Here is a 576,716-nt window from a genome sequence, read left to right as displayed (position 1 = left end):
TATAATTTGTTTTACCTCTTTAAGAAATGTGAGTTTTTAGGATGATATTTTAATTACTGGTTTTACTTTTTTCTTCTCGTTGGTACTTCTCAGCAAAGCTACGTCGTTGGGTAATATGGGCCTGACAATTCCTGCTGCTGGGATAACTACATGAATCATTTAGATCCACAGTGAGCAAGGTTGTGAAGGAGAACTCTGCTGTAGGTAACCGTCATAGGTCTTATCCTCTCCCTCAGACAAATCTAACCTACCCACTGGACTTAGTTTATCTATCTCCAACAGGGAAGGGAATATATGAAATTGGAGCAAAACAATGGATCAGAACTTGATGCCATTTTACCTTTTATTAGAAAAAAATTAATCTGTAATATAAATTGGGAAGCGCCATACAAACCTTTAAAGACTAAAGCGGAATTTAAACTGCTTTATAATGTGTACAAGAGCCTTTTCCAATACAACGACTCATGACAGTGTTGCTCTCCATACAATAGTGTCACACCAGGAAAACAGATCTAGAATCTTGTTTGTGGCATTTAAAGGAAGGGCCCAAGAAAATAAACTTGTTGTTGCTCTAATTATTTTTGTCCCTATTCAGAAAAGTATATTCGCATGGGCATAACTTGGAAGCACATGAGTAGTCCCTAAGATTTCAATGAGACTAGTCACAGGCTTAAATTTATGTGTATTTTTTAAATATCTTGCTAAATTGGGGCCTTAATTACCAAAAATCAATGTGAAAATTGGTCCTTCTTTTAACTGTTGACAAAGCTTTGTTTACTGCCATCTACCAATTTGAGAAAAGAAGGACCCATAGATAGAGTGGGCTTTTTTGGGTGCTTTATTGTTTCTCTGTTTGTAAGTGACAGGTTGCTCTGATTTTTTTTTTCGCTTTTAAATTTAAAGGACAATTTTTTGGGGTCCTTAAACTTTTTAATGTCTCTGGTTTGGCCAGGGAAATATAAATTAAAAGATACAGATGCAAAAATCTCATAAAAACAGCAGTTTTTCTCGCTGTCCAATTATGAGTAATAGACATCAACAAGATATATTTTTACTTTTTTCTCATTTTGATGAGGTCAGACACTTTCATGCTTCAAAGTGTGTTTTACTGGCATCTGTGGAATAAACTGATGGACGAGATGAGAAATTAGATCTTACTAAAAGTCTCATCTTACATTGGTTCTTGTATGGAACTGTATAGGGTCCAATACCTTTGTCTGGTCATTAGTTGCTAAGACCTAATATTTGATTGTCTGGATAATGTGGTGTCAATAACTTGGTTTGTTTGAGAAGTCATGTGAGTGTTTCCTCTGCTTGATGATTGCTGTTTAATTCAGTGTGGGCCAGATTGTGAACCTCTTGCTCAAGCTGCTGGAAAGTTACTCAGAAGAATAGTCCCATTGAATTCTTTGCCAGAAGAATATACAATATTTATTTGTTTTGCTCTAGTGCACAGAAAATATATTTTTAATAGGCTTGTCTCTTAAACAGGTATTGTTAGGAGAGTTCCACTGTTTGTTTTTCATTCATGAGAGTTTTTATCTTGAATGCATTTCCTTTTTTATTCAGGTTCCTTGGGCAACTAAACATTAGCGAAGTCTATCCAGGCAACACCATTGAAAAAGAAAGAGAGAGCTTAATATGTATCCAAAATGGGGTTTAAATAGCCTGTAGAAAAAAACATACAAAGTGTGACTGCACTTACAGTGACCTCCAATGAAATTACATTTCTGCAGCTATGAACCAGCTTCCATAAATGTCCAGGCTATGTAGGCTATATATTTTTTAACTTCTAATGAAATGGCTCATATACTATAAATGTTCTGAGTGAGTCCATTCAGGATGATTAAATATGAAAAATGTCATTCAGTTGTTGCACAGGCTGACAAAAGCCAGAAAAGTAAGGTTTGAAACTTCAGCTCACACAAAAGATACAAGACCAATTTTGTTCTTTTCAATAGGGTGCAAACCCAAGTACCCAACTGAAGTCAATGGGAGTTCTGCCAAGGTGTGAGAGCGCACACTTTGGCCCATTAGAGTGAGGAGGCCAGGATGTTAACCTTAGCTTTAATATGTCCTGGCTTCTGACTTGATCTGTGTCAAAATTCAGCCCCAAATGGCCCCCATGCTCACTGGCCTATGGATACCCAACTTAGTACAGTTAGTATGCATTTTAAACAAATGTTTGTCCCTCGTATACAAAATAGCATCCCAAACAGACAGATGTCTATATATTTACATCTCATTTAATAAAAATGTATCCCTTATCTCATCAGTGGATTATAATGCAATTACCTCTCTAGTATATGAGTATTATTATAACACTGCTAAACAATGGGATTAACATGTTACGAAGGGGTCAATACAATACCATTTTTATTTCACATAGTGTCTCTCTCTGACAACTGGTATGAAAATTCTAAGGAATATACAGAACAAATACAATACAGGTCATTAAAATGCAGCAGAGGTCAGGACTTTCAGGAGAGAAACTGCAGAGTGTAATAGTTTAGGTAAAATGTGCTTTACTTGAAGATAAAATCATAGGTCTAATCAGAATCCCATGCATGTAGAGGTTTTTGTCACACTGTAATCAAAGTAAAATATCCTGATAGAATTGTGCTGCCACTTTGTGGCATGGTTTTTTTTTTTTTAATCTGTATTGTCCTCACACTACTTGGCTTTAAATTCCACAACTGATTTAAATATAAAAAGGAAGAGAAATGGAATGAGATCCACTAGTGTAGTAGCTTTTTGTTCAATGCCATTTAGGCACTGCCCTGAGTAGGGGGCTTTGTGGATCTGCAATCGCTGAACAGTACTAATTGTATTACAGAAACACCTAGACCTGACCAACCAAAACTGGTGGCTTCATGATCCTACATGATATACATATATATGTTAAGAGACAGTCTCTTCCCTGAAGAGCTTGCAATCTAAGAGTGGGATTTTCAAAAGCACTTCATGTTGGCTCATTCTGCTTCTACTGCAGTCAATGGGAGTTAAATCATTGACTTCAATGGGAGCAGAGTTAGGTTGACACTGAGCTTTTCAAAATATCACCCTTAGATTGCAAGTTTTTCAGGGAAGGGACTGTCTCTTAGTACATGCTAGTATCACAGTAAATTGACAATCCATCCAAATGAAGTCTGGCCCACAGTCCTTATATTATAACATTAGCTATCTTAAGGTTTTCTACTGCCACCCATCACTACAGTAACTGAATCCTGGATCCACAAAAATATTTAGGCTTCTGGCTTCCATTGGAGTAAAGTGTCTTCCATATTAAATGGTTTGGCAACAGTGAAGTTCCTAGCGAAATTCATTTGAGTCTCTGGCTCTTCTCCTTTTCTGTAGACACTCTGATTTGGGTAGGGGTTATGTCTGGGTTTGTTTTTTGGCGGAAGTAGGGATTGGTTGATGTGGTGAATGTCAAGCTGGTTAGGATGGAAAAACTTGATCAAAAACTTAGGTTGTGCATTGTTTCTTAAAGATAGATTCTGGACTTGCTTAATTTCCTTTGTATGTTTGATTCATAACTGGATCCTTTTTTAAAACTGAGAATGCTTTGTCTCAGATCTCATGCTTTTTGTTCTGGCCCATTAAAGTGTCTTACGATCTTAAACTTATCTTCAACTCAGCCACTAGTTTTTAAATGCCTTTTGTCTTCATATCAGGTGCTTGAACTCAACAAGGCTTTGGAAATAATACAGGATGAATTGCTTGCCTGATCTACACTTTTTAAAAAAAAGTTTTAAACTAGTTTTTGTACTTTTTTCTCCTATGGAAAACTAATTTGAGGTATCACTTTGCCATGTGAATGTTATAGGCAAAAGCAGTGCACTCACTTGTGTCAGAATTAAGGCTGTCAAGCAATTTTAAAAAAATTATTAGCAATTAATCATGCAATCAAAAAATTAACTGCAATTAATTGCCCTATTAAACAATAATATACAGATGCTCCCTGCATTACGCAGGACCCAACTTATGCAAATTTGAACTTATGGAAAAAGTTCCATAAGCCAGAAATAGGATTTTCTAGTTGCAGAAATTTTTGCATAACATATGGGCATAAGTTTCTGACTTACGCAAAATTTGAGTTATGCAAGGCTTTCCGGAATGGAATGATTGCGTAAGTAGGGGTCATCTGTACCATTTTATTATTTTTTGATGTTCTACATTTCCAAATATATTGATTTCACTTGCAACACAGAATACAAAGTGTACAGTGCTCGCTTTATTTATTTTTAATTAAAAGTATTTGCACTGTAAAAATATAAAATAAATAGTATTTTTCAATTCACCTAATACAAGTACTCTAGTGCAATCTCTTTATCATGAAAGTTGAACTTACAAATGTAGAATTATATTAAAAAAAAAAAGCATTCAAAATAAAACAATCTAAAATTTTAGAGCCTGCAAGTCCACTCAGTTCTACTTCTTGGTTAGACAATTGCTCAGACAAACAAATTTGTTTACATTTGCAGGAGATAATGCTATCCGCTTCTTATTTACAATGTCACCTGAATGTGGGAACAGGTGTTTTCATGACACTGTTGTAGCCAGCATCGCAAGATATTTACATTCCAGATGTGCTAAAGATTCACATGTCCCTTCATGCGTCAACCACCATTCCAGGGGGCATGCCTCCATGCTGATGATGAGTTCTGTTTGATAACAATCCAAAGCAGTGTGGACCGACGCATGTTCATTTTCATTATCTGAGTCAGATGCCACCAGCAGAAGATTGATTGATTTTTTTTTTGGTGGTTCGGGTTCTGTAGTTTTCACATCAGTGTTGCTCTTTTAAGACTTCTGAAAGCTTTCTCCACATCTCGTCCCTCTCAGATTTTGGAAAGCACTTCAGTTTCTTAAACCTTGGGTCAAGTGCTATCTTTAGAAATCTCACATTGGTACCTTCTTTGCGTTTTGTGAAATCTGCAGTGAAAGTGTTCTTAAAATGAACAACATGTGCTGAGACTGCTATAGCATGAAATATATGGCAGAATGTGGATAAAACAGAGAAGGGACATATAATTCTCCCCCAAAGAGTTCAGTCACAAATTTAACTAACGGATTATTATTTTAATGAATGTCATCAGCATGGAAGCATGTCCTTTGGAATGGTGGCCGAAGCATGAAGGGGGATACAAATGTTTAGCATATGTGGCATGTAAATACCTTGCAATGCCAGCTACAAAAGTGCCATGCAAATGCCTGTTCTCACTTTCTGGGGACATTGTAAATAAGAAGAGGGCAGCATTATCTCCTGTAAATGTAAACACTTGTTTGTCTTAGTGATTGGCTGAACAACAAGTAGGATTAGTGGACTTGTAGGCTCTGAAGTTTTACATTGTTTTGTTTTTGAGTACAGTTATGTAACAAAAATCTACATTTGTAAGTTACACTTTCGTTGACAAAGAGATTGCACTACAGTACTTGTATGAGGTGAATTGAAAAATACTATTTTTGTTTATCATTTTTACAGTGCTAATATTTGCAGAAATAATATTTTGGATTTATACAGTGTCTGTCACCCAGAGATCTCAAGTTTATTTTACAGACACTGATGAGTTAACTCTCACCACACTCCTGTAGGGTTATACATTTTATTTTACCTAAAGGGATACTAAAGCACTAAGAAATCAAAGGCCATATACAAGAATAGAACCTAGAGGAATAGGTTCTAGACCTCCCACATCCATCCTGGTCTTTAGCCACAAGCCTACCCTGTTTCTCGACAGAGGGACCCTGCTGCCATCCCTGTCACTCAAATCCCTGCCCCATTACGGCAGCCAGAAAAATAAATAGATGCATTATTTTTTCCTTACAAAGCTCCTGCCAGTAGAATATGCACTATAAAGTCAATCCTGAGATCCTCTGAGACCGATGCCCAGTGCAAGAGGTGGGTAACAACTAGTGACAGCAAATAGCAGGAAAATACTGTCTGCCTGGTGTTGTGTTAGCAATCATAACTTTCTTAATTAGTCACTGAGAACAAGCACTGCTTGTCAGTCTTGAAATAATATAGTGTTAAAAATAAAAAATTTGCAAGATCTATGTGCATGTGGGAAGGCAATAGTTTTTTAGGATGCTAGTTTAAAAGAACAAGAATGCAGGCGACATGCATTTTAATTTGTTGGATTTTTTGGCTTATAGCAATAACTTCTTGCAATCAAAAATCCATATAAAGAAGTTGCACTTTGTTTTCATGCTAAACCCAAGCAGACATTATTCACTGACCATGTCTCATTCATTATATTGCAAAACCAAAGAGATGTTTGGAGATACAGGGTACTTGTCACACTGAAAATAAGTTGCTGGCAGTTACCATCTTTCATGCCTACATGATACTTGTAACACATCTTACTCAGTGAGATAAACCCATCACAGGTACGAATGTCTCAACACATACAAAGGTATAGTTTATCTTTGCAAATTGTGTCTAAAAGTGTCGTAACAACAAAATCATTGTTTATGAGAAAGAGAGCTTAAGGATTTACAGAACATGATAAATCTAAAACATTCAAAAATGGGGACAGCATTTTAGGGGAGATCACCAGACAATTTTTCTCCTCATAACTAACACTGGATTTGACATTCAAACGTGAGTGTTTATGCTACCATGAAAGAGCTCTGCACTATCCTTAGAACACACTGGGGTTTTTATTTAGTGAATTCTATCTCAGGCTTCTCAGAATAGTAATCCTTCTAGGAGATCAGCAAGCTTGGACCTCTACACTTATGTGAAGTTACGTTGAATTCAGTGGGACTTCATATTGATGTAAGAGTACAAATTAGGACTGGGGATTAAGGTTATAATCTACAGTTCCTGTACCAAGGCTTTTGGTCACTGGAAATGCTGGAATTGGTGACTGAGGGTATGGTAGGCCCATATCTAGGCTCATGTGCAAGCATCCGCGTGTTAGCTAAACCCACAGTCCAGAGTTCACATTGCAGAGCCACATATATGCTACCCCATGTAGTTGTGTGCATGCTGACACTGTAGCTAAATGTATTTTGTACTTGGATTTCTGGGTGCATATCCCATGGTCCTGAGCACCGTCACCACCTCAAACCGCTCTAGCAATTGTTTTTTGGTATATTGTGGGAGAACTTATCATTCCTTCTGAGACTTCTGTGTGGATCTGCTTTGAGCCTGCCACATCCTAAATGCCTTTCTTTTTCCTGAGGTACTTTACAGCTATGAACACTTTCGCTTCTGTTCATTCCAACCCAGGCACAAGCCATGGATCCTTTTGATCAGCTGCTTCTGTTTATAGGTGAATCGTTCATGCAGAACAGCAGATGTTCTCAAAATGCCATCCAGCATCTCGCCAAACATTTTCTGAAATACAGTGGGCAGTGTGACTTGGAGAGGAGTTCATTCACAGTGGACTAGACAGACCTAAGGAATGCTGCAACTGATGCTTATTAGCCGTGTGTAAAGCAGCGCTTCTGGTGCGGAACAACTAACGCACCATTGTGGGACGAAATTGTCCTGCAGATCTGGGATAAAAAGCAATGGCTCCAGAACTGTATGTGAAAGCAAATGTTCATTGAGCTGTGTAAGGAATTTGTCCTGATGCTCCGGCAACAGAAGACTCAATTAAGAGAGGCTATTCCCAGTGCTTAATTTGTAATGAAAGAGTTGCTGGGCCTCAAGCAATAGGTGCTAGGGCTCATGCAATTTTTTTATTTTCAGAATTGACGTGCTAAGCCCACAGGTACTGGGGTAAGCCCTGGCACAAATTAAGCACAAATTAAGCACTGGCTATTCCATTACGGAAGTGGGTTGCAACAGGGCCATCCTTAGGATTTATGGGGCCCTACGCAGTCTTATTAAACTGGTGCCCCTATGCCGGATGGCAGCCCAAGCTCACAGCCTGGTGGGGGAGGGGGAGGAGGGACTTGACAGCAAAGGATAATGAGATCCCCGGCCTGCCTCATGGTGGTGGAGAGTCACAGTTCCCCGCAGAGACTTCCATGCCCTCTCCCTCATGCAGAATGGACATGAAGAAAGTACCTAATTAAAAGCACTAAAATTTGGGAATAAAAAATGTCAGTCACAGGTTTTTTGATATGCCCTGAAGTTTGTCAGAGATTTACTTGCAAAAACTTTATAGTAAGGGTGAGTCAACTGTCCTGCTGAATACAACATTACATATAATGGAATACATGATGCAGCTCTTCTCTGTTTTTCATTTTCTTAATCAGTATTTCTAAACTGAATTTATATTTTAAATGTACTCAAATCTTAAACCAGCGTTCCAGATTACTACATATTTGACTCACTGAAACAAAGACATTCTTTTAAATTAATCAGAGAGGTTTAGTGTGTTCATAACAATGTTCATTGCTTTTAGAAAAAGGGAACAGTAATTTACTTTGTGTGATCTCCATAACAAGAGACATTGTTATGAAATTTCACCAACTTTAAAAAAATACGTTTCCAAAGATTTTAGGTATAACAAGGATTTTGTCTTACTAAGGTACTGATTTTGCTGGAGGGTTCTTTTAAAACTAGTTCGTCGGATAATCATAAGTAAAGAAAGGGAAACTCTTTGTCCAGCTATCTGGAAAGGAAGGACTGTTGTCCCTTTAAGGGTTCTCTTCAGTGGGGAGTGGGGGGAGAGGTGGTGAAGGGATGGACAGAAAGGACATAGGAAGACTTGGAAGCACTTTTTTTTTAACTATAGTAAAAGACTTCAAAGAGAAACTGCTGAGCTTCAGTTCATCTGCAAATTTGACACCATCAGCTCAGGATTGAACAAAGACTGTGAATGGCTTGCCAATTACAGAACCAGTTTCTCCTCTCTTGGTTTTCACACCTCAACTGCTAGAACAGGGCCTCATTCTCCCTGATTGAACTGACCTCGTTATCTCTAGCTTGCTTGCTAGCACACATATATATACCTGCCCCTGGATATTTCCATTACATGCATCTGAGGAAGTGGGTATTCACCCATGAAAGCTCATGCTCCAAAACGTCTGTTAGTCTATAAGGTGCCACAGGATTCTTTGCAGTAATTAAAATGTGTATTTTAGATAAGGGAGGTCTTTTGAAGCATTTATTTAAAAAACTGTATGTCTGAAGATCCACACATTTAAGGCTAAAGATGATTATGCATCTAAAACTCCATGCAAGCATTTTTTAGAAATGTGATTTTATAATCTTCACCAGCTCACTAATGAAATATTTTTAAAACAAATTTTAAACTAAGGTCCTGTAAACTGACATGTTCTGTGTAAATATTACATTAATGCACAACTGTTTTTGTCAGTAAAGTCAGAAACTGACAGTATAAAAATTTATTTGGGCATAAGCTTTCGTGGACATCTGATGAAATGGGTTCTAGTCCACAAAAGCTTATGCCCAAATAATTTGTTAGTCTTTGAGGTGACACAAGGACTCGTCCCTGTTTTTGCTGATACAGACTAACAGGACTACCACTCTGAAACCTGTCAATATATACCTTGGGATTGGCAAATGCCTGTTAAATGGCTTTATTACCCCTTGAATGTCTCTTTAACTGTTTCAATGTTGTGCTAATAGGTCTGGCAGGCTCGAGGTTTTTTCACTTTTAACTACTAGATTGCCTCCCAAGGAAGACTCACCAGGCTAGAGCAGCCATCTGTGGGAGCCTGCAGGAAGGGTCAGAACAGGGATAGGAAAACAAGAGGGTGGACACTAAGACCCAGTGGTGCCCCAAATTTTCAGGTGCCCTACGCAGCTGCCTATGTTGCCTATGCCTAAGGACGGCCCTGGGTTGCAATTTCCCTGTGGAAGTTGGCTACTCCAGACTGCAACGTGTCCATGGCTAATCAGTTTGGTGTTGACAAGCCCACCGTCAGGTTTGTGGTGGTGGTGGTGGTTTGCCAGGTGATTCTTACTATGACCTACCTGCAGGTGGTTGACATTAGAAACATGCTTGAAATAATAACAGGCTTTCAGAAATGGAATTCCTCAACTGCCAACTAGGATCATTGGTGACATGTGCTCATAATTTCACTTGCTTCTTGGTGTGGGAAATATGTAAACTGCAAACAGTATTATTACATCATTTTGCAGGAATGGTGGACCTAGCCATCCTATCCTTAATCCTTACAGGGAGACTTTGCCAGTGGTGAGAGTCCTTACTTCCATGCTAATGATTCACCAAAGCTTTTCTAATTTCTAAATGCCCAATGCTGTGAAGCACTGCACATCTTCAACCTCTGTTCAAGTCAATAGTGCATAGGGTCAAGGAGAACAGAAGGGCTCTACATCCTGAAGGATCAAGCATTTAGAGATTAGAAAAGGTGTTGGGAATTGTTACTGTGGAAGTGAAAGGAGATAGAGTACTCTCACTACTGGAGAAGACTCCCCTCAGTCTAATTATCAACTAGGGCCCCATTCTACTTCTGTCATAACTGCCAGCAAGATAAAAGTATGGATCCGACTGACTCTTTCTTTCCCCCAAATGCCCAGGGCTGCCCAGAGGAATCAGAGGGCCTGGGGCAAAGCGGAGGAGCAGACATAAAAAAAAAAAAGGCGCCACCTGCTGTGGCGCTTGTAATCACCGGGCGGCGCTCTGAGTCTTCGGTGGCAGTGGTGGGTCCTTCACTCACTCCGTGTCTTTGGCAGCACTGAAGGACCTGCCACCAAAGTGCCACTGAAGACCCAGAGCGAGTGAAGGGCCCGCCGCCGAAGACTCGGAGCGAGTGAAGGGCCCGCTGCCAAAGTGCCACCGAAGACCAGGACCGCCGCCAGATGACTAAAAATTAAAAAGGTGCCTCTAGCCAGGGAAAGGATTCTTGGCCAGGGCTCGCGGGGCTCGAGGCAAATTGCCCCACTTCCCTTCTTCCCCCCCCCCCCCGAGTGGCCCTGCAAATACCCATTGTAAGTAAGCAACTGAGGCAGAGGAATTAACTCATTATCCTTGGTCTTAGATAGTCCAAATATTTGACTTTCAGGATAAACTGCCATCTTTTTAACCCAAGGATTTTTGGGAGAGAGGGGCATGATAAAGGCTGGCTTTTGGGATGGAAAGTTTTGTTGAGGTACCTTTTGACTTGTGTGTCTGGTAGGCTATTTTCTGATTTGGGTTACCTGTTCATCTTTGTCACTGTATTTCTACAATGATTTCAAAAGTGGCTAGAACCCTGACAGGTGATTCATTTCCTTCTGTTCTAAAGGCAAGTGATTGTGGTTCAGTACTATACACAATATATTTTACTTAAATTTTATCATGTGGTGAACTAAGGCACAGAGGGACTTGCCCAATGTCACACAAGAGGTCTGTGGCAGAGCAGAGACTCAAATCTAGCACTTCCTAAGTCCTAGGTTAGTGCCCTAACTACAGGACTATCAACAGGCTTCAGACCAGCATATGGACTTGATCCTTCTCTCCTTTCTCCAGCGTACATGAATGTGCCCATTGTCTTTATAATGGTGATGAACCAGCAGTGCACTGCATACCTGGGGCATTACTAATGTTTTAAACACATGAGAGCCACAGAACTTATTTCTCAGAAGTAATTAAAAAAAACAAACCAATAAATCTTTTTGCTCTCTCCCACTGCACCAATGACTGGTTTATTTTATTTTTTATTTTGGGAAGTTAGGAATGGTGTAAAAACCTCCAAGCCCACACAGAAGGAATTCTATTGCAAGTCCTAGTAAGCTGGTAATAAAATACTGTTGACTTCACAGATTGATTTGGGCATCAGTGAAAGAAGTGCAGGAAAACCCTAATGCAAGCCCTGCTTCATATGAGAAAATGTCAGTAGAAGAATCATTAATTTCCTGGCACATGGGGGTTTTTGGTGCATCTGTTGCTAGCAATAGATTTGGTTTCATGCTATAAAATGTTAGTGCTCTGTATGGAAGGATTAGTAGTGGATGTTGGACTATAACCACTGTATTGTGCTTTTAGAAAGACTGTGATTGAGAAAAGAACAGATGTTTGGATTTATTGTTTACTTTTTTAAAAAGATGCTTCAGTCTCAAATGTCAGAGCAGAAAAAATCAGCACAGGAAGATACAGTAAGAGAATTGAACTGGTAAACTAAATATTTGCCTTGGCTGCTATTTATGCCGGATATTTATATCACTATGCAAATGCGGTGTGTTATGTTCAGGCCTGACTCTAATTCCACTGAAGTTGCTGTTAAAATTCTCACAGATTTCAATGAGAGCTGGATCAGGCCTTTATGTTTACCTTGGCCAATAGACTATACTGTAGTTTCTATTTCACGTTTAAAGGAAAAGTGTAAAGGAAAAGAAGGGCTTTGGTTCAAATTAAAAGTACATCCAATAAAGTTTAAAAAACAAACAAACTTGTCTTACAGTATGTATGTAGATTATTGGCTTGCATTCACTAGCAGTTAAGTGATCTCTTTACTCCATAAATAAATTGATTCTACTTTTAAAGCAACAAGTCTGGTTGATGTCAGTGTTTACTAGATATAGGCATATGTTATCTGGTCAATGGAGTGAGACCACCTGGTGATTTAGGGAATCTGTCTATATAAAGCTGATGAATCCAGTTTGATACTGGGGACTTTTCTAGGTATATCAATGTCAGACAGAAAACTCCATTTTGAACGTGGGATTTCTTTGCCCTTCTATGACTTTTGCCTCCACATTGAGCTGAAAGCAGCAAGAGATAACAAGAGAAATTCTTGCACCTGGTAGAGGGTCACTACAGGTTCATTAAATCTTGATGATAGTTCATTCAAGGGGAGCACTCTTGTGCAAAGAGAGAGCTTCCACCTGGGGTAAATCAATTTTTCAAGTCTGAATTCCAGGAGGGAGGTAAATAAGCAACAAATCACTTGATGAGGCTGATTGAGGGTCACCTAACAAATGGGACTAGTGGTTACAAAATAAAAGGTTTCTCGCTATCCAGTTTAGAGTGAGAGCCAGGGAGAAGGGACTAGAAGTAGAAATGAGGAATGAGAGGAATGAGAGGAGGAATGGCTGGAGGAATGAGAGGAGACTGTTTTGGAGGAGAAGAAGAATCCTTAAAAGACTCTGCCTTAAGACCAAAAAATTCTTAAGAGTGATGAGGAAACTGAGATAGTCAGACATCTGCATGCACTTCCCTGTTTTGTGTGTAGATCTGTGTATTTCTTGTTCTAACTAAAGAGAAATTGTATTAGAAACCTTTGCAAAGCCCCTGTGTTGTGGGCTTCAACTATCATATCTCTGTGGAGAGAGAAACACTAAATCAGCGTGCCCACAAGATGAGAGCTCTGGGAGAGGGTGTGCTTAAGCAACTGGGGCTGGGGACATAGGACCTTAGGGGATGGGGGACAGCACTGGTCTGGGGGACCTAGAACAGCTGGCTCATAAGGTTTCATTTCCATGAATGGGTAGTGAACAAAGTCTGTTACCAAGGGAGTGAGTGAGGATGTCACTGAAAAAATGCGTGGCTGGAGCCTACGGAAGTGCAGCACTTAAAAGAATAATTCCGAGTGTGTGGGTCCCAAACACTGCAGCCTGGTGAATGTCCCACAGGGGGCACTTTACTAGGGTTATGACATGCTTTCATTTAACATGTAAAGTAACCCACTTCATGACAAAGTGCTGCACAGATTAGATATATAAGCACCACTGAAATGAAGCTACCCCTGGAACAGAGTGCAAAAGCCATTCCTCTCTCATACACTGTGAGATCCCCAGCCAGGCAGTCTGCCTAGTGGCCAGCACCTGTGCATGCTTTCTCTCCAAGGCCTATGAACAAGGTACTCCCAGCAGTTACAAGTTAACCACATAGATCTTCTCAGCAGAGTATGTTTTTTCATAGGGGAAAAAAAACATTCTAGAGAAAATAGGAACATATAAAGTTCCTTACTAAAAGCTTCCCAGACATCATCCCCAGCTCCAACATAGGACTCTGGTAGGTGTAAGTCTTTCTAACCCTTCAGCAAGAGTTGAGACCCCCTCGAATCCCAGGTCCTGGCTGTCATATAGAAGGCCTCAGTCTGTGTTGTTAACTCATATATCCCAAATCCTTTGTCGCTGTCTTCTTGAAAACCCAGTTTAAGCCAGTATATGCATACCACCCCTGGGGATGGTACTTCTCTGGAGTTGTTTACAGTCCCAGGAGTAATCAGCTCCCAACTGCTTTCAGCTCCTGGAGGAGCCGTGGTAACACCCCCCCTCCCATGCAGTAGAACAGTCATACCTAAAGCATTCATAAATATAGCACAAACTCAGTCCCACACACCACTTTTATTTTGCTTTCTGCTGATGTCTTTTTGTATGGACTGATTTTTGACACTTTTTTTGGTAAACCCTTGACAAGTTTAAATCAGTCTAGATTGTTTCTGTATTTCAAGGAGAGGGGTTTATCTGGCATGTTTAATTTGCAAGGTAAATCTTGTCAGAGATCATTTGAATCTTATAGCTGTAGAAAAAATAGGGTATTTCTGTTTTGGTACTCACTGATATTTGCCTATCCCAAAGTGCCCTCCCCACCCGTATGCACCCATGCTGAGCCATTTACAATCTGGTTCTTCATCTGTTGTGCCAGATCTCTTCCTGCTGTCTCTTGGATGTACAAACCTCCCCACTAATGCATGCTTCATGTGCTGTTTAATCTTGGTGGATGGTTATTCAGTTTTGCATAACCTGCGTGGAAATTGGCTCTATGGAAGGTGCAATATAAACTGATTTAGAAAATAGTTCTTCGCAGTATTGCACCACTTGCAAAACTAGTGTGATAGTGAAATCCTGGTAAATGACACACAGTCCGAGCAGCTCAAGGGTCAAGAAAGGGACTCTGTCCTATCCTAGATGGGATATGTGAACTACAAGGCTGCTACCGAAGAGTATGAAGAAGAATCCAATATGGCCCATCTAATTATTTTTTGCCATCACCCTTTTTCTTCCACTCTATCCTGGAGCAAGTTGTCTTAGTCCAGTGTGTCCACTTTGTAGGCCAACTAGACATGTCCCTGTTACTTCAACTCTTGCCCAACTTCCCCTCCCCCATGTCCCTTTAGGAGACAGCTGCTGCAAAGCTAAACCCAACAGTGCGTCAAGAGTGCATACCCCTCTGCTCTACCTCTCCTCTCATGCAGGTGAAACAAGGAGTTGCCTCCATATGGTGGGTCTCACCAGCTCCAGGAAGAGGGAGCAAAATTTTTGATCTTAGATGAAAGGCATGGACAATCACACTTCTTTGACGTTTGTTGTTTCATAGTGGGTCTGCCTTTCATCACTCATTTTATAATTATTTCTCTCTTCCTCATCTGGTAATTCAATAGTTTGCATTGGACTGTGTTTATTTAGATTTATAACCAGTATGAAAAAGGAGCTCCAACCTGCCCTCTGTCATAGCTAAATTACCCATTGTAATAAAATCATTTGTAAAACCTTTTATTTGCTTTTTATTTTCCTCTTACAGGAAGCCCCCCTCCTCTAATCTAATAGCACTTGTCCTGAAAATGTGGGTTTTGTGCTCATCTTTGTTAGCTACAAAATGCAGTGACATGTTTAAGTACAAATTAATGACATAGCCTAATTAGCAGTAACCCAATGATGGCACATTCTGATACTAGAATGTAAACATTATTTTTGTGCTGTAAAAACACTTGGCTGTCTGTAAAAACACAGACTAACTGGCATCTGTCTATTTCTGCAGTTTTCTTATTTGACCTGAGATGATTTTAAACATTTTCACTCAAAATCTGTTGTAATCCTGTGCAAGTGAGGGACTGGATGCTAGTACGTCACTTATTCAAACCTAGCAAAGATCAGTACTGGCCAAAAATAGTTGGGCCACTGGGCTGTGGGACCCCACAGGAGGAAAGTCATCAGATGGGGGAGGGGGGCATCAGGCCAAGCAGTATACAAGCTCTAGTTTGCAAAAGGGCCTGGAGCCACTGTTTGCAGACCCCAGATGGGAGAGTAACATAAGCAGCTTCTGATTTAGTGCTTCTGCCAGGCAGCCTCTCCTAGCTACTTAGGGATCTTATAGGACCCTGGTCAGAAGTGAGCTGAGCCACCTGATAAGAGCATCACCTGCATTCTTACCTGTTTCTCCAGAGTGAATTTCTCTTCCCAAGCTTTAAACCTGGAAGAATTTGTGCTCAGGAGAGTGCAACCTGCACCACTCTATGACCTTCTGGCCTATTAACATTTGATGGCTTGTAGTTTGTGCTAACTGAATTTCTACTTTTGGTCCCTGTGACAGTGGATGGTTGTCCAAGCAACCTTACAGAAGAGACCTAGTAGCTCTAGCAGAAATTCCAGTTGCTCAGCTAGGTTTTGAAAAAGAAAGAGATCTAATCACTTATTGATTCCTAGGACTATTGGTTCTCTGCACAAACCAAGAAAGCAATAAATCAGATGGCAATTCTAGTGGAGTCCACTGGATTTTCATCTCTCATTTGTCTACGTCTGCCTGTTGGGATAGAGTTACAAAAGGGAGGTGAAGGAAAAATAAAGATCTCCAACTCTGTGAATAGAATGTTTTTATTCATCTTCGTGCCAGTGACTGGCTACCAGGAAGCCCTTTCTTTTTTCATTATCCTGAGGCACCAGGACAGCTCCATCGTGTAGGGCTAGTGGAGATGAGCACTGACTGCTTACTGTCTTTCAAGCTAAAAGAGCCCAAACTTCTGAGCAAGTCTCTCTGCAGTTCCTGTCAATGCTAGAGTTAAACCTGCCAATGTTGGCCAGTCTGTAATGACAAGAAGCTGACTGAGTTTGTGTTTTAGGGTGGAAATGGGTACATTATTAATGTATATAATACTAGAAAAGAAAAGACAGGGTGTCATAAACAGATAGTTAAGGGTTAATGTCTCTTTTACCTGTAAAGGGTTAACAAACAGTGAACTGGGCACCTGACCAGAGGACCAATCAGGAAACAAGATACTTTCGAATCTCGGTGGAGGGAAGCCTTTGTTTGTGTTTTTGGGTTTTGCTTTGTTCTCTCTGGGTCCTGGAAGGGACTAGACGTGCAACCAGGTTTCTTGCCAATCTCCCTGCTATAGTCTCTTATATATTCAGAATAGCGAGTATTAAGTAGAACAGGCAGTTATAGTCTTTTAATTGTTTTCTATATTTGCAAATGTGTAGTTCGCTGGAAGTATTTTAAATTGTATATTGCTGGGGGGAGGCTTCTTTCTAGTGTCTATAAGCTGAAAGATCCTGTAACTTTTACCATCTAAATTACAGAGACAACTTTTACTTTTTTTTTCTTTTTAATTAAAAGTTTTGCTTTTTTTTTTTATTTTAAAAAAAAGCTACTGTCAAGGGGAGCAAATACCCCAGGGGACACACCAACAATAAACCCTATAACCAAGGGCAGCCCAAAACCCCACCTACAACCCAAGGAAAGCCACAGATGCCCTATTTTCCCACCTCACCAGTCTCCAGTAACCCACCTTAACCCAGTGACCAGTCAGCTGGGCGATGCTTTAAGTGTAATGAACTGGGACATATAAAGGCAACTGCCCAAAGAACCCCAACCGAGTGCAAGTCATTACACCACCATCACACCAAAGATCCCCAGGCCCAGATGCCTCTCAAATACCCTCGAAGCAAAGGGAAAGTTTGAGAGTGGGCGAAAAGAAGGTTACCGCATGGAGAGACACGGGGGCACAAGTGTCAGCTATCCACCAATCCTTGGTGGACCCCAGATTAATCAACCCAAAGGCCCAAGTGACAATTTACCCCTTCATGTCAAAAGCTGTAGACTTGCCTACAGCTAAACTGCCTGTCCAGTACAAAGGCTGGTCAGGAATGTGAACTTCTGCAGTCTATAACAATTATGCCATCCCCATGCTACTGGGGGAAGACTTGGCCAACCAGGTAAAGTGGGCCAAAAGAGTGGGGATGGTTACACGCAGCCAAACCAGGAAAGCTTCCTGACCCATTCCTGTTCCTGAGCCGTCCACAGAGGCCCCGTCTGTCTTACCAAAGATCCAGACAGAGGTAGTAAACCCGGATCCCCTACCAACAACTGAAACAGCCACAGTGCCTCCAGTCCCAAAACAGGAACTGAAAAAGCAACCAGCACCAGAAACGTTGCCAGCACTGACGCCAGCGCTTGCAAATCCATCTTCAACCCCAACGCCAGGGGGCGCCAGTGAGCCTGAACTGGCAAAAGCAGCAAACAACCCCATCACCTACATTGCTTCCAGAGGGACCAAGCCCAAGTCCACAGTCTAAGAAAGAACTGGTGTCTCCAGCCTCAAGAAAACAGTTCCAGACTGAGCAGGAAGCAAATGACAGCCTTCAAAAAGCTTGGGCGGTGGCACGAAGCACCCCACCACCTCTCAGCTCTTCTAATCGATCCCGGTTTGTTGTAGAACAAGGACTTTTATACAAGGAGACTCTTTCTGGTGGACACCAGGAAGACTGGCACCCGCAAAAACAGTTGGTGGTTCCAACTAAGTACCGGAGGAAGCTCTTAAGCTTAGCCCATGATCATCCCAGTGGCCATGCTGGGGTGAACAGAACCAAAGACAGGTTGGAAAAGTCCTTCCACTGGGAAGGAGAGGGGCCTTGACCTGGTCTTGGGGTTTTCCCAAAGAGTGGGAAAACCCCAAGACCAGGTCAAGGCCCCTCTCCAGCCACTCCCCATAATTGAGGTCCCATTTCAGCTCAACAAGGAGAAAAAAATCAAACAGGTCTTAAAAAGCAAAACTTTTAATAAAAAAGAAAAACAGTAAAAGTATCTCTGTAATTTAGATGGTGAAAGTTACAGGGTCTTTCAGCTTATAGACACTAGAAAGAAGCCTTCCCCCAGCAATATACAATTTAAAATACTTCCAGCAAACTACACATTTGCAAATATAGAAAACAATTAAAAGACTATAACTGCCTGTTCTACTTAATACTCACTATTCTGAATATATAAGAGACTGTAGCAGGGAGATTGGCAAGAAACCTGGTTGCACGTCTAGTCCCTTCCAGGACCCAGAGAGAACAAAGCAAAACCCAAAAACACAAACAAAGGCTTCCCTCCACCGAGATTCGTAAGTATCTTGTTTCCTGATTGGTCCTCTGGTCAGGTGTCCGATTCACTGTTTGTTAACCCTTTACAGGTAAAAGAGACATTAACCCTTAACTATCTGTTTATGACACAGGGTCTTTCCCAAAGGCATTACAACCTACATTTAAACATAGTTCAGATATAGCTAACATCCTTCCTTCATTATCTGTACTAAAGTATATCAAAGGACATAAGACTATCTTTCAGCTTCCAACACAATGCGAGGGGTCTCCACTTCAAAAATAAATTTCTCCCTCACTTGTTGGAGACAGTCAGGAATCCAGAGGCTTTACAAAGGGAACAAGAGGGAGAAATGTATAGGATGACCAGACAGCAAGTGTGAAAATCTGGGATGGGAGCTGGGGGGTAATAGGAACCTATATAAGAAAAAGCCTCAAATATCAGAACTGCCTCTGTAAAATTGGGACATCAGGTCACTCTAGAAATGTATGGGGGAGTTTTGAGATCTCCAAATCCTAAACCTTTGAACAATAGCTCAAACGTTCTGAATGGACATTCAAAAAAGACGAGACCTTTGCTTTTGCTCATGTAGATATAAGCTTCTACTGGTCCTCTTCCATTTCAGGAAGAAGAGGACCTCAGAAGCAAAATTTTTCAAAAGTAAGAGTCTAACTTTTGGCTCCTAAATAAGTGGGCTGATTTTTGAAAAGCAATCTTGGCCAGGAAAATGAAGGTTCACCCTAAATAAGTTCCAATATGTGTTGGCTTTTTAGCTGGTTCTAAATGAATGTGGTCTACCTCTAGACTTTAATTTGGATTTGAGAAGTTTTAAAATCCCTCAATCTATATGTAAGGGGACTCCCTTACTAACATTCAGTTGGGGTGTTTTGGTTGGCTAGCTCCCAGTATTAAAAGAAAGGGGAAGGGTCGATGGGAAAACAGGACCCAGAGACTGACAGTCCCCAGGAACAATGGGGAGAGGCCAATGCTCCAGGTCAGCCTGATTGACAGGGTGGACAAGTTAATCAAGGAGTGAGGAGGCCAGGGTGGGTCCTGTCCTCTGTGTGAGATGGAATTGCCTGGGTCAGACAGAGTGGGGCTGAGCTAAGCAGAAAGCAGGGGCCCAAGCTGAGCTGGGGAGCAGAGCTGTTCCAGAAAAGTAGCACAGAGATAGGAGACCCTGTGCTGGGAGCAGAGCTGCAGCCCCAAAGCTACAGGCACAGCCCAGAGAGAGCAGACCTGCCCTGGGAGAAGAGCTGCAGCAACCAGAGCCAGAGGGGCCAGCCAAGCAGCCCACAAAGCAGTCCAGTGCTGGGAGCAGAGTCACAGAAGCAGCCTGCGGCAGACCTGTCCTGGGAGCAGAGCTGTAGCAACCAGAGCCAGAGGGGCCAGAGAAGCAGCCCAGGGAGCTGGAGGCAGAGCAGAAGCAGTGCTGAGGCAGAGTGGAGCTGAGACAGAGTGGTGGAGCTGGGTGTTGTGAGCAGCTGGGAAGAGCGAGGGGGACCCTGGGCAGTGGGCCCAGCACAGGGAGATGCCTCAGCCAAGAGGCCTTGCAGGCCAGACTTGGAGGGGGGATCATAACCCCAACAGGGCTGGGGAGGCAATGCTGGGAAGAAGGGTTCTGACACCATATGCCTGAGGGCATATGGCCACCGCCAGAGCAAGTGTCAAACCCACAGCATCCCTGCAGCACGTCCAGGGCCCGAAAAGGAGGCCTGGGACCTACAAGGAACAGACTGTGAACTGCGTTGACATTCCAGAGACACTGTTTGTAATGTTCCCTGCCACAGAGCAGGGTGATGTGTTTTCCTTTAACCTTTCCCATTTTTTCTTATTCCTTTTTAAACTAATTGCTGATTAAATAAACTATATTTGCTTTAAATTGTATGTAATGATCAGTGGGTCAAGGAAGTGTCCAGTGCAGAGAGAGTACCCTAGAGTGGGGACACACTAGCCCCTGTCCTAGGTGACCACAGCAAGGTTGAGGGTCAAGCCCGCCAGGAATCCTGGGCCCAACCTTGTTGGCATTATAAGGACTCTGCCAGACAGGCGACTGCAAAGGGAATCCTTGAAGGAAGGTTTCAGAGTAGCAGCTGTGGTAATTAATTAGTCTCTTAGAGTTAGTAGGGCAACTCCCACCTTTTCATGTTCTCTGTATCTATCTAGTATCAGAGGGGTAGCCATGTTAGTCTGGATCTGTAAAAGCAGCAAAGAATCCTGTGGCACCTTATAGACTAACAGACGTTTTGGAGCATGAGCTTTCGTGGGTGAATACCATCTGAAGAAGTGGGTATTCACCCACGAACGCTCATGCTCCAAAACGTCTGTTAGTCTATAAGGTGCCACAGGATTCTTTGCTCTATCTATCTATCTATCTATCTATCTATCTATCTATCTATCTATCTATCTATCTATCTATCTATCTATCCTTACTGTATGTTCCATTCTATACATCCGATAAAGTGGGCTGTAGCCCATGAAAGCTTATGCTCAAATAAATTTGTTAGTCTCTAAGGTGCCACAAGGACTCCTTTTCTTCTTGAAGGAAGGGAGGCCTCTGGGTAAAGGAAGTGGGAGCGAGGACTCAGATCCTTCCACTAGCCCATTTCACCGGGGTAGTGCAGAAGCCAGGAAAGCTCCCCACAATAGCAGGACCATGCCTGCTTACATATATAATGGTGACAACTTGTTCGGTATTTTACAGACAAATGAAGATATGGGACCTGATTCTCCTCTCACTTAACACCTGCTTTACACTATTGTAACTCAAACTTAATGGAGTTAATCTTGATTTATGTCGGTGGGAAGAGAATCAGACTCTTGGTCCTCATCTTACAAGCAAAGTTCAAAAGTCTCTAGATCCAGAATTGTAGTTTAGACCTATCTCTGATTACATCATGTAGTTTGGAAGATGGTATATGTGTCAGGTTTACAGTGCGTCTTCTGATTTGCCACTCTCACTCATAAAAGGTACTTTCCTCCATAAAGTGTCCCATTTATTTCAATGGAAATACTTGTTGAGTAAAATACTATTTACATGAATAAAGTTGCCAGAATCCAAGCCTTGTTATATTAGTGAAAACTTGTGGGAGCCCGCTCCACTGAAGTCACAGAAAGTTTTGCTATTTACTTCATTGAGTGCAGGATTGAGCCATGCTACACAGTGAACTCAAAATGGCTTTTAATATGAAATTTCAGTAAAATGTCTTTAGTAATGCTGATTTCCCTCCCATACTTACCAGACCTTATAAAGTTTCAAAATCTTCTGGTGATACCATTACATTAAAACAAAAAAACACAACTAGTTACATTTGCATTTAAAATCCCAGTGTTTGGATTATTTTAAATATATACCTCTACCCCGATATAATGCGGTCCTCGGGAGACAAAAAAAAATCTCCTCTCATTATTGGTGAGTCCGCATTATATCAAACTTGCTTTGTCCTGCCCCCTGTTCATTGTTCTCTGACTGCCCCCTCCAGAGACCCCTATCCCTAATCACCCTCAGGATCCCAACCCCCCTATCCTCTGACTGCTCAGACCCCTATCCACACTCTCCACCCCCTGACAGGCACTCACCGGCAGTGGCGGGAAGAGGAGCAGCCCAGACCCAGTACGCTCCACTCTGCCAGCTCCCAGCCACAGCGCTCTGCTTCCCGCCATCAGTGAGTGTGTCAAGGTTGGGGAAAGGAGCTTTACCGTGTTGTATTTGAACCCGTGTTCTATCGGATCACATTATATCGGGGTAGAGGTGTAGTTGTCACTTGTAATGTAACAAAACCAGAATGATGCACACCATTCAGACCTATATACACCTCTACCTCAATATAACACCTCCTATCCTTGGGAGCCAAAAAATCTTACCGCGTTATAGGTGAAACTGTGTTATATTGAACTTGCTTTGATCCACCAGAGTGCGCAGCCCTATGCCTCCGGAGCACTGCTTTACCAGGTTATATCCAAATTCATGTTATGTCAGGTGGCGTTATATCGAGGTAGCAGTGTATTAAGGAATACATTAGTTGAGGCAGGCTTAGTTTGCAAGGCGTTACAGAAACTGTCTGAAAGTCGGTGTCACATCAAAAATAGATGATGTAAAAATAATGTGATGCTGTTTATATCTGTGATTACAAAAGATGCAGAAGGCAATTAGAAATTGTTGTATTTGCACCATTTTGTCCCTACAAATGTGCATAAGTATTAAATATTAACTCTACAATGTAAGAGTAAGATATTGGAATGCCAAGAACAGCTTACGTTTGCATTTTAAGCCTGATTCTGCCCACAGTTACATGCAGATGATGTCACAAGTCAGTGTGGTCACATGGGTGTAATTGAGGGCGAAATTTCACTGTTTACTGGCCTTATACACCTCTACCCCGATATAATGTGACCCAATATAACATGAATTCAGATATAACGCGGTAAAGCAGTGCTCCGTGGGGCAGGCGAGGACTGCATTCTCCAGCAGATCAAAGCAAGTTTGATATAATGCGGTTTCACCTATAACACGGTAAGATTTTTTGGCTCCCGAGGACAGCGTTATATCGAGGTAGAGGTGTATTCCCATTAAGTAAATTGGATGTTTGACAGTTGTTTCAGTGAAAGCAAGATTGGGCCTTTTGGGATGGTTACACAAAAGAACTTAGGCTTGTAACTGCCCCTTTCAGTACCTAAATCCCAGAATCAGGCCCCGCTGGTATTCACAAAACTACTACTCAGTGTCTACAATCATTTGGCACCTAAAGTTTTGCAGTAAAAGTTCCCTAAGCACATATATTTCTGCCTTTGAGCATGCGCAGTGCCACTCCATCCCAGGTGTCTGGATGCTCACATACAAACAGTGAGAAGATTGGTGTTCCTTCATCTAACTTTCCTGTGGGGCTGGGACCAGTAAGTGAACTTGGACTTCACCTACTGGACCAGGTGCTTGTAGACAAGATTACACAAAATGGGGGTGAGAGGAATGGCTCATGGATAAATAATGAAATAATCACTGGGCCACAGAAAGAGAAAACAAGTTTCAGAATGATGCTGTAGTCTGGTGGTTAGAGCACTCACCTGGGAAATACATAGACTCATAGACTCTAGGACTGGAAGGGACCTTGAGAGGTCATCGAGTCCAGTCCCCTGCCCTCATGGCAGGACCAAATACTGTCTAGACCATCCCTGATAGACATTTATCTAACCTACTCTTAAATATCTCCAGCGATGGAGATTCCACAACTTCCCTAGGCAATCTATTCCAGTGTTTAACTACCCTGACAGTTAGGAACTTTTTCCTAATGTCCAGCCTAAATCTCCCTTGCTGCAGTTTAAGCCCATTGCTTCTTGTTCTATCATTGGAGGCTAAGGTGAACAAGTTTTCTCCCTCCTCCTGATGACACCCTTTTAGATACCTGAAAACTGCTATCATGTCCCCTCTCAGTCTTCTCTTTTCCAAACTAAACAAACCCAATTCCTTCAGCCTTCCTTCATAGGTCATGTTCTCAAGACCTTTAATCATTCTTGTTGCTCTTCTCTGGACCCTCTCCAATTTCTCCACATCTTTCTTGAAATGCGGTGCCCAGAACTGGACACAATACTCCAGTTGAGGCCTAACCAGCGCAGAGTAAAGCGGAAGAATGACTTCTCGTGTCTTGTTTACAACACACCTGTTAATGCATCCCAGAATCATGTTTGCTTTTTTTGCAACAGTATCACACTGTTGACTCATATTAAGCTTGTGGTCCACTATGACCCCTAGATCTCTTTCTGCCATACTCCTTCCTAGACAATCTCTTCCCATTCTGTATGTGTGAAACTGATTGTTCCTTCCTAAGTGGAGCACTTTGCATTTATCTTTATTGAACTTCATCCTGTTTACCTCAGACCATTTCTCCAATTTGTCCAGATCATTTTGAATTTTGACCCTGTCCTCCAGAGCAGTTGCAATCCCTCCCAGTTTGGTATCGTCCGCAAACTTAATAAGCGTACTTTCTATGCCAACATCTAAATCGTTGATGAAGATATTGAACAGAACCGGTCCCAAAACAGACCCCTGCGGAACCCCACTTGTTATACCTTTCCAGCAGGATTGGGAGCCATTAACAACTACTCTCTGAGTACGGTTATCCAGCCAGTTATGCACCCACCTTATAGTAGCCCCATCTAAATTGTACTTTCCTAGCTTATCTATAAGAATATCATGCGAAACTGTATCAAATGCCTTACTAAAGTCTAGGTATATCACATCCACCGTTTCTCCCTTATCCACAAGGCTCGTTATCCTATCAAAGAACGCTATCAGATTAGTTTGACACGATTTGTTCTTTACAAATCCATGCTGGCTATTCCCTATCACCTTACCACCTTCCAAGTGTTTGCAGATGATTTCTTTGATTACCTGCTCCATTATCTTCCCTGGCACAGAAGTTAAACTAACTGGTCTGTAGTTTCCTGGGTTGTTTTTATTTCCCTTTTTATAGATGGGCACTATATTTGCCCCCTTCCAGTCTTCTGGAATCTCCCCCGTCTCCCATGATTTCCCAAAGATAATAGCTAGAGGCTCAGATACCTCTTCCATTAACTCCTTGAGTATTCTAGGATGCATTCCATCAGGCCCTGGTGACTTGCAGGCATCTAACTTTTCTAAGTGATTTTTTACTTGCTCTTTCCTTATTTTCTCTTCTAAACCTACCCTCTTCCCTTAAGCATTCACTATACTAGACATTCCTTCAGACTTCTCAGTGAAGACCGAAACAAAGAAGTCATTAAGCATCTCTGCCATTTCCAAGTCTCCCGTTACTGTTACCCCCTCCTCATTGAGCAGTGGGCCTACCCTGTCCTTAGTCTTCCTCTTGCTTCTAATGTATTGATAAAAAGTCTTCTTGTTTCCCTTTATTCCCATAGCTAGTTTGAGTTCATTTTGTGCCTTTGCTTTTCTAATCTTGCCTCTGCATTCCTGTGTTATTTGCCTATATTCATCCTTCGTGATCTGACCTAGTTTCCATTTTTTATATGACGCCTTTTTATTTTGCATGACCCAGAGTCCAGTCCTCCTACTCCAGTGACTTTTAAAAAATACTTCTCCACAATGGAACAGCTTCATCAGGAGAGAGCCTCCCATCAGAATATCCTGTAGCTAGGACACAGACCTGAGAGGTGGCAGATTTCTGTGCAAATTCCTGCCCCACACCCCAGGGAGGAGAGGGACTTGAAGTGGGGGTCTCCCACATCCCAGGTGAATACACTAACCACTGGGTTAAAAGTAATGAGAAGGGAAGCTGCTGCTGGCATGCCAAAACAACATCGATCCCTAATGCCAAGACAGGGTTTGCAGATGAGAATCCCAAGGAGAGGGAAGGTGCCTCTTTCAGAAAGTGCACACATCCCTTTCTCTTGGCACCTCCAACTGGCTACCTTAGATGAGGAGCCGGCTTTCTAAGGTGCCTATCTTCCCCCCGCCCTTCGTTGTCCAGGGAGTCGAAGTGCGTAATTTAAGATTTGTGAATCCCAGTGATTTTCTAGGCATCTCAGAGTCAGGGGTGGTGATGCTCAACATTGCTATGCCTAAGTTTCTTTATGAATCTAGCTTTAAATTTTTAACTATAGAGAAAATAATCTTTCCCAGGCCAATAACATATTGACATTACTTTATTAAAACTGTGTGTCAGGTAGCGTTGGATATTGGTCATGCCTAGAGCGCTTAACTGAGATTGGAGCCCTGGTGTACAAAGCATTGTATGTACACACACACAGTTACAGATAGACCTTGCCATGAAAAGTTAGTATAAGTAGACAATATGGACCAGGGAAACATTATCCCCGTTTTGTTTTTACAGAAGGAAAAACTGATAGACTTATGTGACTTTTTCAAGGACACACAGGAAGCCTTTAGCAGAGTTGAGGATTCTAGAGTTCTAGTCCAGTGCCTTAACTGCAAGTGCAGAAAAGTACCACAAAGAGAAACTATTGTAAGCTATTCAAAGGCAGGGGTCTATCTAAGGACCCAATCCTGAAAATGTTTATATTAATGTTTGTTGAGATTAGTTGTGTCTCTCCTTGTGAGCATTTGAAAGAGGAAAGTTAAGAAGATTTTAGTTGTTTTAAAACTAAAATGAGATGGGCAACAAATCAATATATAAATCCCTATGTGACCTAACCACAGTATAAATAACAATATATTTCAAGTGGCATTTAACAAATACCAGGTAAAGGTCAAAACAATAATAGAAAGATAAAAAATGTGAACACAGCATCTGGGTTGCTTTCTATTGTATAATGAGCCTTCACTTCTAGATTGTTAAATAGCTCCTGAGAGAGATTATCATTAAAACTTGGCATTGACTCAATCGGAGTGCATTTGTGCAGTTTAAAATCAAATCTTTATTTAATTGTACAACACTTCAAGTGTGTGACCTCCTGCTTACATTTTTTAAAAAATAGCCCCAGTTTGTTTATTAAAGTATTGACATTGAAAATTATTAGTAATTACAAAGAACATTGGCATGATTCTCAATAAATCCTAGTCTGTTTACAATAACTCATATCTTCAGGAACCAATGAACAACTTAAAAATTAGTTTGTATTGTTCTTTAAGTTGTAACCATTAAACACACGCCATTTAAGAAGAATCAAACATTTAGAAAAATGTGTTGAATGCCCCCAAATAATCAGGTTAGCAGAGGGCTTTAGCACCATGGTTTTTTAAAAGTGGTTTGGTATGTTTTGCAGGCCACTTTTTAGCTGTATTCATTTTGTGTTTCTTACACATGCTTTGACTCTTTTTCCTGTCTTTGCCATCAGCATTCATCCCCTTCTGTCTTGTCATCCAGTCCTGCATTCTGTGACGCCTTTTCTCCCTGGCACCTTCTTTTTTATCCTAGCTCTCTTATCATACTGCTGCATCCTGACTCTTTCCCCTCCATCTCAGTTTGTCTGTCCATCAGTGCCACTCTGATTTTATGGATGTTGGTAGTGGGCAGGGGGAAGAATAATCTTAGAGATGTTTGAATTGGCTCCTTTGAGGTAACTTTGTATTCCTGTGATTATGGGGGATATGCACAGGGAAAATGGGAGCCAAACTGTGAAGGAAAATAGGAAATGTGGTTATGGAGATTGTGCATGGAGGATAAAGGTGACTGTGGTTCATCCTCCTGCTGATGAGTATGTAGCTAGCTCCCTCATCACATCAGCTGCGAGCATAGAGCTCAGCGCCACATAGCTGTGATGATGTTGGGGGCTGAGTGAAGGCTCTATGCCCTGGAATTTCATTGCAATTTACATAATAGAAGGCCAAGTGGGCAGGAGCAGGTGCTGCAGGTTGGTACGGGGGAGTTTCGTAAAGCCAGGGTCTGGACTTGCTGAAGGATGGGAATATACAATTATCCTCAAATGATCCCATAGATCCTGGCCTCTGTCCTTTTTATAGACCACACTCTTAGGAGATCTGAGTTGTTGCTGGCTCTGCCTCCCAGAAGGGACACCGTTGAAGCCAGGAAACATCCCAAGAGATACAAAACTTTTCAGTTAATTAATTCCCCTTCTGCACCTTTTTTTTTAACATGGGGAAAGGGAGGGTAGAAGCACAATGAAGCAGAGATGGATTGTTTGCTAGTAAATGACAATAGTATTTTCCCAAAGGGGTATTCCTGTGTCACCTACACCCAAAACAGAATGTACCTTAAAACAACTACAATTTGATAATGTCCTCTGTATTCTATCATTTTTATTTAGCACACACCTCTGTCACCTGGAATTTAGGGAAAAAAATCAGGATAAATGCCAGCATCTGCATTATTATAATAGGATCCAAGAAATGTAATGTTGGAAGGGGCCTCACAAGATCATCTAGTCCATCACCCTGCACTGAGGCCAGATTAAGTGTACCAGACCTCCCGGGCAGAAGTTTGTGTAATCCATTCATAGAAACCTCCAAGGATGGGGATTCTACAACCTTCCTAGGTAACCTGTTCCAATACTTAACTATTCTTATACTTAGAACATTACTTCTTGTCCTACCTTGTGTGGAGAAGGAGAACAATTGATCATCATCCTCTTCATAAGAATTTTTGACATATTTGAAAACAATTATGTTCCCCTCAGCCTTTTCTTTCCGACTTAATATGTCCAGTTCTTTCAACCTGTCCTAATAGGTCATGTTTTCTAAAGCTCTTATCAGTTTTGTTGCTCTCCTCTGGACTCTCTGCGATTTGTTCACATCTGTCTTAAAATATGGTGCCCAAAATTGGATATTGTACTCCAGCTGAGGCCTCACCAGTGCTAAGTGAAGTGGAACAATTACCTCCTGTGTGTTACGTAAGACACTCCTGTTATGAATCCCAGACTGACACTTTTTATGCAGCAACATCACACTGTTGACATATACATAATCTGTGATCCACTATAACTCCACAGATCTCTTTCTGCCTACTACCACCTTACAGTTACTTCCTATTTTATATTTGTGCATTTGATTTTTTTCTTCCTAAGTATAGTATAGGTTTCAGTGGTAGCCGTGTTAGTCAGTATCAGCAAAAAAAACAAGGAGTCCTTGTGGCACGTTAGCGACTAACAAATTTATTTGGGCGTAAACTTTCATGGGATAGAACCCACTTCATCAGATGTATGAAGTAAAAGATACAGGATCAGGTATAAATATATGAAAGGATGGGGGTTGCTTTACCAAGTGTTAGGTCAATCTAATGAGATAAAACAATTAACAGCAGGATACCAAGAGAGGAAAAATAACTTTTGAAGTGGTAAGAGAGTGGCCCATTACAGACAGTTGACAAGAAGGTGTGAGTAACAGTAGGGAGAAATTAGTATTGGGGAAATTAAGTTTAGGTTTTGTAATGATCCAACCACTCCGAGTCTTTATTCAGGCCTAATCTGATGGTATCTGGTTTGCAAATTAATTCCTGTTCTGCAGGTTCACGTTAGTCTGTTTTTGAAGTTTTTTTGTTGAAGAATTGCCACTTCGAGGTCTGTTATTGAATGACCAGAGAGAGATTGACATTTTCTCCTACTGGTTTTTGAATGTTATGATTCCTAATGTCACATTTGTGTCCATTTATTCTTTTGTGTAGTGAGTGCTCGGTTTGGTCAATGTACATTGCAGATGGACATTGCTGGCACATGGTGGCATATAGCACATTGGTAGATGTGCAGGTGAATGAGCCTCTGATGGTGTGGCTGATGTGACTAGGTCCTATGATGGTTCTCTTGACTAGATATGTGGACAGACTTGGCAATGGGTGTTGTTGCAAGGATAGGTTCCTGGGTTAGTGTTTTTGTTGTGTGGTGTGTGGTTGCTGGTGAGTATTTGCTTCAGGTTTAGGAGCTGTCTGTAAGCGAGGACTGGCCTGTCTCCCAAGGTCTGTGAGAGTGAGGGATTGTCCTTCAGGATATGTTGTAGATCCTTGATGATGCGCTGGAGAGGTTTTAGCTGGGGGCTGAAGGTGACGGCTAGTGGCGTTCTGTTATTTTCTTTGTTGGGCCTGTCCTGGAGTAGCTGTTCTTCGAGGTATTCTTCTGGCTCTGTCAAACTGTTTCTTCACTTCAGCAGGTGGGTATTGTAGTTTTAAGAACACTTAATAGAGATCCTGTAGGTGGTTGTCTCTGTTTGAGGGATTGGAATAAATGCGGTTGTATCTTAGAGCTTGGCTGTAGACAATGGATCGTGTGATGTGGTCTGGATGAAAGCTGGAGGCCTGTAGGTAAGTATAGTGGTCAGTAGGTTTCTGGTATAGGGTGGTATTTATGTGACCATCGCTTATTAGCACTGTAGTGTCCAGGAAGTGGATCTCTTGTGTGGACTAGTCCAGGCGAAGGTTGATGGTGGGATGGAAATTGTTGAAATCATGGTGGAATTCCTCAAGGGCTTCTTTTTCATGGCTCCAGATGATGAAAGTCATCAATGTAGCGCAAGCAGAGTAGGGGCGTAAGGAGACGAGAGCTGAGGAAGCGTTGTTCTAAGTCAGCCATAAAAATGTTGGCATATGGTGGGGCCACGCGGGTACCCATAACAGTGCAGGGCAATTGCAGCTCTATTTCTCCTCCATGATAAGTAAGGGAGAATTTTCTTTAGGTAAGATGAAAACTATACATCAATTTCAAGTTAGCATAAATCATTACTATGCAAAGGGTGACTTCCACTGAGCCCTGAATAATGGTGATCTACTGACCAACCAATGTGTGATTCAGTTGAGGGGGCAGAAATGTATGGGTGCCTGTCGTGATTAGAAAATCTGTATATGGTTATGTGACGTGTCACCTGTACAATCCATTCACTTCTCTGCTGGAGGGAGGTTGCAACTGGTTGCAAGGTACAAGTAGTCAGAAAAGGGGGAGTCTGTCCCCAAATTGTGTTTGGGTAACCTTATTCCTTTCCTCCTCACCCTCCAGCACACATTCTCTTTTTACCCTCACATCTCTGAGCTGTCTTGTGGAAGGCTTGTGGTTTTATAACATATAAAGTTAGTGGGTTTGGAAAACTCAGATTTTCTTATCTCCCCACCGACATCTTATCAGAACTTGCTGCCATATTCCAACTGAATGGAATGGTGACATTTAAGGCCAGGTTCTGATCTTGGTTATGTGACAGACCGAGGCCAGTAGGGTACAGGAGTCTGGTAGAGGCAAATATACTGGTCACAGGATGAGTAGTTTTCTGTTCCCTGAGTGACCAGAGCAGGGGCTGCACTAGAGTAATCAGGAAACTGCTAGAACCAGTTAAGGCAGACAGGCTGATTAGAACACCTGCAGCCAATCAAGGCAGGCTAATCAGGACACCTGGGTTTAAAAAGGAGCTCACTCCAGTCAAGTGAGGGGGAGCCAGAGGAGAGGAAGTGCATGTGTGGAGCTCGGAGCAAAAGGTGCAAGGAGGTGAGAGTGAGAGTGAGAGTGAGAGGGTGTGCTGCTGGAGGACTAAGGAGTACAAGCGTTATCAGACACCAGGAGGAAGGTCCTGTGGTGAGGATAAAGAAGGTGTTTGGAGGAGGCCGTGGGAAGTAGCCCAGGGAGTTGTAGCTGTGATGCAGCTGTTACAGGAGGCACTGTAGACAGCTGCAATCCACAGGGCCCTGGGCTGGAACCCGAGTAGAGGGCAGGCCTGGGTTCCCCCCAAACCTCCCCACTCTTGATCAGACACAGGAGAAGTTGACCGAGACTGTGGGGAAGATCACTGAGTTGAGCAAATCTGCCAATGAGTGCAGGACCCACCAAGGTAGAGGAGGAACTTTGTCACAGTTACATTGGTGTACCCCACTGACTTCAAGAGGGGTTGCACAGGTGCACCTCAGAACAGAAGTGATGTTCATGCATTTCCTCCAGACTTACAGTGGTGTAACAGGGAGGAATTGAACCCTATATTAGGCAACTGGAAATGTTTGGGTTTTGTTGTTTGTTGCTCGTGATAAGATCTACCATTCTGAGAGTGAATGGGGTCAGTAGCCAAGGACAGTTCACTGACCTTCTCAAAATGAAAGAAATGTCATGGTTTCTTGTGCTTTCAATCTGTTTGAAAGATCACTGAGCTGTAAAATGGCTTTGATAATTTGTCATGCTTGTAATGCTGAAATGGAACTTTAAAACATCTCTCTGTTTTGTTGTTAGAATTTTTCTTTCTATTCTTAATCTCATGTGGAGAAAATGTTTAGAGAGATGGACACAGATTTTCCTGTTTCTACTTATTATTTTTATAGCATCTGAAGTGAAGTGATTTACTGACAAAAGACGGAGGGTAAAATTCTGGCCCCACTGAAGTCAATGGCAAAGCTTCCTTAGACTCCAGTGAAGATTTCACATAGAGTTTCAGCCCCAATGATCTTCTATCTTTAAATATGACTTAACAGATGAGAGCAATGAATGATATGGGGGGCAAGGAACAGAAAGGGCAGTGGATACAGTATGTAGAAAGAATTACTGACTGGTAGGCATATGCATGACCTGTATTTTACTGCCTGAGTCTGCACCTATTGGACTTCTGTTTTTCTTTCCTCTGGCACTGGGAGTCATCCTACAGTAGGATGATGTTAAATTCAGTGATTTATTAATCTAATGGCTATGCTAGAAAATTGCCCAGTTGAATTTTTATAAATGTGATAAGAATAAGTAAATTACTGTGATGTAGGGGGAAATGCCAGGACTCTGGTATCTGTGGTCAATGGTCTTTGAGGTTTCAAAACTGCAGAATCCTGAGTTAGCATGTGTACAGCACAGAAAACATGTTCAGTTACAGGAGGCATTTTCACTAAGTTAAAAGCTGTAGAAGGATGCTTAATGGATTTAAGAACCCCTGAATGTGATGGGAGAACCCCCGGATGGGTCCCTTCTGGATCAAAGGAGAAAAGCTTTATTCAGGCTGTCAGCCTCTACTCAAGGTCTAGCATGGAGTTCCATGAGGGGTGGGGTGCACACAACCTCATAGGGCTTGCAGTCCAGAACCAGGGCTGCCCAGAGGATTCAAGGGGCCTTTGGCAGCAGGGGGCCCCTGCTTTGGCAGCGGGGGGTCCTTCCGCTCCGGGATTCGCCGCCGAAGTGCCCCGAAGACCTGCGGTGGGGGCCCCCTGCCACCGAATTACGGCCAAAGCGGGACCCACCGCTGAAGTGCCAGGTCTACGGCAGTAGTTCAGCGGCAGGGGGGTCCTTCTGCCCCGGAGCAGAAGGACCTTCTGCCGCCGAATTGCCGATGACGACCCGGAGCGGAAGAAGCTCCGGGGGCCCAGGTCCCGCGAGAGTTTTCTGGGGCCCCTGGAGCGAGTGAAGGACCCTGCTCCAGGGGCCCCTAAAAACTCTCGTGGGGGCCCCTGCGGGGCCCTGGGCCTGGGGCAAATTGCCCCACTTGCCCCCCCCCCCCCCCGAGCGGCCTTGGAGCCAAGATTTCATGCCTGGGATCTAAATCTGTTTCCTCTGCAATCTTTGCGTGGTGATTTATGCAAGCTGAGACTTTATGTCTTGGGGACCCATGATTTGGAGGGTAGGTTACTACAAGGTCCTTAGTTTACAACATAAGAGCCTCAGATAACTTTACTCTTTCATTTTCTAGTAGGTATTTGAATCTGCATGCTTGGGAAGCTTCCATGGTAGCTGATCATATTCCAGGAACCAATCTATATTAACAGGAGTTGGTGTGCTCTGTTTTTTGCAAAAAAACTAATCAGTAAATAACCTGGCAGAATCCAGATTGAATGAGATTTATGCTGATGTTAATATTTCTTGTGGTTTAGAAGTTGTGTACATTTGATTTTAGTTGCATCTATTAGTGCCACATACTGTACTTAAAAAGTTTTGTTTGTTTATAAAACCCTATTTAATATACAATAGTCAAGCTGTCATTTGTTAGCCAGAGACTTGTATGTGATGAACTGAGGTTTGAACGATATTACTTTCCAGACCCTCCCAGGTTTGTCTATGAATCTTTCTTTCAATATAATGAGTTGTAGTTACTTGCAAATATGAAGTTTACCTTGACATTGATAAAATATTAGTAGAAATTCAGTGCTTGCTTTGCAGTGGATAATGTTCATTTTAATGGCCTGCATTTTAGATGTTGTAATTCAGTAGCCATCCCAATTTTCTGCTGTTGCTGCTTAACCCATTATTTATTTGTACATATTGTAATCTACTTTTCCTTTGTTTTGAAGCAATTCACCGCACACTTATCCAGACAAACCTAATTAGCGGTTTCTGCAGAAGAAAATAAGACTTCCTCCTCCCCTCCTGCTTAAAATATGGAGTATTCCACTTAACTTGTAAGCTATGTAAATATTTAGTATAGCCACAAACTGTGTCTCATGGTGGGACATTTATCTGTATCCTGTGACTACTGGTACATGAGTGAAATCAAATAATCACAAGTAAGTGACTCTAGTGTACAATTTTAGGCATCTTACATTCCTCCATTTGGGTGAGTTAGTCCCATTTTGTGGTCCACATTTGAGCCTCTAGTGGCATGTAAAATGTGTCTGGACACAGTCTATCTCACATGCTTGTCTGTGTAGTCACAAGAGAAGTAAAATGTTTACAAGAAATTATTTGCAGACATGCATTAGCCCAATCAAATAGAGAAATGGAAAAACTGTTCAACGAAATGAAAACTTATAAATGTCTGGACCCTAAAGTGAGCAAGAACATCCAATAAGTCTTCATATAAAGAGTGGGCAGATTTCATTGAATGTACTATGGTTCAATTACCAAACCAGAATACTACAAATAACATCACCTCAAGTCTGACCATGCCAATATCTGTTACTTAAACCAGGGTCTTGCCTATTTATTTTATTACGGTAGCACCTAGAACCTCATTTGAGATCAGGGTTAGGTACAGTACCAACAAATTACACAAGATAACCTCTACCCTGAGGAGATTATATTTTTTAAGTAGACAAAGACGGGAGGGAAAACAGTTGAAATGACTTGCCCAATGTCTCTCAGTACAGCTAGGAAAAGAACCCAAGTCTCCTAGGATCTAGACACATGTCCTGCCCACTAGATCAATCTGCGTCTTCAGTTTTCTTTTTAATTTGACATTCTTTTAGTTCAGTCTTTCTTAAAGTAACATTGTCAGCGTCAAAACATTGTATTTAACAATAAAACTTGAAACTACTGCCTTAATTTTGATTGCTTTTGGCATGTATTCCTGGGTTTTTTCGATCACTATTGAATTACAGGTTCTCCTATTCGGGATTTTGGCCATTTAATGGAGTAAAGAAAACTGACCTGGTGATAAGGAGACTACAACTAAAAATTGTTTTAACATTGGCATCATGACTATGCAAGTCATGATGTGAATTTCTGTCTTATGGAAAACAAGATTAACTATTTATCTTAGTAAGAATACTGCAGGATTCTACCAGTTATTGAAAGATGACAGCTTATTATAGTGATACAGCAGTGTTTTGGACCATTACTATAAAACTCTAAGATAATTTTTATTTAAGAAAAAAGAGTGAGGTTGAATTCTGGGCTGGAAAGGGGTAACTTTAATTGCTGAATGCCGAGTAACTTTATTTTAAAAATTACTAAATATTTTTAGAGAAACAAGAAAGGGTAGGTCAGCTCTTAATACTTGTTTCTCATACTGCCAGATCAGGGAAAACCAATTAAATGGAATTATTGATAACAGGCTGTTCATGAGACTGTTTCATACCAGGGGACACCATGATCAAATCCAAGCAAAATAATTACATTTATTAACCATGGGTATTTTATTAAAGAAAACATCAAGTAAAACAACACAAATGGTAGAATTCAAATGATAAATTGGTTACTTACGTTACAATCTCTGTGGAGAGCTTTTAGCAGGTATTACACCTTTCAGAGTGGACCACCTTTGTGGCTTTTTGTTAAATTGATACATTTTCCAAAATTATTGGGAATTCAGTATTGGTATCTTATGAGATACTTAAAACTGCTTATGGTTGGGCCAAATAAAGTTTTACGGATGGAGTAGGGGGGTCCTGTTGGTGGTTAATAAATAATCAGGCAGTTTATAATTGGAGAAAGTAAGCAATCTTAACTGAATCCTATGAAATTTAAGAAAATATTTAAATCAGTTACTTAGAAGCCATTTAAGGGAGGTGTCTTTAAATTATGCCAATTAGTGGATTTAAGATTCTTAACATTCATATTTCCACGTTTAGCAGTGGCTTCTCTCTAGGAATACATGGTCTCGCTCTGTGGTGAATAACAGGAGAAACACCTTGTAATGTTAAGTTATTACAGCATTTTCATATCCCATTACAAGAATTTAAATCTAACCCCTTAGCAGTGTCTTAATTAATTTTTACTCATCACTCAATGTTGAAGTTTTGGGGAGATTTTCTTTGGGATGATTTCTTGAGTCTTGTGTGTGTTGTTTTTTTAATCTGTGGCAACATGCTTGTAGAGATGGACAGGATAAATTGATGTGCATGAGCTGTTTTAGTCAGGACAATGGGCATTCACACTCAAGTTTTTGTATACACTTTTAATTATTTCCATGAAATTATAGAAAAATACACATCTTTCAGGCTTGTTTTAGATTCAAAGCTGGTTGCTGTGGTCCTTTCATTGGTTTAGTACCTTCATGGGTTGTTCTTAGGAGCCTCTTCATCTTATGAATATGTAGTTAATGCATATATGCATTAGGATTGTAATTCTTCCTGGCAGTTATATTTCCTTTGTCATTGTGGTGGGAGATTCTTAGAATATCTTTAAGTTTAGAGATTTAACTTGGTTTTGCTCAGAGAATTTTCCGAGCGATCCCTTTAATTCCGTCAGGGTTTAATAAGAGTTGAAATTCTGTTTCAGACAAGTCCAAACCCTTTTGTTCTCTCAATAAGTCAGCTTTCAAAATAGTCTCTCTTTTTTAAAAATTAAAGTCATAATCTTTATGCTTAATGGTCACCGATCTTTGGAGAGTTTCTTCTTGTATTCCAGTTTGCTGAGAGGCTGCTAATGCTGTGCCAGATAAGTAACTTCCCAGTTTAATGTAAATAGCTGCTTATATTTGTAACCAGTTATAGCCTCAAATGATTTTTTTGTACTTAAAACACCTTACTATTTAACAAAGGTTTTCACTATTAAGCGGAAAAATGAGATAGAAGTAACCAATATTTCTTAGAGAACATTTATGGTAGGAAAGTTTACAAGTTTAATGAATGTAGACTTCAGTGTGTTTGCAAAATAAATCAATTTCAGTAAGGATATTTGAATTCTTTATGTGGCTTTAAATTAAGGTTTTTATTGGGTGTGGGGGGAGAGGGGATGGTGGTGGGAGGAGGATTGGTAAAGGCCCACTTTACCTCTAGATTTATTGCTCTGATTACACAGCCTGCTTTCATTTTTACAGCTAGGTTTTTTGTTTTTCCATGGTTTTGTTTTTTGACCCAGGCTCCTTTAGAGTTACAATAGTTTGTGATAGTGATTAAACTTCTATCTTTTAAAGCCATGTTTACCTTTCCTGATACTTGTTTTATCCTGAAGTGATAAGGATATTGGAATTCCTTTGAGTAGTTTGGACATTTTCCAGCATAATTAACTAAATGTAATATATAGTGTTTTATTTTCAAGCATCCTAGCTATAACATACCTATAACTACTTCTTAACTTTATTAGGCTGTTAACTTGTTTTCATCTTTACTGAAATTATGGTAAGTAAGGTGTTTTGTTAATCATTTTTGCATCAATATTGAGATTTCTCTCTCTCAGAATGAATTAAAAGTTCACTTGATGTGGACCCAGTGGGAGAGATGTACGTTACTGGAATGCAATGATAGAATATAGAACAGCTCTTATCTCAAGAAGCTCTACAGTAAAAGAAGGTGGAGAATGTTAAAGCTCCATTGCTTTGATGTATAACACTAGTACTGTTGCTGTGACATACTGTATTTTACCATGGTAACAAATCCTGCTTTAAAATATTTCATCTGAACAATATAGAATTAGACTGTATGTCACTGACAACATTCTGATTTATAATACAAAGCACTATTCCCCTCCTTTATGTGTAATTTAGTGAAGTTAATTTCACAAGGGGAAATGTAATTAATATTAATTACACTAGACAGGAAAGACAGATGTGGACTGGCAATAAGCCTGCCATTAGTTGTGGGAGTATTATAATCTTTTCTGCATTTGGACTATGGATTAACTTTTCATCTTCTACATTATGCTAAGTAGGATTCATAAAGTAAAAATTACTCTATCTGATGTTTGGTAGTCATACAAGGTGTGAGAAGACTGACTGACCTTTCTATGAGTGAGAAGAATGTCTGCTATCACTCAAAACTCTCATTGTAAGAATCCTCATGAGCCAGAAATCTGAGTACTGTCTTTCAGTCAGAATAGAAAAGATTGCCATTAATAATCATACAGCTTCTTGCTCTCAGTGTAAGGTGGAAGAGTTTGATTATACAGAAATGAAGAATGTCCCACCTAGAAAGCAAATGGAGAAACTAAATTTTCAGTAGATTTTGGCTGGAAAGTAGAATAAAGTTTGTATTTACAGCAAAGCTTTTAAAAGTATACAACTACCTGACCTTTTTCAGGGCTTACTTTTACTGTTAAAGGAAGAACTTTTCTGCATTGTTAACCTTGTTACCAGTGGATGGTATTTCTTTCTATATAGTATCTTAATGCTTTTCTAGCCCTATTCAATAGTTCATGCTTATGTTCACTGTACACAGATTTCGTGTCAATGTGACACTTTTATGTTGACATAATGTCATTATAAAATGTAGAAACATGGCACTTTTACGTGTTCTATCTTAGTAGTACAGAACCTCAAAAGCTGAGTCTGCCAATCTATTCCTAGGAAGGCTATTTGAATCACGTTCACCAATAAAAAATTAAAAGGGGATGTCCAGGTAGAAGCTTATCGCATATTATAATCTGCTAGATTTGAACTAAAGTTTGAGATGTGGTTTAGCAGAATTCTGTTCCTCTATTTTTCTGAATTGTAAGTCCCAGAACTAGAAAATTTAGAGGTCTGGAACCCTCTGCTCTCCGTACAGGAAATTGGGGAAGTCTAGCTGCTGTGGAGCTTTATTTACATAAAATATAATTGTTCTCACTCATAGTTCTGTGTAGTGTGTATTGCATTACTTGGAGTTTGTTTTTGTTTTCATTTTATGCCTAAACATGTTGAATGCATTAGGGAAAACATGAATTATGCAAGACATACTGGAGTAATTTGGACACCCTGAGCTGCAAAGCAGTGGACTCTAGTAGGTAATTTAAATTCAGCGATGCAACCTGCAAGCCTGACAAGTCGGGGACTGTGTGTATGGGTCCAGTTTGCTCTGGGTTTCACACCTAGAGACTCTGAGAACCCAGTACAGAGCTGGACTTGAGGGACTGTACTGGGTCAGACTGGGCAGGCAGTGGGAATGACCTTTCAGAACTGCATTGCTGCCAATAGAGAAGTTGCTGGAGCTGATCTCTTGAGACAGGACTAGGCAGCCACAGATCAGAGCACACCTGATAGTCCAGACTGCCTGTCTGCTCCAGTCAAGCAAAGAAGTCATGCCTTGCTACCTGGTTGACCATTACTGAGTCTAACAGGGTCATGACTGAGGGTGTAGGTGGGTGGGGAATTCTTAATTGAGACTGCAGGGTAGCCATCATACTCGTATTGTTTAGATTTTATACACATTAATTTTTGTATAAACAGGTGGGGTGGTGATTACTACAAAGAATATTCATAGTTGACTATTTTCAAACTCCTGAGTGCTTGTGATTGTGGAAGAAATACTGGAAGGGGTGACTGGGGACTTAAATTGCAAGTACCTCAAACTGAGAGAGAAAAAAGCTCCCATCTAAAACCTAAGCCATCTGCTTCATTTCAGAAAGTTGCTTGGAGATTATCTGAATCTGACCCTGGTTTCTGGCAGTGATGCCTGATCACTTAATCATAATAAAACTAGCACCCTTAATTGGGTCAGGAATGCACTGCTATGCAAGGGAATCCCCGTTGGATTTCTACATTTAGAACCAAATCCTGGTCCCATTGAAATCTATAGCAAATTTCTTGGGATCAGTGTCTCGCCCTTAGATCCTTGTGCTGGGAGCACTGTGTATGCATTTCTCTGAATGACTAGTAGCATTGATCCAGCAGCATTGATTTAGACCCCCTTCACTGAAAGAGGATTGCTGCAATGCAAGAGCCTTGAGAGAGGGTATTTTTGTTTTCTTTTTGTTTAAGAGACATGAGCATAGATGATCCTCTGCAGAGAACCTTGAGAATGAAAGGTGGCTTCACAGGGTAATTCAATTCACACATCAAAACCAGCCTATATGTAATCATGGGACTGGCAGGCTCTAAAGCTGGTTAAATTAGTGGAAATAGCACTGAACTTGCACCCTCAGTTTGATTAGAATATCTGAGATTCCAATATGTGCCCTCTATCTCAACATGCTAGAATTGAAGACCATTACATACCTGTACCATATAGGGTATATTATTTTTTCATGAAAAGTAATCTTTGTGGCTTAACCAATAAAAATACAAAAACATAAGTCTTAGCTGAAAGCTACAGCTACCATTTTGTTAATATATCATCCCTATTAATGTTTTCAAGGATCTTATTACAAAAGGATTTGGATCTTCTAATACATAGCTGTATAGAAAAGGGAGCATAACAATGTGGAATTGCCATAAAAGCAATTCTCAGGGAACTATATTGGTTGGTCCTTGAGCACAGAAATTAGAGAAGGAAAGAACAATCATGTATTTTTTTGTTTTCTTTCATTTTACCTGGATTTCATCTTGCTTTTGTATTAGGGAAGAAGGTAAATAGAAATGCCCAAATGGCATTATAATGGCATATTGAAGATTGTTGTATATGTCTATGTGCCCTGACCTGGAATGAGTTCAGTTCTTATTACCCCAGCTCAAAAATGATTAATAAAAGATAGTTCAGAAATTGATAAGACTGGAATCTTTCCTAGTCTCTGATTCCTCTTTACATAGGACTGTTTACAGAGCATACAAATAGACTGCAAGAACAAGAGGAAGTTCAATGAAACTGAAACATATTTTAAACTGATATTTGTCATATTAAAGGTATTTCTTTATAACTAATTACCCAGTGGAACTCATTCCAACAAGATGATATTAAGGTCAAAATCTTAGTAGGATTCAAAAGAGGATTTGATATTCATATGGATAATGAAACATCCACAGTAACATTAGGATAAAAAGTACAGTCAGAAGGAAACTATTTAAACATGAGATTAACAATTAGGTATTCCCTAGGTTTATAATTTTATACACATTCAGTCATATATTTTTCTACTAAATTCAAACTTTTGAGAAAATAGTTCTTATATTTGTGCAGCTTTTGTAATAGTGTATCACATTGTTCAGTGTCATTTGATTATGTAATGAGAAACCCTTGTGCATAGCCCCCATAGCCAAAGGATTGTAGTTTCCTCAGGAAGTCAGTGGTGTCTCGAAGATAGCTGGGAGGGCTGGTAGTGTAGTGCCTGAGGAGAGAGTTTACATAGCCGGATAATCCTGCTGTCAGGTTGCCAATGCCTGAGATGATGGGGGCATCCAGGATTCCTAGGTTTATGGATTTTGGGTAGCAGTTAGAATACCCCTGGTTGGGGCTTTAGGGGTGTGTCAGTGTAGATTTATTCCTGTGCTTCTTTAGGGAGTTTCTTGAGCAGATGGTGTAATCTCTTTTGGTAATCCTCAGTGGGGTCAGAGGGTAATGGCCTGTAGAATGTGGTGTCAGAGAGTTGTCTAGCAGCCTCTGTCATCAACAGATAGCTACGGGTTAATGTTCTTTTACCTGTAAAGGGGTAACACCAGTAACCTGAAACACCTGACCAGAGGACCAATCAGGAAACAAGACTTTTTCAAATCTGGATGGAGGGAAGTTTTGGGTGTGAGTTCTTTGTTCTTTGTCTTGGGTCTGACCCTCTCGGCTCTGAGAGTGATTTTTCTATCTCCTGGCTCTCTAATCTTCTGTTTCCAAGTTGTAAGTACAAGGATAGTAAGACAATAAGTTTTTTTTTGTATTTACATGTGTGTAGTAGCTGAAATGTGTTAAATTATATTCTTTTTGGATAAGGCTGTTTATTCACTTTTTTTTCTTAAGCAATTGACCCTGTATATTTTCACCTTATACAGAGACTATTTTTAATGTATTTTTCTTTCTTTTTATAAAGCTTTCTTTTTAAGACCTGTTGGAGTTTTTCTTTAGTGGGGACTCCAGGGAATTGAGTCTGCAGCTCACCAGGGAATTGGTGGGAGGAAGAAGTCAGGGGGAAAATCTCTTTGTGTTGGATTTACTAAGCCTGACTTTGCATACCCTCTGGGTGAGGGCGGGAGAGAGATTAGCTCTCTCGGTACTTGTTTTTCCAGGACTGGAAGCAGGGAATCTCCTAGGGTCGTCCAGGGAGGGGAGGAAGTAACCAGGAAACAAGGGGAGGGGGTTATTTCCCTTTGTTGTAGGACTCAAGGCATCTGAGTCTGGGGATCCCCCAGGGAAGGTTTTGGGGAGACTACAGTGACCTAGGCACTGTATAATTCCTGGCTGGTGGCAGCTTTACCAGGTCCAAGCTGGTAACTAAGCTTGGAGGTTTTCATGCTAACACCCATATTTTGGATGCTAAGGTCCAAATCTGGGAAAAAATGTTATGACAGCCTCTTGTTCTTATTTGATGATCTTCTAGAAAACACCATCCTAGCCACTATGGATGTAGAAGCTCTCTACAAGTACATTCCACACAAAGATGGACTACAAGCCATCAGGAATAGCATCCCTGAAACCATTATGGCAAACCTGGTGCTGAACTTTGTGACTTTGTCCTCACCCACAACTATTTCAGATTTGGAGACAATTTACACCTTCAAGTCAGCAGGACTGCTATGGGTACCTGCATGGCCCCACAACATGCCAACATTTTTATGGTTGACTTCGAACAACGCTTCCTCAGCTCTCGTCCCCTTATGCCCCAACTCTACCTGTGCTACATTGATGACATCTTCATCATCTGCACCTATGGGAAGGAGGCCCTGGAGATGTTTAAGAGTAGGTTAGATAAATGTCTATCAGGGATGGTCTAGACAGTATTTGGTCCTGCCATGACGGCAGGGGACTGGACTCGATGACCTCTCAAGATCCCTTCCAGTCCTAGAGTCTATGAATCTATGAATTCCACCAAGATTCCAACAATTTCCACCCCACCATCAACCTCAGTCTGGACCAGTCCAAACAAGAGATTCACTTCCTAGACACTACAGTACTAATAAGCGATGGTCACATAAACACCACCCTATACTGGAAACCTACTGACCGCTATACTTGCCTACTTGCCTACAGCTTCCATCCAGACCACATCACATGATCCATTGTCTACAGCCAAGCCCTAACCGCATTTGCTCTGATCCCTCAGAAAGAGACAAACACCTACAGGATCTCTATCAAGCATTCTTAAAACTACAATACCCACCTGCTGAAGTGAAGAAACAGATTGACAAAGCCAGTAGGGTACCCAGAAGTTACCTACTACAAGACAGGCCCAACAAAGAAAGTAACAGAATGCCACTAGCCGTCACCTTCAGCCCCCAACTAAAACCTCTTCACCGCATCATCAGGGATCTACAACCTATCCTGAAGGACGATTCCTCACTCTCTCAGACCTTGGGGGAGAGGCCAGTCCTCACTTACAGACAGCGAAGCAAATACTCACCAGTAACTACACACCATACAACAAAAACACCAGCCCAGGAACCAAACCCTGCAACAAGCCCCAGTGCCAGCTCTGTCCACATATCTATTCAAGGGACACCATTATAGGACCTAACCACATCAGCCACACCATCACGGGCTCGTTCACCTGCACATCTACCAATCTGATATACGCCATCATGTGCCCGCAATGCCCCTCTTCCATGTACATTGACCAAACCGGACAGTCTCTACGCAAAAGAATAAATGGACACAAATGTGACATTAGGAATCATAACATTCCAAAACCAGTAAGAGAGCGCTTCAATCTCTCTGGTCACTCAATAACAGACCTAAAAGTGGCAATTCTTCAACAAAAAACAGACTCCAACATGAACATGCAGAACTGGAATTAATTTGCAAACTAGATATCATCAGATTAGGCCTGAATAAAGACTGGGAGAGGTTGGGTCATTACAAAACCTAAACCTAATTTCCCCAATACTAATTTCCCCCTACTGTTACTCACACCTTCTTGTCAAGTGTCTGAAATGGGCCACTCTCATTACCACTTCAGAAGTTATTTTTTCTCCCTTGGTAGCCTGCTGTTAATTGAATTGTCTCGTTAGACTGACCTCACTCATGGTAAGGCAACTCACAACTGTTCATGTATTTATACCTGCTCCTGTATTTTCCACTCCGTGCATCTGATGAAGTGGGTTCTAGCCCATGAAAGCTTATGCTTAAATAAATTTATTAGTTTCTAAGATGCCACAAGGACTCCTCATTGGTTTTGCTGGTACAGACTAACATGGCTACCAGTGGGAAACTGACTTCAGGTGACTCTCTAGAGGCACAATAGTCTGCCCATGTGGATTCAACTTCCCAATCAGGGCCCAAGTATTTTAAATACTTTCCATGAGGACCATAAAGTTTTTACAGAAGTTGAAGAATTCCTTAAAAACAAGGAATTAAAAGCAAAAACTAATTTCATTATAGCTATATTTTAAATGCACAGCGGTCAAAAAATTGAAGTTGTTTTCCATAACTACCATAATTCATCCACATGTAAGCGCCTGCCTGTGTAAGTATGTACTTTCTTTTAGGACAGATGTCTCAGCACATTTTTATCTAAGATACTTATGATTTCCTGCCCCCCCCCCATACATGAGTCCTTCCAGGTTAGAATGTACTTATCCTCGCAACTCCTTTGTGAGGCAGGGAAGTATGATTATCTCCCCTCTCCTTTATAGAAGGGGGAACTGAAGCAGAGAGAGGCTAAAAGCCTTCTTGTATGACTCTGGGAAATCAATAGAGCTCCAGGCTATTACCTTATCCAGAGGGCTACTCTGTCCACTATTCTGCGGCTTGTTTTGTTCTGAAATGTCACCAAGCAACATTGGGGCCCTACTGCTATGTGCTGTATAAATATATTGGAAAATTCTGTTCCTGCCCTAAAAGTTCCTTACAATCTAATGTAAGATAAAACTGAACAAGTGAACATAATGTATAACAGGAAGGAACTAGGGATGGCAAGTAACAATAGTATAGTCACAGGGTTACACATGCTAATTTATATACACAGTACTACAAACTGCTAAATAGACAAGGTGGAGAAGTTAGTTGTCATTCAATGATTATTCATCTTGGTCAATTTCAAATTAGTGACAGGTGTTAAAAAGTTTATCGAAGTTACTTTATAGATTTCAATGAGTGCACGACAATCTCCCACCTCTGGAACATTCACAGTTTATGAAAAGGAAATCCTTATTCAGTGAGCCTGTGCCCATCACTATAGTGGGATTATGTGTACAACAGCAAGGCAATTTATGGGGAAAGATTACTCATCTAGAATAACCACTTTATCCTCCTTCCTTTCCATCATTAATATGCTAGCCTGGGACATTCCCTGCTCTGCCACAGACTTAGTTTGTGACCTCAGGCAAGTCACTTTGGCCCAGATCCACAAAATATTTGGGCTCTTAGTTTCCACTGGGTTATTATAGTCTTTATGCCTCAGCTCCCCATCTCTAAAATAGGGCTAATATCACCACCCATCTCATAGGCGCATTTTGAGGATTAAAGATTGCGAGGTGCTCAGATACAACTGTAATATGGCCATATAAGTACCATAGACTCTCTCTCCTCCCCCACATGTTTTTGCTGTTTCTGTTGATTCTACTTCCCAAACTGTATCAATCAATAATACTTCCCCAGGTGTGTGTTGGACAGCACATACGCACACTGGCATGCTGTGCTGTGGTATGAGGCACAGCTGAATGCCTCAGCATGAGATATTAGTTCATATTAACTAAAGATGAGCATGAAATCCTGGTTGTTTTTGAAATGGTTACAGACTTGGGTTTCTCCAGCTCAGGGATCCTGATGCAGGCCACGTCTAATACTGATTGACTTTTCACACCTTCAGGAGGTGTTGCCCTTTGTTTTTTACAAACTACTTTTTCACATTAATTGTTACGGATTTGGTGCTTGACACAGGAGGTGGGCTGCTGTTCTTGATGAACTTTCTCCTCTCTTTAGCCACAGCACAGGCAGATCCAGGAGTTGAGGTAATACAAGAGGTTCAGTTTGGTGAAGCTTGCATCTCCATCCTGGGAAGGACTGCCAGGAAGGATAGTTCATTCTCTAGAGCCTCTCAGTGTTTGGCGCTTGTATTGAGGGCAGCATGACAACAGGGCTGACAAGTGATAACATGGCTGCTCATTATGGCCAACTTACGAGATACTTTTTTGTGATGGCCAGCTTTTGTACTGTTGGTAAACTTGCATAACCAATTGCTTGACAACATTTGGGTTTGTTATGAAATCAAATTTGTTGTTGATCAAATAATCAAGTCAGGTTTATTACTGAAAGTCAATAATAATAAATAATAGTAATATAGGAAAAGGCTTAATATGATACCAGTTTCTGGAAAGCTGACTCATGTGAAGTGAATTTAACAATGTTGCACAAGGAAGTTACACATTTCAGCTGGGAATATTTATAGGATGATTTTACAAGTTACAAAAGTCTTTACACATCACTAAAATCCAGTCCATCAGTTTGGACCAATTCCTTTAACTTGTTGTTCTGTACCATTCTTAGCTTTGCTTTGTATACTAGCATTTCAGGTACTGGTCCGTGAAGGTACTTCCCCAGGTGGTGCCAGGGCAGAACATCAATGTGTATTGCCTTTTGACAAGTTTCCTATTTTCTAATGCCAAAGTTAACTTCAGCTTGGCAAAGTGTTGTTGGATACTTGCCCTAAGTGAACAGGGTTATAGAAAGACATAGGCCAATTCAGTTCATGTAACTCTTAGACATATATACATCATGTTATATTGTGCTTAATGCATATTAATATATAGCCTGAATTTTCTATGCTGGGCTTTTATTTTTTTTTAATATATATTGGCCAACAGCACTGGGAACTGAGTTGAGATTACCAGACTCACTTCATCTAAGCTACCCAAATAGCCTCTCTGATACATAGGTACTTAATGTACTTATGTGTAACATATTTATTTAATTAAATACTTGGGTTTCAAATACCAGCTGCCTGTTTTCTTCATGCTCAGGTGAGATATATCTAGGAAAATGCAGAGAGCTGGAGGGTTCCCCAGACACACTTATCCCATTATTTACACTTCGGGCCTGTTTTCAGCCCAGTTCCTTCCTTAATTTCCCTTTTTCCTCTCTCCCCTGTAATTTCTGGGCAAGCAGCCCAAAGCACTGCCTCAGGCTTGGCACTATCACATCTGCACTGCTTCTTTCACTGGACTTTTTGATGCTGACGGGCATACCCTGAAGCAGTTATTGAAACTGACCTTCATTGGGAGCTGAGGCAGATCTGTTCAGGAGAGCTGAAAATGTGTTACTTCTGAGCCTCATGGAAAGAACAGTTCAAACAAACTCTCCTCACTTGAACAAGTTTGTGGTCCATATAATTAATAGCAAGGATGTATAATGAAATCTGTATTTGCAGTTACCTACTATGTGAATACATCTGCATTATCAGTCAGAGACCACTCTAGTCTCCTCTCTCCATCATATTAACTTGGCTTTTATGAAGCAGACACCCTGAAACACACTTCCAGCCACTGTGAATGTGCCTTGGAGTTTGCATCAAAGCTAATTTGCTAATGTTGCTGTTAAGAAGGGAAATTGTTCCACTGGAATCAGAGGGGAGGTCTGAAAGTGCAGCAGCACTGCTGAGCTAGCTGGCCTGATGGCACCCAAAATGGGAGGGCCAGTGGTGGCTCTGAACAGGTTGCACTGTGCAGTTTTTTCCCACTGTGTTTAATAATGTAAAGAGAAACATTTATTTTGCACTTCAGTGTACAGCTGAGCATGTGGGAGGCATGCACCAAAAATGTTGAAACCTGACTGCATAGGCTACATCTATGCTGCACACAACTGGCAGCAGCACAGTCTCACTGTGTTGGGGAAAGGCTTCAGCAGCTTGCTGCTAGTGGAGCCTTTCACTGCAATGGGACACTACACTGCCTTCAAAAATAAATAAATAAATACATAAATCTGTTGGGAGAGGCCCTACTTGGATGAGTACCACAGGGTTTCAGGTGTGTCCTTACGTTATCTGCCCAAGCAGCACCTCACTGTCTACACTGTCTTCATGCAAGGTGGGGCATATAGTATATGCACTGTACACACCAACAAAAAGTGTGCCGTGTAGACGTACCTAAAGACAAAGGGAGTTCAGCTCACCTCGCCAATCATTCTGTGTTTCGTGTCTTGGGTAGTGTACTCATTTTTAGTTTAATGACAGTATTTTTGGGAAGTACACCTCTACCTCGATATAACACTGTCCTCAGGAGCCAAAAAATCTTACCATGTTATAGGTGAAACCACATTATATCGAACTTGCTTTGATCCACCGGAGTGCGCAGCCCTGCCCCCCCTTCCCCCGGAGCACTGCTTTACTGCGTTATATCCAAATTCATGTTATATCAGGTCACGTTATAGCGGGGTAGAGGTGTACTCTTTTTTTCTTTTTTTTTTTTAATAGATTGGTTAAAATTACCAGAGACACTTTTTTTTTTCAGACAAAACAACACCTACATTAGTTTAAAATTTTTTATTCAAACTTCATGCTGCGGGTTTTAAGTCTTGTGAAGGGAAAGAGATGAGAAGCCAGCAGACTGCAATACAGCTCCCTGGAGCAAGCAAACTAAAAAGGCAAGCAGCTAGAAATCATTGCCAGCATGGTCAGTGCTGCCTCACAACCTGCCAATAATCTTAATGGCTAGCTGAGAGGTTGAGATTTGTGTGGGCAAAAGCAGATCAGTTGAGCAACCTCTGATGTGACTGACTTAATTAGTCTGGAGAATGCACAAGTGACTACATGAAGGAAAAATTAGCAGTAATCTGAATTTTGTCAAGTGGCTAGAAAATATCTCTTTCCTGTTCTGCCAAATAAGTGAATGCTAGTCAGGACCGGCTCCAGGTACCAGCGAAGGAAGCACATGCCTGGGGTGGCACATGCTAAAAGGCGGCATTCCATTTTTTGGGGGGTGTTTTTTGTGCTTCAGCAGTCTGAGTGCCTTTTTTTTTTTTTTTTTTTTTGCTTGGGGTGGCAAAAATCGTAGAGCTAGCCCTGATACTAGTTATATCCCTGTGATAAATGAAGGGGGGGGTGTACCTCCCTTTTGTGGACACCCAGCCAGCCAGTAATTATATCTCTCTTAGAGCAATTAGAGAACAGCTACTATTTGTAAAGGGTTAAAGTCTCACCGCTATGCATAGGTAAAAGGAAGTGAGTGGGTACCTGGCCAAAAGAGCCAATGGGAAGGCTAGAACTTTTTTAAAATTGAAAAAAAGACTCCCCTTTTGTCAGTCTATTGGTCTCCCGGGGAGAGGTGGACATAGGGTGACCAGATGTCTCGATTTTATAGGGAAATCCAGATTGTTGGATCTTTTTCTTATATAGGCTACTATTACCCCCCTTCCCGTCCCAATTTTTCATATTTGCTGTCTGGTCACCCTGGGTGGACAGGGCAGCAGACATGCTGTAAGACGCTTGGGCCAGGTATGAAAAATCATCAGAATCATACCTAGAAACTACTCATTTAAAACCCCAGATATGTAAGTAGATCAGGAAATGTCTAGGAAGACGCAATTAAGTTTATCCCTTTTATTTTGTTATGGCTTGTGAACTCCTCTGTGCTAACTCTTTTTTGTTTTGCTTGTAACCTTTAAGCTGGACCTCAGGAAAGCTGTTCTTGGTGTTTTAATTCTTGTAGTTGCTCTTTTAAAATCTAGCAAGAGCCCGAGTTCCCAGATGTATTTTCTTTCTTTTTATTAATAAAGTTTACCTTTTTAAAGAACAGAATTGGATTTGTGTGTCTTAAAAGGTTTGTGCATATGTTTAATTATCTAGTAGCAACAACTGATTTCCTTTTTTTTTCTTCCTCTGTTCTTCCCCAGAGGGGAGCTGAAAGGGCTTGAGGGTATCCCACAGGAAGGAATTCCCAAGTGTGCCTTCCTGAGCTCTCAAAGGGGTTCTGCACTTGGTAGCAGCATCTACCCATCCAAGATTAGAGAAAAGCTGTAACCTTGGGAACTTACTACCAGCCTGCAGTGGCCAGTATTAATTTTTAGAATCCTTGAAGGCCCCCACCTTCTGCATTCAAAGTGACAGAGTGGGGAATTAGAGTTGACAATCCCCAATACATGGAGTGGCGTGGCGGTAGGGTGACCAGATAGCAAGTGTGAAAAGTTGGGATGCTTTTTCTTGGGGGAGGGGGACTAGGAGGAGGGGTTACAGTGGCATGTAAGACAAAGCCCCTAATATCAGGAAAGTCCTAATAAGATCAGGATGTCTGGTCATCCTAACAGGTGGTCACATGGCTTGAAATATCTTCAGATAGTAGTTTTTGGCCTATTGGATTTACATCCCCATGTTATATAATTTTCACACCCTACCTGTGTTATATGGCTGTGCAATACAAACTACTGTACAGCTCATTCATGGGAGGGAGGAGAGTGAAACTAAATGTAAGTGGATCATTTATTGTCCACCAGCATTCAGAATCAGAAGTTAGAATTGATCCACTGCCAATGGAAGACTGTTCCCTCTCATACACTTTTCTAGTGCTTTGGCCAGTCTAATTTAGAAGTGCCAAACAATTAGGCATCTACCACTTCTCTACAAAGACCATCTTCCTGATATGTAGCCTAAATTTTCCCTTTTATTCCTTTAGTTTGAATTACTTCCTCGCTGCACCCTGGCCACATGTATCATAGTAAAATTTCCTCTCCCTCCTTGCTATTTACACTCTAAAGCTTTGGCATAATATTCATAGTAAGCCAGTTCAAATAAATTGAATCCAGATTGGCATCCAGGCATATCCCTTTCTTCCAGGCTATTACTCGGTGACCTGTGATGAATTAGGGCTCTTTCTGAACCACTTCTGAGATGGATTGCTAATGTGAAATTGAAAAACTGCCAAAGGGTGTATGTATGTCTACCACTGCTGACATGTACACACCAGACAGATACAATAGGAGATGCCTAGGTCTTGACCTAACCCTGGGTTAGGCAAGGGAACAATGAATGAGCTGCACCATTAGAAAATTAGTTTAGCCAACTTCTTTGGAAAGGTGAAAGCGGGAGCAGTGGAAACCTACCAGGAGTAGAACAAAAGAGGCCAGGTGATCAGGAGGGGTTTAAAGAAATGCAGAACAGGAATGATTTGGAAGAATGGGGCAGGAGAAAGTAAGGTCACAGAAATTGGGTAAGGGGCTCCAAGAGGAAGAGGTATCTAGCATGTAGTAGCATTTGGGGTTGGGGTGCCTGGTTTCTTGAGCCCAGATGGTCCCAAGGATTCTGGACAACCCAAAGGACTCAGATCCAAGCCCAAATAATGCCATGGAGTGGTGAGGAAACTGAGGCAGGGAACCTGTGTTTAGTGTTTGTATGATCTATACTCCCTTGTACTTTATACAATAAGTATAAAAGAGCATTAATGTGTTAGACTGAGACACACTTTGCTCAGTCTGTTAAATGCTTCACAACTGCAGCGTACCCCTCAGAATTAAACTGTAAACCAGAAGCTTTTGGATGGAGTTCTAGGGGGTGCAGGCATGTTTAAGTAACTGGGGTATCTTGGGAGTCCACACTGATTGTGGAGTGTGGGGCAGATGGGCTGAGGAGGCCCATTTCCAAGAAGGGATAACAGCTTAACATGCCCCTGGAGCACAGAGGCTTGGATTTTCCTCCCAGCAATCCTCATGCTGGCCACCAGGGAGTGCTCACAAGGGTCTGTGAAATGACCTGTGAAGCATATCTTGCTATGCTGTTCTTTCCAATAACAGAGTGTCTGCTCAAATTTGTATTAGTGAACAATCATACGTTTATTTCTTAATGTTCTGGATGCGTCCTGAGACTTTTCCATGGAACTTAGTATGCATCTCACAGTAGTGGTTCTGGTAATATTGCCTGACTGTACGTGTCAGAATATTCTATAAGAGTTTCAAGGATTAAGTGTAGTTTTCTGATTATCTTGCTCTTATGTAGTCAGTTGTAAAATCTGGTTGTGCTGATTTTTATCATGAAGAATAAAGAATTATACACTCAATATTGCAGCTCGTAGTAGGAGCTGCAGAAGCGGTGATCTTTGTATTATTGGAGAACTTCCTACTGTCTTGATTGGATTTTTCTCTGCCCTGTGTGGGTGAATTGTTTACTCCATCCCTGCCTCAGTTTTGCTCCACACCTGCTCCTCTGATCCGCTCATCCCCACTCCCTTCACTTTTCTTTCAGTTTAGCTTATTGTCTTCTAACTAAACAAATGCTCCTTCCTTCACCCCCCCAGTTGTGAAACTTAAATGACATTTGTCTTCATCACATAGTTCACTCTGCTTGTTAAATCCTCCCCCTCACACACACACCCTCTGTTTTGTCTATTCAGTTTCTAAGTTGCTCAGGGCAGGGACTTAGACACTATGTTTATCTAATTGTACAGTGTCTAGCACAATGGGGCCTCATTCTTGGTTACTAATATTAAGTCTCATAGTTTGAACTTCTTTAATAGTATACAGTATTTTGCCTAAACCTAAGCTAGGAAGGTTGAACTATGAATTCAGGCAGGTGTGACATGTAGCTTAAAAATATCTGGTTGTAAAGGTTGGAGAGATAAATGGAGACCAATAAAGTCATTGCAATATATATTCCATTTACTAGAGTAAACTGTAATAGGCTATATAAATGGACTGAGCACAGAAAACGAAGTAGAGGAGTCTAAATGGGACAAACTAGTATTGCATATACTACAAATTGGAAAGTGAAATGTGACCAATGCTTTCCTTTCAATTAAGACCTGGTAAAGGGAAACAGCAAGGAAATTATGTGAACTTGTTTGAAAAATTTTACCTGTTTTTCCTGAAATTTTATCTATTTTGAAATCTGAATGGAGGCATGAATGTTAATTGGAATGTGTACATCTGAGTCAATATAGCTAACAATCTCCAAGTGATAGTCAATCATTTCTACTTTGTTTTTTATTTCTCTGGATTTTGTCTTTCCCATATTTTGAGAATTCTTGTCCTTAATATCCTGATACCTCTTCACGTCCTGCTTTCTGCACCCTGACAAAATCATGCCTATATACTGGGATGGAAAATACACAGGCCTAGCCAGTTTCACTGCAAAAGCTTCCCCAATGGTCAAGCCAGGACACTCACTGTGTGAATTTGACTCAGGTACAGCCATTTCCATTGGCAAAACACCATATGCACATGCAGAAGTACTTACTCAGCCCCCCCCCCGCCCCCAAATGTGGCACTTGTAAAGAGCTGCCAGAGGGAGCTATTTGCAGTGCACAAGTTTTATTGGTCTTACAAAATCTAGGAATTATGCTACATATTAAGTGCCATCTACTGGTTTATCCACTAACTATTTACATATATACAAACACAGAACACTTTTTAAACGTGACTCTTCCTATAATGGAAAATGGGTAATTTCAATTAACTTCATAGTCTTTCAAAATGATTGGGCAACTTTACATCTCTTTCACTATGTCTGGTTTCATTTTGTATCCTAAAAATCTACTGGAAATCTGTTTGAATCTTATTATATATAATATTTAATGCTGCCACTGTTAGTTTTACTTTTAAATATAATCTTTGTTCAGCTGCCCAAGTGTTTCAGCCATGGAGCTTAAGGTGTTATATAAATATCTTCAGAAAATAGAATTCAAAAATGTAACAAGTAGCTATTCCTCTTCTACAATATAGCCAGCCCCAGCCCGAAGGAACAAATGTTCTCCCCTCTCAAATAATTGAAACTGTATCCATCACAACTTTCCCTACATATAGGCCATGTGTTGGTGGTTTTGTTTTTTTGCTAGGTTCCTAGTCTTAGCAAAACAAAGTTTATTGAGCGAGTTACACATTTTCATGGAATGAACTTTCAATTGGGCTACAGAAAATTCTTGCTAATACTATTAGAGTTGAGAATGCAGCAAAATTTACCCCTATATTTGTTGTTTAAGTAAGCATGAATAAGCCTGATTTCTAAAAACTGATTACCCAGAACTCAGTTAATACAATACTAAAACTATCTAAACAGCAGGAATATGAGGAAATATTGCTTGTAATGCAAAAGGCCTTGCAGTGGAAAAACCAATGTGCTGATAATAAAAGGATAATAGTTATCCTTTGTGACTTATTTACTCAGTAGCCAATGATGTACAAGAATATTTTTAGCCACTTGTATTTTCAAATTTTTCTAGTGTTCTATAAAATTCATCTTAATATAAATAGCTTGTTTGATTTTTAAAAGTAGGGTGACCAGTCAGCAAGTGTAAAAAATCATAACGGGGGTAGGGTGGAGGGTTGGTAATAGGAGCCTATATAAGAAAAAGACTGAAAAATCAGGACTGTCCCTATAAAATCGGGACATCTGGTCACCCTATACTGAAGATATCAGCAAGATATCTGTACCAGGAACAGAATTTAGGCTTGTTTCAGGGAACACGTGGTGAAGAAATATGTTTACAAATTTACTGACTTGGTATCCACTGGAGTCCTTTAATGTGAATTGCTGTTACCAGACAAGTGCTAGTTTATCTGAGTTTACAGTTAGCTTTCCTGTTTTGGCCCCTTACTGTAGCTAGTTTAGCAAAACTGCATTTAAATGAGTCCCCAGTGAGAGACCCAGAGTTCACATTTTTCCTTTAATAGACATGTTAGTCTTCCTGCACGATGAAATTTCATAAATGGATCTTTACTTTTCACATATGAGACAGCTATTATATATCCGTCAGTTCATTATAGTCGTGACCTCACCTTGGGGAATTATTGTAAAAGTCATTGCATTTCTTCAAGATGAAAGACAGGATTTTTAATTGGCTAATGTTATAGAGATATAGTGTTCTTTATCACAGGAGTCTTGTTAAGGCTCTTTTCGAAAAAAGTTAGTTTATTTTTTTAATTCAATACAAATAAGATTGTCTCTCCTTAGGCTGGCGATCTTGAAAGTTAAATCTTTTTAATTTCTGGCTTGCTGGTAGATAGTCCTGTGGGAGCCCCCAGCTTGGCAACAGAGGTTGATAGGAAACAAAGGTGATGGAGTTGTTCCCCAACCTGGACCCCAGCCTACACTACTGTAGAAATATTCCTTTGTTAATGAAGGAATTCATGACTTTAGTGACTGCATATCTTGCCTTTCTCTTTGCAGGCTGAGACTTGAATTCAATGTCCCTAGGAGAACTAGGGAGATATGCTAGGGAAAAAAAATGGATCCCCAAAATCAGCTGGTGGATTGTCTCCTGCAAAACATTTGCAGTTTACAGAATGTAAGTTTTTTATTGATGAAAGTTATAAGTTTACTTAAAATTCTCCACCATTTATTTTCTGGTGAACACAAAGCCACTGCCACTCTTTGAAAATTTTACTTTGTCAAATAGGCCTTGCACAGAAAAACTTAGAAGGCAACGGACATATAACTCTAGGTTTTATGGTATGATTATTGTTCACTAGGTTTATTATGATTCTCTCTTTCTAGGAAACAAAATTCAATCCATGTATCAATCTAAAGCTGAGTAACTATTGCCAAGATGATCAATTATTATACCTTTCCAAAATATATGTAATTAGGGCTATAGGAATGAATCTGTTTAGCATGGAAGTAGTGGTGGTATATCCATAATCACAGTATGGCCACCAAGTTGGATTTGGTTCCTTCAGCTGGTTTTAAAAAGCCAAATATACAATCCATATGAGAGCAAGATTTTCTAGGGGCAAAGGCATGAGAAAACAAGGGTAAACTTTAATTCAAATAGGTCACTACAGGATGAATTTCTCATGGTTGGGAGCATGGTGCATTATGAAATGTGATTGAAAGGGATATACTGGTTTGGGGGCGTTTAGAGTCTGCAGCTGTCTTTGCCTCTAAGAGACAAGACTGCTGTTTGAAATTGTGTGCCTGGAAATGTCAGTTTTCATTTTCAGCTGGAGACTGAAGGATGTTCTTTTGTGGGGACAGAAATAGGGGTTGTGCTGTTGAAGAGAGGGGTCATAGACTGAGGAGAGGTGCTTACCCAAAGGATGAGCTGTTGCCCAGTTGTGGGTGTTTTTTTGGGGGAGGGGGGTAAATATCAGAGGTGTTCCAGCACAACTGCAACTCAGTTTTACACTGTGAGTAGGCAGAGTGTTTGCTAAATGAGACACTTACTAAATCAATCTGAGAGCAAAGATCCCCTCAGCCTAGAAGTAGATAGGGTCCATTTGGGGCTTTGGATCTGAGATGGATCAAAATATGCAGCTAGTAGCTTGGATCCAGTTACCCAAATCCAAACACCCCCAAAATGTGGAGTCAATTGGATATGTGATCCTAGTTTGGCACTTCTCTCAAATATTCATTAAAAACGAATAGCTCTTTAATAAAGTAAAGAGCAAATAGATGCTGAAATCTTCTATTACAAAATATAGGGGAAAACCTGTTTGTGGAAAGGAAAATAATGCAACTTCCTCTTGCTTTTAATACAAGAGAGGCTTCTGAATTTTGATAGTGTCGTATTCTTTCAAACTATCACCAGTACACGGTAGCAAAATGATTTAAAAGCACCATAATTTGACTTGCTATTTAAAGTGGCATGCCTCAAATTTAGTGAAAAAACTTTTTAAATATTTGCTTTACAGATGTCTTTTTCCCTGCTAGTGAAAATCTTCAGAAAACATCTCTAGTGTAGAATGTGAAGTTGAAAATACATTTCTCTCTCATTGGTGTATTCTTGTTTAACGTATGCTCTGTATTCTATAACATTGCAATTTTAGGGTTGGTCCTCTCTCCCTCCAAAAAGGGTGGTAGTCAGGAAGACAGTAGCCAGAGGGAGCATGCAATCCTGGGAAATGAGAACCTATACAAGTAACAGTGGCTCAAAATGCTAGTGCATAGGATGGAGAGGAGACTGGTTCAGTTATGTTCCAACCTGAGCAGTAATAATACTATCCATGGATTCTGAGTCTCAAATTGTTAGGTGTGCAGGAGATATTTATGGGGGGAAAACATCTCATGTCCATTATCCCTCCATTTTACAGGACTATCAGTTAGGTACCAAAGGTCTCAAACCCAGGCCCAGAGGGCTGCCAAGTGGAAGCCTTACCCTCTGCTTCACGGCTTGATGAAGGAACTGCTTCTAATACCCCATCACAAGCAGCTACGCCTGCTGACACTCAGGCAGGTCAGATGGCTAACAGACTGGTGATTGGATACCACTGGGTATAAAGCTTCCTGTTCCTGTCCTATCCCTTGTCTGACTAGTTGCTAGGTCTGTTGCTGCTCAGAACTTTAAGATCACATTCCTCCTTCTTGGCCTGAGCCACCCTCTCTCCCAATTCCTGATTCCAGCTTTGACCTGTGATCATGACTCTGACTCTACTCCTGGCTTTGACCACTAGGTCACACAGCCAATGTTACATGTCCCAAGAATGATCCAGAACATATGAAAATCAAACTTTGCTTAAATTTTAACTCTTCGTATTCTAAGGTGTTAGTAAAACTAGGAAAGAAGCCTGCTTTTTTAAAAAAAAAAAATTAACCATGCTATCTGTTTAGCTAACTAGTCTCATGATACATATAAAATAAACCTAGCACAATGGATCTCTGACTTGGCTAAAGGTTCTAAGAAGTACCAAAATATTTGTTTAATATAGGCAGTCAGTCTCCAGAAATGCAATCTGACAGCTCACCTTAATCTTAAAAAAAAAAGGAAGCTTTTTTTTTTTGTCAAATGAGATATGACTAGCTAAATTGTATTTTATTCAGCATGATGCTAAGGATGGGTCAGTAACAACAAGAGGAACCTAAAATAAGCTCTCTTCCAGTAAATGAATGGTTATATTAGAGATTCACTTCCTTGATAAATGCATGCAAAGGTTTAGTATGTGGGGTACAATATACATATTTTGATAAGATAGGAATATTTTAAATTGTTCCTGTTCGTCATAATGAGACTATAATATTTCATACTGAAACACAATATCTAAATCTCTCTTTGCTTCACACTCACCTTTGCTTTCTTCAGGAGGTAATAAAAACATTACCATTGATTCATAAGGGAAAAAAGGTTAACGTAATAGCAAAATCCCCCATGTATCTTTTGAAAAGAGCTTCCCCATTTGCTGCTCTTCAGTACAGTTAATGGAAACCTTGTGTGATCAGTGTTTTCTTATCTGCATGAACTGGATCTTTATCCATCATAATATTTTCATTTTGTGAAACAGTGCAGAAATACACACAGATATTAGCTTAGGTCACTTTGTCATAGCTGGTTTACAGGATTTACTGGTATTACACTGATTTTTAAACCAGTGGTTCTTAAACTCTTCTATACCATGACCCCTTGTCACATCAGAAAAAAGTTTGGGGACTTACTGACTTCACCAGAGCTACCCCAATTTTAAACCAGCTGAAGATCTGCTGTAAAAACACTTCAGATGAGGTTAGTTGCTTGTTGATTTTGTCAGACTTATTAGTGGCAAACCTACAGACGTTCTGTTTGCAGAATTTTTTTTAAACCATTCCAAATTTTGCTTTGCTCTGAACAGACTTTATTTTATTGACAGGCAGTGTCCTGCTACAATAGGAGATTTTGTTTGTTCCCTTTATACTCATCTTACCTGTGGGAATCCACGAGAATCTGTAGCAGGCCCTTTGCTGTTTAGTTACTTGTTGCTACTGGGACAATTGGTTTCAAAAATGATGGTGATTCCTGCTGCTCTGTTGATGACACAGAACTGTGTTGCAGATATTGATTCTTTCAGTCTGCGTTAGAGACCTGTTTACTGGAGACAAACTCTAGATGCCATGGCATTTGCTCCAGCTGAATGCAGCTATAACAGAGCCCCTAATTCTGGGGCTTCCTGCAGGTCTTGAAAATTGTGCTTGCAATCAAGATGCATTCTCAGGGGTCTCTGAATCAATACTACCTCTGAAGTTAGAATTATAGTCCTAATTTACTGTGTGTAGTGTTGTAGCTGTGTTGGTCCCAGGATATTTGAGAAGAAGGTGGATGAGGTAACACTTTTTTTGTGGAGGGGAAGACACCATCTTCTGAAAGCTTTTGTCTTGCCAACAGGAATGGGTCCAATAAAAATATATTACCCCACTCACCTTATTTGTCTAAATATCCTGGAATCTTTCATGTAAGTTCTCATCCTTCTGTGCTTGAAAAGATTTTGAATTTAACACTTACATTGTGATCTTGCCAAAGCTGTGCTTTACGCTAGCACCATAAATGTAGACTGCCTCTTGTTGGACTCTCAACATTCTAGTACAACCCTTTGTTCCAAAGACTGCTTGATCTGAGTACACAGTATGCAGCTGTACAATTAATGGGAAAACAGAAGTTGGAGGTGTGTTGATTTGTTTTGTTTATGCATTTATTTAGCCTTTTAGATCCAAAACATCTATCATGCTCCCTGTGCCTCTGACAATGTTAAAGTGCTAGTTAACATAAGCCAAAGTATTAAAACAACCCACCCCAAACAAATCATACAGTCCAGATAAAATACGTATCCTAGCCACAATAAACATCACCTCTGAAACAGCATTTTCTTCCCCCAAAGCTCTCCTAACCAGATGAACCTTGCAGTGTTTCTTGACAGTCAGCAGATCTGGACTGTTTCAGAGTAGGGGGGAGGTTATGTATTCCTGAGGAAAGGGGATTTTGTGATGAACACCTGCCAGCAGCCTCTCTCCTCTATACAGAGAGATCCAGATTCAATACCTCTACAGATGTTAACTGTAACAGCATGGCATGACACAAGGAGAGGGATGTTCTTACTCAATGCTAGTACCTTAAACTCCCCCTGGAAGCCCCCAGGCAGCCAATGCAGATGATGAAGAACTAGTTAAATATGCTCAGACTTGATTCTTCTCTAGTGGACTGCCACATTCTGCATAGGTTTAGTTCTTGAGTGGATTTAAGATAGAGCGCAGGGCAACATTCCAGTCCAGAAGAGATAAAGAAATGACTTAAGGTGAGAAAGTATGCACCGGAAAGAGAAGGACACCCTTCGAGAGTCCTGGAGGTGGAGGGGGAAACTACTAGCAAAGATGACAAATAATCCATTACCCAGAGACCAACAATGGCATCCAGGAGTAAGGACTTGGTGAGAAATTGGGCATTAGGAGCCAATCACTGTGGTCCATTTGGCAATAACAGAATATGACTAAGTTTAATTGTTACATTGGAAGTGTCTCTGGCACACAAGTGAGCTGACTTTTTCTGTATCTAAGTCTGTCCGAACCATGCTTGAATGAAAACATGGTTGAGTGTATCGAAGGGAATGAGATATTATAGAATTTGGATGCAGTTCTTCACTTATGGCAGCTTACTAGGTGCCATGTTCCACAATAGAAAAGAATCCAGGTTTAAACAAAATGTAATTTCTGGGATAGATCATAGAATATCAGGGTTGGAAGGAACCTCAGGAGGTCATCTAGTCCAACCCCCTGCTCAAAGCAGGACCAATCCCCAGAGAGATTTTTGCCCCAGATCCTTAAATGGACCCCTAAAGGATTGAGTTCACAACTCTAGGTTTAGCAGGCCAATGCTCAAACCGCTGAGCTATCCCTCTCCCTAATTTAGTGCCTATGATGGGAGTGAGGGTTGTTCTGGGACTTGGGTGGAGGGAAGGAGGGGCAAAACCAGACCAGTGAGAGGTTCTGTTGCCACTTGCTCTGTAACCCTGGGTGCCTCACAGTGCTTTGCTGCTGTAGTTCCAAGCCTGGGATGCTCATAACTAGCCTACTAGCATGCAGGTCACACCCTGAGTGTCTGTGTACAGCTGCAGGCCTAGCCAGATTCTGACCCTAGCAGCCTGCCAGCAACACACCAGTGACACTCTGGCTTCCATGTTCCTTGGCTACAACCGGCAATAAGACCACAACACACTCCCAGTCCCAAATTTTTCCAAAACTGCGCCCTTAAGTATCCAGCCCTGTCGTGGATAGAGCAGAGAAATGATGTTTATTGCTTCTAGAAAGAGACCAAACTACATCACAGTTTATTAACTTAACTGAGGTAAATTCACCCTTTCCTTTAAACACAGCACTGCCTTGGCTTATGGTAAAAATGAAATAAATTCATTAACAAAATATACATGGGATTAAGTGAGTTCAAGTATAAGGAATGAAAATAGAAGAAGTTACAGGTAAAACAAAACAAGTTTCTAAAAGTCTAAAACTTAATCTAGAAAGGTACACTCTTTGGATAAGCAGGTTTCTCTTCTATATTCAGTTCCCAGAAACTTCAACCTCTGTCCCTTGGGTTGAAGGACCCATTCTTCTCAACTCACAAGACCTCTAGTCCCTTGTATTGGTCTAGTGATGGATGGCTTCTGGCTTTGCTTGTATTTTTTAAAGTCCAATGAACTTGTTTCAAGAAGCAGGAAGGGCTGTGGGCTTCCCCATCCCTCAACTGATTTCTGTGTAAAAGGGACTTCCATTGTTTCTGATCCTATTGTGCTTAATTTCTACAGAAGACAGGCAGAGAGCTGTGAAATTGCCTCCTGTCTGGGCAGACTGTACAGCCTAAAAATCAATGAGTATCCATAATTCCTTACATTGTGTTTAATATACATTTCACAATATTAATCACCAGAATGGTGTTAGCTTTTAGAAAATGCCTGTCTATGCACTTATAGTACAGTAATATTGTATACAGCCAATTGATTCAATAGTTTCACTTGAAATTCAGACCCCCCACCTACTTGTCCTTATAGACCAGTAAATCTTTCATCATATTCTTTGAAAAGTAAAGCCCCGACCAAGCTTCTCTCGCCTGTTGGGCGTAGACCCCATGCTGTCTTCCTACACTTTTTAGTGTGAGGTTTGTCTCCTCCCCTTTTTAGCTTAATAGACTCATTTATGCGACATGTAAATACATTCTCATTGTCTTTCAAAGTACTTTGGAAGTAACTCGGAGGTGGGGAAAACACATTCCTTTGTTCAGGGCAGACCTATTTACTAATCCCTGGCTTGTCTGGTTTAAACACACTTTAGTAACTCTCTATACATGTCACACCCATACATTATGGAAGAACATTAATGATCAGTGAGTTATTATTTATCAAATTATATCTCCCAATGCCTATTTTGTACAAAAGATTATCAGACTAGTGTGTAGGATTTGAATACATGGGTGCTCAGTATCACATTGGGGTTATAAACTCCCAACTGTAGCAGCCATGAAGGGGTTAATGTATGGAACTGTTACTTCCCCAGCTGTGACTAAATGGCTGAATAGCAACATCTGAGGTAAAAACCTGCAGTTCAGAGTGGGGTGGCTGCCAGAGAGGTTGGAGACTATTTAAGGAGGTTCCTCAATAGCAGTTGGTTAAGGAGCCACTCAAGGAATGAATTCAGAGGTCTGCCATGTGGAGTGAGATAAAACTGCTTGCTTGAAAAGAGACTACTAGTCAGCGTGAAGGAACAGCCAGCAGAGACCCAGAAGGCAGGGCTCTTAAAGTCCAGTATCATAGAATATTAGGGTTGGAAGGGACCTCAGGAGGTCATCTAGTCTAACCCCCTGCTCAAAGCAGGATCAATCCCCAGATTTTTATCCCAGTTCCCTAAATGGCCCCCTCAAGGATTGAACTCACAACCCTAGGCTTAGCAGACCAATGCTCAAACCACTGAACTATCCCTGCCCCCAGAATATTAATAACATCGTGAATAAGGGGTGAAGGAATGAGCTCTTCAGTACTCCTTCCTCTCAATGGTTTTCAGTTGGTTTTGGCTGCAGATATCTCTGAAACCTGGAGTTCTGGGTGTCTTTTGCCTCTGAGAGGGCTTCTCTTCTTTCAGCAAGCTTGTATCACGTGCCTTCAGTACCCACTCAGCTTGACTTTCACAACCCTGACAGCTCCTAGCAGCTCTCCTTTTTCTCCCTAGGGAGTGTGGCTACTCTTTTTGGTTTGGGGTTTTTTAACATGAACATTTAACTTTAAAACACTTTTTTGATAGACTGGTCAAAGAAGGATGGAGACTTTTAGTTTGTTAGCCACACTACAGTCAATGGGATGTAAGTACACCTCTACCCTGATATAACGCTGTCCTCGGGAGCCAAAAAATCTTACTGCGTTATAGGTGAAACCGGGTTAGATCGAACTTGCTTTGATCCACGAGAGTGCGCAGTCCTGCCCTCCTGGAGCTCTGCTTTACCACGTTATATCCGAATTTGTGTTATATCAGGGTAGAGGTGTACACGGTTAAGTTACACCCTGAATAGTCTGATTTAAACATGTGCTTAAATACTTTTCTGAATTATGGCCTCTGTTGGCAAGGATAGTTTCCATATTTGTGTATAAAATGGAGGTATGTCTTTACATAAAGAAATATTGTATATACAAGTTAGGCCTCCATCCTGCAGCTGGCTGACTGCTCAGAGTCGTGGCCTTAATTTATTCTGAATAAATACGTGTTCACATTTGCTGTCATTTGGAAATGCTACAGTAACTAACTAAAAGCTTATTTGTTCCCATAAATATAAGATGCTTCAATTTCTAACAATCATGGAACGCCTAAAAGTATGATTTGTAAATATTTCAAAACTTAAATGGATTTCAAGGATACAGTATTTTGAAGGTGTTAGTTTTATTTCTATTGTGGACTGGCTGTTATGATGTAATGGCCCAATCTAACTTTTGTTGAAGTCAAGGGGAATTGGATTGGGCCCTAAATTACCAATAGCATCTTTAAGAAAATATCCAGTGTACAAAATGTTATACTTTGAATGCATCCTATGTTTGATTGCACTGGACTGTAAGAAGTATTAAAATAGACCATTTTGAGAAACTAGTTTACAATGCTCATCTTTCATTCAAGGCACAGTTAAATAAGAGGCTTCTCAGAGCAGTAATTAATGAAAATAAGCACGGTAGGCTTTATATAAAGCAAGGTCCACAATAAAATTGGAAGGAGAATGCAGTTGTAATAGAACTTGAGAGTGCTAGTTAATTATAATTGACTGTTAGTTCTGTCACTCATATCCTTTCACTGAGTTATAAGAAAAATGAGTGAGTCAATTATTTCTATCCCCTTTCACAGAAAATGAGGACAGAAATTGTACTTACAGGGGAAGTCTACCTTCCTGTTTAAAATATTACCCTCTTTTGATAATTAACTATACTCTGCTCTTATTTGGCAATTTCTTTTTGTGCTACGAATTTGTTTGGAATTGATCTGTTGAAAAGTACCAATATATTAAACAAATGTGGGGAATATAGTTGAACCAATAAATGTATAGCAAACGAAACTGGAAACATTGCCATGGGAAACCATTTCTGCATTAGTTACAGTATGACAATTTAGCACCATTTACTTAGTGATATACAATAACTTGTTGTGATTAAATTGTAAGATTTCCTCAACTTATGCTTTTATTAAACATTAAAATTAACTTTCTCTAGCAACTCAGACATTTCAGTAGGTCATGAAATGCAATGGAGTTTCACGTTAGTCAGTTACTCTTTATATTTACATTCACAACAGTAAATTCTTGGAATTCCCCATTACTATGGCAGCTGCCTACCAATGTTCTTAAAATGTGTGGTGATTGTATAATACCGATTCACTGCTGGGAGAGTGAAACCAGTTCCCACTTACAGTACCTAAATATCATGCATGTTGGGTTTAGGGCTTTTAATAGTCTTCCTGGTAGGAATTTAAGGGTTTATCTAAGCAGGGACGCTCTAGGAAAATTAAAGTAGATGAGTTAAATTACATTAAACCCTTATGTGGACACTTAAGCATGAAAGTCGACTTAATTTGGTTTGGTTTAATTCACAAATTTACACGTTACTAGACTAGTGGTTTGTACACAGAGCCATGGTACTTTAGCTTTACATACTGCCTGTTACCTGTTCATTAATACTATTGTCTCTTCTGACACCAGTGCTACTGCTCAGCAGAGAGGTGGCATGTGTCTATGGCCACCCTTCCAGTGGAGGAGAAATCTAAGTGTCACTTGTTTTATTTACACTAGTCCTGAAATGAGCTGGTCAAATGGTATCCCTTCTTCCACGAATCTCTTCCTAACCCCAGTGCCCACTCCCAGAGAATAGCTGCCTCAAGAACTTACTCTAATCAAAGCCCAAGATAGAAGGCAAATTCTCCTGCTGCTCACCTAGCTTCTTCTCTCCTAAAGTTCCATTTACACCAAAACCTTGCATTGCCAAAAGCTAACACAGCAAATCTTCCTAAGACTCAAAATTTTCTTGCACATTAAGAAAAAACTTGGAAGACTGTAACAGTGCCACTGGATGATGCTTGCCACAATAGTAATAAATTGATAATCTTCTTAAACTTTAGACAATTGTATTATCCTGGTGTAAACTGGAGTCCAATATTTTCAGAAAAGTTCTATCTATTCCAGTATAGTAACATGAAATAAGGCCAGATCACTGTTTGCTTTGTATTTGGATAAATATTTGTAAAATCAGCTACGTCTTGTCAATATGGGGGGACAAAAATTAACAAATACTCTTCACTAATTCAGTAGGAAAAATGTTTGAATTCTGTAAACACTGCTTTAACTTGTATAAAACTGGCATCTGGAAAATAATGAAACAAAATGGCCTCAGAACTGTCTAATAGCTCTTGTTTTGATGCATTATCTAAGATGTGACATCACAAATAGACACAGTGCTAGGAGATTGCCGGAAATTTCCAGCAAAGTATTTCTCCACTAATTAGCTCCCAAGAGGTGAGAGAGTTTTTGTTCTGGCTTCAGCTCTGAACAGAGGGAGGCAGCTTTGTTTTCCCTTTCTATTGATATTCAAGGAGTGTATTGTTTAAAATCAGAAACCATAGCTGATAGCCTTAAATGATTAATATGCTATTTATAGGATACAATGTATACTGAAGAAAATCAGCACATTTGAGCCATCCTTTCAAGGCTTTATTAACCCAAATTACATTGTAAGATAGTGTTGGTCTAAGGCTTTAAAGCATCAAAACAATTCAGCATTAGGAGGATAGTCCCATGAAGCTGTTGTGTGTGTTAATACAAGTACAATCTGTTCTCCTCCTATCTTAGAATGTCAAGGATAGTGTGCAAATTCACTTGCAGGGAGACATTAAGTTTTTAATTTAAATCTCAAGTATGCAAATATATTACAGAACAGAGGAAAAAGTGAAGTGCTGTAGCTCCTCAGGCAGTGGGCTAGATCCTCTGCTAAATGGAAATCAGTGGAGCTGACCTGACTTACATCAGCTGAGTGTCTAGCCCAGTATTGATGCAGCAATAGTGGTGATGCACTAGAAAATACAGAAATAATATAGTTGACAAAAGTTCACAGAACAGGGAAACTTGGAAACCTGGCCAGAAAATGGTTCATTTTCTGAAATATTTTGAGGGTTTGAAAATTTTCATTTTAATGCAGAATGAAAATGAAACCTTTCAAAACTTTCTGCAAAAAACATGCAAATAGTCATTAGCTCAGTGGTTAGGGCATTCACTTGGAATACAGGATCCCCAAATGATTTTCCCCAACAACCAGGCTATTGGCTATTCTTGGGTGGGTCTAGCTCTGATACATTCCCCAAAACACTTCTGTTTCAACAGGTGAAAACAACCTGACACATGTTTTGACCAGCTCTAATGCTCACTAATTTAGTATCTGATTAGTAAATAAACTTCCATTAGCCTAGCAAGACTTAATGCATGATCTGTAGCATCATAAATCCAGCACTGACAGTCGCTGTTTTAAGATTCCAGAATTCACCTATTAACTCAAGTTAGGTCTGAGACAAATTTCATTTAATGATTGAAAATGGCTACCTGTCAATCTCCTGTATGTATGTTGAATGAGGATGGGAGGGTGTTTTCTTTAATTTGTCACATTCATCCTTCCTGGATAGCCTCATGTTGTTCCAAGTAATAAATGAATGAGATTGCAGCCTGTTTGGCTACAGAGCCTTGGAAAGGGAAAACATGTGACTTGTGGCCAGGCCTGTTTATGACTCTTATTTTTAGCTACTTTCTGCAGTGCTACTGCCTAAGATTTACTCTCCTGACTTGGGCTTCTGAGGAGAGGCAGAATCTCTGTTTAAGCTAGTCATAGATGTGTAACCAAAACATAGCTCCCCAACCCCCCTATGGCTATAGCTGCATAGCTATGGCTAGAGGCAGGTGGAAAATGCTGTTATCTCTAGCAGCAGGGGTTTGCAAGCAGTACCCAGAGAACCACAGAAAGAACCCGCTAGTCAGGGACCAAGAGGCTGGGGGTAGAGCTGGCTAGCCTGGGAGCAAAAGGCAGCCTTTTTACCTCCCTTCTCTCATTAAGGAACAGCTAGAACTAGGGGCAAGCAGCTCATCCAGAACATCCCACTCTGATGGCAGGGAGCAGCCATATCCTTCTTTCTCCAGAACAAGCAGCAGCCAGCATGAGTGGCTGGTGACCTCAGTCAAGGATAAGGAGTAGCCAGAGTTACCTGGACATCAGGTTGCGGAGATAACTGCTATGATCCTGGCTAGCACAGGTATGTTCCTAAAATCTAGTTCTTTGCTGCAGCCTTCTTAGTATTAAATTCTGATAGTCATGCCATGTGTCACTGATGTAAGGTAATGAACATACACCAACTATTCAGATTAGATATTAAATTTGCTTAAAATCTCCACATTTCTGAACCTTCAGCCTTAATGGGGATGGCTGTGGTTAACTTGAGGTTTCCCTGGTTAAAACAGGCAGCAGCCAGTACTTGGGACCTTTATCCTTTCATTAGTCTGCTGTTCAAATTGATAAATTTCATCTCATCAAGGCTTTCTTTAGCTGTTTGGCAACCAGTCTTCAGGAACACAGTGAAGGGCCTTCATTAATGATCATGGAGGATAGAGAGAATCTTTATGCATTGGTTGGTGGAAAAGAAGGGCTACAGGATAAACATTAGATAACTTAGATTTCTAAACATAAGCAGTTGTGTGTGAAAATGTTGACCAATACCATTTCCACCCATGTGAGCCTTTGGGTTGAGCTTCTGCTGATCTTAGCACTACCTACTTCTGGCTCTAGATTAAACAAATGTCTCCACACAAGCTAAACTACTGAGTACTGCTGTTGTGATGGCTGCCATCCTGACTAACTCACTCAAGACCGAACCAAGGACCTCTGGAACAAAATGAATGAGACTTCACAGTTTGAGCTCAAGAGACAGGCTGTCTAGTTGTGACCTGTAACCGACTCTCATCCTCTGTGGGTAGGGCACAGAGGACATGTAAAGCACACTAATCAGTGGGTTATACAATCATACCATAATATGCTAGTTTTCTTGGAAGCACTTTCTCATTATTTTCACCTGTGGATTAAATTACTGGCAAGCTGAAGTTTTTTGGGACTGAGTATTCTCAGTTCTGGTTAGGAAAAGCAGGGCATGATGTTAATAGTTGCAACAGTTTCTTAGCCATCAGGTTACTATGTGTAGCAATGAGAACACCAGCACTCAGTCTGTCTTTGCAAAATTCATCAAGTTTTCAGTAATGCTCTAGAACGTCGGTGAATTTTCTTTAAAGTGCTTTTTCAAAAGGAATAAAATATCTGACTGTAGTACAGATTCTTCATTCATAGGATTATCTGAATAAGTATATCCCGATTCAAACAGGAATGCTAAGAAGATTATAAATGGGCTTTTATAGAATATACATATGTTGATGATAGCTGGAAGGAAGGCTTCCAATTGTTGTTTTTAAAATGGCTGGCTGAGAGGAGGACCAAGATGCAGGATTTAAAAAAAACTTGCATAAATGATGCATCAAGTATTTGGGCCTTGAACGTTTGCTTAGGAAAGGTTCAGAGAACGGAAGGGAGAGGTGGTCTGTTTTGTATCTGACTGTACCTTGTACGTACATATACAATTTTTCTAATCTGATTTTATGAACATTCTAGTTTAAATTACATTAAACCTCAGTTAATTTTTAGTTATTGATTAAAATGGAATAATATCTGAATTATTTAGTGATGCATTATTGTCTTAATGGAATCATTCAACTTACTAATTCTAAAATTGCTTCTTTAAGGGAAAAAAAGTCCACTTTTTTTCTTAACTTCTTCCAGGGGAGATTAGTAGAAGTTGCTGTTGTAGTTTTATATGACTGAATTTTGTTGCCAAAGATCCTTTGAGATGGAAAAGAGAAGTAAGACAGAGGCTGCTACACAATATTAGAATTTCTGTTTAAACAAAAAGTGGATATTTTCTACCCACAGATCAATGATAAAATAAATTATTTTTGAGCTCCACTTCTGCAGTGGGATCCAAATGAAGGATCAAGATCTTTGATTGTGTTAGTACTACGTGGTACTTGCATTATTTGAAAATTTCAGATACTGACCATATAATGCACATTATTCACCTTTTTATATAAAAGACATTCAGCCAAGGCCTCTAGATTAACAAAAGGAGAACTTCAAAATGTTTCTTTAGCATAAGCTTAAAACTAAAATGCTTATCAAATGTCTGAAGTCTGGAAAACTGGACTGGAAATCTCTTGACAATGTGCCCCTATGCACTTGGGTATCGATTCAATATCCACAGTATCTTACATGGCACCAGTCACTGAAGTATCTAGGTAGCAAGCTAGAAGTCTAACTATGAGACAGCATTTTCAAAAAAATCAAATCTCAAATGTTTGTGCGGTTTATGGCAGTGGCTCACCTAGTCCTACTGCTGATGTCTCCAAACTCAGCACAAAACCTGAACACTGAAAACTCTGCTCAAGTTTTAAGAAGGAAGCTTAATATTTCCACAGATCCTGTGGGATCTTAGACAAGGCCTCACTTCGCCTTAACGTCTATGAATGGGGACAGAAAGGGGAACCATTGTGATTATCTAGGCCAGTGGTTCTCAAACTGGGTTGGGACCACAAAGTGGGGTTGCAACCCTGTTTTAATAGGGTCATTAGGGCTGGTTTAGACTTGCTGGGGCCTGGGGCTGAAGCCCAAGTCACACCACCCAGGGCTTCGTCCATGGGTGCTGAGGCTCAGATTACAGGCCCCCCTCTCAGGGCAGCGAGTCTGGAGCTTTGTGGCCCTCCTCCACCGGGGTGGTGGGGCTGGGGCAGGCTCAGACTTCAGTACTCCTCCTGAGGTTGTATAGTAACTTTTATTTGTCAGAAGTGGGTTGTGGTGCAATGAAGTTTGAGATCCCTGATCTAGTCTGATGACCTGCACGTTGCAGGCCACAGAATCTTACTCACCCCCTCCCATAATAGACCCCTAACCTTTGGTGGAGTTACTGAAGTCCTCAAATAATGATTAAAGACTTCAATTTACAGACAATCCACCATTTACTCTACTTTAAACCAGCATGTAACCTATGCCCCATGCTGCAGAGGAAGGCAAAAAATCCCCAGGGTCTCTGCCAATCTGACCTGGGGAAAAATTCCTTCCCAACCCTAGATATGGCAATTGGTAAGAACTTAAACATGTGGACCCACCAGCCAGATACCCAGGAAAGGATTTTCTGTGGTAATTCAGAGCACTCTCCATCTCCAGTCCTTGAGGATATTTGTGACTAGCAGTTGCAAATAGGCCAATATGCCACTGTAGTCAACTTCATCATACCATCCCAATCCATAAACTTATCAAGCTCAGTCTTGAAGCCAGTTAAGGTTTTTTGCCTCCACTACTCCTCTTGAGAGGCTGTTCCAGAACTTCACTCCTCTGATGGTTAGAAACTTCATCTAATTTCGAGCCTAAACTTGTTGATGGCCACTTTATGTCCATTTTGTTCTTGTGTCAGCATTGGCACTTAAATTAAATAACTGCTCTCCCTCCCTGGTACTCATCCCTCTCTATTTATAGAGACCAAGCATATCTCCCCTCTGCCTTTGTTTTGATTAGGCTAAACAAGCCAAGCTCCTTAAATCTCCTCTTGTAAGGTAGGTTTTCCATTCCTCTGATCATCCTAGTAGCCCTTCTCTGCATCTGTTCCAGTCTGAGTTCATCTTTTAAAGGTGGGAGAACAGAATTGCACACAGTGTTCCAGATGTTTCAACAGTGCCTTGTATAGGGTTACTAACGCTTCCCTATCTCTACTGGAAATACCTTGCCTGATGGATGCTATTTTCATGACCACATCACATTGGAGGCTCAGTCATCCTGTGATCAACCAATACACCAAAGTCTTTCTCCTCCTTGGTCACTTCCAACTGATACTGCCCCAGATGATAGCAAAAAAATTTTAGTCCCTAGTGCATGACTTTATGCTACTAAATTCCATCCCATTTCTATTAGCCCAGTTGTCAGACCTCCAGATCTTCTTGTATGACACTCTGGTCCTCCTCTGTATTGGCCATACCTCCAAACTTTTTCATCTGCAAATTATTAGCAAACTCTCACTTTTTGTGCCAGGGTTATGAATGAAAATATTAAAGAAGATGGTCCCAAGATCGATCCCTGTGGAACTCCACTAGTAACCTTCCTTCAGCCTGACAGTTCACCTTTCAGTATAACCTGTTGTAGTCTTCCCTTAACTATTTCCTTATCCACCTTTCAATTCTCATATTAATGTCCATCCTCAATTTAACTAGTTTCCCATGTGGAACTGTATCAAATCCCTTACTGAAATCCAGGTAGATTAGATCTGGATTTATTTTGTCTAAAAATAGTTATCTTCTCAAAGATCAGGTTGGTCTGGCATGATCTACCTTTTGTAAAAACGTGTTATATTTTATCCTCACCCCATCCTCAGTGCTCCTATTTTTTTTCCTTGTGTGAGTGGTGGTTTTTGTGTTTTGTTTTAAATTCTGTGGCTATAGAACCTTTTACTATTGATTTATATTTCCTTTGCAAGGTCCAACTTGACTTGGTTTTTGGAAGTTCTCACTCTTTGACCTCCAAGAGGTAGCTTTCCTTGCTGGTCCTTCCCATCTTCCATTTATTGTACCCTTTTTGATTTCTGTTGACAACATGTTTGGACGCTTGCTCATCCAGTTTTGGTCTGCAACCCTTCCCTATGAATTTTTTCCCATTGGTTGGGATGCAAGTTTCAGAGTTTCTTCAACTTTGATTTAAAGTAATTCCAAACTGCCTCTACATTCAGGTCCTTGAGTTCTTCAGTCCAGTCCACTTCCCTAACTAATTCCTGTTACACTTTAAAGTTTGCCTTTTTGAAATCAAGGACCCCAATTGCAGACTGAAACAAAGCAGAGAAACCACCCACCAGTACAGAAGGGGTTAAAGACAACCAGATGGCTCCTCCCTGTTATACCTGCAGCCAGTGCCACCTGTGAGAGGAGAGAACCTGGTTCAGTTCAGGGCTGACTGGTAAAAAGGCAGAAGTTAGCTATAGGCAGGGCCACTAGTCTGCCAGCCAAGGTAGCCACCAGGAAGTTAGCACCATCTCCATGGCTAAAGGTGATGAAGAGATTTAGGAGCCCCCAGTCTAAGAGGTAAGCAGATGAACAAAGCATACAGACCTTGTGGTTTTTTACACCACCACCAGACTTACAGCTACCTCACCCTGAGGAACTGCGCAGCAGGACACCACCCAAATTCCACAAGGGGGTTCTACTAGAGACAGGCCACCACAGCAACTTGAATAGAGGGGCCATGCCCCCAAAATGAAAGGCAATGATGGGAAATAGCTTGGGGCAGTGGCTGTAGACTTCCTGCTGGAAAGTCCCCTACTCAGAGGTTCACTGTCACAGGGCCCTGGGCTGGGATATCAGTGGAGTGGGAGGACTTAAAAAATGATGTACCTTAACCACTCGGGGCCAAAGTCAAGCTCTCCAACCACTAGGCTGCGTAGCCCTCTAAGCTCCCGTAAACAGACCTTTCATTTATGGAATTAGCTCATGATCACATGAACCAAGGTTGTTCCCTACAACTAGCTCTTCTAAGGTCCTCACTACTTACAATATTAAATCTAAAATAGCTTTACCTCTTGTTGGTTTGGTGACTATTTGGTGAGGAAATCTATCCACTATCACATCCAGGAAAATGTCCTTCAATGTATATGTGGGAAATGACTCTCCCATAATCTCTCGATTCTCAGTAGTATTTATTTCATTAAAAATATTAGATCCCTATCCATAGCCAGACTGGATCCTAGAGGACAGTAGCAGATGCTAAGCACTATCCCAGTGGAACATGTGTTAGCTTTCTTCCCCAAAATGCCTTTGATCCAAACATTCTGTTTATCCATTCCATTGCTTCTAATTTCTTTACAGTTTTATCATTAATATACATTGCTATTCCACTACCTTTACTCCTCTCTTCCAAACAGCACATACCCCTCAACACTTGTACTCCAGGTGTGACTACTATTGCATTGTTTCTGTTATCCCTGTAATATCTGGTTTCACTTCCTGCACCAGTAGTTCTAGTTTGTCCATTTTGTTACATGGGCTTCTTGTATTGTTAGACAGACCTCTTAATTGTTTATGCTTGGCTCTGACCAGCTTCCTTGCCTAGTAGGTACAGTAATTCTACTGATAGTATCTCCTGCCTGACTGTTACTATCATAGTGCCAATACCAATCTTTCTTTTTGATGTCTATTCGCCTTCCCTTTGTTCCTTTTTCCATTGCTGTATGCTCTTACTTGATTTTCTTGCTGCTCAATGCTTACAATAAGGTCTGGAGATTACTAGAGCATCTCCCAACTATTTTCCCCTCCCCCCATCCAATTCCTAGTTCTTTTAATCAGTTGTCAACCTCCATCACCAAAGTCTATTTCCCTCCCTATTCAGGTGGAGTCCATTCCATGAGAACAGTCCTCTGTCTGTGAGTGTCTCCCAGGGGTCAAACATCCCCAAGTCCTCCTTATAGCATCACTGTCTACACAGCAATCAGAGGTGCGATTATAGCATGTGTAGATATACCCAAGCTAGATTTCATCTAGGTACAGTTGCTCAAATAATAATAGCAATGAAGCCATGGCAACATAGATACAGATTTGAGAAGCCAGCCTATACTGCAACGGTTTCACTGTATTGTTTGAACTAGCTAGGGCAAATCTAATTTGGGTATGAGTACATGTGCTGCAGGTCTACACTGCAGAGATTGGCCTCCTTCGCATGCCCCCCCCCCCCCCATAAAAGCTAGGCTAGGGTACAGTAGCAATAGTACAGTGACTTTATTACTTCCTATTTCTTATTTATTGAAAGAACTCAAAAAAGTGTTAGACAAAATATCACAAAGCAAGTTAAATTCAAACCATGCTGAAGGTAGTATACAATCTAAATTAAATGTAACACAAGCAGGGATGAAATAGACAAGTTTGAGGGTGTAGGGAAAAACCAGGTGAATATAAGGGGATGGATGTGGTTGATCAGTAAGGCATGTATTTGTCTCTCTTTGCTTTGCAAAGGAAACCTTGTAGAAATGAATCTCTATAATTTGGTGAGGCAGTTGGCTTTCTCTTCAAATTTTCTGTCAAAACTGTTTTTAGTTGGAAAATCGGGTTTTTGATTAACATAATTTTTCATGAAATGTGTCTGCTTTCAGCAGAAACTTCTATTTTTGTCTGAAAACCTTATGCCAGAAAACAAAACTTCTCTTTTTGTTCAAAATATTTTGGATTTGAAAATGCTGCCACAGTGCCTTATGAGAGTTATAGGTTAGTTGTCTCATGTTCCTGTAATCCTCCTTGGCCTGGGCTCTGTGACTAGACTTGCATCTCCAATGAGGCATCATGGCCAGGGACTCCCATGTTGCAATCTTCTGCTCTCCATGCTGCATCACAACAGATATAGTCTGACCCAGAAGCTCAACCCTTAGAGAAGAATGGGAACTTGAGGCATCTGAATTACAGCTCCTATGAGGCATTGTGTGGTAGGATTTTAAATTCCCTTTTTTCCTTCCCAGCAAGGGGGAAAATGCACTTTTGACCTGCTCTAGTTAGCATGGGGAAGGGGAAAGGCACAAACTCTACTACTTTTCATGCTAGTTAGTTGTTGTTCTGCAATCTGCCCCAGTCAGTGAAATAGCCTACACTCTATACTGTGGGCTCATCTGTATATGCTTTTTTAAAAGTGTTTTTTGTTTTGAAAGCTTTCTGATGTATTATGTTAGGCAAACTATGCCCATATAATTTTGTGAGTAAAATTCCATTTGGCCCAAATTATGATGTTCATTCCTCCAATCAGTGAAAATCTATAGACTTCAACAGTTAGTGTGGGTTCACACTGGTTTTATAGGGAAGAATTTGGCTTCCTTTTGAGAAAGGGCTTGGCCTGAGCAATATCAAATTCCAGAGGGGTAGCCATGTTAGTCTGTTTCAGCAAAAACGGAATCTCGTGGCACCTTAAAGACTAACAAATTTATTAAAGCGTAAGTTTTCAGGGGCTATGACCCACTTCTTTAGATGTATGGAGTGAGCATCTTTCGAAGGCCCACATTCATTTATCACAGTGGTGAGTTCCCAGCATGTGTGGAGATCTTTGACATCAACAGACCCCTGCCCTTTGCAAACAATTTTTTCAACATTGCTAAAAGTAAACCCCCAGATACACATAGTTTATCTTCAATTTTTGCCTTGTAGTGGCTATACCTGTAACCAAAAGCAGTATTTCAGCACATGTAGCATCTTAAATTCTTAGCATATGTGACACAAGACATTTCTGGCCTGAAACAATAAGCTTGTATTAAATTGTCTCTCACTAAGCATATGTGATTGAAAGTCTCTGTACTGTGTATGTAATAGTGACTAAAACTAGTCTACTTATGAGAAAAAGGAGCTATTTACACATTCAGTTTGTGATGGTATCAGTCATTATAATATAAGGCTTGAAGCAAAATTAATGTAGCACCTAAACAAGAAGCTATTTTAGATAAACACATGCACACAGAAAAGATGCATAACATTTTGCCTGAGCCTAGAGCCCTTAAAACACTTTCTTTCCAAGGTCCCTTACATTCTATTTTGCTGCAAGAAAAATAATTGTATGCCAATCTAAATGGGCAAGTGCAAGAGCCATAAATTATGGCCACTCGGTTATAGCTGTTGGGATGCATCAGCTAAGATAAGTGATGTGCACCGTAGGCTGTCATATAGCCAATAGAAAAACAGCAAAAAATAATGAAACGGCATTGGCTTCAAGGAAAACGCGCTTACTCAGCTTTACAACTTTCCAAACCTATTGGTAATGAGGTCTCTTCAGTCATAGGGAGACAAAGGACAAATTAAAAATAAACCCTACTAAACAGGTTATACATACTGCACTTTAAATCTGAGTTGTAACTTAGACAAAACTCAGCTGCTTTTAATAAAAATCCATTGTATACATGTAATACACACTTGTTCTGACATTATGACAGTTTCAACATCTTCCTTTTCAGAAAAGTATGTATTTTCCTATGCCAATATAGTTGATATAGACAGGCTTTCTAAATGTACACAGTTAGGAACCATATCTATTTTTCAGGGCGGAGTACTTTCTGAATGTTTATCCATTCTGTATATACTATTCCTGGGGGAATTCTGTGCCACTGTGCATGTGCAGAATTTATGTCCCCTGCAGATTTCTTTGCATCCCTGCAGAAAAATGACTTTCTGATGGGGAAGCAAAGGGAAGCACTAGAGCTATCATGCGACCCTCCCCAGCAGTATGTTTTGGACAGCCGGCAGAGAGGTAAATCACTGTGGGGCAGGAGGCAGGACTGGGGAACACCCAGCTGGTGGTTTCTATCCCGTGCTGGGCTCAGCTCCTAGTCCCAGCTGGGCTGGGAAGGATGGGACTTCCTCTTGCCTTGCAGGGCATCTGGGGCTGGGTCAGACCCACCCCCATATTTCTCCCCCAGCTGAAGGAAGCTCTGCAACCCCCCACCCCACTTACTCCACCCCATCACTCCTCAGCTTCAGGGGGCGGGATCCCTGTACCGGGAGCTGCTCCCCATCCATCCAACCCCTGTGCATTCAGACTTCTTCATACCCAGACCCTCCTGCTAAGCCTCACCCCCACCCCCAATGAGCCCCACTCCCTCTGCACCTGGACTACCCCCATGAGCCACCCACACCTGGATCCCCACCCCACCAAGCCCCAACCAGCTGCATCTAGTCCTCCCACTGAGCCCACCCATACCCCCCCTCCAAGCTCTATTCCTCCCACACCCAGTTCAGGAGTGGGCATGTAAAATTCCCAAAATATCTTGTAACTGTGAGATCTGCTGAATCAAAGGGTCTGTGTTAAGGATTTTGGAGGTTTTTAGACTTGCAGATAGTCCTTTGGGATGAACTCTAAGCAGACAAATTGTATAAAAACAAAATTATTTGTGTATATATTTAACCAAATGTACAAAGTCTATTATAGAACTTCACACTTATTCCTCAGATTAAATATAATATACTTCCATTTCATATCTCTTCAACTCCTTTCTCAATCCTCTTTCATCCATTTATAGTCTCTCAGCTATTGCATTTTCCCACGTAATCATAGATTTCAGTCACTTCCAAGCCCTGTCATGCTTTTTCACAAGCCTGGTCAGGAAGTTGCATGGATTGTGAAATTGACTTGTTAAAACTTTAAATTCTGTTTCTCTCTGGCTCTAGAGACGTCTATGTTCCTTCAGTGCTGCACAGAGTGAGAAACAAGCAGACTAGAGATGCACACTTTAATGATGCAGTACTTGTCTGGTCATCTTGTTCCTGTTGTGAATGTGGAAGACCTTTCAAAGTCAGAAGAGGGACTGGGTTGTTGTGGGGAGTGGAAGTAGAAATGGATAACTCTAAGGGTTGCAGTAAAGGGAATATTTTGGGATCTAGGACTATAAAAGGGAAAGATGGAACATTCACAGGGCTGGGTGGAATGACTGCTGGAGGAAATGAGAGACACAGCATAGGGTGGGGAATGACTTATGATTTACAAGATACTACTCTGGGTAAAAGAATGAAAATAGGGATACTGGAAATGTGATGCCAATTAACAGCTAAAATAAAACTACCTCAAAATGAATGGGGAAAAGACAATACCAACTCCCTGGGGGGAAATATACAAGAGAAAGATGGAGTTTGAAACAAACAGGAACATAAAACTGTCCATGGGAAATTACTGAGGAGACATAGATAAGGAAAGGCTAGGTAAATGAGAAAACAGAGCAACTGTAATTCTAATACACTGGATAAAAGCAGATTCATATTATAAACCTGGGACAAAGTAGAAATGGTGAATATTGCAGAACTATTAAGTAAGGTTTGTAACCTGTCCTTTAAATCGGCTTCTGTACCCAATGACGAAGTTAGCTAATGTAACGCCAATATTTAAAAAGGGGCTGTAGAGGTGATCCCGGCAATTACAGACCGGTAAGTCTAACGTCGGTACCGGCCAAATTAGTCAAAACAATAGTTAAGAATAAAATTGTCAGACACATAGAAAAACAAACTATTGAGCAATAGTCAACATGGTTTCTGTAAAGGGAAATTGTGTCTTACTAATCTATTAGAGTTCTTTGAAGGGGTCAACAAACATGTGGACAAGGGGGATCCAGTGGACATAGTGTACTTAGATTTCCAGAAAGCCTTTGACAAGGTCCCTCACCAAAAGCTGTTATGTAAATTAAGTTGTCATGGGATAAGAGGGCAGGTCCTTTCATGGATTGAGAACTGGTTAAAAGACAGGGAACAAAGGGTAGGAATAAATGGTAAATTCTCAGAATGGAGAGGGGTAACTAGTGGTGTTCCCCAAGTGTCAGTCCTCGGACCAATCCTATTCAACTTATTCATAAATGATCTGGAGAAAGGGGTAAACAGTGAGGTGGCAAAGTTTGCAGATGATACTAACCTGCTCAAGATAATTAAGACCAAAGTGGACTGTGATGAACTTCAAAACGATCTCACAAAACTAAGTGATTGGGTAACAAAATGATTAATTAAATTTAATGTGCATAAATGTAAATTAATGCACATTGTGAAAAAATAACCCCAACTATACATACAATGTGATGGGAGCAAATTTAGCTACAAGTCAGGAAAAAGATCCTGGAGTCATCATGGATAGTTCTCTGAAGATGTCCAGGCAGTGTGCAGAACCGGTCTGAAAAGCAAACAGGATGTTAGGGATCATTAAAAAGGGGATAGAGAATAAGACTGAGAATATATTATTGCCCTTATATAAATCGATGATACGCCCATATCTTGAAAACTGCATACAGATGCGGTCTCCTCATCTCAAAAAAGATATACTGACACTAGAAAAGGTTCAGAAAAGGGCAACTAAAATGATTAGGGGTTTGGAATGGGTCCCATATGAGTAGAGATTAAAGAGGCTAGGCCTCTTCAGCTTGGAAAAGAGGAGACTAAAGGGGGATATGATAGAGGTCTATAAAATCATGAGTGATGTGGAGAAAGTGGATAAGGAAAAGTTATTTACTTGTTCCCATAATACAAGAACTAGGGGTCACCAAATGAAATTAATATGCAGCAGGTTTAAAACAAATACAAGGAAGTTCTTCTTCATGCAGCGCACAGTCAACTTGTGGAACTCCTTACCCGAGGAGGTTGTGAAAGCTAGGACTATAACAGCGTTTAAAAGAGAACCGGATAAATTCTTGGTGGTTGTCCATTAATGGCTATTAGCCAGGATGGGTAAAGAATTGTCCCTAGCCTCTGTCAGAGGATGGAGATGGATGGCAGGAGAGAGATCACTTGATCATTGCCTGTTAAGTTCACTCCCTTAGGGGCACCTGGCATTGGCCACTGTCGGCAGACAGGATACTGGGCTAGATGGACCTTTGGTCTGACCCAGTTCGGCTGTTCGTATAATATTTTCCACATTTTATTCTTGAGTAGCATTTCACCATTCTCCTTCCTTTTTTTCTTAGTGCCTTCACCTTCTGTCCAGCAGACAGAATATTTGCTAACTTACATCCTGTTTCAATACAGTTTAAATCTTCAGAAGGCTGCTGGTCATAATGTAAGCAATAGAGTTCTTCGGGTATTAAAATGAGCTTGCCTGAGAAGCAATTGTAAACATGAACTTCTTGGTGTGTGTGTTGTAATGGTCATTCTCTCTGATTCTTGTATTGGCCCTGTTCAGTGTACAAGTCAAAGTAAGATTGTTGGAACTGCAAACACTGCAAGCTCAATCTGCTCTGAAAATAAAATTTGCTTTCTGCTTCATACATCATTACCAACAATAAAGATTCCAGGACCAGAAGTGAGCTGGCAATTTTGTTGATTTATGAGGCAGAATGGAATACAGCTTGCTCTTCTGCGGCTTCCTTGGCTCTGCGGTGAGAATAATAAAAACGTGTTTTTATCAGATAAATAAAAATAAGTAGATATTCTTTAGAAGATTAGCCAGGGAGGGATATGCAGCAACCAGTGCCCTTCTCTGTCCACTCTGACCTGAACCAATAAGGAAAAGATGTAAGTAATTTTTCCATTCTAATTCTACACGTAGGTAAGAACACAGCCTTCAAAGGAAATGTGCTTACAGCTTATAGTTTAGAAAATGTATCTTTATCAGAGATGGAGATAAATCGCAGAGAAATTATTTTGCTTTGCTCCCCAAAAGAGTCTTTAGAACAGGAGCAGCAAAGGGCAGTTTTGTGAAGGAGTTCTCCAGGTGACGAAGGAGCACTATGTGACCCTTAGGGTGAGTTTATTTTGTGTTCTTGAGTTTTATAGTGTGGTCAGTTTAGTAGGCTGTGCTCTGAGCCAGGTGACCTGGTAGGCTAGGCTGATAGCTTACTAACTAGGCTCCTGCCTGCTATCCTTTCATCCCTTGACAAAGGGGTGGGGCCAATATAGGGAAAACAGGAGTTTAAAAAGTCTTCTCCTAAGCAACAAGAGGAGGTAGTGAATAGGGAAGTTTAGAGAGGGAATGCAAGAGGCATATACACCTAACAAAATACGCTAAACTTAAACCAATAGCCTTCCCCCCATACCAAAAAAAAAACCAACAAAAAACCCTGCAAGAGTAAAAATGCATGTAGAAGTCCAGCAGTGGAATGGGGACTATCCAGTCTATTGCACTGAATGCTGTATGTATGATTATCTGCCTCATGAATAAGTGGCATATCTGTACATTCAGTGCAAGGAAGCCATGGCCATCAGAGAGCGTATGGGCTATTGAGACCAGACTGACTGAACTGGAGAAGCTAATGGAGACAGAGGTACACGGAGAAGACTTTCAGGGACACAGCTGAGCAGTCGTCCGTGTCTTCCTCACACACACACCCCTCCCACCCGGGTCTGATAACCACTGTGCTGTCGAGGATGATGAAAATTTTGGGGAAGAAGACCATCAAGTTGGAGTGAAGGAAAACATAATTGGGACCCTCCTTCCAGATGATGTCACGGTATCTTCTCACATTGAGAGGGATACCCCTCTGGGAGAAGGGACCCAAATTATTAGGAAGAGACAGGTAACAGTAATGAGGTTTTGATTATTAAGTAAATAGTTGTTTTGTGATGACTGGGAGAACAGATGACTGGTGACATCTAGACAAACTTATGTTCAGTAATGCAGAGGAGCCAGTGTTTGTGGTACGTGTACGTATTAATGACATAGGGAAAGGTAGGAGAGAGGCCTTGGGAGCAAAATTTAGGCTGTTTGATAAGAGAATAAAATCCAGGGCCTCCAAGGTGCTATTCTCTGGAATGCTTCCAGTTCAATGCACAGAGTCAGTTAGACAGGCAGAACTTCAGTGTCTCAATGCATGGATGAGACGATGGTGCAGGGAAGAGGGATTTAGGTTTATTAGGAACCGTGAACTTTTGGAAGGCTAGGCTACATGTAAATCAGATTGCTGGCATGTAAAATTAATAAATCCTACCGTAAGGGACTTGTCTGTCTAACCAGCATACTCTACACCTCTTGGCTTTCCCTCAGTCCTTGGTTTAAAAATTCCTGACTTTTTTAAAGGAGATTCTCTATATTCTAGTAAAGAAGGAAGAATAGAAGTTAGTAAAGTATGGGTAAGAACTGAAGAGAAACAGTTAAATGAAATAGTCCCATTCAATTACATCCTATGAAGCCAGACAACTAAATATTGACAAATTTTATAAGTGCTTGTACGCAGTGGAAGAAATCTAAATACTAAGATTGGTGAACTTGAATGCCTGGTATTAAATGAGGCTATTGATATAATATGAATTCCAGAAACTTGGTGGAATGATGATGATCAATGGGACATGGCAATACAGAGTACAAATGGTGGGGGACTAGCACTGTGTGTGAAAGAGAGAATAGTCAAATTGATTCATTTAGGATTTTAAATATATCTGTATCACAAATCTCTATGGATTGAAATTCCATATTTGAATAATAGTACAGTAATAGGAATACGCTACTGACCACCTAATCAAGATGGTAACAGTGACTGTGAAATGCTCATAGATTAGAGAGGCTAGAAAACTAGAAAGCCCGATAATAGGGGATTTCAACTATCCCCATATTGACTGAGAACATGTCACCTCAGGATGACTCCGTTAATGACTACTTTCTGGGAGCTGGTCCAGCAACTCATATGGCAATTCTTAGTCCTATGTGGAGCCTAGGATCCGCTCAAAGAGGGGAATATAGCTGAACCACTTAATAGTAGAGACCATAATGTAATTAAATTTAACATCCTGTTAGGGGGAGGGGGAAATAAAGAAACCCTACCACAGTACATTTCACTTCAAAAGAGGAATTACACAAAAATGAGGAAGATAGTTAAACAGAAATAAAAAGGAATAGTCAGGAGTGAAATGCCTGCAAGCTGCATGGAAACTTATTAGGGGCTCAAACTATATGAATATTTAAAAATTAAAAGAATTTTTAATTTTTTAAAAAAATAAAGGACTAAAAATGCCCCCATGGCTAAACAGCAGAGTAAAAGATAGTTAGAGGCAAAAAGGCATCTGTAAACAATTGGAAGTGAAATCTTACTGTGGAAAATAGAAAGGAGCATAAACTCTGGCAAGTAAAGTTTAAAAATCTAATTAAGCAGGGCAAAAAAGAATTTGAAGAGCAACTAGCGAAAGAGATGAAAACTAATAGCAATTTTGTTAAGTACATCAGATAGGGAAGCCTGCCAAACAATCGGTGGGGGCCACTGGATGATCAAGGCGCTAAAGGAGCACTGAAGGAAGACAAGGCCGTTGCGGTGAAGCTAAATGAACTCTTTGCAATGGTCTTTACTTCAGAGGATGTGAAGGGAGATTCCCACAGCTGAGCTATTCTTTTTAGGTGACAAATCTGAGGAACTGTCCCAGATTGAGGTGTCAGTAGAGGTAGTTTTGGAACATTAAACAGTAATAAGTCACCATGATCAGATGGTATTCACCCAAGAGTTCTCAAGGAACTCAAATATAAAATTCCATAACTACTAACTGAGGTATGTAACCTGTCACTTAAATCAGCCTCTGTACCAAATTACTGGCAGATAGCTAATGTGATGTGCTTTTATTTTTTTAAAGGCTCCCTAGGTGATCCTGGCAATTACAAGCTGGTAAGCCTAACTTCAGTACAAGGCAAACTGGTAGAAACTATAGTAAAGAACAGAATTATTAGACACCAAGAGGAACATGATATATTGTAGAAGAGTCAACACTGCTTCTGTAAAGGGAATTCTTTGTGAGTGCCATCAAGCTTGAGAACTAGAGTGATTCAGTTGATATAGTGTACTTGGATTTTTAGGAAGCTCTTGACAAGATCCCTAACCAAAAGCTCATAAGCGAAAAACAGAATCATGGGGTAAGAGGGAAGGTCCAGTTAAAAGATAGGAAATGAAGGGTAGGAATAAGTAGTCAGTTTTCACAATAGAAAGTGATAAATAGGGTCCCCTCAAGGGTTTGTACTGGGACCTGAGCTATTCCACATATTCATAAGTGAAGTTGCAAAATTTGTAGAGCATACTGAATTTCTCAAGATAGTTTAAGTTCAAAGTGGACCAGTGAGTTACAAGGGGATCTCACAAAATTGGTGACTGGACAACAAAATAGCAGACAAAACTCAGTGTTAAGTGCAAATTGATGAACCTGGGATGATGTTTTCCAAACTACGGATACAAAATCATGGGGTATAAATTAGCTTCTATAACTCAAGAAAGATTTTGCAGTTCTTGTCACGCCATCTCAAAAAACATGTATTAGAACTGGAAAAGGTAGGCAACAAAAGGGCAGATGGGCAACAAAAATGATGATGGGTTTGGAAAAGCTTCTATATGAGGAAAGATTAAAAAGACTGGGATTGTTCAGTTTAGAAAAGAGATGACTAAGGGGAGAGGAGATGTCAGAGGTATATAAAATCATGAATGGTGTGGAAACAGTGAATAAAAAATAAAGTGCTATTCACCCCTTCACATAACACAAAAACCAGGGGTCACCCAATGAAATTAATAGGCAGCGGGTTTTAAAACAAATAAAAGGAAGTATTTCTTCACACAATACGGTTAACCCATGGAATTTGTTGCCAGCAGATGTTGTGAAGGCCAAAACTATAACTGGGTTAAAAAAAAGAACTAGACAAGTTCATGGAAGATGGTCAGGAATGCAACTCCATGCTTGGGTGTCCCTAAACCACTGACTGTCAGAATCTGGGACTGGACAACAGGGGATGAATCACTCGATAATTGCCCTGTTCAGTTCATTCTCTCTGAAGTCTCCTAACTGGCAACTGTTCGAAGGAAGGATACTGTGCTAGATGGTCCATTGGTCTGACCCTGTATAGATGTCCTCATGGTGTAAGTCATTGTGGTTTTTAAGGACTTTGAAAAAACTCCTCTTCTCTTAAAAACAAAAACAAACCACCAATAACAAAATTGAAGCAAGTATTCATTTGTGAAGGACAGCATGTATCAAAAGGGACTAAACGGTGGATGGACACATGGCCCAGCGGCTAGCTACAGGACGAGGAGATGGAACCCAGGTCTCCTATACACAGAACCATGTCACTGATTTTTTTTTTAAATGACCTTGGGAGAGTTGCTTAATTCCTTTTTGCTTTGTTCCTCAGTTTCCTCATTTGTAACATGAGGATAATGATACCCACTTTTGTGAAGCACTTTGAAATCTACAGATGAAAAGTGCTATGTAAGGATCATTAGGATTTCTCTGGCGCCTTATTTGTCACTTTGGTGTTGCGAAGGGACCAGAAATTGGCCAATATCTTTAGATAGGGAAATTCCCAGCTGAGCTGTGGGGCCTGGCCAGAGTGCAGTTCTCCATTAGCAGATGGCCTTTTGAGGCCACTGCTGGCATAGTGTAAAGCAGTCTCCTTTGCGGCCACTCCTGGCATAATTTTAAAGCTGCACCTAGCCGCTGTTAGCTACAATGAAATCAACATAGAGATGGCAAGAGAACTGGGCAGCTGAAATTGGCTCTTGTTTGCATTTGCCCCACTGCACAATAGTATGTGAATTTTAAACATGTTGGAATCTGGAACTTTTGTTTCTAAATTCTTTGTTCAGGCTCCATGGCCTCTTCATTTTTTTTTAAAAATTTTTATTTTTTAAAGAACTTTCATCAGCATTGATTTCTCCCTTCTCCCCGCTACTCCTGTGCTGGCTCATTTCTTTCTATGAGTTCAGTTGATAGTGTTAAGTGATTTGGTTTGGGGGTTTGATTTGGTTTTTGGGGGGTTGTGCCTGTAATTCTGACTGTAACACATTCCTTTCTTAAATTTTTATCTGCCTTGAGAAAGAACCACTAGTTTTGGGGTTTTTTTATCTTGACAGTAGATTTTGTCTTTACTTGATTAGATGAGAAAGGATCAAGCAATACTATTCCCAATGCTTAAATAAGGAATAGTTTTCCATTTTTTACTTGGGAAAACAAACTGGCTGGGATTACTTCTGTGCCCTGGAATACTTGATCTTCTGTCTCTAGCTGAACACACACTCTTTAGCTTGTACAAACCATCAAATTTGTAAACTGGACTGAGTACCCATAGTGTTTTGTTTGCTTTTCTAGCAAAAACACATAGGATTTGTAATAACAGCTAGTAAGTATATTTTGGACAGGCTTTAGCCTTACAGTTCCATGCGGTTTTTTTTTTTGGGTTTTTTTTTGCCACTCAAACACTTCAGAGAACCCACTTCACAAAGCATCTGTAGCTGCTGGCTTTGTTTCAGCAGCATTTCTTTTGGGACTGAGTAGTAACCAGTAGCCTGCTCACCAAGATAACTATTTTGAGTGAGGCTGAGACCCATTGGAGCTCATTAAGCCTCAGTTTCAGAACACAGTAACCTCTTAATGTAATAGATCTTAATACAAATATCTTTTGAGATCTGACATATTAGGATGAATCCTTTCAAGTCAGGGAAACAGTTGGAATATAATGTAGCTCTTTGGCAGTTTTTATATATTACGCTGCAGGCTTGCTGGGTGTCATGCTAGCATCCGTGCTGAATTAGCCAATCTTGCCTCTGAGAACCCACGTTGCTGCACCATACGCCTCGCCATACCCCGTATACATGTGTCCATACAGGCACTGCAGTTACATGTGTCTGGTGCTAGGATTTGTAGGGGCATAGCTCAGAATTCTTGGGAACTTTCCAACTGGGGCCAATCGGTTCCTAGTGTATTGTGGGGGATCTTGTTTGCCGTCCCTTAGCCCTTTTTTGGAAATGGTTTTAGCCTGCCAGTACTTCCTACTCTGGATTCTGCTAACTTCTGTCCATTCTAATCAGCAGGAAAGCCATGGATCTGTTGGGTGGGCTGCTCCTACATATTGGTGAATAGTTTTTGCAGTGGTGTAGATGTTTTAGAAATGCCATCCTGAGTTTCCCCAAACAGAAGGTGGAGGGACTCTGAGGAATGGACGATTGCAATCATTGGGTCTGATGGCTGCTTGAGCTGACATAGCTAGCTAGATTAAAGCTAGCTAGGGTATGTCTATGATGCAGTCTTTCCACACGTCTGCCCCTGCTTCACTGCGTTACATCTCCATGTCCACATCCCCTGCTCTGAAGGAATTTTGGCACACAATGCATCCTTGAATGTGCGCTTTCTGGGTGGTGCTTAGAAAAGCCACCATCACCCATTTTCTCTCCAGTCAAGAAGAAGCCAAGTTTTTGATGAACCCAGAATTGCCTATGATGTATCCAAACTCCACAGAGCAGAAGCCAGGTCCAAGGAGCTGAACAGAGCATCTGTAGTATTTTGGACATTTGCACAACTCATTCTGAGTGGTATCTCAGTCTGGCCACATTTAGGCAGAACTTGGTTTGTAGGCATGTGGAAGACTACCACTGCTCTTTTATCCCCAAATTGTCCCCTTGGCTCTGCCAAGTGTAAAGGGCCAGGTCCAAAAAGGCATGTGGGGAGAATAGTTTCTCTAAGACAAATACTAAAACATGGAATCTTAAGAAATATATCTTGTTTATATAATTCTTAGTATTTTTTTTTGGAATAGCTGGTGACTCACTACAGTAATAGCTACTGTTCAAAGACGTCTTACAAAAAGGAAAAAATCCTATTTTATTGTGTGTATGTGCTGTCAAAACTGAAGAATAAAATACGTTAAAGTTTACCTTTATAAATCTGTTAGTATAGACAGTCTATTTCATTGTCACAATGGTTCAGTACAAGAATGACAAAATATGCAATGTTACACATTTATTTAGACATCTAAGAAAGATATTTTGCACTTGAATAATATGTGATCATGTAATAGTATGTGACTATATATGTACAAGGGGCCAGTGTTAAGGTAATCAACCTTGTCGCTGTGACATTTGAGTATTTAAATTCAAAGAAATGTTACATTAAAACTACTTTTAGAATTCATGCCTTTCCAACTTGTTCTACACATGTAAACATTACAACTGAGAGAGCTGAATTTCTCATAAAAAATATAGTGTTTTTATTGATAGTCATGATGTAGGTACAAAAATTTGAAGAGTCAATTTTCTGAGTGAGAATGAATTCTTATCAGTGATTACACCATTTCATGTTAAGTACAGCTGGGATGACACAGACAAAAAACAAACAAACAAAACCCCAAACAGCTGTCTCTGGGAATGATAGCTCTAAAGTCCCATTTAGACATATGAATTATTTTAAACCTCCTTACATATAAAAGATAGTACTTGCATGATGCTAGCATTAACTAATTTAATGGCCTTGCTGTCCTTATGTTTTCACTTTTGTTTAAGCAATTTAACTTTAGGATGGATAGTTTATGATAGTGAATTTAGGACTAGACAAACCTATGAGAACATTAAACAGATCTGCACAGCACCAACTTTGATGCACCTAAATTCCTTTAAGGACTGTAAGAGAGGATATGGTTCTTGTGCCATTAAATAAAATATTTCCCATTGTAAAGAAAGAGAAAGGGAGGATACATATAATGGAAACAGTGATAGGTAAGTTTGAGATATGGTGTTTGCTCTTCTGTAAATGTTAGCTGGTCCTGTGTCAACCAAGTCACTAAGGGCATATCTAGACTGCAAGACAGTTTTAATCTAGCTAGTTCAGATCTCAGAGCAGAGAAGCCATGGCAGCAATGAGGGCTGTACAAGCAAATCTGGAACCCTGGGTACTTGCTCTACTGCAGCTTCATTGCTCCAGGATCTGACCCAGCTAGACTCTTTTGAAAAATAACTTTATTATTGTAGCGAGTCACCAGCTGTTTGAGAGAAATGCAGTAAAGAGTTATATACTGAAGGGTTCCTTGTTTTATTATTTGTGTTACAATAACTTTCCCCTATCATGCATTTTTGGACCTGGGCCTTAAAATTTGGCAGAGTTAAGGGACAAAACTGAGGATAAAAAGCAGTGGTCTTCCAAGCTGCATAATGTTGCCAGAATGAGATGCCATTCAGAGTGCGCTGGGTATATGTTAACAATATGATCACAGGTAACTTTTGTTCAATTCATTGGACATGGCTTAATCTCAATGGACTGTGGTTACACCAGGGCCTCTGCTGGGTTCCTCAAAAGCTTGGCGTCATTTGGATTGGAGAGAGAAATAGATTATGGTATTTTTCTAAGCACCTTCTACTTGTAGCATGACAATAAGATATTGCTGATCTTAGTATAATTGTCCCTCTCCTTTCTTGTTGGTTTGGATCAGCAGTGAAATAGCCACTGATGATGATGATGTAAATATTAACTATCTGAGTTAAAAGTTCATTGAGATTAAAGGAGAGGTCATGCATCTCAAAACTGTTATGTCAGGCTTTCTGAAAACTTGGGCCAATATAGACGCATTGGCTACTCTTGGTCCAGGGCTTGCAAGTTTTTCTTCACAACCATGAGAGCTAGAGAGATAGGACTTAGTGACCAGATGAGCAAGTAAACACAGGATGATGTACTGAGAATTCTGATGGTTCCTTACCTAGAGTGGGTGAGGCCAGTGATCACTGTAATACTATAAATGAATTGGTGGTAATGCCTGTGTTCCAGTCACTTTCCATAGGTGAGAATGGATTGTTTACAGGTTTAAATGAGACCTTTTGCAGTCATCTCTGATCATAAGCTTTGAAAGCATGGTGCTTGCTACATAATTATTTCTGAAATGTAAAGACAGGGCATATGGTTGTAATTGTCGTCTGCCCAACTGACCACACTTGGTTCCTTCCAATTACTCCATTGTTAAAGAGGGATCTGAGCCATAACTCCAGAACCTGGAAGCCCCAGAACTTAGACCTCTGATTCCAGATCCAAACTTTGAGGCTTCACTAATATTAAAAAATATTTCTGCTTTGTATGTCCAAAACAGGTTGGTGAATAGCTAACGGCACCTTTTGGGACACTATATATGACTCTCCATCCTCATAGGTACCCTTTAATATAAAGATTTTTGCATTTCCCTGTTTTAGTAATAGCGTCTTTAATATTATTTTTTCAAAGAACTGATTTATAAAAAGACTGACTCAAAAATCCCTCCAGTTATTTAGGCTGGGTAAACTCATTATTAACATCTTTGTTAGTTATGTTAAATGCACCCCAAATCTACAGGGACCATACTTCTAACAGGAAAGGCCATTATTATTTTCTTAGTAATAGTTACCATTAAAACAAGACTTTTACTAAAACTGAAACCAGATTTGTGTTACTAATTATTAGTGTATGCAGGTGTAAAAGAAGCTAACTTAAGAAATACAGTTTACCATGATCATTCTTTCTTGAACTCTTACTCTATTGTTCCTTATCTACTATAATGTTTTGAAATGTGTACTTAAAAATGTTGTTTTGAATGCAAACATGACTAGGAAATACTGAAACTCACCTGAGTGTTCCTTAGACTATTTGAAGCAAATGTTCAATGCAAACTATTGAAATTATTCTTTTTGCTACCAATCAAGAGCTCAAACTTTGCATTTTAAAGACTACATTGGCAGAAAAAGTTTTTATAGTGACTGAAGTTATTTATGCCTTTAAAGACTCTGCCACCTACATATCCAACATTTGTTGCTAGCTATCTTCTTTAGCACTTGAACTGTTGATCTGAATCCTTTTGATACTATTTGCTTAAAACACAAATATTTGAACAAGAGCAGTTTCATTGCTCTGACATGTTTTCCAGTTGCTTGAAAAGTTGTGAATGATCTTTTAAAAATGTATTTTAGCTGCCTCATATTGCACAAGCAACAAAAACCAAAAATCTGTTTGTTCAAAGTGCATTATAAAAAGCCATGACACTTTGATACAAGAAAGGACTTAGATTTTCTACTATACCTCTGTGTAGGGTTGCCACCCTCCAGGATTGTCCTGGAATCTCCAGAAATTAAAGATTGATATTCAATTAAATATTATGTCATATGACACAACCTCCAGGAATACATCCAAGGAGAATTGGCAAACCTACCTCTGTGCTGGGATTAATAAAAGTCACAGCATATAGCTGAAGGAATGATTCATTTGAAGTTTGTATTGGCATGTTGGGAAGCTCTCTGTGTGTGTGTGTGTGTGTGTGTGTGTGTGTGTGTGTGTGTGTGTGTGTGTGTGTGTGTGTGTGTGTGTGTGTGTGTGTGTGTGTGTGTGTGTGCTCCCTCCTTCCCCCGCCCATATGAGCCCCCATTAACTTTTTGATTCAGTATTATTCCTGGATGAACATTTTAAAAATGAGCTGAGATGTAACATGCATGTTTCTACAGAGCCACTAAGAAAGGATTAAATTCATCTGTAAATTCAAGTTTCCTTTCATTTCCAAAACTATACATCTCCAAATTACAGTGAATTTGTTCCTGAGCTGGAGAGGTGCCAGAAGTTTCTCATCTAGCTGTCTGTGGGCTGCATTTTTTTCCCCCCTCCTTTGTGGCTTTCTGATGCTTATAGTGAACTCAACTCAAAGGTTTTTCAGCCTCAGACTTGCCTGCTATTCTGTAAGAGTCAGATCTGGCTCTGTAATACTAAGGAATACTGTTCCAGTGTCAGATTCTTAGTCTGATTTTCCCTGCAGGTGATTCGGAAACTCCAGGATGCGTCTGGTAATGTATTTAATTTTCTAAATAAGCCGCTTAGGTGTTTCCTTTGTGGGTAATTTGGTACTCTAGTGTTCTGGGTTTTTTAACTAATTGAATATGAAGATGTTGGGAAGGTTGCCTATTGCAAACACTGATGCTGTTTGTTTTAGCTGTCAGCCAAAGATGTGTAGGTAGATTTCATAAAGGGACCTTTTGTCTTTAGATAAGAGGGCTTACAAATACTGATAAGCAGATGCAATTTATAATGTACACAAAGCAATAGTAAGTTTATTAGATTTAATTTAAGACTGTATTATTCAAACTCATATTTGTGAGCACAAAAATGAGATGCGTGTTATTGTAACAGAATTAAAACAGGGTTTGAAGAAATGTCTGGGAATTCACTAAATTGTAAAAGAACGGTGATTCAGCTGCTGTAGCAGAATTTCTGTAGGTTTTTAAACTGCTGTTTATTTTTACTGGAGAAAAATGTGGCTATGGTTCATAGTAACCCTACAGGGCTTTGAGCCTCAGTATTCAGCAAGCAGTTTAGCTATTGTAAATACTAGACCTTGAATAGTAATTAGATCAATGTAAAGCTTCTGTAGCTAAGAGTTAATCTATTTGCCAATATGTAAAAAACCATATGCAAGGTCATGCGTGAAAACACACACACACACCCCATTAATTTGATGAATTCTTACAAAATATGCTGTCATATGACTCTGATTACTAAATTATTTCTACTGTAGTCAATTAACCATATTTTTTATATTCTCAAGAGAATAGTTCGATGGTTCTTGTCCCTCGTGACTTAGTTCTGAGGTGTTATTAGCTAACTTGCACATGAAAGGCATTATTATAAAATCAGATTGTTTTCTTATCCATTTTAAAAATACCTCCACAAAGTAGAGCATATTCAGTTTTGTGCCATGTGAGTTGTAAGCAATAACTTACACTTTGTATTATTTTAACAGACTTTAGAAATAATCCACATGGTCTTTTGTTTCATTCTCTACCACTTAAAATAAAGGACACTTAAAATACTGAATAAAAAGCTATTAATCTGAAATACAGTACATTGAAATGAACATATATAAGTTACATACACTAGTATATAAAACTAAGTATTATTGATTAAGAAAAGAGAGGTTGTAAAATAACACATTTTGGAGACAGTAAATTGGCATTAAACCTAATTGTAAATGGTAGTTCTGACATATCAATTTAGGGTTCTCAACAAGCAAATTAAAATGGCTTATAGACTATGCCTGCATAGCTCTCACTTAGCTATTTCTTCACTTTGGGCTTGCTCCTTTTGAATTGCATTGGGAGGGAAGAGGTCAGGTTTCACGTAGTGATATATCTGACATGGTATAGTTAGAGAATGTGGGTTGTAGCTATAGTGTGGCTATGAGAAAACAAACATTTAATGACAAATTTTATATGAAGCCAATATTAATATGAGTCTTTACATTCACTAGGACAATTTGTTGGATCAGCGGTTCTCAAACTATGGGTCAGGACCCCCAAGTGGATTGCAACCCTGTTTCAATGGGGTTGCCAGGGCTGGTGCTAGACTTGCTGGGGCCTGGGGCCGAAGCCTGAGCCCCACTGCCCAGGGCTGAATCCCAAGGGCTTCTTTCATAGACTTCTAAGGTCAGAAGGGACCATTATGATCATCTAGTCTGACCTCCTGCACAAAGCAGGCCACAGAATCCTACTCTGGGCAGTGGGACTCAGGTTATAGGCCCCTCGCCTGGGGCTGAAGCCCTTGTGCTTCAGCTTTGGTCCTCTCACCCGGGGCGGTGGGACTGAGGCTTTGGCTTCACCTCCTTTCCTCCCCCCCCACCAGTCTGGGGCTCAAGCAGGCTCAGGCTTCGAACTCCTCTCCTGGGGTTGTGTAGTAATCACTGCAATGAAGTTTGAGAACCCCTGCATTACATGATTGTAAACGAACTTGCTAAATTGCACAAGAAATAACATGCATTAGAGGAAACTAACTTATCTAGAGTTGAACATATTTACTTTATTGTCCAGCTGAAGTTTTAATATCTGTCTTACCAAAAGGTATTATGCTTGCTTTCAATATAATTGGGACGGGTTTTTTAAAAAAAAAACCACAAAGAATTTACCTCAGTACTCCAAAATTAACTAAGTGTTTAAAAATGGAATTAAATTGTTGTATGGCTATATGAAAAGTAATATCCACTGTGTGAATTATAATACTCCATTTGTTTACATCCTAATCATTATAAAGTGCAGATATTTTACCTGTTATCTTGCTTTCTAATCTTATTTTGAATTTTTATGCTATTTAAGGACTCAATCCCACATACTCTTAGACATTTCAACAGTTTATACACTCAACTAATCCTAATGAAATCAATGAAAGTATTCACATGCCTAATGCTCACAAGATCAAGTCATATTTTCCACATTAAAATTTTCTATAGTCCTGAAATACAGAGAAGAGACCAAATTTAACAAACTTCAACACTTATAGTGACTTTTGGCTTAACTCCAAGGAAACTGTATTATCAATGTTTTTGTGCCAATTTGATTTTGTAGACTTTAGATTGTTTATAAATATATAACTGCTAGGTTTTTACAGTCTGGTATGGCTACTCTAAGTTTTGCTTAATGTTTTAAAAGATATGACTCTCCAGTTTCTTATTGGATTTGAACAGGAAATAAATTTGACAGGATTAGAGTAACTTCTTCTGGTCCCCAGAAGCATACAATTTGTTGTACAGTAGCTGGAGAAGCAAATATATTGCTGTTTTGCAGTGCATGTGGTACATTCTGCATGTTGAACCTGCTCCTAGCATAGGCATCGACTCTGAGGGTGCTACAGGGTTAGTGGCAGTCAAGCAAGAGTTTCAAGGATCGCAGTGGAGCAGCTCATGGGGACTTAGGACTGACTCTGGAGTTAGGTACCTAAGCTGTTTCATGGATCACTCTGAGTGTGCCTATCAGATCAGGTCCCATTCAAAATTTGGCTGGATGAGGAGGTGTAACTTTTGAGTGATTAAAGCACTCATCTGGGGTGAGGGACACCTAGGTTCATCTTCCCCCTCTCGGCCATAGGGGGAGAAAGGATTTGAACAGGGGTTTCACACCTCTCTAATCACTGGATTATGGGATGTTCTGACATGGGGCTCTCCTGTTGAAGCTGTTTCACTATGGATAAATAATGAGTGGTTGAAGCAGGCAGACTGGACCCAAAGTCTCCCACAATCCACTCATTTTCTGCACTAAACTGTTGTCCAGTGTTGCTATATTGTGACAATTGCTGTGGTTAGATGTGGCAGAATTTTAGCAGTAGGTGATTTGTCCTGTTCTTATGGGCTCCATGATGGTGGTATCAGAGTATGATATGTAATCTTATATTTCATTATATAGTTTGATACAAGAGCATAAGAATGGCCATACTGGGTCAGAGCAAAGGTCCATCCAGCCCAGTATCCTGTCTACCAACAGTGGCCAATGCCAGGTGCCCCAGAGGAAGTGAACCTAACAAGCAATGATCAAGTGAACCTAACAAGCAAATGATCTTGCCATCCAGCTCCACCCTCTGCAAACAGAGGCTAGGGACACCATTCCTTACCCATCCTGGCTAATAGCCGTTAATGGACTTAAATGCATGTAGGTTATCTAGTTCTCTTTTAAAACCCTGTTATAGTCCTAACCTTCACAACCTCCTCAGGTCAATTTGTAATATGCGTTATTGTTTTGGATGAATGGCCTGTCTCTTTTAATATATTACTCCTGGATCTTTAAAATTCCATCTGTCCTGCAGGCTGAATTAAATTGCATGAAACTGAATCCAGCTTTTTTAAAAAAAAAGACAATCCCTACTTGCAGGACAGGTAGGATTTTGAAAGGGCCAGGAAAATATCCCATTTTTATACAAAATATCTAAGTTGTTCTCCTAGAGAAGTACTGGAATACCAATATTTAGTTTTCTTAATAAGCTACACTTCTCCTGGAAATTTAAATATGGGTTTTTGTTTTTTAACAATGAGATTTGAGGACACTAACATGCTGAATTACTTACATGCTGTAGGAAGATAGAAACATTTTAGCACATATTTTTAATACTAGACTATGTCAACTACTCTGAAAATAGAATTTGAAATATGAACAGAAATGGTCAAGATGTTTTTGAAGATACTTTCCCCTGTGTACCATTATATCTCCAGCTGAATTTGTGAATCCCATGTCGGCTTCATAAATTCAGCCACCTTACCTACTCTTGATAAGCCTAAAACAATAAAGGGAATGTTAACTCATCTACTGTGGTCATGCCCCTAATTAGGAGTGTTTTGGCAGATGCCTTTACATCAGTTTCTGAAGTGTGGAAGGTAACTGAGTTTCTTTCTCTTGCCATCCTGGGCATAATACCAGAAACAATAGGACTGGAATGTTTTTTCCAAGAGAAATTACTATTGATTATACTATCTGCTTGCCAAAAACTTGTCTTGCCAGGGATGGAAAAAAATAATGTCCACACTTCAGTAAATGGACTAATGAGTAACTCATATGTCAACTTGGAAATAGTATTACAAATACAAAAACAAACCCAACTGTTCATGTTTTTATTTGGATACTTGTAATATTCAATTTTTTGCCCTCACTTGATTAGTGTTTATAATCTGGATTTTTCTAAGCAAGTCATTTCTGTGTTACTATTCAAGCACCACGAGGATCAGTCATATGCCTGTCCCACAGGAAGCACAGTGTTTCAGACCTGATTGTTTAGTGGACTTTACTATCTCAACAGTTGAAGATGAAACAGGAGAATACCAGAAATGATACAGAGGCCAACTCTGTAAAAGGGCAGACTCAATGCGGAAACTCTAATAGGGCAAGGATATTGGTAACTTGGATATCTATTGTACCTTGTGTCTACGGTGCATTGCCCTATTTACAGTGGTTTTCAAACTTTTCAGTCTGCAGATCCCTTTCCAAATGTGTCACCTCTGAGGGTATGTGGTAGACTACAAGAGGGCATGTGAGGGGCATGTGTCTGTCCCCTCCCCCCCCCCCCACTGATTTCTGCCTTCCATTTAGCAACAGCTTCTAGAGCTTTTCAAACTTGGGGCATGCTCCCCTAAGCAAATTCGGGGGGGGGGAGGAGAAGGGGAGTGGCGACGCCAAGCGGCTTGAGCCATTCCTGCAAAGCGGGGCTCTGAGAGGAAGTGCCACCTCGACCCCCTGACTCACCTCAGCAGGCCACCTAGCCTGTCTGGGTTGGGGAAAGCACAACCAAAAATTATAACTCAGAGTGGGCTCAACTCAAAATTCAGGACTGCTTCTCCCCAACCCCAAATGTTCCTCTGTGCCCCATTGTTTGTTTGAAAAACTCTGTACTAAATAAAATGTGTCCTCCGCCATTACAGGATTTTTCTCATGTACCCTCTGATGAGATCTCACATACCCCAGTTTGAAAACTACTGTGGCTTAATGTAAACACAAGGGACAGATTACTAGAAAGAGATTGAGACATGAAAGGTAAAGGGACAACAGTGGCAGGAAAGTAGAAAAGTGTAGTTGGGGCCACGTTACCCTTTACACCACATGACTGATCATTGTCTGGTCTCCAGTGGTAACTATTTTCCAGATGGCTCCGACCCAGAAGCATCCCAGAATGGGAGGCTGCAGAGCCAATTTGTGAAGAACCATACTTCCCTTCCTCAAAGGGGGGTGTGAGGCTTAAAGAGCTTTGAGATGTCGTCTCTTTAAAGAGCTACTAGATAAAGCGTCTTATTACCATGGTTGTAAAATTTTCTTCTTGCAGTTGACTTTGACAATAGCATTTGCCATCTGTTCTTGATATACTTTAGAAACAGGACATTATTCATACAGAGATTCAGAATTTAGGAACTGCACCACAGAGCATCTGTAACTCCACCTGCTCTTGATACAGATAGATTAAACTGACCATAACCCTGTCTGTCTTCTCCAGGTGAATAGTTGGCTTTTGGACCAGCTACCATGGTTTAGCCAACCTGTGTTCTGAATGTTGGAACTTTCAGCTAATTCTCTGTGTTAGAGCACAAGATTAGCATAATTTGATTGCAACTCAGACTGAACAAACCTGCTTTGCTCGGTCTGCCTCTAGTATTAGAGGTTTTTCCTTTTTCACTTTCATCTCTAAGATGAAGCTATAGTCACAAAGGTTACTAGTTGTCTGGTGCTGCAAGTAGATACTATCATCCCTGGAAGAAAGAGGCAACAGTTAAACTCCTTAATAAAGGAAACAAGGAGTCCAGTGGCACCTTAAAGATTAACAGATTTAGTTGGGCATAAGCTTTCGTTGGTTAACCCCCCCCCCCACTTCTTCAGATACCCTCTGATAAAAGGAAGTTCTGCTCACTAGAAAAGCTGCGTGCAATGATCTGAAAGTTGATGATCTGAGCAATCTGATTCTTTAACCTCTAGTACTTGATTTAAAAACAAAACACAATGAACTATTGTTGGAAAAGTAGCTATGTAAAATGACAAGTCTCCCTCAATGGGTCTGTTCCTTGTGTACTTAGTGTTTTTCTGTATTTTGTGGGTGACAAAAATAATTGTGTTATACAGGATCTAGCACACTATTGATTCTTAATTAATAATAAGCTTTGGGAGAATGATCTGCAGTCTATTGTGGCTTGCACATCAACAGAATTGTTAACTATATTTTAATTGCTTGGGCCCACCTTCCCATCCATTAAAACTGTCAACTTAATTAAAAGCAATGAAATAACCTAATTTAGTCTCAGGGCATAATTTGGAGATAGTGGGATAGCGAACTGTAACTGAGGGCATAATTTGACCTGCAGAACCTTGTAACTGGTGATGATAGAAAACACTCAGTTTTGCATGAGAAGTATTATACTTTCCTGCATAGGTTCGTTCCATTTATTTATGTCCCAGGTAATTAACTGCCTTTGATGAAAAGCAAAAATCAGTCTGTCCCTGTTCAGAATACATCTGACCTCCCAAGTACTTTTGTAAAACAATAACCTTCTGTGGCACTGTCATGAATTTTTTTTTCTGGGACACTTTTTATGACTTGTTCATGAAATATAATTTTTTTTTCTTGTCAAACAGTTTCACTTAATTACAGCTTCTAAATGTTTTTTATAATCCTAAAATGATCTCCAGAGCACTTCTCAAACCAGTACAGTAACGTCTCACTTAGTCATCCTGGTTAACGTTGTTTCGTTGTTACGTTGCTGATCAATTAGGGAACATGCTTGTTTAAAGGGGTTTTGCAATGCTCCCTTCTAACGTTGCAGCTGCCTGCTTTGTCTACTGCTTGCAGGAAGAGCAGCCCATTACATCTAGCTGATGGGGGCTTCTAACCAGGGTGGACCGGCAGCCCCCCTATCCACTCCCTGCTCCCTAAATTCCCTGTACTGCAGCCACCCAACAGGCTATCAATTGTAGGCTATCAACTGCTGGCAGTTCAGCTGTCCCTCCCCTCTGCCCCCCCGCTGCCATGTGCTGCTTCTGCCCTCTGCCTTGGAACTGCTCCCAGAGACTCCTGCTTGCTGTGCAGGAGGGGAAGGGGAGGACTAATGTCAGGGTGTCCCCCTCCCTCCTGCACCCCACTTACCCCTTCTCCATATAGAGCAGGGAGGGGACATAGACAGAGAGAGCTTGGGGCAGCAGCTGCTGTCTCAACTTCCTGATCCACTTAAAAAGACAATGCACTTGAGTGGGTGAGCTTACTTAAAGGGGCAGTGTGCATCTGTCTCTCTCTCCCACACACAAGGTGTGTGTCTGTCTCTGTCTGCTATGCTGTCTTCCCTCCCTCATGTTCGTGCTGCCTTGTGTGAGAGCCTACGTTAACAACAATGTGTTAACCCTTGAGGGCTCAGCCGAGCCCTAGTTCATCATTTAGCAGCAAGGCATTCCCTGGGAAATATCCCTCCCTCTTCTACCCTCTAACTTCACCACCTCAACCAAGCTTCACAACCATCATAGCTCTGAACAGTATTAAAGTGTTTGTTTAAAACATACTGTGTGTATATCTACATAATATATAGTTTTTTGTCTGGTGAAAAAAAATTCCCTGGAAACGACCTCCCCCCCATTTGCATTAATTTTTATGGGGAAATTGGATTTGCTTAACATCGTTTCACTTAAAATCACATTTTTCAGGAACATAACTACAATATTAAGCGAGGAGTTACTGTACATTGTTCCTGAGCCTGCAATCAGATCCACATAGTCAGGGTCATGAGAGCTTGGTGTCACTGAAATGCTGAATCATTTTTTAAAAAAGTGGGGAGAAGTTGGGGGCTGGAGTACCTAGACTTGAATGGGACACTGCAGAGACATAAGGGTCTGGTCATGTAGATTCTATTGCAGGACTGTATCGAGCACTGTTGCTTGTTCAATCAAAATGATCCAAAAATATTTTGGCTTCTTGGCTACATGAAATTGCAGCTTACCCTTGAGCTGTATTGTTGCCAACTCCTGCAACATTGTGCATCTCCTGATACTTGTTTTTCTTAAAGCCCTGGCTCCCGAAATCCTCATTGTGTGAGAATCTATATTAAAAAATGAAAGCAGAAAGTAAGTTTCTATCCTCATGGTTGCCCAGAAAAGCTTGCAAATGTGAATCCTGCATGCTTAAAAGCCAGAAGACAAATAAAAAGAATCCAACATTTATTAGTTTAAAATCTCATATTTAATTCACTCCCATGACTCTTTTGAGGGCATGATCCTCACATTTTGAATGCTAATGAACTGTAGCTGAAATCTAAGAGTGAATACTATCCCAAATATATCAAATTTAATAAATTAGAATAGTCCATTTCACATTTTGGTGTTTAAATTTACTTTTTAATACTTTTTTTAAAACAAAAGTAAATTAATGTGTAAATTATATTCAAATTCTTCTTATTTGTAACTTTCTTAGAAGGAAACATTTAACAATCCAAAGAGAAAACAAAAAGCAAAGATAAAAATAATAAAGAAATCACTGTGAAAGGTGTCAGTTTTATTTTTCCTATTCACTGTCTCCTTCCCATTTCCACCTTTTTAAGTTGGCACTGGGCAGAGGGGTCTTTCCTTCGTGTATAAGATAGCAGATGAACAGGGTTATATTTTTAACTATCTTCACATTGTAGAACAACTGTCTAGACTTACCAGACATTTTAAAAACTCTGCATTTTGATGATCTGATACCATTCTATTCTCTCTTCTGTTCCCATTTATTTCCACATGTACTGAAGCAAGTATCTGTCTGCAAAACTGAGTCTTGGTGTTGCCAACACTCAATTTCAAGAGTGACTTTTTTGACTGCGCATGATCTTGCATAAAGCCATAGACTGCTCACAGTTGCCTGCAGTTTGCGCTTTCTCTACTAGAGGTTGCTGCATCACTTGTAGAATATGGGGGAGCCATTATAGCTGCCGGCTGTTTCCAGGTTTCCCAGCTCCCAGTGTGCTCTGATCAGGGCAGGAATGTGAAGCAGGCAGAGCAGTGAGGAACTGCCACCTACCTCCAGCCCACTGATGTGTACAGCAGCAGCCTTAGATCCCCACAATAGTATACTGCAACATATGGAGGGGGAGGAGCCACTGAAACAGGAGGCCATAAGGATTCTAGCTGGGTGGCTCCTTCCTTGCCCCAGCAAACATGCTACCTTGTGGACAGGAGCAGCCTCTGGAGCCTGCTGAGAGGGCCCACTGGAGCATGGTAGGGGAGCAGGAGCTACAGGGCACTGACAGAGCCAAGGAGGGGGCCTGAAGGAAATATTGGAGTCGGATATGGGAGTGGGAGTGGGAGGCACAGGAGTCTGATATGGGAGTGGGAGGCACAGGAGCCCTCGAGGGGAGTGAGTAGAACTGAGATGCACACTCCCATGTGTGCATCTGTTACCAGGTAGTGTGGTGGAGTGAGCTGACCTGGGCTATGGTGTCAGGAGGTGGAGTCTGGTGGGAGAAGGGCAAGTGGGGCTGCAATGTATTCAGGGAAAGGTGGATAAGAAAATCAGCGTGACCTTATATTTGGAAATTGTGAAATGGTGCAGGACTCTCTCAATCCTGACCAGGGCCTTTGGGTGCTACCATAATATAAATGAATAATAGTAGCCTAGTCAGAGGAGCTTTCTGGTCCTTATGCACTAGCAATTTTGCTATTCTGTTTTAGGTTCACAGAACTTAAGGGGAATGTGTAACTTTACTGTTTCCCACCCCCTCAAAAACACCCCGGCAAAACTTTGGTTCTGTAAAAGCCCAATCTTACAAACGCTAAAGGTATGTCCTAAACTATGTGGCAGTGTCTTTTCTTCTAAAGAGGACTTAAGAACCAGCTACTGAGATCAGTGATGATTGCTGTGCAGCTTGCCACAGAACAAAAATCCTAGTGTGACAATTATTGATCTAGAAACATTCAGATTTGTAATCACTGTGAAGCCCCAATGGAAAATGTCTCTCCTGCAAGGTGAGAAGTTTGGCCAGAAATATTGGTGAGTTTTACATTCGGCAGAGAAGTAAAGGAGGATGATATCAAACGGGTGCTGGAATCATTTTATAGTGGAGGTGCTGACAGCCACTGAACCAAACTGTAAACCCTGCATATAATGGAAACCACTTCAAGCCAGGGTGTGCTGCAGCACCTAGTTCCAGCACTTATGATGTCAAGACAAGTGCTTCCAGATCCATTCTTTAATACTTAGTGACTGATATCAGCCTCTTCATTTCTTTGGTCTCCCAAAAGTAAGAGCTGCTTGCTTATTTAAAAAAAAACCACCCTCAACCAAACAAAAAATCCTCTACATTTAAAAAGTTTGCACTTAAATGTCCATGAAAAGGCAAAATGATTTGGTTTTAAATCAACAGTCAGGTTTTTGAGGCAATAACCCTAAACGCTATACTATGAAAATGATTCTCTAGTGATGGTTTAAGTTAACATGAGGTTCTATAGAAATCATGTGGTCATCAAGCATTAGTGTAGTTTTAGAACAACATAACATTGCAATCTAGGAAACTTAGGTTTTCACAAAAACCTAAATCATGAAGCAAGTTAACATTATTTTTTTGCTTAGTGAGAAGTGCACCAGCAAATTAATGTAATTGAAGCAGAAAATTTAACTACCAATCTACAAATTAGTCTGTCTCCTCTAAGTTTATGACTTGAAGTAACATCTTTGGGTGAAGTGTTGTAACTAAAAAGTAAAGCAGAGGCCTGAGGATGATGAATGTGCCCTGTAGTACTAGAATACTGAGAAGTCTGTAGGTTTTTTTTGTTTTTTGTTTTTTGTTTTTGGTAAAGTATAGATTACTAGATGTATCATTAGGACATTGAACCTATTTAATTGCGAGGCAAGGGATGAGAAGCAATTACATATAGACCTTATTGACTGCTTCTGACACTAAGCAGCATATTAATATTCTTACATGAATTTTAATTTAAAATATTGACTTTATTATCCTTTAATTTAGTAAATGTTGTAAGCAAAGCAATGAGATCAATGATAGATATGCTCCACAAAACTTAATATGTAGAAGTATTCTTCTCTGCACAAAGATGAAGTGGCCTAAGACCATGATTACAACTGGTGTTAATCATAAGTTTAAAAGCATTAAGTAACTTAGCATCCTACATTTATAATTGACTATGACGTACCCAGTGATATCTGACTGTGTAAACTGTATTGTACTATTGGATCTTGGACTGGTGGAAAAGATTAATGGTAAAAATATTTCTCTTCCTACAAAAGTTGAGGTATTAATTAAGGCATAAATATTTGAAATCATGGCTTGTTAGGACTGAGCACTATATAATAACAGCACTTTTCAAGTTTATTACTGTTTTCAGTACCACAGATGGCTGCAAATTGTAGTGTTCTCTTATTGTCTTTCCCCTCTGCCAAATTAACAAAAGAATGTTAAATCTCGTCTAGCCATAATACAGTGCATATGTTCATTGTGTAAACTGATTTATTACACTTCTGAATTGCTCAGAAAGGAGCAAAATGTGTATGTTGTTTGGTTACTGGGTTTATTTTGGGACTCAAATGTATGTTCTGTACTTAATAAGACTGGTTGCAAGGTGAATAATTTTGTATTTGATTGTCAGCAAGGCTGTTTTTGAGTGCTTTTGTTCTGTCTGGCCTTTAAATAGTCTTCTGTATACCTAACCAAGGAGGTAGGTGGCATGTGCTTTTAATACCCATTCCCCTTCCATGGGTAGGGTTACCACCTGGCCAGTATTTGACTGGTCTGGCAGTTTTTATGGATTTGCCAGTTGCCAGGAAAATAATTGAATCTTCCCCTCCCCCCTACTTTTTAAATGTGGGTCTAAAGTGTTGCATTATTATCACAGCACACTTGGATATCTAATGTTAAAAGTTTCTGTGTCCAGCTAAAGATTCTGCAGTGTTCCCACTTCCACAGTTTAAGTGATAACAGATCAAAATTGTTGAAATACAGCGGCTGTCTGCCCACCAATATGCAAAGAGCACCATCTGTGTGAGAGAGGGGGTTTGAGTCATGCAAGAATGAGACGATGTGTGAGGCTATAGATCGGGGTGGCCAACCTGTGGCTCCGGAGCCACATGCAGCTCTTCAGAAGTTAACAGGTGACTCCTTGTGTAGGCATCGACTCTGGGGCTGGAGCTACAAGCGCCAACTTTCCAATGTGCTGGTGGGTGCTCACTGCTCAACTCCTGGCTCTGTCACAGGTCCTGCCCCCACTCCACCCCTTCCTGCCCCCTCCCCTGAGGCTGCTGGGCCCTCGCTCCTCCCTCAGAGCCTCCTGCATGCCATGAAACAGCTGATTGGGATGTGTGGGAAGGGAGGGGGAGGTGCTGATTGGTGGGGCTGCCAGTGGATAGGAGGCACTGGGAATGGGAGGGGAGCTGATGGGGGACGGGGGTGCTGCTGATGTATTACTGTAGCTCTTTGGCAATGTACATTGGTAAATTCTGGCTCCTTCTCAGGCTCAGGTTGGCCATCCCTGCTGTAGATCATATCTAGGTGTGTTATCTCTTTAGATACGATAAGTGGCTGTTGAAGGTGGGGGATTGCGGAGTTGCCTTGTGGTTGAAGGTTGGGATTGCGGCAGGCCCTCCTTGGGGGTGGGTGGTGCTGGGTTTTGGATTTGTTTGTTTGTTTTTTTAAATTTCAAAAGTGGTAACTCTATCTATGGGTGATGTAGGGGTTGCAGTAACTTTCAGGGTATGCTATGGGCCTTACTGGATTGCTCCTTTAGTACCAGGAAGAAATTATCCTACCAAACAAAAATGACCGGTGACATGTAGGTTTTTCGCCTCCCTCCCCAGCCCACTGCCCCCCCCCAGCACTGTAGAGACTTTGTTCCCTTAAGAATAAAAGGACTATTTCTCATCAAACTTTAGCCACCCCATTTTGGGGTGGAGGGGAGGGATGGTAGGTATCATGAGGCCAACTCTTGAGGTAAATGGGGTCCATGGGCTAGGCCCCAGTTGAGTTGGAAAGTGGCTGCATTTATGTCTCTCAGAGATCAAGGCGCACCTCATCTTCCCTCAACGGTTTGAGGGTTGCTTGAAGAAAGTAGGCTGAAGGTCACTTTCCTCCCTATTCGCTGATAGTGGATTAAAGCCAATGCTTCCCTCATGCTGGACTCTTACATTAAGTAGAAGAGTTGTGGGGCTGCTGTCCCCCTTTGTAAGTTAAAATTGTAGCTGGCTGCTTTTATCAGTCTTCCGTGTTGGCATGTTTTAATTCATGTGAGTGATCTGTGCTTAAGTGATTGATATAACACTAACCCCCAGAAACAATACCAGTGCTGGTTGGTTTTTTTTAGTTATGGGGTCAACATTTTTCTGACTGTCAGTCAGGACAACAGCTTGGAAAAACATATATTGGTCCTGAAAGCAAAAGTCTTTCCCACGTAGGGTTAGCCATTACTTCATCCCCAAAACCACTAGATGTAGAGCCTGATACTTGATATACTTTTAAAGCTGAGACAGCCAACTTTCAGGGCATAAAAGCATTTGTTTCTAAGTGTTCATGTCTAGCACATGGTTAAACTGGAGGGAAGGGGAGAGCAAGACGTCACTCAGAATGATATAGATGTAAGGTCTGAAATCTAGCAAAGCACTGTAGGCACTCCCAGTTTTTCAGTCTTACACAGCAGTTGTTTTTATCCCTGTTGGTTTGTGATGTCTGACCTTACTCTGTTGAACTTCATTGGTGTGGTGGATCTTTGGCCTGTTTTTTAGAACAGTGTGAAAGAGCAATACAAATCAATTTAAAATGCATGTGAGAAATTCTTATCCGTTCTAGTGTACAAAGCAGCCTGATCTATTAAGCTTGATGATCTAAAGCAGGGCTATAATGTATGCTTAACTACAGAGCATGTAGGCAGTCCCCTGCACAGCCACTATAAGAACTGCAGACACACATTTACCTTTGAGTTGACCCATCCTTCACTAAGCTTCAGCTCATGCAAAATAGGTACCACATGCTTAAGTAGAGCAGGTCAATGTGAGTGTATCATGCCTGTGCTCTGCACTGGCTTTCACTTCACTTCTGTGCAATTTGTGATGTTTTTATATATGTCCTAAATGGTCTTGGACTTGGCTAATTCAGAGACTGCCACTTCCCTAGTTAAATAGCACTTAATGCTCAGTGAGAATACTCTGTTTGCCTGCCTGCAGTTAAGGTGGGAGTGGGCTGCAAGGTTTCTCCTCTCTGGATCTGCTGCTGCTTATTATCTGATGGCTTTTGAAGTACACCACTAGACAGTCTGGATTTCAAACTACCATGGAATTGATTGAACCTGGGAGACATGAGAGTGAGTTATCCGGATTTTCTGTCCAGAATACTTGGCTACTTTGTAAGGTGGTGATTCTTGTATTCATGCCTAGATATTCTAGACATCTCCTCACTCGATCTGAACTCCAGCTGGAATGAGAATCTGATCATTGCCTTAAAATCACAGTTGTAGTTTAACATTTTCCTTGCTGTTCATTCTAACTCTACCACAGTGGTTCTCAAACTTTTGTATTGGTGACCCCTTTCACAAAGCAAGCCTCTGAGTGTGGCCCTCCAATATAAATTAAAAACAGTTTTTTATATTAAACACTATTATAAATGCTGGAGGCAAAGCAGGGTTTGGGGATTGAGACTGACAGCCTGTGACTCCCGAGGGGTCATGACCCCTAATTTGAGAATCTCTGCTCTAACACTTGGGTTTGTTTGTTTTTGTTTTTTTTAAAGAAAAAATGTTAATACTACTCAAATCTGGATCCAACTAATAGGGAATAATGTATCTTGTTGGGTTTCAGTGACAAAATATTTGTCAGGCACCTGCACACAGCTTTCTTAGTCAGTAAATACAGCTAAAATGCTCAATCTGTTTAGTTTAAAAAATCTTTCTGTAGCAGTGAGGAGGAAGCTGATGATGATTACTGAGAGAGTTAATTTATTTTAGTCTACTTGGAAAACACTCTGTCTTGCATTTTCTTTGTAAGAAAAGCAAGATGAGTAAACACTTCAGTGAATACTCATTGATCCTCTTTGCATCAAAGGAGCTGTTGGGTAAAAAGTTTACTAATAAATAGTTCAGTTTGATACAATAATCTTCATTTTGGAGTACAATCAAATATGAAATGTCCTCATGGGGAAATCTTGCCTAATTTGCCTTTATGCCTGTGAAATTTCTCATATTTGCTGATAGCTGAACTTTGCTTATTTAGTTCAGATCTGAAGGCCTCAATTTTCCCTTCTTATACACACTAGGGGCCACATTTGGTCCATAGATACTCATATAATTCATATTAACTTCAGTGAGAGCCTGTGCATAGATCTGAGGGAAGAATCTGGCCCCATGTGTGTTGTATAATTTATGCGAGTAAGCAGATTTAAATTATGTAAATTACTGTCTGCACTGAATCCACCATCTGGAAGAAATCATACATACAAAAATCTGTGGGAGTAATACGTGGGACTGAGTATCACTGAAAAGGGAACAAGATTTGATGTAATAAAGGAACAACTTGCCCTATAAACAAATATTTCAGCTACTACTGTCTAATAGTAAAGCTATTCTTCCATAATAGCCAGCATAAATTAATGGTGCTAAAACAAGTATTTAAAGTTAGCTGTAATATGAAGATTACTAGAACTAGCTCAATGCTTGTTGGTATTGGAATGGAGGATGCATATTAGGAACAGGGGGAAGGGCTGGTATAAGGGTTCCACAGAAAGCTGAGGGACCATTCAGGAACCTTGAGGTAAATTTGTTTTAATTTGGGGTCCAATTCTGCTGCCCTCCTGCACATGAATCCTCTTACAGTCAATGGTAATTGTGTGTCTAAAAGGACTAACAGAGTGGTAAAATGTTAGTGTTACTGTAGTGAAACTGCCATTCTGGTGTTTTGGGGCATGTCTACCCTGCAAGTTGACACACATGGCTGGCCTGTGCCAGTTGACTTGGGCTTACAGAGCCTGGGCTGCGGGGCTGTTTCGTTGTGGCTAGGGCTGCAGCCTGAGCTCTGGGGCCTCCCACCTCTCAGGTCCTACAGCCAGGGGCAGCTCTAGACATTTCGCCGCCCCAAGCATGGCGGCATGCCGCGGGGGGTGCTCTGCCGGTTGCCGGTCCCGCAGCTCCAGTGGACCTCCCGCAGGTGCCCCACCAGAGCTGCGGGACCAGCGGACCCTCAGCAGGTACGCTGCCAAAGGTAGCCTGCCTACCGCCTTCCCAGCGACCGGCAGAGCGCCCCCCCACAGCTTGCCGCTCCAAGCACGCACTTGGCATGCTGGGGCCTGGAGCCGCCCCTGCCTACAGCCCAGGCTCTAGTAACAGGATGGACATCTGCACTGCAATTAAACAGTCCCACAAGCCCCAGTCAGCTGGCATGGGCCAGCTGCAGGTTTTTATTTGCAGTGCAGACATACCCTCAGAGGCCCTTGTGATCATGCTCCTATGATCAAACTGTAATAGCTGTGCTAACTTCTCATGCTCTGCGTTCCGATGGAGTAATCATTGCATGAGAAGAACTTCAGTGTTTAAAATAACCCAACAAAATTGCCTCATTTGCAGTGTTAACCTTACCTCTTGGTAGCAGTTGTGAGTCAGCAAGACAGCAGTTGTTTCAAGGACAATTCAGAAAACCTATATGAAACATGTAAGTTGATGTTAAGTAGGTCTAGTTTTTTAAAAAAGTAAATAAAAATAATCAAATGTAAAAATGAATAAATATTTGTGCCCTTTTTTGTAAATGAGTCTAACATAACAATGAAAGACATTTCAGAAATGAAAACAATGGCTGAACTTTGTCAAGACAAAGACGTATTAGATATCTGCCAACCAATGGACCTCAAAGGAAGAGAGTGATTCACTTTATTTTGCTTCTTACTGACCTTTACAAGTGCTGACTAATGATTTTCAGGAATCCTAGTTTAGGGGACAAAGCAAAACAAAAATGATGCAATTACTATAAGTGATCATGCTATAGTGGAGTTAACAGTAAAGAGGATGTAACTAGTTAAGGTTAGTACAACATACTGAAGCATTCACTGCTTAAATGTAAAATTGTGCAGGAGCTTTTTTAAAAGAATTAAATTTTATAGTGTATTTAACAATGGCTCAGTGGGAACAAGTAGAGGGCACCGAGAAGCAAGCAAAGTCACCGGGACTAGATAGCATTCACCCAAGAGTTCTGAAAGAACTCATATGTGAAATTGTGGAACTATTAACTATGTTTTGTAACCTGTCCTTTAAATCAGCTTCTGTACCCAATGACTGGAAGATAGCTAATGTAACGCCAATATTAAAGGGCTCTAGAGGCGATCACAGCAATTAGACTGGTAAGACTAACGCCAGTACCGGGCAAATTAGTTAAAACAATAGTAAAGAACTAAATTTGTCAGACACATAGAAGAACCACAAATTGTTGGGCAAAAGTCAACATGGTTTCTATAAAGGGAAATCGTGTCTTACTAATCTATTAGAGTTTTTTTTGAAGGGGTCAATAAACATGTGGACAAGGGGGATCCAGTGGACATAGTATACTTAGATTTCCAAAAAGCCTTTGACAAGGTCCCTCACCAAAGGCTCTTACGTAAATTAAGTTGTCATGGGATAAAAGGGAAGATCCTTTTATGGATTGAGAACTGGTTAAAAGACAGGGAACAAAGGGTAGGAATAAATGGTAAATTTTCAGAATGGAGAGGGGTAACTAGTGGTGTTCCCCAAGGGTCAGTCCTCGGACCACTCCTATTCAATTTATTCATAAATGATCTGGAGAAAGGGGTAAACAGTGAAGTGGCAAAGTTTGCAGACGATACTAAACTGCTGAAGATAGATAAGACCAAAGTGGACTGTGACGAACTTCAAAAAGATCTCACAAAACTAAGTGATTGGGCAACAAAATGGCAAATGAAATTTAATGTGGATAAATGTAAATTAATGCACGTTGGAAAAAAATAACCCCAACTATAAATACAATATGATGGGGGGCTAATTTAGTTACAACTAATCAGGAAAGAGATCTTGGAGTCATCGTGGATAGTTCTCTGAAGACATCCACGCAGTGTTCAGCAGCAGTCAAAAAAGCAAACAGGATGTTAGGAGTAATTAAAAAAGGATAGAGAATAAGATGGAGACTTATTGCCCTTATATACATCCATGGTACACCCACATCTTGAATATTGTATACAGATGTGGTGTCCTCATCTCAAAAAGATATACTGGCACTAGAAAAGGTTCAGAGAAGGGCAAATAAAATGATTAGGGGTTTGGAATGGGTCCCATATGAGGAGAGATTAAAGAGGCTAGGACTTTTCAGCTTGAAAAAGAGGAGACTAAGGGGGAATAGGATAGAGGTATATAAAATCATGAGTGGTGTGGAGAAAGTGAAGAAGGAAATGTTGTTTACTTGTTCCCATAATACAAGAAGTAGGAGCCACCAAATGAAATTAATGGGCAGCAGGTTTAAAACAAATAAAAGGAAGTTCTTCTTCACACAGTCAACCTGTGGAACTCCTTGCCTAAGGAGGTTGTGAAGGCTAGATCTATAACAGGGTTCAAAAGAGAACTAGATAAATTCATGAAGGTTAAGTCCATTAATGACTATTAGCCAGGATGGGTAAGGAATTGTGTCCCTAGCCTCTGTTTGTCAGAGGGTGGAGATGGATGGCAGGAGAGAGATCACTTGATCATTACCTGTTATGTTCACTCCCTCTGGGGACCTGGCATTGGCCAATGTCGGCAGACAGGATGCTGGGCTGGATGGACCCTTGGTCTGACCTAGTATGTCCGTTCTTATGTTCTAAAGCTTACATCAGAAAAGTACTGCTTAAGATCTCAACCAAATGAAATAGGGGGAAAAAGCTTTAGAAAACCTCATACAGTAAAAGCTTTGTTATCCAGCATGTTGCGGGAATTGGGGATGCCAGGTAATCAAAAATTCTGGTTAACTAATGGAATACCAATTTTCAAAGAATTAGAATACAATAAAATGAATAAAGTGTAGAATAGTATACAGGTACTCACCAATCCAGTAGTAATACTGCACTGCAGAGAGGTTGGTTTCTTGAAGCACTTAGGTGTATACAAGTTTTCTATACTGTAGGTTATCTTATAACACTACAAATCACTATGGGCAGTGCGAGGTGTACACCCAGATCACTACAGATAAACTTAACACTAAAACTATTCTGAACATAATTAGTTTCTTTGATTCAGAAGGCACTTCAGGATCTTGCAGTGCCTCAGGGTCATCATTATCAACATCAGTTACCGCTGTAGATATAGAAGGTGTAGGAGACGGGGCTGAATCTCTAATGACCCTATGATACCACACTGGAAGCTGCTTTTTTGAATAAATCCCTGATATCAGTTTGCTTACTTCACTCCTGCCTCTTTTTGCATAAAAGTAGAGTGCAGAATGTGCAATTGCATAACCTCCTGGGCAGTATACTAGTCCCAAGCAGTAGACTGAAGATTTGTATTGGGAGATATCAGAAATTCTGGCTAATAGAGCTTTCCGGTTGATAAAGTGCCAGATAACACAGCTTTTACTGTAAAATACTTTATGAAAATAGTGCCTCAGAAGATAAATTAAGAGAATTCATGGGAAGAATTTTAAATATAAATAAAACTGTATTAAGTAGAAATAAATCAAGGTGGTATTGAGCCTCAAATACATATACAAACTTGGATCAAGAAAGAACAACAAATGTTGGAACTACTGAGATGTTGGAAACCACCGCACAGGCTCTGGGAATGCAGATGGATTCCATTATTTTTGTCCAAGGTGTCCATGAGAACAGGGAAGAAAAAGAAATTATTTGGATAATTGGAAAGAAATGTGCCCTTTTTTCTCCTTTGAGGAGGCCCGTGAAGGATCATATAATCTTTGCTAGCTTGGGGCATGATTGTGCCACTCTTTCTCACATTGAAATAGTGAGAGTACTCGCAGCTACTATTTGATGTGTGGGTGGCAGACTTTCACACTTAGGGATCAGTTATGTTATTTAACAAACATGGTAAAGTGGTGCCCCTGGAGAAGCATTTTACATAAGGGAGGCAGAATGCATCTCAGTTTCTGGCTGCATTAGGCTTCACATCTGCTACTACCTGCGACTTTCCCCAGTCACGTTACTTGATGTAGCAAATGTAAGATTAATGTCCCGTTGCTACACATACTTTGTTGAGGCCCTTGATGACCTATGACCACAACATTCTTCTCTGCAGTGATTTAGCAGTGTGGCTGACTTGGTTCTGTACAGCAGAGCCCAAAACACTCACAAGTGGGAGAAGGTGATAAATCCCTCCACAGGTTTACTATGCAGCAGGTTATAAAATTCCCAAACTCTTACTCCCTGGCTTGAGGACACAGTTCAGGGAGTAGGGGGTCCCCAAAACAAATTCTCTGACTAACTAAAAGATAATGCACTCACAAACTCCTTGAATGATCCTCAGCTTCAGAGATGACTCTGGACTCCTCAATCACTGCAGAGGGGCTGATCTCTGCTGGCAGGAAACCAGCTGCTTCAGTCCCAGGGGTGCAGGGCTCAAGGTGCAGATTACACAACTGTACTAAAGTCCAAACTGTAGTCTCCTAGCCCAGCGTCCAGACACACACACAGCAGCCAGCAGCCCTGGACTAGTAGGCAGAGCAGAGCTGACCATGTGGTGACTGGTCTCCCCTAGGGAGCTGGAGGGCTAACAACCTGGCTGGGGAAGTTTCACAGCAAAACTCTACAAACTGGGAATCATCAGTGGAGAAGGAAAAGCCCAGCTGAGGGATCTTGCTTTCAATTCTCTAGAGGCCAGTTCTCAGGGGCAACCCTGCATGCAGGCCTGGAACTCATCAGGAACCTTTACATCAGAAATAGAGAGGAATAATCATTCTTGGCCTGACCAAAGTAGGGAGTGAATTCCAGGATTTCCAACCCACCACACCACCTTCCCACAGTTCCAGCTGCTAAGCTGAGATGGCTCCAGCTCTAACATGCTGACTTACATCTGGTGTATTGTTGAACAGGAAAAGAGGAGATCTTTCTGGTGACTAGGTCAAAAACAATTTAGGGCTTTCACATCAAACCCAAAATCTTGAACTCCATGTGGAAGCTAATCATCAGCCAGTGCAAATCACAGGACACAATTGTAATATGCTTTCTAGCCAAAGCTCCTCTGAATAGGCAGGTATTGCACTGATTTCAGCTCCCAAGAGGTGCCAAGGTTAACCCCTTGTAAAGCATACTGTAGTGGCCAATCTTAAGGTGACAAAGGCACAAAAGATAACTATGTAGCAAGATCTATATCTGAGAGAGGGTGTGACTGTCATGGTTTTCTCACCAGATATGGAATGAAAAATAACTCTTGGCCTTTCAGCAAATCAAATTAAGTGTTACAAATTGGAACAGTGTACTGAACTCAGTTACATTTATGTGACTTCTGTTTAACGAAATACCAGATGTTGTTAGGTATGGATCATTTATTAGACCAAGTGACTTATTTCATGTATTAATAATATCTCAGAAAACAGAGTCATAATTACAGAATAATTTGTCAAATTTTATTATCTTTTACTACAAACTATTGTGTACACAGTTACAGGAATTTATTGATTGCATGCTTATTAACTTAGTTGGCCTTGTGTTTAATTTAAAAATAACAGTGGGAGACCATCAGTGATGCTACTATAAAATGTGCAGCAGACACTGCTGCAACACAGAAATGAAACACATGCCTCCCATTTGTACTCAACATACTGTAACTCTACAGAGCTGACTTACTATGATAAACTATTGTCACTGAACTGTATTCCCACAAGCTATTACTGTCGCCTAGTTAAAAAGTATAACATGATCACATCTATTTCTAATTATTTGAGACATGAAGGGATAAGTCCTTCATGTAGTTATTTGTTGCTTATCATTCTCATAACTTGCTAAGCACCTCAGAGCGGCTTGTCTCATTACATTATTATGGAATAAACAGCCCTTTTTAATGAAATGGATCAGCAATATTTGCAATAAACTAAGCTCTTAGGGTATCTTAATAAAAGTGAGCATTAAAACTTGTATAGAACAGGTCACTGTTTCTATAGAGTTGATGTCATGGGAACAGCATCATTTTTTTCAAGGCAATAATTCAACTGTGATGTGGGGCAGGGTGAGAATTGAAAATTCCTGAGAAGCATTTCTGCAGTTTGATATTTGTAGGTGCTTGTTCCTCCCAGCAAATGCTTAGTGCTGAGTGGATTGGATGCCTATGCTACTGAGCTAATACACTAGTAATAGGGGTTTTCTTCTGAGACCAGCTATGTGGGAAGCTTTGGGCAATGCAGCAATAAAGTCTGTCCTGGCTGAGATGAAAATAGGAGGGAAATGGTACATTGCTTTATACTACATAGTGTGAAACTCCCCCCCCCCCACACACTCTTACATTTTTAAGTGGTTCTAGGGAGGCTTAGTCAAAATATAGCTGGTCAGTGGGAGCTGTGTAGCTAAATCCTCTTACAACTGACTCTCTTTTATGAAAGAGGCACAGCACAATCCATAAAGAATAGACCAGCACTAAGAAATAGATTCTGTAATCAGTGCCTTGGTGGTAGGTTTAGAATCACTTCACCATCTTTTCTGATGTTTAGAAGTCCAGCAACAGTATCATCTGTGTTCTGCTTGTGATGTTGACTAAGTACAAGATAATTACATCTGATGTCTTTAAATCGGTGCTTCACAGTGAGACCTGCTTTTTGGGTCTGCTCTTCTGAACAAGGAATTTCTTCATTTTCTGTCACTTACATCACAGAGCACACTGACAGTTTAGCAAATAAATAATGATGGAAATACCCAACTTACTCCCCCTCCCCCTCCCCCTCCCCCTTTCCCCATTGTGAAGGCAGTCATGAAGGATAGCAGCAATGCAGTGCACCTGGTTAGGAAGACATTTGCCTATGGGAAAGTCCAGGTTGTAGAGGACATGTATCTCATAACAACACAGTCTATCGCGAGCTTATCAGACAAGTCATCCTCTATCTATATTGTTTCCTAATAGATTATCAAGTCAAGCTCAAGGTCCCAGTCCTTATCTTCAAGGCGGCCAGTGGCCTGGGTTAGAAAAATTCAAACCAGAAATAAGGTGAAAATTTCAACAATGAGGGTAAATAATAATTTGACAAGTTTTCCAAGGGCTACAGTAGATTTTTCCAGTAGATTTAGTTGGAAGTCTTCAAATATAAATGTCTTTCTAGAAAAGATACTCTAGCTCAGACAGATGTTATAGGCTTGATGCAGGAATTACTAAGGAACTTTATGGCCTATGTTATGCAGGAGGTCAGACTAGGCAATCGTAAGTGTCCCTGCTGGCCTTAAAATCTGTCATGAGCCTGCTACAACTGCCAGTTAGAAGACTTAATACTTTGGCTCAAGAAATAGATGTTCGCTCTCTTAGCTCTGGGGCTCCTGTATTCAATCCCTAGTAATGACCAAGATAGCAGTTATTAGATACAATTTACCTGTTCTATGTATAACTTTTAAATTATTTTTTTATTTATATTTTAATGTTTGAATAGAGGGCACTAATGAGGTAAAAGTAGAAAAGAGGATCATACCTGGATGACTAGGATCGGGCATCCCAATGCTGCACTATATATATAGGGCTGCCACTTAGGCATCTCTCTCGCACGCTACATTTCTGAAATTTAATGTCCTAAAAAGTGCAGCAACTTAATGTACTGTGGAAAGAATAGCAATGATTCCACCGCAAATACAGTAAGTATTGATTTAATATATTGTGCTCCTTCTCAGTCGGGTGAACACAGAAAGGAAAACATAAGATTTAAATAGAAATGCATTTACTTTCTTAACGACTCTGTGCTAAACTTAGTGATAATGAAGATGTCATTGCTTGTACCAATCCACTTCCTCCTTCTGTTGGCTCATCCTAAATGGTCAATCTCGTGTAAAAGCATAACTGTTTTTCCCAGCACCATTTGTAACAACAAAGGGTTTATGATCCTCTATTCTAAGTACTGTATACTAGAAGATGGATTAGTATGTAAGTGAGAGTATGTGGTCTGAATGAAAACTACTCTGGGGTTTTTTTTAATACATAAACTGAAATACCTTCATCTGCCAGATAAGTGCGTTTGTTTTCCTTCAACCACACATCTGAAGGCCATGAGAGAGAGGCAAATATTTGAGTCATAAAAGCTATCTCATTGCATTCAACTGTCAAAAAAATCAGTAGTAAAGGACCAACATTAGATCCAGTTTTGCATTTAATATTAGCCAGATAACCCCTTGAAGACTTCAGTCTGTTTAAAATGATGTTGCACTACTCCAGACTTGTGGGATCAGAAGTTTCCATTTCCCACCTAAGGGCAGGAAGCTGCTCCATCTCTCAAATATGTGGTGGGCCTGTTCAGTGAGAATACTGGCCTAATGCAGCTAATAACAAAATTATGGTAGATGGGAATGTTTGTTTGCCTGAATACCTGTGTTAAGGAGCTGCAGACCTCCCCTGGGTTGAGAGCTGGAAACATCAGCACTCTTTTCAAGCTCTAACTGTTTATAGTTTGTTTTTTCCTTTCAAAATATCCTTTAAGTGACTGCTAGGGTGGAAAGCAGGTTACCGATCTCTTCCCAAAGGTTATGAGGTAGCCAGGTCCTAGTCTCCCAGTTCCGGCCTTTGGGTTCTGTGTCAAAACATGGCTACAACTCCTTTGATGTTTGGGAGGACCCCAAGTCAGTCTGTGGTTGTGAGGGGCAGTGTTACCTAGGCTGCAGCTGATGTTACTAGAGTTCTCTACTGGCCACCTGTCTAATCAGTGTGATTAAGCCATTAAGCAGGGTAGTAAAACAGCGTGAGAGATTGCATAGTTTGTCTGACTAAAGACAAGAAAGAGAGGGATTTCTGTACTATAATCCCATCATTGAAACTGTGGGGCCTTGGTCAAATTAACTTAACCTTTCTTCTTCCATTTTCCTACCCTTAAAATAGGGGAAATAGCGCTTCTAGAGGCGGTTAGGATTTTAGTAACCACCTACAACTAATGACTTTGGGGCCCCCACAGAACTTCTACCTCTACTTTGCGCTGCTGGGCCTGGATTCTCTCTCTGTCACTGCCTTGCTGCTTCCAAGGATATGAGTAACTAACACCTCAGAAGTGCAAAGGAGATTCTGTCTCACCAGGGCTGAGGGATCTTGAGCCTGGGTTGAAATGAAGACAAATTTCCATAGTAAGGATAAGGAAAATGTGTTGGTCCCCAACACATTTGGGCAAAGCAGGATTCGCATATTGGGTGATTTCAAGCTGGAGGGCAAAAATGAATTTAAAGATACAGCATTTTGGAAGTTGGAGAAATGGGGATTTAATGTATTCCTCTTCATAGGGGAAACAAGATGTAATTTGAATCCATCTATGTTGTCTTTAATGTGTACATTCTGCAGTGCACGATTACTACATATTTGAAAATACGTTGATATTTTTTATCATATGAGGAAGTATAGGAAAATTCTTATACTATTGCTTCGCTTTCAGGATAAAATAGCTATTCCTTACCTTGGTTGCTGGGCATCTCTTTAAATGTTATTTAAAGAAAAATCTTGGGACAAATTCTTGAAAATTTCAGCTACTCGTATGTGTGCCTTTGTGTTCTATTACTGTTAGCTCCCAACAATTCATTCTGCTTTTGACTTACCTAGACAAGGCATTCTCGTCAGAGGGTGGAATGTCTCTTTCTGCTATGTCAGAATCTGCCATTTTGCCAGGCAAGAAACGACTTGGCTTACTAGAAAATGGGGAAATTTCCCTGTGGTTGTTTTGTTATGTTCATAGCAAATGGCTGTCAAAAAATAAAATGGATCAAATTACACATTTGTCATGGCAATTTAGATTTGTGCAGGCAAACATTTCTAAAAGCACAAATTGCTTTCTGCAACTGTTGAGTCCTAAAAAGAGACTTCGACCACATATTTTATGGCAGCCTAAAATGCTCTGGCAAGTTACTGAGAACTATTCATTTTAAAATGTGCAGGGCAGAATTTGACAGTAGGGATTTCTGATCAGAAGAACCAATACGATACTTCGAATTCATGTCTTGAGGCTTAATACAGATAATAAGATGTGCTCCTACTCCTTATGCTGCTGGTAATCACTGGTGCTTATTAACTGCATCAGCAACAAAAGCATCTTTGCAATGCTTTACATGGTTAAAGTTCACTTGCTTCTGAGAGGCATTACATAACATTATTGATTTGACCTTTCTCTCCTTATGGTTAAAGTTTACCCACTTGTAAGGAGTATTCCACAGAACTAGTGATTTTGACCTTTACTACCTCATGCTGACAATCCATGATGAATGGAGCCTATGAACACCCATTTCTAACCTTTTTTTTTTTTTTACCCTGAATCTTCAAATTTTGACAGATGCATCCTATTACCACTGCAGTCTCCAAGACTACAAAGCATAGAGTCAAAGCAGCATCTTCACTTTAACATTTAATATCCCTCTCCCTCCCGCTACCCCCCCCCCCCACACACACAGGGTAAGGAAGGATGTGTCTTTATATGATTGAGTTTTTCTTCAGCTTCTGAGTAAATATAGTTCATTTCTGTAGATCGTATTGTAAGTTTACAGTAGTTCTATCTTAGGACTTCAGTATTTCTCATGTTTCTGTGTTTTAAACCCAGTGGAACAGTGTGTAAAACTGTTGTAATTTTTATGCTCAGCCATGCAAAAAAAATGAGTTGCAACTGGCTTAATTTTACAAATTATATCCAATAAACAATATGCGTATGAGCAGACAGAATCAGAACCATACTATTTTTCATGCAAAATAAAATACTTATTGCTTTATAAGGAGATGAAACTCCAAACTTTTTTATGAGTTCAGTTTTTACTTTTATGTTTCTGTCATTTAACAAAGTAATTTGACTCTCAGATGGAGGGAAGGGATTTAGATCTAGGAATCAAAGGGGAAATTCTTTTGCTGTGATTTTTTATTTTTTCGGCAAGCCATTTCATACCTGTATGATCAAATAGTGGTCAGTCTTGCCATGGGGAACACTGAGGTGGGAGCTAATATAGGTTCTCTATGATTCAGAGCACAATCCACTTTCTGCTATGTGGAGGAAATTGGCTCTTACTAGAAGGTTTGGATTTTTCTTCTGTCGGGAAGAGTTAAGTTTTTTTTGTTCTGTTAATTCCAAAAAAGGATAAGAGTGAGTGAATATTTTTAATACAGCTACGTGACAGCTAGCATCAGCGTAACTGAACAGATGATTTCTAGAGGTTTAGCTATCGCCCTTCTGGAAATTTAAATCAACATTATTACAGTCTGCAAGCACCAGCCATATTGTATCTCTCACAGCTAAATTAAACAGATTGTGCTGCTTAGACCTCTTTCTTAAAACAAACCTTGCTAACTGACCCATAGACCATCCTGAATTGTTCTCTGCATCAAAGATTTCCAGGCTCTTTTCTCCTTACTGGCTAGCTTCTTTTATAACACACATGAAGAGGCTCATTAGTGGAAACTGAGGCTATGTTCCCTGCCTGCCTGACTTGCTAATGAGGCGTGGTTGCTTTTCTGCAGACCCATACAGGCTGGTGAAAGATCTCATGAAATCTAGAAACATTTTAAAATTAAACTGATTCTGATCTTGTGTCTCAGGGAACTGGGGCTGTAGGAAAGGGCCTGTACTACCTATGCCTTAATCTGAACCTGCTGCTACCATTTGCTGGGGATAGAAGGAGGCATTAATTTTGGACTTGCCTTGTCAGGGAAATAAAAATCTGAACAAGAATTTCTGTAAATGACACTTCTTTCCAATTGTCAAAATATGTCAAGTAGTAGAGAGTATGACTATTCCTAAGAGACAAAGAGCCAACTTAGATATGACAAATGTTATCCAATGACTGAGACTGACTGAACTTGTGAAAGATATTGAAACCTCTAAAATCAAAGCTAGATTTGATGGAAAATAAATACAGTAAGCAATGATGTAGGAACTGATAGTTTTCCACAATATCAAAAAGAAATTGTGTGTGTGGTTTTTTTTTTGTTTTTTTTTGTTAAAATGGCTACCAGGAACTGCTCAGAATCCCCCCTCCCCAAAGTGTCTAGACTTGATTATTTGCTATAAAGCTTCTGAACAAGCAGCAAGTCATACTATCCTATTTTTCTTTTAAATCTATTACTGGGAGCAATAACCTATTGCAAACTACGTGGAGTGGTGAGATCAGACATTGTACTTGATTGATCCTGCCTTGGTAAAGAGAAGGTGAGAGTTTAAAGCTATGAAATATTGGAAGAGTTAGATTATGAAATGTGCTTCTATATTTTCCATCAGTCTGGGGGTCTTTCATGGAGGTAAAATTATCCTTTATGACTTTACTAGGATAGTGGTAGCACATAAACAATGGTGCGCTCCCCTCAGCCCCAAAGTAAGTTTCTTTTGTGTTGAGTAGGACATAGGTTTAAAGTTCCTATGCATTAAATAAGTATATACTTTGATGCCCTGTCTGTATGACTTCCTGATTTAAAGGAAGTTCAAGGAAGAAGAGATCCAGTCACTGAACTGATCTACCATGCCTCAAGTGTAACAGCAAGTATTACTAGATGTTGTGTGTACCTCCTTGTAACAGATCTACTGTAATAAAGTTAGACTAAACTGTTACTTCCGAAGAAAAGAAGAGGAGGAGACCACAGGCTTTTGAAAATAAAGGTCAGTTTTAGTACATTTTAAACTTTTTTGATTGGAGACTGATTCCCATGTCCCTTTTCATATCTAAAGTTTGTCTTTATGAAATCAAAATGACTCATTTCAGAGGCAATCCTATTCTTCTGGCTTAAAGTGGTGTATATATATTTTCTTATAACTTTGAGAAGACGTTAATTTTGCAAGGTTCATAAGCAATTTTGCAGTACACTTCTCACTATTGACAACAGATGTTACAATGTCTCAGTGAATCCTACCACAAAGCAAGAAAAATATTTGACAGTGATCTGGAAAGAGCTGTAACACTAATGGAGGGAAATGATCCTGGTACTTATAATATGTATATAGTATCAGTCCCATTCCTGCAAGCAGCTTTGTGTGGATGGATCCAGGAGTCAATAGGTCTCTGTGCTCTTGTAAAGCTCTTTGGAGGCTCAGAGTATGAAGGAATTTTGGACTGATCCTGTTGTGATGGGTTGGATCACAGAAACCCCCTTGGGAGCCGCCACCTGATCTGCCCAGACTACTTCTACCCCTGCTTCCCCTGCCAGCTCAGGACTCCAGCACCATGTCTTGCTGAGCCAGACACTCCCGTCTGCTCTAACAAAGACCCACGGTCTGAATTACTTGCCCCAAAACTGCAGGTTTACCTGAAAGCAGCTAATAGAAGTGTTCCTGTCTTTAACACTCAGACGCTCAACTCCCAATGGGGTCTAAACCCAAATAAATCCGTTTTACCCTGTATAAAGCATATGCAGGGTAAACTTATAAATTGTTCGCCCTTTATAACCCTGATAGAGAGAGAGATGCACAGTTGTTTGCTCCCCCAGGTATTAATACATACTCTGAGTTAATTAATAAGAAAAAGGGATTTTATTAAATACAGAAAGTAGGATTTAAGTGGTTCCAAGTATACCTCTACCTCAATATAACATGACCCGATATAACACAAATTTGGATATAACGCAATAAAGCAGTGCTCCGGTGGGGTGGGGCTGCACATTCCGGTGGATCAAAGCAAGTTCGATATAACGCGGTTTCACCTATAACGCAGTAAGATTTTTTGGTTCCCGAGGACAGCATTATATCAAGGTAGCGGTGTAGTAACAGACAGAACAAAAGTCACCAAGCAAAATTAAATAAAAAGCACAAATCTATGTCTAATCAAATGAATACAGATAAGATTTTCACCAGTTCCAGAATGCTTCCTTTTACAGACTAATCTTCTTTTAGTGTGGGGTCCAGCAATCACTCACACCCCTTGCAGTCATTGTCCTTTGTTCTAATTTCAGGTATCCTGGGGGTGGGGGGGAGAGAGGCTCTCTCTTTAGCCAGCTGAAGCCCAAATGGAGGAGTCTCCCAGGGGGCTAAATGACTTTTTCTTGTGGGTGGAGACGCCCTCCTCACTCCTATGCAAAGTCCAGCTCCAAGATGGAGTTTTGGAGTCACCTAGGCATGTCACATGTCCATGCATGACTCACAGTTTTTACAGGTAGCATCCATTGTTTACATGCTACCTTAAACGTCCTCAAGTAGACTTCTTATGTGGATTGGAGCATTCCAAGATCCATTGTCCTTTAAGTGTTTCTTGATTAGGTACTTAATTTCAACATTCCTTTCTCCAGGAACTGACCGAATGCTGTACTAACCAAGCCAGTACACAGCCAACATTCATAACATTCATAACTTCGAATACAAAAATGATACATGCATACAAATAGGAGTAATACATTCAGTAGATCATGACCTTTATGGAGATATGTTACATGGCATATGTAGCATAAAACACATTCTAAGCATATTTCTATAAAGCCTTATGGGAGGCACTGTCACACCCGTATCTTACTATTGGTGGAGATTAGATTTTCTTTGTTGTTGTTTTAATTTAAAAAAAATCCAAGTGCTATGATAAAATGGAACAGTTTTTGAGCCATTTTTGGGAATCCACAACAGAAGGCAAGGTGGAACTTAAGAGAATTTATTTTGTATTTATTTATTTTATTTATTGGCTAGGCTTTCTTTGAGTTCAACAAACAGCCTTATAGACAGGGGCGACTCCAGGCACCAGCGCACCAATTGCTTGCCTGGGGTGGCAAGCTGGAGGGGGGTGGCCCGCCAGTCGCCATGAGGGCGGCAGTCGGGTTGCCTTCAATGGCATGCCTGTGAGAGGTCTGCCAATCCTTCGGCTTCAGCGGCAGTTAGGTGGTGGGTATGCCAAAGGTGCGGGACCAGCAGACCACCTGCAGTCATGCCGCTGAATCCGCATTACCAGCGGACCTCCCGCAGGCGCACCGCCAAAAACTGCCTGACTGCCGTGCTTGGGGCGGCAAAATACATAGAGCCTCCCCTGCTTATGAACTTACCTAATCAGTATGGTATAAAAACCTGAATAGCTATAACTCCACAGCTTACCAAACCATTTTTCAGCAGCCCTTGAGATCTAGACATTACGCCAGCAGGGATTTGCCCCATCCTGGAGTTTTACTCTTTGATCCCAATGATGATTATGGGGTAGTGCCTAGGGGCATTGTGCTAGGTGCTGTACAAATGCATATAAATATACTTGCCCCATACATATTCCCCACAGCAACTGAGTTGTAAATATTCAGCTTTGTGTGTTGTCTTAAATATTTGGTTTTGACTCAGTTCTAGAATACAGTTTTCCTGCCCACCTGATGTACACAACTCTCACCTTGTGAAAAACGATTTTTCTTATCACAGAACTACCACTTTTAAAAATAAAATAATCTGCATTTATTTCCACATTTTTCCTTTTCTAAAATTTCGTTATTCATGCTCACAATGGGAAAATACTCCATCATTAACATTCAGATATTTAAGAAGCATGAATTTGAAGGCTCTGTATTTTAATAATCCTAACTTGGTTCACTTAAATAAATGTTGAGTGAACTAAACATACGACTGTACTCATTCAAATATTAGTGGGAATTAATAGAGCTAAACTCCTGTTCTGTCTTTGGGAGTCAGATTTAAAAGAAGAATGAATTTGGTAATTGTGAACTTAGATAAAATCAATACATTAAATTTTCAGTTTGTAAATTATACTTTGTGATAAATTACATGTTCTTATGTCTTTATGAAAACGGTTCAGAGGAAAGATTTTTTTAATGAAATGTAGTTTCACTTTAAGAATATCCCTAGACAAACAATTGTATTTTAAAAAGATTAGGCTTGATCCAAATATAACTAGTAATTCTACATACTTTATCACCAATCAATATAGTGGCAGTAAGCCTAGTAAAATAGCAAATTGTTTATTGGTTTAGAATTTTTATAGGAAAATATATTGGGACAACCTTTATCTAATTTGTGTAGGTCCTTTTACTATCCCATTATTATATTAAGTATCTCTCACAAGATGATCTGTAACACTTTATTCTATTTTTTTTCTTGGGGGTGGGGGTGTTTTGTTTTTGTTACTTAGTTTTCTTTAGGGGTTACTGGAGAAAGGTTAGGATGATTGATTGGGGTTTTACATTTTGTTCTGAAGATATTTTTTATAGGAAGAGCTGTGTTTAAATTCTCTTTCATCCCTCTTTACTTACATCCCTTTGGGGACAGGTTTTGCTACCATCACCCCATTCTAGAAGGAACCACTCTGGGCTGCAGCCCTATTGTTCACCACCTGTGTTTGGCACCTGTAAATCATTTTCCTCCAGGAGCCTGTGACAGCAGCTGATTCAAGACACTCAAACAGCTTCTCAAAAACACATTTTTATTCACCCCAAGGTACACAGCATGCAAAGCAATGGGTAAAATAAATAAAGGCCTAGACACACATTTCCCTTTAACCTAAACCTTAATCTTTCCTTAAACTTTTGTAAATTTCATACAGCCCAGTTACCTCCATCTCAGGAGTGGAAGACCCTGCTTGCTGCAGTTTTTATCTTTCTTCCAAAGACTTGTCTCTTTCTGCTGACAATCCACTTAGTCTCCTATCCCATCTTCCCTAGCCCAGGATATTTAAGGTTTTAGTATGCTCTTTGATCCAAGGCTCAGGTCTGAGGAGAGTTAAACTTAGCCAGGCTGGTTGGAGCCAGGCATGGGTATTCCTAATTTAATGGTTTCCCCATTGTTTCATCAGTCTGTTGGTATTCCCTGGCCCATACTTTATTTTTGCCATGAGCTTTGTTTCTTTGTTTTCCCACCAACAGCCTTCTTTGGTTTAACTCCTTGCAGTAGGCAGAACTATACCAACCAGGTAAATGTTGTCTTGTATTATTTTTCATTACACGTTGGGAGTACAGATGTCTTTTCAAACTGAACTGGGTAATAATGAGGATGGTCCTGGTTCGAAAGTTGGCCTCAAAGTTGAAGGGATATTTTTCCAATTCAGTATATAGATATGATCACTAAAATAGAAAATACTTTAACTAGAACTTGATGCTTCTCTATGGGGTAACAGTCCTGTCTCTATTGTGTTTCATCATTTGGATTATTTATTTGGAAATCTTTTTTTTTTTTTTAATTTTGGGGTTTTTTGGAGTAAAGTGAAATCATATGACATAAGTAACAAGGATTATTGCATTTAATATGTGCATGTGTGTATATATAGTGATCTACATAGTTTAACCTTGGGATATCTGGGTATTTGCTGCTGCCCCAGCAACAGTGTTTTTAAAGGCATACTGGTGGTCCAAGAGCTAAAACACATGTTTTATTCAACTAGCTTCACTCATCTCTGGAAGACAACTAATTAGCTTCAACTGTCGCCAGTATCTTGAACCACGTCATTAAAATAAAGGAAAATAAAGTATCCCTTTGTTAGAAGTAACGCTGTTCTCTAGCTGTGAAACTTAAGCAAACCAGCAAGATGATATATTCATTACAGTGACAGTTCTTGTTTGCTGCTTTATCATTTCATTCCCACTTTAAGTCCAAGCAATACCTTCCCTTAGTTCCTCCTTACTAAACCTTTAAATATAAACAGCTACCATAACCCTCTCATTCCACCGAATGTGCCTCCTTAGACCCTAATCTGACAAACACTTATGCATGTTCTTAACTTTAAGCATATGAACAATCCCACTGAAGTCAATAGGATTACTCATGTGCTTCAAGTTAAGCATGTGCGTTAGTGGTTGCAGAAGGGCAATGGTGTCCTCCTCCCACTTTCATCTCTGTGCCTTCTTCCATGTGGAGTATCCTACTGATTCTATCCACTGTCTCCTCCTGTTACCTGTGCTAGCTACATTAAAGCTAACATGGGTATTCTTACCTGTACTATAATCACAGCTTCATTTGCAATGTACATATAGCCCTGTGCTCACCAAAGAGACCTAAGGCTGACCACTGGGAGGAGGGGAAAGGAGCTGTGCTACTTGGGAGATAAGCAGACTAGTCACAGCAGCCCACTGAGTGTTGAATTTTTAAATCTCCCATTCCTGCTCTGAAATCCATCTGATACTTGGCTGTTTTATCAGATTACAGGAAACTACTGGTACTGTCCAATATTGTACACTGTAAAGCTGTGACCCTATATGTGACAGCTGTGGAAATTTCCTGCAATATCCTGGACAAACTTGACTGAAATAAGTTAAGTATTTTAGGTGCAGATTGTATTGAAAATGCAAATATTTATGTATTTTGGGATTGTAGGGGACTACTTTGAGGGAAGACCAGATTAATGAAATCTCTGGAAAGTATTGTGAGCTTCAAAATACTATGTTCAGTATAATGTAGCTGACACTCTCAATCTTTTGGGACAATATATGTGAAGTGGAATTCCTGGGAAGTGGGGTGGGGGGAAGGGAATTGAAAATTTCCATTTACGGACTCAGTTTATGAAGCTTCGCTCTGAGGGGAGAACTTTCATCTGCTGATCACCTGTTACATGAGAATAGTTCAAAGACAAACTGTATAAAGGAGTAACTCATGAATGTGCTCTTGTTGTGAGCTGAAGCTGTAACTAACTTATGACCATAGGAAAACCGTAGCCTGAGGTCTGTAGGACTGTTCACCAGCCACAGCCCTTTTTGGAATTAGGGGGTGATCGCTAGTAAACTTATTACAATGCCTGTAGGTTTTTATTGTTTTTAATGTGGTGTTTCTGTACCCTTTCACCTTTAGAATAAATGTGCTTGCTTCGAAAAAGCGTCTGGTAGCTTAATTGTGACAATTACATTGTTTACCATCTCCTAAGGAGAAAAGTAAAGCAGACCAGTTTAGCCAGCCTGACTTTCTGGGGAGATTACAGTATAGGCAGGGAATTGTGCACTCTGGAAATATCCCAGACATGAGGGGGATAGGCTTGGATCTCCACCTGAACAAAGTGACAGTTGGCAGCCTTTGCTGGACCAGAGAGAGGGAATAGAATCACAATTGCCCTGAACTGTGACACTATATATAAGTAATACCTTTTATAGTTCTGTGGGAAAAAAATTTTTCCCTCCCTGAAACCTGCTTTCACGAAGAGTTCCCCTATATCTTTCTGACTTTATAAAGCATTATGGTTTGCTTCAGACAACAGATTGTTGTCCCTGCCATGTACAAGCTAAGACTAAAAATATAGTAACATATAGTATTTAAGTGAAGGTAATGCATGGTAAGCATTCATTAAGGAAATATTTGTTAAAATATATCTGATGGACACAATTTCTAGATCTACAGACTAATTTCCCCTCCAGGGGAGTAATTTTTAAGCACTCGCTGCATATAAATTCATGAGCTTGGGTAGGAGTGTTTTATTTAAATAACAAAATTACTCTCAAGAACTTTGAAAGTATGAGGAATGAGATTTTCCCTTTTGCAATCATAACTGTAAATATGATGGATGGAATTGTTTTGTATGGTGCTATTTTGCTTAGCGTTAATACTTACTAACGCAGAAGTATAGGTAAGATTGTTCTGATGTAATCCAAATAATAAAATATTAAAATTCTTATTAAAAACAAGCATTGATTTAATGTTTGTAATTATTCCACTGTAGTGGAGGTGACTTGATTGATAAAACTCACCTCATTACAATGTTGGAGTATCTGAAGTACATTCTTAAATCAAACTTCAGTCAAAACTTGTTTGTTTAATTATTTAATAATTTTACAAATAGGGTTTTAGCAATTGGTGCTGATCATGGCCTCAGTCCATCCAAAAGATTTTTCTGATGTATGAAAATGCATTAATCTCAGGATGTATGTACTGTACATACCTCTAAAAATCAATATACCTCTACCCCGATATAATGTGGCCGATATAACATGAATTCGGATATAACACAGTAAAACAGCGCTCTGGGGGGGTGGGGCTGCACACTCCGGCAGATCAAAGCAAGTTCGATATAACGCGGTTTCACCTATAATGCAGTAGGACTTTTTGGCTCCCGAGGACAGCGTTATATTGAGGTAGAGGTGTATTTGTGCAAAAAACAAAGTGCAAAGCAACACTAACCCAGCCCAACCCACCCTCAAGTCAAAACCTAAAAAAAGAGAAGGCTTTTGTACTGTGCCTTAATAGTATGTCTACCCTGCAGTGTAAACCCATGCTGGGCCCAGGCTCAAGGCAACCCCTCTTGCCTCTACACTGCAGTTGCACTAACCCAAGACTCAGACCCAGGTGCCCAAGCCCTGCAGGGATGGAGTGTCTGAGCTTGAGTCAAGCTAGGACCCCGAGTGTGAGCCCTATTGCTTTGCAGTGTAGCCACAGCCTCGCTTGGCTTGGGTCCCGGGAGTCATCCCTGAAGTAAGCCCACCGTTCCATGGGACAACTTCCTTAGTCCTCTCTATGCCAACAATATGGAATCCACGCTATTGAAAACAGAAGTCTGCCCTGTCCTCCCCCGTCCGCGCAAATGGCAGCAGCTCAGGTCAGCACTAACCCATTCTGTTCTGATCACTGATCTGCAGGCATATTATCAGAGTGCCTCCTAGGTTTGCAATGGAGAACAAACCGATTAAATGTTTTGCAGAGTGAGCTGCTTCCTGGTAACATGCAGGACAGTCAGGAAAGTTTTTCCCACAGTGCACTATGTTCTTAGTGTTAGAGTAGCCACATTTTGGGGCAGGGCAGACTCTGGGATATGGTTACTTTGACTTGGTCTGCGCACCCCAGTGTGCACATCAGAGCCCTTGCTTCAAGCACAGGGTCAGCAAATTCTTAACCTAAGGTGAAAATATAATGCAGATTAAGCCCAGGTTTCCCTAAAACGTATTAGCTTATTCAAGTTCCACTAACCGTGGGCTTACATTGCAGTGTAGACATACCTTAAGAGTCAACAGCCCCTGGCTCCACTTGTATCAGCTTGGTGTGTAAACTCTGTAGTCACTGAGCCAGACCCACGGAGAACAACTTGCCTCAGGGCCCCAGACAATTAAATCTAGGACTGATCTCAACTGCAATGGCAGCCCACATACAACTTTCTGGAGCATGCACACCCTGGAAGGCCATGTGGATTGCTTCTTGATGAACCCAGCCGATCCAGGAAAAAGACTGAATAAAAGGCCAAAGTAAAAAGTCAGGATCTTCTCAGATGGAGTTGAGGAGCAGTTTTGGAGGGAGCATGGGGAAAAGGAGAGTAAGTGGAGCTTAGAACACTGCAGGATCCTGCCCTGAAAAACAGACCTCCCAATGCCAGGGCACATTTTGCTGCATGTTAAACATAGTGGACACACAATCTTGATTTTAAACATGTCTGGTTGCCATGCATTTATCTCCTGCCTGATGAAACTTTATCCTTGTTTCAGAGTAATCTGCTTTTCTACTTTTCCTGATTACGAATTTATCAGAACAGCTATTGCAAGTGACTAAAACATTGGAGAAACTTTCATTAAAATTATTATGAGTGATTTACAAGTCAAGAGACCATCAGTGTCTGTTAGTGAACAGATTTTTTCCTTTAATGGTTATATCAGATTTGAAAAAAAATGCTCATCTGAAAAATGTCCGTTCTTGTTCACAAAATGTAGATGGTCTCTGGGCAAGATCTTCAGCTATGTAAACAGATGTCAGTTACACCAGCTGAGGATCAGGTCCTATATTTGTAAACAGCGTATTTCACAAAAAGCACTCTTAATATGGGTGAACTATCATTAACATCTGAAATGCTGAGAGAAGAGAATCTGGACATGCATGATTAAAATTCATTCTCTTAGTTTATTGCAGAGCAGTATGGGTCGGTTGTTTGTTTGTTTTTTTTAAATGCCCAGGTGGTTAATAGTCTCTCAAAACATCAGAATGCAGTTTTAGTAGCTATTTCAGTGGAGGCTTCAAACATTCAGATCATTCTTTTCTTTTCACTGATATCAGTCAGGTTAAATAAAAAGGCTGTATAATCCCACAGGTGCTCAGTCTTTAGCCCTCTTTGAAATATGACCTGAAAAAGGCAGCAACACCCAGAAAGCAGCAGCTGAATGGATTTATTTTGGATTGTTGCTATGGATACCTACTGCTGCTAGAGACAAGATGAAGGCGATGTGGGGAGACAAGTACAAGATATTGATTATGAAAAAACTTTCTCATATCAAGCCTGGTTGAATGAAACAGTAAACTCTCATCAGATGTCATCTGCATCTAGATGAGAATATATCCCCTCTAGTACATTTTAAATTCATGAATAGCATAAATATTTACCACCAAAGATCAGCTTCAAGTTACAAGAAACTACAAAATCATTTTGGGGCATGGGAGTTAGTATCTCTCATATGGTAACTTTGAGTATATTATATGCACCATTGGTTTGATTTTTGTCTGTCCTAATTTTGGACCCAAATATGGAAATAATTTTCAAAAAACTAAGACTAAAAAAGCATGATCTCTGAACTACTTCACTCTTCTTTCCATAAAGTGGTCTCATGTGGATATAGAGGTTTAAATTTCAAAGTGAAACCAATGTTTTGCGGATACTGACCACGGTCATGACAACAAAGTCCAGATTTTTAGGATTGACATGGTTAACAGTCTGACAAGGCCAAACTCACTAAAATCAGAAGGAATTTTTCCTTCAAAGGGACACCAAGATTAGGTCCAAGAAATACAAAGCAAGTAGATTGGAGAGCGTTTCTTTAGTTGAAAGAAGAACATGGTTTTGGCGAACTAAATTTCTCTAAAGATGTCTGTGCTTATTTTAAAGATGACAACTACTCTCTTCCTTGTAAGGGATTTTTTCCCATAAGAATGGGATTTTCAAAGGCTCCCAGTGAATGGGATCAAAGTTAAATCAAAATTGAGCACTTCTGAAAATCCCACCCTAAACTTCTATACTTAAATTAAGAGAGTTAAAAATGGAAATCCACTTCATTCTGAAGTGTTATCAGTGAATGAACTTGCTTTATAAACAATTGTACTCTCATGGAGGCATAGTAATGTATGTGAAGGCAATTAATATGCAGCAAAAATGACACTGGAAATATTATGGGTTATATTTTAACAGCTTTCACTGCAAAGAAATTAAAGTACCTAAATTAGCTGACTCTTCTGGATGTCGCAGTCTACACTTTGAGAATTCAGACTTCCTCAAAAGCTAATTTGTATGTTTTTAATTAGATGAAAGTTCAGCTTTCTGCATTAGTGCAAAAAGTTTTAATTAAATTGTAAGTCTGTTTCTAGAATCTTAATAACCTTATTCATCTTGACAACCAAACATAAATATTTAGATACTTTAAAAAACTGATCTTTTTTTCTTGCTTATATCTGGAATCTTATTTAGTTTAAAAGTCAACAGAGAGCAAACCATGCCTAATAGCACAGCTGGTAGTGCAATGTGTTACCGTTAAGAAAAAAGAGGTTTGGGAGAAACTCTTTGGCTCTGTCTAGACCAGGGATCAGCACCCTTTGGCACGCTGCTCGCCAGGGTAAGCCACTGGCAGGAGGGGCCAGTTTATTTACCTGCTGCTTCCGCAGGTTTGGCCGATTGTGGCTCCCACTGGGTGTGGTTTACCACTCCAGGCCAATGGGGGCGGCGAGCACATCCCTCAGCCCATGCCGCTTCCTGGAGTGGCGAATCGCAGCCAGTGGGAGCCGCGATCGGCCAAACTTGTGGATGCGGCAGGTAAACAAACCGGCTCAGCCCGCCGGGGGCTTACCCTGGCAGGCTGCGTGCCAAAGGTTGCCGATCCCTGGTCTACACTATGGAGGCTATATTGGTATAGCTATGACTGCCTAACCCTATACTGTAGACACAGCCTATGCCAATGGAAGGGGTTTTTCTGTTAGTGTAGGAATACCACCTCCCTAAATGAAGCTAGGTATGTTGATGAAAGCAGTCTTCCATCAACATAGCTGCATTTATGCTGGGGTTTAGGTCGCCACAGTGATGTTGGACAAGGGTGTGGCTTTTTTACACTCCTGCCTGATGTAGTTATATAGACCTAATTTTTAAGTGTAGACAAAGCCTTTGACCTTGAGCTGATGGTGTCTCTGGAGGGATGGAAGTAGGGAGATAAGTAGCATTGATCTTTAGCACCGTTTCTGTTTATGGAGATGCATCACAACCTCAGGGGTTATTGCGCACCTTCTCATTTCAAGGTGTAAGCAGTGTGTGTATGGGCAAATGTATGAAACAAGGTGAGGGTACAGTTAGTACGAGAATGTAAATGCAGGGAAAGAACTGCCAGAATGAAATTTCTAGGGGAACCTACCATGGCCAAATTGCTCTGGGATGTGACTCTTTAATTATTATAACTTTTATTTGTAGGGAGATAGTGCTGAGGAACCTCAATCATGGATCAAGACCTCCATTGTGCTACACATGATACAAACATGACAAAAAAGATGATCCCTGGCCCAAAAAGTTTGCAATCTAATGTGTCTGGATTTAGACAGAATGAAGAGGAATTCTCATGACTCTAGAACTTCCATGTAAACATACAAATTAATGCAACTGTATTATGTTATGTGTTATAGTGTTATAATAGAATTATAACGTGAAATCTGAGAACTACACTGAGTTAACAACACCAGAGTGAAAAATAGACATCCTTACCTGTGTGACAACCATGAGATCAGAGAGACAAGGTGGGTGAGGTGATACTTTTTATTGGACCAGCTTCTGTTCAGTGAGAAAGACAAGCTTTCGAGCTACAAAAAAGCTCTTCTTCAGATCGGGGAATTGTACTCAATGTGTGACAGCACAATAGAAGTTGGAACAGATGGTGGTAAACAATGCTAAATAATCTGTTCCATCTTGCATTGAGCTGTGACACTGAGTACATTTCCCAGATCTGAAGAAGTGTCTGTGGCTTGTGTCTCTAATATCCTGGGACCAGCATTGCATACAAGTTTGAGATTACTCGGCTTATGGACAAATGTTTTAATGTAAAAGGAACAATCATGTATTTACAACTGGAATTTGAGTGGAGGCTTGCAATAGTCATTAAGGCAAAAGGGTCTGTAAATTTCATCACTCTAGAAGGATTAGAAACAAAATGGTGTATTAGAGAAGTAAGTAACGAATTTATATCCACCCTATTTTCCATTTAAATCACCATTCCGCTGCAGTCGTCTTTCACATGATGAGGGAATACCGGGACCTATTAGATTACTGAAGTAGATGTTAGCATTGCTACTACTTTAAATGGTTGATACACAATTTCTTTGTATATATATTCACTTAAAAATAGCTACAATAATTTACTTGAAAATAAGTAAACTTTTATCCTGACTCTGGTACTCCTCCATTAAGGGTTCAAAGGAAAAGTTGTGATTTGTCATCTGACTCTGAATAACATAACTGCAGGGTGGTGCATGCCCAAACTAATGAGAAAGCATGTGTAAGTAATACCCAGTTTGCTTATTCAGCAGGGAAGCCCCCAGCGTACTGTAGCTAGGCATATGTTTATCACTGTGCCTGACTATGTAAAGCAAAGCATAAATCAACAGTTTAAGTTTACACTTGGGTGGTTTTTTTATGGTAACTTTAATCTGTTGTATAAGGCATAGATCAAGGAAGGAAACCTGTTTTTAATACCTCACTAAATAAAAACAGGTTTCCATTCTTCAGTATGAGTAAGTAAATTTTCATTCAGATCTACGCTCTATTTGAAGGCAGATTTATCACAGTATTTACTCTTTTCTGCAGTAAAAGTAATTCACCTAAATTCAGATGAATAGACAAAACTAGAACATTTTGTTCTGAAACTTCTATTAATAAAAAACTTTAGTCCACAGGATAACACTTTTACTCAGAAGGGGAACATTCAAGTCAGCACAGTGACAGCTCTGCTCTGAGGAGTGATGGCTATATAGAATATGGCACCTTCCTACTCTTTTTGTATTCAGAATCTCAGCTGCTTGCTCAATGACAAAACGAGTTTTTACTACTTTTTATTCCTGTGGGCCCAGTGCAGCTCATGCAGCTAAGTAATGAACTGGATTCTATTCCTTATGAATCGTCAGCCAAATTATTTACTGTAACAGAGTGGCTTGCTAAACCAACCTGATTATAGAATGAGCCCTACTTGAGGGCAATCCCCTATAAAGAGCAGAAGGTGGCTGCAGTAATGGGAATGAGAGCCAGACTTTAGTGGTGATAAAGCCCAGCTGGGGAAGGGGCTAGAAAGAGAGAGCCAGGCAGAAAACTAAGAAAAGCTCTCCAGGCAAGAAGGCCTGAGAGATCCTGATTAAGTAAGGGAGACACAGAAAGACTGAGAGGAGAACTTAAGAGGCTGGGTAGTAAGTGGCTAAGGGAAAACTGCAGCCCAGGTAAAGGGGCAGAACTAGCTGTACAGGACCAGAATCTGGATTAGAGGGTGAGACTGGATTCCCCTACTGGCCCTAAGGAAGGGGTTTGGATAAGCATTCCACAATGGTTATTGAGCCGAGCAAGGGGGTTACAAGCTGAGCTGAAGACTGGCTGAAGAAGAGCCCCAGAAAGGGAAGAATTTTTGTTTGTGCTAAAGATATTTTAAGAATTTAGGGGACTTTCAGTTTGGACAATTGTGAACCTGGTTGGGGTGGACTTAAGACCGTGACCTGGTTGGAGGGCTGAGTCACTGGAAGAGGAACTGCCAGAGCAACCATTGGCAGGGAGCGCTAGCCAAACAAAAGAGCTGCTACATCTTACCCCTGGACGTGAGGGGGCACCTAGCAGTGAGTGAACTTGTTTACATTTGCCAATTTTCAGAGAGCTACACCCAGGCAAACCATTTGAAGACTGAGGCTGCACTCATGTCAATGAGACCATTTCTAGAGATAAAAAAGGGCCATTACTTTTAAAAAGAGGGAGAGTGAATAGGACAGTCATGCTCTTCCCAGTGCTTGTACATATTCTTCTGACCAAAACCTCTCTTCAGAACTATGGAGGGGCTTTTGGTCCTCATCCCCCACACTCATTGGCTGAAGTCATTTCCCAAGAGGACTCTGAATATTTCTGCAGTGAGGGACCAGTTGGGAGAATATCAGAACCATCTATATGCAGCTTTAGGGTTCCCAATGCTACTTACTTTTTTGCACCAGTTTTTCTTTTTATCTCATTAATCCATTTTTAACACTGTGGAGCTATATTGCAGCATGTAGTTCTCATGTTGCATCTGAAATGACTAGGGATCTGTTAGTCTTTCTCCTGTGACAAATTTTAGCAACCATGAATCTTACCCTACAGCATGAGAAAAGTGTAGTTCTTTAATGCATAAACTGCAACTTGACTTTTCCCATAGAGGATCATGCCTCCAGAAGTTTTAATAAACTCTCCCCACATGCTTCTTTGAATATGAATTTCATTTCAAATGTAGATAACTTTATTATGGAATATATATGGTTAAGGGCTTACTATGATGAATGTAAAAGCAGCAAAGAAGCCTGTGGCACCTTATAGACTAACAGACGTTTTGGAGCATGAGCTTTCATGGGTGAATACCCACTTCCTCAGATGCATGTAATGGAAATATCCAGGGGCAGGTATATATATGTGTGCTAGCAAGCAAGCTAGAGATAACGAGGTCAGTTCAATCAGGGAGGATGAGGCCCTGTTCTAGCAGTTGAGGTGTGAAAACCAAGAGAGGAGAAACTGGTTCTGTAATTGGCAAGCCATTCACAGTCTTTGTTCAATCCTGAGCTGATGGTGTCAAATTTGCAGATGAACTGAAGCTCAGCAGTTTCTCTTTGAAGTCTGGTCCTGAAGTTTTTTTGCTGCAGGATGGCCACCTTAAGGTCTGCTATAGTGTGGCCAGGGAGGTTGAAGTGCTCTCCTACAGGTTTTTGTATATTGCCATTCCTAATGTCTGATTTGTGTCCATTTATCCTTTTCCGTAGAGACTGTCCAGTTTGGCCGATGTACATAGCAGAGGGGCATTGCTGGCATATGATGCCGTATATTACATTGGTGGATGTGCAGGTGAATGAACCAGTGATGGTGTGGCTGATCTGGTTAGGTCCTGTGATGGTGTCGCTGGTGTAGATATGTGGGCAGACTCCTACTGCAAGACAAACCCAAGAGAGAAACCAACAGGACTCCACTGGCCATCACATACAGCCCCCAGCTAAAACCCCTCCAACGCATCATCAAGGATCTACAACCCATCCTGGACAATGATCCCACACTTTCACAGGCCTTGGGTGGCAGGCCAATTCTTGCCCACAGACAACCTGCCAACCTGAAACATATTCTCACCAGTAACTGCACACCACACCATAATAACTCTAGCTCAGGAAACAATCCATGCAACAAACCTCGATGCCAACTCTGCCCACATGAGTTTCTCCTCTCTTGGTTTTCACACCTCAACTGCTGGAAAAGGGCCTCATCCTCCCTGATTGAACTGACCTCGTTATCTCTAGCTTGCTTGCTAGCACACATATATATACCTGCCCCTGGATATTTCCATTACATGCATCTGAGGAAGTGGGTATTCACCCACGAAAGCTCATGCTCCAAAACGTCTGTTAGTCTATAAGGTGCCACAGGATTCTTTGCTGCTTTTACAGATCCAGACTAACATGGCTACCCTCTGATACTATGATGAATGTGGGGATGCCAATAGTGTTATGAATACTATTCGTCCTTTCTATTTGTAGTGTTTGCTATATGATACTCTGATGACATATTCCTTGACTGACTGTCATAGAGGCATCAGTCCATGATGTTTCAATCGGAGGGGCCCATCTCTTCTCCAGGACCCCATGAAGTAGGGAACCAGTATCATCCCCATTTTACAGATGGAGAAATGAGGCATAGGAAGGGTGACTTACCAAAGGTCATGCAAGAAGTCCTGTGGCAGAGCAGGAAATTGAACTGCCATGTCCCAGGCTGTTGCCCCAACCACTGGGCAGTCCTTCCTCCCACACTGCTATGATTCCAAGGAGTTAATTCAAGCAGGGTCTATTTGCGTGCACCTAGGAAAGGGGCAATAGTTCTAGATAGCATCACTTACTTAAACTAAAAGGACAATCCATGTGTCATTTACTTTTGACATTTCACCTTTGGCCGTGCTGAGTTTACCAGACTACTGTAGTCAGAGGTGGGAGGGATCCAAGAGGGAAAACTGGAAAAAGAACTTTGTGGTGGATTTAAAAAGTCCTTAAATGAAAAGGAGGAGAGTGAGGCAGAGACTGCTGGGGAGCAGACTGATCCCCAGTCCCCAGAGGTTGGGGTATCTAGGATAATCTAGGTCCACCTAAGCCTATAGGGAAGACTGATATGCACATAGACATCTGATTGTGTTTCAAAACATTTTCTCTTGTAATAAAACAATAGTTTTGTTTTGAAAAAGCTGCTTTGGGTCACTGTATTCAGCACTGGTCACTGTGCCCAAAGGGGCAAAAACTGTAGGTAACCAAACCCAACTGGGCCTGCTGAATAACTGCAGTTAGTACACAGGGTGCTATAGCCCAGGGACCAACTCTAAGAATGGAAGTATCTTAGATTCCACCATGAGGGAGGTGAAGGTGCAAAGCCTGTCACCTACATGCATACACTTGGAGAGACCAGAGGGGGTAGCTGGCTCTGAACTATGATTCTGAAATTCAGGTAATATCTATGGTAAGATAAACTCTTGGTTTCTGAAAGAGAGTTGACTTAAAAGGGCAACAAATTACATTGGAAGAACTTGTGCATGATGGACTGGGGTTTACAATGTGCAAATGTAGCTTATGTCTATTGCCTGAGTATACTCTGAATGCACAAGAGCTCATGGTTTCTGCTCTAGATGTTGTGTTAGTGAATAATGCTCAAGGCTTTTGCATATATGATTTTACCCTACAGTAAGTCTTAAACAAAAAGTGAAAAATAATGTAATTGAAGTCAGTGTTTAACATAACAGAATGACTATATCTTAATTTGAAGGGTAAAGCTTTTTGTGGGTTAAAATCTTCTCAGAGTAAGGAAGAAAACCAAACAAAATTTATATTAAAGACTGTATTAAAGATTGATAAGGAACACATTTGGGAGCTACATATGAATTTTTAATGGATGATGAAAAAATTATTGAAACTTCTGACTTCCTCTGTAAATAAAGCACTTACAATCCATTTTTCATAATACTGCTGAACAATGTCCAAAGGCATTTTTATAATTTAGAAATCTACTGTGCACTACAGTGTTTCAGCCAAAAACTTGGACTACTAGAATCCTACTTTTAAAAGCTTTCTATAAAAGTAACTGATACAATGCTAATTTGTATGATGTCTAGGGAGCAAGCACAAATCTTCTGAACAAGTCTTCCTATGTTTTTCTAATAAACTGGGAGAACTCTAAATAATTAACATAAACAAATGAAAACTAATTCGTTAATTTTTACCCAATTGCCTGATCCATGTTAATGAATAATTTACGAGTCAGAAATGAATATAAAATTAAAATATTTCTCTGTAGAGTCTACTGTGTTATCTGCATATGTTGTCTAACTGACTACCAATATATAAAATAGAAAATAACCCCAGAGAAAATGGCATTCATCAAGAATCAGGCTATAATAAAAAGAGCTGCAGACTCTAGAGGTTTTACTATTTCAGTATAGACCTGGGATCATTTGTCTGAGGCTGTTTTTTGAATTATTCATATAAACTGTAGCTTTTTGCTTTTAGAGATTGAATGCGACCAGCTTCTATCGTATGGTTTCACATGCTGCTTTTTTGTTTGCATTTAAGGGTTTTTTTATACAATGTCTTTTGGCCAAAGGCAGTACTGGATACTGCAGAATTCTATCAGCTGAACATCCGGTATTAAGAAGGTGTATTATGGTTAATATTGAGGTTTCCCATAGGAAATAGGGAAGCTGTGCAAGGGTGAGCCAGGAAAATTAGGGAATGTAGTAACTGAACTGTAATAAACCTTGAAAATATATTTTTGTATTTTTTGCTTTGACATTGGAGTACTAGCATTAAGAAAAAACATATTTAGTTTTAGATCAAAGTGCTACATATTAGTTACATGAGTCTTCAGCACCTTGACATTTAAAATCTCTATGTAATGATTTGCAGCATTAACATAATGGATCAGACAAATGATTCATGTTAGGTAACCTGTCTCTTTCACTGGCAAATTTGTGACTCTCTTTAGAGGAAATTGAAACTTTCCACTCTTGCCCCATGCCCAGAGTTAATCAAGTGTACAATGCAGGATATTAGGAAGTGGGGAAGAGAGAAGGAAACTTTTTTTCCTGAACTTGCATCCAAAAGCATGGGGATTGATTGCCTTCCAGCATTCATAATGTCAAATGTTGATTGCAGTTATCACAACTCTGTAGTAGGTTAGATGACTGCTTGAAGTTGTGAATTCCACTTCCAGGCTACATGCTCTGTGAAATATTTTCCTGCTTATTCTAAATAAAACTTTAAAATTCCAGTGCATTAACACGTGGCTAGTGATGTTCCATTTAAGGCTATGTGGCTCTTTGCACCCTTATTTTCAGTGAAGGAAAATGCCTTCCATTTTGCTTTTTTTTAGATTACTGCAAGTCTTCTATTCCCTCCTCGTACATCATCATCCTTACATTAGGCATTGTGGCCTCACGTACCTCTAAGTAAGGAGGCAAAAAATAACATTTATAGCTGGTGTAAAGGCACCAACCCTACTTGCTTTCACCTCACTTTGCTTCCAGGTCTAAGGAAGCATAGAGGGCAGCCTCATGCCTCAGAATTATTTTCTCTTCCAGCTTTTAAGACAATGAAGATCTTCAGAGAGACTAGGGAATAGAAGAATTAATAACTTGGTAAGGGAACAGTGAAGACTCTTCCATTGGGGCACCTAGGAAGCTGCCCTGCTAAACAAACTGACTAGCCTTCAGTTCAGTTCTATATGCTATTCACATCACATAATTTGACAGGATTGATTTTGCAGGTGAAGAATGGATATGGGGCAACGGCTCTGGTGCCTCAGACTAAATAAAGTTCTGTCTCCACATTCCCGTGATGAGCACTACAGCAACAGGATTTGACTGGCTGAGTAACCACAGCAGAGCATTGATAAGCACATTCCAGTATTATCGCAAAGCAATGAGAATAGAAGGCACAGCACTGCTTGCTTATATCTTGTTAGCCACAACACAACGCTGAGAAACTATTGCAAAAGTGATCTTGAATAATAAGCATCTGCAGATTACACAGGCAACCTTACATTGGCCCATTTAAAATGTTGGCTCAAAGCTGGTGCAACCAACACTAAGAGTTTGTCCTTTAACTCAAACAATTAAGAATCATGCCTGTAGGCCCTATTCAGGAAAAGACTTAAGCACATCTGTAAGTCCCTTCCCGTTCAGCACAGCACTTAAACATGTATTTAAGTCCTACAGGCTTCAAGGGACTTAAGCAGATGCTTACGTGCTATCATGAATAGAGACTTTCTTGAATTGGGGCCCTCAGTGAAGGAGGTCCTGAGTTCAAATCCATGCTGGGTCAGTTGCACTTGTACTGAGAATGAGAGGGAAGTACAGAATAGCAAAGAAATAAACCTTGGCTTCAGAAACCCCATAGTCAGATCACAGCTAAATAAATAAGACTCAGGGAACTCAAGAGTTTCCCTCCAGAGAGCCAACTGGAAAATTCTCTGTCCTCAAACCTTTCTCTGAAAGCTCTGACCTGAGATGGTTCAGAGTCCTCCCACCTCCTTTCAGGATTAAGTGGTGTTCCTAAGTAATAACTCTTTCTCAATCTGTTTCTGCTTCTCTGACCTGTCCAGGGAGCCAAACAGTCTGTTCCTCTAATTCACCTTTTTGGGTAGTTGACAGGCCTTTTCCTCTAGTACGTAGGGGACATTAAGCAGCATCCCCTCTAGTCTTCCATAGTGGCCAGGAGGCCTGCTGTCTTCACGGAATCTTTGAGGCACTGCCTACTGAGGTCTTCTCAAAACAACTCTGGGGACTTTTTTTTTTTAAGACAGTGACTCCCACAAACATTTGCTTAGACCCTTAAATGTAAAATACACTGGAGCTTTATATGCTGTTGCTCAACAAGGTATTTTGAAATCCCTGATGTGTTCCTGATCAGGGCCTGAAATGCAATGAGAATGTTTGTTTTTTATTAACTGAGCAATTCATGTTCCAATCACTGATAGGAATTGGAACTCAATTTTATTGGACCATTTTCCAAGCCTTGAAGATTTATTTAGACTTTGGCTCTATTGGGCAAATTACTTAAGCATGTGCTTAACTTCAAACATGTGAGCAGCCACATTTATACCAGGATTTTTGTGCATTATCCTTGTGCTTACAGTGTTTTGCTAGAAAAACAGGGACAACAAGCTTACCAGGTAACCATTTTAAGGTTGTTTTAATGGAAATCTTTATAAACATTGTACAGTAACAGAAATTACTCAGCAATGTTTGCTGTCCCACCAAGTGCTAGAAATTTGCTTTCTGGTACTTTCCAGATTGTCATAACTCGGCTTAGGCAACTATCCGACCATGAAACCAAGTTGTTTAATGTTTTGTGTCTCTGTATAATTGATTAAAGTTTGTTAATTCTACTGAAAAAATCCTGTCAATGTTTCTCTTCCTGACAAAGTCCAGGGGTTGGAAGCTCATTTATTGAAGTACATTAGGAAAGAAATCTAAAGTGAGTTTTCTTGCTTTTTGGGGTTCATGTTGGAAGACTAACTTGTAATAAACTCTTGAAGGTTGACTTAGTTATGGTGGACAACAATTTTATTCCTGCTCAGAATTAGAGTTGTATTGAGGTTTATCTCCTGTAGGTATAAATCATAGCTGCAACATGCGATATAGGGTGGAGTTGCTAGGCAACAATTTTCAGTTAAAAGTTCCTTTTAAATATCTACAGATATTTATTTGTGAGAAATTAGATTTAACTCCTCAGGCACTCATATGGGAACAACCTAAGAACCTAAAAGAAATGGTCAAAGTATCTTTCCTATCACCATTGGCTATTATTTTCTATCAACAGTATCACAAACTTCAATAAACTATTTTAGTTCTGTCTGGGATAAATATGACAATTTTTTGACTTCAGGATGCTTGCTCTATGATAATGAGTTGTCATCAAAGCTCTTCAGGTTCTCAGGGGATTATGCTAACACGACTCGTGCATGTGGGAAAAATCGTTGGTTTTTATTAAAGAAATAAAGATGGGATGTGGGATTGGGAGACGGACCTTCAGAGTTTAATTTCTGCTCCTGTGGAGTTTAGGAACTATGCAAGAGAGTGAGTCCTGCAGAGTTCGGAAGTGAGCCTTATTAGAATGCTGGTCCTGAATAGATTTCACACAGTCCTTTGAGAATAGATTTAGACCCTGATCCTGTAGTACACTCTGTGTGGGCCAACACCTGCCTGGAGCTCATTGTGAGACTCAGGCTTCAGTTACGATATTGAAATAATCTCTAAATTAAGTGTATGAGAACTTCTGTTCATCCCTGTGAAATCAAAAAGTTCCATCTGAATTACTACTTCAGCATGTTATGATAAAAGCAAGGGACTTTGCAAGTACAAAAGGAAAAGTAATGTCTAATGTTGGGTTTGGGTGATTGAGGTTAAGTGACAATAGTATTGCTGTTGATTTTTATTACACTCAAATGTAAACCATTTATTGCTTTCTCCACTTAAATTTTGTCTGAATAACATCTCCATATGTTTCACTGCATCCAAAGGTTAAGTTCAGTACAGCCCTAATCCCTTGCACTATTCATAAATTTTTCCTGGGTGGTAAATCGTGTAATATTTCTAGCTAGTCTCCAGTGAGCATGGTCTCTTGTATGATATTCAGTTGAGTTAAGTAGCTAAAATATTTCACAGAGGCAAAGCTCCCCACAGCAACAAAGACCTGAGAGTTCCTCTGCCAGAGGGGGTTTTTCACTTTTTTTTCCCCCAGCACTACAAGTAACTTCAGAGTATAACTGTAGGTATTAAAATTCTCAACTACATCTCCCTACAACCACCACCTTGTACCACCCCTTCGTTTCTCACCCACAACTGTGCCAGTCAGGCTCTGTTCTCTGACAGTTACAAGGATCCCAGTAAATGCAGATCAGTCTGCTTTCTTAGAAGGCAACTTAAGTCATTTCATCATACAGACCTTCACTTGAGTTAAAGATACACCCTTTCAATCCCAGACTCCAAGTAATAGGTTTCATCCTCAGAGATAGGAAAGTTAGAGAAATTGCAGGGAAAAAAAGTGTCAGCCACTTACCACCCCAAATTTCTAAACTTTACTAATATTAATGTAGTAAAATCATGAGGATATTTAAATGTCTTAAATTTTGAGACATGCTTATTTTCCCTGTTAGTAGTCAGTTTATTTAATTTATTTAAAGACCAAAATAAATGGAAAACATCTGGTATTATGATGTGGTGATTATGAGGAAGGAAAAGAAATGTATAGATGGGGTCCCATTGTTTTTATATTGGGAAATACTTTGGGGGTTTTTTTTGGTTTGTTTGAAGGATAGGGAGTTAGGTGCCTAAATCATATTGAAAGTCAATGGGAGTTGGATGTCTAACTACTTTAGAACCCTGTGAAGATCCCACCTGCCTGAAATATTTTAGAAATTCCCTAAGGCTCCAATCAGGATTTGGGTCCCATTATGCAAGGCACTTTATAAATATATTTGAAAATTCAAGGTCTGCCCCAAAGAAATATTTAAAGAACTGTGTAGCTTTAAATGAAATCCGGTCCTGGGTGTGAAAAGTAGGGAAACTTTCCCCCCTCCTCAAAAAAGCAATATCTCAGTCTAAAAATGTCTTCAGTAAAAGTGAGCCCCTTAGACATGATAAACCAGGACACTTTGTTGTTTTGAGGCTTGTGCATGATGGATTTTAGAACCTAATACTGAAAGGTAGGAATACACACACAGGCTAAAATTTACTTCGTTATATCTTTACAAGGTTCAATATCTTCACCATTTCTTCTACTGTGAAATCACTGAATGCTTAGGATCTAGCAGCACCTCAGCTTATATAATAGAAATAATATGGACATTTAATGGCAGTAGAAATTTAGCATAAACTGCGGAGTGGCTAAATCCTAGCTTCATTAATCAAAACATTTTGTATACCTTTTGTGCTATTTAGTAACTGTCATTTGTTGCTATTAATGGAAGAAAAAGTCCACATGGTTTATTTTCCATTGAACAGAATGTCCTACAATTGGCAATTTTAATTTTTTTATACAGAAAATTAGATAGGTGGATTAGATGCGTATGTTTCCTCCTAAACCTGTTCCTTTCCATGATACCTATAGGATTCATTTAACTGTAGCCAAGATATTAAAAAGGCAGCTGAATACTGCTGTAATTTGCCTTTGAGACTAATCTATGGCCAGCTTTTTATATGGCATGTTAAATTATACATAGATTATAAAGAGACCACAGTAGATTGAACAATTATATTAATGACTATTAAATGATTAACGATGGATTCAGTATAGTGAAAATGAGATTTCACCTATGAGACAAACAAGTAGTTAAGATGTTCCACATGGCAAATTAGTATGGTTCCATATTATACTGGTCCCCAACAGTGCTGCAAAAGTTAAGGGCCTGTCAGCATGGCTGCTGTAATCACCTATTCTGTATCCTGCACCTTGGACATTTCAGATTGTTTTGAGATTAAACTGATGTGTTAATTGTTTCTGAGATGACAAACATTTAACTAAGTGTTCTATTTAGGGGGCACTGTACATCTGGAAAGTGTTTTACCAAACACCAGATCTCTGCCTCAATTAATTTACAATCCTAGCTCTAACTGAATATGCTGGAGAATAACATACACTTCCTCATTGTCTACTCATGTTAATATACCCTTTGTAAAATGCTGATATGAGAGAAGGAAACAACTAATCCCAAATCACACTATTAAGGTATGTGAAAGATTATTAGCTTAGGTTGACTGTCCTACTTGTATATTATGACAAATGGGGAAAACCAATAATCCACCATGGTCCCACACAGTGATAGTAATATCCAGTCACTGGAAATGGCATAGCTACGCTAAAACACTATACAAAGAGGATTGAGTTAATTGTAGTTCACTGTGCCATCCAGTCTAAATACTAGATATCAGTGTCATTGCAAAATCCTACAGAGCTGACTCCTGCAAACTACTAACTATATAAAAGTAAAAGCTTAATTGTCTTCTGTTCAGATCTGAGTGAGACCGATTCAACTAGAGTTTTGCTTGAGTCCCCCTAAAAACACCTCTTTATTTGGAGACAGCACGATGAAAAGATGGCAGTAGTGACAAGCCATTCATATCTTCAAACTAACATTTCTCCTTTGAAGAGGCTTTGGTTGGTAAAACTCTTATTCCATTGCACAATACCAATCGTGGCCTGCAGTACCTAGTGTGTACTTGGAATAAACAGCTTTTGCAGTTGATGAAATTGTTCACTTTGTAAATGCTTCTGCTCACATACTCAGGTACCATAGAAACAGTCTTTTTAAATAAGAGTCCAGAACACTCTTTGCTATTATCAAACTGCTTTTACTTACCATATGACATTTAATCTTCTGCTTTTGCTATTGCTTTCTTTTGGCAATTCTCTTACATGGGATTTTAAATTTTCCAATTTCCATTTTTCCAGTCAAGAATAAGATTACTTTGACTAACAAACTGCATTTTAGGTAGGTTTTGAGATATTGGGCCTCTGGTATACCTAAAATGGTACTGTCTCCGTTCCAGATTGATTTATCAATTAGTAATGAATTGCTGAGAGTATTGGATAAAGGAGTCTAGCACTTGTGTAACCGAGTGCCTTACATAGTGTGGTCTAATGATCAGAAAACAGGACTTGATGTTTACTTAAGAGTTGCAGTCTATTGCTATGTGACCTGTGACAGATTTGCTATGTGGCCTTATTCTGTCAGCCTGTAAAGTGATATGCAAACCTACTTCCCAGGAGTGTGGAAGCTGTTTGTAATGAACTGGCAAGTCCTTCTGATTAGATGTGCTATATAAATGCAAAGTATTATTGTCTACTTTGCAGGATGTTGTCTTGGAAGCAGATTATGAACAGCATCATTCAGAACAGACACAGTGCAGTGATAGTGCCATAAGGTTTTTCCATTCGGCAGAACTGTTTTCCTGTTTCAGCATCTCTTTAAAATTGTTTGAAGCTGCAATGATACCTATGGATAAACAGTCATTAAATGCAGAGTATGAAGTATTTCTTACATGTACCTAGACAGGATCATCCAATTTGAACAAGAGAAGCAGGAAATGTAAATCTGGGGACGAAGAGCGAGGCATAAAAAGTGTTTACTGTTTCTAACAAGCATAGCCTTGACGGACATTAATGAGTGGTGGGTTGGGTCGGGTCCTTAGGGTGCCTACATGGCTATAGTTATCAGAATGAGTGAGTGGCTTTATTACTATCTGTGTGGAGAAGCAGTATTTCATGCTGATAGTAAACAAGACAGTTTATGTATAGTGCAATTTCCACCAAAGATTAAGACCCTAATAAAAGCTGGTTGCTTAGTAGTTCAGCATATAACATAGGAAATATTCACACAAATGCACACGAGCCGCTATAGACTAAAAATATGCAGAGAAAGCTACTTGCAACTGGGCTTATCTATTAGCTATCTTAGCATTTCCAGGTGGCAGATAAATAACAGGTATATTAGACAGACAAAGTGGGTGAGATGATATCTTTTATTGGACCAACTTCTGTTGGTGAGAGAGAGACAAGCGTTTGAGCCACATAGAGCTCTTCAGGTCTTCGTCAATTCTGGTGTATCTCACTTTGACGGAGGCCTTGCTTTGGGGGCAATTACTTTTCACTTGGTTCATCTTAAATACCCTGAGTTACTTCCCCAAATCTCACTCACCAAATAGCCTACCCAGATTGCCCTTCTCTAGAGAAATCTGCCTCTATGCTGCAGCATACCTTACTGAGATAATTAATTACAGGGGATGATAATGATTTTGGAACACTTAGGATATGTTGTACTGGGTGAGGGGGAACATTCTAGACAGGTTACTCTTCAAGTAGTACCTGAAGCATAAGATCTTGAATCTGCTGATAACATTGGCTGTCCTTAGGGTTGTCAGGCCTCCAATTTTTGACCGGAACACCTGGTCGAAAAGGGAGCCTGGTGGCTCCGGTTGGCACTGTTGACTGGGCCATTAAAAGTCTGGTCAGTGGCACAGCAAGGGCCCAGGGCTAAGGCAGGCTCCCTGCCTGCACTAGCTCCCGTTGCTCCTGGAAGCAGCCAACAGGTCCCTGCAGCCCCTAGATGCATGGGTGGCCAGGGAGGTTCCCACACTCTTCCTCTGCTCCGAGGACCAGCTCCACAGCTCCCATTGGCTGGGAACCACAACCAATGGGAGCTGTGGGGGCGAAGTCTCCAGGTGTGAGGGAGGCTCCATACACTGCCCTAACTGCCCATGCATCTAGGGGCTGCGGGGACCTGGTGACTGCTTCCTGGGAGCTGAAGTAAGTGCCACTGGGACCCCATCCCCCTGCACCAACCCAGAGTCGCCTCCTGCACCCAAACCCCCTGCTGGAGCCCGCACCCCCACTTGCACTCCAAACCCCTCAGCCCCACCCCAGAGCCTGCATCCTCAGCTGGAGTCCTCCCTCCCCCCCCCACACACACCCCAACCCCCTTCCCCAGCCTGGAGCCCTCTCCTGCACCCTAAATCACTCAATTCTGGCCCCACCTGGAGACCACGCTGAACCCCCTACTCCAGCCTGGAGCCCTCTCTCACATCCCAAATCTCTCATTCCTGGCCCCACCCCAGAGCCCGCATCCCCAGCCAGAGCCCTCATCTCCCTCCCGTACCCTAACCCTCTGCCCTAGCTTGGTAAAAGTGAGTGAGGGTGGGAGGGAGTGAGCAACTGAGGGAGGGGGGATGGAGCAAGTGGGGGCAGAGCCTTGGAGAAGGGGTGCAGAAAGGACGGGGCCTCAGGGAAGGGGCGGGGCGGGGGTGTTCCGGTTTTGTGCAATTAGAAAGTTGGCAACCCTAGCTGTCTTGTATGAGTAATATCCTGTGTTAAGGAGCTTAAATTCCCTGTTAGCTGATAGTGCCTTAAATGTTTCAAAGTGGGAGCAGATTGTGATGGCATTTCTATTGCATGAGCTGGGAAGTGATGATTTACTTTTGAGGACACATTTTCTCTGCTTAATACTGTAGTTGATGACACAGCTTCAATCATATAAACAATTGTTGCATATGGGAACGTTGTCCTGAGTTGGAAGTCTGTTTCAGAAGATTTATTTCAAGTGATAAAGCTTGAATCTTGTTTCGGTGTCTGATTTGGCTAGAGGCGGGACAGTACTTCAATCATAAGAGTGTACTGGAGCCAGCAGTAAAAATTAGAAAAGCTGCAATGCCTGATTAATGTTTTCACTGTAAGATGAATGCTCTGACTATATTAGGCTACACATCAAAATGGGACAGTGATCCTACGTGCTCCACTGTAGAAAGTAGTTTTCTTCTCAATTTGGGTACAGTGTGCTCACCCCTCAATTCAGAAGGAAAAAACAGCTATTACTGCTGTATCTGACCTGTTCCTTTGCATAGGATGAGATAATTACTTACTGTTTCTTTTGGAAAGCTAGGTCAGTCTGGCAAGATGCATTCTACTGAGCAGCATGTTTTTAATATTTGCTGAGCTGCATTAGCGGAGGCCGTCAGGGCTGGCAGGCCTAGTCAGTGCTTTTGCTCCACTGATGTTTATTTGAGAACAATGTCAGTTATTAACAACTGTAAAGTTTATCAAGCTTTCTTCTCCTGCCCTCCTACCTCCACTTCCTGCACTACATTCACTATTGCTGGAAGTATTACGCATATGTTAGGAGCATAGGCGCCAACTTCATTTCTACCCGGGGGGTGCTTGACCCCACGCCACTCTGTCCCAGGCCCACCCCCACTCCATCCCTTCATCCAAGCCCCCATCTCTGCCCTGCCTGCCCCCACTCCACCCTCTTCCTGCCCCTCCCCTGAGCATGACCCATCCTCACTCCTCCCCCTCCCTTCCAGCGGCTCCTGCACACCTGTGAGCAGCTGTTCCATGGCATGCAGGAGGCACTGGGAATAGTTGATCAGCAGGGCTGCCAGTGGATGCTAAGCACCCGCTAATTTTTTTCCATGGGTGCCCCAGGCTGGAGCGCCCATGGAGTTGGCACCCATGGCTGTGAATAGAGGAAGAAAGCAGCATTACATTTTTTTTTCTTGGGTATTAAGACTTCAGCAACTGCATCAATACTTATTGACCTCTTTGGCAAGATGACCACTCAGGTTTGTTTCCTAGCAAAGTAACCTGAATACTGAGTGATCATGCAATCTTACTTCTATTTTTTTTATATGGCCACTATCACCATGCACTTCTTCAAACAACAACAGTGTACATGTGCTCATTGCATTAATTGAGTCATCAATATACACTTTCCTACTGTACATACATACACCCCAACTGGAAGTGTTTGTTAAGAAGTCTTAACATTATTCAGATAAAGCTAACTCTCTCATTCCAGGCAAACTAGACTTCACTGAAATCTGTCCATTCCAAGTTTCTAGTTCTAAACCTCAGCCAGTTTTGTAGCTGAAATTTAAAACAAAAATATTGTTTGAGTATTTTTAAATGGGTAAACTGAAGATTTTTCTTACTATGCCATAATTAAAGTTGCTTAAGGGACATTGATCAATGATTCATGGACATATAGTGATATTTCATTTACCCCTCTTGATTCTACAACTCAGACATCTAGCACAAAAATAGTGTAAGCAAGACTAAATTTTAAAGAAAATTTTCTCTTTGGTTTTATGCTGTAACTGTATTCTAATATTTGTCACCAGGTTTTATGCAACTCTGTTATTGCTTCACTCCCTCTCCTCAATGCCCATAGGGCTGTAACTTTCAGTAGTGCTTCAGCTATGGAAAAACACTGTTGTAGAGATAATTCATTTTGTTTGGTTTTCTTAGCAAAAGTTAAAAGCAGGTGTATATTCTCAGATGAAACACTATTATTGAAAGACATAAAAAAGCCTTTTTTAAAAGAAATCTAACATGGCTCTGAGTAACACTCGTGCAAGCTTTTCAGAACTGTTGCAGCTATAGTATAATGCAGCGGTTCTCAAACTTTAGCAACCCAAGGACCCTCATTTTGGTTTTAAAATGTTTTCGTGGACTCCCAAGCCCTCCACTCAGCCCTAGGCCCCACTCCACCACTTCCCCCAAGGCCCTACCCCTGCCCCACCTTTTCTCGCCCTGGCTCCACCCCTGCCACTCCTCTTCCCTGCCTCTTTCTGCTCCCTCCCCTGAGCACGCCCAGTCCCCACTCCTTCCCCTCCCCCTCCAGTGCCTCCTGCACAGTGGGGAACAGCTGTTTCCTGGTGTGCAGGAGTTGAGGGAGGTAGGGAGAGGAGTTGATCATCAGGAAGCACAAATCCCCTGGAGTACCCTCACAGACCCCCCAGGGGTCCGTGGACCGCAGTTTGAGAAACACTGGTATAATACTGTGAAGCAGTAGAGCTATGGTATCTGCTTTAGCAGAAGGAAATAAAGATTTCTTTCAGTGCTAGCAAAGCTGAAAGAAGGAAAACACTATTTTATTTATTTAATGGAAAATGGAGCAAAGCTCTGGAGGTCATCCTTAGAGAGATACATACCTATATGTGACAGATGATCACTAGATTTCCAGACCATTGGTTTACATTTGGTCATAAAAAGACATTTCAACTTTGACCCTCACTATATAATAATGACAAATGAGAGCGAGATTATTTGTGCCAGTGCTTAAAGGCCTCCAACTGGATGTAGTTTATTGTGCTAAATGATGTACATACATGGTGCTAGGTGCTGTCTTATAATTAAAAACAGCCCCAACCCAGAGAGCTTACATCTGGGAAGAACAACAGAAATGATGAGACTTATGAATAAAATGTCATTAACTAAGCAAGGAGGTAGAATGAGGGAAAATAATCACCTATGAATAGCTGAAGGATATAAACACCAAGGGAAAGAATTTATTATCATACAGGTGTGCATGAGGGTGTTGTAGTAGGAGAATTGGTCTGAAATGAAGAACAGGCTGAAAACAAAACTAAGGATGAATATCCTTAGAGGGTTCTTGATGATGTATTAGCTGTGGAATAGTTTTCTTAGGGATGTGACATAAAATTTAAACTAGACTGTATAAAACACAAGGAAATATTGTAGGAAGATGGTCTGGCTAGTCTAGTACATTTTTTCTGTATCTTTTATATTGGAAATATATTGAGGTACATACAATATACTACAGGATAGGCAACCTATGGCACACGTGCCGAAGGCGGCACCCAAGCTCATTTTCCGTGTCACTCACACTGCCGGGGTCCTGGCCACCGGTCCGGGGGGCTCCGCATTTTAATTTAATTTTAAATGAAGCTTCTTAAACATTTTACAAACCTTATTTACTTTACACACAACAATAGCTTAGTTATATATTATAGACTTACAGACAGAGACCTTCTAAAAACGTTAACACGTATTACTGGCACGCAAAACCTTAAATTAGCGGGAATAAATGAAGACTCGGCACATCACTTCTGAAAGGTTGCCGACCCCTGATAGAGTATAAGTGATAAAAATGACAAATTGATACATTAAACATCTTCTAAATAAAGTTTGTGATTACAAAACAGGTGTCAGTGACCAGGGTGTGGGTGGTGAAGCCTAGTGGTTGAAGCAGGCTTCCGTAGCCAGGAGTCAGACGCCAGAGCTAAGAGTCAGATCCAGGTTACCTGGAGTGAGGTGGGACAGGAGTAAGGCTGGGAACAAGCAAGCACAGGAGCTATCTCAGCCCTGGATGAATGCCTTTGAGTAGTCACTAAACTGCTGCTGCTGGGTTTAGGCACCAGTGTGCTGACTCTTCCAAACAACCAGGCATTCTAGCCAGTTAGGCAGCCCGTTACAGGCAGGCTATGTTCATTAGGTTGCCTAGAGCTTGCAGACTAGTTCTGCTGCAGGCCCTGATTCCTGACGGTAGGTTAGGAAATAGCTAGACAACTTGCACATGTACAGCTTAGGTGGTCTGTATGGTATGTGTCTGAGAGCATTAAATATGTTAGCGAGCATATTTACAATAACCATATTTTGGTTTTGTAGAGAAAAGCAACCTGCTACTAATCTGCAAAGAAATAAATTGGTCCTGGCCATTACTGCCCTCTGAGTATAACTTTGATCCTTAATAAATTAAAAAATACATACTGAGTGAAGCATCTCTCACTATTTAAAATAGTTAAAACACGAGCAATACACAGCATGAATCAATTGCTTAATGGGTACTGCTCCCATAAGTGTCCAACTTACCAGTTAGATCTCAAGAAATCTTGCTTGCAGTACCATCAATCACTTAGTCATTTTGCACTAAACAGCAAGATGCTTAATGCTTTTCCCAGTGGTATTCTAATTAGCGGGTAACCTCTTTCCAGTTTGAAAGGCTTTAATTATGCCTGCCCTTTGTTTCTAGCTCTTGGCCTAATTTTCTGTTCAATGTGACATTTCCTCTCTTTAGACTGCTTTTGGTTTTTGATTGACACTTTTATTTGATTATTTAGAAAGACAAATGCATGCATGAGAGCACCCACAACATGCAGCCTATATATTCTTATCACCTCTAACAAAAGAATAAAATCTTGTTATGCAGTAAAATGGCAGCAGTGTTAAAAAGACACACGATTATCCCAATCAGGATGGTAACCCACAAAAGACAAGTAAAGCGTGGGGGAAATGAGAGGGAAGTAGGAGTGGTAGAAGAGATAATGGAGAAGTCTACTTTAGTAGTTTATGCTTATTAAAAATAGAACATGGATGATATTTGTTTAAAAAAAACAAACAAGGAGTCCTTGTGGCATCTTAAAGACTAAATCAGCAAATTTGTTAGTCTCCAAGGTGCCACAAGGACTCCTAGACTAACAAATTTGCTGATATAGTCTCTAAGATGCCACAAGGACTCCTCTTTTTTGCTGATACAGACTAACATGGTTACCACTGAAACCTGATATTTTTATAACTATACTGCCTTGAGGCCCCAACTGAGATCAAAGCCCCATTGTGCTGTGCTACAAACACATAGCAAGGGACAATCCTTGCCTTGAAGAGATTATAATCTAGATAGACCAAATTTAGGAAGGGGAAATGAAGACACAGAGTGGTGAGATGACTTGACCAAGGTCAACCCCTAGTCATTGGATGAGCTGGGAAGAGAACTCTGGTCTCTTGACTTCCAGTCTTGGCCCTATCTGCTAGAGCACACTGCCTCTTAAAGTCTTTAGTCTGTTTTCTGTAGACCATTTTGTTTCTTAAATATGAATGGAAAATTTCTTTGAAGCACACTGTTACTTTTATTTGGAGAAAGCGTTTTGAAAGCAATATGATAAATTGTTCAAAGTGATATCACAGATCAGACAGCCAATAGAGTTGTTAATCCTGTCCAATTAAAGTGCTCACTATCAACATTACAGCGCAGAGTGAACCATGTATTAAACAGTGTTAAATCTTGGATTGAAAAAAACTTAAGCTAGTCCCAAATAAATGGAAATGAATCACTGAGCACTCATCCCATAACTGAAAAGGGTCTCTTACAGTTTGATTAAGCAAATGTAATACAACCTCAAATGTGCAACTCTCCATTTCATTTGAAATGCCTTTTTGTCCCTTGATCTGAGCAGTCTTCATTGATGTCAAGCTTAATATGAGTCAACAGTGTGATACTGTTGCAAAAAAAGCAAACATGATTCTGGGATGCATTAACAGGTGTGTTGTAAACAAGACACGAGAAGTCATTCTTCCGCTTTACTCTGCGCTGGTTAGGCCTCAACTGGAGTATTGTGTCCAGTTCTGGGCACCGCATTTCAAGAAAGATGTGGAGAAATTGGAGAGGGTCCAGAGAAGAGCAACAAGAATGATTAAAGGTCTTGAGAACATGACCTATGAAGGAAGGCTGAAGAAATTGGGTTTGTTTAGCTTGGAAAAGAGAAGACTGAGAGAGGACCTGATAGCAGTTTTCAGGTATCTAAAAGGGTGTCATCAGGAGGAGGGAGAAAACTTGTTCACCTTAGCCTCCAATGATAGAACAAGAAGCAATGGGCTTAAACTGCAGCAAGGGAGATTTAGGTTGGACATTAGGAAAAAGTTCCTAACTGTCAGGGTAGTTAAACACTGGAATAAATTGCCTAGGGAGGTTGTGGAATCTCCATCTCTGGAGATATTTAAGAGTAGGTTAGATAAATGTCTGTTAGGGATGGTCTAGACAGTATTTGGTCCTGCCATGAGGGCAGGGGACTGGACTCGATGACCTCTCGAGGTCCCTTCCAGTCCTAGAGTCTATGAGTCTATGAGTCTATGTCCACTGACCAGACTGCAGCCTTCATTGAAATTTTTAATTGCTGTAATAGGATCTTTGAACTGATTTTACCAACTGTATTAAGCATGTTTGTGGGTAAACACCCCAGAATTTATTATAATCAATAATGTAGCACCTGGAGGCTCCCTCAAAAACATTCTCCCTTAGCCTGTGATAAACTCCTGTGCCAGGTGCATGCGTGCTACAAGAAAAGTTGGTTTAGGGTCTAGAAAAATCTATCCTTCGCTGGGTAGGAGTGAAGACCTGGTTGTGAATTCTGGGGTTATACATGACATTTTGTGCTATCTGTCCCATTTCAATGGAAAGTACCCTCTATGCACAAATATAAATGACTGCATGAAGTGCAAAAAACTAGTGATTAAAACTATCTTAATGCAAAGGCTTGTTTTTTTGTTTCCTGTTCCCTCTCTCTCTAGGTTCATTGTATCCCCTGCAGAGGCTTAACACTATTTAACAGACCTTGTCAGATTAAAAATTTAGGTTCTGCAGAAGTTAAATCAGGGGGGATTTTTTTTCTGTAAATAGTTTTTTTTAATTTATTTTTTATGTGCACTTTTAAGGGTAATATAACATTTGTAATCATTACTAGGATTTTTGAGAGGCACTGTGGGGAAAAATTAGGACAGTAAAAGGGCAACTTAAGAGTACATATTAAAAATAAATGTGAGTAATTCAGCACAGGAAACAGTGTGTGATTAACAAGCTTAATTTGTGAAATATTTACTGCTCTATTTCTCTTTGCAAACTATAACTTTAAATACTGTAGACTTTGAAATAAAGTGAAAGGAAACAAGTGACTTGATTCTAAAAAAAACGTATTTAGCAAATTTTAGGGTTAAGGACTTTTCATAAACCAGTGCCAATTCTGTGGCTTGGAGCTTCTGAGACTCCATTTGCCGTTTGTTTTCTTTGTAGAAGCCACATAACAATATAGCTTGAGTGACGATTTTTCTACTACCACCACACTGCTTTTCACATTTCTGTTCCATGAAATTCAGAGGGGAAGGGTAGGAAGCTTGTCATCTGACACAATATCCTCTTTCAATTGCATTTCTGAATGTATGGTGTAGGATTCATTGTTCTCCCGAGAGGTTATTCCAAAACTTCAAATTTTTCAAATTCCAACAAATTGCCAGCATTTTTCAACCAACGGTGTAGCCCAATGGCATAACTTACTTGCTGGAGTGGAAGAGGCAGTAGCAGCTTGTGACGAATTACCCCTGAGCCTCCTTAAGTCTGAGTCGTCCCTGAGCCAGAGTGTGGGGTGAATCATCAGAGGCAATTACCTGCAGATTTTGTGATTGGCTGAACATGGGTTGAATGGGGTGGGGCTTATCTGCTGGTGAGGACCCACCCTGGTAATTCTAAGTCAGGTATACAGGTTCCTAAGGGAAGTGGTCTCTTCTGTCTGCTCAGTGTCACTGCCTAGCCAGGAACACTCCCATTGCCAGCAATTTCAATAGACTGCCCTTGTTCTTGTTCCTCTTACTCTAGCCCATGCCTGTTTCCATACTAGTCTGCCTTGTATCAAGTGCCCCTGCCTCAGCTGGCCACCCGGCAATTTGGACGCAGCCCTAAGAGTCTGGTCTCAGTAACTGGACTGCAGACCAAGGTCATGTGAACCAGAACCAAGCTCAGAACTCTCTAGAAAATGTAGAGCGAGCTTCTAGAGACCAGAAATTGTGTCCATTGGCAGAATAGGAACTTCCACAAATTAAGTAAGGGAAATCTGAATCCTTTTACCCAGTACTCTCTACCTCAACAGTCTTAACGAGGATAAATGAATCCTGTTTTGTTTCACTATTTGGGTAGAATTTCCTCAAAGTGGTTCATCTCTGTATCCTTCAAGCCAAATAAGGCTCCCCCTGGACTTGTTTGTCTTTCCACTGTACACCTTGGAGATTTGTTTGCATCCATTTCAAGTAATAGCTGGACTATACTTTTCCCACCTCTCCTAATTCTGTCTTGGATGATAAATGCATCACCCTCCAGGAGCATTTCTCAGGAGGCCTGGGATTACCTTAAATATCTTCTCCACTATGTGAGGATGCTCAACTGCTCTTTTCATGAAATTTATTGAATTACCTTCAAGGAAGGTAAGAAAGTTTTAACCATCCATTTTTCATGTCAGAAGACTGAGGCCCAACAACTGCTCTCCTTAAAACCTCAAACATACAAATTGCCTAGGACTCTTCTGATACCTGCCTTGCTGCTTCCAGTGTGGATCATGTGGTCACTGTCTTATCAAGCAAGGAATCAAGACTTTGAATTCAATTAAATCTAAATTAATTCCTGTAATCAAGAAACTATGCCACACTACATGAGCTGCCTGCCAAGATTTGTGCCAAGATGCCATATTTCCCATGCCTTAGTTGCCTTATGGACCCAAAGCAAAAAGGCCTTCTTAGAGAGAAATCTGCAGTGCAATCACTTAATGCTTCCTGACCACATTTACGAAACACTATAGACCACATCAGCTGACAAAACTTTGGTTGCAAGGAATGTTGCTTGTTGGCCATTAATATTGACTTTTGCTCCTGACAGAAAAAGATCTAGTTTCCACAGTTCATCCTTCCAGTCATTTGTCCCTCTGTCCTACCTCCAGGTAAGCATGCCGCTGTGGGTGGGTCCCCATCACCCATTCTTGTGTAGGGATAGCTATATGGAACTCCACATTCTGTAATCATGGCAGCTAAATCAGAATTTTGCTCATGTATGTGTTAATTTGTTTTTGCAACTTGGTTACGCTCATCCGGAGGTGTATCGATATGTATATACCGATATACATACCAATAAGTTAGCAAGACTGAGTAGGCTAACGTGATTTTTATAAACACAAGGACTCAACAAATAGGATAAAAAATTAAGAAGGAAGGAGTTGGATGGAAGGATGCGAAAACTCTTTAAAGAGAAAGACACCTGTATGACTTGCCACAGACAACAGGAAAACCTTACAATCTGTACTGGTATAACAAAGTCTCTTAATGCAAATTAGCAGGTGAAGAAGCTTGTCATCGTACTTGTGTCTGGAGGGAGAACTTGCTGTCATTTTCCCTGGGAAATTGCTCTGGCCGTTTTACAAACACCCATATTTATTTAGAGTTAACTAACCAGCAGCATGGCTGCCAGCACCAAGGGCTCTGACTGACTGTCAGACCTCAGTCCCCCCACAGCCAGAGGAGGATCATCAGCCATGTAAGGGAGAGAGAGGCAGGTTTCCTCTCCCACCGCTGGTTTGTCTCCTCTTTGGGGCCACCCCCTCCCTAGATCCTTCTCCCATTCTTGCCATGTCGCTTCCAAGTGGCCACCAGCATGAAGGGCTCAGCACATGTTGCTTTAAGCCTCCATGTCCCCAGAGCTGCAGGCAGGAATAGCTGGCTGGGATTCCCACTGCCCCACACCCAATCATCCTCAGAGTTCAGAGAAAATCACAGACACTGTCTGACCAAACATATCTCACATGAGCCCCAAACCTAAGAACTCTAGGTACAGAAGCTGAAAATCCCCTGTTCTCCTGAAGCCCTAACTCATGAACAGCAGGACCGCCCAGAGGATTCAGGGGGCCTGGGGTCTTTGGCGACAGGGGGCTCCCACTTCAGTAGTAATTCGATGGTAGGGGGTCCTTCTGCTCTGGGACCTGCCGCTGAAGTGCCCCCAAAGACCCGCAGCGGAGGCCCCCCGCCGCCGAATTACCGCTGAAGACCCGGCACTTCGGCAGCGGGTCCCACTTCAGCGGTAATTTGGCGGTGGGGAGTCCTTCTGCCCTGGGGTGGAAGGACACCCCCGCCCCCCGCCGCTGAAGACTTGGAGTGGAGGAAACTCCGGGGGCCCCGGCCTCGCTAGAGTTTTCTGGGGCCCTGGAGCAAGTGAAGGACCCCACTCTGGGGCCCCAAAAACTCTCATGGGGGCCCCTGGGGCAAATTGCCCCACTTGCCCCCCCCTCTGGGCAGCCCTGATGAACAGGGCCAGCTTAACGCAGAGGTTTTAGGGGCTGCAGCCCAGGGCCTCAGGCTAAGGGGGAGCCTGCAGGCCCGTAGGCTGGATGTGGCCCAGTGCTTCTTTTCATCCGGCCCGTGACAAGCCTCTGCACCACAGGCTGGACACCGTTCCCTGAGCCTCGGCGGCGCCTCCTCCCACCTGCGGGGTTGGAGCTGTGAGCGCTGGCTCGCTGGCATGCCCCTGTGGCCCCTAGGCAAGGGACATTCAGGGAGTCACTGCACGCTGCCCCCGCCCTGAGCTCTGGCTCCACAGCTCCCATTGGCCAGGAATCATGGCCAATAGGAGCTGCGGGAGCAGTGCCTGCAGGCACAGGCAGCTTGCACTGCATAGAGTGGCCTGGCCCCTCCGCCTAGGGGCTGGACATGCTGGCCCCCTGGGAGCAGAGCAGCATGGAGCCTGGGCAGGCAGGGATCCTGCCGTAGCCCTGAGGCACCGCCAACCAGGAACCGCCCATGGTAAGCTCCTCCTGGCCAGAGCCTGCACCCCTACCCCAGCCCAGAGCCCCCTCCTGCACTTAAACTCCTGCCCGGACCCCACACTGCCATCTGCACCCCAACCCCCTGTCCCAGCCCTGAGCCCCCTCCTGCATGTAAACTCCTGGCCCCACTCAAACTCCTGCTGCCACTGCGTCTTCAGCCAGAGCCCCATGTCCTTTAAATTGCTGCCAAAGCCCCGGGCAGCACGGGCTGGGCAGAGCTGAAGGGCTGGCTGGGGGATTTTGGTCCCAGCCCCGCCCCTTCTGCCTGAGGCCCTGCCCCTTCCGGGGCCCCAAAGTTGCCTCCTCCCACCTTGCCCAGGACACTGACCACCCTGTGTACTGGTAAGTCATTTAAGTTACTTTCACTTCTGGACACAGGCATCAAGTGGTTTTCTCAGATAATGAAATTCTGCAAGGTTTTAAATAACAACAGGCAAGATGCTTTACTGACTCAAAAAGGAAAGACATCAATTTTACATGAACACGTCAATATTAAAAAATCCATACCTGTGACTGATTTGATTTTACGCTAATGAATTTCTAATTATCATAGATTGCATCCTCCCAGAGCTATGGCTATTTGGTTAGCGAGAAAAATGTCCATTAAAGCTTTAATATTTTCAAGTCAAATCACACATTCTGAACTCCTAAGTTCTTTGCCATAAAAACCAATAGCTGTCATACCATTCTTTTTTAACCAGTCTCTTGGATTTCATGCTCCCCCATCAAATATCTTCCAGGTACCATTAGACAAAACACCTCAACTTCAAATCTCTCGTTCAGCGTAGGGAAGTCGGCAATAGGTAGGATGATATTGTGCACAGTGGTGATCGATTATCTGATATTGCTAGATACTTTATAAGAGGTCCTGTGTTGTGTTTGTATGAGCTGGATTTTGGGATGCTGAGGGGAGCAAAATGGTGGACCGATGCTGCTTTAACATAGCAACCCTCATACACATGCTTATGGGATACATCCACAGGTATGAATCACTGTAGGGTGGAACACTATAGGCAAACCTTCCCTCTGCTATTCCTGATCCAGCCCCACTCCTGCCATATCCCACTATGCCATGCCAAGGTCAGGAAGACAGAGCAGGCTACTATCAGTATAGTGGCCCTACACTGCTGTTGTGCTGAAGGAATTCTTCCTTGCTCCATTTTGGCCCCTTTTGCCTTATGACAGCAGTGAATAGGGACCAAGGCAGGGACCAGAATAGCACTCCTCTGTATCGTCCAGAGGTAACTTGAAAGCCAGTTCATCTCACTGCAATAGACTTCATGAATGGAAAAAAAGTAATGTACATAATTAGGAGTTTTCCTATTAGTACTCAATAGAAAGCTGTCTTCTTGACAGAATTTATCTTGGTTACAGATTTTCTTTAACCTAAACTAATAACTGCTTTTAACAACAGACATTTCCGAATGAAATTAGATTGTCCTTTAGATTTTTGGACTATTTATTTCCCATGGCCTAGAAACATTCAAGAAATGTTTTCTGTACTAAATGCTCCTGCACATAAGTCTCTTCTCTGCACATTCCAAAGACTATCACTTCCTCCTTTGTGGTAAGTTCTGAATTAATGCAAAACCCTTCCCTTAGTCCCCTTTAATTACATAGTGCAAATAATTTGAGTTTGGGTTGGTAATTAATATAAAAAAGGCAGTTTTCAGTCACCGTTTCTGATATAAAGTTAAATGCAGCTCACCAGAAATCTGTACAGTTCTTTGCCCTCAACTTTTTTTACTGTTGTTGCTGCTCATTTGTTGTTTTCCTTTCCTCCCCACTTCCTTTCTTGCAAGTACCTTGCTGTATGAATAATCTCTGCAAAACTCTGGTACTTCCCATGCATTCTCAGAAACACATCGTCTGATTGAGGAACCATCACCCTGGCAAGTCCAGCACTATTATGAGGGACAGTTAACTCTTTAAGTGCCTTAAACTGGATTTAAAGAGAACTCAGACTATTAAAAAACAGTAGATGTTACAGGGTTTTAAATATATATGGAGAAACTTCACCGTTTGCTTTGGTACAAGTGTATATTTAATATTACAGGTTCTGCAGTTGTAGTTGCAGAGTCTCTTGGGAATTCTGTATTTCCGCTGCTGTGGAGCTTAATATGGTAACTGAAGAGCCAAAATCTCTCTGCATCTCTCATTTTTGAACCTGGACTCAGTAATGCCATTGCACATGGGGACACACAGTCACACCTCCCTTATGGTCCACATTTGCAGTATAACACTGATTGAATTTACCATGTGCTTAAGGGAGGTGGCAGATGTGATATTTACCAGGAGTTTCCCCTAAATTCATTATCCATTCACACCTCTTATGTTGTCAGATGGGCCAAACAAGTCATTTTCTTCCTAGTGTATGTGCAATGTGCCTCAGGTGGCACATGACCGGAATTCATCTCCAAATTTGGTCCATTGGTTGGATTATTAGCTTGCCTGGGCTGGGTACTGACGGGGAGTATGACGTGAACACTGATTCCCCAAACAGCGGTGGGATCAGTGTTCACGTCACAAACACTGATCCTCCAAACAGCGATCTAATCTGGGTTGGTTAATACAAAAGCTCAAGGTAGAAATATCAGAGCCACTCTGCCCGGATAATTTCACAAAATAAAGGCTGGTATCACTATATATGGGCCCTCACAGGGTTGGCCTTTTGGCCGTGCAGAGCAGGAATCAGCAGTGCCCCAGAGAGAGAGAATAAGCCCCCCACTCCTTGTAACTCTATAACTGGGACCCTATATAACTGATAAAAGCAAGTTCTCATAACGTATTCTGAATATGCTAGTAGGATATGAAAATATGATCTAAGCCCTGCTTTGCTTTTATGCAGATTACATGCTTGTGATACATCTACAGATTGAAATGGTTTTCCATACTGGAACGTTAGTGTTTCCAAATAATTTATTTATGTTCAATAGCAAGGCATTATCCTTCATTAAATGTACAGATCCTCAAAGCTACAGAAACATTAATATACAAATAGAATGTGTAACCTCCTTGCCAAAATGACAGGTATAGCTATTTTCGCCACCTCATCTAAAAAGCAACCTTGCATTTCTAGCTGTCATTGCAAACTTTTTATAAACCAATTACTTATTAATGTCTATGTGTAATAGTAAAGAAAGAGAAAACTACGGTAAATGTTACAGTAGATTTACATTATAACAAGGTTTATAGAGTCGTAAGTCTCAGTGTATTCCAACAGAAGTCTGGATCTCTTCCAATTTAATTTTCTGAAGTTAGAGTTTGCAGCTGGGTCACTCCTGGTGTAATCTATGAAATGTATCTCCTCAGGCTGTGAACTGGAACAACAGCATCCCAGCTGTCACTGTAACCCATCATTTATAGCACTTGGGGTCTGAGGGCAAAACATCAGAATCACTTTATGTGGACACAACAACATAGCTAGCTTCATAAATTCTGTTGCAAGGAGCAATAATCAATACTTCATGTTTAATGACACAAAACTGAAATTAGTATAGATTTTACGTCTTCTGCTCTTCCAAATTATACAAACATTACTCGCCCCTTTTGTAGTTGCCTTATTACAGCCTCCATAAAGAATGTTCAGTGATATTTAATTGAATGATTGAATGGTCAAAAATGTCACAACCAATTTTTTTAGTTTGTCTTCACCCTTAGGTTAATATAAAATGATGTCAAACACCAAAAAATATTTATGTAAGTAATGCAGGTTTTGTCACTCATGGCAATATATAAAGTCACTTGCAAATTGTTTTCACATTCTAAATTACCTTGCGATGCTCTGGGATATACTGAAAAGAAAATGACCAGTGGAGTGATTCAGGAAACTAAAAGGTTATCTTTTAGGTTCAATTGTACTTCAGAGGCAGGCAATTTTGAAGGCGTTTCTACTTATATCACATCAGAAAAGGATATTCTTGTAGGAGAGTAGAAATAGAAGGTAAGAATAGACGATTCATGGTTGAGCCAGTTTAAATCGCTGGCTAAGTGGCAGGAAACAGTAAACGTTTTGAAATCTTGCACAGCAATTTGGCAGTTACTGTATGTCAACAATAGTGATTATTCTGATTAGAGATCCAGAGGAGGGAAATTTGGGGCAAAAAACTTGCCATCTTAACAAATCTGCTTTATGCATAAAACATACTTTTGCACTAACAGTGCTCCCAAGGCCACCAGGAAATGAAAGCTGCATTAGTAGTATATCAGCTGCTGATTGATCTTGTTTCATGTTATACAGCACACTATCTATGTACTCTGGTATAAGATTAAAAAGTGCCATCGAAAATTCCTCAGTTCCACAATATAGGCTTTATTTGAGAAGGCAGAGCATATGGATGGCTGAGCTGTTATGTTAGTAAATATGGCAATGGTTTTACTGCAAACCAAAATGTTTAATTTGTCCTCAGATCAGCTAAGATAAGGAAGGGGTCTGTATAATGCAAATTTCCTCATTTTTGTCTTTTTAATTACTTTAATCTTTCTGACCTTGAGAGAATCTTCTGTGCTAGCGGGAGAGGTAATTCACTTTAAATCCTTGCTTGACCCTCATTGGCTTATTTTTTTAGTTTTTTTTAAATTCTAAAATTAATGAGCTAAGAAATGACATGAAACCACGTTAGCTTCTTGAATGGCCTTCAAGTGCAGTACATATCTTGAATTATCAAATGATTAATTCACAAAAACAAACTGCAAAACACATGAAGCTGCAGATGGAGTACTTCTGCTGTTTTTGAATAGCCATGTTTTTAATAATTTTGTATTATGGGGGTAGAATATGTTATTTTATTTATTTATTTAATGACAAGCAGGTCAGTAGAGGCTCCGGACACTGGAACTTGCTTTCCCCAGAGTAGATCACAAACAGTGGTTGCATTTAGCTGCCTGGGAAGAAGGTCTCACCATGCAAAGTGGGGCAATAGGCCACATCCATCTCCCCAAAGAGGAGTGTGCAAACAGTTGCATGAGGTACTCACCCCAGTGAAAGAATCAGACATCTAATAATGACAACCCACTGCAAGAGGGACAAATGGGAGGCCCATGACATTAGTTGTATCCTGTAAGAAGTTCCCAGTGATGACTTCCAATGGCTGGAACCATCACTCAGAAACAAGAATTGAGTTGGGTGAAGCCCTTGCACTGCAAGCAACAGAAGAGACAAGCTCCTTCTCCCACAAACAACTCCATACACTTTTCCGCTCCAGCCCTCAGTTATGATGGAAATTTCCCAGGAAAACAAATGTAAAACTGGCATTTTATTGTCCGTCAGATCTCTTTTTAAGACTCTGTTCTGCCACGACGCCTACAAAAACCTGCTGGTTACTAATGGCAAGACTGGTAGTGAGCTATGTTGGGTACAGAGTTAGTCTATATGAAAACATGCGTCTATGGGTCTTAGTTTTCACACATCCCTGTTTGTTTCATCCATCTGTAGCATCTTGTCATTATCCAAGACTGTAAACTCTTTCAGCAGGGACTCTACTACACATCCGTACAGCGTCTAGCACAATGAGCCTGCTCCTCCACTCCACCTCCAAAGTCACTGATTGGGGCCTCTTGGTCTGTACTGTACTGTGATACAAATACTCAATATCAGTGCTGCTCCCTAGAATTTCTATGCATTACTAGATAGATGTAGATAGATTAACTCTATTTCAATATGGGAGTTGACTAATAGTCCTCTCTGTAGCCCTTTCATTGTGAGAAAGCAGTGTTTGGTGTTATAGGGAATCTTTTTGCAGTATGTTCTGAGATTTCATTCCCTGTCAGGGAGCAGTAAAGGAATATGGCTGTACTCCAGTCTAGACCCTAGAGGTGCTTTGAATTGCTTTTCTAGGGGACCTTGGTGACCAATAGCCCTGTCCTGAGCTGCCCTAAACCTTATTCAGCAGTTAATTGTTATTTAGATTTATGTTTCAAGCAAAACAAAACTAAACACAATCAGGCTTAATCCTGCATTGAGTCATATTTGTTTCCTCACTGGTTACTAATCGGTTTTTATTAAAAGTGAAGGAATTTAAAAAATTTAAGTGTTTTTTTTTCCTTTTGTCAAAACTTTTGGACAATAAAAACCTGCCAATCAGATTCAGTTTCTGCTTCTCAAACAGTAGCACAGAGCTGTGATTTAAGGGCTAGATTGAACTCCTATTAAATTCACGGAGAAAACTCCTATTAACTGGAATGGCAGGAGGACTTGAACCATGTTTGGATTTAAACAATCCCCGACATGTTTTTGCTGAGAGAGATCTAAGGAATTTCCTCTACAAAAAAACAAGGACTAATGCTGACACCACTGTAAAGATCTTGGGCATAAAGTCCCAGCTAGTGATTCCATTAATTATGAGATCTTAGCATTGTTCAGTGGTAGAACAAAAGAAAATGGCGGAAAGTGAGAACTCTTGGCAGTTTCTTGTCCATGCCTACTTTTTCTTAATCAGAAAAGATAAGTACACATCAATAGGGACTTACCTTCAGACTAGTTTTTGCAGGTTCAGTACCTATTTTTCAGGGAAAGTCCTGGGCATGTTGAAGAATTTACTGGTTTCCCTCAGTTGACATTAGGTGTTTGTTTTGGATTACAAAACATACCAGGCTGGTCTAGATGATGGGTCCAGATGGTGAAGATGGAAAAGAAGCCCTCAAAGAATTCCATCATGATTTTAACAATTTCCATGCCACCATCAACCTCAGCCTAGACCAATCCACACAAGCGGTCCAATTTCCTAGACACTACTGTGCTAATAAGCGATGGTCACATAAACACCATCCTATATCGAAAACCTACTGACCGCTATATTTACCTACATGCCTCCAGCTTCCATCCAGGACACACCACATGATCCATTGTCTACAGCCAAGCTCTAAGATACAACCGCATTTGCTCCAACCCCTCAGACAGAGACAAACACCTACAAGATCTCTATCAAGCATTCTTAAAATGACAATACCCACCTGCTGAAGTGAAAAAACAGATTGACAGAGCCAGAAGAGTACCCAGAAGTCACCTACTACAGGACAGGCCTAACAAAGAAAATAACAGAACGCCACTAGCTGTCACCTTCAGCCCTCAACTAAAACCTCTCCAGCGCATCATCAAAGATCTACAACCTATCCTGAAAGAGGATTCCTCACTCTCACAGATCTTGGGGAAAAAGACCAGTCCTCGCTTACAGACAGCCCCCAACCTGAAGCAAATACTCACCAGCAACCGCACACTATACAACATAAACACTAACCCAGGAGCCTATCCTTGCAACAAAGTCCGATGCTAACTCTGTCCACATATCTATTCAAGTGACACCATCATAGGACCTAATCACATCAGCCATGCCATCAGGGGCTCGTTCACCTGCACATCTACCAACGTGATATATGCCATCATGTGCCAGCAATGCCCCTCTGCCATATACATTGGCCAAACCAGATAGTCTCAACGCAAAAGAATAAATGGATACAAATCTGACATCAGGAATCATAACATTCAAAAACCAGTGGGAGAACACTTCAACCTCTCTAACCACTCAGTAACAGACTTGAAGGTGGTAATTTTGCAGCAAAAAAACTTCAAAAACAGACTCCAAAGAGAGACTGCAAATTAGATACAATTAACTTAGGTTTGAAAAGAGACTGGGAATGGTTGGGCCATTACACTAATTGAATCTATTTCCCTGTGTTAAGTATCCTCACACCTTCTATGGGTCATCTCGATTAATACTTCAAAAGGTTTTTTTTTTCTCCTGCTGATGATAGCTCATCTCAATTGATTGGCCTCTTACAGTTGATATAGCTACTTCCACCTTTTCATGTTCTCTGTATGTATAAATATCTTCTTGCTGTATGTTCCAGTCTATACATCCGATGAAGTGGGCTGTAGCCCATGAAAGCTTATGCTCAAATAAATTTGTTAGTCTCTAAGGTGCCACAAGTACTCCTGTTTTTTTCTGTAGCTAGGTATTGGCTATTATGAAGTATAGGCTAAGATAATATATAGGTGACTGGCTTTTGCTGTTGTGAATTTGGCATTTGGAATTCCTTGAGGCTTGAGGTATATGATTCATTGGAGGTGGTGGTTCTGTCTATTTTACTCACTTATTGAAGTACCTTTTTGGATGCATTTGTAAACAAACATACGTGTGCTCTCGTATGTGCAAAGCTGGGTGACCTTGGGCAAGTCACTTCACCTGTTTGCCTCAGTTTCCCCATGGATAGCTAGTGATAATCATACTGACCACCTTTGTAAGGTACTTTGTGATAAATAAATGTGGTTAGAAACAGGTGTTTAGATAAAGATTGGGGCAAGGACTGCTGTTTACTATATGTCTGTACAGTGCGTAGCACAGTGCGGTCCTGATTTGGGTGAGGCGTCAGGCACTACTGCAATATAAATGTTTGTTAATAATAATAAAGTCAGCGTGTTGAAATTTGTTATTTCTTTCGCTGCAGGAAGAACCCAAAAGGCTGCAGCATACCTTAGAACAAGTTAGTGATGACGAATATTTACTTGAAAGGTATGTATGAAAAGATTTTGGAGTGGTTTGCATAGCATTTTCATATAACATAGTAAAAAATTGCTGTCACTCAAGCAAAATTTTTTTAGTATAACGATTAGTGCACTGGACAAGATGGTTTGAAAGAAGTATATTGTTTGAAGATGCTATAATTATTGTCCGGACTGACAATACCGGGAGCAGGTGTGTGAGCTGTACAAAGTAGAATAGCAAAACACAAAAGGGGACATAGCAAAGAGTAATCACTTGCTTTAAATATGTGCTCTCAGTATAAGTTTGCTCTGTAACTATTGCCTTCTGAGGCATGCTTGCAGAGGTTTTTTTGTTTTTGTTTGGGTTTTTTTGTGTGAACACTTGGAGAGATGCTAAAGAATTTTTATGGCTTTATATCTCACACCTAAATATTTGCTGATTTTTATGTAAGGGAGGGGAACTTCTGAAAAGTTCTGCTGGTTAAATGATGTAATTGGTGTCAAAGTCTCAAAATAAAAATTGATTTCACACTTGTGGAGTTCATCCTGTGAATTCATCTCATGCCCAGTGTCCTCGCTCATGCAATTAGTCCCATCCAAGCCAATGTCCCGTTGTGTGAGCTCACCTCTATTCTTGAGATCTTCAGTTTTATCTTCCAGCATTTTTATGGTTTTCTTAAATTTATCACGCTTTGCAATATAAATTCCTTTGTCAGCTTCTGTTGATAAGAATCTCTCTCCTTATTCTTGCATTACTTTTTCTACTGTAATTAATTTGCTTTATAGTATTTCCATTTTACATGCCAGTTTTTCAAGTATAGCCTCTGGGATGGAAGTTAAATTAGCAGGAATATGTTATACTTGTCACTGTTTTTTATGTCCATCAGTTTCTTCACCAGGCGTATTTGTCTTTGGTGCTATAGCATCTGTAACTGAAAGGTCTAGTGTTGAAGCCTGAAATCTGATTGCATCTGATTGCAGGATAGGAACTGTAATTTGGAATTTTTTTTTTTTGTTACCCTTCTAAGTGGGGTTGGATGCTGTGTCTCCCCCCTTTCCCCCTCCCCCCATGGCATTTTTAAATAAGTAGCTCTGCTATGTACATATCAAAATGTCTGAATATGGTTTCATAGTGATTATAAAAATGTCAGCTGAAATAGATTAAAACATTTTTTATAGCCATCAGATTGCTATGGATGTGGAGAATAATATCGAAAAATATCCTATCAACTTGCAGCCCCTGGAATCAAAAGTGAAAATGTAAGTAATAGAAGATGTTTAAATGATTCATCAGTACAGTTGAGAGTGTTAAACTTCTGTGGAGCTGAATTTATATAGTGTTTGTCTTGGATTTCCAAGTAGTTTTAAATAGAAAAAATCTCTGAGGCCTCAATTTAGCAAGATAATTCAGCACATGACTAATTTAAGCACATGAGTGGTTCTGCTGAACTGGGGCCTTAATGCTGTACTTGTTACAATTGCACCAATTTTGTATTTAACCATGTAAAATTGAGGGACTATTTCAGAATCTGCTTGATAACTGTATGTAAAGGGAATTTGTACATCCCTAGAGGGAAACAGAAAACAGAGGCAGGGAAGAAGGCCCCTTGTAGCATTTTTTGAACCATAGAAAACTTAGAGTGCTTAAGTTTAAGTTGCCTCAAGTAGCCTCACTCGACCTTTTATGTGACTTCCGAGATACAATGCAAGTTTACGTAAAGAACATTATTCATAACTATATTTCACACTGAATTTCACTTTCTACTGGAAAGCAAGGCTGAAATGTTTTTACGACATTAAAATATTAATACAATATTAAAATATTAATGGGACATGAGGTTTAAAATTAAAATCAAGTCAGTGTCATTTAGTGATGCAACTATTGACTAGATGCAAGAATATATATATTCTCAGAGAATTTTCTAGAAGATAGGTATGTCTGGAAAATTTAATATCCTCCCTTTACTGAAAATGGAAAGTGTGTTATGGATAAATGCATCTTCATGTAAACGTAATGCACTAAACCATAAAACTGATTGAAGTGAATAAGATATCAATGTTTCATGTGTGAAGTCACGAGTTTTAAATCATAATTTTTAATTACTTCAATAACACTCAGAGTTTGAAGTCTTAGGATTCTCTGAACATTTTCCAAATAATTGTATAAAGTCAAAACAAATGTATTTAGGTGTCTAATTCCAAAGTATCTACAGACTGATGATACCATAATGGACACTATTTTGGGCCTAACCCGGCTTTCTAAGGACCTGGGTGTGACAGGGTCCCCAAGATGCAACCTGGACTGTGGGAGTGCCGAGCCCTTCAAACCCACCAGCCTGGGTTATCCCCCACGCTGTGATGCTAATGTTAAGTTCCAAGCCTCTAGCAGGCCCTGCACTTACACAGCCATCCACCAGCAGGGACACAGCCAACAGACTTACTCATGAACCATCAATAGGGAGGCTTCAGCCAGTTCCCCCCAGCTCCCTACTCTTGCAACACTGAACTGCACCATCTTGCACTGGAGAAGAAAAAAGGCCTACCTTATTTTCTGGCTATTTGTTCAAATCCCAGCAGGAACTCTCCCCCCCAGCCCCCCCGCCCCAAGATTGCAGACCAAAGCTCCCAAACATCCACCTCCAAAGAGCTGAAGTTTCTCCCTCCCACCCATTACTTTGCACACTTACAGAGAGACATTGGGAGTAACAGAAGAGGGTGTAGGAAGGCAGGGAGACAGCACTACATTCCTGTTGTAAATTATTCGCAGCCTCACCATACTCTAAATCTCTGTTTCCAGAAACTAAAAACCAACCACTATATGACTCTGTTTAGAATGTTGGTCAAGGGCCCTACAGACCTTTGCTCACTTTGTCCTGGGAGCATTTCCTTAACTTACCTCTCTTCACACCTAATGTCACTTCCCCCCACTGCCTAGTTTATATCCAGTTGAGAAAAATGTAGGGCTAGAAATGACAAGCTCTATGAAATAGATCTTTGTTTATTGTATTTTATGGAGTACCATGCAGTAATGGGTTTGAGAGACTGGCAAGGAAGGACAGCATTGCTAGGATCTACTTTGTCATAACTAGACCTGGGGGAAATTTTTTGATCAAAATGTTTTTTGTTAAACCAAACCAAACAGCATATAATTCAGTGACACCAAAATATTTCATAAATTCATATAGATTGATAAATTGTTTTGATAAAAATATCTTCCTGAAATATGGAAAAATGAAATATTTCACGTTGATATTTTTAAACAAAACTTTGATTTTTCAATTCAAAACATTTTTGTTTAAAATTTTTCATTTTATTTTAAAAAAATTTAAAACATTAAAAAATGCTTGAAATCTAGATAAAATATTTTCTAGAAATAGGAGTAATTTCTTTGGTCCTCTGATCATCACGGTTTCTTGTAGGCAACTGAATGTTCATATCTATGCAAAATTATACCCAGCACACTCTGTGTCCTGAGAGTCCATGTCCAGAGATCTTGCCACAGAATTGTGCTTCGAAATTTAAGTATTCGCTATCTTTTAAAAAATTTTCTTGCTCTCACACCTGTGAATAAATCCTTAAGAACATTAACTCAATGTAAATCAATAATTATGTCTTCCTGAGTCTGCAGGTAACCTGTAGGTAACAAGAGCAATGGGAGATGTAAACTGTTGCCATGTTTCTCAAAGCGTTGTTAATTCTAAAACCTAAAGATCAGGGCATCACAGAGAACAAAAACATAGACACAAGAATGAACTTAAACCAGCAGGTGGTCATTTATTAAATTGAAAAGTAAATGGGGGCTGACAAGGCATTAATTGAGTCCCATGAGAGGTTAAATGGGTTCATGCTATACAACCAAGGAATTAGGATTGATCCCCTTAATCATGAGTTTGGCTCACTCCATTGCTGAATCCCACTACCTTATCCTTGCAAGTGGGAAGGAGGGCAGATGAGGAGAGTTCACAGTTCACCACTACCTCCTGGCTTCTGTGCTCAGGTTTTTCACAGGAGCTGGGTCCCTGAAGCCTATTACTCACACTGGACACCAGTTGTAAGTGGTACCTATATTAGACTTTCAGTTACCTCCACCCCTGCAAGTGATGTCCCTTACCTTTGTCTCCATCTACCACACCTCCAGGATCCAACACCAGTCTTGCTCAGAGGGAAAAATTCCTTCCTAAGGAAGGATCAGGGGTACTCATCAGACCTCCAGCAAGCCTGGAAAGGCACCTATGACATACCTACACCTCCTACAAGACCAGGTGGGTGGGGAAGCATCCAGGGGCAAGAATGGGTGCTAGGTACTTGGAATGCTTAAATACAGAGGGGATGGGAGATTTGGTGGAGCCAATCAGCTCCTTCATGCACCACTGAATTAACCAGTGGGTGACCAGGGGAGGAGACTCCAGCCTCCCCCACCCCTACCATGCATGATCCCCATGTGCATTGTGAGCAGGTGGGAAGGAAAAGGAGAGGGAACTTGGGTACCAGAGGTCACACCCTCCCTCTGAACCAGACATCCAGGATGGCCACTCCCTTGCTGGTCCGATCAAACATACCCCTGCTGAAATAGAAGGGATGTTTTAGTAGGCAGAAGCAGCTAATGTGCTTATCACACAATTCAATGTTCCTCCTATGTCCATCTCCTCAGGTCAAAAAATCTTAATTGCCTTTGTATTCGGCACCTAAACCCCCCAGTCTTCTCTCTGACAACTTCTCTGTTGCATTTACATGTTGTCAATATAAAAAAAAAATCTTTGGTGTGCATCAAAAACTGAAAAGGTGGAGGAGTATAAAATAAATTAATGTAATATCAAAATAAATAAAATTGTACCGATTGTTTTCATAGACTCATAGAATATCAGGGTTGGAAGGGACCTCAGGAGGTCATCTAGTCCAACCCCCTGCTCAAAGCAGGACCAATTCCCAACTAAATCAACCTAGCCAGGGCTTTGTCAGCTGACCTTAAAAACCTCTAAGGAAGGAGATTCCACCACCTCCCTAGGTAACCCATTCCAGTGCTTCACCACTCTCTGAGTGAAAATGTTTTTCCTAATTTCCAAGCTAAACCTCCCCAACTGCAACTTGAGACCATTGCTCCTTGTTCTGTCATCAGGTACCACTGAGAACAGTCTTTTGTTTTATTAATTTTCACACCCAATTAAATTAAAACCTCCATTGTTTTAAATGCAAAAGATGTTATCAATAGCCTGTTAGACTAAAACAACAGATAAATAAGGAGCATTACAACAAATTTAGTATCGACTTTCTGTGGAGTACATAGATCATATGTTGCATGCAATCAAACATTTCACATTAAAGCTATTACTATTCTAGATATTTTTATGACTAATATTTCTTACAAATCTGTCTTTCCCGCCTTATAAATGCATAATTGATATCACACTGCCATCTGGTGACAAGTACAGCAACGGAGATATAATTAGGAACAGGGAATTTGAGTATTTGAAATCATGCTATAAAAATAAAATTTCACTTAGAAAGCAAAGTCTTTTTCTTGTTTGTATTTGCCTAGCACCCAAAATCAAGTATATATTACATGGTACTCTCATAAATTAAGATGTTAACAGTCATGTTTGAAATGCCAATTCCTGTATTTTACTAAATTTAATATGAGAACTGTATAAACTTGTTTCAAGTTGAAAATTTGGAATGAAAAGCTCCTAGTGTGACTGTGGAAGGAGGAGTCTGCCAGTGTGGTGCTTCTCTTCCAAAGACAAATTCAGCCTTAACTTCTGATGTAAGTTTTTGCTAGTTTGCATCAGAAGCTTAATGTTCTTTTAAAGTGTGTTGTGTATGACTCTGTCCTGCTGGTGTCCTGGCTAGGTAAAATTACAGTGAGAGATGTATATGTTTGAAAAAAAGGAGAGATTACTGCAATGAGAAAATGCGCAGGCTGATCATACAAATTATCCAGTAGAAATGGACTATAGCTCATATTCACACAGGGTCATATTTTTCCTTTTCTGCACAAAAACTATGGGAAGTTACATTTTGTAAGGATCACAGAGCCACAGCATGTTCTAGGAGTGACCTGGCGTGCCCCCAATATGCTGGCTCCATGGAAGGGGTGGCATAGAGCTCTAGCTCTGTGACAGCTGAAAATGCCCCACTTCCAGATAACTCCGCAGTTGCTTATTTAAGCCAATCTTAAGTCCCCTTTGTCCTCCTACCTCAGCATAAAGTGGATTCAGTATGGGCCAGGATCTGACCTCTGATATTCTAATTGTGTCTGTATCAGAATCTGGCAGCAAGATTGACAAATAAGCTTCTGAAGCCCAGCTTTTCTCTGAGACAGATGTTTACTTCTTACAACCTATTTAAGATGTTTTAGAATTGTTGATGTATTTATAGTCTTCACGGAGTTAATCACTTTTGTAATTCCATGAATTCCTAAACAATTCTTGTTTCCAATTACACTTTTAAAGTTCACAAGTATTTCTACTCTATCGAATATCTTTGTTAGAACTCAGTGACTAATGCAAATGCCCTATATTGAACAGTTGTTTGGGTCAGCCATGTTAGTATCTTTTTATTGTTTGCTTCTCTGTGGGCATATGTCTGAATGTTTTGGGGGGTTGTGAGTGGTTGTTCTGGGTGTGAATACTTGAACTTACATGTGAACAAGTGTGTTGTGTATGAATATGAGTATCCACTATTCACACCAGTAATGTTTTCTTTCTTGTTTATAAAGTCTCAGTCAGCCAATCAAGGAGCAGAAATCATACCATTTGACTTAAGTAGCCAATAGCATACCACAAATAACAAAGACATAATGGATAATGTAAGAACCCTCTATGGATTGTTATCTGTTCTCATAATGAATGTTGAAAAAATTACAAATAATATTAGTAAAAACTTATCCAGTCACAAGTAAGTCACAAAGCAAAAAAGGGCTAAATACATTGGATACCTTTTTGTTAATACAGTGTACCTAGCTTTCCCCCCAGAGAAAGTCTCCTCGATCTTTATGAAGTTGTGCTGGATGGAGAACCTGTTGTTTATACATATTCACCTTTATTTTGAATTGCAATCAGTATTCAGCGAGCATGGCGCAAATATCTGCAGCATCAGGATTTGCTGCACTTGGAGAAGCGCAGTCCATCACCACCTTCCTTGTCATCTGACAAAATGAGCAGTTCGATCAGCATGAACGCTTTTTCCGATGGCAGCACTCCTGTAAGTATAGTTTCTCTCTACAACTACTGCTTTGCTGGTTTCATCAGCAGGCATTGATATAAATGAACTATTCAAGTCAGGTGGGGGGAATTTAGGATTAAGCTTTTGACTAATGACAAAGTAAAAACTTTGAGTGACAGAATTTCATAGTTTCTCAAACATGCATTAAGGCAAAAGTGTTTAAACAAGTAAGATTGCAACTGTGCATCAGATCTTTTTTCCCAGAGCCACACAGAACAACATTGATTGCTAAACATTTTAGGTGATGTTAACAGCCGCTAGAGGACAGATTTTCGTTGATACATTGCTCTCCTGAAAAAAGTATGGATCCTTAGTTAAGCATATTCTCAGAGTTTTGTGTTTGTGTTCTCTGGGAGAAGGTGGGGAAACTTGGTGCTGTTCTGCAATATAAATGTGATTCCCATGCTGCTCTCTAAAAGAGGTATATAAGCCAATATAATGATCATAAATTATAACTGGCTTTGGAAGGAATATTTTTGATCCTCTTCAGGGGAGATTTTACACACTTTTCTAAAATGTGTAAAAGCAGCAAAGAATCCTGTGGCACTTTATAGACTAACAGACGTTTTGGAGCATGAGCTTTCGTGGGTGAATACCCACTTTGTCAGGTGCCACAGGATTCTTTGCTGCTTTTACAGATCCAGACTAACACGGCTTCCCCTCTGATACTTGGTTCTAAAATGTGGTAAATCAGAGAACCAAATGCAATATCTAGCACTCAGGAACATTATGAAGATTGTGACCATCTCTGGAACTCTTTGGGTCTAAAAATAAAGGAATCAATCATACTGCTCTGTAACCTGTTTCAAATCTGACAGATTACATTGATTTTGATATAACTTTTACTAAACTGATTCAGAATGAAAACACAAACAATACAAATAGCTTCCAAAAACATGCAGGAGATTGTAGCCTATCATGCCATGTCAGGCCTTTCAAATAGATCAAGGCAGAGGGCATTCTAGCTTTTGGCTGCAGTGGTGTCCTCTAAATAGGGGAAAGTATATATGGTCAGGTACATTGGATATTGCTTCTCGGATCATAATTTTGGTGACCTCAAAAGTCACTAACAGACGTGCAAGAACTGGTTTTCCAATCACAAGTAGATGGAAGATACTTAGCCATACTCCATACTTATATGTGAATTGTTACTTGTTGTAAGTTTAACCATGACTTGATTTGGTAAAAATTTAAGTCTGGAAATCAATTTACATTCAGGTCTCCAAGACTCTGAAAATCAAGCAACAGAATTTTGTATAATCTGCTACCTTTTGCACAGAAACAACAAAATATTATAGTATTAAGCACACAGCTCTTCTGAGGGGCCCTTTTTAGCCTACCAGCTACATTATTCAGATAAACTTAAACTAAATAAACTGTTTCCCCTAACCATTGTCTTGTGTGACACCATAATGGGTTAGGCTATTTTAAACTTGACGGTTTTCAATAAAATATTACTGTTTTATTTTTGGATGTTTTCTATTCATACCTAGAGGCCACTTTCTTAGTATGAGACCATACTGCAATATTGAGTTCTGAATGTAATATAATATGCACTAAATGGGTTATTATCCTCTATTAGATAAAACAAATGTAGATCTTGTTTGTGAGACACTAGAACGTCACTGGATATTTTATATAGCCATTTCTTGATCATGCTTTACTGTTTATTGAAATACCACAAGATGGCTCTCTTCTTCCACACAAAAGGGCTTGGGTGATTTCAAAGATCATTCATTTTGCAGTGTGGGTGGAGGGAGGGAACTTAATCTGGAAAACTACTTGTATTGCTTTCACGTCTTTGAACAAAATTAGCACATTTTGAATTTTATTATTTTATGTGGAAAATGAAGCATGGTCACTAGTGTTGCTTTTCGGGTTTTTGGTTTTTTTAAAGAAATGCTCACTTCAGGAATTCCAGTCCTCCGTATACTTGCCAAAGTTAGAATAAGGAAAGAGGAACCATTTTCCTTGACTTTTGATAATGCTAAGACTCTTCTATTGTTTCCCTTTAAGAAAACGGAATCTGTTCTCTGAAGGTGAAGGACTAGCTGTCTCTCTTAGGTATAGTACTTATAAGGACCCAATTACCAAAGCATTTGCGCATCTCACAATCTATTAAAATAGTTATCCTATGAGGTAATAAAATCTTGTTAAAGAAACTGTCAAGGAAAGGGGGTGATCCAGGCTGAGAGCAGTCACTATATTTAAAAACTTGTTTGTTTGTTTATTTTTGACTTCCCCCTTTCTCATCTTACCTATTTCCCTTTTTTGCACCCCCTGTTGAAAATCAGACATGAAAGAGAGCAGGAAAGAAACATTAAAAGAACTGAAAAATGTGGAAGGTAACAGTCTGGTGAAAAGGCTACCTGAGTTGCGGGGGGACCCCAAACAAAAGCCACACACACAACTGGTCAGAACCTAAGATGTGCATTTGAGATGGATTGGCTGAGCATTACACAGTACATATTGCAAAATGATGTATCCAAAATGTGCATAAACTGAGTGAGGATGACTAACACTTGTTGAACCTCAAGTTCAGATAGTAATTAGAATTTATAATTTGAATTCATCAAATATGATACTTCCTTCTTTTGGTCATAGTTAGAACCAGGAATACAGAAACACAAAGCAATAATTAAAAAGAATCATTAAGAAGTTATGGGAATTTGGAGGCAAAATGTTGAGATTAATTTCTTTCTCTAAACCAGCTGCCTCGACTCTGATTTACTGGGTTGAAATTCTCTTCAGGCAATCATATCACAACTTTTATTTCTAGTGGATTTTTATAAGGGTTTTTATTTTTAAGGCTATCTGGTTTTCATAAGCTTAGGAAAGCCAGTAAAATTGAATTTGCCTGAGGGTAGTATGATGTGCCTGACAATCATTTGATCACTACTTATTGATCGATGGTGACGTGAACCCTCCTTAACTGGATTCTGATAGTGCACTATTCAGCGAGCTGTGGCTTAGCCTAGTTTGCTGTGGGTAACCATATACATTTTATCTCTGAATTGAATCTGTGTCACTCTGAATCTCAGCAGCTTGAAAAAACATTGATTAAAATGCCTTTAGTTCTATGCAGTGGCACTTGTTTTGGACCAGCTACCTTCATTCATGTATTCAGAAAACTCTCATATTAGTGCTTCACTTTAAAACTCATGCTATAGAAAGGGAGCTATTAGACAGAGGAGGAAACTCACAATCTTCCAAGAGTTATGTTTCTAACATCATTATCACTGCTCTTCCCAGGTACTTCTTTGTTTGAGAAAAATTTATATAAAAACTGCATGTGTGCTGACTGCATCCTCCAGCCCTCAGACCTTGCATGTCTTCTTCAATTACATTATTTAAGAAAGTATCCACAGTGGGCAGTGAGCCGGCTATACATGCAGAAGACACTGTGTCCCTGATGTTAAAAAAAATAATACTCATCCTCCTCACTAAGCCAGTCAGCAGGCTTTGTTTATATGGCCTTTTGCCACTGGAGCTAGGGCTACTTGCCTCAATGGCATTTCAATACCATTGCCTCCAGGTGTGCCCTCTCCTTCTTTTGGCTGGCTTATAAGAAGCAGATAGTGCTAAAGGCCCCCATTTATGTTTTTGGACTGCTGCCATCTTTGTCCTCATTTCTTTTGGGACCAGGGCTGGTTAGAATGACAATTAATGAAAGTAAAGGCTTACCTCTAGGGTTTAAGAGTTTTAGTCACAATAACTTTAGTTAAAACTTAAAGATTATAGGTAGTCAGAAATCCAACCTTTCTGAACTTCTTATAATTAAAGACTGCACATTTTAGTGAAATTGTATATGCAATGTACTTCAAACTTTGCAGGTTATTTACTCCTTCATACAAAGCATATGTGGATGGTGCACATGCATTATGAAGAGAGGCTATGTTAACATTTTCTGGCACACAATTATTGTGAAATCACAAACTATCTAACTCTTAGTTCTTGGATCTATGCAAACAGATATAGTGTGAATGATTTATGAGGCTTGACAGGAATATTTGAACAGTTTCCTATGTATTGAAATTTTTTATATTTAGTAGTATACTTTGTAGTATAATGCCCTTCCCCATCAAGAAATCTACTTAATTGGGAGTCCCCATCAAATCTACAAGTTTAATTTTAAAATCTTACTATACATCCATTTGTCTCTAGACATAGCACAAAAGAACTGAATTTAAAACTTTTCACAGTGGAAAGCAACAATAATCTTCTATCAACCATACACTCCAAAAAGGAACATATCAGAAGTGTATGAAAAGAAAATATTTCCATAATTTAGCCTGTCAGGAAAAGGATTGCTACCCCTGCCCCGCCAGCCAAAAGAAAGAGCGAGAACGTTATGTATGTTCTGAGGGCTAACAACAGTCTCTGGCAGGCCTGATTTAAACCTAATGATGGTAAATGATAATGACTGCTGCTTAAATAGAATGATAATTCTACTTAATTGGAATGCCTTCAAGTGACACATGTGCTACACCAGCACTGCCAAGCAGGGCAATCCTCAGCTGGAGATGGGCAAGCAACAAGCCTCCATGGGTGCATAACTGGCTGGATAACCGTACTCAGAGAGTAGTTGTTAATGACTCTCAATCCTGCTGGAAAGGTATAACAAGTGGGGTTCCACAGGGGTCTGTTTTGGGACCAGTTCTGTTCAATATCTTCATCAACGATTTAGATGTTGGCATAGAAAGTACGCTTATTAAGTTTGCGGATGATACCAAACTGGGAGGGATTGCAACTGCTTTGGAGGACAGGGTCAAAATTCAAAATGATCTGGACAAATTGGAGAAATGGTCTGAGGTAAACAGGATGAAGTTCAATAAAGATAAATGCAAAGTGCTCCACCTAGGAAGGAACAATCAGTTTCACACATACAGAATGGGAAGAGATTGTCTAGGAAGGAGTATGGCAGAAAGAGATCTAGGGGTCATAGTAGACCACAAGCTTAATATGAGTCAACAGTGTGATACTGTTGCAAAAAAAGCAAACATGATTCTGGGATGCGTTAACAGGTGTGTTGTAAACAAGACACGAGAAGTCATTCTTCCGCTTTACTCTGCGCTGGTTAGGCCTCAACTGGAGTATTGTGTCCAGTTCTGGGCACTGCATTTCAAGAAAGATGTGGAGAAATTGGAGAGGGTCCAGAGAAGAGCAACAAGAATGATTAAAGGTCTTGAGAACATGACCTATGAAGGAAGGCTGAAGGAATTGGGTTTGTTTAGTTTGGAAAAGAGAAGACTGAGAGGAGACCTGATAGCAGTTTTCAGGTATCTAAAAGGGTGTCATCAGGAGGAGGGAGAAAACTTGTTCACCTTAGCCTCCAATGATAGAACAAGAAGCAATGGGCTTAAACTGCAGCAAGGGAGATTTAGGTTGGACATTAGGAAAAAGTTCCTAACTGTCAGGGTAGTTAAACACTGGAATAAATTGCCTAGGGAGGTTGTGGAATCTCCATCTCTGGAGATATTTAAGAGTAGGTTAGATAAATGTCTGTTAGGGATGGTCTAGACAGTATTTGGTCCTGCCATGAGGGCAGGGGACTGGACTCGATGACCTCTCGAGGTCCCTTCCAGTCCTAGAGTCTATGAGTCTATGAGATGGTCCAGCAACGTCAGCGTTATTGCAGCTCTGCGTGATCTCCCCAAACCACAACTTTTGCTGTTATAACAGATTTTGTTGATTTGAGGTTGCCACTTTATTTAGGGGGAAAAGCCATCTGCGCTGGGTCTCTCCATTTGGCAGTTTCTATATTAAGGACCAAATTGAGCCATTCCAAGTAATTCTGGTTGACGGCCATGGTTCTGATTCCAGCTTTTGTAGGAAAATAAATGTACTTCAGAATTCTTCAAAAATCAGACCTATTTCAAAACCTCCGGTGCATGGCTAAGATCTTAGTGATGTAATCACTGGACTTTGGCTCATTTCTGTCCTTTGCATTTATGGAACATTATATTTACAGCAGAACTTCCATACAGGAGAATGCATCCTTTAACTTTACACTGCATTTGCATTTTTCAAAGAAAAACCTTAAACTACTGAAATTATACACCTGCATACTTCAACTGGGCAACAAGTGTTGAATATGGAGTTCAAATGTATAATAGGCATCCTTCTTTTCTGCCATTTAATGTAAAACATTCCAACTTAATTGAAATATAACTTTTCAGTTATGCCCCAATAAGTGTAGTACTGCTGTAAGTGTGTCAAAGTCCAGGATGTCACTTCTTAGAATTTTGTGGACAAACTTGGACAAATTTTTGTTGTTAAACTTCATCTAATTTGGTACATTTTTTTTCTTTTATTAAATCTTGTGCCTAAATCACTGCTCTGTTCACTGTTCTTATGCCAATGTGATTCCGTTCCCTTTATCCATGGTGGTGTGCTGTTCCTGTGCATGGTAGTAAGGTCACATCCTATATGTCAAACATTCTTTCTGTCTTTTAGCCATCTCCTTCTTCTCCAAAGCTTACCTTGTTATCATAATGTTGGGCAGGAGTCCTTGTAGCAGGATCCCAACCAAGCCCTTCCTGGTTGCCTGTATAGACTCTCATTAACAGCACTGTTACTGTATGACATACACATCCTTGGCACTTTGCTACTCTTCTTATTTTTAGGAGGTGGCTGGTATATTTTTGCCCTGTGAACCTTGCCAGGAATGTGAAAACTCAGTTAATCAGCCATGTGGGGGTCGGGGGAATCTCCTCAAAGAAAAGCTGATCAGACTAGCTCTGAGTATCACCAGTACTCTCCAACACCTGCCTTAGATACCTTCCCCCACCTCTTCCAAAATATATGATTTGATCCTGGTCTGACTGCAGGAAGGAAAACTCCCATTGATTTCAGTGGAGCAAGATTCAGCCCATACAGCTGATCAGGAAGGCCAGAGGGAACAGTGGATCAAAGTATGAGAGGCTTCCCACAATAAGGCCTCTGACTTTCCCTACCTTAATTATCACTGTAAGATGTGTTTCCTGAAAATTAAGTCTCTTAATAAGAAACCACTGGTTTTGCAGAAGAGATTGCAGACACGTTCAAAGACTTCAATAATTGTAAATTACAATCTTTTTAGCATTAATGTTTGTATTAATGAGTAACATTTGGGAATTATAGCCATGAACTCATTATAGCCATACAATTAATAACTTTAATAGGATACAGAAGAGTTCATAACTGATTTGAATGCTAAAATAATGCAGGGGGTGAGATTGTCAAAGGATCCTAAGGGAGGTATGCACCCAGATCACCGTGAAATTTGATAGGAATTCAGTGCCTAACTCCCTTGAGCTCATTTGAAAATCCCAGTCACTGTTGGAAACAATTTTTTTTCTGGGTTTTGGCATAAAAGTGGCACACTGGGGACATGGCTTGAAGGAAGGATATGGGAGTAGGATATGAGAGGGGGATTTTCTGCTAAGACTCTTCTCTCATAAATCTATTTGCATTCTGATTAAGAACTGCTTTTGCCAAACATGTAGATGTAATACTTGATTTTTTTTTCTTACTAGTTGGATAGGACCTACCATTGAACATCTGACATTATTGTACTGCGAACAATCGATAATGCATGAGCAATCTTCAAATCTGTAAAAAAAGATATATTTAGCAGCAACATACAAATTAAAATAAAGTTTGATTAAAAAGAGCAATTATCCTTTAAATAACGCATTGCATCTAAATCGTGTTTCTCTTCACTGCAGAAATGGGTAGGTAAACAGTTCTTTCTGTGCTCTGTGCCTGAAAATTCTGCATTTTCCCCCAAAGTAGGGGGTCAAATCTGTAAATATTGAAACTACTTTGTTTAAAACTGATTCTTTCTAACATGCAATTAAAAAGCTAAGGCTTGATAATGCAACTTTTAGCAACACAGTGGACTTTATTCATGGGAGCCATCCATTTGAGTTCCGTAAGTAATAACTACCTAGATAAATAAGATTAGAATGACCTTTAATTACCTTTCTGGAGGCTGGTCTCTAGGGGTAAATGTGCTCCTAGAGAAGCTACACCCTTTATAAAGTTTTTCTTTGAGAAAAATGTTAATTCCAAACACTCTCATAAAGAGCCTTCCTTTACATATGGTTGCAGTTGTGACCTGTTTTACTGATGACATCATTTAGTGTCATGTGGCTCTTTAAATGGTTCAGTCTCAGAGACATAATCTGTCAGAGCCAGGGAGAGCCTGCTCTCTGCTGTGATAATCCTCAATAGGCAAGCAATGGCTGGTGTGTGTCCAGAGTTTTTCCCAGCATTGGTGGGTATCCTAGATTATTTGTATTTCACTTTTTAGTTTGAAACACTGGCATGGGAATGAAATAAATTTGCTTCTATGGGAAGAAGCAGCTTGTTCTGTGCATATTTTAAGTTAGTTGTCTGGCATCATATGTTCCAACTCAGCAGTTGAGTCTGTGCTCTACAGTTTCTGTGGTGGCAAGTGACAAAACTCAGTCTATAGGCATTCCAATCTCCACCTTTTTGTAAACACTCCAAGATTTCTGCTCTCCAGTCTCTAGGCCTTTTCAGATGACCTCTTGAGAACAGAAAGATAACAGTAGCCCTTTTGATTTTTGTGTGTGTTATTCTTCAGATAAGTTAATTCTACTCACTAGCAGTGTATGGTTTTCTCTCAAATCAAAGTAAATAATTATTTACTCTCAAATGGCAAGGCTTGAACTCTTTGGTACCATGGACAGCTCTGGACAGCACACAATCATGTGGAAGTGTGGCCAGGACAAATATTCTTATAACATACATTTTAAAAATATTCCTGTTTTAATTCCCTAGTGTGTTTACATGCAGATAAGTTCAAAGCAAAATGATATGCTTTCCGCAGCATCTGGCATTAAGGATTTCTCTTAAACTCTGAAATAAGATACAGTGGGTTTAGTAATTGTCCGTAAGAAGGAATATAAATGTTCACAGACCAGAATATAACAATTTATTGCATTTTAATATGATTGCGTTCCCCATTTAGTGACTTCATTGCTGCCTAGAAATACTTAAAAACATGATTTTCTGCAATAGAATAATGCTTCATCTGATATTGGTGTTGAATGGAATTAGTGGAGAATACCAAAAATAGAATCCAATGTTTATAGCTTTATAAACAGATGAAAAGAGTTTTTGATTCATAGCAATTGTCATATTTAATATTGTCAGTTCTTTGACTTTTGTTTATGTTGCAGGAAGTAACTTCTAACACTTGTAGCAAAAATAACTAAAAATACAGCATCTGTTTAAAGTAACATAAGATGCCTCTGTAAACATGATTCCTAATTCTTTGTATAAAATTATTCTGGGCAGTAAGAATATGTGGCTGTTACTTAAAATATAGTAGCCAGTATTTGATGATAGAACAAATTGAAACTAGGAGGAAAGAGTTCTGAAAAAATAGTTTAATGGTCAGATAGAATGGTTCCACACAATGGATGATACAGAGAATAGCACAGATATATATGCAACTCTGAGTATTCATAATCAGGGTATGTATCAGATCAAATGTCCAATTTTGTAACTGCTGTTCTTTTGCACAGGTAAATCCATTACACTTACTTACAAGTCACAAAATAATTTGCCAAGATTTTTGTAGCAACTGGAAAAAAATTTGTAGAGCAGTTGAATAAAACAACAATAAATTTCCTTTTCCTCCCTAGAAGTGTTTATTTTAAAAAAATTTAAAACAGTTATGTAAATACAATTTTGCTTGCTAGATCCCATCACTCAGTGTGTGTTCAGTTTCCTTTACTACAGGTTTTGTAATATATACATTTTGGATAAAAGTCTGAGCTTAGTTGCCTAAATACTTACTAATTTGTGCCTAATGAATAATAGAAGAATAAAATGAGTATACTTTTCCATTAAAATGTCTCTGTGGGTGCATATCTTCATATATAAAGTCAACTATTCATAACATTTACTTTACCATATAAAGACTTGAAGGTGGAACAAAGCAAAAATAAAGTCAACAATGTTATCGTCTGCTGCTACCTGAAAGTTATTTGTCTCTTTGGTAGAACTATCTCTTTCAAGTGCTGCCAGCTGTTTAATATTAGTTATAGTTAAACATTTATTTATATGTTGATGACATGTTATACACCTCATTTAATACTTGTCACCTACTGTCGTCTGAGATTGCACCTCAGCATTCAGCTGTGGAAAGATTCAACTTAGGGTGTTCCAAAATGTCCTGTGCAGCATTGTGCATTTTCTGTACTTAATTTGTGTCACCTGTTTGTCACCCCAAGGTCTTAAAAATAATAATTTAATCTTCCTAATATCATATATTCATAAGTTGTGCCTGCATTAGTGATAATGATCTTGGCTTTATCTGCTGCAGTGCAGTACTACTTAGAAGTAGGAAGCAAGGTCTAGGGTGAAATCCTGTCTCCCATGAAGTCAAGAGCAAAACTCCCCTTGACTTCAGTAGGACCAGGATTTCACCTCCTGGAGTTTAAAGCAGAGGACTGGGAGTTGGGATCTCTCTTTAAAGGCTTAAGAAATCAAAGGTAATGCTTTAGAACAAGGAATAGCTGCAATAATTTCCATTTGAATTGATTGTTTTGCTTTGACTTCTGGATGCAGTGAATTTTTTTTCTTCTGCACCTTTCTATAATCTCACTACTAAGCACCTAAAGCTCATTTCTGTCTACTTGCACTTGCTACTTTCACTGTAAGCTCCTCAGGGCGAGGACTGGCTTTTTTTGTGGGTTTTCTTCCTAGTGTGTCTAGCATAATGGGTACTAATCTGACTGGAATCCTTAGGCACTATCACAATACAAATAATAAGAATCTTCATTGTCTCGAAGGGGATATTCCTTCGCATCATCAGAAATTGCCAACTAGATTTTTTTAAAAAAAAAAAACACCCTACTTCTACTTGCCTGCACGCATGTGTACACACACACACCCCTATTAAAAGAAACTTTCTGTGAATCAAAATATTTGATTGAGAAAATGTCTTTATGGCTCACTGCACTCTACTGAAGGGGTAACATTTTTGCTCTCTTCTCTAACAGTGACCCTCACTATCTCAGTTATGAGTGAATCATTGATTTGGACATTCTATATGTCACTGCTGTCTTCACTTTTTAGCCCACTGGCATAGGTGGTTATTAGAATAATAGATTACCAGAAGATTATATTTATTCTAATATATATTGTATATACTAATGAAATCATTTCATATGGCGATCTTAAAACATTACCTGTCTGGTATTTATGCTATACTGAGTCACAAATGTTTGGAAGTATCTCAAAAATATTAATGAGAAGAATTGCTTTTTATATATTGTACAAATCAAACTGTGCCAAAAAAGTCCTATAATTTGCTGTTTTACTCTGGGCGCCCACATCTAAGGAGTTATTATATTACTGCTTATAACAGCACAGACGAGTACTCAGAGCTTCACAGTACATAGAATCTTATAAACCCAGTAACAGACGTTATATAAAAAGGAAGGGTATGGCAAGAGAGCAGGGAGGAACTTGGAGGGAAGATCTGGAGTTAATGCACTTTAGTGACTGAAAGTCTAATTTGTGTAACTATCCACCATGTGCATTTATCCACGTGAAGAGTACCGTTGATGTAAATTGGGTTCCTCACATGTAAAGTTAAGTATGTAGGTAAATGTTTGCAGGGTTCAGCCAGACTGTTTACATGCAGGGGCAGTGAGGAGTCATTGGATGTGGTGGGGTATCCAGTTATTTAAGCAATAGTTATCTTAACCAATCTATTTTTTTTTACATGCAAAAAGGTATCTAAAATGGATCATGAATGTAACTATGGGAAATGCAGTGTCTTTTGTCAAAGTCATTAGTTCAATAAATCTTTGGCTAGGGCAGAAGGTTAGGAGGAGTTCCTTTTAAGAAATATTTACCATTTGCACTTAATAAAATATTATGTAAAAATGCAAATCTTTGCATTTTGCTCTTGAATAATATTATTTAAGATAGGAAGAGAAATCCAGTGTCAGAATGAAAGAAACTTAATTAGAAATCAAATGTTTGATTCTGCTAGAATCGTTAATGCGGGTGTGGGCTATAAGATAACATTTGGAATTATGTGGATATGAAAACAAATGTAATTTTCAATTGCTTTAACTTGCTTAGGATAATAGTTCTGAATATAAATAGAGAATACTCAACATCAGAGGTCTAATATGGCATTTATTTTTGATTGTTTCTGTATAAATTGTTTTGTGTATGATTTTAAACATGCAATGACTCTGTTTTACCAGTTGCTTCTCAGATGGCTTTTTAACACTGTAATGCAAAATTAGCATCTCAGTTCTTTTTGTCTTGGTAGCAGAATATACCAGTATTATTTTCTTTATGTATATATAGTAAATGTTGAGTATTGATACAGTTCGTCAATTTAATGTATTTCAGCTGAAGCCAAGGTCAGTTTTTAGACGTGATTTCAACTAAAGAGAAAATGACTACCAAGGCACTCTTAAAACATTGCTTTTGTGGGGAAGTTGGGGTTGGAAAAAATGTAGCTTGAGGAAAAAAGTAAAAAAAAACAAAACCCCTCTGTGTATAAAGGATACATTCTGGTTCAAGTGTGACTCCGGCCTTTGTAACTTGTGATTGACATAACACAAATCATAGTTTTGTTGTGTAATATTTAGGAATGAAGGACCTGATTCTTCAGTGGTGCTGAGCTTCAGCAGCTCTCTTTGACTTCACTTGGATGTAAGTGCTGTGAACCTCTGAAAATCAAGCCTAGTATTTCTTACAATCCTGTTATAAACTTGTATTATTATAGAAATATTGCAGCAGATTATGTGATATCTAGTTTATCTCATCATATGACGACACTAAGACTTTTTAATGTGTCACCTCCCTCCCACATGACCAGGCCAGTTCCTTCAAAGAAAAACAGTGACAGGAAATACTGTTGTTTAGTTTATAGACAAAAATTTCACAAGATCATTATGTAGCAACTATTCTGTTACTTTCTGATACCATCCTTCAATTCTAGGGGTGGAAGAGGGTTTTTTTGTTTTTTACACCAGCTACAGGCTGACTCTAGGCATAAATGTCTTGTTGTCTCTCCTGTTAGCAAACTCATGTTCCATAAGAGACTGTGAGGATGTCTACACTGCGATAAAAGACTTGCAACATGACTGCATCTGGCTCGGGTCAGCTGACTCAGGCTCACAGGGCTTGGGCTGTGGGGCTATACAATTACAATTTGGGCTTTGGAGCCCTGGCTCTGAGAACCTGAGAGAGAGGAAGATCTCAGAGCCCAGGCTCCCACCCAAGCCCAAATGTTTACACTGCAGTTTTTAGCACCACAACCTGAGTCAGCTGACCTGGGCGCTGAGACTTAATGCTGTGGGCTTTCTATCACAGTGTAGACATGCCCTGAGTTAAGGTTTGGCACAGTTTGTGAGATAGTGTGTTCAAGTGCAACTATAAGTGTTGTAGGGGCCATAACCACTTACGCATGGTTCTGTTGCCTACAGCAGTGGTTGTCAACCAGGGGTCCAGGGCCCCTGGGAGGCCGTGAGTAGGTTTCAGGGGGTCTGCCGAGCAGGGCCAGCATTAGGCTTACTGGGGCCCAGGGCAGGAAACTGAAGCCTCACCATGCAGGGATGAAGCCTGGGGCTCCAAGCTCCACCACCTGGGGCTGAAGCCAAAGCCTGAGCAGCTTAGCTTCACAAGGCCCCCTGTGGCATGGGGCCCTGAGAAATTACCTTGCTTGCTACCCCTTAATGTCGGCCTTTGCTTTTATATGTAGAGAACCAGTTGTTATGGCACAGGTTGGCCATAGAGTTCTTATAGCATGCTTGGGGGGGCGGGAGCTCGAAAAGAAAAAGGTTGAGAACCCTGGCCTACAGTACACTAAGAGTATGTCTACACTGCAGCTGAAAGCGATCATCCCAGTCTGGACCCACAGACTTGTGTTAGTGGTATTCATGTTAATGGTACTGACATTTGGTAGCGACATTAGTGGTACCGAAGATGCCCACAGCCAGCTGTTCAGTTGCAACAAATGACTAGCCAGCCATGTGCTGATGGCCCATTAAAGGGAATCCACTCTCCCAGAGACTTCTCAGAGAGAGCACGTATGCTATGGGGACTGCTTGATCCCCATGTCACAGCAAAGATCTTTCCAGTAAGCTGGAAGTAAATATAAAAAGAGGGGAAGTAACATCATTACTTGGCCTCTCTCCCTCCTCCCCATGCTCAACTCCTGGAGGACAAAGAGTTTGAACTGGGGAAGGGTGGTCCCTGCCTGTGTATTGAGGATCTGTAACCTGATTGTACCATATGCCAGGGTAAGACACTGCTTGATTCAAATCCTGTTTAGTTTGTAGAACTTAGCGAATTTATTTTTATTTCTTAAGTAACCAACTTTGATCTTTACACTTGCTACTTATAATCACTTAAAATCTGTCTTTTTGTAGTTAACAAACCTGTTTTATATTTTACCTAAAACTGTGTTTTGTTTGAAGTGCTTGGGAAATCTCAGCTCAGTTTACAAAGGCTAGCGTGTGTCTATTCCACACTGAGAGAGTGGCGAGCTATTTAATGAACTCGCATTTGCCCAAGCGGGCCTTGAGTAGTGTAAGAGTACAGTCCTGGGATATAGGGCTGGAGCTGGAGGGAATTGTCTGGAGCCTTTCTATTGACCACGAGTGACTGGGAGATCATGCATGTAACTCAGTTGGGTGTGTCCCTGCCTGTGGATGTCTCTGTAAGTGCACTACCTGCTAGAGGTTTGTAGCATGACATGAGCGTCACAGTATGAAGGGACAGAAGGCTCAGCAGTCCCACAGTCCAGGTTGCACCCCAGGGACCCCAGCATAACTATGTTCACAGTGCTTTGACAGTGGGCCTCGGGCTGGAGCTTGGGCTCTCAAGCTGATGGTGGGTGTGTGTGTGTGAAGCCAAGGCTCCAATCTGAGTCCCAATATCAAAGCACGGTTGACACAACTATTTTTAGCTCACTAACACGAGCTCTGCCAGCAAAGGCCTGTCGACTTGGACTTGTCAGCTTCCCCCAGATGCAGTGGACCCTTTATGGGTCCCCTCTTCTCTGCAGTCAAAATAATTTGCTAGGATTAGTTTTCCCCCTTCCTCCACCCCACAGGCATCGCAGGGTATGTCTACACTCCAATTAGACACCCACAGCTGGTCTGTGCCAGCTGACTTGGGCTCACGGGGCTTGGACTGCAGGACTGTTTATTTACCTCGAAGACATTCCGGCTTGGCTGCAGCCTGAGCTCTGGGACCCTCCTACCTCACATGGTCCTCACACTTCTGCATAAAGGGGATCCACTGCCAGTATTGGATTGTTGGAGCAACTCTATGCTGGGGATGCTCTGAGCTCCTGGTGTGGGAGGCATTTCATGGTCAGGCCAGAGATGAGAAGAAAATGGGAGCGTGGTCAGAGTAGAATAAACTCCTGTTCTTTTCTGACCGAGTTGAGCAAATACTTGATTTTTCAGTTCAATGGCTAAAATTTTTTTATTTTGAAATTATTTTTTTTTCCTCTCACCGAGACAAAAATTACAAAGTTTAGCTTGGATTGAATGGATTGACATGTTGATCTTAATCAACATTTTGTTTCATACATCTTTGAAATTTGGGGGTTTCTCCCTTTTTTTTTTATTCAGATGAACGTATTGGCCGAATTTACCCTGACTTTGTAAATAGTTTGTTTTCCTGAAACTGCAATTTTTTGGCAATTTTACTCTTCACTGAAAAAAAGTTGCCCAGCTTTATTCTCTGATTCCCAGATTCCATTGTGGGCAAGGCAGCCCCCCAGCTGCCCCAGAACAGAGAAAGCGAAAAGTGACATGAAGGACTTTTGCTCCATCCGTCCCTCCCAGTTTCAGCTCTGACTGTAGAGATAGTGTAACACAGAATGAGAGCCTAAATATTCAAGAAGCTGCAAAGACAAACGTCCCTGTAACCCAGACAGTAAGAACTGGCTTCAAATTGGTAAGAAGAGAAAAGCTGAAACATGAGGTGGGCTGCTGTGCAGATTTTTTCTGGTATGTCATATGTCCTGCCAAAGTGCACGATTTAAATTTTCTTTAGTTTTTTTCCCCCAAGACTTGGTGTCTCTTATGATATCTTTCTAGTGGTGGGAGGAGAGAGGGCAATCTTGTACAAATTATTCACAGAGAAAATATCTTTTGGAATATTTTTTTCTTTGTGGCATTTGCTGTTGCCATTTATTTTTTCTAGCTATCAGGTGTGGTGAAAAGGAGCACAAAATGGATCACCTTCAGCTCCAGGTGATTTGAAACCAGCAGATTTCAATTTGCCTGGGGTAATTAAATCCATCAGCAGGAATTAATTATAATCTGGCATTACAAACAAAGACAGCAAATCTGGTAATGATATAGGACATGTAGTGGTGGTTAACATGACCAGCGAGATTTAAATGTATAAAATCTGTATAGTAGTGGTGTTTTTAATGTTTGGGGAAAGCTTTTTAAAATACGTATATATACAATGAAGGTTCAGTCTAATTATGCTAGTTGCCATACCAACATTGAAATGTGGTTGCATCATTTTGAAAATGTCTATTACAAAAGCACAGTGCATCTTTTCAAGTGTATTCAGCTCACATTTGTCCCCAAAAGAGAGCTATTTATTTCTGTTCTGAAGGATACATATTAGGATAGCATGGGATAGTCTGAAAAAAATGTTTATGTGAACATGCACTAATCATTTTTAGCTTCTTCTCCTCTTGTTATGAATTTAAGCAACAGAATTCTTATTGCTATCCTGGTCTTCATGCGGTTTTAAATCTATTTAAAAAGATGCATTTTTGTGTCAGCTTGAGTGTTTACATTCATTGAGTAACTTATTAAGATCAAAAAGTTCACTATTAAGAAGAATATTTTTTTCTGAACAGTTCTTTCAGATGAATACATTTCAGAAGAAAAAATATAAACTTGTCACATTTCTGAAAGTCGTAAAAAAACACCCTCAAATTCCTCAATTTAGCGAATGTGCCATACTGTAATGGTCCATGGCTACTCCATAATTACTAGTTATCTTCATACCTGCTTCAAAGAGCAAGTTTAGTTCCAAAACCAGACTTATCAGACAAAGAAATGGCAGCTCCACTGACTTCTCTATTAGGATGGACCAATGATCAAGTCTGAAGTCCTGTACAGTAGATGGCAGAAGTACATATATACATACAAGATACTATGTTATGCTATTAGACCTCTTTCTTTTCAACATTAGCTAGCAACCATCAAGGGAACTGGAATCTTTGTAGAAGTGGGGACCACGGCTAAAGTGTTCCTTCCCTCTCTGCAGCTGGCTGCTCCAGTGGTGAGCCAACTGCTCTCTTCTGGTGCCACAGCAGCCCTTGGTGGGAGAAAGGTGCTTCCCTGGCAGATTCTATTATACTGTGGAGCGAGGTGGGAGGGAGAAATCTGCAGGGAACATTAATTCTGCGCTCATGTTTTGTTGTTTAAAAAAGAGGGCATGGCCTCCTGGCCCCTCCCAATTCCAGCACCAGTGGTGACCATGGAAGTGTGTGGCTTACAGGTATTCACCAAATTCTTCCTTCTCTAAATGTATCTAATATTCTCTAGATCAAGAGTAATGTCAGCTGTTCAGTATGCTTCTCAGCCGTATACAGCCATACCATGTACATCAGGTAACACCAGAACTGTATCTGTATTTGGATATCTCTGTATGCTTGTGTTCTTCAGAACCTTATGCATTTCACTCATGTTTGAGGGATTACATTGTAATACTTTTTGGGGAATTGTTTTTGTTTTCTTTCAGGCATGCAATAAAGGGATGATGGACGATATTGAGGCATTCAGTTGAAAATCCTAATAATAATTGAATGTATTCCTAATTATTTTTTGAGTAATAGGAATTGTGAACTAGCAGCTAGTCTGATTATATGTACTGAGTTTTTCAGGCAAAAATGCCTTGCACAAATTAATTGGACAGCAGCATCACTACCTCCTTATTCTGTATTCCAGACAGAAAACTTCAAATCAGGTGATGAACCTACATTTCTTTGGCATCTTCCATTTTAGGAAGGAATTGGGGTCCTAGGGAATTGTTTTCTTCCAGTTCCTGACAACCCTAGCTTTCATTTTCCCATTAGTCAGTGAAGAACAAGAATGCAAATATACAATAAAAATGTTCATACTTCTGGGTGGATTTTACACATTTATATGGTGAAAAGTGTATTAAGGCTCTTGGGACTTGCATTTAAACATCAGAGGGCAAAACCAGGTTAACTTACCACTCAGCATGAGTGAGATGACATTACATAAAGTGTCTGATAAATCATCATGATATGCTACTAGTTAACGACTTCTTTTCTCTCTGTGTCTGATCAAATATCAGGAGGAGGCAGTGTGGTGCTACAGCTGCACTGGTGGCAGTTTCAGCCAAGTCATGCCTCATTTTTTTCCCTCACTTCTAGCTGTCTCATGTTGCTTTTTCCTTTTGCTTTGATATCACTCTGGCACATCAGATTTCCAATAAAAGTTCTGGTCTTTTAAACCTTGTAACTAATGGCATGTCCCCGCATGTACAACATGTACTAAATGGCAACACTAAGAAATGGATGAGTATACTTTTTAATTTCAATTTCTAAAGTGCAGCAATAACTTCAGGTACAAGGATGAAGGTGCAATATAAATGTAAATAAAGAAATGTGTTAATGCTTCTCCAAAAAGGGGGGAGGGATCATTAGAAGGACAGTTTAGCATGGCTCGTCAGAGTTATACGTACCATCATATTCAACAGTCAATCACTGCAAGATTTGTCCACAACCCTAAACACCAAAGGTCGTCTTATACGATAATGAGTGCCCAAATGCTAGGGCTGTTGTTTTCAAAGGGGCCTACGAGTTAGGAACCTAACTCCCATTGACATTTTTGTGGGATTTACGGATCAGAATCGTAGGTTGCTCTGGAAATCCCAACCTAAGATGACTGTGTTAGTATAAGGGCTGTATCCAAAGCTGATTAACACTAATGGAGAGACTGTCAAGTGGTTTTGGCTCAGGCCCTTAATGCACATAGTAAATAATAATCTAATCTATTTTACTATTGCAGTGTTGGAGTTGATGTATAGTAAAGTGTTCCAATGGCTGTATTTTAACCCTATGTATTCCAGCTTTTTACAGTACTTCACCTTTTTTTTTTAAACCTTGACTTCCTTTGTCTCATGCCTAGAATGTTCATCACATTGCTGCATCCTCCTGAGCATATAAATCTCTTCTTATTAATAGAACTAGAGTATCCTCTGTAGATATCTCTTATGTTAGGGATTGTGCTGAATAAACTTCCAGCACTTTTGAAAACCATGTAAAGTGAATCTCAAATTATTGAAGGCTGTAGCATGCACATGAAAACAGAGTATAGTTTCTAAGCAGAGCACACTGCATCAAGAGATAATTTTTTTCAATCTTTCCTCATAGGTCATGTTTTCTAGACCTTCAATCATTTTTGTTGCTCTCCTCTGAACTTTCTCCAATTTGTCCAGATCTTTCTTGAAATGTGACACCTAGAACTGGACAAAATACTTCATTTGAGGTCATCTTAGTGCAGAGTAGAGTGGGCAAAACATCAGTGAATTTGTTAGTTAGAAACATGGCCTCACCAAAGTTGGCACAGGGAAATATAAATTCTATGGACCTGGCTTTTTTAGAGCACTGATAGCTCTCTTTGACTTCACTTTGGTGGTAGTTGTGAGTGCTCTGTACCACTGAAAATCAGAGCATTTTTTTCTGCACTGGCTGCTACTCTGGTATGATATGGGATTGTTTTCCCCCCACACTTCAGCGTCATCATGTAGGTTTTCCACTAGATGAGGTGAACTTTAATTTCTGACCATCTTTAGTGGTGGCCGACTGGGGAAGGACATCCTATCCATACATCCCTTCCAGCAAATGCCACCAACGTTTGGGGGCTGTGCTGGTCCCTGCCACAGCTGCAGTATAGAGAAGGCTTCAGCAACTTGGCAAAACAAGATGTTTCAGTTTCCTCTAGAGGAAACCAGGAATGAATATGACTTTTGTGTAAGGGCACTGTTGGCCCCTTACTAAAACTTAATGGGGGTTTGGTTGGCTAGCTCCCAAGACCAAAAGAAAGGGGAAGGGCCAATAGGAAATCTGGGCCCTGAGACTGACAGCCCCCAGGGGCAATGGGGAGAGGCCAACGCTCCAGGTCAGCCTGATTTACAGGGTGGATAGGCTAAGGAGGGAGTCAAGAGGCCCGGGGACTTGTCTTAAGTGTGAGTTGGGGCTGCCTGGGCCAGAATGGTGCTGAGCTAAAGGAGACAGGCAGAGAGTTGTGCTGGGAGCAGAGCTGACGCAACCAGACCCAGAGAAGCAGCCCAGGGAGCTGTGCTGGAGGCAAAGCAGCAGCAGCACTGAGGCAGAGTGGAGCTGAAGCTGGAGCAGTCCAGAACCAGGTGTGGTGAGCAACTGGAGAGAGTAAGAGGAGGGAACACTGCGCAGAGGGCCCAGCACAGGGAGACCCCACCAGCCAAGAAAACTTGCAGGATAGACTTGGAGGGGGATTGTAACTCTCATGGTGCCGGTGGGGGCAATACTGGGAAGAAGGGTCCTGCCACCCAGAGCTTGAAGGTGTGTGGCCACTGCCAGAGCAAGTGTCCGACCTGCAGCATTAGCCAGGGCCTGAGAAGGAGGCCTGGAATGTGTGAGGAACAAACTGAACTTCCTTTACATTCCAGAGACGCTGTTTGTGATGTCCCCATGCCATAGGATGGGGTTACGTGTTTTCCTTTAACCTTTCCCATTTTTCCTTATTTTTTAAAAATTAATTGCTGCTTAATAAATTGTATTTGCTTGAACTATATGCAATGATCAGGGTCAGAGAAGCATCCAGAGTGTAGAGAGCACCCCAGAGTGGGAACACCCTAGCTCCTGTCCTAAGGGACCATGACAAGACTGGAGATTGAGTCCCCCAGGAATCCTGGGCCAAGCCTTGTTGGGATTATGAGGACTCTGCCACACAGGAGAGTGGAAGGGGAGTCCTTGCGGTCAGGCAGGCCTCTAGGTAAAGGAAGTGGGAGCAAGGACTCAGATCCTTTCGCTAGCCAATTCCACCAGGGTAGTGTATAAGCCAGAAAAATTTCCCCACCATAGTGGAGCCATTCCCCTGCTTACATTTGCAACAGAGGGTATGTCTACATTTCAAGCTGGAGGTGTAAATTCCAGCTTGAGGAGACATAGCTGAACTAGCTCTGGTCAAGCTAGTGTGTTTAAAATAGTGTGGAAGTGGTAGGAATAGTTAGCCAGCACAAGGTCTGAGATGCTAGGTACATACTTGGGCTGTTGTGGCTAGTTTTCATTTTTAGCCCATTAGTTTGATCCAAGCTAGTGCTGGTATGTTTCCTCAAGCTGGAATTTTCACTTCCTGCTCAAAGTGTAGTCATATCCATAGAAATGCCATCAGGATTATATTTGGTCAATGTGTATAAAGTGTGCTGGTGCTGGGTGTTTAAAATAATGAGGAGAGGAGTCCAAGAGAGAGGTTCCCAAACTGTGGTTTATGGATCACTCATTGTGTAAGGAGCACTTGCTGGCAGTTGGCTGAAAGCTTGCTGGTCACACTATACTAGTTCTTTTTCCTTGTTTTCAGATACTAAATTTCTTTAGAAGACAGTTTAAAATACATTAAGGAACTGATTTTCATACTTTTACGTTGAGCAGAACTTTATTCCATAGAGTTTACTCCGACTAACCTCTATGGGATTACCTGGGGAGTGAGATGCTGCCTGAATGCTTTACTTTTCTAAAACTACTGTTCCATATAAGCAACTGGTGTAGCTGTAGTTGTCACAGCAAGGTATGTAATTGCAAGTAGGAGAGGAGGTGGAATCCACACTACAAATCCTTACTCTCTAAAACATCGTTAGAGTAGTTAGTTTACATGCTATGGTGTCTGATATCATCCTATACAACTCATCTGAGAACCAATCTGGTCCTTCGAATTTTTGTGTTGGCATTCATTTAATGCCTTTATAATCTTCTCTTCCTGCATTGGCTTTTCAGAAGCCAGGTTTACACTAAAAATAAGTTTGCCAGTATAGACTAGTAAAAAGGGACTTTACCAGTATAGTTTATACCAGTTCCCCAAGTGAAATCAGATATGCCAGTATAACTGCATCTAAACTAGGGTTTTTGCTGGTCTAGAAATATCACCAAAAATCACACCCCCAACCAACCTTACTATAATTGCAAAAGTTTCTAGTGTTATAACGGACCTTAGCCTGTCTGCTATTTCTGAGCTAACCTTGGCATGTTAGCTTCATTAATATATTCCATAATTATCTCCATAGGCTCTTTATAGTTGGAGACATAAATATATGTATAAAACCTCCTGAGTTCTTTAATAATCTCTCTGGTGTTAAATTTTATTCCCTTGTTTGCAGTTTATTTTATTGCATGCATTTCTAATTTTCTTCCTCTTCTTGATCTAGAGCCATGGAGCTTATTAGCTTTATTGCCACCCTCAGAATAACTTTGTTTCCGCCAGCTGAGGCTTGTTCAGTTTTCTCTAGAAATATGGTATTTAGTTGTTCTCCGAGGAAGAATAGTGTTTAATATACTTCTAGACCCAGTTCTTTGAGGAAAAGTTTGCAATTTTTCAATTTCTTTTTGTTAATTTTGCTTTTTCTGCTTCCCTTTCTCTCCCCACCCCCCAACCCCCGAGATGGTAAGCTAATTAATTTCCCTCTCTTTACTGCTTTAAATTCATTCCTGGCCAAGTTCTTTTTTTAAATGCTTGACCTCTATCATTAGTATCAGAATTGAACTTAGTTTTTGTTTTGATAGCATCCAAAATAAGTGACTCCTTCATTAGAGAGTTAGTCAGCCTCCGTGTCTTTTCTACAGAATCACCATTATAGATTTTAAATGGGGTTCCAACCATTGTGTGGTCTATCCATAGGTGAGGTATGATGTTTCAGTCTATAATATCTAGTACCAAAGATGATGTGGTGTATAAAATTTGCAGGGTGGGATAGGAGAAGATGCAATCTCTGTAAGAGGGGAGATGATGCCTCCAAGGGTCAGGAAGCCTGGAGTTTTTCATTGACTTTTTTGATCCTATACTTAGGGCTTTTAAAATATTTATCATTAGAGGGTTTAATGAGATGTTGAGGTCTCTCCAATTATGATTTTAACTATTGCAAAATTTGTAATATTAACCAAAAAGTGATAAACTATTCCTGACCTGATTAGGGCCATGGGTTGATCCCTTATCAATATAAATCTTCCTTCTATGTCTGACCTAATTCCTTTTTTAATGAAGGGAAGACTTTGATATTAAAATTGCTGCTATTTTCTTTTTTTAATCTATAGGAGAAAAAAATCCTTGCACACTCCGGTTGTGTGCTTGTTTATATTCTTGACTTTCTTATGTAATGAGTTTTCTGGAGAAACATATCTGATGTTTCCTTTGATAACACTGGTCTACAATTTTTGAGAAGTCGTCTGCTTCAGAGATAAAATGTGATATTTATTATGTATTTTGATGTGCTGAATTCAAATATGACAATTAAAACAACTGATTGGCTACTGTTTCTAAGATATTTAAGTTTTTACATTTTATGTCTATGTATATTGTGTAGATAGTAGAGTTTTAATCATAAATTGTAAACCTAGGTCTTTTCATGTGTTTATGGTTGCTTTATATGATAATATTTCACCTGTCCTGTTTATGTAACACTTTAAAAATCAGCAAAAGGGTTATATAAATAAAATGTATTATGAAACAAAAGGCAAAAAACTATTATGTACATAGTTTAGTCCTATTCAGTGTCTACTTAGCGCTTCTTAGCTTGTCTCTTGTATTCATTAAATGGAGCATCTCTTGTCACTGTCCAGCAATAGTCTGCAAACATTGATGGACTCCATTTGCCCTGATAGCCTGCCAGGAGATTCCACTGCTGTAGTCTGGAGCCCAACAGCTCTGCTTTACTCTTGGGTAGTTCCAAATCCCTGACAAGGTCATTCAGTTCACCTTGTGTTGTGAGGTGTGGTTCAGAGGAGGAGGATGGGAGAAAATGTGGGTCCAGTGAGATTGATGGTTCAGGACCAGAAGTTTCATCCTCTTCCTCTTCCTCGTCTGACTCAAGTGAGAATGATTCTGGTGCATCAGAAACCAGCAGTCCTTCTCCGTGGGGTACTGGGCGTATAGCTGATGGAATGTTTGGATAATGCACAGTCCACTTTTTCTTCTTTGACACACCTTTCCCAACTGGAGGCACCATGCAGAAGTAACAATTGCTGGTATGATCTGTTGGCTCTCTCCAAATCATTGGCACTGCAAAAGGCAATGATTTCCTTTTCCTGTTCAACCACTGGTGAAGATTTGTTGCAAAAGTGTTGCAGCATATGTGTGGGTCCCATCTCTTGTCCTGATCTCCAATTTTGCCCCCAAAATAAAGGTGATAGGCTTTCTTAACCATAGTGGTTATACTGCACTTTTGTGATGCAACAGTCACTTCACCACAAACATAGCAGAAGTTATCTGCACTGTTCACACAAGTATGAGGCATCTCTGCTCACTTTGGCTAAACAGAAATGTGTCCCTTTGCAAAATCAAACACTGACAAATAAGAGAGCACGACCCTGTATGATTTCTAGAGCTGATATAGGGCAATTTGTTCAGCAGAGTGATGTAAGCTTTGTTATGATTGCATCATCCATGACTTCTAGGAATAATATGATGCAATTCATATCATGTGTGATGCAATACCAGCTTCAGATTGCATCATTCATTGTTTTGCCTAAAAAGCAAGTACTGTCCAAACCCAGTCATAGATTTATTCAGAGATCCAGTCAAAGATGTATTTTAGTCATTTCTGGTTTAAATTGAGATCCCTTCCCTTTATAACTCACTTATACTCTGCCATTCCCAAGTCAAGGGTCATATATACTGACCCAATAGCATATCTTGAAAACTAGAGCCAATCAACAATTTTAAGTATCATTTTCGTTCTCAGTGACCCAGAATTAGTAAAGTTGGACTACATTTATTTCAGAAGCATTTTGGCTGTAGAGCAGTGTAATTCATTTACTACTATTTTATTCTTCTTCTTCTTGGATTGTCTAACCCATATACATTAATAGTGAATGTTCTAATGTTTGGTCTGACCATTTAATTGTTTCAGTGTTATCACTGTTACCTTTTGTCATCCCCTCTCCTAATCCTGTTACACCATCTTGTGCGGAGACTGAGTTCTGTTCTCCATCTCACAAGCCATTCAATATATTGAATTACATTTGCAGCTCAAATATGTAATGTGAATCTTCTCTATCAAAACACATAACAGTATTTAACATTGGATTCTTTTTCTTATTTTCAATTCCCAATCCGACCACCATCTTCTGTTATTTCCTGGTCCCTGTATCCGTGGGAGCCTGGGCTCTCCTTTCTTCCACTGAGGATATGTTGGTTCCTTGGTGGAAAGGGGATCTACATATTTAAGAAAAATCAAGCCTTGTTAAATATTCTTGTTACATACACCATTTATTGTTATATAATCTTGAGTTAACTTAGTGTTAAATTTTTTGCATGTGGCCTCCTCCAATGAATATTCCAAACAATCTAAAACTGTAGAGTCAAGCTTAATTCACTAGATAAGAACTGGATTCTCTGATAAATATTACTTTACAGAGAAAGGTAATTCTGTTTCATGAGAATTTCGATATTTTGAAATTTGGTTTTGTTCTGATTTGGAATGAAAACCCAAAACTTTGAAATTCTCCATGAAAAAAAATGGATCCTAGTCTCTGGGACAGTCTGCCAGGTGGCCTGTCCTGTTTCTGTGGAGCCTGCTGAGAGGCCACAAGCTTGGGAGCCAGCTCTCTGAAGGCTTCTGGACTCTTGGCTCTGCCAGCCTGTCAAGTGGACTGCTGAGGAGCCGGGCAAGCAAGCTGTCAGGAAACTAGGCAGGTTTAGGATGGAACCCGGACTAGCATGATGGAACCCTATCTGGGTTCCACTGGGGCTTTGTCAAAATCCAACAGTCTCTATGAAAAATTTAGATTTTGATTGAATTGTTGTTCTCCAATGGAAAAACATTCCATAAGAGAATTTTCTGACAAACTCTGCCTATTAATCATGATCAATGTTATTTGTTAAATCCATTGACCCACAATATGAACTATACATTATACCCATTAAGTGTACTATATCCGTATATTCTTGAGTGCTGTACAGGCCAGTTTCCATTTAACTATATCCCTTGAGTGTTACAAGCCTATAAAAATATAACATCGATTCATTAGAATAATGCTTTCACCCATACGCTAAACTTGTTTTTCTGCTCTCAAGTCTGTTCTGTTGTCTGAGTGATGCATCTTTTTGGATTGTTCTTTCTCTTTGGTCTCATTGATTTGTCTATTCTCATATCCCATAACATTTGTTTCCCTTCCTTTAGATCTGAAATACATTCATCTGCCTTTCCACTTAAAAGACAGTCTAAATGGGAACCTCCATTTGAATTTTTATTATCTTACTTAAGAATTGTGGTTACCTGATGCAGTTTCCTTTGCTTTTTAAGGGTTGAAGTTGCAAGGACCTGGTAAGACTTTTATGGGTTGGTTGAGAATCATCAGTGGTTTAGATATGTCTTATTGCTCTCAATTTTTTCCTCCTATATTGGTAGTAAATGTACATGGTTAATCACATCTCGCGATCAGGAATCTGCTGAGGACCTGGCTTCTCTTTTTGCCTCCATAGTTTCTCTGCTGGAGGAAGCGTTACGCTTTTTATGGTAGTCTTTTTTCATTTGGAGGGGGAAAGGTCGTCATCTGGAAAAGAATTTTTCCCTTATCCAGACATCTAGCTTCTGTTAAAAGATAACACCTCCTTTGCTTGTCAGTCCCTTTTCCACACAGTCACCACCCCGCTTCCTCATGGCTTGTTTGCTCCTTCTCAAGATGGCTTCCACTATGTCCTCTCCACTTGGCCATCCCAAGATGATTGCCACTGAACTTTTAATCCAGCCACTTCTTCCGCCCAAGCCCAGTAAATTTTAATGGGATTTATATTGCATTGTGCTAACCTGCTGCCCTTTTACACAATAGTGAGGGTTCAGAGTTCATCATTTCCAGGCTTGCACAGTCCCTTGTTACACAGACTGATGCCATTGGATTTTTTGGATTGATTTTTCTTTGCTCTGCTATGTGGACCCAGGGGTCTCCTACCTCTCCTTTTTCCTTTTCCTTATGCTTTTTCAAAGCTGTCACCATTGGTGACTACTCAGATTTAGGGCCTAGTTCGGTGGACTTGGGGTAGTTTGTTCTTTTTTACTTTCTTACATCTTATTCATTTGCACACACACCTCCCACACACACATCCATCCATCCCTTTTGTAGAGAGACAGATTAAGTCGTCATCTTGTTTCCTGATTTAGCCATGCCCTCACTGAAAAGATTCTTCCAGTCAAATATAACTTTCTTACTGAACACACATTACATGGAGTTTGTAGCCGCCTGCTTTGCTATTGCTTAAGGCATGCTTGAATTTGTCTGACTGTGCCTCATTAGAAGGATCACTTAATTAAACCAGGACAGCTTTTCTATCTGGCCAGGGCAATATCTGATGAGAGTAAAATTGATGGGAGATGAACAGTTAACAGCAGGAGATACACAAGAACAAGAAATTAAAGAGCCATAGTTGAACTTTAAAATATCGCTGTAGTATATTACTTTTGACATTTACTGCTGTGTCTAATAATGCATTCTTCACATCATGTGCAACAGCCATGTTACTTCATTTGAAATTTTGGAAGCTTTTGTTTAGCAAACTAAGAAAAAACAGTGTTCTCAGTTTCTCATTATGGTGCCTGTTTAATTGCAATACTCTTTTCATTGTGCAATTGAATATGGCCATTCCTCTAGAAAAGTGCTTCTAGAATAATGTAAATGGTTATGTCTTGGTTTTTCAAAGGTATTTAAAATTCTATCATTGTTTCCATAAGCCACAGATAGAGGATTATTTTTCATGGACAAACAGTGCATCTTTCTCTTGGGGATTTTGTGGACAGACTGTATAAAATGATGACACAATGAATGGGGCACCTGCCATACTCTATCTACTGCGTACATCAGCTATTTCAGACAAAAATTTAATACAGTGTAGTCAATACAGAGTATGTTTCAAATAGATTTTCAAGTACTACGTATAACAAGGAATTTCAAGAATTTTCTTGATGCATTTACATTTGTTAGTGAAATAAAGATGTTTCATTTAATTATCTTCAGAATCATAAAAACTGCATTTTGAAACAGATCTCTAATACTTTGGGAAGCTATAAGAAATACTATAATATTTTTTGGGAACCTATAAGAACTGTTATATTTTAACTGTATCATGATCTATCTACCAATCTATGAGGTGCTGGATAAATAGACAGTAAAAGTCAGCTCTTGCTTTAATGAGCTTGTTTTTTCTTGGTTTGTGTGCAAGAACATACAGGACACTTCTCATAATTGTGTGTTTATGTACAGTGTATAGTGGTGACATATAAATTAGTATGAAATAACACTTTACATGGTAATTGCATGAACCTTCTATAAGACACACAATGTAATTTACACAAACGCATGTAAAATCCAGTGCATGTAATCCTGATAATTTTGGCTTCTGAGCTGTCATTATACACTATCATTTATGTCATGTGTTCATTTTGTACTCCCAGACAGAACACAGAAAAATAAAGCTTAAAGGCAAAATTAAAAATTGAGTAGTCGTTCATTCACGTTGCTATGTATGCTTTGGCCAAGTTAAAATGGAACAGAATGTGGATGCTCAGTGCCTTTGAAAATTAGAGCATTTTATTTAGGAGCTTAACATTTAGGCACCAAAGTGTGGAAATTATGCCCTAGATTTCTCAGTTGAAGACTGGCATAAGTGGTGTAGACAGGACCTAAATCTTAGAAATCCCATTGCTGCTACTGGACATCATTGCATCAGTTTCATTTCAGACACCTCTCAGTGATAGTGATAGTAAAGTCTCGTCTATATTTTGTTCACACAGATTTTTAAGTCTCAGACTAACATTTTTGCAGCAGGATTAGGCTGCTTCTCTTTGTTGGGTAGTTCTGGGCTGCTGACTGTCTTTCCTTCTTCTGCTTTCTGGATCTCTACAAGTGAGACTTAGTCGGGACACTGATCTTTGCTAGCATAGGAGAATTATATTTTCATGTACAAATCAGAGCTTCAGATCACAAAAGAGTTTCACTTTGTAACATTTTTCAGACTCTCTGCTTCTGAATGAACTACTTAATTGTAGGGTGATCATATTTCTCTGTGCTGAATATGGGACACCTGGTAAAATTACTCGTATTCAAGTGAGTTCAATGGAAATTAATCAGAACTATGCAGTACAAACATTCAAATTAACATCAAGTTGACCGATTCCCTGTTAAAAAGAAACACTGTGTAGTTGGATTCTTTTCATTTACCTTCATGTCTTTAAGGCATTAGGGCTCACACAGAGACAGGTAACACATACACAAACTCATGTACACCTCTATCACACAGAGGGTGGCTGACCAATGTGACTCTCCCTGCCTGGCACACTGTGCCCTCTATGACTGGCTGGACTCTTGGGACAGACCTGTACTTACAGAATCATAGAATATCAGGTTTGGAAGGGACCTCAGGAGGTCAACTAGTCCAACCCCCTGCTCAAAGCAAGACCAATCCCCAGACAGATTTTTGCCCCAGATCCCTAAATGGGCCCCCTCATGGATTGAGCTCACAACCCTGGGTTTAACAGGCTAATGCTCAAACCACTGAGCTATCCCTCCCCCCCATAGACTTGGTGCTATGTCTTCCCAAAGCAACGTGTGTGTGTGTAGGGGGGGGAACCCAGGGTCACATTTCCTCCCTCCTCAGATTTCTGTCAAGGTTCACACCAGAATGTGGCCAGCAGCAGCCTTTTGGCACTGTGCGGAAGGGAAGGGATGCAAGCTGCTTCCAGCCACAGGGAAAGAGAAGGAGGAGGGGGAAGGGATTACCTGGCCTATGTCTTTGCAGAGCTCATCTCTCCCCTGCTTCCTTCATGGCTAGAAGTAGCTTGTCCCTTCCTGCCCGCACAGTGTTGAAAGGCAGCAAACACCTGCAGTCTGCTGCTGGTAACTGACATAACCCTTGGCTACAGCACGGGCAGGAAGGGATTAAGCCGTAAGGGTGCATTGTGCCCCAGGGCTCAAGGAACCTACCTGCAGGGGCTTCAGCGAACCCGGCCAGAGAGGTGGCTCAGCAGCAGAAGGTGCCTAGGGGGCATGGAGCAGCCCCGTGCTCATGGGGCAGGACTCCGGGGGGCAGGGGAAGATTAAGAGAGTGCTAAGCCTCTCCTCAGGGGGCTGCTGTGGAGCCTGCAGGGCTGGGGCGTAAACAGGCTGAAAATTGTTTTCCCCTTCGCCACTCCAGAGCTTAGTTTAGGGGTGGAGAGCTTCCCCGTGCCAGCACTGTGAGGGGCTTTGGCACATGCAGGGCTCATCTCCTCCTGGCCAGCACCCCAGCCCAGAGGATCTTGAGCTTTCCCATGGCACCGGCCCAGCAAGAGGCAGTGGGGGAAGGAAAGAACCTGCTGGCCAGGCTGTTGGGAGCTGAGCACTCTAACCAGGGGCTGGTTCTCTGCACAGCACTGGGAGCGGGATGCGCCCAGCTGGGGGGGATTGGAGGAGCAGTGGGGCTGGGAAGTGTGAAGGGGCAAAGCAGGGAGAAGACAGCGAGAGAGGGAGCATGCTGCATCTTCATCCCCACTGCTAGCCTTGCATAACCACCCATATTGTCGGACACTGGACTCCCACCCTTTCCGCCCACAACCAGTCACCACTCGTGGGCAGGCGGCTGGCAAGCAGGGATCCACCTAGAAGGAGGACCCACCAGTACTGAAGATGGGGAGACATAAAATATGGGACAATTTGCCCGTTTTTAAGAAAAAGTTGGGACACCTGCAGGAGGGCTTAAATCCCTTTAAACATGGGACATCTGGTCACCCTTCTTAATTGGTAAGCATTCCTACAGTAATTATTTCATTCTCCTTTAATGATGCAAGTCATGACCTGCATCTGAGGAAGTGGGTATTCACCCACGAAAGCTCATGCTCCAAAACGTCTGTTAGTCTATAAGGTGCCACAGGATTCTTTGCTGCTTTTGCAAGTCAGATGGAGTTTTACATACTAATTGTGATCCTCGCTTCAAGACAGACTCTTAATTGCGCCAAAACCTAACCAGATCACCAGGTCATTAGGTATTCTTCACCTTCCAAAACAAACCAAACTTGGTACAGAAAACTATCTCAAAGGATCTTCTTACCCCCCTCATGGGAGTCTGGAGGAATAGCTTTTTGTGCTTAAGGATCAAGAACATTAAGAATTATCTCAATTTGTTTCCCTCACAGTCTTTAGTGTAGGCATGGACCTTTGTTCTCATATACTGTACCTAATACAGAAGTTGTTTCACTTTTTTTAGTCTTTGTCATTATACTTCTGGAGTATCCCTTATTTTAGACCTAAATTTATCTCGTCTATGAAAACCTGTTATCTCATATCTATCACAGTGAACTTACATCAGGAAACTGGAATTCTAAATGCATTCATGGCAAAAATAGAAAAATCTCTCCCTAAATGTGCTTAAAGAGCCAAATTTTTATTGACTTCAATGGGATTTTTACTCCTAAATCACTACAGTGCTTTTGAAAACCCCATTCTCGATCTCTACATCATTATAGGTTTTCTTCAGTATTATTGTCTTTTGTCTTCTCTTGAATCCTTGTTAGCTAATATGTCTCTTGCTAGGTTGACAGGCTGAGCAGAGTATGTGAGAGGTCTTGAGGATTTTCAGGTTCTCTTTCCAGACAATCCTGTGTTTCTGTTCACTCTAAATATATTATATTTTTAAAAACACTCTCTACATTAAAAGAACAAAGTCAAGCACTTACATTTAGGAAATATCAGAATTAAGGTTGCCTGTGCAACCTTAATTCAGCTGTCTTGTGTGCATATATTATTGATAGTCTTTAACTGCAGCCTTAATGGTCTTTTAGAGTAGTTTTCTCAGAGAGTTATGTGTAGTATAGTTTATTATATATAAAATGCCTTGAACATTTTTGATCAGAATGCTGTGGCTTGGCTTGACTGGATTGCATACGCCAAATAAAACTTATAAAATCTCTATGGACAGTTGACTTTAATGGGGCTAAGTAAGAGCTGCACTTCCCTTGCCTCTATGGTTACACACTACCTCTACAGCTTAAATCATTTAGGTCCCTGGACTATCTTTTCAAGATAGTCACTCTTGGGATGTTTTTCTAATATTTGCACAATATAAATAAGAAAATAAAATCCATCTATTCTCTTCAAACCAAAATTAGAACACACAAAGCCTGTTTAACCTCATAGAGCTTGCATGTCTTCAGCTACATAATGGACACTATATAATTCTCAGGATTTCTCCAATGTTTTATATTTTGGAAATATAAATGAAAACAAAGGTTGTGATTTTTCACTATGTTGGGCCCTCCTTTTGAGATATTAAGCATCCTCTAATCTCTCTCTGTCTTCCCTGGGAATTGAAGGTATTCAGCACCTTTGGAGTGTCTTTTCGGGAGGGAAATGCATTTTGTAGTGCTCTGATGCCCTTAGTTTGGGACAGCTGATTGGCCTATTTCTGCTTCTGGGCTCTTCAGTTAATGAATGTTAGGTCCACTCTGCATGTCTTATGTGTTTGAGGTGGGGTGTGGTGGATAGTGGGGTGGATAGCTGTAGGCCTTTTCCCCCCTACAGTTATTAGATCTATCTTAAGGAGTGCTGCCTACCTGCCTATTTTTCCACCCTCTAGGAAATGCACATCCAGTTCTATTGATGAATGACCGTTGAGATGGATGCCTAACACTGGTTCTAGAGAAACAGCCCCTAGGGTTCACTCCCCATGCACATCCAGTCCTCAGCTTCTATGCTGAAATTGCAGGCAAGAATGCCATTTTGTGATAGGCTCACACCGCTAGTGCTAACATCTGTGATATTTAGTCATCAAACCAGAGTGGTTTGAAACAGAGGCCTAGTATATATTTCCATAGCCCCTTAAACATTGGGTGCATTTTCACCTCATCAGTGTATTCCAAATAATGGACTATTAATCTAGTAAATATACTGTTCACTAATTGTGGATGTTAATTCTTCAACTGTTCATATGCAAATGGATTTGTAATCTTTAGCCTTGTCTTCTTCCTTTCTTCCTATTAACTTAATGGCAAAAAGAGACTTGCTGGCTGTTTCCAAATATAATTTTAATAATAATGTTTTTCTTCTATATAATTATTCCTAATTTAGTGTGTATACTGTAGCTATTCAGCAACACATTCAGTTTTGGCAATTTAAGCTCCTAATTATTCCATTGGTGTTGGCTGCAGTGCTGTTGACTAGGTATTTGGTTGCTTGCTGTTTGCTAATAATGCAGTCAACTTATAGAGATCGTGCCTTTGATTCCCTTCTGCATATTTTAAAATTAGACTGTTATATATCACCAACAGTCTCAGATCTCCATCGTACTCTGAATTCAGATATTAGAATATTGTTTGAACTTGAACATCCATAGAGAGGCTCTGAAGATCAGAACCAGTTTCTTCTTTGGAAACTCTTCATATATATTTTGTTAAATAACATCTGTTGCTAGCTTTGAGATGGGTATTTCTGTTTAATTTAATTTGGATGATAATCTGCATGAGCCTTTTTGAGTTAACCTTTATCTTTATTCATATGGTAGTGAAATTAAAATTGTATTTGCAAAACTAGTATTTATAACTTAATAGTTGCAGGCTTTTTGTTATATCCTTGATGTTTTGCCACTTCAAATTATCATTGTATTTTCTTCCAGGTTAATATAGAAAATTGACACTTAAGCCCATGGAGTGTAATTGGGGAAAAGATTAAACAGGTGTGTAGACATGGAAGAAACATGTTCTCTACAACAGCGGTTCTCAAACTGTGGGTCGGGACCCCAAGTGAGTCACAATCTCATTTTAATGGGGTCGCCAGGGCTGGCGTTAGACTTGCTGGGTGGCTGGGCTCAGGTTACAGGCCCCCTGCCTGAGGCTGAAGCCTTGGGCTTTGGCTTTGCACACACATGCCCCGCCACGCCCAGGGCAGCAGGGCTCAAGCTCCCTCCCCCCAGGTCATGTAGTAATTTTTGTTGTCAGAAGAGGGGTTGCGGTGCAATGACGTTTGAGAACCCCTGCTCCACAGGCAAAGTATAAAGTTTTTTTTTATTCTGAAGCACTTGAAACATTCTTTATGCTGAGGATAAATTTAAAATCAATGTGTTACAATCCCAGATGGTGATGAAACAAGTGAATGTCTGAATTTATTCTAATTTACCTATTGTCTTAATGTCAGCTTTAATCTCTACCATTTAAAAAGAAATCCTATCAATAAAATTATTGGGTTAAAAATAATATGGCATGGACAGCACATGTAACATAATGGTACCTATCGTAGATGGTTGTTATCATCAGATAAGGTAAACAGAGCTCTAGAAATCTTTATATCTTATTAAAGTTCCTTACAACCTGGCTTACTGTTGACAAAGGAAGAAGTCATTGCAAAATGATATTCTACATCAGAGTTTTCCCTTACAACAGTAAACAGACTCATCAAGTCTCCCAGATGCTTTGGGCAAACTCACAAAGAATACTGCATAGAGGTTGCAACAGAAATGAACAAAAACCAACCCCCCAAAATGTACACACAAAAGAGAGAGAGGGAACAAGTTACATGGATTTTTGACAGCCCCATTGATGTGGTAGGGTAAGGTAAAATATATTGCCAGGGATCAAGCATTATGCTTTCTTTGGCACAGTGACTACTGCACTGGTATTTTTTTCAGAAGTAGTTTACATAATTGTGCTGCACTGATCAAACACTGTATTTAAGCAGTAAAAATTGAGACATAATTCATTTCCTAAAGGTAACAGAGAGCTTTGAAGAGTGAATGGGCAAGGCTAATCCCCATGAAGCTGCCTGAATTGAGGGTTTTACTATTTTAAAACAAACAGAACGTTGTATTTAAAGGATTTGTCTTGGTGGCACTTCTTTTCCCTATCTTAGTGGTGAGTGGCTGCAAATTGTGATACTTCAAGTCTGATATGTAGGAGGATTTCACAACCAATCCAAACAATATATATAAAGGCAATAGTATCATGGTAATTGGTTACCATGGCATTCTTGAGGCCTATAGACTTCTAGCATTGCTGCCTTACTTTATACCTATGTCTTACCTACCTATACCCTTGGGTTACACACATCCATAACTGAGTTGCTTATGCCGATACTACACACCCAAAGAACAAAGGAAGTAAGGAAAACTTACCCAGTGAATACAAGGAACCTGTCAGGACAGATTTTTTAAGCATATCTGTATACTACACTACAAAATATATTTTGATTCTAATTACAATATACTTTTCTGTTGAACTCCATATTAACCTCAGTGGAGTTTGACCATATGGACAGAGGAAGGACAGCTGTTAAGACATCACAATGGTAAGCACAATACAACACTTAGACACCAGTCCTGCTATGTATTTTGCATACGTGGACCCAGTTTAAATCAGTAAGGGTCTGCATTGTATTGGGGGGATGTCTGCATACATTGCAGGACTTGGGCCTTACATAGTAAACATCCCTATGTGTACATAATCGATATTTATTCAATAAAATCCCATTCCTATAACCATTTGCTATCAGGAACAGATATCTTCCCTTGTATAGTACAGGTCCCATTGCTTTATCACTTGTGTTACGATAGTTCACCTGGATAACAATTAATATTTATCTTCTCTGTCTTCTCTTCTCTTCTTCTCTTTACTCTCAATCTCCGGATATTTTATATCATAAATTAAACACACTTCTTACATTAAAAGACCATTATTCAGGTTGCAAAGCACTCAACATTTAGGATTGCCTGTGCAACCTTAATTCCCCTCACTTGTGTGAATGTCTTATGAAACAGTCTTTAATTATGTGATCACATACTGTGTTTTCCAGAGGTCCCTTGCCTCATTCAGTGCACAGAATGGATAGTGCTCACCTAATTAACTATTCAATATTTTGTTTCATCCTCATTGTCTAATTTGTGGCCCCATGCCTTATTTACTGCACACAATTGAAACCCTGCTCTGAATACAGAATTATTCATTTCCTTTTGGGCTTTTCCATAGCACGCATTACTGTAGCATGAGTGCTTCACAGTTTCCTTAACTGCACAACCCTGATAAGACACATGGCATGTAAAATTTAAGCCCAAATGTTTAAAATTTAGCAAAGTGATAAACAAATGAATATAGGCGTTTTTTATGGGAAGAGAGGAGACATTGCCAATTTTTCTTTTTGGTGAGTGAAATGAGAATTAGCACTCTGTGGGGAGGGGGGGACGGGACAACCACTCTCTTCTTCCTCCTCCTCCTCCACCCCCCTTAAGATTGGCATGTTGAAGCTTCATGTGGTAGTTTATTGCAAGGCCACATGCAGAATGGAACAGATTTTTCTGAAAACTATGTTCATCAAAATGTGTGTGTATTTGCATGCTAAATGTGCATGTTGTTCATGTGTGTGCAGCAACAACCTTTTTGCATGCAAATGACCAATGGGATATGAAAATGCTTAATTCAGTTGCTGTGAATATGCACAAAAATTATCATGACACAATTTATATGCAAATGCATGTGCATTCTTCCACACAGTTACATCATTTTAAAATCCAGGTTGAGTGCTGGGGGAATTGATCCTTACAGGGAGATAAAGATCATAGTCCCCGCACCAAAAAATTCAAAACCAAAATGTAAATATTATGTCCCTAATGTTCTATTTTGTTTTTGTTTTGATAAAATGGTCACTGGTTCTGTACTGTATTATGCAAATGAAACTTCAGGTGAGCATAGGCATGTTATTTCTGTGTTTCTCCAGAGTTGTTATAGTATTACCCAGGAGATATGAACTGAAAAATCCTTTTCAGATGCATATGCTCCAGCAAAAATGAAAAACATTGTCAGTAAAATAATTGATGCACAGTGCTTCTTGACATGTCTGTTTTTAATGAAAACATACTTTAATTAAAAAGGGAGAACAATTTTAAGGGAAGCTTTCTGCCAGATGGTGATTTTTAATTTACCTCAAGTGTGTTGGATGCAGCATGATTCTTTTCTGATTAGCTGAGGTTGATCAGATGTAAAAGTAATGGTTTTGTTATGACAAATGATTGACAAATCACTGCTTCCCTATGATCTGACCTTGTGGATCTCTTCTCCCATTGACATCTGGGAGAGTTAAGCATTAATAGGAGTTCTGTGCATTCATTCTCCCCGTGAGAATTTGCGAGCTGAAAATGACCATTGCGGATTCAGTAAATGGGAACACTGTGAATGCCTCACCAATGCTGTGTACTGCATGTCACCACTGAACATCTACAATACTATACTTTCTTTCTGTCTCCCAGCCACATGTTGGTTATGGAAATGTCAGCCTTCCTCTGCCAACATTTTTACTGACAATAATCTAATTTAATTGACACTCCAACTTTTTTGCTGTCATATTTCTAAACACAAACCCAGATTAGATATTTTAAAAATGACTTGTATCAGATGGCAAATTACAGCTTCAAAGTAATTCATACATGTTCTGTTTATGACCATACAGAGTTCACCATCTCAGCATCAAAAAAAAACCCTTAAAGATGATATAACTGGGAAATATACTGGAATAGGGACCACTTTTTTAATTGATCTTGTCACTTTGTTATTCTTTTGTTTTTGCACTCTCTTATTGGCTTTTAATTTTCTTGCTGTGTGTATTTGTTTGACTGGTGGTTGAGTTGTTCACCGAGACTAAACTTGCTGACTGCTGGCAACCAAGCCCAGTGCCCTACTTGGATGCTGTATAATTGTTTCCTTAAAAAACAAATACCAAAAAGACATGTAATAGGCATTTAGATTTCCAACATGTAAAATACCTCTCTCAAAATAGTACAGGATACATTTATAAATAGACATGGCAGAATTTGATTTCTATTTTTTCATATAATTTTAATGGATAATATCACAGTTTATTTTAAGCTTTTTTATTTTTATTTAAATTTTCATCATTGTGGTACATTTAGAAGTGGGTTAAGACTATTATTTTATGACAATAGATGTTGAAATTCAAGAAGTTGTTTTATAATTGTTAAAACACAAATTGTAAACATCAGGTGTCAAAATATACAAAGTAAATATCCTTAAAGCAAACTCTTAAGTTTCCAAGCATTTTTCTTTTTTTGCCTATCACTAAACTTTGATTATTATTGATGGAATTTTTGGAGGCAGTTTGTGTGAATGTGGTGAAATTGATGTATACCGATATATACTGATGAAAACCTAATCCTTCCAAGCCTATTTATAAATTAAACTGAGAATCTAACCAGGGTTTTGCACTATAACAGATTGCAAATTGCCACATTTACTGTAGTTACAAAACATCAGCTGAAACACTATTCCAAATATTCTCTTTAATCTTGGATTGTCTTCAGCACCTTTTTAACATGTATTTTGCTTTGCCAGGATTTTGTGGGAAGATTTGAATGGGTGGTCACCTGCTCCTGCCCGGAAGGGCTTAATACAGCCCTTCGAGAGGGCTGTGGCAGGGGGAAAAGTAGGGCTGATTGGGGGAAACAGCCTCAGCTGTGGCTATGCTCCAAACAGACCCAGCTGGCCCTATAAAGGCCAGGGAAGCCAGGAGCAAACAGTCTCCCTCTGTTTATAGAGGGAGAAGGGTCTGGCTGCTGCAGGATTAGCAGGAACCTAGATTTGGAGCAGGGCTCGGAGCTCTGGCCTGGAAAGCCCCAGGCTGCAGGCCTGGTGACAGGTCTATTAGGTAATGTGGTTGCAGGGGACAGCCTATGGGTAGGCAGAGGCAGCAGGTCTGAAACCCCCTTTGCCTATGATGAGTGGCTTATACGGCAGTCCACCCCAGTGAGCAGGGGCTAGATGGGGACTGGCAGTAGCCTAAGACTGAGGTGAAGTGGGGATAGTGGGTTCCCCTGGGAGAGGGGAAGACCCTGAGACTGGGGTTCTGCAAGGAGGGGCAGAAACCCAGTGAAGGGGCACCGGGTCCTGGGAGGGACACAGGGGCCAGAGTGAGGTAAGGCGGATCACTGGACTGCAGAGGATGCTCTGGAGCTGGGACGAGCTAATTCCTGAGGACGACCAGTAGGAGGCGCTGCAGCAGCGAGTCCGATGTACTGCAGGGTGTTTAACATCAACTGCTTGCTTAGTACTGAATATTTTTAAAAATCAAGGCTTCAGTCCTAAAACATGGGTGATCTCATGAGGGAAATGGGGAACAATGGGAGCTGTTCAGTGCTGAGCTTCTTTGAAAATCTAACTTTTATGTTAACCTATGTTTAGTCAGTGTGGTGTTCTGTTCTCATCTAAGTATGGCCCAGCGGCCCGAGATGTTTGAGTCAGTTGTACCTTTGGTTAAGATAGTTGAGTAGTTTAACTCAGGTAATAGAGTCTCATGTTTTTAGAAGCAGAGGTTGAAAGTTCAGTTCCAGATGCCAATGACTCACCCAGAGTCATTGACTCACCCAGGGCCACCAGCTTTTAATAAAAACAAATAATTATTAATGTCCCTCCAACAAATTAAAATGAAGTGCATCATTTTTGTGAGATGCACACAAATATTTTATTCTTTTCCCTGACTCAACAGTTTTCAAGCAACTAAACTCACAATTAAACTAGTCAGTTATTCCAATATAAAAACTAAGCAGAATGAAGCATTGTGAGCGTGAGCCAAAGATCACTGAAGTGACTGCAGACTCCTGTTAATTTCAATGGTCTTTTGGATTTGATCCTAAATAACGTTACATTATTATGTTGTAAAACCAGCAATATTCATTCAAAAATCATTGTTTTACAAGTGGAAAAGAAAAACTGGATAGAGTTGGTAATGGCCATATTAGGTGACTCAGGCTTGTGGAGCTCAGGCTGCAGGGCTGTTTACCTGTGGTGTGACATTCTATCTCAGGCTGGAGCCCATGACAGGGGAGGGTCCCAGAGCCCAGGTTCCAGCCCATGCGCAAACAGCTCACAAACAGCCCCACAGCCTGTGCCCAAGTCAGCTGACTTGAGCCAGCCACAGATGTTTGTTTACAGTGCGGACATACCCATCATGTTTTCCTATCCTACTAAATCAGGTCTCGTAAAGATATTCAGGAGATTGCCATACTTGTCACTGAAGCCTTAATATCAAAATAGTTGTATATGTTGTATTTATTTGCATGTACAGTCTTGAAGCCTTAAAATTCTACCGTTCCTGCGAGCAAGAAATCTCCTACAAGACAAGTGGAATTTCAACACTTCAGTATTATAGATTGCAATTATAAGGGTTACTCTCTTACCCAGGCATACTAGCTATAACTGTGCATTATATCTAACTTAGCTAACTACCACTTTGCATACTAGTTTACTTCTTATGGACAAGATTTCCAAAATTTTCAAACCTTTTAAATTTGAATATCAAAATGGCTATAAAATATGTATTCCGGTGCAAAGTATTAGCATAAAACCATGCAGTATTATATATTCAGTCAAATATGCCACAAAGAATTCCACAACTATTGCATTGCCATCTGGCAACCCCTTCCTACCCTGAATATTTGCATAAATATTTCAGCAATAATGTATAATTATGAAACATAAACTTTATATATTCTATTCCAAATTGATAACTTCTTCAAAATTTAATGAGCAAAAGAACTGTGCTATTGCAAAATTAGAAAAAAATAACCCAAATCCAACATTACTGCTTTCCAGTTATTTCAAAACTGTCTTGGGGAACTGCTCCCTACACTGTCTTTCACTGTAATGTTTACTCTTTTTTTCCTGTCCATAGGAAATCACTGTAGAGTGGCTGAAAAGTGTATTCTATCCACTACAGTTTTGAATGTTTAAATAATTTTGCTTTCTTAACTGAATTAATGATCTTAAATGAAATATCTGCATGCTAAGTTATTGACAGTTGTCTGTCAGAGTAGGATGATATACATAGCAGCTAATTTTCTTCCCAATTTGAGTGAATGAAATAACAACCATTATCTGCATCTTTATAAGTTAACACTTGGCCCTGTGTCACCTAAGTCTGATAACCAGGGATTCTAGTTTTCCAGGATTAAAAAACCCCAGAATTCTCCAATTAAAAAAAAAATCCATGTTTTCCTGCTGAACTTTAGTTTCCCTAGCTACAATATTAGTGTGTGTGTGTGTGTGTGTGTGTGTGTGTGTGTGTGTGTGTGTGTGTGTGTGTGTGTGTGTGTGTGTGTGGCTATCAGCTGAACACAATGTTCTATTGACATAAAGTAGAAACACGTTTATCCATTATCTGGGATAGAAAGCTCTTTGCCAAGTCTCCTGATTATACCAATTTTTGATTATCTGATATGGCCCCGGTCCCTCTTAGATCAGATAAACCAAGTTCTACTGCAAATTTAAAGCTCATTCAAAAATCAACCACGAGAGGGGGGAGGTTGTGCACACTGAATAAGTGGCACTGCTACTTTCAGTAAAATTTAGTTAATGTATGTTTTTTATTTTTTCACAATATGTAAAAACTAAAGATTCTCTGTAAAAATGCAAATTCTATGTTTTTCTGCAGCAAATGGATTTATAGGGTCCCTGCTGGTAACCTGGGACTCAACACTATATATTCATTTTTCATTCTGCTCGTGGACTGGGAGTGCAAATGTGTGTGGCTGCTGAAAATGCAGCTTAAGCTGAAACCACAATGGGCTAAAACCTCAGTTTATATACATTGTTGCAGCTCCATTGAAGTCAGTGGTGCTATGTTGATTTACTCCAATTGAAGATCTATCCTGCAGGTTGACCTCAATCTTCTTAGGTGAGAAACTGCCACTTTGCTGTGAATCAGCAAAGTTTCAGTCAGAATCTAACTCGTTCTTGTATTCAGGGCATTTACTTACTTGCCTGTTGCTTAACTACAGTAAAACCTCAGAGTTATGAACACATCGGGAATTGGAGGTTGTTCATAACTCTGAAATGTTCGTAAATCTGAACAAAACATTATGGTGGTTCTTTCAAAAGTTTGCAACTGAACATTGACTTAATACAGCTTTGAAACTTTACTATGCAGAAGAAAAATGCCTAATTAAGCATCTTAATTTAAATGAAACAAGCACAGAAAGTTTCCTTGCCTCATCAAATCTTTTTTTTTAAAACTTTCCATTTTTTTTTTAGTAGTTTACATTTAACACAGTACTGTGCTGTATTTGCTTTTTTAATTTGTCTCTGTGGCTGCTGATTGTGTATTTCTAGTTCAAAATGAGGTGTGTGGTTGACTGGTCAGTTTGTAACTTCGGTGTTCGTAACTGACGTCCCACCGCCTCTTGCCCCCTGATGGCCCCCCCCGAGACTTCTGCCCCATCCAACCCCCCTGTTCCCTGTCCCCTGACCACCCCCGCTGCCTTATCAACACCTCCTCTCATTCCTCACTGCGCCCATGGGACCCATGCCCCATCCAACCACCCCTTCTCCCTGACCGCCCCCGGAACCCCTGCCCCTACTGCCCCATCCAACCCCCCCTCCTTCCTGACTGCCCCCTCAGGACTCCTGCCTGCATTCAACCCCCCTGTTCCCCACCCTCTGACTGCCCTGACCCCTATCCACACCCCAAACCCCTGACCACCACCCTGAACTCCCCTGCCCTCTATCTCACCCCCTCCTGCTCCCTACTCCCTTACCGCACTGTCTGGAGCACTGGTGGTTGGCAGCACTATAGCTGCGCTGCCCAGAGCACCAGGACAGGCAGCCATGCTGCCTGTCTGGAGCCAGCCACACCACTGCACAGTACAGAGCACCGGGTCAGGCTGCAGCTGCAGTGCTCGGCAAGAACTCACCACCCCGCTGCCCAGAGCATTGCACCAGCGGTACAGTGAGCTGAGGCTGTGGGAGAGGGAGAACAGTGGGGGAGGGGCCGGGGCTAGCCTCCCAGGCCAGGAGCTCAGGGGCCGGGCAGGAGGGTCCCATGGGCTGGATGTGGCCTGTGGGCCATAGTTTGCCCACCTCTGCACTAAAATGTAATATAGGAAATGTCACTGGGATGCACTACAAATATTGACAAGGAAACATTCACAGTAACAGCAAGAACAATATGCAGATCGTTGTGTTTAGCCAAGTGGGTACAACTGAGTCTTCTAAATACTTAACTTTGGAATCTGCATACTCCCAGTCAGTGTCAGTTTATGGGAAATAACTCTAATCAAACTAATTTGATGTCATATTTTGGTGAGGACAAGATTGGTTCATAAGGTAGTACTTTCTCTGTAAGGCATTAGACTTTATACTGCATGACATTTTGATTAAGAAACTAGAACAATACAAAATCAATATGGCACACATTAAATTGATTAGAAACTAGCTGTTAGGTCTCCAAATATAATTGTAAATGGGGAATCACTGAGCAGGTGTTTCTAATGAGGTTCCTCATGGATCAGTTCTTGGCCCTGTGCTATTTAATATGTTTTTTATGAGTGACCTAGAAGAAGACATAAAATCATCAATCTAAATTTATGGATGACACACAGATTGTCAGTATAGCTTCAGTACAGCCAAATATACAGTCTGCATCTAGGAACAAAGAGTGTAGGGGGACTCTATTCTGGGAAGCAGTGACTCTGAAATTGACTTGGAGGCCATGGTGAATAGTCAACTGAATGTGACCTCATAGTGCAACGCTGTGGCCAAAAGGGCTAATGTGATCCTTGGATGTATATGCAAAGGAATGTGGCGTAGGAGCAGAGAGGTTCTATTACTTTTGTATTTGACATTAGAGCAACTGCTATTGGAATATTGTGTCCAGTTCCAGGGTCCAAACTTCAGGAAGGATATTGAAAAACTAGAGAGAGTTCAGAGGAAAGCCATGAGCATGACTAAGGACAGGGAAAGATGCCTTATAGTGAGTTCACGGTCTCAAGTCACCCTGAGACCTAGCTGGTGGGGACAGAACTCCTGATATGGCCACCCAAGCCATGCAGGGCAAAGGGTAGGAGTCAGACTAAAGGCAGTCCACTGGTCCTCCTGATGTGTGATTGTGAGTCAGGCTAACAACTTGTCCACATAAAAAAATGTTCTGATATGAAAACAGCCCAGAGACAAGACCTGTCTGTCACAGCTTTGCGAATACAATGATCTATCACAGGATGATCAAGAAGGATGCTTCCATCATGGACACAACTTATGAAGGAGTCAAACATCTTCCTGTGGACAAACTACAATGGAGAAAAATGGGTTGTTTCATTTGCTATTAGGCATGGACATTTTAAAGTTTATAGTGAGAGACTCAAAGAGCTCAATCTCTTTAACTTATCAAAGAGAAAGTTAAGATTTGATCAGTCTGAGTACCTACCGGGGGAACAGAAATTTGATGATGGAGAGCTCATCAATCTAGCAGACAAAAGATATAACAAGACCCAGTGGCTGGGTGTTGTAGCTAGATAAATTCAGACTAAAATAAGGTGCAGAATTTTAACAGTGAGGATGCTTAACCACTGGAACAACTTATCAAGGGTTGTGGTAGATTCTCCATCACTGGAAATGTTTAAATCAAGATTGGATGGTTTTCTTAAAGAGATGCACTTGTTCAAACACAGCTGCTGGACTTGAAGCAAGAATTAATTTAGGGAACTCCTATGGTCTCTGTTATGTGGGAGGTCAGACTTTATGATCACAATTGTCCTTCTGGCCTTAAAATCTGAATACTTAGGGGTCGGCCCCATGACTGTACACATTGGACTGAAAACATTGGGTTTCACACACAAATCTTTGTTAAGCAAAACTGGATTCTCCCACAATTCTGCTTGGACACAGCATATCTTCTCCAGTGTTTGCTCTCAAAGTCCTCTAAAGCAGAAGTAGATCCCAACATTGATTTCAAAGTAAAATTCTGTAATGGTTTAGCTAAAGAAAAGAATCACAAGATTTTAATGACTTAGGAACAAACTTTTTCCAGGCCTTATGCAGGTGTGCAATAGGAAAGAGTGGCAAAGGAGCTTTTCTTACTTCTATAGAACAATGTAAGTGCTAGCCAGAATTCTAATCTGTACTCTTAGGAGCACAGGGACTGCTCTGTCCCTGTTCATCCTATGCTCTTGGGGCATATGGTGCTCCAAAGAGGTGGGGGGGGGAGTGAGCTGGAGGTGGGGACGCTGCTCCTTCCAAAGGCTTAACGTTGTTCAGCAAAGCTAACCGGCCATTCAGGACAAGTGGGAGCAAATAAACTGCACCTCACAAAAGGGTGCCTATGTGAAGCAGAATGCCAAATCCCCAGGGGATGAATCTGAGATACTGCCTCTCACAATCACAAAACTGGATAGTGATGTTTTCAGAGGAGTGGGAGAAACAGAGCAAAGTACCAGGCTTGTCATATCAGAGGAAATTGCTATATTTCAGAGACTTGCTTAATCTAAATTAGTAGCATATTCCACTCTGGTTAGAGACTGAATCTGTAAAACTTGCATCCCTACATGTGAATAATACCCATCTGTATGATAACATTTTTGGAAAGACATCTAAAATAATCAATTGTGGATCAGTCTTTCAGATTAACTGCTGTGTCTTTTGTCTTCTAGCACTAACTAAATCTTGCTACAGAAAACACTGCTCTATAGCCAAAATGCTTCTGAAATAAATGTAGTCCAACTTTACTAATTCTGGGTCACTGAGAACGAAAATGATGCTTAAAATTGTTGATTGGCTCTAGTTTTCAAGATATGTTACTGGGTCAGTATATACGACCCTTGACTTGGGAATGGTGGAGGATAAGTGAGTTATAAAGGGAAGGGATCTCAATTTAAACCAGAAATGACTAAAATACATCTTTGACTGGATCTCTGAATAAATCTATGACTGGGTTTGGACAGTACTTGCTTTTTAGGCAAAACAATGAATGATGCAATCTGAAGCTGGTATTGCGTCAGACATGATATGAATTGCACCATGTTATTTCTAGAAGTCATGGATGATGCAATCATAACAAAGCTTACATCACTCTGCTGAACAAATTGCCCTATATCAGCTCTAGAAATCATACAGTGTCGTGCTCTCTTATTTGTCAGTGTTTGATTTTGCAAAAGGACACATTTCTGTTTAGCCAACGTGAGCAGAGATGCCTTGTACTTGTGTGAACAGTGCAGATAACTTCTGCTATGTTTGTGGTGAAGTGACTGTTGCATCACAAAAGTGCAGTATAACCACTATGGTTAAGAAAGCCTATCACCTTTATTTTGGCTGCAAAATTGGAGATCAGGACAAGAGGTGGGACCCACACATATGCTGCAACACTTGTGCAACAAATCTTCGCCAGTGGTTGAACAGGAAAAGAAAATCTATCCCTTTTGCAGTGCCAATGATTTGGAGAGAGCCAACAGATCATACCAGCAATTGTTACTTCTGCATGGTGCCTCCAGTTGGGAAAGGTGTGTCAAAGAAGAAAAAGTGGACTGTGCATTATCCAAACATTCCATCAGCTATACGCCCAGTACCCCACGGAGAAGGACTGCCGGTTCCCGATGCACCAGAATCATTCTCACTTGAGTCAGACGAGGAAGAGGAAGAGGATGAAACTTCTGGTCCTGAACCATCAATGTCACAGGACCCACATTTTCTCCCATCCTCCTCCTCTGAACCAGACCTCATAACACAAGGTGAACTGAATGACCTTGTCAGGGATTTGGAACTACCCAAGAGTAAGGCAGAGCTGTTGGGCTCCAGACTACAGTAATGGAATCTCCTGGCAGTCTCTCAGGGCAAATGGAGCCCATCAATACTTGCAGACTATTGCTGGACAGTGACAAGAGATGCTCCATTTAATGAATACAAGAAACAAGCCAAGAAGCCCCGAGTAGACACTGAATAGGACTAAACTATGTACATAATAGTTTTTTGCCTTTTGTTTCATAATACATTTTATTTATATAACCCTTTTGCTGATTTTTAAAGTGTTACATAAACAGGACAGGTGAAATATTATCATGGTAAGCAACCATAAACACATGAAAAGACCTAGGTTTACAATTTGATTAAAACTCTACTATATACACAATGTACATAGACATAAAATGTAAAAACTTAAATATCTTAGAAACAGTAGCCAATCAGTTGTTTTAATTGTCATATTTGAATTCAGCACATCAAAATACATAATAAATATCACATTTTATCTCTGAAGCAGACAACTTCTCAAAAATTGTAGACCAGTGCAATTGTAGCCCCATTTTTAATGTTCTTTGTGTATATGGGTTACAGCAGAGGAAAGGAGCAAGAATTGCTTCCCCCCTCTAGGCTTTTTGAAACAAGAGTATAATCTTAAATCTAGAATGAGATAAAGGAAACACTGAAAACTACAGGGCAAGTGTGGATCTAAATAGCCTTCCACTGCCATCACTGCAACATATTCACCTTCTAGGTGGAAGAGGACCTGGAACAGTTTTGGCAGCCCCACTGATGCACACTGTATTGTCTGGGTTTTTAATTTTTGTTTATGTAAGGCATGTAGATCTCCTTAAAAGGGCCACATAGCCTCTTTCTAATATGGGCCATTGCATTCTATCTACTTAAGTTCCCTGTCACCTTAATTGAGTAAGATAGACTACTTAATTTCTTGTCCATAAAACTGATCTATTATAATGGCTACTTTATTCCACTCCAGAAATGGCAACGTTTTGATGGTGGGTGGGTGGGTGAAGTGATAACAATGAATCAGCAAAAAGATGTAGGACTTATGAAAGATCCAGGGTGACCAGATGTCCTGATTTTATAGGGACAGTCCCAATTTTTGGGTCTCTCTTATATAGGCTCCTATTACCCCCCCCCACACACCCCTGTCCCGATTTTTCACACTTGCTGTCTGGTCACCCTAGAAAGATCTCAAACAGAAAACTAAGAGTCCCAGAAAATCTATTGTTTCACCTCCAGCATTTCTTTAATATGCAGTGTTTTAAGGTGCCAGTTAGAGTTTCAGGGTGTTGAAATATGTGTTCACTAAAAGGAAAGATGTTTAAAAATTTTAAAAAAAAAACTAGACTAACTTCAGAATTAAAAGGGGCCCAACATTCTACTTTTACAAAAGTCTGAGATATAGGGCCCAGATCAGAGAGAGAGACAGTATAAATAAAAAAGCAGCATGTATCTCTTACTCAGCAGCCCAGCATGATTACTGTGACAGCTGGAAATTGCTAGATCACAACAGTGTGACCAGAAGAAAGCATCTCTTTTGTCATTAATACTAACCCAGGTGGTGATACATATGATGAGATAATGCTCTTTTAAGGGATCTGAAATTGGATTTCTGTGGGCACAGGCTATGGAAACTTCATTAGCTCAGTGGCTTTGTACCTATGGAACGAAATCCTTTCAAGACACAACTATTATCTTTCTCGGGAAGGACTTGCTTTCTCCTGTATTTCCTGATGGGTGCAGAATACAAAAATGAACCTCCTCCTTTTACACCTATTTATGTATAGTAGCCCTGCACTGAATTGACTGTGTAACTTATCCTTGTGCAAGAATGAGATGTCACTCCATTGAGAGGCTCACCCACTTTTTTGTTAGTGTGGTGAGTGATAGGAGTATTTCTTCCCCTCTGCTTTATCACAGACCTGTGAGAAGGAAATTGTTTGACATTTGCAGCCCTGCTGCATAAAGACTGTTCTCAGCAGCTGTTTAAAGCGGGATGTGCTATAGGGTAATACTGCCTGCCTCCAGCATTTCAGGTGTTTAATTCCACTATCTTCTCCAAGAGATTGAGCATCTCAGTCTTTCCTTTTCCCTTGATTTCCTTTCCCTGAGTGCCCTGGATAGAAGAAGGCATGATAGTATATTTGGAGGTAGTTCTCTGTGCCAAAGGGAAGACCTTTTCTCATGCTCAAGTACACTCCTCTCCTTAACACATCTGTTACTCCTCATCTTACTCCTTTCTCTTCTCCCTTTCTTACTCCCACCAGTGATCAATCTAGGCCTGAATTTAATCCAGTTTTATTAAATATTCTCGAAAATGTAGGGGATTTTTCATTGAGCTACTCTTTCATTGTGCATCAAGAAGGCCTCCACCACCACTGCCTCTGCAAGACTGATGAGTATAACAGCCTATCTTCCTCCATGCAGTGGAGCTATATTGACTATATTTGCATTTTGTCCCAAAATATCAATGCATTCTACGGTATATGCAGTGGATCTAAATACCATTTGATATTTAAGCAATTGAATACAAATTTTTGCCAGATTTTTAATATTCTCTTTTTTAATGTGTCAGTGCTCAGTAATGGTAGCTTGGTAACTGAAACTAAGTAAAAAAAAAATATGTGAGGAATCAAAACATTGAGAGTGAAACACTAGCCTCGTTGAAATCATTGGCAATACTTCTGTAGACTTCAGTCAGGCCAGGGACCTCAACCTCTGTGGCTTTTGTTAACACAGATGTTAAAGGAATGGTTGTTCATTATACAGAGATCCATGTTTGCTTTTCAGCCAGGGTATTTATATACAAACAAAATCAAGTTTTCATTAATTTTCTGTTTACAAAGCCTTTCTCTCAGAAAGTGGAGATGCTATGTGAAAGAACAGTGATAGATGAAAGTAGTTCTTAAAAAAAAAATAGGCAAAAATTTGTTCACAAATTGTTTTGCTTTAAATAATTACAAATGAATGAATTTGTAAAAGTCTGTTGCAGATAATTCACAAGCAGAAAGAAGATTAATTTAATTCTTTAACCATTAATTCCACCAGCTCAAGTCACTATGGTGTCCATAAAGAACTTCTGAAATCTGTCTGAACAACTTAAAGGTGAATTGGTAACAAGGGCAGGGAAACTAGGACTGAAAATAATCACTGACGGTTTTTATAATCTATTTTACGTGCAGTCATACAGAGGCTGAAGCTTGAAAACCAGCCAGCTTAGCAGATCATCAAGATGGGAACTATATTAATCTCGTATGGAGAAAAGAAAAGCTTAAATCACCTTCTCTGAATCCTAGACACGAGCGTAGCTGAAGCCTGGAAAAATGTTTCTAAAGTGATACTAAAATCTTAATAACCTGTCAAACCTGCTGTTCAAAAGACACTTGGAATGAAAAATACCACGAAGAGCCATAACTGAACAACATACAGTCTACTGTACATCATCCAGAGCCAAACTGAAAATTAATTTGCCTCAATCCATGCTGATGATGAAATCAAATCATCCCCCCCTTTTTTTAGTTTAACAGAAGAAAATTGGTAATCACCTATAACTTGATATCTGCCTGAAATTGAGTAATGTAATAGCATGATTTGATTATGCTGAGTTAACTGACAGATAAATCTAGCTATGATGGACCTAATACTGGAACATATTATTAGGGCTACAGGTAAACATTATCTAAACATGATGCTGAATATCAAACTCAGTATTGAGACCTATGGAATAGTAGAACCGACTACGCTAATGGATATGACTGATTCTGGTTTAGAATTACATCACTTAGGCATGTACTTTGTACAATCTAGAGGGGAGGAAATTGATGGTATGAAATATGACACACTGAGATCAGCTAGGATGAAAACATTTTAAAAATCCTAGGTCTGCATTGATAAGATCATTTAGAAGTAAGACAAATGCCTGTGTAATGTGATGTGAACAAAACCATGGTAAAAATGGAAAGGATAATGGACATTGCAGCTATGGAAAGTGGAAATGGGCCAGAAGACTATTACCATGCCACCAGCAAATAGCAAACTGCTTTCTTAGGGTGGTTGCTATTGGTTAGTCCTGACATCCATGTTGGGTCCTGTGGTTGGCTGATGGGTGGTTTAGCGTCAGCCATACGAGGGCAGAAACAATCTCTCTACTATTGCAACTGCTTCTGTTTCAGCTCCACTCCTATCTTTAACAAGCTGATAGGACATCTTGCCTGTAAATGTAAAGTTCAGTTTACTGAAGTTACAACCTCTTGTCTTTTTCATGCGTCCAGCAAGCTGATCTTTTTCTTTGTTAGTCCTTGCCCTCCACAATGTGAATTAGGCCACACAGAAGACTGGACAAAATAGTAAATTAGATAATGGATGAGATTTTCAAAAGTACCTCAGGAAGTTGCCACCTTAAGCACTTTTGCAAATCTAAGACCAGGGTCCAGATTGTTCAATAGGTCATTTAGGGTTCTGCTCCTACACCACTGAAGTCAATAGGAGTTTTGCCCTGACATCAGTGAAAGCAGGATAGGTCCCTAAGTTCAATCTATCTTAGCATTTTATACGGCCACTCATCACCATATCTGAGCTGCTGCCATGAAAAATCAATAGCAATAGCAGGGTCCCTAGTGGACTTCATAGAGTCTCTGGCAAATTATTTTCTGATAAGTTGGGGTTACATAACATAGGGGAATCATTGCATCATTTACTGCACAATACACAACATAAGCTGTATATCAAACATGTTTGACAAGAAAACATAGTTGTCCCAAGTGATTTTTTTTTAAATTAAATTGTGTTGTTCTTCCAGTTGCTGGTCTAATCTGCTTAAAAATCTTTGGTGCATTGACTTCCAAGGATGTTTAAATGCAGACTAGCCTCCCACTCTGGTCTCTTTTAACTTCTACCAAATTACAGCAGAAATGGAAGCTTCCCTGCTCTGCCTTATTCAACTCTACATATCATTTTGAGAAGATTACTCACAGCAAGCAGCACATGGAGTATGCAGTCTCCCCCAGATCAGGTGTACAGTAGGACACAATTCCCCAAAAGAAACTGCTGAGTGCTCAGCAGATCGGAAAATCAGACTACTTATTTAGTTGGCTAAATATAAATTTAGAAGCTTATCTTTACTGAAAATAACACCAACTACTGTACTATAGGATCTGGCCCTATGTGCAGATGCTTCTCCACTTCAAATACCAGTTGATGCATGAAACGTTAACATCTTGCCTCTTATCCCTCTAAATACTGTACAGACACGCTTCTTTGCTATTCCACTAAAAATCAAAGGGCCTGGTTCTTATTCTATTCTTATTTACTGTCACTTCAAGGTCCCTTGAAAAACTGCCACAGAGATAAAAACTAACCTTAATGTAGACTCTTAACTTTCAGTTTCCAGGCTTTCACATGTTTGGGTTGTATTTTGTTATTCTGGTAGCAGCCGAAATACTCTAAGGACTGCTCACACACACAGTCCCTACCCCAAACAGCATACAGTCCAACGATGGGTTAATCTATTTACTATCTTAACTGAGTATTACAGATTTTTGCTTGGGAACATAAATTAATGATGTGATAAATCTAATCTCTTTAGATACCAAAGACTTGGCATAATATTTCGTCTGATGCTCGTTACAAATGTTGATAATAAGACATGTCATATGCTTTGTATTTATTATTTATTTATTTTGATTTCTAAAATGTCTCTCTCTCTGTACGAAATAGTGAATAATTTATAGCAACCTCTGGTTTGAAAACATGAGCTTCAGAAGATATTGCTACATAGCCTATCTGATAATGAATGTGCTGTTAAACTACATCCACACTTTAAAAAAAAAAAGAGTGTTATAGCTATTGCTGGACAATAAGTATTAAAATTCTAGAGACAGCCACTAATAAACCATATTTTAACCTTAGCCTTTCTGGAATCAATACTTATAGCAGGTCATTGTTTAAGTGATTTCACATTTTTCTGAAATTAGATGAATGTACAGATCTACTCTGGAGAGGGTATTAATCTGTGCCCTATAATAAATGCTACGGTTGGATAGATGTTTTTGCTCATGCATGCAATGTATGCCTTCCATTGTTAGGGTCTGCGATCTAGGACCTTCTTTCCTGGACAGAATTCCAAATAAGTCTCTAAATGTTGAAGTCGGTAGTACTCCAAGCAGGCAGTACTGCAAGCAGGCGGCTGTCATCGCATGTCACTCCTGTACTAGTTTTGACTTTTGAGAAAACTGATGAGACTGAGGTAAGCCTCAGAAAAAGTAAATTGAATTGATAGTAGTGGGGCCTTAGATTATTCCTCAAATCAATAATACCAGTGAGAAAGACTAAAGTAAACTTCCCTCCTCGTGAGGAGTAGATCTGCCATAAATAAATGTTCTTAAGAGGCCAGGGATTTTGCAAAGGTTTTGAATACAAAGAGTTTGTATATCTATGTAATTATATACCTTTAATTTTTGAAGTTGGGAGTGCAGAGGTCATGGGTGTGACAGGGTCCTCCCAGGGTGCCAACTGGAACTGGGGTACTACTGAGTCCTCTGACCCACCAGCCTATGCTCTCTCTCAGACTGTGCTGCTATGACAAGCTGCAGACCCACTCTTGGTCCTCCACTTCCTCCAACATTCACACAAGTAGGGACACACCCAGCTGCAGTTACATGCAGGCTTTCTGACCAGACAGTGAATGAACCAACAATAGAGAAGCTACAGCCAAAATAACTTCCAGCTTCCCAAACTCACCCTCTACTGGAGTATAAACTAGAGTTGCCAGGTATCCGATTTTTTGACCAGAACACCTGGTCGCAAAGGGACCCTGGCAGCTCCAATCAGCACCACTGACTAGGCTGTTAAAAATCCAGTTGGTGGCACAGGCAGGCTCCCTGTCAGGTTCCATGTGACTCCAGGGAAGCTGCCAGCATCTCCTTCTGGGTGCTAGGTGGAGGGATGGCCATGGGGGTTTTGCACGCTGCTCCCTCCCCCAGCGCCTGCTCAGCAGCTCCCATTGGCCAAGAACCACAGCTAATGGGAGCTGAGGGGGGCAGCGCCTGCAGACACAAGCAGTGCATAGAGCCACTTGGTTGTGCCTCCTCCTAGGAGCTGTGGGGAGATGTTGCTGCTTCTCAGGAGCTGCCTGAGGTAAACACTGACTGGAGGCCGCACCCTTCTCATGCCCCAACTCCTTGACCCATCCCTGAACCCGCTTCTGCATCCCAAACCCTCGCCTCACCCCCAAGCCCACACCCCCAGCCAGAGCCCTTACCCCCCCACACTCCATATCCCTGCCCCAGCCTGGAGCCCTCTCCTGCACCCTGAACCCCTCATCCCTGGCCCTACCCCAGAGCAGCACCCCCAGCTGGAGCCCTCATCCCCTCCCGCACCTCAACCCCCTGCCCCAGCCCAGTGAAAGTGAGTGAAGGTGGCAGGGAGGATGGAGTGAGTGGGGGGGGGCATGGCCTTGGAGAAGGGACAGGGCAAGAGGTGTTTGGTTTTCTGCTAATAGAAAGTTGGCAACCCTAGTATAAACCCAAAATTATACCTTCTTGCACTAAACAGGGAACTGTAAAGAGTAAGCTTTTCAATATGGAGAGTAAATGCAACAGCCCTTTGAGCAAAGATTGCCAAGCACTTCACTCCAAATGTACTGGTTTAGATTAAAACATCAACTAAGTTTATTAATTACAATAAAACAGATTTTAGGAGATTGTAAGTGATAGCAAACAGATCAAAGCAGATTACCTAGTAAATGCAAACTAAGCCTAAGATACTAGAAAGGTAGGATATGAATTAGCAAATTCTCACCCTGGCTGATGGTACAAGCAGACTGACAGATTTTTAAGGCACAAGCTACACTTGCTCTGCAGCTTAGAATCCCCAGGTTTTTCATGCACAGGCTTGAAATCCCTTTAGCCTGGATCCAGCACTTCGCCCAGTTCAGTCTTTGTTTCTCAGGTGTTTCCAGGAATCTTCTTGTGTGGGGCATGAAGAACAACAGATGATGTCACTCCCTGCCTTATATAGTTTTAGCATATGGCAGGAATCCTTTGTCCCAAGCTCAGTCTGTGGAAAAACACTGACATCCCAAGATGGAGTCCAGACTCGTGTGGCCTGGTTACATACTCTTGCATTCCTTGCTGAGTCATAGCAGTCATTACTTACAGGTTGTCTGGAACATTCACAGGAAGGTTACGTTCTTCCAGGATCCATTGTCTTTGTTGATAGGCCATCAGCACAGTGTGGCTTCTTCACTGTTGTACCAGAAAGGCTAGTTGTAGGTATCACCCAGAGTAAGCACATTTGACATAAAGATACATAGTCAATATTCCTAACTTTAAATACAAAAATGATACATGCATACAAATAGGATAATCATATTAATCAAATCATAACTTTTCCAATGACATTTCACATGATCCAACTTCTACAAACTGCATTGTAATTATGACATCATCATGTCACTGTGAAGAATATGGGGTGCAGTGTCACAATGGGCTAGGCTAGATTTAACAAATGATAGATCAGAATAAACAGATGTCTGGGATTTCTCTCCACAAAATATGACAAAACAAATACATTTCTGATTAGGCAAGACATCACTAAACTTGTTCATTTGCTCTTTTGAAACCTGTGCCATGACCCTATCATAGATGTGAGCAGATCAGCATTTTTCACCAGTTTGGCTATATGATCTCATAACCTTAAGATCATACTATCGTGCTGGGGGTATCTCTTTGGAATAAAAATACAATTGCTCTCTCATAGGGGCTGGATGGTTTGCAAGTTTGAAAAGTGATGAACTATTATTCAGCTTGATTTTTACTAATCAAAGGGCATTGGTGCAAAAACAAAAAGCCCCGACCATTGTAATTCAAGCTTCTGCTGGAAATGTTACTCTTATCTTCCAGTGATTATGATGATACGTCAAAGTTAAAGCTATTGGGAAAAGGTGCTCAGAGAAAGTTCAAACAGTAACTGTCAAACTGGGAATTGTCGAATCTATGGACCAAAACAAAAGTAGGGCAAGAGTATGTCCTTGACAGTGAGCAGGGAGGCACTATGAACAAGCTGTGTAGAGTTTAACCAGTTTCTTAAGTTTTTTTTTAAAGAACATCTTTGTCACTCTGTGTGTGTGTGTACGTACGTACTACAAAGATATTATACTGAAGAATCAGACCAGCCCTGCTTATCTGCAAAATAAAGTAGAGTCTAAGTACAAGAAAGCTCACAACACCACCTGTTTTTCTTGGTTTGAGAGTTAGTAATGATGTGGTCATGTATCCAAAGAATGGCAGGCTTACACTGTTAGTCAGATGTTGTGATACTGGTAATCTGTGATATGGGAAAGTGCTTTTACTAAGTAATCCACACCACTTCTCTGTGTTAAACCTACATAGACCATGTGAATGTTGGTGCTCCATTGCACTTAGCAATTCATGTACAACTCAGCTGTAGAAGCCAGAACTATGTAATGTGGTGTTTGTCCTCTGTACAGTACACCTTTAGTGAGAATACTTGAAGATGCAGATACAATGGGACATAATTCCATGCATATCACATTAAGGATGGTGGAAGGTCTTACTGTCTCATTATAGCAATCTATAAAGGTAAGTTTTCTCAAAGAAATCTGTAACAAGGCAGGGCACGTGCAGACTGAAAACACACTTTTTCCTGTAATTAAAAGCTACTATCTCAAACTTCTTTGGTAACGAACAAATTAAGTGTGAACCTGGAATAGGAAAGAGCCATTACTCCTAAAACAAGAGATTATATTTCTCAAGTGTACAAACTATTAATTAGAATATGGAAACTAATTTAATGAAAGAAAAGAGACTTAAATTAAGAAGCTTCATCTGCAAATGAAACCAGAAAATTGGAACTAACTCTGAAAATACACTAATAAAACATTGATGGTTAGATTGTGCTTTTCAGGCCTGATTTGAATCCACAGCTTCCATTCACTCCCATTGGAGAACAGGTGCTCAACAGCTCTGAAAATAAAACCCTTAAAGCACTGCCCTGCACCGAAGGAATACAAAACTGCACCATGCCCACAACGGTAAAAATTCAATCTGTCCTTTTTATTTATTTAATTCTCCTAACCAGTTCACCTCCTTTCTAAGTAGTTTCTATATTAGTATTAAAGCAACACCACGAGTGAGATTCTGTGCTGTCCCTCAAAGCACAGTACACAATTTACAGCCCTGAAGGAGAAGGCGCTACGGAGGTATTAAGACACCTTTGCACTCTCCCAATCCTGAACTGCTCTAGGGCTGGAGAACTCCCAGTGTATCTCCACAACGGTGTGTTGCAGCCCTGCCTCGACACTCCCCTCATTACCCTTGGCAGCCCCCCTGTGCTGGGACTTGCAAGAGGTCCTTCAGAGGCAGTACTACAGCTCTCCTTGCTGTACCTGCACTGCGGAATCTTCCCCTCATGGATGCAGGCCTTTTAGGGTTCTTTATATTGCTCTGGCTCTTTTACCGTGCAAAGGGGCCAGAGCAGGGGTGAGGCTCTCACTGCATATATATTTAAATGGGGCTATTATCTAGCCCTGGGTCCTGGGGCCTTCTGTCTATATTCACTGAACTGGTGCCACATGGACAGTGACTATGCAAGTTACTGTTTCACACTTTATTTTGATCTGGAAAAGATCATCTCTCAGGATGGGAGTATAGCTCAGTCTCTGTATTTTCAGCCTTTGCTCACTGTTCTGAGTGTCAAAGGGGGTGCCAATTGCAGTAGTGACACACCTGTGGAGTTCTATGTGATATGGAAACCTGTCCATAAGGAACTAGACTGTCTAAAAAAAATCACTTGTTTACTGGCTGTGCAGGAATCTCGCTCTAGGGTTCTTAGTTGCTTACCACAAGACTGTCAGAACTGTACTAGGTCTGAACATTTTTTGATCCTTGAAGCCAATGGTAGCTGAGTGGAGCTGGAATATCTGAAGAGATGGAGCCTGAAGAGGCGGGATCTCCTAGGGGGAGTCAATCATGGTCAAGAAGGAATGCTTGGTGGGCAGGATTTATACTTAGCAATGATTGGTACATGACAGCCAGTAAGGGGGCCTGACTCTCACTGTGGTTTGCTAGGGCTGCCTTCAGGTTTAAAACATTTTAACAGCTGGGCAGTTCTGCCCATCTTGCAGTAAGAAGCTATAACCTCTAGAGTGAGAATCCTACAAGATATCTGCAGGAAAGCTGAACTGTGTGTAAGTAATTTCCTTCACATAGGTCACCAGAACAGACAAACCTCTGTCTGTTTTGGCTACATACAGTTCATCTTTGTTCATGAATGTATAACAGGAAGAAAAGATTTTTATTCTGGGTTGCTTTTTCCTAAATATTGTATCTTTGCATGTACTTACACTATATGAAGATCTTAAATGTAAGACACAACTTATTACAGTTCTTAAAGTAAATGGGTAAATAAGGGGTTTATGCCATGCATTGTATGACAGATAATTACTCTGAAATTTTTATCATAAAAATGTGCCAGAGACTGTAAGTAACTGATTGTTACAGTACATACTATATTAAATATAGTGTACATGGTATTTTGAAGAAAAACTAGTTCCAGTGATGACTCATCGCCATTGCAGTAATAATTATAGTTTAGCAGCAAAATATATAACCAAATTAATTCAAGTATTTTTAGCCTGAAGACTTCCTGCAGTGTTTAGAGATTGTGTGTGTGAAATGAGTTTCCTTTTGGAGTCTTTTTTTAGACTGAAAACTTTCTCTGGATTGATTACCTATTTGAACAAAGGTGATCCTTTTTAAAAAATCCAGAATACCCTAAAGGAACAAAATATGCACAATACAGATGTATCTGGTTTCTAGGAACTTCCTGAAGTGTATCCCCTACTTGTACCCCACTTTGGCGTGGATAAAATATAGACGTGCAACCCGTTTGTCTTTTTCTCTGTAAAGGCTCTTCAAGTATGTGTGTGTTGGAGCACTGATGAGCTGGAAGGGGCCTGTGTGAGCAAGTCTCTTATTAGCTGAGCCAGCCTTCTGGCCCCAAATAAGTTTCTAATACTTTTCCCTGCAGCTAGCCTTGAAACAGTAAGCTGATACAAACCAAACACTAGGATGAAAGGAAAAATGTCTGGGCTTGATTGCTGCAGCAGAGTGTGAGTGTATGTAAGGGGGAGAAGTCTAATTGTTTCCCCTCCATTCCAACACTCGTGCACACATTTTCGTTAAAATGAGTCAGTTAAGTTTGGGGTGCATCTCAAAAAATCATCTTTCTAATGATTCCCCTAGATTAAGTGTCAGATGTGCATAGTAGTGTAATAATATTCAACAGGATTCAATTAATTGGGGTTGAGAGAGTGCAGAAAAACATTGTTTTGCAGTCCTACCCCAAAAATACTATGGTTGTTTCTGCATATTAAAAATGTCCTGCCCTCTCTGGGTCTAAATTAGCTACTACTCTCATAGGTAATTAAAAACCTGTGGCTGGTCTGTGCCAACTGGATTGGGCTAAGGGGCTGTTTAATTGTAGCGTATTGCAGGATTGGGCTGCAGCCTGAGCTCTGGGACTCTCCCACCTCACAGGATCCTAGAACCTAGGCTGCAGCCCAAGCCCAAATGTCCACATCACAATTAAACAGCCCCTTAGCCCAAGCCCTGTGAGCCTGTGTCAGCTGTCATGAGTCAGCCACGGGTGTCTAACTGCAGTGCAGACATACCCATAGGCTGCTCCCCCACCATAGGTGCTCCTGCTCTTGCCTTGACTTCACAACTTCCTTCCTGCATCCTTCTCTAAGAGTGCATGGGAGACAGAGTCATTCCCATCCACCACTATCATTCTGGCCACTCCCTCAGCACATAAAAAGAGGTAGAGAAAATGGAGTCCACCAGCTGTCGCATTGAGTGGTTATCCTGCAGCCTGCCTTGCTCCCACGCAGTTTCTTCCTGCTCAGTGCCAGACTGCACATGCCTTTTTTTTTTCCATTTGGGTCTAATGGCACTTTCCCACCCAAAAGAAATTGCTGTAATGAGGTTTCTGAGCATCTCTTCATTCTGGGTCTCACTAATTTTTCTTGCTCATCCTCCAACTCCTGTACATTCTTGAGGGGTGTAAGCATGGACCATCCGCTGGCAGGCAGTTGTGCAGCAAGGAGCCATCCCTTATTCCATAGAGCTCATGTGCATCATCTGTGTAAAGTGGCTGAGCCATACCAGCCAAAGAGAGAAGTAATTGGAGACAGCTGTAAAATCCACATGTCTAGCACTGTGGCACGTGTAGCAGCCACCAAGACACTAGTGGTCTGTCAGCTTTTTATATTTTAGTAGACTGCCTGGTTACGCATGGTAGGAATTAATGTGAGTATCTAAAATTTACAAAATCCTTATCACTGCATTGTGTGTTACTGCACTAGATGCTTCTCATTTCTTACATAAATTATCTGAGAACAGGCATAGCTTTGCTTTCCAGTAAAAGGGTCTTAATTACACAATACATTGAGCACAAAGCTGCCTCTCGGTAGGCTTCAGTCAATGAAGATTGGTGATAAAACACATTAAGACGTCATTGGTATTGTTTACCAATTTATAACAGTGGTTGTGGTCTTCAGCGATGGCAGAGGCAATAAATAAAAGACATTAGGATTGTTCTTTTCATTATCATATGATTTTATAGCTCTTGGTGTCTTAACTGCTCATGCATAAAATTGACTGATATCATTTTGTAATTACTGGAAAATAACCACTTTTAAATTTTCTAACAGATATTTAAAGCTTTATTCTGATTTGTAGGATTCCAGTGGGCTGAAATACAATCTTTCAGAATCTTTCCACTATTGGCTTATGTGCCACAGAGACAGAAAACCCCCGTATTTGTCCAAATGGAGTCATATGAAACTTCCCCAAAATTGGCTTGGATAAGTGGAGGAGCAATAAATGGTGCCCATTGTTTTAGAGGATACGGCTGACTTTCATTTAACTAGAGGTTAGATAAAAACCAATTACACTTTAATTACTTTCTAATATTAAAGTCATTTTGTCGGTGTTTTGATTAGTAATCTCTGTTCATTACTGGTTCAGTTTCCCTTAAGTCTCATGTATGCTTAGAAACTTTTTGAGCTTACATGTTTGGTTTTTGTCTTATCACATCACTCCCCTGCCCTGTTCTACTCTACCAATCTTGAAGACCCATTTGCCCTCTTCTCCCACAGCCATCTTGGTGCTTTCTTCCACAGCAACCTTATGATTCTACATGTAAGGGACAGTAAATTCTTTGGGGCTCTTTCTTTATATCTATTTGAACAGTGTCTAGTATTATGATGCTCCAGTCCTGATTTGGGGTCTTTGGGTGCTACCACAATACAAATTAATAAATACTGGGTACAATAAATATTTGACCTGGATCTAGTCTGTTGTGTTTACTGTGTTTCAACGATATCTTGGAGGGTATCCTCTTTCCATCCATGCTCACTTCCATCCCACACAGACCTAGAATCTTTTCTGTTTAATGCTGTATGAACTCTAGAAATGTTGACTCAGGAAGACTGTGGACATGCTAAAGAAATGAGTTACCTGTATCTGTGACCTTCACGCTGAGGCTTTGTCACTGTCACACAATGAGATACCAGCCTCAGCCTGCTGGGATATCCATTACATTGCTGGGACTGCCATATCTCACTTCTTTAAAATATCAACCATATGTATAGTCTCAGTGCATCATACGACTACAATGCTAACTTTTGGTCCATCCCCCTAGCCCAGTAGTGCTACCATCTGAACTGACCATATCGGAATGCTACAGAAGTTCTGCAATCTCATCCTGCACTTTCCAGAGTGTAGGACATGGAACCCAATAAAAAGGAAAGAACAAAGGGAACAATCATTTTTCCTAGAAGCTCCTTTTGGCAGGAATTCTCTCACTGTGCATTTGCACACAGTGCCTAGCACAATGGAGCTTCATTACTGTAGCAAGTAATGAGAATGACAGTCACCAGCAGCCCCACTGCATCAAGCCAGAGTGTGTGTGTGCACATGAGGGAGGGAAAATACATTCAGCCAGGAGGCAGATTTCTGCTTATAAATAGTGGAGGAGTAAAAAACACTTAAAAATAATGAGAAATACTTTGACTCTCCTGTTAAACTGGCTGATGGCTCACAAGATGGATGACTCTTTTAATAGAATAGAGTGCAGGGAGGGTACTGAGTAAATGTGGGTCTGTGTGGGACATTTGTGCCTGAGCAAGGGGAACTGGGATATCAGATCTGTAGAAAAGATGCGCTAAAGCTTGTGATCTGTGTAGCAATGAGACAGTTCATATGTCTTGGAGGCAGAGAGCAACACTGTGCCACAGGGGTCTCGCTCTCCTAGAATCTTCTTTCCATCTCTTGAACCGTCATGAACTAGAAGCAGCTTGTTCTGTGCTACAGGGGAATAAAGAGCATGAGCTTTATACTGACCCACATCCACACCTTCTGCCCGTTTGGATGTTACGTGACCTGACCCTCATGAAAGGTTCATCCCAGGGATTTCATGAACTCCCAGGTATGGGTCAGTGGAGCCAGCAAGATAGGAAGGAAGGCTAACATAAACTTCTAGCCCTTGCTTCAAAATGCACAAGAAAGAAGGAGGCAGGATAGCTCAGTGGTTTGAGTATTGACCTGCTAAACCCAGGGTTGTGAATTCAATCCTTGAGGAGGCCACTTAGGGATCTGGAGCAAAAATCAGTACTTGGTCCTGCTAGTGAAGGCAGGGGGCTGGACTCAATGATCTTCAAAGGTCCCTTCCAGTTCTAGGAGATAGGTATATCTCCTATTATTATAAGAGCTAATGTGCAGGGAGATAAAAAGGGGAGCGTGTGAAAGAAGTGCCTCTATGAATAAAATTGAAAACTATGTGGGAAACCAAAAGCAAAGCTAATTACTATTTATAATATTGATGAGTGTGTTTAATGTCTGGTCACAGTGCAAATGCAGAAGATGGTGACAGACTGTTAAATGTAAAGTAGTGAGCCAAAGAGTGTTCACTGGAAATGTTCCACAAGTTTGAATAACTGGCTTGGCAAGAAACTCCTGTGGGTCTCCCTTCTCAGAAGGGAATGAAGTGGAGTGCCTAGGATTTCTTTAGTTGTGCATGGAGATGGGACAGTTGAAGTTTTGTTCATTGAGTTGGAGATCTTGAGTTAGATACACTATGCCCAGATTTTTTAAATGACTACCAATTTGGGGGGGGGGTGCCTTAATTTTTTTGTTTGGGTATCCAATTTGAGACATCTTAAAGGGCCCTGATTTTCAGAGGATGAGGCATCTAGCACTTTCTGAAAATCAGGCTGCTTTAAGGTGTTCCAAGTTGGGCACCCAAAATGGTGGCACCTAAAATGGACAGTTGCTATGTAAAACATATCATGGAGAGGAAGATTTGGAGCCAAGTTTTGAAACTTTCAGATCTGAACCCCTTATTTGTTCTAAGTCAAAGTAGTATTGGGACATGTTAACAATGTCACTGCTTCTAAGCTGGGGTTCCATGTTTATACATTACGATTTATAGTGATCTAAGTACTAATGTAAGTATCTGTTTTGAAATGACATGTTGGCAACAATATGGGAGGTCAGGTTGGGCTGTGGCTTTGGAGTAATGTTATTTATTTACAAAAGATTCATACATCATGGGTAAGACTGAATTTTGTCTGATTTGTTCCAAAATAGCATACTGGCTAAAAGACTGGTAAAGAGTGTTTGCTTTATATGGGATATCAGTTTGAGTCTGGTGCTGGGACTGACAATTACCTTCATATGGTTTCAGTATCTCAGAAGATTGGATAACAGTATCAAAAGCGGCTGGTTTATAATACAGTTCAATTTCTTATTAGTAAACCTATTTGGTAAGGCAAATTGAGTGAACTTAGTGCTAATGCAAAGGAGATATCCTTATTTAAGGTAGGTAAGCTACAGTATAGGTACTTTTCCACATACCTCCACCCATGCATCTTGTAACAGTAGCTATCCATCAGCTATAGCTGTTTAAAAATAATACTGGAGATCTAACTAAGATACTGTAAATGGATTACTATACGTACTAACTTCTTGGGGGTCCCAAAGTTAAGACTTGTATGATCTTTGGGACAGGCACCATCTTTGTTATGGCATAAGGCTAGGCAAAAATTTTGCCTCAAAACTGTTTTTCAATAGAAAAATACATGTTTGAAGTGTGTGGGAGAGTTCCTTTTTCCTTCCCTAAGGGAAATGTAGGTAACAAGTAGCACAGGAAATACTGGCTAGCAACAAAGTCTCATTCCCCTGGACATGGTAGAGACATGGATTGTGTACTAACTGCTGCACTGATACGAATGATGGGGAAAGGGCTATGTTTTCTTCTTTTGCTGACCAATAAATCTTTGTCCCCATTAGTCCCTGGCCAGAGTGGCTGTAGAAACATAGTTCCCTCATCTAGACCTGGTGATTTTTTAAGGAATGTGAAAACGTAAAAGAAAAAGCCTTGAGCCAAATGTGTGTCATTAGTGAGGAAACTGGGTTGGAAGCATTGTCAGTGCATGTTCAGAACTTTACTATCTATATTGGAGCTGCAGGAAAACTCCCTTGTCAAGATCTGTCTCCTTTCCCTCTTTCTCCTGAAGCAGGTAGAAGAAGTAACTCCACAAACAAAGTCAGATTCATTTTCATGCTGCTATAGTTTCACAGGCAAGTTTTTGAAAGATAATTTTAATTTGAACTTCAAAGGTGCTTTCATCATAAGACTAACCAAGTGCGTTACATTCACAAACAGACTGAAAATGCTAACTGAGTAGGAAATCCTGTATTTGTATGAGTTATACTGTGCGTTGAAGTCACCATTTCTAAGGTGAATCCTGTCACTCTGACTCTTAGCCTGACTCATTGTCCAGTGGTTAAATATTAAGTACTTTCTTTGTTCCTGTATGCACTGTGCAATACACGAGTTTGCTTTGAGGTGGTTTTTTGTTTTGTTTTATCTATTACACATAATATAGGTTACGATCCTGATATAAGTGAGTCTTGGGTCAAGCTTGATACAGATCTGTATCTGCACGTGTCTGATGCTTAAGTGCAGTTCTCTTAAATCTGACTCTCTTTTGAGCAGCAATTACCAACTATGTAAAATGGCATATTGATTTTGATATGTCAACAATTGGGGGTTTATAAGCTAGTGCACTAAAAGACCATCACTTAGTCCCCAAAGGATCAATCTTTGATAGTGGAGGTTCCTCATCTAATCAGATACAGTTTAATCTCCCCGTTTTTCCGGTAACTGATTCATACAGAATTATGATCCGAGTTTTGCTCCCCCCCCCTCCTGATGTTTAATCTCGTCAGCATCCATTATTTCTTTTAACTGCCTATTCCAAAGAAAAAAATTAGCATCATAAAGCATTTCATCATCAGAAGTGTTGGTGGAGCAGTTCTGTAGCTGGAAGTATTGTCAATTCTGCTGCTGCAAAGTCCATTTGAAAGCAATACAGCCAAAGAAAAAACTGGTATGGAGAATTCTCCATAGAGACCAAGTTTCTATTTACCTGTAGGATTTAGATAGAGATGTCTATCATCTCATTTTTTCTGACTTGTTCCATATCACAGTCAATAAGGGACAGTTGTCAGTTCCCCGTTTTTTTTATTATCAGTGACATTTTTAGATGTTTTTAGTCTGACATTTCCAATTTATGTCATTGCTTCTCATCTGAGCCACTGGTAATATGTGGGTTTTCAGAACATTGAACTCCTAAGGCTGTGTCAAAGGAGTTATTCTGTGCTCCATGACAAGTGTTGTGAGTATGGAGAGAGTAGCACATCCTCTTTTGAAACTATCTGCACTTTTTTCTGGGAGGCAGCATTGACTGTAACAATGGAAGATTTACCTCATGTGGACCTTGTGGCTGGTATCAGTATGCAAAACATTCTGCAGTTCACTAGTTTAGAGACATTCAAATTGTAGCCAGTGTTAGGGTATAAACTTGCCAAATAAGCCTTGCTTTCACGTAACCAATTTAGGTCACATCATAAGCACCATTTACAAGAAAATGTTTAATTTATTGTAGGTTGTTTGTGTTCTTGTCCTAAGTAAGCCATTTTGTGGAGGTTAATTTTTATACTTCTACAAGGCTAGGCATTGGTTAATAAAACAAATCTGAAAAATGAGTGAGACCTGCTACAATATTATTCTCTTACCCAGCACCGAGTAGGAGTATATGATCATGGGATCTCTTGACTCACCTTAGAATGTAAAAGTGTTCACTACATGGAAATGGTCAAAATGCAACTGGGAAAATGACTGAAAATAATAGCCCAAATATATGTGGCATGGCAGCTAAGGAAGAAGCAGGAGATATTATTTGTGATCAGCAGAGAGTTGGTGGGAGTTGGCTCAGCAGAAGGTCTACAGTAGAAGCTGGAATGGTGGCTGGAAGAATGTTGCAGCAGCAACCCGCTATATTGGGGGTGGGGGAAAGAACTGCCTTTGTGTGGTGCCAGACAGAGGGGGAAAAGGAGAGAAGAGCTTAATTAATACCAAAATGTTTACAAACCTGCAAGTTCAGCTCTTTCAGGTAGGACCCAAGGAATAATAAAGTTGTGCAGCAGTTGTTGCACATAAAGTAGAACTGGCCTCTGGTTTTTTTGCTAATTCCTTCAAAACACAAGACATTTTTGCAGATGCAAATAAATAGCCTGCTTGATTGAAAATTGCTGTATTTGGCACAAGTAGTCTCCTTTGCTCTCTTAAAGAAGTCTCATTCACCCACTTAAAATAAGTTCTGAGCCATCCTTCTCAGTTTGAGCTCCTTGATCCATCTTTCCCCAACACCAACACCCCCACTCCCCGCCCCAGTTATACTGTTCATTGTGTAGCATATCTGACTGACTGGTACAGTACTTCTGTTTGTGGGCAGAGAGATCAGAGTGGAATAGAACATGTTGGAGCAGTTTTCTTCACTTCCTGACCCAAATTTAGTTCAGTATGGTGAGACTTTCAGTGCATGCTTACAAATGATACTAATTCAGTTTTGGCCTCCTATGAGTTTCAACATAGAAATAAGTGGGTACCGAATTTAAGGAGTGTGTTTGTGTGTGCATATATATATAAAGAGAGAGAGAAATAGAAATGTATACTTGTACCTTGAGCCCCAAGCCAGAGTACTTTTTTGCTCTTTTTGCTGTGACTTAACTGGCTAATCCTCCCCTGCAGAATTACCTTGAAAGAGTAGGCTACATATTCATAAGGAAAAAAAAAAGCCTAAGAATAGAGACCTAAATCTGTAAAACTATGTGAAGTGCTGTTTGCTTCTACCCTGCATGCAATCAATCACCCTTTTAAATGCAGAAATCTTTATAGATCAGCCAGTAACAGACAGTTTAATTTTTTTCTCTCCTTTTAAATGTCTCTCTTTCAGTTACACAGTATTTTATTAAAAAGTGATGTCTCAGTAGTCAGCATGATGAATGTTAGGACATGTCGAGAATAGTTTAAAGAGTTTGTTTTAACCGTTATGCATTTAAATTGTTCCATTAGAATGGACATGCTCTCTTTCTCTACTAATAAAAAGTAGTTTTAAAAGCACAGGTATCCTCTTTAAGGAATTATTTTTGCTATTTCAGTACTTCTTGCATTAAATAATTTATTTTATGAATGAAATGAGGATTTTATACAAATATTACATGTTCTCAAATTTGCTTTCAGTTGATATATCTTAGTTTTCAATATCTTTGTGGAGTATTACAAACATGCTCTACTCAGCTTTTTGAAAGGTTAGCAGGGCTTTCAAGATATCATATGGATCAGATATGTGGTAACAATTCTTACAGAGGTTGAAGTAGCTGTTTGGCCACTGTAAAATATAAAGATGTGTATAAACATTGCCTCAAATAACCCTTTCTCCCAGCATTGATAGGAGCTTCACACATGAAGTTCATGAACTGATATTGCAAAATACGGGACATTTTAATTCCTATTTTGGTGTCCAGCCTGCTTCCATTTAAGTTGATGGAAATTTTGCCAATGGTTTCAGTTCCTTTATACATGCATCTGACGAAGTGGGTATTCACCCACGAAAGCTCATGCTCCAAAACGTCTGTTAGTCTATAAGGTGCCACAGGACTCTTTGCTGCTTTTACAGTTCCTTTATAGAAATTTCCTGTTAAATTTAAAATGAATGAAACCGATAGGATTCTTTTGAAATTACTCTAATGGATTTAATAGACAAGGGTATATTTTCTATAGATTTATTGAACTATCCTACAGAATTCTATAGCAGAGATATAATTTTCTATTAACCATGTGACTCAATCTCCCTGAGAATTTATCTTCTATTAAATTAAATATAGGACTTTGCCAGAACAGATGGAAACAGAAATGAGCTCTTTATTACTTTTAAATCAGAAACTATATCAGATAATACCCCCATGTGGTCCTGCCTCTCCATATCAGGTAGCTTTGAGGAAGGATCCAGGACAGAGATTCACCCCCATAGAAGCTTGCAGCAACACCGGGCTACAGATCTACAGTTCCTAGATCTTTTGGTTGAGGCCTCTGGATGCTAGCATAATACAGACAATGAACAATAGCAGTTATACTCCTGATGGTATAGGAAGTAACCTGAGGAAGTTAGGTTCTATCTACATTGCCATTATAACTGTGTTGATTTAAATACAGTTCATGTCTTGATGTAATCTCCCTAACCAAAGTGGACAGTGATGAAAGGATGGGTACGCGTTTTTTTAAAAACTGTTACAAACCAGGTGGGGAGCCCATCTCAGCTGATGTTTCAACATGATTCTTGCGACAGCGTTTCAACATATGTATACAGATGGTCTTTGGAGAAGAAAACACTTCCTCCTCCTCCTTCTCCATCTGGCATAAAACAAAGCAAAGCCTAATTCAGGTCATGGTTGGATGTTGAGCATTAAACTAGTTTAATTACACATGAGACAATGAGTTGCCAAGTTCCTTAGTTCTCTTGTGGCTGCTCATGCCCCTGAGTGCTGTAGTTTGGCAATATATTGAATACCTTATTTATTAATCTACTGTGGTCACTATTAAAAATCAGCTTTTGGCAGCCATTCCCACACATATCAGAGGTACTTTAGATGCCCCCTTTATTTAGAGTAGGAGGTATCTGTGATACCCTTTAAAAATATTGACTTGTAATGGTTTATAATTGGGAGAAGAATTGGTTTGTTCAACCTTTGCCTCCCTACCACCTATAAAAGACTTCTAATCTGGGGTCTTCTGAGCATTTTTTCCTAGAAGTGTAAACTGTGTCAATCTATCTCTTCTCCAAGTGAAGTGATAAAATGCTGCAAGACCATGCAACTCTTTGCTACAGGTTCATGATATAGTTATCCTATTACCTTTGTTAACTGTACTCTGATGCTATAAATGGGTTGGTTGTTGGGTAGATTTGTTACATTGTTAAAAGACCCAGTAAAGAAAATCTTAATGTTTGGTTGTGGGGAAAGAGCACTTTAAGATAGATAGATAGATAGATATAGCATAGTAAAGGTTATAAACTGTGCTAAAATTATTGCTATGAAATTTTGATCAAATATCTGCCACTGAAGTGAAATAAACTGAAATAAAATTTTAAAATTTTTTTTAAAAACTGAAAAAATTAATATGAGAGTTTACTCTCAGTAGACCCTGGTATAGCAATTATATTCTAGCAAGGTTGTTTTTTGTTGTTTTGATTCTCCCCCCTCCCCCCACCGCCTGCGCCCCTTGTCTGGTTTGTGATAGGAGTCTACAGAAATGAAGATGCAAAACTATAACTCTCTGCCATTTTGATGTGCCCTAGCTTGCTCCAATTAACAAAAGATTCCGAGAGAAGCACAGTGAACATTTTAAATTACACTATTCCGCTAACAAATAGAAACCACATGAATTCATTACTTGATAACATTAAGTGGTTGAATATGTATGCTGTCTTTGCAGTAGTTTTAACTGATATATTTGTTTAAATTTATAATTTGTGTGCTGTCTGTGGCAGAACGTATAACACATTTCCAGAGTTGGATTTAAGTTTTAATAAGATGACAAGCTGAATTAAGGAAGTTAAAGATTTGGAGCTCAATTTAATACAGACTTCTCAGCAGGTTAATGTTATACATTAGCACAGTTTGGGTTCTTTGGGAAATAAAAGGGAATCTCATCCTGATGGGTGAACTGGTCCAGATAAAATAAGAACCAATTTATTTGTCTCTCAAATCTTAAACCAAATCTTCACTGAGATTTGGAAGAGTTCTGGACATCTTTTAAAACTGATTTTTCACTTCAGCACATTTCTGAGGGTCCTGACTCCAGCCAGAATCAAAAGCTAGAGTGTCAAATTTCTACACGCAGTGGAATTTCCAACCAGAATGGAAGCTGATAGAATAGAACTTTTTTTTATGAAATTTCCAGCCCAATTTATGCATATGTGGTACATCTGTAAACTGGGACTGCAACTGTTATTAGGTTCAGTCAGTAGTGACTTACATGTAAGTTCCTAGGAAAAGATTCAGATGCATGATCAGCCTCTCAAAAATTGGTGAGTAGAAAGTGGAGCTACTGAGCTAAGTGAACAAGTGAAATATTTTGGTGAACAAATGCCATTGCAATTGGGAAAAATGGATTTGTAGAAAAAATAAGAATACATGGAAGTGGAAATTTCAATAACCAGGGTACAAAAGCAATGAAGGCAAAGTTACAAATGAAGGATGGAAACAAGGTTAATCTTATCGGAGGACATGACTGGGGACAAAGACTTACGTTTTATTCCAGGCTCTGTCACAAACTGCCTCTGTGACCCTGAGCAAGTAATATTTATCATGCCTCATTTTCCCATCTGTGAAATGGAGATAACATTTGCCTGCCTCACATGGATGCCATGAAACTTACTTTATTAATGTTAGTGAAGTGCTCTGAGAGATCCTCAATGTAAACCACTGGCCCATGGCTTCCTAGACTTCTTGCAAGCTTGCTAGGATTTTCCTGACCATAAAGATTTTCCCCCATCCTTCCAAGTCACCGTCTACTTATGCACTCTTGTTCTATTGCCGAATTTATAGGTCTGCAGATTTCAAATTTGATCCCACATTTCTCATTATGTTTGTGAGTCCATCTTCTAATTCAAGATAGCAGCTGTGAAGTATGACTAGGAGAAGATACAGTAAATGAGGTAAGCAAGTTTGCCATTGATCATCACCACAGACTGCAGTATTTACAGTAACGTGCAAGAGCCTAGTTGCATATACATCAAACTGGGCTGTTTGGTAACTAAGGCTCATGAGTCCCTGAGGCTAGGACCAGTTTACCCATGTTACAACATTTCTGCAAGTTATAGCTCAAAGTAAACTCTAAAACACATACTTAATTTAAAAAAAAACAATAAACCCACTTTGTTTAAGCCTAATCTGAATTTAAAAAAGCTGTTGGAGTAGGTTATATAATCCTACAAAATCTGAAGCTCTGATAGTATTTCTGCTCTCTGTCAGATTCCCAGATAATGTGTCTAAAGAGAGAACCTACATGTACATCAGCCTGAACTAAAATGTCTTATATAGAACGAGATGTAATATTTATGGCTCTGATGTGGTTCCTCATCTGCATTTCATTATTTAACAGAAACAAGACTGACTTGGTTTAAAGCATTAATTTGTAAGCCCTCTTCTCATGAGGCCCCGGATACATTTCTAGAGCTATTGTATTCAAATCCATAGTTGGGAAAGAATTGTACAGTTCAGGTATATCTCTGAATCTGTCATTACAGCATGTACTTCCAGGGGAGAGAAGGAAAGAGAAAAATAGTTGGTATTTCCAATTACCACTTCCATTAACACATAAAAATAGATTAGAGCAGGTTACTAATATCCAGTAGTTTAACAAGAAAATCAAACACACAAATAGCATTTGATCAATTGCAGTACAAGACTGCTGCAACATTTCAAGTTGATTTGAATATATTGTATACAGTAGCCCAAAAGGCCAAAGAGTTTGCCAAATATCAGGGGTAAATTTGATTTTCAGACTAGTTTGTTAAAATGGTCATTAAGCTGTTCACAGATATAAATGATGTGCTAGTTATAAAGTAAGCCATGAAAGAGATTTGAGAAAAAACATTATTAATATATTCTTAGAAAAATAAAAGCTCAAAATTAAAGATGGGGAGTGGAAAGGAAGTTTTATATGGAAGAACTCACATATATTTTCTGAATTGGGTCCTTTGTTTTTTAGTAGTGTCGTTTTAAGGTAGTTGCATATAGAAATTAATTTATAGAGTTTCACTTTTGTAACAGAATATCAGTTCTCAGATGTACCAAGTATATTTGAATACATTCTCTGTGTGTGTACTTATACAGATCATATGCATACACACACAATTAGTATATATGTATATGCATTATTTACATGTGGAGATGATCTTCATGTGATAAATTGCATTGCATCTTTGATCACCTCACTCTCACTCTTCCAGCTAACCTCCACATGACTTCTAACATTCCAAATCCCTGAACAACTTCAAATGGCTGCCACTGAGAAAAAGCAAACACAAATACTTGGCCAAGAAATGTGTGGTCCTATAAGTATGTCAGTAAAGTCATGGCTGTTTTAATTAGGTTTTCAAAGCTAGAAGGCTACATGTAGGTTCCTAAATCCCGTGAGCACTTTGGAAAATCAGATCACTTTTATTTAGGTGCATAACTTTAGATTCCTACTGTGGAAAATTTTGACCATGGATTGTCTTAAGGCATTTCCAGAGTTTTCCAGGTAAAGTCCTAACTATTGTTTGGCTAAGCTACTCCTTGAAAGCATGAAGAGAATGATAGTTATGAGGCATACAGTAAGTGCACTGAGCCAGTGTGTCAGTGGAATGTTGGCTTTACATCAAAATGATGTGTTCTAATCTTCTCCAGTGATGTTAACATCACAGTTGTTGAAGCTGAACTTGTTTAAAACACTTTTTTGATCAATAACTGCTTTTCAGGAAACGAAGAAATTCTTGTAAAATCAGATCTGTTTTCTTGAAAGCATTTCTAAGCTGTTTTCAGCACAGCCTAATGCCGATGCCTGTGCAATTCATTGTAGCACTCACATCTGAAATATTTTCTTTCTGGTTCTGGAGACTCATTACTGCTCTTCTTTTACTAGACTGTAGATATAATGCCTTGATATCAAAGGACAGTTTATTGTTATTTGTATTAAATATGACATGCTACTTTACTATATCCACCTCTATAGCATGTTAGCGTGAACTTTTTGAAAAGTTCTATGAATTTCTTTCTACAAATGAAGTGCTCTCTCTCTCTCTCTCTCTCTCTCTCTATATATATATAAATTAAAAAATTATATGATTTTATTTTTAATTAAAAATAATGATTTGACAAAGTGAGTTAAAATAATTCTCTGTTATGAAATCTCCTGACCTCTGGCTTGGGATAGGGGGAGTTCTGATTTGCAAAAGGATTGTGAATGAATTTCTGGCCCCATGAAAGTCAATGGCAAAACTCTTAACTGACTTCAGTTGGGGATGGATTTCATTCTCTGTTTCAGCCATATGAGTAGGCATATTCCTGTTCCTAAACTGATTTAAAATGGCCTTCAGCCAGTCAGAATGCAGGGGTTTGCATAATCATGTATTTCTCAGTCAATACACAATTGATAATGCAACTCTCTCTGCCCTAATTGGCTATATTGTATCCCTCCACTCTGAGAGACCACATTCTCAAAACTCCCAATAAATATGCTCACGGAGGGAACAAAGCTAAGTGTTGGTCAAGGCAAATATAGGGCTGGGCAATAATGAAAACACAGCTGGTTAGCTTGGAAAAGAAGTTATAAATTGATGTGGTCATGTTTGTTGTTGGCATTTAGGTGGGTAGTATCATATGAGAGAAAGGAGAGCACTTTTCAGTGTAATAACTTGAGGGTAGCCGGGCCAGAAATCAAGAATTCCACTTGCAATTTTGAAATATTTCACTCCACATTAAAATATAAACAAGATGGTTTCAAATGTTTCATAAAAATTTGAGAGCCTCCCCAGAATAGCCAATAGCCCAGTGGTTAGGGCAAGTCTCCTGAATTGGACAGGAACTTGAACCTAGGCCTCCCACATTCCAGATAAGAGCCGTAACCACCAGGCTGCTATTCTCTTTTGGGAGGAATGGGTTGTCTCCTCTCCCCGCTTCTTCCTTTTCTCCCCACCTCCAGAAGTTCCATCCTGGAACTGAGAAACTTTCTCAATGAAAGTTTTTGTCAGTTTTAATGAATCAGCATTTTCTGATTAAAAAAAAATTTTTTTACTGAAAGCTTCCTGACCAGTTCTAATTGATAGCATTCACTATAAACTCAGTTGTAACTGAATCCTCTGCTAAACCCCCTTTATTCTTCAGCCTCAGAGTTTATTTTAGAGCACTGGTTCTCAGTTGATTACACATTGTGGGGCCAGAAGCCCCAGACCCCCAACCCTCCTGGGCTCGCCAGCAGCTCAGGACTTTGACCCTCCCCCTGGCTTGCTGGCAACCCTGACTCTGCTTCACTGGGTGGCAGGGCATCTGGGAACCCCACAGACCCTAGACAGCGGGCGGCCTTTAGCACACAGATGAGCTGGGCCACAGCTGTGTGCTAATTGGGCCGCAGGTTGAGAACTGCTGATTTAGAGGAAGACGTACTCATTGCCTCATAACTTGAGGGAGCTCCCTGTTTATCATTAATTATACTTAAAGATTGCATTTATCTTCTCATAAGTATTAGCTTTTAAAAGAAATACAACACAATTTTTAAAATGATAACAGTTGGAGAAAACAGCATCAAATATAAGGAATGCTTTGCTGGTTTTTTAAATACTTAATTTGAATCCTTAGAGATATGGGGGGGGGGACAATTTTCTATAATCTGACTCCGTTTTCATAAGAACCAGGTTTACTGAAGCATACCATTCTGGTGGGATATATACAGCCAGCTGAGCTAAACAGAGGTAAAGCAGATTATTCCTGTTTGCATGATAAGGGTCTCCTAAGAGTGTTCCTTAAGTGATATGATCTGACAGCCAAGCTGAAAGCTTCAGTAGAGAACTAATATAAAATGAAAGAACTGAAAAGTGTTCGGAATGTTATATTTTCACTTAAAGCAACCGTATATTATTTTAAAGGGGTTAATCAATATTTGCATTGTTATGTATGACCATTACTTACCTGAAATGTTTCACAAAATCCTTTTTGTTTGTAATCTGGAAAGGTTTGGGGTTTTTATGGTATTAATGTGCTAGCCATTTTCCACTAGAAGTTTGGAATAATGCATGTTTGCACAATGCAAATCTAGACAAAGCTAATAACAGGATGCCATAATTTAGCTGATGCTGTTAACAAAGTATTTTGCCAGTTATAAAATAGAATTTGCTTTTACAGGAGTTTTCATTCAAACATTTACAATTGCCATTTGCACATGAATTAGGCAAAAGGCAAAATTGCAAAGGTTTTAATGGAAGCCACTGTATCTAGTGCCTTCTAATACCAAGATGTGTCAAAGCAATCTTCAAAATGAGTTCAGTACTAAAGTGTACTGACTGAGAGGCAAATGGAAAATCCATTATGTGCTCAGCAGCAGTGGCATATAGCTCAAGAATTTCAAATGAGAGTGATGTTGGCTAGGATGCTGGTATCATACTCTGGTTCCTCCCAATCCCACACAATGACATGGGATTTTTAAATTCACTTGGATGTCCATCTCTGACAATCCAGGGTGCTCTGTTGTTTCTGTGTTGCAAAATTCTACTCTCCTGGGTGTTTTTAAATTGGGTGCATACAGGCGATGATAGTATACTTTTGTCATTATTATCATAGGAAGAGGGGATTTTTCCCTTTGTCCTGTGTACAGAATTCTCAAGGCAATTCCCTTCTGTCTGGGACATGAACCTAAGACTTCCTTGCATAATGGTGAGAATGATGCCAACTAACCCACTTGGTATGAATAAAGTATGAATGCCAGGAAGCAACATTAGACTCTAAAAAAATGTTGCACTCAAAATAAAAGCAGAGATTATTATTTTATTATTTAAATAAATGTCCTGGAGGAGGGGAATTGCAAATTTACAAACCTACATAGCTGACTGTAAAAGAGCCTTTTCAACCTGGCAGACAACTGTGATACATAGGCCTTGTAGGCATCTAGGCTCAGCAGGCCCATGTCCAGAGGTAAAACTTTTTTTAAGGAACAAGTGACCCAATGTACTTAGACATTTTTAAAAACAATGTCTGTCTTGAAATGAGTATGCCAGCAACATCTTAAGGATTCTGTCCCATTAGAGAAGAGTACTATACTTGGCAATCTCTTAGGCCTTGACTACACTGGAGAGTTGCAGCACTGGTGGTGGCTTTACAGCGCTGCAACTTACTCACCATCCACACTTGCAAGGCACATACAGTGCTGTATCTCCCTGGCTACAGCGCTGCATGTACTCCACCTCTGCCTGGGGAATAATGACTGCAGCGCTGCTCCGCCAGTTGGCCACCAAAAGCACTGTTATTGGCCTCCAGAGGTATTCAGAGGTATCCCAGAATGCCTGCTCAGCCACTCTGCTCATCAGTTCAAACTCTACTGCCCTGGCCTCAGGTGACTCGGCCTTTAAATGCCCTGGGAATTTTAAAATCCCCTTCCTGTTTGCTCAGCCAGGTGTGGAGTGCAATCAGTGAATCTTTCCAGGTGACCATGCCTCCACGCGCCAAACAAGCCCCAGCATGGAGCAATGGCGAGTTGCTGGACCTCATCAGTGTTTGGGGGGAGGAAGCTGTGCAGTCACAGCTGCACTCCAGCCATAGGAATTACGATACCTATGGATAGATATTAAGGGACATGCTGGAAAGGGGCCATGACCAGGACGCGATGCAGTGCAGGATTAAAGTGAAGGAGCTGCGGAGTGCCAATTGCAAAGCCTGTGAGAGAAACCACCACTCTGGTGTTGCCCCCACGACCTGCCGTTTTTACAAAGAGCTGGACGCGATATTTGGGGATGACCCTACCGCCAATCCGAGGACCATGATGGACACTTCAGAGCAGTGGGGGAGGTGGAGGCAGAGGAGGAGGAGGAGAGGGAGGAGGAAACCGAGAGTGAGGATACTGGGGTGGGGGGAGACACCCTGGAGACCCAGGAGGCATGCAGCCAGGAGCACTTCTCAAGCCAGGAGGATGGTAGCCAGTCACAGCAGCCAGTACTTGGTGAAGGACAAGCAGAGGAGGGGGTTCCCGGTAAGCGGCTTTTATTTTCAGGGTGGAAATGTTTCGGGAGAGGAGGGAGGGTTAGGGCTGCATGCATGCCTAGATGTGGAATAGCCCATTGATGTGGTCTATCACATCATGGTAATTGGCCTCAGTAATCTCTTCAAAAGTTTCAGACAGAGCGTGGGCAACGCGCTTGCACAAGTTTATAGGGAGAGCCACTGTGGTCCTTGTCCCAGTCAGGCTAACGTGTCCGCGCCACTGTGTCATGAGGGGTGGGGGGACCATTACTGCACACAAGCAAGCTTTCCCCTGCAGCGTGGGGCACGGGTCGCTTGCTGGTGGATTCTCTGCAGCTTGAGGTCTTCAAACCAATTTTGAGGATTTCAATAACTCGGTCCTGAGTTAGGGGTTGTTATAAAATTGGATGGGGTTCTGTGGCCTGCCTTGTGCAGGAGGTCAGACTAGATGATCATATTGGTCCCTTCTGACCTATGAGTCTATGAGTCTATAGGGGCGAGGGCAGAATCCGCATTGCTGTAGAAGACCCTCCTGCTCTTCCCAGGTGACCCGCAGCAGCGAGATATCTTCCAGGATTAACTCCTGTGGAAAGTTTTGGGAGAGTGTTCAGTGTAGGTGCCCCCTGCAGCTGTTTGCTTTCCCCAACGCACAGAAACTCCAGCACAGCCCTGAAGCAATCAGTCCCCCTTACTCATCATTTTGGGGCTCCTGTGGGTTATGTGTGCTTTCTTTGGTATGGGAAAATTATGCTAAAGTGAAGACTGTAGACTCTTTCACTGTGTGGGAATAACTGTCTGAGATATAAACAATGCTGCCTCTGTTAACTCTTGCCTTTTTTTCCTTTCCACAAGTGACCTTGAGTTCTCAGCTGCCCGTGTTAACAGCAGCTCAAAGACGCCAAAACCTGCAGAAGAAGCTGCGAAAAAGCAAAGACAACCTGCTGCAAGCAGTTATGGATCACTCTGCCAGAGAGGATAAAAAACTGCAGGACTGGAGGGAAAGGGAAAGCAGGATCCACCAGAGAAACACAGCGGCCAGGAAGAAAAGCACAAAGCAGCTGATAAGCATCCTGGCGCGCCAAGCGGACTCTATCCAGGCACTTGTAGCCATGCAGGCAGAGCACTACCACACACACACACCCTGTCCCAAAGCTCTTTCCCTTGTGCCCCAATATCAGCTCCAAACCCCTTTCCACAGCATCCAGATTCTTACCTCCACCAGCTGCCTCCAACACCTGTACATTCACCAACCAGACCTGAGAACTACGACCCTTACCCTCTGCACTCAGCCCCCATCGCCATGCAGTATAGGCATCCTGAAGTGCAGCAGTCATTGCACAGCACTCCAGACAGGACATATTCAAACCTGTGATTGTACAGTTCCCCACCACACACCCCTGCCCTTTTAGGTTCCCAAAATATTGTGTGTCTGTCAATAAAGTTATTTTCTTTTCAACAAATGAATTCTTGGCTTTGAAAACAGTCTTTATTATTGCAGAAAGTCAAAGATACCTTAGCCCAGGAAAGAAACAGGCACTGCAAATCAGCTTAGGAAAAACAGATTCCTACTAACATTGTAACAACTGCACTTGACTCCCGTGCAAGGCACCAAACATTACTGTTGATTTTCAGCCTCAGATTCCTCCCTCAAGGCATCCCTGATCCTTGAAGCCCTGTGCTGGGCCCCTCTAGTAGCCCTGCTCTCTGGCTGTGCAAATTCAGCCTCCAGGCGTTGAACCTCAGAGGTCCATGCCTGACTGAATGCTTCACCCTTCCCTTCACAAATATTATGGACGGTACAGCACGCGGATATAACCGCAGGGATGCTGCTTTCCCCCAAGTCTAGCTTCCCATACAGAGATCGCCAGCGCCCTTTTAAATGCCCAAAAGCACACTCTAGTCATTCGGCACCGGCTCAGCCTGTAGCTGAACCGGTCCTTGCTCCTGTCAAACTTCCCTGTACACGGTTTCATGAGCCAAGGCATTAACTGATAAGTGGGGTCTCCAAGGATCACAATGGGCATTTCAACGACCCCTACTGTGATCTTCTGGTCTGGGAAAAAAGTCCCTGCCTGCAGCTTCCTGAACAGACCAGTATTTCGAAAGATGCGTGCATCATGCACCTTTCCAGGCCAGCCTTTGTTAATGTCAATGAAATGCCCATGGTGATCCACAGGCGCCTGGAGAACCATAGAAAAATACCCCTTCAGATTAACGTACTCAGATGCTAGGTGGGGTGGTGCCAGAATAGGAATATGCAGCCCATCTATCGCCCCTCCACAGTTAGGGAAACCCATTTGTGTAAAGCCATCCACAATGTCCTGCACGTTCCCCAGAGTCACGGTTCTTCTTAGCAGGATGCGATTAATAGCCCTGCAAACTTGCATCAAAACGACTCCAACGGTCAACTTTCCCACTTCAAACTGATTCCTGACCGATCGGTAGCTGTCTGGAGTTGCCAGCTTCCAGATTGCAGTAGCCACCCACTTCTCCACCGGCAGGGCAGCTCTCAATCTCGTGTCCTTGCGCCACAGGGTGGGGGCGAGCTCAGCACACAGTCTCATGAAAATGGCTTTTCTCATCTGAAAGTTCTGCAGCCACTGCTCGTCATCCCAGACTTCCATGACAATGTGATCCCACCACTCAGTGCTTGTTTCCCGAGCCCAAAAGCAGTGTTCCAGGGTGCTGAGCATTTCCGTGAAAGCCACAAGCAATGTCATGTTGTACGCGTCAGGCGACTCACAATCATCGTCGGACTCCTCATCACTTTGGAGCTTAAGGAATAGCTCAAATGCCAAACGTGATGTGCTGGCGAGACTCGTCAGCATACTCCTCAGCAGTTCATGCTCCATTTCCTACAGAAATCACGCTGCACAGAAACCGTTGGGAGAGTCACAATGGTGCCAAACGTGGACGGAAAAACAGTGACTGCTGGGATGTAAAGCGGTGCATCACTGGGCGTTGGGACAGAAGCAGAATGACCCGCACTCTTCCGTCCCCTTCCCACAACCCATGGCGCCAAAATAGGACGAGGTGCTCCGTGGGATACCTGCCCATAATGCACCACTTCCAACAGCGCTGCAAATGCTGCAAATGTGGCGACACTGCAGTGCTGGTAGCTGTCAGTGTGGCCACACTCCAGTGCTTTCCCTACACAGCTGTATGAAGACAGCTTTAACTCCCAGCGCTGCAGAGCTCTAAGCCAAGGCCTTAGAGTTAGATTGTAACTCAGACTACACGTATGCATATGGCAGTAAAGAATGCCTCTTCCTGGTATCCCTGACCAAGGTACCCAGACTTTGGGTCCAAGCAAACAGGAGCAATAGGCACTTTGTGCCAAGCATCCCCTTGGATTGAGGGGATTGAGATTCAGAGGTCTGTCTGTCATAATGCTTTCTGAGGCTGCTCCTGGCCTGGTGCAGTTTATGCATCAACTCTTGCTGAAACATATATGCCTGTGAAGGTACAGTCTGGCCCTCCGAATGAAAATGACTCACTGCCACACTAATGTGTAGTGATAAAAACAGGAAGAAACTGCATCTTGAGTTGCTCAAAGGTTTTAAAATCTTGATTCCAAAAGATCACCTGTAAATATCACCTGCCTTCCATTTCGTGAAACTGAGTTAGCGTGGAAAGAGGTGTTAAGGGGAGTTCAGGAGATCAGTCCAGCAGGACCTGGGTGTTTAACGTTGTAAGAAATTGTAAGAAAGTATCTTAGCACATATGGGGAGTGATGACATCTTTTTATCTCTATAGCCATCTATCTTGGATTTTCATACCACTTGGCTTTTCTTTGCGGATTATTAGTTTTATTTAGATGGAGAACATACAGTAAAATCAGTCTGATCATTTTTCTAAAAATCTTTATTTAAAACCTTAAATTATATAGTATTTTCTTGACAAGAAGATTATTGATTTAATGAAGGATTATTACAGTATACTTGATCTAAAAATGATAAAATAACACCTCCTACCCCCAAGAGATCTGGCTGTTTCATTAACAATTAATAGAAAATCTGACAATATGAGAGCTGCAAATTATACTTACCATGAATAATATAAAGCAAGGCACAGTGGACCCTACTCAAATGCATTTGAGTAATTTTCCATAAACCTGCCATCTTTCATTTGAAAGGGTTTTGTGTGGCTGCTATTTTGTCTATCAGTACAGGAAGAAATGGAAGCTGGCAAAGTAAATTGTTCTTTTTCTGATGATAAAAAATATCATGACTATGAAGAACATTTGTCTTTCTGATCAGATATTACTTCGTTTATGGAGTTTCTTATTACATAACTTTCACAATTAAAGATATGGTACTTAGCAATATATTTGAGGATTACCCTATCTAGTTTTGTTTATCATATAAATGGTATAGATTAATTTGCTGAAGCTATTCTCTGCAAACATGAAACTTATTCATACGTTGAGAGTATTAATAATTGTAACTTGAAGCAAGAGTAGAATGCGTTTGATTTTCCCCGTTCAATTTGTTTCATTATTCGATGAGAACGCACGCTCAGCAAAGGTTCATTGTAAAATGGCCTATAAATTGCATGTTTGTATATCAATGGACTGTCTTCAGCATCCCTTAGAAGATCAATAGTACCACTTTACACATTCTCATGGTGTGAGAATTGCCAAGTGAAGATAAGTGTCTCTCTCTGAAGGTAAAATCCTGCCTTTGCAGTCTGCTATTCACATTTTAAAAGTGGGCTGTGTTTTTTAAAGCAGTACTCCATTTAGAAATGACTGGGTTCTTTAATTTTGTGTTACATTTTTTGTGGCTAAGATGGCGCTGACCTGTGGGAGATCTACATTCTGTTACCTTTCTGGGACGGCAGGATCTAGAAGTGCTGCCGTGGCTCAGGAGCATATTCACTTCAGGAAATTGGGAACCACATGTGTCACCCCACAGGAACCATCTTAATGACTAAAGAGTGAATGAATAGAATCAAAAGATGTCCTTTCCCCTACTAAATGAGGAAGCAAAGTCTCAGGAGGGTTTTATACTAGGGGTGGCAGAAAAGAGGAAATGGAGGGATCTATAGACAATAGACTTTAGGGTCAGAAGGGACCAATGTGATCATCTAGTCTGACCTCCTGCACAAAGCAGGCCACAGAACCCTACCCATCCACTTCTATAACAAACCCCTAATCTATGTCCGAGTTATTTAAGTCTTCAGATTGTGGTTTGAAGACCTCAAGCTGCAGAGAATCCACCAGCAAGTGACCCATTCCCCACGCTGCAGAGGAAGGCGAAAAACCTCCAGGGCCTCTGCCAATCTGCCCTGGAGGAAAATTCCTTCCCGACCCCAAATATGGCGATCAGCTAAACCCTGAGCATGTGGGCAAGACTCACCAGCCAGCACTCAGGAAAGAGTAACTCAGATCCCATCCAATCCCACATCCCATCACCGACCACTGGGCATACTTATCTGCTGGTAATCAAAGATCAATTGCCAAAATTAAGCTATCCCATCATACCATCCCTTCCATAAACTTATCAAGCTTAGTCTTAAAGCCAGATATGTCTTTTGCCCCCACTACTCCCCTTGAAAGGCTGTTCCAGAACTTCACTCCTCTAATGGTTAGAAACCTTTGTCTAATTTCAAGTCTAAACTTCCTAGTGTCCAGTTTATACCCATTCGTTCTTGTGTCTACATTGGTACTAAGCTTAAATAATTCCTCTCCCTCCCTAATATTAATCCCTCTGATATATTTATAAAGAACAAGCATATCCCCCCTCAGCCTTCTTTTGGCTAGACTAAATAAGCCAAGCTCTTTGAGTCTCCTTTCATATGACAAGTTTTCCATTCCTCGGATCATCCTAGTAGCCCGTCTCTGAACCTGTTCCAGTTTGAATTCATCCTTCTTAAACATGGGAGACCAGAACTACACACAGTATTCCAGGTGAGGTCTCACCAGTGCCTTGTATAACGGTACTAACACCTCCTTATCTTTGCTGGAAATACCTCACCTGATGCATCCTAGCTTTTTTAACGGCCATATCACATTGGCGGCTCATAGTCATCCTGTGATCAACCAATACTCCAAGGTCCTTCTCCTCCTCTGTTGCTTCCAACTGATGTGTCCCCAATGTATATCTAAAATTCTTATTATTAATCCCTAAGTGCATGACCTTGCACTTTTCACTATTAAATTTCATCCTATTACTATTACTCCAGTTTACAAGGTCATCCAGATCTTCCTGTATGCTATCCCGGCCCTCCTCCGTGTTAGCAGTACCCCCCAGCTTCGTGTCATCCACAAACTTTATTAGCACATTCCCGCTTTTTGTGCCAAGATCAGTAATAAAAAGGATAAATAAGATTGGTCCCAAAACCAATTCTTGAGGAACTCCACTAGGGATTTGGAGGATCCCAGGAGAAAATATCATCCAAAAGTATCAAGGGCTTAATATAAGCACCGAGGACATTCCGAATAGCTTCAAGAAACAGTAAAACAATTAAATACTGTTTTTCTAGCCTGCACCTTGAAATAGATTTGGAATTGTATAGGGAACTGGTACAATGTTTGAAGCACCAGTCTGCTTTGGCCAGTGCATCTCACTTAATTGTCAAGCTATTGTGATAGGTCAGTTGCATCTTTCATATAGCCTTTATGGGGAACCTCAGAGAGAAAATGTTCACAGTGGTCTAGTTAGGAATTGATTAAGGCATGAGTCATGGTGGCCAGGTGTGCCTCATGTGGGTATGGGCTAAGACTTTTCAGAAATAAGATGAAAGAAAGTGTTTTTAGCCACTATAGCTGTGTGGAAGTCCAGAAACAGCAATGAATCCAGCTGAATAGGACACTGAAGCTGCAAAGTAACTAGACTATCAGAGAGCAGAGCCCTCAAGAGAAACTGAAAAATGACTCTTGCCAGCTTTCTCTTTCCTGTTAGCATCACCTCAGTCTTATTTGGTTTTAACTTGAGCCAGCTGCTTTTCATTTAGGCTTCAATTTTCCTTAATCATTGGGACAGCTGGGAGAATATATTGTCCATACATGAAGGGGTTATTAAACATAAAACTGATCATTGGGAACATATTGTTGAGGCTTTGGTCCAAGGCATCTCACTAAAATCTCTACTGGTTTTAGGTAGATGTTAAGAATTTGGGGATAGGATTGAGCCCTGTGGAACTCCACAGGTTAGAGCAATGGGGAAAGGCAGTCTTGCTTTTCCATGGTCTATCAGGGAGAAATGGGCAATCACCCTACAGGAACTCTGTATAGTTCTGCAAGGTTTGGGGGGGAAACTCTTTAGCTTTAAGTACATGAAAACTGTATCCTTCCAATGTGTATGAGTGTGGCTTACCTGTGTAGTACATTTCATTAGAGAGGAGCAAAAACATGTTAATGAGCATTGGTTAGCTAATTTCCCATGTTTTACATTGAATATCTGAGATGACTACACGATTTAGTGATAGAAGCCTTTCCAGAGAGGACAGCCTGTTTAGAAATAGCCATCCAATACCTATCTTTATTAAATTGGCAAGTGCCACTGTTGAGAGGAAGGGGAAAAGAAGTCAATAACTAGGTCTCTTTATGCTAAAAGACCTCTGCCTGGTGGAGTGGCAGAAGAAAGCTGAGAATAAGCTTAGGGTAGTCTCTCCTTTCAAACATACTACCTTGCCTCCCTCCAGAAGTTCCCAGAATGGTTACAAAGGATGTATCCTTGTGTATAAATGTTAAACAAGATGAGTTTTGTTTCCAAAAGACTGATTCTTAACAGCCATTAATGGTGATGGTCAGAAGCTTTCTTAATCTGGAGGCACTAGTCCATGTTTAAGAGCAGAATCCTATTAAAAGATGCTTACCGTCTGAGGGACCTGGGGAACAGATCAATAGCATGTTTCTCACTCACTGTGGGATGCCATGGACAAAGGGGATTATTCTTGTTTATCCTGAACATCTCATGGGTCTAATGAGTCTTGACTCTTTTAGCACTTTAGATACACATTACATGCACCCACACAGAATGGTATACTCCAGGAAATATGTTCTGTTTTCTCCCATTATTGCCACTAAAAATAGAACTATTCTGAAAGGTTGGGTCGACAGTTTCTTGATCATGAATCTTCAGGAGCAGCATAAGATGCATTTTCTTTATACTTGTATTTCGGGTGGTCTTGGGGGATTGCTGTACACATCATCTGTTTTGAAATATTCTATCTGTTCAGCCACTCAGATAACTTCTAGTCTCTGTGTCAAAAGAGACTGTATTGGAACACATGTGCAGTCTGCTTGCAGCTGGACTAAAACTCCTTGCAAATAGCAATATTTGTGCTCCTCTTCACAGAGAAACATAAATTAATTCGGGGAAAGTTCTAAATCAGAGGGTTTGGTTAAGAGACAGCACAGTTTTGCAGACAAACATAAAAGATGCTGAGTCACATTCACACTTCATCTTTAAGATCTTTATATGAAATAAGATGTATTTTGACTTGAACACATAAATTTATGAATAACAAATGGTGGAGATAAATTCCTTATCATTGCTAAAAGCAAGGTTGAACTTGTTGTGTTCCCCCCTTTTCCACCTACTGCACCTTCAAATCTGCAAACTTGCTTGCATTTTGACAATGTAAGCCACAAGACTTACTAAAATACATCTAATGATTACTCTCGAATGAAAGTGCTGAACAGAATTTCTGCTGAAAGAAAGACATGGCTTTTTTATAAAAATTGAGAAGAAAATTAGGATTAGTTGACAAAAAAGATTAATCATTGTGGGGTTTTTTAATTGCAATCTAAGCCACACTGCAGTATTTGCAGGTGTTTTGGTTTTGGATTCAATATGGTTGACTTTCCTCATCTGACATACTGAAAAGTAGGAGGAAACAGCCTATAGGAACTCTGTATAGTTCTGCAACATTTGGGGTGAAAACTCTCTAGCTTTAAGTACAGAGGGACAGAGACAAACACCTACAAAATCTCTATCAAGAATTCTTAAAACTACCCACCTGGGGAAGTGAAGAAACAGATTGACAGAGCGAGACGGGTACCCAGAAGCCACCTACTACAGGACAGGCCCAACAAGGAAAATAACACAACACCACTGGCCATCACGTGTCATCAATGATCTACAACCTATCCTGGAAAATAATCCCCCTCTCTCACAGGCCTTGGGAGGCAGGCCAATCCTTGCTTACAGACAGCCCCCAAACCTGAAGCAAATACTCACCAGAAACTACACATCACACCACGGAAACACTAAACCAGGAATCAATCGCTGTAACAAAACCCGTTGCCTTCTCTGTTCCCATATCTTCTCTAGCGACACCATCATAGGAGCTAACCACACCAGCCACACCATCAGGGGCTCATTCACCTGCACATCTACTAATATGGTATGTGCCAGCAATGCCCCTCTGCCATGTACGTTGGTCAAACTGGACAGTCTCTACATAAAAGAATAAATGGACACAAATGAGACATCAGGGATGGTAACATACAAAAGCCAGTAGGAGAACACGTCACTCTCCCTGGACACTCAATAACAGATATAAAAGTAGCCATCCTTCAACAAAAAAACTTCAAAAACAGACTTAAAAGAGAAACTGCAGAACTAAAATTCATTTGCAAACTTAACACCATAAATTTGGGCATGAATCAGGACTAGGAGTGGCTGGCTCACTACCAAAGCAATTTTTCCTCTCTTGGTATTGACACCTCCTCATCAATTATTGGAAGTGGATCACATCCGCACTGACTAAATTGGCCTTCAACATTGGTTCTCCACTTGTAAGGTTACTCCCTTCTCTTCACATACCAATGTAGATATTTATGCCTGTATCTGTAATCTGTAGAAGTGGGGTTTTTTACCCATGAAAGCTTATGTCCAAATAAATCTGTTAGTCTTTAAGGTGCTGCCAGACTCCTCGTTTTTATGGATGCAGATTAACCCGGCTACCCCTCTGATAATGATTTTCTGTTCTTTCCAGTTCTCTCACTGTTGCCTAAGGTACTAGATCCATGTGAGCAGATATTTCAAGCAGAGGACCAGCAATTTTGTTCAAATGTTCACCCTCTCCTTCCCACCAAAGCCTGAGAAAAGACAAATTTACAGTTCAAATGCAGCACTCTTGATTTCTTTCATTGCTCCTAAACAAGCCGTGATGTAGCTTGCAGCTGCAGTAGTGTGCTGCTTCTCAGTCAGTGGGTTGGAAATTTCTAGCATCTCTTAGTTTTCAGGTTCCACAAAGGATACAATCCCCCCTTTAAAGTGACTAATATAATTACATCATTATTGCAACACTGTTACAAGAGAAGAAATACCTGCCTAATGGTTATATTGGGGTCTGAAAACCAGGACCCCTGGAATCTAATTCCAACTCTGACAAAGCCTTGTTATTCGGTCTTGAAAAAGGAGTTTAACTTCCATTCCTCAGTTAACTGATCTGTGAAATGAATATAAGGCCACCTACTGAAAAGAGATTTGAGGCTTAAATATCTGATTGTAAAGAACAGTAAAATCCTTGGATGAAAGACTGTAAGGTACGGGCACAGGCAGTCTGGCCTAGTGTTCACGGCTGGGCTGGTGTCCACAAGTCAAGGACAGTCACAGGGCGAGCAGGGTTCAGAGTAATCACAAGAGCCAGAATCAACAGGCAAGAGTCAGGTCAGAGTCAGGACAAGGTCGGAGATCGGAGATCAGAAACTGAGGTGAAGTCAGGAGTGGTAGCAAGTCAGAAATCTGCATGGTTGCCCAAACAACTTCCTGGGGCACTCTCCAGGGTTAAATAATGAACATGGTAATCAGAAGGCCACAGGGTGCTGTCTCTGGACCTTTTGACTAGTACTTCCTACAGCGCCTAATCGCCACAGTGCTCCTTGGATGTGCTTCTGCATGGCATCCTGGGGGCAATGTGGGAACATTAGCTCACCTAGGCTCTGCAGCCTGAGGTTCTACTCATGCAGATGCTTACACTGTGCAATATCTTTGTAAGTGAATCGTAGTATTTATTTTTAAAAAATACAGTACCACTAAAACTACTAGGACTTTTTTTTAATGTCTCTATACTGTAACTTTATTTTACTGCACATTAAATTGCCATGGCCTATGACCATGTTTTCAATCAACACTTTTAATGGTGGAATATTAAAATGTCAGTAAAGATTTTTTACTGTGAATTCCTAATTAAGTCAGTTCACGATAACGTGAAAGCAATAAACTGCACAAAGTATATCAATACCTAGCTAATTGATTTAAGATGTATACCTCAGCCTAAACAAGACCTGAAACCACTTTAGGTACGATATTAACTCCCCTTAAGGGAACAAGCTATAAATCAACACATTCTGCACACACAAAATGGTTAGTACCAGATCTGGATTAAGAATGTCTCCTGATTAAAATAAAATATCTACATATTGATGAAAACTTCTTTACATGTTGCATTCAAAGAGAAACAAAATGCCCTTCTAGTTTTGCTTCCTGTGACAGATGGAAAAATTCATTCCCTTTGTCTACTTGTTAAGTCACTGATTGAGCATCAATCATTTTGTGTAATGAGGTCAGCATCTGTGGAGAATTCTACTTCTTCCCCTAAGCCTAAAACAACCATCCATCCCACTGGAGAATGCCAGCCTCATTCATTGCACTGCTATCAAGAGTTAGGCATGAGAGATCTTTAATGCTGCATCAGTGATGTGAATTGCCAATTGGAAACGTGATAAAATGTCACTAACTGCTATGAACATTTGAACAGCATTCATGATGACTTATCTGTTGGAGAACTGCAAAATGAAGCAGAGTGCCAGAGTTCTCCAAATGAGTTCTGCTTTGAGGATGGGTGTTAGATATAGCTTAATATTTTTCATTGTAAAGTAACTGAAAATGTGGGTTATGGAAGCTCCAGCTCTGAGTATCAGATGAATTGTATTAGACATACAACAGATATACTGTATTAAATGTTGCTTGTATAGGGAGTCCCCAGTATATGACTCCCCCCTTAGCCATCATTTTACGTATCTGTCACCCATCAATAGGGGAACATGTTCCACGTCAGTCCCAATCCACATATCTGTCACTTCACATTTTGTGTGGCTTTTCTGTGGGTGCTTCCCTTGGGGTTCAGGAGGTGCTGGGAGGAAGGGAGAGGAGTAGGGATGGGGCACACTCAGAGCAAGGGCAGAACTGGGCAGGAGGAGGCAGGGAGGAGGTTGCAGGGGTGGGAGGCGGAAGGGTGGGCCATTATTTCTTATGGGAAAAAATTCCCTGATGTCCGTTGTGTTGGTATCCGTTGCCCTTTTCAAGAATGCAACCCCAGAATATACTGGGGAGCCCCTGTATTGATATAAAATTCCTTCATATCAGTAAGTATTTCTTAGAATGGCTGTTTGTACTTGATTTCATTTGTTTTGGTTTTTTTTATCTTAAGGATCTTACATTGTATACAACATTTTTACTTTTCTAAATCAATTAGTTCAGCTAAGTGAGCAGGCAGGTATTTGATACAGATTTGTTATGAAACATTAGTTTATGAACATATCCGTAAAAGCATAGGCCTCAATCCTATAATTGACTGTGCATTGATGTATCAGTGTGGCATCCCATTATCCTCATCAGTTTTACTATAAGTTAGCCCTGACCTGCAAAGACTTGTGGATCTGTTTAACTTTACATACTTAAAGTGCATACAGTTAAGTATGTGCATAAGTATTTGCAAAACTGGGGCCTTAGAATACAAAATTCTTAAGACAGGGACCTTAGGTAAAATACTGGCTCCTTTGAAGTCAAACGGAGTTTTGTCATTGACTTCAGTGGAGCTGGGATTTCACCCTTTGTCTTTATTATCTATACATCCCCATGCACATCTATGGCCCTATGTTAACAAATGTACTGAGAGGTAAATACCCTTTATAAAACCAAATTATGGGTTAAAAGAAAGAAAAATTAAAAATTAGCTGTTTGCCTAAATGCAATATAGTGCTATTAATCTTTGCATCCTCTGTGCTTCTGTGAGCATCTGTCAATATTTACTTTGTCATTTTAGGTTAAACTGGAAAAGCAGGTCAATTATAAAGTTATGGGTTGTTCTTTAATTGAGCCTCATTGTACGTTCCTATTATATTAATCTTGAGACGGTTACACTGATATTATATTTTCCCCTTAGCATGATTTGTGAGATTATTTTTCCCCTTCAAGCATAATCTACAATTCTTCTATGTTTAAAAGGATTCTTTAAATCAGATTAATTTAGATCCAAATTTAAGTTTAGTTTACAGGTGATCTTAGATCTTGTAATTTTTTTAATGTTTGAATGCCACTTGCAGTCAAAAAAATTTTTTTTATTCTGCCATTCTGTAGCATTTGCAACCCAGCCACTGAAGAATTGTGCTAATAGGTGACTCTGAGAGTGGAACAAAAGAAGCAGAACAATCTAGTCCTAGTTTTTCATGCTGAGTACATTGCAATAAGTAAATAACCAGTAATGGTGAAAGTACCTTTTTTTAAAAATTCTGAACATTTTAGTATCTCTTTTAATGTTCTTTTCTCTTCCCCAACTCCGTTGATCCAAATGAATGGACTTTCTCACATATATAGTCCTCTATGAGCATGGGGCCAATACAGTGTATAAAGCACTACAGATAGCTTTCAGTATAGTCTGAATCCACCTTTTCCCACAAACTTATGGTCCAGAATCTAAGCTTTCATTATATACACCACCACCCCTCAGTGTCTGCTCATGATTGCAAAGGAAACATTGATAATGTGACCCAAATGTAAGCTGGTGCTCTGTTGTCTTTCTGAGGATACAAGCAGCCTGCAGCCACAGCTCACAGAGGTGTGGTATCTCATTGGGTTATCTCAGAAAGCTAGACATGACAGTTTAAATGTCAGAACCACTAACTATTTCACTGCTAATCATTTTAGAAGACACATCCAGCAAATGTGTGTATCCCAATCCCAGATTGCCCTCCACACTTCCACAGGTAAAGAATTAAATAGCAAAATAACCCTGGGGGCTACTTTACTGATTTAACTGTTAATTTTCATATTCATTAAACATCAAGTTTTAAATGAAGCAGCTGCAAAATTTCCATTCTGCTGCATTAAAAAATTGCTGGAAAAGTTTAATTAAATAAAGGTTTGCACCGAAACATTTTCTGGTTGCCTGACCTGTTCTTTGCACAAATTGTCATCTTGACATAACCTCCAAGAGCAAGGCCAAAGATTCAATGCCTGGGAGCAGAAGGTATCTTAAAAAAACTGGGCCAGTTCCTTAGCTGATGTAAATTAATGTAACTCCACTGAATTGAATATAGTAGTAATAATAATACCTAGATTTTATATAATACTTTTCATCAGTAGATGTCAAAGCACTTAAATAATCTGTATCATGATCCATATTTTACAGATAGGAATACTGAGACAAGAACAGTGGTGGGCAACCTGCGGCCCGCAGGCTGCTGCTTCCTGTAGCTCCCATTGGCCGGGAACAGTGAAATGCAGCCACTGGAAGCTGTGGGGGGCCGTGCCTGCTGATGGTCAACGTCAGCAAAATGTCTCACGGCCCGCAATCAGATTACGCTGATTACGCATGCGGCCAATGGGCCACAGGTTGCCCACTACTGCACAAGGAAGTAAGATAACTTGCCAAAGATTACCCAGTAGACCAGTGACAGAGCTGGGAATAGAACCCAGGTCTCTGGAGTCCCAGTTCAGTGCTCTCTTCCAACTAAAGACCACACCCATAGAATTGACTGATTCATTTTTATAGACATAAGAAACAAACTGTTTATCATACCTGTGATGGGTTTGGTCACAGAGACCCTCTTGGGACTGTCACCTGACGTGCTGAGATTACCTCTGAGCCCATTTTCCCTGCCAAAGCTTGGGACTCCAGAACCCAGCCTTGTTGAGCCAGACATGCTAGCCTGCTACAATACAGGCCCAGATCTGGTCCACACCCCCAAAGCTGCAGATTTTAACCAAAAACTGCTCAGCAGGTCACCTATCTCCAGCACCCAGACATCCAGTTCCCAATGGAATCCAAACCCCAAATAAATCCATTTTACTCTGTATAAAGCTTATACAGGGTAAACTCATAAATTGTCCACCTCTATAACAGTGATAGAGAGATATGCACTGCTGTTTGCTCCCCCAGGTGTTAATCACTTACTCGGGTTCAATAATACACCAACGTGATTTTATTAAGTATAAAAAGTAGGATTTAAGTGGTTTCAAGTAATAACAGACAGAACAAAGTAAGTCACCAAGCAAAAACTTGCAAATCTAAGCCTAATACATTAAGAAACTGATTATAGGTAAAATCTCCTCCTCAGATGTTCCAATAAGCTTCTTTCACAGGCTAGACTCCTTCTTAGTCTTGGCCCAATCCTTTCGCCTGGTACAGTCCTTGTTTGTTGGAACTAACATCTTAGGTGGAAACTAGGAGTTTTCTCATGATTGGAAGCATCCTTTGTTTTGTTCCTTTTATAGCTTTGGCACCAGGTAGGAATCTTTTCTCTCTGAGACCCACCCCTATTTCTAAATGGAAAAGCACCAGGTTTAAGATGGATTCCAGTATCAGGTGAGATGTTCATATGTCCTGTGAGACCCAAGCCTCCATTTTTCCAGGGCTGGTCCGCAAGTACCCAGGAAGATTTGCAAGTAAACAGAGCTATTTACAGGTCATTGATTCTGAAGCACCCTTAATGGCTTCCACTTAATATGTTTATGTCAGTAATACAAGTTTATATCTTATCCTCCTAACTCCAGACATAGAAATAAAACAAGCAAAATGGGATGATCACACTCAGTAGATCATAAGCTTTGTAATGATATCTTACAAGAGACCTTTTTCATGAAGTATATTCCAGTTCCACAATATTCACACTCATAAGCATATTTCCATAATACATTATGGAGTGTAACATCTCAGTACCTTTGTTGAATGTGTTGTCAATAGTGATAGTACCATAACTGTAGGAATTGTTGTATAAGAATAATCCTGCTTAAACTTGATACTGAGAGGTGCTAGCCATGAGTATTGGATGGTTCAAAAGTTCTTGAGATTGGAGTCTAAATTTGTAGCTTTCCTTGAAAATAATAAGGAGGTTGAACTAGGACATATACTTTACCATCTCCAAAAATAAAGGCTTCATACTGTAAATCTTGGGGATAGTTTTTTTATATATAAATCACTTTGTTCAAAAATGCATTTTCTGTATCTAGTCAGATGAAAGCAGGAACAAACAGAGGAAAGTAACTGAATCACTGAGTGTTATGAACTGCCATTAACTTCAGGGGGAGTTCAGGAAACTCACCAACTCCTCAGATCAGGACTTCCTTTGAATCCCTGTATAATTACCTTATAGAATCATACATGCTGTTTTTATTGTTTTTCAGTCTCACACATAGCATTATGCTTACTATGAAATCTATCTAGGTTCAGGAAGGTAGAGTCAGTGGGCTCATTTTGTGTGGAGCAGAATTTAGGTGACTTTTTTTTTCATTAGGGCCATGTGTGTGCTTATTGGGGATTGATGCTGCTGCGATTGATGCAGTGGAGGTCAATTTAGCAGGTCCAGTTAAGACCCACTAAATCAACCGCAAAGCGTTCTCTGATCAACTCTGGTACTCCACCGGAACAAGAGGAGTAAGGTAAGTCAAAGGGATAGCATCTCCCGTCGACACAGTGCATTGTAGATGCTGCAGTAAATTGACCTAAGCTACGTCGACTCTAGCTATGTTATTCACGTGGTTGGTGTAGCCTAACTTAGGTCGACTTACCGTGTAGTGTAGACAAGGTCAAAATAGAAAATAACAAAGGAGAGCCAGAGGATTCACGCTGTGAAGAAAGCACTCCAAAAAAGTCCTAAACTAATGCAGCATCTTAACCCATAATCACACTAGGTTACCCATGATAAAGAAAAGACCATATCAGTCATTGTCTGTTGACTTTAAGGGCTTGATACTAGGCTTATTCCTCAATCTGCCTTTTGCCAGGCATGAGGTTGGGACTGAGTGGGTTGAACTGCAGTTGTGTTTGTAAAAGTTTATTTTGGTTTACATTTGTCACTGGAAAAGATTTTCAAAGGGGCTTAGGAGTGTTAGATGCCTAAGTCACAATGACTTTCAGCAGGAGCAGGGAACCTAACTCAGGTGCTTTTGAAAGTCCCACGCCATATGTTTTATAGATGGTGGTTGTTGAGAATACATGTGCCCAGAAGTTTGCCAGTGAGTGCACTCTAAAACTAAAATAATAATATATTTGGTGCAGAATACCAGCATTAACACATAACCATCGTAAAAGGGACATGGCTGCATTAATTGTAGTAGTTGGGTCTTCAGTTTCCTATCTTGTATATAGTGACAGGGCAGATAGCCCATTTATTTTTAGATTAAGTCCCCCCTGAATTTTGTACAACTTTGTGGAAAGATGAATTACAGATAGTAAGTATTCAAATGACTCTGAAATACTTCAGTGAGGACAGCAAGAACCCTAAAGCCAATGAATGCTTTCTATTCTGCCCTGAAAAAAATCAAGCTAAAGTAATTTTGAAATCATGTTGTAGGAGAGAAGAGTTTTGCTCTGTGCTTGGAGAAATAAAATAATTTGAGTGAATGAACCATTTCAATTGTTTTGGCTCAGCAATCATTTCAAATTATTTCATGATAAAGTGCAACATTTAGATTAGGAAGGTAAGCAAAGCATACAGTAATTATTTTAATGAATTGGGAAAGCATGTCACAAAATTTATCACCAACAAAATATCATTTTATCTATGAGGCAGAGAGAATGAGTTACACTTAATTTCACTGTGTTGACACAGTGGTTGACTTGAAATTTTAAGACAGTATCCTGAAGTAAAAGTAGTATGAGGAAAAGATGAAGACCAGAATACTAAATATATATATCTCACATATAGTATCATAGAAATGCAGGGCTGGAAGCTATCTCAAGAGATCATCTAGTCCATTCTCCTGCACTGAGGCAGAATTAAGTATATCTGCACCATCCATGACAGATGTTTGTCTAATCTGTTACTAAAAATCACCAGTGTCAGGATTCTAAAACCTCCTTAGGTAACCTGTGCTTAACTAACTTAAATCTCCCTTTTAGCAAAGTAAGCTGATTACTTCTTGTCCTGCCTTTGGTGGACATGGAGAACAAGTGGTCACCATTCTTTTTATAACAGCTCTTAAGGTATGTGAAGACTGATATCATGTTCCCACTTACTCTTCTCTAGACCATTGGGCATAGTATGCAACAAATACCATATATTGCCATCTGTCTATACGCTCCACTTCCTCTGACTTCAGTAGGAATTTGATGCACGGATGTTTATGGAGTTGGTACTTGAATGACTTTCCGATAGGCAGGTCAAATGAGGCAAAGTTTGATGCTGGCTTTGTTCAGTTGCCTTTAAAAATGATAAAAAATTGTAGCCTCTTTAATTCTTCATGATTCAATCCTAGAGTCCTTTCTCAGTTTTTATTCAAGAAAAATTCTCACAGAAGTCAAAACTCTGAATTTATTTACCTGTTTTACTTGATTCAGGACAGGCAAAAACTGAGTTATGATTTTAGAATTTGGTTCATAATTGGATGCACACAGCTTTGTTCTATCCAAATGTTCACTAATATATAATAAGATGTAAAAGAGCTTTCTGATGAACTTGAAGAACCCTGGATATATTCCAGTGGAATAGACTGCAGGACAGCAATTTACTAAAGCATTGTATATTATTTCTGGAAGAGTGCAGTTCACTATATTTATGTCCCAAAACTTTTAGTGAAATAACATAAGGGGCTTGGCTCTAACTTACATAACTTGGAAAAATTTAGAGATAAGACACTGAAATGCTGCCATTAACTTGCTGGATAATGAAAGATCAAAGTTCTTAGGGAAGGGATTACACTAAGAATTAACAGCTCATACCCCAAGGATTAAATGTGTACATTTGAGCGGCACAAAACAGAACTGCTGTATTAAAATATATGTTTGCTTGGACTATGACCACATCTTTTCTTAAAATAACAATTGGAAACTAAATCAGAACAGGGCTATTTCAACATTTTACTGGAAATTTACAAGATACTGAAGTTTTTATTGAGTAGCTAGCCTGTCTGATGGTCATAATGAAGACAATTAAGTCAGTTTTTCCTTTTTGTTGTTCACAGTATGGTGAGAGTATTTTAACAGTTCCTGCAAACAAGCCATTCAATCATATTTATTGTTCCTTGACGTTCTTTACCACATCTTAATAATTCCAGCTGCATAGGAATGTTGCTATCCTAGATATTTAGTCCCCAGTGCACATCAGTGATTTTATAATGCCTGTATTAGAGCTCAGTGATTTAATTACCACCATTTTAGGTTATGGCTCAGAAATTGCTAATCAAAAAATGTTAATGAAATGTATGTTCATTTTTCTCCCTTTTTACTATTTTTGGCTTCTCATTATAAGCTGACAGTATGTGTTTTATTTTATCATCATTTTCACTTGTGCTAGAAAGAAAAGCAACCTTCACTATGTAAAGATGATAATGTCTTTTATAGACAATGGTAAGGGATTTAAGATAGTTAAAGTCAGAAAATTAAATCTGTATAACTCCACAAACCCCTTAATGGGCTTTTTAGGAATGGAAGGATAAGAGTAAATACAATTTATATTTAGAAATCATTATGTTTTTATAAATGAAATAAGAATAATATTTTATGTGGCATGGACATGCAGAGGAAAATATAAACTATGCATTCCCCAGAACTCCATTGTAAGAGAAATATTTTTATTTTCATGTGCATCATTCCAGATGACTGCAATGTTTCAATTGTAAACTGTACTTCTATTAGTGAAACAGTGAGTTAGATCCTTAGCTGGTATAAATTCAATGAAGCTGTGCTGATTTAAACCAACTGAGGATCTCATCCAGTGTCTTAATTCAACAAATGAAGAGAGAAGCTGGTTGATGACTTGAATAGTTTGCATTCCTCAGCAATTCATTGCTGACTGCTTGTTTTTAAAATTAATTCTGTGCTGCATATTCTGTTCCACCATCAAAAGTCAACACCATTTTGGGAGTAATGGGCATTTGGCTGTGCACAAATTTTGTGTAAAATCTTTGTAATCTAGAATGATTGGTGTATAAAATTCTTGGATTAACATTTTCTAATCTAACTCTGACTTGAATGAAGTCAGTGGCAGAACTGCCATCCAAGGGGCCAAGATTTCACTCTATATCTTTCTATTTCTATTCTTTAACTTCTGATATAGGGTGAAATCTTGGCCCCACTGGATGGCGGTTGTGCCACTGACTTCACTCGAGTCAGGATTAGGGGTGACTAGATAGCACATGAAAAAAAAAAGTGTCCTGATTTTTTACTTCAGGGAAGGAGGAGTATAGTTGCATATATCAAATAAAGCCCCTTATATCAGGATCTGGTCACTTTAATCAGAATTTCACCCTGCGCTCATCGTGTCTCATTTCCTACACTTCATATAATTTGTGTGCAAAAGAAGAGCACTCAGACCTGCAGTACTTTGTGTATTTAAGTACTTTTATTGTGTGTTTCATCGGTGCGGCTTTTTAAGATTTGTAAAACTATAAAAGAGAACCATTCAGAATCATTTCAGAATCCAATGCTGTTGGACTTTAAGTAATTGTATGTAGGTGCCTAATAATATTAATACTGTTGCATAATTAAGGCCCAATTTTTTATTTTTTATTTTTGATTGGGAGCAGGATCAGATTCCAAAATATGTGGATGCTTTTTTTTAGACTGGCCTCCTTATTGTTGTGCTCTTATTCAGGTATCTAAAATGCAACAGTTGGCACATGTAGGACCTTCTCTTTGGGGAACTGGTGTCTGAAATACAGTCTCTCTTTCATCCCAGAGCATCTTTCCAAACCAAGGAGCAATACAGCATTATCATTCATTCCTGTCAATGGCTTTGTTCCTCAGAAGCCCAGCCTGGTCATGTCCCTGCGTACAATGTCCTGCCATCTGGTCAGCGGCCAGCCTCTAGGTTGGATTGACTTTGGTTGTGTCTGTATTAATTTTCTTTGATATCTTCTCATCTCTTTGTATTCTGCTGTGTTCCCACCATAGTAATCTTTTTTATTTTACCCAGTCCAGTACCCTGATTTCACATCCTACTCTCCTGACTTCTTCAATAGTCTGAAAATCATTCCACTTTACACCTGTCATCTTTTGAAGGATTCTCATCTCTACTGCCTCCATCCTTCTGATATCTGTTTCATGTAATGCAGCTGCTTCCAGACCATAAGCTAGTACTGTTAGTATACTGACTTCATAAATGTTTACTTGATACCAGACATAATGTTTTTATCTGTCCATATTTTACCCATGGATCATTGTTTTAGGTCTACAAGAGACATCACTTATATTACTTTTAATGGTGAGCATATGTGGATCTGACTGAACAATATTACAGTGTCTGCTGTTTATTAAAGAAATTCCAGCAATACATCTCATGCAGAGATGGATTAGAGGTTTGTGGGGCCCTGAGCCTGAGCAAATGGGGGCCCCTCCCCAACCTTCCTCCAGTGCTCCTGCTGGGGGAATGGGGTCAGAATGTGAGAGCTACCCATCCCTACCCAGCAAGAGTGCCAGGTGGGTGGAGTGGGTCAGGGCATGGGGGTGCCTATTTCTCTGGGCACAGGCCCTGTTGGCCCAGTGGCTAGTCTGCCACTGATCTCACATGAAAATAACCTACGAAATTTACTATGAAAATAGTAAAAGAATTTATAAGACCAAATACAATTTATAGATCAAACCATGGGTTTATATACACACTGAATAATGAAAGATACTGCATGATGCAGTTTCAAATGGTAAAGTGAAAAAAGAAGCCATATTAAAAAGTTTATAATAATGGGCTGTGGCAATTAAAAGAGTGTCATTGTTTATTTAATTATTTCATGCTTTCATCTAATATTTAAAGATCAACGATGTTCTGAATTGCATTTGTGTAACTATTAGTTTTTGTTACTGTATTTCCGATAAATGTAATTTATACTTATGCCACATTCCTGTGCTTCTATTACCCACAGGGCTAGATCAATTGAGTGAGAGAGGCCTTTGCTAGTTTATTGATTTTCATTTATCTAAACTCATCTATTTACTTTGTTGCCATGTTCAGCTATAGGACTACTGCACACATAATAGCTGTGCTAATGTGGGTTAGCTTTATCTGCCTGTAATATATGTTGCAAATGAGATAAAAGTTACAGAGTATATGCAGAAAACAAAAAGGTTGACCAAAAATTTAGAAATTCAGTTTTTAATCTAGATTTTTCAATGTTAGTTTGTCACCTTTTTTTCTAATGGTTTTGTTTAATATATTTTATATATTTTTAATATATTTATATACCCTTTAGTAGTTGGTGTGACAGGTTGCCCCCCCCCTTCTGGAGTGCCACCTGATGTACTGGGGTACCACTGAGCCCACCTATTCCACCAGCCCGGGCCCCCTTATCCTGTCCTGCTACATCAGGCCCTCAAAGCTGCTCTAGTACACACACAGGTAGGGACATACCCAGCTGCAGAAAGACAGACACTGAAATCAGTACTGCATGGGAAGGCTTTCAGCTAAGGAATTGCCCAGCACTCAAGTGCACTACCCTTCTGGAGAGTAAACCCAAAATTGTATTGTCTTGCACTGCACCAAGAACTGTACAGTGTAAGCTAATTGAAATTCGCCCTCTCCTGCACTGTGGAGAGAAATGTGCACAACTTCTCCCAGTTATGAATTACACAAGCTGGGTTTAAAACAAAAACAAGTGTATTAAGTGTAAGAGGTAGATTTTAAGTGATTACAAGGGATAGCCAACAGATCAAAGCAGATTACCTTAGAAAAGAAACAAAAACCACAAACTGAGCTTAACACACTAGATAGGTAAGATATAAATTAGCAAATTCTCACCCTGAGTGATAAACAGTCTGTCAGATTCTTAAAGCACAAGTTGCCTTGGCTTTCCCAGGTTTTCATACACAGGCTAAAGATCTTTCTAGGCTGAGACCATCACTTTCCACAGTTCAGTCCTTGCCCCTCAAGTGTTTCCAGGTGTGTTGTTGCAGGGAGAGTGAGGCCCCTCGCATAATGTCTCTGTGCCCCTTTTATATCATCTTCCCACTTGATGGAAAGCTCTTTTGCTGTGACCTGAGTCAAACAGTTCCCATTGTGTAGTGATGTCTCTGAGAAGTTTCTGTTGTACACAGTTCCTGGGGTAATCCTTGTGCTTGTGTGCATTTCCTCAATAAACCATTAGCATCGTTTGGCCTTTTTACTGTTGTACCGGAATAGCTGCCTGTGGGTGTTTTCAACCTCAGAACATGTTTCAGTAACACATACATAGACAAACTTCATAACTTCACATATGATAACACATAATTCCAATGAGATATTAATGTTTAGCAGATCAAGACTTTTAGAGTGGTATACCTCACAAGACATACGTTGTACAAAACATATCCTAATTACATGACGGTGGTGAACATTGGGGTGTAAAGGTGTCACAGTTGGTATTTATTGAAAACTATTGATCTAACTTCACAATTATCACCAACATTATTTGAAATATCTCAGATATATAAATATGGTACTGGACACTTTCAAAAAAAGTTATAATTCTGTATTGCACAGCCGATTGCAAATACATCTTACCCATCTAGTATTTTATAATTACAGAACAGTCTCTTAAAATGATCTGATGATGTTCTTGACCAGGGTTTTTCAAGTCGCCGCTTGTGTAGGGAAAGCCCCTGGCGGGCCAGGCCAGTGTGTTTACCTGCCCCATCAGCAGGTCCGGCCGATCGCGGCTCCCACTGGCTCTTGCGGCTCCCACTGGCTCTTCCAGCTCCCGTTAGCCTGGAGCAGCAATCCGAGGCCAGTGGGAGCCGCGATTGGCCGGACCTGCCAATCCCTACACTAGCGGCGATTCCTGTCTGAGAAACCCTGTCCTAGACCTATGCTGGAGCAAAAGGGTAGTCTAGGGGGTTAAGGCACTGGATTGTAACTCAGGAGATCTTGTTTCAGTTCCCAGCTGTGCCACAGACTACCTGTGTGATCTTGGGCAAGTCACTTTGTCTTTCTGGTCTTCCTTTCTCCATCTGTAATGCGGAGGTAATAGATACTTCCTTACTGTCTTGTATATGATTGTAAGCTCTTTGGAGCAGGAACCATCTCCTTCTTTCTAAGTGTATGGATATTGCCTAGCACAATGGGACTCTGATCTTCTTCGGGGCCTGTGGATGCTACCATAATGTAATATAAATTAATAATAATATCATTTCATTGGGCCTGCTTATAAATATGGCTGAAATGTACATTCTCATTTTGGCTTTTTTTATTCAGTTGTATTTTTCAGACAGTTATATTCTAGGAGGTTGGTACAAGCTAAATAAAAAAAAAAATTATGCAGAAGACATTTGGCCAAACTAGTTTTAACATTCCCCTTAGAATGAAAAAGACTATAGAATTCAGCTGTGTTTAAACAAGATGAGCCTTAGTCCGGATCATTTGTTTAGAAGCAGCTAATACGTTCTACCTACACAGTAGGAGGTGACTGCTCTGCAGAAGAATTGTAGATTGTAAACAAATGGTTGATCTTTATTATCACAATAAATCTTGCTGCTCTTCTCCCTGTGGCTGGCTTTAGCAGGACACATTGGTTACACCTACTAATATGGTGAGCAGCTTTGAATTGTTTGTCAGGTGTACTCTCTTCTGAGAGCAGCTAATACGTTCTACCTATACAGTAGGAGGTGACTGCTCTGCAGAGGAATTATAGATTGTAAACAAATGGTTGATCTTTATTATCACAATAAATCTTGCTGCTGTTCTCCCTGTGGCTGGCTTTAGCAGGACACATTAGTTACACCTACTAATATGGTGAGCAGCTTTGAATTGTTTGTCAGGTGTACTCTCTTCTGAGAGATTATATTCTCTTGTCTTTTGGCTGTAGCCAAATCTGCCCATATGGACATGACACATCAGAGGCAGGATTTGACCCTTAGGACTTAGACAAAAGTATAAATTACTATGTTGAAGGGCTTGCTACTCAAATGCCCTCAGCTTTGTGCAGAACAGACCTTTCAGCAAAATGCTTAGTGTTCAGTGTGCCCCATTCAGGGGGTGATGCAGAGCTGCTTGGCAGCTGGGAGCTCTCCAGCGCACAGAAGCGTGCACCCACTGCTGCACCTCCTATAGGGTACTTCTTACTCTCCACTACTTCCTTCCCTCTCTCCAATCTTGTTTGGTTGCAGGGAGAAGGGATGGATAACTCCTTGCTCTATACTGAGCCTAGGGACTTCACTTGTGCCTCGCCTCTACAAGAGCTACACGAGGGAAGCTCTTTGTGCTCTCCCACTCCACACCCACAGATGGGATGGCCACATTCTGGCCCTTAAGAGTGAGGGACTCTGGGACTAGGGTTCTCTGCTCTGACAATAGTTTATTGCCCTTACTTATGTGATTCAGATGTATTTGCATTTTCTTTGTTTAAACTGGTTAAAAAAGATTTCTGTCTTTAGAGGGCAAATATTAACTATCTGTGCTAATTTAGCTAAGGGTCATGAAAACCATTTGCAACCTCTGCAAATGAAGCAATGAGTAAATACGTTACAACATTTCTAAATAAGGTTAATATTATGGTGATCTTTGTCATCACAAAGCCTAGAAACTTCCATACAGAGAATTAAAACCACAGGATCTAATTGTGGCCTTGTAACATTTTGTAAATACTCCTTATTTACTTTCAGCATTCATTCCTTTCAAGTTTGTTCCCTAATGTTTAGTCTATTAGGTTAAGAACCTTTTGAGGAAAACAGATCGTATTAGTCTGGCTACTGGAAGCTGAGAGTTGTAGTTGTGTATGTAAATGCATCAGTCTGCTTCCTCCTGCTAAGTACTGAATTTCACTTGACTTTCAAAAGCACAAACCTAGGTTTCTTAGACTTAAATCAATCCTAATCAAGCTATCACTAGAATAGAGAGAGAGATCTGTATGGTGCGTCTAATAATTTTGCCTTATTAGAATTACTAGTAGAAATGCATAAAAACAGCACAGTCACCTGGTCTGGTGAGATACAGTTCTTCACAAGTTCCCAATAAATAGACTTCCCTAGCTGCCATGAGGGTGAACAATTTAACATGGACAGAGTAACAGTTTAGCAATGGGCAAGTGGAGTCCAGACAGGCCCTCACAATGGAAATTCTTTTGGCAAGTCTCTGAGCCAGCCAGTACAGTCAAGAAAGTGGGAGGGACTGAGCCACCCAGATGAAGGGCTAGGACATCTCCTGAGGAGTTTTTTACAGCAGGTCTCCTCTGGAATCCAATCAGATTTTAAACATTCACAGGTCACCCCAGAATTAGCTCTGTTTAAACGGTGGAATAAATAGTCCCTTTGTTATCTATAGATCATGTTGCTTTTCTAAAGGACGTTTTCTTTTGTAAATAGAGGAATCTTGTTTGACTTGTTATACAGTAACAGGAAAAATGCTCATGTTGGATAAATTTATAAAACACACCACTACCCATTGTATTGTCTTACTGCACTTTACATGTAGGGAAGTTGCTGATTTACAGAGAACCCTAGAATTCATATAATATGTTATCCTGCAGGAAATAGGGATAGAAACTCAGATACTAAAAATAAATGAAAGAAATCCTAGAATCATGCCAAGCTATGAATGTTGATCATAGGGATTTTGTTCAGCAGAATCTTTTGGAATTCATGTATCCTTATTAATACTTTGAAGCAAATTACACTACATCACATACATTTACTTTTTCTGTAACTGCCATAGAGAATCACATTTTGTCTTTTGACAACCATAGGATTTGGGTTCCCTGGCAAGCACTATTCGTTTAATATTACACCTTAGAAAATATTAATATAAATTATATGGAAACTAGTAAAACATTAATTGGAAAATAAGTGCAGTTACTGTTTGATCTGCTGCAGGAATTAGTTTATTTTATTGTCAATAATTACTTTACATAGTGATTTTTCTCCAAATTGGTATCAGTATAGCTAGTTCTGTCTTCCAAAATATGGAGCAAAATGGCACTTTCTGACTAACTATTTGGCGTCCGAGAAGGGCAGTGATGCTTTATGTGTCCAGAGCTGTTAACAAATAGATTGATCTATTTTGAAGCCTATTAGTCACTTCATTAGCGGGTATCCATGGAAAATTCACATGAAAATGTTAATTCCAGCAACATCGGTGGTAGCTTGCTACTCTCTCCTCTACTGCTGCTGCTCTTATATAGACAGCTTGTTGATGACTCATAGGATTGAGACAAAGAGTAAATGAATTTCATGGAGTTTAATATTTTTTGAACATCTTGAGCTAGTTTGTTTGGTTGTTTTTTTGTTTGTAGACCTTTTTTATTGTCATTTTACACCGACGTCTATCTCCAAGAGAAATTAAATGGAAAGGGGGAAATGCACACATTTTCTACTTTAAAGCAATGACTGAGGGACAGAGTGCCTCAAAACCTAGGCTGGCAAGATTCTATCTCTTTGGTTTTAATATTTGTTCTTCCCTCTTCCTGCAGTTTCTCCTACCTGGACTAATGCTTGGGTTCACGCTGAAGTTTCAAACTCACGATGCTAATGGATTCAAAATCAGGCCATGACATTTGCTAAGAGCTTAACAGAGGCTCCCACAATATTTCCCTCTTCTGTTTGAAGAATGGTTGAGGAATTTGGGAACCTACTTCTTTGTTTATCCATTTAAAGAAAATGCTGTCTCAGAACCAAGGTCCTGCCCCTGCAGGTGCTTATGCATAGTTGAAACATGTGACTAGTCACACTGAAGTCAATGCTTAAATTAAAGCACAGGCTTAAGTGTATGTAGAATCAGAAGCCAAGTAAGGAGGCAGAACTGCTTCAGAAACAAGACTGAAGTATTACAGAGTTCAGCAAGCACAGCTGTCTTGGTCATGGATGTAAAGAGGTATAATCTCTGACCAGCACAGCTGTTCTCACAGAAGTCCCTAGTGTAGACATAGTGCAGTTTTGCTAGTATATCTTTTACCAGCATAGCTTGTTACTATACCGGTACAAAGTGCAGTTTTGCCAGTATAGCTCCCTCCACACTATGAGCACTTTGCTGGTATAATAAACAGGTATTTCTGTCAATAAAGAACTCTTAATGTAGACAGTCTAAGAAAATGTTTATACTTTTATTCCTAAAAACTGTGCAGAGTAACTGATATAGCATTCAGCCTGTGTGACTAGAAATGAAAGTGGGATGAAGATTTGGTAGAGATTTCCTGAGCATACTGTCCTAGAAACTTTTATGAGAACACCTGACATTTCCTGGTAGCTGATCCTAAAAATTAACTCATTAGTATTTTTACAAGACCTGGGGATAAGGAATCTCTGGCAGGGTAATCATGCAGAATCAAGAGATGGGGTGACTCTGCATAGGCCAAAAAATCACCCCAATCTTCTCCTCATCTTGATGATAGAATTTTAACAAGTTGGTCCTGGGAGCCCCAGAGCTTCCCCATAAGCAAATGTCTGGAAAAATAAGTTAATCTATCTCTAATTGTGACGGAACAGGTAAGTGCATGACTTTACAGTCAAGAGTGAGTGGGTGGTACCATTGTTAAATCAGAATAGAGTGAGCTACATCAGGGAGTATACACAGACAAAGTGGATCGGCAGACAACATTCATACATATATTATTTTGAAAACCATGATACAAAAATCCATGTAGTATCAGCTTGATATCTACAGATGACAAAACCATTCTACTTGGTGGAATGATACAATAAGAATTTGACTATTTTAAGTAATTGTTGCTTTGAGTAAGCGAAAGATGTCTGAACATTGGATAAATATGGGAAGATCTAAACCAAAGCTGAACTGGTTATTTTCAATTCTAATTTTAGAAACCTTGTGAAATTAGTTACCATTATTCTACAGACTCTCCAGTGAAACACAGGTAAGTAACAGAAATTGCTGTATCAAATTCAGAGGGGTACTTAAGCAATTTAGAAATGGGAATCCACCCCAGAACTGAAGCCTTCTCACATTTGTTCAAAACAGTTAATGGTGTACATACTTTTTGTTAATACTAGTGCTTCTGGAAAATCCATCTACACCTGGTTTTAGATATATGTCAGTTGTGTTGCTATTTTACTTCCGAAAGGCACAGGTAGCTAGAATAATATACAAATAGATAGTGTGAGCAAGGATAGGGTGTCGAGTCCATGGTCTCAAGCAGTGTTCTTTACCTACATGCTACTGTCCATATTTTCCAATATACACCTTTACCCCGATAGAACGCTGTCCTCGGGAGCCAAAAAAACTTACCGCGTTATAGGTGAAACCATGTTGTATCGAACTTGCTTTGATCTGCTGGAGTGTGCAGCATCCCCCCACCTCCCAGAGCACTGCTTTATGGCGTTATATCTAAATTCATGTTATTTCGGGGTAGAGGTATATAAATAAAAAGAAATGAAACAGGTTGCGCTACTGTATGTAATAGAAAACAGTGAACTTAGCAGATGTCATTAGTATTATTAAATTGTAGGGAGAAATGCTAAAAGGGGGCTTAATGAAGTTGTAGTAGCTGGTGTTCATATGGAAGAATGTATGTGTTTACAGTTCTATTCTGATCATCATACAGTAGCATTCACAGGCCTCCATCAGCATTGGACCCCATTGTGCTGGGTGTTGTATAAGCAAAAAGAGAGTCCTTGACCCCAAAGAATTTACAGTCTAAATAGTTTGAATGTGTGTTTTAATTGCAGCTTTTTTCAATATGATAGATTCAGTAACATGTAAAATGATCCTTGTAAATCATTCAAACTCAAAGGTTTAATTACATCTTTGTAAAAAAATAAGCTGTTGATTCACAAAAGAGGAGAAATGAATTGCTTTGTACCTTCTTAGTGAACACCTCCGAAATACATGTAAATGTTTAATTTCAGGATAAGTGGTTTACTTTGAAGATGCTTCAATTTATTAAATGCTTCTCTTTACCACCAGATAAAGTTGGTTATTTTTGTTTATTTGTTTAATTTAATAGATATCAACAAAAGGTAGTCCAAAAAAAGTCCCTTGTAAATGCATGTTACTATGATACTAGATATACAATTTATTGCACTTAAGTCACTTTGTTTAGTAAACAGAGTCTATACTCAATAACTTGTTACTGTTAAGCTGAGCAATGTAAAATAATCACATTTCTTCAACATGGCCAAACAGCCTGCTCATAGGAAGATAGTCTCTTCTTGGAAATCTCTTTGGAATGACTGAAAACTTCAATGCAATACAATGGATTCTCCCTTAAAGTAATGCCAGCCTCCATGCACCTCTCCTTTCCTGGCCTATAGAACTGCTCCCCCACCCTGCGAAGGGGAAGCATATTGCACCCTGTACTGAGGCACTGGGCCCCCTAATGCACCCACTGTAGGGCTTTGCTTTCACATAAACCTGTTCCATAGGCTGTGACTTTTCCCCACAGATTTAAGCTCTTACTACAGCTGAGCCCACGCATAACTCCCATTAATGTTTTCATTAGCGTTTTCTAAACAGCTGATTTCCAGAAACAGTTATTTATGTTCTAAAATACTTTCTAGCATCACTCTAGGATAGTGCAAAGTTGGTGTGAAATGTTAAGGTTAAGGGGTTGAATTAATGATGAAGTGAGCCTATCTGAGCTTTCTCCTAATTCCTGCAGTTTTAATCCTTGCCTGACAAAGTTCTTGTTGGAATATCAAATGCTGATATTCATATAACCAAATTGTTCTTCTTCGAGTGATTGCTCATATCCATTCCAGTTAGGTGTGTGCGCCGCGCGTGCACATTCGTCGGAAAACTTTTACCCTAGCAACTCAGTGGGCCGGCAGGTCGCCCCCTAGAGTGGCGCCACCATGGCGCTTGATATATACTCCTGCCAGCCCACCCGCTCCTCAGTTCCTTCTTACCGCCCGTGTCGGTCATTGGAACAGTGGAGCGCGGCTTAGCTGACCTCCACTTCCCTAGCTACTCGTATTTCTCGTATATAGTTATGCAGTTATAACCCTTTTATATATATATTGTATAGTTATATGTGTTTTCTTTGCTAACATGGTTAGTTTAGTTAGCGGGGTTCAGGAAGTAGCCCCTTCCATGAACCCGGTGCCGGAGCCCATGCATGGCTCACCGGGTTTTAAAATGGGCCCGGCCTGCCAGAAGCCGCGGCCGAAGGGAGATCTACACGACTCCTGTTTGAAGTGCCTCAGGGAATCACACTTGACAGCTAAGTGCCCCATTTGCAAGGCTTTTAAGCCGAGAACAGAAAGGTGCGGGACTTTCACTTACCCCTCCACCTTGGGCGCCGAGCGATGTTCAAGCGGTGGGCAGAAGCACCTCCTCGGCACCGGACCCCGCCGGTACTACCAAGGCCTTTCGGCACCGGCCGTCGCCGGCACCGATGTCGACTCGGCACCGCTCCCTTCTTCCTAGGTCAAGAAAGCCTACGATTCCTGCTGGTGCCTGACGGCTCCCCGGCACGCGCCGTGGTTGAGCCCCTGCTCCTGCTGCTTCCGTGCCACCTGCATCGCAGCCAGAGAGCTCGTCTAAGTTGGAATTACCCGGCACCGACACCTGCAGAGGCACCGATGACATCGGCACCGTCGATTCCAGTCCCCCAGGGCCACTGAATCCGGTGCCTGGCAGCTCCCCGGCACGCGCCGTGGTAGAGCTTACTGCTCCTGCTGCTTCCGTGCCAACTGCACTGCAGCCAGAGAGCTCGTCTAAGACGGATCGCCTGGCACCGACGACGTCGGCACCGTCGATCCCGGTCCCACGAGGGCCGTAGAATCCGGTGCCTGACGGCTCCCCGGCACGCGCCGTGGTTGAGCTACTGCTCCTGCTGCTTCCGTGCCAGCGGCACCGCAGCCAGAGAGCTCGTCTAAGTCGGATCACCCGGCACCGACACCTGCTACGGCACCGATGACGTCGGCACCGTCGATCCCGGTCCCACAAGGGCCGTAGAATCCGGTGCATGACGGCTCCCCGGCACGCGCCGTGGTTGAGCTACTGCTCCTGCTGCTTCCGTGCCAGCGGCACCGCAGCCAGAGGGCTCGTTTAAGTCGGATCGCCCGGCACCGACACCTGCTGCGGCACCGACGACGTCGGCACCGTTGATCCCGGTCCCACAAGGGCCGTAGAATCCGGGGCCTGACGGCTCCCCGGCACGCGCCGTGGTTGAGCTACTGCTCCTGCTGCTTCCGTGCCAACGGCACCGCAGCCAGAGAGCTCGTCTAAGTCAGATCGCCCGGCACCGACACCTGCTACGGCACCGACGACGTCGGCACCGTCGATCCCGGTCCCACAAGGGCCGTAGAATCCGGTGCCTGACGGCTTCCCGGCACGTGCCGTGGTTGAGCTACTGCTCCTGCTGTTTCCGTGCCAACGGCACCGCAGCCAGAGGACTAGTCTAAGTCGGATTGCCCGGCACCGATGCCTCTGAGGCACCGACAACGTCGGCACCGTCGATTCCAGTCCCACAAGGGCTATCAAATCCGGTGCCCGACGGCTCCCCGGCACGCACCGTGGTTGAGCTTATTGCTCCTGCTGCTTCCGTGCTGATGGCACCGCAGCCAGACAGCTTATCTAACTCGGATCGCCCGGCACCAACACCTACCGAAGCTCTGACGACCTCGGTACCGTTGATCCCGGTCCCACGAGGGCCGTCGAATCCGGTGCCTGACAGCTCCCCAGTATGCACTGTGGTTGAGCCTGCTGTTCCCTCCACGCCGGAGACGTTACCAACGGCGAGGGCTCTCAGTGCCATGACAGAGTCGATGCTGCCTGACCCCGGCACCGCCGGTGCGGGTAATACAGTCTCTTCAGGTGACCGTCCTCTGTCAGCACAGCAGAGCGGCACCGTTCATGATCACGGTCCCGCAGACACTCCAAGTCCTGTCGGCACACCGGACACCACTGGCAGTCCGGTGCTGTTTCCTCATCGGTACTGGTCGCATTTGCTGCACCGGTCGGTATCCCGTTCGCCGACCCGCTATCGGCACCGTTCCGACTCCCGGCACCGCGGCAGGTGCCTTGACTCCTGTAGCCTCTCCCCGAGCCTTGAGATCTCGGTCGACCTCCCGGCACCGTTCTGGTTGCGGGTCTGGATCTCGTTCCAGGTACCGATACGCCTCCCGGTGCCGGTCCCCGGTGCCGAGTTGGGCAAGGTCCGAATGAGTCAGAGACTCTGCCTGTGCCTTCTTTTAGTATCTCCATGGCCGTCCGGACACGCATCCGTGTCATCCCATATGCGCAGATTTATGCTCAGGACCACGATTCTCATATGATGGCCAGCGGGCGCCAGCCCCGAAGCCGAAAGAGGCTTGGCGAATGAACCTGCTTGGCCGCCAGGTGTACTCTGCAGAGGCCCTGCAGCTCTGGGTAGCAAAGCAACAAGCCTTGCTTAGCTGCGATAATTATAGCACCTGGGTGAAGGAGTTTCTCCCTCAGAACTCCCACCAGGAGTTCGCTGCCGTCTTGGAGGACGGGGGAAAGAAGGTTCCCAGAGCGTCCCTCCAGGCCTCGCTGGACGCAGCAGACTCTGCGGCCAGGACTCTGGCCTTGGGTGTCGCCATGAGGTGCATTTCATGGCTTCAGGTTTCATACCTCCGGCCGGAGCTGCAGTATGCCATTCAGGATTTACCCTTTGCTGGTAAAGGCCTCTTCGCGGCAGAGACAGCCCCAGGCTGCGAAGCCTGATGGACAATAGGGTCCTAATGCGCTCTCTCAGCATGCATACGCCAGCGACCAAACGCAGGCCTTTCTGGCCCCAGCCGCCATACTCTGTACCTAGCCAGAGGCAGAACTCTGGCAAACGGCAAGGCCAAGGTGGTCGCAGACGAACGTCAGGACCCCTAAGAGCCAAATTCAAGGTCCCTCGCAATTACCACTGGACCGAAGACGAACCTTCCCAAGGTTCGCCTGAGGGGCGGTGTACCAGTCGCAGGCCGGGATCCCGATCCCGCTTTCCTCCTGCTTGGCCCCAGTTACTTTCAGATCGCTGGGGTCCTGCGCCACGATGGAGCTAGGTACCACCTTTAATTTGCTCCAGCCCTGTCCCCCTTCAGTGGACGAAAGGGGCAAGGGGTTTTACTCCCGTTATGCCCTAGTCCCCCACTCGAACGCAGGTCTCAGACCTTCCTGGTCCTGCACGGACTCAACCGGTTTAGGATAAGGTTGAAGTTCTGCATGGTATCCCTGGAACCATTATTCCATCCTTGCCTCCCTGGGGCTACTATGCCGCCCTGGATATGAAGGACGCGTACTTTCGCAATGCCATCTCCCTACGCACAGAGATGCCTCCGCTTTATAGCCAACTGTCATTACTCCTGGTTTGCGGCCATAGTCGCCGCCTACCGTCGCTGATGTCGGATATGCGCTTTTCCATATCTGGACCGATTCGCTTATACCGAGGGAGACTCTGAGACACAAACCACTCAGCGCGTGGGCATCGTCACGGTCTTATTCACAGGTCAAGGCCTGATGATTACTATAGAGCACTCCACTCTGGTTCCCCACGCAGAGGTTGGGCTTCCTAGGGGCTATCCTGGTCTCCTACCTAGCCGGAGCCTTCTTATCACAACTGCCGTTTTTAGGCGATGGCAACAATCATCTGAGGTCTGAAGGCTTTCCCAACGACCTCGGCTCGTTCTTGTCTCAGTCTCCTGGGTCCATGGTTGCCCGCAAGTTTGTAACCAAACACGCCAAGCTCCGCCTCCGTCCTCTCCAAGTCCGGCCCACCTCGGCGTAAACCGCCCGGACAGGGAGCCAATGGTCATGGTAGTCACCGTTCCCTCGAACACCTTAGGCTCCCTAGAGTGGTGGCTACTCCCTCCTTGGTGTGGACAGGGATGCGGTTTCAAATCCGCCCCAGCCCTCACTGCCCCTGACGACGGACGCATCATCTCTCTGCTCGAGTGCTCAGGTCACCTCCGAGCTAAGGCCTTTGGTCTTCTAGGGAGCTGGCATTCCTCATCAATGCCCAAAAATGAGAGTAGTCCGCCTGGCGTGCCAGGGGTTCCCAGCGGCAGCTGCGAGGCCGTTGTATCTCGGTGTTTACAGCCAACACAACGGCCATGTGCTTCATAAGTATCCAGGGAGGGACTAGTCCTCCCCCCTTTTTTGTCAGGAGGCCATCCATTTCTGGGTCTTTTGCATGGCACAACTCGATGGAGCTGGCGACGTCCTTCTCCCAGGCGTTCGGAACGTCTTAACTCTTTGACTCAGCAGGTCTTTCCTGTCTTAACGAGTGATCACTCTGCCCCATGTGAGGTGTCCTGCTTTCCGGAAGTGGAGATGTTTCCTCACACAGACCTGTTTCGCTCACACGCGAGAGCAGGAAATGCCAGGTGTTCTGCTCCTTCCAAGGTCTCTCCTCGGAATCGATCTTGGACGCGTTCCTGATGCCGTGGAAAGGCAACTGCATTATGCCTTCCCACTGTTCCCACTGGTTCATTAGGTCCTGCTCAAACTCCGCAGGGGCAGAGCGCGCATCATCATGATCACTACAGAGTGGTCCAGGCAGCACTGATATACCACGTTGCTCGGCCTGTTAGTAACAGACCCAATTACCCTTCCACCCCACCCAGACCTCATCATTCAGGGCAACGCAGGCTTCGTCACTCGGACCTGCAGCCTCTTTCGCCTCACAGTGGCTGCTGCGTACTTGAGTCGGGGGGTGACAGGGCAGCCTTCCACCTGGTCAACGTACCGGGCCAGGTGGAAGCGTTTCTTCTACAGAGCTGCAATACGCTCGATCTTGCTCCTGCTAAGGTCTCGATCCCCCTCTATTTGGCCTGCCTCTGGCCTTCAGCGGCAGGACCTGGCGGTATCATCGCTGAGGATACGCTCAGCAGCCATCTCTACCTTCCAGCAGGCTAAGGTGGACGTTCCGTGTACTCACGCTCTATGGGTTCGAGGCCCCTCAAGGGCTTGGAGCGCTTGCACCCTCGGGTGCGCCGCCAGCCCCAACCTGGGAACCTCAACCTAGTCTTGGGCCAGACGGGTCTCCGAGCTCAGAGCTCTTACGGTGGTTCCGCCGTACATTAGGTTTCACAAAGACAAGGTGCAGTTATGACCGCACCCGGCTTTCCTCCCTAAGGTGGTTTCGGCCTTTCATGTTACCCACAGCTCAACGCAATGGGCACAACCATTGCACTCCTTGGACATCTGTGGAGTGCTCGCATTATAGTGTGCTGACAGAACCATTCCTAAGGTGCCCCAGCTCTGTCCCGGTAGCGGGCCACAGGAAGGGCTTGCTTGTTTTCCTCTCAGAGGATCTCATCTTGGGTGATGGCGGACATCCCCACTTGTTATGATTTGGCTCATATTTCCCCAAGCCACATCACCGTGCATTCTACCAGGGCTCAGGCTTCATCTGCCGCCTTGCTGGCTCGTGTTTCTACCCACGAGATCTGTCGCGAAGCTCCATTGGTCCTCGGTCCATACCTTTGCTTCGCAGTATGCCCTGGTTCAACAGTCAAGAGAGGCTGTAGCCTCTGGCTCAGCAGTTTTCATTCTGCCACATTTCACTCCGACCCCACCGCCTTTGTAAGGCTTGGGATTCACCTAACTGGAATGGATATGAGCAATCACTCGAAAGAGAAAAGACGGTTACTCACCTTTGTAACTGTTGTTCTTCGAGATGTGTTGCTCATATCCATTCCACACCCGCCCTCCTTCCCCACTGTCGGAGTAGCCGGCAAGAAGGAACTGAGGAGCGGGTGGGCCGGCAGGAGTATATATCAAGCGCCATGTGTGGCGCCACTCTAGGGGGCGACCTGCCGGCCCACTGAGTTGCTAGGGTAAAAGTTTCCGACGAATGTGCACGGCGCGGCGCACACACCTAACTGGAATGGATATGAGCAACACATCTCGAAGAACAACAGTTTACAAAGGTGAGTAACCGTCTTTTTTTGCACGAAGGACACATTCCCATATCGTTAAAGAAAATGGTGATTAATGGAAATCTGTATGGAAGTTTGAGTAATATAACTAATGGGGTGATTTGTAATATAGTAGATCAATAAATCCTGCTATGATACCTGACAGACAACTGGAATGATTTCACGTAAGCCTGATAGAGCAATGCCTATTGGTCATTCTAGATAAATAAGTCACCTGTACAAAAATCATGTGGTAGCTCCTAGAGGTCTGTTTTGACATCGATGCTCTTTGTTATAATGATCGTGTACATGGTACATAACTATATATTTTCCCATTTTGCCTCCTGAAGGGATCTACCATGCCTATGGAAATATACTACTAACATTCGAGTGAATAATGAATAGGCTGAGATTAAAAGATTGCTCCTCTCTAAAAAATTATGTAGAAATGGCACCTCCTTCCTCAGTGGACCTGCCCAATACATGTATTCCAAATAGTGTCTGCTGACGTAACCAACCAAGAAACATTTTACTATTTGTTAATCTTGTTAACTCAACACAGCCAAAATAGGTATGGGAGATGGAGCTCAATTCAATTCTGGACCCCTACATTATGAGGTTGAAAAGCTACTGAATACAGACTAATTGATACAGACTAACACAGCTATCATTCTGAAACCTGAATAAATTCTGATTACAGTCTTAATTGTTGGGCAGTTAGCAACAGAAGGATGTTTTTTTACCTGTGAACTGAGACAATTTATTTTGAAAGTGTTCGAGATACAATAAATATGGAAGCCCATAAACTGCTCTTACAAAGTCAGTCTTTTCAGAGCACCACTGCACTCCAAGCCAACATTTGTGATCTTGCAGGATCGTGGTGTCCTGACACGGTTTTGTTTTGTTTTTTAATTCTTCTTGAATTTGGGCTAATGGTGCTAATACCACAAAGCCTGTAGGCTTCTGACTTCCTGTTTCTTTAAGCAAGAGTCCAGCTTCCAGCACAGGAAAAGAAAGGGGTATGGCCACCATAATCACATTGTGTAAAACTGAGGTGCATGGTGTATCCACCCCAGCACACATTTTGGGTAAGGAGCTGTGGGGCAGAGCTGTAGGGATGCAACATGACTCCTACCCCTCCAATGCACAAAAACCTAGGAAATTAGAGGCAATGTCATTAAACATACCATATAGCTGGATGCTTTCTTACTTTTCTACCTTTTATTAATCTTTGACTGTTATGTTAATGCATTTACCCATTTTATTTTATGCTATGTTCATTTCTTACAAAATACTTTACTAGAAAATGGACCCCAAAAGATCTATTGAATCTTATTTTTAAAGAAAAAAATCTTCACACAGAATTTATCTTAATTTAAAAATTACTAACCAGTGCTTCTACATTGCTATTTCCTAGACAGGCAGTGTAAAAATATTTGAAGATGGCTCACAATCTTTTTTTCCTCCATGCTACACTAACTGGCATCTAGGATTTTTGTTAACCAGTCATGTAGAACCCTTACAACAGTCTTGCATTATGAACCTTGGTGTAATGCAGGTTTTTTGTTGGTTTGTTTTTTCCTTAATTTTTTTTCTAATCTGAAAAACATACAATGATGTGTTATGAAACCAATTTTATGTAAACGAGAAGCTTTACTGTAGGTTTTGAAGATGGCAATATCATCATCTGCTTCCCTTGCCATATCTGATCAGGGAAGGGGTTGTTCAGTGATGTGATGGTAAATATTTGGAACTTAGCACCTGGTATCAGCAGTTACTATGAGGGATGCTGTTATTGCTGCTGCTGTTCCAGTATCTCCTACATAAGGTGTCTTGTGCTCCCTTGAAAACAAATGCTCAAAAGAGGTGGCAACATTGTACCAGCAAAATTGTGCAATCAAAACAAAGTCAGATAATCCATATATAGGCACTTCCTCTCATCTTAAGACAACTCTGATCTGTTAAACAATTCTGCAGACTCACCAGAAGATTTGAAAACCTATAATCAATTATTATTTTAATCCAGACACACTCATTTCAACATATCATTTCATGACTCTGTTCAGTATTATCTAGCAACAACTGTGTGTAATGTAAAAAAAAACCCCACCTTTGTGTCAAAATTTCATTGCTTTTGAACAAATTAACATTTCAACTAACAACGTTGAGTAAGCAAAGCAGGGAGGAAAAGGGAGTAGAATTGAAGGATGGTAGGGGGAAAAGAGGATAAATTAATAGAAGAGAAACTGAGGGAAAGGATACATCAAAAGCACAGAATTTATAATAGTGAAGATGCTGCTATGCTGACAGGAGATAATCACCTCCCCAAGAAGTGGTAGCTGTGTCAACGGGAGATGTTCTCCCATTGACATAGTGCTGTCTATACCAGGGGTTAGGTCAGAGTAACTATGTTGCTGAGGAATGTGGATTTTTCACACCCTAAGCGATGTAGTTATACAATATACATTTGCAGTGTAAACTGGCCTCATCAGTAGTAGGAAGAGGAGAGAGAGAAAAAGAAGAGAAAAAATAGGATTTAGAACAGTGAAGTATTTTTAAAAGTAGCTGGACCTGTAAATACTAGGTCAAACAGACAGGGAAGGTCCAGAATAAAGCCATGTTTCATTATTGGTTATGGGACTCATTTTCTGTGACAGCATATAAGATAATAGAAAGGAATTCCATGTCCAAAACGGAATCTGAATTCAAATATCACCTCAGCCAAAACTTAAAATAGTCAGAAGAGTAATAAATATGAAAATCTTCACACAGCGGTGATACATGGGAATTAAGAAAAGTAGCCTTATTTCTATCAAGTGAGACCGTTTTCCTTTTTTGTTTTAAAAGAAGTTCAATAGGAAATAAACAGATCTCTAAAGCTGTTGAGAAGAGAGAATGCCATGTACAGGATAACATTGCCACAAGGCCTGATCCAAATGCCTGTTTTTTATTTATTTTTAAATAAACAGGTCTTGTTAAAGTAATTAGCCTGACTGTGATAGCTTTGCGACCGTTCTCTCCGCATTCCTGAGATAATAAGCTCATCTTGAATAAAAAGGCAATTCTGAACCCAGCTATATATCTCAAGGGTCTTTTTTAGTACATGTTTATTGCCCAAATTCTTAATTGTTGAGCTAATGTAATGTTTTAATTGGACTTGCTCCTCTGTATGCAGAAGTATAGAGTGAGCCATAGCACTGATTAATTTTATAGTTTGATTAGCTGTATGAAAATTCAGCCCATATTTATTTTAATCATGCTGTATAGTCTAATATTCTGTGTAAGAAGTTCAGAGGGATTCCTTTTGTATGTGAACTATATGTAATTGTCCATCATATACACATTGTGATGGGCATTTCATAAATGCATCTAATAAAATAAACCAAAATATTTCATCATATTTGCCATGTGTGGGGAAAATACCTTGATATGTAATTGAAAACCAGCATATGAAAATAATCTAAAGCAAAAGTTGTAAATATATTAGATTTTTATCCACCAAAGAAGGCACAACTTTGTCTATATGTTGGATATTAATATATGTATAATAAGTCAGAGGCCAGAGACTATGTAAATTTTGAAAGAGTATTAAATGATCTGTGTATGTGATGATGTCAACTGCAGTGGTTGCCAGTGAAAAGAATTAGATGAACCATGATATCTTCAATACCATCGTGTGGTATCTGTTGGGAAATACTGGCTTTTTGATAGCAACCAATGTATTTCACATATATAGAATTAATGTATGATTTGATTTTACCCTGTCAGCCACCCTCTTTGAATAGCAGAAAGGAATGACAGACCAGAACAATCCTTGTGACTGATTATGGTCACCTTTTTGTTTTGGGATATGATGTCTACTATGGTTTCCTGTATGTATTACAAATTAGGAACTCTAGTTGAATATACATTTTTTGCTTTAAGGTTTTAGTAAGTAAGAAACAGGATGTTGTATTGTGTTTATGTCAAGGAGATTAGAAGAAATATTGAGGGCCTGAAGCCCCAATGTGAATTGTTTAGTTATAAGATTTAGCAGGCTTCATTTACAATGTATTCTGCTGAATATAAAATGCTATCTGTATACCTTTGAAGGTTTCTGTAAGAGATTGTTTGTGTGAATGAGAAATGCATTCATCAGGAAAAGATAAGGTGTGAAAGCCATCACAAATGTCCACGTGGTCAAGAAAAAGTAAAAGACTTGGAAAGATCAGGAGACAATCAGAAAACATCCATTGTATCCGATGCTAAACATGTTAGCAGGGAAATAAGTATGGGAAGCCTGACAATAACTATCAGATAATAACACCACTTAAGGACTAATGATTACAGGATAACATTGCAAAATGCCAGGACTCAATTGGGAATTTACAACTATAAAACTGGGGTGTTTTGCCATGGAACTCTGGGTTCAGTCCTGCAAAGCCTCAGAGCATCAGATCGTGTTCTAAGGATCCTCCCTCTGGGTTGCTCAGCCCATATTCTAGATCCTCTCTAGATTTTTCTGGAGAGTTCCTTCCATCTCTCTTTGTATCTAGATGGGACCCACCTGCTCTAGTAAGTCACCAGAATCCATTTAACCCTTTCCTACAATGCTCAACACCTGGTAACAGGATGGCGTATTTCACCCAAAAGCTGCCAGCCTGTTACTCTGTTATAAATCAACATACATACTAAAAATGGCATATAATTTCCATAAGTTTTGTACAGTGGTTAGATAGGCAATATTGTATCCTGCTGCACAGGAAACAAGCTCACACAAGACATCAAGTTTCTTGTTCTGCCAGAATTAGAGTACAAGGGTGATGATGCTAAACACAGCTGCACTACAAAGATACAAACATTTCACATCAGTGTAAATGGTTACAGTTCTCAAAAGGAGCATCCTTTTAATGATGGAGAATTAATCAAACAAAAATTATAGATAGTTTGTGTGTCATTCTATCTAATATATAATTGCATTTTAATGGCTTGTTTTTAATACATTTGAAAAATGAAAGCCCAAATTTGACATAATATATGGAAAAAATGCATTACAGGGTCAATCATTTACAATTGAACCATGTAGTCAGGAATTGCTGCAACCTCTTACGCATACTGAGTAGCACAGACATGAGTGATAAAAGCAGGCCCTCGGCGGGGGATGGGCAAGAAAATGTATACAGTACTGCACATTAAAATTACATATAATGTGCTTATTTCCTTGAGGATTATTTGTTAGTGGAGATTCCAAAGGTTCAACTGATGTTCTAAATGAGATTTACATGAACAATCAAGCAATTAACTTTACCTACAGCTTCTGCTATGCTGTTATTTTCTCACTTGTATCTTGAAATTTTGTTTAGATAATTATTTCAGAAACAGAGGGCTTTTAGTGAATAATTGTCTTGATGAAAGGGCAGTAATATTCTACCTGTGAGTATAAATAAGCACAAGAAGAATCTCCAGTAATTCTTTCTACCTTAAAGGATAGTAGCCTTAGATGGCCAGAAGGTGATAATGATAAACTAAAATTGTAGTAACCATTTTCCTTGGTAGAAACATTAAATAGTTCTGAATAATATGGGCCAATTGTGCAATACTTTGAGCCAAAGTCCCACTGCTTTTGTTGGCTATTTTGCTTTAATAAGGACTATGGAATATGGCCCTTCATGTTTATTATAGCAGCACATTTGCAACATTGTGGAATATGTCTGAACTGCAACTGAAGTGTAATTCCATTCAGGTAGACATACCTGTGCTAGCTTTAATTTACAAACATGGTAAAAATAGCAGTGAAGATATGGCAGAATGGGCTTCAATGTGGGCTACAAACATGAATACATACCCAGGGTTCCGTGTGGGCTTGTGTAGCTGTGCTACAGCCCTTGCTATCATAGTTTCACTGATATGTTTGGCTATGCTAGCTACTAAATGCCAATCATGGTATGCCTACCTGAGCTGCAATCATACCATTGATGATAGTGTAGGCAAACCAATTGCTAGGGTTGTGCTAGCATTTCCATTGTCAACCCCTTTTATCTATTTTATTTCTGGTCCATTGTTGAGGAATGATTCTTTGTTTTGTTTCTCCATCCCTCTGAGTGCTGATGCTCTCCCATTTTTTAAACCTCCCCAATGCTATGATGCTCCATTATATCTGAGATTGAGGACGAGCAGACAGCAGGGATGTAATGGTATGTGTGGAAGGCCTGGGGATCCAAGCCCCCCATCCCCATGTGGCCCTTGCCCACTGCTAGATGGTGTAACAGCAAAGCCCCTTCCTTGGTGGAATGATGGAGGGGAGGCTGAGCCACATTGCGACTGTATGCAACAGGTCACAATGCCAGCCAAATAGGGCAGCTGGGCTGGTAATGGGGGCCCCCTCCTTAGCAAAATTGTGACAGACAGGACTCCATTCAGAATCCATCAAAACCAATTATTAAATGGCCAGAGATGTCAGTGTGATAGGGTAAGAAACACTCTTAACTTCCCTTGAAGGAACTATCTGCCTATAATAACTCTACAGGCTTGTCTACTCAGTGCTGGTGAAATGCAACAGAGGAGTGTGACTTGTAAAATGCACTAACGTTTTAAGTACTCCTGTTTCAAACACGACTATGCTAATGTGAACTAGGTACCATCTAGAACGGGATCAGGAGACCCCAGCAAGGTCTACATGGGACAGTTAGAGTGCAGCTAGTTAGTGTGCTTTACAAATCCCAGCCGTCTTGTGCTTTGCCATGCTGTATAGACAAATCCTAACTATATTAGAGCTAGGCTGATTTACACTCTTTGAAGCTCCTGGCCAATCCTCTATAGCATTTGGATCCAGCAAACAGCAGATAGTGATTACGTCTCGAACCCATTTTCACTACATTTGTTTCCTGCATGGATTAGTGCTGTCACGGCAAAGTGTAGCTTTTTTATCTTTGGAACATGCATCCATCAAGCTGTCAGCCTGGTTCACACAAAACTTTGTTATGGAACACTTTAAGATATTCCAATGACAATGCTCTGGTACACGTTGATAATACTTCAGAGATGTTTATATGATTTCGCTACTGATCTGTTATACTGGCATAATCAGTATGTGGCATGCAGCTGTTTAGTCTGCGCAATTTACTTGGGTTTTTGAAATTAGCTTTATGATTAATGTATTATATATTGGTACTACTCTGAAAAATATATTCCAACTAGAGTCTGCTCTTTGCTCAAGTTTAAAATTCTCCCTGGGCTTGATGCAAAGCTCACTGAAGTCAACAGCAGTCTTTCCACTGTTGGAAAGCAGCAGGGTTTGAACCAGGCACGATATGTCTTTCACATAGCAATCCTGCACAATGCAATAACTACCTTAAATGCAAATAGCATCGTTAATACCCCAGAACAGTATTATAACTTTCCATTAGTGGTTATCAAATATTCATGAATGAAAATGTTAGCTCTTCTTGACACCGCTGAGTAATGTTAGTTAAAGATAAGGACTGAAAATTAAGACATTTGCTGACTCTGACTTTCATAAATGAAATGAGCCTACCATGAACTAGAGATCTAAACTCCCAGGCAAATTAAATATGAATATGTATCTGATCATACCTAAAAATAGACTGTTTTAGCATAAGAGCCAAGGGGTATATACATTTAAAAATGTGTTTTATTTCTCCTTAGTGTATATTACATGATTATCATTTTATTAAAGTAAAATTATTTTAGTGATTAAATTAGCACCCGCTAAATACAGATTTTTCTGGTTAATTATCCTGATTATTACAAGAAAGATTATAGAATAAATTCTAGTTTGACATCAAAATTGTACCACCACCAAATGTTGGATCATTGAAGCATCTAATTCTTCTATGCCATCTGTGACATCACACCACTGCTCAGACCACAAGTCTGTTTTGACTATAGAGAATGTCTAGCAATATTTATTTGTGTATGTTCATTGTTGTTCTTGTGTAACTGATTAACTTTTTAAAAAATTATCCTAACTCACAATTTCTTGTTACTGATCACTAAAAGATGAGTTAAATTTTCTAAGTGATGTGAGTGGATTTAACCATAAGCTGCCCATCAACATCAGTGAACCACACAGCTATATAACACTTAGAAAATCTGCCTCACTTTTCAGAATACTCAGGCTAAAAAAATCCTTCCTCGCAGTGCTGTTTGTTTGAGTATTAGTAACCAGGTTCTGCTCAATAAGGAAACAGGCTATTATTGACCTAAATAGCCTTTCAGGGCTCAGTGTTTTTTTAAGTACTCATTATGTACAGGCTCTACATAATCCAAGTTGCTTTGCTTTGCTTTGCTTTTCTGATCCTACCTGGAGACCTAGAAATTCAGCTCACATTGGAAGATTAGAAATAGGTGTTTAAAAAAGTACAGACTAGCTACAAGCAGTAATCAGCTATTACACTAGTTTGTCTTCTTCATTGTACAAAAAAACCCACAAAGTACAACAACTAAAGCATTTATTGCACCAACATACACCTCTACCCCATTATAATGTGATCCTCTGAAGTAAAAAAATCTCACTGCTTTATAGGTGAGACGGCGTTATATCGGATTTGGTCTGGTAGGGCACACCGGCAAAAGCCGGTATGTCGTGCCGGACTGGACCGGCTTCCCCAGTGATGATTTAAAGGGCCCAGTGCTCCAGCCGCTGCGGGGAGCCCCAGGCCCTTTAAATCAATGCCGGAGCTCCAGCAGCGGGGCTCCGGCGGGGATTTAAAGGGCTCGGGGCTCCCCACAGTGGCTGGAGCCTCTGACCCTTTAAATCACCGCTGGAGCTCTGGCAGCAGGGCTTGGGCAGTGATTTAAAGGACCCGGGCTCCACACAATTTCAGATATAATGTGGTAAAGCAGCGGGGCTCGGGTGGTGCTTTAAAGGGCCCAGGGCTTTACTGCATTATATCTGAATTCGTTTTATATCGGGTCGCATTCTGTCAGGTTAGAGATATATTATTAATATGGAAACCTAAGGAGCAAAACATTCCTCCTTTCCTTTCCTTTCGGTAGTTAGATCAGATGTACTATTCGTAAAGATCATTTAAATTATGTACAAAGGCATCATCCTGCCCTTCAAATGCCACCAGTTTTGATATTACCCACAATTCACTGTCAGTTCTTCTTTTAGAGAAACACAATTGTCTAATAGAATTGTTATTTCAATTTATAGCAAAGGCAGAAATGTCCAGCAATGAGGTTTCCCCTCCCCCTTTGTGTGGTCTAGGATCAGTGCTTGGCAAGCATGTATGATCCTGAAAGGTCTCTTTCCCCTTCTCTCCCCAAACTTCCTAGTCTCTCTCAGAGTAGTACATAGTAGGGACATGAATCCCCACTCTGAGAGATGCTTAGCCAGAGGATTACAAAGGATTGGACAGACACAACCTGTGGCTCCACTCCCTTCCAAGACCCATGCTTCTGTTAAGTGAAGAAGCCAAGGTACCCTATGGAAAGGGCAAGGAAAAGCTCTGAGCTCATGCATTTGGCTTTGCCACTATTTCTGCTTTTCACTGACCCTATACAAGTGATTGATTGGATTGAACAAAGGTTGTACAATAGGGAGGAGGTAAAGCTGATGCATTCCAGATATTGGTCACATGACCTCTGTAAAGTTGTTGTACCAGCTTGGGGGACACAGTGCCTCAATAGTTCAGATTGAGGGGTTTCTTGGGTTCAGTTCTATCGGAACCATAAATATCGCGAGAATCTGAAAGTCTTGTTTTGTGTCTAGAAATAAGTGATCAGTATAAGTCAACATCTTCACAGATCTTGCTACATTTTACATTTAACAATAGCTGCTTGCTTTCCTTTGCTCCATGTGGTGTCAGTCATGTACCTTTAGGCTGGGAGCACAGTTACATATATGCCTACACATTTCCAAAAGTGTTCACTAATGGGTGCCCAGCTTGAGACACTTTAGGCCCTTTCTAGGAAATTTCTAGGAGAGCAGAGGGCCTGTAGCTCCAGCTGATGTCACAGTGAGCTGCAGGTGCTCAGGACTTTTGAAAATTGGTCCCAAAGATTTGCACTTGGCACCCAAAATCTGAGGCACTCAAAATCAGTAGCCACTCTTGAAAACCACAGCCTTATAGAATAAGTTCTTATGCAGCTGGGACAGCACCTTTGCTTACAGATAAAATAGAACAGTGTGTCTTTGAAAAGCTATGACACTATATTAATCCTGTGCTGCTTCTTTGCATCATGAGAACTATAAATAATGCAGAATAATTTGAGGTAAATTGTCTTCTCTTTTCATGCAAAAGAACATGTGGGATTCTGACTTGCACTAGTCTGCAGTAATATGACAACATGGTGCTATTACAGGTGCATTTCTGTTCTACTAATACCAGACTTCCTCATTGCACTTTTAATATTTTTTTAAAAATCACATTACTACAATCAGGTCACTTTACACATCTCCGAACTTCAGCAAAAACAAATGCCTCCAAGAATTTCCTATGACCAGACACAATTACACTGACCCTGTTGGCAGCAGCGGCAAAAATAAATGTCATAGCAGATGGTAAATTCAGACATTTGTTTTCTTTGGGCTGGCTTAAAATTGATCTTTTCTGCAGTTTTTAATATCTTTAACTACCCTCTTATGACCATAAGAAGAATGGTTTCACATTGATTGAAGTTGGAATTTTAATCAAGCATTCTGGTAGTCCTAGTTAATAGGATATATGCCTTGCATGATGAAACTAATGTAACATTTTACAGTGCTCTAAATACAGGATATTCTAAGTATAGGGAAATAATGTATCTCAGATACTAGGATATGATAACTGTTGCATTTTAATGGTAACCACAGTATCTTTCACCATGTGTGTTTATCTATGAAACTTCAACACCAAACTAAAAATTTTCATTCCTGAAAGGTGGTGTTTACCTTCAAATGTTACTAACTTCAAGATGTTTCCAGGACTGGGCCCTTCACCCAATTAAGGTTCTGATTCTGCAGGCACTTAAGCACAGGCATAATTTACAAGAACAATCCCATTGAAATCAAAGTGATTACACATGAATAAAGTGATGTGCACTTAACTGTTCACAAGATCAGGACCATAAACTGCTGTTTCACTTTATCTGAGCCAAACCTGAATAACTGCTAAGAAGCAGATGACCACCTGGTGTTAATATGGTGCTCTGAATTACTTGGATCAGGAATGGCCCAGATGAAAGTCTAGTATGAAAAATTTACCTAAGCTTAACAATAATGTTACAATCAATAAGTGATAGGTAATGTAGGGTTTTTTAAAAACATCTACAAACTGGTTTTGCTTTTTAAAATCCCTTAACATTTTTCAGATTGCCATTCAAACCATTTTACATTGTGTATGCTTTCCAGATCAATAAAAATAGTGGAGGGGAACTGGTTAAGGAGAATAAACCATCCTTTTCTCATGAATCCTGCCAGGAACTATTTCAGATCATATTATTTCAACAGCTATCAAGGTAAAAAATGCCAGAAAATAAGAGTGACTTTAAACAAAGCACAATTTTACCACAGAACATGAATAAGTTATTATTGTTATTTATCATGTGTGTTTGTTATGTTGAGGGTCTAATGGAGAACAGGGCCCCATCGTATTAGGCACTGTATTGCTTTAGAGAATTCTTTTTCCTCAAAAGAATATCTTTGTATTACCTAACCAATCTTTGTGTTTTGGTCCATGAAAAACAAATTTGTTTAAGTCCATATCAGGGTTGCTACTTATCGCAGTATTCCCTTATCATCTGGATTTTGTCACTGAGACTAAAAAATAATAGTCTTTATTTATAATACATTCTTCCCTCTCTTCCTCCTGCCATTCTCACACACAAAACATCATTAAAATACAATGACAGGATGTATTAGGCACCTCCTTAAAAATCAAACAATTTAATCAACAGAGGTGGGAGATGGACATGAGGAAGGCAGACGAGTTGGGGGACCTGGGGCCAAAGGACAGCTGGAGGCTGCTGAGTGAGGGCGTTGATGGTAGAGACAAAGCTATGTTGAGTAACTGGAACCAGATGGGGTTTGTTGGAGACCTTTTGCTCTAGTAGCTGTGGGGATTGATCTAATCTGCTGCACCCTCTTTCTCTGCTCTGAATACACCTTGCAGCAAAGCTGCGTTTTGTTCTAGCTACTAAATTAAAAGGCCTTTGGCCACATGCACTCTCCTGCTGATCAAGGTGGCTTTCTTGGCTCCCTCCTGGCTCCACAAATAATTTCCACAGCATACGCAAACACCCCAACCTGAAACATCAGTCACTTCTCTGTAGCCACCTCCCACTCAATATTGCCGTAGTCCATCCAGCTTTCTCAAGTCCCTGTTCTGAGGTCACCTCTTTCCAGGACTCTGTCCTGCTTCAGGGTCAAATCATACTGCCCCCAGTTCCTTCCCTCTCCCATATATCAAATAACAGGGCCCCTTGACTGGTGAAGTACTTCCTCATGTCCCCTCCTCTAATGCAGCAGGAGTAGCCTCTGTGCTTACTAGTAGTGGCTTCCCCAGCCCTGCCTACTTCTTGTAGTACTAGACCTCTCTTTGGAAGAGGCAGAATTCAAAAGACCATCTGCAGAACCCCCTTCTGCTTGCTGCGTGAAGTGAATCCCCCTCCTACATCACCACTAGTAGGTGTAGTCTGCAAGAGGGCCCCCTTAGGGGGGAACAAAAACCAAACAAACAATATTTTCTAGGATTTAAAAACAAAACAGAATTGCTGTTTAACTACTCAAGATCCTCAGAGTTATGAAGAGTGCAAATTACAGAGAGAACAGGGTTTCAGGAGGAGAAAAAGACAAACAGCTAAGCATGATGAAAAATGAGCTGAGAGTGAAAACAGACACTGAAAAGAGAAGAGACCTCAAGATGCAAATGAAAAAGAGGAGAATACGAAAAGGGAAAAAAGAAAGGAAAAATCCACTCAACTGTGCAAAGGGTTGTTTTTTTTAATGTTGTAAAAGGCTGGCTTTCATCATAATTTTCAGTGTCTAATTTAATGATGTGTGGGCTGTTTCCTGTAAAAAGAAAAAAAACAAACAAAAGCTTGTGTAAATTTTCCCAGCTTCTGGATTAGGAAAGGTTATACCCTCTCCCTGAACCTAGCCCTCTACACTTCCTTTTATTTTCTTTCTGGAAACTTAACAGGTGTTCAATAACAGTGATGTCAGGACAGTGCTCTGTACACAGATGGTTAAAGAGAACAGTTAATCATTGAAAAATGAATGGAGAGAAAGCCTAGGGGCAGAGCTACAGCAGAGGTGGTTGCTAGGGGCATAAGAGGCTTAGATACAGGAGAATCTGTATGTTTTATAAGGGCTCCCACATCTCTCTCTCTGGAATTACATACTTGCAGGGGAGCTGTTTACAAGATGATAACCAAAAACTACATCTGAGAATGCTGATGTGCCTTGCACTGTGAGTGCTGGATAGTTTGCTGATTTGCAGTATATAAGAAAATAAAGTGATACTAGGAAATTTCATTTTGCATTCTGATAATTACCTATTTAACCTCCAATCTCTTGGTTTATGGTGTTGCCAAAAGATGTTAATGGAATTAAAGCCCGGGTAATGACGTTGCTTATCTTCTACACTGCAATCAATTTAAAAGTATTTGTGAGTTGTAAATTAAAATGAAAAATCTACCCAAGCAAAGTAAAATACATACTTAAGAAGTAATACACAATTAACCTCCAGATATCTTGTTTGCAACCTGCCCATGGAAGGAATAGCATGCAGTCCATTAGAATCAGAAAGGCATTTAGGTAACAAAATATCTGTTTGTTGGGATAGAAACCTCCTAGCTAGCTAGGAGGCTTTGTGTTGAAGCTAAAACAGCAACATGAAATATTTAGGTGTTCTGAGTGTAATTTTTATTGTGACATAAAATCATGCAGAATAAAGACTGTAAAAACTCTTTCAAGGAAGCAGCACAAATCACAGTGGCAGAAACAAACAAACACACCTTTATTAGAGAAAATAGGACTTGCACTATTTTTTTAAACTGATGCATATTGCTTACATGCACACTGATCATTCATACTAAGCTATAGAAAAATATAGATACCCCAAAAGTGCAGTGTGCATGGCTTGTCTCTTTCATAACCACCTCTATATGTCTAAATTGAATTTGTATGGTAAGAAAAGAAGTGTATGGTTTAAAAGGTCTTTTATATTTAAATGAATGTAGAGAAAAGGACAAACTGATTATACCTATTATACTGTGCAATATAAAATAAATTAGACATCAAACATCAAAAACTGTTTAATATACAAAATATTATGTGCGTGAGGTGTTCATTTCATTTGGCCTTCATCCCCACTTCTATGCTTAAATCAGGAAACATATGCCCTTAGAGGGCTTTGTACCTGACCAGAATACAAGGACATTGAAATATTCCAAAAACTTTAGAAGCAGACACGATTTGTCAAATGCAGGCATACCAAAGTCTCTGCAATACTCCTTTAGCCGGTAAATTGTAGAAGAGAAATTCATGGGCTCATGAAAAAGCAATTGCTGAGAATTAAATGCTCCTTTTATGCTACCTGATTTGCTTGCACGTTCTAAAGTCTTCCATTAGAGTTCCAATGAGTGGCATTGGGCTACATTATATTTTTACAAATCACAAGATAAAACTATGTTACCAAATATGATGAAGCTCATCAGAAATTAAAAATGACCTTTCCACTAGAAGCTTGAATAACAGCGATTTGATCTGAAATGGAGGTGCTGACCACAGAGTGAAACCAAACTCTTTTAATTAATGTAAACAGGACAGTGAAACTTCACACACACACCCCTTTAAAATTTCATGCAAAATATTGTGACTACTTCCTGCATATTTTTTCATGAAATTTCTTTAAAATTGCCATGTTCACCAAAAACATGTAGAATTCAAATTTTTGCAGTTTTCAAGACCAAATTATTTTTGGTTAAATGCAATTTCATGTTTCTAATTTTTAAATACATTTTTTATTTTATTTCAAAGCCAAAAAGCCCTGTACAATGAAATGAGATTTTCTACAGAGGGACTTCTTTAAAAAAAATTCAAAATGAAATACAAAAACCAATTCATCTTTTCCGATTTTTTTTTCAAATCTTTTCCATGACTATAGTCAATGAAATGGAGTTTGCCGTTCTGGTCTGAATAGGTAATGGCTAATCTTACCCTTTTCCTCACCTGCACTCTCACTTCTCAGAATGTTACATGCTTTTAAAAATCCAGAGCACTGATACATTATTGTTCACTGTGTGCATCCCTTACTCTGTCTAAATGGACTAGTCTGGGCCTATGAGAACATTCCAGTGCTAATTCTCACAGGTCTGATTCCTCTCAGGAAGTAGGAAGGCGAAGCACCTGATTTGTGCTTTTTATGCAGGTTATGCACAGTGATTCTTGCTTGCAGAAGAGAGTCACAAAAATGTAAAATGTGCAAGATCTCTTCAGACAATATAATCATTTGTAAACAACGAGGAAAGCCAGGAGGATAACCCTGTAAGTGCTTTCTCTCTCATGTCATAACAGATTGAATTTTTTACTGCTGTCGGCCACTTCTTAATTCCTGCTTCCAGGAGTTCTAGGGACTTGTCCTCCCCAGATCCCAGAAGGAAGGGGAGTTTCAGAGATGTGTCCATTGGAACAAGTAGCCTTCAAGATCAACCAGCTGGGGACCACAGCTCCAGTCTCTCAAGTTGTAATGAGTTTGGGAAAAGTTACGCTGCCACTAATGCCTGCTGTCAAGAGATGGATTTGCAACCAGCTCTTGTGTGGGGCATTGGACAGGACAGTGATAGCATGTAACAGGGTTCATGACCTGTTCCTCTTCCTGGGGCCCATTTGCCCTCCCCAACAAGGCTTGAAGAGGCTTCAGGGTTGTGCAACACCTGTGTCTTTTATTTACTTATCGTCGTCCCACCACCAGTATTGATCTACATACAAGCTTTACTGGTTTGGTTACCTCTCTTACATGCAGAGTCGGCCTTCACCTAGGAGGCCTCCAGTTCCCTCCCTGACTGCCTCCCTCCCAGCCTGTATAGCCCTTGGCTTGTCAGGCCAGCACGTGTTGCCAATCCTCAGGTCAGCATCAGACCTTTTCCCTTGATTAGAGCTGACCAGGCAGGGACTAATTAGGTGCTTCTGCACCAATACCCTGCTACATAACATTAGTGTGAGCACATCTCTCACGTTGTGGACAGTCAAGTATCAGACATATCATAAACATTGAGAAGGTGCTTCTATGTGCAGCCTGGACAACCATGTATTTGGTGTTTGCAGAAGCAGTAACCCTTAAAGCATAGCACACACTATGCTGTTAATCAGGATTCTATGCTGTTAATCAGGAGTTTTTCAGGCCTCATTCCACATAGGACAGAGCTTATTCAGTGAGGCACAGGTTACCCACATACCAAAGGACAGTTTTTCCACAACACGAGGTTTGGTTTTGGCACTGTTGCATACACCTTTGTCAGAGTGTTGAGAGTCGTAGCTTCGGTAGGGTTTATTTTGCCTGATTCCAAATGAGTCTAGTTCCAGTTTCCACTGGAAAGTCACTGACCCACAATTCAAAGATAGTGTCCATTTGCCTACCTCTCTGCCTAACAAAGTGAATGGTACACCAAAAACTGTCTTCACAATTTCACTTGTGACCAGGAGATAGGCAATCTGTGGTAAGTACAGACTTCTTCCTGTCTGTCTGGAATGCTGTGAGTGTGTGAAAGAGACTCCTAGTTGTTGGGCCCTTAACAAACTCATGCAGGACTTAATAACCCCTTTCTGACTGCTGGCTGTTTATTGGGCCCCTCCAATAGCCAGCTGGACAATATTGCTTGGAACATGTTGATAGGGAAGAATGAGTTCATGGGAGTAAGCCATTGGGCAGGCGGCAGTAAGAATCTGGGCATGTCATAAGACCCAGTGTTCATATAACGATTAGATATTTTCCAGAGGTCAAAAATATGAGCACATGAGAACAAGATGATCTGCAGAACTGCATCATGAGTTTCCAGCCAATGATGTTAGAAAGTGCGGTACATTGACTGTTCACATTTGAGGGACTTGGGTGATAGATCACTTTGCTTCTCCTTGAAACAAGGTGGAAGGTGCAGTGGTTCATATTATTGGGTTCAATCATGTTCACGACTCAGCACAAGCTACTCTGTGTCATAGATGGTAGTAGTAGTTATGAGTGTGCTATTGTCCTAACCATTGTAGAAACAAGTACAAAGACACAGGTTTCTACTGATTTAGGAAGATATTTAGGTGCCTAAAGGTGCAGATAGTGGCATCATGGAATTTACAAAAGCTCTCAAGCAGGTTAGATACCTAAGTCCCATTCAGTGGTAGTTAGATGCCTAAGCTGCTTAGTACCATTGTAAATAAGTAAGCACTTATCTGCATCTTTAGGTACCTAAAAACCTTTGTAAAGGCTGAACCTTAACCAGTGGGCGGGGCATTCACTCAGGCCAGGGCTTTATAAAGCTGCGCACAAGCGACCAGGGAGCTTAGCGAACAGGAGCTGCTAACAGGGAGTTTTGCAAGGGAGTTTGCAAGGGGAGTAGGAAGGGAGGGGGTGTCCCTTGTCGGTCGCATCTGTGACCCACTGGTCCCCTGAACCCATAACCTGACCATATTGAAAACCTTTCTGTTTACAGCAGAGAGGACTTTGAGAGAGTTTGACAGAGGGAGGCTTACAATGGTGAGGAGGACCCGCAACACCTGTGCTAGCACTACTTCTGTCTCCTCCACCTGCGCCTGTAGCCAGACAGAGCACCAAAGCATGGATGCTTTTACCCAGATTCTGGTGTGGGCTTGCAAAGACTGTAATTTGCAATTTCCACTTACTGATATCCAGGCTGGGGGTGGCATCCAATGTGAAAGGTGCCTGCTGGTGGAATCTCTCAGGCAGCAGGTGGGAGAGCTACAGGAGGAGGTGGCCAGGCTGAGGAACATCCATGCCCATGAGCAATTCCTGGACAGTATCCATGTGGAGACAGCTGATGGTGCTGTCCCTGTTGACAGGACTACTGACACTCCAGTGGAGGAGATGCTTCACACTCCAGTGGAGGAGGAGGCTCAGGGCGGACACAGCCAGCTGGTTACTTCTAGCAGCAGGCAGTGCTCCACCGCTGCTGCGAACCCTCCTGTTGTGGTAAAAGATAACCATTATGCTCTTCTTGATACAGGAGAGAAGAAATCACCCCCAGTAGTTAAGGGGGTGAAGCCTCGTACCCCTAAGGCTGGGAGGACTGCTGCCACCACTGATAAGAAACGTAGGGTAGTGGTGGTTGGAGACTCTCTGCTGAGGGGGACGGAGACACCAATCTGTCGCCCTGACCGTTCGTCCCGGGAGGTATGCTGTCTGCCAGGGGCCCGTATCCGAGATGTTACAGAGGCTTTGTCGAGGATTATCCGGCCTTCTGACTACTATCCCATGCTACTCATCCATGTAGGCACAAATGATACTGCGAGGTGTGATGCTGAGCAGATCAAGAGTGACTACAGGGCTCTGGGAGTACGGGTTAAGGAGTTTGGAGCGCAGGTGGTATTCTCTTCGATTCTTCCTGTTGAAGGTAGGGGTCCGGGCAGAAACAGATGCATCGTGGAGGTGAATGCCTGGCTGCGAAGATGGTGTCGCCAGGAGGGCTTTGGCTTCCTCGACCACGGGATGCTATTTGAGGAAGGACTGCTAGGAACAGATGGCGTTCACCTTTCGAAGCGGGGAAAGGCCTTATTTGCGCACAGACTGGCTAACCTAGTAAGGAGGGCTTTAAACTAGGTTCGACGGGGACAGGTGAGCAAAGCCCACAGGTAAGTGGGGAACAAGACCTGGGAGATGGGTTGGTAACAGGAGGGAGCACGGGCTATAATGGCAGAGAGGAAGGAGGGTCAGGGCAAAGCTGGGAGGCGAGATCAAACCAGTATCTTAGATGCCTTTATACAAATGCAAGAAGTATGGGTAATAAGCAGGAAGAACTGGAAGTGCTAATAAATAAATACAACTATGACATTATTGGCATTACTGAAACTTGGTGGGATAATACACACGACTGGAATGTTGGTGTAGATGGGTATAATTTGCTCAGGAAGGATAGACAGGGGAAAAAGGGAGGAGGTGTTGCCTTATATATTAAAAATGTACACACTTGGACTGAGGTGGAGATGGACATAGGAGACAGAAGGGTGGAGAGTCTCTGGGTTAGGCTAACAGGGGTAAAAAACACAGGTGATGTCGTGCTGGGAGTCTACTACAGGCCACCTAATCAGGCGGAAGAGGTGGATGAGGCTTTTTTCAAACAATTAACAAAATCATCCAAAGCCCAAGATTTGGTGGTGATGGGGGACTTCAACTACCCAGATATATGTTGGGAAAATAACACCGCGGGGCACAGACTATCCAATAAGTTCCTGGACTGCATTGCAGACAACTTTTTATTTCAGAAAGTTGAAAAAGCTACTAGGGGGGAAGCTGTTCTAGACTTGATCTTAACTAATAGGGAGGAACTTGTTGAGAATTTGAAAGTAGAAGGAAGCTTGGGTGAAAGTGATCATGAACTCATAGAATTTGCAATTCTAAGGAAAGGTAGAAGGGAGTACAGCAGAATAGAGACAATGGATTTCAGGAAGGCGGATTTTGGTAAGCTCAGAGAGCTGATAGGCAAGGTCCCATGGGAATTAAGACTGAGGGGAAAAACAACTGAGGAAAGTTGGCAGTTTTTCAAAGGGACGCTATTAAGGGCCCAAAAGCAAGTTATTCCGATGGTTAGGAAAGATAGAAAATGTGGCAAAAGACCACCTTGGCTTACCCTTGAGATCTTGCGGGACCTACAAAATAAAAAGGCATCATATAAAAAATGGAAACTAGGTCAGATCACGAAGGATGAATATAGGCAAATAACCCAGGAATGCAGAGGCAAGATTAGACAAGCAAAGGCACAAAATGAGCTCAAACTAGCTATGGGAATAAAGGGAAACAAGAAGACTTTTTATCAATACATTAGAAGCAAGAGGAAGACTAAGGACAGGGTAGGCCCACTGCTCAATGAGGAGGGGGGAACAGTAACGGGAGACTTGGAAATGGCAGAGATGCTTAATGACTTCTTTGTTTCGGTCTTCACTGAGAAGTCTGAAGGAATGTCTAGTATAGTGAATGCTTACGAGAAGAGGGTAGGTTTAGAAGAGAAAATAACGAAAGAGCAAGTAAAAAATCACTTAGAAAAGTTAGATGCCTGCAAGTCACCAGGGCCTGATGAAATGCATCCTAGAATACTCAAGGAGTTAATAGAAGAGGTATCTGAGCCTCTAGCTATTATCTTTGGGAAATCATGGGAGACGGGGGAGATTCCAGAAGACTGGAAGGGGGCAAATATAGTGCCCATCTATAAAAAGGGAAATAAAAACAACCCAGGAAACTACAGACCTGTTAGTTTAACTTCTGTGCCAGGGAAGATAATGGAGCAGGTAATCAAAGGCATCCTCTGCAAACACTTGGAAGGTGGTAAGGTAATAGGGAATAGCCAGCATGGATTTGTAAAGAACAAATCGTGTCAAACCAATCTGATAGCGTTCTTTGATAGGATAACGAGCCTTGTGGATAAGGGAGAAGCGGTGGATGTGATATACCTAGACTTTAGTAAGGCATTTGATACGGTCTCGCATGATATTCTTATAGATAAGCTAGGAAAGTACAACTTAGATGGGGCTACTATAAGGTGGGTGCATAACTGGCTGGATAACCGTACTCAGAGAGTAGTTGTTAATGGCTCCCAATCCTGCTGGAAAGGTATAACAAGTGGGGTTCCGCAGGGGTCTGTTTTGGGGCCGGTTCTGTTCAATATCTTCATCAACGATTTAGATGTTGGCATAGAAAGTACGCTTATTAAGTTTGCGGATGATACCAAACTGGGAGGGATTGCAACTGCTTTGGAGGACAGGGTCAAAATTCAAAATGATCTGGACAAGTTGGAGAAATGGTCTGAGGTAAACAGGATGGAGTTCAATAAAGATAAATGCAAAGTGCTCCACTTAGGAAGGAACAATCAGTTTCACACATACAGAATGGGAAGAGACTGTCTAGGAAGAAGTATGGCAGAAAGAGATCTAGGGGTCATAGTGGACCACAAGCTTAATATGAGTCAACAGTGTGATACTGTTGCAAAAAAAGCAAACGTGATTCTGGGATGCATAAACAGGTGTGTTGTAAACAAGACACGAGAAGTCATTCTTCCGCTTTACTCTGCGCTGGTTAGGCCTCAACTGGAGTATTGTGTCCAGTTCTGGGCACCGCATTTCAAGAAAGATGTGGAGAAATTGGAGAGGGTCCAGAGAAGAGCAACAAGAATGATTAAAGGTCTTGAGAACATGACCTATGAAGGAAGGCTGAAGGAATTGGGTTTGTTTAGTTTGGAAAAGAGAAGACTGAGAGGGGACCTGATAGCAGTTTTCAGGTATCTAAAAGGGTGTCATCAGGAGGAGGGAGAAAACTTGTTCACGTTAGCCTCTAATGATAGAACAAGAAACAATGGGCTTAAACTGCAGCAAGGGAGATTTAGGTTGGACATTAGGAAAAAGTTCCTAACTGTCAGGGTAGTTAAACACTGGAATAGATTGCCTAGGGAAGTTGTGGAATCTCCATCGCTGGAGATATTTAAGAGTAGGTTAGATAAATGTCTATCAGGGATGGTCTAGACAGTATTTGGTCCTGCCATGAGGGCAGGGGACTGGACTCGATGACCTCTCGAGGTCCCTTCCAGTCCTAGAGTCTATGAATCTATGAATCTAGTCCTAAGTCCCTACCAAAAGAAATCTGATGAGGTTCAACAAGGACAAGTGCAGAGTCCTGCATTTAGGACGGAATAATCCCATGCAAGGCTACAGACTAGGGACCGAATGGCTAGGCAGCAGTTCTGCAGATAAGGACCTAGGGGTTACAGTGGATGAGAAGCTGGATATGAGTCGACAGTGTGCCCTTGTTGCCAAGAAAGTTAACGGCATTTGGGGCTGTATAAGTAGGGGCATTGCCAGCAGATCAAGGGATGTGATCATTCCCCTCTATTCAACATTGGTGAGGCCTCCTCTGGAGTACTGTGTCCAGTTTTGGGCCCCACACTACAAGAAGGATGTGGAATAATTGGAAAGAGTTCAACGGAGGGCAACAAAAATGATTAAGGGGCTGAAGCACATGATTTATGAGGAGAAGCTGAGGGAACTGGGATTATTTAGACTGCAGAAGAGAAGAACAAGGGGGGATTTGATAGCTGCTTTCAGCTACCTGAAAGGAGGTTCCAAAGAGGATGGATTGAGACTGTTCTCAGTGGTAGCAGATGACAGAACAAGGAGTAATGGTCTCAAGTTGCAGTAGGGGAGGTTTAGGTTGGATATTAGGAAAAGCTTTTTCACTAGGAGGTTGGTGAAGCACTGGAATGGATTACCTAGGAAGGTGGTGGAGTCTCCGTCCTTAGGGGTTTTTAAGGTCAGGCTTGACAAAGCCCTGGCTAGGATGATTTAGTTGGGGATTGGTCCTGCTTTGAGCAGGGGGTTGGACTAGATGACCTCCTGAAGTCCCTTCCAACCCTGATATTCTGTGATTCTATACCTTATCATTGATTCTATTGCTTCTCAGACTGCTGCAGAAAGTTAGATTTGAGCTCAACTGACAGAGCCTGATTGTACCCAATAGCTAAAGAAGTCCTGACTTGCCCTGCTAACAGCCCTCATTCCACTCCTCTGATAGATGATCCAAACATATTCATCATTCTTGGAAAGTAATCTGGAAAGCTGTCGAGAGGTGGATTATGAGGAAAGAGACATTTTCACAAAAATCCTTCCGATCCTGTAATCTTTAAAAGAAGTTAGCAACCAATAGCATATGTAAAAAGGGAAGGAACTTGCACTTTTCTCTCTCCAGGAAGTTTCATGCCAACTCCTCATTCACTGTAACCATCCTGGAATAGCTGATGGAAGTTTCCTCCCTAATATTCAGGTCAGAACCATTTGTGGAAATTTGATCCTTTGTGTTCTTGTATGTCTCAAGGAATGGAATCTGTTGCAAGTTTGGTCAGTATCTGGCTGTGGTCAATCCTGTTAAAGCTTCTGTCTAGACTTTTCAAATATAAGTACCTAAAGTTAAGCACCTAAAGTCACATATATCCACAATGTAAGTGGCCTGCTTTTCCGAGGTGCTGAGCACCTACAGTTCGCATTGACATCCATGGGAGTTGTATGTGCTTAGCACTTCTGATTATTAAGATCCCTTATTTAGGTGTTTGATTTTAGATATCCAAGTAAGGAAATGTTGGCTTCTGTTGTTATGTCTCCAGAGCAGAATCCTTTCAGTATTAAGAGACATTTTTATAGACTTGTCACCTTAAATAGGATCTTGCTGGATAGGCTTTTGTATTGGGCAATCCAACTCCTAGCAGGAATAGGAATTTACTTTTTGACATCTCATTCTTCAAGGGCAGTGTTTTCTCCATGAGGAGAAGCAGGTCATGTTCCTCCACAGGTTATTTATTTAGTGCTCTCCAGGATTGCTCTTCTGCCTGCAGGAAGCATTGTATTCCACCCCGGTTGTATAGAATTCTGTAGGTTTTCTCCCTCATGTGCTGCAGCACTATTTATTTATTTATTTTATTTTATTTTGGTGAGTGGAATTACCTTTGTATGGGGCATAGCTGTTTGGCTCAGAAAATCTCTGTTGATCCTGGCAAATAAGACATCTAAAAATATATGTGCATCAAAAGAGCTTTGGTACTAGGTTCATTTTATAAATGAAACAAATTAATGGGAATATAGATATTGTTGCGACTGTTGTTGTGTCTTGCACTTGTGTTTAATTAGTCTGGCTGTGCAGAGGGCAGATAGAACTGAACGGTCTGGAACTGTACAGATTGTTGCTGGAGAAGTGACCTGTCTTTCTGCCTCATTAGACTGCTGCTTAGGAAACTCTTTAAATAAAAGTTAACCAATTTAACTCCAAGTGAGGACCAAACAATTTTTCAGCACAAATACAAGGATTTCAGATAATATACTATTGGAAATGCAATACACTAAGCTGAGATAGTGAACTGGTTGTTGGCACTCTGCCAATACCTGCTGGTGGTTGAGCTTTCCATTCCCACTGTGAGGTCAGAAGGAGGAAGAACTTTCTGACACCCTTCCCTTTACTTATTTTATTTATGAAGTTTCCATGGTGATTCATTATTGTAATATCTAAGCACCTCACAACCATTAATGAGTTAAGCCTCACAACACTCCTGTAATTTAGGGAAATAAATGTTTCATGTATAGTGTCCTTAATACAATGTATATGAAATTAGCAAAGTTGCATTAGAGGCCTGAATTAAAATAAATGATAGTGGTGTAAAGTAATGACTGTAGTAAAAAGATGACCACTTTCAGTGGATTTCAGAATAATTGTGAACCTGTTTTTAAGTCAGTCTTGATACATCTGTTGGAAAAAATGCATAGTTATATGTTAACTGCTTTATGCAGAAATTTATTATTTCAGAAAGATATCAGTTATAACAAAAGCAGAAATCTTATTTCGAGCTTGGAACCAAACTTGTTCAGAAGAGAGCAAATATTTCTCTAATTCATTTACATATGGATGTTCACCTGCCACATCAAGATAAAAAAGTGGCTGTCCATTAATTATGTCAACACTACTGTGACAATGGAGGGCCTGTATTTACATGGGGTGAAATGCAATACAGTATGTAATACTGATAATTCCTCTCCAATGTTTGATAAAAGAGTATCTTATTTATTGTTGGTTAACCTCTTGTTCATTGGTGCGGGAGGCAGAGAATGAATGTCACAATGTATTTTATGTTTTACACATAATTACAAAAAGCAGACAATGATAAAGTCAAAAGTTAGAATGGGCATTTTTCTCAAGAATTATGTGATTTTTGGGTGCTGCCAGGAAAATGAGCAGAAAGTAAGGGTCTTTCATATCAGCTTCTCCCTCTACCAGCCATCATGGTAGCATGTCACTGAACATTCCTTTGCTCAAGGAATTGGTAGCATTGCCTCTTTGGTATTCTAATCTCTTGCTAGCCGATCGAGTGAAAGACTAAGAACAGCAATCAAACTCTGGTTCGATGTGGTGCAGTTTCTTCACCACATGCCGGTTCAACATGAAGTATTCCAATCTTCCTGTTCAATATTTTTTTATTTGACATCTCCCTGAAATAACTTGTCTCATGAAACAATAACAAATGTAAATTTACAATATGATCTGTGCAGAGGCTATGACAGAACAATGAGCAATCGTCTAAAGTTGCAGAGGGGGAAGTTTACGTTGGATATTAGGAAAAACTTTTTCACTAGGAGGGTGGTGAAGCACTGGAATGGGTTACCTAGAGAGGTGGTGGAATCTCCTTTCTTAGATGGTTTTAAGGTCAGGCCAGGCTGGTATGATTTAGTGGGGGATTGGTCCTGTTTGAGCATGAGGTTGGATTAGATGACCTCCTGAGGCCCCTTCCAGCCCTGATATTCTATGATTCTATGATCTGTATAATGTTATTGCAGTTTATGCTCCTGGGAAAATAGGTTTAGGGTAAAGCAGCATTGGTCTTGGAGTAAGAGGGGGGAAATAATGTAAATTGATTTCCATTTTTGATAATCTGGTGACTACTTTCTCTCTCTCTAGGCTAAATTCCCTTGCTGTAACTCCGATTACTTGATGATTGAAACCAAAGCAATTGAAGGCTTTAGTTTTACAGTGTTCATCACTGGTTACTTTAAAAAAAACCAGGGGTCAGCAACCTCTGGCATGCAGCTCGCCAGGGTAAACAAACTGGCCCGGCCCCCCAGGGTGCTTACCCTGGCGAGCTGCATGCCATTGGTTCTGATCCCTGAAGTAAACTTTAGTGAGAATGGGTTTGGCAGCTTCCCGAAGGTCTCAGAGGTTAGAAGATGCCATTGTTTTCTAAATTTCTTTAGACTAAAAATGTGAATGTAAAATGCATATCACCCACGGACTGTATCAAGCACTTTGAGTTTGGACACTTTACTGTTAGTCATTTCAGTGCAATCTCAATAGTGTAATAGGCAATCAGTTGTTGATTTATTTTACCCATTATTGAGCAGGAGCCACGAAAAATGTTTTAGTTCATGTACACATTTCAACTGAAAAGATGAATCTTCTAAGGATTTCCATGATTTCATCTTCTGACTGTGCTCAGTGAAAATACGTTTTTGCTTGCGGCATTAGAACTGTTTTTAGTTTGTCAGAGAGGAGGACAACAAGGTTAAAATGAATGCAATTTGTGTTTAATGGCAGAAAGTGAATTGTGCTAATTAAAACTAGATCTGGTTATTTCCTCAGTCCACATTAGTCTTTTGGTCACCTTTGCAGAGGACATGCAATTTAAGTACCATAGCCAAACTCAAATTTGGATAATTGCTGTACATTGTCTATGTAAATTGCCCCTGAAGTTTCATTTGCAGACATTATTCTGCCTCCTTTCCTAGCCTAATCTATTGTGTAGTCTTGCTATGCCTTGTTAAATAGGGTGTGCCTACAAGCACCAATTCATTTCAGCTATAGGTGAAATGACACATGTCTGTGTGTAAGTGATATCTTTGGGGATCAAAGGCACTAAATAACTATAAAGTCTTATTATTAAATGTCACAGTGTAAAATCACTTTATTGTATTCTGGAGCTAGAGTAGATTATTTTTTATAGTAACATAAATCGAACAACATAATGATTGCATCAGAGTAATACAGGCTAATCTGCTACAGTAAATACTATATATAGCAATGATTCTCAGCCAGGGGTCTGCGGCCCCCTGAGGCGCTATGAGCAGGTTTCAGGGGGCTGCCAAGCAGGACCAGCATCAGACTCACCGAGATGAAGGGCAGAAAGCTGAAGCCTCACCACATGGGGCTGATGTTTGGGTCCCTGAGCCCTGCCACCTAGAACTGAAGCCTGAGCAATATAGCTTCACAACATCCCCTGTGGCATGGGGCCCCAGGCAATTGCCCTGCTTGCTACCCTCTAATACTGGCCCTGGCTTTTATATGCAGAAAACCAGTTATTGTGGCACAGATGGGCTCTGGAGTATTTATAGCATGTTCAGGGGGCCTCAGAAAGAGAAAGGTTGAGAACACCTGATCTATAGTATCTTAACTGAAGAGTGGCATACAGTAGTTTTCATAACAAGTTATGCTTTAAAGCAAACCAAAAATGACTACAGTGCTCATTCCAATAACTTAGAATACTAGACTGAAGTTGACTATAATGACAAGATGCAGAGATTAAGTAGCCAGTTGTTCCAATTTATAGGGACACCCTAGGGTGGCCAGATATCCTGATTTATAGGGACAGTACCGATATTCGGGCTTTGTTCTAGATAGGCTCCTATTATCCCCACCCACTGTCCCGATTTTTCACACTTGCTATCTGATCACCCTATTACATCCATGAGGGCCGCTGAATTTAAACTGTAATGTGAAGAACCATAGGTTGAAATTGGCAAATCTAATATGCACTGGAAAATGAGGCACAAAATTACAGACTGAGCTTTAGCCCTAAAATTTAAAGTTCTTCTTCGAGTGATTGCTCATATGCATTCCAGTTAGGTGTGTACGCGCCGCGTGCACGTTCGTCGGAGAAACTTTTACCCTAGCAACCCAGACGGGTCGGCTGGGTGCCCCCTGGAGTGGTGCCGCTATGGCGCCCCATATATATCCCAGCCGACCCGGCCACCCTTCAGTTCCTTCTTACCGCCCGTGTTGGTCGTTGGAACTGTGGAGCGCGGCTTCGCTGACCTCCACACTCCCTAGCAGTTCGCAGTTCTGCCCTTCGGCCTCTCGACAGCCCCGAGGGTGTTCACCAAGTGCATGGCCGTCATGGCTGCCCACCTCCACCTCCACCTCCGTCGGCGAAAAATCCACGTCTTCCCGTACCTCGACGACTGGCTCCTGAAAGGGTCCTCCCAGTCTCAGGTGCGACGGCATGTCGAGGCCGTTACGGACCTCTTTTCACAGCTGGGCCTGCTTATCAATGCCGAGAAGTCCAGCCTGATACCCACACAGAGGTTGGACTTCATAGGCGCGACCCTGGACTCAGTTCAAGCCAGGGCCTTCTTACCTCAACCTCGCTTCCAGACGGGGTGATCATCCGGAGCTTGCAAGCCTCCCCACTCACCTCGGCTCGAACCTGCCTCACACTGCTCGGCCATATGGCCGCTTGCACTTACGTGACAAAGCATGCCAAACTCAGAATGAGGCCCCTCCAAACGTGGCTTCATTCAGTATTCCGACCGAGCAGGGACCAACCAGATGTATTAGTGACGATCCCCTCCGACCCTCTCCGTTCCCTCGACTGGTGGCTGACCCCATCTCTAGTATGTGCGGGCATGCCGTTCCATTCACAGCAACCATCGGTAACTCTAGCAACCGATGCGTCATCCCTGGGGTGGCGAGCCCACTTAGGGGACCTGCGCACCCAGGGCCTCTGGTCGCCCCAGGAGCTGTCACTCCACATAAATGTCCGGGAGCTAAGGGCAGTCCGCCTCGCCTGCCAGGTGTTTCGACGACACCTACAAGGCCGCTGTGTTTCCGTACTCACGGACAACACAACGGCCATGTATTATATCAACAAGCAGGGGGGGACCCGTTCGTCTCCCCTATGTCGGGAGGCCATTCGACTCTGGGACTTCTGTATAGCCCAGTCGATAGACCTGGTGGCATCCTTCCTCCCAGGGGTCGAGAACACGCTGGTGGACAGCCTCAGCAGATCCTTCCTCTGCCACGAATGGTCGATCAGACCGGATATCATCCATTCCATCTTCCAGAGGTGGGGATTTCCCCGCATAGACCTCTTCGCAACCAGGTCCAACAGGAAGTGCCAGGAGTTTTGCTCCTTCCAAGGTCTCTCTCCGGGGTCGATCTCGGACGCATTTCTCCTGCCGTGGACCCACCACCTCCTGTATGCCTTCCCTCCGTTCCCTCTGGTGCACAAGGTCCTGTTGAAGCTGCGCAGGGACAAAGCGCATCTGATCTTGATCGCACCTGCGTGGCCCAGACAGCACTGGTTCACCACCTTGCTAAACCTATCTGTGGACCACCCAATTCCCCTTCCTCTCCACCCAGACCTGATTACCCAGGATCACGGCACGCTTCGTCACCCGGACATACAAGCACTACACCTCACGGCGTGGCTCCTGCATGGCTGAGCACGGTGGAGCTCAGTTGCTCCGCACTGGTCCAGCATATACTCCTTAACAGCAGGAAGCCCTCCACTCGCTCAACGTACAGGGCCAAGTGGAAGCATTTCTCTTGCTGGTGCGCTTCTCAAGGGGTGAACCCTACATAGACTCCGATGTCCACGGTCCTGGACTACCTCTGGTACCTTAAGCAGCAGGGCCTGGCAACTGCCTCCTTAAAGGTACACTTAGCGGCCATATCCGCCTTCCGGCCAGGGGAAGGGGGTTGCTCCGTATTCTCCCATCCCTTAGTCTCCAGATTTCTTAAAGGCCTGGAACGTCTATACCCCACAGTCGCCGCCCTGCCCCTACCTGGGACCTTAACTTGGTCCTGAACAGGCTCACGCTCCCACCATTTGAGCCACTGGCAACTTGCTCGCTCACGTACCTGTCATGGAAGACGGCCTTCCTGGTGGCCATTACATCGCCCAGGTGGGTCTCTGAGCTGAGAGCTCTCACAGTGGACCCGCCCTACACCGTTTTCCATAAAGACAAGGTACACCTGCGGCCCCACCCGGCGTTCCTCCCTAAGGTTGTTTCCACCTTCCATACCAACCAGGACATCTTCCTCCCCGTCTTCTTCCCGAGACCACACGCTTCTCAGCGGGAGCAACAGCTACACTCCTTAGATGTACGTAGAGCGCTGGCTTTCTACATCGAGAGAACAAAGCCATTTCGGAAGTCCCCTCAGCTGTTTGTGGCGATCGCGGAACGAATGAGAGGGCAGCCTATATCCTTGCAGAGGATTTCCTCCTGGGTAACTGCATGCATTCGCGCATGCTACGACTTAGCTCGTGTCCCCTCTGGCCACCTCACGGCACATTCCACGAGAGCTCAGGCGACGTCGGCGGCCTTCCTTGTGCACGTGCCTATGCAGGAGATATGCCGTGCAGCGACCTGGTCATCGGTCCACACATTCGCCGTGCACTATGCGCTGGTCAGACAATCAAGAGAGGATGCGGCCTTCGGCGTAGCAGTCTTAAATACCGCCACATCGCGCTCCGACCCCACCGCCTAGGTAAGGCTTGGGAATCACCTAACTGGAATGCATATGAGCAATCACTCGAAGAAGAAAAGACGGTTACTTACCTTTGTAACTGTTGTTCTTTGAGATGTGTTGCTCATATCCATTCCAAACCCACCCTCCTTCCCCACTGTCGGAGCAGCCGGCAAGAAGGAACTGAAGGGTGGCCGGGTCGGCTGGGATATATATGGGGCGCCATAGCGGCGCCACTCCAGGGGGTGCCCAGCCGACCCCTCTGGGTTGCTAGGGTAAAAGTTTCTCTGACGAACGTGCACGCGGCGCGTACACACCTAACTGGAATGGATATGAGCAACACATCTCGAAGAACAACAGTTACAAAGGTAAGTAACCGTCTTTTTCTTATTGTAACCACAGAAAACATTCACAAGGGATTTAGAAGGAATTAGTGATTATCAGTTTTAAGTATCAAAGTTTAATAACCAAAATGAATCAATGTATTGAATTAAGGCAATTCACAGCATATTGTATTAAAGTGATGTGGAGTACAAAGCCAACAGGCACAAACTCATTTACCTCTTGAGACAAATTATTAACCATTATCATTTTTGTGACCTAATCTACGTGCTGTCATGGATCAAGGGAGATTATCCATGTTGCTATGCAAACGAATTAGGCATTCTTGTTCAAAAGAAAATTTATGAAAGCATAACACATAATTTACTTGTAATTATAAGTATTACAGCTGAAAGACCTTCTGGATTTAAAAAAGTAAAAGGCTTGTCATGTCAGAATGTCTGCTTTTAGTAAAGCTTCAGAGTTGCCTTACCTTCATGGGGGGGGGAGTGTTTTATTTATTTGCATAATTATAGAGATCACTGATCAAAATAATAAAAGGCAAATGTAGTTGAGGGATCAGCTGGTGCCACTTAATATGTACATGTTGCATTAAGCCTTTCGTACTTGTAGATATGCCCAGCTGCTCATTAAATGTCTACCTTTCCCAGAGATATTTATTTTATTAAATACTTGGAAAACATAATTGTTTGGAAAACTTGAACTGTAGCCTATAAGTTACAGTTAGGAATTCAGATACAGTTTATGTGACAGCCTCAATAATTTACTGCTTAGAAACAAAGATGTATTAAATAGTTTTACACTTGATTCTATTAGATATTATAAAAAATATACAATATAATACATAGGGTCAAACAGCTTAAACTCGTGTGTTTGGGAGTTTTGTTGTTAGACATATCAGCTTATTCATTTATGCTCTGGAAATTAATTTAGTTCCTTGTCCCATTTTTAAATGTTACTTTTGACTATATTGCAGAAGGTTGAAAATAAAAGTTGTGCACCTAACATCTCTGATGCTTCTGGGCAACATTACATTTCTCTTCTGGTACAAAGCTGCCCTAAACTGGTAGATCCCGCCAGTGGTGGATTCCCCCTGAATAGATGATTTCTCCAGGGGTGTAGAAATGCTTAGTTCATGGAGCTGAGGAAAGGCTGAAAATGGAACTTAACTTTCAGGACAGGTTTGAATGTAGAAGTCCTGAGGCCTCCATATCTGTTCTCCTCCTGAAGGGGGAGGAAGGTGTCTGAAGGCTCCAAATAAGTAAGAGATAAAGTAGTCTCTTATACAGCTGGCATCATACACTGGGATCTTGCTGCTCTCAGGGATGACCTCAGAATGAGGATCCAAATCTAAGGAATATTTCCTTGAGTGGATTGCACATCTTCTAACAAGAGAGTGTATTTGTCCATACGCAAGTCCTATACAAGTTCAAGATAAGGGCCCATCATTTAGATATCTTCTTTCTTAACCTCACAGTGACCCTTTCCACCTCTTGAGTGATAACAATCCCCATGTCATATCTGAAGGTGCTGTCAGGGACAGTATTAAGCAGTGAATCTCTTTACTGGAACTGTCACTTCACTAAGAGGTTTTTATCTTCTTAAGGATTCACAAGAAACTCTTGGCTATAGGAATATTCCTCTCTGCATCTAGAAAGAATATTTAGGGGAACAGCTATTTCTTTGTGGTGCAGATAAAACTTTAAAGACAACAAAAATATTCTGTATGCAGTTCCAAATTCAGCTATCTTTCTGCTGGCCCGTTATACGTGCTGTGAAGCCATTGTTCATTAATATTCCATTGAAATCAATGGAATGTCAGGATTTAATGCATCAAGCAGCACAGCAGGCCATTCTGTCTGACTATACCTTGAAATTATAACACAGCTAATGGGAAACTAATGTAAACATATAATATTAAAGATACAGTCTGAAAAATATATCTAAGTGAAAGAACCTCAGAGGAATGATATTTTTTCTGCCTCTAGTTCAAGCCTATTTAGTGTTTTACTTGATAGTCCATATTGTAGTATGACATAACCTAGAAATTAGCAATCTTAAATCATCTCAATGACTGAGAATTCAAGTTTAAATTTAGTTATTTGTAAGTAACCACATGAGAAAAATGTGAGGGTTTACATAAGGGAGATCTTCACAGAAAGTGAACATAAAAGGATTGTAAACTCTCTTCAATCAAAATTCACTGATACATATGAACAAATGTTTATGGGAAATATTTTCCACTATCCACTCAATTCGGTTTCTAGCAGGGGTGAGCTATAAATTTATAACAGGGGTGAGCAAACTATGGCCCACGGGCCAGATCCGGCCCTTAAGGGCTTTGGATCCAGCCCATGTGATTGCCACTCCCAGAAGCAGCCGGCACCAAGTCCCTGCAGCCCCTGGGAGAGGAAGGGGGTAAAGGGCTCCGCGCACTGCCCTCACATGTGGGTGCCTCCCCTGCAGCTCCCATTGGCCAAAAATGGGGAACCAGGGCCAATGGGAGCTTCAGGGAGACACCCACAGGCAAGGGCAGCGTGCAGAGTCCTCTGCTCCCTTCCTCCCCCAGGGACTGCAGGGACGTGGTGCCACCACTTCCTCGTACACACTGCACCCCTCCTCTGCCCCAACCCCCTTATACACCTGAACTACTGTACACCCCAACACTTTTCCCTGAGCCTCTTCCTACACACCACACCCCCTCCTGCGCCCCACACTCCCTCCTGTACCCCAACCCCCTGCTGTGGCCCTTGGACCAAAAAGTTTGCCCACCCCTGAGTTTATAACAATGACCATCAGGTGACAGAACTGCAACAAGTGTATCACCCACTCTGCTATAACAGTCCAGACGGTAAAAGAGATGTTGTCTAAGGGCCACATTCCAATACCTTTACGCATAATTAATCATATCTTACTCCATAAATAGTCCTATTGAAGGCAGTGGGACAATTTGTGAAATAAGGTGCTTTCCAAAAAGAATCAGAGGGGTAGCCGTGTTAGTCTGGATCTGTAAAAGCAGCAAAGAATCCTGTGGCACCTTATAGACTAACAGACGTTTTGGAGCATGAGCTTTCGTGGGTGAATACCCACTTCGTCAGATGCATGTAGTGGAAATTTCCAGGGGCAGGTATATATATGCAAGCAAGCTAGAGATAACGAGGTTAGTTCAATCAGGGAAGATGAGGCCCTGTTCTAGCAGTTGAGGTGTGAAAACCAAGGGAGGAGAAACTGGTTTTGTAGTTGGCAAGCCATTCACAGTCTTTGTTTAATCCTGAGCTGATGGTGTTAAATTTGCAGATGAACTGAAGCTCAGCAGTTTCTCTTTGAAGTCTGGTCCTGAAGTTTTTTTGCTGCAGGATGGCTACCTTAAGGTCTGCTATAGTGTGGCCAGGGAGGTTGAAGGCTGAAGGTTGAAGCCTTTACCCTCACACACAACTATTTCAAATTTGATGACAATATATATCTCCAGATCAGTGGCACCACTATGGGCACCCGCATGGCCCCACAATATGCCAATATTTTTATGGCCGACCTGGAACAACGCTTCCTCAGCTCTCGTCCACTCACGCCCCTTCTCTACCTACGCCACACTGATGACATCTTCATCATCTGGATCCATGGGAAGGAGACTCTGGAAAAATTTCACCATGATTTCAACAGCTTCCACCCCACCATCAACCTCAGCCTGGACCAATCTACATGGGAGGTCCACTTCCTAGACATCACGGTGCAAATAAGTGATGGTCACATTAACACCACCCTATACCGAAAACCTACCGACCGCTATGCCTACCTTCATGCCTCCAGCTTCCATCCCGGGCACATCACACGATCCATTGTCTACAGCCAAGCACTGAGGTACAACCACATCTGCTCTAACCCCTCAGACAGAGACCAACACCTACAAAATCTCCACTAAGCATTCTCAAAACTACAATACCCGAACGAGGAAATAAGGAAACAGATCAACAGAGCCAGACGTGTACCCAGAAGCCTCCTACTGCAAGACAAACCCAAGAAAGAAACCAACAGGAACCCACTGGCCATCACATACAGTCCCCAGCTAAAACCCCTCCAACGCATCATCAGGGATCTACAGTCCATCCTGGACAATGATCCCACACTTTCACAGGCATTAGGTGGCAGGCCAGGCCTCTCCCACAGACAACCTGCCAACCTGAAACATATTCTCACCAGTAACTGCACACCACACCATAGTAACTCTAGCTCAGGAACCAATCCATGCAACAAACCTCAGTGCCAACTCTGCCCACATATCTACACCAGCAACACCATCACAGGACCTAACCAGATCAGCCACACCATCACCGGTTCATTCACCTGCACGTCCACCAATGTAATATACGCCATCATATGCCAGCAATGCCCCTCTGCTATGTACATCAGCCAAACTGGACAGTCTCTACGGAAAAGGATAAATGGACACAAATCAGATATTAGGAATGGCAATATACAAAAACCTGTAGGAGAACACTTCAGCCTTCCTGGCTGCACTATAGCAGACCTTAAGGTGGCCATCCTGCAGCAAAAAAACTTCAGGACCAGACTTCAAAGAGAAACTGCTGAGCTTCAGTTCATCTGCAAATTTGACACCATCAGCTCAGGATTAAACAAAGACTGTGAATGGCTTGCCAACTACAAAACCAGTTTCTCCTCCCTTGGTTTTCACACCTCAACTGCTAGAACAGGGCCTCATCCTCCCTGATTGAACTAACCTCATTATCTCTAGCTTGCTTGCATATATATACCTGCCCCTGGAAATTTCCACTACATGCATCTGACAAAGTGGGTATTCACCCACGAAAGCTCATGCTCCAAAACGTCTGTTAGTCTATAAGGTGCCACTGGATTCTTTGCTGCTTTTCCAAAAAGAATAAGGGTTTCAACTAGTGGCAGATTTTGTCATATATATATATATACACACACACACACACAAGCTGGCATAAAGCTGGTTGTGGGTAGCAATGTTGCATCTCATATTAACCATCTGAACTTGCAGCTTGAGTCTTTAACCAATATAAAGAGAGTGACAGAGGTGGATGTTATCAATATTTAGCCCAAACCAACAGATAATCTCACACTGGACCCTTCTGGTGAAAACCCTCTACTAGTTTTAATGCCATCCTCTTTGTAAGAAAATATAGCAATGAGCTGACTAGTGCATTTATATTCCATTAACATATTATAGTTTTTGTGCAGTGTGACGGTGGCATACCAGGTTCCAGCTCATGCCGCAGTCCCCATGTTTCAACTGAACAGTAGAATCAGTCTGACACACCTGTGTGTTAGTATCATTAAAATAGGTATTAAATTCTAAATTCTAAACACATTTTTATAGTTTTAATGAATGCTTGTGAGTTGCTGCCTGCATTAATCTCACTTATAGTATCTGTTTCCCATCCTGTAAGGTAATAGTTAAGCATTTGTATTGTAAGCCTCTGTGATATTGTAAAGTACCAGACAAGAGAGGGACATTAACTTGTGTAGAGAGCTGGTTTCCAACAAAAGATGTTACATCCTGGCCAACAAGGAAGGCCTATCAATACCAGATGGACTATTGTGAAACATTAAAGAGGACAACAAACGTTGTTGTTCTGTTCTTTCCCACCCCCGACCCAACCCATGAATATGAGTTCAGAGCTCAGAGCACATGAAAGGAAGGGAATACAACCCCCTAACAAGAAGGAAATATATCTCTGTTCTACTTGGACTTGGAGGGGGCAGCAAGGTTTCTAGGCATAAGCAAGGGATCCCCAGCTGCTTAGCCAGGGTTAGCCCTAAGGTACATATAGAGCTTCTATTACCTTTTGAAGTTTAAGATTGTAATTCATTTGTGTATATATATTTTCCTACTTTAACCTTGTCAATAATTCTTGTTTCCTTTACCTATTTAATGAATCTTTAGGTGGTTTATTCTAGGATTGATTACAAGTATTGTCTTTGGTGTGAGATCTAAGGTTCAATTCACCTGGAGTAAGTGGCTGGTATTTTGGGACTGGGAGTAACTTGAATATTGCTGTGAACCTCGGTTTATGGGGCCATCGATCACAAAGGCAGGCTTATCTAGGTGGGAAGACAGATTCAGAGTACAAAGGGGACTATCTGTAACTCCGTGGTAAGGCTGTTATAGTGTCTGTTGACGCTTGCTAATTGGTTGGTGAAACCAATTTGGGGGTTTGTGCCCTGGTTCTTAAATCTGCTCTGAGATTGGGAGTTCATGCCCTTGAGTCACTGTAGGGCAGCTTGACATACAGTATTTCCAAGGACCCTAGTCAGGACTGAGATCTCAGTGTGCTGGACATGCTGTGCCAAGAAGCTTGATATCTATGTCCCTGATCCTGCTAACAGATCCAAATCAGCAGACTCTTATGCCTGCACAGAATCAGACTGAAGTCAGTGGGGCTCTGTACAGGTAGAAGTGTCTGTCCATGTGGCTCCAATGGATGGGAATGAAATAGGAATAAGACATGATATTTGCATGTAGAATACAAGAGAGGAGGAGATGGGGGTGGGGATATAGCGAAGATATTATATCTTGTGTTTCTATTACTCACTGCACAATTTTGAGCCTTCATAGGTTATGATTTTAAAATAAGGTAAATGAAAAAGGGGTATTAATGCATCACTAACTGGCTACCTGCCTAGTCATTACCCAGAGAAAATTAGAATTGATTTCTACTGGATAAAATTAGAGCTGCTTGATTGTGTATTATAGATGGTGTACTGCCTATTGGTAGCTTGAATAGTAGATGCCTGTACTTTTGGAGCAGGGAGATCAGACATTCTTAGTGATTATGGTATGCAACATATTGGTAACCAGGAAGTGCTTGATGGCCACAGATTTATAACCATAATATTTCAAAAAAGAAACAAATTAGCCAAAATATGTTGCATTTTCTTAAATGTTATACAAAAAAACTTTGACTGTAGGAGGAAATATATATGGTTAGTACATCACTCCATGTACCTAAATTAATTTACCTTGTTGCCAAACCTACATGTTGATTTGTATTTCATTCAGAAATGGCTGTGCAACTCAGACTGGCAAAATCTCATGTGTTGAAGAGGTTGCTAAGGCAACTATGCTTGTTTTTGTGTGTGTGCATGCGCGTGTGAATTGTGTGATCACATTAAGAAAACCTGTGTAGATTGTCAATCTGTCCGCCCCGGGGCAGCAATACTTTATGACTCCTCTTTAATAAAGAGGTGGGGGGAAGCAAAAATCAACACAACAGGGAAAAAATGTTGATTTTTTTTTCACTATAAACATTTAAATACATAATAAACTGGAGACTGGCCCTTTTGGCATTCTATTTCCTTCTCATACATGGCAACTTGGGCTACAATTAATGCAATAAGTGCAGATTTAATAATTCATCTACGTGAACAAGGCTGGAGTACATTAGTTTTTAATTGGAGGAAAGCATGTACTATATTGCACCTTTCCTGTAAAGTCCTGTTCCTTAATCGGGGGCAACGCATTTCAACCATCTCCACTATTAATTATCCAAACATTCAGTCAGGATTGCCTGTCATAATTGCATTCTCATGAGCAAATTCTTATCTCTGTATTTGTCAAAGTGTAACATACAGCAAAGGGTAATGCCTCATTAAAGTTGCATATTTAATTGCAAAGACAGCATACAGTGTACTTTATCAGGACCAGATGGGTATCATTTTGCCTCATATACATCACCAATACTGGGAGGTTATTGAGAAGTCAGTTCTTAACACTGTATAGCCACTGAAACTCAAATAATCTAAAGCTAGTGTTTTATTGTACAGACGTTGCATTTTTATTTACACGTAGATTGCAGCTGCAAAATTGTTTATTATCCAAAAATGGAGGTGGGGTGAATATGTCTTGTATAAACATTTACACTTTAATTTTCTCTTAATTTCTCAAGGCCTATTAAATGTTTATCAAGGCATGTAACAGCTTTATATTAACAATGCAACAATGCATCGTTAAACATACACCAGCTGTTCATATTCTAGTTCCTATTACTGATAGGAACATTTCCCATCAAGGGAAAAAAATGCATGCTCTTCTTTAATAACTAACACTAACACTTCAAAACAAGAAGCAATAACAGAAAGGCCCTGACATGTTGCTTTCATAAACTATTGCCTTGGAACTCATTACTGTAACAAGCTGTATATGAAGCAGAATATCCAATCCTGAGTTTTATACATGAAGAGCTCCTTAATGAAGATATCAACAGAAGATTAATCCTAAGGACTGAATTGTTACTATTGCTGATGACAATTTTACAGAAGCCTCATGAATTCTAACTCTAAAATAAATGCACTGAATTTTGATGAACACATTCTACAACAATATTTAACAAATGTGTTCAAAATTAAGCTAAGTAATAGTGTTTGTTTAAAATCAGGCATCCAAACAAAAACAATAAAGGAAGCAGGGTGATGGTCCAGTGACCAAAGAGCTTCTTAACACATTATCACACAGGAGTTCAGGATCTGGATTTGATCCTTTACACTCAAAGTTGACAGGCACAGTTCGCATTATTGTAAGGGAGGGAGGGAGCATGTCACTTCTCTCTAGCGACCCCTCTGGTCAGCTGGAGGAGTTACACTTAAGGGCTCTGTCAGAAAAATAAAATTCTTTTCAAAAACATCAATAAGGAAAAAATGTGCAAATTGAAGTGCATCCATTTATATAGGATAAATCCTTAATAATAACACTCCGACAGCATCAATTTGTCTTGCATTCATAAGGGATTAACAGTAAAGTGGAATACTAGCCTGTCATTTCTTCTTCAGGTCCTAGTTAGTTAACGGTAATAATAATACTTTACACTTGCATGGTGCATCTTATCTAAGGATCTCCAAGAGGTTTCCAGATGTGGAAACTGAGGCACAGAGAGGTTATGTGACTTGCAAAAGTTCACATAACAACCTAACAGCAGAAGTGAGAACAGAAATCATTTCTGCTAACTCCTAGACCCTTGTTGTAATAATCCTGACACTTCAGTAAGTCAGTACGTGAGCAGAGACCAAAACCTTGAATTCAAAACACCTTGGGGAAAATCAGATCCAGACTGAACCGTACAGCTGTTGTTCGAGGCAGGCGTGTGTGTGAGAGAGAGAGTTTATGGATTGGAATTGGATACAAACTTTAACTTGAGCCCATCTCTACCAAAAAGTGAAAGCACATTTCTCAGAAAGTTGTCTGATCCTTGCAGTTCATTATATAAGAAACAATTTTTTTCATTTCTATAGCACCCTCTCTCTAAGAATCTCAAAGTACTTCACAACCAGTGCAGTAATGATCTCATCTCCCCTGAAAGATACGTAAATATTATTATTCCCCATCTTAAAAATGGTGTAACCTGAACCACAGTGAAATGTAATTTTGCTCAAGTTGCATACATAATTTGTGGTGGAGCTGGGAATAGCTCCTGTCCTCTCACTTCTTTTCTTTAAACACAAGACCATCCTTTATTCGGCCTTGTCTACTACAAAACTACCACGCACTCTGCAAATATGCAGTCTCAGAAGAGGGAATAGCAGGAAGTTGGATTTTGGGATCCAGGTGCTATGAAAGCATTTGGCTAGGACTTTATCCCTCTCTTTGAACATCTAATGTGCACACGCTATTTTTGAAAAACAGGCCTTTTTTTTAATTGTCTTGCTTGTTTCACATACTGGAATGTGAAAATGGGTTAGTGAATGTGAAGTGGTTGGTGATCATATCTACTGAGATGCATCATGAGTTGGGAAGCACTTGGAGAGAGTGATGATGGTCACTATAGAAAACCCAAAGAGAGGTCTGTTGTATCTTGTTTAGTTAAAGGGAGAGCATTTAAGAGGATGTGTACAAACTCTCTTGTCTAAAGTATGGTTAGCGAACATGCCTGATTGACCCATTGGTAAGGATTAATTAACCTGACTATGATATGGTCCATGTTGAGGAGGAGGAAAACATAAGCATAATAAAAAAAGCTATCTGTAATTTCAGATCTGAAATTCATAAGTATCTAACAGCTCGCAATTTATGCACATACGGATGCAATATTTGCAGCTTGGCAAACTAGATTTTGTTGTAGTCTGAGAGCACTTTAATCTTACTTCTCAGGAGAACCGCCTTTCTCCTCTAAGCTCTGTATTTCTGTCAGGCTGAACAGTTTGAGGTGTTCCCATCTTTTTGGTGTGCATTTTACTTTGTTTTAACTTAAACTACATTTTATTAAAATCCATCACCATGTATTGTATGGCACGATAATGTGTTTATATACATATAATATGCCCATTCTTGTATTTTAGCAGTATAAATGACATAAACGAATATGCAGATGTAAGATTTAGTATCTGCTGTTTTCACACTGTACTTCTTAACAGCACAAATGATGAATGGTGTATTCTAATCCTCTATTTGTAGACACATATGGCAATTAGGTTCGTGGGAATAACATCAGATTATTATTAAACCTGGGGGCAGGTTTACCACTAGGTGAATGAGCATCAGTCAGACAGGGAAGCAGCTTTTTAAGGAGGCACATCTGGAATATATTGTGCTCTTCTTGGATCACAGCTCCATTCTGGAGGTCAGACAGAGAGAGGTAGATGGGGCAATGTAGCCCAGTTGTGCAGTCTTTTGATTCCCCCTTCCCGCCCCCGCTCTCCAATTTGGTACTGACTTTGACCTTTTTGTTTGTTTTGTTCTATGTGTTTGAAAAGCCAATAGTAGTTGTGCCTGTATAGAGTTCTACTGTATAAATATTTGATGGATTATGGATTTATGTTTACACAGATGCATTATAGTTCATGGTATATACATGTCTTTCCTCATGATTTATATTCCTGCAGATTTATATTTTATGGTGTAAATCCAGTTTTCTTAAACACTATAACCAAATTTCTACACATGCAATTTCAGGTGTCTCTTCTCTGCTTCTGTTAGCAGTCTTCAGAAACCAGGGAGATGCTGGCAATTGGAAGAAAGATCCCAGGACTTGAGTTGAATTTATATGTATTTGTTTTTAAAAAGAGCCTAATATCAAAGCCTAAGGTCTCCTCTGTCTCAACCCCCACTTCCGGTATAACACAGGAGAGTTACCCTAGCTAGCCTAGAGATGCATTAAGTACCCTGAGGAGATTTTCAGAACTGGGATTGTTGCAGTGTGGAAGGCAGGGAATTCATTTGTCTGAGCTTGCTGTCTTCCTACCACAATTGTAACTCTTGACTAATATCAGAAATTTGCTTACTAGAGGGCTTCCAAAGCAGACCAGCTCTCATAAAAGCCAATATTAATAGCTTTCCAGTGCTTGAAATGCCAGGGATATTTTCCACTGATAAAAGACCACTTAGGGTGATGAAGCATGGTACACCCTCTTGAGTCCTGTCTGATCTGATTCTGGTAATAAATGTATTCATGGAACCACCTTTTGAGCACCTTGTGAAGGTTCACTTGCATCTCTTGATCCTAGGTTTATTTAATGACCTCTTGTTTGTCTAGAAGAGTGGAGAAGTTACTGGTATTACTGTGTAGCCCTACCTGTCATTCCACCTTGACAAAGCGGTAATCTAAACCATTCCATGTTTCTTACCTAAGATTTGTTTTCACTTTCAATTCAGAAAGCCTCCTTAATCCCTCTGTGTCCTGTTCCAATAACAAGAGAAAGAAGCTTTACTACTTCAACAATGAGAAAATGGCCTTGTACATTTACCTTATATACAGAGTTCAGGAGATTTGATTCTTCTTTTTTTTAGTAAGAAGGGACTACAGTCTTCTGAGGGGACTGTATCAAGAATAGTATTCTGACAGTCTACTTGTGTCACTGATAGGGAACCCCTGGCTGGCCTAAAGTTTTATTCCATGACAGTAGTTTCTGCTCATTGGCCCAAGCAAGCAAAGAGGCCATTTGATCCCCTAGATTACTTCTCAAATAACTACAGGTTAGCTGTAGTGGCATCTTTGGATGCAGCTTTTGGGGATAGAGTGTCACGGGTATCCAGTTTTCAGGTGCTTCCAGTCCCTTGATTTTTGTCCAGATATTCTGTCTATTTTATGTATTGAGGTGGCCCCCATTACTGTAGTATGTGAGCACCTCACAACATCCCTGTGAGATAGGGAAGTGCTATTATCTCCATTTTTGTGAAACTGAGTCACAAAGAGGCTAAGTGACTTACCAAAAGTTGCACAAGAAGTCTGTAGTGGGACACGGATTTGAAACTAATGGCCCTAACCACTAGACCATCCTTCCTCCACACACTGCCAGTAAGTCTCATTTTTGTCTGCACTTGCATAAGACAAATGCTGGAAAAGAGTGGTGTTTCTTACATATTGTTTTATTTCAGTCTCCTGCAGCAGCACAGAGACTTCTCCTGCATGGCTGGTTAAGTTTTGTTGTTTAGATCCCTCTCATTTATTTTGAAGTACAAACAGCTGAAGTACAACAGCAGGCTTGCCACCTTAGACAAGAGTGACAACAGCACAGCTGTATTTGACTATTGGAAGGGATTTATCAGGAAAACATGGAGAAACTAAATAGGCAAAAAAAATTACCCTTGGGTCACAGTCTCTGTAGGGACTAATTAGCTTGCATATCATGAACATGATGGACAATCACTGCTTCTTCCTGAGCTTCCATGTCCTATAGTCCCTAATTTCTATTTTACTTTTCGGCTCAGCATAAAGAAGTTATAGGCAGTTGGATTTAGTGTCTGAAGGAGACGACTGGGAATTATGACTCCTGAGTTCTACCTTCAACTTTGTCAATGAGTCTTTATGCATTAAGTCACTTAACCTTTCTGTGCCTATATTACCTATCTACCTACCTATCCATTTCCTTCCTAGAAATGGAAAGCATTATTATAAACAGCCAGTGCAGTTGTCTTTGCTATATTGGGAAGAAACACATCTCAGTGTCAGATTTGATACTTAGCTGAATCATAACCAGTTTACAAACCTCCAAAATAGGGATACATAACAATTTATAATCTTAACTATGATGCAGCTATCCCACAAAGAAGGGCAACTTCTTTACAGAGATAAGTCAGATGGTTACAGAATTCACTTGCGGATATTGAAGGAAACTAACTTTTTAGTTATGGTTAGACTGAGGAAATTCAAACACTGTTTCAATTTACACTTGAAAAGAAAAATTATGTGAGTACAGTTTAGTTTTTAAAATGTTTTTGTAATGTTTAAAATATATACATATTGTATTTCAATTCAAGGAAAATTTATGCATTAAAATACAAATTTTGTCATGAAATGAAACATGTAATATCCTAGAAAATTACCCCAGAATATATCCTGAAGTACATAGCTAACAGCTCTTTTGACAGTTAGCCTAATTATTGTAATACGCACTAAGAAAAATAAATGAGAGCTATTTAGAGGCTAAAGTAGGTAAAATACATTACAGGTGAATTAGTTTGTAAGTCCAAAATTATACAAGGGATGTTAGATCTGCTAACTCTCTATAACTCTCTCTGGGTTGCCCAAATAGGTTTTGGGGACCTCAGTACTTTTGTTCAAAATTTCACCTGTCAGAATCCACCAGTCCAGAGATGGGGTAGGAAAGTGGTGGCCTTTGTTATCACTTTTTATATCTTGACCCTTTGGGCTGGAACAATCATTGCTGTGTCATGGGGTTAGGCAGTTCCATGGTGTACATGCGTTGCCCATCAGTCCTTCATATTAATTGCAAATTTTTGCTTGCACCTTCTGGGTTCGTACCATTTGAGGTGTCTTCAGGAATGACATGCAGAGGCTCTTGCTTACAGTTCTTTTGTTATTCCTGAACATCTACCTTATGGGCATTTCTCAGACTCGCAACATGTTCAACAAAACATATAGCAACATTTCATAACACTACACACAATGCTGATATACACATTACAACAAGATAATAATACTCAGCAGATTATAAGTTTTCCAATGCTACCTCATAAGGCATACTTTGCATGAGATCTATCACAATTTTGTAAAAGTGGTGAGATTATAAGTGTAGACAGTCACCTTCCACTTTAGACAGCATTACAGTTGGTATTGCCATCAAAGCTTTATAATGGACTAGAACTGTAAATGGTGAAAAAGTTAAAAGTTGAATGGCACCTGAAATATTCTTTGTTTCATGTTTATGCTGCACTCCATTTTTAATTTTGCTTAATTTTTTTCTTTAGTGAATATGCTGAACGATCTAATCTGTAGACGTGACAAAGACAGTGAGGGTTACAAAGAGGAGGAAGGGATGTGGTGAGGAAAAATTAGGGTTAGAGCAAAGAAAATCATGTTTGCCCAGTTGAAGGCATATGCACATACCTTGATGGTTCTACTAAGGCATGTAGATGGTATGAGGATGAGGGCACGATAACAACATGAACAAAATAGAAAGGCTTGTTTTGTTTTTCAAATTTATATAAAAATCAGGAGAGAGACAGCCTGCAACTATCAACACTATATTCAATACAATGTCAATTAGACTTGTTTTCAGCAACGTTAGATGACACAATGCTGAAAGCAATGTCAGCAGCAAGCAGCCCACCTACATTAGGACTCTTTATGTTATTGACACCAGACTCAATGAACCGGGTTTTCCAATGGGAAATTTTTCCAGAATGTCCCTATGGTAGATGAGGCCACAGAGAACTTGCCATCTTTCATTACAAATGTGTTGGGAGCTACTTCTGAGCTGATAGGCTTCCATTATTCTTCATTTAGAAAGCATCATTCCAAAGAAGTGAATTGAGGATGTTAAAATAGAGAATTTCTGTAGTTGTTTTATTGTAATCTGATGGTAGGGATTTAGTTATAAAATTAGTCTTTGGACCAGACATTTTCTGATACGCAGAAGAGGAAATATGGAATTAGCTAGTTTGCATTTGCTCATTATAGAGTAATGTCATTAGAACAAATATTCCCGCAGGCAGCCATTGCATTTTAATTAGAAACTTTCCTGGACAGTGGCTTCAAGATAAACTAAACTGTCTTTGAGTTTTCTAATCAGCATCTACTGTAAATTCTAGAACAGAGGAAAATTGCTCCTTTCCCTCCTAATTCTGTCAATTCCTCAGTATGGGAATTTAAGGAGAAAGGTGGGGAGGGACAGGAAAAGACTACAAAGGAGGAGTGGGGACGGTTTAGGAGCAAGTGGATGGCGATTAGCAGGAAATATAATTTAGATGGTAAAAGTGAAGTGGTTATGAGGTTGAGATATTTAGAAAAAGGTGTGGAGGGGATTACAAGGTGTGAGGGCTTCAGAGGACAATGGGGGTTCCTCTTCGAGTGCTTGCTCATATCCATTCCAGTTAGGTGTGCGCGCGCTGCGTGCACGTTGGTTGGAGATTTTTACCCTAGCAACACTTGGTGGGCCAGTAGGGCGCCCCCTGGAGTGGCACCGCCGTGGTGCCCGATATATGCCCCTGCCGGCCCATCCGCTCCTCAGTTCCTTCTTACCGCCCAGGTCGGTCATTGGAACAGTGGAGCGTGGCTTAGCTGATCTCCACCTCCCTAGCTCTTCACTCATTTATATAGTTATTGTGTACATAGTTAGTTTTCTATAGTTCTAGTTAACTTTTATATTAGTAGTAGTTTATAGTAGTTGTGTATATAGTTAGAGGGTCGGGGGCTAGCCCCTTCCCCTCCCCCGGTACCGGGGTCCATGCCCGGTTCACTGGGCTTCAAACCTTGCACGGCCTGTCATCAGCCAATGCCGACAGGAGATCCTCATGACTCCTGTTTAAAGAGTCTGGGAGAATCCCACCTTGCAGACAAGTGCTGAATCTGCAAGGCGTTCAAGCCCCGGACGAAGAAAGAGCGGGACATTCGCCTCAAACAACTCTTCATGGAGGCAGCTGTAAGTCCTCCATCTTCAGCACCGACTCCGGCACCGGGGACGAGTGCTCCCTATGCACCGGAACGCATGGTTCCAGTGAAGACTCCTCGGCACCTGCTTTCCCTGGCTCAACCCTCTGGCAGGCACCGATCCCTCTCCCCGAGGAGCAAGAGGCACGAGGCTCCTGCGGCACCTGTATCTATGCCGCAGTCGGAGCGTACCTCTAAGGCGGACTGCCCGGCACTGTCAACTGCTGCGGCACCGCTTGCCTCCGCACCGTCGATTCTGGTCTCTCAGGATCCGTCGAGTCCGGTGCCTACCAGCTCCCCAGCGCGTGCTGTGGTTGAGCTCATCGTGCCGTCGACGACGGAGACTTTCTCCACGGCTCGGGAACTAATTGCTCTGATGGAGCCTGAGCTGGCCCAACCCCCGGCACCGCCAGTGCGGGTTGTTCAGTCACTGGGCAAGCCCACTATGATGAGGCCATCTTCGCCGGACACTGCCAATGCCGCCGGTCCCGATCCAGGTCCTGCAGACGCTCTCGATCCAGACATCGCTCCTGCTCTCGGCGCCACTTGCAGTCCCGGTACCACTGTCCATCCCAGTACCGGTCGTACTCGCGGCACCACTCGAGATCCCGGTCTCCATCGCGGTACTCTCGGCACCGGTCCAGATCCCGGCACCGCCGTACCTCTCGAGCCGATCTTGACATGGCAATGCGAGGCACCGGTTGACCTCCCGGCACCGCGCTGGTCGCAGGTCCTGGTCCCACTCCCGGCACCGCTACAACTCTCGGTACCGTTCGCTGGTGCCGTGCAGGCAGGAGTCCAATGGACGCAGAGACCTGGTCCAAGCGACTTCAGCTCCTCCGTGGCCCTCGCGTCATCCATCCATCTCCTCCCATGCGGACAGTGCCTCCTACGGAGACTCGGATACGCATGCCCATGGCCTGGACCACAGACCTCATCAGTGCTCCTTTTGGATCTTGGGCGTATCATCAAGCCCAAGGCAAACCGACTGGCCCATCACACTCCAGTCACTCAGAGCACCGTGTGCCTGAGGCCACCATCAGCCATCCTCTCCCCGCTAACACAGAGGAAACCAGTGCTCACGCACCGGAACTGTATGACCTTCCGGAGATGGAGATTCCCCCTGACCAGGCATCAGTGCAGGGCCCACTTGTCCCGGGGCTATCATCTTCCTCTTCCCTGGATGAGGCAGTAGCGGGGACCTCATCATCGGGACCACCTCCAATTGACCTCTGGTCACACCAGGACCTTCTGCGGCATGTCGCCCAAAATATCAACCTGCCAGTAGAGGAGGTCCCAGAGGTGGAGGACCCGGTGATTAGCATCTTGTCTGCAGAGACACCCACCGGAGTGGCTCTCCCATTCATCCGTTTGATCCAGGCTAGAGCTGACACTATCTGGCAAGCCCCGGCTTCCATCCTACCCACAGTCAAGGGGTTCGAACGGAAGTACATGGTGCCTCCCAAGGGGTATGAGTACCTCTATGTGCACCTCGCTCCCTGTTCCTTGGTGGTACAGTCCGTCAACGAATGGGAGCACCATGGCCAACAAGCCCCCGTGCCTGAATCTAGAGAAGCCCGGCATATGGATTTGTTGGGACGAAAAATCTATTCTGCGGGAGGTCTCCAACTCCGCATAGCAAACCAACAAGCCCTCCTCGGCAGATACAGTTACAATACCTGGGAGGCTGTTGGGAAGTTTGCCGAGTTGGTTCCACAGGATTCCCACCAGGAATTTGCAGCACTCCTGGAGGAGGGGAAGAGGGTCGTGAGGACCTCCTTACAAGCCTCATTAGATGCTGCCAATTCGGCAGCCAGAACGGTTGCTTCTGGCGTAGCCATGCGCCGTATATCATGGCTGCAAGTGTCCGGCCTGCCACTGGAGTTGCAACATATGGTACAAGACCTGCCGTTCGATGGTCAAGGCTTGTTTTCACAAAAGAGAGACCCCAGACTGCAGAGTCTAAAGGACAACAGAGTAGTTATGCGTTCGTTGGGAATGCATACGCCTCAGATGCAAAGACGGTCCTTCCACTCCCAACCGCAGCGCCCTTACCCCCCGCCTCAGCCACAGCAAGACTTTGCCAGAAGACGAGGTCGTACTAATCGCAGATGTCAGTCTGGACCTCAAGGGGGCAACAATTCCGGTCCCACCAAACCAACGCCGGGACCCAAACCAAACTTTTGAGGGTGTGCCCGAGAGCAGTGTACCAATTGCCTTCCCGGATCCCTTTCAGTTCTACAACCGCCTTTCCCCGTTCCTTCCGGCATGGTCCCAGTTGATGTCAAATCGTTGGGTCCTACGCACGGTGGAGCTTGGATACCGCCTTCAGTTTGTTTCACCCCCTCCCTTCCATCCCCCCTCCTCGTCCCTCTTCAGGGACCCCTTTCACGAGCAACTCCTCATCCAGGAGGTCCACAAGCTCCTCTCAATCGGAGCTATAGAGGAGGTACCAGAGGAGTTAAGGGACAAGGGGTTTTATTCCCGATATTTCCTCATTCCCAAGGCGAAAGGTGGCCTCCGGCCTATCCTAGACCTGCGAGGACTGAACAAATTCATCAAAAAGTTCAAGTTCCGCATGGTATCCCTGGGAACCATTATTCCTTCCCTGGATCCCAGAGATTGGTACGCCGCTCTCGACGTGCAGGATGCATATTTCCACATAGCAATTTATTCCCCTCACAGGAGGTATCTGCACTTTGTGGTAAACCATCGACACTACCAGTTTACTGTCCTGCCCTTTGGCCTCTCCTCAGCCCCTCGTGTGTTCATGAAGTGTATGGCAGTTGTTGCTGCTTCCCTACACTGTCGTCGGATATACGTCTTCCCTTACCTCGACGACTGGCTTATCCGAGGGGCCTCTGAGGCACAAGTCATCATTCATATGGCCATTATCAAGGACCTCTTTCTGCGTCTAGGCCTGATCATCAACTTAGACAAGTCCACTCTAGTGCCTACAGAGAGGATAGAGTTTATCGGGGCAATGCTGGACTCCAACCTTGCGATGGCCAGTTTACCCCACCCCCCACTGGTTTCAGGCCATAGTCTCACTTGTCCAAGATCTTCAGTGTTTTCCAACAACCTCTGCCCGCACTTGCCTTGGTCTCCTCGGTCACATGGCTGCATGCACATTCGTTACAAAGCACGCCAGGCTGCGAATGCATCCTCTCCAAATCTGGCTCGCCTCTGTCTATCGGCCGCGCAGAGACGCCATAGCCATCATTCTGACAATTCCGTCAAGCATTCTCGGCTCCCTCGACTGGTGGCGAACGCCCTCCCGGGTGTGTGCAGGATGACCATTCCATCCTCCCCAGCCCTCCATGTCCCTAACAACGGATGCGTCCTCCCTGGGCTGGGGTGCTCACCTAGGGCGCCTGCGCACCCAAGGCCTTTGGTCATCCCGGGAGTTGACTCTACACATCAATGTCCGGGAGCTGAGAGCGGTCCAGCTGGCGTGCCAAGCGTTTCAGCACCAGCTGCAGGGCTGTTGTGTTGCAGTCTTCATGGACAGCACAACGGCCATGTATTATATAAACAAACAGGGAGGGACGCGGTCCTCCCCCTTGTGTCAGGAAGCGATCCTACTGTGGGACTTCTGTATAGCCCACTCCATAAACCTAATAGCCTCCTTCCTCCCAGGAATCCGTAACACGCTCGCAGATCATCTGAGCAGGTCCTTCTTGGCGCACAAATGGTCCATCCGTCCGGACGTTCTCCATTCAGTTTTCTGGAGGTGGGGCTTTCCCCAAATAGACCTCTTTGACTCCGGGGAGAACAGGAAATGCCAGGTGTTCTGCTCCCTGCAAGGTCGCTCCCCGGGCTCCCTGTCGGACACGTTCCTCATTCCATGGACGGGCTACTTCTGTTATGCCTTCCCACCGTTTCCTCTCGTCCACCGAGTTCTGATCAAAATGTGCAGGGACAAAGCCCACCTTATCCTGATCGCTCCGGCTTGGCCGAGGCAGCACTGGTATACCATGCTGCTCTACCTGTCTCTGTTAGACCCGATTCCCCTGCCACTCTGCCCAGACCTGATCACGCAGGACTTCGGCAGGCTACACCACCCGGACCTGCAGTCCCTTCATCTGACTGCATGGCTGCTGGCTGGTTGAGCCAATCGGAGTTGTGTTGTTCCGCCGCAGAGCAACAAGTGCTGCTGGGAAGCAGAAAGCCCTCCATGCGATCAACATACCTTGCTAAATGGAAACACTTCTGTCACTGGTATGCTCAGCAGGACCTTTCTCCGCAGGCTGTATCAGTCCCCACCATCTTGGACTATTTATGGTCTCTCAAAGAGCAAGGTCTAGCGATCTCTTCGCTAAGAGTGCACCTTGCAGCTATTTCCACCTTCCATCCTGGGGAGGCTGGCAGTTCCGTTTTTTCCCATCCTATAGTATCCAGATTCCTCAAGGGCTTGGAGCGATTCTGTCCCCAGGTCAGACAACCAGCCCCTACCTGGGACCTGAACCTCGTCTTAGCCAGGCTCATGGGGCCCCCCTTTGAGCCTTTAGCCACATGCTCACTGCTGTACCTGTCCTGGAAGACAGCATTCCTAGTTGCTGTCACCTCGGCTAGACGAGTCTCGGAACTTAGAGCTTTGACTATGGATCCCCCGTATACGGTGTTCCATAAGGACAAGGTACAGCTGCGACCACACCCAGCGTTCCTCCCTAAGGTCGTCTCCTCCTTTCATGTTAATCAGGGCATCTTCCTGCCAGTCTTTTTTCCAGAACCGCACTAATCGCGACGGGAACAGCAGCTGCATACTCTGGATGTCCGTAGGGCTCTCGTGTTTTACATCGAGAGGACCAAACCCTTCTGGCGTTCACCTCAGCTATTTGTAGCGGTGGCAGAACATATGAAGGGCATGGAAATCTCTTCCCAACTGATTGCTTCTTGGGTGACATCATGTATTCGGACATGCTACAACTTGGCTTATGTTCCAGCTGGCCATCTTACTGCCCACTCTACTCTGGCACAAGCCTCATCTGCCGCATTCTTGGCCCATGTTCCCATACAGGAAATCTGCCGCGTGGCCACCTGGTCTTCCGTCCACACCTTTGCATTGCACTACGCACTGGTCCAACAATCTAGAGACGATGCCGCCTTCCGCTCAGCGGTCTTACATTCCGCAACGTCTCACTCCGACCCCACCACTTAGGTAAGGCTTGGGAATCACCTAATTGGAATAGATATGAGCAAGCACTCAAAGAAGAAAAGACGGTTATTCACCTTTGTAACTGTTGTTCTTCGAGATGTGTTGCTTGTATCCATTCCACACCCACTCTCCTTCCCCATTGTTGGAGTAGCTGGCAAGAAGGAACTGAGGAGCGGATGGGCCAGCAGGGGTATATATCGGGCGCCATGGCGGCGCCACTCCAGGGGGCGCCCTGCCCGCCCACCGAGTGTTGCTAGGGTAAAAATCTCCGACGAACATGCATGCGGTGCGCGCACCTAACTGGAATGGATATGAGCAACACATCTCGAAGAGCAACAGTTACAAAGGTGAGTAACCGTCTTTTATTAACAGAAACTGGGAGTAATAGAAAAATGTGGGAGAAAGTGATGTGCTTGAGATGAGGTGGCAAGTTAACTACCTGCCTTGTGTAGGTGAGAAGGATTAATTAATGTTTGTACAGTGCTTTGAGGTCTATTACTTATTAAATGTGCACCGAATTCCATGTTAACAAGAGTATTCAGTGTACAGAGATTACAAGACTGCTGTCATGATTTTTGAGTCATTTGATATCAGTGGAGCAATGTCAATTTACACCAGCTGAGGATCTTGCCCAGATATCTCCATTGGCATAAACATAAATAAAGATCTATGGAACTGTACAAATGTAGCCTGTAAAATTATCTCACAGAAACTAAATCTGTAAATGTTCTTACAAAACAGGTACAGGCCTGCCCTAAACACAAACTGAGGAAGGTTTAAGTATACAGTGCTGGAAGCAAATTGTACAATACTATTAGGCTTATGTAATTCTTGTTCTAAAACTTTAGTCACCTTACTGTTAACCTTACATTGATTTGAAGAACTTCCTTTATTACCTGACAAGCTGCCTCATTCTCTGCATTTATTTTGATTTTGTGGGGCTTTCAGCCATGCCTTTATTGCTGCTGAGGAGTAAAATATCTGTTATAATCAGGATCATAAATCTCTTCTGTAACTGGGGGACTATCTCCTTATGGCTGTAGATCACTTCAGTTATTGTCAAAAAGTGCCATCATATCACACTGCAAATTAGGAGACCGAAAGACACTGCTTTGCTTATTATGCCTGTTAAATGTGTGCAAGAAAAATACATTACTCCTAAAACAAAGTTTAGAGAATTATTAAAAGCTTTGAGATAAAACCAGAAAATTATGGTCAATAGCTTCCACAAAGTAGTTTCTCTTTCTTTAGTTTAGTAAGAAGAAAGAGAACAAAAAAAGGATAATAAGTCTTCACAATAAAGCTCTTAGGTACTTTGGAGCTTTAAAAACTTTTTTGTAAAATGTTCCTTTCAATATAATGACAGAAACATGGTGCTATAAGAGCTAGATCTTCCTTCCAATGAAATCAGTGGCAACGCTCCCATTGACTTAAATGCTGTAGAATGAAGTGTAAAATGCTGTAGTTCTGCTGATTCTTATCTCTTGCAGCTCATTTTGTTCAGCCTTTTTATTATCAAGAACTCTCTGGTTCCAAAAGTTCAGCTTAATTATGAGATGAAATACTCTTCATGTAGACAAGGACCATAAATAGAACTGGCTGGAAAACAGTGTTTCTCCCACCAAAAGTATTTAGAGAGTTTGGAAAAAACTCTAATCAGAATCAGAGCACCACCTGCCTGGGGAGTTGGGCAGCCTGCCAGATGGGTTCGCACTGGTGCCAGGGAGCCTTGAAGCCATGGGAGCCAATGAGCCTGGAAGCCTGGTCTCCTCAGTAGCCCACCAGCCAAGCTACCAAGGAAGTTGGAACCCTGGGAAGCCCTGGCTCCCAAGCTCCCCTCCAGATGGGCTGCCAAGCTGGCAGTCTGTTGGAGAGCCCAGGGAAGCATGTGTGCAGGCGGACAAGCTGACAGGAAATAAAACAGATTTCCATGGGAAACCTGCAGTTTCCATTGAAAGTTATGGCAAAGTCAACACATTTCTACAGAACGTTTTGACTTTCATGAATCAGCATTTTAGACAGACAACATTCCACTGGAAATTTCTGACCCAGCTCTAATCACAAACTACCCAAAAGCTACAACAGACTAGCAAGTACATTGCTAACATCTGTCTGCCTACTTTACTTGGTAAGGTTTCTTCCTTCTCAAGCTTTTATAAATCTGACATTCTCCCATTTTTAGGTGCATTCAGAGTAGCAAAGCAGCCACTTGTAAAGAGGTGCAGGGTTTGCAATTTATGTTCAAACAGGTAGCTACGCCAGAGGGGAGAGTCACCCTGAGCAAGAGCAGGTGGTGATAGCACTGCTGCAGCCTTTTAAGGACTCTGCTGAGGAAGAGTAGCTTTAAATTTTGTCTGGTGCTCAGCTGGAGCTTCACTGGCAGACACTGGTTGGAAGAGGTACTGAATCAATGCCACCCATCCCACCTGGCTCCATGCCCTTTGAGGTGTACTATAGTCTGTTTTAGGAATCCCAGTGGATTGGAAGTTGAAGGTGGCTTGACTTGGTGGACTTTTTGCCACAAAAGGTCCCATGCCTTGGTACCAGTAGCCCAATGGATCTATTGCAAAGAAGAGAGTTCATGGATCTCATGTGTGGAAGGAAAATTGTGTGGGCTCTCCTTGAGTTTTGATTGAGAGCATGAAAGTTCTTTGTTATGATCTTTGAGTAATTCCTAGGACTAATTATAGTTATACACAGGTTTGGGGTGTGGGTTTCTTTTCAGGCCTAAATCAAGGTGAAAGTATCCATTTGCTATTATATTTAAATCACAGATCTGTAGCTCAGACAGACTTAGTGTAAGCAGGTGCGACATCACTGTACTGTTAGCTGAATGTAATTGACAGTCAGACCTCGTACCAGGTCTGAATCTGACTCTCTAAAGTTTGGAGAGAACCACGTTAAAAGTTCCTAAATACATATTTAACATAATCTGCATTTTGAATGGTCCCAAAGTGAATTGGCACAACGGGTGTCACTGGGGTCTGTTATGGTGAAGTTCATATATACTGCTTATATGTGGCATTTTTCAAATTCTAAAAAAAATGAAAGCAGCATAGTTTAGTGTGTGCTAGAGTGACAGTCAGGGTAGAACTCAGCTGAGAAGGACAAAGGAGTTTGAAGTGACACGCCATCCCAAATGTGTTCCTTGTAAATTGGTGCAAGCTCCTACACATAATCTACATATATATATATATCCATCCCATAAAGACATGAATGTTTCTCAGACCTCTTCCAGCAAAGCAGCTGAACTGGAACCAATTAAAAAAAAAAAAGTTACGAGTGTGGACTGTTATCAGACCCTCTTACCCCTTCCCAGCCCATCACATTTGTATGGACATATGTCCACTCAGCAAGCCAAGGCTCACTCTGCTTTTGGTGATTAAAAACTGCTAGACAGCTGGGGCTGGGGGAGTGAAAAGGGACAATAGAGGGAATGGGAGCCATGTTAATAACCTTCCCCTTAACCCATTAAATCAAATCTCATGGTCTACAAAAGCTGCTGTTGTACAGAATGTGGCTTAGGCACTGATGTCACTTAAGGGCCTGACTGCTGAAGGGAGTTAATGAAAATAAAATGAGGTGGATTCAAAGCCTGAATCACACACTGTGATTTAATTGCAATTGTCCTTTCTGTTTTATGTTTTTGTACGGTCATTAGCTTTATTGTAGTTTTTTGCCTTACTTGTTCTTTTAGTTTTAGAGCAGAAAATGAGCCCATGTGGAGGTGGCATTGTTTACCCATTTGCAGCTGTTTGGAACATTGCAATCACTCAAATACATATAACCAACCACTCGATTCATTACAATATGCCAGATCATTCTTGAAATAAAACCACAAACCCAGAGTCCAGCTCCAACAGGAAACATTTCCTTATCTGCACCAAACAAATTCTGAAGGCTGCAAGTACTGGTTCCACAGAAGACTTAACTTACTTTCAGAAATGCCTTGTAGCTGGTTGTTGAGCTGTTAGACCCTGTATGTTCATGCAGAGCTATTCAGACAACTGTCTGGTAGCTGGACAAAGGGGGTCTGATTAGTGCCACTCAGGAACAAAAAAGGCTGAAGATGAAATCCTGGCCCCACTGAAGTCAATGGCAAAGCACCCATTGACTTCAGTGGGGCCAGGATTTAATCCTGAGAGCCTCTCTCAAGAGCTAGAACAAAAGGATAGTAAATCCTGCAAAAAGAAATCCTTATCAGCTTGCTCAGGAAGAAGATTGGCGCTAAAGCTTATGTATAAAGCTAAGTAATCTTAAGTCTTGACATTTTGATTCAAAATGTTTGGCTTTTTTTTTGTTAAAACATAGATGTCCCGGGGAAATCGCTGTTTCATGTTTTTCAGTTGTTTTTGTTTTGGCAGCCAAAAACTGAAACTGAAAATTTTAAGTCAGTTTTGGGGAGTTTGATTGCCAAACATTTTCAGGTTGGGCATTTTCCTTTTTTCTACTTCATAAAAAATTTTGATCACAATCAAAATTCATTTTTGTCAATTCAGAATAAAGCTCTCATTCAGAATAAAGACAAATGACAAGAAGGGGGCGGGAGGAGGAAGCTCAGACAATATCCATGGTCTAAGCAGTGTGGGGGCACCAACAATTTACATACCACTACCTCTAAAGAAGCCTTAACTTGTTTTTGCAGACAGCTGCAGGCAAGGGACTTGTGCAAGCAGATTCCTGGCATATCACGCAACAAACTTCTGTTTCTGGAAACCTTCTTTCACTTGTGGCCACATGGCAAGCAAAATTCAATCAACAGTATAGCAAAGGCACAAGTAAGGTGACTCATCACACCAGGTAGTTCCTAGTGTGCTGCCTCTGGCTTATTTGAGCTAAGCAAAAGCACATTTGCTTGAGGCTATGTCCCATTTATATTTCTTCCTCAGCTGTTAATGTTCTGCCTAACATCATTTTTAAATGGCAGATGGCCATAGGTTTCCAACTGCAGTCAGTCTGGATGGAGTCCGGTCCTGAGGAGGGGCAGTTCAGAATGCTTCAAGAGGCCTTTTAAATTGCTTGAAAATGGAGATTTCCCCCTAAGACAGTAAAATAGTCTCTGTAGTTGTAAAGCTCATGAACTGTTGAGTATGTTTCTAGGTATTTAAATAGCCCATATCCCCATAGTTCTTGAGCTACTCATAAATGAGTAGGGAAGGGAAGTAGTATTATCCCTACTTTACAGCTGGGGAACTGAGACAGAGAGAGGTTAAGTGATTTGCCTGAAGTCATATAGGAAGTCTGTAGTGGAGCTAGTAACTTAACCCAGATCTTCTGAGTCACAGTCCATGCACTGCCTTAACTACAAGACTATTTGTATCTGGGGCACATGGCTAGCTAATTGTCTGGACTCTCTCTTGTATCAGAGTACATTTTCTGTGTAGAATCATTTTCCATGTAAAGTTATTATTTTTTCTTGCCATAGATTTATGCAGGTAATGATTTTAATGATGAACCTTTGTACTCAGTCAAACTTTAGAAACATTTGGCTCAAAATCAAGCAAATGTAACATTAGTAAATGGCTAATTATTGGAGACGAATGAGTATAAAGAGGATCATTGTCCTTCATAACTCATCTTCCCCACTTGCTCATACATATTTAATAGTCTAGGGCAGAGAGAATCAGAGTATATTCTGTTCATGCTTGAAAAGTTGTGAGGAGTGCCTGATTGTCCTCTCTTACACCAGGAATAACGCTATTAAAGGCAGTGCACTTACACCAGGTGTAGAATCAACCCCAGATATTCCATTTTTGTTATAAATGAGGCTCAAGGCACAATAATGTGAAAACCTTCCACTGAAGTTATATCTCTCTTGCAGTGTTTGGAGTGGGGATGAGTGGAGAAAGCAATGGTATGATCCCATTCCTTCTCACCAGTACTGAGAATGGCCTTTATTATTCTCCCTTTCCCCCCGTCCCTTTTCTTCAGGACTATGTTCTTTCCTACATAACGTTCATTTTTCTCAGAAACATGCACTAACATACAGGAGCATAAATAATTGAAATAAAATATTAATTATTTACTGACTTTAAATGCCTCTTCTTGTTTTTTTAGTATCCGTCACCCCTCTCAACCTCTTCCTTTGCACAACTCCATTTTATTTCTTTAAATTATCCAACACCTCTTTCAGTTTTTACTTTTTCACCCAACATTAAATAATAAATTGCCTTGATCTTTGGTACTTCTTTCAAGCATCCCAAGAGGGCTTACACAGCTCTCACACAAAGAGACCTGGGTTCAAGTCCCTGTTTTGCCATAGACTTCCAGTGTGAAGTCCACCCCAGCCACTGTTTGCTCAGTTCCCCAGCTGTAAAATGGAAATGGTAGTCCTATCTCAGGGATGTGGTGAGGATAAATTACTCCTGGGTGAATTCTGCTCTCCTGCAGAGGTGCATAATTCATACCTTCCACAGATTTCTTGGCTCCCCCGCAGAAATATGGGGGAGCCAAGAAATCTTTGGAGAACACCCGCCCCTTCCCTGGCAGCATGGGCATGTGTGCTGTGGAGAGACGTTGAGGCGGGTGCGAACAAGTGAGAGAAACTCGCTCTGTCCCTCTCGCTCGATGTTGCTGCATCCCAGGCTTGGAGGCGTAGGGCTGTGTGAAGCAGGCTCTGTGCCTGAGGCAGAGCAGAAATGTAACAACTAAGCAGGCAAGCTGCCAGTGTTTCCCATTGTTAGTCAATTGTTCCCATCCATAGTCAATTAAGGCTCCTTTACCTTGCCAGGGTGGTGTAAAGGAGCCTCATTGTAAATGACAGTAACAGAATCCTCAGCTAGGAAGGTCTATGTGCTTTCCCGCTTTTTTTCTTGTGCCAGAGAGGCACAAGGGGGTTAGATTACAGCTATTTTACTTATCCATTTAAAAAATAATGCAGGACAATGATTAGCAAAACTTCCAGCTCTGAGAACCAAACTGTATAGCTTTTAAAATGTAGGCGGTTAAGAGTCCTGGCCTTTCTGACTGGTCTGTTTCTTCTCATGCTTACTGATATTGCTAATACCACAATACCATGCTCATTGATGTTGGACTGGATTACCAGTCATGCTTCCACGTTTAAATACCCTATTGTTCATTAGCCAGTAACACAAGGCTCTCAGAAACCTCAGTTCTCTATGAAACGTGGTCTGCTAGGCTCCTGTCCTGCAAAAGGGATTCATGTAGCTTAGGGATTCTCAGACTTTTGTACCAGTGACCCCTTTCACACAGCAAGCCTCTGAGTGTGACCCCTCTCTTATACAGACGCTCCCCAACTTACGCAAGGCATTCTGCTCCGGAATGCCTTGCGTAAGTCGAATTTTGCATAAATTGGGGACATATTCCTGACAATTATGCCAAAAAAACCCAAAAAACACTTATGGAACTTTTTCTGCAACTGCAGGTTTCTGTTAAGTCAGATTTGCATAACTGGGGGAGCGTCCGTACATTAAAACACTTTTTAATATATTTAACACCATTATAAATGCTGGAGGAAAAGCGAGGTTTGGGGTGAAGGCTGACAGCTCGCTGATCTCCATGTAATAACCTTGTGACCCCCTGAGGGGTCCCGACCCCCAGTTGAGAACCCCTGCTGTAGATGAGACATATAGTGGTATAATTAATGATCCATACAAATCCAACTGCAGTATCAGGGCTCTTGTATTCAGCATTGTACGAATGGACCACCTCAAAGGGGCATGAGTATTTAGACTAGTGGTTAATTTATAACAATAACTATGAATGGCACAAGTCTCAGTTCAGCAAAATTCAGAGATCCTTATAAGGCTGTTTTGTGCTTAAGGTTCTTAATAAAACCGACATGCATGAGCCTGTATTTATTAGGTAGTGAACATTTTGAACGAACAGATGATGAAATACTAGAGAAGCATCTACAGGAAACATTTCCTTAAATCTGGCTTCAGTTTTACAAAACGTACACATATTTGACATATGTGGCACAGAAGTTTGAAAAATCCATTCACTGATTGCAAGTGGAAAGCTTTTCCTGGTCAGTGGGGAGAGGATGGCTAAGCCAGTCTATATCTACGGAATTTAAGGTTTAATCTAAAAAGAGAAATTAAGCTTCCAGCCGTTTCCTATATGTACTGATGCAATGCTATCTTCCTGAATCTGCAGATGGCTCTAGTGCCTGTGTAATTTCTCATAGTTTTTCCAGGCAGCAGTTGAGTAAAGTCACTAAGATGCTGAAGCATCGCTAATCTAATAATCTTGTCAGTTGTCATGCTGCTGATGCTTGAAAAAGTGATGAGCAGCAGCAGAGGAGTTTAGAGGGGAGGATGACCCCAATCATGGAGGTTGGAGAGAAGCAGATTTCCTCCTCCCCCATCACATAGCTACAGGATTAGGAGACACAGCTCCTTCTCCTTTCCATTAATCAGAGGGGGGCTTGCAATGTATCAGGCTGATAGGAGAGATGGAGCCCCAAGCAAAGCTCAATCACAGAACTCTTTTCTACCATCTAGTGGTGAGAGTGGGTAACTCACCATAGTTCTCCCCCAACATTTATCTGGTGTGAGTCTCCCTCTCCTCTTGTATAAGACTCTGGTTAGAGGCTTTAGTCCCATAGTTAGTAGCGGTTTGATACATTTTTCAAGCCCCGATGATACAATTTTTTGAAGAGCACAACTGTTTGGCGTTTAGCTTAATTAAACCATCTGGTAAGACATACTGTCTATCTCATGTACACTTCAATTCATTAAAAATGCTGGTGTATTTTAAACAGACAATGTTTAATATGTAGTGCTTATTATACAGATATATTCTCAACTTCTTTCCAAATGTGGAAATTCTGTCAACATTAAAGGGGAAATTTCTCAGTTCATTAAAAGTAGAAAAAAGTCCATAGTCAATAAAGTTTTTGAAATATATAACAAACATATGTAAAAATTGTTCTCCATGTGGGAAGAGATGATAAAAGGATTGAGCAAGGATCTTGCCTTGCTTCAGGAATTGCATATTGCTAGCATGGGGTATCAAATTCACTATGGGTCTGCCCCAAAGCTCATTGAAGTCAATGAGAGTCTGCATATTGCTTCAGTGGACTCTGGTTTGATTATTATATGTCTATATAGGCAGCTCAGATTGTTACAAAGAAAATGGTCACTGAGCAAATAATTTCAAAAGTTAGGGCTCAATTCTGAAAACAGGCATGTGTATTAAGTTACTCCTGAGAGTTTTTGCTGAATAGGCTACATGGTAGCATTTGCTACGTCCTGCAAATCAATATATTGCTTTGGTGTAGTTGATGATCTAAATAATCTATATAAATTTTTCTTGTAAACAAGAGTCATCATCAGCTTCCAACGGTAACCAATAAGCCACCCACCTCCCTCTAAAACATTTAAGAATCATGATTCTAAAATTCTGTATAGTGCTTTAAAAATGTCACCCTTCTGGCAGTCTGTGCTGTAATTCCAAATATTTAAGTTCTCTGTAATAACATTTAAGAACTATACAATCCCAAGTAGTTTTTAATACTTTTCCAGTTAAAAGGGCTATGTGTTTTTGCCATATTTAAAAATGTACCCTATTCATAAATTAAAATTGGAGCAATTTACATCCTGGATAATATGGTAATTGCTATTTAATATTTTTAGATCCTAATACCTCTACAAAGGAAGAAGAATTATTAGGATCATTCTCAATGATCTCACTTGATGAAGAGCGTATTAGCTAAGAATGTTGGCATTAATTCTGTGAGTAAGTTTTGCTAAAATTGATGGTTTGCTATAAGCTCAAGTTCAGCTGGAATAGGAGATATCTCAGAGCCCAAAGCAGTACAAAGAAGAGAAAATGAAGTGACACATACATTTTGAAAACAGCTTGAGAATTGCTCAGAGAAATAAACCACAGCTTTGTAAGTGAATCTCCCAAGGCCTGAACACACTTAACCCCACAGCATTTGTATTCAGCATCCTTGTATGCTTTTGGCTCTATGTTTCTGTGAGATAGGGAGGGTCTTTTGCTGGTAGAGGATTACATCAATTTTAGCATGTTCCTTATCATTGTTTTGGCAGAAACCCTAATAACATTTTTATAAAGAGAGCATATCACTCTTTATATTTGTACTTAGAACTGAGTGAAGAATGAGTTTCTGAGTCCACTGGCAATTTTGAGAAATAAAAAAAAAAAATCATTAATTTTGGGTTGGATCAAATACAAAAAATTTCAGCTAATTGAAAAGGGGGGAAAATGTTTTGGTTCAAACTACATGCTTTATTTTGAGTATTTTTAAATATTTTGGTTTTTTTTTAATTAAATTAAAAGAATTTTCAAGATCATTTTGAACAAAATCTGCATTTTTTTTCCACCAAAAAAATTTTGGTGGAAAAAAATATGCACACCTCTATTCACAATGCTCAGAGAACTGCATAGAAGGAAATGCTACTATCCTCTACTCTAGACATATATAACTTACAATTGTCCCTTCCCAATAGCATAGGTCAAAGTAGAACTAACCTGAAAGTAAACATGATGAGCATAATTCAAAACCACGGTGTTAACTATTATTGTACTGATACTGTTATCTAGCTCTTGCTTTCAGATGTATGTATTGTTCTTTTCTCCTGCGGTTGGCAACAAATACTTGTTTTGTTCCAACAAATGGTACTTCAAGTTAAAAAAAAAAGAAGAAACTTTCACCGTGGTATATAGAAGCATTGGGGATATTTCCCCTTTTCCTTTAATTTATTCTCTTTGATGAGGATATTTTATAGCTTTCCGGGTTTGTAATCTCTCCCTCTAGAGACATGAACTGATCTGTCTGCTTTCTTTAAGGTAATACGTCTACCCAATTATCTGCCCCACAGAAAGGCTTTTAGTGCTGCTTAGCATTATCCTTCAAAGGGCACAGAATGTGAGTTAGTATCAAAGAACAGCACAAATTCTGTTTTTATAAGGCAGATAAAGAGCTAGAGCCTGGGGTGTAGCTAAAACTGCATAGAGCACAAGTCAGTGGTTTGTGTGCAAATCTGTCTTAACGCACTCCCTTACACTGTCCTGATGCCACTGCACCCCCATGCAGGTCAGCCCCTCTGTGCTGAGTTAAAGCAGCTTGAGATTGGATCTACCATGTTGACAATCAGGAGATAGGAGCACTTATGTAAGTTCTGCACCATCAGAGGCCAACCTTTTCAACTGGGTGGTCCTGCTGGTCCAGTTAAACCTGCTTCAGAGCTAGAAGATGCCAGGAGCAGGGCACAAAGCAGCTGCACAGCACCTGAGAATCCAGGCCACGATGTTGATTTTTGAATAGACCAGCACACAGTCTCCCTCTTTTACCCAAGATTTTAGAGGTTAGATAGGCCAGTGGGAGTGATTTATTTGATACGTTTATAATACGTTATAATGAGCATGAACTGTGTGCCCTGTAAGTAAGAGTTGTGTTCTGATTACTGTTCTACCTCCCCTTTTTCAGCTGGGCCGCCCAGGGGATTCAGGGGGCATGGGGCAAAGCGGGGGAGCTGAGGTGTTTGTACTCATCCGGCGGCAGTCTGCGTCTTTGGCAGCATTTCGGCAGCGGGGGGCCCTTAGTCACTCCAGGTCTTTGGAAGCATTTTGGTGGTGGTGGGGGCCTTCAGTAGCTCCGCATCTTCGGCAGCACTGAACGGCCCCCTGCAACCGAAATGCCACCGAAGACCTGGAGCGACTGAAGGGTCTCCTGCTGCCAAAGACCCAGACCCAGCCGCCGGGCCAGAGCTCATGGGGCATTTCAGCAGCAGGGGGCCCTTCAGTAGCTCCGCATCTTCAGCAGCACTGAAGGGCCCCCTGCAGCCGAAATGCCACCGAAGACCTGGAGCAACTGAAGGGTCTCCTGCTGCCAAAGACCCAGACCCAGCCGCTGGGCCAGAGCTCATGGGTTATTTCAGCGGTGGGGGGCCCTTCAGTCGCTCCACATTTTCGGCAGCACTGAAGGGCTCCCTGCTGCTGAAATGCCACCGAAGACCCGGACCGCCGCCAGACCAGGGCTTGTGGGGCCTGGGGCAAATTGCCCAAATTGCCCCTCTCTCTGGGCGGACCTGTTTCTCAGTTGCCCATAACTTGCTCAAACAAATTCCTAACGGGATGAAATTTTCTCTGGGTGATCTTAGCACAAACGTGATTTTTTAAAAATGTTTTACTAAATCAGTTCAGCCATATTTTAGGTATTTGAATATGAAAAAGCCTCACATACTAGGAGTGAGAAATTTAGCACTCAGAAGACTGGAAATTTGAAACGTCAAGATTGAATGAAATAATAAAACAGTGTATGATATGCAAAATGGAAATTCTTATGCAGTCATAGACACACATGGCATTTCTCAACCTTAATGGTGTATAAACACAAGGTTTTGGCATGGATTTTCTAATTGGATTCGACCCAGATCGAAGTCCATGATAGAACTGAACACAAAATGATTCACTGAGCAAATATGGATGCAACGTTCTACTACATATTTCACTTAATCTAGTTCTTCCTTCCTCTGTTGTAATTCTGAAAGACCACGGTTTCAAGGAGTAAACTGTTTCCAATGGTGTGATTAGTTGGTATGATTTTAACAAAGAACCATCAAGAAAACAAAGTCTTCCTGGACTATTTTTTGATACACCAATAAGGATATTCAGCCACCGATGTTCAAATCTATAAGATTTGCCAGAGGGGATAGTTTAGTGGTTGAAGTGTCACGTTTGTAATATCTGGTACTCCTGCTACCATAGGTTTGAATCCTAGCAGCCCACCAGCTCAGCCCCCTCATTCTTCCTTAGGAGATAAAATTGTGTTTCTTTCCAATAAAAATTTTTAAAATCAAGTTCCTGATTAATCTGATTCCAGCATGTCAAGGTTCTGAACAAATTCCTAAAACAGTATGCACTTGAGTCATTAGACTAATCCTCTCTTTGCACAGAACCTCAGGAAGGGACAATTTGAAAGGAAGGTTATGAAGTAATGTTCATCTCTCAAAGGTGACTGCTACACAGCAACTTACTGTAGTCTAATTAAAATGAAGGAGTTTGCAGTTACTGCCTGAATGGCAGTGCTGACATTGAACTCTGACCCACTAACAAAGAGGCTAAAAGTCACTGTCATAACTCCTGTCTCAGGGTATGGCTACACTTGAAATTTCAAAGTGCTGCCACGGCAGCACTTTGAAGTGTGAGTGTGGTCAGAGTTCCAGCGCTGGGAGAGAGCTCTCCCAGCGCTGGCTGCACGTAAACCACATCCCTTACGGGTGTAGCTTGCAGCGCTGGGAGCCGCGCTCCCAGCGCTGCGGCACTGATTACACTGAGGCTTTACAGTGCTGTATCTTGCAGCGCTCAAGGGGGTGTTTTTTCACACCCCTTACCGCGAAAGTTGCAGCGCTGTAAAGTGCCAGTGTAGCCAAGGCCTCAGTCACCACAATTTCCTGGCCCTGTGGATGGCAAGAGAGGCACCTCAACAACAGCAAATGGCTTGTTGGCATCAAGGGCGCATATTTAATACTCACCAGCAGCCCAGTAGTGACATTCATTCCAAGCCATGGGTTTCCATATTCTCTCCTAGGAAGGAGAGCTGATAGACCCCTCTCCAGCCTGCTAGTCTGACAGACAGCAGAACGGGTTCTTCAGACCTTGACCTCATCTCTAGGCTGAGACAAAGAGCAGCAAAGGTAGGACACTATTTTGGTGATATAACCCTGGCACCTCAACCCAGCTCCACACTAGAATATGACTCTCAAGTAAATTCCAGCTCATATATTCTCATGCATTGAGTTCAGTATTGCTGACCTATTTCTTTGGATTGGAGATGAGACTAACCTGAGGTATCACAGCATGCTTGATGTATGGCCCTGCAACACCCTCTCATAAGCATTTCCACAACCCAAGGTGCGCACACTGCTTCTTCTCCTTGAGCTCTGTATGGTGAACTTTTATAAGAGGGGCCTCCCGCTGCTGCTGCAGATTTCACAGTTTGTCGGAACCACCGTGGGCCTGTACAGTAGCTGAATTAACAAGATATGCAATTATGCAGGCCCATATATCTCAGGATTGGAACAAGGTTAATTCATATTCCCAGCAACTGGTAGAGTATATCAAAACATTTTTTAAAAAAACACCTTAATAAACTATTAATCAGCCCTTAAAATAAGCAAATAATATGTATCTTCTAAAGTGCTCTTCTCCTGGCATTTTGGGACTCTGCAAAATTAAAACAATAAACCCAGACAAGGTCCAGTACCCCAGGAAAACCAGTCTACTCTAGCAAAAAGAAAATACTCCAAAGGGGAAGCATAAGTAATGCATGTTCTTGAATCAACACAATACCCAAATATGCATTGAGTATGAAATCCACCCCTGCATGCAGGGCTAGCTCAAAACCTATGTACTGCTTGGGATTTAAATGGCACATAGGCCTTTTGCTGGCCTCAATATAGGAGTGAATTTCACCCGTAGGTTAATATCATACCCATTATATACCATGAAGAGGCTAGGCTTCAGCTAAGGAAACACTTTTACAGATATAGTTACTCAAATCTGAATTCTGTATAATAGAGACCATACTGGCTTTAGTGTATTTTGACAGTAAAGTACCTGTGGATACCATACACTCTTCAAATCACTATGTATGTTCAGTACAGAATGTAATAGTACAGATTCTTAGTGGTAATTCTATGGACTATATAGATTGTATACACTACTTAGAAAATAAGCTGTTCAGGACAGGGACTGTGTGTTTGTGCAGTACCTAGTACAGTAGGGCCCTGATCCTGGATTCAGACCCCTAGGCAGTACTGCAGCACTATAATGAATACATATGGAAAGAAAGAAATTGCATATTTTGCTGTCCTGTGTTAGCATTCTCATTTCACAGTTTTTCTATTGTGAATATTTCTCTTGAAGGACACAAACTTAGCTATTAATTGCATTGCATGGCCACTGTTTCTAACACAGGTGCCTGTTTCTTTCTGGACTCTGGGCACAGATCTTCCTGCCAAGAGCCCAATTGCCCCCCACTCCCTTGGGCTCTCAGCTCCCCACAAAGAGTATAGGTGCACACAGCGGGGAGCACTGCACCCAGAGTCTAGTCAGCTGCTGTGCTCTTAGTGGAGAGCCGAGAGCCCAGTGGGGCAGCCAGGCTCCCAGCAGGGAGTCCAGTCGACTGCCCCATTCCCGGTGCGGAGCTGAGAAGGGGGCAGCCCAGCTCCTGGTGGGGAGCCAAGAAAAACCAGAAATACTTTCCAAGGGTAACTGAGACCTCATATGCTGGGTTTTTGCATATGGCTGGCTAGATTGTAAGTAATGTATTTTCTGGAATTAATTTGCTTTTTATCTTGGCAGAACAAATGAAATGACAAAGAGGGATACAAAAGTGCACAAAGAAAAACAAGAGTTAGGCTTGGCAGTTAGGAAATGGATTAAACGAAAGAAATAGGGAATTTTTTCTGAGGTTACCCTTTTTGTCGTTGAATATCTATTACATGTTGGGTTGATGGGCTAATTGTCTTCTGACATTAAGTAACAATAAGATATGTTCATCTACAAGGATTAAACATAAAGTTAATGGAAGGAAGTAGTAATGCAAATATTGGATTCTTTCCATATACAGAGTAAAAATACAGCTTCTGGTACTTGACGTTATATTTGAAGTGAATCAAATGCATAGTATGTGGAGTTTGTATGGCATTCTGATGTTTGCTGGAGAGGTGTTATAAATCAATAAAATGTAGGTGTTCTGAATGCAAAAATGCTCACCCTTGAACTCCTCCAAGACTATTAGGACTTGAAGGTCATCTTATGTCTCATCAGAAAGAAAATTTTCTCCAGATTTGCAAAAAGATCTTGAATTTAGCCTATGACTTTAACCCCATAAGATATTAATGATCTCCATATAGGTAACATATGACAAAGGTATCACATTTGTTTGTGGAGTTGATTGAAAATGTATAAATTTACATGGATAAACTAAATTAGTAGAACTTGCTTATGTCTAAAATATGACACTAAATATTCACATGCTCAGATGCCACAGTAATGAATAGCACAAACACCCTAGTGTTATGGACTGAAATCTAGGCAGTCTTGCCTAGCAGTCAGAGCAGAAGTCAGCTCTAGTGGGTGGAGCAGGCATCTAGGTAGGGGAAAGAAGCCAGTGGTCATCACCAGAGTCAATTGCCAGTTACTAGAGCCAGGGGTCAAGCCAGAGTCAGAACCAGGAATCAAAGCTGAGGGTCAGAGCCAAGGTCAGATACCAAATGCCAGAGACAAGGAACAAGCCAGAGTCAGAATTCTGAGGCTGGGGTCAAAGCCAGGACTGGTAAGTGACGATTAGAGGTGAGGTGTAAGGGCAAGAACTGGAGGAGAGGCAAGGATCCAGCATGAAACAGGAGCACAGTGGGAACAGGAGTGAAGGCAGGAGTGAGGCAGGATCCAGGAGTGGAGCAGGAATCAGGAACAGGGCTGGATGCAGGAGGCATGCACAAAGCAGGGTCCGAGGTGGCCACAATAGGAAATCATCTTGTTGCTCTGACAAACTTCCTATGCCTCCTTCTGGATTAAATAGCAATCAGTGTGTCTATGCAGTGTTCTGTAATTAATATTTTAGGACAAGAATTATCAGGCTCCATGGTGTGAGGCAGAATTACATTCTACATGTGATCCTCTAAAGTACAGATTTGCTAGTACTGACTATTTAAACATTCAAATACATTTTAATTAAAATAGAATGATTAAATTAATTAAAACCAAAGTGTAATCAGGTCCGGCAATATCATAATATTAAATTGACTTTGTAGTGGTCACTTGGAGTCAAATCCTTTCCCACTGAAGTCAAATACAATATTTTGTCATTGAATTCAATCTCTTTTTACTGAATACACAGCAACAGAATAAATAAGGTGCCATTATAGGGACATACTTAAAAGATCTTCACTCTAAAATTGACAAGCAGCAGTGGAGGAAACCATGTTAAATAGATAAAAAACTGGAAGATGTAATAAACAGGAAGTTTGTAATAACTACTGTATGGATTTTAATCTGCTGTATTAACTGATCTGCCAAATTAAATTTCACAACACATGTAATAATTAAAAATGAATTAAAAAAATAGTTAATTTAAACGAATAAGCTACTACTTGAACTCTTGGCAGTAAGAAAGAGTTATAGAGTGTAATATTCACAGCAAAAATTGAAAAGGGCCAACACAAATCAAACATAAGGACATATAAGTTGGAGGCAGCATGAAAATTCAAAACAAAAGGTGCATTTTAATTATTAAAGTGGTATTATAACGTTCTAGATTCTAATAGTATATAATGGGTAAAAAGTCTGCCAGCCTTGAAAAGGTGTAGGAATGCATTATTATAATAAATGATTACATAGTTAAAAAGTATGAGCTAAAAGACCAGACTGAAAAAGCAAAATTTAAAGTCAAAGATGGCAAGGAAAGAATGAAAACAGAAAGAATTTTATGAAATGTGGATAGCTACTCTTGCCAACATTGCACGCATGACAGAACATGCATCACTGGGCATAGAAGAAAATGTATCTACTAGGGATGGTGAATGATCATTTTGTGAACTTTGAAACCAAACCTGCAGAAATCTGTACCAGACATGATTGTTGAGGTAATAACACTTGGTCACTGATGAGTCACTCATCACAATAAATGTCTTTCAGAAGAAAATGAAGTGCTCTATGTGGATGAACCTGAATAAACTGTGCGCATTGTACTATTTTCTTTTTATTCTTTTTAATTTTTTTAGTTTCCATGAAAGATATAAATAATTCTTTGATTAAAGGTGTCTTTCTAATAAAGCCACAAAAATATAATACAGCTATTATATTTCTTTCAAGTTGCATAGTATATAGCTACATGATGCCTAGTGAAATCTCTGCACGACGTCTGGCTAGTTCCCATGCAACTCTGAAGAAGGACAGTGTCTATATACTTTTGTATGAGTCATGACCCTGTCTGTGTTCCCCTTCTGGACATTCAGCTGGTAGCTGTGTTTGGGTCCACTAACAGTATTGCCAACTCTGGTGATTTTGTCATGACTGTAGAGATTTGGGGTGTTTGTTTGTTTTTTTTAACTTGTCTCATGAAAACATGATGAAAGGCTGTCAGCTCAGGAATTTCCGCTTATTCAAAATGGTCACTTTCTCCTATTACTAGTGCTATAATTTTGTCATACTGGTCTGGAAATCACGAATTTGAAGGAAATCTGTGAAAATTTGGAAATGGCTGTAAAAACACATTTGATTAGGCCCCCAAACTGAGTGGCATTGCAACTTGGCCCACAGGGTCACAATGCCACTTAGGTTTGGCCATCCCTCCCCTCCACCTGCATCTACAGAAGGGTAAATGGGCCAAATCGTCACACTAGGTAAAAACATTAAAACAGAAACATTTCCTGCTTTGGGTTCCTCATCACTCATGCACCATTGAACATTCTTTGTGATTTGGTTTGAATCCTCTGGGGTGTCCAGGATAGGGTGGCCAGACTTCCAGATATTAGGGCTTTGTCTTATATATGCAACTATCTCCCCTCGGGAACAAAAAGGTGTCCCAATTTTTCACACTTGGTATCTGGTCATCCTAGTCCAGGGTCCCTCTCCTGCAGGTCGTGGCATCTCCTCCGACTTATGAAGTCTCTCTCTCTCTCTCTCTCTCTCTCTCTCTCTCTCTCTCTCTCCTGCAGCTAGCTTCCTTCAACCTAGCTGGTCCCACAGTCAAAAAGTCCTCTCTCTCTCCAAAACTCTGTCCCTCTATGCCTTTTTCTTGCCTTGAGCTTCCTTTGGCTCTCTCACCCACCCAATCTTCTGTTTTTTTCAAAGGGCTGTACCAATACCTCATCTTTTTGTTCCCTCTCCTGGGAAAATTCCATTCCTTCAAACCCTAGCCATCTGCAGAGAAGTTTAAAAAAAAACCCTAGTTTTATCTAGGGTGTCCTGGCAAGATCTATTCTGGTACTGGTAGTCATTAAGGACTAACCTATTCGTAGTCAGATGAATACCATGCACTACCCCTTAGTACAAGAATACAGTAAAAGACAGCCATTAAACATAAGGATACAGACAGTTCATTAAAATCAAACTGGAATTCATAAGTTGTACATGGATTCCCCAAATTGTCTCAGTATGATACTGTAATATTTTTGGGTAGTGCTGAAAATGATCTATTAGATTCAGGGGCACGTGAGCCAGATGACTACCTGGGATGCTGGGTTTGGGAGGCGCTGGGCTCAGGGTGCTGCTTTTGTTGTTAGTGGGAAAAAGGGAAAATAGAATGTTTGAAGTTTCAGGTATTCCATATGTGGATTTATTTTTTCATAACCTTCAAGAATGTTCTGGACCTGAGTAGAGTCTCATGGAACCTCCCAGACTTTCTGAGAACTAAATTTTCCCTGAACCTTGTAGAATGTTGTCAGTCATGCCCTCCTGAGTATATAAGGGGCGGGGCATCACCAGTCAGTCAGTGAGATATAAGAATGAAGTGAAGTGAGAGCCTAGGACTAAGGTTAACATTTGGCCTACGGTCAGCACTGATCTCTACAGTAATAGGACAAAAGAGGTTTTAGTGGGTTACAGATCGTTGTAATGAGCCATAAATCCCGTGTCCTTATTAAGTCCATGATTTTTGGTGTTTAGCAGAGTCATGAATTTAAGTTCCCAGGTTTGTCTTGAAGGTGTGCAGGTTTCCTTTGAAGATGAGGACTGATAGGTCAGATATGGAGTGACTGTCCATCCACAGGTGATACAATACTTTTGTCTTTCTTCATTTTTCTATGCAAGTTCATTCAAGAGTATAGTGATGGTCTCATTTCACCCAAATAGTTGTTATTGGGGCATTTAGTGCACTGAATGAGGTACACCACATGTTGTGATAGGTATGTGTAGGACTCATGAATTTTGAAAAGTGTGTTATGTGGGTATTGATCATCATAGCAGCGGAGATATGGCTGCAGGTTTGATATCTGCTTGGTGGCTGTTCCCATGGTTTGGACAAAGTGGTGGTTGTTGAATGTAAAATTGTCATGGATGAGGGTGAAATGGATGACTTTGGGGTGGATATTTTGAATGTTTTGTGCCATCTCGTATCATATATATAATCATAGCTGCTGTGTTCGAAAGCCAGTTAATATTTTCATGATATGCCTCTATTTCCCATTGTTTTCAAGCAGACAAACACTATTTATTTATTAGCCTTTCTATTGTGCCTATCAGTGTAGTGTCTAGAAATATCACCTACTTTAATTAATTTATCCTCACAAAACCCCAGTGGAATAGGGTAAGTGTTTTCATTTGGGGAACTATGACACAGAGAGGCTAAAGCCAAAGTTTGGAGTGGTGGCTGCTAATAACTGTTTTTATTTCTGTTATGGTAGTACCTAAGGATTGCAAACAAGTGTAAAGAGATAGGATATCTCTAAGGAAATACTTTCACAAAAGATGGGGTTTCTGCAGAAGAGATAACATTTTCACCAGTGCCTAGGCTGCCCATTTTGGCACTTGTGCCCTAGTCAAATTGACTTAACACCTTGCAGTCAAGCAAAATGCTAGTTTTAACACATGAACAAGAATGTAGGCAGCCAAATGATCATGGAAATGTGTTTATTGTGAGTGATAAAGGATAACATATCAAAGCAGGAATTGCAACACAGCTGTCCATCCAAATTTTCTCACTTCTGGCCAGGAGAATATGACATTTCAGAGCTGGAATCACACTTTGAAAATAAAACAAAAGCTGTTGTTGTTCTATAAGGTGAGTGTTTATGTTTAGAGATTCATGATTAGTGTAGGCTAGAATGATGTAGCACTAGTTTCATGAATTTGCCACTCCCTTTCTCATAGGTGCTGACTCTGTGGGCTGGAGCACCCACTGAAAAAAATTAGCAGGTGCTTAGCACCCACAGGCAGCTAAGCTCCTCCCTGTAACCCCAGCACCTCCTAGCTGTTCAGCAGCATGCAGGAGGCACTGAGTGGGAGGGGGAGGAGCGAGGGTGGAGCATGCTCGGGGGAGGGAGCAGGAAGAGGCGTGGTGCGGGTGGAGCTGGGGCAGGAAGAGGCAGGGCGGGGTGGGCGCTTGAAGGAAGGGTGGAGTGAGAGTCGAGCAACCCCCTTTAGAGAGGAAGTCAGTGCCTATGCCCTTTCTTGTCTCCTCTGAAGGAGTTTATGAGATTGGCTAATAGTCCTGAGTGAGACACATTTTTGAGGACTAAGCCCCATTCAGGTAGATATGTATACCATTTCTGCTAAATAGAAGCCTCATGAGCTGTTGCCATAGCTTACTTAATTCAAAATGAATTTTGCTTTTTAAGTATCAGAGGGGTAGCCGTGTTAGTCTGTATCTGTAAAAGCAGCAAAGAGTCCTGTGGCACCTTATAGACTAACAGATGCATAGGAGCATGAGCTTTTGTGGGTGAATACCCACTTCGTCAGATGCATGTAGTGGAATTCCATACCTGCCCCTGGAAATTTCCACTACATGCATCTGATGAAGTGGGTATTCACCCATGAAAGCTCATGCTCCTATATGTCTGTTAGTCTATAAGGTGCCACAGGACTCTTTGCTGCTTTTGCTTTTTAAAACTTTCAACTAAATTTTACAAACACTGATTTAATAACCTGGTTTGAAACATAAGAAAGAGGTCAAAACCCAAAAGTAGTTCCCTTAAATAGTGTTTCTGGATTTGCATAATACTTTCAGGACTCTCTGACTGGTAGAATCATAGATTTTCAAACAACCAGTTAATTATTACTTATATTATGGTACCACCCTGTGACTCCAATCAGACAATAGAGTCCATTGCGCTAGTGTAGCTTGAAAGCTTGTCTCCCTCATCAACAGAGTTTGGTCCAGTAAAAGACATTACCACCTTGTCTCTGTAATATCCTGGGGCTGACATGGCTACAATACAAAGTAACAGCACTCACATGAACTTACTGTATTCCATTGTCCTCACTTTAACAGAATGTGTAATTTGTATTCATTTCCGAACAGTACAAATTGACCTGTGTTCCCTGCAGAAGATTCCTGCTAGCCCCAAGGCTTTCACTTGTGCTCCACTCATGTTTTTTGATCACTGTTATCAATGTTGTGGAAAACTTCATGGGCCCTGGGCACAGTAGGTGCCACTCAAGGGATTATGAATCCTTTTTTCATTCTTATTCCTGCGTTTCATTGCCTTTGTGTTCCTTTCTTGCAGTTTTTCAGAAAGCAGGCTCTGTGGCTTGCCTGATTACTAAGGGTATTTTTCTGTAACATGTAGATACTGATGCTGGCCTGGCTAGTCAATACCATGAAGCTGAAACAGACGGAGGTCTTCTAATCTTCAGTAAATAGTGTTGAGTTCAGCCTCAGTAAAACCCCTGCCTCTGGCAGCCTTGTTCTAAAAATGGTTTTGTCATGGTCACAGTCACTTGAAGGTTTACATATAATCTTACAGTAAGCAAGCAAGACCAATACAGTTGTACTGTAAATTCCAATTTTGAGAGTCTAGCCTCATGAATACAGACATTATGGATCATATTCATCTCAGTGCATGAGTATTTCCTTGAATAACTCTGTGGATTGAGTGGAAGATACACTGCTGAATTTACACCTAAAAGCTTACTGGATGCATATTTGTTCAGTAGCAAAGCAACCATTACTGATGTACTGCTATGCTGGACAGGGTTTTGTTTGGTCCTATTACTCTGTACCCCAGAAAGCAGCTGAGGGAGCAGGAGGAGAACTGTCCCCTAGAACCACCTTTAGGGGAGAAGGCTAAATTTGACTGGGAATTTGTAAAGTTATCATTTTTTTTAAAGTAGTAGTTAAACTGATTGGGAACCCTCAGGCTGTGCAGTGTGAACCTATGTAACCAGGTGATTGTATTACTCTTAACTTCACCCACATTCCCATTGTTTGTCACATGGATCAGTTATGACTTGTCTTAAATTAGACTGTAAGCTCTTACATCCAGGGCTGTGCATTCCTATGTTTTTGTATAGTGCCTAGCGCAGGGGTCTCAAACACGCAGCCCGTGGGCCGCATGCGGCCCATGAGGTTATTGCCTGAAGCAACAGCAACACACACAACCCTGTGCCCTTGCTCCCCCACGTTGCAGCTGCTTCTCAGAGCAGCAAGGGGGCAGGGTAGGCAGTCAAGGGAGCCAGCCCTGCCCCCAGTATGCACCAGGCCAGAGCCCTCCCCCTGAACCCGTCCTGCAGTCAACCCCCCTGCCCTCAGCCCCTTGCTTCAACCTGCACCCTGACCCCCTACCGCACCCTGACCCCCTACTACACCCCTTTTGCACCCCAACCCACTCCCCTTAACCCTACTGCCAAACCTCGCCCCCCTCCCGTACCCTGCACCCTGACCCCCTGCCCTGAGGCCCTGCTGCAGCCTGCACCCTTCCTGCACCCCAACCCCCTGCTGCACCCAATCCCCTGCCACACCCTGCACCCCTCATGCACCCAAACCCACTGCCCTGAGCCCCCTGCCGCTCCTCTCCTGCACCCTGACTCCCTGCCGCACGACTCATCCCTCCTGAACCCCACACCCCAATGCCCTGCCCTGAGCCCCTGCCACACCCCTCCTGCCCCCCTGGGAGTAGGGAGGGGGCAGAGTTGGGGTGGGGATTTTGGGGAAGGGGTTGAAATTGGGACAGGGAAGGGGTGGGAAGAGGTGGGGCAGGGTTGAGGCCTCATGGAAGGGGTGGAGTGGGGGTGGGGCTGAGGGCAGCAGGGACGGGGGAGGTGTCAGTAATGCAGCCTTTGGGCCAATGTACTAGTCCTCATGTGGCCCTCGTGATCATTTGAGCTTGAGACCCCTGAGCTCCACAGAGCTCTTCTTCAGGTCTGGGAAAGGGACTCAGAGTGTCACAGCTAAATACATGATAGAACAGATAGTTTAGCATAAGGAGTTAGCACATATGGGACCATTCAAGGCCAAATGGCCCATTATGACCCCTGTAGGCATAGGACAAAAAAGGGGAATTAATGGGTTACAGATTGTTGTAATAAACCATAAATCCAGCATCTGTATTCAGTCCATGATTTTTAGTGTCTAGCAAAGTTATGAATTTAAGCTCCCAGGCTTGTTGTGCAGTTTTCTTTGAGGATGAGGACTGATAGGTCAGTGTAACAGGGTTCCCATCCCATCTCTCTTCCTGGGGCCCACTTGCTACCCCCAATAAGGCTCTTGAGAGGTTGTGAAACACCTGTGTCTTTATTTATATAAGGTTCTCCCACCACCAGTGTCTGTCTATATACAAGTCTTGCAGGATTAGTCACCTCCCTCCCAGACTTTATAGCTCTTGGCTTGTGAGGCCAGCAAGTGTTGCCAATCCTCAGGCCAGCATCAGGCATTTTCCATCAGCCCCAATCTGTTTCCTCTGATTGGAGCTGACTGGGCAGGGGCTAATTAGGTGTTTTTGCACCAGCACCCTGCTACAGTCAGATATAGAGTGATTACTTTGCGAAAAGTGTTCACCCACATATGATAGGGTGTTTTTGTCTTTTATCATTTTCCTGTGAGTTCATTCAAGAGCATAGCGATTGACTGGTTTCACCCACATCGTTGTTATTGGGGCATTTAGTGCCTTGTTGTGGTAGGCATGTGCAGGACCAATGGATCTTGAAAGGTGTGCTGTGGGGCATGTGGGTCATTGTAGCAGTGGAGATATGTCTGCAAGTTTTGCATCTGTTGTTCTGGCACGGTCTTGTGGTGCTTTGAGTTGGTGTGTCTTTGTGGGGAGCTTGGAAAGGTTGGGGGGTTGTTTGAAGGCCAGAAGTGGGGGTTCAGGAAAGATTTCCTTCAGAATAGGGTCCCCACTGAGCATGGGTTGTAGTTGTTTGATGAGACTCCATATGGGCTCCAGTATGGAGTGATAGGTGACAAGTTGGGGTGTGCAGTTGGAGGAGGTTTTTATTTCTATATTGAACCACATTCTTAGGGTATTTGGGTGGCCCGTTCCATGATGTCATCTACTTCTCTGGTGAAGTGTCCTTGTTTGAGGCAGTTTGGAGTATGTTAAGGTGTATCTCCCAGACTTTCTCCTAAGAGCATATTCTGTAGTCTCTGAGTGCCTGGCTGAATATAAAAGATTTGGTGGGTGTTGCGGGGCCTGCCCACTCCTGCCTCTGCTCCAGTTCAGCCCAGAGACCTTTTTGCTGGTGCAACACCTTTATACACTCTACAGCCTTACACCTACTATCCTAAGCCCTCAGCTGCTGAGGCTAGCAGGGAAGAGCAATCTTTCTCCTTCTATCTGCTTCCCCCTACCCTACTTCCTTCCTATATTATCTGCCTAATGACCTAATTAGCTTCTTAGTTCTCCTCAGCCCATCAATTAGATACAGCTCTTCTTAATTAAGTCTGCTCAGGAGGAATTAATTAGAGCTGCAGTGACCAGAGTATTGGCTCAGCTGTTGTTGCCCAGCACTCTGCCAAAGGAGGTAACAGCATTTACTTCAGACTTGCACTGTAAATCCATGCAGGTTAATATATGAAAGGTGAAGGGATAGTGTTTCTTTTGTGGTGGTAATACAGTTTTCCCTGGGCTGTGAAACCAGGTTTTGTGGCTGATACACCAATCACCTTGTACAAAAAAACACAATAGGTGTGGAGGTAGCATGTTTTCTAACTTAATTAGGTAAAATCCATATATTCATGTCTGAATATTGATGACATCATAGCAGAATTTTCAGAAGCCTTCTCAATCCATCCGTAGCTTCAAGCATTCATAAACTGACCTCTCAGTGATCTATATATCTCCTCACCATAGGTGGCAAGTTCCATAGCCATGTAGTGCTCAGGCACCAGCAATATTCAGAACCAGGGGCCTAGCTCCAGCAATATGTGGAGCCAGGTGTACTTCCCACCTGCGCCCCTCCCCCCCCCACACCTCTCCCAAGTGTTCCGCAGCCCCAACTTGCTGCTCCCGGGCCCTGCCCCCCGCTCATCTTTCCCAGGCCTGGGGGCAGAGAATCACTGACTGTCTCTTCCCTGAGCAGCTCCATGTTGCCTCCCAGCAACTGCTGCTGCAGTGTCCTAGTGCCCCCCATCTCCACAGCCAGGACAGACTGACTCTGAGCCTGCCCTTCCTCCTCAAACCCTTTCCTTTTCCGACAGGACCCTCAAGCAACACAGGGGGGGCCCTCTGCCCGCAGTCATCACTCCTGCCCCATGCAAGGAGGCAGCCCCATCCCTCACCCCCAGTGAGGCTACAGTGACAGTGTGCTGCTGGGGGGGCAGGAAAGGGGGGCTTCTCCCCCAGAGCTTGCTTCTGTCAGCAGGGAAAGGGCTGGGGGGAGTCCTCTCTGGCCCTTGTCCCACAGCAGCCTGCTTGCACGCCAAACTCATCCCCAGCTCTGCCCCACCCCAGATCCCCCCCATCCTCAACCCTCTACCCTAGTCCTGAGCCCCTCAAGCCCCCTAAACACCTTATCTCCAGTCCCAGCCAGAGCCCTCATCCCGCTGTACCCTGACCCTCTGCCTGAGCCCTGAGCCCCTCCAGCACCCCAAACACCTTATCCCCAGTCTCAGCCAGAGCCCTCATCCTGCCAAACCCCTACTCTTGCCCTGAGCCCCTCCCACACTCCAAACCTCTCATCTGCAGCCACACCCCACAGCCTTCACCCCTGCACCCCATCCCTCTGCACACCTCCCATCCCCAAACTGCCTCCCAGAGCCTGCATCCTGCACCCCAATCCCCTGCCCCAGCCTAGGGTATGCACCCCAGACCTCCTCCCTCACCCAAACTCCCACCCAGAGCCTTGGGCAGTTGGGGGGCAGAGTCTGGGGGCAGGGCAGAGTTTGGGGCGGGGGCAGGTTCTGGGCACTACCAAAATTTCTACAAACATGCCACTCATGCTCCTCACTGGTCATCCCTTGCTACCATTCTTTCCATGATAACTTTCTTGAGGTTATTTCCATCTTTACTTCTGATGTGACCAAAATACATACATTTGCACCTCTTGATTTCTAACAGCAAGGTCTGCTTTTTCCAATACTTCTAACAAGCATTTGTCTTCTCTGTTCAGGAAATATGCAAGAGTCTTCAACAGTACCACGTCTCAAAGGCTTCAATTTTCTTCTTGTCAGCAACAGTAATTTCCTACGATTCCTATCCATAAGTTGCTATAAAAAGAATTAAAGCTTTTTACCAGTCGAACCTTTGTACACTTTGAGATGGCATATTTTTTCAAACTTTCATAATAGATGCCACAGCTGAGTGAGCTAGTCCTCGTCTTTTTCCAATTTCTGAGGAACAGCCTCCTTGGTTGGCTATGTATTATTGCAAATAACTGAATTCATCTACTGCCTCTACAATTTGACTGTTAATCATGATGTCCACTTGCATCTTGTTTTTGTTAATTATGTCAATTTGCTTGCATTTTGTTTTTATCTCATTCCTGGATAGTCCATAATTCCTCACTAATTGTTTTAACAAACTCCAACTTTTGTTGCATTGCATCAGTAGTTGTAGCAAATAGCATCATGTTATCAGCCTATCTGAGGTCGGCTAAGATATGTCTGTGTATGAAAATCCCAGCTCCATCCACTTTGCCAAAACCTTCTAGGGTCTGTCTCATAACAAATTCTGAGTACAAGCCTTGGAGTCAGAATACACCCTTGTCTCACACCCTGCCCAGTGGAAAATCACTTGCTGTCACCTGCTGCTGTTCGCATCATGGTCTGTTGTTGATGGTAGAGACTTGCAATGAGTTCAGTTAAATGCTTTAGAATTGCCATATCTGCCAGGATCTGCCAAAGATGATGATATCAGATGTATCAAATGCTTTTGAGTAGTCAATGAAACACATAATCAATGGGTGATTATACTCCCTCCATTTTTCAGTGAAGTGACTGATGTTCACGGTTTGATCGAATGTCTCTGAAACCAACTTATTGTGGTGATACTTCTGCTTCTATCATTCACTTCGTGCAATCCTGGACTATGAATACCCACTTCACCCACGAAAGCTCATGCTCCAATATGTCTGTTAGTCTATAAGGTGCCCCAGGACTCTTTGCTGCTTTTACAGATCCAGACTAACACAGCTACCCCTCTGAAATTTATTTAAGCATAAGCTTTCATGGACTAAAACCCACTTCATCAAATGCATGCAGTGGAAAATACAATTGAAGATATATATATATATATACACAGAGAACATGAAAAAAATGGGTATTGCCATACCAGCTATAACAAGTGTAATCAGTTAAGGTGGGCTATTGTCAGCAGGAGAAAAAAAACTTTTGTAGTGATAATCAGGATGGCCCATTTCCAATAATTGACCAGAAAGTTTCTTGTTGGAGTCTGTTTTTAAAGTGTTTTTGATGTACTATTGCCACTTTTAGGTCTGTATTTGAGTGACCAGGGAGACTGAAGTGTTCTCCAACTGGTTTTTTAATGTTATAATTCTTGACATCTAATTTGTCTCCATTTATTCTTTTGCATAGAGACTGTCCAGTTTGCCCAATGTTTGGCCAACTTTAAAAACAGACTCCAACGAGAAACTGCTGAATTGGAATTAATTTGCAAACTAGACACCATTAAATTAGGCTTGAATAAAGTGGGAGTGGATGGGTCATTTCACAAAGTAGAACTATTCCCCCTATTGTTACTCACACCTTCTTGTCAATTGTTGGAAATGGGCCATTCTGATTATCACTACAAAATTTTTTTTCTCCTGCTGGCCATAACTGATTACACTCATTACAGTTGGTATGACAACACCCATTTTTTCATGTTCTCTGTGCATATATATATCTTCCAACTGTATTTTCAACTGCATGCATCTGATGAAGTGGGTTTTAGCCCACAAAAGCTTATGCTTAAATAAATTTGTTAGTCTCTAATGTGCCACAAGTACTCCTTGTTCTTTTTTCTCATTTAATCATTATGCATGTTTTTTGGAATGTGTGTCTTGGTGGCTTTGACCATGATAATTTTAATTTTATTCCAAAGTTCATTCAGGCTGTTCTTCCCTTTCACTTGTGATGGTGCCTCAAACCCATTCTAAACAGAAGCTATGTAGTTTCTATTGATGCCAAATGTCTTATCTTTTTAAGTTTTAGTTTTATGTTTGAGGCTAACAATTGATGGTCTGACCCCCCCAGTCTGCATTTGAGAAAGTCTTTGTCCATTGCCCTGATTGAACTGACCTTGTTATCTCTAGCTTGCTTGCTAGCATATATATACCTGCCCCTGGATATTTCCACCACATGCATCTGAAGAAGTGGGTATTCACCCACGAAAGCTCATGCTCCAAAACGTCTGTTAGTCTATAAAGTGCCACAGGATTCTTTGCTGCTTTTACAGATCCAGACTAACACGGCTACCCCTCTGATCTTTGTCCATTGGACACTCTGTCTCCAGTGTTGCTGAATCATTATATAGGCAGTTCGGTTCTTTGTCATGCCATCAGGAGACCTCTATTTATATAAACATCTAGGATGTTGAGGTGAAAATGGTGTTTGTAATGACTAGGTGATTAGAGTAGAAGAATTCAGCTAAATGCCATGCTATCTTCTGTAAACCCAAATCATTTTTGCATTCATGTCCCTAATTACAAGGGTGATATCTTTCCTTGGTATTTTAATGATTTCTCTTCAAGCCATTCATAGAACTCATCAATCACCTTGGCCTCAACTGCTGTCATAGTAGTGTAAACCTGTACCATCGACATATTGACTGGCTTCACTTGAAGGCAAATCATGATGGAGTTCTGTTACTAATTTGGTTATGTACAAGCACACACTATGATGTCTCCTTTGATAAGATAAATACAACCCCATAATATCTCATTTTCTCAGACCATGAGTAGTACACTGCATATCAGTCCATTGTCCTGAAATGACGCCTACCATTCAAGATACCACATATATCTGTCTTACATCTTTTCAATTATTGTCTCACAATAGGGAGCTTCCCTTAATACAGACTCCTCACAGTCCTTGTTCTTATTCTGATGATTCATTTATGAAGGTTCAGGTCATTCTTTTCCTTGGGGGAAACATCCAGGTGCTTTACTTCCCAAAGGATTAGGAACAGCAGCATCGCAACCACAGTCTGCACTCTTAATGGCTGGAACCTCCTTCACAGTATAATTTATCATGCCTTCTGGCCTGGGGTTCTCACCATCCAGTACCACATGTGGATCAATGCTTTGCCTTTGTTCTATCATGGTGGTTCCGGTGGGAGAAAGTACAGAGGAGGTTTCCTGGTGCCTTCCCTATGGTTTGTGGCTGCTGATTAACTCTTGGGAATCCTGCTCTACTCCACAGGGACTCATCCATCAGAAGCTGTTAGCACTTCCTGAGATTTGCCAAGCAACTTGAATGCCACTCAGCACCTGGCATCGGCCAGTCGCATATGGTACTACCTATTGCCATTACAGTGGCAGGCATAAATGCAGCCTGAGCTGACTTGGTCTTTTAACTTGGGCCTGATTAAATCAAGAAGGTCTATGAAGCTTAGGACAGACAGCAATATCTGTACCATTTTATCCTTTGTGCTATTTCATTTTTCATTATGTTTGACAGTTCTGCAGCTGACTTTTGTTCCAGACTAGAACTAAAGTTTATTGCACTGAGCTGTTAAGATCTTCAGACACACAAAAAAAAATAGCAAAAGGAAATCAGTGATAGATATAAACAATAAGACAGTGGTAGCTTATTTCTGTTGTAGCTTATGGGTGCCAGGTGTACACAAACAACATGTGCAATATGACTAGAAGTAACTATCTTCGAAGCAAAAAAATTGTAGCACTTCTTAACTATGTGCTATGGAGAGGACTACTTTGCTGTGTAAGTACAGTTGGTGATGTAGTGAAATCCAATCTCTTTCCATTGTTCCTTGTATGAGTAGAAATCACAGAACGGCCATACAAACACATTTCTTCACTTCTGTTCCCTGACAAACAGGTAATGCAGGGAGTGAATGTTCCATGTGCAGTGCAATAAAAAGGACACAAGTTGCAGTGCCTGATAGAGCTACATGCCCAATATAACAAGGTGGGTGAGGTAATATCTTTTATTGGACCAACTTCTATTGTTGAGAGAGCCAAGCTTTCGAGCTACACAGAGCTATTCTCTGTCACCAACAGAAATTGGTTCAATAAAAGAGATTCCCTCACCCACCTTGTCTCACTAATAACCTGGGACCAATTTGGTTACAACAACATTATGTACAATATGACTATACACAGGAGAACTGTGCAATATTTTTAACAACAAGAACTCTGCTATGACATGTTTCATAGGTTGAGGGGGCGGAGTGGGGGTTCCTCCCCTCCACTGATGTTTTAGCAGCCCCCTAAGAAGCTGGATATTAAGTGTTTTGCGTAACAGTTTCATCTTATTACCTTGTATGTCTGCTGGCCAGTTTTAGGAATGCTTATGAAAGAAAAGCTACTAGAGAAGTGTGGAAGTCTTTTTAAAGATATAAATCATGTTTGTTTTGCAAAGAGCTGTAATGAAAAAATATAGATTGAATTTTGGATGTAATCTACCATAACAATCTTTGACCGGTTCAGTAAATATCACAGTCATTAGTCGAGCATGTGTAGAGTTGTGAATATTTATCCTTCATCTCCGAACTCATAACTGTTTCTCTATCTCCCACCACTCAAGGATACTGCAGTGCATGCAATATGAGATGGCTTGATACATTTCATTCGGTAGAAGGCACACACACTATTCAATCCATCATATCATTCTTCTTTCAAAGGTAACCTTCAAAGGAACCAGCACACTTGTGCCATTTGGGTGCATCCCTCTGACGGAAATTCTTTGCTAGCCAGTTTCTGGACCCATTGCATCTCTTGGATAGGCAAAGGGGTTGGATCCAATTAGCAAACCACAGCAGATGTCAGGGCAGGATCTCATGTAATGATATTGTACATAGAAATGCTTTCTGAAAAGAACAGTCTGATGTCTAATCTTCTCACCTGCAAGACCAAATCTTGCAAGGTGCTGACTTGAGAGCACTGAGAACTTTGCAGAAGACACTTAGCATCTCACAGGAGCTCAGATCACAGGCAGGACACAGATCTTATATGGGAAAACATGCCAATGAGAATTCTCAGGCAAAATCAACAAACACAGTAGCCCTGCTGACTCAGTCTCTTAAAATGTATTTCCTTTCCTTCAACTATCTCCTCTAGACACAAGTCTCTGTTTTTTTTGCACATCACCTCAATCTTTTCTCTCATTGCTACCCCCCCAAAATTTTCCAGCAATAAATGAAATTAGGGCATCTTATCTTAAATGTCAGCTTGTTGGTTGGTATGGCACTGTGGCTGTCCTGCCCCCACAGATCAGTTCCCACAGACACAGCTCTTTCCAATCTGTGGCAGAAATATGGCATCTGTGTGGATGTCGGAGTTTTCAAGATGACAGTGTCCTCATAAGATTGGACCTATCCACCTATTTAAATGGAATACATTTATTTATTTAAATGTAAAAGGATAGTTGAAACTAAGACACTATCCCCTTCTTGGTCACTTCTTTATATTGGAGGCCGTCTTATTTGTATTGTTTGTTCTGATTGATCCTTAAAAGCTGCTGTGGCCATCTTGATGATGCTCCATCTGAGAGCCTGTGAATGAATAATTAAACCCAGGCACCAGGGAAGGGGGAGTTAGCTTTTAAGAAAACTAGTGCAAATTTTTGCTTTTGTGGAGCTGCTGCCTCCAATTTGAAAGGCAAGTTTGCATGGGAGCCTGCAAAATCTGCAAAAAGAACAGGAGTACTTGTGGCACCTTAGAGACTAACAAATTTATTTGAGCATAAGCTTTCGTGGGCTACAGCCCACTTCCTCGGATGCATGGAATGGAACATATATTGAGGAGATAGATATACACATACAGAGATCATGAAAAGGTGGGAGTTGTCTTACCAACTTTGAGAGACCAATTAAGTAAGGGAAAAAAACTTTTGAAGTGATTATCAAGATAGCCCAGTACAGACAGTTTGATAAGAAGTGTGAGAATACTTAAAATAGCTCAGCCATTCCCAGTCTCAATTCAAACCTAAGTTGATTGTGTCTAGTTTGCATATCAATTCCAGCTCAGCAGTTGCTCGTTGGAGTCTGTTTTTGAAGCTTTTCTGTTGCAAAATCTGATGTCTCCGCCCTCGGAGTGTGTCCATTATTTAAAGTGACACATGGTACATGCTGCTGCAGCTTCACTTCCTCTTTAACCCTTAGAGTTTCTCAGTTGGGATGGGAACTACTATTTGAAACCCAGTGAGCTATGTTCTTGAAACACGACCATTTCCCAGAGAGTGCCAAAAGAACAGAAAAGCTGGGAGTTAGTCTGCATTATGTATGTTTTCACTAGGGCTGGCCAGAGAACAAGAATTCTATTTTGTGAAAAACGTTTGAGCTTTTGGCATTTGGTTTAATTCCACATCAGGACGAAACTGAGACCTTCTGAAATTTTTTTGTGAAAAATGAGATAGAGAGAGAGCTCCACCCCAGAAGAGCCAATAGCTCAGTGGTTAGGCACTTTCTTGAGATGGAGACCTAGGATCCCTGCTCTAAATCAGAGCAGTTAGTTCCTTTTACAAGTTAGTGTCCTAACACTGGGGTGCAAGTCTCTCATTCTTCCATTGACATAATTGGGCCCAGGATTCCAGCCCAGACATTCCACTTCAATGGAATATCACAGTGTACTTGATACACAGGACATCGTTTGAGGGTGTCTGACATACAGGGCAGAGGAGTGAGAAATATGTTACTGATTTTTAACATTTAGTGTATCATAATCATTTATCTTCAAAACATTTCACAGAACCAAGCCCTTTATTCTAGGGGAGTTGTAACCTTTTATACATTTTGCTGGCTAAATCCCATCATGGAACAAGAGAAAAAAGGGAGAGCACAGAAAGCACAAGAATTAAAGACAAAATTCCATATAACCTCAGTAGATTGGTCACTGGACTGGGAGTCAGGAGACTGGGGTTTTGTTTCTGTCTGTGCCACTCTGTGACCTTGGACAAGTGGCTTTACCTCTCTGTACCCATGGCTCCCCTCTCACTCTATGGCTATCTTGTCTATTTAGAATGTAAATTCTTTGGGGGCAGGAGCTGTCTCTGACCATGTGTATGAATAGTGCTTAACCCAAGGGGGCCTCCATCTCACTTGGGGTGAATCTCTCTCTAGATGCTACTGTAATACAAATAATAATAATTAGAATACATAGAGAATAGATAGGATAATCATCAGTCCATATCCAAGCTTCCAGTGGAGAGTTTTCATCTACCACATATTTTCTCATTTTGTCAAAATAAATCTATGTTTTGCTGGATATAAAACAAGAACAGAGACACCTTATTCAATCAGCCTTGTTCGGTGGTACAACATGTACTTCTCTGTTTCGTTATCTGGCTCAGGGCAGTGAAGATAATGAATTTACACCTCTGAGCTGTCAGAACTCTTATTCAAAGGTGCCGCTAAATAAGATTGCAGTTCTGGGACGCTAGAAAACATTGCAGTTAACATTATATCTTGACCCCCCACTTACCTTGCTGTGTAATTTGTTATAGTGCTCAGCATGTACAGTACTGGGGGAATATTTTGTTTCTCACAAGGCTAATCAAGTTTCTTTATCTTCTGGAATGCCAGGAATCTGCCTGTGTCCCTCACCTAGTTACTTAGGAGTTGCATCCTATGATATTTCATCAAAGCCTACTTCACTGTGGTTATCTTGACAATAGAAATCTCCAATGGAATGCCGTCAAGCAGTGCTCTGGAGAGGTGAGGCTGCTCACTCCGGTGGATCAAAGCAAGTACAATATAACATGGTTTCACCTATAACGCGGTAAGATTTTTTGGCTCCCAAGGACAGCTTTATATTGAGGTAGAGATGTACTTTGGCCACATCTCACCAATTCATAGGGAGCTGATTGCCTTGGATCATCCAATAGTGCCCTTCTTCCTCAAATCCCTACTCTTTTTAGATACTGTTGCAGGGCCTAGTTTGCATGGGCCAGACTCTAGCCTGATGGGCCCAGCCACTGTTCTTTCTCTGTAGCTTGTAAGTTTTGTAACAAAACCTTCTCTTTACATATGCTTGAATGGAAGAACTACAGACTCATTGTACAGTTCTGCATATGTGTTTGTATTATCCCTTGAAAGTCATGGTTTCTATAATAAATTTGTCATCTTTGTCTACATATTTGTGTTCAAACTAGAATTTCAATGAGTTTCTGTCATAGTCAGTCTTGTGTATGTTGCAACTAGCCTCCAATCCCTAATTTGTGCTCTGAACATTTTAAATGATGGTGTTTATACAGCACTTTCTTGCTTCCAGGAAGCATACATTAGATGTGAATGAAGTATTTCACAGTCATGCATAATCATTACATTTAAAACCATTCTTTGGGTTACTTTCATAGTCTTTCTCCTTTCTTTTGATTTTCCAGATTTTGTTAAAATTCCTCATTCTTCTAGTGGTTAATAGCAGCTTCATATGCAAATTTAGCAACACAAGGATGAAACTGTGTTATGCAAAGGAACTACACTTCTGTCCCTACTTCTGAAACACTGCAGCCCCCCTATAGAAATATACAAGCAATTCTGGTAATGTGCAAGTCCAGCACATAACTTAAGCTTTTAACAGTAGGGAATAAGTGTAAAATCTCACCATGGTAGTTTCATTTAAAAGAGGAATGCTGTTAATTTAGCTGTTCTTTCAATAGAAAAAATTACAAAATCTCACATGAATAGGAATGTTTTCATGACTTTTTTTTAACTGCATGGAAAAAAATCAACTATTTTATTTAAATGTTCCCCTTCATTGCCGTGGGAACCCAAACATAACAGTATTGTGCCAGTGCATGAAAAACAGCCAGCAAATTGGACTAGAAACTGGCCAGTCTTGTTTCATTGCCCAAATCAACAAAAGTAAATATAGTTCTGCAAAAAGTAAATAATCATCACAACGAGTACACGGGTAATGATGAGGGGATTTAAATACCTTCTGTTTCTGTGACCTATGCTGGTGGCAGTGGCATGAGGAAGAGTATGTTTTCCCCACATACAGCTGAACCTCACTAACTCACATGGGGAAACCAACTGCTGATTCACCTAATTGTGTGAGTTAGGGCTGAATCCTGATGGGTCCTGAGTACTGCCCTCAGCACTGACTGTCTGCAACTGGAGTTGAGGGCATTCTGTACCTTGCAGAATCAGGCCCTTAGGCCTTGTACCCAACATGCAGTCCAAGTATTGAATTGTGTAGGCATTATGCAGTGAAGTCCATGGGAAGATGGATCCTCCGCCTTGTACTCCAGGCTGCACAGCATCTGCAGATGCATTTCACAGCCACTACAGTTGCCCTGATGATGCAGCAGCTTCCATAGATCCAACCTACCCTCTCCATGTTGGGTGGAAGAGAAGAGAATCTCCATATCAGTGGATCTTCTGACTCCATCCTCAGCTCTGCAACAGCCCACCCCAAATCTGTCCTCTGGCATGTATCTGGTATGCTGTGGACCCCTAAGAACTGAAGCTATGTTCAGCTCAGAATCCTACTCCTTGCACAGCAGAACTGCTAGAGTATCCCCTATCAGAGGGGTAGCCGTGTTAGTCTGGATCTGTAAAAGCAGCAAAGAATCCTGTGGCACCTTATAGACTAACAGACGTTTTGGAGCATGAGCTTTCGTGGGTGAATAACCACTTCGTCTGATGCATGTAGTGGAAATTTCCAGGGGCAGGTATATATATGCAAGCAAGTTAGAGATAATGAGGTTAGTTCAATCAGGGAGGATGAGGCCTTGTTCTAGCAGCTGAGGTGTGAAAACCAAGGGAGGAGAAACTGGTTCTGTAGTTGGCAAGCCATTCACAGTCTTTGTTTAATCCTGAGCTGATGGCGTCAAATTTGCAGATGAACTGAAGCTCAGCAGTTTCTCTTTGTATCCCCTGTGATTATAAACTCCTATCTGTGGATATTTAAATAAACTCAGTATAAGCTTTGTTAATTCAGTTAAATAAGTGAAGTTTAGTTTTAATTATTGAACAGAATGCTTCATAGTACACTAGTGAATGTACTGTAGATTGTTTTGTAAAAGTAATGAAGTCTAACCAACAGGAGACCATCAATATAACAATTTGCAGATTTTCCTTGCCTTCTTAGTTTGTTTATTTGTGGTAGAGAATTGTGTTTGAAGAATTCAGGTTACCAAAGTAAGAATTAGTGAGGTTTTTTCTATGTGATTTTTTTTTACCCATGAGAGTGTCCCTTGAATTGTACATCTACAGCTACTTATTCCCTTTCAAATTAAGGCTGAGTACTGTAGCTGCAATCTCTCTCCAGCATGCATCTAACAATGTTCTGCATATGGATCCACAATGTTTTGAGGTTTAAAAAAAAAAAGAGGAAAAACAAGATTTACTTTTCTATTAAGAAACAATTCCGAAAAGAGATTGACATGAAAGACATTTATCAAAGGCCTACATTTTAAAAGCATACTATAGCAGTGCTTCTCTGGAAAAAGGGGAAATTTTAGTATATTGAAGCAATCATTCCTTTTGAACTATAGGCACTAATGTAATGGAAACCGCACCATATTAAATTGATTTCAAAACACAGACTGAGGCCAAAATAAGCATACTGTCCTTATATATTTCTGTGTGTTGATGTTGTGACTAATCAGATGTATCGAAAACAAAGATAATTGCACTGAATTCCCTAAGCAAAGTATAGATGTTCAGAGATTTATAATTTACCAATATGTAGCCATTGCTGTCGCTGTACATCTTCATAAACCTCTGACTGGTTTATTCTGCATAACCATATGGCTGTAGGAGTGAATTACTATAACTAATCTACTATATGACAGACTCTATGACATTGGTTGATAGCATTTTCATTCTAAGGCTATGAAAATAATTTGTGCTTTACCACAGCCCAGTCATAATTTATTTTACACTACAAGATTAGATTAAGAATCCTTAGCATTCAGAGGAAGCAACCTCCTCTGCAACCCAACCCACAAAAGAGGATTCTCACTGCCAATACCTGTAGTGAGCACAGAAAGCATTAATTTCAAAGTCTCTTGATACAAATGTGTGGGGGCGGTGCATGCATGCATGGGGTGTGTGTGTGTGTATATATATATATATATATATATATATATATATATATATATATATATATATATATATATATATAAAACATAGACTGCAATAGTGTCTTCTACCTACTCTAGTTCTTAATTCTTAGTTTCATATTTTCCTAATCTACTTTATACTCAACTTTTGTTGGCATCTCCCACCAGACTTTCTTGTATCAGGATAAACAGTGTCTTCTGAACCTCATGCCTACAAAATTTCTTGACTGGACTCAACAATTTTTCTATGAACAGCATGGCTTTTATTCCTCAGAGGCTACATACAGTCCTCCTAAAAGTATATACCTCCTAAAAGTTGAAGTATATAAATCCTCAGCTCCAAGTGTCATAAACAGATAAGTAAGAGTTAATAGAACAAAAGTACTTCATATCTCTTTTGCCTGTAAAGGGTTAACAAGATCAGTGAGCCTGGCTGTCCCCTGACCAGAGGACCAATCAGGGGACAGGATACTTTCAAATCTTGAGGGAGGGAAGTTTTTGTGTGTGCTGTTAGTTTTTGGTTGTTGTTCACTCTGGGGGCTCAGAAGGACCAGACGTGCAACTAGGTTTCTCTCCAATCTAGGCTCTTATAAGTTCAGAATAGTAAGTATTAGGTAGATAAGGTGAGCTAGGCCTATGTTTGTTTTCTTTATTTGCAAATGTGTATTTGGCTGGGAGGAGTTCAAATGTGTATTTGGCTGGAAGGAGTTCAAATTTGTATTTTGCTGAAAGGATTCTAATTTGTACTTGTATACTTAGGCTGGGAGGGTATTCCCAGTGTCTATAGCGGAAAGACCCTGTAACATATTCCATCTTAAATTTACAAGGATAATTTTTTACTGTTTTTTCTTTCTTTAATTAAAAGCTTTTCTTGTTTAAGAACCTGATTGTTTTTTTATTCTGGTGAGACCCCAGGGGACTGGGTCTGGATCTACCAGGGAATTGGTGGGGAGAAAGGAGAGAAGGGGGAGAGAGAGGTTAATTTTCTGTCTGTGTTAGGATTACTTTCTCTCTCAGGGAGAGTCTGGGAGGGGGAAAGAGAAGGAGGGGGGAAGGTGAATTTTCCTCTCTGTGTTAAGATTTAAGGAGTTTGAATCACAGTAATCTTCCAGGGTAACCTAGGGAGGGGAAGCCTGGGAGAGGCAACAGTGAGGGAAAGTGTTTACTTTCCTTGTATTAAGATCCAGAGGGATTGGGTCTTGGGGGTCCCCAGGCAAGGTTTTGGGGGACCAGAGTGTACCAGGCACCTGGAATTCCTGGTTGCTGGCAGCACTACAGGTTCTAAGCTGGTAATTAAGCTTAGAGGAATTCATGCTGGTACCCCATCTTTTGGACGCTAAGGTTGAGAGTGGGGGATTATACCATGACACCAAGATCATCCACACCACCGTAGGAAAGTGTTGCCAATAAATTTACTCACTCTTGTAAGACTGGATATCAGCTGATGGTGATGGTTGAAAGATATGGAGAGAGTAATATCTGAATCTTCAATTGTGTGTCTGTCCAACATTTGTTGTTCAAGTTTATAATTTAGGGATCAGGTTGGAACAAGAGGTAGCAGCAATATCCAGGATATGTAGTTACTAGGGCTGTCAATCACAGTCAACTCAAGCCATTAATGCAAAACAAATTAACTAAATTTTTAAAAGTTTATGATTAATCTCAGTTTTGATTGCACTGTTAAATAACAACACAAAATTAAATTAATTATAAATATTTTGGATGCTTTTATACATTTTCAAATATATTGTTTTCAGTTACAACACAGAATACAAAGTGTACAGTGCTCACTCTATATTATTATTTTTATTAAAAATATTTGCACTGCAAAAAAGATAAATAAAAAATATAGTATTTTTCAGTTCACCTCATTAGTACTGTAGTGCAGTCTCTTTCATGAAGTGCACCTTACAGATGTCACTACACAATTCTCACCCAGGGAGTTCAGTCAGAAATTAAATTAACACATATTTTTATTGAGCGTCATCAGCATGGAAGCATGTCCTCGGGAATGGTGGCCAAAGCATGAAGAGGCATACGAATGTTTAGCATACCTGTACAAGGTATTTCTCCCTTTCAGGTAACATTGTAAATAAAAAGTGAGCAGCATTATTTCCTATAAATGTAAACAAACTTGTTTATCTTAGTGACTGACTGAACAAGAAGTAGGACTGGGTGGACTTGTAGGCTCTAAAGTTTTATGTTGTGTTTTTGAGTGCAGTTATGTAAAAAAAAAGTATACATTTGTAAGTTGCACTTTCATGATAAAGAGATTGCACTACAGTACTTGTATGAGGTGAGTTGAAAAATACGATTTCTTTTGTGTTTTTTGCAATGCAAATATTTGTAATAAAAATAATATAAAGTGAGCTCTGTACACTTTGCAATCTGTTTGTAACTGAAAACAATATATTTTAAAATGTATAAAAACATTGAAAAATATTTATAATACATTTAAATCAGTATTCTATTATTATTTAAAACAGACTAAAACTGTGATTAATTGCTACTATTTTTAATCTCACAATTAATTGCAATTATTTTGTAATCATTTGACAGCCCTAGTATTTATTATTGACATACAGCCAGAAGAATATAACTGTTCATTTCAGATACAGATCTTGCAACTGTCAGCCATGCCTTTGTTGCCTCCAGATTGCTTAGGTAGTGTACTATGCTTTACCTGGGGGCTTCAATTTAAAATTATCTAAAAACTAAAGCTAAAGCACAATGCACCAGCCCAGTGGATAAGTGGAATATCTCACTGCAACCATATTTAAACAGTGCTGTGTGATCTGTACTGGTAGCTTGTGGATTTCTGGGTAGAGTTTAAGGAGCTATTTTTGACCTATAAGACCCAAAATTGTTTCGGAATGATCAATTTAAGTTGTACAAAGGGATGTTGTGAGAAGTAGTAGGATGACATTAGGAGAAAAAATGCAGGGCATATCAGGAAAAGCTTCTTGACATTAAAATCTATGTTTTGCATAATACTCTCCAAAGGAGTAAAAGCCCCATTGGATAAAGCCCTAATCCTTCATGGGCAGAAGGAGGGCTGTATGAGCTACTACATCTTTGTCATCTGTAATGCTATGGTAATTAGCAACAGGTTTTCTCCAAATTAATTGCCCATCTTCCATGATGAGTTGTATACATTACCATATACATACACATTATGTCATTATCCCCAGAGGAATCCCTAGTTTATATATGAAGCATGATTCTTAATCTGATTTGATTAGTTCTATTTCAAGGAGAGTATATCAACATATTTCCATATCAGCAGAGATAAGTATACCCTGGCTTTTTATGCTTTAATAATACCATTTGTTTCTTGTATAATCCTGTTGTCCTAATACCAAGTATTTTTAATGTCTATTATCCTAGAATCATCTGCAATGATCCCTCATTGTGTAAATCAGTGGTAACAGGAATATTTATATATATAAAAAGAAGAGAGCCATACCTATCTCTTAGAGCTGGAAGGGACCCTGAAAGATCATTGAGTCCAGCCCCCTGCTTTCACTAGCAGGACCCAAGTATTGATTTTGCCCCAGATCCCTAAGTGGCCCACTCAAGGATTGAAGTCACAACCCTGGTTTGAGCAGGCTAATGATCAAACCACTGGACTACCCCTCTCCTCAGTGTATTTTAATAGGTTAGGATAATACCAAACATATTTGTGTCTCTTGCACATTTGCAGTACATCCCTCAAGGGCTAAATTGTGACTATGCAGCAAGCCCTTTGTCTGGTAAAGTACATTTTGCATTGCCCCAGGAGAGAACCAGAAGCAAATTGTGATGCAGTCACAATCTGCCCCGTTTCTTCCCAGATCCTGGGAAGAAGAGACAGAGTTATCAATGGTTCACTGTCAAAATGGGGGGATGTATCTAGTAGGGTCCTGCTGGGTCAGTTCTGGGGCCGGTAGTATTCAGTATTTTCATTAATGATTGTATACTAGAGTGCTTATAAAATTTGTGATGACACCAAGCACTGGGAGAGGCTGCAAGCACTTTGGAGGACAGGATTAGAATGGAAAACAACCTTGACAAATTTGGGAATAGGTCTGTCATCAAAAAGGTGAGCGTCAATGAAGACAAGTGCAAAGTCCTACACTGGGAAAGAAAAAATCAAATGCACAAGTACAAAATTGGCAATAACTGGCTAGGTGGTAGTTGCTGAAAAGGATCTAGGTGCGATAATGGATCACAAATTAAACGAATCAACAATGTGATGCAATTGCAAAAAAAGGCTAGTATCATTCTGGAGTATATTAACTGTAATATCATATGTATAAAATGCGGGAGCTAATTATCCAGCTCAACTCAGCACTGGTGAGGCCTTAGCTGGACTGTTCTGTCCAGTTCCACATATTAGGAAGGATGTGGACTAACTGCATAGAGTCCAAGGAGAGCAACATAAATGATAAAAGGTTTAGACCTATAATGAAAGGTTTAAAGAAAGTGAGCATGTTTATTCTTGAGCAAAGACTGAGAAAGGACCTCATGACAGTCTTCAAATATATTAAGGGCTGTTATGAACAGAACTGTTCTTCATGTCCTCTGAAGGTAGGACAAGAAGAAATGGGCTTAATCTGTAGCAAAGGAGATTTAGGTTAGATATTAGGAAAAACTTAAAGGTAGTTAAGCACTGGAATAGACTTCCAAGAGAGGTGGTGCAATCCCCATCACTGGAAGTTTTTAAGAACAAGTTGGACAAACACCTGTCAGGGATGGTTCTGCTCCAGCACAGGGGATTGGACTATATGACTTTGCAAGGTCCCTTCCAGCCCTACATTTCTATGATTCTGTGATTCTCTGCAGCAGCCATAGCATACATCTCTTGGCACTAGCTGGTGTATTGCAAAAATGGAGCCAAGACACCCTTTCTGGATGGAGCCTGCTCCATGCCTTTCCTTGCCTATTCCCTACCTACCTGAGCAGGATGTGGGGTAGCAGCTCTGCAGACATTGCATATCCCTGGTGGTTGGTCTAGCTAGTGCAGGAACATATAGGACCATATGCCCCCTAGTGCCTCGTGAAAACTCATGGAAAGGCTGCAGCCTGACCCTAATGTGATATCTAGGTATAAAACAACTTTGCATGAATAGGGAGCAGTTATTTGAGTGTTAATGGTTTGGTAGTATTCTTCATGTTTAATGATCATATCTGCATAGCAAAGTGATGCTTTAAAAAACATATTTCTCATCTGCACATTGTTCAATACCTGGTTGCTATATTTTTGGACACTCAGTTCAAAAAGCTGAGTTTAAATGATTTTTCTGGATAAATATTAGGTAGACAGTGTGTTTCATGCAGAAGTTAAAGTAAAATTCTCCAGCCTGCATGGTACAGTGTTCCATAATGGATTTCAACAAGATTGCAAATAATATTAAACGTGAGTTTTTAGTTTGCATTTGTTTCAACATTTTTATAATTTATTCAGGTCATGTTCTATGCAGTGAAATAAAGGAGCAGGACACTAGAAAATACTTAAATGTATTAAAGTGTCTAATAGATCAACTACAGGGAAAGAGAAATTTGTAGTAATTGTCAAGAAAAAATACAAGTGCAAGCACAATTATAAGCAATCTACCTTGAATTTAGATGGAAGAAATCATGTTTAAAACATGTTGGCAGGGGGAACTTGCTTTGTTGTTTGTTGTATTTATATATAACACTTGAAACTCAGCAAAACATTGTAATTTGTAGCCTCAAGCACAAATAATGGAGATGGTGGGGGGAAAAAACAAAACTTTGCACTTTTATAGCATCATTCGTCTTGATCTCATAGCTCTATAGAAACATTTAATTAATTAACCCTCATAACATCCCCATGAGGCAGGGATGCATTCTCCCCCCTTTGAAAAGATGGGAAATCTGAGATAAAGGGAAATGCTGACTTTTCCAAGTTCATACAGTCAGTGACAGGACTCGGCTGATTTTCAGACTCCTGCTCTAACCACTAGACCACAAAGCTGGATGCAATTCATTTATATTGTATTGATTAGAATTGTACTGCAGGCTAAGAATCAATGGTTCTAGAAATCCTATATGAAATTATAAAGCATAGTATTTGATTATATTTCCACAAAATATCCAATCTGGGAGGCAGCTCTTGCTCAGACCAAGGATCAGCATGTCTAAAAGTACACATCCCAAGTTTTCAGACTACACATTCTGAATTTATTAGATTGACACTTCCTGCTCTGGCACAGCCGGTGAGGAGCCAAAGGTGGCTTTCCATTACCACCCAATTCTGGGGGCAGCCAGGGACCACTTTGGCCCTTGAGTGCAGCTTAGCAGGGCCTCAGGGCTACTCTGTTTCACTGGCTAGTAGCCTTTAGGGGCCATTATGCCAGGAGGGAGTTCAGCACATTCTGGCCATATTCCTGCCTGCTCCAACAGGACCCTTGTAATCATGGATGGGTGGTAGTGTGGCGATAGTAACCCTGGCTCTATGTCAGCCAAATATTGGCTGAGCTATGCACTTTGGACAGCTTTAAATCCTCTCTGTGCTGCTTTTAGCAAACCAATTCTTACCCTCTCTAGCTACAGTCAGGGGTGGCTCCAGGCCTCAGCACGCCAAGTGCGTGCTTGGGGCGGCAAGCTGCGGGGGGAGCTCTGCCAGCGCCACGAGGGCGGCAGGCAGGCTGCCTCCAGTGGTTTGCCTGTGCAGGGTCCACTGGTCCCTCGGCTTCAGAGGTCCGCTGAAGCCGCGGGACCAGCGGACCCTCCAGAGGCAGCCTGCTTGCCGTGCTTGGGGCGGCAAAATCCCTAGCGCTGCCCCTGGCTACAGTACTGTAAAAGACAAACCTCTGCAAAAGAAATTGCTGCCAAGGAACTTTTTTGTCTTGCTTGGTATAGACTGTTTGTAACAGTGATTAAATATAAATATTAATCTTCCATCATCCTGATTCATTCTTGAGCATCTGTGTAGAAAGATATACAAGTAATTTTTGCTATGCATGACTGATCACATGGGGACTGATTTAGAGCTGGGCAAGTAATACAAACAGTTTGCTGCAAGTATTCCTGTTTGAAATGCTTGCATGCTCGTCCAATCAGGGAACAAAAATAATGACATGTGACTTAGCTGAGCAATCACAAGTAAATAATAATAAATTATTCATTGCAAACTATTCATTCAGCTCTAGTTTAGATAACCAGACAAGCTGCTTTCATTTGCAATAGATCAATAAACAAGTGAGCACAGCTATTTAATGCTGCATGAGCAAAGACCGTGGACAAAGGTCCATGGATTGTTGAGTGTCTGTCAGACTTAACCAAAATAATTTTTTTTTGGGTGTGATTTTACAAGTTAGTCACATTTCTTCCTTCTCTCACCTATTAAAGTGAATTGTTCTGACCTCTCTTACCACTGGTATTCTGGATCATTTTTAATGCCGGAACCAACATCCAGGCCCCAATCTTTGACTAGTATAAATCATTGTTTTCACGTATGCCAATTTACACCAATTGAGGATTGGAGCCATACAGTTTTTTTTATATTTTCCTTACTTGCATTTCAGTTCTGATTCTGAAACTAATCTAATACTGTACCCGGCACACTCAGCAATGAACTCTGGAGCAAATGACAGAACTGAAATTAAAACCCACAAAGCCCCTGAAAATGGAATTTGTTTATCTCATAGTTCCATGCCATGCCAAAAGCATCCTTTGGCAAGAACAAAATGAATATTAGTGGGTTCATAATTCACTGTAATATATGCTATCCTGTCTGGCCTGCAGCTCTAACACTGAAGCATACACATCTCGAAAGAGGAAGCAATAGTAGGAACTGAAGACCATGATTTATAATCTTTCTACCTTGTTTTAGACTGCATAGGACACCACATGCTTCTTAGTATCTTGGATGATAAATGGTAAACCAGCAAGCTTGTTTCTAATTTTAAAACCAGACTTTTCTTAAGAAAAATCATAATATGCTTTTGGTGGTTCTGTGACTGTATTAAGTGCCGGCCAGCTGTATCAGTCACAGTAAATAACATTGTTAATTGCATGCCTCTGCAGTCATTAGAATTTTGCCTGGGGAAGCTATTATGTCTAATGTTATGACATTTGTGAGCATTTTTACCCGGCAGGCTAGCCAGCTCTAATATAATGGTTTGGTGCTACACAATTTCCTGTACTCTAGGCTGCATAAAAAAAGTTAGTTGTATGTTGTTGTTAGCTAGAAAAGAAAATACAGTTGCACTAAACTGAGGTCTTAAATTAGTTATATAAACCTTTGTGTGAAGTAAAATGGCTGTGGAGAAGTAAACTTTTGGAATTATGGAATGATGGAAGCTGATGTACAGTTAAGGTCCAAACTCTGTTTCCATGATGAGACCAACTTTGGTGTCTGTTTAAAATCTGCAAACAAAGGAATTTCAGAGACAGAATTGGTAGGTTAGATCTGTGGCTGATGTACAAGTTGTCTACACTGGGTCGGAGGCCAGTTGGGCAAGGGATAATGAATTCATTTTTTCTGGGAGGTGTTCTTCTAAGTGTACACCAGAGTTTAAAAATGCATTAACATTTTAAACCATAGTATTAGTTAGTATTGGTTGTTGGGAGCTGGCTAGCTAATATCTGAATCATTGGCAACTTCAAGGACCATACTAGGAGGCAGGAGAAGTCAACTGGTGGCATAAAGAAGCTCAATGGAGAGACAGTGATCCCAGGAACCTGAGGTCAGTTGCCTATCAAAGTCCAAACCAGTCCTTAAGCTGGGCCCAAGGTAGTGCTGAACAGATTGGCCTGGCCCAAATTCAAGCACATTCTCAGGGGTCAGAAAAAATTCAAAGTGTTCTCAAATCTCTGGGGAGCTAACAATGTTTCTTGTTTTGTCATTGGTTTGGTTTCTTTATCAAGTTCACTGTCTGAGCAGCTTGAGTCTTCTTTTTCAATAGCCAATCCTAGCTTCTCAGGACAGTAACACCAAGTCCTTATAGCATGCCAGCAAAGGAGGGGAAGAGATATGGCCTTTCCAGCCAAATATCAGGTTGTCACCACCCTAATACAGCTTTTATGGCTATAGCTAGGTCAAATCACATGGAATGAGAATCTCATTAAAAAGTGAACTTTCTATTACTGCACTCATCACCAATTCAGGTTTTAGGGTATTCCTTCAATTGCATTAACATGCATTTAAGTTCATGAAGGGTTTGTTCTATTTGCTGTTCATAACATTCTAATGAGCAACTATCATATAAAGGGCAAATTTTAAACCATAATACTGAACTAATTTGCATCTTAATTTATTTTGAGGATTTACTTTTTTACTGTTAGCTTTTTAAAAAAAAATAGATGAATGAGGATAGTAAAGTACACCAGCTATGGATTTCCTCCTATTGGGGGAATCGTCAGCTAACCAGTTTAACTGACTTTTTGGTTGTCTTGTGCTCCGGGAGCAAAGCAAAGAAACCAGATGCAGGGCCAGAATCTGGCCTTTAAGTCTTTATTAAGATTTTTAACACATGCTGTACAACTATAACATATACATAGACATGCATACATAGAGATAATAGTTATCTGCCCCTGCGACATGCAAACACATTCAATACTTGGTGCTTATCCTCCATGCTTCACAAAACATGGTCACATTAAATTGAAAACAAAAAAGATGAAAAGAGAACTCAGGTAAAACTACTTTGCCGTCATCAACATAACACATCTGTGTGCAAACCAATGATGTTTTAACTCCTGGGGACACCATAGCTTCCCAGCAACAAATGTTTGTTTTTAAATGTAAATTATGACTTTTCTTCATGTAGCTATTTCCAGCTCATACGTTACATTATCCTCCCTCATTAACTCACAGGATCTGATTCCTCACTGTGCTACTCCAGCTGTATATTGAACTAACTCCACTGTTGTTCTTTGGGGACCTCTGTGTATTCACACACTTGTGGGATATGGTGCCCCTGGTGTGGACCTGCCTTGAAAAGTCCATCCAGTGGGGGGTGAACAAGAGATATTGCACAGGAGGGACATCAGTGCCCTATTTAGAAGGCAGTTCACTTCCCAGATGCTTCCATCCCTTCTCTTTTGTCACAGAAGGAGCAGAAACATGACTACACAGGCTTGAAAACTGGCAGAGTGAGAGGAATGCTAAAGTGGCATTGCCCCACTGGAATCCCATGATGAAATCTGAACAGGAGTTAATATTTGCATTAAATCTTGCAGATTTGATTCTGTGGTGATCACCACTACATTTGGGTGCATTGAGGGAAGACAAAGGCATCATAGTTCCTGAAGGAACCATGTAATCAAGGGATGTGAGATTTGAGCAACGGCAGGCAGGGACAGTCTGTGTGTGCCCTGAGATCTACAGGATATTCTTTATGGCCAGGAGACAGGGCCGGCTCCAGGCCCCAGCATGCCAAGCGCATGCTTGGGGCGGCATGCCGCGGGGGGGGGCTCTGCCGATTGCCGGGAGGGAGGCAGGTGGCTCCGGTGGACCTCCCGTAGGTGTCCCTGCGGAGGGTCCGCTGGTCCCGTGGCTCCGGTGGAGCATCCGCAGGCACGCATATGGAAGGTCCACCAGAGCCACGGGACCAGCGGACCCTCCACAGGAATGCCTGCGGGAAGTCCACCGGAGCCACGGGACCAGTGAGCGGCATAGCGCCCCCCGCGGCGTGCCACCGTGCTTGGGGCGGCAAAATGGCTAGAGCCGGCCCTGCCAGGAGATTACATACTGTCTCACACCTGTTTTTTCCCCCCAGAGGGGCTGATGAAGCAGGATCTCCAAGTGTCATACCAGAATTTTCCAAGCAACTTGGTTTCTCCTACAAGTTTTTCTGCAAGAGAGAATGACATAGTCCTATATTTGCAAAAGTACCAATAGGCATAAATAACAATAATTACTACAAGGGAACAAATACTGACATAAAATGCTGTCAAGGTAGTTTCAAGTAGCGCCATTAATGTTAAAGATAGGCCTGAACTGCAGAGTTCAGAACTGGATCCTAACTTTCCCAAAGTTCTGGGTTATTCGGGCTAGTGGTTGTGACTCAGATCCCAATTCAAGTCCATTTCTGATTAATACTCTGACCAGTACAGATAGAGGATAAAATAGATATCTTGAGACATCGGGGGTAGGGGGGAGGGAGATGAGATCAACCACAGCTTATATCAATCACATGGACCAAATTCTGTCCTCAAAAGTCATGGGTGGTTTCCATTAGCCATGTGTCTTGCACACAGTACTTCATTTATTTAAATCATACTTAAATAGATTATCACAAATGAACATATATTAGACTTAGAAAGTTATTGGACTCAACTATGCAGAAGAGACTTGTGTTGCAATTATGTCTAGCAATAATAGCTAGGCATAGCATACATGACTAAACCTGAATCTCCTCTCATGTATGCAATCCAAACTTATCAATAAATCCACATCAAGTGTAGAAAATAATTTAAGGATAATAAAAATCAGGCTGCGTTTTTATTGTTAGGAATTTCCTGCTGGTGAAATATCATTTAGCCCTTCAGATAACAGGACAGAGATTTCAAATCTTCTAGTCCGAGTTGAACAGCAGGGATTGGAAGAGGCATTAGCCTCCTGTAGACAAGCTAATTGCTATATCTGATTTTAAATTAATAAGTGCCATCTATGTAAGAGAACAAACTTATAGGACTTGAGAGGCAAGGGGATCTTTATTATGTGGATGCAGTTACTATGGTGACAGTTTTATTTTCCAAGAGGTTAGGTTCCTTGAGGGTGGAACCAGGATAGTCTACTTCCATCCACATTCAGTGACTGGTTCAGCCCCTGTGCTGGGGCTGGGGATATAACTAGATAAAGCCAAAACACTGGTCAAGATTTCATGGGCTAAATTTTGCTCTGTTACACAGATGGACAACTCTTAGTTTCATGGGCTGAAGAGCAGAACTTGGTGCTGTATATAATAATTATCTTTCAAAGGAAAACTATATCTCTCGTGAGAGAAAAATATATCACAGATTCATATGTTAGCTTGGTTCGTTGTTTTTGTAATGAAGCCTGTACAAGCCTTTAAGCCAATGTAGCACTTTCTCTGCTCAAAGAAATGATCTAGAAACAGTGCCCTTTGTATGTGTGATGGCTGACAATCTATGAAAATTTGTGGAACTACTAACACCACCAGGAGCTCCTTGCACCTTTGTCATTGTTATGCCTGAACCAGTTAACTAAGACCAGGAACTTATGAATTTGTGCCCTACAGAACTTACAAGTGCTGCCCCTTTAAACCTGTTGTGTAAATGATTAGGACCTGGTGTACATGGTTAAGATGATGTAATCTGCCTTGTGTTGGCCTACCTTTGAAAGTGTCTTCACTTAAATTTGGCTCCCGACAAATTAAGTGCCTCTCTATACAGATTGAGTAATACTACCTTCCCAAGCACCATAGAGTCATGGCCAATGTAATTAGGTTGACATAGTGTTGGTATAGACACTGCATTGCTTAGTTGACTGGAATTGGCTTTCAGGAGCCATCGCACAATGCCCCCACACTCAGGGTACATCTACACTACACCATAATTTCGAATTAACTTAAACTGGTTTTATAAAACAGATATTATAAAGTCGATTTTATGCGTCCACACTAGGCACATTAATTCAGCGGTGTGCGTCCATGGTCCTAGGCTACCATTGATTTCTGGAGCGTTGCACTGTGGGTAGCTATCCCGTAGCTATCCCATAGTTCCCGCATTCTTCCCTGACCCTTGGAATTCTGGGTTACTACCCCAGTGCCTGATGGGGCAAAAATCATTGTCGCGGGTGGTTCTGGGTACCTCACCCCTCCCTTCCTGAAAGCAGCAGACAGCCATTTCGCACCTTTTTTACTGGGAGAACTGAGCAAACACCATAGCATAGCAAGCATGGACCCTGCTCAGCTCAGTAGCGCGATCGTGGACGTTGTAAACACCTCACTCATTCTCATGCTGTCTATGGTGAACCATGAACTGCAAACGCAGGAGAGGAGGAGGCAGCTACGGCAGCGCGGCGACGAGAGTGATGAGGACCTGGACACCGATTTCTCCCTAACCGCGGGCCCCTGCACTTTGGAGCTCCTGATGGTAATGGGGGAGGTTCTACCCATTGAACGCCGATTTTGGGCCCGGGAAACAAGCACAGACTGGTGGGACCGCATAGTTTTGCAGGTGTGGGACGATTCGCAGTGACTGCGGAACTTTCGCATGCGTAAGAGCACTTTCTTTGAACTTTGTGACTTGCTTTCCCTTGCCCTGAAACGCCATAATACCAGGATGAGAGCAGCCCTCACAGTGGAGAAGCGAGTGGCAATAGCCCTCTGGAAGCCTGCAATGCCAGACAGCTACCGGTCAGACGGGAATCAGTTTGGAGTGGGAAAATCTACTGTGGGGGCTGCTGTGTTGCAAGTAGCCAAAGCAATCATTAAGCTGCTGCTACGAAAGGTTGTGACTCTGGGAAACGTGCAGGTCATAGTGGATGGCTTTGCTGCAATGGGATTCCCTAACTGTGGGGGGGCGATAGATGGAACCCATATCCCTATCTTGGCACCGGAGCACCAGGGCACCCAGTACATAAACCGCAAGGGTTACTTTTCAATGGTGCTGCAAGCACTGGTGGATCACAAGGGACGTTTCACCAACATCCACGTGGGATGGCCAGGAAGGGTTCATGACGCTCGCGTCTTCAGAAGCACTGCTCTGTTTAAACGGCTGCAGCGAGGGACTTACTTCCCGGACCAGAAAATAACAGTTGGGGATGTTGAAATGCCTGTAGTTATCCTGGGGGACCCAGCCTACCCCTTGATGCCATGGCTCATGAAGCCATACACAGGCAGCCTGGACAGTGGTCAGGAGCTGTTCAACTACAGGCTGAGCAAGTGCAGAATGGTGGTAGAATGTGCATTTGGCTGTTTAAAAGCCCGCTGGAGAACGTTACTCACTCGCTCAGACCTCAGCCAAACCAATGTCCCCTTTGTTATTGCTGCTTGCTGTGTGCTCCACAATCTCTGTGAAAGTAAGGGGGAGACCTTTATGGCGCGGTGGGAGGCTGAGGCAAATCACCTGGCCGCTGATTATGCGCAACCAGACACCAGGGCGATTAGAAGAGCTCACCAGGAAGCGGTGTGCATCAGAGAAGCCTTGAAAATGAGTTTCATCACGGGCCAGGGTACGGTGTGACTGTTGTGTTTGTTTCCCCTTCATGAACCTCCCCCCCTTTATTGACTCCTCCTGTAAGCAACCCACCCTCCCCCTTTGATTACAGCTTGCTTCTGGAAATGAAGTTACTATCATTTAAAAAGCATGTCTTCTTTATTAAAAGTCATTCCCGATAAGCAACCCACCCTCCCCCTTCGATTACAGCTTGCTTATGGAAATAAAGTTACTATCGTTTAAGAAGCATGTAATTATAAAAAGAGGCAGAGAATTAACAAGGTATCCCAGGTGTAGTTTGGGAGGAGGATAGGAGGGAAGAAAAAGGCCATTAAGGACATTTCAATGTAATGACAGCCTTTTGGTTGGACTGTCCACGGGGGTGGAGTGGGCGGGTGCAGAAAGCCTTCCCCCACGCGTTCTTACACGTCTGGGTGTGGAAGATATGGAACATGGTGAGTACTGAGGATGGTTAAACATGGGCTGGAGCGGCACTCTGTGACCCCGCTGCTCTTCCTGAAGATCCACCAGATGTCGGAGGATGTCAGTTTGATCACGCAGCAGCTCCAGCATTGCATCCCGCCACCGCTGATCTTCCTGCCGCCACCTCTCATCTCGAGCGTCTCTCCTATCCTCACGTTCATCCCTCCTGTCCTCACGTTCACTGGCATCTTTCCTGTACTTTGCTACCACGTCCTTCCACTCCTCCATATGAGCTCTTTCATTGCAGGTTACTGCCATGATTTCTGTGAACATTTCATCTCGTGTCCTCTTCTTCCTCCGCCTTATCTGAGCTAGCCTTCGGGATGGAGTAGGGAGGCTTGAAAAATTTGCAGCTGCATGAGTGGGGGAAAATAGTGATAGAAGGATTATAAAAGATACATTTCACAGAACAATGGTTATACTCTTTCACAGTGAACAACACTATTCACCTTACATAGCACATGTGATTTCACTACAAGGTCGCATTTGGATTCTTTTAGTATTGAGTGCCTGCGGCTGTGGTGTAACAGATCAACACAGACGCAGGTCCGGGTATCACAATTCAGCTTGCATGCGGTCATGGTAAGGCATACAGCTTCTCCCTGTGCTGCTGCTTTTACAAGGAGCAATAGACGCCAAACCCTAACCCTAACACTGGAATTGCTTTACCCCTCCTCCCACTGCATGGCTGGTATAATGGCAGATCACTGCTAATCACCCCCCCTTTCTCCTCCCAACCACCCCCCCACCGCGTGGCTGGTAGCTGGGAAGATTCCTGCTGGCCAAACGCTAAAAAGCTCACCGCCATTAACCCCCTTCCCCTCCCCCCGCTTGGCTACCTGCAAGGAAGGATTTCTTTTAAGCAACAGGCAAGCAGCCCAGTAGGAATGGCCATCTCTGTCCCCTTAATAAAATACCTTAATTTCAACCACGTTACCATGAACGATATCACTCTGCTGAGGATAACAGAGCGAGATAAAGAATGGATGTTTCTTGAATGCCTGCAATCACCGGGACCATACGCAGCTAGGCTTTGTCATGCAATGATACCAGATTACTTGCTACATGCATGGCGTGGTAAAGTGTCCTACCATGGTGGACGGAACAAGGCTGCCTTGCCCAGAAACCTTCTGCAAAGGCTTTTGGAGTACCTCCAGGAGTCCTTCATGGAGCTGTCCCTGGAGGATTTCCGCTCCATCCCCAGACATGTTAACAAACTGTTCCAATAACTTTGATGCCTGCTAATGCATGCCAAACACTCATGGCAAATCAATCATTAAAAAACGCTTGCTTTTAAACTATGTTTTATATTTACAAAGGTACACTCACCAGAGGTAGCTTCCATGGCTTCACTGTCTGGGCTAGTGGCTTGGGAGGGCAGGGACGGTAATTCCGTCTGGGTCACAAAAAGCTCCTGGCTGTTGGGGAGAATGGAGTGCTGTGTGGCCTCTGCAAGCTCTTCCTCCTCCTCATCTTCCCCCTCCGCTGAATCCTCATCCATGGTTGAGATTATAACCCCCACCTTGGAATCCACGGCACAGCCCCCTAAAATTGTATGCAGCTCAGCGTAGAAGCGGCATGTTTTTGGCCCTGACCCTAATCTTCCCTTTGCTGCTTTGGTTTTCTGGTAGGCTTGTCTGAGCTCCTTCACTTTCACTCTGCACTGCACTGAGTCCCTGCTGTGGCCTCTCTCCCTCATGGTATTGGAAATTTTTTCAAAAGTTTTTTCATTTCATCTTTTGGAACGGAGTTCTGTTAGCACTGAATCCTCTCCCCATATAGCAGTAAGATCCAGTACCTCTCGTGCGGTCCATGCGGGTGCTTTATTTCTGTTCTCAGGAGACTGCATGGTTACCTGTGCTGATGAGCTCTGCATGGTCACCTGTGCTGATGAGAGCTCCACGCTGGCCAAACAGGAAATGAAATTCAAAAGTTCGCGGGGCTTTTCCTGTATACCTGGCCAGTGCATTAGAGTTCAGTTACCTGTCCAGAGCGGCCATTGGTGCATTGTGGGATACCGCCCGGAGGCCAATAACTTCGATTTGCGGCCACACTAACCCTAAATCGATATGCTAATATCGATTTTAGCGTTACTCCTCTCGTTGGGGAGTACAGAAATCGATTTTAAGAGCCCTTAAAATTGATTTAAAGTGCATTGTAGTGTGGAAGGGTACAGCGTTAAATCGATTTAACGCTGTTTAAATCAATTTAACTGCGTAGTGTGAACCAGGCCTAACAGTACAATGAATACAATGATGATACACACTGCTGGCACAAGAAACCATGTGTGCATGCACTCAAGCAATTTAATAACTGCGGTGGCTGTATGCCGATGTAAGTTAGTTTGACATAATTTTGTAGTGTAGACGTAGCCTAGGAAATTGTAAGTAGTGGTTGTGATCCAAGCACTTAGCATTAAGTTTTTGTAGGAGAATCACTGATGTATGAGTGATGGTGAGCTTCTATCCAAGTGTGACAATCTGCCTTCTAGGTGGCTAGCTGGCGAACACTGTGTGATAGATACGCACAGATGTTGGTAATATGTGATTTGTCAATGGCTTTATTTAGGAAGGGTGTGAATGAGCTCTATTAGAGAGTTCACAACACAGTTAACATGTTTTTTTTCTTATTACCCTAAGAATCTGTCTCATTTTCCTCTATTAAACAGACTTACAATCTTTGAGAGCATTACAAATAAGTGAGATCCCAGGTTTTCCCAAACATGTTCTTCATTGCCTTAAATAAAACCAGACCTGAAGAAGAGCGCTGTGTAAGCTCAAAAACTTGTCTCTCTCACCAACAGAAACTGGTCTAGTAAAAAATATTACCTTACCCACCTTGACTCTCTCAAATAAAACGTATCAGAATCATGCATTCAACACTATCTCTTTTTCTAATCACTAACATGATTATAGTGATATCAGCTATAGTAAAGGATGCACATTAAAGATGGTGATACTTTTAAGTAAATCAAATCAAACTAATTAATACACAAGTTATAGTACTTTTAAAGATGGAAGTCATGTAGGAAAAAAGATACAATGAAAAAATCATGACATATTAATGATTTAAAATGTGTGCTGGAACTGGCAGAACAGTAAGTATCATGAATAATTCAAATGAGACAGAATTTTGCTTGCAAGGTCGATGAATGTAAAAGGGGAAGGCTTTGGAAAGATCAGTTCCTATTCTTCCAGTGTTGTTGAGAGAGCTCCATCATCTGGAAGGTTAAGACAAGTTCAAGCAACACAAAACACGGTCTAGTAGTTCTGAAAGAAGATTATATTGAAATCTATTGGCACCACATTTAGTTCGGTCGGAGCTTGACAGCTGCTGAGAAGAGTTAAGCCTGAATGTTTGATGCCAAATGAATTAAAGTCTATTTTTGAACTCAACTTCCACGTCCTGAAGGAATGGTTACTAAAGGGAAAGGAAACCAATGAACAATACTCTAGGCAATCAATACAAATGATTGGAATTCCTTACAAAATGGCTTGAAAGAGTACTGTTTGTAGAAGATGAATGTGAGTACACCAAGAGAAAAATGCTTTCAACACCTGGTCTGCGTTAATATTGGTCATGTTCTTTTTCTGAAACTGTTTAAGCACATCAGAAGAAACACAGTCCAGGAGACAAATTATTTCAATAGTGCATGGATTATTGCAATTTCTAAAAGTGTGCATGTGTCTTTTTGTTTAAAAGGTGTTGGGAAGCCCAGGGTTTGAACTCTGCTGAATGTAATCTGTATGCAAGGGAGTAAATTCGCAAATCCTGAATGTATTGCAGATCTAAATGTATTTCTAAGTTTTCTTATAGTAGTCTAATATAATAATAGAATTTATTTTTTATAATTTCACAATCATGCAGCCCAGCACAAATCATACCCTATGTTGCTTTTCAGTAGCTTGCAAAGATGTTAGAGGGAAACAGCAGAATTTATTATATAGTGTTGCTCGCAATCAATATGCATTGCAACTTTCAAGCTGAGATTCAGCAGCCTGCAGCATCAATGTTTGTAAGTGCAACTGCTAATTATGTTAAGCAAGAGAGTGTTAGAATAGGAAGATCTAAAAATTAGATACAATTTGTGCAAACTCATTAGATAAAATAAAATATGCAGACTGTATTTTGGGGTGAATCCTAATGAATTCTAAATGAACATATTTAAATTTACTGGATTTATTTGATCTATTTTTCATACGTGGTTTTTCTAAATATGATTTCAAAAGCTCTATAGAGACCTTTTGGGCTTGATTGCCAGGCTGACCTTAAACAGGCTTTTCTTTCTTGCACCCACAATTTTGCAAGGGGAGAGACTCCTGGGTGCAGTTTTCACCTGTTATTAGTTGTGCGTACAAATTATGTTTAGATATCTAACTGCCTCATCATAGCCTCATTTAGGTCAGTCGGACATAAATGAATTAAATTGTGCCTGCATGTACAAAATTCCAACTACAATTTGTAGGGGGAAAAGGAAAATCAGGTGTTTTAAAAATCTGTTCCTTTGTGCTTGCTTGTATTAATATGGGTTGTGGTTTACATGGGTAGAAAGATTCACTGACGGTGTCGTATTCTGATAACGAAATAATTGATTGCCACAATCATAACTGTTATGCAGAGATTAGCTTAATTTAAAATAGATCTCATAGTCAGGTAAAAATGCTGCTTTTAACCTGTTGTTGATCAAGATACAGCTCTGCATGTGCATTCTGCAACTGATAAACATGAACCAAATGCAGAAGTCAAGATAGAAAATTCAGGATCTTACTTTGAAAGATTTCCTCCTCCATCACATGGTGGTGCTCTGGTTTCTGTTCACTTTCTGCTGACTGGGAAGTGATGTTGGGTACATTTTCTGTTGCAATTTAAGGACAGCTCCAGACTCCTCTGTAGTTAAGAGCTGGAAAGTCAGTATTCTGCCATGACAAACAGAATATGTACGTCAAGCATTACACTTCCTGATGGGAAGGGGTACAGGTGAATGGTGTGTGTGTGTGTGTATATACTGTAGTATGTATATACTACCGAAAAAATAACCTATGTTAAAAGAGCATCATTAAGGTTGCAAAGCCAAGCTCTCAAAGAGTTAGGAAATGCCAAAACTAAGGTTGCCTGTGCAACCTTAATTCAGCCTCCTTGTGCATATGATTGATACAGTCTCTTTAATTACATGATCACATATTATTATTTCCTGCCTCATTCCGGGCACAGAATGCATAGTGCTCACTTAATGAGCAGGTATTAAATATTTTGTTTCTCATTATTCAATATATGGCCCTAGGCCTGCCTTACTACAGCCTATTCAAACCCTGCTTGGAATACAGAAATAAGTTCTTCATGGGCTCTTTGGTGGTGCTCATTATTCTAGTATCGGAATGCTTCACGAACATTAATTTATTTTTACAACACTCCTGTGAGATTAGGAATTGGTATTATCCTCATTTTACAGACAGTGAACTGAGGCACAGAGAGATTCAGATCCAGGAGTATCTACTAATTTTAGGTGCCCAATTGGAGATGCCTGGGGTCTGATTTTTCAAAGTATTTAGGATTATATAGCACTGTATATATAGAAGCATAGCTCCCATTGACTTCAGTTGCACTGTGAGCGCTCAGCACTTCTGCAAATCAGATCCCAGACTTACTGCACTACTGGAAGGTGCTCAGATACTACAGTGATAACCACCATATAAGAACCTACATAGAATAGAACAGAATCATTTTGGGCACCTAGAAAATGAAGTGACCACCTGTAAAAAGAATGGTTTAGTGACTTGCCCAGAATCATGTAGCAGCAGAGGCAGGGATAGAATCCTATTCTTCAGGGCAGCATTAAACTGTCTTAGCCATGAAACCATCCTTTCTCTTTCTGCAGTTTCTTGCTGCATTCACTACACATCTTCCAACATCTGCAACAAATGAAATGGGGTTCTACAAACAAGTCTCGTTCACTACACAACCCTGTTTCATCTCCAGAGTGGGTCCATTCTGTGCACTGAAGGAGGCAGGGTCCTGTGGAAAAAGTAGAATGTGATCATGTAATTAAAGACTATAACACATACACACAAAGAGGGCAAACTAATATCACATAGGCCACATTAACTCTAGCATTTCCTAACTTTTGAGTACTTCACTTTGAAACTTAATAATGTTTTTTTAACATAGGTTATTTCCTAGGCTTTTAAAAACGAATTGAAGAAACAGAAATTCCATCATATGGTATCATATTGACATCCATCTGGATCATCAGCCGAGCTGAACCTTTAGCTCTACCTCACAGACCTCTGCCACTTGACCTAATGGAGTAAATGATAGCAGTAGTAGAATATCATCCTCTCCATGGACTGGCACTAATGGGGAATGAGACATATACTAGCAAAGTGTGTTTCACAGATATTTGCTGATAGCAGAAGAATGATGAAACTCAGGAAACTTGGGTTCCATTCCAGGCTCGCAGGGCAGTGTACACTAGTGAGCACAGATTCTTCTGTACATTCCCCCTAAAGTTGACCTCTTATTCCCTGTTCCCTCCAACTTTTCCCTATCGCAGGCCTATATCCAGGAGTGAAAGTAACTTAAAGGACTTACCAGTACGACGAAGTCCTGAGTGGGGGCATGGCCTCAACCAGAAGAGGAGGGACCTTCCATGATTTAAAGGCTCTGGGCTCCAGCTGTGGCTGGGAGCACCAGGGCCTTTAAATTACCCTGGCACTACCAGCTGCAGAGGCGGCTGCAATTTTTAAACATTTATAACTTGGCCAGATTTGGGAGGGGGGTTTCACAGGGATGGCGAAATGCACATCTCTGACATAGAGGCCCCAATCTGGCAAATTTGAAGCCCTTACTCCAAAGCATGGGGATACTAGAGCTTCTCAAAGGAGGAGGGAAGAAAGCCCTGAAATAGTTCCCTTAATCCAAATGGTTAAAATCTGGCAAAGTTATAAGCAACTGAAAATAGAATCTTATAATGGGAAGTGTGAAGCAACCTTAATAAGAGATCTTAAGAGCATGACTGAAAGCAATGTAGGAGAAAGCCAATGATGGTACACAACAACTGGAGAAAAGCCATCCATTCAGATGGTCTCACTCACACAAGAAAAATGTTTCAGATATAAGAGGAAGGAAAGATGGGTGCTGTGATTCACTTAATAATACTGTTGACAGAATCACATTTGAGGGAAGAGATCCTCTCCTTCTTAGCCAGAGCTATACTTAGAGCTTCTGATTTTAGTTTTTAACGAATAAAACACCCTTGATTAAAAACAACAATCACTTGTGTTTATCCAATAAACTCCAGAAAAACATCAGAAATGGTTACTCAATTTACATTGACTTCACTCCTTTCCCAGTGCAGTTTGTTTATATAGATGACATCCCTTCTCCCTGGCTTGTACATAAGGGCTTGTCTACATGGAGTGTAATGTAGACTATAGGGGTGTGAGTTCTAAAGCACAGTAAACATTACCTGGTTCATGTAGACTCTTTTGGTATGCACTAAAGGTACTATAGAGTGCTTTAATGCAATGCTGTTTGAAACAGTACTATGTGTACATAGAGAGAGAGAGCCTGGAAAAACCCATATGTCTGGGCATCTATCAAAAATTGCTAAAAATAAATCCCCCCAAATGAAATAAATAAACCCTGAAAAAAGTGTCTAAATGTCTCTGAATCATCTCAATGTGTTGATGCTTTCTGAGGACATTGCTCTGCACTTTACAGATATTAGAAAGGGAGGCAACAGAATCTGTACATTCAACAGAAAGCTTTCTCCTTTCTAATTCCAAACCCCTTCCTCTTTCCATCACTCTGTTGCTTTACATCAGTCTGATGTGCTCTCTCCTTCAAATCAGCAGCTTTCCCATGTGGAAGAGCAGACATCTCAGACTAATGCACAGAATTTTGATGAGCATGTAAAAGTACAGCAGGGCAAAAGAACAGCTTGTGTGCCAGATGGGGATATGCTTTCAAGTGACTAATTTCCTGCCTCTTAAGCCAGGTGAGTAGCTCCTGTTCCCCTGGTCATTGTTGCTCAACATTAATACTTCTATATTTAGGAAGAGCTGGAGGAGATGGTCCTTCACTCACTGTTCTGTGATTCTTTAACGATGCAGTCCTGAGCAGGGGAGAAAGCAAACCCAAGAAACAGGCTGAAGGGACTATTGTCTGCTGGATGGGAGGAAAAGGCCAATGAAGGAGTAAACAACCACTTACATGTTGAGTTGCAACAATTAAATGATGATCTGGCTCAGATAGGAACAGCAAATTGGTATGTGTTATTGTGCAGAATATTAGCAAAAGGGAAGTTCCTCAGTCAATTCCAAGGAATTTGAAAGCAGAGCCAATTTGCTGCCTGTTTGTCTATATATGGTACAAGAGAAGTGCAATACTGTTCCTTTCTCTATCTTCCCCCTTCATAAGAGGTCTCCAGTAGACCTTCTCTCAAGTGGCCCTGAAAGGAGAGAGCTATTAGCCCTCTCTGATGGTGATTATCTTTCAGAAGTTTTATGCCTTTGTCTTTCCATCTGCTATTTTGGCATTAATTCATCTCAAATAAAAATTATAGTTAATAAAGTCTTTATTGCTATTGTTTACCTAAGAAAGAGGGTTTTTTCACAATATGTCCCACCTACTCCTCACCAGTTGATTGTTTTCCGTTGTAGACAGTGTTCTTCTGTTATGGGAATATCTCTTGTTTAGGCATGTTCAAATAATGAACAGAGCTGAGGAAATTACGGATAGTCTCATGAATATTCTGTCAGGACAGAAAGGTTAAAACTGTCAGATTCGCTGTTTGTGTGAATTATTTACTCATTTTAGTAGCAGTGGATGTTTCTTAGGATACTGACAAATGGAAGATGAAGAAAAGGATATTAGAATACAGATCTCTGCTCAGTTCAGCATTTTCCTCTTGCAAATGGTAATAGTTGTCATGAATTTGGTAGCCTGGCTCACTCTTAGAAAAGCTGTATCCTAAAAGTCTGCAATTGTAGGAATGAAACTACATGCAACATTTAAGTTTTTAAAAATTGAATGTAGGCATGAGTTTGGGCTGGGTAGGGGCACTGGAAGCATTGCAAGAGATTAGGATTTATACAGCTCTTATGAGCTTGTCCCATTTTATCCCAGGCCCCATGTGAGAGACTATACACATTGCTATGTGACAGTACCTCTTTTTTATAGGATATTGTTGTAGCAATAATTCCATGTGTGCAAAGACAGTTTATTTGGCTGTCACAGGAGAAGTAATTTTTTACTATTCCTTTTTCAGAGATACGACTAAGTGTAGCATTGTGCACTTGGATGAACTAGAATTCAATAAGTTGCAGAGATGTGAAATGTGTTATAGAAATGATGGCATCGGAGTGCCTGCACGTTGGAGAAATCATAGTATTAATAATTTGCAGTCACATAGTTCCTTTCATGTGAGGATATCAAAGCACTTTACAAACATTAATGAGCATATTCATTCTCTGACTTTTTACTGTCTCCTGCACTGAGTTGTGCTATAGCAGGAAAATGAGTGCAGTTAGTCACCCACAGGATGTTGGGAAAAACAAGGAATCTTGTAGGTTATATTTGTGCAATACTCACAGGAGTGGAAGACAGAAGAATGAGGTGTAACCCTGGCCAAATGGCATTCCTCTCTGACTCAGTTTCTCCTAAAAAGGGGATAAAACCTACCAGAGGGGTTGGGAGGATTAATAGATGTTTGTAAAGCACTTTCAAGATGTAAAGCATTATAGAAATGCTCAGTTACTCCAGTGCTAAAGCATATTTGAAATTCAAGGTCCTGATTGCATTGAGAGCAATGCAGGTGACTCTTGCATCCTCGCAAGGCCCCATCAGAAATGGATGGAGACTTGGCAGACCAGTTCAGAGAGAGGTTACAGGCTTATAAGGCTGCATGAAGAAGGCTCAGAAACACAAGTGGGAAAAGAACACAAAGGGGCAGGTAGTTTCCATCTTGGAGATGAGGGAAGGAAGATGAGAGCAGAGATGCAGTCAAGAGCTACATTATACAGGTCTTAAAAGTCTAGAAAGACCGTGAATTGGCTGCAGTTTTAATGCTTAGCTGTCTGTACACATATAACATTAGGTTAACATTTTAAAGGGGCTATTGTGATGGGCAGTGCAGGTCGTCGGTGCTCCCTGGAGAGTAACACAAAGCCCCACAACAGAAGTAGTCAAGAGATGGACCACAAGCCAAATCTGGACTACCAGCTGCTTTTAAACAGACCCTGAAATCTTTCTATTTACTTTTTTTTTTTTTTAATCATTGGTGGTGCTTGGCTCTGGCATTTGGGGAAGCTGGCCTGAGTGCCAGAAGCTCCCCCCGGACCGTGGCCCCTCCTCTGCCCCCCCCACACTCCATTCCAGGCCCCACTATGCTTGGCCCCCTCATCCGACACTCACTGAGTCATCCCATCCCCGTCCCGAGACCCCCCACCATCTGCCGCTCGCTGAATCTCTCCTCTCCTCCATCCGCTGCCCACAAAGCTCCCCGCACCCTCCTCTTGTTGAGTCACTCCACCCATCTGAGACACCCAGCTCCCCCCTTTTTCACTCCCCCACCCCCAAGCCCACTGCTTGCTGAGTAGCTGCACTGCCCTCCCCCAAGACTCCTGTCACTCACCGTATCCATCCTTTCCACCCTGTGGAAGAGGGGAGGAATTCAGCTAGCTGCGGGCACCTGGGGACAGCGGGGAGGAGATGGAGGAGAGGACGGAGTTGGCAAGCAGTGAATAGCAAGCACCTCAGGGGAGGGGTGGAGCAGGGATGGGAAGAGGTGGATCACAGGTGGGGCCTTGGGGGAAAAGCGGGAAAGGGCCTCAGGGTGGAGCATAGGCATGGTCACCAGGGCCCAGGGGTCCATACCCTCAAAGGCAGCAGGTCGGCAGCTGAGCTGCAGAAGAGGCTTAGCCTCTCCAGGCCTATTCTACCTGCTGCTTATGTTTTTTATTATCATTTTCTCTGGAATCTGGACCTTGACCAGTAAATTTGGACTTAATAATAAATAATTGACTACCCCTGCCCTACAACCACCCACCATAGTGGACTCCTTAAGAGCACTCTCTGCCAGGCTACACAACAACATGGAATTGGCAGGGGTCAGTCCCAGTTAGGATTCAGAGTAGAGCTGGCCAGGAAACAGAATTTTCATCCTGCAAAACACTGAGTTAAAAGAAAGTTGCTTTTTTGGTGGTGGCTTTTTTTTTTTTTAATTGTCCCAAATCGGTATGACCAGTATTTTTTTTCCCCAAGATAGAAATTCTACAATATTTAGTTTTGGAAACACAGAAACATTCCCACACAAAATGAAATATGCTCCTTGGGAAACTGGCCAACCAGGGAGCTAACTACCCATCTCCCTGAGGAGACTGAAAGCCCATCAGGTGGGCTGTCAGGGGAAGCAGGGTGGACTGACAGGAAACCTGGCTGCCTGGCCTGCCTGCCTGCCTGGTTTTTGTTAAAAGTTTCAATGGAATCAACACATTCACACAGAATATGACAATTCCATCAAATCAGCATTTTCTGATGGAAAACTATTCTGTCAGAAATTTTTTGACCAGATCTAGTTCAGAAGCAGTTCCAGAAGACATTATTAGCTGGGAGCTAATTAGGTGCAATAAAATCTGTTTAGGGTCAGCTCCTTTAAAAATTCTGCAGGGAGAAAGACAAGGGAGTTGTGCTGGCCTGAAACCAGGGACACTTGTGTTTTGTACTTTGTGAGCTTACTGTCAGGAAGGAATGTGCAGCTACAGACTTTTGCCTTATTGGTGTTGATTTAGGTTAAATGAGACCCCACTGCAACGGAACCCTCCCTAGAGATGGTGTCTGAGCGTTCAGCGAGTATTTATCTGTCATTCTGCTCTGGCCCTGCGACAGCAAAGTATTCTCTACCTGAATTGTACTGTAACCTTTTTTGGTCAGGGAATTAGAAGCAGTGGTTAAAAATGTATTAAATAGCTGCAAGATTTGCTTAGAATATGGAATTAAGCGAGGCCTCTAAATGCAGTAATATGACACCCTCTGCTGCTATTTTTTAATATCTCATGCCTAGAATGGATAGGGAGAACTCCAGGTCCCTTCTGTGGCCTAGGTTAGAAGAAAACGACCCACTCTGTAGCTGTCCAGGAAGTAGATCACTTTGCCTTAATGTGACTCAAATTCTAAGTGAAGTATATTCTGGGGCTGGGCAGAAGATATGTGTTGCATATCTATCATTCCAATTCATACAGACTAGATCTGTCTAGAGACATTAACAAACAAGTCAAGAATTAAAAGGAGACAGATATGAAAGTCCTGTTCTAATTGGATCTGTAGGCAGCTACTACTGTCAATCTGTGTCTTTGTCCTTGTTAATATGATCTTGAAAAAAGAAAAGGAAAAAAAGACTGATGTGTGGCACACTATGTGCATAGCCTTGTGTTTTTGAAGTGTAAAGGATCTGTATGTGTTGTGCTGTCTGTAAGTTCTATGTCAGTGCCTCCCAGAGATTCCACCCCCCCCCGAACTCTCATCGCTCCATTTAACCCTCATCATCCAAGAGCTGCGTATGCCTTTTAATTCCAGTTCAATTAATAGATTTTTGTAATCTTGTTCTGAGGCTAATCTCTTTTCAGTTGTATAGGAATGTAGTAACTGCATGCTTTCTGTTTAACCATAATTGATAATCATAGAGGGAACACTGCCAATGTGGATAAACCCCATATTTGACCTGCCTTGATTTCTTATCTGTTTGTAAGTCTGCAGCATACTTGTGTGTTTTTCCATCCTCTCTCTGAATGCTTGCAGCCTAGCATTCAGGAGCACCCTACCATAATGAAATCTGTGTGCAAGTGCAATGTAGGAAAACTGATTTCTGGAAGGAAACATTTCTGTTGTAAGGGCCTCGTAGAATGCCCTTTGTAGGCATTGTGTGCTTTGGATGAGGCCCAAATTTACTAAAAGATTATTACGAACAGCGAGGAGAGAAATTGTATTAATGATGAACATTACCTTGAAAGTGTCCTTTTTGAAAACTTAATTTTAACTATTCCATTAACATCAGTTCTCCCTCAAATACCTGGACAGCAAATATCTATTCCATAAGGGGGGAAAACTCTATCTTAATAGAACATTAAGGGTTTATGATGAAGGACTCAAGTCACTAAATGCTAACGTTAAGGTAGCACTGTAATTCAGCCCCACTGTGATATGTTTGTACAATAGAGTTTTTAAAGGGACATCCGTTTTAAAACAATGAGGTGAAAGTACTATCAGCCACTGCACCTGCCCATCAGTGCCCTTGCCCATTTTTTGTGGTTTTACAGTTATGCTTGCCTGGATTTTGTAATATATATTTTCTTCCTCTGTTTCTCTGTGAGAACAAACAAAGAAAACTGACTGACTTTATAGGGGAGCGAGTGAAACTGTGCTCAAAGAGATTGATCCAAAGCTCATTGAAGTCAATGGAAAGACTGCCATTCAATGGGTGTTGGATGAGGCCTGAAGTCTTGTGAAATGCACAAAATAACCGGGAACATGTAGAGATTTTTTTTTTCCCATCTAATCCCTTTTGTCTTTGGTGGGTTTTTTTCTAAAACAATTCAGATGGAAGAATGGTTATTTTTTGAAGTTGTGTGTCCTTTCAGTGACATAAGCACATAATATGTCTCTGATAGTGCAATTAAAAATCTTATTTTTGTACATATAGCAGCTGCTGCCTGTGTAGTGCAGCTCTTACTATAATATGATGTTATTATAATTCTGTAAAAAGAATGTCATTAGATTTTTGTGTTGCTAAAGTGAAAAGCCATAAACTTTGTAAACACCCTTTGTGCAATATTTGAAATATGCAGTGAACTTTCAAAAATTGTAATTATCTGAATGTCTGGAGCATTACTATAGGTGTGCATGTTAGGATCTGGGTTAGTGCATAAATTACAGTTGTCTTGTGTCAGTTTGTTCAGGTGGGTGACAGTGATTGGGGATGGAGGGAAGAAAAGCATGTTATGAATATATTCCACTTTTGGAGTCTTAAACTTCCACCTGTTTTATGGGAGGTGTCCTGTCCCCACCAGGATAAAAGCCATTTGAAAATGCTGTATTCTTGGTTAAGGGGAAAAAAAATCTCCCTCTTGCAGGCAGGGGTGAATGTAACTTAAAGGACTTACCAGTACACCGGAGTCCTATTCAGGGGGTGGGGCCTCAACCAGAAGGGGTGTGGCTTCAACTGGAAGTGGCAGGGCCTTTAGTGATTTAAAGGGCCTTGGCCGCCGGCTGCAGTAGTAGCGTCTGGGATCCCGGGGCCCTTTAAATAACTGACGGAGCTACCAGCTGCACAGGCAGCTGGGAGCCCCGGGGCTCAGGAACCATTTAACGGGCCCAGGGCTCCGGCTGCCACAACTGCAGCAGAGCCCCGGGCCCCTTAAATCGTCCCCTGAGCCCTGCTGCCAGAGCCCTGGGGTAGGTGATTTAATGGGCTTGGGGCTCCCAGCTGCCTGCTACCGCAGTGGAGCCCTGGGCCCTTTAAATTGCCGATGGAGCCCCAGGGATCCCGTCTGCCTCCGCTACCCAGGGGCTCCGGCAGCGGGGCTCTGACGGCAATTTAAAGGGCCCAGGGCTCCAGCCGCTGCTGGGAGCCCCATGCCCTTTAAATTGCTGCTTTGGGAAGCCAGTCCAGTACGGTACACCGACTTACTTTCACCTCTGCCTGCAGGACAAGTAGAATGTTACAGCCACAGAACTGTATTTCACACAAATTTACTTTACAATAATCTCTTGTGAAAAATAAATATAGAATAAGTTTAAAACTCTTTAGAAGATCAGAATAATCTTTTCCTATTTTAAAAATCTCATCAAATTAAAAGTACTGCTTGAACTATATTTAGGGGGAGGTCACTATTAGGAACTGAAGAGTGACTTAGGCTATGTCTACACTAGCACTTTTGTGAGTAACTTATGTCACACATGTGAAAAAAACACCCCCCAAGGGACATAAGTTACATGGACAGAAGCTTTGGCTTGGACAATGCTATGTCAGTGGGAGACTCTCTCCTGCCAACATAGCTACCACCACTCCTTGGAGATAGTTTAATTGTATCTAGAGGAGAACTTTCTCTCGTCAGCAGAGAGGGACTACATGGGAGATCTTAATAGCTGCGGAGCTGCATCGGAAAACCTGTGCTGCTGTAAGCTCTCTAATGTAGACAAGGCTTTAACTCTAAAGGTAAAATTAAAGCTTAGTTTCACTTCATGCTAATATATCCCACTTCAGGGGAACAGTACTATTTCTAATGAATTTGTAAGGCACTTGTATAGCTCTCAGGAGCTTGGCAGTGCTTTTCCATTGTGTTGTAGAAGTAGATATTTAATGCTTGCATGTAAACATTACCTGTTTTGCATTGTTTATTTTCATTTCAATGGACTCTATTACACATTACCTTTGTCACTGAGGAACAGGTAGAATGTATACAACTAAAAATGAATATAAAACCCAGACAGCTGGTGCTTCATCATTTAGATGAAGGGTAGAAATTTCAAAAGCATCTAGGGGCCAGATTTTCAAAGGTATTTATATGCCTAAAGATGCAGTTAGGCATCCACTAGGATTTTCAAAAGGGCCTAAACAAGTTAGGCTCCTAACTCCTATTGAAATCAACTAGTGAGCAATTATCTCTGAAAATAAGGTAATTTTCTAGTGTCCTCGATATGATTTCAAAAAACTCTCATGAGCATAGTCTCATCTTGGTGTGCTGCACATAAATCCCTGTGCTTTTTGGAGATAAGATTATACCCCTGAGGCAGTTAGCACTTTTCTATTCTCGCTCATGCCATAAAGAAAACTAGCTGATCAGGCACTTAGGGAATGGTGCCGAAATATATAAATATGTAAGTTAAGTGCTTTGAAAAGGTTCTTTTCTGCTTTTCTTTTTTTTCATAAAAAGTTTCCCTCCCCTCACTTCCCTCCAAATTTATTTTTCAATTAATACATACAGATATGCACCATAGGGGGGAAGGGCCCGATCCTTTAAACCTCTATTGAGGCCTGGGCCTGCAAAGTGCTGAGCACCCTCAGCGTGAGGGAGGAGGAGAGTGGAGACCCTCAGCTGTGTAAATTGTCATAGTTCTGTTACGGAGTTTATGACTATTTATACCACTTGAAGATCTGCCTCGGAGAGCTGATGCCATTCAGCAGCTAGTGGAGTTGAGCCCCAGCTGCCTTGGAACTGTTCACACATCCAAAATCTATTCACACATGTTAAGGTTAGCAAGATCATGCCCTAAGTTTCTATCAGGCTGTTGAAATACAGGAAATGTTACTTTATCGATCATGGCTTCAGTATAAAATTACCCTATTGTCGGTTAAATCTCCTGTCAGTTAAGTGGTGGTGCTGCACAGCATTTGTACTTTGGACCAACAGAACAGCAATTTTGAAATGGCTGATGCCAAAATGCTGCTGATCGTTGAACAGAAAATTCCATTTCCTCTAACACAGGACGCCTAAAACCCAATTCAGCAAGTTGTTCCCTGTGAGCAGATTCTGGCACATAACCCCATTGTGGCTGCACCTCAGCGCAGGGGAACACCCAGAACTGGGTCCTGGTAAAAAGGGAAGAAGTCATAATTATAGTTGCAAAGGAAAAGTCCTGGCAAATTACTGTAGTTTAATATGAAGTTTCTTGTCATGAGAAATTATAAAATCATGTAGCCCTTATTTTAGAGTAAAAATTGTTTCCAGCTATTTAATAATAAAAAAACAATTTATGAACACGTTCCACCGCGTCTGTTCCCTTGCATCTCCTCTGATTCGATGATCTCCTTCAAGTGCGAGCATTGAAACAACAGAGGAGCTATACTGAATCTGAGTAATGTAAGAATATAGTTCCAGATAGGGTGACCAGACATCCCGATAATTAGGTGTTTGTCCCAATATTTCGCTCTGCCAGCAGCACTCGGCTTCCCCCCCTCAATGTGTCCCAATATTTTCTTCCTCTCATCTGGTCACCCTAGTTCCCGAAGGAACATTCATTGTGAGTATTGAAAGGCAGCCTTTGGCTGTCGATAGTCTGGTCCAAGTGCAAAAGAAAATCTGATCTACCTAGAAAGAGGCTACCAGTGATTTGAAGAAAGCATCTTGCTCAGGCAAGGTTTAAAACCCTGCCCAATAGATTTGTTGGAGCTTGCCAGAAACAGAACAGTTAGACCAATGAAGGGCTTGGCTACACTGGCACTTTACAGCGCTGCAACTTTCGCGCTCAGGGGTGTGAAAAAACACCCCCGAGCGCTGCAAGATACAGCTCTGTAAACCCTCAGTGTAATCAGTGCCGCAGCGCTGGGAGCGCGACTCCCAGCGCTGCAAGCTACACCCATAAGGGATGTGGTTTACATGCAGCGCTGGGAGAGCTCTCTCCCAGCGCTGGCGCTCCGACCACACTCACACTTCAAAGCGCTGCCGCGGCAGCGCTCTGAAATTTCAAGTGTAGCCATACCCAAAGTTATCGGGAACATGTTTGTATCAGCTTGTAGCATTTGGGTGCAGGCAGAAACAGAGAAGCAAGTGGTGGCCATACCAGTAAGTCTTTTTTATTACATGGATAATGACATGGGTTAGCATAGTCAGCACTGCCTCCAGGTGTTTCAAGAGCTACAGGATAAACACTTCAAGTAATTTTAGCACATCTCCACTGTTAGCTAAAGTACATCGTTCCACAAATCATGATCAATTCTCCACTTCTCACATATATTAATATCAAAAGGCTTCACTATTCACTTTAATTTGAGACAGGGTAGAAGACTATCTGAACCTCCTTACAGCCTGCTAAGAGGAGCAGTCACTTCTTAATTAGCTAGCTTACAGTTTTAGTGTGAAAACTGGAGCATCACCTATTATAGTTTAGTTCAGGCTGTTAACACTAGAATCCTCTTAAACCCTGATGCACTACAAGTAATTGTGGGACTGGAGACTGTAAAAATATAAGGTTCTAAACACCTGATATTTATAAGGCTGTGTTGATAGATAATTCATATAGCCTTAGGCTGCAAAGACTCCTGTGTGCTGAGTTAGGGAACTGTGCCCTAAACAGTTCCTCACAGTTCCCTCCATGCTGCTCAATAAGACATGTTCATATAATCCTGTGGCTTAAAATGGAGAAATCTCAACACAGAATAACTCTCTGAAGAAGGATCACATTTAGGGCAAAAATACTCAGTATTTGAGACACTGAGTCTTATTCCCCACATACTGTAAGCACAATTCATCCTTGTACTTCTGCTGCTTTCTCAGTTTTTCAGTCAAATTAAATCAACCAAAATATTGTAGAAGTCCCCATAACTGTAAACCTTCTCAAAGGCACCAGATGAAAGTCAACCCAACCATATTTTGGATAATTACAAAATTCAAAAAACAGAGGAGAAACAGAAACTGTGAACATCTTAGGAAATTTTTCCTTTACATTTAGCTAAGATGGCTATTGCTTTTACTCGTGGAAATAATACAGACTTCGAGGCTCACATGAATCTGTGAGCTGTAGACTAGGGACACCTCATAAATAAACAAGAGCTGAGAGAGAATTAATTTGGATGTAATATACTCTTGCAACCCCAAGATCTTCTCTTGTCTGTATAAACGTTCATATTTGGGAGAACGTGTCTGTGGTGGAGTGTCTTAATATAAAAACACCTAATTTTTTGTTTGCATTCAAAAAGCGTCTAAGCTGGAAACCACTGTTCTCACAGTTGAATAGATTGCAGATATAATATCCAGTATCTCAGTCTGTGATCATGACGCATAGTTCTTAAAGATTCAGCTTGGTCCACAGAAAATGTGTCCTTCCTAATGTAACCTCAATAATAATCAAATAGTTACATATAAATGAAGTTTGTATATTTATATAGACATTATTGATGAGATGTTCAAAGCATTTCAGGAGATTTAGACACAAACTTCCATTAAAATTTAAATATCTTCCATTATTGTTTGCAGTTGTGTTGTAGCCATGTTGGTCCCAGAATATTAGAAAGAGAAAGTGGGTGAGGTAATATCTTTTATTGGACCAACTTCTGTTGGTGAAAGAGACAAGCTTTTGAGCAAGAAGAGCTCCAATATATTACCTAACCACTTGTCTATTAAAATTAAAAGTTTTTCTTGATTTGAAAATCTTGATTGTGCATTTCAATGTATGTACACACAAAGATACACACATTGAATAGTATTTGCAGTCAAGAACAGTTTCATAGCATTTTTGTTTAAGAATTTCATGTCAAAAGAGGCAAAGAGTCCTGTGGCACCTTACAGACTAACAGACGTATTAGAGCATGAGCTTTCGTGACTGAATATCCACTTCGTCGGATGCATGTAGTGGAAATTTCCAGGGGCAGGTATATATGCAAGCAAGAAGCAGGCTAGAGATAACGAGGTTAGTTCAGTCAGGGAGGATGAGGCCCTGTTCTAGCAGTTGAGGTGTGAAAACCGAGGGAGGAGAAACTGCTTTTGTAGTTGGCAAGCCATTCACAGTCTTTGTTTAATCCTGAGCTGATGGTATCAAATTTGCAGATGAACTGGAGCTCAGCAGTTTCTCTTTGAAGTCTGGTCCTGAAGTTTTTTTGCTGCTGGATGGCTATCTTTAGATCTGCTATTGTGTGTCCAGGGAGATTGAAATGTTCTCCTACAGGTTTTTGTATATTGCCATTCCGAATATCTGATTTGTGTCCATTTATCCTTTTCTGTAGGGACTGTACAGTTTGGCCGATGTACACGGCAGAGGGGCATTGCTGGTATATGATGGCATATAACATAACACTAACACGGCTACCCCTCTGATACATGTCAAAAGAGATCTGTTCGAAACTAGCAATCATATAACTAGATCTAACATCTAATACAATAGCTCAGTCTCCTGGCAATGAGTAGTACTTAAGGTCCAGCTGTCCATGTTATTTTAAGATAGACTGTGCAGCTAAAGCTTCCTCCTACTTTGAAGATATAAATACACCCATACTAACTAGGCAAACCAGTTCTATTTGTTCATTAAAAAGACTGAATGCCTTTATCAAAGACCCAGGGAAGATAAAATTTTCTGATAACTTTCAAAAACCTCTATATTTTTAGATGAGAAGAAAACCAGTGCTATATAGACACACTGTCTTAAACATTATTGTATTCAGATGCTTTGATATGTATAAGGCTTCTTATTTTAACTCCAGTTATTGTGACTAGATATTTTAGGCCCCTAGTCAACCAAGCTGTTAAGTATATGCTTAAGTTACATTAAATGGGATTTAAGCAAATGTTTAATGCCCCAATTCAGTCAAGCACTTAAAGTACTAACTGCTAGAATGCTGCAATTATTCAGTGATTTCAGAGATCTTGTAATTGCTATTCTAGATCACATCAGTGGTCCAACACAAGACTGATCTCTGATAATGACAATACCAGATGCTTCATAGCAAGCATGCATGCTCCATACTATAAATGACTATCCAATACCAAGCCCAGAGAAGGATTTCTTACATAGTCCAGACACTTAGTACTTGGTTTTATGTCTGGGGAAGCATGAGGGTTGATAACCCTTATAAATTTTTATCATCTCTAATGTAACTGGGGAATTTATTTACTAATCATATAAACATCTAATCCTTGCTATGATTTTTTTCCTCAAGCAAATCTAGATCAGGTACATCTTATATATAATTCACTTCTGAAAGCTCTTATAGTTGTGTTTTACTTTTACTTTTTTACTAACCATTTGTGTTAGTTTAGTAATCTTTATCATATAACACAAGATCAAGCATTATTAAAGTATAATTTAGTGACAATCTATACTAAACAGTTTCTTTACAAAGCAATGCAAATTTTGATACCACACTTTCTTGAAGCACGTTTAAAAATGTGAAATCTGCTTACTTTGCAGTTTGGGAGTAGTTGAAAGATGAAGTTCCTGCCTTGAAACAGATGTGTAAACCAAAGAGATAAAGCTGTCAAGAGCTCGATTAAATTTGTACCAATCCTTATATAATTGAACTGCTGCACTTGGTATGGCTGATTATTAAGGCATTTAAACAGATAGAGCTGGTTTATTCAAGATCTTATCCTGGAATGTCTGGAGGAGAATGAGTTTGTTTGTAATACCAATCTAGCAATGCCCTTAATATATCACTGCTGCTGATACAGAGAAGCTTTGTAAACTTCCTTGTGGCAACAGCAGGTTTAAAACTAGAACATGGGCAATTCAGCTTTGGAAAACATACCTGCTGCTGCCCACCTGAAGAAGCAAAGAGCACGGATGAAATATCAGAAAAATGCAGTAGGCCAAGCAGTAATGAAAGAATTAGACAATCTGAACTATGGTTTAAATTTCACTGTTGTTATTACAGTTAGGATGTTGATAGTGCATTAGAGGAGGACATGGAAAACTTTAACTCTGAGCAAAGGTAATTCAATAGCATGCCTACCACCACAAACTGTAAAAACGAGGACCCCACCCTCAACATATCTCTACCCTCATCCTGAACAACAAATGGGCACTCTTGAATTCTGACCACATTTACTGATGATATGGTCATCATGGATATGATATTGTGTTTTAATGTAGGGTTTATGCAGCTTTCATAAACTACACTGTCCATAGTTCTTTTGTTGTGTGCTGGTGAGATATGGCGTCAGATAGTAAATGCTGGTTCTGATTTGTTCTGTAATGTTTTGGAAGGTGTATGTGAATGGGCGGTCCATTGTTAGGTATTGTTCAAAGTGGGTATTAATTTTTAAGCAGTATTTAAAGCTGCGTTTGTGTATTGTGCTTGTGTTAGAGTTATGGTCTCAGTTAAGGCTGCATATTGATTGAGCAGGATGAAGGCTGCATATTAGCTGAGGCTGAGAAGTAGAGGGGGTTTTGAACACCAGAGTTGCTTATTTCCTGTTCGTTTTTTATCATTTGTGTTGGTGGATAATGCAGTCTAGTAACCTTTACCTTTAATTTAGTCATGTTCTTGGTGGGGAAGTTTCCCAGGAAATGGATACAGAATTTCAAAGGGCTTAAGAATTTCCCTTCCTACAATCTCAGCCTGTTCTGGACACCTCTAAGGTGAAGAGAGAAAGGGTCACAGAGCAGCTTCACTTGAGGGCTTCTTAAGCTAGAGGTGTTGCCTTGAAGGCCAGTGCAATAGTGTCTGGGCAAAGAGGCTGTGGTGTAAAGCAACCATGAATCACGCCCTAAGTGTTTACAAAATTGACCTCTAAGATGTTCATATTCAAGGCCTTTTATTTTTCTGAGTTACCAATCACGCAAAATTCTTCAATTTTTTTAGTTTTCATTGTAATGTCAGATCCATCTACTTCCAAGATGTTTTCCTCTCTGGCATTCTTTTATTACTGCATGCTGAGACAATATCCAAAAATAAATGGTCTTTTCTGAGTATATTACTTGAAGATTTTCTGGGAATAGGACTGAGGTAAAGAACTTCATCAATAAAATCTCTCTTTATAGTGTTGAGTGCTTTTCTTCTTTGTTGTGCCACCAGGCTTATGTCTGGGAACATTAAATGAGTTTGTCAATGATTATCTTGTTTCATAGCCGTAAACAGGAGTCTTTCTCTTGGCCCCCACCACTCAGATAAAATAACAATTACTGTACTGCCTGTTGTGGTATCTTATGTGCAAGACAACACCTTATTCAAGATATACTGGATCTTCCCTAAGATTCAGCTGAGTTTTTAGCCTAGGGATTTTTTTTTCAGAGGCTCTGATAGAATCTTTAAACTTTTCGTCATCTTGAATACTCAAATTCCAGAATTTTTTAGCTCTGACCAGATATTCTAGTTGCTCTGTTCTGCAGTTGGCCCACACTGTCCTTTTAAGACAGCTTTGTTACGCTGATGCGGTCCTGGCCGCTATTTTGTCTGCTCATCTCTCTGCTGTGTCTTTAACATCATTCATTTGCTGTCAGAGCAATTCAATTAAACCTCCGAAGAACTGGAATTTCTCTCACGTGCCTCAATTATTTCTTCGCTAAAGTTTTTTTCTGTTGTTAGTGAGGGGGTTTGCATTTGAATCTCCAGACTCAAGCCTTCCAATACAGGTTTAGTTCTGGGTTGTATCCAACACTGGGTTTGAATTAACTGAAATCTCACAAGAGCAGCATGTGAGATCTCTACCAAAATCTTAGCCTTGATTCAACCTCGGAGCCATACCTCCAGTTATAACCTAACTGGATCTTATCACCATCCATCAATAACTCAGCTTTTTGTGATCACCATAGAGTAGCATCAGAGTTATTGCATATAGTTCCTATTCTGTTCTGTCTCATCAACTGTTGTATTTTACCAGTGACTATGCAATAAAAAGCTATTAATCACATTGTTTTATGCATGAGAATTTGCCTGAGTAAAGCAGGTTATGCTTTAAGATTTGCTAGAAATCCCACCATTTAAATAGTGTATGTATTAGAAATAGACCTCCTTTTCGCAATAATAGGTCATGGCAGCCTACATTCTATTTTTCACTGTCCTATCCTGGAGTCTGGATGCTGAGTTCAGTATTATTCCTAGGGCCTATTGTTATGGTAACTAGTTTTTAAATTTTTTAAGTGGATCCCTCTGAATTTTGTTCATCCAAGGGAAAAACTTCACCCATTTATCCTCAAATATGGAGGTCAGCAAAAAGTCCTGTGGCACCTTTTAGACTAACAGACGTATTGGAGCATGAGTTTTCGTGGGTGAATACCCACTTCGTCGGATGCATCTGACGAAGTGGGTATTCACCCACGAAAGCTCATGCTCCGATATGTCTGTTAGTCTATAAGGTGCCACAGGACTCTTCGCTGCTTTTACAGATCCAGACTAACACGGCTACCCCTCTGATACTTGAAATATGGAGGTGTCCCTCTTGCAGTGAAACTGATTCTGATTTGCTGCCAAACAAGAGCTGAGAAAAGGCTGCACACCTACTCCATACTCCATTGTAGCTTCTTGTGTATCAGTGAATAGTGATGGGCCTGAAGTGAGACTGGTGGATCTGCTGCTTCCCTTTCCTTGTAGGGAAGACCACAAACAAAGCAGGGACTGCTCCAGCCTAGATACAGAAGCAACCTGAGTGACAAAGAATAGAAGGATTCCTTGGCTCCCAGCCAAAAAAAAATTTTTGTTGAAGGATTCAGGCCTTATGGAACTGTACGTTTAAATATTTTCCCTTGATTTGCCTTTAATGTGCTCCAATTATGTTAATGTCACTCACTGAAAGAAGACCATGAGAAATCTTTTCTAAAGATGTTGTTGGTGAGGAGGAGTTCATCAGGGTTTCTTTAGTTTTGATATTCTCAGTTACCTATTTACCTTGTATGCTATGCTGTAAATAAGTTACTATATGGGGGTAGCCTTCTGTTTATGAAGAGAACACACTGAATACACACTGCTATACATTTTCCCTCTTGGCAGTGATAAGATGTGTTGTGCTTTTAATCCCCAGAGAGCCTGACTGTGTGTGAGATTACTTTCATTGGCATGGTGCCCACTCATGGATATTATCTCCTGTTACAAGACCCTGAGCCTGATCCAAAGATCAATATAGTAAATTGGAGTATTTTTTGTTAACTTCAGTGGATTTGGGGTCAAATTCTGAGATTCCCCTTGAGAAGCAGTATGGTCCAGAATAAAGAACAGTAAATGGGTTAGGAGTCAGGAGCTCCTGAGATCGTCTTCCATCTCTGCTACTGGTTATGGCTTGGCCAAGTCACTTCACTTCTCAGCCTCAGTTTCCCCATCTGTAAAATGGGGATAACACTTACCTCACAAGGCTAATTAGTGCTGGAGCATATAAAGCACTCTTTATTGTATATTATTATTAGAGCCAAGGGGGTGACACTAGGGTTGCCAATTTGGTTATATTTAAAAACTGGATACTCCAGCAGGAGTGCTGAAACATGTCCTGCCCTGCCTCTTCCCTCAAGGCTCCATGCCCTTTCCACTCCTCTTCTCCCCTCCCCCAGCCCCCTGCCTGAGTTGGAAGGGACTTGCCTGAGGAGCCGGGGCTGGGAGCTGCAGCCACCTGATGCAGGTAGGTGACGGCCCCACCTTAGTAGGAGCTGATGCAGATGATGATCCAGCACCTCCCCATCTCCCCTACCCGCAGTAACTGGACTTTTGGTGTCTGGTCAATAGATCTGACAGGATACTGTCAGGTCCCCTTTTCAACCAGACTTTCCGGTCAAAAACCAGGCATCTGGCCACCCTAGGTGACACAACAGCATTACTAGATCTCAAATGTTTGGGAGACCATAGGCTTATGTTTCATGATAGAATGCAGGGCAGAGCATAATCCTGATTTCATAAAACACAGAAGTTTCCTTCCCGCCCCCCGCCCTCCCACCCCTCTTAAACTTGGAAACTCACCAGTGTCTGGAAATGTCATGCTCTTTCCAACAGAACTGGCTTAACACGTGTTCACAGCCAATTAACATTCTTGTGAAGATAATTTTAAAATGCAACCATTTAGAAGTGGACATGCTGGATGTGGTGTTTGTGAATCACAAAGAAAATTCCCAGCAAAAATAAAAGGTGTAGAAAAATCTCCATTGGGGAAACATCACTCTAGCCATGAAAAAAATATATATAATAACCTCTAATGAGAGAGTTATGGAGTGTAGTCACACAATTCCACTCATCGTTAAGGTTGTTGGGATGGTAGTTTTATTTTTTAGTATTTTGAATATTCCCCAAGAAATCCTTCAAATGAACTTTAGATTTTTTTAAATCACTTTTCTGCTGAAAATGGTGTGAAATAATTAGTACAAGTATACTTCAAGAGCCGCTTCTGACCCAAGCAGGAATTCTGTGATTTAGTACTCCTGAATTTTTAGAAGCTTTTTTTAGAAGCTTTCTATTGAAAGCTGCAATCACCCAGTCAGACAGTAAATGGTGTTCCACAAAGTATTCTGCTTAGCTACATGCCATGACCTAGTCTCAGTCAGCAAGAGCTGTTGAACGGAGAGAGTGCAATTCTCTTCTCAGAGTTTGAATTCATTAGCAGCTCCCCATGGCCCACTTCCAGATGGTGGTGCACTATGATGTGTATATGTAGCCACCGCACTCCCAATTTAGGCGCAGATTGTGCAACCCTTTCTCACATTGAATGGTATTTGAGTATTAGGGTTGGCAGAATTGTCCACTTGTGTCTTTCACAGCCATCTGGGACATAAAATGGTAGTGCATTGAAATTCAGTAAGACTCATGGTTTCACTGTAGTTCTGTGTTGTTTTTTAGTTTTTGTGATTTAGTATAGCAATAAGCTACAGCAGGGGTGTGTTTGTAGGCAATTTGGTGCACAACAAGAGCGTGTTCTGAGGTAGAAGGCTGAAAGCACAGAAATGCACCATCATTCACTAATTCACACTCTTAGCCTGGCTTATTTTTATTTTAGTTTGGCTCTTGAATTGTTTTAAATCTGTTGAAAAATGCAGTTTTCCAAGAGTTGATGCATATATTTCCACTATAAAATATAGTTTCACAGGAGAAGCAGGGTAAGAGAATATAGGGATTTTTTTTAAATACATCTTCTCTACTATTTCCACTGTTTGTTACATTTTTGTATGCTTTTTCTGCATGTTCTTTATTTATTGAGCATAGTCAGTGTTACTCTTGGAGGCATTCTGGGCCAAAAATTTAAAAATTCTGCGCCAAAAATTAAAAAATTCGGTGCACAATATTTTAAAATTCTGCAAATTTTGTCAAAATAACACTAGATAATCATGCCATTTTCAATTATTTTGGTAATTTATTTCAAAATACCTGTCAGCAACAATACAGACACACACAAAAATCCCCCACCCCCAGGAGTAGAGAGTTAAAGAAATCCCTATGACAGCCCAGTTATTGTTTCTCTGTCCCCTCTCGCACCCCCACAGAGCCCAGCCGAGGGGCCAGACACCCATAACCCCCCCATCCCAGAACCCACCTGCAGCCCCACCAGCTGATACACCTGAACCCTCTCCTTCACAGATCCCATCTGTGCCCCTCCCCCAGTCCCACACCCTGTCCCCCACCCAGAGCCCAGCTGTGGGCCCCCCCAACCCAGATACCCACATCCCCTCCCTCCTGCAGAGCCCAGCTGGAGGAGGCCCCCCTTGCCCAGACACCCATCCTCCTCTGCTCCCATGCCCAAGGATCCAGAGGGAGAAAGAGCCTGATGCTTGGTCCCAGGCTTCCAGTTTCCTGTGCGCTGTTCTCTCCTCCCCTCAGGGCATGCTAGGAACTGCAGCTGCCAGGAGCCGTCTAGCTCCCTCTCTCTCCCCACAGCTGTGTCTTCTATGTGCAAGCTGGGCTCTGCCAAATCCAGTGCCCCTAGTGGTGGCTAGCAGTACTGTAGCCCATTTCTGTGGCGGGAGTGGAGGGAGAAAATTCTGTGTGCACAACATTAATTTCTGCAACATTCTGCATTGCAGTGGCACAGAATTCCTCCAGGAGTACAGTGTGCTTCACATAGAATGAACTGAGGTTTATTTAAATTGTTGGGTCCCCAAGCACTCAAAAATTCTTCCCTCTAAGCCTCTTCTCCCTCTCCTAAACCTCATAACTTTGGGTGCCCATTGAGCAACAGTTTGTGTCCTCACCTATCTTCAACTTTCTGGTCACTTTCAACACACACTTCATTAGAAAACTACACTGACTAGTTCCTGAAATGTTTTTGTTTGGTTGTTTTACAGTAGAAAATTAGTTTTAAGTGTTTCAGCCTACAGGGTTGCTGGTTTCATGGAAGGAAGGGTAGTTTAGTTTAAAACAAACTTTTCCTCCACTTCCTGCTCAGCCACACCTAAACTTTCCTCATCATCTTCTCCTGTTATTTAGAAATAAATAGAGGGAGCTTTTTTGGTAATGAGATCCTAGCAGGATACCACTGGTAACCGATACATTGATATGACCAAAAATTCCATCAGGTCAGCTGGAGTCTGACTATTGTTAATCTTGGGAGGACAGTTGACTTCAAGTTGAAATTTCTTCCTGTTCATCAGTGAAATATGCTAAATTACCTTTCTGTATGGAATTGTTAATTTTGTTTGCCTCATACTGCAGTTGCTGGGGCAAAATAACAAGTTCTATTTCAGACAAAAATCATTGCACTATATTTTATGGCAAAGGGACCTGTAATAGTCAAGCCAGGAAGTGCAGTTCCTGGAAGGCTAGTGGAAGTGCATTTTGCTGCTAAATGGAAGAATTATGCAGTTCAAGAAAGAACAGAGGTGGCCTTCCAAGAAGGAAACATGTACTAGAACTATTTTCACAATTTCAGGGTATAGTTAAATACTAGTTCTGAATTGCTGTAGTGCTCTGTAGATGTAGCAGGCAGAAGCAGAAAGCATATACCGGAACTACCTTGTATACAGGCAACCCTGATGGCTGGGCAAATAGATGATGATGAGCAATCTCTCATTAACGAGTATGATCATCTTCCATGGGAGTTATGGGTCCTCAGGTGCCTAATAAGGCCAATCCTTGAACCACAAATTCTATTGCAATGAGGGTAGACGTTTTCAGGCTCAGCAGGAGGCTGTTGACTGTGACTGGAAGCCAGTCTCTCCTTCCTTCTGCACCTCTTGTCCTCTTCAGCTTGTTGGCAAGTTATTTTTCCCCAAAACTGGAAGATGCCTATGAGGGACTTCTTTTAAAGTGGGGAGACTGTTACACAACAGTCACCAGGCTATCCTTGACAGACAGAGGACTTTAAACCAATGGCATGGGCACCATGATGATTGGAGAGCCTCTATTTGCTGCAGTCTTCATCGCTGTTAAAATGGATACAATTGTCATGCAGCATGTACTCCCAATTGCAGCTCGAAAGAATCAATGGTGGGAAAGTTTAGGAGTCTTGTTATCAGGCAAGTATATTGTTCTCTATCCTATTTATGGACCTCTGGGGACATACATTGAGAAGTAGGAGGAACATAGTATTAAAATTAAACACCAATACTGTGCCCAACAAAAAAGGCAGAGGAAGATCTTTGTTGTAGTGGGACATGTCTGCTTTCTTTGATGATAATATGCAGAAATTACTTAGTCATTTCAATTTGCCATACACATACATTAACTAAAACTCTATAGTGAAGAAAAAAAGAAATTCTCTCTCAGAATGATGTTCTAACAGCTACTTTTGAGAAAAACATTAGTGTATCAGATATTTTTCATAAAAAACAATTAAAAATAATTTACCTTGACACCAATAGCATTAAATGAGAGTATAAAAAGTTGGAGAGACATTCACATTTCAATAATATAATTATATTCAGTACCTATACTTTTAATTTTTTCCTGTTTAGATAGCAAAATAGTCCCCTCATGCTTCACACTTCAAGTAAATAGATATGTTGGTCTGTTCTGCTGGCACGTAAGCATCCTGGAGACTTGGGGTCTGATCCATAGCCCATTGAAATGAATGGAAAGCTTCCTGCTGATTTCCGTGGTCTGTTGATAGTCTGTGTAGTTTCAAGGCATCCTACTCTCCCAACACTAATTTTGCAAAGTGGAACACCAACTTCTAAGAAGAGTTTTTGAGCCCTCCACAATCCAGCCCACATAATAAATTATACATAGAGAGTAACTCAAATGGCAATGGGACTCTCACCCAGCTGAATCACTGCCACATCCCCAGCAAAGCACATATGCTCTGAGTTAGTGTTACCTCAGCTTCCTCCCTGAGTTTGACTGTTCCCGGGGTTTTTATGCATGACTCTTTGTCCTAGGTCTTGAGCCTGAGCTGACCTCCATATGACAGCTGCTGTGGGGTAGAGTTAGTAGCTCCAGTAATACTTGTGGTTAGGGCACAAACAAGGAGTAGAATATGGGGAGTTTGATCTGGTTCTGATAAAACTGTAATTTAATATATATATTAATGTTCCTCATTTAGTTGGCCTCACTTGTCAGCAGTTGCTTGCTCATTGGGGGAAGAAGAAGCAGGAGCCAGGGTCAGACTTAAGAAATGGTGATGTGAGAAGAGATTTCTCCCTCACGTGAAGCCAGATTCATGGGGGCAAGACAAGACAGTCAGGGTGTCCCATCAGCTGCCAGACAGATTTCAGGACATTACTGACTCCACCTCTTCACTGGATCTTGTATGAAGCCGCAGTGAAAGGCATTGAAGGGACATGCCTGACAGGACTACAATGCTAGTGCTGAGCTAGTGTAACCCACACACCTTCTGGGTGTGGTGTTCTGTCCCATCTTAGAGAGATTAATGAGTCTGCTCTACAGCCTTAGCTAACAGGCATATGGCTTTTAGCTCATGCAGTAGAAGCTCATGCACTAAACTGCAGAGGCCCCAAGTTCAATCATGCCTGCTGACAACCAGGGTCTGTTGGTGCTAGGGTGACCAGATGTCCCAATTTTATAGGGACAGTCCCAATATTTGGGGCTTTTTTTATATGGGCTCCTATTATCCCCCACCCCCGTCCCCATTTTTCACACTTGCTATCTGGTCACCCTAGTTGGTGTTACACTAGCTCAAGGCCCTACTGTGGTATTATATATTAATTCTATTATGACAGCACCTATTACTAGTATCTCAATTCGGGCCTTTTTGAGCTAAACACAGTACAAACACATAGTGAGAGACAGGTCCTGCCCCAACAAGCTTACAGTGTAAATAGAAAAGACAGACAAAGGTAGGGGGGAAAAGCATAGGGAGTGAAGCGGTTTGCCCAAGGTGACACAGCAGCCCAGCTGCAGAGCAAGGAATAGAGCTGAGATATGAGTCAAGTTCAGGGCCCTAACCAGTACTAATCAGCAGCACTCACTGCTCAGTAATCAGAACAGCTGTGTAAATATGGTCAGGGGAAACACCTGCCCTTCTTTTTACATGGTCCAAGAGGCAACTAAAATATTATTTTGGATGGCTCCGTATACAATTAATATGAAGAAGACAATGTACAGGTTCTGCAATATGTACATAAAGTACCTTTTAGGACACTGAGTCAATGTACACAGAAAGCCAAGATTTAAATGTAGGGCAGTATTTTAATTGTTAACAAACCTCAGTAAAGAGCTTTTTGGTGGGGATGTCATGAGATTAGTTGCACCATGCCATTCATTCTGATGGAACTACCTCAAGGTTTGCAGGATCAGGGAACTCTTGTAAAATGCCATGCACACTTATGATGTTGTAAAAACTATTCAGGGGGACTACTCATGTAAGTATGGATTACATGTGTAAATAAGAATTACAATATCAAGCCCTAAACTCAAAAAACTATCAACCACAAAAGGGAATGATTGATGTAACTGAGACAACACAAAGCACATACAGTAGCTTTCAGATTAATATGTAGATTTATGCAGAAAACAAATATAAAAAGCTGCATCTGTTACAATCAAAGAATAATCCAGCATCAGGAAAGAGATTTTTTTTTTCCACTCACACACATAAATATATGTGTTGAAAAATTATGTATTTTATTTTTCTAAACTTTGTATGGCATGTCTGTTTTATTATCATCTGACTTCTTATTTTTATACAGGATAATTAGATTGAATCTTAATCTGGTAATTTATTTTTAAAAATCCTTCCATTGTATATTGAAGATTTGCAAAACAAAGCAGGTGAAAAAGATAGCAATCACCCTTGGAATGACTGCACAGCTATTAGGTGTGATAATATATAATGTTTTCATTGCCTTGCTGTATTTGCAATCTGTTTACTGTTCAGTGACACAAAGGGATGAATGAGGGAAAGTTTTTGAACTTAAATTTGCCCCCAGGCAGTTCTTATTTACTGTGATAGACCCAGGCCAGTTGGGACCAGCAGAGAAGTCAAATGGAGATATAGGGGCCACTGGATAAGCAGTTTTCTGTTCCCTGAGTGACCAGAGCAGGGGTTGCTCCAGGCTAATGAGAACACCTGACTCCAATTAACCTAAGAGTCAGGTGAGGCTGTTAAGCACCTGACTCTAATTAGGTCCCTCTGATGCTATAAAAGGGCTCACTCAGTTGGGCCAGGGGAGAGGCAGTGTGTAAGAGAAGCTGGGAGCAAGAGGTGCAAGGACTCAGGCATATAAGTGTTATCAGACACCAAGAGGAAAGTCCTGTGGTGAGGATAAAGAAGGTGTTTGGTGGAGGCTGTGGGGAAGTAGCCCAGGGAGTTGTGGCTGTCATGCAGCTGTTACAGGAGGCACACTAGACAGCTGCAATCCACAGGGCCCTGGGCTTGAGCCCAAAGTAGAGGGTGGGCCTGGGTTCCTCCCAACTCTTGGTCTGACGCAGGAAGAGTTGACCTGGACTGTGGGTTCCACCAGAGGGGAGGATCTCTGAGGTGAGCAGATCTGCCAATAAGTGCAGGACCCACCAAGGTAGGTCACATTATGCACATACATTTTAGATAAGTGTTTCCTCTTCTGTGTTTGAAGAAAGGCATGCATAATACAGATTGCCTTCACAGCTGCCTGTATGGCTGAACTGTGTGAATGAGCAAGCTACATGTTTTGGTTTTAATTTACAACAACAACAACAATTGCTGTCTCCTTTTTGACTGTTCTCTTTCCCTCACTCAGCCCCGCCCAGGTAGCTCAAACATGGTCAGATATACATGACATAGCAGACTGCTCATGTCAAGCCATTTGAATGATCTTTTATTTAAATTTTGATTGTGGGAAGGGGAGCTGGATGACCCTGGGGTTAAGAGATGCACACTCTTTCTGATTGTAGGTTCCTGCTTCAGAGTAAGCCCAAGGCCCCAGTCCTGCAATGAGCTCCATTCAGGGGCTACCTACAGCTGAGTGCAGGATCAGTGCCCACGCCAGTGTTGAGTGACTGCTGCTATCTGGAAATTGTTTGGTAGCCACGTGAAATGAGTTAGTCTCAGTCAATCATCCCCACAAATGGTTCTCTGGTTGTCAGTCTCAGCAGAGGGAACAAGAAGGGAAAATACTCATGGAGCCAGAACTTCCCTTTTTCACTGTAGGGATGGTCCCTCCGTGGTAGGGTTGAAGTTTGCTGTTGGGACAGGGCAAGCAGGCCTGCCCTGTGTGTGCAGTATGTGCTTTATGGATGAACCTATGTCTTTGGTCTACAGAGCAATCCAGCTAGTATCTTTTGTAGGCACCACATTTACTAAAAGAATAATAAAGGAATGCTGCTTAGGAAAATGTGGCTGAGGGATTTCAATTATGTCACTGGTTTGGTTCTAACTGACTGACAAAATACAGTATATTCTCAGCCAGTTTAGTGCACTGGAATGTTAATACTCAATTTCACAAAGGCTGTATTACTCATTTAATAAATCATGGGGGAAAAGAGAAGCAGTAATATGTACTCCTGTAAAACCTGAATTGCAGATAAATGTAGAATGTCTTCTAAAGATGCAGAGACAGACAAACTTATGAATACCACTCTGTGGAAATGATCGTTGCCCTTGAATGGAGACTAGGAATCAGCAACAGTCACAGATACAAACTTAAACTCTAATTGAATAGACTGATAGATCCTTGTCCAATGCTTTGAATGATGCCTGCAAAAGTATCTTTTTTACCAATGCTCATGCCCTCCCATCTTTTCCTTAGTCTATAGATCTTGTTTTCCAGTAGCATCTATGGACTAAGAACCCAAAGAATGTTACCATTTTGGGAGGAGGCATATTTGTATCAAAGTGGATTCAGCATTTAACCTGAATCCATCCTCTTCAAATAAGAGAGGTCAAAAGGGAATGATAGCTCTATATATATACATGCATTTCTAGAAGCTGTATAATAGCCTTCAGAATACGCTGATATTTTCCCAAACCAGTCTTGATTGTTCTGCATAAATTCCAACTTCAGCTTCTAACAAGATACAGTATAAGAGGAGATGCAATTTTCAGTAAGCAGCCATTTTCCCCTGGGCCACCCATCATTATTGTAAGATAAATTTGTCTGATCAGTATACATCACAAGACAGTAGCATATCCAGCCATTTATCTATCTCTTGTAAAATTTGGCCCTAAAATGGTTTCACACATGGGCCTTCCTGTGAATGTTCTTCCTCTCCCGTTACAGCTGAACATTATAATTGAATGGTAGAATTTCTCAGCACAATTCATAATGTGTGTAGCTTTAAAAAAGCATTTTAAATAGAGATGCCTTCATCTCTCAAGTTTGTAACCGTTCTTCAGTAAGAGATGGGGACAATGGAAATCCATGGATGTAGGGTCTTTCTGAGAAATACAGCAACATCTGTAGAATCTAAGTACTTTCTTAAAAAAAAAATCCCTTTTTAGATGCAAAATGAGTTTATATAAATCAATTCCAAACAGAGGCTAATGAGGTGAGCTTAACAAATGCCTCCCCATCCAGTCCTGCAGCCATAGTTTGATCTGGTAATTTTTTCCCTGCCTGTGAGTTGCAGTGAATATAGGACTGTATAAACTCTAAACCACAGCACCCTAGCAGTCACTTGCATCACAAATTCCTCAAGCTGTCCCTGAAATCAATGCACTGTTGTCCTGTTTGCTTTGCTGCCAGCCAGACTGAAATATACTGTGATCCCAATCAAAGTGTTACTCTCCCCCATTATCAGTACTAGTTAACTTCAACACCCATTTTTGATCCTGTAAAGCCCATGACAGAGAGAGAGACCCAGTGCTCTTCACTGAAACTTAATTGAGGGCCAGATTTTTTCCCCCCGTTCCAGCCTCTTTTGTGCTGCCTGAGCCTTGTAAAGGAGCCAGAATCTTGCCACAGCTGTCCTTCCAAGAGTTCCCTGGGGTGGAGGAGTTACACCCCCGAACCTAGCATAGGATGAATGTCAGGGACAGGGGGAAGCAGAGCTTTATCTACTAATTCTCAGCTGGCCAAATTCTGCTCCTGGGTCAGTAAGCATGGCTCTTAATGACATCAGGGGGAGCCAGGCACAAATAACCAAGGGCAGAATTATTTCCTTAATGTTCCTGCCCTGTGGTACAATACACATTTTGGAACGTATCAGAATTCATTAGTTAATACTTTTGGCCAGTAAATAGCCAGTATAAATATTAAGATGAGGTAACACTGTTTGTGGATTCATGTATTTCAAGTATTTCAGCTATTTCCATTCTTGCATTCCTCACAAATGTGCCTGAGAGAGGAGACCAGTTTATAAAGTTGCCTTTTTTTAAAGCAATGATAATTGCACAAAATTTCAGAAGTCTTTTGTGAGGGTAGAGGAACTTTCCTAAGATTCTGACAAATGTTTTGCTGAGACTTATTGATCCTGCCTTTTTTGTTTACCAAGCTTATTTACTCTTTCTAAATGTTAGTTTTTAATTATGCTACTTGTTTCTGACAAATGAGAGCTGGCATTGAATAGGAAAGGAAGCCTGGTCAAATAGAAAACAAATGAAAAATAAATTCACACGCCCAGTGAGTTTGCATAAACCTCTACAAATCTGTGCTGATTTGAGGAGTTTAGTAATGGACAATTCTCTGCCTCCATTTGGTTGAGCATTCAAGGAGCAAATGTTTTAAACTGAATCTCCGAGTCTTTTCCACAAATCACATTTATTCCTCCCCCGCCCCCATGGCCTCTTCTTGAAGCCTGCATTTACCTCGTGTATCTCCTACCTCCCCATCCAGCTATGGAACTCAGCAAATCTGTGCATCCCTTTGGCAGGAGCTGCTCATCTTTCAGACTTTCTGGTTAGTTGTGTCCCAGGATGTATGGCACACCTCTGAAACACAAGACAGAAATTTTTTCTGAGGCACTTAAGAGTACAGCAGGACTGGAGAGGAGTTTTTTCTGTAGGTAGAGTGGCACTCCAGACCATTTATGTCAAGAGTGCCCACTGTTCTTGAGTACCCTCTCATCTGATGGCACAGAAGAACTAACCAGGCAGCTTCTACACAGCTAGTCTTCTCCCTGATCCTCTTCTGCATTCACTGTAACACAAGGGCAGAATATAGAGTAGGGAGGACGACCAGGCTTCCCATTTCCCCCCAAATACATTTACATTAGGCAGAGTAGGAATGGAATAGGGCACCACAGAGGAAGAGGAGTGGCCTAGCATTATGAGAGCAACACTCTCCTATTGCTTACAGGACTGTTGGAGGAAGGGGAAGAGACGAGAAATGGCCATGAGAGATGAGCAGGAGTGCAGTGTGAAGGAGGAGATGGTCATTAGAAGGAATGCAGGAGAAAGGGGTAGGATTGCTAGGGAAGAGACTCGTGGGGTTGCTGGGGCAATAGTGTCCAGCCATTTCCTACCTCTCCCTGGGTATGGCATAGATGATAACAAATGGTTGGAGTAAAACAGGCTGAGAATATCAAGTAGGAGAGAGGGCAAGGAAACTAGGCAGAGGGAATACACAGAGAAGCAAGAATTCAGAATGGAGAAAATAAGGCATGTGAAAGGAGGAGGAAGTGGCACAAGAAGTGATTCGGAAAGCTGTATACAGGAAAGATGAACAGTTATGCAAAAGGAACCCATGAACATGTGCATTTGTTAAGAGACACCACCATCAGTGTTCTGTATTTTCTTCCATTGGCGCACAATACTTTTATGCTTTTAAGATGTAAAGAGTGTTGATCTTGATGAGGGGAAAAGAGAGATTAAGCAAAATTAGACTCTTCATGTATAGATAACCAGTGCCTTGGACTCCATGGAGAGGTGCTGATACTAGACTGCTAATAGGGTTTAAGTTATTTACTTATTGAAGCTTTTTATAATTGCCTTTAATGTACCTTTGTTAAATCAATGAGGTAGCATTTTCTGATTCAAGTGGAATTTTAGTTTAGATATATCCAAGTGTTAATCCCTACCTCACTGGAGCAGCATTAAACTTTCTGGTGTTTGTCTCACATATTTTATAGTGTTTGTGAATAAAATCACCCATCCTAACTAGCCAGTTCATTTCCTGAAAGACATGGTCCCAAAGGTTTCAAGCGGCAGACCCATCTTCTCTGCTCTACCATGTTAAAGTTAACCTTGAATTAATTTTAATATAATTGGGTGTATTCCTTCCTTTATCATTCATTGGGAACCTAAAAGGGTTGTGTGCATTTTAAGTTTTTCCTCCCTCTTCCCCCTCCCACTGATTTTCCTCCTTAGAAATAGTTAGAATAGCAACACTCTCATCTGCCTTGGTTTAGCCATGGAGGTCTTGTCAGGAAGTTCTCAGATAATCAACATTGTTTTTTATGCCTTAACTGCAAGGGTATTGTATCTTTGACAAGGACTCTCTCAAAATGTTAATTAGCCATGAAGTTAAATATATACTAACAAAAACCAACAAACAGGTGCTTAATACCAAGTAATTAAACAATTCCCTTCTCACTTGCTTGGTTTTGTAATATTGCTATTTTAATAGTGCTCCAGTCATCAGAGTCCTCCAGACTGTAGATAAGATCTGAATTTATAATGTAAAAAACAAGCCAAAAAAGGATATTGAGTAAATCAAACAAATATTTCAGGCCTTCATCTATCATAGAGAAGCAAAACAGATAATAAGACCAATTATGTTTAATCTTTGTAACTCACGTTTTGGATACCTTTACCTATCAAGTACAATTCTGTCAATATTAACGTTGACTGAAACTTAGGTTTGTACATGATACTACTAGTATGCTCTCTGCTGCATGTTGAAGCAGCTTGCTCCTAGCTGAAAAGAATGAGAACTGGCTTGTCCATTGAGGAACCACTCAAAAGATCTAAGGCCTGGGTTCCACTCTTCTCTTCTTTAAGGGTAGGTGAAAGGGGGATTCCAAAACTATGAATGGGAGAGGGTGTGTCTTTAAGCCTTTTGCTGCTGTAAAGTGGAATCACAGTATGGAAAAGGCAAGCCCGTTTTCCCTCTTCTCCATCCCTTCCTCTTTGTCCCAACAGATACAAGATATTAAGAAACTTTAATCACGTAAAAAGCAACACAGAGTCCTATGGCACCTTATAGACTAACAGATGTATTGGAGCATAAGCTTTCATGGGTGAATACCCACTGCATCAGACGCATGTAGACATGTGGGTGAATACTCACTTGGTCATGTAGACTCAGTGCTGCTCCCCTCTCCCAGCCCTATTAAGCAAGGATTAAATTGCTACACTTAAAAGTTCTAACCTATCAGCCCCAAAAGGAACCACTGACCACCTTTTTTTTTTTTTGCAAGATGATTTGATTGCAGTAATATAAAGGGTCCTTTTTCTTCATTCTGTGTTGAAAAGGGGCCTGTACCTTTAAAATCAGGAGATTTAAGATGCAGATATTCCCAGTGAAGTTTGCAGATAGATCTAATATCTTGAATCTTGCTGGTTTGCAGGTAGGCTCCTGTGCTTTTTATTCTAATATGTCATGTTATGTGCTATTAATTTTAAAAGCAAAATGGCAAGATTGTTTCCTCACTCCAGTGGTGGTAAATATTATTTTTGTTGATGGCGTCTGAATTGTAATTAGAAGAAACAGGGCTGAGAGTAAAATGTGTAGCAATGCAGCAAGCAGGCGTTTCTAACTTACTAAGTAAAATTATCAATATTACAGCATTTGTAACCCAAAGAATTTTAGATTAATAGCGTAGACTAACTGTAATTTTAAAGTGCAATTTTAGACCAGAGAGCCCCTTTTATGTAAGAATAAGCAGTAATAAATAAGAGATCATTTCACATATCCGATGCAGTGCAAGTTTAAATGAAACGCAGAGTCAGCAGCGTGCAAGGACATTATGCTTTGCAAGCTTTAAAAAGTTTTGCAAGAATGTTAGCTATAAGAAATTCTGTGTGACAATGAAAATAAATGAAAATGTTCCTAGGGACATTTGCAGGCAGGCAGAGCCAGTGCTGGAATCTTGCTTGTTTGCAGATTGGCACTGCATGCCCCTGTATACATGCCAATATACTGCTTCATGGGGAGGGGAGGACAACAAACACTGGGTCCAATCCCTATTCCTTGAAGTCAATGACAAAGCTTCCAATGACTCCAATGGAAGCAGGATTGGGTCCTGTATTTGGAAACTCAGCATGGCCCGTATCTTCCACTGCAGGGAGAATACGCTCTCCAGGCAAAGAAACCCTCTGTACAGCACTGATGGAGAAAGGGTAGACTGTGCAGTTAAAGTGATTAGGACACACAAATTCATGTTACCCTCCAATTTGTTTTCCACCTCTCTCTTTTACTTGGCACTGCCAGAACCAACAATTTTTTTAAATAGACATTTTATACCAGCTGCCTTCCTGCAGACCCAAAATGAAGCCATTTCCAGGTCTGTTGAGGCTACACTGAAAGTACTTTTTATTTAGTAGAGAATGTTACATTTACTATTGTAATATCATGTATGTAGACATAGCATGTCACGCACGGAGACGTGCAGATGCAATACCCATATATGCTGTATTCAGTATACAAATATATACATGTTCATATATAAATGGTCTTTATGCCTTGTTTTTAACAGTTAAGAAGCCAAGGAAAATGCAGTAACTCAAACACAAAAAATATGTTTACATTTTTTCAGGGATCTTCCTTGTCATTTTCCATGGTATTCAGGTGTCATAAATCATTTAGAGCTGAACCATTTCTCTGCAGTTGTTTATGCAGGGGAGTGAACTATATGTCTGTACTAAAAGTCTTTACTTTCTCCAATCTCTTAAATATTTTTGTCTGAGTTACAAAGGAATGTTTATTTTAAATACAAATACTCTGTACTGATCTGTGAAACAGAAGACTGTTTTAACAAGTACATTTATCATGAAATTCTCCCCCTCCCCCTGCTCTGTAAACCAAAGCAATTTAATTTTGTTTTATGTACTGACTGAACTGGAATGTAAACTCCTAGCCCCACAGGTCACATAGGACTTAAATTGGGCCTCAGAAAGCCTCTAAAACTGAGGGGCTGAGCAAAATATTCACACTCCCTTTGTAATTTAAGGATAAGTAAAGCCCTAGGGTCTCTTTTTCTTCATTCTGTGACAAACTGAATGAAGAAAGGTGTGTTAAGTATAGTAATGACTGCTGTCAAAAATACATAAATCCCAGTCCCATGAGCTAGAAAATCTCAAAAATAAGATTCCACCCACCTCGATATGTAAAATTAAAGCATTAAGGAAAAGACAAATCTGCATTGCTCTGTATATAACTAGTACATTCATGTGCAGCAATTTAGACTTTATAAACAAATTTTGCCTAGATTGCCACCAACATTGGCCACCTTTCTAGGGGCTCTTTCTTGGCACTCAAACATGTTCTTAGCACTCAAGTATACTTTCCTCCAATAGATTTTTCACTTTTATAGGGGTTTGTCCTCAGGCTGTACCCTCAAATACGTGTGAAAGTCTTATGCAATTTCAGTTGTACTTAGGAACAAATTTGAGTATCAGATGTCTCTCTCCAACTAAAATAAGGCTAATTACACATAAGGCTAATTACAGCCAGACCTATACAGAAAAATATCAAAACCTTCATGATGTTACAATTAACATACTTACCTTGGACTTCTAGTCCCAGGGCATCCCATTTAGCTGGATGCATTGAATTTTTTACTTATCTCAGGCATGTACACACAGTGGGAATGTTGGAGGCTCACATGAGGCCCATACAGCACAGTAAAATTCAGATAGACCTATCCCTATGTGTACTACCTGCACAGCTTCCAGGGTGGCAAATCATGAGAGTTTTGTTTAGTATTTTTCCTCTAGTCAGGCCTATAAGGGCTGTGTTATAGCTCCTGTAGTTTTTGATCTGGCCAATTGTACTAATGGCAGTTATCCTAGGCAACTGATGCCAGGGGCATGTTGTTCATACTTGAAATTTGGACTTAAATTTGCAAAGCCCTAACTGATTTTGTTCATTACAAGTATTTTAAGGCATCCATTACCATGGTATCTCTTTGCATTTTACACACGTTAAAACAGACCCAAATAACACATTCTCCAAATTAGAGAGCATATATTTTGTGATCCTCTGCCATATCTGTGACCTGTATCTTGTAAAATCTTTAATGGTGGATAGCAGCCAGCAGTGTGTCAGAAATCAACACCTCTCTCCCTCACCCTGCCACACACAACAGCTTTCATGATTTATAGGTGCTACTCATGCCTAGGACAACATGTAGTATACTTCAGCCAGTGCACCAAATGCCCCAATAGCAACTGTGGTGGCGAAACCAGACAATCACTATGCTCTTGAATGAACTCGTAAAGGAAAATAACAGACAAAAACACCCATCACCTGTGTGTGAACACTTTTGAAAAGTCACTCTTTTTTCACACCCTTGAATGACACAAGGTTTGCTGAAATAAATGGTAGTGTAGAGATGGTTTAAGTTTCCTATACGTGAAGAAGAGCTCTATGTAAGCTTGACAGCTTGCCTCTCTCACCAATAGAAGTTGGTCCAATAAAAGATATTACCTCACCCACCTTGTCTCTAGGAAATTGAGAGAGAGAGTTGTAGTCAGATCTCGTATATTCTATGCCAAATTGGCTGGTAAGCTCCAAGGTTGCTACAGTTCTATAGCAAGGTCCCTAGATTTTGTGCTAGGTGACTTAAATGGCAAAATAATACAATCACTCTAGTATTATGTTTACTTTATGCTGACTCTGGATGTTTAGTCTTCAATATTCAGATTTTATTTATATATATTTATTTGTTACTGATAACACAACTCTGTCACAGAACTTGATGGGAAGGAAACCCAAAGTTCTGATAGCAGGATGGGGAACAGTTTGGTCTTTAGGTATGTGGGGAAAATGAGAGAGTCAGTTTGTGAATGACGGATAAGCACATTAACTGGATATTTCTGCTGAGTTGATCAGCAATGAAATATTTAACAAAGCTGGCATTTAAATAGTCTTCTCTGTGTTTCAGAGTTAATCCTCTGATATGAAAGGGGCAGTTCATCCTTCTCAGAGCTGTTGTTTCCAGCTATCTGCAGACTTGGGAAAAAGACATTGCAGCTGGTACACTTGGCTTACATTTACAGGGTTAGTTCAATAACTATCAGAGCAAGAAAATATTCTTTGTAAATGAAAGCTTAGGTTCTGGACCATAATTCTCCATAGAAAACTTGGCAGATGTGGAATTATGGGCTACATGGGGCCATACCTCCAATAGGCAGAAAACCTTTAAAAAAAAAAAAAAGTCCTACAGCTTACGAGAAGTGGATAAGTTTGCGATCTGGCACATATCAACCTGTGGAACTCTTTGCCAAAGGATGTTGTGAAGGCCAAGACTATAACCGGATTCAAAAAAGAATTAGATAAGTTCATAGAGGATGGGTCCATCAATGGCTATTAGCCAGGATGGATAGGAATGGTGTCCTAGCCTCTGTTTGCCAGAAGATGGGGATGGATCACTTGATGATTACCTGTTCTGGTCATTCCCTCTGGGGCATCTGGCACTGGCCACTATTGGATGACAGAATACTGGTCTAGATTGGATTTTGGTCTGATCCAGTATGGCCATTCTTATGTATTGGGATCAGATTTCAGAGCCACAGACCCACCACTGAGTGCATTTGGATCCTGGTTCTTGTGAGATTTACCTTCTCTGGGTCAAGTAGCTGAAGTATTATTTCTGAGTACATGATGATGATGATGAATGCAGTTGTCACAGTACATGGGTGACTGGAGATAACAGGCTCCTAGACCAGGCAACTGCAATTGCATTAGCAGATCTTTCAGAGAAGTCTCTGAACTTGGACTCTACATGACATTCAGTATCATGATGTCAATATGTGGAATTTCAGTATACCAGTGTTACCAAGTCAGCATCTGTAACAGATATTTCAGATGAGGATGTCTCTCTCTTGGACATGTAAATATCAGCGCATATTCCTATAAATTAAATAAAGAGCCTGCTTTATTATTCAGTGTAGGAATAAAATGTATCTGGAAGAGGGAAAATATGAGGCAGCTTCTCCTTTTCAAAAAGTTGCCATAAATTGTGATTTGTGTTCATGTGAAATAGAGCATTCCTGTAACATCCTAGGATAGTGAGATTTGCATCACTTCACGAAACAGTAACCTGGGGATTTGGCTTGTTGTTCTTTGTCATATTAACATGATGATCATGGAATTCAACTGTTCTGATCCTATTAAAAAGTGAGCTTTTATAAGCTCCTGGATGACTTTAAATGTGCCTGGACTGTTGTCTTTGTTAATAGTTCTGCATAAATCTGTGGGTTGAACAATAAACAGCTTCAAACACGATAATGGGGGGTAGGGGGGGAAGCAGTCTCTCAGTAAAAGTTGTCTAGCTTTCTATAAAAACACAACTTTGTCTGCTTTTCTCGCTTCGCAGTTTGGCCGAAACTGAACTAAACCACCTACATTTCTCATCTGTGGTGGTCTTATTTTGGGAAAGATTTAGGGTAACTGAACAAGTAGTTAATGAGAGGATAATTTTTCAAAAGCGGAAAAACTCCTAACCTTTTTAAAAATGTCATTTTAAAACAGTTTGGCTTAAAAATTCCAAATAGAGTTTATACTGTTGTCCATAGTGAGGACTGGTGCCTTTGGGTATTTTTTTCAAAGGCTTGAGTGGATAATATTGTAAGCTATCCTATCTATATTTTTATGGGAGGCTTCAGAGAGCTCATGAGGTCTCCTGCTCATATTGTAATATCTCAGTGAGATTTTATACATATATCACAGTATCTGCAGATGGCAGCCTGCAAATATTTTCATATCCGTGATCTCTGGTGCAAGAAATTGTGTTCCACATTGCACAACAGGTGGGATTATGAAGGAGGCAGGAAGGGCTCTAAGCAGCAGGAAGGAGAGGGAGCTCAGATACTGTAATACTTGTCAGACTTCCATAGGGATGTCTTACATGGATAGTGTTGTCAACCCTGCTGGTTTCACCAGGAGTCTCTCGGAATTGGGTGCATCTCCCAGAGCCTACTGAAGCCAATCCAGGAGAGTTTAGGCTGCTAAATCTGGCAGTGCAAAGGGGCTAAGGCAGGCTCCCTGCCTGCCCTGGCCCTGTCACTCCTGGAACTGGCTAGCACATTCTTGTGGCCCTTGGAAGGGGCTGGGGATCCTAGCACGTTGCCCCTGCCCTGAGCGCCGATTCCACAGCTTCCCCTCCAGGGGCCCGCAAGGACATGCTGGCTATTTCTAGGAGCGGCATTGGGCAAGGGCAGGCAGGGAGTCTGCTTTAGCCCTGCTGCGCTGCTGACTGGGGGCCTCCCAAGATAAGCTCCACCTGGCTAGAGCCTGCACCCTCACCCCCTCCCGCACCACAACTCCCTGCCCCAGCCCTGTGCTGCCTCCTGCACTCAAACTCCCTCCAGACTTGCACCCTGCGCCTCCCCCTGCACTCCAACCCCCTGCCCCAGGCTCAGTCCAGAGTCTCCTCCCACACTCTAAACCCCTTGGTCACAGCCCAGAGCCTGCACCCTCTTCCACACCCCAGCCCAGTAAAAGTGAGTGAGGGTGGGGGAGAGCAAGCAACAGAGGGGGGATGGAGTGAGCAGGGTGCAGCCTTGGAGAAAGGGCAGGGCAGGAACAAAGCAGGGCAAGAGTGTTTGAGTTTGTGTGATTAGACAGTTGGCAACCCTATACATGGAAGATATATCAAGGGGCATGAAGAGAGTTAAGGTTGCTTGGGACTTCTTAAATCTGCATTTTATGCAACTTTCTTTAATTAAATGTTGTGGATGTGTGTATTGTCTGTCTCCCTTCTCTCTGTGTCTTTTAAAAGGTGAGCTTGATTATTACAGTTAATGTATTTTTATTACCATTTTAACTTCAGTCTAATATGTATTTCGAAGACATTGTGTGTGAAGCAAAATGGCAATGAAATAAATGCAACAGGTTTCTTATTACAAGCGGTTAACTTTTTTAAAGGGTCATGGACTAATTTGATAGTCCTAAATACAAGATTATATTTTCCTGATGTCTTTTCATTTCAGAGTAAACTTGACTCACCTTGTGGGCATTAAGTCTCTTTGTTGCACTGTATAAAATTGCTGTAAAACATGTTTTCATCTACAAGGATTTGTGTTCACACTCTTCACCCTTTAAAATTCCTGTGCATTTCAAGTTGTTCATGGCTTTGGAAAGGCAACTTATTTGAGTTGTAAAAAGAGATAAATTACACATTCTCTTTAATAACAATATCTGGTCTCTTCTTGTGAAGGGTAGAGAGGAACTATATATAAAATTAAAAAGGTAGAGTGCTAACCACATAATTAAATAGGACTGAGTATCCATCTTTGTTTTCTATTAAAATGACATATTGAAAAATGTCGTCTTTAACGTAATGTTAGCATTTAATTAGTTGTGGAAGAAATATACCAGGTACAGAAGAACCTCTCTTTTAATATGAAAGACTTATGTTATATGGAGAAGATAGTGTTCCATAGAGATGACTATTTTTCTTGTTTTGGGGGGAGTGGAGGTGGATTCATAACCCATATCTAGATCTTGCTTCTATTTGTCTGCACTAATGGATTGACCTAAATGTCTATTGGCTTGACCTCTGAAACAGGGCAGTTATTTCTTCTAACCTGATGAATGGAACTTAAACTTGAAAATGACCCAAAAGCTGAACCATTGTTCATTTTACCAAGTCCTTATACAAGTGTTTAGTTACAAGTAACACTTCAAATTAGAAGTTATGCCAAATAGGTCTGTCATTTTTCTGAAGTGTGCATGGGATCAGTTTTCCTCTTCCTTTTTTTCCCCTGTCTTCCTGATTTATGCTCATTCCTATGCCAGTGAGGGAAAACAAATTTCTCAGTGGGGTTCCCTTCTCCTGATGTCATGATGGAGAGTCCAATTTGCCCTCTGTGTCTGTGGGGCTGGGTGAAAGACAAGATGGCACTGAATGTTGGCTACTTAGCAACTACGGAGCACCTGAAATGTGGATCAGAAGAGAATCCATATAAGCCTTCATGCTGAGACATACCACTAAAAGACCTCCTAAGCTTCATATGGCTGTATCCATAGTCAGGGCTTTGGAGCGGAGCCTGGAGCTGGAGCGCAGAGCAGCTCTGGAGCAGTGGAGCTGCAGGTTTTTGCAGGGAGCTGGAGCGGAGCCGGAACACAACTCCAAAACCCTGCATAGAATCCTTTTCTTACTGAATTGAGCCCTTGCTGTACCTCCTATAATGCTATTTTATCTGAAATGGACATTATCACAACTGAAGTGGCCACTAAGTAATGTCATCTACTGCAGAAGAATAAAAGGTCTAACTTTTATCATGCCATCTCTATGGATTATAAGACAAGCACTGTATTGTTAATTAAATGTTCCCCGCAGTATAGGAGTTCTCACCGTAGAACAGTGTTATCATTATACCCAGTTGCAGAAAGTCTTATTTATAGTCTCTCACTATGTGTAATTCTTTTAAGATTTCTTTGATCCTATCTTTGTCTATCAGTGCATAATCAACCACACTGCAACTTTGCTTTATTAAACTGGTACTTATTTCTTAAGGTGATGAGTGTTAAACTACCACAGGAGAAGAATTAAAGCCAGTTAGAACCACCAAACACTATCCCCTCTCAAATACCAATGAAGGCTAAGAATTTCAGACATGTCTTAAGCAAGCTCTACACTGCAATGTTTTCTCAGGATAGCTGTCAGACAAGGATGTGAAAAAACAAAACCCACACACTGCTAATCACCATAGTTATGCCAGCAAAACTCCCAGTGTAGATGCAACAGAAGGCTTCTGTTGGCCTAGCTCATGTCATTCAGGGAGGCAGGGTTTACTACACCCACTCCTCCTTCTTTTGGCAAATGCTGCATCTACGCTAGGGGGTTCTGCCGGTATAGTTATACTGGTGGAGCTGTTGGCAGAGCCTAAGGGACTTTGACGCACAATTCCCTTAGGCTTTTTGAAAATCCCAGCAAAAGTCCTCACCAATATGTATATATCCACCCATGATACTCTTCTCCTACCTCCCCCAGTGCCTATGCCCTGGAATTATAATTCACTTTCTTTCAACAGTTCTTGGTTTTTATTAACCAATAAAACATGGTCATTCATCTTAGCCCCCTCTCCTTGCCAAATGATACTGAGAACTTAAAGAAAAAAAAAAAAAAGAGACCTTCTCTGAATATTCTTGTTTGCTGCATAGTAGGAATAATCTGTTTCTTAGAATAAATGGTCTAAGATTGATTTTAAACACTTCAGTCTTTTTCAGACTGTTCATTTCAGTAGCCATGTATTGTTTTGCCTACTACAAAGAGACAAAGATCATGTAATTACAGCATGATATCCCCAAAATGACTATTAAATTGCTCTGTAGTGAAAATTTTATTATAATTAAACAATCAAAAGTAAAACCTCTCCAGGCGCCTTAGTCCTCATTTAAATATGGAGTCCGTGTGCATTAAAATCAATGTGGACCAAAAAAACAGCATATCTCTACTGCCAATCAGGCTACAAGAACATATTTCTGAATAAAGTCATTCTACTCCTCAGATTCCAAACAAAAGCATTCCCAAATGTCTACTAAAAGACAGGCTTTGTAGCATATTCAGAAGGTCAACATATTTGGGATATTTTGGACCTAGAGAGACAAATCCAACACTGAAGCCCTTCTGGGGAATGCCTTTCTGGTATCTGCTCGCTGACTCTAATAGCACACACACTGAATAAGAGTAGAGACAGCACATGACCCTTTAGAGCCCCATATGTGGTATTCCTGTATTTGAATTGCATTCTGTGCTTGCTGTTCGTGCAACAGCATTCCACTATCCACTCCTTTGCCCACATTTTATTGAATTCTGCTTCTATATCATGGTCTGCTAACATTTCAAAACACTTTCCATTACAACTTTCTGCTTTCACAAACTCAACTTTCCAAAACATTTGCTTCAGTGGCAGAAAAATCACCATGTTAGATCTCTAACTGAAGATGACTGTGTGAGGGGTTAGATCACAGAAACCCCCTTAGGAGCTGCTAACTGATGTGCCAAGACTACCTCTGTTCCTGTTTTTCCTGCCAGCTGAGGACTCCAGCACCCTGTCTTGCTGAGCCAGACTCTCCCATCTGCTCCAACACAGACTCAGGATCTGAATTACCTGCTCCAAAGCTTCAGGTTTATCTGAAAACAGCTCACAGAAGTATGCTTGTCTTTAGCACTCAGATGCCCAACTTCCAATGAGGACTAAACCCAAAAAAATCCATTTTACCCTGTATGAGAGAGAGATGCACAGTTGTTTGCTCCTCCAGGTATTAATACATATTCTGAGTTAATAAGTAAAAAGTGATTTTATTAAATAGAGAAAGTAGGATTTAAGTGGTTCTAAGTAGTAACAGAACAAAGTAAGTCATCAAGCCAAAAAAAAAAATAAAGCATGCAAATCTATGTCTAATCAAATGGAATACAGATAATCTCACCCTCAGAGATGCTTCAGTAAGTAAGTTTTTTTTCCTCAGACTGGACACCTTCCAGGCCTGGGCACAATTCTTTCCCTTGGTACAGCTCTTGTTCCAGCTTTGGTGGTAGCTAGGGGATTCATCATGATGGCAGTTCCCCCTCTTTGTTCTCTTCCACCCCTTTATATATCTTTTGCATAAAGCGGGAATCCTTTTCTCCCTTTCTGAGTTCCCACCCCCTCCTTCTCAATGGAAAGACACCAGGTTAAAGATGGATTCCAGTTCAGGTGACATGATCACAGGTCACTGCAAGAGTTCATTACCCACTTGCCAGCACACACGTATACAGGAAGACTTACAGGTAAAACATAGCCATTTGCAGACAATGGTCCTAGTTAATGGCAGTCATCAAGATTCCAAACCATCAATAATGGCCCGCACTTTACACACAGTAGGCCCTCAGAGTTATATTTCATATTTCTAGTTTCAGATACAAGAGTGGTGCATTTATACAAACAGGATGATCACACTCAATAGATTATAAGCTTTGTAATGATACCTTACAAGAGACCTTTTGCATGAAGCATATCTCAGTTACATTATATTCACTTATTAAAATTTTATAAAACCATATAGACTGCACAATGTCACAGATTAATTTTAAAAATTTCTTCTGGAAGGTTTAAGCAACATTCTTTGGCTTTTTTAAGTTATGGGAAAGGAGGAGGAAAGATACTTTTGCCACTGAAAACAACATTTTTTGGGGGTGGGGGGGGCTGGCAGGGCTGTGAAAAATATAGATAACATTTGAAGATTAATATAAATCATTCTTACTGCACTTAGGGTTTTTTGATTGTCTAAACATATTTATGATGATAGTTTGAATACTGTATGAATTAATCTACAGGTGCACATTTACATATAGATTTGCTGCACATATGTGAGTACACTTTATGCACCTGCGTTAAATCAGACAAGTCACGTGCATAAAATACTGCACCTACATAAGTGTTTGCAGGATCAAGGCCTAAGTGTGTACATCTGTTTTTTTTTTCTTTAAGCCACTTATAAGATCCCCAGATAGAGCCTCTAATCTCCTCAAGATGAATAGCTATATAGCAAAGAGTTTATAAGCCATGTGAGTTGGATTACTGCTGACTTTTCCTTTTAGTTCTTTCCCTTTTTCTTTATCCTGTTTAAACAAATAAACAAAACCCCTAGGAAATGTAGTGCACATGTTAAAGTTGCATAGTTAAAATTAAAGTCAGCAAATGCAGAAGTTAAGGACCTACCAGCAATGTTAACCACCTTGCATATATTTTTCCTATTTCTCATTTTGTGCTTAAATATGTATTATTGTGTGTCCTAATGCCATGCAACTCAAAGCATGTGCACCACAACTACAGCTGTTGGAATCTTAATGTTTGCATTTCTGGAATTCTGTGACATTAAATATGCGTCCTTAATTTTGTATTAATGTACTTATTTGTCATTAATATATTAGTACTACTCATTAAAAGGTGCATGCCTAATCTAATTAATTAAAACAGAATAACAGATAAAATTTAAGGACACTATACAGCTTTCTACACTGAGAAATCCCTAGGCTTTGTAAGAAATGTTTCCTACAACCTCGTTTAGTATGGAATCCTTTGCTGTACTACAGTAACCATCATCATTACCTAAAACATGATAAAGCAAAGTCTCAAGTATAGCATGGTCAGTTACTATATTTTTGCAAATGTAATTTTGAAGGTGCAGCTAGGGATGATATTGAGAATATTGATTAAACGAACAGTATACAAAAATCCTTTTAATGCTGTTTTTGGAGCCAGCAAATTTGCATGTTACAGTTGGCTTCAATTAGAATATAATAAAATTTATTAGCCTTTTAAGAGAGTTATTTCTAGAACTACCAGTAATTAATTAGTTACTCTAGATTTAAAAAAATAGATTAATTAGAGAGAGTTGGTAAAACTGTTAATTATATAGATTTACCTGTTTACATCCTCCAGTGCAATTGGTGCTGACCACTAGGAGCATTATAATTACAGTTAAATCTAATCCTTCAAACTACAGGCAGTCTAAGTCTGCCATCAAACCAATGGCAAACCCTGCAGAGATGTTGTCTTGATTTTAAAAAATCCCAACTTTTTCTTACTATGTATCATTTTAAAGTTTTTTTTATAAAAAGGCATTTTTAAAATCCACCAAGTGTATGTTATTAATTTAATACGTGTGTTAAATTCCATAACTGTTTGAATAATATAGCTGTTAAACCTAAATTAAAGGTTATAAATAGGAGCTAAGTGTCTTAGTTTTCATATTAGGCTACCGAGTATCAAACTCTCCTGTGTGCTTGTCCGTTTTGCTGGTGTTGGTGTTAGTTGTTTTTAGGGATTTTATATTATGGGTTCTTAGAAATTAAAAAAGAGGTGTCATAAACAGATAGTTAAGGGTTAATGTTTCTTTTACCTGTAAAGGGTTAACAAGCTCAGTGAACCTGGCTGACACCTGACCAAAGGACCAATCGGGGGACAAGATACTTTCAAATCTTCCTGGAGGGAAGTCTTTGTTTGTGCTGTTTGTTTTGTTCTCTGTTCTCTCTTGGAGCTAAGAGGGGCCAGATGTGCAACCAGATCGGTCTCCATTCTTTCTAACACAGTCTCTCATGTTCATAATAGTAAATCCTAACTAGTTAAAAGGCGGATTAGTTTTATGTTTGTTTTTATTTGCAAATGTGTATTTTGCTGGATGGATATTTTACCTCTGTTTGCTGTAACTTGTAACTTAGACTAGAGGGATTCCCTCCCCCCAGCCTATGTATAAGCTTAGACCCTGTACACATTTTCCATCTTGGTTTTACAGAGAGAATTTTTACTTTTTTCTTTCTTTAATTAAAAGCTTTCCTTTTTAAGAACCTGATTGGTTTTTTTGCTTGTGTAAAACCCAAGGGGATTGGGTCTGAACTCACCAGGGAGTGGTGGGGGGAAAGAAGTGGGGGGGGAAAGATTAATTCCTCTCTGTTTTAAAATTCAAGGAGTATGGATCACAGTAATCTCTCAGGGAAAGTCTGGGAGGGGGAAAGGAGGAGGAATGGTTTATTTTCCCTTAAGACCCAAGGGGTTTGGGTCTTGGGTCCCCCAGGGAAGGTTTTGGGGGACAGGAAGTGTACCAAAACACTATATTTTTGGTTGATGGCAGCGCTATCAGATCTAAGCTAGAAATTAAGCTTAGAAGGGTACTGACCCTGCCAGCAGGTAGGGGATCTTGGGGGACAACTACTGCACTGGTGGGGTGCAAAATAAACTTTATTAAGAAAATGCAAAAACAGGGAAAATTCAATAGTGAGGGGTATGGGGTTTGTTAAGGTAGACAACTGGGGAGGGTTTCTTTTAGTAAATATAGGAGGTTTCAATAGTGGGGTACAATACAGTTGGTAACAATTAACACTGAAGTATAAATGTAACAGGTAGTTAACAATTTCTATGTAAAAGGTGTGTCACAGCAGCATATAAACAACTAACAGTTATGGGTAAAATGTGTTAAAATAACCAACAACTCTAGGTAAAAATGTGTCAGTGGTGTAAATGTAAAATGTGAGGTGTGTCAGAGAGAAAAAGGGTAACCAATGGGGTTTTATGCTAGACTTCAGTAATACAATTGAGGTTTGGCAGCAGTAGGAGCGGGGTGAACACATGGGGGAAGGGATTAAGAGAGAGAGAGAGAAAGGCAGTGGTAGAGGAATGAGGTTGGGGGATGGGGGAAGAGGAGCACGTGGTGGAGCAGAGACCAAAGGCAGAGGCGTTGCAGAGGGAGATTTAAACTCAGGGAGACACAAAGAGCAGACAGGCTGCAAGTTTAAACAGCAGAGAGACTGCAACGAGTGACTGGGGAGCTCGGGGGGAGACACGGGCAAGCTTGGGGGTGGGGTTAGGGCAGCGGGAAGACAGACTTAACCACAATTATACAGAACACAGCAAAATCTTATTTATGATCTAACTTAACCAAGACTACACAAATTAGCAAGTAACAGAACACAATGCAACAATTCTTTTTTAAACCTAATTTACAGAGCACAATACAAACAATTCTTTAAACCTAATTTAACCACAGCTATGCAAAATGAAATTACAACTTATCTAGACTAAGAACCTGATTCTAATAGGTGCACCTTACACTATGCCGATTCTTTGATCGGGAGGGGGAGCAGTTCCAGAGGGCAGAGTGGTGTGTGCCCAGGGTACAGCCCCCGGGGGGGGGGGTGGCTGCAGCAGTGGGGCGGCTGCAAGCCGGCGGCCCAGGATTCAGTCCAGGAAGGCACAGCTTAGTAGCGGCACAGGCTTATTTTTAGCAGCAAAGGCACTGCGGAGCAAGAAACAGATTACAGATACAGACCAAGGAGTTAGCTTGGGTTTGTCTGCTGGGGAAACAAGGCTAGCAGCTAGGACAGGGGGAGTCTGCAAGAGGGAGTTCTTGCCAATCCCCAGGACAGCAGCAAGCACAGAGGCAGGAACAGCAGTAGCATCGGAGGATGGAGAGAGGACTCGATTCGCTTACAATAATCAGGAGATCTCCAGGCACAAATTTGTTGTTCGTAGGAGGGGATTTTAAAAACAGGGGTAAGCTCAAAAACAACCAAGAGCGGGGAGAGGGCCCCCCAAAGACCCCTAGCTGATCAGACCAGGTGGCAAAGCAAGGACCTTCTCCGAGGTCTGATCAGAAAATGTCCGGCTTTAAAGGCAAACTCAGGCAGTTTCCCACCAGTACTTTTGATTGGCTTCTCTTGATACAGGGGAGGAGAGAAGGCAGGGAAAGGCTGCAGGTAAGCATAGGCATGCCTGGGTATGTTCTGAGCCACAGGTATGACTCATATGCTTAATTAGTTGGCCACTTCAGGTCTTGCATTTCTGGGCAGCGCCCCCCACACTGAGCCCGGGTCTGAACAAAGGAGCCAAACAAAGAAGCAAGAAGCCCCCTCCCTAGGCAGAGCAATGGCTCCAGTTAGTCTGTACAAGCCATTCCTATGAATAGGGCTGTGACTTTAGTTAGCACAATGGCCGGGAGTGGCGGCCACACAGGACAAACAGAAAGGAGAGGGGGAAAAAGGAATGCAGCAGGGGGACAGCTGTGACAGACAGGTACATGCAGGTCCCCACTTTTTGGACGCTAAAGTTCAAAGTGGGAATAATACCTTGACAAGAGGGAAGGAAAAATGACTGGTACAAGCTAGGAAAGGAGTCTGGGAATGTGAGCCGGGGTAAGGCAGGAAGGCGGGGGCAGCTGGAAAAGGAGACTGGGAGACAGGGATGGGGGAGACAGATTAGCTGAAGAGCCAAGAGGAGGGGGAACTGGGACTGCTTAGACAAGGAGACTGGGACTTAGGGAGCTCACAGTGGGAGACTACCACTTGCCCAGCAAGAAAATAGACTGAGATGAGAACCCCAACTAGTGGGAGACTGGGACTGGCTAGGCAAAAAGAATGAGACTGAGACAAAGGTGGGGAAGAGACATGAGAGGAACAGGGACAGGTTGTAGAGGGTGGGGCAGAAGGGTTTAAGTTTGGAAGGAATAGTCAGAGGGTCTGCCCACTAGAGCACACTCCTTTCCAGATCCTGGAATGGAATTCCTGAGTCTTGCCATTTCTCTGCTATCAGCAAATTATCCATGAAACTTGCTGGCAAAATGTGTGTCTCATCCTCCTCTTGTGGTGGTCCACACAGAAGATATTACTGAATGAGGCAGTGTTCCAAAAATACTGTGTGATGCTGTGATCAGAGATGGTATCATTATGCATATGCACAAGGGGGCAGAATAAGGTTCCAATTGACAACCTTAATTCTGGCATTTCTTAATTTTGAGTGTTTGACTTTACAACCTTAATAATATTCTTTTAATATAGGGGTGAGTGTGTGTGTGTATGAGGGGGGATATACCATTCAGCCATTAAGTAGTTAACAATCCATATTTGAATACACATAATTAAGATTCAAAATTTAAGACTAAATAGAGAGAAAAGTGGTTGTTGCTTTTTTTGAGGCTATCGTTTGGGTTTGTCTTTCCATTTATCAGCTTTACCTAGAAGATTTTGACAAAACATTCACAGTATCTAGGAGTAGCTGTTCAATCTTGTACAGAGATGACATTGGTCAATGACCTCTTTGTGGCAATGGATGAAAGATCAGGTATCCAATCTGAAATTAAAAATCTGTCTTCTGCCTTTGACATTGTTAATTATGCTGTATTACTGACTCATGGATAGATCAGATTATAAGTAGATGGAGCATCTTGTCTCTTTTCTTTTGGAAAGATTCATCTGGGGTTGGATATTGCTATTCTGCTCCAAAAGCAGACTCATGTAGGGTTTCTGCAGAGAATATTTTATCTTTTATTCAATGTATGTATGGGGCCATTGGATGGTTAATGAGGAGACATGAGCTGAAATGCCTTCAGTATGCTGACAACACCTAACTTTTTTTCTATTATTTCACCCAGCTAGTGCAGTTCAGCATCTTCCCCAGTGTTTGGTTCAGACTGGAGCAGTTGATTAAAAATGGATTAGATTAGAGTGATGATGGTATGGATAGAGAAGATATCAGCCCCATTGTCTGCCATTTGTCACCAGTATTCACAACTTAATGTTGGATCCTCTGCTGCTGTTAGATGATCATATAGCAGCACTGAATAATGCAGGTGTTTTCATTTTGCATCTTGTCAGAGGTTGTAGTCATTTCTTTTTGAGGCAGACCTTGCTACCAGGACCAATGTCTATGTTGCATACAAGATCATTTATAGGCTATAGCAGGGGTCGGCAACCTTTGGCACGCGGCTCGCCAGGGTAAGCACCCTGGCGGGCCGGTTTGTTTACCTGCTGCGTCTGCAGGTTCGGCCAATTGCGGCTCCCACTGGCTGTGGTTCACTCTCTCAGGCCAATGGGGGTGGCAGGAAGTGGCAGCAATCACATCCCTCAGCCCATGCCGCTTCCCGCCACCTCTATTGGCCTGGGACAGCAAACTGCAGCCAGTGAGAGCCGCGATCGGCCAAACCTGCGGACGCAGCAGGTAAACAAACTGGCCCGGCCTGCCAGGGTGTTTACCTTGGCGGGCCACATGCCAAAGGTTGCCGATCCCTTGGCTAAAGGTAGTAGAGAATACAGCAGCTCATTTATTGAGTGAGGCTTCTCTTCATGAACACTGTCATGGTTAGTGGGCTCTCTATACCTCTGATCCCACCTGGTGTCATAAAGTGCACCCCTTCTCCGGTTACACCTCTCAAGCTGTCACCTGGCTCAGAGTGGAATCACATGATTCTCCAGCTCTGATCAGGCCCTGGCTGTAGGCCTCTGTGATCAACTGTGATTACTTCAGCAGGAGCAATTCTGTTCTCTCTGGGAGCAATGACCAGTGATCAAACGTTCTTCTTAAAACAAAGGCTTTATTAAATTTATTAGAACAAAAATACTTCAGAGAAAATGCATGTTCAAAATAATGTACCAGACTATACACACATGTGCTTTCCCCTAAGTCTTACCATTTGCTGGATCTGGGAAGGCTCAACTCCCCCAGACTTTCTCCTCAAAGTCTCTCCCTCGATCAGCCTGTCTCCCTAGACTGCTTCTCTCAAAAGCCTCCTCCCCACTGCCTTCTCCTGAGAAGCACTTTTTAACTGTTTGGTGTGTTTATGATCTCCAGGATCTGAGTTTTGGCAAAACACGGCTTGCAACTTGTTGGAGACAGTTTTAAGGATGCTGTCTCCTAACAGCTTGCCCTGTGGTCTTTCAAGTGTGTTCCTGGATGTTCTTATCTGGGAACTCATTGTGTTGTTTTCATGCGCTGACCCCATTAAAGGTATATAATAAACGTTCTGCTGTCCTCAATATAAGTTACATCAGTACAGTCACACAGGAAATTCTAATAACCTGCTACAGTTACAGTAACTTCCCTTCACTGACCAGCTTACATACAATGTTCATAAAACAACACCGCAACCTCGATATAACGCCACTCGATATAACACAAATTTGGATATAATGCAATAAAGCAGTGCTCCGGGGAGGCAGAGCTGTGCACTCCGGTGGATCAAAGCAAGTTCAGTAAAACACAGTTTCACCTATAACGCAGTAAGATTTTTTTGGCTCCCAAGGACAGCGGTATATCGAGGTAGAGGTGTATTACACTCACTATTCTTAGATTATAACATTGCAGTTCCACAACTGTCACAAACATATACCAGATTCTGTACCTGTCAGCTACTGGTTTCTGGTGGAGTTTAAGGTGTTGGATTTGACCTATGAGTTTAAGGTGTTTGTTCCTTGACTACCTGAGGTACTACAGCTCTTGTGATTCAGGTGCAGCTGAGATCAGCAGAGGTATCCTAGCTTTAGCTCCCTTGATTTGAAAGTAGTTTGAGTCTGGGCATTCTGGGGCATACTGCTAAGCCCATCTATTAATTCAGGCTTTTGATTCAGTTGAGTTGCCTGCGTTGGATATCTTTTTGGGAAGAGTTTGAAATATATACTTTGTTTCAGGAGTATTAGTAGTATGGGGGCTGAGTTATCTGCTGGATTTATTCTTGTGCTATTGTCTTTTCCACAAAACATTGGCAAGGTGCCTAGAATCCGTGAGAGGAGGTGGATTTGTGTTTTAGTTGATTTGTATGGATCAAAATAAAGAATCTTCACAATATAGCCCATTTTATTTTGAATTTCAATGGGACTGGCACCTGAGTATTTTTAGGTGATTTTGGCTACAGGATTTAGGATAGGATTTAGGCTACAAAGTGACTTATGCACTTTTGACATTTTAGCCTTTATTTTTACACTAGGAGGGACATTTTACAATATGGATATGCCTTGTACAGTCAACAGGAACCTTACTGTCCCCCTGAACAGAATATAGTCCTCTGGGAGAAGGTATCAACCACTAAACTGTTACTATATTTTTGTACTAAATTTATTGTGTTCTTGAGCACTCTTCACTCACAGAACTCAAAGTAACTGAAGAAGGTAAGCAGTGAAACTGAGTCACAGCTGGGGAAGTAGTCTGGGTAGTGAACCTCTGGCTGAGCTGGGCCTAGAACCCAAGTCTGATTCTGAACCTAGGCTCTCTCTACTTAATCTTAGTTAAAAAGCCAAGAGAGTTGAAGAGAATAATAATATGACATTGCTTAGCTGGGTGCACTAAGGTACAGCTTGTGTGTTACATTATTGCAGGCTGCTATATAAGTCAGGTATTAATTGCTCTAAATGTTCTTTAAAATTATTCAAAGAAACCTTGTACATCTGAGACAGAGGTATGATTGCAAAGTGTGCTGAGCTACTTGCACTGGTTGGTACATGTAGATACTGGTATTATATGGCCTTAGTCCTCATTTGCTATGAACTCTTTGGCTTTTGTAATAATAGACTTAATTTCATGGCTGCAGGTGGTTCAAACTGTGCATGCTGGAGGGCCCGAAACAGAAAGCAAATGAATGAGAGCTGAAGGGGTGGTTGGATTCCTGCCAGCTCACAGCCCATTTATCAGAAGCTGCTCCAAAGTTCATAGGATCACAATGTGTTTCTCTTCCCACGAAAAGAAGGGGGAATCTGTGACCCTGCCTTACCTGAGTGCAGCTTATTGTTGCCAGGCCAGGTTCTTGTGTGCACATTGTTAGAGGGTGCAGCCCTCACGGGCTTGCCTGGGAAGGAGCAGTCAGAGGAGAAACAGCCGTTCCACACAGGGGCTCCCGCTCCCCAGTCCCCGCTGAGCTGCAGCGCTGCGTCTTGCCCGGCTGTACCGCAGGGGGCGGTGTGAGCACCAGCCTCCCCGTTGCTTCTTACGCCGGCAGCGTGGGGACGGGACTTCATGCCACGGCTGCCGGCCGAGCTCCCTCCCGCACCCCCCGTTTAGCTGCGCTGCCGGCGGGTCCCCGGCTCAGCAGCTGGACGCGGCAGCCGGGACGTTGCCGCCGCCGCCAGAGGAGACAGTGGCTGAGCTATGGGGCCAGCCGCCTCCTGACCACACCATGGAGCCCTAACGAAGGCGTCTGCCCCTCCCCTCCCGGGGGTGAGCGCCAGGGTCCGGGGTAGGGGGGGACACGAGACCCGCTCCCCCAAAGCTGGCGGAGGACGTGCCCAGATGCTTCCTCCAGCCGGAGCGCGGGGGAGGTGGCAGGAAACTTTGGGAGAGTCGGGGAAGCCCCTGGCCTGGGGCTGGGGCGGGGAGGTGAGAGCCCCTAGAGCAACCCCCCCCCCTGCAAATCTGGACGCGGCGCTAGCTGGAGAGGCACATCCGTGGCTGGGCTTTCTGTGCCCGGAGGCGATGCGCTTCCCGCGGGCGGTGGCGGCCAGACAGGAGGCGGCTGGTTCCTGCTCTCTAATCCGCTGCGTGTTTCCTTCTCTCCCCCTCAGGATTACCGCGAGGATGGGATGGATTTAGGAAGCGACGCGTGCAGCAGCCGCTCCAGCTCCGAGTCCAGCTCCAGCAAAGTCACCCCTTGCTCGGAGTGCAAATCCTCCCCCTCCCCCAGCAGCCTGGACTTGGCGGCCCTGGAGGACTCGGAGGAGGAGGAGGAGGATTACCTGGGGTACGGCAGGAAGGGCACTGCCGCGTGGGAGGAGGACGGGCTCTGCACCGCCGGCTGCGATGCCAAGGCTGCCAGGCGAAGGAGTTTGGCGGAGGAGCTGGAGGATGTGAGAAGCACCAGCGCCTCCAACACCATGCCGCCCCCCGCCCCCAACGGCAACCCCCCGCCCCAGGACCTCGGGCAGAACGGCAACGTGGCGCCCCCCAGCCGCAGGACGGGACACCGCGGGGCAGGAGGGCGCAAAGCCCATGCCCAGAAAGCCCAGCCGGCTGTGGGGAGGCTCCGCGGTGGAGGGAGGGTCGCCCCCGGGCACCCCTTGGACAGCTCCACGGGGGGCATTTGGCTGCAAGAGCAGGAGCCTCAGCTCCCGATTATGGACTGGGAGGCTCTGGAGAAACACCTGGCAGGGTTACAGTTTCAGGAACAGGAGGTACGAAACCAGAGCCAGAAAACAAACTACACCTCAGTAAGTTGGTCCCCGTTATCCGCCAGGTCTGTGGCTTTGGGGCGGGAGCGAGGGAGGGCGAGTCGGAGTAAAGGGAATTACTTATGGTGACAAGGCATGTTACTAGGCAGTGAGTCACAGGTTCCTCGCAGAGATCCATATGGAGCATTGCCATAGATGGTAATTGGGGAAATCGCTGTTGCCCTTTAATTGTGACTGGGTTTTTTCATCCTTCCAACCTAGAAGGGCAGCTTATTGAACGCAACATTATTGCTAGTAAGAAGCTTCATTGTGTGTGAATCTAGATCTGTCCCCTTTCTTGCAGATCTGCAAAGAATTTCTGTCTTTCTGCAGCCTCTCATTTGTTCAGCTGTGGAAGGAATTGCTTGACTCTGACCTGCCCGCCCCTGGCTTGAATCAAGGAGCTAGGGTGTGTGTCTGTTGAACAGATCAAGCTGGTGACTCAGTGTCCATTTGTAATGTATTGTGAATTCTGAGATTTTGGTGGGGCTCAGTGGCACTTCCTGTTTCTTATCAGACAGACACTTGGCTAGATACAGGAAAGGCAGACAATGTGGGTGGCATCAGGAGCAGGAGTGGGTGGAATACACATAAGCAGGAGCCTTAGGCCATGTAGTACAACCCTTTTCTTTCCGAGGCCCCCACAACATGCTATAAAAACTCCATGGCCCACCTGTGCCACAATAACTGGTTTTCTGCATATAAAAGCTAGAGCTGGCATTAGGGGGTAGCAAGTCAAACAGTTGCCTGGGCCCAATGCCACAGGGGCCCCTATGAAGCTAAGTTGCTCAGGCTTCAGCCCCAGGTGGCAGGGTGGGGCTCAGGGCCCTGGGCTTCAGCCTCATACAGTGGGGCTTCAGCTTTCTACCCTGGGCCCCAATGAGTCTAATGCTGGTCCTGCTTGGTGGCACCCCTAAACCTGCTCGCGGGACCTCCCAGACCTCTGGTTGAGAGCCACTGATCTAGTACACTTCCCAATATGGCCCTGGGGGGTCTCTCTTCTTGAAAGGTGTTTCCCTGCTTGCTTTATTTTGAAGTATAGCAACAATTGCAACCCAAGCATTTAAATCTGTATGTTAGCCAAGAAGGATTGCATACTTTAACCTAGCAGTCCTAGCTAAAGTATGTGGCAACAGTTACAATATGCTTGTCATTTGGTACCTTGCCTTGGGGTGTGGTTTGAATATACAGGGCCTCAGGCTACTGGAAATTGGATGCCTGCACTTTGACTTTAGAGCATGAGGACAAGTAACAGCATTTCTCAGTGTAAATGGTATTGCTAATACTAAAAGAGGGAAGGAGATGTTTTCTTTGCCTAGTAGAACCTGGTTGTAAGACCTCCACTTTGTGTTTCAAATGTGTTTTCTTTAATTACTGCTATATAGCAGATTTTCATAGCTATTCTTTTCATCAGCGTTCAGCAAATATCTTAAAGCAGCAACCAAAAATTATCATTGCTAGACACAAAGTTGTTACAGTGTTAGAAAAAAAAATCTCCTGGTTAATGTCTTAATGTCTATATTTTATTTGGAACAGATTTTAGAAAGTATGAAGCTAAAGAACAGCATTTTGCTTGTATTCTGTTGTTGTTGCAACTGTAACAAATAATACGATGGCTTTTAGTTTCAGCAATAAGAGATGCTGATGTCACTTCATTTTAAGTATGGCCTAGCCTTGATGAAGATTTTATATATGCTGTGAAAGTTGTCTTTTATGTGTGTGAGCGTATGTATGTGTGTGAATTTAGTTGCCTATTCTTTGAGGGATTAAATGGCATTGGCTTCCCTAAACAGCTCTGCCAATGAACTACTCCTAACTGGGCAGAACAGTGGTATTCCAGTCCTGAGCTGCTGTTGAGCCGAGACTGTCACACACAGTAATGGCCATTAATTTTATTTTATTTTATTCTTGTGTGAGAGCTGAACAAAATCACCTTGAACATCAAACACATTTTCACTTGTAACCTGACCCAGAACTGGAACCCAGTACTCCAGAGATTTAAGAACCACAGTCGAGATGGAAATTAATTCAATCATATAACTATTTGGAAAGACAAATACAGTATAGTGTGAAATCTCATACTATATGATTTAGTATACAAGGTAATAATTTTGAAGTCCTTCAGGAAGAAAAAGAAACTAGCACATATTTACTCTCCAGTAAACAGTTGTCAGTGGTGAGTTGGGTGTACAACATTCTGTTCAGAGAGATATGAAATCCCATTCATTAAGAATTGTTTTCATAATATGTAAATTAAAAGAAGGCATGACATTACCTAAACTTCTCTCTAAAACCATTGAAAGTACGTTCAAACACTGCTTTAAGACGGATAGTAAGACTGATATATCCTCCATTAACCTCCACCTTTAAACTTCACTTTCCTCCTAGGGCTTGATTCTGCAAGGTGCTCTGCAACCTCACTTCTTACTGATATCTGCTGAAGAAGGGGTGCTGACTACTTGCAGCATTGGCCTTCTAGTTAGGTGTCTAGGACTTTATATCATACTTACTATCTGTGTTTTGAAATGACTTTGAATGAATCATTTCTTGACTATTACAAATGATTTTTAAAAAATCTTGTGATTATTGGATATTGTAATTAGGACAGTCTGGTATCATGACAGCTGCCACACAATGCATTTTTAAAAGACCAGACTTGGAACTAAGGGTGAGCTAATAAAAGCAGCATGTAGAGAGTGTGGGAATAAAATCACTGACCTAAGGACTTTTTGGGTGGCCTTGTAATTGATAGTGGCTTATTCAGAAACTACGCTTTTTTTTTAAAGTCGTTTCTCTCTTTTATTGTTATGATGATGATTTCACCAATGTAAACTGATGTACTCTTACTTTTGGTTACTCAAGCTTACAGAAAACCATTTCTAAGGCCATGGCTACACTGGAGAGTTGCAGCACTGGTGACGGGGGTTACAGCGCTGCAACTCACTCTGTGTCCACACTTTCAAAGCATGGCCAGCGCTGCAACTCCCTGGTTGCAGCGCTGGCTGTACACCTGGTCTGCCTGGGGTGTAGCGATTCCAGCGCTGGTGATGCAGCACTGGTCATCAAGGGTGGACACCAACAGTGCTTTTATTGGCCTCCAGGGTATTAGGAGGTATCCCAGCATACCTTTTCAGCCACTCTGCTCATCGTTTCACACTCCACTGCCCTGGGCTCAGATGACCCGCCCTTTAAATGCCCCGGGAATTTTAAAAATCCCCTTCCTGTTTGCTCAGCCAGGTGTGGAGTGCAATCCAATCAATCAATCAATCAGTGACCATGCCTCCACGCCCCAAACGAGCCCCAGCATGGAACACTTCCGAGCTGCAGGACCTCATCATTGTTTGGGGTGAGGAAGCTGTGCAATCACAGCTGCGCTCCAGCCGCAGAAATTATGATACCTATGGGCAGATATCAAAGTCCTTGCTGCTAAGGGGCCATGAACGGGATGCGTTGCAGTGCAGGGTAAAAGTAAAGGAGCTGCAGAGTGCCTATTGCAAAGCCTGTGAGGGAAACAGCCGCTCAGGAGCTGCCCCCACGGCCTGCCGTTTTTACAAGGAGCTGGATGCCATACTTGGGTGTGACCCCACTGCCAATCCGAGGAGCATGATGGAGAGTTCAGAGCAGGAAGTGGGGGAGGGTGTAGAGGAAGCTGAGAGTGAGGCTACTGGGGTGGAGGGAGACACCCCGGAGTCCCAGGAGGCATGCAGCCAGGAGGAGGCTAGCCAGTCGCAGCAGCTGGAACTTGTTGGTGAAGAGGAAGCAGAGGAGCGTGTTCCCGGTAAGCAGATTTTATTTTTAGGATGGAAATGTTTTGTGAAAGGAGGGTGGGGGTTATGGCTGCCTGCATGCATGCCTAAATGTGGAATAGCCCATTGATTTGGTCTATCACATCTCTGTAATCGGCCTCGGTAATCTCTTCAAAAGTTGCAGCCAGAGAGTGGGCAATGTGCTTGCACAAGTTTATAGGGAGAGCCACCATGGTCCTAACTTGTCCGCGCCACTGTGCCGCGAGGGGTGGGGGGACCATTGCTGCACACAGGCAAGCTGCATAGGGCCAGGGCGGAATCCACATTGCTGTAGAAGACCCTCTCTCTCTTCCCAGGTAACACGCAGCAGTGATATATCTGGCAGTAGAAAATTCTGTTGAAAATGTAGTGATGATTGTTCAGTGCAGGTCCCCAACTATCTGCCCTCTGCTTTCCCCACTGCTGGTCCCCAACTGTCTGCCCTCTGCTTTCCCCAATGCACAGAAACCCCAGCCCTCAGGCAGTTCCCCTTCCCTGGTGAAGTCGCGGCAGAAACACGCACCCCATTGCTCACCATGCCTATGCCTTCGCTGCCGTGGCCTCTCTGTGCTATGTTAGGTATGTGGGAATGATGCTACAAAAAGTCTACAAACTCCTTCACTGTGATAATAAACAATGTAGCCTCTGTATTAAATGTTTCTATTTATGTTTTTTTAAGTGTCCTTGAATAATCCAGCCCTATCACCGCCTGCGCGAAGATTACAGAACTTGAGGAAAAATCCTAGAAAATCAAAAGAAGATTTGATCAAAGCAGTTATGAATCAGTACGCCAGAGACAGTAAGAGGCTGCAGGACTGGAGAGAGAAAATGCATGAGTGGAGACAAACACAGAGCAGGAGAAAGGAATTGGCTACCAAGAAAAGCACAAAGCAGCTGATAAGCCTCCTGGCTCGCCAAACTGACTGTATGCAGTCTCTCGTAGCCATGCAGGCAGATCAGTACCGTGGTAACCCCCACCCCTCCCAAAGCTCTCTCCCTTGTTCCCCAGTGTTTGCACAAAGCAGCTTTCTCCAGCAGCCTGGTTCTTACCACCACCAGCTGCCCCCAACACCTGTACGTTCACCTACCAGCCCTGATAACTACAACCCTTTCCCTATGCACTCAACCCCCATCACGATGCAGCATATTAATCCTGAAGTGCAGCAGGCATTGAACAGCAATCTAAGCAGGACATATTCATACCTCTGAATGTACAGTCCACCACCCTGCCCTTTTATGTACTGTGTTTTGAATAAATGATTTCTTGGCTTATAAAACATTTTTTATTATTGCAGAAAGTGAGAAATACTGTACCCCAAGGGAAAAATGGGCACAGCAAAGGCACCAAACATTACTGTTACCTTTCAGCCTCACATTGCTCCCTTAAGGCATCCCTAATCCTTGAAGCCCTTTGCTGGGCCTCTCTAGTAGCCCTGCTCTCTGGCTGTGCAAATTCAGCCTCTAGGCGTCGAACCTCGGAGGTCCATTCCTCACTGAATCTTTCACCCTTCCCTTCACAAATATTATGGAGGGTACAGCACGTGGATATAACAGCGGAGATGCTGCTTTCCCCCAAATCTAGCTTCCCGTAGAAACACCTCCAGCGTGCCTTTAAACGGCCAAAAGCACACTCCACAGTCATTCTGCACCGGCTCAGCCTGTAGTTGAACCGGTCCTTGCTCCTGTCAAGCTTCCCTGTATACGGTTTCATGAGCCATGGCATTAAGGGGTACACGGAGTCTCCAAGGATCACAATGGGCATTTTGACGTCCCCTACTGTGATTTTGCGGTCTGGGAAAAAAGTCCCGGCCATCAGCTTCCTGAACAGGGCACTGTTCCGAAAGATGCGTGCATCATGTACCTTTCCAGGCCATCCTGAGTAAATGTCAGTAAAATGCCCACGGTGATCCACAAGCGCTTGGAGAACCACAGAGAAATACCTCTTGCGATTAATGTACTCGGATGCTAGGTGGGGTGATGCCAGAATAGAAATATGCGTCCCATCTATTGCTCCTCCACAGTTAGGGAAACCCATTTGTGCAAAGCCATCCACAATGTCCTGCACGTTCCCCAGAGTCACAGTTCTTCTTAGCAGGGTGCGATTAATGGCTGTGCAAACTTGCATCAACACTATTCCAACGGTCGACTTTCCCACTCCAAACTGGTTCGCCACCAATTGGTAGCTGTCTGGAGTTGCCAGCTTCCAGATTGCAATAGCCACCCGCTTCTCCACTGGCAGGGCAGCTCTCAATCTCGTGTCCCTGCGCCGCAGGGTAGGGGCGAGCTCAGCACACAGTCCCATGAAAGTGGCTTTTCTCATCCAAAAGTTCTGCAGCCACTGCTTGTCATCCCAGGCTTGCAGGACGATGTGATCCCACCACTCAATGCTAGTTTCCCGAGCCCAAAGGCGGCGTTCCACGGTGCTAAGCACGTCCGTTACTGCCACAAGCAATTTAGTGTCTGGCGCGTCAGGTGAATCAATATCATCGTCTGACTCCTCACTGTCACTTTGGAGCTGAAGGAATAGCTCCACTGCCATGCGTGATGTGCTGGCAACATTCATCAGCAAGGTCCTCAGCAGCTCGGGCTCCATTTGTAACAGAAATCGCGCTGCAGACTCACAATGGCGCCAAACTGCTCGGAATGTGTAGCAAAGCACCACGGGGCGTTGGAACAGGAAGCAGAAAGACCCGCACCCTTCCGTCCCCTTCCCACAAGCCACAGCGCCAAAATGGGATGAGGTGCTCTGTGGGATAGCTGCCCACAATGCACCACTCCCAACAGCGCTGCAAATGCTGCGAATGTGGCCACACTGCAGCTCTGGAAGCTGTCAGTGTGGCCACACTGCAGCGCTGGTCCTACACAGCTGTATGAACGCAGCTGTAACTTCCAGCGCTGCACAAATGTAAGAGTAGCCATACCCTAACTAAGCAGCAGCAGCAAATGTAAGAACTCTTCCTTTCTAGGTGGGTGCTAGCCTAAGTGAAGTGTTACCCTGAAAGATTTTTGGATCATTGCCATTTATAATAATTTTAGCACTTACATTTCAGAAAAAAAAATGCTAATTGGAGCCAATGCACTAAAAAACCAAACATTATGTGTCTTGGACCTACTCTTCCCCTTTATCTAGTATTAGTGCTTTGACTCCCCTTTCTCCAAACCAGAATCCTCCCACTACACTGCCTGTACTTGGCGTAGCACCTTGCCTCCTGCCTGGAGGATAAGCACATAGCTCCTCTTTGTTTAGCTGCTGCAAACATTGATCGCTATGCAAGGGATTCCATGGAAGCCTGATCTGTGCTACAGAATCACACTGTTGTTCCAATGATGGAAGTTGCAGTTCGCGTGCAGTACAGGCCCACACAGACACACAGCACTCCTTGTAAGTATTGCAGCAGCACTGCTTTCTGTAAATCAGATCAGGCTAAGGAGACTAGGCTTGCATCTCCAGAGGTGCAGCACATACACATCTTTCTCATTGCTGACCTGCCTGTCAGCTTAAGCCCACAGTTCGCATTTCCTATTTTTATAAATGTATCTGTGTTATGGTGTGTGAGGTACTGGAAGAATTCCTGATAATTGTAACCAATTCACCACCACCACCACCACCCCCCCCCGCAATTTTCCAGCATCCTTGGGAACAACAATGTGTGTAGCTCATTGTGGCGGCCTGTCTCTTTTTCCATGCATATTTCTGTTTATGTATTTGAACATTTATTTGGCTTACGGGCTTCAGTTTTGTGAATACATCAAAACCACTAAGCTACTGCAGGAATTTCATTTGTTATCTCAGTCCTGGATCTGTTCCTTCTAATGAGCATCTGAGCCTTATGGGCATAGTTTAGAACAGGTATGTACACTGTATTAGACTGCTTGAAGTGCAGATAGACTCATATTTTTACAGATCTTCATTTTTTATAATAGAGAAGGTCAGGGTGAGTAAATAGTGGGGAAGTGGGGGATCTCTGCTATCATTGCCAGTTTAACAATAACTGTTTTGCTGTACTCTCCTGCAGTAACATTCTCTCTAACCTCTATTCACTCAGCTCTGTTACATCTTTAGGAAGGGTTTTCCCTTATCTCTTGGGGCATGCCTACACTACAGTTTAAAAACCTGGAGTTAGCCCATGACAGCTACTTGGGTCTGCAAGGCTTTGGCTAACAGGCCATTTAATTGCACTATAGATGTTTGGGCTTCAGCTGGAGCTCAGGCTCTAGGACCCAATGAGGTGGGAGAGTCCCAGAACTTGGATTGCAGGTGGAACTGGAACATCTACAGTACAATTAAACAGTGCTGTGAGCCTGAGCCCCGTGAGCCTGCTTCTACTAGAACAGGCTAGCTTTGGGTGTATAATTACAGTTTAGACACATCCTTTGAGGCGAGGAGCCCATGTGCTTTTTCCCCTGCTGTTTCTTGATGTTGAGAGTTCTCTCCAGCCTCCCCATGCTGGACATAAACAGACCTTTTCCCCCATCATCCAACCTGATGATAGAGGTATTTCTCCTTGCACACAACTTTTTGGCTGTCAGGGTCTTTCGGACTGAGGAGGCAGAGGGAGCGGGGACTCAAAGAAACTTCATGTCCTTATCTGTCTAGTTTGAAGTGAATTTCTCCAAATTTTCCCAGGTTTTCTTGGAGGATGGGGGAGCAGGCATAGCAGAGCACAAGTGTCCCTTTCTTCACCTTTCAGTCTGGTGCAATTTGAGAAAGATGCAGATCCTTCTTTTTAGGCCAGAGCTGCTGCTGCAGGTGAGGAATTGAGACCAGAGAAATCAAGTTACTTGTTCAGTCATACAAGAAGCATGTAGAAGAACTGGGAATTGAATCCAGATTTCCTGATTCCAGTCCAGTGCCATAAACACAAGACTATACCCTCCTTTTCTTTATGAAACTCCTATAAATATTACATAATTAATTCTAGGTTACTTGCAGAAACCTGTGACAGGAACTTCAGATATAATAATATTAAGTAAAATCTGAAGTCTTAGAAGGATTCAGATAGAGTTAGGATTCCTGATTTGACTTCTGGGGTCAGCTTCTAAGGCAGTGGTTCTCAAACGTCTGTAGTAGTGACCCCTTTCACACAGCAAGCCTCTGAGTGTGACACCCTTATAAACTAACACTTTTTAAATATACTTAACACTATTATAAATGCTGGAGGTGAAGTGGGCTCCACAGGTGGAGGCTGACAGCTCGCAACCTCCTACGTAATAACCTCATGACCCCCAGTTTGAGAGTCCCTGTGCTAAGGCATTATCAGCTAATTTTAGGTGAGTCACTCCTTAAGAGAGTTTTGTAAACCCAAATAGAAACAGAAACATTTTCATTATTTTTTTCCTGAATTGACAGAATTTGTATGGTTTTTTTTGTTTTTGTTTTTTGTTTTAAATATATAAATATTCCTTACATTGGTGAAAACTCAGATATTTTCTTTTCCCACAAGTATCATAGTTTGAAACTGATTTGTGCATAACTGACTGAAAACTGAAACTGACTAGTTTATTTTTTTTTGCCAAAGTTAAGTGAAATACAAAAAGAAATTAGATTTTAAAAATTATTTTAGTTGTAGTTATCTAAAATAGTGTTGGTAACAGGAGTGAGTGTGTGGGTGTGTCGGTTTTTAATATTGATTGACAGTGGTCCTTCTAGTAGTGAATATTAATGAGATTCTCCTGTAGATTCTGTGAAATGTTATCAAAAGAACAGCCAGCACAAGCCTGATTACAGATTGGGGAAATTCAGAATTCTTTTAGAATTAGTATTTATTTTTAAACTCTTTTTAGCATTTTCCAAGAGAAGATTCTACCAATGCCTAATACTTAAGGATTAGTTAATACTCTGGCTGCCTTATGACCTGAGTACTGGATGAGTGACAAATTCACTTTATCTGATTGTTCATTCAATATTTCAGGTCCTCACTCTCCCAAATATTCCAGTTTATAGTAGACCATCTTCCTCTTTCAGAGTTTTGTTGACTAATTTGAGGTTGCATCATCAGCTCTGAACTAGTAGTCCTGTTCACTTTAATACTCGTTTATTTGAAACCAGATTTCAAGAACAGCTCTGACCAGACTCTACTGTAATATGGTTTGCACTAACCTATATATCTCACACTAATTAAAAAAAAAAGTTAGTTATGTTAAGAACTTTGTTAAAGCCATGCTATAGGTGATTAGTCTATGGCATGACTTCTGCTAATTAATTATTCAAAAAATGTTTCCTGTCTACACTGAACGCTTTGCCCTTACCTATGCTTATTCACCACCACCACCCTGAAATTTGCCATTGTTTCTCCCTGTAGCAGCAACAGTGGAAGCACTAATTGCATCATTGTTTCCTTGTGCTCCCCCTGTCATATCTTCCTGTTTGCTTTTTGTTAGTCAGCTTAGATTGTAAGCTCTGTGGAATAGTCATCATCTTTTGGTTATGTTTGTATCATATAGAATATCAGGGTTGGAAGGGACCTCAGGAGATCATCTTGTCCAACCTACTGCTCAAAGCAGGACAAATTCCCAGACAGTCTTTTTTTTAAAAAAACACACAGTTCCCTAAATAGCCCCCTCAATGATTGAGCTCACAACTCTGGGTTTAGCCGGCTAATACTCAAACCACTGAGCTATCCCTCCCCCTATCTAGTAAGGCTGTTGATTAATCGCAGTTAACTCACACAATTGACTCAAAAAAATTAATTGGGTTTAAAAAAATTAATCGTGATTAATCACAGTTTTAATTTCACTGTTAAACAATAGAATACTAATTGACATTAAGTGTTTTGGATAGTGATCTATGTTTTCATATATATTGTATTCTGTGTTGTGATTGAAATCAAAGTGTATATTGTTTTTGATAAATATTTGCACTGTAAAAATGATAAATGAAAAGTATTTTTCATCATTTTTAAATTCACCTCATACAAGTAGGGTAGTGCAATCTGTTGTGAGAGTGCAATTTACAAATGTAGTTTTTTTTGTTACATGTCTGCACTCACAAAACAATGTAAAACTTTAGAGCTTACAAGTACACTCAGTCCTACTTCTTGTTCAGCCAGACAAACAAGTTTGTTTACATTTATAGGAGCTAATGCTACCCTCTTCTTATTTACAATGTCACCAGAAAGTGAGACCAGGCTGTTCGCATGACACTTGTGTAGCAGGCATTGCAAGGTATTTACTTTCCAAATATGCTAAATCAGTGGTCCCCAACCTTTTTCGTCTGGCAGGTGCTAGACAAGCCACGGAGGACTGTGGTGGTGGACGAGCATCCGCCGGAATGCCGCCGACAAGCAGTGTCTTCCAGAGGCATTGCTGCTGAAAATCGGCAGCATTTCAGTGGCAGTGCCTCTGGATGACACTGCTTGTCAGCGGCATTTCGGCGGATGCTTGTCTGCTGGCTGGTACACAGGCACACTTAGATGCCCTGGTGGGCACCCTGGCACCCGCAGGCACCGTGTTGGGGACCCCTATGCTAAATATTCATTTGCCCCTTCATGCTTCGGCCACCATTCCAGAGGACATGTTTCCATGCTGAGGATGCTCGTTTAAAAAAAATACATTAATTAAATTTGTAACGCAGTTCTCCCCAAGGAGTTCAATGTCCCCTGCTCTGTGTTACCCACATTCTGCCATTTATTTTATGTTATAGCATTCTTGAATGATGACCTAGCATATGTTGTTCATTTTAAGAACACTTTCACTGCAGATTTCACCAATCGCAAAGAAGGTACCAATGTGAGATTTCTAAAGATAGCTACAGCACTCAGCCCAAGGTTTAAGAATCTGAAGTGCCTTCCAAAATCTGAGAGGGATGAGGTGTGGAGCATGCTTTCAGAAGGCTTAAAAGAGCAATGCTCCGATGCGGAAACTATAGAACCCAAACGACCAAAAAAGAAAATCAGTCTTCTGCTGGTGGCATCTGACTCAGATAATGAAAATGTACAGACCGATGCATGTTCTTCTTTGGATTCTTGTCGAGCAGAACCCGTCATCAGCATGGACGCATGTCCCGTGGAATGGTAGTTGAAGTATGAAGGGACATATGAATCTTTAGCGCATCTGGCACATAAATATCTTGTGATGCTGGCTACAACAGTGTCATAAGAACCCTAGTTCTCACTTTCACGTGATATTGTAAACAAGAAGCAGGCAGCAGTATCCAGGGGCGGTGCTTCCATTTAGGCGGCCTAGGCAATCGCCTAGGGCGCCAGGATTATTGGGGGGCGGCAGGCGGCTCCGGTGGACCTCCCGCAGTCGTGCCTGCGGAGGGTCCCCTGGTCCTGTGGCTCCAGTAGAGCTGCCGCAGGCATTCCTGCGGACGATCTGCTGCTTCTGCGGCTCAGGTGGACCTCCCACAGGCATGACTGCGGCAGCTCCACCGGACCAGCGGACCCTCTGCAGGCACGACTACGGCAGGTCCATCAGAGCCACAGGAGCAGCACGCGGGGTGGCAAAATGGCCGTGCGCCATGGGCGCTAAAAACACTAGCGCCGGTCCTGGCAGTATCTCCTGCAAATGTAAACAAACTTGTTTGTCTGAGCGATTGGCTGAACAAGTAGGACTGAGTGGACTTGTAGGCTCTAAAGTTTTACATGGTTTTATTTTTGAATGCAGGGTTTTTTTACATAATTCTGTGTTTCTAAATTCAAATTCCATGATGAAGAGATTGCACAACAGTACTTGTATTAGGTGATTTGAAAAATGTGTTGTTTTTATAGTGCAAATCAAAAATGAATATAAAGTGAGCACTGTACCCTTTATATTCTGTTTGTAATTGAAATAAATATATTTGAAAATGTCCAAAAATATTTAAATAGTATTCTATTATTGTTTAACAGTGCGATTAATCATGATTAATTTTTTAAATTGCTTGACAGCCCTAATATCTAGCCTAGTGAGCCTCAGTTATGGACTAGGGCCTCCTAGGCACTCTTGCACAGCTAATATCCAGCTTTGTGTCTAGGCTTGTTCTGAACACAATTGTTAAAATGTCTCCAGCCTCTTCTCTCTTGTTTATAATAGAGAGACCACCAGTAGACTTGAACAGATAGCAGCAGCAGCAGCAGTGGGAAATTATAAAACAAATTACTAGTGCAGACGCATCCTAAAACTGTGCTGACTGTATTTTATGTGCTGATGATTGTCAAAGGGGCTTTAAAACTTGCATAGATCATGCTTTGGATTTATGAGTTGCTTTAGACACCTCTTAAGCATCTTAGACCTTCAACTGATAAAGAAATTACATCTTTTCCGAAGATACTTAATGCTTAGAACATACCTTCACAACTATTTTGGACTATTCTCATCATCCAGGTGCTGGAAATCTGCTGCCAATATTTCTTCTTTACTCTCTTTTCAATTACTGAGTCTTAGCTGACATGATTTATGGTACTTAATATCTTTTGTATTATAACCTTCTTTTGTGAATAGGAAGCAATCCCCTTCTATTTGCAGCCTTCATAGCATTAATGGGCTTAATACTGTTTTTCATCATGTCTCTGTGGAAGATAACTACGATCAAGAGCGTATTTTCTGAAACTGATACAATGTGTATTTCATAGTCTCTAAAAGCCTGAAAAAAACTAGTAAATTGACTTAGCAAGATGACTGCTACCTTTTAAAAATGACTCTTGTGCTTGTGGTGGTTGCTGGATTGATGGCACTAGAAAATGAATTCTGGTGTCCATGGAACAGGTTTACAGTGGGCAATGGTACACAAGCTTATTTTTTCAGCCCCTTGGACTGTTCCTCAATGCAGATCCGAGGTAGCTTTCTGTAAGGGTAAAAGAGCACTGCATTCTCCATGCCCTTTTCATCCACTCAGTCTTTAAACTCTTTCTATGTACACTGTCAAGAAGCATGCTGCGTATGGCGCTTTCTAATGTGAATATACTTGTTCACTACAAACTAAACTGAAACACACCAGATAAGTCCATGCAGACCACTGAGTAATCTTCAGACAATAACAGTTTGGTTACGACTTAATTTAACAGGATTTGATCATAAGAATAGCCATACTGGGTCAGATCAGTCCATCTAATACAGTATCCTGCCTTCTGACAGTGGCTAATGCCAGATTCTTTCAAGGGAATGATCAGAACAGGGCTATTATCAAGTGATCCATCCTCTGTCATCCAGTCTTAACTTGTGGCACTCAGAGGCAGAGACACTCAGAGCATGGGGTGACATCCCTAACCATCTTGGCTAATAGGACCTATCCTCCAGGAACTTAGCTTTTTTTTTTTTAAACCCAGTTATACTTTTGGGTTTCATAACATCTCATGGCGTTGAGTTCTACAGTTTGCCTGTGCACTGTATGAAGAAGAATTTCCTTAGGTTTCCTTAATTTCATTGGGTGACTTCTGGTTCTTGCATTCTGTAGGGTAAAAAGGCAAAAGAGTTTTAAAAAACAAAACAAAACTCTCTTTCTCCACACCATTCATAATTTTTTAGACCTCTTTCATGTCCCCCCTTAGTAGTCTCTTTTCCAAGCTGAATAGTCCCAGTCTTAATCTCTCCTCATATAGAAGCTGTTCCATACCCCTAATAATTTTTGTTGCCCTTCTCTGTTCTTTTTGCAATTTGTAATATTTTTTTTGAGATGAGGCAACCAGAACTGCAGTATTCGAGATGATAGCGTACCATGGATTTATATAGTGGTGTTCTATTTTCTGTCGTCTTATCTATCCATTCCCTAATGGTTCTTAATGGTTTTGGACTTCTACTGACCATTGAGCAGATCTTTTCGGAGAGCTATCCACAATGGACTCCAAGAGCTCTTTTCTGAGTGGTAACAGCTTATTCAGAACCCATCAATTTGTATGTATAGTTGGGATTATGTTTTTCCAGTGTGCATTACTTTGCATTTATCAACATTGCATTTCATCTGCTATTTTGATGCCCCCAGACACCCCAGTTTTGTGGGGTTGCTTTGTAACTCTTCACAGTTAACTATCGTGAGTAATTTTGTATCAGCTGCAAACTTTGCCACATCACTGTTTACCCCTTTTCCCACATCATTTATGAATATATTGAACAGCACTGGTCCTGGTACAGATCTTTGGGGGACTCCCGCTATTTCCTTCTCTCCACTGTGAAAACTGACCATTTATGCCTATTCTTAGTTTCCTTCTTTTAACCAGTGAGAGGATCTTCCCTCGTACCCCATGACTGCTTACACAAAAATCAGAAGATGAAGCTTTCTATATCCCACCATCAGTCTTCTGAGACATCCAGTTCTTACTATCTTCTTTGACTTACATAAACTGGCAGAATGCTCTTTACTTTCTCCAGGAGGCTTCAGGGATCCCATTCAGAGGGAAAACAAAGTGGGTGAGGTAGAAGCACAGGGCTAGATCTATACCAATAAAAACATTTGCTTCCTATGCATAGATTAGTTCTGTGGGCATCTTGAGGGCTTCGGGATTTTTTTGCTCTTTTTTTGGACAGGAGAGTTTATAATATAGAGTTATAATACAGGATTAAATCCTTAAAGTAAAGTATTTAAGTTTTATTGGCGTTGGAGAAGACGTGTGTTTTAAGGAGAGGGAGACTGGCTCTGAAGGGAGACTTTAGGCATAGGTGGTGCACGGAGGAGCAGCTGCACACACACAAGATTGCCAGGAGGAAATAAGGGAATAATTAGGCAGGTGCCTTGGGGCTCATCCAGACTAGGGGGGGGAAATCGATCTTAGATACGCAACTTCAGCTACGTGAATAACGTAGCTGAAGTCGAATATCTAAGATCGAATTACTCACCCATCCAGACAGCGCGGGATCGATGTCCGCGGCTCTCCGTGTCAATTCCGGAACTCCGTTGGGGTTGATGGAGTTCCGGAATCGATATAAGCGCGCTCGGGATCGATATATCGCGTCTAGATTAGACGCGATATATCGATCCCCGAGCAATCGATTTTAACCCGCCGATACGGCGGGGTAGTCTGGACGTACGCTTGGAGTGTGTGAAAGGATGAGCAAGGGTGCCTTCGTACTTCACAGTCAGACTATCAGAAAGTGCTGGGTGGGCCAGCAGCTCTTTCTGTTGGGAAGAGAAGGTGGAAGTTGGAATTTTATTTCTCAGCCTAGCTCAGTTACATAATACAATTTACTGCAATAGAGGGAAGCTTCCATTTAATCTGGGGAGATTGTCCACATTCTGCACACAGTAACACTTGATTGGTGCACATGTGCAGTGACAGATCTTTGACTCTAAACAAGAAGAATATTGTGTCTCTTCTGCTCTCTGGGAGGTTGAGTTGTTCTGCCATTAGTGGTTTATTTGCTCACTGCTTTGAGGGAGGAGCATTTAATAGTTTGGAAGCGTGGGAACAACATGCTGGACTCTTTCATGCTTATAAAGTGTGCATTTGTCAGTTTTTGTCCAGGAAAACTTAAACATGCTCTTTCCTCCACTTTTACCAGTAGACAAGTTCATTTTGAAAAAGGAGCATCTGGTTTAAAATACTGAGCTGTAACTTCTTTTTACCTATATTGCCCTTGCAACTTAAGAGCACAACAGGATGAATATTGAACAACTATCTCCCTCCATCTGATCACTTTTATAGGGTCTAGCATTTCATTTAATTAATTTAATCATTTAACTTGTCAGAAATTGATTTAATGAGCAGTTTTGAGCAGTGAAAATTAATATTTTGGCAAGAGAGCTTCACAAAGCACAATCAATATTTGTTTTCTGTCTTAGTTGACAGCAAAAATGAATATTTTAATTAGCCTTAGAAAATATTGTCTTTAACCAAACAATAGGTTGGTTGCTTTGCATGGCTTATTTTGCAGATGTAATTGGTTGTAATAAGTGATGTGATGTAATGGTTGATACATCATTGATTCATTCACAGCATAATGTGGCAAAGTGACAGTGTACTTTGACCACTTTCCACTCAACTCAAAGGTTAGATGAGGCTGGCAATATATTAATGATTTGACCAGAAGGCGCATTGTCATTTAGCTAAGAAAACACTCTAATATGCAGTGTAAAGTTTCTTGAAGACCATTTTGAATTCCATAGAGCCAAAGGATGTTTTTTCTAAAAGTAGTTCAGCAAGATCACTCTAGTTACTCAGTTCAGCTCAAAGTTTTGTTGCCACTACAGAGACTTTCATTAATTAAACTGTATGTGGGATAGCTAAAAAGTTTTGATAAATGGCTGTTCTGTGTATGAGTACTCAACACACACATTATGGATACAAATAAGTTGGCTGCACTTCATAATCGTTGGGTAAGTGAATATTTCATACAATATGTCTAGATAGTTAAAATGCATTGATAGAGTTTGTGCAGACTTTGTGAGTTCAGCTTACAATAAGTCTTTTTAATATGCTTGTTTTGTGGTAGGGAAACTGCTACTCTTATAGTTGAAATGATTGGAAGGAAAGTAACTGAGTTCAAGTATTTGTACTTGGTATAGAAATTAGCGGCATACTAAAATCTTGTATTCTAAAAAAGAAAATAGTAAAATGTATTCTAAAAACAAATCTAACAGTTCGTTTCCCCAAAGCAGACTCTGTTTATTTTGTGTCAGGGAAAAGCCTACTTCAAAAATATACTTTCTTTGTTGTAATTTTTGGAACCATAACGTTTTGTAGTCTAGTATGTGGGGTTGGGGCACTTCAGTGTTTCTTACTTGTTTACATTGAAGTGAAAGCTTGAATCTTTTGTTGGGACAGCAGTAGGAAGCAAAAATATACACTTGAGATAATATTTATACATCTGGCACTTGAAAGTCAGATCAATAAATGAGAGTTAGGGATTTTAATACTCATAAATGACACATGCTGCATATAACTTACTTTTAGTGTTGAAGGGAAACATTTGATGTGAAATGAAATACTAACTTTCTGCCTTTCAGCAAAATAGTATGGAAAATATAACACCTGGCATTATAGAAAATTATAATATAGATTCTAAGATAGTTATCTTATAAAAGATATCTTGTAAACTGAGGATAATATTGAAAAGTATAAAAAGAGATCTCTTTATTCAAGGTAGCATAAAACATCATCTGAATTGAGGAATGAACTTTCCAAACTCCAGGCTCCGTCCATACCAATAAAATCATGACCAAGGCAAATGAGTTGGCTGCTAACAAAGATTGTCAATAATAAATATAAGACTTTCCATGCCCAAAGTCCTCTGTGTATGTAATACAGTGAATATTGCAGACAAAAAGGAATACAGCCTGAGTGCAGTTAGAGAGAAGATACAAAACAGGGCCAAAACATAAATTTATAATCACCCTCCAACTGTATTAAATAAGAAATAACAGCCTCCCACCAAATACTTAAAAAGAAAAGAAAAGAGGGAGAGCGCCTCAACCAGAAAGCTGGTACACAGTTGGTCTGGCATATGTCCAGAAGGAAAGCAAGTGGAGAAGGCCCTGCCCTCTTCAACACTCCAGAATTATATCAGAGGATGGTCTACTCCGAATCAAATCACTCATTGCTGCCACAGCAACAGAATTTAGGGCCGCTAGACAGTTCCTCAGATAGACAGATTCTTTTTAAAATGATATTAGAAAAACTCTGAAAAGCTTAACATATGGTATCGGTTAGAATGACAACAGCAGAGCAAAAACAATGACTTTATTTTTCTCTTGTTACTACAAAACTGATTTAAATTCAGTAACTGATGCTTCTGGTGATTTATTTCTGCTTGTTAGAAAAAATAAAGAGCAATGCTTGGTTAGTGATTATTTTCAAGTTATTAGTTAGAAACAAGGTCAAAAATCAAATGTATGTATTAGTTTTCTGCGCCGGACAGATGTCTTTATTTCTCAGTTTCTCTTTCTTTTATTTACCAGAAAAAATTGCAATAGGATTTTTGTTGAGAGTTTTTCCGTGTGACATTAAAGGAACAAAACATTTATTTATCATCACATGAAGGTCCACAGAGCCAGGGCGGCTCTAAGTATTTTGCGGCGCCAAGCACAGCAGGCAGACAGGCTGTCTTCGGCGGCTTGCCTGTGGGGGGTCTGCCAAAGCCGTGGGACTAGCGGCTCCTCCGCAGGTATGCTGCCGAAGGCAACCTGCTTGCCGCCCTCGCGGCAACCGGCATAGCGCCCCCCATAGCTTGCCACCCCAGACACATGCTTGGCTTGCTGGTGCCTGGAGCCGCCCCTGCACAGAGCTGTTACAATGGGTATTTCTGCCTTCCTCGGGACTAGATCTGCTGGTCACTGGCAGCAAGGGAATGCCTTGCCACCTGAAGTTCCTGCCAGTTTTCATTGCCTCCTTAGCATTGGGTGGCTCAGCCAGGGCTCCCTGCTGCAGAGCTTTTCTAGGGGGAGTCCCAGTCATGTCCCAGGGCTGCATATGCCTTTTGGGGAGTTTCACCCCTCAGCTGTGCTTCCTCTTCTCAGATGTGGCTGTAGCTGATGCCCATACAGGCTTCAGGGAAAGAGGTAGGCCATGAAAGCCGAACACATAAGGAAAAGGCTGTCTCCTCCTCCAGCCCCCAACTTATTGTGTATCTTGGCCATCTCTGTGGGCAGATGGCAGTTTTCCCTCCCTCAGCCCACCCACCACTATAGGCGCAGGAAATAGAGGTTTGGAGGGTGCTGCAGCACCCCCAGGTTATGCAACCAGTGTCCCAGCTGCTGCCGATCCTGCTCCCCTACTACCCAGGGTCCCGATTGCTGGCCCTGTGTTCCTGCCGCAGGGGGTCCCAGCTGCTGGCCTCGCTGCTGCCAAGGGGATCCGCTGCCAAGGGGATCCACTGCCAGCCTTAGCTCCTGTTTGGCTGCAGGTCCTGCTTGGCCTCAGGCCCTGCATGCAGGGTTCCACCCAGCTGCCGGAGTACCAGGGGCTCTGCTACCAGCCCCAGGGGTCCTGCCAGGCCACTGAGCCCACCGCAGCCTCCTCTGCCTGACCCACGTCCATGTCCCCCCCTCCCAGATCCACAGCCTGCTCCCGGCCCCAGCTCTAGGGGGTGGTGAAGGGCGCAGACTGGGGCAAGAGGGGTGCATCTCAGCATCCCCACTACAAAAACTGTTCCAGCACCACTTCTCACCACTGGGTAGGATAAGAACCAGCAGGACTGGAGAGACTGGCTGTGATGGGCAAGATGCAGACACTGTCTTGGAAGTCCTGCATGGGTGGGGTTGCTTCAGTCTGCCTCCCATGCAGAAAGGACAGAAAAGGAGGTGAGTAGGATTGGAAAAGCTGGCAAAAGGTATAGAAATGCTGAGGCCACTGCCAATCCCACAGATCCCCAGAGCAGTACTTGAGATTTATACTGCTGCCCCACCTGTTCCAGAACCCAGTGGATCAAGAGTCAGACAAATTGGCAGGCTTAGTATCAAGTCCTTGGAGCCACCAGCATGCCCTTGATTACAGAGCTCAGCTTCCTCCTCTCTCTCTGCTTTGCCTCAGGCCATGAAGTGAGGGGCTTTGGACACTGCTAATAGCAGAAAGCTGCGTGGGCTTTCAGGCCCACTTGTCTCCCCACAGGGAATAGGCCTCACAAGACTTTCCTACTGATATTCCAGGCTGAAGCTTCCAGGGGAAATGCAGCCTCCTATGGCCCATATGGATCCTGTGTCTGAGAGAACTTTCCACTGCTCCCCCAGACTATACAAAGACAGGAAGGAGAGAGCAGCAGTGATAATTTTCAAACTATTCTGGCTAAAGAGACTATGGTTCTCAAGACTGATGACCTAGTATTCAACCTCCCAATGCCTTTACCTCAGGGACGAGCTCTGTAGTAGCAAAGATGTACTCTGCACCCCAGACAAGTTCAAAACTTGGATTAGGTGATTTCCACTCTCGTGGACCCTAGAAAGAAGCCAACTAACATAACTTAGTTCTAGCAGCTGATGCAAAGTCTGTGAGTTATCTACCATGTTACAAGTCTTGTGTTTCTCCCAGAGGGCTGAATTGTGGGTGTCCAGACTAGAAGGTCATCTCAGCACAATCATGTTCTCCGCCTATTTAGGAAGCTTAAATTGTCTACAAATTCTGATATTAAATGCTTCCTTATGGCAACTCCCATGATTCAATCCCACAAGTTCAGAACACAACTTTGGAACCTCATTCTCGATCTACCTGTAAGCATTCAATTGGAGTAGTTCTGAAAGTGTCATACTTCCAGTCCATTCAAGCAGTTTTCCCAATAACCACTATTTCCTGTCAGGTGAGATTTTGAAGTTCACAGCTTTCTCTGAGGCCCACTGTTATATTTTTTATTCACACAGGTCATCCTCACAGGTGTCATAGCTTTCATTGCCTAGTAAACTTATTTTTTTTATCACAGGAGTCAAGAAATGCTCTTCCATCTCTGATATCTTTAGATGCAGTGGGCAAGTGCTATGGTGCGCTATGTTGAGAGAAGTTAGGAGGTCCATTTGACCATCAATTCACCACATTGGTCTTCAGTCTTCAGCCAATTCCCTGCAGAAATCATCTTCCTGCTGTTGTCTCTAATAAGGGGAACACAGAGGGTAGATAACTCGCCTTGTTTTGGATATCCATATTTAAAGGATTATCCTACTTCCCACCCTGAAAGGACACTTCTGTGAAAATCTCAGTGTAACAAACCTGTGGACCTCAGTTTAATGAGACATAGAAAAATGTGTTGAAACTTACCTGAAAACTTCCTTTCTTCAAATAATAAGGTCCACAGATCCAGCCATCCTGGAAACAGAGGGGGAATTCAGAGTCAGAGATGGATCTTGACAGCCAAAGATTCAGGTTTATTTTGTTAGGGAAAATTATCCCCATGCTGTGCAATAGGAAAAACTTCTTTATTTTCCCCCCAAAGTTTAGTTAACACAGTCTCTTATTTAGGAAACAAGGATGGAATTATCCTGGAAGTTTTTGCACCTGGAGCTAACTCTAATGGGGCAGGGAATTCTTAGGGATTGCCAGTGACTGATAGCTCTGGTTCTGCAAGCAAGATGAAATATGCAGTACAATGGATGAGTGGACCTTATTAGTCAAGGAAAGGATACTTTTCAGATGAGATTGAGTGTAAATCATCTTATTCTGTACTTTAGCTGCTTTTAAGAACTTCCTCTGTAACTATGCTACTTACAGTAATTAAGACTGCTGTAGTTAGGGGCTTAGTAGATTGAACCAAATAAAGAACCCCACCTTGATTAGAATTAATAAAAATATTTGATCAAGAGGTCCTAAAATTTTGGGGAATATTGATAAAGGAGTGGGAGGGTTCCAGGCTCAGTGAATTTGAGAGCTACTGCAATAGGGGCCTAAATCTGGAATGAATGTATCAATGTTGATTGGCCCATAATAATACTATAATATAAATAACATCCACTAAGAAAGCTCTTATTGGCAAATGCAGTACTATATTGTTCCACAGTTTATTTCATATATTGCTCTTGGGGGAGTTCTGCGCCAAAAATGAAAAATTCTGCACATATTTTAAAATACAGCATATTTTATTTGTCAAAATACTAAAATAATTGAAACTGGTATGATAATATTATGTTAATTTATTTCAAAATACCTGTCAGCAAGTATGTTTGTAACAATAAATATAAAAAAAAAAATCACAAAATGTGTATTTCACAAATAGATTCCTTACTAGGCATATTTAATACAGAACTTTGCATAGTTCATTTAAACTACAATACAGAAATGTATTTCCTAACCCCTCTGAAGCCGGGCAAAGGCTTAGGGGAGTCAGGGGTAATGGAGGAGCTGGGAGTGAACCTGGAGGGTTGTTAGGTGTGGGTGGGAGAAGTATGGAACAGAGTTGTTGTGTTTTTCAGGGGAAGAGGGAGTGGTTAGCAAGTTGGGGAGCCTCCCCCATGCAGATCCTGGCTGACCTCTAGCCTCCCATTCAGCCCCTAGCTCGATCCTGTCACTGCACTAGTTCCTGAGCCTGCATCCCAGTCTGTCTCCCCCACCAGCCCTTCTGAACTTCAATCTGTGACCGACCTCCGACCCCCCTGTAGCCCCATGTGCCCAAGTCTGACCATCTGGTACCTCCTCACCTGGCTCTGCTGTGAGGAGTGCAGCCTGTCCAGCTTGCTGCCCTCTCCTTGGCACCGCAGCAGTCCCTGGTGGGTGAAAGATGTGACTTCATGTTCTGCAGAGAAAAAATATTTGCAGGTGACATGAATTCTCCGCATGCACATTGGTGCAAAATTTCCCCCAAGAGTAGTATATTTGTGGGGTGGGCCATAATGGCATCAGTTGGAGTTTCTCCTGAGATGTGATACGTATTGCATATCAGCTATCCATGAGATATATTTTACTCATTGGCCTTATTTACACTAGAGACTTTTATTTTCATTTTTCCTCTGGAGCCCTGTGAATACTAATGATTATGTCATTGCTGTCTCTATGCAGCTCTACCATTGCTGGAAAATGGGTACACAATTTTCTAGCGTAAACTTTATCATTGAGGGAAGCCCTATATAGACTGTTAGTCCATCAATCATGTCTAAGGTGATTTTACAAAAAAATCCCACCATTCCTACCATGAGTGATGCAAACACTGGTGTAATGCTGGTATTCACAAGAGAAGAGTTTGGTTTTTTTTAAATTTTTTCTTAATAGAACATGAGGCAATACATTTTTCCTCTGAGCTAAATTGTTCTCCTCCTGAGCCACTGTCTTCTGTGTATGTGTGAGAGAGAAAGTACCTGCATATAAAATATAACAACTTTTTTCCCCGTCAGCTTAATAAAATAATGAACTTCCCATGTGGTACTTTTCAGCCCTTGTTAAAATGATAAAAGTAAGCAGACAGTCAGAATACCACATTGTTAGAAGAATAGTTTGTTCCAATGGAATCATTTAATGTTTGTCAGCTGAGACTACAGAGACCACTAGTTACGTCAGGATCTCCATCAGCAGTATTGATTTCCTCCTCCTCCTCATCTTAAATCTAACTTCTCAGTGAAATCCTAGAATGAAGAAAAACGGAATTGTTTACTTCTCACCAAAGCATTTTCTGAATGTCCTTGTTTGGGAAAAGTACTTGAAATTTTCTTTTTCCCCTGCAAAAACAAGGAAAATATAGACAGGTAAAACAAACTATCCCTTTCATATCCAGTGCAGGCTACCTAGCCAAATCTGAGCCAAACATTTTGCTATATGATAATTAAGCCCCAGGTAAGAATTTATAAGATTCCTAAAGTACAAAATAAATAGTTTGAGTTTTCAGACCCTTATATGAGTAATCCCATTGAAATAAATGGAACTACTCAGATGAGATGTTTTGAGACGCTCAGTAAGCTTTAGTGTTTTATGCTTACTGCATCTAGGAAAGTAATTTTAATTTCTATTTATATTTTTCAATTTGGTGATTTAAAATAAAGAAGTTACTGCATCAGAGAAATATAAATTAATGGTTTTTCATATTAAAGGCATGTTACCCTGAGATGAAATTTTTCATTCTCTTCTATATAACTCTGCGGTGATTAAATATTGATCAAGGAGAATGAAATGGTGACAATCAGAGAGGCCCAATCTGTGATAAACGCTGATGTGTGTTAAGATGGATGTAAATACATCCCTGCAGAGTTATAATCTTTTTGGTTGAGGGGAAAAATTTGTGTTAGCTGTAGAATTTCCAGGAACAGTAGTAAAATGAAGTCAAACCACCTCCCCCCCCGAAAAATAACCTGTTTTAGTTTGACTAAAGGATACACCAAGTAAAGGATTTAAATAACAAAACAAGAATTTTCCTACTGATTAACAGTAGCCTCCGAAGCCTATGTTAATTCTTGTCTTGCAAAATTTAAATATTCTTATGTAAAATTAGAACATGGGATTTAAAAAAAATTCAATTCAAATTTAAGTTAAATGGAAGTTGCTTGTAGGGCAATATTTAAAATACCTTAGATTTCAGTTTTTAATTGCAAACACCTCAGTGTCTTGTTTGAAATACTCACTCCACGTTTTTATAAACTATCTACATTTGGTAACAGCAAACAGTTGTGTTTTTCCATGAGAAATGTGTTCTTACTGAAAAACTGATATTTTTATTGGAGTGAGCGCTTATTATTAGGTCGTTCTAGACAAAAGTAGCAGCAGTGTAGACACCAGCCACATGATACAGTAGTATCTTTCCGAGTGTGGCTAAAGTATTCTGATAATGGCATTAAAATGTATTGAATGTTGATCTTCATCAGGGTGGATGGATTTGATTTAAATCACTAGTCAGGAAGACTCGATTTAATCATGGATTTCTACATAAAAGTGCTTTCTTGTTAACCTTAATACATATATACAGCCTTAATACATAACTTAATACATATTCTTCACAACTCAGAGATAGATGTAGGTTCCATTTTTAGAAGGTACACACTACATTTTTAAAGTGATTTATTTTGAAAACTTTTCAGATTAGTTTTACAGCTATATTAGAAAATGAATGATTGGTTATTTCATTTACCAAAGGTAATTGAAGGAGATAGTTCATCTTCCAATGACTTCATAAATATCTCCAGTTCAACAAGGTAATCATTAATATTTGGAGGATTTTCTTGCTATGCTGTATTATGCAGAGAACATCACCAGACTGACTTTTAAATTGTTTTATTTAACTAAAACAACATTATTATGTATTCTGGATTTTTTACTTCAACATCAAACATATATTTTAACAAAACAAGCATATGAATTTTTGAATTTAGTTAAACATTAAAGTTTTTTAAAATCAGGTTTGTTTTTGTTAAAATTGTTTTTAACTAAAATAATTAAATTAAATATTTTTTAAAAAATTAAATAGACTGTGTTAGCCAGGTCAACATGAGAAACTTAAAATATTGGCTTCTCACTCGTCTTCACCATCATTTTCCTGTTTGTTCATAATCTGGAAAAGAAAAACAAGCTTTCCTGCTTTTTCAGGTCCCAAACAATTTCTCAATTTGGAATGAATTAGTCCAAAGGCAGAAAATATTCTTTCTACACCAGCAGAAGAAGCTACTGCTGTTAAAAGTGAGATTATCACTTCAACAGTCTCTGAATCCAAGTGCTTAAGTGACTTCCACCAGTTCACTGGTTTGACTTAACTTCAATACATTATCAGCAAACATATATTTCTTGAATGGTTCACTCTTAGCTCTGACATTGATTATAGTTGGCATTATAGAGGGATGATAGCTGGATGTGCATGTCATGGCCAACTCCTCCTGTTCAGCAGTTAAGGTTTGACCCTGGTATCAAGCATTGAGAATATTTGCAAGAAAGTGAGCTGGAAATAGTGCTTGTCCCATTCATTTTTTTAATGTTTGTAATTTAACTCTGTCATTGCATATTTCTCTTTTTAAAATCTCACTCAGTTCCTTCCAGATTTCAACAGCATCAGCAGTAAAACAGCTATTTCCCTGCATTTTGTTCAAGGGTACTCAGCATGTGTTCAACATTTCTCTTAAGCCCAAATGTTGAGAACTTTGGCTGTGACAGTGCCATCTATTTTTGTTCATGATTTTGTTCACAAACAGTCATCAGATTAGGCCAGTTCTTGATATAGTGTTCAAAACAGTCCACTACTGAGTTCCATTGCACATCTTGTGGGAGAGTTAGCTTGGTTCCTCTCACTTTTTTTCAGAGCAGCTGCTGCAAAGTGGTTGTTATGGAAGTATTTTGGAATTTCAACATTAGCCTTTATTTCTGGAACACTGAAGTCTTTTGGCTAGGAGGTGCATCAAATGAGCACTGCAACTGTATGCTGTTAGCTTGAGACTCTCTTCTAAATACTTTTTTCTCATCTTGGATACATTTGCAGCATTGTCTGTGACCAAGCTGCATACTAGATATTTGAATTCCCCCACACCTCCCAGTTTGTTGTAGCTTTTATTGCAACTTTTTGTAAGTATTTTGCTGTTTGTTTATTTCCTGATGTATCGATTGTTTCTGTAAGGAAGACATTCCCTTCTTCTGTTGTCACATAAGCACATACAACAGGATGATTGTGGACATTGCTCCACCCATCAAGACTCATGTTAACAATTTTACCCTCTAGACCTTTCTGCACACTGCTCAGTTTCTCTTTCACACATTTTATCCAGCAATTTGCCTGTGACATTTGCTCTGTTGGGTGGACTGTATCCTGGTCTTAATGACTGAACCATGTTAATGAAGTGTGGGTTCTCAATCATACGGAAAGGAGAGTTTGTTGCATAAACAAATGGGGCATTTTTTTCATCAATTGACTTTTTTTAATCTGGTGGTTCTTATCACAAACTTATCAATGGTTGTTTCTGGATGATGGAGATTTTTTCTTTTTGCTACAGTGATATACTGTGGCTATGTGACATACATGATGTGACTGAAACACTATCATTGGCAGATAACTCTGAAACAATAGAAGATGATGGTGATCTTGAAGGTGGATAGTCTGTATATTGAGGATGGATTCTCCTAAACAAAATAAGTCAATGCAGTTATTCAATTATTATTACCATACTGCTCATTTAGTGTTACTCATTGCATTCACTGACGCTGAGTACTGTAAAGGGGAAATTGTAAAAGGAAGATCTGTCTATTTCAGCTATTTATTTTTTATCACAACTGCATCTAAAATGATAGATAGTTGCTCAAACACGAGAATTCAGGAGTAGTCCAGAAGGAAGACAGGCAGTCCTTAAGAAAGAAGTATGAAATAAAAAAGTTTACCAACCTGAAGATCCTGCATGTTCAGACGTGTTTCTTTCATCATCTTCAATGCAGCTTCTTCCTGAGAAGGAACACTTCTCATGATGTTATTTCATTCGGGCAACCAGGCCTTGCATTTCCTTGTTGCACTGTTTGCATTTTGCACGTATGCCTTTCTTACCCATGGGTAGAGGAACTTGGTTAAAATATTCCCAAACTGGGTCTCTCTTACTGCCTGCTGCCATTATAGGTTTTCCGTTCTAGTGAGAGAATGGTATGGTAGATCTCAAATCAATGAAGGCTACACTCAGAAAGACCTCAAGACTTCTGGAATATGCTGCTCAAACAGTTTCACTTTTGTTTCTACTGCCTGTCCCTCCCTTCTCACATGTAACTCGAGACTTCTTCTCCTTGCCCAGATCTATTCCACACCCAGCAATCTTCTATTCATTGAACTTTTTGAAACTTTGCACTTTTAGAGAGAGGTAAGGGATTGGCTTTTTGAAGAGGGACAATAGGGTTGAGGTCTGTTATTTTTCACCTCTACATATTATTTATTTAAAAACATTTTTTGCTGTTACAAGCATGTTATCTCTGGAGACACAAATCCAGTTTGAGAACTGCAAAACTAAGCATCTCTGATGCTATCTTCTAGACTGAGCATTGAGTCCCATTGGGTAGATAGAAAGATAATCTACACAGAAGCCCATGCAACTTCATAAGATTGGGTCCCTAATCCATGAACTATTGGAACTCATTTGCAAAACTTTTCTTAAACGTTTCATGGATATATTGTCTCATACTATAGAATTAGAATTTATAATCCCTATTCCAGGATGAGACATGATAGCTCAAAGATATAGCTTAATTAAAACTATTTTTAGATAGGTTTTTTCCTCAAAAAACATTTTATCAAAAAATCTGATTTAAATTTAAAAAAAAATCAATTTTTTTAAAATCATTGATTTTTATCCACCCTGATCTTCATATAATTTAGTTTTTGGGCTTGTCTACACAAACAGTTAGTCCACAGTATCAGAGGGGTAGCCATGTTAGTCTGTATCCACAAAAGCAATGAGGAGTCTGATGGCACCTTTAAAGACTTAACAGATTTATTTGGGCATAAGCTTTCGTGGGAAAAAAACCCACTTCTTTAGTAACATCCCTCGCAGGACATGAACCCTTTCTGCACTGAGCTGACCAGTCTGTGATCCTTGCTGCGAGGGAGCTGGCATACAACTTGTAGATGGTGGAGCAGAGGGAGTTGCCACGATCATCTCATTCACCTTTTTTATGGACAAGCACAGTCATGGATTTTTTCCAGGAGAAGGGGGCGATGCAGAACTGATTGTATTTGTTGAAGACGGTGAGCACCAAGCAGCTGGGGTCTCTCTTCTTCAGCAGGTGATGGCAGATGCCATCTTTTCCAGGGCATGGTGGTTTTTGTCCTTGTCAGCCTCGCCCGCACCTCCTGCGGGGAAAAAAATCTTGCTCCAAGTCCTCTGTGAGGTTGATCTGGGGTAACTGGAAAAGGCACTCCGAATGTCTCACGTTGGTCTGGGCTGAAGAAGCTTATGCTCCAATAAATTTGTTAGTCTTTAACGTGCCACCGGACTCCTCATTATTTTAGTTAGTCCACAGCAATCTGGAGTGAAAATCTATCCTGCACTAGCTTGCAGTGCACTAATTATCCATTTGAATCCTGCTGCCCTGCACAAACGATTTACTAGTGCGCTTTGATCTACTCCCATTTCAGTATATCATATCATGATAGGAAAATAATTTTCCGATTAAGTATTAGAAATGAACTTCAGGTTTGAAGATACTAGAATATTCCTGCTGTTCTGAGAGTTTCCTAATTTTCTGATGGTGTAAAATGATAAACACTCTATCTTTTGTTTTTTACTATCCCCAAATTATGGAGGCATTTGAGCGTGACAGATGTGTCTTGGAGGTAGTAAATCTTGTTGACATCACCTGTTTTTGACTTCCTGTTGGATGACTTGCAATGCTCCTTTGAATGAAAAAATTACTCTATAGGAACATACTGTAACAAAGTATTTTAAAAGTTAAGGATGTGCTCATTCATGTAAACTAAAGAGACCATCTAAGGTTTAAAGGGGTCAGTATGTCTGGATGGAAAGTACAGAGGTAAGATCTAAATGTCTTTTAACTAGTAATTAGCGATAGTGAATAAAGAAAACTATATAAAAATGCATAATTTTTATGTGTATAAAAGCTTTCTTCAGTGGTAGTGCATATAGTCCACAGAGAATAGAAATGCTTTTAGTAAGTTGTGAAAAATTTAATCTTAACTTTATTATTTAATGTAACTATTATATTGAATTCATTGAAATGGGACCTGGGGAATATCAGCATTATGTATTCGTGTTTCTTACATAGCCATCACTACGGTGCATGTAGTTGTATAGTTTTCTTGCCATGTAGTACTTCTTACATCAAACTGTTCTTATCAGTAACAAAAAACTTCACTCGTTTCATTTAATTCTTTATTGTATATGACCCTAATATTTAATGAATATTCAAATGAACTAACATAGGTTCTTATACAGGATGGTTTCCCTTTTCTTTTCTCTCATTATTTTTTACATTCAATGTTGGAAAGACAGTTCTGTTAAGTGACTTACAAGTGAAGGGAATCAATTTTGCCTGCTCCCATCTCTTCATTATGTGTAAAAAAAAAAAAAAAAAAAAAAAAAAAAAAAAAAACCTGTTTTTTTAATCTATTTTTTCTGGTTTGGTTTTACATTAGAAATATCAGATCTCAACTAACCTGTTTTTGCTATGAGACTCTTGGACAACTGAAAAAGTAGTACAGTTATGACATCATAAGAGATTTAATCTGAGCAGCGAACAAGGATAGGGTAGGAATTTTTAATCTGACTATATAAAACTGGGTTGTTTTTTGCTTGATTGTCAGCATTTATTTGACTCCAGCTCCTGCTTATATATTTGGCAGAAAATCTTTGTTAGATTCAGGCTTCCCATCTCTTCAATTTAAGGCTGAAAACTCCCACTCTTGTTATCTTGTCTTCCAGTAGAATCAGAGAAGATTAATCTTGATATTCCTGAAAAACAGGGATAAAGTTCAGATCTTTATAAAGAAGCAAAAAAGAGCACAAAAAATTATTTTCCCTTTGTGGCTCACCTCTAACAATATTAGAAAGCCAGCTATTACCAGATTAGAGGTGGTCTTCAGAAGTTATTGAATTATAGGCAGGTGGAGAAACAGCATCAAGTTGAGTTTTAGGCCTCACTTATGTCGGCAAATTAAAAGAAAACTATATATGGGGGGATTTAATACACTGTTCACCTTCTAGCTTTTAAAAAAAAATCTGAATAGTTTAAATCTATATGGGGAGAATGGTATTTACAGGTAGGGAGGGGATTTCATTTTGTCTATTTATGGTCTTCAGGGCATGGGCCATATCATATTACAAAATCATAGAAGCATAAAAATGTAGGGCTGGGACCTCAAGAATTCATCTAATCCATCCCCCCTACACCCCTCTTCCCCCATGCTGAGGCTCGATTAGGTATACCTGGACCATCTCTGACAGTTGTTGTTCTAACCTGTTCTTAAAAGCCTCCAATGATGAGGTTTCCCCAATGTCCCTTGAAAACCTATTCCTGTACTTAACTATCCTTACTTAGAAAGTTTTGCCTGATATCTAATCTAAATCTCCCTTGCTTCAGATTAGTCTGATTATTAGTTGTCCTACCTTTGGTGGACATAGAAAACATGTTTGTATGCACAACAGTTTTTTGATCCTCACTGGGATAGGGACCAGAAGACACGGGGAAAGGATAGACCTGTTAATTAAGCAGAAAGTCTGTCTTCCTTGCTTTTAGCCAAAAAGCAGAAAGGAGGAGAGGGGGAAGTCTTAAAGCAAAATGAAATTATGAAGATTTAGAGAAATTTTGGCTTCACTGAAGTCAAAGGGAGTTTTGCCATTGACTTCAATGGAGATAGGATTTTACCCCAAGTCTTAGGAAATTTTCTCAACTTCTTGGTGGCCTGTAGAAATGAAAGGGAACAGAAAATCAGGGGAACATCCATGATTGTAAGTCAGTCGTAGGTGCAGTGCAGCACTCAGGGACCTGGAAATCCTTCTGGTTTTAAGACCTTTTGGGAAAATGTTTCTTGTTAGGAGATTAAAATGGCAAATATTTTTATTTTTCATATCACTTAAAGGAATCACACACTTACTGCATTGAAGTTTACAGTTCTGTTTGACACGCAGGAATGTGTGCTATTGCTATATTTTGTGAAGTTTCCATAAGAAACTCAAAAAGTAGAATGATGATCTCTCAATATTACTGTGGTAGTAGTGGTTCTATATACAAATGTACAGTGTTTAAAATATTTAACTAATGTTTCAGTACCAAATGCTTGTATAATAAGTATTTTTCCTTGGGGGGGGGGGGGGATGGAATTGTATTTAAATTGACCATAAATATAGTTTGTTTGTTGTTCTGTATTTTTAAGGGAGGCTTGGTAACTATTTTTATCTTGATTTATGAACTGGACTAGGCAAAATAGCAAACCCCATAAGAATATCCCAGGCACCTGGGACAAAATCCTGGCTTCATTCAGATAAATGAAAGCTGCCATTTATTTGAATGGAAACAGGCTCTCCATCTACTCCCTTCCTGGAGGTGATGACTGATAGTCAAAGACATTTTTAATTTGTTTTAGAGCGTTCAGACATTTGAAGGTAAAAACCCAACTAGCCTAGGCAGAAATTATTACTGATTAATGTATTTAGTTACAGAAGTAGAGGTGATTTGTGTAAAAATGGGGAGAAAAGGGTAAAATGTATGGTGTGGAGAAATATCCTGGCCTCTTTGAGAGTCTTGAATACAGTGTGATCCTTGGCTTTCAGCTAAATTAATTATCTTCTAAGATACTGCAGTGTGATCTAAAATTTTCTACAGCACAATCCTGTACTGGAACAAACAAAACAATACTTTGGAAAAACTTGTTATTAAGTCCGCTCTTTCTGTTGCATAGCTGTTGACCTCATTAATCACTAATAGTGTAAGGCTCCCCATCTTTAGAATTTAGAGGCAATTTAGTGGTGTGGCTGGAGACTTCAGGACTGAGCCCTGCCCTTCAGATCAGGTCACCAGATTTTCTATCTTCTGGTCATTTTATTTTAGAACTTTTTATATAGTGCCACTGCATGAAATAAAAATTAATCTTTCTTCCTCCTCCCCCAGATCTGGTATTGGCACTATGGTGGCTTTAGCCATCTGAATCCACCACTCCCAGTGCTTCCCTTCTAGGACTTCTCTGCCCTCACTCAGATGTGGCAGAACTGTCATGTAAACACCAGGTTAAATCTAAGTGGTGCTATGCGAGGCTCTGCAGAGAGTGAATTATGCCCTGCTTGTTCGCATCCACTCTGTCTCTCCCCCCCCCCCCCCCTTGTCATGGTACAGGGCTCAAAGTTAGAACCAACATACACTGCAGAAAAGCCCCAATCTGGAGTTTCTGAGCATTGTGGAAGAGTCTCTAAAGATGAGGAGGACACAATCCAGCCAACTCAGGGTATGTCTACATCTACAATTTTGCAGCGCTGGTTGTTACAGCTGTATTAGTACAGCTGTATAAGGCCAGCGCTGCAGAGTGGCCACACTTACAGCAACCAGCGCTGCAAGTGGTGTTAGATGTGGCCACACTGCAGCGCTGTTGGGCGGCTTCAAGGGGGGTTCGGGGAACGCGAGAGCAAACCGGGGAAGGAGACCAGCTTCGCCGCGGTTTGCTCTCGCGTTCCCCGAACCCCCCTGCAAACCACAGGGAAGGAGACCTGCTTGCACGGGGGTTCGGGGAACGCGAGAGCAAACCGCAGGGAAGGAGACCTGCTTGCACGGGGGTTCGGGGAACGCGAGAGCAAACCGGGGAAGGAGACCAGCTTCGCCGCGGTTTGCTCTCGCGTTCCCCGAACCTCCCTGCAAACCGCAGGGAAGGAGACCTGCTTGCACGGGGGTTCGGGGAACGCGAGAGCAAACCGGGGAAGGAGACCAGCTTCGCCGCGGTTTGCTCTCGCGTTCCCCGAACCCCCCTGCAAAACCGCAGGGAAGGAGACCTGCTTGCTCGGGGATTCGGGGAACGCGAGAGCAAACCGCAGGGAAGGAGACCTGCTTGCTCAGGGATTCGGGGAACGCGAGAGCAAACCGCAGGGAAGGAGACCTGCTTGATTACCAGAGGCTTCCTCAGGTATGCTGGGATACCTGCTTATTCCGCGGAGGTCAAGAAAAGCGCTGGTAAGTGTCTACACTTGATTACCAGCACTGGATCACCAGCGCTGGATCCTCTACACCCGAGACAAAACGGGAGTACGGCCAGCGCTGCAAACCGGGAGTTGCAGCGCTGGTGATGCCCTGCAGATGTGTACACCTCCTAAGTTGCAGCACTATAACCCCCTCACCAGCGCTGCAACTTTGTGATGTAGACAAGCCCTCAGAGAGTACTTCCCACTATAGATCTGGGTTGGAGGGGGAAGAAATCCTGAAGGGATCCAAAGTCTGTCCTGTTCCCTCTCAAGATACTGGATATGTGTTTTCAGCTTCCCAGTGAAAAGAAGCAGGACTTCTTCAGGCCAAGATAAATAGTATGCTGCCTGCCCCCTGTGAGTAGTCGGCAGAAGCACCATACCTGCACCACTTTAAAAAAACAAACAAAAAATTTTTGCCGGATCTTTCTAGGACAGGATGCCAGTTGCTTGCAAGGACCTCATCAGTATTAACAAGCATTATTAGATGCACAGTTTCCTATAGGCATCTACTTTGAGGACATCAGAACATCCACATGAGGACTTCTGTTTAAAACCAAGTGTTGTTAAACTAAAATGTTATGAAATATCTTTGTTTTTATATAAGTTTTGGGAATATAAGTTTGATGCACCAGTAGCTATATATTCACACCTTTTAGAAGGGATTTCCTCCAAAAAGATTCTTTGTAGACCATAAGAGTGAGGACACACTTCATAGCAATTTCAAAGCCTCAGATAGGTCCATTCAGACCAAAAATTTTTCATGTACTTAGTAAAGAAGACCTTCTCGGTGTCAAGCAAGTGGCTTATTGTCTAGGTAGCTGATCCTTGCTTGGAGTGAGACATATCGTAGAAATGTAGGTCTGGAAGGGACCTTGATAAGTCATCAAATCCAGCTGCCTGTGCTGAGGCAGAACCAAGTAAACCTCGACCATCCCTAACAGGTGTTTGTCCAACCTGTTTTTAAAAACCTCCAGTGATGATGAGGATTCTACAGCCTCCTTCGGAAACTGATTCCAGAGCTTCACTACCTTTATAGTTAGAATTTTTTCCCTAATATGTAACTTAAATCTCCCTTACTGCATATTAGTCCATTACTTCTTGTCCGACCTTAAGTGGACATGGAAAATAATTGACCACAGCCCTTAATGTATTTGTTTTCAGGTTCTCCCACTCCACCTCCCTCAGTCTTCTTTTCTCAAGACTAGACTGTCATAAACAGATAGCTAAGGGTTAATGTTCTTTTACCTGTAAAGGGTTAGCAAAGGGAACCAAACACCTGACCACAGGACCAATCAGAAAACAAGATTTTTCAAATGTCAAGAGAGGGAAGTTTTTGGGTGGGTGTTCTTTGTCTTGGTTCGGTGGCCCTCTCGGCTCTGAGAGTGATCTCTCTATCTCCAGGCTTTCTAATCTTCTGTTTCCAAGTTGTAAGTACAAGGATAGTAAGACAATAGGTTTATATTGTTTTTTTGTATTTACATGTGTGTAGTTGCTGGAATGTTTTAAATTGTATTCTTTTTGGATAAGGCTGTTTATTCATTTTTTCTTTTAAGCAGTTGACCCTGTATATTGTCAGCTTGATACAGAGACCATTTTTATGTCTTTTTCTTTCTTTTTATATAAAGCTTTCTTTTTAAGACCTGTTTGAGTTTGTCACTGGTTAAGGCTAAGGAACGAAGGGAGGGGGAAAATCTCTTTGTGTTAGATTTACTAAGCCTGACTTTGCATACCCTCTGGGTGAGGGGAGAGAGAGATTTGATCTCTTGGTATTTGTGTTTCAAGGACTTGAAGCAGGGAATATCCTAGAGTACCCAGGGCGGGGAAATCTGGGAGGAGGTAAAGAGGGGGAAGGGAAGTGGGTTATTTCCCTTTGTGGTGAGACTCAGGGCATCTGAGTCTTGGGGTTCCCCAGGGAAGAGGAGCCAGGGGAGACCAGAGTGAGCCAGACACTGGAATTTTCTGGCTGGTGGCAGCGATATCAGATCCAAGCTGGTAATTAAGTTTGGAGGTTTCATGCTAGCTTCTCATGTTCTGAACTCTAAGGTTCAGATCTGAGTAGGAAAGTTATGACATAGACATGCCCAGTTTTTAATCTCTTCTCAAAGGTCATATTTTCTAAAGCTTTTATCATTTGTGTTGCTCTTCTCTGGACCCTCTTCAGTTTGTCCAGATCCTTCATAAAGTGTTGTGCCCAGAATTAGACACAATGCTCCAGCTGAGACCTCACCAGTGCTGAGTAGAGTAGGACAATTACCTCTTTGTCTTACTTGCAACATTCCTGTTAATATATCCCAGAATATTAGCCTTTTTTGCAACTGTATCATGTTGTTGCCTCATAGTCAATTTGTGATCCACTGTAACCCCTAGTTCCTTTTTCAGCAGTACTACCACCTGCCCAGTTACTTTGTAATTGTGCATTTGATATTTTACTTCCTAAGTGAAGTACATTGCATTTTTCTTTATTGAATTTCATCTTGTTGAACTCAGACCAGTTTTCTACTTTGTCAAGGTAATTTTGAATTTTAATCCTGTTTTCCAAAATGCTTGCAACCTCTTCCACCTTGATGTCATCTACACATTTTGTAAGCATACTTTCCACTCCATTATCTAAGTCATTAACGAATACATTGACTAGTCAGTCCCAGGACCCTACCTAATACATCTCTCCTCTACGCCCTTACCATGAGTTATACAGTGAACCACTGATAACTACTCTTTTGAGTGTGGTCTTTCAACCAGTTGCATACCCACTTTATAATTTCATCTAGACCACATTTACCTAGTTGGCTTATGAGAATGTCATTTGGGACTGTGTCAAAAACCTTACTAAAAATCAAGATATATCACCTTCACAGCTTCCTCCTTATGTACTAAGCCAGCAGTCCTCACAAAGAAGGAAATTTAGGTTAGTTTGGCTTGATTTGTTGTTCACAAATCCACATGGGCTATTCCTTATATTATTCTCTATGTGCTTACAAATTGATTGATTGATAATTTATTCCAATATCTTTCCAGGTATCACAGAGGGGGGAGGGATAGCTCAGTGGTTTGAGCATTGGCCTGCTGAACCCAGGGTTGTGAGTTCAGTCCTTGAGGGGGCCACTTAGGGATCTGGGGCAAAAATTGGTCCTGCTAGTGAAGGCAGGGAGCTGGACTCAATGACCTTTCAAGGTCCCTTCCAGTTCTAGGAGATTGGATATCTCCTATTTATTATTTTATTTAGACTGACTGGTCTGTAATTTCCTAGATCCCCTTTGTTCCCCATTTTTAAAGATGGGTAATATGTTTCCCCTTCTCTGGTCCTCTGAGGCATCATCTGTCCTCCATGAGCTCTTAAAGATAAGTTCTAATAGTTCCAAGATTGCTTCAGCTAATGGCTCAAATCCCTAGGACAGATTTCATCAAGCCATGCTGACTTGCATATATCTAACTTACATCCTGTGGTAGGTGTAATTCATTTTGTGCTGTAGCCTTTCTGATTTTAACCCTACATATCCCATATATCTTGGGTTCTGTCCTGGTCAAACCCTTGATGTGATTTATTACAAGAGCATTGGCTTCTAATTTGCTGGCTTCAAGGAATTTTTAATATACCCATAAATAGCAGTAAATCATCCTAAACGGATATCTTGTGCGTCCAAACTTACAGGCGAGGAACTTTTTGGATAAAGAGAAATTAGTATCTGAGATAGCAGATAGACCTGAACCCTCATTAGAACCAGCATAGCAATCCATTGGTCACTGTTAACACCAACAGTAACAAAGAAAGGACTGTTCTCCTAGCAGAGGATGACATCTGGACCAGAAGCTTCCAAGGAAACCTAGATAAAATGTTTTCCAAACCAACAAAATCCTCAGCATAACAAAGATAAAATGAGTATTTGTGCATGAGAGCTCAATTCTTGTACAAGACTCTTCCTTCTGATCCACCCTCTGTACCCAGGGAATTAAGAAACAGCTGGCATTAGTCACAGCAAGGCTCAGTTTGCAAGTTATGCACCTATTCCTATTCAAACAACATGCTAATCAGTGGCCATTCATAACTTAACAGCTGCTGGAAAAAGATTCATACCCACCAGTTGTTTAAAAATCAAGACGAGCCTTTGGTTTCCACAGCAGAGAATTGCTCACCAAGGGATAAAACAGACTTGGTTCTGGCTATAATGTTACCGTGCTATAAATGGTAAAGATTTGTTAAGGTCTAAAGCTTCATTGCATGAGTCATTTCCTGACAGTGGTTATCTGTAGCCAGTTATAGGCAGTGGTTAGGATTGCTGGTGTAGAGAAGTGTAGTTCAGTAGGGATTCTCCATTAGTCCCTTTTGCATTTTGCTATCTAAACCAGGGGATGGCAACCTACAGCACGTGTGCCAAAGGCGGCACACAAGCCCATTTTTACTGGCACGCTGCTTCCAGCTGGGATCCCGGCCGCCGGCCCCACTCAGCCCGCTGCCGGCCTGGGTGAACGGAACCCACGGCTGGCAGCTGGCTGAGCAGGGCGGGCAGCCGGGACCCTGGCTGGCTGTAGCTGGTGGATGGAACCCCAGACCGGCAGCAAGCTGAGTCGCTCAGCCCACTGCCGGTCTGGGATTCTGCCTGCCAGCCCTGCTCAGCCTGCCGATGGTCTGGAGTTCCGGCCGCTGACTGCTTGCCAGCCAGGGTTTTGGCCGCCGGCCCTGCTCAGCCTGCTGCTGGCCTGAGCTGCCAGCCGCCAGCCCCGCTCACCTCACTGCTGGTCTGGGGTTTCAGCTTCCCGGGGTCTGGGCCTCTGGCCATGCTCAGCCCTGCTACCAGTCTGGGGTACTGGCAACCAGGCCAAGGCTCTGCTCCTGGCCTGGTCCCCAGCGCTCTGCAGCCCTTATTAAAAAATTGCACTAAAATTAGCTTAAAAACTTGAAAACTTATAAACTTTGTTTCTATATTACAGTAATCGTTAAATGTATAATGTTAATAAATACATAGGTTTGATGAAACAAAGTAGTTGTACTTATGTGCTTGTGCTTAATTTGTGTGTTAGATGATTTACCTTCTAAAAAAATCTTGCCTGTCTCGCACCCCCAGAAAGGGCATCTCGCACCCCCAGGGGGTACATGCACCCAGGTTAAGAACCATTGCACTAAACTGATAAGATCTGCATTTTAATTTAATTTTAAATGAAGCTTCTTAAACATTTTAAAAACCTTGTTTACTTTACATACAATAGTTTAGTTATAACTTATAGACTTAGAGAGAGAGACCTTCTAAAAACGTTAAAATGTATTACTGGCACACACAACCTTAAATTAGAGTGAATAAATGAAGACTCAGCGCACCACTTCTGAAAGGTTGCTGACCCCTGATCTAGACAGAACTCAACTAGGAAATTTCTTTCACTGACTTGGTCAAGTTATGTTTCTGGTGCCAGGGAAACAAACTCTTTGAATCAGGCACTTCCTCTTCATTTGTTCTGTGCACAGTACAATGGGGCCGTTACAATTTTGTTCCCCTCTCTCTGTGTATCACGCTCCTGTGGTCACGAGGAAACTTCTGTCCAAGGTTAAATTCCTTTTTCTACAATTCCTGTGCAGTAGCTCTCCCATCATTATAAACTGTCATTCCGAGCGCTTTGGCATCCTGATCTATGACTGCAGCTCTCAGGCAGTACGGTAATACAAATTCATAATAATATCCCAAGAATACAGGAGGTACATATGCATTTATACCAGTGGGTCTCAAACTTTTTTACTGGCAACCTCTTTCACATCGCAAGCCTCTGAGTGCGACCCCCCCCGCCCAATAAATTAAACACACCTTTTAATATATTTAAAACCATTATAAATGCTGGAGGCAAATGAAGTTTGGGGTAGAGATTGACGGCTCGCAGCCCCCCTTGTAATGACCTCACGTTCCCCTGAGGGGTCCTGACCCCCAGTTTTAGAACCCCTGATTTATATCCAGTTCATTTCATTCCATCGAAAATGCCAAAGCCTTAGGGCCACAAAGTTGCTGCAGGCAAGAAGTTAAAATCCTGCACCAGTTGGCATGTTAGTCATCTGGGAAACTTCTCAGAGCCATTGGGGAGTGAAGGGGTGAGCCTCATCCGGGGAAAAATTGCAGAGTAAGTTTCCATTCTTCCTGAGAGGCATCCTTTGGTAGGAAGATGCTACCAGGTTGGTTCCCACATAACTCCTCAGTTTACAAAGCTCTTGCTTGATCTGTGAGCAACTTATATTCTTGCCTATTATTCTGCTATAATAATTAAAACTCTGCTTATCCTTTCCCTCATATTTCTGTGATTCACTGCTCATTACTTCCCATTAGTAATGAATGAGGATAGAAGTTGTGCAACAGATTGAAAAATTTCTTATCTGATAATTTTCTTTCTGTTAGTAACTTCTGTTTTCATTCAGCTCACCCTGATAATGACCAAAGTACACATTGAAATTTTCCCTAAAGGGAGACCAGGACATATAATTTTCTTAAGGTTATATATTAAGTTGTTGTCTTTATGCTAATAATAAGTTGGTGGACTGTTTCTAACAGATGTGGAAGAACCTTTCTGGTGGCTTGAGCTGAAGGGGTGAGGCTTAGTCTGTAGTTCTTATCAGGAAACAAATGTCTCATTCTGACCCGGTTTGGTGAATAAGCATGAAAATCACTTGTTGCCCGAAAGGGTGGAAATCAGAATGAAGAGCTGCCAGTGTTCCATGCTGAGATGAAAGTATTTAGTTAGTGAATAAATTTCACATTCTGGACACTTTAATTAAAGGAATCAAGGGTACAGAAATAAAAATCGTATCAAGGTTGAAATGTTTTTGTAATGCAAGTTGTAAAGCAGCTTTCTCCCCCCACTCCTCCTCTTCCCATGTTGTTGTCCAGTATTTGTATTTGCAGTAGAACTTCCTAGCTTTTGTTGCCCCTCCTTGTGGTGGTTGATCTCTGAATTGGTTTTTAAGAATGTTTGTGTGTTTAAAGCCTTGATTATCCTATTTAATCATTTTGTTGCCAGTGTAAAATGCTCTGTATGGGCTTTATATTGAAATACAAAAATAGTTTGAAATGTCAAACATAGCATTCATTTGTTATGTTCTAGCCTTTGTGGGTTGCAGTCATTTTAACAGAAGATACCTCCTAGCATGTGGGCAAATACTAATTACACCGCTACCTCCATATAATGCCACCCGATAACATGAATTTGGATATAACGCGGTAAAGCAGTGCTCCGGGGGACAGGGGGGCTGTGCACTCTGGTGGATGAAAGCAAATTCAGTATAACCCGGTTTCACCTATAACACAGTAAGATTTTTTTGGCTCCCAAGGACAGCGTTATATCGAAATGTATTTGTATTTTGACCTCATGAAGAATTGAGTTGCATGTCAAATCTTAACCTTTATTGACTATGTACAGGAATTGCATGTTCTGTCATTCCTCCCTCACTCAAAGAGTTTTGAAAGAGTCCTACAGGTGATCTGAGAGATTTTTTGAGTACTTTTCTGTGTTGTCATCTGAGCTACTAGAAGGCAGTATAGCACCGCTTTGCTAGACTGGATTTCCTGTGCATACAAAGTGAAGTAAAAGGTTCAGTATTTTTTTAAGTCATATTTTTGTAACTTGTTTTGATAAGTCTATGCATTATGGCTTCACAAGTATTCTTCTATTTAGTGTACACATACCTTTTCTGTATTGATTTTAGTGAAAGACATATTGTAATTTACTATAGTAACTCAGTGACAAGGCAATCGTTTTTCTGTTCATTTTGGTCCTGTGCTAGACAAAGATGGAGTATTGCAAAAATAATTTGCTGTAGTTATGATAACTACTAAGGAACTAAGAGGAAATTAGGGGAAACAGGAATGATTAGGTTAGTGTTTGGTAGCCTGTTCTGACCTCATATTTGGAGAAGATTTTAAAATAAACTAATCATTATTAAATTATTATTGATGTGTACTGGGTGATGTCTGATACTTTATCTTTAAATCTTGGCCATTTCACCTCATCTTTCTTTCTCCATATTCTCCCAAGTTTGTGAAAACTAATGTTGCCCTTTTTTGTAAACAGTAATAACAAATGTTGAATTCACATAAGGATAGCAGAGGACTGAATTTGACCCAAAATTTGGTCCTGAGTGGAATGGGTTTTATGATCAACAACACTACCACATAACTTTTAAGCTGTTTTATTCTCATTGAAGTAGACACAAATAACTGAATCAGCTCTGATATTAATGGCATTTAATAACGCATGTAAAAATGTGCTAAAAAGTGCAATCTTGGTAATGAAAAAGTGAAGAAACTTTCCAGCATTTTGGAGTTTTATATTAAGAGGAAAAAAAAGTCGTATCCAACAAGTGAGAAGGGAGAAAACTCTGATTTAAGACATGAGATACTCTCTCTTGCTTTTCCATGGTGCTGTTTGTCACAATATGAACAGCCAGTCAGTGTTCTCTATCCTTCCATGACTGACTAAGCTCACTTGAAACCCAGCCTTGATTTTCCTGTTGTTAGCTTTTTACATCCTATTGCTTAGTGGGCCCTCCCTTTCAAAAATTACACCCTCAAACAATGATTTCAGATAGTTTTATCAACATTAGAATCTTATGTTCATATTAGGAATTGTTTCCCCAACTCTGAGAACACAGCTTGTCGATGGTTTCAGAAATGATTAGTGAAATGTTATTTTATTGCTGTATTTTGTTATGAATAATATTGCTGTCATAACTATTTGATGTCAGTTTCAAAATGAGAGACTTAAACAAACGTATGTAAAATATGATCTGCTGGCTGATTTCTGTAGGACCTGGTTATGCCATGCTTTCTGCCACTCCCATTAAAGAAAAGCCAGCATCTGAGGAATCGGAACAAAAAAGTTATGTGTATTATGACTTTACTGAATAAATTCAATAACAGGGATTGAAAATTTAGAACGGGTTGGCAACCTGCAGCACGCGTGCAGATTTTTACTGGCACACTGCTTCCAGCTGAAGTCTCGGCTGCTGGCCCTGCTCAGCCTGCTGCTGGCCTGGGTGAACTGAATCCCCGGCCGGCAGAAGTCTGACCGGGGCCGGCGGCCAGGACCCCGGCTGGGAGGAGCCGGCGGCCGGAACCCCAGACAAGCAGTGGGCTGAGCTGCTTGGCCCACCACTGGTCTGTGGTTCTGGCTGCCAGCCCCGCTCAGCCTGCTGATGGTCTGGAGTTCCGGCCATCGACCCCTTGTCAGCCGGGGTCCTGGCTATTGGTCCCGCTCAGCCTGCTGCTGGCCTGGGATACCAGCTGCCAGCCCCGCTCCCCTTGCTGCTGATCTGGGGTTCCAGCTGCTCGTCCCCCTGCCAGCGGCGGTCCGGGTCTCTGGCCCTGCTCATCCCTCTTGCCAGCTTGGGGTACCGGCAGCCAGCACAGGGCTCTGCTCCTGACCTGATCCCAGCGCTCTGCAGCCCTTATAAAAAATTATATTACAATTAGCTAAAAAACTTTAAAACTTTGTATATTACAGTAATCGTTAAATGTATAATGTTAATAAATACATAGGTTTGATGAAACAAAGTAGTTGTACTTTTATGTGCCTCTGCTTAATTTGTGTTTTCGATGATTTACCTTCTAAAAAAATCTCGCCTGTCTCGCACCCCCAGAAAGGGCATCTCGTACCTCCAAGAGGTGCGTATGCCCCAGGTTAAGAACCACTGCACTAAACTGATAAGATCTGCATTTTAATTTAATTTTAAATTAGGCTTCTTAAACATTTTAAAAACCTTACTTACTTTATATACAACAATAGTTTCATTATGTAATATATATACTTCCAGAGAGAGACCTTTTTAAAACATTAAAATATATTACCGGCACGTGAAACCTTAAATTAGAGTGAATAAATGAAGACTCGGCACATCACTTCTGAAAGGTTGCTGATCCCTGATTTAGAAAGTTATCTTTACATTCATTTTTGATAAAACCAAGGCTTAAAATGTAGACTAAACATAATTAAGGCCCAGATTCTTATACAGATTACTCAGTGGAATAGGACTTTACTCTGCATGTTAATTAGACTCCTGAGCAATGTGGGCTGCTGAGATTTTAGATGTTGAATCTCCCAACTGGAGGCCTGTTAATTTTGGAGAATTATGCTTCCAGATTATGCTAGCCATTGGTTGTAGAGTCTGAAATATGAAGATTCCTGATGTAGGTCTAAAAATTTCGTCTTCCACTTATTCTTTCTGATCCTGCCTCAGGTTAAGCTCAGCTTTACTGAGTCTACGTTATTGTATTTTGTATGGAATTAACACTGTATTTACTATTGTGTGTTTAGTTTTGGGATGTGTATGTTAAAGTTGGTATTATTTGGTGATGTATTTTTAAAAGGAGAACCTTGCTTTCATGGTGGTGATGCAATTTATTTCTTCATATTCAGATAATCTGTAAGTGCCCATCCTGTTCTCTGGGCACTTGTTCTATTTAAATATTTTCTAATATAAAAGACTGCCCATAAATAATCTCCCGTGAACCCACTCCCTCCTCAGAAGCCTGAGGGGGAATAAAGGAGACCTGGTGTGTTGCAGACAATTGATATCACTATGTTCCTCACTCACGCTTGGAAGCCAGGGAATTAACTTTGGTTCTTTTGCTCCAAAAACGTAGGCTACTTGGGCCAGGTCCACACTATAGCGTTAAATCGATTTAAACAGCGTTAAATCGATTTAACGCTGTAACCGTCCACACTACAAGGCACTTAAAATCGATTTTAAGGGGTCTTAAAATCGATTTCTGTACTCCAGCTAAACGAAAGGAGTAACCCTAAAACCGATATTACTAAATTGATTTAGGGTTAGTGTGGACGGATATCGAAGTTATTGGTCCCATTCTTTTACTGAGCTACCCAGAGTGCACCGCCCCGGAAATCGATGGTACCCTGGGACCATGGACGCACACCACCGAAGTAATGTGCCCTAGTGTGGATGCGTAAAATCGATTTTACTAATATCGATTTAAAGCTGTAGTGTGGACGTAGGCTTGAACTGAAATGTCTCTTCATCTTCTCTGTGGGCCAACTGTTAGAGGGTAACATTAGTTGCTCATGCACACAAGGCCGGTGCATTACAGTGGGTATATTTTGGATTGGGGATTGTGGTTGTATAGTTTGGCTGGGGTATTTTAATTGAAGAGGGTCATTACTATAGTTGCTCATCTTTCCTGAGATCTCTAGAGACTTTACAGTAATATACATGCTGATTGCATCTACTGTGGTATGGGAAGTAACATGACTGTTATCTAAACTGCACGTGGTTTAAAGCTATTTCATGTTGATACATGCCGCATCAAAAAACAAATAGGTCAGAGGTATGTAACTATAGGTTGCATACAAAAATCGTTCTGCCAGGGCTTTGTTTAGGTGATCATTCATACTTAAAAGACCGGAGTTGTTTCATGCATAAAGTGGCTATGGCTACCTTGATTGTCAGTTCCCCCAAACTGGTAGGAGACTTTGTAACTGTGTGTTCAACTGTAGGGTGTGGAATTTCCTGTAAATTTTCTAAGAAATAATTAGAATCACATAGAAATTTGACTAAGTTGTAAATATAACACCCAAATGCATGCCATGGCCCTAGTCTTCCCAATGCACTTAAGCATGTGAGGGGTGTATGTAGTGGCAGTGTGGGGTAAGGGGAGCTGGAGAGTTCAGTTAGAGTACGTGGTAGCAGCTAAAGAGCATGTCAGGCTCCATGAAGGCTGAGACCCAGATAGGGAGGTGCTGCATGGCTAATATAGAGGAAGGACTGCAGGCCAAAAGGAAACAGGAAGCCCAGGAGGTGAAGAGATTTTGGGGTCCTCCTCCAAAAAGGAAATGCTGGTAAAAGATGAGGAGAGACATTGAGGACCCACAGAGGTGAAGTGAGCTCATGCGGTGAGCCTTAATAAAAGGACAGGAACTGGATTTCCAGAGAGAAAAACCTGTGAGGTTTTGCTTATTATAAAAGGGCAGAAAAAACTCTGCATAGCCAGGAAAGGGGCTGGGAAAAACAGGCCAAGGTAGGAAGCAATCCAGGGAAGCAGCAAAAAGCCTGAGGGAGCAGACCGTAGCGGCTTGTTACAGGATACATGGACTCGAACCCAGAGTAGAGGAAGAACCTGGGTTCCCAGTCTGTGCAATGAAGAAGGCGAACCCCCCCTGATACAAAGGGTAATGATTATTGAAAGCCTTGAAACAAAGGGTGTAAGGAACTCTGGGCCCAGAGTTGAAGACCTTGTGTAAGGACACTGGACCATTGTCTTGAGGGAGTCTGTTACTCTGGAAGGGGTGGAACTGAATGTGACCTGGTCAGAAGAAGCACACCACTGCAGGGCTGGAGTAGCTGTTCACCGCAGGCACCAGAGGGAGAGCCTGTTTTGCCAAGCCCAGCCACAAAGGGGTGCACTGATTGTTGAGTCACTTCCACAATATGCTGAACTTTATGCACATTAGTCCTTTTGAAGTCAAGGAGAGCTCTTACAGGCTGGATTTTTGTTTTTTGACTCCAGCTTTAATGTGTTTCTGTAGAATCAGGTGTAAAGAAAAGAAACTTTTTTACTTTTTGTATTAAAATGCCTAATTAACATGAAGATAATTTGAAATGTACAAATTTTATACAATGACTTTAACAGTGATTTTCAAAGTTAAGATTTATTGAAGTTCTGTTTATGAAACTTTACTTCAGCTGCCTAAGTACTGTATTTTTGTTCCTGTGTCACAGGGACCTCTAGTGATTAAAATTGCTTTACATGCTACAGCTTCCTTGATCCTGAGGATGATACTTATGTGTCTGGCTTCATTCTATGAATCAACTAGTGTGAGCTCATTTTATGCAGTAGCTTGACATTAGAAAATGAATTAATTCATTTAATTAATAAAATTCATAATACTGGTTTGTTTTATGGGATACAAGCTTCTTTTCATTCCTTTTATACATACCCTCTCTGGAATTCTGGCATTAATAAACTAGGATGCCACCTCCAGCACTATTTTTGGTAGAAGAAAAAAATCAGTAAAGATCATGTGGAAAAATTCACAGTAATGCCTAGTAAATGTAGACCCTTACACAAACAAACGGAGCTGAGAGAAGGGGATTTGGTCAGCTGAAAATTTCTTCAAATTAAGAGCACTGGGTTTGTTACTATGTTGAATCAATTGAGTGTATTTGATGGTAAGAATGAAAATGTGAAACACAAGAGCCAGCTTAAAATATTTGAGTATCTGGTGTAATTATACAGTGCTTCATTTAGGAAAAAGTCTGTCTATTTAAGTTTTCAAATGTTTTCTTAAGAGCACAAAATGAAGGCTGCAGTAGTCTTGTGATCCTAGCCCCTCAGCTGGAAAGAGCCCTGTTACTACCAACAAATAACAAGAGGCTGCCATGTCAAGTATGGCAGCTCACTCTGTCTCAGGGCCGGCTCTAATTTTTTTGCCACCCTAAGCAAAAAAAAGAGCCCCGCCCCACTGTAACACCCCCCCCAGCCCCACCATGCTGAAACTCCCCCCCCCCAAGTGCCGCCCCACCCTGCAAAAACATCCCACCCCGCCCCACCGAAACACCCCCTGGAGCGCCGTGCCTCCCCACTGAAACATTCCCTCGCAAGCACTGTGCCATGCTGCCGAAACAAAAACAACAATAAAAAAAACCCTCGAGCCCCGCCCCGCTGAACCAAAAAAAACAAAAATCAAGCGCCCCCCACCACCCCAAGATTGGCCGCCCCTTACAAGGTGATGCCTCAAGCATGTGCTTGGTCGGCTGGTGCCTGGAGTCGGCCCTGCTCTGTCTGTTCTCCATGCTTACTCCATTCTTGTGAGCAAGTAGCATAGGTGCTGGAACTAGAGGTGCTGCCACCTTGAATTGGATTCCATTATGTACAGGGTTTAGTTTGATGTAAGGGCTCTCAGCACCCTGACAGTAAAAATTGTTCCAGCAGCTTTGGCAGGGAGAGTATGGAACTGAGAAGATTTCTTCCTAGGTAGTGCTTTAGAGAACAAGAATCTTTTCAATTTTGGTAGTGTACCTCTTTCCAAGAATGAACCTGTGAAGAAAAGCAGAAACGCAAACAACTACATTTAAATATCACTGGTAATAACGTATCCAGCTTCCTGATTTGGCTACTGGTGGGACACCACCATAGTAGCTTAGATTTTTAGCATAAGTGCAGCTCAAGTTTTAGAAGAGGAAACATGGGGACACTTTAAAACATGCAGTATAATTTTTAAGGGGGTGTTTGTCTTCACCACTTCTGTTCCCCCCCCCCAGTTTACATTCACATTTGCTAAATGTGAGGTGCCATTTAATTCATTTTGCAGCTTTGATACCTGTGTTACCTTATCAACTTTCTCTAGGAATCATTGGTAAGTACTGTCCCATGTTTTTGTTCAAGTACATGATAGTGCAAATGCAGCAGTTCAGTTCTTTCTTTGAGAGAAGATAATGGTGGTTTTGTAAGTCATTCAACAAAGCTTTGACTAAGTTAGTATAATTCACTGCTGTTCTCCAGCAGCAGGAAAGGGCTCCAGCAGTTTCCTGCTGCCACAGTCTTTCCTGGTTGCCTCTCCACTGCCAGAATCTTTCATTGCTGTGTATAGCTATGCAGCGCAGTGTGGACGCATGCCTGCATTTCATTGCAGTTTGTTCCTGTTTCCAATGGAGTGCAGTGTAGACATACCGTAAGTGACTGATCATGTCGCCCTCTAGTGGCTGGCCTGCGCAGTGGGTAAGGGACGCCTAATAAGGTTAAATATTTTGTTCAGTTGGTATAGCAGTATTTCTAGTGCTAAAGATGGTTTTATTACCTTAACACCTTGCAGAATGGTGTGTGTTTTCATTCATGTAAGTGGGCGGTTGTAAATGGGCCTTCTGACAGGTTTTTCCCCCCGGTCAGTGTGTTTCTACACATCCAGATGTGAATTTAGAAACAACTTTTTAAAATAACTTCTGCTGCAAAAAGTAATTGGAATTATTATAGGAGGTGGAAAAATTACTGCTTTCATTGCATGGGACTAATTTACTGTTGTAGTGATAGGCAACTACATGGCCTCCATAACAATAATATGAGTGCCTCATTATCTTTGATATATTCATCCTGTGCAGTCTTAAAATCAAAAGTCATAGGGTTTTCTTAACTTCCTCTGCAGAGCTCCTCAAGAAGGCTCTGCTAGGGAAAAGGAAGCTGCACAGAGTGTGTTGTGTGATCCTGAGGGGGAAAATCTATTACTTTAATCAATATTTTCCACTGCTTTCTGTGGCTTCTTCCAGAGTTTAATGTGTCAGAACTACTGTGCTAGTTATGAATGGTCAGTCCACCTGATTGGTACAGACTTGTGCATCTGACACTTTGGTCTTATAACTTCTTGGACTTGGCTCTTTCTGCTAAAGAAAATACAATAAATATGGGCCCAGCTAGTATGAAGTAGTTCTGAAAACAGTAAATCTCAGCCTATCAGCGAACCTTAAATGCTGTTTGGTTTTAATTCACACTTGATGCCTTTTTGTATTAGTTCTACAGGGAGAAGCTGATGGAGGAGGTTTAATTCTGGTTGAGTTGAAATGATGTAGAATAATAGGCTATGACTGAATGAACTGTGGTATATGTCAGCTAATCCACAAACACACCTGCTTTCATAGAACTTCAGATTCCTTTCTCCTCCCTTTGTACAAATGCGCCAGAAATGGTGAAATTGCCTTTTACTAGATGGAAATGGAAACCATGACACATTTCATCATCTCCCAAATGTAGTAGAAATAGTGCTGCAGAGCAGGAGGGTTGCACCATTTAGTTATCATTAGTGCCAAAAAAACAATTGAATTTCTATATAGAGCCATGAAAAAGCCTGTGTTTACTATGTCCTTTTTTCTGATTGATATATTAACTATCCAGATAACTCTTTTCTTATTGATACAAAGAAACAAAGTTGCAAACTAATTCAACCATAGTTTTCCCTTGTCATTTCACCATCCTCTGTAATACCTGGCAGATGAACTAGAGTAAGTAATTACTGATTGGCTCAGATAACGCAACTGCACAATAGGCACATTTTTTGCAATCTCAGAACTAACCACGGAGGCTGCTGCCTGTGGATTGTAGGACCAGAAATAGGAGGAGAAGTTTGCACTGTTAGATCAGCAAGTATTGCTAAGTCTATGTATAATTTCAGGAAAGAGTTAGTAACTACCACAGTTTAAGGCCCTGGAGATGTACAGTACTTGGAGAATCATTTTAATGTTTCATTGTAAAACATTTTGAGATACGAGGCATAAATGTACTGTAATATGAAACTGAAAAGACTGTTGTACCATTCTCCATATTTATCAGGGATGTGGAAATCAAATGTTTACGATGCATGGGTGTTTTATAAGGAAACATGTTGAAAAAGTCAAAAGTAATTTCATTACCTTCTGTAAGAGAGCCCTGCACAAGTGTATTGTCACAAATAAAATAGTAGCAACATATCAAGTATTTTGTTCTGTGACGGGGTAGTCCACTCACCGCTAAGATGTCATCTCCTCCTGGAGGTTCTGGGGAATAGCTTGATGTCAGCGCCCCTTCCCGTGGTTGTATACCATTTTCTGCCTCTCTCTCTGGGTCCGTGGCCTCTCTCTCTCTCGCTCTCTCTCCACAACTTGCTGTTGCCCCTCTCTGACTTGGCTTTCCACGCAGGTCACCAAATTGTTTCCCTTTCTGGGGTGTCAAAATCTTTCCTCGACAATAATCCTAGGCAGTTTTCCCATTTGCTGCCCAGCAGTGCCGCTGCCTCAGTGGCTGGCAGGGGAACCCAGGCCTGCCCTCTACTCTGGGTTCCAGCTCACGAGCCCTCTAGATAGCAGTCAAGGTCTGTTCCCTCTTAAACATGACTGTTTTTCCCTGAGCCCTGTCCTATTTTCTTGGCTCCCTGAGTTTTCCAGCCCAAACATACCTCCCTTTCTCCCAGGAGTGACCACAGATTTTCCCAGTGAGCCCCTCTGCTTCCAATTTCCTGTCATCATAGTCCCAGCCCAACTCTTCCTCCTCAGCTGGACTCTCTCTCAGCCACAGGATTACTCAGCCACCTGATTCACCTCAGCTGTGGAGTGTTGGGTTAATTAGCCCCCTTCTCAACCTGTATTAATGCTTCCCAGGCAAGTGTGGGGTGCAACGCTCCATTGTATGTTCCTTTTTAAGGATGAACATTTTCCTGATCAAGAGTCAACATCTTTTTTTATACACTTTTTTTTTAATGCCAAACCTCCCATCCCAAATCTGCTTCCTAGTATGCTATACTCTTAAGAAGCAAAGCAATGCATGCATGCAGTAGTGTTTTATAAGGGGAAATGCTGCATGCATGCATGCAAAAAGTCCTTTCATAGTATGTTAACATTCCACAGGTAAGTGCTTCTAGGGGCATGTCTACACTAGAGTCTTAAGTCAACCTATGTTTGGTTGATTTACAGCCGTCACAGTAATTACTGCAGTGTCTGATGTCCACGCTGCCCTCCTTCTGTCGGTGGGGCATGTCCTTGCCAGGAGCTCTTCCACTGATTGAAGAGGGGCAGTGTAGGGGGCTGAGAGCCAGGGCTGTCAGCTCCATGTAGCTCCCTGCCCCTAGGAGCTCAACTCCCAACTGGGTGCAGGGGGGAGTGGGGAAGTTGCTGGGGCTCCTTGCCTCCGGTGGGGAAATCCGCACCCGGGGGTAGCAGGGCACTCAGCGGGGAGTCTGGGCTGCAACCCAGGTCAGGAGCCTGGGTGGCAGCTCAACTTGGAGTGGAGAGGGGGCACTGGCTGTCTGGTCAATTTCAGGGCTCCAGCAGGCAGCCAACAGCCCATATAAGGGACACTGCATCACCCTAACTACACCAACTTAAGCCCTACGCCTCTCGTGGAAGTGGAGTTATGTCGGTGTAATAGGGCACTTACATCAGCAGGAGCAAGGCCTTAGTGTAGACCCTGATACAGGTCAACATAAACTGCCTTGTGTCGATCTAACTCTGTAGTGTAGACCAAGCCTAGATCAAAATGGACTTGCAGCATTATCTGTTCCCCTGTGACTAGATGGATACATTCTTTCTCTTCATCAGAGGTGGCCAACCTGAGCCTGAGAAGGAGCCAGAATTTATCAATGTACATTGCCAAAGAGCCACAGTAATACGTCAGCAACCCCCCATTAGCTCCCCCCACACTCCCACCCACCAGCAGCCCCACAGATCAGCACGTCCCACATCCCTCCCTGCACCTCCCAATCAGCTGTTTTGTGGCATGTAGGAGGCTCTGGGGGAAAGTGGGGGGAGGAGCGAGGGCGCTGCAGGCTGAAGGGAGGGATCAGGAAGGAGAGGAGTGGGGCCAGGGCCAGTGGCAGAGCCAGGGGTTGAGCTGCGAGCACCCCCGGCACATTGGAAAGTTGGCGCCTGTAGCTCCTACGCCGGAGTCGGTGGCTGTACAAGGAGCCGCATATTAACTTATGAAGAGCCGCATATGTCTCCGGAGTCTCAGGTTGGCCACCCCTGCTATCCTTATATACCTTTTGTCCTATATTGTGTGTGTGGGATGAGGGTTGTTTGTTTTGAGTGGGCGTTTTGTTTTTTTTAAATCTTGTACACTTGCACAATATTTTCATTGTCATAATTGCCTGTCATATCTTTATTGTGGATGGAAAAAAGTCTCTTGAAACTTTCATTGGATGAGAGGGCTGACAGGGTTTGGGGGGCTGCTGTCCCTCCTCCACCCTCAGTATGTGAGGAAGGAAGAGAGAACAGCTGCCTACTTCATCTTTAACATGATGAGAAAAGGCAGAGAGGGAAGGGAGTGGTGGTAAATTAACTGATTCCCCATCTGCTGTAGTAATCTCACTCTTGCTACCACAGGGTGGAGTTGCACTGGTGGTAGAGCATTGGTGAGAGAGTTTTAAACTAAAATTTACAGCAGACAGACCTCCCAAATAAACCAATAAAGCAAACATTTCAGTTTCTATCCTACTGTTTCCTAGGATTTTTTAAGGCTTACAGTTTGTAAAGCACTTTAAGAATCTTTGTTGAAATCGTTGAAGTGCTAAGAATTTTTAAGCTTCTAAAGGATTATTTTATTACAGAGAAGAGTGATATATTCAAAATTATGGAAAACATCTCAGTTGTATCCTGTTTAAATAAGAAATTAATCTCAAATATTCTATATATTGTAGTAATTTGAGGAAAGACTCGTTTTCAAGCAAATATGTTGTCATAACAGATTGCTAGCATTGCTCAGTTTTCAAAAAACATTCCTTTTTTTTTTTTTGCCAGATGCAGTAACCCTGAAAAATGTGTAGCTTAACCTAAAATACAGCTGAGTACATAACTCCAAGGAAATCATGAGCAAATTACTATTAATTTTCAGTAATTGTGCATGTATTTTTCATTGTTTCTTGAAAATACATTACAGAAATGATGAAGACAAACACCCCCTAAAAAGCAACATAAAGTATCAAAATATTTAGTGACAGTGTATTGTGAGAGTGGGCAGAAAAGAGAGTTACTCTTACTATATTTAGGACAAGAACACCTTGGATGAGCTCTGGCCAAGCATTTAGTTAAGGGAGCAAGTTGCTAATAAATGCTCAAATAATACACAAACAAGCACCCGTGCTTTGTCATTCATCTTTTTAAATCCCAGAAATACAAAAGGAAATTCACTTCTTTAAAAATCCGTGTTAGTGCAATGTTATGGTTAAGAATTAAAATAGAGTATATGTAAATTCAATTTTAAGTTCTTGCAGCTACTGCAATTCAGCTGCATTGTACATTAACTATAATGAGGGGTGGTGGGTATTACACATGCTGAAGAAGTAAGGTTATGGCTTCCAGGTGAGTTACAACTTTGCATTTCCTGACTCTCGTTCTGTGGTAGTGGGAGTTGAGTGCTCTGCAGCTCTAGTGTCTGACACAGTGCATAATACTGTATTTTGGTTTACTGTACAAGTTTTTTTGGTATGTAGTTTTTTGCATGGGTGGGGGCAAGGGTTATAGAATAAGTTATCAGAGGGGTAGCCATGTTAGTCTGCATCCACAAAAACAATAAGGAGTTCTTCAGATGCATGAAGAAGTGGGGTTTTTTACCCACGAAACGTATGCCCAAATAAATCTGTTAGTCTTTAAGGTGCCTCCGGACTCCTTGTTTTTGAGAAAAAGTTAATTTTGCCACGTTATCTCCCTTCTCTCCCTTTTCAGCTGCTTAATGCAAGTCCTGAAGGTTTTCAAATCCTAGACGTACCTGAATTCTGGGACAGGGAGGAATGGTCAGCCGGTATGGACTATAAAACATTCCAAGAGCCTTATTGAATTTAAGCTCAGAAAGAGTTTTGCAATCTGTGTGCCACGTTGTGTTGTGATCCCATAAGATTTCACAGGATAGGAGCATGTCTACACTTGCCATTTAAAGCGGAAAAAGTCTCTTTTTTGTGCAAAAACTGCAGGAGCATCTATACTTGCCAGTGACTTTTTGTGGTGAAACTCAGAAGATTCACCACAAACAGAAAACCACCTCCATGAGAGGTGTTCAGTTCTTACCGGTGATACTTTTGCAGTGATGTGCAAGGGAAGACACATTCTTCCTGTTTACAAAGCTTTTAGTTTCCAGAGAATATCCCACAATGCCTACATGACCACTCTGGCTAGCAGCTCTGCTGCTTTGAAGCCAGGTAAACAGACGTCCGCCCCATTCCCTGTAAAACCCCCAAAACTGTGAAATTCCCCTTCCTGTTTTCTTGGCAAGTGCTCGCTTATCATCTGGCCAGGTGATAATGGCTGCTCCACAGAGCAAACTGTCCCCTGCTTGAAGCAATGCTGAGCTACTGAAGCTGATCAGTGTTTGGGGAGAGGAGATTGTGCAGGGACCCAGGATACCCCACAGTCACCCCCTCACCCCTTCCCACAAGACCTATCCTCAAAATGGAGAGAGCTGCACTGTGGGATAGCTGCCTTCAGTGCGCTGCTCTCATTGGCAATGGAAGTGCTGCAAACGTGAACACGATCTGATGCCTGTAGAAGTGAGTGAGAACACAAACCAGTGCTTTTCATTTACCGGTTCCCTATTCCCGATGAAACTGACATGCAAAAACTCTGCAAATGTAGACATAGCCTACGTTAGGTCAGGCCAGGTCACCTTTTGGATGCAAGATCTTCAAGAAACTCTAAGTGCTGTAGGAAGCAATTTTGGTGAGGCACACTTCCCTCTGATTCAGTAATGAAGAAATGACCTAGCACTCTGTAAACTTAAAACAGAGCACTCTTCTGACAAGTTTAGCACAAATCGTGACAAATTTTGGATAGCAAAGTATGAGTAAATATAAAATACTATCTGCTGAGCAGTTTAGTCCTTTACATAGGCATTGATTCAGGAGGGCTTCTTTGAGTTTAACTGGTGGCTTGCTGCACAGAATACTTCATTCTTTAAAAGAATACGCTTAACATATGGCAGTTAAAGAAATAGATGCATTTTAGGAATAAAAGAATAGAGAGCTGTGCTGTGCACAGGACTAGAAGCTAACAGCTAAGTAAAATTTATTTCCTGAATCAGGGGACACACCAAATGGTAATACCTAGGTGCTGCTCCTCCTTCAGTAGATGGACAGATGATAACATAATTTTAACATCCAGACATTTTGATGTGTTTTGTCAGGTTCATGCTTCTTAGTTCCCCATGCAACCCTCCTGATCACTTCACCTCAGTAGAGAATGTGCAATTGATGCATAGACCCAGGGGCACCCCTCTTATATTTAACTGCTAATCCCCTCAAACTGATTTCCTCTTGCCTTTATCCATAAAATTCTCCAAACAGTTCAGTATGTCAGAGCATGCTTTGGTCTAATGATCCCACACTGTTCACAATAGGCTTAGTGTGTGGCACTGGTTCATCAATTCCCACGACTGCTGTCAAAGATCAACTCTAGAACTCAAGATTTTTTCCTCTCTCTGTTAAGCCTTGGATTCAGAAAGGGGGGACAGTTGAGCAGATTGTGACTTCTTTAAGCAGTGACACACTTTCCTCTGTTCCCCAAATCCGATTTGTAGGTGGACGTTCAATGGAGTTTCTCATGGTGATGCAAGTCCAGGGAGGTGGTTTTCTCTCTTTAACAACCCATACAATTTTGTGGAGAAGGCTACCTATAGGATTGTCCCCTAGCTCACTGAGAGTCCCAGGTTTTCACCTTGGGGTCAATTTGGTGAGAATACAGGACGCTGACAGGTTCCCACCCTGGTAACTAGGTTTTTGGAATGAGGATTATTTCTCTTTGAAGATCTACATTTATCCCCTGAATCCTGTGTTCCCTTTGTCAACCAAAATTCTGTTTCTATCTTCCTTTCATGAAATGGGAACTAACTGCTACTCAATAGTGATCTGTTTATCCAAGAAAGTCTGCTTAGTTGGACAGAACACAAAACGGGGACTCAAGAGGCCCTGGTTCTATTCCTGGCTCTGCCTCTGTCCTGCTGGGTGATCTTGGCAAAGTCATTTCCGCTCCCTGCTGGTTTTCCATGTGTAGAATAGGGATAATGACACTAACCACTTTTGTGAAGCGCTTTGAACTACTGATGAAAAGCCTTATATCTAAGAGCTAGATTTTATTGGTTAAGACCTAGTCTTTCATTAAGACCCAGGAGTGTTGTATACTGTTCCTGCTTTTCTTCATAAAATGTCTTTTTCATATCAACCTCAATCCCTGTCTGACACTGTAAGTTGGTAGCACTATCTAGACATATGAGACCCTTATATTTTATTTCAACTATAGAAAACCATTTTGTAATTCAGGCAACATTTTCCCTTTTATTTGTTGGGGCAACATTTCTCTAAGGCCAGCTGGGCAGGTGGACTAAATATTCCATTATTTAACAGTAGTCAGAAGAGATGGAGAAGTCAGTGGTTTGGCAGGCTAAGATCTCTCTGTTCATGCAGTAGCTTTCTCCTGGCCAGAGAGATGTATCTTTTCTCAGCAAGGAATGTTTAAACTAGCAGCATAGTCATCCTTGTATGTTTTTTCAAAACACTGCAGTGTGGATGCTTTCATGTTATCAAAAGCTGTTTTCAGAAACAGGTTCTTAGGGCAGTGAAATGTAGTTTATTTTCAAGACCCTTTCCTCCATTGGTGGACTGTCAAAGGTTCCTAGGCATTCTAATTGGCATCATGTAGGTGCAGAAATAGGAATGTTTACTTGGTGTCCCTTGCTAAAGAAAAGAACATTTTGTAGTGACCCACTTGGGAGACATCCAAATAACTTTCATTCACTTGAAGCACCCACAGCTTTATTTATTACCTACCTATCTGACTTGCCCTCTGGGTGGATAATCACAAACTGATGAAGAAAGAGCAGGTGCAGATGTTTCCCTGGCTCATAACCTAGTACACTAACCTCTAGACAGATACTCTTTCCTTTATTCTTTCAATTTAAAGAAAGACCTTTTGCTTGGTTTAAGGAATTCCTGTGTAGCCTGTTACTATAGTGTAATTATGGCCCTGATCCTGCAATGAACTGTATACAGGCAGACCCCTGTGCCCGTGTAGATTCATTGATATTTTAATAGGATTCTGCATGGATACAGGCATATGTCCCCACACAGCTCATTGCAGAATTGGGAACCTATGTGCCAACCAGACGTCTGTTAAGAATAGTCTCTTGGAAGAGATGGAGGGATACTGTGCTGCAAACTAAAAGTTAAACATAAAGCAGCCCTCACGCACAAATACCTATAGAAGGAATAAACTGTTAAACAGGGAGGTTTTGTATACTTCGCACCTCACTGCGCTAAAGCTGTGTCCAACAAGATTCGTGCTATACTTGTCAGAAATCTGCTTTGTGTGAAATGGCACTGAGTCACTTCAACTATAAATAAACCAGTAATGTGTGAAGAGTGGGATAATTTAATGAGTCTTTCTTATGACACACATGATAAAATGTCATCACGAGATTATATAACACATGAAGCTGCTTTTAGCATTAAGCAAGAAGTTTTGTTTTTTGTTTTTTTTGGGGTTGTGGGGTTTTTGTTTGTTTTTGGTCTTTTGGGGAAAACATTTTGCCCTCTGTAAAGGCAGCTTCTGAAAAAAAGTCTTGCTGAGAGATCCCTTTACGTTTCTTCAGAATGGAAAATTAAAATTTAAGTGTTTTTATATCTTTTTTTTTAAAAAAGGCAGTTTGTGAATGACTGGTCTGATCCAGCCCCAAAAAACCCAAAACACTTTAGGTGATGTTCACTCATCAAAAATTGCTGAGACTCCATAGCCCCAGAGACTATTTCCTACCTTAAGAGGGCTTATCCCCTCTCTACTACCTGTTGTGTACCTGGTTAGGAGTCCCGTCTTTTCACCCTCTTTCCAGAGCTGGAGTTTGGAAATTGTTTCATTATGATTGTCCCATATGTGGTAATTAATATCTTGGGTAATTTCTGTTGAGATTTGCTAAGCATTAAGTCCACACATACGCTGATGATAAGGGCTTCTCCACCAGAGTGAACATCAGCCACCTGGAGGAGCCCGTATCTGGTCATAATTATCTGTTGTCCTGTCTTCCATTTTGGAGTTCAGCCAAAAAGAGGAATAAAGTATTCAGGGCTTGAAGGGTAGCCTTCTTTCTAACAACCTAACTTCCTTGCCGTCCTCCCCCACCAGCCCAACCTGTTGGTTTTGGTTTTTGTTGCTTTGTTTGTAAAAGTTGTAAAACTTTTGAAAGAGATGCTCGTTTCCCCCTCCCCATCCAAATACCTCTGCAGTGTGCAGCAGAGTAGTTGAAACCTCCTTCTCCAGGGTGAGGTAGTTTTTATTTCTGCTCAGTTCTCTCCCCTGGGAGGAGCCTAGAGCTATTCCTGTCCCACAGTCCTTACAAACTGTAGCCACGTAGCATTCGTAGCCTGGTGGGATGGACACTGAGACATCCAGAGTTGTTGACTGAGCCCTTATTTCCTGTGAAGCTGTGCTGCAGAGATGAAGAATTCCTCACATGGTTGTGGGGGTGATGACGACTACATATCAGCCTTTCTGCTGAGATACGGCCCCTGAAAGAAGAAACTGAGAAAACTATTGGTTTTATGGGATTTTTCTGCCTTCAGCTCTTTGCCATCCCACTTGTGTGAAAACTCTGGTGACTATCCATCTACCCACATTCCCCTCTGCTTTTTTAATGTACTAGCAAGGATGAAGAGCTGAGAAAAGTGGGGGTGGAGCGATCATCATGCAAGGCCATTTTTTGAGAGAGAAATCCTGAGTCAGGGATAGATTTTTGGCACCTGAATCAGGGGCTGTGAGGAAAACTCAAGATTCCTGTTTTCCCAGAGCCATTTGAACTTGTGAACTCAGCCTCTACAGGCCTAGGAAACAGTGCTAATATAAAATAGAAGGGTTACACTGATAGCTTTTCAATAATGAAACTGGCATTCTCAAATTTATAGAAATAATAGATTTAGGAAGGAGGAGGATACAGTTGTTTTTTATTGCAGAGATAGTTTTGTGCATTTTCGTACCGTACAGGATATTGTGCAAAAATGAATATTATTCAGTACATTTTAATTTTTTACCATTTTTTTATAGCCTAGTCTATAATACATCAAGCAGCAGTCTCCTCCAGGGTAGCATGGGGGGACTTCAGGTCAGCATGTCTTCTCCACTGGCTATGCTATTAAAGGGGCAATCCCAGGGGTGACATTTTGCAGGACTGGATACATCTAGTATTCCTATGCAAAGACTGGCAGAGGCTGAAGGTGTCTATTAACATTGAGCTCTAGATTGTGCGTTCCAGGCATTGGCCGGTATGGGATTGGTGCAGACGCACCACCTTATGTTGAGCTCTGGAAGGGATTTGTCTCTGATTGGCACAATCCCTCCTGGAGTTCTGCAGCATTCAGGGGGGAAGCATGACCACTGTGATATACCATAGGAATGTGCTCTTCTCTTGATGGTTGGATGTCTCTAGGCCTTTTTCTGTATGGTTAGGGGTATTAGGAGGGAACTTTTCTTGAATACAAGAGCGAAAAAATGCTCTGGTGTCCTAGCACTTACACAGGAGCTAGGCACAATCTGAGTGTTTTACAGATTAATGTGCCAGGACCGCCTAACATTTTTTTCATGGTGTTAAGTTGAAGGTGAGCAGCCCAGCGGTTAAAGTGACTCTGAAATCTCACGTTTTTCTATGAGCTACTTGCTAAAACTCCCAACCCAAGGTCACAAATTCTGAGAAATTGTAAAATAGTATTTTATTTCTTCTTTCACTCGTCTTCTATAATAAGACTGTTCATCAATGGAAAACAAAGTTTGTACTTAGTTTCTTTTATATGTTGAGAATTACAGCCTGACCTGTACTGCCATTTGTAAAACCAGTGTATAATCTCAAAATATTATTCTGAAACTGCAATAGAAGATTTACAAAAATTAATGTTTGTTTAGTTAGTCTTAAATAATTATCACTGCTGTTTTTGGAATATTTGTCCAGCCTCTAAGAATTTTCAGGCCTAATTATCTCACATCTGAGGATTGGATGACAGGGTATTACAAAAGTAAAAAACCAGTTCAGATCTAAAATACCAAGTCATAGTTGTTCCTAAAAATGCCATGCAGGCAAACTGTGGCTGTGTATAGTTTCCTCTGGGTATTTGTCTGATCTTGAGATTTCTTTTCATCAGTGAAATTTAGTTATAGAATAGCCTATTTTTTGTTTGGGGCTGTTGCAAAGAACACAGATGTCTGTTTCATTTGAAACAAACTGTGTGGCATTAACTGTTCCCTGTATTGGATAATACCTGTGCTCAAAGCTCCAGCTCAAAATGGACATTAAAGAATTTACTTTCTATATTGTAAACACCATAGCATCCTATAATTATAATTCACAGGAAATGTAAGACAAAATATTTTCAAGAAAAGATTTTATGTTTCTCAGATACATTGAAAAGAAAATAACTATTATTTAATGATTCAGTATCTTAAATCTATTTTGGGAAGATGACATACATATCTCGATTCTTTTTTGGATGGAATGTACACCTGAGTTTGGTTTATTCAGCTGTATATGGTCTTGTCCAAAGAAAGAAATGTTGTTTGATTGAAATAGATTCACGTTTTTAAATTACCAAGGCAATTGTTTATATTTCTGAAATACAGTTATGACTCTCTGTTTGTAAGCATCATTAAAACTTCTAAGCGGTAATCAAAGAATGGCTATCAGGAGGGAGGATGATGCCGAAGGTCAGAAATACTCAATTGAAGTATTGATTTGTCCCCCCCCCCTTTTTTTCCCCCTTTAATGAGGGCTAGAATGTTTCCACATCAGTTAACTGCCTTCAGAAAGCACCAGAAGGTCACACCAGCCTCAGACTGATCCTTTTCTTTGTGTCTATAATATAATTGGCCGATTGTGCTAGTGATGAGTGAACCCCCTCCCCCATCACAGTCTCAGCTACATGTTGTTAGACCTCATTGCTAGTTCCCTGAGGAGAACAGCACTGCTACACTCCTCTAGCAAAGGCAGTGCCATTGCGCAGGTTGAAACAGCAGAAACAGCATCCATTTTAATCTGCAGGAAGCTTCTCGCCTTACAAGGGCGTTCTTTTCTCCTTCAGATGCTGTAAATTTTAACTGTGCAGCTTGTGTAAACATTCCTGGCTTTGGTGTCTGCTCTCTGTATGATGCACTGAGATGGTACACCAGGAAAACTGTTCGTATCAGGTAAGAATTAAAGCTGTTACGGTGATAGGCATTCGTTGGGGAGAGAAAGGCCTGCCTTTTTCAGTGCAGCAGGTTGTCTCTCTTCGGCTTCTACGGTATTGTTAGTAGTGGGGTTTGTTGTAAATCTGATGAGCAGTGTAGGAAATAATGCTTAGTTGGCTTGTAAAATGTGAATTATACAGGTATAATCTGTCCTGACATGTATGCCTATATGGATAAAGGTACTCCTTTAAATGAAGAGCTTTTTAAAAAATGGGAAACAATTTTGGGAAGCGAATTATGGAACAAATAACAGGTGTATAAAATAATGGTAAACAATATTTTTGAATGTTAACTTTGTGTGTCAGTGCCTAAGTTCTTGTCTACTATACAATGCTCACTAATACAGTAAAATATTTAGATGAACTAAGTGGAAAAGGAACAGATAACTGATTTATTTTCTCTGACACTTCCATTCATTGATGCTTTACGTTCAGTAATATGTATTCATTTGAGCCTTTATGTATCAGCTGCATTTTACGTTGTATAATGCATCAACATGTACTCTGTTACAAGTATAAATGAGAGTACTTGATTTAAATTACTTGTATGAAGGAGCTGTTTTAGTACCTTCATAGTTATATTTGAAGAGAAATTTAGCTTTTAATATTTTTAAAACTTCTATATTCACTGTCCGTAATTGCCTATTTATCACGGTAGATGCATTAAAATGTAATGGTCATTTTCAAATGCTGTCTTTCCATTGTTTACATTATGGTTTGCTATTTTGATAAATAATCAAAATATGGATTAATTGATTGCAAGCTCTTTGGGACAGAGACTGTGCCATGTGTTTGTAGCACAGTGTAGAGCCCCAATCTTGGTTGGGCCCTCTGGGCACTGCCACAATGCTAATAATCAGAGGTGAAGATGAGAAGATAATTGCTAATAAAGACTAATGTGTTACCTTTCCATAGGGCAAAGTCAGAATTTAGGCGTTTACACTGACATTACTTCACTTTCCTAACAATGGACAGTATTATCACACACACACCTATGTTACAGATTCCACTTCTAGGGCTTGGTCCTGCTTGAAGATTACTGTTAAACACATATATCAGTATGCATAAAATAGAATTATAGCATGAAGGGAAGTAAACCAAAATACCAGTATAATACACATAGTACAGAGTTAAAAAATGATTTTTGAGTTTGAAGATTTTTAATCCAATTAGCAGTTTAAAATAATTATTCCAGTCTATTCCCTTCTAAAAATGTATTTAAATAGTTTTCTGAAGCCTTTAGCCTGTCATATTAGTAATTTAATAAATAGCATCATTGTTGTGTCTCTGAGAATGTTTTCCCAGCATAGTTCTGGGAACTGAAGGGTTAAAGATCGCCTATTGTCTCTTCTCAAATGGAAGCCAGTCTTCTGGGAACTGTGACTAAGTGAAGATACATTAGGTTCAGTGAAGAATGCTGATATGAGGCTGGGTAGCATCCTAAAGCATTTGGTTTTGTGTGATCATAGTATGCTACATTTTAAATAATTTTAATCTGCTTATTCGTTACGTGTTCTTTCAAAACAAAAATACTGACTATAAATCACTAGTTGTATGTGAATCTTTATTTTAGAAAAATATCATATGAGAACGATCTTTGTTTTGTTTAAGTAGCTCTGTTTGGTTGCACGGAGCAACAAAACAACCCAAATAATCAAACCCTTTAACCTAGAGGTCAAGTTTTAATCCTTCTGTGATCAGCAATCCAGGGTTTAGAATCAAACTACAAGCCATAAATGATTGGATTTCCGCAAGCTAGAAAGGAAGGATGGCTTCCCTAAACATGGGCTGTGATTGTGTGTGTGGAGGGGCGGGAGGAGGAATGTCAACGTTAAGGCTGCTATAGTCACGTGTGATATCTGTGGTCAAATTCCTTTTTGCAATGTGCTTTAGGTTTCATCAGAGCCTTAAAATACACTTAATAAAGAGAGAGACCCTATACAGTTTAGATGTTAAATCCCTGCGGAGGCTGTTTAAAAAATAAATTCAAAATTCTAAGCATGACTGTATATTATGCTGCCAAAAGAATCCTAGAGTGATGGATCAGTAGCACAGTTTTATCTTAAAACCTGAGACAGCAAAAAGCAATTCATTTATACACATCTCACTACACAGATCTTGTTTGACCTAAATCAACTGCTGCTACTACTTTCTAAATTCTTGAGATGATGATCCATAAAATTAGATTTTTTTAATTAACAGAATTCACAATTCCAAGAAGAAAAATGCTAGATGTTTATTAAACAGTTTTAGATCATATTGTAAATAATATGATGATAACCCTTCTGGGAAGGTTAATGAACTGTGCTTTTATATATGGAATCTCTTACATTGGAAGAATTATTGATTGCAGTGAAATTGAATGTCATATGGTAATGAAATATGAATCCTTTCACTTCTAGGTTATCAGTCTGAATCCATACCAGGTCAGTGGTGACCAAAAGTTATTACCACCTGAGGCAGTGTAGTGGCCCCCTTCCAGTTCCCAGCTGATAAGTATTACACAAACCACTGCCCTCTCTACTAGTATTGACTCAATAGGCATGGACCCTTTCACCACTGCAGATCGCCTATCCAGTTCAGGCATATTGGCATTGGTATGTTGGTAATCTTCATTACAGCACCATTTAAAGTGATTGAAATTATTTTTGTAAGTAATGCCAAAACACTTCTTAAGATCAGTGAAATATTCAAGGGAATATGTGTGTATTGTTAACATTATGAATAAATACAAGTTAAAAGTAAATTGCAAATGTGTTTTCAACTCATCTCCCAAGACGAGTGTTTAGGGCTCTCTTTTTTTTCTCCTGCAAATTTGCCATGAAAAATACCAGAACTTGCACGTTTGTTTAAAATACTTGAGACCGCTATGATGTCATCAACGTGCATCAAAGAAACACAACCTTAACTGAGGCCCTGAAAAGTAAATAAAATATTTTGTTATAATGTATTTCCTTGCAATTTAACTATACCCATGTACCATCTTAATGATTTAGGATCTTAAGTATTAAGTTATAAAGCATTTTGGTTTACCATTACATATATATATAAAAATAATATAACTGGAGATATACCTATCTCCTAGAACTGGAAGGGACCTTGAAAGGTCATTGAGTCCAGCCCCCTGCCTTCAATAGCAGGACCAAGTATGGATTTTTGCCCCAGATCCCTAAATGGCCCCCTCAAGGATTGAACTCACAACGCTGGGTTTAGCAGGCCAATGCTCAAACCACTGAGCTATCCCTTCCCACCGCTAATCATTAAGGTGCACTTTGTATAGAGTAACAATCCGAAAATTAAGCTGATGTCAGCTTCTTGCATATTTTCTTCATCTTGATGAATGAGTCTATTGTGAGCTCTTCAGATCAGAATTTGCCTTTTTGTTACATAGATGCTACCATAATACTAATATTAACATGGTAGTAATGTTAAATATCACCACCTCAGACTTATTTCTGATGTTCTTTTAAAAGTTGATAAATTTCTGGACTCCAAAACATTGAAACTGAATCTCTGTGTAATATAATACTCCCTACACAGAAAATTGCCCATGGGAGTCATTCGGTTTTGCAGACTAGCATCATTTTGGATATATACCTATTTCTGTTGACTGAAAGGTCAGACATTCTTGGGCTTTATACACAGATAGAAAACTGATATGATCAATTAGATTTGATTTTCTTAGAAGTCCTGGAATTCACTCAAAAACAGGTATTTCAGGAAGGGCCTGGAACACAATTCATGCGACAAGATCCGCTTAGATGAATTTGGATAGTATGGCTCTGTCTACACTAGGATATTTACCTTTTGCTGACAACTTTTACAGCTTGAACTGTGGCTGAAAACGGTTTTAATTCCATGTGTTAACTGAACTAAAACATGTTTAGCATCACTTCAGAAATGTGATTGGACCTTCAGTTTTCAGCCTTCCCTCCCAGGAACCGTTCAGTCCTCAAATCCTGTATTCAGATCCCTCTTCCTCAACATTTAACTCCTGCCCTACTCCACGCTTTCTGTATGATATCTGTGCATTAATGTCATATGGAGCTGCACAAAATTTGGCAGCTGTATACACGTGCTGAAAGATCAGGATGCTCCTCCATATTAAAATTGTATTAAATTTGACTAGCTGCACTTCCACAGAAGCGGAGAGAGTGATATTTCTCAGTAAAGGCCTCTTCCTTTGCAGACCTCTTAGGGAGTTGGTCAGCTTGTAGGCTGCCAGCTCTCCATTTTGAAAGCAGTCCTTTCAGTAAAGAGCTGTCTGTAGATCAATGACATGCCAACAGCCACCTGATTTCCTTGGGAAAAGAAAGAGGGGACCTAAAGTACTTGCTGTTTCAGGCCATTTTAGAGACTTTTGCTGCCACAGGTATGTCAATCAGGGCTTACTCTTCTTCACGCCCATGGCTGATACACCTAGATCAGCGAAGGTCCGGAGCAGGTCTGCACAACATACGGCCTGCGGGCCGCGTGCAGCCCGCAAAGGCTCACTGTGCGGCCTGCGGTGGGATTCAAAAGGCTCTGAGCTGCCCGCAGCTGTGGGGAGCCCAGAGCCATTTAAATCTCATCCGTGGCCGGGATTCATAGGGCTCTGGGCTGCCCGCAGTGGCGGGGAGCTCAGAGCTCTTTAAATCTCAGCCGCGGCAGGGATTCAAAAGGCTCTGAGCTGCCCGCAGCGGTGGGGAGCCCAGAGCCATTTAAATCTCAGCCGCGGCCGGGATTCATAGGGCTCTGGGCTGCCCGCGGCAGCGGGGAGTTCAGAGCTCTTTAAATCTCAGCCGTGGCCAGGATTCAAAAGGCTCTGCGCTGCCCACCGCCGCGGGGAGCCCAGAGTCCTTTAAATCCCAGCCACGGCCGCGATTCAAAGGGCTCTGGGCTGCTCGCAGTGACAGGGAGCTCGGAGCTCTTTAAATCTCAGCCGCGGCCGCAATTCAAAAGGCTCTGAGCTGCAGGCAGCCGCGACCTCAGAACTCTTTAAATCTCAGCCGCAGCCGGGATTCAAAGGGCTCTGGGCTGCCCGCAGCCACAGAGAGCCCAGAACCCTTTAAATCTCAGCCGCCAGGGCCAGCTTTAGGCCAATTCAACCAATTCCCCTGAATCAGCCCACCCCTAAGAGGGCCACATGCCCAAGCCCCAGTACGGTGCACTGGCAAAAGCCAGTGCGCTGTAGCGGGGTGGCCCAGCTTCCCCAGGGGGCAATTTAAAAGGCCTGTGGCTCCCAGGTCCTTTAAATTGCCACCAGAGCTCCACTGCTGGAGCCCTGGGGTAGGGCTGTGGGGCTCTGGGGGCTATTTAAAAAGTCCGGGGTTCCCGTCGCTTCTACCGCCCCGGCCCTTTAAATAGCCAACGGAGCCCCACCACTTCCCCAGGGTTCCCGTGGCTATTTAAAGGGCCGGGGCGGTAGAAGAAGGGGAGTAGCAATGGGCTCTGGGGGCTATATAAAGGGCCGGGGCTCCAGCTGCCTCTGCCGCCCTGGTCCTTAAATAGCTGCTGAAGCCACACCGCTTCCCCAGGGCTCCCTTGGCTATTTACAGGGCTGGGGCAGTAGAAGCAGGGGAGCCGCAGGCTCTTTAAATAGCCCCCAGAGCCCTGGGGTAGTGGGGGGGGTCTCCAGATTCCTTTGCTGCCCTGGTCCTTTAAATAGCCCCCAGAGCCCCACCACTTCCCCAGGGCTCCTGCAGCTATTTACAGGGCTGGGACAGTGGAAGCAGGGGAGCCCCAGGTCCTTTAAATAGCTCCTGAGCCACATGCTGCTAGTGCTACTCTGGTGGGGGAGGCAGGAGGAGGGGGCACTCACCATACAGGATGAGCTGTACTCCCTGTACCTGCACCAGTTGCCCACAGCCAACCCCTGCCGCACGTCCTGCACTGCCTGCACCAGTTCCTGTCTGCAGCCAGCCCGTCTCCAGGCAGCCCCTCACCCCCTGCCTTGCCTTCAGCCCTGCACCAACCCCTGTCTCCAGCCAGCCCTGCACCCCCTTCCCTGTCTCCAGCCAACCCCTGCCGCATCCCCTGCCTGAAGCCAGCCAGTCCTGCACTCCTTTGTCTCCAGCCCTGCCAACCCATGCCGCACCCCCCCGTGGCCGTGCCTGAAGCCAGCCAGTCCTGCACTCCTTTGTCTCCAGCCCTGCCAACCCATGCCGCACCCCCCCGTGGCCGTGCCTGAAGCCAGCCAGCCCGCCCATCCCACACGCCGTCTCCAGCCTGCCCCACACCCCTTGCCCAGCCTGCAGCCAGACCCTACCTCCAGCCACCTCCCCCCCACCTCCAGTGAGCCCCATGTCCACTGGTGCCTTGTAGTTCCCAGGGAAGTAACTCTGCACACCTGCTTCAATGAGGTGGGCAGGGAGCAGCTGGGACCCACACGTGCACCCTAGCACACCCTCAGGGAGTGGCCAAGCTCATTTCTAGTTCAGACACATCTTTTTAAAAAAAGAACTTTAGGTAGGGTTAACATACATCTGTACTTTCCCAGACATATCAGGCTTTTTGGATCTTAAATCGCCATCCAGGAGGAAAATACGGACATATGGTAACCCTATTGGTACAGAAAATACATACTGTGGCAGAACCTTTTATAGGGAACCGGTTGCTAAGAAATGAAAGGCTTTTTTTTTTTTACATTTTTTTTTTCCAGTCATCCCTCCCGGAGCCCCGCTGAAAATGTTCAAATTGGGCCCCGCACTTCCTAAAGCCGGCGCTGCCAGCTGCGGACAGGATTCAGAGGCTCTGGGCTGCCCACAGCCGTGGGGAGCCCTGAGCCCTTTGAATCCCAGCCGTGGCTCCAGCGGATGCGCTGGGGCTGGGATTTAAAAGGCTCGGGCTCCTCAGCAGCAGGAGCTCTGGGACCTTTAAATCCCTGCCGCAGCCCCACAAAGCTCCAGGTTCCCGCAGCCGCCGGAGCCCCGGGCCCTTTAATTTGACCCTGAGGGCTCCCAGCCAGCTCTTCAGCTGGGAGCCCCTGGTTGATTTAAAATCAAGTATCACCTCCCCACTCCCAACCTTCCTTTTTGGCCCACAGCTGTTTTGGTGGGGCGGCACTGGGAAAGGAGGGTTTGTTTCTGCAGGGCAGGGCAGTGCTGGGGCAGAGTGTTTCTGCTGGGCCGATGGGGGAGGGTTTCGGCCCTCAGCTGTTTTCTTTGGAGTAATGTGGCCCGCGCCACTTTACGAGTTGTGCAGGCCTGGTCTGGGGTGTACACATGGCCTCAGTAATGCTAATACCAACTACTGAAAAATCATTAGGGTCTCAAAAAAAATCGTGAAATTTGACTTATAAATTATTACATTTTTAAACATAACTAATTTGGGGTCCTTTTATTTGCTTTCTGTTTTTTGAGCAAATAAAACAGGATTCACATTTTGAAGATTTCTCAGCAATCATAAATACTAGAAATGAAAGCTGAGAGACGCAGGAAAAACACTAAATACCATGAAACTCAAGATAAAATCACAAGAGTTGACAACACTGCAGTCTACTTCTCCTGTATTGGGGCAGAAGACATGGCACCCATCCTATCTTCCAAAATCATTCCTTTCTTCAGCAGATTTCTGCATTTTGTAAATGCTACAAACCGTTTTGTAACAAGGGAGTTGGAGCTCAATAGATCAATAGCTCCAGGGCACACTGATCACCAATGGAAAAACTGCTACTATTAAGTAAACTAAAGGAGCCTGCTGCCATGGAGATGGGGTCACGGGAGCTCTTTAACAGACAGGTTAGAATGCAAGGATGAGGCTTGCTCTCTTTTTTTCTCTTTGGAGCTGTGAAAAAAGCTCCCTTTTGCTACCTGGAAGTGCTTTCTGCTCATTCTGTGAAACATTTCAGACATGTCTGTATAAATGGGAAGACGGATGATGGCCAGCCTTCAGAGCAGTACTTTCATAATTAGGACTGACTTTAAAAGTGTTTTTCTAAAGTAACCCATTCAGACCTTCATAATAAAACAAGTGTTCCTTAAATAACTGTCCATTGATATGACATTTCTCTAGGCTTGGCAGAATTTTATTTTTTATAATTATGATGGATAACATTGACTATTTTTAAGCATTTTTTTCTGTTTTTATCAATTTAAATTTTTACAGTTGCAGGAAATTATTGGGAAGGTCAGATAATCATTTAATGATAGCTGAGATTCAAAAAGATAAAGCTTTATAACCATTTAAAATGCAAATTTTCAACATCACATATTAAAATATACAAAGTACATTTCCTTAAATCAAACTCTCAGAAGTTCTCAAGCAGCATTTTTCTTACATTGCCTATCTGTTCACTTTGATTATTATTGATGAAAATATATTTTCATACGTTTGTGTGCACAGTGAAATCAATGTTTATTGACATTTGCTGATAGAAATGTAATCCTTCCAAACTTGTTTATAACCTAACCATATATGAAAAATGTTGTAAATTCTACTAATAAATAATAAACTAGCAACCACTTTTGAGATTATTGCAAGAGGTACTCTAGTTGGGTTACCATGATCAGTCAACTAGATAATCTGCTGAAGTGCACTATTTGGAAAAGATTGGATCCATTCTCTTTATGGCAAACCTTAGAAAATGTATAGTTCATAGTTTTGTTTATTTCATTGACTCAGATAAGTGTTATCTGTGCATAATTAAATCTGAATGTTTAAAGTACTCATAAAAATTTCAGTTATAATCGTATTGCCCATTTTTAGTAACCTTTAAAAAAAAAACAGCAGAAGGAACTTACTGTTTCTTGCCTTACTGTCAGTGTGAAAAATTAAGTTTTTTTTTAATTTTAAAACTGAGTCAGAGTTCATCTGTCCTGTTTTCTTGCTTTTATAAAACCTGAAAATTGAAATGCGTTTTCCCCCCAGACTTTGCATGCACAAAAAGATGGTATACTTCAAATTGATATGTAGTTTATATCTTCAAGGGGGTAGCTAATTTTGATCCTTGAATCTGAAGGATGGGGAGGGGGTTGTTACATTGCATTCTTAACTGTAGCAGTTTGAGCCACAGGAAGGCAGCATGGCCTATTGCATAGAGCGCTGAACAGAGAGTTAGAAGACCTTGGTGTTCTATTCCTGACTCAGCCATTGACCTTGTTTGTGACCTTGGGGCAGTAACTTCCCGTCTTTATGCCTCTGCTAACTCTTCCTCCCTTGGTCTCATCTATTTAAATTATAAACTCTTTTAGGCAGAGACTCTATCTCCCTTTGTGTCTATACTGCCCCCACACAATGAAGCCCCTATCTTGATTGGGACCTCTAAGTTGCTGCTGTGATACTACTACTAATAATAATAAAGTAGAGCTGCACTAAGTATGTGTTCCAGTTTCTATGTTAGGATGCCCCAAATACAACCTCAGACTTCAAACTGTCTCTCTCCTAATGCTACCATTTAAATTCACTGAAAGGAGAAACAGTTTTTGTAACTATAACTATCATTCCAGTTTCATAGCTGACGAAATTTTACATGGACTTCTCTCTCACAAAAGTAACCCTTACCTAATAATACAAAAGCTAAGTGTACCTTATAATGTAGCTTGGTATGTGTCGTTAAACTGACTGCAATACATTTTGTTTGTGTGTATATTTAAAGCACATAAAGGGTGCCAGAGTGGCTGGCCTAGGGACTGAACTGTGTATCTGAATGGATACAGCACGTATAGCAGCTGTGTAATCCTCTCCAATTGGCTTTATTGCCAAAAACTACAAATGGGAAGAAAGTAGCTGTCTACAGAAATGCCCAGTCAGCTCTGCAATGTTGTGACAACCCAGAAATACATTTGTTTTATAGTTTAGTTTTCAAGGCAATCATTTAAGTATTAGTCGTGGCATGCCCTCTAACAGAAGTGGAGGTATAATGCCTTTGTACAGTGACCCTAGTCCTTTCAGTACTTGAGAAGCTACTGAGAAGAATGACAATTGCTGGTGGCTGCAATGTGACCCTAAAAATGGTAGTTAGATTGTACAAAGAGGCCCTGCTTTATCAGAAAGCTATTGTCCAGCATAGTACTGTATTCTGAATTCATTTCTTCTCTCTCATTTCAAAGATGTTCATTGAACAAAGAATTTTCATTTAAGGTTGTGATTTGATTTGAGTTAAAACCAGAATTATCAGCTTCTAGACCAGGGGTAGGCTACCTATGGCCTGCAGGCCGAGCTGATTTTCTGTCGCACTCTCACTGCCTGGGTCCTGGCCACCAGTCCGGGGGTCTCTGCATTTTAATTTAATTTAAATGAAGCTTCTTAAACATTTTGAAACCTTATTTACTTTACATACAACAATAGTTTAGTTACATATTATAGACTTATAGGAAGAGCCCTTCTGAAAAGGTTAAAATGTATTACTGGCACGCGAAACCTTAAATTAGAGTGAATAAATGAAGACTCGGCACAGCACTACTGAAAGGTTGCCGACCCCTGTGCTAGACTAATAAGCTAAATCAACTGATATGACTTTTTTTTTCTGTCAGATGGTCTCATTACAAAGTTAGTCCATAGAGAATCTCAGCAAAGACATTTCTCCAACGGTACTTGGATAACAGAGTAATTAGCCAGAAAAAGTTCAAGTGAAGGGCAAGGAAGCCATTTAGGTGAAAGATTTTGTGTGAATGTATTCTAAATAGAACTTGTCCCCTTTTTGTCTAATGCAGTGGTCCCCAACCTTTTCTGTCTGATGGGTGCCAGATGACGAGCCATCGAGGACCGTGGCGGCGGACGAGCATCCGCCAAAATGCCGCTGACAAGCGGCAATGTCAATAGGCGTTGCTGCCAAAAATCCGCCAATTTTCGGCAGCATTTCAGCTGATGTTTGTCTGCCGGCCAGTACGTGGGCATGCTTAGACACCCCGGCGGGCACCATGGCGGGGACCCCTGGTCTAATGAAAGAAGCAAACTATTCTGAGTTGGATACTGCAGTGGTGTGTGTGATTTCATTTCATTTTTCCTAAACATAATTACAAAGCCCAAAAGCTTGACTTTTACTTTAGTGGTGCTGAAGTAAAATATCATCACAAACATTAATTGCATATATTATTTATACAGTGATAGTACATAGAGGTCCCCATTGGGCGCATGGCCCCATGTACTAGACACCATACATACATATAATAAGAGAGAGCCCCTGCCCTAAACATCTTATAATCTAAATAGATAAAACAGAGCATTTTATTCCCATTGTACAGGTGGGGAAATGAGGGCAGAGAGTCAGTGACTGTGCAGGGACAGATGTGGGGAACTGAACCTAGATCTCCAAAGTTCTAGTCCAGGGCTTTAACTACAAAACTATCCTTTCTCTTGGATTAAATTAAAATGATGCATAAACTCTTCGTGCAGTTTGTTTAATTTTAACAGTTTAGATGTTTTTTTCATACTCTGAAGTGGGTGAGTGTGTGTTTTTGTGTTCAGTTTTTTGGGGGGGTTGGTTGGTTTTTTATTTTTTTTCTTATTCATTCTGATTTATTACAGTGTTGCTCTGACAGGAAGAGTAAAAAGAATATGCTCTTTATCCAGGGACAAAAGGTCAATCTATAGTGATTAACTGCTTCAACAGTACCTTCTCCTTTGCATGAAATGTATTAATCCCATGGGGAAATACTTTGACGGCATTTTTAAATATCAGTTTTAATAGGCAGACGCAGTATTTTATCACTGCATTAACAGTGGGCTGTTGAAGCAAGTGTAAAACAACAGAATAAACGCCAGCTCTTCATGTTGTTGATTAATTTATATTGAAATTATAGAGGAGAAACACTATTTGATTTAATCATCATTTACTCTGTATCTGCGTATAAACACAGTATTTACCGTATACAAGAACCGTGAAGGTTTATGAGAAAACTTGCCTTGTTTCTTCGATTAGAATGTTTTTAACTGAAAAATACAATTATTTGCTCCATAAATTAAAAAAGTATAATGTCAAGAATCCTTATGTTGTCTAATAATGATCATATATTGTCCAGGCAAGTTAACCTAGAACATTTCTTGCATAAAAATCAATCTCTTTAAAGCATTCCATGCTTTATTTCTGAAAATGAATTTGCCATATAGTGTACAATATTTAAATCCCAGAATGCATAACTACTTAATATAAATTGAGGATTCTGAAAGTATAGTGCAATGATTCTAATCCATGTGTTCCATACCCAAATTTGAAGATTCTGAATGTGTGTTTGATAGCATTTGATATCCTTACTAGGTCAGCTGCAAACTTTATGTACACTAAAAAGGAATAAAATGTGATCTTTACCTTCAGTGAAGTCAGACTTACTTGGTGTGGTTTAATTTTCATGTCCCTGAATAAAATAAAAAGCTCTGTGTACCTGCTGACCAACCTTATCCCCACTTTTCTGCCCAAACCCCATACAGGTCCCATTTAGTATATACATTAAATACATTTTTGAACATTGTAAGATTAAGTGAATTACATAGTATGAATGTGTTTTGTAGTAATTTTGAAGGAGAGTTCATAGGATTTATCCAGGGAAGTCGTACTTTTTTGAAAAACTGCTTATTAAAGCTATCCAGTAGTACAGGGAAGGACTTTTCTTCCCTTTAGCCAATAACTTTTAACTGTCTCTAAATGTATTTGGAAAGGAGACATTGAGAAATCAAATGATGTTATCAGAAATAAAAATCAGGAGCCCTACTGCAGGAAAAGGGAAGTTAATTTTAGTAACACTGGAAAATGACACATTGAGTCAGCTGTGGCTAGGAATCAAAAATAATAAAAACAAGCTCATAAGTCAAACTCCCTTGTGCAGAAAAACTATAGTAATTACAAAGCAGCCAACTAGAAAAATAATTGGTTTTAGCCAGCCCTATTTATTAATGCTTTTTTCTTTAAACTTCTGAGTAGAATGTTTTAGAATATTACTATGCATCATTTGTACATCATTAAAACTAGTAAGCTAACTGGCAAAATGCATTTTGAGTAAACATGTCAGTATAATGTGGGTATTTCATGAGAGACTTAAATAGCAATTTAGGACTGTTAAAACAAATAATCTGATATAGAGTTTAGTCGGATTGTACTAGATACCAGCCCTTTTACTACTATGTGATATCCTTTGAAGATCACTGTTGCTGCACAGATATGAAAATTGTAGCCTGGCAACACAAATCCCATCCTACCTGTGTTTATCCTTTAGAAATCTAGGTCCTGATCCAATGAAGCACTTAAACACATGCTTAACTTTTAGTACATGAAGAGTCACATTGACTCATGTGCTTTCCTGGAGCGGAGTCTTAGTAGGTGAAATTTAGTGACAGCCATGAAAGCAATGGACTAATAGCATTAAACTAAAGCCAACCAAAGTGACAATGCTGTACAAGCATTAGATTCAGGTGCTTCATCTCCCTCATGACCGGCAAAGCTGTGACTAAAACAAGTTGGAAAGACTTGCTAGTGTGCATAGTGGGTTTCTGCAGTCTGAATATTTCTACCAGGATCTAGTTAAGGAACTACCATACTAACTTTCACTTGTGAAAAGACCCAGAATTTGAACACAGATTTCTAGCTATAAAAGGCTTGTCCCTGCCATGTAGGAGGGAAGCAACAAGGCAAATTATTTCCTTTTTCTGACCTTAAAATTTGCTGCTATAATTAGAACAAAACCCAGTTTCTTACATTATAAAGAAATGTAAGCCTTTGCATAATAGGGGCTGAAGTTTGCTTTCTATAACACCAAACTTGCCTCCCCTCTAAATTCCAAACTCTAAAATACACCACCTTAAACTCATTCCCACTTCAACTTTTGCATAACTGCTCTGTGGCCAGAAGACAATTTTTGTCCAAAATTGATCGTAATCAGCAATTTATGAGATTTGTTGGGGGCAGGGAGAGATGTTCTGAAAATTCTTCTAGTGCAGTGGTTTTCAAACTGCGGGTCGTGACCCAGTACCGGGTCGTGGAATGTAAGGCATTGAGTCATGGTGGCTCTGGTCAGCACCACCAACCGGGCCATTAAATGTCCTGTCGTCGGTGCAGCCCAGCTAAAGCAGGCTAGTCCCTACCTGTTCTGACGCTGTGCTGCGCCCTAGAAGTGGCCAACAGCAGGTCCAGCTCCTAGGCAAGGGGGGAGGGGTAATGGGGGAGGCCACAGGGCTCTGCATGCTGCCCGAGCACCGGCTCCGCACTCCCATTGGCCAACAATGGGCCAATTGGACCTGGGGAAAGGGGTGCCTGCGGGCGGGAGCCATTTGTCCGTCTCTGCGCAGGAGCTGGACCTGCTGCTGGCCGCTTCCGGGGGCACAACGCAGTGCCTGGTGCCAGAAAGCCTGCCTTAGCACGCCTGCTGCACCACTGATCAGGAGCTGCCCAAGGTAAGCCTGTGTCCCAATCCCCTGCCCCACCCTAGAGCCTGCACCCCCAGCCCAGAGCCCCGATCCCCTCTCGCACCTCAACCTCCTACCCCAGCCCAGAGCCCCCTCCCACATCCTGATTCCCTCATTCCCAGCCCCACCCCGCAGCCCTTACCCCTGTACCCCAGCCCTCAGCCCCAGCCCTGAGCCCCTCTCACACCCCAAGCTCCTCAGCCCCAGCTCTGTTGGGTCACGGGCATCTACAATTTTCTTCAGCTGGGTCGCCAGAAAAAAGTTTGAAAACCACTGTTCTAGTGTATGTGTACTGGGGAGGTTGCTTAGTGTAATTTTATGTATGTTTGTTTTATTTCTCATAGCCCAAAAAAACTTTTAAAAACCTCAGATGTGTTTTATTTGAAAGATTTTGGTAAAATCTAGTCTGGGATTTTCAAGAGTGTTGAAGATCAATGGGTGGCAAACTCCCTTTGAAAATATCAGCACTAATGTGCAAGACTTCTGCTTTTTTTCCCTTGGGGGAAAGGCATATTAAGAATCTACTGGCAAATTAAGAATGTCATCATCAACCATTGGGCTTTGGCAGGCTGTAAAAGAGCACCAAATGACTGGTGGAGATCTACACTTCCATTTAAAAAAAAAAAAAAAATTTTTTTCTAGCCCCTTTCCTTGGGAGCATTGCCTTTGAAGTGTAAACAAACAGAACGTAATCACAGCCTGTCTCCCATCAGCCACAGCCAGAGTGCCTAACTCAGTTACCTGTTTCTGGCATGTTCTTTTCTGTGTCCCACAAACAGGGCAGGCACAAGTGAAATCTTTATTCCTAGTGTGTTTCTACCATTCTTGGCTGGGTTGGCTGTTCCTGCAGCAGAAACTGTAAATAACCTTCACTTCTCTCTGAGAAAATGAAGACTGAGGGTTGATGTATCTTGAAGCCATACATGGGTGCTGAGAAGAACCTAAGAAAGAGGCTCCTTCGTCAACTACTTATGCAGTGTTTGGGGATATATTGGGCTAGATGGACCATTGGCCATTCTTATGCACTTAGGAGGGAAGGAGAGGAATTTGCTCACTCTCTCTCCCTCCCTCCACGATCTCATTGTCCCTGAATCAGAGAGACCAGGCTCCAACCTCTTCTCAAAGAGATCCCCTTGGAGGAGCAGAGTGTGAATGTTTCTGTAACTATGCAGTATGGAAAATGTAACCCTCCCCTTGCAAGGTGGATGTCGTGCTATAATATCCAGGCTCCCTGTAAAGCGGGGAGAGAGAGCACCACAAGCACTGGCGACCAGTGTCCCATGTTCAACAGGATCTTTAAATCCTCCATACAGTGGGAGGATCTTCGTACATTCACTCATTCCCCCTTTCCTTCTTCCTTCCTCCACTTACAATTGACATGCAGCAGAATTAATACTCCTGAATGACTTACAACAGTGTCTTCCTCCACAGAAATAACATATTCAATCTTAGGCCTTGGCCACACTGGCGCTTTACAGCGCTGCAACTTTCTTGCTCAGGAGTGTGAAAAAAACACCCCCCTGAGCGCTGCAAGATACAGCGCTGTAAAGCGCCAGTGTAAACTGTGCCGCAGCGCTGAAGCATAGCTCCCAGCGCTGCAAGCTAAACCCCATCAGGATGTGGAGTACGTGCAGCGCTGGGAGAGCTGTCTCCCAGCGCTGGCGCTGCGACCACACTCGCACTTCAAGTGTAGCCATACCATGAGCAAGGATTAAAAAGGGAAAGACACTGGGCTTTGGAAAAAGATGGAGAGACATGGAATCCATGACTTCTTAAATACTGTTACCAAACTAATTACTATGCTCACAAGTCTGGAGTGAGTAGAAGGCTTTATGAAATCCAAAAGGAATCCTGATACGGAGAGTGGGGATCAGTAAGGAACTTACTTGTGGTGGTTGGCTGGGGAGGAAGGTTCCACAGTGTTCCTTGTATTTGTATCTGCCTATGCCAGTGAGGTTTAATCTGACTCTGGAAGTATTAGAAGCTTGTAACAAGTCAAATCTTTATATTTGAATGCTTCCTTTTTCTTCACTGGGTTGGGATTTATGGTTTTTCTCCTAAAAGCTTTATTATGTCTGAAAAAAATATTCCAGCCAAGGAATCACCTTAAAATAGAAAATCCTTAGTTATGTACTTTGTGAAAGAAATGGATGGGAAAAAAAATCCTCCAGTTGTAGATTTTGCTATTCCTGTCTCTTAAGCAAGTAAGCAAACCATGCAATGTTTGAAGGCAAGAAAGGCAATAAAGAGGATGAAGGGCTCCCGAAATTGGAAAGGCACTGGGTGAATTTCCAAACAAATTATGGAGTTCTTTTTTTGCTTCGCCTAATAGACTAAAGTTGTGGATATTGAAACAGAACAACCAATCTGTACAGAAAGTATTGTGTATTGTACAGAGAGATTGTACGTGAAAGTCCCAGAAGTGAGTCCAGTTTTGCCTCCTGTAGCCTTGACTTTGAACCACACTGTTTTAATTTTGTCATAAGATACCAGGTTTTCTCTGCCCGGGTGTAGTCTGCTAGGCAAGTTTCCATCTATTTTTATCCTGCACTACCAGTGGCTGGATGAAGACTGCTGCTTTCCTCTTGTAGCTACAACACACACTGCTAAGCAGTGAACTCAGTGTAATCAGCTGGCTAAGGCTCAAAGACAGCCTTTTACTTTATTAGGGAAAAGAAACACGCTTTGAAGAGGATTCTAGCAGAATTATTCAGGGGAAGGTGATAGCAGATTGTGAGAAGACCATACCCTTGACAGGCCAAAGTGTCAGCAAGAAGTCACATTTTAACTGCACGGAATGGCAGCTGTCCTCGCGCTAGAGAGAATGAGACAAAGATATAAGTACTAGACAGTCTCTCTGAATGGAAAAGGGCAAGGACACTGACAGAATTTCAGTTATCTGATATTTCAGTTTAAAAATGAGAAATCCAAACAGATCTTGGAGTATGGACTAATAAATTATGGATACAATGAATAGTGATAATAGCAAGGAGTATTTAATCTGCAGTGAGGGGGTTTGAGAGTTAAAGAATGAATTTGGACAGTGATGGAATGGATGACATCAACAATAAAGTATCCACGTTGGAGATGGAGGGGAATTATAAAAAGGTAAGAGACAAAAAGGACTCTTGTCTTCTAACAATTTCTCTGTTTTTGCAAAAGAGAAACAGTTCAAATCTGAAAAGTTGCCAGTACCATTCACAGCACCCTATGCTACAGTTCATCCAGATATATAAATGTTTCTTCATGATTAGTTCTATCTTTATTTGCTAAAATAGTGAAACGTTGTATTCAACACACAAGTAATTTTCATTAAAATGTGGTTGTTACAATGTTCTGTAAAACTTCTTACATTCTACATTTAGTTGTCAAAACTGTAATTTAAATATTGTGCCCTTCTAGTTTTTAATACAAATTACAGTGCAGCTTAAGAAATGAAAAATTTTGACTCTAAATTTTCATTTTATTTGTACTTCACTGTAAATACATCTTGAAGTGAAAGATACAAAAACAAGTATTCTATGGGTACAGGATTTTCATAAATATTGTAACAGCCTTTGTCCCTTTAAAAATAAAGTATGTCATATACAGTTTTGGAACTTTAAATATAGTAATTGTCTACATCTGGTAATGACAGACTTAAGGCAAAAATAGCTTCAGTTGCATGGTTGAAGTCTTGACATTAACTTCAAGTATATGTTTCTCCCTACAGAGCCAGGATATTATGCAACTTCTCTTCCCCCTCCATTCCTCCTCCAGCCCCCGCCTCCTCCCAAGGAAACGAATGCTGTTCTAAACTGTTTCACAGTATGTAGAAGTATCATGCCATAACAGACCCACCATCCTCAGCTCTCACTGACTACAGCACCTGGCAGCATCCAACCCATTGTATCTAACCTCAGCACCTTCCAACATTTAGTCAATTGCTTCTAATACTAAATTAAAAAATTGCCATAACCCCGCTGGGTTTTTAATCCAATTAAATATTAATAGAATAAAATATTTTTACCTTAAACACTTCTAGGTTGGCAGTGTCCTTGAATAAAGTTTCACCTAGGTGAGGTAGTGTTTGCAGAGTTGTATAATTACTGCTACATATTAATTCTAAATATACATTTGAATAAGTTTTGTATATACTTTTACTCATTATTTCAGATGAAATCTTAGTGTGTAAAATATATTCAATGGGCTGCATTGTAATAATCACTTCTCAGGTTATGTAAGTAGTAAAGTATGAACTTTGTTCACTTCTTTGGAAATACAGTAAGTAAATCCCAAGAGCTGACTTGTGTACTGCTGTTTATTGGCCTGCCATGGCTTGTGTTTTCTGTGTTGTATAATTGCCAAAAAGGGAAAAAGTCTGAGGTGATAAGTATCCACATTAATGACATGTTAATAGCCCCTACAGTAAAGTTCTTGTACAGGGAAGATTTTTAAGTCTTGTCTTTTCTTGTTAATCCCAAACCTGTTACAAGCAAACTAAAGCAAAGAAAGAAAATGTGGAGTTAATCCAGGAACAGAAAGCAGGTGTAACCAAAGCAAATGAGAAGTAATAAACTGTTGGCAACATGTACACAACTGTCTTAATCCTGTACATTGCCAGAGGTATGACAGCATTTATATTGTTCACCTTACTTAGTCCTTGAATGCAGATTCAGTGGATCAAATTCTGCTTTCAGTTACACTCGTATAAACCCAAGTGATTCACTGGAGTTTCTCTTGGTACATGCGCAACTTATACATTCTTGCCACGTTTGTGTTGAATCAACAAATGTAATAATATTTCAAATATCTGGTATATTGTGAAAAAAGATAAAAACCATAAAAGCTTATCTGTTAACCCCCTGTCCGTACATGACAAAACCCCCTCTTTGTATTGAGTCTATGTACAAATTCTGCTGGAAAAAGACTGCCCCACAGGGCTAGTCTTTCTAGATGCTAAATAGTACTCTCTCAATATGTCCAGTCAGCATTAAATCCTACACTTCCACTGGATGCGATAAATAATACCTTTCAAGAAACTTCCATAATTCCTATCCACATTGGTCTTGTCAGGCTCATGAATCTACAAACTAACAGAAAACAGCATGTCACCCTTCAACAGAGTGTAGGTCGTTGCAGTAGGGAGGTTGACAGGACTGTAGATCAGTGCCATAAAGCAACTACTAATGACTGAGGAAGTTGTATCCTCTCAAACATTCAAGCCAGTTCAGATGTTCAGGCATGATGAATGCATGACCCATGGAATCAACTTTATATTGTCATATAGGAATATTTAGCCAGCACTAAAATATTTTTTGACAGATTGACTAACTTCTGTAACTTGTTTTCCAGGGCAAGTGCCCCAAAGTTAATAGCATAACTCTCAACACTCAAACTTCCAAGTGAAGTGTTTAACATTTGCCCTTTTAATGCTTTGGAAAGAAAATGTGGAATCCATAACTACACAATGAAAAATCACAGATGCAAGCATTCTTTACTTGTATAGTACCATAAGTCTGCAGAGGGGCATGTGCTTTTATTTTTATGTATATAATACATAAAACTTTTATAATCATCTTGTTTGTGCTGTTATCACCAGCACAGCTCTAGGGATGTTTCTCTGTTCTAATATTAGGCAAGAAGAGCAGATGGTAAATGAGTGAGACAAATGTGGTAAATGGTAGTTATTGCTGTGGGGTTGAAAGAGGGGTGAGAATTTTTTTTATTTTTATTTTTTCTTGTGGGAAAGATAGGGACCATTAAGAAAACAAATTGTAAATGTATGGGTCAGTAAACAACAAAACTGTAATTAATATATATATTCAAAAGCAGTAATTATATAGAAGTGGCATGGTAGACTATGATCACAGAGGGGCATAACAATAGCCTCTCCATGGCATTTTTGTTGTTAATTTACTGAGGAAAGTTTGGCACCTCTCCTAATGTAAACTTAGTTGAAATTAGTGTTTTAGATGTAGAGATTCTCATTTTCCTTTCCTTGTCTAAACCACAAATATCTTACTGGTTTAGCCAAACTGGCCTTGAAACTTAACTTACAGTAAGGTTTTTAGGAACTTAATCACACATAATCAGTGGTTGGGGAATTGATCCATGCATGAGTTCTGTGCTAGACCTTGTTATATACTGATGAATACCACATCTTTTTTTTTTTTCATGTTCTTGTAAATATTTTTGGTTTTGTTGTTTAAAAGAAAAAATAAAAATCAAACGGTTCTATTCATATGGTTAAAATTAGATCCTACAATGGTTATGGAAGGAAGAGATTATGTAACTTTTCCTTTTCCTTCAGGAGGTGGTCTAGGGGCAGGAGGTAGTGTTCAGAATTATAACACTATTTATTTATAGCACTTATAATTTGAGAATTAATAATTCAAACCTGTTTTGCTTAGTGAAAGTCTAGGTGAAGGGATAGAAGACAAAACAACTCATGAGATCAGTGAAATGTATGATTTGTGTTCTCCTAGGTAACAGCTACAAGTAAAACTTTTTGTTAAAATGCATTTACAAAAGTTCGGCTGTCCTTTTAGACCGTGTGCTATGGTGAAAATCTGTGTGCTATGTTGAAAATCTGTGTATCTCACTATAGATTTAACAGAAAGACCTATCTTTGACCATAGATAACAGTATTATCTGTGTTAATGTTTTTATATTCCAAGTGTTTCATTGTGATTTTCTTATGTAGAAAATAATTTAAAAATTCTTGGTAGCTGAGAAATGAGATTATTGATTTGGTTCCTGTCTGAAACCAAGTTTCTCTAATATCTCTCTTAGACTATTCAGTGGACCCGGTACAGTGATCCATCTTTAGCATGAAATCCATCTTTCAAGTATATTAGGCTTTTTAGAAACTGTTTCATAACAACTTTATGGCACAATTGATTCCTTTATGGTCATTATCTAGACTTATAAAATGGGATAATGTGGGCTCAGTATTGGGAATTGTATTATTTAATATTTCAGTAATTACTTAGTGGGTAAAATAAATTAAACATTGATCAAATGTACAGATATCAAAGTGGGAAGAATTGCAATCATAGTGGGGGATGGATCAAAATTACAGACTGATCTGAAAGTTTTAGATCTAAATGGGACAAAATTAAAAAAGCAGGGAAGAGTAACTCCCAGCACAAGCATAAAAGATGAGGGTGCTAGTTAAAGAGCAATAATGCAGAAAAATCAGTGGCAATGAGAGAGAGAGAAAGATGGGACATGAACTGAAAATGAAGTGAAGCTGCAAAAAAGGCAATTGACATTCTGGTCTGAATGCAGGGTTAGCACTGGTAGAACATGGGAAATGTTAAAAATACTTTATGCCAGCTTGGAGGGAGTCCTATATTTTTGGCATCTTATTTCTAAAGGAATATAGATACATCAGAATCCAATGAAGGGCCACAAAAGTGATAAATAGGTTAGAAGATAAGGAAATTAATTGTGACTTGGAGGAAAGGGATATTTGAGGGTAGTCTATTAATACAATTTGAAAAAACTATTTACAGTAATGAGATTAATAATAAGCCATAGACTTGAGATAAAGAAAAACTTGAAATGCTAGAAAGCCATAGTCAACATGCAACCCAGTCAAATCATGGATTGTCTCTCTTCTCCATTTGTACAGCACCCGACACAATGAGGTTCTCATCCTTGTTTGCCGTATTTAGGCACTCCTCTAATGTAAATATTTAATCATCATAATGTTCAATTCGCAGACATCTTGTGACCTTCCCAAGACAGTTCCTTAATAACAAGGCCACTGCCAGGGCTGGCCAGAGGATTCAGGGGGCCTGGGGCAAAGCAATTTTGGGGGACCTTCCATTAAAAAAAGTTGCAGTATTATAGAATACTATATTCTCGTGGGGGCCTCTGCGGGGCCTGGGGCAAATTGTGCCTCTGAGCGGCCCTAGCCACTGCTCCTTCCAGCAGAGGTGCTTAAGAGTAGATTAAATGGAAGAAAATGTTGTTTTTTGCAAGCACTGGAGTAGATACATGTTTTTCAGCTGGTGGGGAATGACCCTCAGGTGCATATTAAGGGAGTAGAGGAATACTACTGTCACTAGGACCCAGCGGGAGCAGCAGTTTGCGCTCCTTCTCCATTGCTCCTTGTTTTCATCCCTGCCAAAATAGAATACATAGGTCCCTGGTGAAAAAAGGCTGAAAACCACTGAACTAGATGGCACAGAATTTAATTTAATTTAATAATAGTATTTAATAAAACATTGCACTTTTACATTGTATTTTTCATATGAGAATCTCAACAATTTTTGGAAAGCATTAATGACAATTCTACATAAAACCTGCCAGATGTATGAAAGTACATAGGATTAGGCATTTTATAGCTGTCTGATTCCCCCTCACTAAGGCTCTGATCCTGCGAAACCTTACTGAGCATGGTGCTTACTACTACCATGAACAGTTTCTTTTGATTTTGGTGGGTTTACTCATGCTAATAAGCACTACACGCAGTAGTGCTGTTAGAGTGCGAAAGGTTTTGTAGAAGAACATATATGAAAGTGTAAAAATAAATTATCATAGGATAAAAACCATGAAAGACGATACAGAAATAGGTATTTACTACATCCAGATGTCATAAGTAACGTTTGAAGATTACATTAAAGCTACCAAACATTGTGACAGTTGTATGCTTTGTTGTTTGAAAGATTTTGAGTAAATTTTATCTATAGCTCTGATCACTAGCCTTTTTGAAGATAAAGGCATCCTAGCCAAATGACTAAAGAATCACAAGAGATCTAAGTTTTGAGGACTCTGTCGTTCACCATACTAGTAACATAAGAACAGCCATACTGGGATAGACCAAAGATCCATCTAGCCCAGTATCCTGTCTTCTGACAGTGACCAATGCCAGGTGCCCCAGAGGGAATGAACTGACTAAGGGCTTGAGTTCAGTTTTGTGGCTAGCCTTGCCCAGAGTATATCAGTCTCTTCAGTGGATTTCTCTATTAATGTTTAGATTATAGAGTTCTTTGAATGTGTGTATCTAGTGTAAATGAGCACTCTATACATTTAGAAAAAGTTTGTGATGGCTCTACAGCTTTAAAATAAGTTACTGCAAACAATGCAAATTTGATATTAAAACTTCAGATACTAATATATTTTTGTTTTCATCAGCATTGACCAAGAAATCCTTACGCATCTGTAGGACATGATACTGTCACTAAGTATTATAATACATCTGAATACAAAGTCAAAATATAAGTTTGTGCAGATTTAGACTAATTAGGATATAATGTGTTGTTTGCAAAGAGTGCCAGTTAAAAGATGATTAATTGCTGACTAATGCTGTTTGTGTATGCCCATGATGTACTAAAAGCACTGGGTTAATCAATTATATCAGACTACAAAAGCAAAAGATGTCCAGTGCAGGTTCTCATTCCTGAGGATGTGTGGGTTCCCTAATACTCCAGAATTGAAAGTGGAGTTAGTGGAAGATATCCCCTAAAAAAGCTGGAGAATGATACTGGGGTTCCTAATGACTGGTGCAGTGAAGAGAGAACCCCCTTTCCCTAGTCCCTCAACCCTCATACGAGGGGAAGGCTGGGGGTCCCAGCAATGAGCAGGGGGCTGGGTGGGGGAGGTGGTGATGGTGCAGGACTGATGGCAGCCCTCCAACTTGTGGAAATGATTAATAAAGGAATCCTGACCTGCACTGTACAAGTTACTACCCAGATAGTTCCCAAATGAGTTAAAGTTACTAAAGTTGCAACAGAATTATATCACCTCCCTCACATCTTTTCTGCCTTTCTGTGTGTTCAGGACAAACAATCCAGGTTAGTGAGATTGAGGGGGCAAAATGCTGTCATAATATGGCATGGCATGGTTTACTTCATTTTTTTTTTCAAATTTCAAAGTATCTTTCAACTAACACTTATCTATACTTTTTATATTCAAAGATCTTAATTAATCTTCAGAGCAACCTTGTGAGAGAGATAAGTAGATAGAGAGATGAAAACATATTCACTAGAATTCAGGAGTTCCTAACTTCTAGTACTGAGGCATAGCCTGGGGTCCAAAGATCCTATTAGAGCATTCTGTGGAGAGTTAAAAATAGTGATTCATCATAAAAATGAATCGGATAAGAGAACTGGAAGTGGCAGGGATTGGCGTGGATTTGTTCTAACTTTATATTTAGAATTTTTAGTACCATAAGATATAGTACATTGTTTCTTTAGTGAGTGCCTTCTTCACATCTTGATTTGCTCTTCAAACTGACATTTTTCTAGTTTAAAAAATGCTGAGAGAGATTAAGGGTGCAAGCATCTTCAACATGTAATAGATTGCATGAAAAATCTAATCAAGGAATCGTTTGATGGGGGCTTACTTTACGGTATCAGCACTTTCAGTGTACTGAAAACTAATATTCCATCTTATTAAGTTCAGTAAATGTGCTTTTAAAGCTATTGATTTTTGTTTTGTGCTGCAGTATGTTACTTCATAATGTTTGCGTAGAAAAGCTATATACTGGATGAATGAAAGACTATACATTACAGTAAATTTTAGAGAATAGTACACAGCATCAAAATCTAGTTTTATTCATTAATGAGGGCTACTAATGATGATGCTATCAGAATTCACTAGACAGAAGGTTTCACTGAAGCTGAGGGATTAATATAATTGCTTCAGAACAGACACTGTGGCGTCAGCTACAAACTATAAGACAAACAATCAAGGAATTAGAATCTAAAGAACCTCTTTGCTTTATCTGGCCTGTGCTGTGTGAAGCAGACTTTCTTTTCTACCTTTTTAGCTGCTGTAACGAAATGTATTATGAATTGATCACTAGAGAGACAGTTAACTGGTAGTATTTGCACAGTCTAGCATAGCATTTCATTGCATGAAGTAAAATATAATAAAATAATATTGAGATTTAAAAATACATTCCTTGTCCTCCAAAATGTATATTTTGTTCACTTGTTGAAGTTACTTTGGATAGCCATCTTCAAGTCTTTCCTCTCATTCTCTTCCCCAATGCTGTTCTGCAAAGTTGGCAATGGTGGTATGCTGCTACAATTAGAAACCCAAAGCAGAGTTTTATGTTGGAAAAAGTACCATAGGCTATTTTGAGCCTTTCTTTATCACATGACTGTCTCTGAAGTCCATGAAGGTTTGGCATAAAAATCAATGGCAGGATATGGCCTACTAGTAATTGCCGGAGGCTGCAAAAGGATATAGTCCTAGAGCGTATATTTGTATAATAATGAGGGAAGAGTTGTGTGTGAAGTTGCCCATGCATCAATAGCTATCAGAAGTATTTTGCTTTTCAGATGTTTCCAGGGAGAGGTAATAAAATAACGAATAGGAAACAGTCGGGAAGAAAAGGTAGTATTGGCAAAACTACCTATTTTTGCCTAAACTTATTCTTTGAAATGACTAAGCCATTTTTTGCTGAAACTAAAATAAACAAACATATTAAGATCAGTCTGAGGAAGGAAGCATACATGGAAAATTTTAGCTATAACAGTCTGGCTAAGTTATAAACATCTGAAAATTGGGGCTTACAATTGAAAATGCTAGACAACTTTAATTATAGGTTTTGCTACCAGGCCTGCCTGTAATTTTTGGGGATGATATTTAGGGTTGCCAAATGTCCAGTTTTCGATTAGAAAGTCAAGTAAAAAAGGGAACGTGGCAGAGTCCAGTTAGCACTAAGAGTCTGGTTACTTGCAGGAACTGGCCTCTGCCACAGTGGGTGGTGGGTGGGAAGAACAGCAGTTGCTGCTGGAGTCTGGAGGAGCACTCAGGAACAGTTCCAGTGGAGAGGGGAACCGGTGGCTCCCCGCCCCGAGTGCGGCTCCCCCTCCCCACCCCCGCCCCACTCACCCTCCACCCCAAACTGCAGCTCCCTCTCCCTCTGGAGTGTGGCTCCCCCTCCCCCATCCTACCTCAGTTACCCACCCGACCCCTGGAGTGCAGCTCCCCCTCTCCTGTCCTGCCCCAGTTACCCCCCCACCCCACAGCCCTGATCAGCTGGCAGGTGGAGGGAGGTGGAGAGAGCAGTGAGCGATGGTTGCGGGGGAGGAGCAGGGGGCAAAGCCTCGATGGAAAGAGGTGGAGCAGGAGGCGGGAGAGGTTCCGGGCGCTCATTGTCCGGTTTTCACACTAGAAAGTTGGCCATCCTTGTCAGATTGTGATAAGAGAAAAGAGTTCAGGTTTCAAATGAAGACCAAATTCTACAAGAGTCTGACGATATAATGGATGATATAATAGTGTAAAATCGGTATCCAGGATTGAGGTTGTAACTAAATCATGATGATCTGACTCTTTTGGGCTTAAAAAAAAAGGCGTGTAATTTTATATTACCACGTAGAATCAGAAAGGTACTTTATCTTTAATTACATTAAACAAGTAAAACAATTCAAGTGCATTTATATGAAGACATCAGAAGTAAACCCAGACTTGCACAGTATACTTTTGCTTTGTCTATTACATATTTTACGGCATGTACTGAACATTGTCTTAGCGCAGTTGACAGGCTGAACATGTTCTTTCCATTAGTCCTTTGCTGTCCTACATGTTTCTGCTGTCAGTGTTGACACACAATTATTTATGGTCCTCTGGTACAGTATTATATTCATACTAAACATAAATAAAGTTTTCATTTACTGCATATTGATCGGTTCAGTCCAAATATAAAACCAAGTCTACAGCCATTGACTGGTGATTTTTAAAGCACTTTGTAGCTTAAATTTTTTAAATGTAAAATATAAAGAAAACCATAAAGAGTAATTCAGTGGTAGCCATTATAAATATATTTTGAATAAATTGCTTAGAGAAGAAACAATCACATAAGAAAATATATATAGAAAAAGTAACATAAATTTGATTGTGGTGATTCAGTTCAGATCAGACTGGTTACTTTCCAGATGTTTGTTCTACTGTGCTTCAGCAATTATTTTGTGTCAGTTCATATATAAAAAGGTAAGAATGTAAGCGCTCTCAGACAGAAAAAAGGTGTCTTTTCATATTGCCTGTATTTTCGGCACAACCACTATATATTATTATTAATAATAATAATATTAAAAATATAAATCCAAAAACGCACATTTTATGAAACTGTCTTCGTCATTTACATTGTTAAGAAATTTAATAAATGTTTATACTCTTATGTATGAGCCAATGATTTCACTCTGTTTTTTTCTCTAATAGCTGCAGCTCCCTTTTGAACAGATATTTTTGTGGTGTTAGCTCAGTATGAAAGTATTTTTTACGAATGTTTTAGAAAATTTTTCTTATTATGTTATGAGTCCATAATCCAAGTTACAGTGTAAACACAGCAGTTATCTAGGTTTACAATGCGTTCTTAGGCATTGGTTTCCTTCAGTACCTTTTTTCTAGAACCACCATTTCATTCCCATTTATCATCATCTCCTCTGGAGACTGGGTACTTGAGCGACAGTCAATGCAAGGGAAGAATGAAAAAGCTGCTCTTTAAAGCATTGAGGCTGAGTGGGTTAGATAAGTTTGAGGTGAACAAGGCTGAGATAAATAGTGTATGTACATCAGTGGTAACTGAAAGGAGATGATTAATTTAAAACAAAGCCTCTGAAACATCCTCAATGTGGTGGTGGGTTTCTAACTATGCTTATCTAATTTTACAATACTGTAAATGCTAACTCTGTACTGCCATCAGCTTGAATACTACAGAAATGTGTTGTTATAATGGATGGGTTAATACTTTGTCGTCTACCTGCACTTTAGGCTCAGAAAAATGAGAGAGAATCTATCAGGCAGAAATTGGCACTTGGAAGTTTCTTTGATGATGGCCCAGGAATTTATACCAGCTGTAGCAGAAGTGGCAAGCCAAGCCTTTCTTCTCGGTAAGTAAAATGGCATCGTGAACATTCCTAATGTTTATGGATTTCATGTGGCATAGCATCAGAGTGAAATTAAAGGGGAATATGTGGGGTTGGGGGAGGTAAAAACTAATGTGAGGCTTTGGGTAGTGTATTATATCTTTAGTATGAAGTCCTATGAGAAACTCATTAGAATATTGAGGGAGGCCCTGATGTTTGTAGGCTCCATTTTCTCTTCTGGTTGCCTCGCTAGATTTTTAGTGGCAGCAATACCTTTAAATGGCCCTCATTTTAGATCCATGGTTTCCTAGGTTCCACACAAATTTGGTATCTGTAATGTCAGTTTGTTGTGAATAATTCTCTTCCCCCTTTCGCCCCCCCAAAAAACCACACAAACAGACAAAAAACAAATAAACAAAAAAACCACAGTCTTGGGACTGAGGTTAGAGAACATTGGCTGGAGATGGAGTAGGTGACCTATCCCGTAATTTACCATCTTTAATTTCTAGAATTCTATAACAAATGACTCTCTCTTGTCTGTTGTACTGGGAGAGATATTACAGTTGCAAAGGGCTTTACACAGACCTGAATTCTTCCACCATAAAGTGTGCAGCTGTATGGCAACAGGGAAGAGAACTTGCAACTCATTCCTGCAAGATCCCTGAACACCTTCAGATCTCTCTGACTCCAGTGGGATTGAGTACACTCAGCACCTAGCAGGATCAAGTTGCCGATTAGCTATAAAAAAAAAGAATAGAGGTAGAATGACCTGTTGTTTGTCATGCAGGCAAACAATATTCTGGTTTTAACTCAAAAGCTGACCTATCCTTTTGTTCTTCTTGTTGCTGCTGCTGTTACTGAACATACCCAAAATAAAATCAATACCACAAGCAAATGTCACAATTAGCCCGATTAATAGCATAGCTCTGGACAATGGGAATGTTGCAACTCTTCCCTCTTCTCCACCATTCCCCTCCAGCTAAAAGTGAATAACATTATCTCAGGTGTGCAAGAAGTTGGCAATAGAGATAGTATTATTACAGCATAGATCCATCTAGGTATGTGTGTTCTGAAAAACAGTACCTGATGTGTCTTGGTTTGTGCATATCATTAGAAAACTGGACAGTGAAAGAAATATATTACATTAGTTAATCTGTTTGGATATACTGTTCTATAGTAGATATTTTGTATGTGAGAATTAAATGTAAGGAAAACATATGAATGCTTCCAGATCTGGGATTGAAGTAGGCATGATCCAATAGAGGAAACCAGAGAATTTGGTCAGGACTTGCAAAATGATAAGGTTGTATAAATTAGCAGTCCTGTTCCTTTTTTTTTTTAACTAAACTATGCATTTGAGCTTAATTACAAATTACTCCCACACAAAAGAATTTTTGGCCATATACATCCCTCCAGTATGTAAAATAATGATACATCCATACTAACTTGGGAACAACTTAGTTTTCTGAGTTTTTTAAGTAAATTATTCAAAACACCCATGAAGAATATAGTATAATATGTTTATACAGTATTTGTTTCAAATCAGAAACCATACATTTAGGAACATTTTCAGCAGAAAATAAGAAATCTTCTCAGTTATATTTTCTGATTTTTCTAATGTTTTAAAGAAAGCTACAATATGAACCTTCCCTTGTCTTCTCTGTTGTAAAACTCTGTCCTAAAGTTAATAAGATGCATTTTTTGCTTCTCATCATCTGTACCCCAACCACGAAAGTTCCAGAAGGCTCATTATTCTCTCTCCTTTGAACATCTTATAAGGTCACTCAGAGATCATGAAATGTCACATACTCATGTGCCACCCATATGTGGATGAAAATCAGCTCTTGTTCTGCCAACTTAACCACTGGGCTTTTTCTGTCATCAAGATGTCCAATGCCTGGATAAAATGACCAGATTTGGTGGTCAGTCTAAGAAAGAGCGTTGTGATAGTAGGAAAGGGAAATACATCCAGTAAATTGCCAATATGCTAATCTCAACACCTGTCTAGAGTGTCATCAATTTGATGTGCAGCCTTGAAATCATCCTGAAGTCACTACTACTGAAGACCATGGTAGCATCTTCTGTTAGCCAGGACACTGTATCCTCTTTCCTTTCTGGCTAGAATCAAGCCATAGTGATACATGCTTTCATCTCCTTTAGGTTAGATTTATCCAGCTCATTCAACCTGGAACTAAACACAGCCACCGCCAGAAGGCTTAAGCCTGTGCACTTCATGAGCAACAAAGGATGATGTGGACACATGACATGCAAGCAACAGATGCATAGCAAATGTTCCATAAACTACTGGCTCCCCTTTCACATACGTATTCAAAGTCCTGTTCCTAATGTACAGAGTCCTTAACGAACTGCGATCTGGCTGCTACAGAGTTTACTTTACCCTCCAAAACAATGATATTTCACAGAGCCATAGAGTTGGAAAGACCCAGGTTTTAAATTTCAGGTGTGTGTTTTCAGGGCAGTGTGTTTTCACTATGGCCGTCCATGATAGAGGAGCTCAGATGACCACTTTTTGATCATCCAGTGATGCCCCTTTCGTCTTCTCCAGTGTATGGCTTGATGCAGCCTTCCATGTGCTTGGAACAGCCTGCTGTTTACCCCAGGGTGCACCCAGATTTCATCAAACTGCTCCTAAAGACCCACCAATGTAAAAAATATATATATATATATTAACTGGAAGTATAAAAGGATCTTTTAAAGAAAGCTTTTCTTCACAAGGCACCTGTAATCTTTTTCAAAATACTTTTCAGGCCAAAGGGAACAGAGAGAGAATCCCATGGGCCAAATTCTCCAGAGAAATGCAGCTGATTTCACCATGCCCCCAGTGTAAACTAGCTCCAGTGCTAGTATAATTGGCCCTGGAGGGATATCTGCAATGTAAGAGTATTTACCTAGCAGTGCAGAGCCAATATAGGAGCTCATGTGTCACTCTCATTTCACACTCCCCCAGTTACACACATATCAGGGGGAAGAGGGCAGAGCAGAGAGAGAGAAGCAAATATGCCTCTGCATTGTTATGGCATCCTAGATCTGTTTACAGCTGTCATAAGTCAGAGCAGCCATCTGTCAGTTCTGCCTTAGTTAAGGGGAATCATCCCTGAAAAGATGAATAGAGTGGAAAGATAAGCTTTAAGCCACCTTTGGCTTGCATTATGTGTGGACATCTACCATGTCTGTGGAGCTGGCTCTATCAGTTCTCATACTTCACTATCATATTGTGTGATATTTATACCACTCTGAGGGATAGCTCAGTGGTTTGAGCATTGGCCTACTAAACCCAGCGTTATGAGTTCAATCCTTGAGGAGGCGATTTAGGGAACTGGGGTAAAATTTTGTCTGGGGATTGGTCCTGCTTTGAGCAGGGGCTTGGGTTAGATGACCTCCTAAGGTCCCTTCCAACCCTATGATTCTAGGACAGTCCTATTACACAACCTACAATAGGTTTCAAAATAGTCCAGAGATGTGTTTTTACCCAGATAGTGGTGAACTAGTTGTTCTCCCCATAATAGCTAACCTTGTTTGGGAATTTTCTGAATGGACACTCATGTTAAGTGTAGAGGTGTACATGTTTCCAGGGTGTGGCAAGAGACAAAATCTTAAGAGATGCACAAAAGCAGGAGAGAATTAAGCATTATTTGAGAGAGTCTACAATTATAAAATCAAACTTAACTTCAAATAAATTGAAAAGCAAAACAGTTTGACTTTGTTTAGTAACTACTTTCCTTTAAAGCAAAGCCAGTAACCCCTATCTTGTAATTATACATCGGGTCTAATTAACAGTGTGCAAGCGGAATTTGACACGTGTACCAAGTGAAATTGCCAAATGTACTAAATGCTTTTGAATTTTGTTAATATTTTTACACCAGTAAGAACTTTTAAAACACATTGGTTGTTATTACAGGGGGCGGAGGAATCTTCATAAGAGTGCTTTCGTATTGGAAAAGGATCTGTTCTGTAAAAAACAAAAACATAATAAAAGCACTTTACTAAACGTATAGTGAATATAGCACAACATGTGTCCAGCTCTTGTATTCCCCCGTTCCTCCCACACCCTTTATTCAATCAACATTTGTGTGCGAGGTGCATTGTTTGCATATATGGAAAACTGATTTGGAAAGAGAAATAGGTTTTTCCAGTGAGCAGTTATATAATAAGACTCCCACCATTCTTTTTGTGATTCGTGTATCTCAAACTCTGTAGTTTCAGAATGTTTTTACAGAAGTTATGAATCCCTACAAAACATATTCCAGGCTGGCAACATGGAATACAGATTCTTTCCTCCTTAGGTTACCAGTTTGAATCCAGCTAAGGTTGTTAGTGACCACAAGATGATTTTATTTCTTTTTGATGGCCTTTGTCAAATGAGTTAGTTCCTATTGAACAGCTGTCCATAAGGCAAAAACTACTGCTTATAATTAGCACCAACTGGCAGTTTTCCTTGCAGTCTCAGCAGACAGACCAAATATTGAATGAATATGGAGACTGACTTACCTCTTGAGATGGTCCCTCCTCATCAGGATTTAGACATATTTACAGAGTCATACAGGGAAGTTTGCACCACTGCTGCTCACACTGTACCTGTTCTAAGAATGAATACAGGAGTGAATTGCCTGGGCTATTAATCTGGCATCTTTCAAGAGTATGATATTCTCAAACAAAACTTCAGAACAAAAAATGCAGATGATGAAAGTTGTCTGTTAGCAGCAAACAATCAAAAAGCCTTCCTGTGCCTAGAAATTCTGCACATGCTCATGTTACAGTGGCTCTGTTGTTTCACTCACTTGCTACAGTGTCCTAAACTAAGGCCATGGTCCTACAAACACTTATATGCATGATTAACTTTATGATTGTAAGTATTCACATTGCTGTCTGTCATGGTAGTAAAGCTACATGTATGTGTAGATGTTTGCAGGATTAAGGTCTAAGACTGCAAGCTCTTGGGGCAAGGATTGTCTTCTCTTTCTCTCTCTATCTCTATAGCGCCTAGATCACTGGGACTCTAGTTTGGCTGGGGCCTCTAGGCACTACTGTAGTACAAATAATGCATAATAATAGTGTGGTGGACATATTAACAGTTCACTATGAAATATATTCCAAGAATTTTACGGTTGTGGCAGAAAATAAAGAAAATGACAGTATTGCTGTTGAAGGCTGAACTCCCATCAAGTGCAGTGAGGTGCATTTCATTACTGATTTTTTTGTTTTTGATAGCTATTGTCATAACATGAATGTGCATTCACTGTAATTTTTATTTGATACATTTACTGTTTCTTTGTTAAATTGAATTTAAAAATAGATTGTAGTTGTACGTGTGCAGTGTAGGGAATTCATATGAATAGCTAGGCCAGTGCTGCTCTAATGTAACAAGAAATCTCTTGTCTCGTATTGTTTTAGAGTTCTGAAGTGTGTTCATTGTGAGAGCAAATTATGGCAGTCAAGGCATTTATCCATGTTAACATTTTATTACTGTAGAATTTTATTTAGGTGTTATGAATAAGATATGAATGGCCATTGCTGGTGGAAATATGTGCAGGCATAAAAATAAAAACCCTAAACAGCTCTCCATGCAAACTGAGCTGCAACAACCCACAGGAGACGTGACAATACACACATCTGAAAAGCCATCATCTGAAAAAGCTTTTTGTTTTCCAGCCACGTATCCTACCAGGAGGCTTTTTTTTTGAGAGAGAGAGAGAGAGAGAGAGAGAATCCAGCTCAATGTCTCAATTTTGCAAATTCCCCTTTCAGTGTAATCACTTGCTAAACCTAACAGTCAGTCCCTTCTTTAAATCTGTGTAGCACTTTAATCTGACCTGAATAATACAGCTGTTCTTAATATATCACCAATCAGGAGAATCTAGTTTTAACAGTTATCTCCCATGTGAGCTCTTTACTCTCTAACCTGAACTGTTTGCCTTTTCCCTTATTGTGTGTGTTTCTGAAGTGCTCAGACTGTGTCTTTGAAAGGGGTCTGAGTTGAGCAAACCAGCAGCTACACATGTCTGGGAAGAACAGAAAGCATGTTTAAAGTTTGAGCATAGAAACTAGCTTTCTTTAAATCTGACTCGTTCCTCTGCAGACACCACAGTGTCTATAAATCAAGTTCAACACTTTCAGGGTACAGCCGTCCTTAATGTAAGAGTAGGATAGGAAAATATTGGGGGTGGGGGGAAAACCTGCACAATTCTTTACCTACCCAGTATGCACCTCTGATCGAGATAATTACCAAAAACTTCCATCCTCCATGAGGGAGCTCAAAAGATTAAGGAAGTATTTATAGCTTAGGAGACACTCTCTGTTTCTTCCCCCACCTCCTTTGTAATGATTTGCACCTCTGAGGGTGCATGGACAGAGCAGTCATAAGCCCTTTGCATGTAGGGATTGCAACGGTATCTGCCCTTGCGTGAGATATTGCAAGTGGAATGACTGACAGTGCTCCTTGCCTCTCTGAAAGATAGTGTTCACATGATAGGCCACTGAGAATTTTATAAGTCTTGTTTGTAATATCAAAAAAGTTCAAAGTGAAACTAAAGTTAGTGAAATATGCAGAGACCATTGGCACAGCAGCAGTCAGCTACAAGGCAATCAGATCTACCGGGAAACTTCAACCTATTTTTAAATGCTTTTCAAAGTGCACTCTTAAACCATTAACTGTAGCCTCATACTTTTTCCTGGGTAGCATTCCTGGTTACTACCTTTACCAGGAATGTAAAGGAATTACAGGCTTTAACCTAAGGCCTGGTCTACACTACGCTGTTAAACCGATTTTAACAGCATTAAATCGATTTAACGCTGCATCCGTCCATACTACACTGCTCTTTTTATCGATTTAAAGGGCTCTTTAAATCGATTTCTGTACTCCTACAAAACGAGAGGAGTAACGCTAAAATTGATATTACTATATCGGATTAGGTTTAGTGTGGACGCAAATCGACGTTATTGGCCTCATTATTTTACAGTAGCTACCCACAGTGCACCGCTCCAGAAATCAACGCTAGCCTCGGACCATGGACGCACACCACCGAATTAATGTGGCTAGTGTGGACGCACACAATCGACTTTATAATATCTGTTTTATAAAATCGGTTTAAGCTAATTCGAATTTATCCTGTAGTGTAGACGTAGCCTAAGAGAAGGTGTGTCCGCATTCCCACAGAGACGAAGTGGTGCTAAGGTGATTTCCTGTGGTTTTAAATGCCTTCTCATTTCACTCTGTCCAGGCAATTCTATTTTCCTTTTGACATTTTCTGAAAAGTCCTCTGGATATTTTTGATCCTACAAGAGATCTTATATCCTAATGGCCCCAGCTAGAGGATTCATTCTCATTTTGAGGCATGAGAATTTGTGAACATAATTCCCTGTATTTAAAAAAGAGAAACCATCCCCTACACACTTTTTAGTTTTCTTGTGTATCTTGGTTCTGATCAGGAAGTTCTATTGGGAACTGGGCTGGGGGTAGGCAGATGTTATTTTATATATAAACTTACATCTTAAATTAACTTGCACCTAACAATCCTAAAAAAATTGGCTGAGGTGATCTCTGGACCCCTCATGTTAATTTTTAATAAATCTTGGAATACCAGGGAATTTCCAAAAGACAGGAAGAGTTTTTCATGCCAATATTCAAATAGGGCAAGTGGGATGATCCAGATAACTATAGGCAGGTTCCCCTGAGATCAGTCCCAGGCAAAATAATGGAAAAGCTGATACAGGATTCAACCAGTAAAGAAGTAAAGGATAGTAATATAATTAAGGCCAGTCAATGTGGCTTTATGGAAAATACAGCTTTTATTCTTTGTTGAGATTACAAATTTGATTGATAAAAATAACTGCAGATGTGATATATGTAAACTTTTAAAAGGTATTTGACTCAGTACAGCTGACATTCTCATAAAAACATTATGCAATATCAATTAAGCACACATTAAATGCATTAAGAACTGGCTAACTGACACATTTTAAAAAATAGTCGGTGGGGAATCTTCATTGAAAGAGGGTTTTTCCAGGGGATTCCACAGAGATCAGTAGAAAACCTAACGCTAACGAATATTTTCATCAGTGATCTGGAAATAAATATAAAGTCACTGCTTTATTTGCAGATGACGGAAGGATTGGCAGAATGGTAAGGTAGTCATGCAGAGAGAGAGATGGATTGCTTGGTAAGCAAGCCACACAAAATGTATTTTAGTACAGTCAAGTTAGATATATGAACAAAGAATGCAGGTCATACCTACAGAATGAAGGACTGTGTCCTGGAAAACAGTATCTCCAAAAAGGTTTTAGGGGTCATAGTGGATAAACAGCTGAAAATGATTTTACCTCTGCATATGGAATTGGGGAGACAGATTCTGGAATTACTGTGTCCAGTTTTGGTGTCAACATTTTAAAAAGGATGTTGACAGGGTAAAGGAAAGAGCCGCATAAATGGAGAAGATGCCTTACAATGAGAGACTTAAAGATCCCAATTTGGTTAATTTATCAAAAAGAAGACTGAGAGATTAGTTGACTATACTGTATAAAGTATCTTTTTGGGCAGGGGGGAGGAGGAGATAGTGTTACTAAAGGTCTTTTTACACTAGCAGAGAAAGGCATAACAAGAACCAATGGCTATATGTTGAAGCCAGACACATTCAAATTAGAAAAGAGGCATACATTTTTAACAGTAAAGGGGATTAACCACTGGAATAAACTCCCCCAGTAGGTTCTGGATTATACATCTCTTGATGTCTTCAAATCAAAACCAGATGCCTTTCTGGAAGATAAATTTTAGCCAAGCACAAGTTATGCTTTATTCAAACACGGTACAGGGGCAATTGGATGAAACTTCATGGTCTATGCTATACAGGTCAGGCTAGATGATCTAATTGTCTCTTCTGGCCTTAAACTCCATGAATCATAGACTCTAGGACTGGAAGGGACCTCGAGAGGTCATCGAGTCCAGTCCCCTGCCCTCATGGCAGGACCAAATACTGTCTAGACCATCCCTGATAGACATTTATCTAACCTACTCTTAAATATCTTTAATCTTTGAATTAAAGGTTGATAAGGTTAAGGCATACGCTGCTTCTAAAATTCCCCACCTGATACATTTAGTACTCAAAGGGATAACCATTATCTGAGCAAAAGTGGGGCAAAGTTCAGCCACCTACCCAAAAACAAAACAACCCAGAGACCTGCCTTATTATCTGCATTTTGAAACCACACCACCCAGAGTTGTTCTAAGTCATCAAGTTGGAAAAAAACTCAGCTGACAAATGAGTGTAGTTGTTCTTGGAAAGGGCAAATCTCTCACAGCACAGAAGGTTAGAAAAACTGACAATGGTCCTTGCCGTCTTTTGCCAATAAAGGCACATCTATTACTTTGTATCCCAGTAGAACCTAGTGGCCGCAGTTGTGATCAGGGATCCAGTCCCTTGGTACTGAACACAAACATCACGTGAGACAGTTCCTGCCCCCAGAAGAGTTTACCATAATAGACAAGTAAACAGTGAGTAGGGGTGGAGAGGAATGTCTAGGTTGGAGCTGGTCTGAAAGGCAGGCAGGTTATACAAAGACATTAATAGTAATACTGTAAATTAAACCCTTAAATGAATATCATTTCACTGTGGCAGTTGTGCAATTTACTACAAACTGCATGTTTTCTAGCAAGGAAAGGTATGACGACAAACTGTGTAGAGCTTTAAGAAATACTAAAATTCAACAACAGATGGCAGCAAAAGCACAGTACTGTAACTGAATTGGCCAGCTTTTTAACTGAAACAAAGTAACTGATTTAAAATCAGCAGTTGTGTTTCAGTAGGGTGGTAGAGCGCAAGACTTTCAGCGAGAAACGCTGTGTTCTGTTCCTGGCTTTGCTGTTGAATTGGTTCTTGAATTTGGGAATTTAACTTCTCTTTGGAGATCAGTGCATCGTGGAGAAACTGTGCAAGCAGCAGGGATGGGGAGTGGCACAACAGCTTCTTTGTGCGTTCTCGATCACCAGAGGATCTCTGTTGTACTGAGGTCTTCCTTCCAGTGTTGGATCCATCAGCTCCTCCGCTTGATTTTTGCTCTGTGTTTGTACCAGTCTTACACAATGGAGTCCTTGTCCATGACTAGGGTTCCTGGGCACTTTGGTAATACAAATAAATAAATAAGTTTCATGAGCACTGCAAGACAAAGCAGCCATGCTACACCAGAGGATCTGGCCCTGTGTGTTAATATATTGCTTTCGCTATGTTCCTAAGAACACCTTAGATTTATTAAAAGTGAATGAATATTACTTGACACACTATACTTCTTGTTTACTATTTATATTCAGTTAAGTCAATTACACTTTTGTTTATAGGCAACTTCACTTTCAAGTTTAGTGCTGCAATGTTTAGGTTTCAAATAATACCATGGGGAATTTTTATTATGTCTAAAAACAAATACTTCCCTTTAAAAAAAAAAAAGTTATTGGAAACACTTTTTGTTTTTACACATTGAAAAAAAATCAAGTTGACGGCTTTCTTTTTAAAAGTTAAATAACTTGTGCTTAAGGCACTCTAGCATTATCTATTCTGCTAAAAATAAGTCTGGCTCTCAGAAGGATATGTTGATAGAGACAGTTAAACCTTCAGTGTTGATTTAGGTCGGAGCTCCTATATTTGCTAATATGTTAGCACATCTTGTTAAGCAACAGTGATTGCTGATGACAGTACTTTGGATTTGTTGTTGAGAGAGAGTATACATGCTAACACCTGTCCCTTTTCTTCCCCTCCAGGCTACAAAGTGGGATGAACCTGCAGATTTGTTTTGTAAATGACAGTGGTAGTGACAAGGATAGCGATGCCGATGACAGCAAGACTGAAACAAGCTTGGATACGCCTTTGTCTCCAATGGTAGGTCTGATAACTAGTTTCACAAAAGGCCTTAGTGAAGAAATAAAAAGATTTTAAAGCATAAGTATGTACATGAGCTTCTATCATTTAAAATAATTCTTTAGCACGTGCATGTGCCATTCTTAATATTTTTAAGAGAGGTATAAATTAAGTTATGATTGGGAAAAGTTATAAATTGGCAGTGATATAAGCAGACAAAGAGCTTGTTAAGTTATCTTAAGAACAGCCCTTGGTTATCTATAAAAATATTTTGACTGCTGACTGCAGTTGGCAAACTATTTCTAGATAGAGAGACAAGGTGGGTGAGGTAATATCTTTTATTGAACCAACTTCTGTTGGTGAGAGATCCAATAAAAGATATTACCTCACCCACAATCTCTCTAATATTCTGGGACCAACACGGCTACAACAAACTGGATATTCCTAGGTAGCTCAGATGTGCTAGATATGTGAATAAGTTCCCTCCTTTTATGGGCTGGTAGCAGTAAGGAGGGGATGGCATGGAGAAGCATCAGCTTCTCACCACCCCTTCCTTCTGAACAATATTGTAACAAGGAAATTAGCAGATCTGCAACAATTCCTTCTTTCCCCCTATATTAACAATACCCAAAGGCCTCCCTGGGATTTCCCAGAGTTTGATTCAATGCATGCCTTCAGACACTCACTGATCTAGCAGGTTTCTCTCCCTAACTAAAACTCAGATTACCATTAGCATTTAAGTGTTCCTGTCTTGAAAAATGGTTTTTGATACTTAAAAATCATTTTGTTGAGCAAATAAATACAATTAAATGATCTCCATCTTCCCTGAAGAAATCACACTATTTGCATACGTGAGAATTTTAAAGCTAAAATTTCTTACAATATTGTCTATCTTAAAGTGTGAATGTTGTTATACACTTACAACTGATGTGTGTGCACTTTCCTAGAGCAAGCAAAGTTCCTCCTACTCTGATAGAGACACTACTGAAGAAGAATCTGAATCCCTAGATGACATGGATTTTCTCACTAGACAAAAGAAACTGCAAGCTGAAGCCAAAATGGCTTTGGCTATGGCAAAACCAATGGCCAAAATGCAAGTGGAGGTGGAAAAGCAGAACAGGAAAAAATCCCCTGTAGCTGATCTTGTGAGTATCAAACCAAAGGCCAGTATGCATTCAGTGACCACCAAATGTTAATAATTTGTTGTTTTATTGTAGGAATAGTTAACCACTTGAGAATAACTAATTCTTTCCAATTATCCAAATTCTGTACTAGTGCATCCAAATATCTGCAAAACTACATGAACAAAGGATTTTTTATTTACAAAGAGTAAAATACACTTAAAATAATTTTTAGCGCTCATTTCGGTCTGAGAAAGTAGGGAAAATAAATTCTATACAATGAAACATCATCTAGCTTTAAGGTGCTATCTTGCAAATGCATTTCATGGGTGCAGTGCTTACTGCCACATGTAGTCTTATTTAGATCAAGCACTACACCTTGTAAACATTTGCAGGATCAGATCCATACTTAATATTTTATAATAATGAAGCCAAACTGTGTCTTACAAGTTAGAGGTTGAATGTTCATATATGTGTATCTGTTTGTTTATAAATAATAAATAAGTGTGTTTGAGAGAGCGAGAGATTCTTAGGAAATGCTTTCCTAGTTGTTACAAAATTATCTGAGATTATTCAGCTGGAAATTATAAACTTTAGAACAAAGTTTCTCAACCTGTGGCTCCTGTCCCACAGGGCTGGCTGGGCTCACCTCGCTGCTCCAAATATTGCAACCTCTAGGGTACCAGCACCAATCAGGTTTGGCCCAGTCCTCATGATGATGGGAGTCCTGGTAGGTCAAATTTGAATGAGTGGCACTGCAACCCCATGAGCCAGGTGACAAGTCCACTCACACAAGTTTTTTGAGGGGGGCAGTGCCAAACCTGAGCGGCTCTGCAACCTCAGAGGTTGCAACACCCGGAGCGGAGAGCCAAGCCCAGTCAAACCCTCAGCACAGGACCTGCCACTGTGGGGTGAGTGCCGGGCAGGACCTGACCAAAACCACCCCAGGGCTTCCACACCTGACTATTTACTGGGTTACCACAGCCCATAAACATTTACAAATGGGTCCTGATCCTCAAAAGGTTGAGAATAACTGCTTTAGAAGATTTAACAGAATAATAAAGAGATTCAAATTCAGAAATGGAGTAAGCATGAAAATACAGTGTACTTCAGAAGGATGTTTTTGGACTCAGTGGAATTACCCACGAGTGAAGTACTATTTATTCACATATAATCATATCTCAGCGTGTACTGAAAAATAAAATGCATATAATTTTTAATAACATTTAAGACTTTCAAAATGTTATTTTAGGAGATAATTTGCATCCACTCATTATCAGTAAATGAGAACTAACTTTTTATATACGTCTTTGTTAATTTTTTAATTGTATGTGTAATGTGTATATACAGAGAGAACTAAGAGATAAATATACATTACTACTGCTATTCACAAATCTGTTCGGATTAGCAATTAAAGAACCAATAAATGCTGCAGAAACAAAACTCTGCTAAGCAGAAATGAAAAGAAAACCAAAAAAAAAAAAAATACTTGAAAGTAGAATAGAATATACATTTTAAAGATGAGACCTTAACTCTGAAGTCATTCTTCCAACATATATAGTAATATAATATATGAAAAAATTAATCCCAGACTTAAAATGGTTCCATATATTTTCAAATGCATCTTTCCCGCTCTATATTGTATAAATCAGTGGTCTCCAAACTTTTTTGATCACGCACCCCTATCAGTAAAAAATTTTTGAGCACTCACCCCCAATATATGTTTGTTTATTTATGTATAAATTATATATATAAATGTACTACTATACTAATATATTATGTACATTATAAAACATACAAAAAAAGAAATTAAAAAAGGATGAGATAAAGATGAAATAAACAATATTTTTAAAATAATTTTTATTGTATTTTATTTATTAATGGTACAAAAAACTTCTTTGCTCTCAAAAATATTAATATTTTTTAGTGAGAGCAATGTGATTGAATATGCTTCATTATTTCTGAAAATCTTGGTTTAACGCTTTGTGATACAGCGATTTGAAGGTCTGGATTAGGGTTAGGGTGCAGGAGGGCGCTCAGAGTGGAAGTGCAGGGTCTGGGAGGGAGTTAGGGTGCGGGAGGGCGCTCAAGGTTGGGTGCGGGGTCTGGGAGGGAGTTAAGGTGTGGGAAGGCGCTCAGGGTGGGGGTGCGGGAGGAGGCTCAGGGCTGGGGCAAGCAGGAGGTGCAGAGCACTTACGTGGGGCAGCCCCTGTTTGGTGCAGGCGGTGTGCAGGTGGCTCTGAGCAGCGCAGCACCGCCCCCATGGCCACGATTCTGGGAGCCATGATTCTGGGAGCTGCCCCCTCACACCCCCGGGGGCAAGGCCACCCAGAACACAGAGGCTTTAGGGGCTGCAGGGCCCTGGGCTGCAGCTCTAAAGCCCCTTTTGGAATGCGGTCCTGCAGGCACAGGCTGGCGGACTCAGGAGGAGCAGGGGCAGCCGCACAGCCAGTGGCCAGAGAGAAGCGGCTGCTTCTTTCCAGCCGGCTTTGAAGGGGCAAGTGCTGCTTCTTTCCAGCTGCTGGCTGTGCAGCTGCCCCTGCTCCTCCACAGGCTGGAGGACTCAGGGCTGCATTTCGAAAGGGGCTTTAGAGCCGCAGGCCAGGGCCCTGGGGCCCCCTTAGCCCAGGGCCCTGCAGCCCCTAAAGCCCCTGCGTTCTGGGTGGCCCTGCCTGGAGGGGTGGAGGCAGCTTCTTTGCTCTCTCATTCCCTCCCTCCTCTGGTCGCTCCCCCTTTGTCCCCCCATCCGGCGGCGCTCCTGCTGTGCCCCCCAATGGATTGTCTTGTGCGCACCCCACTTTGTAGACCACTGGTATATATCACTATCTGAAGAGCAGCAAAAAATAAGGCTAACCATCCATCTATCCTGTCTACCTGTGTTAAACATAAAGGATGATTGAGAATTAAAATGGTATCTTAATTCTCAACTGTCAGTAATTGGTAACAGCTGTCTTTTTAGATGACTTTTCTCAAAAATGTTTCTATTTAAGTTGACACTTGTCTAGTAGAATGCCACATCAGCGTTTATATTGTGATGATGTAGATACAGTCCAGTGGCTAAACACTTTGTTTTAAGCTTGATTTTTAGTGTTTTAGAAATGGCTCTGTTAGGAATATCCATATATGCCAAAGGGATGTGCAATTACCATGTATAACTGCATATAAATCTCTTGATTTAGGTATGAAATTTCAATCAGTAGTTGCAGAGTCAACATGGGTCACAGTATTGGGTCATTTATGGAGTGATATCTGTGGGGAAAATGAAGTGATGAAGCTAGAAGGTTATAACTACAGGGCAGTTGATTATTTTTGTGACAACTTCTCATAAAAGGATTTATTCATCCTTGATCTTTCGTTTGAAAGGTTGACAAACATTAATCACAAGTTTTCATTTTGATTATGTCAGTAAATGGGCTTTCTATGGCTACATGAAAGCATGTGCATGGTAGGGGATGGGGAAAGGGGAGGGTAGTACTTGGAATGTCAACACATTTTTTATTATTTTTATTTAGAAATATAAATCTTTTGAAGTAATAATAACCTAAAAGGCTTTTAATCCATCTTTAGCTGCCACATATGCCTCATATAAGTGAATGCTTGATGAAAAGAAGTTTAAAACCCACTGACCTGAGAGATATGACTATTGGGCAGCTACAAGTGATAGTCAATGATCTCCACTCACAAATAGAAAGTAAGTGATTTTTGTTTTAATTCTTTGGTATTTTCCTTTTAATTGGCTATAGTACATTAACTTAGGTGTGGGGAAAAGTGCAACATGTATGTTACCACGGGAAGAAAGTAAATCTTGTGTGTTCATTTTGATGTATTAACTTGAAAAATCATATTTGGCTGAACTTCTGTGGGCCTTAAACTCAGCTCACCGGCACTGCGGTCTGTATGTAATGTGATAATTTTTAAATGCCGCATTCAATCAATTCCAAAATTTCACTGACTGTCCTAGGCATCAGTAGGCAGAATCAGGGGCGGCTTTACTTTTTTGCTGCCCCAAGCACGGCAGGCAAGACTGAATTGCAATGTATTTTATTCCAGGCAGAGCAGAACAAGCATCCTGTAACATTTATACAATTACCCACTGTCACTTGCGTCACATTTTGGCTATATTTTTGCTTAGAATCACTACATTCCTTAACCTATAAATAGATATGAACCACAGGGTTTTTTTATTCTAGGCTGCAAGAGGTCAGAAAGGCTGTTGTAGTGGCATTACCACAAATCTGCCACTGATTTCTTTTACTGAAGTATAGCTCTTTCATTTATCTGAGCTGTTTTGAAATTCTGCCCTTTTTCTTCACACAGTTTCATTTCCATTCTTCTGTTTGAACAGAAGAGGTCTGTGTTCAGATCAGGATGCAGATTTTCTGGGCTACAGAACAGTGTCAGGCTTGCAGTTACGGTAGCATTGAGAAGGGGAGAGTTCCAGGAAGCTCGTTATGCTCTAGAGACATTTTCTTTTGGGATTACTTTGTTATTTTTTCACACACTTTTTGCTAATGAGTGATTTATTTTTTCTTACTGGGTAGAGGCTACTTGGACTAAAAGCCTTTTCCAACTGTCTTTAAGTAGCTGGATTAGCTAAAACCTAAAGTTTGAGTTGAGAGGATGCTACATTCAGTTATTTCATGAGACCCATAGTAGTTAAAAGTGCATATTTGTGATAGCTCTATTAGTAATATAGATAATCACTACTTTTATTCCATTTTGTAATATGCTTCCTTTTATGGAGACCAAAACCTTACGTAGGCAATCTTTCTGCTTCTCCATGTAAGCAGTTGTTTACTATATGCAACATAATGATTTAAGAGGAGCTAACAGATTCCCTAATCATTAATCCCTGGATCTGTGATTGAATTAAATTATAAACTCCTTGTCTCTGGTACCAGGCTTGAATGAGGAATTGGTGCAGCTGCTTCTTATTCGAGATGAATTGCACACAGAGCAAGATGCAATGCTGGTAGACATTGAAGACTTGACCAGGTTAGTAAAATCTTCTGTTAAACACCGTTGCTAAGAATATTCCAAGTTAATATACTTTCTGTTTTTTTGGAGCAATACTGGGTAGAATGCCAGGCCTAAAAGTTGATGGTGATGGGTAAACCCTGTATCTGTAAGCTGTCACAGAGCAGCTGAAATGAACAAATCTTCCTTCTGCTAAATATCATATTGGATCACCAATGTAAGCATTAAAAACTTAAGAAGTTACCACTTTGATCCTCCATTACATATTTTTATTGCAATTCATACCATTATTTTGTGTGTTTTATTTAGAAATCTATATTAGAACCCACTGCCAAGGTTAGTGGGTGCTTTGAGCAATAAAAAAAAAATCAATTACAAATCGATACAGAATAATATTTAAGTAATTGCTGTTACTTAATGATATGTCATTCACCAGATGAAGGTTCTTATTCTTGGACCCAATTCATGTCTAAAACTAAGCCACAATTTTCTCTAAAAGCACTCACAGTAAAATAAGTGGAACTTCAGAGACGAGTACCGCTAGGAAATGGGAAACCTGGGTTAACTTTGGGGAGGAGCAGCAGGCTGGAGCCAGGGACTGTATTTCCTCAGGCATGACTTTTAACCCTTTGGATATCTTTTTTCACAGTGGTCTCCATCAGTGTTACATTTCTGCAACAGCAAAATAATTCAGCCACAGGCAATCCTAAAGATTTTCAGCAACTTTCTCTTGAGAAATATGAACCAGCTGTCCAACTCCATATCCCTAGAGACCAAAATTTTGATGTTTTGCTTTACCAAGGTCTGGCACTGTCATTTCTGAAAGGTAGAGAATAGAAGCTAGTTAAGAATAAATCTGCTTTGATGCTGCCAGAAAGTTTGAATCGCAACACATCAAAAAGGTTTTTTTTTTAAAAATCCCCATAGGATTTGTGTGGTACAGGCTAGATGAGGTAGACTTTGCAACCAGAAGGATTGCAAGGAGATATAACAATAATACTAAGCAGTGGATTGAGAGAAAACATGCCAGAATACAGGCATCAAGTCCACTTAATCCGTTGTTTCTGACATGATTTAAGGAATATTTTTAACTTGTATAATATTATGACAGTTAATCTAACAGATTTTAAAGGTTTCTGCATAATAAAGAATAATTGGATTATTATTGTTGGATTATTTCCAGTTCATATTGGTAAGAGCTAGTGTTTTCAGCACTGCAGCATTAAACTTCCCATGTGAAATTGTATGGGACGCCAAAAACATTTTTAATAGTTTTAAAAAATCTTTCTGAATAAACATTTTTAAACAAAGTCTAATTTAAAATGATATTTTCTGAACTCCATTTTGATTATATGGAAAAGGGGGGGAATGGTGTGAAATGTTTGATTTTTATATTTATATTTTACAAGACCTTTTTGTTGCATTGTATTTGGTTGAAATACAGTTAGTTAGCCACTACCTGGGAAAAGTTTTGTCATAAATGATATGGTAACTGGAGTGTAGTAAAGTCAAATACCATCATTCAAAGTAGTTTACATGCCACCTATGGGTGCTTTTAAATATTGCAGTCCTGGCTCACCTCTGTTGCAATCACAAATAAAGAAAGCCTCCTCATTTAGAAATCTTGCATGTGCACAGTCATTATGTGGTAATTAACAGTAAAACTGAGGAGGACTTGGCGCAACAGAATAGTGATAGGATGAAAATACATCCCTACTGCACGTCTGAGGTTATGCAGAAATCCAGTGAAAGCAGTTGACCAGCACTCACTCTCGCACTGGTACTGATGTGAAGATCATGCACCAGATTTAGCAGACCTTTTGATGCAAACTGAAGTGCTGATCTGTCAGCTGAATCCAGGGCCGCCCAGAGCATTCCTGAGGCCGTCAGCGGCAGGTGGCTCCGATGGACCTCCCGCAGGCGTGCCTGCGGAGGGTCCGCTGGTCCCGCGGCTCCGGCAATCCGTACATTGCAGAGGGGCATTGCTGGCATATGATGGCGTATATTACATTAGTGGATGTGCAGGTGAATGAACCAGTGATGGTGTGGCTGATCTGGTTAGGTCCTGTGATGGTGTCGCTGGTGTAGATATGTGGGCAGAGTTGGCATCGAGGTTTGTTGCATGGATTGGTTCCTGAGCTAGAGTTACTATGGTGCGGTGTGCAGTTACTGGTGAGAATATGTTTCAGGTTGGCAGGTTGCCTGATGCTCTCAGGGCTGCATCCTGGGCACACATGGCTGCCTACCATGCCTATCTCAGACCAGTGTTCAGCAGGACCTAACCAGATCAGCCACACCATCACCGGTTCATTCACCTGCACGTCCACCAATGTAATATACTCCATCATATGCCAGCAATGCCCCTCTGCTATGTACATCGGCCAAACTGGACAGTCTGTACGGAAAAGAATAAACGGACACAAATCAGATATTAGGAATGGCAATATACAAAAACCTGTAGGAGAACACTTCAACCTCCCTGGCCACACTATAGCAGACCTTAAGGTGGCCATCCTGCAGCAAAAAAACTTCAGGACCAGACTTCAAAGAGAAACTGCTGAGCTTCAGTTCATCTGCAAATTTGACACCATCAGCTCAGGATTAAACAAAGCCTGTGAATGGCTTGCCAATTACAAAACCAGTTTCTCCTCCCTTGGTTTTAACACCTCAACTGCTATAACAGGGCCTCATCCTCCCTGATTGAACTACCTCATTATCTCTAGCTTGCCTGCGTATATATACCTGCCCTGGACATTTCCACTACATGCATCTGACGAAGTGGGTATTCACCCACGAACGCTCATGCTCCAAAACATCTATTAGTCTATAAGGTGTCACAGGATTCTTTGCTGCTTTTTCTGTAATATTTGATTGCTTGATATTCTCTTCATTGGGGAAGCCTTATTTAGGTGGAAGTATGTTTTAAGATGTTGAATAGTCCATTTAATTTTTCTTGACAGTGAGTAACACAGCTTTTTTTCCCCCCTCCTCAGACATGCTGAAAGTCAGCAGAAGCACATGGCAGAGAAAATGCCAGCAAAATAAAGCAAGAAGCCATCGGTATAAGCGAGCATTTATTTTGCTTCTATGGTTGTACAAATGTGGATGCTTAAGGTGGCGCACAAGAAAAGGAGAGTTAGTCATTGATAATGTCTGAAGCTTTATGTCCAGTGATTGGCCTCTGCTCCTTAATTTATTTTAATTTTTTACTTGTGCCACTAAATATCAGGCATTTTAGTAATATTATTACAAAGATGTACAGTACTTATAACATTGCAAACCATGGATAAGAAGAAAAGGTAGTTTACCTTTATTTTTGTTTGTTTAGAGATTTTAAGTTGAACAGTATTTTACCATTGACTACTTTTTATTCTTCACTGTAGTTTTAAACAAAGAAACTGTAATTGACGGTGCTATACAAGTGAGAAAAAAACAAAACAAAACAAAAAAAATGCCTGCCTTGTAGTGAAATTGTAGCGTTCAGTAATAATGTATATTTTAATCAGTTTTCAACATTTTGTGAATGTTGACTACTTGACATTCATTTTTAGATGTGCTATTAACATTCAGTTGGATTCAGAGAGTTAACTTGAAAGTTTTATGTATAAATATATAAAATAAAATTTTAAAATTTTGTTTCATATGATGTCTTTTTGTTGACTAGTGGTTGACTTAGGTGTTGCACCAGTAATATAGTCATCCTACTAAATGTGCAATTCCTAATTTCTCATCACCAGAAAGAGCCTTTTTTGCATATTGCATTTTACAAAAAAAACAGAGAGAGAAAGGAGACAGGACCAGATTTTTGTAGATCTATTTATTTGTAAGTTCATAAAGTACATGTGATATGGACTTAGGATATTCTTATATATAGTATTCACTGGGCATCCTAATATCATGACTGTTGTTAGAATCAGCAGGCACATGCATAGATGTTTTTATATTTTAATGTCTGTGGCTAAATATTCAAATAACTCACCAACTGTCAAAAATATAAATGTGTCAAAATCTTAACACACTAAATGTATCATGTATGGTAATTAACCACTTCACTACCTTTTGGCTGAGATCACAGTGTCTTCATCAGTTTAGTATCTCCGTGCTCCCGAAGGGGGGAGGAGATTTTCACACTCCCCCATTGGACTCTATCCCCTGAGCCCTGAACCCACCAAACCAAACTCCACTATGTGAGGGTCACCCTATCCTCATCACCCAGCTCGCTCCTTTATTCCCACGACTGTCTGTAACCTATTTGTATGAGCGATGTACCCTCACTGTCCCCCGACTGTATCTTGATCTCACCCACCGTTCATCCCGCATTGGGGACATGACAGACTGTATATGGTATATGCTGCCCAATACCAAAATACTGACCCCTCCCCCATAGTCTGTATGATATCCCCGATGAAACAATAACTGCTGCTTTAAACTCTCTGTATCGTTTATTTTCAAATATTCACTAATAAACATTAAATCTGCTACATCTATCTGGGCAACAGGGACTAACTAGATAAACAAAATTCTCTTCAGTCTTTGATTTCATGCTGACATACCAGGTCAATCTGTCTGTACCTAGTACTAGATAGCTGTAGCCAGCAGCTGAAATATACATTATGCAAAACAGATTATCTTTTACATTTTGCTTTATTTTTTCTCTGAGGTGTGACAAATTTATCTTGAGCAAGGTTATGGCTAACAAATTATTCAGGATGCTTTAACAGAGCCATTTGGTACATTAAAATTTCACCTCACATGAAGAATGTATTTTATAAAATTATTTATTTACATATGTTTTGTCTCAGCAGTTATGCAGTCCATAAATGAGGCATGAAAATGCTGCGGAGTTTGGTAGGTTTTTTTTTTAACAGAGCCCTACTATGTTGTAAGAAACTTCTCTTTGTGGCATAGGTGTCGTCTTCACGTGGCAGATGGCATTTGCTTTAGTAGAGGAGTAGATGGATCACACTTTCTAGCACTGATGTACATTCTGTATTTTATTATTAGAAAATATTTGCTGCTCTGCAGCTTTTCAAGAGGGAAGTGTTCACAGTTTTTCCTTTAAGTCTGGCAGGAAGAATGTCATTGCTCTGAATTTGCCACTACAGTTTTGTACTAAGTTCAAGTTAGCACAGGGGTTCTCAAACTAATCTGCGGATCCCTTCGGAAGGCATGTCATGCTAGTGAAGCATTTGTCAGTCTCCAGTTGGTGATGTTCCCTGCCGTCTGTAGTCCAGTCCAGGACTTTATTTTTAAACCGAATAAATGAAGCACACCTGGCTGTATCAGGATGCTCTCTGGCTGGTGTTGCTCTGGGTTCAAATATAGAGATGACACCTAAAGTGGAGAGAGAGCAAACACACAAGCGGATATGACCAAAGTGCAGAGCATCCAGAGATAGGGAGTAAATAGCACACGAAAAAAAATATGGGAATGTACTAAGAAGTTGATTTTCACTCTGTCTCCTTAATACTGTTCTGAGACTAGTTTTGCAAGTAACCAAAACTTGAATTGGGATTAGGAAATTGGAAGGGGGGAGTGTCCAGGAAAATGCTCATCTCTATTTTAAGAAGTGATCAATAGGATGTACAGAGTTTGAGAACCGCTGAGCTAGTCTATAGAATACATATAAAACAGGAATGTAAAATTAAGATTATTTATTTTGCTTTCTTTGAATCTATGCAGAAAAAATATTTTGGATGTTATTTCCCTGTATCTCTTGGTTGTCTTGACATTGTGTGTGCACTGTGGTTTCAACTATTTTTATATTTCTGCTTTGTAAAGTTCCGTGTCTTCAGTGCTCTAAGGCCAAAACTATCAAATATGAAGATCAGAATTAGGCACATAAATGTAGATACCTATTCATGTGGCCTGTTTTTCAGATGTGTTGAGCACCTGCAGTTTCTGTTAAAAACACGGAGTTGTTGATGCTCAGCGTTTCTGAAAACCAGGCCATTTATGTATGTGCCTAAGTGTGGATTTAAAGTGCTTGTCTGGGAGGCCCCAAATTTGAAAACTTTGGGCTAAGCAAAATCAAATCAAATCAAATCCTGGTATGCTCTAGGTATATGTGATAACATACAGTAATAAAGTTACATTAGTAACACCTCTCTCACATACCTTTATCTGTGATAAAGGACTTTCAGATTATATAACACTACTGAGATGCTATAATAAATGAATATGTGCAGTGGAGACAAATATGTCTCATGAATAGTGTCATTGGATGAACCACAAGGCCCAACTGAACATGTCTGGCAGTTCGACTGCAAGTGCTGCTGTGTTCTATGAGAAGCTGTACCCTCAGTCATTATGTATTGATTTATTATAAAGAATTAATTTCCTGCTAAGTGTAGCACTGAAGATTTAATGGGATCCTTTCCTGCAATATGCATACACAAATCCTATTAAAAATAATTGGAGTCCCAAGCCTGTATCAAAGCAAGAATACATCCCTAAAAGTGATTTGCTGTTCAATCCATTTGTTAGAGAACAGTGAACACCCACAACAGTGGTTAGACCCGAATGCTCCATAAAGGGTCAGTTTTTCCATGAAGCTCTAGAAAATACATTATTAAACGCAATCCCGGCCCTTGCACATGAATGAACTAGATAAGTCAATAGGCCTTTTCCATCTGATTCACCCCATCCCTGCAAAGAGCATCAGTCGTCTTGGCTTTCAAAGATGCAAAGTCCTGTGCTCTGTGTTCAGGCTCAGATCTTCCTGTCTAAATGAGTCCCTCTCCCCATTCTCACCCAGAATTGGGGCATGGTGAAGACAGCTGCAGACATGGCACCATCTTTGGACTGCACCAAGAGCCCTTTGTGGAAACAGGGATTCATGTAGATGGTGGGAGTGCCAGTTGCATATAGTCTCCACCCTTTCCCACCAAATGCCAGGAAATGGGCTCAAAAGTTAATACAGCCAAAGGCTGTAAATCTCTTATAATGGTTGTTCCAGGGATAAGAAAATATGGGCTATATCTGTCAGCATATGAAGCCAAGCTCTCTAGGGACAGGATGAGGGGGCCCTAAACCTGAAGTTATGGAAAGGCCTTTGCATGGTCGGCTATGACATCCAGCCAGCCACTAGAGATCACAGATTCTGGCTGTCAGTCACCAACCCTAACCTCCATTTATTCTGCTGGTCAACAAATCCTGCCCCCATCTCCTAAACCTGATAATCTTGGGAAAGTGCAGGGTAGCCTTTGTGATGTTTCCTGCATTTTCCCCACCCACCTCAGTTCCCTCTGCAGGTTTTTAAAAGAAGGGGCAGCCAGATCTGAGTTATTTTTTACTCAGTGCTCACTTAGACAATTCCCTTTGACTACAGAAAGGGCCAAATTCAGCCCTCATATGCTTGCCTGCATGTAGCTCCCATTAAATGCACACAATCCATGCCACTCGTGAATCCAAGGGGAGGATTTGGAAAACATCCAAAGAGCTTTCTTCCAAATATGTGGCCCAGCATAGCAATCAGGCCTGCAATAGATAATTTAACTTGCACAGTTTTTCACAACAGCCATTCATTTCACAGCACAGCATGGCCAAGCATGCAGGCATCTGCTCTATTTTTTTTGTTTTGGTTCACTGCTGTGAAATAATTGGGACAGAGGTGAGCAATGGGCTCATCATGAATGAGGAATAATGTATTGTTTCAGGCAAGCAAAGGCTCACCAGTCCCAGGCCCAATGATATATCAGCAACTGAGTGCAGCAGTTGGCTCATATTTATGATCCAGCGAGCTAGGGCCTGATTCTCTTCTCATTTTCTCTGGTATAAATCTGGCATAATGCCATTGAGATCAATGCCAAACACACACACGTGAGAGGAAAACTGGGCCATGACCATATAGTCCAAATGCCAGGAAACCTTTGCCAGTGCTGTCAGAGCAGACAACAGTTGTGGCAAGATACATTTGCTTCTAGCCAAATGGCTTGTGGGACACTAAGGAGTTATAATACTGCCTGCATGTTAAGGGCCATTTTCTGATCTCAGACATACCCTACTCTTCACTAGTTTCTATGGAGTTATGCTGTCTTTACAGCAAGGTCGGAGAGATCAGATCTGGCCTTCAGTCCTCTCTAGATTTCAGGGCACTTGAGACAGGAAGCCTAGACAAATTGGAGTTTGTTAACATAAGTGCCTTTAACTTGATAATGAAAAGTAGTGACATGTTTAGTCAATTAACCTGCTGTTTTATTGTAACCAATATTTTTCCTGTTACATCTTTAGAAATTTGTTTCTTTTTCTTTTTTTTAAACAAAAGAATATTGCTGGGTAATTGCATCTTTCTTGGATACCTGTCCAATGTACTTAAGTATTGTGCTGATGTGTATGATGACTGCTGTAGAATTAATGGATTAAATTACATTTTTAAAACAAGAGTTTCTGGTGAGTCTTTGAAATGTTAATATTTGTTCCATATCAGTGATATCTTACCAAGACTTATGCAGTGTTTGCATGTTTATGCCTCCTTGTGGTCAGGAGGGGGATACCCAATGCCTTTACAGTGCTGGTCATTGTGTGCTTGGTGGGGTTATTTTTTCTACATTAACCATTTAGCTGTCTAGCATAGCAGTTAAAGTTCTCATTTTTGGTTGATTTCATAGTAAAATATTTGTTTTAAAAAATGTTAAAAAGTGAACCAGGGTTTAAAGAAGAGGACAGTTGTCATATTTCAGCGAATGCCAAACAAAAAACAGTTCCCTCTTGGAGTCCGGGGTGGCGAGGGGGGGCAAAGAAGGCCAGGAGGGCTTTAAATCACTTTTTCACCCTTCCCATCATCCAGAGTCTGGAGCGGTCCACTGCATAATTTAGGCATTTGTAGAAACCTGGCCAAGTTACAGAATCCTCCCCAGGCTGATGGCATCTCAGCAGTACTGCAGCCCTGCCTTTTCACCAGGATTTTAAAGGGGGTTCACAGAAAGTAATTTTATGGCCCTCTTGTGCAAGGGAAATCCTCCCTCAGCCAGACTCAAGGATTTCAATAATAATTATGTAGCACTTTACGAAGAAGGGCAGTATCATTATCCCCATTTTACTTCTACAGCCCATCTACATCACTCCTGCTCTTCTACCTGGCATAAAGGGAATAGCCCGGGGTGAGATTCTCTCCCCTGAAGTTCATAGCCTAATATAGTAAATAGAATAATAGTATAGGTATGCCTGGCAGTTTCCTAATAGTACAACTCTACAGTGGCAACTCTGGAGAACCTGAGAAATGTAGACTCAGGGCTCATTGACATGGCAGGGCAATGCCCCGAGGGGATGTAAATTCTACGGTACGCTAACATGTTGTGCATTGATTGGGTCTGTGCAGGCCCAGCTGGTGTGCACTAAAGGGTCTCTAGTGCACTTTAACATTCTCTATTCATGCACTGGCAGGGTCTATCTGGGCCAGTTAATATGCAACATATTGGTGTGCTTTAAAAATCAATCCCCCCCTATAGTGCACATTTCCACACCATATAGAAAATCCCTTACTCTAGATCAAAAATGTGCTTACATCTCTAACCTTGTCATCATTTGTGTTTCCTCAAAGCCAGCCTCAGCGCTCCTTTTGTTTCCTTCTACCCCTGCCTTTATGGCTCTCCTTCCATGCAGTCCTCTGGACCTGGAAAGCCCTGCTCATCCCAGTTTTCATAGAGTGGTATGAGACCTCACCATCATTCAGTCCCCTCCCCCGCAAAAGCCCTCCTGCTATACCAGCTAGAAGAATTGAATTAATACAAATATACGTAATAAACAATAACTTAATGACCAAAGTGTGCACTGCCTAAACCAAGGGTGGGCAAACATTTTGGCCTGAGGGCCACATTGGGGTTGCAAAACTGGATGGAGGGCCAGGTAGGGAAGGCAGTGCCTCCCCAAACAGCCTAACCCCGCCCCTCATCTGCCCCTTCCCAATTCCCACCTCCTGACTGCCCCCCTCAGAACTCCCAACCCATCCAACTCCCCCTGCTCCTTGTCCCCTAAGTGCCCCCTCCTGGGACCCCCTACCCCTAACCGCTCTCTGGGACCCCCACCCCCTAGCCAACTCCCCCTACTCCCAGTCCCCTGACTGCCCCGACACCATACACACCCCCGCCCCCTGACAGGCCCCCTGGGACCCCATGCCTATCCAATCCCCCATTCCCTGTCCCTTGACCGCCCCGCCCCCCCCGAACCTCTGCCCCATTCAACTGCCCCCTGTCCCCTCACTGCCTCCTGGGATCCCCCACCCCTCATACGACTCTCCAGCCCCACCCACTTACCCCTTACCATGCCAAGCAGAGCAGCCTGTCTGGCTGCCACGCCAGCTGGAGCCAGACATGCTGCCGCTCTGCTCAGCAGGAGCATGCAGCTCCACCGCCCAGAGTGCAGTGGGGTAGCGCTGCGTGGGAGTGGGGATAGTGGGGGAGAGGCCAGGGGCTAGCCTCCCCAGCTGGGAGCTCATGGGCCAGACAGGATGGTCCTGCGGTCCAGATGTGGCCCATGGACCATAGTTTGTCCACCTCTGGCCAAAACAGATTAACTGTTTGCTCTTAGTGTCTGAACTTTTATTCAGCTTCACCATATTGCTTCCCCCCCCCTTTTAAAAAAAATCACTTGTAATGTCGGTTCTAAAATATGGAGTGTAACCTCTTCATAAGATAACAACCTTGGCCTAGAGCTCAAAAGTGACTAGCAATTTTGTGTGTTCAGCTAAAGACATCTTAAAGTGGCCTGATTTTCAGAAGGGGCTGAGCACCAGGGCTGGCTCCAGCTTTTTTGCCAACCAGCAAAGAAAAAGAGAAAAAAAGAAAAACCTGATTGAGCTGCCACCGAAGTGCCACCGAAGATTTACATGGAGTGCTTCAGCTGCCGCTGAATTGCCGCTGAAGACCCGGACGTGCTGCCCCAACAACAGATGGTCTGCCACCCCTTTCTAGTGGCTGCCTCAGGCACCTGCTTCCTTTGCTGGTGCCTGGAGCCAGCCCTGATGGGCACCCAAAATCACTAGCTACTTTTAAAAATCTTGCATGTGCATGCATATACATACTTCCCTAGCATGCCTCCCACATTTTGGGGTCCTGCAGACCCAATTAATAGTTTTTATATTTACATTATGAATGGATTTGAGACCAGATTCTGGGCATCCAAACACCTAATTTACTCTTATCTGAAACTGTACAGAATTTATAATTTCACTAGTGACAAAATCCAAAATGACACTAATGCAAAGCTTGAGTGATTTGTTCATGTCCTTGGGCAACCTAGATGGAATTATAATTTAGGCTAACTCTGTCTGTTTTGTGGGTGTATATATAATGATATATAATTGTTGTGCTTTACCATTTTTTCCTAATCTATAATCTCAGCTCACACTTCCTGTGACATTTGTCCTCCATTTAGTTTCAAGTTCTACTTTCCTTATACCTTACAAGAAATGTAACAGTAATTTGAACAAAGCATTGATTTTTTATTATATGCATTTTCTTATAACAGGCTACCTTTCTCTAGCTGTGTGCAATAGGACAGACTGTTCTTACGTCAGTAAAGCATCAAAACTAAGAAAATTACACAAAGTACCTAATATAGTTAGCAAAAACCATTTTTTTTAAAATCACTCTATGTCCATAAGCACAAGGCGGTTCTATTAAAGCTGTAGTGGCTATTGGTCCTGAAAGACCTTCACATCATGAGGCCTGCATAGTTCAAAATACAGTCAACAGGGCCACTGTCTCAGCTACACTCTATCCTCAGACAGGAGTTAATCCGTCAGCAATGTTTCAGAAGTATTATTTCTGTTTTAAACATTTACGGAAAGTAGCACTGTAAATACCAAACCCTTAGATAGAATTAAACTGTAGGTACAATTGGAGAAATATTATTGCAATGTGCAATTTTCTCTCTCTGACTTAGGTACTTATCTGGCCACACATCACTGTAATAGCTGAGCAATCTTTAATGTACTGAGCCTCACTCTGTGAGTTAGGGCAGAGCTATTAGTCCCATTTTACATATGGGAAACTGAGGTACAGAGGGACTAAGTGACATGCTTAGGGTCACACAGAATGTGTCTGGCACCCTGTGCATCCTGGTCTTCCACAACCCAGGCTATTGCACATGGTATGAGATGCAGTCAGCTTGGGAAAATTGCCCTCCCTACGGGAAAACTCCAGTAGGAATCATCTATCTACTCATGATCAAGCCATGAGACCCAGCAGACCCCAGTACTGCCTAGGCGGCTGTGACTGACTATAGCTGTAATTTGTGCATGGCTGTGTGTAGGATTTATCTATACTTGGATAGTCATACCAATTGATGTTAAGACTTTGTTCTTGTGAATGTGTTACTTTCCTTGGGCTTCATGTGTTCTTAGAAGCACGAGACCTGAAATCAGTGGCAGAGGTAACACTGAGCTTGAGACTGTAGCCACCAGAGCCAACCCCCCAGTGGTGTAACACATCATCACTAAATTTCCTTTAAATAAAACCAGAAGGACATAACCAGCTACTTGAGGATTTCTCTGGTATAAGGAAATCCCTGGGTGGCAAACAGACAGCATAGCTGGCTCTTCGCTGCTTCCCTCAGTCTCCTGTGTAGAGGTTTTAATACAGATATGGCTGAGAAGGAGACAATCCTAAGGTTGCTGTATGATAAGATGCGCCAGAACACCAACCAGCCCTTAGCAGAGCATAATGGTGTCACAAACCCACCCATATGCCCCTTTCCTCAGTTGCACTGGGCGCAGCACTGACATCGCTGTGGCTGTCGCTCCAAGCATGTAAAGGTCATTATTGACTAGATGCACTTAATACAATTTTTATATCCTGAAACTTGAGTGCGTATGACTCTTACCTTAATTCTTAAGGGGTGAACAAATCCTGCTCCCATCTCCTAAACCTCATAAACTTGGGAAAGTGCAAGGTAGCCTTTTTGAAGTTTCCCACATTTTCCCAGGCTTTATATCCTCTGGTTCCTAAACTGCATAACATTTCCAGAATCGCAGCAGCCAGTTGGGGGGGCAGGGGGTGCCACTGGGTTTTTTTGGGTGGGGAGTATTGATAGAGCTATATTTCAGCATATGTAGTGTGCACTTTTTTTTTTTAATGATTGGGGAGATTTGTGGAATTTCACTGAGAATTCACATTATCTAGCCTCTTAACACTGGAGGCAAATTCCCCAAAAGAGATTCAAGGAGCTCTTGGTCAAAATGTTCCTTTTGGTACAGTAAAATCAGCACATACAGTAATAATCAGTTTCTGTTATGATGTTAGAAAACACTAAAGTTACAAGAAATGCTGAACTAAATTTGTTGCAGGCATCTACCTTAACACACACACACACACACACACACACACACACACACACACACACACGACGGATAGATAGATAACAAAAGAGAAAGCTACATTTCTCCCAGCTGAGCACAGAGAGAATGAACATTAATTTGAATGAAAGCTAGTTCAGTTTTTCTGCTGTTGATTTGGGTTTCAGTTTCATTGACATACACATTACCCTAACTGGTTTCCCTCTTTGGTTTTTGTCAATGTTTAGCTGCTACCACTGAAATGCCTTTGCACTATTTGCACTATGAAGCCTCTTCCCCAAAATCCAGCAGTTTGCAGGAGTACAATTAAGATACTAATCAGAGGTTTAAAAGTTCATCAAACGTGTGTTCCTCTTCTCTTTACTTAAGCTCTTGTTTTGGAGAAAGCATTTGCTCTTGATATATTGAGCAATGGGCAACATTGGAAAGTTCTTGCCTCTTGCTTTAAAGTGGGGATAGGTAGAGAATAGGTACCTCCCGGAGTTGGGCTGGCTCTAATCTGCTAACACCACATTTTAAAGGCCATGACCTATCTATCAGTATAAAAAACATGAGAAAAGAGTTCACCTGAAGGACTCACTAAACTAACACTATAGTTTTGTTGCTTCAGGTCTTTTCTGATTTACAAGTGTGGGTTCTTCAGTGAATACCGGCAGATGACTCATCAGAGCAACCGGCTGCCATTACCATCCCCCTGTGGACTGCAAAACACAAGGAGCCTGTACAATTATAGTACACAACTACAGCGAGATTAAATAATTCTAAACCAACATCCACTGCTCAGTTTGGACCTCCAGAGTGACCCACCTCAAGTTTGCAGGCCAAATCGTCAGTGGGATATTTCCCCAGTACAAAATACTCCCTAGTCATGGCAAACATCTACCCCATTCAAAAGTTCCCCAGACACTAAAGGGTTTACACTCTAAGGGCTTGTCTACATCAGAAAGTTGCAGCGCTGGTGAGGGAGTTACAGCGCTGCAACTTTGAAGGTGTACACATCTGCAGGGCATCACCAGCGCTGCAACTCCCTGTTTGCAGCGCTGGCCGTACTCCCGTTTTGTCTCGGGTGTAGAGGATCCAGCGCTGGTGATCCAGCGCTGGTAATCCAATGTAGACACTTACCAGCGCTTTTCTTGACCTCCGTGGAAGGAGGAAGCCTCTGGTAATCAAGCTGGTCTCCTTTCCAGGTTTGCTCTCTCGTTCCCGGAACCCTGAGCAAGCAGGTCTCCTTCCCTGCGGTTTGCAGGGTGGTTCGGGGAACGCGAGAGCAAACCGCGGTGAAGCTGGTCTCCTTTCCCGGTTTGCTCTCTCGTTCCCGGAACCCCGAGCAAGCAGGTCTCCTTCCCTGCGGTTTGCTGGGTGGCTCCGGGAACGCGAGAGCAAACCGCGGTGAAGCTGGTCTCCTTTCCCGGTTTGCTCTCTCGTTCCCGGAACCCCGAGCAAGCAGGTCTCCTTCCCTGCGGTTTGCAGGGTGGTTCGGGGAACGCGAGAGCAAACCGCGGTGAAGCTGGTCTCCTTTCCCGGTTTGCTCTCTCGTTCCCGGAACCCCGAGCAAGCAGGTCTCCTTCCCTGCGGTTTGCTGGGTGGCTCCGGGAACGCGAGAGCAAACCGCGGTGAAGCTGGTCTCCTTTCCCGGTTTGCTCTCTCGTTCCCGGAACCCCGAGCAAGCAGGTCTCCTTCCCTGCGGTTTGCTGGGTGGCTCCGGGAACGCGAGAGCAAACCGCGGCGAAGCTGGTCTCCTTTCCCGGTTTGCTCTCTCGTTCCCGGAACCCCGAGCAAGCAGGTCTCCTTCCCTGCGGTTTGCTGGGTGGCTCCGGGAACGCGAGAGCAAACCGCGGCGAAGCTGGTCTCCTTTCCCGGTTTGCTCTCTCGTTCCCGGAACCCCGAGCAAGCAGGTCTCCTTCCCTGCGGTTTGCTGGGTGGCTCCGGGAACGCGAGAGCAAACCGCGGCGAAGCTGGTCTCCTTTCCCGGTTTGCTCTCTCGTTCCCGGAACCCCCCTTGAAGCCGCCCAACAGCGCTGCAGTGTGGCCACATCTAACACCACTTGCAGCGCTGGTTGCTGTAAGTGTGGCCACTCTGCAGCGCTGGCCCTATAAAGCTGTACTAATACAGCTGTAACAACCAGCGCTGCAAAATTTTAGATGTAGACATGGCCTAAGTGTCCCATGCTGACCTATGGATGCAAGCACTCATCATAGGGAGAAAACAGAGACAATTGAATGGACTGAGACATCCAAAGGAAGACTTAGCTTTGATGAATGTGTTCCTTTTGTTCAATTCCATGGACAAAATAAAGCTGACGAAGGGCCTTGAATGTGTGGAGACAGCCTGTGGGCTCATACATGTGACATTCTGGTCTCTCTCTCTCTCGCTCTCACACACACACACACACACACTCTCTCTCTCTCTCTCTCTCTCTCTCTCTCTCTTTGTAGTAGCAATCTGCTGAGTTCTCCCCTCCCACTGAGCCCTCCCAAGGCAGAGGGTGCTAGCAGTGCACAGTGGTTGCCAGGAGATTTAGAGAGGGCCATGTCTGGCACAAGTGGAAAATGCTGCTTTTCAAATGGAAATAAAAAGTTGTTCTTTAGCTGTTTTGGGCAGGTGCCTGTGAAAACATTCTACCATTTGTGTAGTAATTAGGGCTGTCAAGCGATTAAAAAAAATTAATCACGCAATTAGTCTCACTGTAAAACAACAGAATACCATTTATTTAAATAGTTTTGAATGTTTTCTACATTTTCAAATACATTGATATCAGTTACAACACAGAATACAAAGGGTACAGTGCTCATTTTATTTTTGATTGATTATAAATATTTGCTCTGTAAGAGAACAAAAGAACTAGTATTTTTCACCTAATACAAGTACTGTACTGCAAGCTCTTTATCATGAAAGTTGAACTTACAAATAAGAACATAAAAACAGCCATACTGGGTCAGACCAAAGGTCCATCTAGCCCAGTATCCTGTCTTCCAACAGCGGCCAGTGCCAGGTGCCCCAGAGGGAACGAACAGATAATCATCAAGTGATCCATTCTCTGTTGCTCATTCCCAGCTTTTGGCAAACAGAATCTAGGGACATCATCCCTGCCCATTCTGGCTAATAGCCATTGATGGACCTATCCTCCATGAATTTATTTAGGCCATTTTTGAACCCTGTTATAGTCTTGGCCTTCACAACATCCTCTAGCAAAGAGTTCCACAGGTTGACTGTGCATTGTATAAATACTTCCTTTTGTTGGTTTTTAACCTGCTGTCTATTAATTTCATTTGGTGACCCCTAGTTCTCATGTTAGGAGTAAATAACACTTTCTTATTTACTTTCTCCACACCAGTCACGATTTTCTAGACCTCTATCATATCCCCCCCTTAGTTGTCTCTTTTCCAAGCTGAAAAGTTCCAGTCTGATTAATTTCTCCTCATACGGAAGCCATTCCACACCCCTAATTATTTTGTTGCCCTTTTCTGAACCTTTTCCAATTCCAATATATCTTTTTTGAAATGGAGTAACCATATCTGAACGCAGTAGTCAAGATGTGAGCATGCCATGGATTTATATAGAGACAATATGATATTTTCTGTCTTATTATCTATCCCTTTCTTAATGATCCAAACATTCTGTTCGCTTTTTTAACTGCCGCTGCTCATTGAGTGGATGTTTTCAGAGAATTGTCCACAATAAAGCCAAGAGCTCTTTCTCGAATGATAACAGCTAATTTAGACCCCATCATTTTATATGTATAATTGGGATTATGTTTTCCAATTGCATTACTCTGCATTTATCAACATTGAATTTGGTCTGCCGTTTTGTTGCCCAGTCACCCAGTTTTGAACGAGCCTTTTGTAGCTCTCTGCAGGCTGCCTGGGACTTAATGATCTTGAGTAATTTTGTATCATCTGCAAATTTTGCCACCTCACTGTTTACCCCTTTTTCGAGATAATTTATGACTATGTTGAATAGGACTGGGCCAGTACAGACCCTTGGGGAACACCACTATTTACTTCTCTCCATTCAGAAAACTGACCATTTATTCCTACTCTTTTTTTCCTATCTTTTAACTGGTTACCAGTCCATGAGAGAACCTTCCCTCTTATACCATGACTGCTTACTTTGCTTAAGAGCCTTTGGTGAGGGATCTTGTCAAAGGCTTTCTGAAAATCTAAGTACACTGTATCCACTGGATCCCCCTTGTCCACATGTTCATTGAGCTCCCCCACCCCCAAAGAATTCTAGTAGATTGGGGAGACATGATTTTCCTTTATAAAAACCACGTTGACTCTTCCCCAACAAATTATGTTCATCTATGTATCTGACAATTTTGTTCTTTACTATAGTTTCAACCAGTTTGCCCAGTACCGAAGTGAGGCTTACCAGCCTGTAATTGCCAGGATCATGTCTGGAGCCCGTTTTAAAAATTGGCATCACATTAGCTATCCTGCAGTCGTTTGGTACAGAAGTTGATTTAAATGATGTTACAAACTACAGTTAGTCGTTCTGCAATTTCACATTTGAGTTCCTTTGGAACTCTTGGGTGAATACCATCTGGGCCTGATGACTTATTACTGTTTAGTTTATCAATTTGTTCCCAAACCTCCTCTAATGACACCTCAATCTAGCACAGTTCCTGAGATTTGTCACCTAAAAAGAATGGTTCAGGTTTTGGAATCTCCCTCAAATCCTCAG

At 41.2% G+C, this 576,716-nt stretch overlaps 1 protein-coding gene across 4 annotated transcripts; it reads left to right on the top strand.

Moving 5' to 3' along the window:
- Positions 1-91,889: 91,889 nt before the first annotated feature.
- LOC115657565 (schwannomin-interacting protein 1) lies at positions 91,890-562,829 on the top strand. Of its 4 annotated transcripts, XM_030575601.1 has the most exons (11): positions 91,890-91,931; positions 167,685-167,749; positions 168,901-168,981; positions 174,780-174,921; positions 451,678-452,319; positions 541,687-541,805; positions 552,544-552,661; positions 553,588-553,785; positions 557,329-557,452; positions 558,663-558,756; positions 561,732-562,829. In XM_030575601.1, the coding sequence occupies exons 1-11, from the start codon at positions 91,923-91,925 to the stop codon at positions 561,781-561,783; spliced, it is 1,644 nt and encodes a 547-aa protein (XP_030431461.1). In that variant the 5' UTR covers positions 91,890-91,922; the 3' UTR covers positions 561,784-562,829. The 4 variants fall into 4 exon arrangements, with proteins under 4 accessions (XP_030431461.1, XP_030431462.1, XP_030431464.1 ...); XM_030575602.1 differs by lacking the exons at positions 91,890-91,931; positions 167,685-167,749; positions 168,901-168,981; positions 174,780-174,921 and adding an exon at positions 451,137-451,333; XM_030575604.1 differs by lacking the exons at positions 91,890-91,931; positions 167,685-167,749; positions 168,901-168,981; positions 174,780-174,921; positions 451,678-452,319 and adding an exon at positions 513,374-513,619.
- The last annotated feature ends 13,887 nt before the right edge of the window (positions 562,830-576,716 follow it).

Source organism: Gopherus evgoodei, chromosome 9 (assembly GCF_007399415.2).
Source record: "Gopherus evgoodei ecotype Sinaloan lineage chromosome 9, rGopEvg1_v1.p, whole genome shotgun sequence".
Classification (NCBI taxonomy): Eukaryota; Metazoa; Chordata; order Testudines; family Testudinidae; genus Gopherus; species Gopherus evgoodei.
The sequence above is the reverse complement of the archived record's forward strand: the minus strand, read 5'-3'. Positions and strand labels throughout refer to the sequence as shown.

Coding starts and splice junctions, on each gene's coding strand:
- LOC115657565 (XM_030575601.1), top strand. Junction 552,662..553,587: donor ATACGCCTTTGTCTCCAATG/GTAGGTCTGATA, acceptor GCACTTTCCTAG/AGCAAGCAAAGTTCCTCCTA. Junction 557,453..558,662: donor TCTCCACTCACAAATAGAAA/GTAAGTGATTTT, acceptor CTCTGGTACCAG/GCTTGAATGAGGAATTGGTG.